At 41.0% G+C, this 576716-nt stretch overlaps 8 protein-coding genes across 8 annotated transcripts; 5 read left to right on the top strand and 3 right to left on the bottom strand.

Moving 5' to 3' along the window:
• Positions 1 to 9476: 9476 nt before the first annotated feature.
• LOC308663016 (vomeronasal type-2 receptor 26-like) lies at positions 9477 to 12109 on the top strand (the record flags this gene model as incomplete). The annotated part of the gene is made up of 2 exons (XM_081319160.1): positions 9477 to 9717; positions 11214 to 12109. Exons 1-2 carry the CDS (start codon positions 9636 to 9638, stop codon positions 12107 to 12109), a joined length of 978 nt encoding a protein of 325 aa, XP_081175286.1. The 5' UTR covers positions 9477 to 9635.
• Positions 12110 to 24694: 12585 nt separating this feature from the next.
• LOC308663017 (vomeronasal type-2 receptor 26-like) lies at positions 24695 to 86312 on the top strand (the record flags this gene model as incomplete). Its single annotated transcript, XM_081319161.1, has 4 exons — positions 24695 to 24856; positions 27455 to 27682; positions 30539 to 30665; positions 85405 to 86312. The coding sequence occupies 4 exons, from the start codon at positions 24695 to 24697 to the stop codon at positions 86310 to 86312; spliced, it is 1425 nt and encodes a 474-aa protein (XP_081175287.1).
• A 5145-nt stretch (positions 86313 to 91457) lies between these two features.
• LOC308663018 (vomeronasal type-2 receptor 26-like) lies at positions 91458 to 100757 on the top strand (the record flags this gene model as incomplete). Its single annotated transcript, XM_081319162.1, has 4 exons — positions 91458 to 91619; positions 97672 to 97899; positions 98683 to 98809; positions 99850 to 100757. 4 exons carry the CDS (start codon positions 91458 to 91460, stop codon positions 100755 to 100757), a joined length of 1425 nt encoding a protein of 474 aa, XP_081175288.1.
• Positions 100758 to 132410: 31653 nt separating this feature from the next.
• On the bottom strand, positions 132411 to 144487 carry LOC308663019 (vomeronasal type-2 receptor 26-like; the record flags this gene model as incomplete). Its single annotated transcript, XM_081319163.1, has 3 exons — positions 132411 to 133321; positions 143991 to 144129; positions 144209 to 144487. 3 exons carry the CDS (start codon positions 144485 to 144487, stop codon positions 132411 to 132413), a joined length of 1329 nt encoding a protein of 442 aa, XP_081175289.1.
• Positions 144488 to 189171: 44684 nt separating this feature from the next.
• Positions 189172 to 451484, top strand: LOC308663021 (vomeronasal type-2 receptor 26-like; the record flags this gene model as incomplete). Its single annotated transcript, XM_081319165.1, has 11 exons — positions 189172 to 189369; positions 189662 to 189724; positions 190955 to 191194; positions 192524 to 192748; positions 194047 to 194271; positions 207013 to 207185; positions 208756 to 209047; positions 209788 to 210012; positions 211171 to 211380; positions 211912 to 212038; positions 450478 to 451484. 11 exons carry the CDS (start codon positions 189172 to 189174, stop codon positions 451380 to 451382), a joined length of 2883 nt encoding a protein of 960 aa, XP_081175291.1. The 3' UTR covers positions 451383 to 451484.
• Positions 338865 to 354970, top strand: LOC308661342 (vomeronasal type-2 receptor 26-like; the record flags this gene model as incomplete). The annotated part of the gene is made up of 8 exons (XM_081316264.1): positions 338865 to 338932; positions 340874 to 340930; positions 342144 to 342432; positions 344274 to 344361; positions 344603 to 344865; positions 351079 to 351291; positions 353267 to 353393; positions 354066 to 354970. The coding sequence occupies 8 exons, from the start codon at positions 338865 to 338867 to the stop codon at positions 354968 to 354970; spliced, it is 2010 nt and encodes a 669-aa protein (XP_081172390.1).
• LOC308661343 (vomeronasal type-2 receptor 26-like) lies at positions 362199 to 371257 on the bottom strand (the record flags this gene model as incomplete). Its single annotated transcript, XM_081316265.1, has 5 exons — positions 362199 to 363094; positions 365025 to 365151; positions 366294 to 366521; positions 370513 to 370638; positions 371012 to 371257. 5 exons carry the CDS (start codon positions 371255 to 371257, stop codon positions 362199 to 362201), a joined length of 1623 nt encoding a protein of 540 aa, XP_081172391.1.
• On the bottom strand, positions 383741 to 415326 carry LOC308661344 (vomeronasal type-2 receptor 26-like; the record flags this gene model as incomplete). The annotated part of the gene is made up of 12 exons (XM_081316266.1): positions 383741 to 384636; positions 387551 to 387677; positions 389634 to 389864; positions 392682 to 392885; positions 395441 to 395560; positions 395935 to 396226; positions 397952 to 398185; positions 405020 to 405129; positions 405505 to 405796; positions 407521 to 407754; positions 414597 to 414706; positions 415081 to 415326. 12 exons carry the CDS (start codon positions 415324 to 415326, stop codon positions 383741 to 383743), a joined length of 3096 nt encoding a protein of 1031 aa, XP_081172392.1.
• Positions 451485 to 576716: the final 125232 nt, after the last annotated feature.

The raw sequence follows: 576716 nt of genomic DNA on the forward strand, positions 1-576716 counted from the left end.
AGAAGTACGAAGAGCAAGAATACTAAGTGACATACCTTTCCTATGCCAATGTCGAGACCAAAATATAAGACCAAATTGTTTCAAATTGAAATTCCACATCAATACCACTTCAACCAAACGCATTCTAAGAAGAACAGAAATGGCATTACTAAGAAATGAACTCCACAATAAAAGATTTCAATTAGACCAAACAAACAAGGACCTACTAACATTACATCTCAAACTCAGCAACATTATTCACCCGATACTATGGGACAAAGTGAAACAACTGGCGGTTTGGAGAGCAGAAACAGAGACCATCTATAAAAACAACAGACATTCAAAGAAACTCAAACAATTAGAGAACTACAACAACCAAACAACCACATCACAACATCTACAACAAGTAGTGCATAACATCTCCCACAGAAGACTAACAACAGCAGAAACGAACGTCCTAGCAAAAGGTTTCAACTTCGCTGTTGCACCAAATAAAATTCCCACAGAAACCATCATATGTGGAGTTGAAACCAGCTTAACTAAACTCAATGCAGATGAAGCAGACCAAGTCAGACATGAAGTCACCCACATCCTATGCACAAGCAAACCACCCAAAAGCAACCTAACAAAAGAAGAACAAGTAGCATTGCAAAACCTAAGAAAAGACAACAGCATAATCATACTACCAGCAGATAAAGGCAATGCTACAGTGGTAATGGACACATCAGACTATGAAGAGAAACTGTCCAACTTACTCAAAGAAACTACATACAAACCTATATATAGAGATCCCACAACCTATCTAGAAAAGACCACCAAGAAAAAGATAAAATCAACTTCTATAAGCCAAGAAATCCAACAAACAATCATTCCTAGGGAGAAGTCATCCAGATGCCCAAAACTATATGGCCTCCCCAAAATACACAAAGATGGAATCCCACTAAGACCCATAGTAAGTTCTATAGGCTCACCACTACAAAACTTAGCTAAATACCTAGCAAAACAATTACAACCTCAAGCAGAAATGGCAGCTTCATATGTCCAAAACTCATACCACTTTATAGAATTAGTGAAAAATCTACATATAGACCAAAAAGACTTGCTAGTCAGCTTCGATGTGGTATCACTATTCACCCAGGTGCCAGTCCAAGAAGCTCTATCAACAATAAGAAGCAAATACCAACCACCAAACCATATTATAGAACTAGCAGAACACTGCTTATCAAACACATACTTCATACACAGAGGCCAGAGATACAAACAAATAGAAGGCGCACCAATGGGATCCCCTCTTTCACCAGTTATCGCCAACCTTTTCATGGAAGAATTTGAAACTAACGCTCTGGAAAAGACTACAAACAAACCGAAACTGTGGCTCAGATATGTGGATGACACCTTCGTGATCTGGCCCCACGGAAGAAAGGAGCTAGAAAACTTCCTAACACACCTGAACAGCCTACATCCCAAAATAAAATTCACCATGGAGATTGAAACAAACAACCAGTTACCTTTCCTGGATGTACTTATATACAAAAAACAAAACGGCACCCTAGGACACACAGTCTACCGAAAGAAAACACACACCAACCGTTACCTCAATGCGCAATCACATCATCACCCAGCACAAATAAATTCAGTAGCCAAAACACTAATAACAAGAACCAGACGCCTTGCAGATGAAACACATATACAAACAGAACTACACACCCTGACAGACATATTGACAGCAAACAAGTTCCAAAAAAACAAAATCACCAATATGATTCAGCAGGGGACTCCGAAACAGAAAAACATCCAAGAAGAAGAACAGAACAACGGACGAGCCATCTTGCCCTACATAAAAGGAACAACCGACAAAATCAGTAAAGTACTACGCAAACATAACATCAAAACCGCTTTTAATACTGACAGAAAGATATCAACCATCCTGAGAAATCCCAAAGACAAAATAGAACTGGAAAACCAGGGCATATACCAAATCCCATGCGCCTCCTGTCCAGCAACATACATCGGACAGACTAACAGAAGAATAGAGGTACGTGTAGAAGAACATAAGAACTCAGTACAGAAGAAAGATCACACATCTTCACTAGTACAACACATAAACACTACGGGACACAACATCAATTTTGAAGGTACAAAAACAATCGCCAAAATAGAACATCTCAATAGCAGAATAATCAGAGAAGCCATTGAAATAGAAAAACACCCAGACAGTATGAACAAGCGAGACGACACCTCCCGCCTACATGCCATTTGGAAACCAGCATTGATAGAGAAACGAATTTCAGCAAACAAGGATTTAAAAAACCAACAAACAACCCCAAATGCCACCAGCCCCAGCAAGACTCATCCACACCCAGAACAAAAACTCTCCCACACAGAAGACAGAACAAGTCAAGCAAAAGTGCCATCACCCAAGCAGAAGAACGCACACACGAACCTGACTGACCCATACCAGAGATACATAGCAGGTCCTCGAACTCGGAGCCAAACCAAAGCTCTGGAGGCCACTACACAGCCCACTCCTCAGGATACCAAATCACAACACTCAGGATATTACAACACAACAAAAAACCCCACCCATTCAGAACATACCCCACCCAATCAGAAGACAGCCACGCCTCCAACCAATCAGAAGACAACCACGCATCCACCCAATCAGAAGACAGCCACGCCTCCACTCAATCAGAAGACAACCACGCCTCCACCCAATCGGAGGACACCCCCACCCAATCAGAAAGCAGCCACGCCTCCACCCAGTCAGAACACAGCCCCACCGGCAGTTGGAAGGAAAGGAACAGCCAGACCACGCATTGCTCCTGGAAGCAGCAGGAGGAACACTCCGGCCTGATGATGACGGATGGGATTTCGTCGAAACGTCGCCACAACTTTCTGAAGATGAAAGGAACGCGGGAAGAAACCCGAGACTCTAGATCTACATATATATATATATATATATATATACACACACACACACACACACATATATATACGTTTTCTGAGGTTTTCGTGGGTGTTTGTATGTAGATCTTTGGTCATTCGGGTTTTTCCCCACGTAGAATTGGAGGTATCAGGGCGATGTTTCGACGAAATCTCATCTGTCATCCTCAGGCTGGTGAGAGAGAGAGAGGAGAGATACACACACACGAGTAAGATTCATACATTAATGCAGAAAATTCTTAAAATGAATAAAAAAATTAAACCAGAAACTTTACTTCTGGGTCTAATGGAAAGAGACTTGGGAAAAAAATGTACAAAAATAGAAAGATGCTTTGATTCCCACTGTGGACGAATGGTTACAAAAGCTGCTGGAACTAGCAGAGATGGCTAAATTGACTGTTTTTAAATAAAAGAATATAAATACTTTTGTTTCTACTTAGAAACTGCTTCTGGACTTTCTGTTTGAGGTGGGAAAAAAATGAAACTTTGATTGTGGGTTTTACTGGTTAGATTGATTTGCTGTTATAGAAATGGCTGGTTTATAATAAAAGTAAAGGTAAAGGTTCCCCCGCACATGCATGCTAGTCGTTTCCGACTCTAGGGGCTGGTGCTCATCTCCGTTTCAAAGCCGAAGAGCCAGCGCTTGTCCGAGGACGTCTCTGTGGTCATGTGGCCAGCATGACTAGACGCCAAAGGCGCACGGAACGCTGTTACCTTCCCACCGGAGTGGTTCCTATTTTTCTCCTTGCATTTTTACGTGCTTTCGAACTGCTAGGTTGGCAGAAACTGGGACGAGTAACAGGCCCTCACTTGGGATTCGACCTGCCAAACTGCCGACCATCTGATCGGAAAGTTCAGCGTCCTCACTCACTGAGCCACTGCGTCCCTTGTTGGTTTATAATAGGAAAAGGTAAAAAGCTGATGTTTGATGCTAATGCCTTATTTTACTGCAACAGAGGGAGTCAGATGTCAACAATTTTTTTTCTTTCCTCTCTTCCACACTGCTCTCTTTCCCTTCCCTTCCCTTCCCATGACTTGCTTTTGTATTTTTGTATTTCATATTATAAGCTCATAAAAATAAATAAAATAATATGTTAAGTGTCTTTGTTCTTTCACTATCATTTGTTCTTGAATATACAAATAAGATTCTTTGTGTGAGTCTGGGTGTATTTTTCAATGACTCTGAATCTTAAACCATTGTGTCAGGGGTTTCCAAGTTGAGACATAACGTTTGGATAAAAATGCCATATTTCCAAAATAAATACAAATATAAAGATGCCTAGTTTAGCTTTATAAGAAAAGAAAAGCAGGAAAAGAGTTGAATTAGATTTGCAGAATCTGAAGCCAAAGTACTGATGCAGCTCATACTGAGCAAAAGGTCTCCATCTCAGGATTTTGCTGGATTTGGTGGGAATCATAATGAAGGCTAGTAAGATTAATAGGAAATATTTTTTCTGTTCTCCACATTTCATTATCTCCAGACAGGATGTAATTGCTCACCTCTAAATGGGATTCATGGCTAACTAAAGCCCTATAAGTAAATTTTCCTAGGAAAAAGCCACTTTCTCTGAAAGTGTATTACTGGAAAGATTTGGGGCAAAATCCTGCAGTCACTGGCTCGTCTTCAAAGTTTGAAGCCACATCTGTGAATTCTCCCTTTGAGCACCTCCCTATTGACATGTTCAATGTTCAGAGAGGTGATGCTTCTCTGCCTTGCAATTATTAAAATCACAGTGATTTATTTCTTGTCTTTATGTTAGGTCCTTGGAGACCTTTCTGCAAATTTTCAGAAAATTTAGCACAAACATGTCAGAAAATGTTTTGGTGATGGTCTCGGACTCAGAAGCAATGTTGAGTGGAGTCTATGTCACATATGTTGAGTACATCAGTGGCTCTGGACACAGAGAGAATCTGAGGCTATGTGTATTTCCCTTGGCTAGTCACAGTCTGGATCTAAAGATTCTGTCTTGGAAGAGGTTTTGGTTTCTTCCAACTCTTCTTCTCATCCTTTTCTGTTAAAAAAGTAAGTGCAATAGAGAAGTCTCAGTCAGGAACATGAGTCATGTTGCTGCTGCTATTATTTGCACTGCTTCTGTGGCCAAGGGGTGCTTGGGGGATGCACAAAGCCAAATGCCTCCTGACTTTGGAACAGGGTGAGGTGGACCCACAGAATCATTGCAAGCCAGGAGATTATTTGATTAGCATCATAGTCTCGGCAATGAAGGTTGCACTTCAATCCTTAAGCTTCAATAAAAGTCCTTCAACAACTTTCTCCAAGTAAGTTAATCTTCCTACACTGCATAACAGACACCAAATTTCCAATGAAAGTCTAGAGTTCCAACCCACCCAAAACACAAGGTGTTTTCTTTCGCCCCTCAATCTCTCCCAGTTACTAACTTACTTTCTGATGCTACCTTGTGATGCCTGTTGCATGCATGGTGTCATTTCAAGCTTTCAAGTATCAGAAACCAATTACTATATTTCCCCCATCCACTTTTCTTTCCATCCTATCAGCAGAATTAGACTGTGGACAGACAGGGACAGTCTGGCCTCTCCCTCCACCTCACTCCTGAGCTGAGCTGGACTCTGGAGGACACTGGTCCAACCTCAGAGGGATGTTTCTCTTTTCTCTCTGCATTGGAGATGGGACAATTCCAGCATCACTTTTCCACATCAAAATTTATTGCTGGGATTAAAGAGTCCCAGTTAAGAACATAGATGTTCATGGATTTTGTAAATGTCTCTCATTCTCATTCAGAAGTTCATGTCATACCTAATTTTTTAAAAAATGAAAATATTATCTTTATTAAATTGGTTGGGTGATTGATTTGCTTATTTACATGTGTAATTCATAGGCTATTGTGTGGCTTATAATTAAAAACATAGAAATCAAGAAAATAATAAAAAAACTGCCCCAGGAACAACAAAAATAAAAAAACCAACAAAGGTTCATTCATTAGGAGTTCAAACTTCACTCTGAGTCAGAGGTGCAGAGAATAACCTAGTCTTTATGAACTTCTCAATGTCATCCATGCAGGAGCCATTCTCAGTTCATCTAAACCATACATGTCAAACTCGCGATGTCACGCAACGTATTGGGACGGTTTTGCCATTGCTGGCAATGGGGTGGACGTGGCTTCTGCATGATGCGTCCAGCCCACGGGCCGGTAGTTTAACACCCCTGGTCTAAACATTTGATCTAACTTCAAAAATATTTATAATATCTGGAATATACTATAACTAATAGTAAATAGGTCTTTTTAGCCACGTGGGTATATCAACCACTTTCATTAAGAGAGAGATAACAATCCATCAATTGTAGAACAAATTTTTGAAAACCATAACATGAAATTGAAATGGGGTTAGTTTAACCAAATGGGAGACTCTCTTTGAAATATTTTATGATTCTTAATTTTCTATTCTTTTCATTCTTTTTCTATGGTAATATTATAGAATATTGCAGCATTTTTGGAATAATGCTTGTGATATAATGGATGAAAAGTATTATCATGGAAGACAAATTAAACAATATTTTCATCAATGTGTTTGTATCTGCAGAAAAACAACCAAATTTTATTGGAAATTTGTGCCCTTCCTATTTGCCATCGAGGACGTCAATCAGCATAGTCAGCTCTTTCCTAACATCACCCTGGGTTATAATATCTTTGAAAATTTCTTCAAGGCAGAAATGACTTCAGAGGCTTTGCTGGACCTGCTTTCGGATGGAGAAGCCAATGTCCCCAATTACAGGTGTGGAAGGCAGAGACACACAGTGGCTCTTCTGGAAGAGGCAGAGACTGGCATCTCCATCCAGATTTCAACCATGTTGGGCACCTACAAAATCCCCCAGGTGTGTCTTTCTTTGGGAGACTGTTTTCAGTCAAGCAAGTTTCAATCAGTGCTCATTTGCTGTAAATGAAAAGTGAAGTTTTATTATGGAAGTGAGAGGAATTACATTTTGCTTATTACATTTAAAGTACCACCATCTTCCATTCCTTTCAGATCAGTTACAATTTTGCTTCCCGAATTCTGTGGGATAAAACTCGCTTTCCTTTCTTCTACCCGATGCTTCCTGCTGAAGGAGTGCAGTACCCAGGAATTGTCCAACTGCTACTTCATTTCAAATGGACCTTGGTTGGTCTTGTTGCTCCAAAAACTGACCAGGGGGAGAGGTTCATGAGGACGATGTCTTCTTTGATGTTAAGGAATGGCATTTGTGCAGTTATACATCAAAGCTTTACACTAAATGTTGCTGAAATGAATATAAAATTACAAGAATATTATAAGTGGAGAATAGTCAATGTCTTTGTTTATGGTTCAGAGGCTAATTCATTCACAATAGGAATGATAATTGTACAAGGAGGACTTCAACACATTCAGAAAGATGTTGTAGATAAAGTCTGGATCACAACAGCTCTGTGGGATCTCAGCCTTGATTTTATGTTTAGTGTCCATTCCTTGAAACATGTTGGTGGGATTTTTTCCTTTCTGATACAGAAAGGGAAATGGACAAACTATGATGCTTTTACGATCATTGTCACATCCATATTTAACTTTTTGGAGAAACGTTTTACATGTTCATCCACTAAGGATGCCTTTTCGGTGAAAATCTGGAGACGGTGCAAAGAGAGAGAAGAACTGGAGCCTCTCATGAAGGAGGAGATTGATCAGATCCTGGCTGTAGACAGCTACCTCATTTCCAACACTATTTGGGCTTTGGGAAGGTCCTTAAATTTAGCTCATATGTCCACATTCAAGAGATCAGTGAGGAACAGGGGGGTGAAGGTGGAAGCTCCAAGACTGAAGCCATGGCAGGTATTTCTTTTCCATTAGACGTATTACCCCTGTGCATGGGAAGCAGTTATTGAAGTGAAGGTTACTTATTATGAAAAACTAAATTATCTTGAAAGTCAACTTCAACATAATTTGAACCTTCCATGTCCTTCACTTTCCTTTCCATTCCCTTTGATCCTTGTTTTGTAATATTTCCCTGCTGTTTTTTATGCTTTTCAAAACAACTACATTGATATCTTGATTGTTGAGCCATCATCCTTTTATCTCACACTGATAAGAGTCTAAGATCACACATTAGACTGTTGGAGACAATCAGGTAATTCTCTCCAGCCTTGGAAAGGAATGTCTTAGCATAAAGGAAGAAGATGTGGACTAATAACTTTGGATTATTGGTGATACATCCCATGGTAAATCAGTGGTCTTCCCCAGAGAACAACATGGGAAAGTAGGAAATGTGGAACTCCCCAACTCAGTTGGGGAAGTAAGTATATAAAACATGTCTCAGGTTAAAGGAAAAAACTATACTGGCTGAAATTTGCTTTTTATTTTAATATTTGTACATTAATTTTAGGTTAATAAGAATGAAGAAATGGAAAAAATAATTGTTTGCCTTTAGAGGAATTCTATATCAGCATTTCTGTGATAAAGCAATGGGAAGAGGAACATGACCAGATGCTGAGACACCTGTCCATTACAACCATTGTTCTAATTTACAGCTATTATTACTCCTATGATTATTGATACTCTCCTAAACAAGTTGGATACAGAAAATAGAATCTAGTATTTGAAGACAGAGAGAGAAATATTCAGATCCCTCCCAGCATCAACCAAAGGGGTATTTTCAAAGAATGTCTAATGTCCTTTTTAAAACTCTTCTTTTCCTTTCCAGCTTAATTCCTTTCTTCAAGGCTCTCATTTTCGCAATCATTCCATAGAAGGAGTATATCTGGATGAAAAGGGAGATCTGACAGCTGACCTGGACATTGTGAACTGGGTTGTTTTCCCAAACAAATCTGTCAAGAGAGTTAAATCTGGGAGTCTAGAAAAACTGACATCCCAGGATTTCAAATTTTCTGTTGACCAGAAGAGCATCACACAGTTAGAAATGCTGAATAAGGTGTGACAAATATTTATTTTTCTTCCACAACAACAGGATTAAACTTTTGGGATGGGAGGGAGCTTGTTTTGAGTTTTCATGTCAGCTGACTAAGCTGTCAAGAGTGCAAACTTCTTATCTGCTGACTATTCAGCGGGCCATGAAAAACATAATCTTCAATACTGATAAAACTGTTCATTGAACTTGTGGAAAAAGAAATAGATTGAGCCAGTTAAATATAAAAGTTCATTTACTTAGAAAACCAAAAGGTTCATCCAACTTCCCCCTGATAATGTTAACATTTAAATTGAATATGAAAGTCTAAATCTGTAGTGTATGTGAAACATTAGAAGGGAAGAGAAACAGTGATGGAATATGCAATCATGTGTTTGATGAACTTCAATTTTCCTATTGGCTTCTAACTAGTCAAAGCTAATTCCTGAACTGAAGATCACCAAGTCCTTCTTTGTTCGACATTTTTTTGAAACTATAATCATTTTCTGGGCATTTTCCCTTTCTCTCTTCAGACACGTGCTCCTTCCAGGTGTGTGGAAAGCTGTCGTCCTGGATTTAAGAAAGTGCCCAAGGAAAGGAGACCCATCTGCTGTTATAACTGTCAATTTTAATCCAAAAAGCTTTTATATTTCTGCAAGTCCACCACATATATGTGGAGTCAAAGCAAATTCTTGAACTGGAGATCACCAAATCCTTCTTTCTTTGATTGACATGGTTTTGAAAATAATTTCATATCCTGGATTTTTCACCTCTCTCTCCTCAGACCCTGCCTCCTTCCAGATGTGTGGAAAGCTGCCATCCTGGATTCATGAAGGTGGCTCAGGAAGGGAAGCCCGTTTGCTGCTACGACTGTCATCCTTGTGCAGAAGGTACCATCTCCACCATGGAAGGTGCGTGACACCAGACAAAAGAGGTAGACTTTTGGGAGGACCATAGATCCTGATATTGTTCATACCATCGTTTTTAAAAAATAAAAAAAAAATCATTATTAATAATTTATTACATAATGAGTGATAAGAAATAAACTTGGAATTCAAATTGGCAAATTATTAAAAAAAAGGGTGTCTGCTTACCTGGCATGGATGGGAAGATAAAGAAACAGGGGATTCCATCAGCCAGGAAAATGGCTGTCCAGACAGAAGATCTGACAACCTAACACCAGAAGCTAAATTAATCGTGAAATATCATCGAAAGAATCCTAGGTGGAAAGCACCACTGAGACTTTGGGTCCAACTCTCTACTCCTTCCTCTGCTTGAGATAGGAGTTTCCAACGATCAGTTCTCCATGTGGCTGGGCAGCAGACTGCTTTGAATTTCAGCTCTAAAAGGTAGTTCATAGAATATTTAATAATCTAATAATAATTTAATTTGTATACCGCCCTTCTCCCGAAGGACTCAGGGCGGTGAACAGGGCAATAAATAATAAAAACAGGATACAAAGATTAAAAAGTAATTAAACAACAATGCCCGTAATAAATTAGTACATAATTAAAAGTTAAAACCGATTTATAAAACCCAACCCCATCCCATCAGACCAGGCCAGCTTGTTCAAAAAGGAAGGTTTTGAGATCGCGCCGGAAGGAGCGAAGGTCGGGGGCCGTCCAGAGCTCAACCGGCAAGCGGTTCCATAGGTCTGGCGCGCCCACAGAGAACGCTCTCCCCCTGGGGGCCACCAATCGACATTCTTTGATCGGAGGCAGCCTGAGGAGGCCCTCTCTGTGGGAGCGCACTGGACGGAGGGAAGTTGACGCCGGCCGCAGGTGTTGCCGTAGGTAATCTGGACCCATGCCATGTAGGGCTTTGTAAGTCATCACTAACACCTTGAACCTCACCCGGAGAGCAACCGGCAGCCAATGCAGCTTGCGGAGCAAAGGTGTAACATGGGAGTATCGGGAAACCCCCAGGACAACTCGCGCGGCTGCATTCTGCACCAGTTGAAGTCTCCGAGTGGACTTCAAGGGCAGCCCCATGTAGAGAGCATTACAGTAGTCTAGACAAGAAGTCACGAGTGCATGAGTGACTGTACGCAAGGCATCCCGGTCTAGATAGGGTCGCAACTGGCACACCAGGTGAACCTGGGCAAAGGCCCCCCTAGTCACAGCTCCAATATGCTCTTCCAAAGAGAGCTGTGAATTTAGAAGGACCCCCAATATGAAATACAAACAACGGAACTTCTGAAAGCGGTCACACCTCATTCTGGGAATTTATGGGACAGAATCTCATTTGCCTTTGGCACTTTTTCTTCCTCATTTTCTTCCTCCCTCAACCACTGCTGAATGCTGCTCTTCTCCACCCATATTCATCCATCCCTTCACCAGTTTCACTCTAATGAAGAATGTGATGGAAAAACATGCTCTACAATAGATGTTAATCTTGCTCTTTTCAGATGCTGAAAAATGTACCAAATGTCCAGCAAACCAGTATCCCAACATCAACAGAGATGAATGTATACCTAAGATTGAAACTTTCCTATCCTATCAAGAAAATTTGGGGATCATTCTAGCTTCCCTTGCCTTATTTCTGTCTTTGATAACAGGATTAGTATTGGGAATCTTCATTAAATTCCAAGAAACTCCCATAGTCAAAGCCAATAACCGGGATCTCTCCTTCATCCTCCTCATCTCCCTCTTGCTTTGCTTCTTGAGCTCCTTACTATTTATTGGCCAGCCAATAAGAGTCACCTGCCTTCTCCGACAAACAGCCTTCAGCAACATCTTCTCAGTTGCCATTTCTACCGTCTTGGCCAAAACAGTCACTGTGGTGTTAGCTTTCTTGGCCACAAAACCAGGGAATAAAATGCAGAGATGGCTGGGGAAGAGCCTGGCCAACTCCATCATCCTTTCCTGTTCAGGTGTCCAAATTGTTGTGTGCAGCATCTGGCTGGGCATTTCTCCCCCATTTCCTGATTTGGACACATACTCGCAATCTGGGGAGATCATTCTTCAATGTAATGAAGGTTCTGTAGCCATGTTCTACCTTGCCCTAGGCTATATGGGCTTCCTGGCTGTCATCTGCTTCATGGTGGCTTTCTTTGCCAGGAATCTACCTGGGGCCTTCAATGAAGCCAAGCTCATCACCTTCAGCATGCTGGTTTTCGGTAGTGTCTGGGTATCCTTTGTACCCACCTATCTTAGTACCAAAGGGAAGTATATGGTGGCTGTGCAAATTTTCTCCATCCTGGTTTCAAGTGCCAGCCTGTTAGGCTTCATTTTTATCCCCAAATGTTACATTATTTTCCTAAAACCTGAACTGAATACAAAAGAATATTTGATGTCAAAATAAAATAAAAAATAAATTATTATATCCAAGGCACTGTCTGATGGGATGAGAAGACTTCACCTCCATCCCATCCCACTCTTAGTTCTCTTAGTATGGTTTTAGTATAGTTTTTAATAATATTCTAATTCTGTGTTGTTTTAATGTTTTAACTATTTTTATTTTTTCTAACCTGCAAGCTGCCCAGAGTTACTTTGTAGGGGAGATAGACTGCATAAAATGTAATGAATAAACAAAGTCAGTTAGAAGTGATGAAATTTCAGGAAATTCTGATGTGTATATGTGGTTTTTAAAAATAAAAAACTTGCAACTTCAGAAGCATCCATCTTTACTTCTGTGCAGAAATAAAATACTGAATTTGGCTCAAATTCCATTGGTATAAGGAACTCAGTGTTGGCCTGGCCCAACAGTCACATGATAGCACTCTGGGTGTTTAGCAACTAGTTCACCTTTATGGTCATTTGTAGTGGTCTGCTGTCCCATGATTTTGATTTTCAATGTTTTTGGTCAGATGATTTAACCATACATATTAATAATTAAATGAACTCTGGTTACTATAGGTAATGGAGCTCAAGTCTCTTCCTGTGTCTGCTTTCCTTCAGAAGTCCAAAAGGAAGAAAAATTAAAACAGGGAATAAATTATCTCCCATAAATTAAGAAGTAGGGGCTATTTGGAAACTCCACACACCAAAAGAAAATAATTTCCTACTGCAAATTTGAATTGTTCTAATAATAGACTGTAGCCTTATATTGCTACATATTGAATAAATGTAATCAATTTCAATCAAATAATGTTATTTTTGCATTAGTGGCAAATGCCATGAATACCAGCTGGCAGTCAAATGCCACAATCCCAAATCCTTAATCTCTACCGACATCGACACCAAGCAACATCAGTTTGATTGGAGCAACACTAAAATCATCGGCCACCCACTAACTTGTGAGTTCATCGAAGCCTGGCACTCCACAAGCAATTCCATCAATAGACACATCTACCTACAACCAGCCTATGAATCCCTCAGAATCCAAATGAACCACACAGCCAGCCAGAGACAGCACCGACTCTCAACCAACTCATGCAAGTCCCCCCTCCCACCAGCAGTTCACCTTCCAATGATCCTGACCTGATGTAACCTCCCCCTCGCCAGACCCATCACAAGCCTCTCACTGATGATTCATACCAGACTCATTACAAGACCCTCAGTTGACACACCCTCACCTGAAGCTCTTATAAACAGAAGAACACTGACATTGACATCCCTGAACCTCCACTGAAGATGTTACCTAGCCTGGCAATGAAAAGTTTGGAAACCAGCCCACAAGCTTGGAGAACAAACCTTCTCCCTCAATGTTACTTTTCTCACAGAAGGTGAACTGAGTGGTATGCCAATATTGAGCCTGGATGAGTAGATTGTTGAGGATATGAAGGCTCCATATAAGCAGAAATGAAGAAATTGATGAACCCAGGCTGAGTGGACATGGGTAGTTGTATACATTTAGTGTTAGGCCAAGGTAGGTGAAATTGGAAGTACTGGTAACCTATTATAGGGCAAGATGCCCCTATAATCTAGTGATTATGCTGACTTTCATACTGTGGTCCAGGTGGCTAAATTGCTGGAGTTATTGGTGCCAATGCTTAATGTCAGATCTTCCTCCAAAAAACAATCTTGATCTATATCTTGATGGTGAATGAAGCAATGGTCCTGGCATGTGTTACTGGAACCAGGTTGGTCAAAGACTTAAAGTTGTTGTTGTTAGTTGCGAAGTCGTGTCCGACCCATCGCGACCCTATGGACAACGTTCCTCCAGGCCTTCCTGTCCTCCACCATCCTCCGGAGTCCATTCAAGCTCACACCCACTGCTTCAGTGACTCCATCCAGCCACCTCATTCTCTGTCGTCCCCTTCTTCTATTGCCCTCAATCTTTCCCAGCATTAGGCTCTTCTCCAGTGAGTCCTTCCTTCTCATTAGATGGCCAAAGTATTTGAGTTTTAGCTTCAGGATCTGGCCTTCTAAAGAGCAGTCAGGGTTGATCTCCTCTAGGACTGACCGGTTTGATCGCCTTGCAGTCCAAGGGACTCGCAGGAGTCTTCTCCAGCACCAGAGTTCAAAGGCCTCAATTCTTTGGCGTTCAGCCTTTCTTATGGTCCAGCTTTCACTGCCATACATTGCAACTGGGAAGACCATAGCCTTGACTATACGCACTTTTGTTGACAGGGTGATGTCTCTGCTTTTTAGTGTGCTGTCTAGATTTGCCATGGCTTTCCTCCCCAGGAGCAAGCGTCTTTTAATTTCTTGGCTACAGTCCCCATCTGCAGTGATCTTGGAGCCCAGGAAAATAAAATCTGTCACTATCTCCATTTCTTCCCCATCTATTTGCCAGGAATTGAGAGGACCAGATGCCATGATCTTGGTTTTCTTAATGTTTAGTTTCAACCCAAGTTTTGCACTCTCCTTCTTCACTCGCAACAAGAGACTCTTCAGTTCCTCTTCACTTTCTGCCATTAGAGTGGTGTCATCTGCATATCTTAGGTTGTTGATGTTTCTTCCGGCAATCTTAATTCCAACTTTTGATTCATCTAGCCCTGCCTTTCTCATGATGTGCTCTGCATATAAATTAAATAGGCAAGACGACAGTATACAGCCTTGCCGGACTCCTTTCCCAATTTTGAACCAATCAGTGGTTCCGTGTCCAGTTCTCACTGTTGCTTCTTGGTCCGCATATAGGTTTTTCAAGAGACAAATAAGATGGTCTGGTATTCCCATCTCTTTAAGGACTTGCCACAGTTTGTTATGATCCACACAATCAAAGGCTTTAGCATAGTCAATGAAGCAGAAGTAGATGTTTTTCTGGAACTCTCTAGCTTTCTCCATGATCCAGCGTATGTTAGCAATTTGATCTCTAGTTCCTCTGCCTCTTCGAAATCCTGCCTGTACTTCTGGTAGTTCTCGATCCACATACTGCTGGAGTCTAGCTTGTAGAATTTTAAGCATAACTTTACTAGCATGAGAAATGAGTGCAATGGTGCGATAGTTTGAACATTCTTTGGCACTGCCTTTCTTTGGAATTGGAATGTAAACTGATCTTTTCCAATCCTGTGGCCACTGTTGAGTTTTCCAAATTTGCTGGCAAATTGAGTGTAGCACTTTTACTGCATCGTCTTTTAAGATTTTGAATAGCTCAGCTGGAATACTGTCACCTCCACTAGCTTTGTTGTTGCTCAGCTTTTCTAAGGCCCACTTCACTTCACATCCTAGGATGTCTGGCTCGAGGTCAGTGACCACCTCATTGTGATTGTCAGGGATGTTAAGCTCATTCCTGTATAGTTCTTCTGTGTAATTTTGCCACCTCTTCTTAATCTCTTCTGCCTCTGTTAGGTCCCTGCCATTTTGGTCCTTTATCATGCCCATTTTTGCATGAAATGTTCCTTTCATCTCTCCAATTTTCTTGAAAAGATCTCTGGTCCTCCCTATTCTATTGTTTTCTTCTATTTCTTTGCATTGTTCATTTAAGAAGGCATTCTTATCTCTTCTAGCTATTCTTTGGAATTCTGCATTTAATTGGGCGTATCTTTCTTTTTCTCCCTTGCCTTTCGCTTCCCTCCTTTCCTCAGCTATTTGCAAAGCTTCCTCAGACAGCCATTTTGCTTTCTTGCATTTCTTTTTCTTTGGGATGGTTTTGGTTGCTACCTGTTGTACAATGTTGCGAACCTCTGTCCATAGTTCTTCAGGCACTCTGTCTATCAGATCTAATTCCTTAAATCTATTTGTCACCTCTACTGTATATTGAACAGGGATATGATTTAATTCATACCTGACTGGCCTAGCACTTTTCCCTACTTTCTTTAATTTAAGCCTAAACTTTGCAACAAGAAGCTCATGGTCTGAGCCACAGTCAGCTCCTGGTCTTGTTTTTACTGACTGTATAGAGCTTCTCCATCTTTGGCTGCAGAGCATATAGTCAATCTGATTTCTGTGTTGACCGTCTGGTGATGTCCATGTGTAAAGCCGTCTCTTGGGTTGTTGGAAAAGAGTGTTTGCTATGACCATCGTATTCTCTTGACAAAATTCTATCAGCCTGTGCCCTGCTTCATTTTGTACTCCAAGGCCAAACTTGCCTGTTATTCCAGTTATCTTTTGGCTTCCTACTTTAGCATTCCAATCCCCCATGACGATAAGGACATCATTTTTGGGTGTTAGTTCTATAAGGTGCTGTAGGGCTTCATAGAACCGGTCAATTTCATCCTCTTCAGCACCGGTGGTTGGGGCATAGACTTGGACTACTGTGATATTGAATGGTTTGCCTTGGATTCGAACTGAGATCATTCTGTCATTTTGAGGATTGTATCCCAGTATTGCTTTTCCTATTTTTTTATTGATTATGAAGGCTACTCCATTTCTTCTGAGGGATTCTTGCCTGCAGTAGTATAACTGATGGTCATCTGAATTAAATTCACCCATTCCTGTCCATTTTAGTTCGCTGATACCTAAGATGTCGATGTTTAGTCTTGTCATCTCTTGTTTGACCACGTCCAGCTTTCCTTGATTCATGGATCTTACATTCCAGGTTCCTATGGAGAAAAAAATCTTTACAGCATCGGACTTTCCTTTCACCACCAGACACATCCACAGCTGAACGTCCTTTCGGCTTTGGCCCAGTCGCTTCATTCTTTCTGGCGCTACTAGTACTAGCCCTCTGCTCTTCCCCAGTAGCATATTGGACGCCTTCCGACCTGAGGGGCTCATGTTCCAGCGTCATATCGTTTTGCCTTTTGGTACTGTCCATAGGGTTTTCATGGCAAAGATACTGGAGTGGTTTGCCATTTCCTTCTCCAGTGGATCACGTTTTGTCAGAACTCTCTGCTATGACCTTTCCGTCTTGGGTGGCCCTGCACGGCATAGCTCATAGCTTCATTGAATTACGCAAGCCCCTTCGCCACAACAAGGCAGTAATCCATGAAGGGGGACTTAAAGTTACCTTGCCAGAAAGCCGGGTAGAGGTGGATTTTTCATGAGAGCCCCTTATCTATTTGTAGTGTTCCTATCAGCCTCATCAGGTATACCAGACAGAAAATATGATCAGATAAACCAATTCTACTTTATTGTAAAGCTACATTAACAGAATCTTTCAAGTCTGAAGGCACAAGAAAAATGAAGATGGCCTTCAAGATGAGCTGGGAGTGAGTTCAAGACTTCTACAAGCACTCCTAACATTTAGTATACTATCAACGCAGTGGCCAGGTGGGTTACGACGCTGAGCTTGTCGATCAGAAGGTCGGCAGTTTGGCGGGTCGAATCCTGAGTGCCGCGTAGCAGAGTGAGCACCTGTTACTCATCCCAGCTTCTGCCAACCTAGCAGTTTGAAAGCACATAAAAGTGCAAGTAGAAAAATAGGGACCACTACAGTGGGAAGGTAACAGCGTTCCGTGCGCCTTTGGCGTCTAGTCATGCCAGACAAGTGCTGGCTCTTCGGCTTTGAAATGGAGATGAGCACTGGCTCCTAGAGTTGGAAACAACAAGCACGCATGTGCGGGGGATATTGTTTCCTTCTTGCTGTCCAAACATGAGTGAGAAGGACAAAATCAAGCTACCAATAAAGAAAATCACAAAGCATACAGTAAAGTTGCATCTCTGGGACTAAATGTGGAATTGCATTTTTAAAAACTGACTCCAACAGCACCTTCTCTGGTTTGAACAGTGAAATAATTCTTTCAGAAGAATCAGACTTGGAACAGACAATTAAGATGATGAATCCACTCATTTTCTCATTTCAAGAACCTTAACCAACAGCTGGAAGACCATCCAGCATTTCAACAACCCAGTCATTATTATTATTATTATTTATTGGATTTATATACCGCCCTTCTCCTGAAGGACTCGGGGCGGTGTACAGGGCAATTAAAACACAATATACAATATACACTATACAAAGTTAAAATAAATTAAATTAAATTAGCCCTAATAAGTAAAACACATTCTAAAAGTTTAGAATTAAAAAACTTAAAATCCCAATCCCTCAGTCCAGGCTGGCAAGCTCAAATAACGAAGTTTTCAGGTCGTGGCGAAAGGAGCGAAGGTCAGGAGCCATCCGGAGCTCAACAGGGAGTTGGTTCCAGAGGGCAGGCGCGCCCACAGAGAATGCTCTCCCCCTGGGGGCTGCCAGTTGGCATTCCCTGGCCGACGGCACCCTGAGGAGGCCCTCTCTGTGGGAGCACACAGGACGATGGGAAGTTGACGTCGGCAGAAGGTGCTCCCGTAAATAATCCGGACCCATGCCATTTAGGGCTTTATAGGTCATCACCAGCACCTTGAATCTCACCTGGAAGACAACTGGAAGCCAATGCAGCTCGCGGAGCAGAGGTGTTACATGGGAGTATCGGGAGACCCCCATCACAACTCGCGTGGCCGCATTCTGCACCAGTTGGAGCCTCCGAGTGGTCTTCAAGGGCAGCCCCTTGTAGAGAGCATTGCAGTAGTCAATACTTGAACAGGGAATTTTAGCATTAAAAAACAAAACAATCTTTAAGGTGGATGTTACTCTTGCTCTTTTTCAGATGCAGAAAAATGCACCAAATGTCCAGCAGATCAACATCCAAACAACAACTGAGATCATGGTTTTCCAAAGATTAAGACTTTCCTTTCCTATCAGGAAAAATTGGGGGTTATCTTGATGTCCACTGCCTTGTTCCCATGCTTCATCTTGGGGATCTTCATTAAATTCTAGGAAACTAAGAAGTTTAAATTATATCGACAGCATTCCTCTGGTCCACTAGTTTTGTCACTTGGTCAAAGAATGCAATAAGGTTTGTCTGGCATGATCTGTTTTTGACAAACCCATGTTCGCTGATTTGTTGTTTGATTATCTTTTCCAGAATCTTCCCAGGTATTGAGGTCAGGCTGATAGGTCTGTAGTTTCCTGGATCTATTTTTTCCCTTTTTTGAAGATGGGAACTACATCAGCTCTCTTCCAGTCCTCTGGTAGTTCCCCAGTGCTCCAGGATCTTTGAAAAATATAGTTCAGTGGTTCTGAGATCACGTCTGCCAGTTCCTTGAGAACCTTGGGGTGTAATCCATCTGGTCCTGGTGATTTGAACTCGTCTAGGGTGGACAGGTGCTCACTTACTATTTTCTTGCCTATCTTAACTTGCGTTTCTATTCTGTTTTTTATGGCACTGGTTTGGGTAGGTTGGACTGTTTGTCCTGGATCAATTAAAATTCAGGTGTCAAATCCTTCCATGGGAAAGAGGGAACTCTCATGTCTTTATGACAATTACTCCCTTCCTTTTGAGATTTAAATCGGAGATACAAACCAGATCTCTTCCCCCCCTTCCTTTGTTGTTTTAGTACAAAGGTTCTCCCCCTGGTTCTCCCCCAGCCTCCTGGCAGTCTGAATAAACATCCTTGCGCCTATTAACATCTTCTCTTCTCCTCCTTGGAAAAATGTCAGAATCCAGTGGGGTTGTAAGATTTTTAGAACATACATATAGGATTTTATGAATGGGATATAAATGGATTCTGACATCTAGATTATGACACCAGCTTTTAAATAAAGGAGGGTTCTAATGTATGTCTGGCCTGAGAATACCCCATGGTTGCCAAGAACTCCATGAATTCCTGAACCTTATTTGATCTATTGTGGAGGTTGAAGGCCTCCAGAACAAACTAGCTCCAGCAGTCTGATAAAAGATATCACTGGGCAGCCAGGCAGCTGTTATACCAGTAGGATCATCACCTTGTCTCTAAAGCTAACATGTTTGTACATATACCTTAGATTTCATAAGATTCAATGATATGTGGGAAAGACTTTGGAAGATGGGCCAATGAGATGCTGCTTGGGAACAGTCAGATAAGAGGCAGCATGGACTGCAATCACAAAGTGAATGGAGGAAGGAATTCAGAAGAGACCCTTTCTAAGTTTTCAAGTTGTTAAGGTGATGGCAGGAGAATTGTACTATCTAACTTGCAAGATTCTGTTAATGTGGCTTTACAATAAAGCAGAAGTTTATCAGGCTACGTTTCCTGACTAGTCTACCTGGTAAGGCCGTCAGGAGTAGAGTCAACAGATTCTCATGATCAAGGCCATCCCTTTCTACTTTTCAAACAAGGCAATATTACTTGCTTTGCACAACTTGGTTTCAGTAACACATGCTGGGTCCATTGCATCATCTATCACCAAGATGTAGATCAAGGTAGACGTTTTGCAAGCAAATCCATCATTAGGTATCAGCACACTGAGGCCATGATCTTCAGAATTTCAGTCACTTGGACCACAGAATGGAAGTCAGGATCAACACTAGATTAGAGGTGCACATTGCCCTTTTAAGACCCATCTAATGGTCTCCACTTTGCCTCCCTTGATCCAATACTAAAGGGATGCCTACTCCTCCCTGGTTGATCAATCCCTTCTGGTTTTCAGCCAGCATGGAGCCTTCATATGCTCAACAGTCCCATCCAAGTACAGTACTGTGAAAAAGTGTTAGGCAGTTGTGCAGAAATGCTGCAAATTAAGAATGCTTTCTGAAATGGAAGTGTTAATAGTTTATGTTTCATCAGTTAGCAAAAGGAAAAGTAAAGGAACAGAGGAGAAATCCAAATCAAATCAATATTTTCTGTGAGCCCCCCCCCTTTGCATTTAAAACAAAATAGTCTTCCATGGGAGACTTATCTTGTGCTTGGGATATTCTCTTAATTGAGAAACCTATTTTGCTTTGACTTGATTTCCTTTGTTGTTGTTGTTAGCTGCGAAGTCGTGTCCGACCCATCGCGACCCTATGGACAACGTTCCTCCAGGCCTTCCTGTCCTCTACCATTTTCTGGAGTCCATTTAAGCTCACGCCTACTGCTTCAGTGACTCCATCCAGCCACTTCATTCTCTGTCATCCCCTTCTTCTCTTGCCCTCAACCTTTCCCAGCATTAGGCTCTTCTCCGGTGAGTCCTTCTTTCTCATTAGGTGGCCAAAGTATTTGAGTTTTAGCTTCAGGATCTTGCCTTCTAAAGAGCAGTCAGGGTTGATCTTCCCTAGGACTGACCGGTTTGATCGCCTTGCAGTCCAAGGGATTTCCTTACACAACAGCTACTCTTCTCACATTCATGACTCTGGCAGTTTAAAATTAAAACAGTAACAGTACTAAAAAAAATCAAACAATGCAAACATTAAAACCAATTAAGTCATTAAAAGCCATATGATATACTCATTGGGAGAGCATAGATACTGAAGATTAGTACAGCCATTTTATGGGTTCCACACCTTACTCTGAACCCCAGGCAAGATGGCAAAGCCTTAGTCTTCTGTTCCTTCTGGGAGGCTAGTGAGCGCAGGGCCAACCTGACTCTGGGGGAAATTATGTTCTGTATGGTGGGTGAAATAGCAGACACAGCCCTCCCTCTATCTTCAATCTCTAGTGGATTGGACCTGCAACAAGCTTCTTCTGTATGACCTGATGGGATGGATAGATGTCACTGGAGAGAGATTGTCTTTCAAATAAACTGACTCAGTGTCATGTAGTGCCTTATAGTTTAGTACCAATATCTTGAATTGAACCTGGAAACACACCAGCTACCAATGCAGCTCACAAAACAGAGGTCTAACATGCAGAGATCTATTTGCACACATAACTGCTTGCATTGCTGCATTTGTCTCCAACTGAAGCTTCTGAATATGCTTGAAGGCCAGCCCATGTATTACTGTCAGGACCCACCCCAAACCACGTCTTAGGAAGACAAAATTCTTGGAGTCAAGTCTATTCCAAAAAGAATCTTTAATATGACATGCTTGGTTGTAGGAATGAGACAGGACTTAATATTATTCCACGAACTAACCCTTATATAGAGTTCCCGGTTTAACCCCCCTTAGCCCCATTTGGTCAGTCCCCCATCCTTTCTCTCGTATCATCCCTCTCGTGGGAAAAAGGAACTTAGGACCTTTCATGTTTATTGCTCTCTTCCGTGACACAAGCCAGATGCTAGCCCTCCCTTTTGTTTCCCCAGTTCAAAAGGCTTCTCCTTTCCTTTGAAATGCCTAATACCGGTTCAATACACATCCATTCTCTTCTCTTCGGGAGATGGCAGAATCCATGGAATAATGTTTTAAACATACATTTATGAATATGATATAAATGGATTCTGACAATTACAATATATTACAGCCCGTATTAGAGCAATCCATATCAGAGGTGACCTGAGTATGAATGACTGATCCAGGAAGGGACACAACTGGAACACAACTAGAAGCTGGGCAAAAGCCCTCCTAATCACAACTGCCACCTGCTCTTCAAAGCAGCAATCAGGAGTCCAGAAGGCCCTCCAGATAGTGAATCAGGCCTTCCTGGGGAAGTGCAACTCCATCCAAAACAAAAAAAGGTAAGTTCCTAGATCCAAGTAGTCCCAAAACTCAAAGCTGCTCAGTCTTGAAAGGGTTGAGCCAAAGCCTGTTTTTCTCTATCCAAACTCTAACAACCTCCAGGCACCAAGACAGGATGTTGGCAATATTGCCTCTTTTGCCAGCAGCAGAAAGGCATCATTAGGTATAATTGGGAACCTCACCCCATGGCTATGGATGATCTCACCAGGCAGGTTTATGTAGATATGAAAAGGAGTGGACTTCCTTCCTTCCTTCCTTCCTTCCTTCCTTCCTTCCTTCCTTCCTTCCTTCCTTCCTTCCTTCCTTCCTTCCTTCCTTCCTTCCTTCCTTCCTTCCTTCCTTCTTTCTTTCTTTCTTTCTTTCTTTCTTTCTTTCTTTCTTTCTTTCTTTCTTTCTTTCTTTCTTTCTTTCTTTCTTTCTTTCTTTCTTTCTTTCTTTCTTCATATTCTTTGTCTTCTTTTGAAAAATATTACATAAACAAATATCTATGGTTATATCTGTGAGGGTCTGCATAGATTCTTTTGCATAATATGTTGGGTTAAGAATCCTCCAGGTTCACTCACACTCCAAAATTATAGCTCAGGTAAAAGTTTCAGGAAGAGAGACAGTTTGGGGTGGTAGTTAAGGCACCAGGCTAGAAACTGGGACATGGTGAATTTTAGTCCTGTATTAGCCACAATGCCATCTGGATGATCTTTGTGGTGTACCACAAAGTCAACCACAGATCAAGACCAAATAAATTCACTTCGATGGGTGACTATTCAAACCCATGAAACTTATTTCTCCTGCTACTGGGTTCTATGCAGACATGATCTCAGAGATCTTTGGGGCCAAGTTGTCTTTCATTCATTCAAAACTCTATGCACCTCCTTGTTGATTCATTCAAAGTTAAGAGATGTATCTCTCCTGCTTGCTGTTATGCAAATCACAGTGATTTATTTATTATCTAGCTGCAAAGTCTCCAGAGATTTTTCTGTATGCTTTCAAAAGATTTGACAGCAACATGTTTTCATCTCAATACCATGCTAAAGCTTTGTTGACATGCCATTGGAAAGACATGGGTAAATAAATGGGTCTGGAGAAAAAGAGAGCTGGGGGAGGGTCTTTTAGAGTAGTCAGGGGATGTACTTTGTTTCCTCTCCTCAAATTTTGAAGCTTGGTGGGACTATGTCTGTGTTTGAAAAGCTCTTGAAGCTCCTGTCTCAGAAGAGTGCTTTGTTTTCTTCCAGCTCTTTCTCTGGATTGTTGTTCAGAGCAGGCACAATACAGGAAGTGGATTTGTGAACACAAGTCATGTTCCTGCTTTTGCTTCTTCTGGTGCTGCTTTTTTGGCCTCAGGGAGTCTGTGGGACACTCAAATGTCTCCTGACTCTGAATAGGGATGGGGTGAACCCACAGAACTATTACAAGTCAGAAAAGTATTTCATTAGTGCTATAATCTCTGCAATCAAGGCTAAGTTTCAATCATTAAACTTCAGCACATCTCCTTCAGTTCAGCCATCGGAGTAAGTGAATGTTTCTGAACTGAAACCATTCTATTTTCAACCCTCCAATTTTGTGAGGCAATGTCCCCTGATATTCTACTTTTGCTAATTTAGTTCATATCTCAATTTCCTCAACATCCTCTGAGCAGAGCTAGGATGTGTGTAGGAAGAGAAGATGGTGTCTCCCTTCCCTTGTCCCATCAAGAGGTCAAGATGGACTGAATAATTCAGGACTGCTACATTTTTCCTGGCATTGAAAATAAGATAACTTCCACATTTTTTTCTGGATGCCAATTCACTGATAATATGAAGGAATCACACTCAGGAATTTTTTGGGTCTGTGACTTTCGATATGTCTGTGGCTTCCATTTCGAACTGAAGGCAGGTATAATCTTGAGAGCAAGTTTGGGTAGTGATTAAGTCATCAGGTTAGAAACCAGGAGCTTTAGTCCCACCCTAGATATGAAGCCAGACAAAAGACCTTGTACCTGTCTCCTTCCCTCAGCAATCATTCAGAGGAACACTTGAACTTTGGTGGATTAGAAGCATTTTTGTAAAGACAGATTAAATAAAATGTTATTTTCATTGATTTTGCTCTCATACACTTATATTTCTAGGAAAACAAACCCAGAATACTGGAAAGTGCTGTCCTACCTTTTTGCCATCCAGGAGATCAACCAGGATTCTGGTCTCTTGCCCAACATCACCCTAGGTTACAATGTATATGAAAATTATTTTAATCCACGAATGACTTCAGATGCTTTGCTGGACCTGCTTTCAGATGGGGAGGCCAATGTTCCCAACTACAGTTGTGGAAGGCAGAGAAAGACACTGACTGTTCTGGAAGGATCCAAGACTGACATCTCCATCCAAATTTCAATCATGTTGGGCACCTACAAAATCCCACAGGTTTGATTTTGACAGGGCAAAAAGGTTTAGTTATACAGTTTTCAGATGTTTTCTCTTTTGTAAATAAAGAATAAAGGAGACCCGAACTCATGGGTAACCTCACACTGCAATGAACAAAGACATACATTCAATTTTGCAGCTACTAAGATTGTTGGATGAGCAGTCACAAAAACAGCCAGGGAAGTGATTGAAGCTTGGGAAATGGGCCACTTGTCAGACTACAGGAGTACTGATTTACCACCAGCTTATCAACTACTTAGGAGGCGAGGGCTTGGCAGCACAAGGAAAGAACAGCCAATGAATTAATAGTCGACCACCAACAACTCAATCAACAACTAAAAAAACCACACACCATAGGCACTATATAAATACCACACATAGAACAGTCCAAACCATGTACTCTGCTAGAGAGAGGTTCCCTGAGGATGGGCTCCAGCACAAGTCTGAAAGTTTGGAAGACTAAACCTCTGGTCTCAATGACTGACCCAGATTGGATCCTGCAGCATGAAAAGTAAAGACTCTGGTTATCTAATTAGAGATACAAGGTTTAGAGTAGCCATATTCCTGCCCATCATGATGCCAGCCCAGACTAGGGGCTTTCTGATTTTTGGAATTTGAAAAATTCTCCACTGAAGAAACCAATAGGCAGAGAAACAACGTGTGAAACTATGAGCCACCAATGTAGGAAGTGGATGTAGAGCCAATATAGTTACCCTAAACTTTGAATTTTATGAATGTTAAATAAAATGCTACCTTCTTCTTCTTCTTTGTTTTCTTTTTAGATCAGTTACAGTTTTATTTCCCAGGTTCTGTATGATAAAAGCCAATATCCTTTCTTCTACCCAATGCTCCCTTCTGAAGGAATCCAGTACTCAGGGATGGTCAAAGTGCTCCTTCATTTCAGGTGGACATTGATTGGTCTGATTGCTCCAGATACTGACCAGGGGCAGAAATTCATAAGGATGATGACTACCATGCTGATAAGGAATGACATTTGTCCAGTTTTATCACAGATCTTTTCCATGACTATCAAGAAGCTCTTCAGGCTTTCTGATACATACCGCAATTGGAGACAAGTGAATGTCTTTCTTTATGGTGCAGAGATGGATTCAATAGGAATTGGGCTATTGCTTTTTCATAGAGCCATTGAAGGTTTTAAGGAACCTGTTAAAGGCAAGGTCCTAATGACAACCTTGCTGAGAGACTTACATTTATATTTAACAGAAATTGCTAATCTCATTGGACAAATCCATAGTATTTTTTCCTTTCCTATGAAAACAAAGCAAACAGCTAACTATGCTGTGTCTCGGCATTTCTACTCTATGGTGCAAGACTTTTCAGAGAGATCCTTTACATGTTTCTATGGCAAGGATGCCTTTTCGGTGAAAGTCTGGAGACGGTGCAGAGAAAGTGAAGAACTGGAGGTTCTGCCAAAGGAGCTAATTGATCGCATCTTGTCAATAGACAATTATTTCACTTACTATACAGTCTGGGCTGTGGTGCGGGCTTTACATGCAGCTTTTTTATCTAGATCTAAAAGGAGAAGGACTAAAGATGGCAAGAACATGGAAACTCCATGGCTGAAAGCTTGGCAGGTAATTGGGGTTTTTTTTTGTATGTTTTCTTTGTTTTTCTCTTGAAGATAAGAATCAATTTTATAAGTGTCAGAACAGAAGAATTATTATGAAAAATTAGCTGATTTTTATGATGAAAGTACATTGAATTAAAACATTCTGTTTCTGTCCCTTTTGCATTACAGTCACTTCTTTTTAGTTGGTAATTATCAGCTGTCCCAACTTGGTCAGTTAGAAAAGAATGACTCTTGAATCCATTGTTAATGAAAGTATACTTTACTAAAGTCAAATGGTTGCAGCGTAGAAAAGCCTGATCTGAACTTTCATGCCCAAAGCATCTGATTAACTCTTCCCTTCTCCCCATCTTCCCCCTGGTTATCTCCATTGTCCAATTACATTCAAACAAATTGTTTTGGTAACAGTCGCTAGCTTGGTAGGCTGGAGAGTGTTGCATCCCATGTTGTGACCTTGGAACAGCTTGTGGCTCTCACTGGACAGTACAATGAGTGGTTTTGATTCCATTTATCTCCCTCCCCCTTATTGCATATGGCAGACTGGCATCTGGTGAAGCATAGCTCGTGAAGCAGGTGACAGTCCTGATATTAACTGGTTTTAAATTGTTTTTCAAATAAAATATTTTAATACCTTTAGCATTCAAATATGCATGCTTGATTTTATTTTAATATAAATGGAGGGGGAAACAAAATTTGGAGAGGCTTCCAGCCAGCCCCTTGAAGGAAGAAAGACAAGAATCTGCAAGGATTTCAGAATGTTAATTTATTGTTAATGAGCTTGAAAACCTGTCCAAGTGAGTCTCTAACCCATCTTAATGTTGGTACAGTTGAAATATAATTACCACTGTAAGCTAGTAGATATTAGAATTTAAATGTTTATTGATGGTCTGCAAATGACTTGAGAAGTAAATCTGAAACTTTCACTTTGTGTGTCTGTTCACCCACAGCACAAACTTACTGTAGATTTTTCCATGTCCTTTCTAAACATACCCATTTTATCTTCCATCCAGCTTCATTATTTCCTTCAAAATTCTCAGTTTTACAATAATTCCATAGGAGTGTTATATCTGGATGCAAATGGAGAGTTGGTAGCCAATCTGGACGTTGTGAACTGGGTGATTTCCTCCAACAAGTCTGTTAGCAGAGTGAAATGTGGGAGTCTAGAAAGAGAAGGATCCTTTGATTTCAAGTTCACGATCAATCAGAAAGCTATTGAAAGGTTGGAAGTGCTGAACAAGGTGGGGAAAACATGTCATTTCACTCTTTCTAAAGGTCTTACCATGAGGATTGCAGTATTTAGCAAGATGGGGTTCAGATATCATCTCAGTTTTCCAAGAGAAGCAACATCTTCTTTGATTAGATGTGCAGGTGTCTATAAACAATAATCTCCATAAATATTCAAGTGGTTGAATAGACATGTACTCCCTCCTCCATCCCCAATATTGATTTTAATTTTTTTTACTGTTGCTGTTAGCTGCTCAGAATAATAAACAACAAGGTAAGAGGTTATACAAGTCAGAGGGGGGAAAGGGAGTGTTGTGGCCCCGACCCCTGCGCCTGTCTTAACTGAGGACGAGGACTCTGAGGATGATGGGGAGGAACTGGCAAAGCCTCCCTCTCTGGGGCCCTCCTCTCTGGCAAGGCCTCCATCTCCATCGGGAGGCCGAGAGGAGCAGCCGGTGCTCGAACAGCTGCAGCAGTCTAGCGAAGATGAGTCATGGCTAGACCCTCGAGAAAGATGCAGGGCCAAGCGTCTGCAGCAACGTAGGTTGGGTAGGAGGGCCAGGGAGTAGCTGAGTCATTGAGCCACACCCCATAAGGTATAAAGGGGGTGTGGCTGCTCTCAGAACTTTGTGACGAACAATAGTTTCAACAACTTCGGGTCACGTCTTTGGAACTCTGCTTCTTGTTTGAAACCTTGGTCTGAATTCTTGGCAACGCTTCTGTACCTCTGCTAATGGACTCTTTGCTTGGACGATATCTCATTTCAGCTGAAGTTTGAGGTAACGAGCTTATGTTGCTGCCAAGACCTTATCAGTAGGCAATTAATTAAAGCCTGTAGCATTAACTCTTGCGAGTCGTGCCTGCTTGTCTGTCTGTGCTCCGGGAGGGGGGAACAGAACAGGGAGAAAGAAAAGTGCAATGTCACCACATTACAAAAAAGACATTGAGAAAATGTGCAGAGGAGAGCAACTAAGGTGATAAAAGGCCTGGAGACTAAAACATATGAAGAACTGCAGTGGGAATTGGATATGGCTAGTCTAGATCTCAGTGGGTTAGGATGCTGAGCTTGCTGATCAGATCGTTGGCAGTTTGGCGGGTTGAATCTTGAGTGCCGCATAACAGAGTGAGCACCTGTTACTCGTCCTAGCTTCTGCCAACCTAGCAGTTTGATAGCACGTAAAAATGCAAGTAGAAAAATAGGGACCACTCCGGTGGGAAGGTAACAGCGTTCCGTGCACCTTTGGCATCTAGTCATGCTGGCCACATGACCACGGAGATGTCCTTGGACAAGCGCTGGCTCTTCGGCTTTGAAACGGAGATGAGCACTGGCCCCTAGAGTTGGAAACAACTAGCATGCATGTGTGGGGGAACCTTTACCTTTTTATTCTAGAGCAGGGCTTTTCAACCTTTTCACCCATTGTACCACTTTTAGGATATGGCAACATCTGAGTACCACCAGTCACCTAGCAAGGTGTCAAAACTTGATGACCAAAAAAAAAAAGGAAAAAAGTGATGAAGTACAGGTAGCTCTCGACTTAAAACAGTTCACTTGTTGCCTGTTCAAAGTTACAATGGCACTGAAAAAAGTGCTCCCCAAGCCACAGCTGAGCAAGACAACTGCCTGCCTGCCCAGCAGCACTCTTCCTCCTGTTTTCATTGTTGTGAGCATTTCTGCTGAGGATTGGCAGCGGGGGTGGAGTGGGGGGTGTTTGGTTTTTGTTCCCCTGTCTGCTGGGTAGTTGCAGCAGGTTTTGGTCACTTCACATGACCCTGGGACACTGTGACCATCATAAATATCAATCAGTTGCCAAGCATCTGAATCTAAATCACAAGACCCTGGAGATGCTGCAACATTCCAACTGATTGGCACTTCTTCTGGGCTCAAAAGTGCCAGGATCAGCGCCGAGCTCCAACTGGAGACTGGCGTTGATCCTGGCACTTCCGCTGAGCCCTGACAGCCCCAAAGAAGTGCTGATCCTGGAGCTTCCACTGAGCCCTGACAGCCCTGCAACTCCAGCTGTCTCTTGCTCAGGCTTGTGTGGTGTTGCCACCAGTTCAGCTCATTCCCCTCCCTTGCTACCACTTTTCTAGGATGGTCACGTACCACCTGCCAGTTGCCAATATACCACAGGTGGTACCTGTACCACTGGTTGAAAAGCCCTGGTCTAGAGAAAAGAAGGACCAGGGATGAAATGATAGCAGTATTCCAGTATTTGAGTGGCTGCCACAAATAAGACAGGATCAACTTATTGTATCAGAAATCACCAGAAGGCAAAACAAGAAAAAATGGATGGAAACTAATCAAGGAGAGAAGCAACCTGGAATTAAGGAGAAACTTCCTAATAGTGAGAACAATTAACCAGTGGAACAGCTTTGCATCAGAGGTTGTGGGTGCTTCATCAGTGGAGGTTTTTAAGAAGAGACTGGCCAGCCACTTGTCTGAGATGGTATAGGGTCTCCTGCTTGAGCAGGGGGTTGCAGTAAAAGACCTCTAAGGTCACTTCCAGCTCTATTCTGATTGATCAAAGAATGAAAACAGACTTGTACAAAGGGACAAGTCTTGGGGTAACATGGGGTAACATGGGGTAACATAATTTACTTCACAAACCAGAGAATCAATCTGACCTTCTTTTGAATAATTTAATATTTAAATTTAGATTCTAAATTAAAAATTATAGAGATAAGAATTAGAATCAGCAGCAATAAAAAAGGAAACAACATTCAGCCAAATAACATTGATGAGTCACAATTTTTTAAAGTAGCTAAATTAAAATTGGAACTGAAGATTTCTATCCTTGTCTCTCCCCCCCCCCCCCATTTTCTTGACATAAATTCATGTTTCTTTTTTTTTGGATGTTGTCTCTATGCAGCCTCTGCCACTTTCCAGGTGTGTGGAAAGCTGTCATCCTGGATTCATGAAGGTGGCTCAGGAAGGAAAGCCCATTTGCTGCTACGACTGTCATCGTTGTGCAGAAGGAACCATTTCCACCATGGAAGGTGGGTAACACCAGAAGAAAAACACTGTCATTTGAGAAAAGCATATACACTGACATTTTTCCATAAAAGGGCTTGTAAGTACATGCTTAATGGGAGATCCTACTCTTGTTTTTTGCAGATGCTCAAAAATGCACCAAATGTCTAGAAGATCAGTATCCAAATATCAAACGCATTTACTGTATTCCCAAGATTAAAAACTACCTTTCTTTCAAAGAAACTCTGGGGATCATCTTAGCTTCCATTGCCCTGTTCATGTTTTTAATCACAGGCTTTGTTTTGGGAATATTCATAAAATTCCTGGAAACTCCTATCATCAAAGCCAACAATCGGGACCTCTCCTATATCCTCCTGGTATCCCTCCTGCTTTCCATCTTGACTACCTTCCTATTCATTGGGCAGCCAACAAATCAGACCTGTCTTCTCCGTCAAACTGCTTTCAGTGTCATCTTCTCAATTGCCATTTCTTCAATCTTGGCCAAAACAATAACAGTGGTGTTAGTCTTCTTGGCCACTAAACCAGGTAATAATATTCAGAGGTGGCTGGGGAAAAGCTTAGCCAACTCCATCATTATTTCTTGCTCTGGTGTCCAAGTTGTCATCTGTAGCATTTGGTTGGGCATTTCTCCCCCATTCCCAAATTCTGACAAGTACTCCCAGTCTGAAGAGATCATTCTGCAATGCAGTGAAGGGTCTAGTGCCATGTTTTACTGTGCCCTTGGTTACATGGGCTTCCTGGCTGCCATCTGTTTCACGGTGGCTTTTCTGGCTAGGAATCTCCCTGGGACCTTCAATGAAGCCAAGCTGATCTCCTTCAGTATGCTGGTCTTCTGCAGTGTTTGGGTGTCCTTTGTGCCCACCTACCTAAGCACCAAGGGGAAGTACATGGTGGCTGTGCAGGTCTTCTCAATCTTGGCCTCCAATGCTGGCTTGGTGAGCTTTATATTTTTCCCTAAGTGCTATATTATTTACCTAAGACCCGATCTGAATACAAAAGCACATGTGATGTCAAAATAATGCAATAAAATTGATGTTGGGTAGGGGGTTCCCAAAAATGTCAACATTCCAACATTTGACACTTTAAAAAGCTAACTTCAACACCGTCATTGTTTGTCTTTTGTCCTTTCTTTTGTCCTTTTTTAATTTTAAGACATAAATAATAGATTATATAATTGTGATACATTGGCATTTATATAGAGGAGTTATACTAAGGATAATTTATACTCTGCTTAGATAATTTAAACATTTAAAGATAGAGAAAAAGAAGAGATTTATATCACTGTTAACTATGTTAGTCAATGTCAGTGTTAATAAACATAAGGTTCTTTAAATTGTATATCCCAAGCTAAACATAACATTAATAAACAGCTGCAAATTACATGAAAATATTTGATAAAGTGAGGGTTTCTGTCTTAAGCTGAATATTTAATGCATATTAAAAAAGAAAAAATAGACCAAACCAATAACAAGAGGAAAAATATACACAAATGAATAATAAAAAGAAGAAAAAAGAATCATTTGGTTTCTAACTTTCACCTTTTTACTAATTTCCAGTCTTTAGAAATAATTATTGTATTGTTCTGTGTGATGGGTTTTATATACAAGAGCAATTCTTTCTTAAATTTAAACTTCTGTTGTGGATATATGCCAGCAATTTTGCATTAGCTGGAAATTCTTCAAGTTTAAATTCCTTGTCAGACATTTTCAGAACTTTATTTTTATTCCAATGTTTGACAAAATTCATTCTTGAGCATTTATGTCAGTAAATTATAATATTTGTTTTTAATATTTCCCAGGATTATACTTAGTAAGAAAAATGGTGATTTCATTTCAAATTTAATTTCCAAAATTTTCTACATTATGCCATATACTGTATACTGTATATCCTTCTAGTATTTTTGAGTTTTGTTACATATCCATTGCATGAGGTAAAATGGTATTTCTGTTTAAATTGTAGCTAGAAGTAAATGTCATGGATTTGATCAATAATTCTTCCCATTGATATATGACTGTTTCTTTGAAATTTTGTATCTGTTTTAACATACAGTTTTTGTTTGTTCTAATTGTGTGCTCTGTCTGAATAAAGGTTTAAATATCTAATATAAGTGGATTTGTGTGTTTTAAATTCCATCTTTTCTTTCTTCTTAATGTCACTCCCTCATTCTTAAGATGTTTATTCTTCCAGAAATTGGCACATACATCAGCCATGGTATCTTATGATCTTTCTGAGTGGTTGTTGTTGTATCTTTAATCTGTTCATTAAATTCAAGAGGACCATGTTTGCATGTGTGATTATATTTTTCTTACTGCAATTATTTTCAACATGGAAGACATTTAAGGAGAAAATTATGAAATTGTTGGAATTATTTGAGGAAAATGCGTGATGTGCAGGCTATGTCACTTGAATCTCAGCAATATTTTGTTTGTGTGTGCCTATGTACATGTGTTTATGTTAGGCAAATATCAGTTGGGCTGAAGAGAGAAAACTTTGAGAAAAAAGCAAAATGAGTTTGTCACTGTAAGAACAGAATCTTTCCACAGTAAAGGGAATGTTTCAAATGTTTGGAACAATTTGTCACCACTGGGTGACATTTGCTTGATAGTTTTAACTCTCAGGAAGCCGGAAGACCTGGCTTTGCCGTCTGGGTTGGGGATCAGAAAGTGGTATGGAGCCCATAAAATAGCTGTACTCTTGAATGCTTCTGCTCTCCCGGTATCTTTTTGTATGGCTTCTAATTGTTTAACTGTTTCTAATGTTTATATTATTTGTATGGCAGATGATACCACTCTAATGGCAGAAAGTGAAGAGGAACTGAAGAGTCTCTTGTTGCGAGTGAAGAAGGAGAGTGCAAAAGTTGGGTTGAAACTAAACATTAAGAAAACCAAGATCATGGCATCCGGCCCTCTCAATTCCTGGCAAATAGATGGGGAAGAAATGGAGGTAGTGACAGATTTTATTTTCCTGGGCTCCAACATCACTGCAGATGGGGACTGTAGTCAAGAAATTAAAAGACGCTTGCTCCTCGGGAGGAAAGCCATGGCAAATCTAGACAGCACACTAAAAAGCAGAGACATCACCCTGTCAACAAAAGTGCGTATAGTCAAGGCTATGGTCTTCCCAGTTGCAATGTATGGCAGTGAAAGTTGGACCATAAGAAAGGCTGAGCGCCAAAGAATTGAGGCCTTTGAACTGTGGTGCTGGAGAAGACTCCTGCGAGTCCCTTGGACTGCAAGGCGATCCAACCGGTCAGTCCTAGAGGAGATCAACCCTGACTGCTCTTTAGAAGGCCAGATCCTGAAGCTAAAACTCAAATACTTTGGCCACCTAATGAGGAGGAAGTACTCACTGGAGAAGAGCCTAATGCTGGGAAAGATTGAGGGCAAGGAGAAGAAGGGGACGACAGAGAATGAGGTGGCTGGATGGAGTTACTGAAGCAGTAGGCGTGAACTTAAATGGACTCCAGAAGATGGTAGAGGACAGGAAAGCCTGGAGGAACATTGTCCATAGGGTTGCAATGGGTCGGACACGATTTCGCAACTAACAACAACAAAATGGCAGTTTTATTTTCTTGGTACTGTTTATGTTTTAACTATAAGCCACCCAGTGTTACAAATGCTATCTGGATGGCTATATACATTTCCTAAATAAAATAAAAATAAAACCTGACAACATCTTCATTAAGATGTCCAAACCTGAAGAAGTCTCCCAACAGTTTCACGCAGATCATGAATTTCTGGAAATTTGATGAATTGGAGTTAAAATAAAGATAGATAAGATAGATAAGATAAGATAAGCTTTATTGTCATTTTTTCCTGTGGGCACTACGATACACATCAAAAATGAAATTTAGTTGCCCAGCTCTCAAAGTGAACATATACATGACACACAACTAAACATACTATATACAACATATAAGCTGACTTTGTAATAATGCCGCTTGGGGTGTGTGTGAAAGCCCTAACAAGCAGGCATATACATAGAATGAAGGTTACTGCTAAGCTTGTAAGCCGCCCTGAGTCTTCGGAGAAGGGCGGGATATAAATGTAATAAAAATAAAAATAAAAATAAAAATATATACTATATACAACATATGTATAGACTTATACCCCTACGTATACATAACATATGAATATTAAACACTGTCCATCTTGAATATATAACAGAAGGAGGAAGCTTGAGAGTTCACAAGGTTTATACTGTATGGAATGAAATTGTGGCTGAATCTGGATGTTCTGCTGCGGATACCATGAAGCCTTTTCCCAGAAGGTAACAAGGAAAACAGGTTGTGAAGAGGATGGGTAGTGTCCCAGACAATCTTACAGACCCTGCTCAACCAACGCTTCTGTGCTATGTCCTGGATGGGAGGGAGGGAACTGCCAATGATCTTTTCAGCCATCCTCACCACTCTCTGCTTCCAAACCAGACTGTGATGCTGTATGACAGGATGCTCTCAATCGTTCCCCTGTAGAAAGTGGTAAGGATAGGGGAAAGAAGATGTGCTTTTCTCTTGCAATGCTGAAAATGCAGGCACTACTGTGCTTGCTTCACCAGTGTCTCCCTGTTGAGCGACTGAGCCAGCCTACTTGTTAACTGCACACCCAGGAATTTGATGCTGGTAACCATTTCCACAGGTGAATCATTAATGCACAGAGAAATTGACAATGATCTCTTTGGTTTTTCTAGTATTTAAAACTAGACTGTCCTCCTTACACCAATATTCCCAGACTAAATGTTTTGTCAGAAGCTGGCTCAACTTCATGATGTTATCTAGTATATATAGACATGCTCTTCTCGGGATGGGTAACTTCTGCCCAGAATACTGCTTTATTTTATTTTATTCTGATGGATTGATTGATTGATTGACCAAAGCTAGGCTTACAATCACTGGGATGCTTGGCATCTCCAGGATCTGAGACAAGATAGTCCAGTGTTATAGGAAAGGTTCAAATCAACTGGATCCCTGCTAGATGGCATATTTGAGATGGGTTGCTATTGTAGTATGTAACTAGATGATGCATGAAGTTCTATATTGGGGAATGTGGTTTTAGATAAAATGATGCATTCTTGCCTATAGGAGAAGTCAGTGGCAGAGAAAGAAGCAGCAGCCAAAAAGTTCAAACTGAGACTGCAGATTCAACAATACAAATGAGAATAATAGAGTTGGAGGGGACCTTGGAGGTCTTCTAGTTCAACCTCCTGCTCAAGCAGAAGATCCTATTTCATTCCATATAAATGGTTGTCCAATCTCTTTTTAAAAGCCTCCACTGGTGGAGCACCCATAATTTCTGAAGACAAGCCATTCCACTGGTTAATTGTTCTTACTGTTACAAAATTTCTCCTTACTTCTAGATTGCTTCTTTCCTTGGTTAGTTCTCATCCATTGTTTCTTGTCTTGCCTTCTGGTGTTTTGGAAAATAGGTTAACCCTCTTTTCTTTATGGCAGCCCCTCAAATATTGAAACATTGCTATGATGTCACCCTTAGTCTTTCTTTTCATTAGACTAGACAAACCCAATTCCTGCAATCGTTCTTCATATATTTTAGCTCCAGCCCCTTAATCATCTTTGTTGCTCTTTTCTGTACTCTTTCCAGAGATTCTACATCTTTTTATAATATGATGACCAAAACTGAATGCAGTATTTTTTGTGTGGGCTTACTAAGACTTTAGAAAGCAGTACTACTACTAATAATTTTAATAATAATAATAATAATTTTATTTGTATACCGCCCTTCTCCCGAAGGACTCAGGGCGGTGAACAGGGCAATAAATACTAATACAAGGATACAAAAATTAAGAAAAGATTAAACAAAGTGCCCAATATCTTAAAACAATAAGTTAAAATATGTTAAAAGCAATAATAAAACCCAAAACCCATCAGGCCAGGCCGGCTTGTTCAAACAAGTAGGTCTTAAGATCCCGTCGGAAGGAGCGAAGGTCGGGTGCTGTCCGGAGCTCAACTGGTAAACGGTTCCACAAATCCAGCACACCCACAGAGAAGGACCTCCCCCTGGGGGCCACCAGACAGCATTCTCTGACCGGTGGCACCCTGAGGAGGCCCTCTCTGTGGGAGCGCACTGGGCAGAGGGAAGTTGATGCCGGCCGCAGGTGCTCCCTAAGGTACTCCGGACCCATGCCATGTAGGGCTTTAAAGGTCATTACCAGCACCTTGAATCTCACCCGGAAGACAACTGGAAGCCAATGCAGCTCACGGAGCAAAGGTGTAACATGGGAGTATCGGGAGACTCCCAACATGACTCTCGCGGCTGCATTCTGCACCAGTTGGAGCCTCCGAGTGGTCCTCAAGGGCAGCCCCATGTAGAGAGCGTTGCAGTAGTCTAATCGAGAGGTCACAAGCGCATGAGTGACCGTACGCAAGGCATCCCGGTCTAGATAGGGCCACAACTGGCACACCAGGCGAACCTGGGCAAAGGCCCCCCTAGTCACAGTTAATATATGATCTTCTAGAGAAAGCTGTGAATCTAGGAGGACTCCTTGATGTGATCTTGATTCTATCCTTCTGTTAATGCAACCTAGGATTGCATTGGCATTTTTGGCTGCTGCCACACACTGCTAGCTCATATTTAAGTGATTGTCCACTAGGACTCCAAGTTCCCTTTCATGGTTACTGCTATTGAGCCATATTTCACCTAATCTGTACAGTACATTTGGTTTTTCTTAAGTGTAAAAACTTACTTTTCTCTACACTGAATTTCATTTTGTTATACAGATTAATCAAACTATAAACATTGATAATATCAATATTAATATTGATAAAAAATATCAATCAAGGTAAATCAAATGTATGACACACATTTTGGAGAGAAGAGAGAGAGAGGGAGAGAGGGGGGGAGAGAGAGAGAGAAGAGAGAGAGAGAGAGAGAGAGAGAGAGAGAGAGAGAGAGAGAGAGAGAGAGAGAGAGAGAGAGAGAGAGAGAGAGAGAGAGAGAGATTCCTAACACAGTTTAGTACATACTTAAATTAAAAGTAGAAGGGGGACATATATTTATTAAAAGTGGTGGATTATTTCTATTGTGAGGCAAAACAAAACAAAAACAGGTTTGTATTTGTGCTTTTTAAGGAACATTACATCTTCCAATAATATTTTGGAAGAAATTAACTGGCATTTTTGGAAAAGATGTGCCAAGTAAATTTATATCTTATTTTGAAAACAAATATTGTTTTGTATTCAGGTCTGGTCTTAAAAAAATAATATAGCACTTGGGGATGAAGATGCAGTGTAGAAGTCCCGCACTGGAGGCCAAGATGGAAAAAACCTGCACAGCTACCATGTACTTCCCTTTGGTGCTCAAGTAGGTGGGTACAAAGGATATCCAGATACTGCAGAAGACCAGCATGCTGAAGGTGATGAGCTTGGCTTCGTTGAAGGCTCCAGGTAGATTTCTGGCCAGGAAAGCCACCATAAAGCAGATGAGAGCCAGGAAGGCCATGTAGCCAAGGGCAAGGTAGAACATGACAACAGAACCTTCATTACATTGCAGGATAATCTCTGCAGATTGTGAGTACATGTCCGACTGAAGGAATGGGGGAGAAGTGCCCAACCAAATACTGCAGAAAACAACTTGGATACCAGTACATGAAAAGATGATAGAATTAGTCAGGCTCTTCCCTAGCCATCTCTGCACTTTATTCCCTGGTTTTGTGGCCAAGAAAGCTAACACCACAGTGACTGTTTTGGCCAAGACAGTAGAAATAGCAATTGAGAAGATGTTGCAGAAAGCTGATTGTTGAAGAAGGCAAGTAGCTCTCTTTGGTTGGCCAATGAATAGGAATGAGGTCAAGAAGGAGAGCAAGAGGGAGATGAGGAGGATGTAGGAGAGATCTCGATTGTTGGCTTTGACTATGGGTGTTTCTTGGTATTTAATGAATATTCCTAGGACAGAACCTGTTACCAAAGACAGGAACAAGGCAAGAGAAGCTAGGATGATCCCCAGATTTTCTTGATAGGATAGGAAAGTTTCAGTCTTAGGAATACAGTCATCTTGGTTGTTGTTTGGATACTCTTCTGCTGGACATTTGGTGCATTTTTCAGCATCTGAAAAGAGTGAGATTAATATCTAGTGTAAAACATGTTCTTCTATCAGATGCATAGAGGGAGTCCTCAACTTAGGATCACAGATGGGACTAGAATTTCCATTGATAAGCATGGCAATTGCTAAGTGTCATTTTATTACATTTTTGCCACAGTTGTTAACCAAATCATGGTTGTTAAGTGATTCATGCGATTTTAGGCTAATCTGGCTTTCCTTATTGGCTTTCTTGTGGAAGATAAGTGGGAAGGTCACAAATGGTGATTTCAGTATGCTGCAACTATCCTAAATATATGCCAGTTGCTTCTCTCATGACCATCAGGATGCTGCAATAGTTGCAACTTCAAGGAAATATAGCATTACAAGTGTAATTGTAACTTTGAAAGATTGCTAAATAAATGGTTGTAAGTTGAGGAATACCTGTATCTGGAATGGTATGGGTGATGATGGTATGAATGAATTTGCATGGAGAAACATAGTATGCAGCAGTGATTAGGAAATTGATGTGTAATGCAGAAGAATAAATGTCAAAGACGAATGAGAATCTCTGCATTCATTTGCAGGAAGAGCTGTGTTTGTTTTTAGAGGTTGCTGTCAACTCTAAAAAGGAGCATGGCTGTAGTCATTTTTCCTATTCATTTTCAGTTGACACATAGAATGGAGGGAAGGGTTTTGCCAGGTGCTTCGTTAGTCTAAATAAACTTTTATCCAGAGGGAACCAAGGTCATAGGCTGCTCCTGAGACTGCAGGCTGGGTGTTGCATAAAAAGCCCACCAAGAAGATGGATTGGGGAACATAGCTGTTTGCATAGCCTTAGGAATGGGATTTTTTAAACTTTGTATTGGGGAATTGTTATGTGTGTCTCCAGACTTGGTTTCACTTTTGACTTGCTGATACTTTGTAACCAATAAACATGTTCTTTGAGGAATTTGCAAGCTTCAGAGTTCTGCTTTATTCGTCTCTGTCTGTTGGAACCATGACAGTTGCATTGTTTGCATCCCAGATTCCATGAATCACCTTTTAGAGAGGAACTTCAAAGCATTCCATGACCCTCCCATTAATGATCCACAAAGAGATGATCATTGAGACCCCTATGCAGGACTAGGTCAAGCACAGACTGTAGGAGGAGGTTGGACTCAAGGCTTCAGTGGCCACCAATATCCTTTAAGAAGGAAGATATTTCTCCAATAAATTCAGCTGCTGGCCTTCGTGTGTGAATTGTCTATTAGTCAAGGTGTTTTACTTAATTCTCCCTTGCAAATTGAATGCCTCCCTCCAATGTGTGGTGGAATGTAATCTGGTTTCTGAGGAGGGAGTAGCTGCACTCCAGTGGACCAAGAGACAGTGAAATTTAGGTGGTTTGATTGGAAGAAAGAGAGTCAAGATAGCGTCTCTCTAGAAGTTCTCAGAATATGTCTTTAATGATACAAGTAGTGCTTTAGTTGGCAGGTTTCTGTCTATATGTGAGAAGCAATAGAGAAAATAAGGGCAGGACTTAGAAGTAACTCTTTGTGTCATTTTTAGTTTTTGAAGCCTGACAGCTTGGAGATAGCCAGGTCTTCTATCCCGGCAGCAGTTCTCTGGGCTGCTGGATTCCACTGTGTATTTTTCCTTACATCCATATCAGGTAAGCAAGCACCAATGGCTTCTGTGCATCTGACTTGTGGATGGATGAAAAACAAAAGCTCAGTTTTAACAGTCCTTCCTATGACTCCATATAGAAGGGGAAACTCTTCTCAGTTTCACCCACTTAAAAAAAAATCCCTCATTTCCCATGAAGGAAGGAAGGAAGGAAAGAAGGAAGGAAGGGGACCTGATAAACAAACAAGTCCATCCTTTTACACTTGTATTAATGGATAAAATTCTCAGGATTCTTTTTTCTCACCTTCTATATGAATACAGGCAAATAGATGGGGAAGAAATGGAGGTAGTGACAGATTTTACTTTCCTGGGCTCCAAAATCACTGCAGATGGAGACTGTAGCCAAGAAATTAAAAGACGCTTGCTCCTCGGGAGGAAAGCCATGGCAAATGTAGACAGCACACTAAAAAGCAGAGACATCATCCTGTCAACAAAAGTGTGTATAGTCAAGGCTATGGTCTTCCCAGTTGCAATGTATGGCAGTGAAAGCTGGACCATAAGAAAGGCTGAACGCCAAAGACTTGAGGCCTTTGAACTATGGTGCTGGAGAAGACTCCTGCGAGTCCCTTGGACTGCAAGGCGATCAAACTGCTCAGTCCTAGAGGAGATCAACCCTGACTGCTCTTTAGAAGGCCAGATCCTGAAGCTAAAACTCAAATACTTTGGCCACCTAATGAGAAGGAAGGACTCACTGGAGAAGAGCCTAATGCTGGGAAAGATCGAGGGCAAGAGAAGAAGGGGACAACAGCGAATGAGGTGGCTGGATGGAGTCAGTAAAGCAGTAGGCGTGAGCTCAAATGGACTCCAGAAGATGGTAGAGGACAGGAAGGCCTGGAAGAATGTTGTCCATAGGGTTGCGATGGGTTGGACACGACTTCGCAGCTAACAACAACAACAATATGAATACATCTGAACTAGACTGTGTTGTTCCTCTGTGTCATATATGTGTATGTATGTGAGTATATGTATAATCTTTTATCATGCTTATGTAGTGTATATTGGAGGTGGTTACCATTTGAGAGCTAAATGCAATGAAATTTCTTTTTAATGTATGCTGATTAGTGTACATTTAAAGTGACAATAAAATTATTCTATTCTAGTCTATTCTGTTCTGTTCTATAATAATAATAATAATAATAATAATAATAATAATAATAATAATAATAATAATAATAATAATAATAATAATAATAATAATAATAATAATAATAATAATAAGTTGGAAGGGACCTTGGAGGTCATCTAGTCCAATCCCCTGCTCAGGCAGGAAACCCTATACCATTTCAGACAAGTGGCTGGCCAGTCTCTTCTTAAAAACCTCCAGTGTTGGAGCATTCACCACTTCTGGAGGCAGGTTGTTCCACTGATTAATTGTTCTAACTGTCAGGAAGTTTCTCCTTAGTTCTAGGTTGCTTCTCTCCTTGTCTAGTTTCCATCCATTCCATTCTGTTCTGTTCTGTTCTCAGTAAAGATTCTCAATAAAGATTCTATTCTGTTCTGTTTTGTTCTGTTCTATTCTAGAAGGGAACGGAAAGGAAGAAAAAGAAGTTCTCAATTTCTTAAGAGAAAGTCCAAGAAAACATGGCAGTACCACCACTAAACAAGATGAATATCAAGAAATGCCATTTTCCTTTTAATGTCATGCCCCCACTGATCCCATTTTTCTTAGTATTCTGCTCCTGATTTAAATTCCCATGTTATTTCTTATCACTCTCTATAAAATAATTATACTTATTAAAAGAAATTATCTTTTTAAAGCCAAGGTTTAAAATGCATATTACATCATTTCATCAAAAATGTTAGGATCTATAGTTATCCCAAATGTTTGCATTTTTTTCTTTGGAGTCACCCACCTTCCATGGTGGAGATGGTCCCTTCTGCGCAAGGAAGACAATCATAGCAGCAGATGGTTTTCCCTTCCTGAGCCACCTTCATGAATCCAGGATGACAGCTTTCCACACATCTGGAAGGAGGCAGGGGCTGAGAAGAGAAAGGCAAAATGTCCAGAAAGTTAACTTAGTTTCAGGAAAATGGCATAGGAAGATGGTGTTGGTGATCACAAGTTCAAGATTTAGCTTTGACTAATTAGACTTACTCCTGTGAGTCCCTTGGACTGCAAGGTGATCAAACCAGTCAGTCCTAGAGGAGATCAACCCTGACTGCTCTTTAGAAGGCCGGATCCTGAAGCTGAAACTCAAATACTTTGGCCACCTAATGAGAAGGAAGGACTCACTGGAGAAAGGCCAGATCCTGAAGCTAAAACTCAAATCCTTTGGCCACCTAATGAGAAGGAAGGACTCACTGGAGAAGAGCCTCATGCTGGGAAAGGTTGAGGGCAAGAGAAGAAGGGGATGACAGAGAACGAGGTGGCTGGATGGAGTCACTGAAGCAGTAGGCGTGAGCTTAAATGGACTCCAGAAGATGGTAGAGGACAGGAAAGCCTGGAGGAACGTTGTCCATGGGGTCGCGATGGGTCGGATACGACTTTGCAACTAACAACAACATAACAATTAGAAACTTACAAGAAATGTGAAACTCATCAAACAGATCCAACTACATATTCCTTCTCTATGTCACTTCTGGTCTGAGGCAATACAAATTTAAGCTTTTATTTTAAATTTAGATATTGAATTCGTCAGGGAAATGTTGGATGGACTCTTTTCTTTGGCTAAACCATGTAACTTGCATGTCTGGCTCGATCTACTTTCCTTTCCATAGACTCAGTGAATCGTTTGCATGAAAATTGAACAGTATATTTTTCGTGGCCCTTAAATCCATTAAAGAAGAAGTTTTCACTTTAGAAAATCTTATCAGCTGACAGGAAAGTTTGTTAAAAACAAAGCCCCCACCTATCCCCCAAGCTTGATCCTCTTGTAGCCAGCTTCAGTAGAATAAAATAAATATTAGTCCCACCTTGTTCAGCATTTCCAGCTGTGGGATATTCTTCTGGTCGATGGTAAGTTCAAAATTCTGAGATGCCCCTTTTTCTAATCTCCAAAACTTCACTCTCTTGACAGATTTGTTGGGGAAAATGACCCAGTTCAAAATATCCAGGTCAGCTGTCAGATCGCCTTTCTCATCCAAATACACTCCTTCTATGGAATTATTGTGAAACCGAGAGCTTTGAAGGAAGGGGTGAAGCTGGAAAGGGGAAAAAAAGAGTTTAGAAGGGACATCAGAATGTTCTTTCAAAGGATCCTTTGTTGTATACTGGGAGGCAGGGCTTTTTTTCCTCATAGAACGCTCAGAACGGAGTTCCGGCACCTTTTTTGGATGGAACCTTGTAGAGTAGGCAAGGTGGGTTGTATGACATGTGTGAGTTCCGGCACCTTTTTCTTTTACAAAAAAAGCACTGTACCGCCCTATTCCCGAAGGACTCAGGGCGGTTCACAGGGCAAGTGAAAAACAATACAAAAAGAGAGAATAAAATAGAATTAAATTAATACATCATAGTCAGTGACTAAGTAAACATTAGTTCATCTTCTGGTCTTATATGCTTAGAATGAAAGCTTATCCTAAATAAGAATAAACAGGGCTTTTTTTCTCATAGAACGCTCAGAACGGAGTTCCGGCACCTTTTTTGGATGGAACCTTGTAGGGTAGGCAAGGCAGGTTGTATGACGTGTGAGTTCCGGCACCTTTTTTCTTTTACAAAAAAAGCACTGCTGGGAAGGATCTGGATATTCTCTCAGTTCAAAGACTGGGTTCTCGTTTCAGTTTTCAACTTCTTTAGAAGAATATCAATAAGCACAGGAATAATAAGCTGTAGTTTAGAACTATGATTATAAAGGACAGGGTTCTGGTCATCTCCTGGTTCCCACCACTTTCTCACAGCAATGCTTATGTACAGTGAGATGGGTAGCATATAAACGATATATTTTACACACACACACACACACACACACAAATCTCTAAAAAAAGAACTAATTCTTTCTTTCATTGATTGTTTTATTAAGCTAAAAAAAATATCAGCCATTCAGTTTTTCCTTTAACTTTAGGGACATCATGTGATTTTTCTCTTTTGTTGTATCATTAATTGCCCAACTGAGGTAGATGTTGTAGCTTATCCTTCCTTCCTTCATTGTAAAGGTAAAGGTAAAGGTTCCCCCGCACATGTGTGCTAGTCGTTTCCAACTCTAGGGGTCGGTGCTCATCTCCGTTTCAAAGCCGAAGAGCCAGCGCTTGTCCGAGGATGTCTCCGTGGTCATGTGGCTGGCATGACTAGACGCCAAAGGCGCACGGAACGCTGTTACCTTCCCACCTTAGTGGTCCCTATTTTTCTACTTGCGTTTTTACGTGCTTTCGAACTGCTAGGTTGGCAGAAGCTGGGACAAGTAACAGGCGCTTACTCTTCATTGTAGGGGAAGTATAATTGAGGATCTAACACTGTCTGTCCACAACATCTCTCTTCTTGCTATCATAAGTATTTGGGCTGGGAAGTTTAGTACCTTGAAGCCTGCTTATTAACAGTTAATTAAAACTGGATGCTAATGATAAACAAATCAACCAAATGTTGAATAGCTGGCAGTTTGGAGGGTTAGCACAAAGAATATTTGTTGTTCCTGAAAAGAAAGCTTTATCTGATTGTCTCCCATGATATAAAGAGCAAACATAGGTTGGTTCCTTGTTAGTGCAGCTTTAACAGGTTTAACACACTGCTCCAATTAACAGGTCAAATGTGCTGATAGCAGAAAAGGGATGCCCTGTACCATCATGCTAATAGCCTTTATGTACTAAAAGGAGCATGACAGGTATATGTTGTGTGGGTTGTTTTTCACACAAATGCTGCTTCTTGTAAGTTCTCAGTCTTTGTTATAATAAGAAATGTCAAAAAAAAATATGAGCGTCTTTCTTAGGGCCCAAGTCTTCCTTTTGTACAGCATGTTGAGAAAAAGATTAAATTTTCATAGACAATTAAGGGATTTTTTTTAAATTTGGATTGTTCAGCATAGGAACAACAAATATTCTTTGTGCTAACCCTCCAAACTGCCAGCTATTCAATATTTGATTGGTTTGTTTATCATTAGCATCCAATTTTAATTAACTGTTAATAAGCAGGCTTCAACCTACTAAACTTCCCAGCCCAGAGAAGCTTGGCCATGTGCTATCTTCTGCTCACTCACCATGATTTGGTCTCTCCAGACATACTGATACATGATTGCTTTGGCAAAAGTATAAAACTGATGATAACCAAGGAATGGGGAGGGGCTCTAGGTAAAGGAAATCACTGAATGGAAGGGAAGCCCTTTGGTAGGGATTGGTGGACAGAGGTGTTAGACTTGCCCACCGCATCAGAAGGGATTGAATGGAGTTCTCTGGGACAAAGGAGAGAGAAATGTCAAAGAAAAGAGAATCAGAATCAGAATCAAGCTGGAAAGGACTTTGAACATCCAACTCCCTGCTTGAGCAGAATATCCTATACCAATAATAATAATAATAATAATAATAATAATAATAATAATAATAATAATAATAATAATAATAATAATAATAATAATAATAATGATGATGATGATGATGATGATGACGATGATGATGATGATGTTGGAAGGGACCTTGGAGGTCATCTAGTCCAACCCCCTGCTCAGGCAGGAAACCCTACACCATTTCAGACAAATGGCTGTCCAGTCTCTTCTTAAAAACTTCCAGTGTTGGAGCATTCACCGCTTCTGGAGGCAGGATGTTCCACTGGTTAATTGTTCTAACTGTCAGGAAGTTTCTCCTTAGTTCTAGGTTGCTTTTCTCCTTGACTAGTTTCCATCCATTGCTTCTTGTCCTGCTTTCAGGTGCTTTGGAGAATATCTTGGCTCCCTCTTCTTTGTGGCAGCCCCTGAAATATTGGAACACTGCTATCATGTCACCCCTCGTCCTTCTCTTCGTTCATCTAGACATACCCAATTCCAGCAACCGTTCCCTATATGTTTTAGCCTCCAGTCCCCCAATCATCTTTGTTGCTCTTCTCTGTACCCTTTGTAGAGTCTCAACATCTTTTTTACATCGTGGTGACCAAAACTGGATGCAGTATTCCAGGTGTGGCCTTACCAAGGCATTGTAAAGTGGTATTAGTACTTCACGTGATCTTGATTCTATTCCTCTGTTAATGCAGCCTAGCACTGTGTTGGATTTTTTGACAGCTGCAGCACACTGCTGGCTCATATTGAAGTGATTGTCTACTAGGACTCCGAGATCCCTCTCACAGTTACTAGTATTGAGCAATACTTGAATATAATTGAATCACCAACCAGAAGGTGGCTTCTCTTTTTGGATTCCTTTCTGTTCTTGCATGACTGGTGTGTAATACCAGATTTGCACTTCTCCCTGTCGAAAACAAGTTTTTCATCTTGGACCACAATCCCCTGCTTATTTGAGTTATTATCACAGATACCTTTACCTGTCTCCTTAATGTCACTATTAAGGTCAGAACAGGTGGCTGTCCAGTCTTTTCTTAAAAACCTCCAGAGATGAAGCATCCACAACTTCTGAAGGCAAGCTCCATTGGTTGATTGTTCTCACTGTTAGGAAAGGTAAAGGTAAAGGTTCCCCTGCACATGTGTGCTAGTCGTTTCCGAATCTAGGGGCCGGTGCTCATCTCCATTTCAAAGCCGAAGAGCCAGCGCTTGTCCGAGGACGTCTCTGTGGTCATGTGGCCGGCATGACTAGACGCCAAAGGCACACGGAACGCTGTTACCTTCCCACCGTAGTGGTCCCTATTTCTCTACTTGCATTTTTACGTGCTTTCAAACTGCTAGGTTGGCAGAAGCAGGGACGAGTAACAGGTGCTCACTCTGTTACGCGGCACTTGGGATTCAAGTGCCAACCTTCTGATCGACTGATCGATTCAACTGCCGACCTTCTGATCGACAAGCTCAGCATCCTAACTTCACTGTTAGGAAGTTTCTCCTTAATTCCAGGTTGCTTCTCTCCTTGATCAGTTTCCATCCATTGTTTTTTGTCTTGCCTTCTGGTGCTTTGGGAAACAAACTGACCCCCCTCTTCTTTGTGGCAGACCTTCAAATACTTGAATACTGCTATCATGTCCTCCCAGTCCTTCATTTCTCTAGACTAGCCAAACCCAATTCCTGCAACTGTGCTTTGTATGTTTTAGTCTCCAGTTCTTTAATCATCTTAGTTGCTCTGCACTTTTTCCAAAATCTCAACATCTTTTTTGCAATGTGGTGACGAACACTGGATGCAGTATTCCAGGTGTGCCCTTAGTAAGGATTTATAAAGTGATACTTATACTTCAGTAGACATAGACACAGTACAATACCTTGGAAAAGAGTTATTAGAAGATATCTCACTGAACGTAATACAAAGTTGGCTGAACAACCAAGATGTCAAAGTATTCACTATGACAATGATTAAAAATGAAAATATTAGAAAAACAAGGATCAAAGAGAATGAAAATGAGAAGAAGGGAATGGAAAGTTGGAATTGAGTTAGATTTAAATTTTAGGATAATTAATTTTTTTTGGAATAAGTAGCCAAAGCATGGTCTTCCCAGTTGCAATGTATGGCAGTGAAAGCTGGACCATAAGAAAGGCTGAGCGCCAAAGAATTGAAGCCTTTGAACTATGGTGCTGGAGAAGACTCCTGCGAGTCCCTTGGACTGCAAGGCGATCAAACCGGTCATTCCTAGAGGAGATCAACCCTGACTGCTCTTTAGAAGGCCAGATCCTGAAGTTGAAACTGAAATACTTTGACCACCTAATGAGAAGGAAGGACTCCCTGGAGAAGAGCCTGATGCTGGGAAAGATGGAGGGCAAGAGAAGAAGGGGACGACAGAGAATGAGGTGGCTGGATGGAGGTAGAGGACAGGAAGGCCTGGAGGAACGTTGTCCATAGGGTCGCAATGGGTCAGACATGACTTCGCAACTAACAACAACAACAACCAAAACATTCCCTTACCAGACACCCACCTGCAGAGGAAACATTTCTGATGGAAAAGAAAGTACCTCCCAAGCCTTCAACTTTGGAGCTTTGATCTTCATGCCCCTGTTTCTCACTGATCTCTTGAATAAGGATATATAAGCTGAATTTAAGATCCTTCCCACAGCCCAGATGGTGCTGTGAATGATATAGCTGTCCAGAGCCAGGACCCGATCAATTTCCTCTTTCCTCAGAGCCACCAGGTCTTCTCTTTGTCTGCACCGTCTCCAGACTTTCACTGAAAGGTCATCCTTGGTGGATGAACATATAAAGATTTTCTCCAAAAAGCTACGTAGGGATAAGTGAAAGTGACGCAAAGCATCATAGTTTGGCCATTTCCCTTTCTGTATCAGAAAGGAAAAAATGGCACTAAAATCTTTTAAGGAAAAATGATTATACATCAACTCAGGACTCAGATCCCAGTGAGCTGCGGTGATGCAGACTTTTCCAACAAAAGGTTCCTGAGAACTTTGAAATACTTTTTGTACAATTATTATTCCTAAGTGGAACGAACTCGTCTCTGAACCATAAACAAAGACATTAACTTTTCTCCACTTATAATATTGTTCTGATTTTAAAATAAGCTCATTAACATTTTGTGTAAATCTTTGCTGTATAACTGCACAAATGCCATTCCTTAACATCAAAGAAGACATTGTCCTCATGAACCTCTCCCCCTGGTCAGTTTTTGGAGCAATAAGACCAACCAAGTTCCATCTGAAATAGAGGAGCAGTTTGACCATTCCTGGGTACTGGACTCCTTCAGCAGGAAGCATTGGGTAGAAGAAAGGAAAGCGAGTTTTATCCCTCTGAATCTGGGAAGCAAAACTGTAACTGATCTGAAAGGAATGGAAGATGGTGGTAGTTTAAATGTAACAAGCAAGATGGACTTCCTTTCATTTCCATAATAAATCTTTTCTTTTAATTTACAACAAAGGATCTCTGATTCAAAGTTGTATGACTAAAGACTGTCTCCCTCAAAAGACACACCTGTGGGATTTTGTAGGGGCCCAAAACATTTGAAATGTGGATAGAGATGCCAGTCTCAGAGTCTTCCAGGACAGCCACTGTGTTTATCTGCCTTCCACACCTGTAGTTGGGAACATTGGCTTCCCCGTCTGAAAGCAGATCCAACAAAGCATCTGGAGTCATTTCTATTTTGAAGAAAGTTTCATAGATATTATAACCCAAGGTAATATTGGGTAAGAGACGGCTGTTGTGGTTGATGTCCTCAATTGCAAAAAGGAAGGGCAGAAATTTCCAAAAACGTTGGAGTGCACGTCTGCAGGTATTAACATATCAATGAAAATAGCATTTAACTATTCTTCCACAATACTTTTAATCCATTCAGTTGTAATTATTCTTCAACAGTTTGCAACATTCCAAAATAATACCACAGAAAAAGAATAGGAACAATAAAAAATGGCATCATGCAATATTTAAAAGGCACTCTCTCAGTTGATTACCCTAATACAGGCATGTCAAACTGCCGGCTTGCGGGCCGGATGCGTCACACCGAAACCGCATTTATCTCATTGCCAGTAATGGGGAAAAAGTTCCGATACATCATGCAACATCACATGACGTTGCGAGTTTGACATGCCTGCCCTAATATCACTTCAAATTTATGCATTGGTTGTCAAGATTTTATCAGGTATTTGATGGTGGTTTATTTATTCTTAATAAGGGTGGATAATATATCCAAATAACTAAAAGAATTTATTACTAGCTCTTGTATATTCTAGATATTACAAATATACTTTGAATTGGTACAAGAATTTCATTGAAAAGGCTCCCACATGGATGACACTCAGAAGCTTTTTAAAGACCAGGTTATTTTTCCCAACTCTAAGAACCCCAATTACATGGATATTTGTTGGTACTTTTTTTTTCATGGGCATGAAAATGATTCATGATTCTTTTCCTGTTTTTTATTATTATTTTTACTTTAATTATAAGCCACCAAGAGTAAAACAAAAATCAAGGAATTCAACGAAGGAAGGCAGGAAGGGAGGTAGGTAGGCAGGCAGGCAGGAATATAATAGAGATTATAATTTCATTTAAAGATTTTAGGACCTTGGCATGAACTTGTGAATGAACTTAAAGACAGTTACAAACTCCCAGAATGTTTATGTTCTTAACTGGGACTTTTTGATCCCAGAAGGAAAGGGAAAAAAATGGAAAATAAAATAGTGATGCCATCTCATATTTGATGCAAAAAAGAAAATACAGCAACCTTGGACCAGGTCGACTGGTTCTAGATCTGGTCATAAGATGGAAAGGAAAATGGAGGGGGGGCGCGCGCAAATATTTGACTGGATCCTGATATTTGTCAGCTCGAAGTGAGCTTTTTCACCTGCAGTTTGCAATATGGACCCAAAAGGTAGCATTAGAGAGTAAGTTAGAAAAGTTACAAATCAAGTCAGGGGGAAAGACTTGGGTTTTTCAAGGGACTGCAGACGTAAGAAATGGAGTGACTTTCACACAATGCAGGAAGATTGACTTACGAGATGAATTTTGTCGAAGGGCTTCTACTGAAGTTTAATGACTGAAGCCAAACTTTTCTTGTGGAGACTATGGCACTAATGAAATAATCTCCTGGCTTGTAATAATTCTTTGGGTTCACTTCACCTTGCTCCAGAGTCAGAAGGCATTTGGTTTTAAGCATCCCACCAACTGTCTGTGACCACTGAAGCAGCACCAGTAAAAGCAGCATGGCTTGTGTTCCTGACTGAGCCTGCTTTTTAACAAAGAATGAGAAGAAGAGGTGAAAGAAACCAAATCCTGCAAAAGAGAAGCTTCAGATCCAGACAGGGTCCAGTCAAGGAATGGAAACACAGATCCTGCTTATCTTCCATAACCACTTTTTTTTTATTAAAGAGTTTTACAAAAACAAAATTTTACAATATATCCCCAAATCCCTCCCACCCCAAACCCGCCCACTTCCCCCCCCACTTCCCAGAGCTAAATACAGGATTATAGTTACAATAATCATATTCTAAATAAAAATTATGCATAATATACAATTAACCAAATTCATAATGTGCTTTAACTCCCTTTTAACATAACTACAAACAACGTACTAATAAGAATATCCCACTAAAATCTACTCATAAGCTAAATGGAACTTTTTAGTCCCATATTTGTTCTGAATATAATTTATCCATCTCCTCCAAACTGAAATATATCTTTCCTGTGAATGATCTTTCAAATAAGCAGAAATCTTAGACATTTCTGCAAGATTCGAAACTTTAAACACCCATTCTTCTATAGTGGGCAAACTATCCTTCTTCCAATATTGTCCCACCAGTAACCGTGCTGCTGTTATCATGTTCAACATCAAGTTAGTTTCTTTAACATCACAATCTACAACAATACCCAATAAAAACAATTGCGGAGAAAACTTTATCTTTCTCTTAAAAATCTTTTGAATGTTCCACCAAATTTTAATCCAAAAAGCTTTTATATTTCTACAAGTCCACCACATGTGAAAATAGGTAGCTTCTAAACTACCACACCTCCAACATTTAGACCGTAAATTAGGATACATGTTGGACAACTTCTTGGGATCCAGATCCTGCTTGTCTTGAAGCCACTCCCAGATAGTCTTTCTGTCTCCAAAGCCATGTATGCACCCAGCTTTTGACCAAAAATCCACCTAACATTGTTTTTGAATCTGATATTGTCATCAAAACATATCCTGACATGTTATTGTTCATTTTTTTTTGAAAGTTTGCAGAAACCTCTCTAGTGTACAAACATAAATACAAAAGGAAATCTCTATGATTTGGATAATTGCAAGTAAGACTCTCTGAACCCTGAGTGAGTGAATAAACAGGTGCCCAAAGGGAGAACTAACAGATGTGGCTTAAAACCTTGAAGATGGGCCAATGAGAGAGACTGGAGAATTTAACCCCCCCACCCAATCTATCCAATAACACACTTTTAGAAAATCCAAAATTAAGAAGCATATTTAGCAGGGCCACGATTAGTACCATATTAATATGGATTTAGTTAGGCTTTTTGTCCAGAGAAATTTGCTGATTCACAGTTATCTATAGCTGTGAATCCCATTCAGATGAGCAATAGCTTCCTATTGATCTTATTAAGTTTCACTTATTGTTGTTGTTAGCGGCGAAGTTGTGTCCGACCCATCGCGACCCTATGGACAACGTTCCTCCAGGCTTTCCTGTCCTCTACCATCTTCTGGAGTCCCTTTAAGCTCACGCCTACTGCTTCAGTGACTCCATCCAGCCACCTCGTTCTCTGTCGTCCCCTTCTTCTCTTGCCCTCAATCTTTCCCAGCATTAGGCTCTTCTCCAGTGAGTCCTTCCTTCTCATTAGGTGGCCAAAGTATTTGAGTTTTAGCTTCAGGATCTGGCTTTCTAAAGAGCAGTCATGGTTGATCTCCTCTAGGACTGACTGGTTTGATTGCCTTGCAGTCCAAGGGACTCACAGGAGTCTTCTCCAGCACCAGAGTTCAAAGGCCTCAAGTCTTTGGCGTTCAGCCTTTTTTATGGTCCAACTTTCACTACCATACATTGCAACTGGGAAGACCATAGCCTTGACCATATGCACTTTTGTTGACAGGGTGATGTCTCTGCTTTTTAGTGTGCTGTCTAGATTTGCCATGGCTTTCCTCCCAAGGAGTAAGCGTCTTTTAATTTCTTGGCTACAGTCCCCATCTGCAGTGATCTTGGAGCCCAGGAAAATAAAATCTGTCACTACCTCCATTTCTTCCCCATCTATTTGCCAGGAATTGAGAGGGCCAGATGCCATGATCTTGGTTTTCTTAATGTTTAGTTTCAACCCAAGTTTTGCACTCTCCTTCTTCACTCGCAACAAGAGACTCTTCAGTTCTTCTTCACTTTCTGCCATTAGAGTGGTATCATCAGCATATCTTAGGTTGTTGATGTTTCTTCCAGCAATCTTAATTCCAACTTTTGATTCATGTAGCCCTGCCTTTCTCATGATGTGCTCTGCATATAAGTTAAATAGGCAAGGCGACAGTATACAGCCTTGCCGGACTCCTTTCCCAATTTTGAACCAATCAGTGGTTCTGTGTCCAGTTCTCACTGTTGCTGCTTGGCCCGCATATAGGTTTCTCAAGAGACAAATAAGATGGTCTGGTACACCCATCTCTTTAAGAACTTGTCACAGTTTGTTATGATCCACACAATCAAAGGCTTTAGCATAGTCAATGAAGCAGAAGTAGATGTTTTTCTGGAACTCTCTAGCTTTCTCCATGATCCAGCGTATGTTGGCAATGACAGATCATTCTGTCATTTTGAGGATTGTATCCCAGTATTGCTTTTCCTACTCTTTTATTGAGTATGAAGGCTACTCTATTTCTTCTGAGGGATTCTTGCCCGCAGTAGTATACCTGATGGTCATCTGAATTAAATTCACCCATTCCTGTCCATTTTAGTTTGCTGATTCCTAAGATGTTGATGTTCAGTCTTGTCATCTCTTGTTTGACCACGTCCAGCTTTCCTTGATTCATGGATCTTACATTCCAGGTTCCTATGGAGAGAAAATCTTTACAGCATTGGACTTTCCTTTCACCACCAGACACATCCACAGCTGAGCGTCCTTTCGGCTTTGGCCCAGTCGCTTCATTCTTTCTGGCACTACTAGTACTAGCCCTCAGCTCTTCCCCAGTAGCATATTGGACGCCTTCCGACCTGAGGGGCTCATCTTCCAGCGTCATATCGTTTTGCCTTTTGGTACTGTCCATAAGGTTTTCATGGCCAAGATACTGGAGTGGGTTGCCATTTCCGTCTCCAGTGGATCATGTTTTGTCAGAACTCTCTGCTATGACCTGTCCATCTTGGGTGGCCCTGCATGGCATAGCTCATAGCTTCATTGAATTACGCAAGCCCCTTCGCCACGACAAGGCAGTAATCCATGAAGGGGCCATGGACAGTACCAAAAGGCAAAAAGATATGACGCTGGAAGATGTGCCCCTCAGGTCAGAAGGTGTCCAATATGCTACTGAGGAAGAGCAGAGGGCTAGTACTAGTAGTGCCAGAAAGAAAGAAGCGACTGGGCCAAAGCCAAAAGGATGCTCAGCTGTGGATGCGTCTGGTGGTGAAAGGAAAGTCCGATGATATAAAGATTTATTTTTCATAGGAACCTGGAATGTAAAATCCATGAATCAAGGAAAGCTGGATGTGTCAAACAAGAGATGACAAGAATGAACATCGACATCTTAGGAATCAGTGAACTAAAATGGACAGGAATGGGTGAATTTAATTCAGATGACCATCAGGTATACTACTGCGGGCAAGAATCCCTCAGAAGAAATGGAGTAGCCTTCATACTCAATAAAAGAGTAGGAAAAGCAATACTGGGTTACAATCCTCAAAATGACAGAATGATCTGTCATTCAATATCACAGTAGTCCAAGTCTATGCCCCAACCACCGGTGCTGAAGAGGATGAAATTGACCAGTTCTGTGAAGCCCTACAGCACCTTACAGAATTAACACCCAAAAATGATGTCCTTATCATCATGGGGGATTGGAATGCTAAAGTAGGAAGCCAAAAGATAACTGGAATAACAGGCAAGTTTGGCCTTGGAGTACAAAATGAAGCAGGGCACAGGCTGGTAGAATTTTGTCAAGAGAATACGATGGTCATAGCAAACACTCTTTTCCAACAACCCAAGAGACGGCTCTACACATGGACATCACCAGACAGTCAACACAGAAATCAGATCGACTATATGCTGTGCAGCCAAAGATGGAGAAGCTCTATACAGTCAGTAAAAATAAGACCAGGAGCTGACTGTGACTCAGATCATGAGCTTCTTGTTGCAAAATTTAGGCTTAAATTGAAGAAAGTAGGGAAAAGCACTAGGCCACTCAGATATGAACTAAATCATATCCCTGATGAATACACAGTAGAGGTGACAAATAGATTTAAGGAATTAGTTCTGATAGACAGAGTGCCTGAAGAATTATGGACAGAGGTTTGCAACATTGTACAAGAGGTATCAATTAAAACCATCCCAAAGAAAAAGAAATGCAAGAAAGTAAAATGGCTGTCTGAGGAAGCTTTGCAAATAGCTGGGGAAAGAAGGGAAGCAAAAGGCAAAGGAGAAAGAGAAAGATACACCCAAATGAATGCAGAATTCCAGAGAATAGCTAGAAGAGATAAGAATGCCTTCTTAAATGAACAGTGGAAAGAAATAGAAGAAAACAATAGAATAGGGAGGACCAGAGATCTTTTCAAGAAAATTGGAGAGATGAAGGGAACGTTTCATGCAAAAATGGGCATGATAAAGGACCAAAATGACAGGGACCTAACAGAGGCAGAAGAGATTAAGAAGAGGTGGCAAAATTACACAGAAGAACTATACAAGAATGAGCTTAACGTCCCTGATAATCACAATGAGGTGGTCACTGACCTAGAGCCAGACATCCTAGAATGTGAAGTGAAGTGGGCCTTAGAAAATGTGAGCAACAACAAAGCTAGTGGAGGTGACAGTATTCCAGCTGAGCTATTCAAAATCTTAAAAGATGATGCAGTAAAAGTGCTACACTCAATTTGCCAGCAGATTTGGAAAACTCAACAGTGGTCACAGGATTGGAAAAGATCAGTTTACATTCCAATTCCAAAGAAAGGCAGTGCCAAAGAATGTTCAAACTATTGCACCTTTGCACTCATTTCTCATGCTAGTAAAGTTATGCTTAAAATCCTACAAGCTAGACTTCAGCAGGATGTGGATCGAGAACTACCAGAAGTACAGGCAGGATTTCGAAGAGGCAGAGGAACTAGAGATCAAATTGCCAACATACGCTGGATCATGGAGAAAGCTAGAGAGTTCCAGAAAAACATCTACTTCTGCTTCATTGACTATGCTAAAGCCTTTGATTGTGTGGATCATAACAAACTGTGACAAGTTCTTAAAGAGATGGGTGTACCAGACCATCTTATTTGTCTCTTGAGAAACCTATATGCGGGCCAAGAAGCAACAGTGAGAACTGGACACAGAACCACTGATTGGTTCAAAATTGGGAAAGGAGTCCGGCAAGGCTGTATACTGTCGCCTTGCCTATTTAACTTATATGCAGAGCACATCATGAGAAAGGCAGGGCTAGATGAATCAAAAGTTGGAATTAAGATTGTTGGAAGAAACATCAACAACCTAAGATATGCTGATGATACCACTCTAATGGCAGAAAGTGAAGAAGAACTGAAGAGTCTCTTGTTGCGAGTGAAGAAGGAGAGTGCAAAACTTGGGTTGAAACTAAACATTAAGAAAACCAAGATCATGGCATCCGGCCCTCTCAATTCCTGGCAAATAGATGGGGAAGAAATGGAGGTAGTGACAGATTTTATTTTCCTGGGCTCCAAGATCACTGCAGATGGGGACTGTAGCCAAGAAATTAAAAGACGCTTACTCCTTGGGAGGAAAGCCATGGCAAATCTAGACAGCACACTAAAAAGCAGAGACATCACCCTGTCAACAAAAGTGCATATGGTCAAGGCTATGGTCTTCCCAGTTGCAATGTATGGTAGTGAAAGTTGGACCATAAAAAAGGCTGAACGCCAAAGACTTGAGGCCTTTGAACTATGGTGCTGGAGAAGACTCCTGCGAGTCCCTTGGACTGCAAGGCGATCAAATCGGTCAGTCCTAGAGGAGATCAACCCTGACTGCTCTTTAGAAGGCCAGATCCTGAAGCTAAAAACTCAAATACTTTGGCCACCTAATGAGAAGGAAGGACTCACTGGAGAAGAGCCTAATGCTGGGAAAGATTGAGGGCAAGAGAAGAAGGGGATGACAGAGAATGAGGTGGCTGGATGCAGCAGTAGGCATGAGCTTAAATGGATTCCAGAAGATGGTAGAGGACAGGAAGGCCTGGAGGAACATTGTCCATGGGGTCACAATGGGTCTGACACGACTTCGAAACCAACAACAACAGTGCCGCCTATCTCATCTATTTTTACCATCTTGAAAGGAACATCTTTAATAGTGTTATGCTGTTAAAAGGAACATCCTGATCATCACAGTCCTCTGGGATTTCCCCACTTATGGTTCAAACAAATTCTTAAATTCTTCAAATTCAAATTCAGAAGGGGAAAAAAACTTACCTGGTACCTGTGCAATAAATAGTTTGCCAAAATTTTAAGTACGGTATTTGTAACACTTAGAGTTAGAAAGGCATTATTATAATTAGCATAGCAGAAATGTTACAAAAGGAAGAGAGATGCATCTGTCTATTATGCCATGTGCAAAGGATTAACAATGTGCATGAGCAAGAATTAGGGAGTAAATGATGTAAATATTTAACTAGCATTAGCAATAGTATTTAAACTTATACACCGCTTCATCATGCTTTACATCCCTGTCTAACCAGTTTATAAATTTATTTTATTTATTTATTTTATTTTTGGGACTTATATGCCGCCCTATCTCCCGAAGGACTCAGGGCGGCTAACAACAATAAAAACAACAATACAAAAGTTAAAACAAATTAAATAAACAGCCCCAAAATAAATTAACTAAACAGTTAAAAATTAAAACATTTTAAAAACCCGTCGTCAATCCAGGTCAGCCTGATGAAAAAGGAAGGTTTTGAGGTCACGGAGAAAGGACCGGAGATCCGGGGCCATCCAGAGCTCAAGGGGGAGTTAGTTCCACAGGGCTGGCGCTCCCACAGAGAAGGCGCTCCCCCTGGGGGTCGCCAGCCGACATTGTCTAGCCGACGGCACCCTGAGGAGGCCCTCTCTGTGTGAGCGCACTGGGCAATGGGAAGTCGTCCCCGGCAGCAGACGGTCCTGCAAATATCCCGGGCCTAGGCTATCTAGGGCTTTAAAGGTAAGTACCAGCAACTTAAATCTCATCCGGCAGACAACTGGTAACCAATAATAATAATAATAATATTGCCCCCAACAATCTGGGTCCTCAGTTTACTGACCTTGGAAGGATGGAAAGCTGAGTCAACTTTGAGCCAGTCAGGACTGAACTGTAATGCTGCATTCTAACCACTGCACCACCACAGCTCAGTGGTAACTAACTAATAGTAGCTGATAGAGATGGAATGTTCAGTTGTCTGTTTGTTTTGTAACTACATGAAATTAGTGTAGAGCTAATGTTAAAGGCATGGCATTGACTGGGATTCTCAGATTCTGGGAATCCTACATTATGCCTGCTTTATTTCTTTATGGCTGAAGGCTGGACAATTTAAGGCTTTGCTTTTACTTCATATCTTGTTGCAAGAATGTATGTAAGCCTTGTTGATTTGAGAGCTGTTGTGCTTGAGGCGGAAAATATTTCTGTACATCTCTTTCTGGTCAGAAATAAATATTTTATTATTATCTCCATCCTTCGTGTGTTTTATTGGCCTTGCATACCAGCCATGAATCCAGAAATTTGGGATGTTTCCAAAAATTTCCTTTGTTGTGCAATAAATTCTCTTTTATAATTTTATTTTGAAGAAAGTGTGCAGGCATCTCCACTGCTGATCCCTCCTTTCCCCCTTTCAATCAAATGCCATTTCATATCTGCCAATCAGGGTTTCTTCGCCAATCTATTGCTTCGTTTACATGTCTCTCCTCCGACTTTTCTCTTTGCAAGCAGGAACACCCCACCACCATCTCCCACCCAGTCCTGACCCCTTCTTACCAATGATTTGCGGGGTCTATTAGACAGTCTCAGCCCTCCCCTGACACACAACCCACTATGGAGAAATGGATGGTGAATTTGTTAGAATAGCTGAAATGGATAAATTAACTTGGTTGATTACAGAAAGGAAACTATCTACATTTATTGATGACTGGAAACCTCTTATGCCTTTCTTGCATAAAAATTAAAAAAGATGCTAATAGAGGATAATATTTGTAGCTCAGGGTTGAAATAATAATAATAAATAATAATAAACCTTTATTGTCAAAGTACAACATGTGTACATTGAGATTAGCTGAGCCTCCCCCTGTGCTCCCTCCCCCCAACACACAGTGACAACAAACCCTCCATCCCACCACACTATGTGAACCAACTACACCACACACCGGCCTCCCAAGTCAATTCTGCATAAGATTATGTCCCATTTAAAAGCCTAACAGCCCACGGATAAAAGCTGTTTTTCAGCCTGTTGGTACGGCTGGCTATATTCCTATATCTCCTACCGGATGGTAGGAGAGTAAAGAGATACCGTCCAGGGTGTGAGTCATCCCTGAGAATCGTCCTCACTCTTCCAAGGCAGCGAGCCCTGGCGATGTCATCCAGTGGTGTCAGGGAACAGCCCACAATGTCTTGTGCTGTGCTCACTACCCTCTGTAATACTTTCCTATCCGCGGCTGTCAGACCAGCATACCAAACCATACCAAATGACGGGTCCTGAGCACTCTGTTTGGTTGGTTTTTTTTTGCAGATGTTTCATTACCCAAACTCAGTGACAGTCACTGATGATAGTTACTAGCACTCATGGTGTTACCTAGTTTGGTAACGAAATGTCTGCAAGAAAACAAGCCAGCTCAGAGAACAGCAAGGACCCCTCAAAAATAAAAAGTACTTATGATTTATAGTTTTGATTGTTAGACAGGATAGATTACAGAAAAAAGAGAACACACTTTCTTCTAACACAGACATGTCAAACACAAGGCCCGGGGGGCGGATTCGGCCCGCAAAGTGGTTTCATGCGGCCCGCGAAGCCATCCTGGAAACAGTGAGGGAACGGCGCCCATTGCCTTGGCCCTGGCCCAGAGACCCTCCTCCTGTCAGAGACCCTCAGATCTGTCCCACTCTTGCCCAGGCCCCCATAGGCACCCTTGATGCCAACGATGTAGAGCTGGCCATGCCCACCCAGTAGGCCATACGTGCACTAGCCACGCCCGCCCAGTAGGCCACACCCACCCAGGCCACACCCACCTCGCCCCCTGAGGGCAACTGCAATGCTGATGCGGCCCTCAATGAAATTGAGTTTGACACCCCTGTTCTAACAGTTTGGTAGATCTCAATAATTATAAAATATTTTATTAATGAACAAATGTCCCTTGGATTTAAAAAAAAAGGTGTGCACCATTTATGTTGCAGTTTTATTTTCTCCCAATTGTTGCCTGAAATTCAGACACCCTAAATTTGGCCTGGAGCTGATGAAAATTTCTCCGAATTTGAGAAATAAAAACATTTTTTCTTTTGCAAAATTAGCCTTTTCACCCCTACCCAACAATATAAACCACAGTGAAAAGCATTTTGGGGGATGGTGGGTGGTCCAAGTCTTTTGATAGGGCAGAGAAACAAATGATACAAAAATTTGGTATATGTCATAAATCAGAAAGCAACGAAAGAAAGAATGAAAGACATTTATTACATGAGACAACTGAACAATGGAAAACATTGATTAGAGATTACATTCAACAAATGGTATATTTATGGGTTACATCATGCCCTTTCCAGGCTTGATTTGTATTTTACTTAAAACTCGCAAGTCTATTTCAGAATTAACCGTCTAAGTTTCAGTTGCTGAAAAGGCTAGATTTTTTTCCTATTAAAAAAACAGAAGAAAAACATGCTTTCTAAAGGAGATCAACACTGCCAAACTAAAATGCTAATAACATCTCACTTAAAGGTTAATAATGAAGCCTAAAATGCTAAATAATACTACCAGACACAGAAACATAAAAACATGGAAATTAGGCTTAAGCAGGAGATCACTTCAAAAAGCAGCCTGACAATGTTTTCTCCTGAAAAGGACCCAATTGGTGGGAATTATATTGGGTGAGAATTATATCCCCAGAACATCCATCAGAATCATGTTTTTACTTCAGCTTTGAACATCAGTTGCTCCTTTGTATTCAAGTGTGGCCTTAGCAAAATGATGTAACACTTAGGGATGAAGATGCAGCCCAGAAGCCCAGCACTGGAGGCCAAGATGGAGAAGACTTGCACAGCAACCATGAATTTCCCTTTGGTGCTCAGATAGGTAGGCACAAAGGAGATCCAGACACTGCAAAAGACCAGCATGCTGAAGGTGATCAGCTTGGCTTCATTGAAGGACCCAGGCAGATTCCTGGCCAGGAAAGCCACCATGAAGCAAATGGCAGCCTGAAAGCCCATGTAACCAAGGGCAACATAAAACATAGTGACAGAGCCTTCATTGCACTGCAGAACAATCTCTCTAGGCTGTGAATACATGTCGGAATCAGGGAATGAAGGAAAGACTCCTAACCAGGTGAAACAAATGACAACCTGGACACTCGAACAAGAAAAGATGAGGGAGTTGGCCAGATTCTTGCCCAGCCACCTTCTCACACTGTTTCCTGGCTTTGTGGCCAGGAAGGCCAGCACCACCATAATTGTTTTGGCCAAGACAGAAGACACAGCAATTGAGAAGATGATGCTGAAAATTGTTTGTCGGAGAAGACAGGTGGTTTTCCTTGGCTGGCCAATGAAGAGAAAGGAAGTCAAGAAGGAAAGCAGAAGGGAGATCAGGAGGATATAGGAGAGGTCCCGGTTGTTGGCTTTGACAATTGGAGTTTCTTGGAATTTAATGAAGATTCCGAAGACAAAGATTGTGGTTAAGATTAGGAATAGAGCAAAGGTAGTAAGGATGATTCCCAAATTCTCTTGATGGGACAAATAGGTGACATTTTTGTTGATACATTGATCTCGATGCTTGTTCTGATACTGATCATCTGGACATCTGGTGCAGTGGTCTGCATCTGCAGAGGACAAATGTATATTTACCATGAATTTATAGGATGGGAGTTAGATTTTGAAATCAGGAAACCCACATCTGAATTTGTGTGTATTCATCAGCAGGGGCATGGAAGGCAGGAGTATGTGTATAGCTGTGCTTCTTTGCATTAGTATGTGTCCCAAGTGGATCAAGTGAGAAAATGTGGCTAGATTAGGGGCAGACAACTCTAGGAAGCAAAAGGGGAGAAGGGACAACCATCTACATCATGTAGGAAGGTCCCTAATGGACTGGAATTGGCCAATCTGACAGGGTTGGAATATTCTGTTTTTCAAAAATGGACTTTGATTTGTCCCATTACTCATTAATTGAAGAATAAAATTGAAATACAGTATCAATATTGTTCAACTATTTATAGATTCATTTTGTTCCACCAAATCCCAATGGTTAATGATTAAAAGGGGATAGATAAACATGTCTGGTTTGACCTTTCTCTCTAATAGACATAATAAGAAGAGGTTCCTCTCCAGTAGCAATGTATTCCCCCAATGTGTTCCCCCTGTATTCCACAGGAAACACAGACTATGATTGCCTACTCCTTGGATATCTTGGGAGAAGATGGGTAGGCAGAAATATGTCTATTCTGAGTTCATGCTAGAATGGAGGAGATGACAAGATTACCGGCGAGGTCCTATGTGAGTTGGCTTTCATTCATCTCAATGGAGAGCTTCATACTCTAGAAGCAACATCATTCTGTTTGTCATGGTGTAACAAGCTGCTTCATGTCACTTCAACTGATCTTCCACAAATTTGCAGATACTTCTCAATAGCTGTTTGGCTTCTTCTACATCTCAACATCTCATTCCAACGCATTCTTACAGGTCATATCATTGTGATCTCCTTGGTGAAATTAATTCTGATAATTAAATTAATACTTCCTCTCCACAATACCCAAATTAGAAATATCTTCTCAGAAAAGATCTGCAGAAAACTCTGCTTCTATTTGAAGAGCTGTTTTGATTCCCACTCACCCACCTTCTTTGGTGGAAAAGCTCCCTTCTGCACAGGGGATGCAGTTGTAGCAGCAGATTGGTTTTCCTTCCTGGACCACCTTGAAATATCCAGGCTGACAAGGCTCCACACACTGGGAGTAAGGCAAGGGCTGAAAGTGAATAGAATTGGCATTCAGGTGCATTGGCAAGACTGATCAGCAATGAAATGAATTATAGAACTGGAACGGGATCAGCAAAACAGGTATGTGCAAAATGGACTAGAAATGGAATGTTGTGTTTCTCCTCCAGGCCATGTTGTGGTGACCACTCCAGGGAAGGTCCAAGAATTTTCTAGAAAGTTACTTTTTTACACTGAAAGCAGTTCATGATAGCCAGACATGCTTCCATTTCGGAGGACGGACTCTGGAAGACTGTCAGGGCAACTTTTGGAAAAACGCATCAGTATGATGTAGAGGAGAAATGGGAATTCTGGAATTCTCCAGGATGATGGATTTTAAAATAAACCTTTATTGTCACAGTACAACATGTGTACAATGAGATTATCTGAGCCTCCCCCCATGCTCTCTCCCCCCAACACACAGTGACAACAAACCCTCCATCCTACCATACCATGTGAACCATTTAAAAGCCTAACAGCCCACGGATAAAAGCTATTTTTCAGCCTGTTGGTATGGCTGGCTATACTCCTATATCTCCTACCGGATGGTAGGAGAATAAAGAGATACCGTCCAGGGTGTGAGTTATCCCTGAGAATCTTCCTCACTTTTCCAAGGCAATGAGCCCTGGTGAGGTCATCCAGTGGTGTCAGGGGACAGCCCACAATGTCTTGTGCTGTGCTCACTACCCTCTGTAATACTTTCCTGTCCGCGGCTGTCAGACCAGCATACCAAACCACAATACCATACGAGAGGACGCTCTCTATAGTAGACCGGTAAAAGAAGGTCATTAGCCGTTGTTCTACCCTGTTCTTCTGCAAGACCCTAAGAAAGTGAAGCCTCTGTTGGGCCTTTCTAGCCACCTGGGTTGTGTTAACTTTCCAGGTCAGATCTTCACAGAGGTAGACTCCCAGAAATTTAAAGGAGGAAACTCTCTCCACGCAGTCCTCCCCGATGTAAAGTGGGGCAGGTTCCTCCTTTTTTCTCCGGAAGTCTAACACCATCTCTTTTGTCTTGCCGATGTTTAGGTGCAAGTTGTTGTTACTACACCATATGGATAGTTTTTGTACCTCTGCCCTATATGCTGTCTCATCCCCACCTGTACATTTGCACATTTCTTCTACCAAATGTCTAGATAAATTCAATTCTTGCATTTCTACATGTCGAAATGAAAAAATACAACTCAAGAGATTTTATTTCTCCCCCCCACTTCTTAACTCCTGCTTCTGTTTTCCTCCACCCAAACATAATTTCCCTCTGTGTCCCTTAGATTTCTATACGTCACACAACAAATTTTCTTTTGCTGGTTCTAAATGGAAACAGCATGAGTCTGAAGCCTGAATTTAACAGACTTGGAAGGGACCTTGGAGATTTTCTAGTCCAACCCCCTGCTTGGACAGGAAACCCTATACTATTTCAGACAAATGGTTGTCCAATCTCTTCCTAAAAACCTTCAGTGATGAAGCTCACACAACTTCTGGAGAAAAGTCATCCCATTGATTAATTCCTCTAAATGACAGAAAATTCCTCCTTAGTCAGTCTGATATATAGCTTAGGAAGGAAAGAGACACCGATTGAGAGGATGGACAAAAGTAAAGAGAGGGGACACCTTTTTCCCCACCTGATTGAGCCATTGAGGCTTCATGATGGCTTCCTTGTTGATGCTGAATTTGACTCCAATGGCTCCTTCTCTGACTAGACTCCCAAATTTCACTCTGGTGGTGGACTTATTAGGAAACCACACCCAGCTCAAAATGTCAAAGTCAGCCATCAAATCTCCATTTCTATCCAAGTACATTCCTTCCATGGTGGTGTTGTAGATCTGGGGGTTCTTCAGGAAATGGTGAAGCTACAGTGTATGAGGAAAGATGTTTTTACACAAATGAAATCATCTGAACAAGTTGATGTACAGAGATATAAGGAATTTGGCTTATTGAGCTGCAGCCTGATTTCTTCTCAGGACAATTTGGATAGATTTGTCTTTGCATAGATTTGCTTATTTATTAACTGTACTTAATATTACAATTATCACTGTAGACCCTTGTGGGAGATGCTTTCTTTTCAACGTCTGGCATTCCCAGTATGTTTGCTTACTTCACCTGTTGCTTATACATGAGTTTCCCCCTCTTCTCTGAGATGTCCTGTATAACTATAGATGTGTTCTTTTGTCCACAGGGTTTTATCTCAACATTCTTTGGAGAATTTCCCCTGTGCACATTGAACAACAAACACTGCAGTGAGCCTTGATTATTTATTTGGATCCTGTATTGTGATTCCACAAGAGAGAAGATGAAGCAATGTAGAAGACAGAGCATCAGTTTGTACAACTCAGTCCTGGAAATATTAACTGGCTTTAGGAAATTGGGAAGCAAATGTCAATATTTGAAATTGACTGTTCTATGTACTTGTTATCTGAAGAAAGTATGACCACTGATTCTGTGGGAAAGCTTAAATATTGATACAGGCACTCTTTGGTTGATTTTACAAGGATAAAGGTAAAGGTAAAGGTTCCCCCGCACATGCGTGCTAGTCGTTTCTGACTCTAGGGGCCGGTGCTCATCTGCATTTCAAAGCCGAAGAGCCAGCGTTTGTCCCAGGACGTCTCCTTGGTCATGTGGCCGGCATGACTAGACACCAAAGGCGCACGGAACGCTGTTTCCTTCCCACCGTAGTGTTCCCTATTTTTCTACTTGCATTTTTACATGCTTTCAAACTGCTAGGTTGGCAGAAGCTGGGACGAGTAACAGGCGCTCACTCTGTTACGCGGCACTCGGGATTCTACCCGCTAAACTGCCAACCTTTTGATTGACAAGCTCAGCGTCCTAACCCACTGAGCCACCGCGTCCCTTTTTCAAGGATATACACTGATAATTGTAATATTAAGTACAATTAATAAATAAGCAAGTACAAGGTATGCCAATGGGATCACCCATATCAGGCCTAATAGCAGAAGCAGGCATGCAACAACTTGAATCCATAGCTCTACCCACCATTCTACCAAAATTCTGGACAAGCTATGTTGATGAAATCTTCATCATCAAATGCTCCCAAATTGAGGAAACATGCCATCTACTCAATAACATATTCCCTGGGATCAAATTCACACATGAAGAGGAAACAGACTCCCATTCCTCAACACTGACATAAGGAGACTAGACAATGGAGAACTGGAAACCCATGTCCACTGCAAACCTCCACACATGGACCAGATCCTCAGCTTCACAAGCAACCACCCCACTGCACCCAAAAGAAGCTGTGCCCAGACCTTCTTCAGAAGGGCCAGGACACACTACAGCAACACAACACTAAGAAAAGTGGAAGAGAAATGGCTGCTTTCTGTCTTTCTCCATGACGGCTGTCCAAAAAAATTCGTATTCCAACACACAACACCCAAACCAAAACACAGCACACAGCCAACCATCACGCAAAAACTAACTCCACCATATACAAAAGGGATGTCAAAATGACAGCCAGAATTCTCTAACCCCTAGGAATAGCAATAGCCCACAAACCCATAACAACACTCTGCCAGGAATTATCCAGAACCAAAGACAAGATACAGAAGGATGAAAGAAACATTGAAATCTACAAAATAAACCACAACCATTGCAACCAATTCTACATGGGACAAACATCACATCAATTACAAAATAGAATCCATGAACACTGGGTGGCAGCCAAATGTCATGATCCCAAATCCTTAATATCTATCGATATCAACACCAAACAGCACCAGTTTGATTTGAGCAACACAAAAATCATTGGCCACACTATCACCCACCACACATGTGAGTTCATTGAAGCCTGCATTCCACCAGCAATTCCATCAACAGACAAGTTGACCTACAACAAGTCTACAAACTCCTCAGAATCCAAATCAATCACACAGCCAATCAGAGATGGCTCCAACAGCACCGACCCTCAACCAACCCATGCAAGGCCCCCCACTCCTCACTCATGACTCACACCTGACCCATCACAAGACCCTCACTTGACACACCTACACCTGAAGCCCATATAAACAGAAGAACACTGACGCTGACATCCCCTAAACTCTTCTGAAGATCATAATCATAATAGTACAAGTTGGAAGGAACCTTGCCCACAAGCTTGGAGAATGAATCTTCACCCTCATTAAGTACAATGTTGTCTTACATTGTAATATATTGGGAGAGAATCCAAAATCCCTTTCCACAAGCACCAAATTCTAGAACCTGAAGAAAGAAAAGCTTAAAGCACATGAGATAAAAGAATTGTAGTGGTGTGTGACAACACAGCCAAGGTGTAGTTTGCCATTCAGCAATTCTGGAGGCCAAAGGGAAAAATAAAGAGGAAGACAAGGGATCTTATGACAGAAAATGTTTCATTTTTTTCTCAACATATTTCACATTTCTCAGAGAGTGTTTTGTGACATTCACCATCTATCGGTCACCCTTAGCAATACACATGGAACCTATAAGGGAATACCTGCCATGGCTGGATCTTTTCAACTTCCAGCTTGCTTTTTCTCTCCATCCTTGTCCTCTGGGATTGAGATGAATAGGCCACATTTAAGGCATGTGCCACAATCTGGATAGCATTGTATGTTAAGGAGCTATCTAGAGAGAAGATCTTTACAATCTTTTCTTGAGGCAGAGTCTCCGAGTTCTCTTTCTCTGTACACCTTGTCCAGCCTTTCACAGACAAGGCAGACTTTCCATATGAACAGTGAAATTTTTTAACCATGAATGCTTCGATATAAAAATAGAAATCTATGAAATCATTAAATTTGGTCCTTTGGCTGGTCTGGATAAGAAAAGAAAAAATACTAGGGGTATATCTGAAAGAAAGAGTATTATACGATAATTCGATGGTGAGATCCCACAAAGCTGTTGTGATGCAAACTTTCCCCACAGTAGGCTTTCTCAAGGAATTTAATATTTTTTCTAGAAGAAAAGCTCCCTCTATGAATGTAAACTCTGAATAGTAAACAAATACATTCATTTGGATCCACATGTTGAAAACAGAAACCAGATACTCGAGGTTCTCAGCTGTTAGTAATATGATTTGTGAGAAAACAACACAGATACCATTCTGAGCCAGCACAGGAATAAAGGTCCTAATGAAATGTTCTCCATTATCAGTGTCTGCAGCAAAGACACCAATGAATATCCACCCAAAATACAGCAGCAGTTTAACAATCCCCAGGTTCTGAGCATCTTCTTTGGGGACAGTTCGGTAGAAAAAGGGTAACTGTGTTTTGTCACTCAGGATTGGTGAAATAAAAGTGTAGCTGATCTGGAAACAAAAAGAAGATTTATGTTTTATTTTGGGTTTTTAACAAAGCCAACGTATGAGATCCTGAAAATATAATGTCAGAGCTTAGGTAGTGGCTGGAAGATCCCAGCCTACCTTGGTGGATTTAATAGGGGATCAGAAATGCAGAGAATGTAACTGTCATTAATGGAAGGTTAAGAAGAAATCCAGAACTCATTTTCTGAAAGGTTGATGCTCCCAGAGAGCCTGCATAGTGCGAGATCTGAGCAAGCATACATTTTGAACTCATATTTTGTACTCAGTGATAACTGTTAATTATGGCTGTATTTATTCTTGTCTCTTTGGGAGACTGAAAGATGATGTAAAGACGAATTGTACACCTTAATCCATGCTTAACATTTCTATGGAGGAAATTTCCTTGAACTGCTCTGGAATAAACTTGCAACCATTCACTGGGTCTATACCTGTGGGATTTTGTAGATGCCCAGTATGGAAGCCATAAGGATGGATATGTCAGAGTTGGTCTCTTCCAGGAGAAACAGCATGTTCCTCTTCCTTCCACAGCTGTAGTTGGGAACATTGGCCTCTCCAGTTGAAAGCAAATCCAACAGACCATCCAATGTCATTCTTCTGTCTCGAAAGTTGTCATGGAGGTTGTAACCCAGGGTGAGGTTGGGTAAGAGGAGGGGATCTTTGTTGATTTCCTGGATGGCAAAAAGAAAGGACAGAATTTTCCAGTACAACACAGCTTCTTTCCTGAAAAGATACATGGATTTTTCCATAATGTTACATTCAGTGAAAATACCAACCTAGAACTAAGGAGAAATTTCCTGACAGTGAGAATGCCAATGCTCACACTGGGGAAGCTACAGCTGGCTGCTTATCTGGCAGTGAGGAATCCCTGGACCACTGAGGAAAATAATTTGGGAGAATGTCTGGAGAGATCAGAGCGCTGATGTCTTTGGACTTGCAGATTCTGTTTTCTGCAAGTGCCACCCGTCTCACCTAAAGGCAACTCTGATACACAACTAACTTCTAGGAAAGACTCAGAAAAAAAGTCAGCCTTTTTCTGAACTGGGATTGACCAGAACTAACCAATGAGAGACTCCTTTCCTTTTCTTTGATGGAGATGCTGAGATCATAACCATTACTTCCCAAGCTAATCACCTTGAGAGATGAAAGCAAGCTGTCCATGTAGAGATCAGTTGGACAAGGGTACTGAGCATTAAAGCATACTTTTGTTTTATCTGCTGAATGTGTTCCATATAAGGAACAGTTGCTGGAATTGGATATGTCTAGTTTAATGAAGAGAAGGATGAGAGGTGACAGTGTTCCAATATCTCAGCAGTTGCCAGAAAGAAGGGGGAATCAAGCTATTTCCCAAAGTACCTGAAGGCAAGACAAGAAGCAACGGATGGAAACTAACCAAAGAGAGAAGCAACCCTAGAACTAAGGAGACATTTCCTGACAGTTAGAACAATTAATTAGTGGAACAACTTGCCTGCAGAAGTTGTAGGTGTTCCAACACTGGAAGTTTTTAAGAAGAGTCTGGATAGCTATTTGTCTAAAATGGTATAGGGTTTCCTGCCTTCCAACTATTATTATTATTATAAAACTTTTATTCATAAAACATGAAACTCAGTCAACTGAACACTCAAATTGACTGACACTAATGGTTGACACAGGCTGCTGCCAACAACCTAGGTATCAACCAGGTATCTCCTTAAAATGTAAGATGTTCCGAGTAGCACAGTTTTTTGTAGCTTTGCTGGAATTATTGCAGGAAGTTGCAATTTCTTGATGTGTTTTGTAAAGTTTTTGGACATAGTTCCCAGTGCCCCAATGACAACGGGTATCACTGTTATGCTTTTCATACAACAACAACAACAACAACAACAACAACAACAACAACAACAACAACTATTATTATTATTATTATTATTATTATTATTATTATTATTATTATTATTATTATTATTATTATTATTATTATTATTATTATTATTGTTATTATTATTATTTAGAGATCAGTTGGACAAGGGTGCTGAGCATTAAAGCATACTTTTCTTTTATCTGCTGAATGTGTTCCACTTCATGCTGTTTGTATACAGATGTAACTGTAGATATAATTAATTAAAATCTCACTGCCTTTCTCCACCTACTTTCTTTCTCAAAGGCAACATAGTATAATATTGCTTAACATTATGTAACTTACTGATAGAACTTTTTAGAAGGATTCAAACTGAAATTGTGCAGCTCAGGTAGTTGAATATTTGTTGCAGAGAAGAGTCCACTGATGAGATAGTCTCCTGGCCTGTAATGATTAAGTGGGTCTCTTGCATCCCTCCCCAAAGTCAAGAAGCACCCGGTGCTGAGCATCCCACAGGCTGCCTGGGGTAACAAAAGCTCCATCAGAAGCAGAAGTAGTGGATCCATTTCTGGTTTAACTGAAAGAATCCCCTGCCTTGCATCTGATCTCAGAATCAGAAGAATTTGATCAACACAACAGCAGACATCCTGGTGGCCATGAAGCTCAGGCCAGCTTTCCAAGGTCACAAGACAATTTATGTACTAACTTTCATGAGGCCAAACATTACCATGTGTTGCTCCTGAGTCTGTTGATCTCCAGAGAATTTCTGGAGGAGAGAAGAATCTCTTGACATTTAGCATGAAAGCAAGAAGGAAATCACTATCATTCTAATAATAATTATCTGGAGATGCAGGAGCTTTGCAAAGACCTCCCTGCAGGGTGAGCTGGGAATCCAAATGAAGAAGTCCTGATATAACAAAATATAATGGATTCCCAGGAATCATCTAAGACCAAATTGTTCTCTGGGCATTTGGGACACCTGTCATTTTGCTTGGTCGATTTCCAGTTGGTTTTCTTTCATGTTATTATAAGTGATACTTATTTTATGAAGCTGCATTTTTGCTTAGATGAAGTTACTCTAAACTTTTTCTTACTGTGGACTTTTGAGGCTGATGTTGCCTTAGACTTACCGTGCATTCCTTATTATTCAGATCTTTATGTTTTAGGAGACTTTACTTTTATTGCCATGCATCTGTCTGGAATTGAATGCACGTGATTCAAATAGATGTCCATCCATGTGACATGCCCCTATTTATCTGGAAGAGTCAAGGAAAATAAAAAGTCTCTAAGAAACTTCTCCATTGTTATATAACTTCAGACAGAGATGCTCAACATGAGACATCTCTGGTTGTCTCATACTTACCCAACAGATAGAAAAGTCTATCTGAACCTCTCTGCCAACGTGATAGTCTGATGAGGAGCATTTCACCCTGAGTCCTAAATACTTTGCTTCCATAAATATCTACTGCAGAACACAGTGGTGAGGAAATGAAATGGGGATTATGGTGTCCCTGTACAAAGTTAACACAACCCAGGTGGCGAGAAAGCCCAACAGAGGCTTCACTTTCTTAGGGTCTTGCGGAAGAACAGGGTAGAACAATGGCTAATGACCCTCTTTTACCGGTCTACTATAGAGAGCGTCCTCTCGTATGGTATTGTGGTTTGGAATGCTGGTCTGACAGCAGTGGAAAGGAAAGTATTACAGAGGGTGGTGAGTACAGCACAAGACATTGTGGGCTGTTCCCTGACACCACTGGATGACATTGCCAGGGCTCGTTGCCTTGGAAGAGTGAGGAAAATTCTCAGGGATGACTCACACTCTGGACGGCATCTCTTTACTCTCCTACCATCAGGTAGGAGATATAGGAGTATAGCCAGCCATACCAACAGGCTGAAAAACAGCTTCTATCCATGGGTTGTTAGGCTTTTGAATGGGATATAATCTCTGTGAACGTATGCAGAATTGACTTGGGAGGCCGGTGTGTGGTGTAGTTTGTTCACATGGTGTGGCAGGATGGAGGGTTTGTTGTCACTGTGTGTTGGGGGGAGGGAGCATGGGGAGAGGCTCAGCTAATCTCAATGTACACATGTTGTACTTTGACAATAAAGGTTTATTATTATTAAACTCTGAACTTCTGTATGTGAATCTTGAGATGAGACCCAGGGTATTGTGTAGTGGGTCCGACGCAAGGAAGAGACGCCAGCCAGTGTGTGAGTTCAGCTCTTTATTGGAAGGGGGAAGTGAACTGGAGAATGAGGGTTACCTGGCCTCCTTAAATACCTAGCCAGGTAAGCGGACAGCCAATGGGGTTGGCCCTAGGTTTCCCGCCGAAACTAGGTTTCCCGCCGAAACTGTCGAGGTCAACGCCCCCTGGTGGCTGTTGCTATGCAGGTGCCTGCATACATAACACCCCTCCCCCCTTAGAGAAGAACCACATAACAACAACAACAACTTGCAACTACTATAACTATGACTATATATAAAAAAACAATGATGTCCTATGTGTGGGTCACTTGCACACATAGTCCGACAGGTAGGCAGGTGTCCTGTGTGGTCGGGTGGATCGTCTGGGTGTGGTTGGGCCCTGGGCTTGGACCGTGGGTTCTTGAGGCCTTTGTGCAGGGCTGCAAGGAGCCGGAATCAGGAAGTCCTCCTCCTCTGGTCCCTGCTCTGTGATGTCCTCGGCTGGGTTGACTTCTCCTGGAGTGTGGTTCTCCTGTTGGGCATGTGCGTTGAGTTCAGGGACGTGTGTGATGTGCTCAGGGACCCTTCCTCTGAGCTGATCGATGTGTCGCCTTATGCGTCTGTCCCCCTCCACCCCCCCAATGTACGAGAGGGGTCCTGTTTTCTCGACCACTGTCCCCGGAACCCATGGATGTCCAGCCCCATAGTTCCTTGCCCAGACTAGGTCCCCCAGGTTGAGAACCCTGTGTGTGGGTGATGATGGCAATGGAGATGATAGTGATGCTGGTGGTGATGGTGATGATGGTGATGATGGTGATGCTGGCCTTCCGGTCTCGGCTGCTACCCGGTCTGGGTGTAGGCGGTCCAGCTTGGTGATGAGGCGCCGTCCCCATCGCAGTTCTGCTGGACTCTTCCCAGTAGCCATGCATGGTGTTGTGTGTTGGGCTAGTAAGAATTTCGCCAGTCTGTGATGCCAGTCCCCGCTGATGATGCGCCGGAGTGCGTCTTTGGTCGTCCTTACCATCTGTTCGGCCTGCCCGTTGGTTGATGGATGGAAAGGCGCGGAGGTGGCGTGCCTAATCCAGTTCGCCTTCAAGAATGCCTGGAAATCAGCAGTGGTAAACTGAGGCCCATTATCAGACACAATTATGTCGGGGAGGCCGTGTGTGGCAAAGAGAGCTCTGAGCACCTGGATTGTCCTCCCCGAGGTCATGTTGGGGACAGGGACTACCTCTAACCACTTGGAGTGACTGTCCACCACTACTAAAAATAGTTGGCCCTGGAATGGCCCCACATAGTCAATGTGAATGCGGGACCATGGCGTGTGTGTGGCCTCCCACCGGTGTACTGGTGCATGTGGCATTTCTGGCCTGGATCTCTGGCACGTGTAAAAGGCCTTGACCCGATCCTCAACTTCCTTGTCCAACCCGGGCCACCAGAGGTAGCTCCTAGCCAGTGCCTTCATCCTGACCACCCCCGGGTGCCCTTCATGTAAGGAATCCAATACCCTGGCGCGTAGTGCGGGTGGAATGATGACCCTGCTACCCCAAAGGAGGCACCCCTTGTGTGTGGAGATTTCGTCGCGTCTAATGAAATAGGCCTGAAACTCTGGTCCCGGGGATTTGTCCTGCCACCCTGTGCAAGCCCATGAGTGCACTCTGCCCATGATGTTGTCTGTGGCTGTGTGGCTGGCAATGTCCTTGGCAAGAACTGGACACTCGGGTAGTTCCTGCAGGGCTAGGATCTGTGTGGCTGGTGCTGGGTCTGGATCGTGTGTGTCTAAAGGGAGCCTACTTAGACCGTCTGCGTGGCCCATCTCCTTCCCTGGCTTGTGCACCAGCTTGCAATTGTAGGCTGCAAGGAAGATGGACCACTGGAGCATCCTGGGGGACAGAATTTGGGGGGTCTGCCTGTCTGTTGTGAACAGGCCCAGGAGTGGTTTGTGGTCCGTGAAGACAGTGAACTCCCTGCCATATAAGTAATCGTGGAATTTCTTGATTCCTGCCACTATTGCCAGGGCTTCTTTGTCAATTTGGGCGTAGTTTCTTTCTGCTCCAGACAGTGTCCTAGAATAGTACGCTATGGGGATCTGTGCCCCATTGGGCTCAAGGTGACTGAGAACAGCGCCCACACCGTAAGGGGATGCATCGCAGGTGATGCAAATAGGCTTGGACTCGATGAAATGGGTTACTGTGGACTTGTCCGACAACAATGCTTTCAGGGCCTTGAAACTCTGGTCATGGGTGGCCGTCCAGGCCCATGTTGCCTGCTTGTCTAGCAGCCTGTGGAGCGGTTCAGTGATGGCTGCCTTGTGTGGGAGGAATGTATGATAGAAATTCAGCAGACCCAGGAATGCCTGAAGCTCTGCTTTGTTCTTGGGTGTGGGTGCTAGTTTGATGGCCCTCACCTTGGATTCTGTGGGGTGGATTCCCCTGGTGTCTACTCTGAACCCCAAGAATTCTGTGGAAGGGATGCCTATGCTGCATTTTTCCTTTTTGAGTTTGAGACCAGCTGTGCACAGCCTTGACAGCACTTCCCTGAGCCTACCTGCCAGTTCCTCTGCTGATGCTCCTGCGTGGTGACCAAAATTGTTTGGAGTATTCCAGGTGTGGTCTCATTAGGGTTTTATAAAGCAGTACTAGTACTCTGTGTGATCTTGATTCTATGCCTCTATTTATACAATCCATATTACTGCATATTACTGGCTCATAGTCAGTAGGATCGTCAACTAGGACTCCAAGGTCCCTCTCACAGTTACTGCTTTTGAGGCAGGTCTCACCTAATCTGCACTTATATTTTTGGCATTTCCTGCCAAAATGTAAAACTTTGTTTTTCTCCACCTTAAAACTTATTTTGTTTTATAGGGCCCATTGTTCAAGTTTGTCAAGATCTGTTTGAACCCTGAGCTTGTCTTCTGGGGTTTTGGCTATTCCTGCCAGTTTAGTTTCATCTGCAAATTTGACAAGTTCCCCTTCTATTCCCTCATCTAAGTCATTGATGAATACATTGAAGAGTACTGGGCCTAAGATGGAGCCTTGTGGTACCCCACTGCTTACTTCTCTCCAGGTGGATGTAGTACGATTGAGGACTACTCTTTGATAAAGATGATTAGGGGGCTGGAGGCTAAAACATATAGGGAACGGTTGCTGGAATTGGGTATGTGTAGTTTAATGAAGAGAAGGACGAGGGGTGACATGATAGCAGTGTTCCAATATCTCAGGGGCTACCACAAAGAAGAGGGAGTCAAGCTATTCTCCAAAGCACCTGAAAGCAGGACAAGAAGCAACGGATGGAAACTAGTCAAGGAGAGAAGCAACCTAGAACTAAGGAGAAACTTCCTGACAGTTAGAACAATTAACCAGTGGAACAACCTGCCTCCAGAGGTGGTGAATGCTCCAACACTGGAGGTTTTTAAGAAGAGACTGGACAGCCATTTGCCAGAAATGGTACAAGGTTTCCTGCCTGAGCAGGGGGTTGGACTAGATGACCTCCAAGGTCCCTTCCAACTTCTTCTTCTTCTTCTTCTCCTTCTTCTTCTCCTCCTCCTCCTTATTATTATTATTATTATTATTATTATTATTATTATTATTATTATTATTATTATTATTATTATCATTATTATCATTATTATCATTATTATCATTATTATCATTATTATTATTATTATTGTGACCAAATTATTAGACCAGCAAAATGCTGTGGATATAATATACTTAGATTTCAGTAAGGCATTCGACAAAGTAGACCACAATCCTGGCTCTGTTCATGGTCACTTTTCTGGCCAGAAATCTACCTAAAAACCTATCAGAAAACTCCTCTAAACAAAGACTAACAAAATCTGTCTTAAATATGCCACTATTCACAGCCTTTCCCAAAGTTACCCTTGATTCTGGGTTTTGTAAAAAAAAAAGTTATTGGAAAGATTTGTGGCTAAATATTTCAGTCTCCCTCACTGTCCCCTCTTCAAAGTTTTGAGTCACATCAGCGAGTTTTCTCTTTGGTCACCTGCTTCTTGATTAATTCAGGATTCAACAAGGTGAAGGCTCTCTACCTTGCCATTATTCAAATCATAGTCATTTGCTGACTTGATGTTAACTCCCTAGAGACGTTCTGAAGACTTTCAGAAAACATGTCAGAAAATGTTTTGATTTCAAAGTCAATGTTGGGTGGAATCTGATTCAGAAATGCTGGATTCATAAATGGCTCTAGAAGCAGAGACTGAATGGCTAGATTGTGTCTTAGAAGAGGTTTTGATTTCTCCTACCACTTCACATAACTCTTTGTGAAAAAGCAGTTACCAAAGAGAAGACTCAGACAGGAACACAAGCGGTGTTGCTGAATTTGGGGGGTGGTTTTAAGACAAGCAGCGGCTGAATATCTGCCCCAAAGATGGTCTGTATATAGACCTGAAACTACTCTCTTGGAAGAGGTTTTGGTTTCTGATACATCTTCACCTAATTCTTCAGTCAAAAGCAGATGACACAGAGGAGGTTCAGTCAGGAGCACAAGTCATGTTGCTGAGGCTTCTGTTTCTGCTGCTTTTGTGGCCACAGCGAGTCTGCGGGATGCTCAAAGCCAAATGCCTCCCAACTCTGGAACAAGGTGAAGTAGACCCACAGATTCATTACAAGCCAGGAGATTATTCCATTAGTGGCATAGCCTCTGCAATGAAGGCAACGTGGGAATCACTGAGCTTTGACAGAAGTCCTTCAACAAAATACACTTAGTAAGTCAATCTTCCTGTACTGCATTAGAGTCACTCTATTTCCAATGAATGTCTACAGTTCCAGCCTTTTGAGAAAACAAGGTGGTCTCCCTTTGATCTTCTTTTCCTAACTTACTTACTGATTCTACGTTGGGGGTCCCTATTGCACATCCAGAACAAACAAATTGGAGGCTAAAACATATAGGGAACGGTTGCTGGAATTGGGTATGTGTAGTTTAATGAAGAGAAGGGTGAGGGGTGACGTGATAGCAGTGTTACAATATCTCAGGGGCTGCCACAAAGAAGAGGGAGTCAAGCTATTCTCCAAAGCACCTGAAAGCAGGACAAGAAGCAACGGATGGAAACTAGTCAAGGAGAGAAGCAACCTAGAACTAAGGAGAAACTTTCTGACAGTTAGAACAATTAACCAGTGGAACAACCTGCCTCCAGAGGTGGTGAATGCTCCAACACTGGAGGTTTTTAAGAAGAGACTGGACAGCCATTTGCCTGAAATGGTATAAGGTTTCCTGCCTGAGCAGGGGGTTGGACTAGATGACCTCCAAGGTCCCTTCCAACTAATTATTATTATTATAAATGCTAATAATAAACATTTCCTATAGCTATTTGGTAAATCACCCACCCTTATTAAAATAGAGGAAATCGTCCAGCAGAAAAAGGATGAACTTGTTTTAATGCTGTAATTCTTTTTTATAGTTTTTATTTTATAATTTAAATTGTAATATATGTTAAATCATGTAATATATGTGGAATGCATGTTGAACCGAGATGTGTGGCTATAGAAATCGAATAAATAAATAAATAGATTAAAAATATTATTATGGAAGAAAACTAAATATTATATATATTGATATGTTTGCACTTGCAGTAAAGCATCCAAATTTTATTGGAAAATTGTGCCCTTCATTTTTATCACCAAGGACTTCAACCAGAACAGCCATCTCTTACCTAACATCACCCTGGGTTATAATATCTATGAAAATTTCTTCAAGGTAGAAATGACTTCAGAGGCTTTGTTGGATCTCCTTTCTGATGGAGAAGCCAATGTCCCCAATTACAGGTGTGGAAGGCAGAGAAACACACTGGCTGTTCTGGAAGAGGCTGAGACTGGCACCTCCATCCAGATATCGACTATGTTGGGCACCTACAAAATCCCTCAGGTGTGTCTTTTTCTTGGGGAGACAGTTTTCAGTCATGAAAGCTTGAAACAGGGGTCGTCTACTGCAAATAAAAGGCAGAGTTTGATTTTGAAAATGAGAGGAATTGCATTTTGCTTCTTAAATTTAAACTACCACCATCTTCCATTCCTTTCAGATCAGTTATAGTTTTGCTTCCCAGATTCTGAGGGATAAAACTCAATTTCCTTTCTTCTACCCGATGCTCCCTGCTGAAGGAGTCCAGTACCCAGGGATGGTCAAGCTGCTCCTCCATTTCAGGTGGACTTTGGTTGCTCTGGTTGCTCCAGAAACTGACCAGGGGGAGAGGTTCATGAGGACAATGTCTTCTCTGATGTTAAGGAATGGCATTTGTGCAATTGAATATCCACGCTTTCCACTAAACACATATCGCATAGTTTCAAATTTCAAAGTGTATTCCAAGTGGAGAAAAATAAATGTTTGTGTTTATGGTTCAGAGACTAGTTCATTCCAGGTAGGAATCAAGTTTGTACAAGTACTACTCCAACATATTCAGGGACCTATTGTAGGAAAAGTCTGGCTTACCACAGCTCAGTGGGATCTCAGTCTCGAGTTCTTGTATAGTTTAGTTTCCTCTAAATATATTGGTGCCATTTTTTCATTTCTGATACAGAAAAGGAAATGGGCAAACTATGATGCATTTGACCTCCTTTATATATCCCTACATAACTTTGTAGAGAAAACCTTTTCATGTTCATCCACCAAAGATGACCTTTCAGTGAAAGTCTGGAGACGGTGCAGACAGAGAGAAGAACTGGTGGCTCTGAGGGAAGAGGAGATTGATCGGTGCCTGGCTCTGGACAGCTACATCATTTACAGCACCATGTGGTTTGTGGCAAGGGCCTTAAATTCAGCTTTTATTTTCACATCCAAAAGATCAGTGAGCAACAGGCGTATGAAGATGGAAGCTCCAAGTTTGAACGCTTGGCAGGTATTTTTTTTTTCCATCCGACATATTCCCACTGCTGTTTAGAATCAGTTTTGTAAATGGATGCCTTGATTACTTCTTCTGAAAAATTAAATTATCTTTGAACTCAAATCCAACCCAATTCCATTTCTGTCATTTTCATTCCCATTCCCTTTGTTCCTTGCTTCTGCAATATTTTCTTTTATTTTTCCCCCCAAACTGAATAAAAAAGAACACAGAATAGCAGAGTTGGAAGTGATCTTGGAGATCATCTAGTCCAACCTCCTGCTTAAGCTGGAAAGTCTATAACAAGAGGATAAATGGCTGTCCAGTCTCTTCTTAAAAGACTCCAGTGAAAGGGCACCCACAACGTCTGAAGGAAAGCCTTATAATCCTGCATCCAGTCTTGGCCCTTCTCCATTTCCCATTCTACCAGCACTATTATTCTTTTGGGAAAATTCTCATATTTCAGTAGAATGGAAGAGACTGAGTCTCCATGATTAGGAGGACATGGCCAACCTTCTCTGGGCTGGGGAGACAAACAGGCTGAAATTTGTTTGTAAATTTAAATTGGATTCTAATGATAAACCTAGTGATCAAATACTGAGTAGCTGGCAGTTTGGAGGGAATACGGCTTAAAGAATATCTGTTGCTATACTGGATAATCCCAATTTTTTTAAAAAATGGTCTTAATTGTCTATAGGAATTCAAAGTTTCTGAATTGCATAGGAAAAAGACAATGAGTTTAGAGAAATGCAGCCAGTTTCAAGAATTGATTCACTTTCTACATTGTTTCCTTGTAGAAAAGGATAGGAAGAGAAAAACCAAGACTTAAGCCATCACAAAAATAGCCAAAACTTTGGAGCCTTCCTATGAAAGCAAAGGAGAGAAATTTTCAAGAAGCAGCATTCATATACAATACAACATACAAAACATATCTGTAATGATATTTCTAGTATTTCAGGGTGTTGGCATGACCGTAGAAGAGACCTCTTCTCTGCTATTAGCATTTATGACCTGTTGACTTGAGCAGAGTGTTAAAATGCTAACAAGAAGCCAACTTGGGATTACAGTTTAGGCTGTGAGAGACAATCAAGTAATATAGTCAGATCAAAGAAATGACTGTTAGAATAAAGATGTTTTTTTTTACCAATATCTTTGCATCATCAGTGATACTTCCTGTGTTAAGTCACTAGTCTTCACAACTGGAAACCCAGGAGAATAACACAGGAAATAAGAAACATGAAGCTTGTTACCTCAGTTGGACAACCAATATTACAACAAAGAGTAAAAGGAAAATGTGAAAGTTGCAGGAACCTTGGGGGAGAGTGACCATGTCATACTGGAATTCAGTATAACGCAAACAAATTTAGAAAGAGCTTCAGAAGGATTCCATGGATGAAAATCTTAAAGGGGAAAAAACCTTAAGGAGCTTGGGAAACAGAAAATTATAATTAATTATAAAAGCCCAGTCCAGCTCAATACCACTGAAAAAGGAAAACAAGAAATCCAAGAAGAAACCAGCATACAAAGAATTCTCTGATGAACTGAAAGACAAAAATGACTACATTAGTGGGTCAATGAAATGCACTGAACATAGTGGAAATGCAGTGAAATACTTGTATTTCAGTAAGGTATTTGATAATGTAGACCACAATCTACTTGGTAAGCTAAAAAATGTGGGATAGACAGCATCACCACTAGATGGATTTGTAACTGGCTGACAAATCACACTGAAAATGTAGTCCTCAAGGGATCTACATCTACATGGAAGAAAGTAAGTGTTATGTATTGGGCTTGTGGTATCATCACTACATGCGTTGCTGGAGAGCTAACGGCTCCTCAGCTACCTAGACAGGCTGTCTCTGGTCCTGCAATTGGTCAGCCCAAGCGGCAAGTGCGGGTTTAATCCTACTGGCTGCTTCCGTAGGGCTAGGCTATATATATTGTGGCTGGGTGCGGCTCAAGCTCAAGTACAGTTCCAGCAAGAATAAAGAATGAGTTTCTCTGTACTCAGCCTTGTGTCTTCATTCCTGCTAACCAGAGCCCATGACTTAACAGTGGCAATGAGGATGGGATCCTGCTTCACCATTTAAAAAGGGCTGAAGTCAACGAGGGATCGGCAATACATGCTGGAGGGAAGAGGCATTTCCCCCCCTCTCTAGGCTAGCTAGTAAAGCCACACTAGTGGCCGCGTGCTCAGTGGATGCATTCCCTGAGCCTAGAAGAAGGATGCAAGATCGCAGGAATTGAGGAAGATGCCGAAGATGATCTTGGTATCCTAGTGGGCAATCACTTGAATATGAGCCTGCAGTGCGCAGCAAAAGCCAAAATAGACAGCACAAACCTAGGTTGCATTAACAAAGGTATAAAGTCAAGATCACATGAAGTATTAGTACTACTTTATAAAGCCTTAGTAAGACCACACTTAGAATATTGCATCCAGGTTTGGTCACTATATTATAAAAAAGTTGTAGAGACTTAGGAAAGAGTGCAGAAAAGAGCAACAATTAGGGGACTGGGGGCTAAAACATATGAAGAATGGTTGCAGAGTTGGAAATGACTAGCATGCATGTGCGGGGGAACCTTTACCTTTACCTAATCCAGTAAAAAGAAGGATTAGGGGTGACATGATAGCAATGATCAATATTTGAGGGGCTGCCACCAAGAAGAGCGGTTCAACCTGCTTCCCAAAGCACCAGAAGGCAAGACGGATGGAAACTAATGGAGAGAAGCAACCTAGAACGAAGGAGAAATTTCCTAAGAGTGAGAACAAGTAACCAATGGAATGGCTTGCCTTCCGTAGAAATAGGTGCTCCATCACTGGAAACTTTTAAAAAGAGACTGGACAGCCACTTGTCTGGAATGGTATAGGGTCTCCTGCTTGAGCAGAGTTTTGAACTAGATGATAATAATAATAATAATAATAATAATAATAATAATAATAATAATAATAATAATAATAATAATAATAATAATAATAATAATAATAATAAGAAGAAGAAGAAGAAGAAGAAGAAGTTGGAAGGAACCTTGGAGGTCATCTAGTCCAACCCCCTGCTAAGGCAGGAAACCCTATACCATTTCAGACAAATGGCTGCCCAGTCTCCTCTTAAAAACTTCCAGTGTTGGAGCATTCACCGCTTCTGGAGGCAGGTTGTTCCACTGGTTAATTGTTCTAACTGTCAGGAAATTTCTCCTTAGTTCTAGGTTGCTTCTCTCCTTGACTAGTTTCCATCTGTTGCTTCTTGTCCTGCTTTCAGGTGCTTTGGAGGATAGCTTGACTCCCTCTTCTTTGTGGCAGCCCCTGAGATATTGGAACTCTGCTATCATGTCCCACCTTACCCTTCTCTTCATTAAGCTACACATACCCAATTCCAGCAGCCGTTCCTTATATGTTTTAGCCTCCAGTCCCCCAATCAACTTTGTTGCTCTTCTCTGTACTCTTTCTAGAGTCTCGACATCTTTTTTACATTGTGACGACCAAAACTGGATGCAGTATTCTAAGTGTGGCCTTAACAAGGCATTGTAAAGTGGTATTATTAGAACTAAAATATAGGATTGGATAACAGTATGTAAGTTGGATATCTTTGATTAAAGGACATAGGCCCTTTAATTACTATGGAAATATGGAAAAGAAAAGGATCCCACCTTACCCTTCTCTTCATTAAGCTACGCATACCCAATTCCAGCAACCGTTCCCTATATGTTTTAGCCTCCAGCCCCCCAATCATCTTTGTTGCTCTTCTCTGTACCCTTTCTAGAGTCTCGACATCTTTTTTACATCGTGGTGACCTCCAAGGTCCCTTCCAATTCTATTATTCCATTATTCTAAACAACTTGGAAACTCAAAATAGAGCCTGTTTTTGAACACAGAGAGAGAAATGTTCAGATCTCTCCCATGCATTGACCGAGGGGTCTTTTAAACAAATGTTTGATATTGCTTCTAAACTCTTCTTTTCCTTTCTTTTCCAGCTTCACTCCTTCCTTCAAACTTCTCAGTTTCACAATAACTCCATAGAAGGAGTATATCTGGATGAGAAAGGAGATCTGGCAGCTGACATGGACATTGTCAACTGGGTCCTTTTCCCCAACAAATCTTTCAAGAGAATGAAAACTGGGAGTCTAGAAAACCTGTCATCCCAAAATGTGAAAATTACCATTGACCAGAACAGTATCACAGAGGTGGAAATGCTGAATAAGGTAGAGTAATATTTATTTCTTTCCACTGAAAGTGCCAAAAAGAGGGTGGGTGGCGATTTGCTTTCAGTGCCTTCAAGGTTTCATATCAGCAGTTCAGAATCTCAAGAATGCAAACTTATTCTTCATTTCCTATTCTGGTGGCTTTAAAAAATATTGTCCTCAATTTTCATAGAAACTATTCACTGACTCAATGTAAAGGGAGGTAGACTGAGGCAGTCCCCCAAATTATGTGGTTTACTTTGTCAGTGCAAAGAATCCATCCAACTTTTCCCTGATGTATTTAAATATTCATAGAAACATTTAATATTTATATAAATTAATTAAATATTTATATAAATTAAAAAGCCTAAAATTGTAGTGTGCATTAAACATAAATTGAAAGAGAAAGAGAGAAGGGATAACCAGTTCAATCTGTTTAATGAACCTGAAATTGCTTAATCGGCTTCTTATTACTGGAAGCTTTTGCCATTTTTCTGAAAATATGTCCATTTTCTGAACATTTTCCCTCTCTCTGCTTTACACCACTCTCTGAACATTTTAAAATGTCAGTATATTGTCCCCAATAATCTGGCTCCTCATTTTACTGACCTTAGAAGGAAGGAAGGCTGAGTCAAACATGAGCTCTATTAGGTTCAACTCCAGACTGTAGAGTTAGCCTGCCATACTGCATTCTAACAACTATGCCACCATGGCTCCTAAAATCCTTCCTCCTTTTCCACTGTTTTTTGAAAACAAATTCATTTTTTTCCAAAATAAATTCATTTTCTGCTCATTTTTCCTCAGCCCCTGCCTCCTTCCAGGTGCGTGGAAAGCTGCCGTCCTGGATTCAGGAAGGTGGTTCAGGAAGGGGAGGCCATCTGCTGCTATGACTGTCATCCTTGTGCAGAAGGAACCATCTCGACTCTGGAAGGTGGGTGAAATCAGAGAAAAGTTGCAGACTTTTGGAAACAAATGGCTTGGCATTAGACACTTTTTGTTCTTCTTTACTGATTAATATCTGTCTTATTATCTTGATGTCTCTGGAGAAATGAAGAACTTATGATCTTTCCCTTCCCTTCCCTTCCCTTCCATTGACTAATACATGACTAAACATCTGGAATTCTTCATGTAAGAGGTAAAACAAAACCGCTGGAACATTCCTTCCTTCCTTCCTTCCTTCCTTCCTTCCTTCCTTCCTTCCTTCCTTCCTTCCTTCCTTCCTTCCTTCTTTCCTTCCTTCCTTTCCCTCCAACACCTTCCCTCTTGAGAACTGAGGGGCATTGTCTTTTTATTAAGTGGATGAAACTGGAAGAATTTCCCCCAACGGCTGGGATCAGAGAAAGTCCTGAGACTGATCTTTTTCATATGACCTCAAAAAAATCCCAAGGAGATGGACACACCTACTGCTTGTTTTTCTGGCATGGGTGGGAAGATAAATAACAACAACACGAGAATCTATCAACGAAGTGTCTGTTGCCAAACATGTCCTCAACATTTCCTTGGTCCACATTGAGAGGGGCATTGTTATTAGCAAAGGAGATTTTAATAAAAGAGCTTCCTTAAAAGCCAGTTGATACATGAACACCAGCAGTTTTATCTTCCTTCTATAAATAATCAGAGCTTGAAGGGCCATTGGGGCCCTCCATACAATCTTCTACTCTTTCCTGTGATTGAACTAATCCAGTATAAGAAATCATCTCTCTGTGGGTCACTAGCAGGAAAGTTGCAGAGACCTTTGGATTTCACCTCTCAAACATTATTCATGATACAATCTTTAAAACCAGTTGGAGCTATCCTGGGAATTGGTTGCAGAGATTCTCATTTTTCTTTAGCACTCTGTCTCTGTGTTACATTGCTTAAAATTCCTAGCCATTTATACACATTACCTTTCTCTAGACATAACTTTCTCTAGACCACCACTAGTTTCACTCCATCTATGCATCTTATAGAAGAACATGCATTACAGCAGATGTTAATCTTGCTTTTTCTAGATGCTGAAAAATGCACCAAATGTCCAATGGATCAACATCCTAACGTCAACCGTGATGACTGTATACCAAAGACTGAAACTTTCCTATCCTACCAAGAAAATTTGGGGATCATCCTAGCTTCCCTTGCCTTATTCCTGTCTTTAGTAACAGGATTTGTCTCGGGAATCTTCATTAAATTCCAAGAAACTCCCATAGTCAAAGCCAACAATCGGGATCTCTCCTACATCCTCCTCATCTCTCTCCTGCTCTCCTTCTTGACCTTCTTCCTGTTCATTGGCCAGCCAAAGAGAGTCACCTGCCTTCTCCGACAAACAGCCTTCAGCATCATTTTCTCAGTTGCCATTTCTACTGTCTTGGCCAAAACTTTCATGGTGGTGTTAGCGTTCTTGGCCACAAAACCAGGGAATAAAGTTCAGAGATGGCTAGGAAAAAGCCTGGCCAATTCTATCATCCTTTCTTGCTCTGGTGTCCAGATCGTACTCTGTAGCATTTGGTTAGGGACTTCTCCCCCATTCCCCGACTCCGATATGCATACACAGTCTGGAGAGATTATTCTGCAATGCAACGAAGGTAGCGTCATCATGTTTTACGTTGCCTTGGGCTACATGGGCTTCCTGGCTGTCATCTGCTTCACAGTGGCTTTCCTTGCTAGGAATCTCCCTGGAGCCTTCAATGAAGCCAAGCTGATCACCTTCAGCATGCTGGTTTTCTGCAGCGTTTGGGTGTCCTTTGTGCCCACTTACTTGAGCACCAAAGGGAAATACATGGTGGCTGTGCAAGTCTTCTCCATATTGGCTTCCAGTGCTAGCCTGTTGGGATTCCTTTTCTTCCCCAAATGTTACATTATTTTCCTTAGGTCAGACCTGAATACAAAAGAACATTTGTTATCAAAACAAAATATAAAGTAAATTTTGCTCAATGTTTCTCTCAAATTCCATTTAACTATTACAGAAGTAGACATCCTGTTTTTATCTCCCCTTTTTTGTTTGCTATTTGGGAATAGAGAAAAGTGTGCAACATGGGTGATTTCTTTCTGTGAGTGTAGGAGAATTTTGCCACCAATATATATGAATCAAGCCAAATGACATTGAAAAGCAAATTGGTTTATAGGGTGAGACAAACTTATACTCAGGGCTTTTTTTTCTCATAGAATGCTCAGAACGGAGTTCCGGCACCTTTTTTGGATGGAACATTGTAGAGTAGGCAAGGCGGGTTGTATGACATATATGAATTCCGGCACCTTTTTCTTTTACAAAAAAAGCACTGCTTATAACTAAACTTTTGAAAAAGGTGAAAGCAGGTATCTGAGCATGATAGCAAAGAGAAGCCTGCAGATGAAGTCCTGGTAATATCTTATCTAGGGCTATATATATACAGATTCCTTGATTCATCTATGCTGCCTGGTTGGGACTCAGCTAACTTGTCAGACACTATAAAGAGCTGTAGAGCCAGTTTGGTCTAGTGCAGGGCTTTTCAACATTTTCACCCATTGTACCACTTTTAGGACATGGCAACATCCAAGTACCACCAGTTGCCTAGCAAGGTGTCCAAAACTTGATGACCAAAAAAAAAGGAAAAAAGTGATGAACTACTTGTAGTCCTCGACTTACAACAGTTTGCTTAGTGACTGTTCAAAGTTACAATGGCACTGAAAAATGTGCCCCCCCAAGCACAGTTGAGCAAGACACCCCCACCCGGTGGCGCTCTTCCTCCTGTCCGAGGTTTTCATTGTTGTGAGCATTTCTGTTGAGGATTGGCAGCAGGGGTGGGGGAGGTGTTTTGGTTTATATTCACCCCCTCTGCTGGGTGGTTGCAGCAGGTTTTGGTCACTTCACATGACCCCGGGACACTGGAACCGTCATAAATATGAATCCGTTGCCAAGCACCTGAATGTAAATCACAAGACCCTGGAGATGCTACAACTTTCCAGCTGATTGGTGCTTTTTCTGGGCTCAGGAGCACCAGGATCAGCACCAAGCTCCAGCTGGAGCCTGGCGCTGATCCTGGCACTTCCACTGAGCCCTGACAGCCCTGCAGCTCCAGCCACCGTTCGCTCAGGCTTGTGTGGTGCTACCACCGGTTCAGCTCATTCCCCTCGCCCGCTACCACTTTTTTAGGATGGTGGCGTACCACCTGCTAGGTGCCAATGTACCACAGGTGGTACCCATACCACTGGTTGAAAAGCCCTGGTCTAGTGGTTAAGTCATCATGCCAGAGACATGGAGACCATGAATTCTAGTCCAGACTTGGGCAGAAAGCCAAGTTGCTGATTTTCAACGGGTTTCTTTCTCTCAGCTCTATAAAGCAGGAAATGAGGAACGACTTCCGAGAAACAGTTAGAACAATTAACCAGTGGAACAACCTGCCTCCAGAAGTGGTGAATGCTCCAACACTGGAAGTTTTTAAGAAGAGAATGGCCAGCCATTTGTCTGAAATGGTATAGGGTTTCCTGCCTGAGCAGGGGGTTGGACTAGATGACCTCCAAGGTCCCTTCCATCTTCTTCTTCTTCTTCTTCTTCTTCTTCTTCTTCTTCTTCTTCTTCTTCTTCTTCTTCTTCTTCTTCTTCTTCTTCTTCTTCTTCTTCTTCTTCTTCTTCTCCTTCTCCTTTTCCTTCTTCTTCTTCTTCTTCTTCTTCTTCTTCTTCTTCTTCTTCTTCTTCTTCTTCTTCTTCTTCTTCTTCTTCTTCTTCTTCTTCTTCTTCTTCTTCTTCTTCTTATTATTATTATTATTATTATTATTATTATTATTATTATTATTATTATTATTATTATTATTATTATTATTATTATTATTATTATAACCTTGCAAAGAAAACTACAGGGAGTTTTCCAGGCAGTCTCCAAGAATGGAACATGATTGAACGGAAGGGAAAAATGGATACTTCTTTTACTAAAATTTCTTCCAGGGAGAAAGGAAGGCCCAGAGACTTTGCAAATAGAATTAAACATTATAAAAGTTGTTGTTGTTGTTAGCTGCGAAGTCGTGTCTGACCCATCACGACCTTATGGACAACGTTCCTCCAGGCCTTCCTGTCCTCTACCAATTATAAAAGTATTGCATGTTAAATTGTATTTAACAGAGAGCCAGTCTGTGGTGTAGTAGTTAAGGCGCCAGGTGAGAGTCCAGAAGATTGTGGTTTCAAGTCTGGACTTAGTCATGAAAGCCAGTCAATCTCACTCAGCCTAATCCAACTCGCAGGGTTGTTATTTTGGGGAAAACAGGCGGAAGGATTTGATATGATCACTGCTTTGAATTTATAAAAAATAATAAAGACTGGATATAAAATAAATAAATAGAATTTTCTGACAATAAGTTCATTTTTCCCTCCATTTGCTCAGACCCTGCCTCCTTCCTAGTGTGTGGAAAGCTGTTGTCCAGGATTTGGGAAGGCGTCTCATGAGGGGAAGCCCACATGCTGCTATGGCTATCTTCCTTTTGCAGAAGGAAATATCTTCACTGTGGAGGGAGGGTGGGTAATATACCTTGAGATTTTCCATGAAAGGGTGTTTTGATAGGCTTAGCATGGCCTTTCCTCGAACCACTAACGCAGACCTGGGCATTTTATAGTCCACAGGCTACATTTGATCCTTTTGGCTGCCCTGCTCCAGCTCATGGTGGTAGTGGTGACGAGGATGGCAGTGGTGGTAGTGGCCAGTGGGGAGGACATCAGCCCTCAATAACAGTCCCACTTTCCCGTGTGGTCCCTTCAGAAAATTAATTGCCCACCCCTGCACTAATGCATGAATAAAAGGGTGATATTGTTTGGCTTATAACATATATCTTCCTAATAAGTCTTCTGCTTTCCTTCTTGACCTCATTCCTATTTATTGGACCACAATGGAAAGCCACTTGCCTTCTCCAAGGATAGCTAGGGAAGAGCATGGCCAATTCTGTCATTCTTTCTTGTACTGTTGTCCAAGTTCTCCTCTACAATGTCTAGTTAGGGACTTCTCCCCATTCCCTGAGTCAGACATGTACTCACAGTCTAGAGGTGTCATGCTAGAATATGATGAAGGCTCTAATCGCATGTTCTACATTGTCCTTGTCTACATGGGCTTCCTGGCTGTTCTTTGTTTCATTGTGACTTTCCTGGATAGAAATGTACCTAAAAGCCTATCAGGTTTTCCTCTAAAGAAGTCAACAAAATATAGCTTAAATACTGTATACCACTATTCATGGTCTTTCTAAAAGTTACTCTTGATTCTGGATTTCCTAAGAAAAAAATATTGCAAAGATTTGGGGCTAAATTCTGCAGTCTCCCTCACTGGCCCACCTTCAAAGTTTGGAGTGACATCCGTAAATTCCCCTTTGGACACCTGCCTCTTGAGACATTCAGTGTTCAGTGAGGTGAAGGTTCTCTTCATTGTCATTATTCAAATCATAGTCACTAATTTTATGTTAACTCCCTAGACACATTTCTGAAAACTTTCAGAAAACATGTCAGAAAATGTTTTGATTTCAATATCTGACTCAAAGTCAATATGGGGTGGAGTCTGATTCAGAAATTCTGGATTCATAAATGTCTCTAGAGACAGAAAGTGAACAGTGGCTGTGTTTCTGTCCCACAACTAGACATGTCTGGACCTGAAACTACTATTTTGGAAGAGGTTTTGGTTTCTTATACCTCTTCATCTAATTCTTCATTCAAAAGCAGATGACACAGAGGAGGTTCAATCAGAGCACAAGTCATGTTATTGAGGCTTCTGTTTGTGCTGCTTTTGTGGCCACAGCGAGTCGGCGGGATGCTCAAAGCCAAATGCCTCCTTACTCTTGAACAAGGTGAAGTAGACCCACAGATTCTTTACAAGCCAGGAGATTATTCCATTAGTGGCATAGCCTCTGCAATGATGGCAACGTGGGAATCATTGAGCTTTGATAGAAGTCCTTCAGCAAAATTCACCAAGTAAGTCAATCTTCCTGTACTGCATTAGAGTCACTCCACTTCCAATCAATGTCTACAGTTCCAGCCTTTTGAGAAAACAAGGAACTTTTCCCTTGATCTGCTTCTTTTCCTAACTTACTATAATAATAATAATAATAATAATAATAATAATAATAATAATAATAATAATAATAATAATAATAATAATAATAATAATAATAATAATAATAATAATAATAATAATAAAAGTTGGAAGGGACCTTGGAGGTCATCTAGTCCAACTCCCTGCTCAGGCAGGAAACCTTATACCATTTCAGACAAATGGCTGTCAAGTCTCTTCTTAAAAACTTCCAGTGTTGGAACATTCACCGCTTCTGGAGGCAGGTTGTTCCACTGGTTAATTGTTCTAACTGTCAGGAAGTTTCTCCTTAGTTCTAGGTTGCTTCTCTCCTTGGTTAGTTTCCATCCGTTGCTTCTTGTCCTGCTTTCAGGTGCTTTGGAGAATAGCTTGACTCCCTCTTCTTTGTGGTAGCCCCTGAGATATTGAAACACTGCTATCATGCCACCCCTCACCCTTCTCTTCATTAAACTACACATACCCAATTCCAGCAACCGTTCCCTATATGTTTTAGCCTCCAGTCCCCCAATCATCTTTGTTGCTCTTCTCTGTACTTTCTGATTCTACTTCGGGGTCCCTACTGTACATCTAGAATAAACAAGCTCTAATAATAAATAGTTTCTTTTAGCTGTCTGGATAAGTAACCCACCATAATTAAGACAGAGGAAACAGTCCAGCAGAGATGAGATAAAATCTTTCAAGTTTAAGGCATGAAAGAGAAGCTATCTTAGTGTAACCAGCTGGGAGAATGCCTTTTAAAATGTGAACAAGCTGAACTTTTCTGTCGTTTTATTTCTCTTTTTATGCTAATATTTGGGCACATTGCAATTTTTTTTGAAGAATAACCGTCATTGAGTTGGTTAAAAGAATTATTGTGAAAAATAAATAGACATTATAGTTGTTGATATGTTTGTACCTACAGAACATCATCTAAACTTTATTGGACATTTTTGCCCTTCGTTTTTACCATTGAAGACTTCAACCAAAAGGGCCACCTCTTACCTAACATCACCCTGGGTTATAATATCTATGAAAACTTCTTCATGGTAGAAATGACTTCAGAGGCTTTGTTGGATCTCCTTTCAGATGGAGAAGCCAATGTCCCCAATTACAGGTGTGGAAGGCAGAGAAACACACTGGCTGTTCTGGAAGAGGGTGAGACTGGCGTCTCCATCCAGATATCGACTATGTTGGGCACCTACAAAATCCCTCAGGTGTGTCTTGTTCTTGGGGAGACAGTTTTCAGTCATGAAAGCTTGAAACAGGGGTCGTCTACTGCAAATAAAAGGCAGAGTTTGACTTTGAAAATGAGAGGAATTGCATTTTGCTTCTTAAATTTAAACTACCACCATCTTCCATTCCTTTCAGATCAGTTACAGTTTTGCTTCCCAGATTCTGAGGGATAAAACTCAATTTCCTTTCTTCTACCCGATGCTCCCTGCTGAAGGAGTCCAGTACCCAGGGATGGTCAAGCTGCTCCTCCATTTCAGGTGGACTTTGGTTGCTCTGGTTGCTCCAGAAACTGACCAGGGGGAGAGGTTCATGAGGACAATGTCTTCTCTGATGTTAAGGAATGGCATTTGTGCAATTGAATATCCACGCTTTCCAATAAACACATATCACATAGTTTTAAAATTCAAAGTGTATTCCAAGTGGAGAAAAATAAATGTTTGTGTTTATGGTTCAGAGACTAGTTCATTCCAGGTAGGAATCAGGTTTGTACAAGGGATACTCCAACACATTCAAGGACCTATTGTAGGAAAAGTCTGGCTTACCACAGCTCAGTGGGATCTCAGTCTCGAGTTCTTGTATAGTTTAGTTTCCTCTAAATATATTGGTGCCATTTTTTCATTTCTGATACAGAAAAGGAAATGGGCAAACTATGATGCATTTGACCTCCTTTATATATCCCTACATAACTTTGTAGAGAAAACCTTTTCATGTTCATCCACCAAAGATGACCTTTCAGTGAAAGTCTGGAGACGGTGCAGACAGAGAGAAGAACTGGTGGCTCTGAGGGAAGAGGAGATTGATCGGTGCCTGGCTCTGGACAGCTACATCATTTACAGCACCATGTGGTTTGTGGCAAGGGCCTTAAATTCAGCTTTTATTTTCACATCCAAAAGATCAGTGAGCAACAGGCGTATGAAGATGGAAGCTCCAAGTTTGAACGCTTGGCAGGTATTTTTTTTTTCCATCCGACATATTCCCACTGCTGTTTAGAATCAGTTTTGTAAATGGATGCCTTGATTACTTCTTCTGAAAAATTAAATTATCTTTGAACTCAAATCCAACCCAATTTCATTTCTGTCATTTTCATTCCCATTCCCTTTGTTCCTTGCTTCTGCAATATTTTCTTTTATTTTTCCCCCCAAACTGAATAAAAAAGAACACAGAATAGCAGAGTTGGAAGTGATCTTGGAGATCATCTAGTCCAACCTCCTGCTTAAGCTGGAAAGTCTATAACAAGAGGATAAATGGCTGTCCAGTCTCTTCTTAAAAGACTCCAGTGAAAGGGCACCCACAACGTCTGAAGGAAAGCCTTATAATCCTGCATCCAGTCTTGGCCCTTCTCCATTTCCCATTCTACCAGCACTATTATTCTTTTGGGAAAATTCTCATATTTCAGTAGAATGGAAGAGACTGAGTCTCCATGATTAGGAGGACATGGCCAACCTTCTCTGGGCTGGGGAGACAAACAGGCTGAAATTTGTTTGTAAATTTAAATTGGATTCTAATGATAAACCTAGTGATCAAATACTGAGTAGCTGGCAGTTTGGAGGGAATACGGCTTAAAGAATATCTGTTGCTATACTGGATAATCCCAATTTTTTTAAAAAATGGTCTTAATTGTCTATAGGAATTCAAAGTTTCTGAATTGCATAGGAAAAAGACAATGAGTTTAGAGAAATGCAGCCAGTTTCAAGAATTGATTCACTTTCTACATTGTTTCCTTGTAGAAAAGGATAGGAAGAGAAAAACCAAGACTTAAGCCATCACAAAAATAGCCAAAACTTTGGAGCCTTCCTATGAAAGCAAAGGAGAGAAATTTTCAAGAAGCAGCATTCATATACAATACAACATACAAAACATATCTGTAATGATATTTCTAGTATTTCAGGGTGTTGGCATGACCGTAGAAGAGACCTCTTCTCTGCTATTAGCATTTATGACCTGTTGACTTGAGCAGAGTGTTAAAATGCTAACAAGAAGCCAACTTGGGATTACAGTTTAGGCTGTGAGAGACAATCAAGTAATATAGTCAGATCAAAGAAATGACTGTTAGAATAAAGATGTTTTTTTTTACCAATATCTTTGCATCATCAGTGATACTTCCTGTGTTAAGTCACTAGTCTTCACAACTGGAAACCCAGGAGAATAACACAGGAAATAAGAAACATGATGCTTGTTACCTCAGTTGGACAACCAATATTACAACAAAGAGTAAAAGGAAAATGTGAAAGTTGCAGGAACCTTGGGGGAGAGTGACCATGTCATACTGGAATTCAGTATAACGTAAACAAATTTAGAAAGAGCTTCAGAAGGATTCCATGGATGAAAATCTTAAAGGGGAAAAAAACTTAAGGAGCTTGGGAAACAGAAAATTATAATTAATTATAAAAGCCCAGTCCAGCTCAATACCACTGAAAAAGGAAAACAAGAAATCCAAGAAGAAACCAGCATACAAAGAATTCTCTGATGAACTGAAAGACAAAAATGACTACATTAGTGGGTCAATGAAATGCACTGAACATAGTGGAAATGCAGTGAAATACTTGTATTTCAGTAAGGTATTTGATAATGTAGACCACAGTCTACTTGGTAAGCTAAAAAATGTGGGATAGACAGCATCACCACTAGATGGATTTGTAACTGGCTGACAAATCACACTGAAAATGTAGTCCTCAAGGGATCTACATCTACATGGAAGAAAGTAAGTGTTATGTATTGGGCTTGTGGTATCATCACTACATGCGTTGCTGGAGAGCTAACGGCTCCTCAGCTACCTAGACAGGCTGTCTCTGGTCCTGCAATTGGTCAGCCCAAGCGGCAAGTGCGGGTTTAATCCTACTGGCTGCTTCCGTAGGGCTAGGCTATATATATTGTGGCTGGGTGCGGCTCAAGCTCAAGTACAGTTCCAGCAAGAATAAAGAATGAGTTTCTCTGTACTCAGCCTTGTGTCTTCATTCCTGCTAACCAGAGCCCATGACTTAACAGTGGCAATGAGGATGGGATCCTGCTTCACCGTTTAAAAAGGGCTGAAGTCAACGAGGGATCGGCAATACATGCTGGAGGGAAGAGGCATTCCCCCCCCCTCTAGGCTAGTGGCCGCGTGCTCAGTGGATGCATTCCCTGATCCTAGAAGCAGGATACAAGATCGCAGGAATTGAGGAAGATGCCGAAGATGATCTTGGTATCCTAGTGGGCAATCACTTAAATATGAGCCTGCAGTGTGTAGCAAAAGCCAAAATAGACAGCACAAACCTAGGTTGCATTAACAAAGGGATAAAGTCAAGATCACATGAAGTATTAGTACTACTTTATAAAGCCTTAGTAAGACCACACTTAGAATATTGCATCCAGGTTTGGTCACTATATTATAAAAAAGTTGTAGAGACTTAGGAAAGAGTGCAGAAAAGAGCAACAATTAGGGGACTGGGGGCTAAAACATATGAAGAATGGTTGCAGAGTTGGAAATGACTAGCATGCATGTGCGGGGGAACCTTTACCTTTACCTAATCCAGTAAAAAGAAGGATTAGGGGTGACATGATAGCAATGATCAATATTTGAGGGGCTGCCACCAAGAAGAGCGGTTCAACCTGCTTCCCAAAGCACCAGAAGGCAAGACGGATGGAAACTAATGGAGAGAAGCAACCTAGAACGAAGGAGAAATTTCCTAAGAGTGAGAACAAGTAACCAATGGAATGGCTTGCCTTCCGTAGAAATAGGTGCTCCATCACTGGAAACTTTTAAAAAGAGACTGGACAGCCACTTGTCTGGAATGGTATAGGGTCTCCTGCTTGAGCAGAGTTTTGAACTAGATGATAATAATAATAATAATAATAATAATAATAATAATAATAATAATAATAATAATAATAATAATAATAATAATAATAATAATAATAATAATAATAATAAGTTGGAAGGAACCTTGGAGGTCATCTAGTCCAACCCCCTGCTAAGGCAGGAAACCCTATACTATTTCAGACAAATGGCTGCCCAGTCTCCTCTTAAAAACTTCCAGTGTTGGAGCATTCACCGCTTCTGGAGGCAGGTTGTTCCACTGGTTAATTGTTCTAACTGTCAGGAAATTTCTCCTTAGTTCTAGGTTGCTTCTCTCCTTGACTAGTTTCCATCTGTTGCTTCTTGTCCTGCTTTCAGGTGCTTTGGAGGATAGCTTGACTCCCTCTTCTTTGTGGCAGCCCCTGAGATATTGGAACACTGCTATCATGTCACCCCTCACCCTTCTCTTCCTTAAACTACACATACCCAATTCCAGCAACCGTTCCCTATATGTTTTAGCCTCCAGCCCCCCAATCATCTCATATATTGTGGCTGGGTGCGGCTCAAGCTCAAGTACAGTTCCAGCAAGAATAAAGAATGAGTTTCTCTGTACTCAGCCTTGTGTCTTCATTCCTGCTAACCAGAGCCCATGACTTAACAGTGGCAATGAGGATGGGATCCTGCTTCACCGTTTAAAAAGGGCTGAAGTCAACGAGGGATCGGCAATACATGCTGGAGGGAAGAGGCATTTCCCCCCCTCTCTAGGCTAGCTAGTAAAGCCACACTAGTGGCCGCGTGCTCAGTGGATGCATTCCCTGAGCCTAGAAGCAGGATGCAAGATCGCAGGAATTGAGGAAGATGCCGAAGATGATCTTGGTATCCTAGTGGGCAATCACTTGAATATGAGCCTGCAGTGTGCAGCAAAAGCCAAAATAGACAGCACAAACCTAGGTTGCATTAACAAAGGGATAAAGTCAAGATCACATGAAGTATTAGTACTACTTTATAAAGCCTTAGTAAGACCACACTTAGAATATTGCATCCAGGTTTGGTCACTATATTATAAAAAAGTTGTAGAGACTTAGGAAAGAGTGCAGAAAAGAGCAACAATTAGGGGACTGGGGGCTAAAACATATGAAGAATGGTTGCAGAGTTGGAAATGACTAGCATGCATGTGCGGGGGAACCTTTACCTTTACCTAATCCAGTAAAAAGAAGGATTAGGGGTGACATGATAGCAATGATCAATATTTGAGGGGCTGCCACCAAGAAGAGCGGTTCAACCTGCTTCCCAAAGCACCAGAAGGCAAGACGGATGGAAACTAATGGAGAGAAGCAACCTAGAACGAAGGAGAAATTTCCTAAGAGTGAGAACAAGTAACCAATGGAATGGCTTGCCTTCCGTAGAAATAGGTGCTCCATCACTGGAAACTTTTAAAAAGAGACTGGACAGCCACTTGTCTGGAATGGTATAGGGTCTCCTGCTTGAGCAGAGTTTTGAACTAGATAATAATAATAATAATAATAATAATAATAATAATAATAATAATAATAATAATAATAATAATAATAATAATAATAATAATAATAATAATAATAATAATAATAATAATAAGTTGGAAGGAACCTTGGAGGTCATCTAGTCCAACCCCCTGCTAAGGCAGGAAACCCTATACCATTTCAGACAAATGGCTGCCCAGTCTGCTCTTAAAAACTTCCAGTGTTGGAGCATTCACCGCTTCTGGAGGCAGGTTGTTCCACTGGTTAATTGTTCTAACTGTCAGGAAATTTCTCCTTAGTTCTAGGTTGCTTCTCTCCTTGACTAGTTTCCATCTGTTGCTTCTTGTCCTGCTTTCAGGTGCTTTGGAGGATAGCTTGGCTCCCTCTTCTTTGTGGCAGCCCCTGAGATATTGGAACTCTGCTATCATGTCACCCCTCACCCTTCTCTTCCTTAAACTACACATACCCAATTCCAGCAACCGTTCCCTATATGTTTTAGCCTCCAGCCCCCCAATCATCTTTGTTGCTCTTCTCTGTACCCTTTCTAGAGTCTCGACATCTTTTTTACATCGTGGTGACCTCCAAGGTCCCTTCCAATTCTATTATTCCATTATTCTAAACAACTTGGAAACTCAAAATAGAGCCTGTTTTTGAACACAGAGAGAGAAATGTTCAGATCTCTCCCATGCATTGACCGAGGGGTCTTTTAAACAAATGTTTGATATTGCTTCTAAACTCTTCTTTTCCTTTCTTTTCCAGCTTCACTCCTTCCTTCAAACTTCTCAGTTTCACAATAACTCCATAGAAGGAGTATATCTGGATGAGAAAGGAGATCTGGCAGCTGACATGGACATTGTCAACTGGGTCCTTTTCCCCAACAAATCTTTCAAGAGAATGAAAACTGGGAGTCTAGAAAACCTGTCATCCCAAAATGTGAAAATTACCATTGACCAGAACAGTATCACAGAGGTGGAAATGCTGAATAAGGTAGAGTAATATTTATTTCTTTCCACTGAAAGTGCCAAAAAGAGGGTGGGTGGCGATTTGCTTTCAGTGCCTTCAAGGTTTCATATCAGCAGTTCAGAATCTCAAGAATGCAAACTTATTCTTCATTTCCTATTCTGGTGGCTTTAAAAAATATTGTCCTCAATTTTCATAGAAACTATTCACTGACTCAATGTAAAGGGAGGTAGACTGAGGCAGTCCCCCAAATTATGTGGTTTACTTTGTCAGTGCAAAGAATCCATCCAACTTTTCCCTGATGTATTTAAATATTCATAGAAACATTTAATATTTATATAAATTAATTAAATATTTATATAAATTAAAAAGCCTAAAATTGTAGTGTGCATTAAACATAAATTGAAAGAGAAAGAGAGAAGGGATAACCAGTTCAATCTGTTTAATGAACCTGAAATTGCTTAATCGGCTTCTTATTACTGGAAGCTTTTGCCATTTTTCTGAAAATATGTCCATTTTCTGAACATTTTCCCTCTCTCTGCTTTACACCACTCTCTGAACATTTTAAAATGTCAGTATATTGTCCCCAATAATCTGGCTCCTCATTTTACTGACCTTAGAAGGAAGGAAGGCTGAGTCAAACATGAGCTCTATTAGGTTCAACTCCAGACTGTAGAGTTAGCCTGCCATACTGCATTCTAACAACTATGCCACCATGGCTCCTAAAATCCTTCCTCCTTTTCCACTGTTTTTTGAAAACAAATTCATTTTTTTCCAAAATAAATTCATTTTCTGCTCATTTTTCCTCAGCCCCTGCCTCCTTCCAGGTGCGTGGAAAGCTGCCGTCCTGGATTCAGGAAGGTGGTTCAGGAAGGGGAGGCCATCTGCTGCTATGACTGTCATCCTTGTGCAGAAGGAACCATCTCGACTCTGGAAGGTGGGTGAAATCAGAGAAAAGTTGCAGACTTTTGGAAACAAATGGCTTGGCATTAGACACTTTTTGTTCTTCTTTACTGATTAATATCTGTCTTATTATCTTGATGTCTCTGGAGAAATGAAGAACTTATGATCTTTCCCTTCCCTTCCCTTCCCTTCCATTGACTAATACATGACTAAACATCTGGAATTCTTCATGTAAGAGGTAAAACAAAACCGCTGGAACATTCCTTCCTTCCTTCCTTCCTTCCTTCCTTCCTTCCTTCCTTCCTTCCTTCTTTCCTTCCTTCCTTTCCCTCCAACACCTTCCCTCTTGAGAACTGAGGGGCATTGTCTTTTTATTAAGTGGATGAAACTGGAAGAATTTCCCCCAACGGCTGGGATCAGAGAAAGTCCTGAGACTGATCTTTTTCATATGACCTCAAAAAAATCCCAAGGAGATGGACACACCTACTGCTTGTTTTTCTGGCATGGGTGGGAAGATAAATAACAACAACAGGAGAATCTATCAACGAAGTGTCTGTTGCCAAACATGTCCTCAACATTTCCTTGGTCCACATTGAGAGGGGCATTGTTATTAGCAAAGGAGATTTTAATAAAAGAGCTTCCTTAAAAGCCAGTTGATACATGAACACCAGCAGTTTTATCTTCCTTCTATAAATAATCAGAGCTTGAAGGGCCATTGGGGCCCTCCATACAATCTTCTACTCTTTCCTGTGATTGAACTAATCCAGTATAAGAAATCATCTCTCTGTGGGTCACTAGCAGGAAAGTTGCAGAGACCTTTGGATTTCACCTCTCAAACATTATTCATGATACAATCTTTAAAACCAGTTGGAGCTATCCTGGGAATTGGTTGCAGAGATTCTCATTTTTCTTTAGCACTCTGTCTCTGTGTTACATTGCTTAAAATTCCTAGCCATTTATACACATTACCTTTCTCTAGACATAACTTTCTCTAGACCACCACTAGTTTCACTCCATCTATGCATCTTATAGAAGAACATGCATTACAGCAGATGTTAATCTTGCTTTTTCTAGATGCTGAAAAATGCACCAAATGTCCAATGGATCAACATCCTAACGTCAACCGTGATGACTGTATACCAAAGACTGAAACTTTCCTATCCTACCAAGAAAATTTGGGGATCATCCTAGCTTCCCTTGCCTTATTCCTGTCTTTAGTAACAGGATTTGTCTCGGGAATCTTCATTAAATTCCAAGAAACTCCCATAGTCAAAGCCAACAATCGGGATCTCTCCTACATCCTCCTCATCTCTCTCCTGCTCTCCTTCTTGACCTTCTTCCTGTTCATTGGCCAGCCAAAGAGAGTCACCTGCCTTCTCCGACAAACAGCCTTCAGCATCATTTTCTCAGTTGCCATTTCTACTGTCTTGGCCAAAACTTTCATGGTGGTGTTAGCGTTCTTGGCCACAAAACCAGGGAATAAAGTTCAGAGATGGCTAGGAAAAAGCCTGGCCAATTCTATCATCCTTTCTTGCTCTGGTGTCCAGATCGTACTCTGTAGCATTTGGTTAGGGACTTCTCCCCCATTCCCCGACTCCGATATGCATACACAGTCTGGAGAGATTATTCTGCAATGCAACGAAGGTAGCGTCATCATGTTTTACGTTGCCTTGGGCTACATGGGCTTCCTGGCTGTCATCTGCTTCACAGTGGCTTTCCTTGCTAGGAATCTCCCTGGAGCCTTCAATGAAGCCAAGCTGATCACCTTCAGCATGCTGGTTTTCTGCAGCGTTTGGGTGTCCTTTGTGCCCACTTACTTGAGCACCAAAGGGAAATACATGGTGGCTGTGCAAGTCTTCTCCATATTGGCTTCCAGTGCTAGCCTGTTGGGATTCCTTTTCTTCCCCAAATGTTACATTATTTTCCTTAGGTCAGACCTGAATACAAAAGAACATTTGTTATCAAAACAAAATATAAAGTAAATTTTGCTCAATGTTTCTCTCAAATTCCATTTAACTATTACAGAAGTAGACATCCTGTTTTTATCTCCCCTTTTTTGTTTGCTATTTGGGAATAGAGAAAAGTGTGCAACATGGGTGATTTCTTTCTGTGAGTGTAGGAGAATTTTGCCACCAATATATATGAATCAAGCCAAATGACATTGAAAAGCAAATTGGTTTATAGGGTGAGACAAACTTATACTCAGGGCTTTTTTTTCTCATAGAATGCTCAGAACGGAGTTCCGGCACCTTTTTTGGATGGAACATTGTAGAGTAGGCAAGGCGGGTTGTATGACATATATGAATTCCGGCACCTTTTTCTTTTACAAAAAAAGCACTGCTTATAACTAAACTTTTGAAAAAGGTGAAAGCAGGTATCTGAGCATGATAGCAAAGAGAAGCCTGCAGATGAAGTCCTGGTAATATCTTATCTAGGGCTATATATATACAGATTCCTTGATTCATCTATGCTGCCTGGTTGGGACTCAGCTAACTTGTCAGACACTATAAAGAGCTGTAGAGCCAGTTTGGTCTAGTGCAGGGCTTTTCAACATTTTCACCCATTGTACCACTTTTAGGACATGGCAACATCCAAGTACCACCAGTTGCCTAGCAAGGTGTCCAAAACTTGATGACCAAAAAAAAAGGAAAAAAGTGATGAACTACTTGTAGTCCTCGACTTACAACAGTTTGCTTAGTGACTGTTCAAAGTTACAATGGCACTGAAAAATGTGCCCCCCCAAGCACAGTTGAGCAAGACACCCCCACCCGGTGGCGCTCTTCCTCCTGTCCGAGGTTTTCATTGTTGTGAGCATTTCTGTTGAGGATTGGCAGCAGGGGTGGGGGAGGTGTTTTGGTTTATATTCACCCCCTCTGCTGGGTGGTTGCAGCAGGTTTTGGTCACTTCACATGACCCCGGGACACTGGAACCGTCATAAATATGAATCCGTTGCCAAGCACCTGAATGTAAATCACAAGACCCTGGAGATGCTACAACTTTCCAGCTGATTGGTGCTTTTTCTGGGCTCAGGAGCACCAGGATCAGCACCAAGCTCCAGCTGGAGCCTGGCGCTGATCCTGGCACTTCCACTGAGCCCTGACAGCCCTGTAGCTCCAGCCACCTTTCGCTTAGGCTTGTGTGGTGCTACCACCGGTTCAGCCCCTCGCCCGCTACCACTTTTTTAGGATGGTGGCGTACCACCTGCTAGGTGCCAATGTACCACAGGTGGTACCCATACCACTGGTTGAAAAGCCCTGGTCTAGTGGTTAAGTCATCATGCCAGAGACATGGAGACCATGAATTCTAGTCCAGACTTGGGCAGAAAGCCAAGTTGCTGATTTTCAACGGGTTTCTTTCTCTCAGCTCTATAAAGCAGGAAATGAGGAACGACTTCCGAGAAACAGTTAGAACAATTAACCAGTGGAACAACCTGCCTCCAGAAGTGGTGAATGCTCCAACACTGGAAGTTTTTAAGAAGAGAATGGCCAGCCATTTGTCTGAAATGGTATAGGGTTTCCTGCCTGAGCAGGGGGTTGGACTAGATGACCTCCAAGGTCCCTTCCATCTTCTTCTTCTTCTTCTTCTTCTTCTTCTTCTTCTTCTTCTTCTTCTTCTTCTTCTTCTTCTTCTTCTTCTTCTTCTTCTTCTTCTTCTTCTTCTTCTTCTTCTTCTTCTTCTTCTCCTTCTCCTTCTCCTTCTCCTTTTCCTTCTCATTATTATTATTATTATTATTATTATTATTATTATTATTATTATTATTATTATTATTATTATTATTATTATTATTATTATTATTATTATTATTATTATTATTATTATTATTATTATTATTATTATTATTATTATTATTATTATAACCTTGGAAAGAAAACTACAGGGAGTTTTCCAGGCAGTCTCCAAGAATGGAACATGATTGAACGGAAGGGAAAAATGGATACTTCTTTTACTAAAATTTCTTCCAGGGAGAAAGGAAGGCCCAGAGACTTTGCAAATAGAATTAAACATTATAAAAGTTGTTGTTGTTGTTAGCTGCGAAGTCGTGTCTGACCCATCACGACCTTATGGACAACGTTCCTCCAGGCCTTCCTGTCCTCTACCAATTATAAAAGTATTGCATGTTAAATCGTATTTAACAGAGAGCCAGTCTGTGGTGTAGTAGTTAAGGCGCCAGGTGAGAGTCCAGAAGATTGTGGTTTCAAGTCTGGACTTAGTCATGACAGCCAGCTGCTTGATATTGGACCAGTCAATCTCACTCAGCCTAATCCAACTCGCAGGGTTGTTATTTTGGGGAAAACAGGCGGAAGGATTTTATATGATCACTGCTTTGAATTTATAAAAAATAATGAAGACTGGATATAAAATAAATAAATAGAACTTTCTGACAATAAGTTCATTTTTTCCTCCATCTGCTCAGACCCTGCCTCCTTCCTAGTGTGTGGAAAGCTGTTGTCCAGGATTTGGGAAGGCGGCTCATGAGGGGAAGCCCACATGCTGCTATGGCTATCTTCCTTTTGCAGAAGGAAATATCTTCACTGTGGAGGGAGGGTGGGTAATATACCTTGAGATTTTCCATGAAAGGGTGTTTTGATAGGCTTAGCATGGCTTTTCCTCGAACCACTAACGCAGACCTGGGCATTTTATAGTCCACAGGCTACATTTGATCCTTTTGGCTGCCCTGCTCCAGCTCATGGTGGTAGTGGTGACGAGGATGGCAGTGGTGGTAGTGGCCAGTGGGGAGGACATCAGCCCTCAATAACAGTCCCACTTTCCCGTGTGGTCCCTTCAGAAAATTAATTGCCCAAGATATATGTTATTGTTTGGCTTATAACATATATCTTCCTAATAAGTCTTCTGCTTTCCTTCTTGACCTCATTCCTATTTATTGGACCACAATGGAAAGCCACTTGCCTTCTCCAAGGATAGCTAGGAAAGAGCATGGCCAATTCTGTCATTCTTTCTTGTACTGTTGTCCAAGTTCTCCTCTACAATGTGTAGTTAGGGACTTCTCCCCATTCCCTGAGTCAAACATGTACTCACAGTCTAGAGGTATCATGCTAGAATATGATGAAGGCTCTAATCGCATGTTCTACATTGTCCTTGTCTACATGGGCTTCCTGGCTGTTCTTTGTTTCATTGTGACTTTCCTGGATAGAAATCTACCTAAAAGCCTATCAGGTTTTTCCTCTAAAGAAGTCAACAAAATGTAGCTTAAATACTGTATACCACTATTCATGGTCTTTCTAAAAGTTACTCTTGATTCTGGATTTCCTAAGAAAAAAATATTGCAAAGATTTGGGGCTAAATTCTGCAGTCTCCCTCACTGGCCCACCTTCAAAGTTTGGAGTGACATCCGTAAATTCCCCTTTGGACACCTGCCTCTTGATACATTCAGTGTTCAGTGAGGTGAAGGTTCTCTTCATTGTCATTATTCAAATCATAGTCACTAATTTTATGTTAACTCCCTAGACACATTTCTGAAAACTTTCAGAAAACATGTCAGAAAATGTTTTGATTTCAATATCAGACTCAAAGTCAACATGGGGTGGAGTCTGATTCAGAAATTCTGGATTCATAAATGTCTCTAGAGACAAGAAAGTGAACAGTGGCTGTGTTTCTGTCCCACAACTAGACATGTCTGGACCTGAAACTACTATCTTGGAAGAGGTTTTGGTTTCTTATACCTCTTCATCTAATTCTTCATTCAAAAGCAGATGACACAGAGGAGGTTCAATCAGAGCACAAGTCATGTTATTGAGGCTTCTGTTTGTGCTGCTTTTGTGGCCACAGCGAGTCTGCGGGATGCTCAAAACCAAATGCCTCCTTACTCTTGAACAAGGTGAAGTAGACCCACAGATTCATTACAAGCCAGGAGATTATTCCATTAGTGGCATAGCCTCTGCAATGAAGGCAAGGTGGGAATCACTGAGCTTTGATAGAAGTCCTTCAGCAAAATTCACCAAGTAAGTCAATCTTCCTGTACTGCATTAGAGTCACTCCACTTCCAATGAATGTCTACAGTTCCAGCCTTTTGAGAAAACAAGGAACTTTTCCCTTGATCTGCTTCTTTTCCTAACTTACAATAATAATAATAATAATAATAATAATAATAATAATAATAATAATAATAATAATAATAATAATAATAATAATAATAATAATAATAATAATAATAAAGTTGGAAGGGACCTTGGAGGTCATCTTGTAAGCTTGTAAGCCGCCCTGAGTCTTCGGAGAAGGGCGGGATATAAACGGAATTAAAATAAAAAAATAAATAAATAAATTGAGTTGGTTAAAAGAATTATTGTGGAAAATAAATAGACATTATAGTTGTTGATATGTTTGTACCTACAGAAAATCATCTAAACTTTATTGGAAATTTTTGTCCTTTGTTTTTACCATTGAAGACTTCAACCAAAAGGGCCACCGATTACCTAACATCACCCTGGGTTATAATATCTATGAAAACTTCTTCAAGGTAGAAATGACTTCAGAGGCTTTGTTGGATCTCCTTTCAGATGGAGAAGCCAATGTCCCCAATTACAGGTGTGGAAGGCAGAGAAACACAGTGGCTGTTCTGGAAGAGGCTGAGACTGGCATCTCCATCCAGATATCAACTATGTTGGGCACCTACAAAATCCCTCAGGTGTGTCTTGTTCTTGGGGAGGCACTTTTCCGTCATGAAGGGGTCGTCTACTGCAAATAAAAAGCAGAGTTTGACTTTGAAAATGAGAGGAATTGCATTTTGCTTCTTAAATTTAAACTACCACCATCTTCCATTCCTTTCAGATCAGTTACAGTTTTGCTTCCCAGATTCTGAGGGATAAAACTCGCTTTCCTTTCTTCTACCCGATGTTCCCTGCTGAAGGAGTCCAGTACCCAGGGATGGTCAAGCTGCTCCTCCATTTCAGGTGGACTTTGGTTGCTCTGGTTGCTCCAGAAACTGACCAGGGGGAGAGGTTCATGAGGACAATGTCTTCTCTGATGTTAAGGAATGGCATTTGTGCAATTGAATATCCACGCTTTCCACTAAACTCGGATCTCATTGTTTCAGAATTCAAAGTGAATTCCAAGTGGAGAAAAATAAATGTTTGTGTTTATGGTTCAGAGACTAGTTCTTTTCAGATTGGAATCAAGTTTGTACAAGGGATACTCCAACACATTCAGGGACCTATTGTAGGAAAAGTCTGGATCACCACAGCTCAGTGGGATCTCAGTCTCGAGTTCTTGTATAGCATTGTTTCGTTTAAATACATTGGTGCCATTTTTTCATTTCTGATACAGAAAGGGAAATGGGCAAACTATGATGCATTTAACCTCTTTTATATATCCCTACATACTTTTGTAAAGAACACCTTTACTTGTTCATCCACCAAAGATGACATTTCAGTGAAAGTCTGGAGACGGTGCAGACAGAGAGAAGAACTGGTGGCTCTGAGGGAAGAGGAGATCGATCGGAGCCTGGCTCTGGACAGCTATATCATTTACAGCACTATTTGGGCTGTTGCAAGGGCCTTAAATTCACCTCACATGTCCACATCCAAGAAATCAGTGAGGAACAGGGGTATAAAGGTGGAAGCTCCACGACTGAAGGCTTGGCAGGTATTTCTTTTCCATCAGACATAGCGTGATATTTTGCCACTGCCAATTAGAATCAGTTTGGAAGCTGATGCCTTGATGACTTCTTCTGAAAAATTAAATCATCCTGGAACTCAAATCTAACCTAATTCCATTCCTTTCCTTTTCATTCCCCTTCCTTTTGTTCCTTGTTTTTGCGACATTTTCTGTTTTGATATTTTTTAAAAAGAAAATAAGGTTCATTTATTTCAACGAATCCAAGTGTCACTAGTTAACTGGTGTAAGCTAGTTCACCCCTTGCTATTCACCAACTATAGACACACAAGTGCTGAACAGAATGAACTAGTAATGTAGGTTGTTGGGACTGCATAAATTTCCCTGACATGTTGTGCCAGAATAAAATAGAATGGAAGGAATGGAATGGAACGGAACAGAACAGAACAGAACAGAACAGAACAGAACAGAACAGAACAGAACAGAATAGAATAGAATAGAATAGAATAGAATAGAATAGAATAGAATAGAATAGAATAGAATAGAATAGAATAGAATAGAATAGAATAGAATAGAATAGAATAGAATAGAATAGAATTCTTTATTGGCCAAGTGTGACTGGAAAAACAAGGAATTTGTCTCCGGTGCTTAAGCTCTCAGTGTGCATGCAAACAACAAGTGATAAATCATTATCATGATCGTAAAATACAGTCATCATACATCATAAGATAAAACACTCAGTGACAGTTGCAGGATACTGTGACATAAATCATAATAGGATACTAAACAAAAGCAATCAACATAAATCATAAGATAGAAACAAAAAAGATATAGTCATAAGAAGCTAAGGAAATGGGTAATAGGAAAGATGAGAAGGATAATAGTAATACAGCCCTATTAGGTGGTTTGACAGCTAAATAAATAAATAAATTTATTAAGTGTATTTAAGTAAATTTATTAAATTTATGTGATCCACTGGAGAAGGAAATGGCAACCCACTCCAGTATCTTTGCCATGAAAACCCTATGGACAGTACCAAAAGGCAAAACGATATGACGCTGGAAGATGAGCCCCTCAGGTCGGAAGGCGTCCAATATGCTACTGGGGAAGAGCAGAGGGCTAGTACTAGTAGGGCCAGAAAGAATGAAGCGACTGGGCCAAAGCCGAAAGGACGCTCAGCTGTGGATATGTCTGGTGGTGAAAGGAAAGTCCGATGCTGTAAAGATTTTTTCTCCATAGGAACCTGGAATGTAAGATCCATGAATCAAGGAAAGCTGGACGTGGTCAAACAAGAGATGACAAGACTAAACATTGACATCTTAGGTATCAGCGAACTAAAATGGACAGGAATGGGTGAATTTAATTCAGATGACCATCAGGTATACTACTGCGGGCAAGAATCCCTCAGAAGAAATGGAGTAGCCTTCATAGTCAATAAAAAATAGGAAAAGCAATACTGGGATACAATCCTCAAAATGACAGAATGATCTCAGTTCGAATCCAAGGCAAACCATTCAATATCACAGTAGTCCAAGTCTATGCCCCAACCACCGGTGCTGAAGAGGATGAAATTGACTGGTTCTATGAAGCCCTACAGCACCTTATAGAACTATCACCCAGAAATGATGTCCTTATCATCATGGGGGATTGGAATGCAAAAGTAGGAAGCCAAAAGATAACTGGAATAACAGGCAAGTTTGGCCTTGGAGTACAAAATGAAGCAGGGCACAGGCTGATAGAATTTTGTCAAGAGAATACGATGGTCATAGCAAACACTCTTTTCCAACAACCCAAGAGACGGCTCTACACATGGACATCACCAGACGGTCAACACAGAAATCAGATTGACTATATGCTCTGCAGCCAAAGATGGAGAAGCTCTATACAGTCAGTAAAAACAAGACCAGGAGCTGACTGTGGCTCAGACCATGAGCTTCTTGTTGCAAAGTTTAGGCTTAAATTAAAGAAAGTAGGGAAAAGCGCTAGGCCAGTCAGGTATGAATTAAATCATATCCCTGTTGAATATACAGTAGAGGTGACAAATAGATTTAAGGAATTAAATCTGATAGACAGAGTGCCTGAAGAACTATGGACAGAGGTTCGCAACATTGTACAACAGGTAGCAACCAAAACCATCCCAAAGAAAAAGAAATGCAAGAAAGCAAAATGGCTGTCTGAGGAAGCTTTGCAAATAGCTGAGGAAAGGAGGGAAGCCAAAGGCAAGGGAGAAAAAGAAAGATATGCCCAATTAAATGCAGAATTCCAAAGAATAGCTAGAAGAGATAAGAATGCCTTCTTAAATGAACAATGCAAAGAAATAGAAGAAAACAATAGAATAGGGAGGACCAGAGATCTTTTCAAGAAAATTGGAGAGATGAAAGGAACGTTTCATGCAAAAATGGGCATGATAAAGGACCAAAATGGCAGGGACCTAACAGAGGCAGAAGAGATTAAGAAGAGGTGGCAAAATTACACAGAAGAACTATACAAGAATGAGCTTAACGTCCCTGATAATCACAATGAGGTGGTCACTGACCTCGAGCCAGACATCCTAGAATGTGAAGTGAAGTGGGCCTTAGAAAAGCTGAGCAACAACAAAGCTAGTGGAGGTGACAGTATCCCAGCTGAGCTATTCAAAATCTTAAAAGACGATGCAGTAAAAGTGCTACACTCAATTTGCCAGCAAATTTGGAAAACTCAACAGTGGCCACAGGATTGGAAAAGATCAGTTTACATTCCAATTCCAAAGAAAGGCAGTGCCAAAGAATGTTCAAACTATCGCACCATTGCACTCATTTCTCATGCTAGTAAAGTTATGCTTAAAATCCTACAAGCTAGACTCCAGCAGTATGTGGATCGAGAACTACCAGAAGTACAGGCAGGATTTCGAAGAGGCAGAGGAACCAGAGATCAAATTGCCAACATACGCTGGATCATGGAGAAAGCTAGAGAGTTCCAGAAAAACATCTACTTCTGCTTCATTGACTATGCTAAAGCCTTTGATTGTGTGGATCATAACAAACTCTGGCAAGTCCTTAAAGAGATGGGCATACCAGACCACCTTATTTGTCTCTTGAGAAATCTATATGCGGGCCAAGAAGCAACAGTGAGAACTGGACACGGAACCACTGATTGGTTCAAAATTGGGAAAGGAGTCCGGCAAGGCTGTATACTGTCGCCTTGCGTATTTAACTTATATGCAGAGCACATCATGAGAAAGGCAGGGCTAGATGAATCAAAAGTTGGAATTAAGATTGCCGGAAGAAACATCAACAACCTAAGATATGCAGATGATACCACTCTAATGGCAGAAAGTGAAGAAGAACTAAAGAGCCTCTTGTTGCGGGTGAAGAAGGAGAGTGCAAAACTTGGGTTGAAACTAAACATTAAGAAAACCAAGATGATGGCATCTGGCCCTCTCAATTCCTGGCAAATAGATGGGGAAGAAATGGAGGTAGTGACAGATTTTATTTTCCTGGGCTCCAAGATCACTGCAGATGGGGACTGTAGCCAAGAAATTAAAAGACGCTTGCTCCTTGGGAGGAAAGCCATGGCAAATCTAGACAGCAAACTAAAAAGCAGAGACATCACCCTGTCAACAAAAGTGCGTATAGTCAAGGCTATGGTCTTCCCAGTTGCAATGTATGGCAGTGAAAGCTGGACCATATGAAAGGCTGAGCGCCAAAGAATTGAAGCCTTTGAACTATGGTGCTGGAGAAGACTCCTGCGAGTCCCTTGGACTGCAAGGCGATCAAACCAGTCAGTCCTAGAGGAGATCAACCCTGACTGCTCTTTAGAAGGCCAGATCCTGAAGCTAAAACTCAAAGGAGCGGGGGTCGGTCGCCCCCGGGGCTCCAGGGCAAGTCGTGGGAATGCCTATTCCCACGACGTTAGGGAATGGCAGCAGGTGCAGGAACAGAGGGCCGTATCGACCTCAGGGAAGGCCTCTCCGCTACTTGCAAGCGGTGAGGCGTTCCGACCCTCTTGTTCTACCCCGAGGTCCCGGGAGTGAGGATGTGCAGCCTGCTGAGCTCCGGCTGGTGTACCTGAATGCCAGGTCTGTCGTTAATAAAGCTCCTCTCGTCCGTGACTTGGTCGAGGGTGAGCAGGCGGACCTGGCTTGCATCACGGAGACTTGGTTGGGCCCAGAGGGCGGTATTCCTCTGGCTGATCTCTGCCCACCAGGTTTCCGGGTGCTACACCGGCCTCGGGCTCAGGGTAGGGGTGGCTGTTGTTATGAGGGAGACCTTAGCTCCGCGGGAGGCCACCGTTCCGCAGATAGTCGGGTGTGATTCTCTCTTCTTGAGATGCGGCCCTGGTGCGCAGTTGGGCTTGCTGCTGGTGTACCTTTCGCCTAGTCACGCAGCAGCAGCCCTGCCTGAGCTTCTCGATGTCCTCTCTGGGTTGGTGGTTGAGTTCCCGAAACTTATAGTTTTGGGGGACTTCAATCTACCATCTCTGGGAGGATCATCTGAGTTGGCTCGGGAGTTCATGGCTTCCATGACGGCCATGGACCTGACGCAAGTAATTTCAGGACCGACTCATGAGGGAGGCCACACCCTTGACCTAGTTTTCTTATCTGGTCGGTGGTTAGATGATCTTGGTGGGGGCTCCCCAATTATTATGCCCCTGTCATGGACCGATCATCATCTCCTGCGGCTGGTCTTCCGTTTTGCCACCCCCCGCCGTGGGTGTGTGGAACCAGTTAGATGGTACCGCCCCAGACGTTTAATGGATTCCGCGAGATTCCAGGCAGCGCTGGGGTCCCCACCTGCCTCCCCCACTCACAGCTCGGCAGATGCCTTAGTGGAAGCTTGGGAAAGGGCAGCCACTGAGGCTCTTGACCGAGTTGTACCCTTGCGGCCCCTGACCCGATGCAGATCCCGTCGAGCTCCATGGTTCTCCGCGGAGCTCCGGGAGATGAAGCGCCGGAGACGGGGCCTAGAGAGAGGTTGGAGGTCCAGCCGATCCGAATCCGACCGATTGCGACTAAGAACCCATATTAGGTCTTATCTCCCTGCGATAAGGGTGGCGAGGTCCAATCACTTCGCTACCCTTATCGCGTCCGCAGATAATCGCCCGGCCGCTCTGTTTAGGGTGACTCGCTCCCTCCTTAATCAGGAGGTGAGGGAGGAACCCTTGCAGAGTCGTGCCGAGGAGTTTAACAATTATCTGTCGGACAAAATCACTTGGATTCGGACCGGTCTGGACTCCGACTGGGCAGAGTCTGGCGATCAGGACGCGGGTGGTCTTGTCGATATCACTTGGGAGGAGTTTGATTCTGTGACTCCGGAGGAAGTGGACAGGATTATGGGGAGACTGAGCTCCACCACATGTTTATTGGACCCGTGCCCTTCCTGGCTGGTTTATGCAGCCCGGGAGAGGACACGCAGCTGGTTCCAGGCAGTTATATCAGCTTCTTTGAGTGAGGGTAGCTTCCCTGCCATCTTGAAAGAGGCGGTGGTGAGGCCCCTCCTCAAGAAGCCTGCCTTGGACCCAGCTGTATTGAACAACTTTCGTCCGGTCTCCAACCTTCGCTTTCTTGCGAAGGTTGTTGAGAGTGTGGTGGCGCATCAGCTCCCTTTGGTCCTGGATGAAGCGGATTATCTAGACCCGTACCAATCGGGCTTCAGGCCCGGGCACAGCACGGAGATGGCATTGGTCGCGCTGGTGAATGATCTCTGGAGGGCTCGGGACAGGGGTCATTCCTCTGTTCTAGTCCTATTAGACCTCTCAGCGGCTTTCGATACCATCGACCATGGTATCCTGCTGCGGCGTCTCAGGGGATTGGGAGTGGGAGGCACAGTTTTACAGTGGTTCTCCTCCTATCTCCAGGGACGCTCGCAGTCGGTGTTGACAGGAGGGCAGAGGTCGACCGCGAGGTCTCTCGTTTGTGGAGTTCCTCAGGGGTCGGTCCTCTCGCCTCTCCTGTTCAACATCTATATGAAACCGCTGGGTGAGATCATTCGTGGCTTTGGAGTTGGGTATCATCAGTACGCTGATGATACCCAGCTTTTTCTTTCTACCCCAAACCACCCCAGTGATGCCCTCAACGTGATGTCCCGTTGCCTGGAGGCGGTTCGGGTCTGGATGGGGAGGAACAGACTTCAACTCAACCCCGACAAGACCGAGTGGCTTTGCATACCTTCATCCCGGGTCTATTCGGATATTCCATCTCTTTCTATGGGGGGTGAATTATTACCCCCCGTAGATAGGGCTCGCAACTTGGGAGTCCTCCTAGATTCGCGGCTTACCTTGGAAGATCACATGGTGGCCGTGACTAGGGGGGCTTTCGCCCAGGTTCGCCTGGTGCGCCAGTTGCGGCCCTATCTAAGCCGGGATGATTTATGCACGGTCACTCACGCGCTCATGACCTCTCGTCTAGACTACTGCAACGCTCTCTACATGGGGCTTCCCTTGAGGACCACCCGGAGGCTCCAACTGGTACAGAATGCAGCCACGAGAGTTGTGTTGGGAGTCTCCCGATACTCCCACGTGACACCTCTGCTCCGTGAGCTGCATTGGTTGCCAGTTGTCTTCCGGGTGAGATTCAAGGTGCTAGTAATGGTGTTCAAAGCCCTCCATGGCATGGGGCCGGAGTACCTCAGGGAACATCTGCTGCCGGCATCAAGCTCCCTGCGCCCTGTGCGTTCCCACAGAGAGGGCCTCCTCAGGGTGCCACCAATCAGAGAATGCCGTCTGGTGGCCCCCAGGGGGAGATCCTTCTCTGTGGGCGCCCCGGAGCTATGGAACCAGTTACCGGTTGAGCTCCGGACGGCGCCCGATCTGCGCTCCTTTCGCCGCGATCTGAAAACATACTTGTTCGAGCAAGCCGGCCTGGCCTGAGGGGGGATTGGTGGGGTTTTTTATCATTTTTATTGGGGTTTTTACTATGTATCAATTGTATTTTAATCGGGCATGCATTTAATTATCTTTTAATTTTTGTAAATTTCTGTGTTTTATTCTTGCCCTGTACACCGCCCTGAGTCCTTCGGGAGTAGGGCGGTATAGAAATGATAATAAATTAAAATTAAATTAAATTAAATACTTTGGCCACCTAATGAGAAGGAAGGACTCGCTGGAGAAGAGCCTAATGCTGGGAAAGGTGGAGGGCAATAGAAGAAGGGGACGACAGAGAATGAGGTGGTTGGATGGAGTCACTGAAGCAGTAGGCGTGAGCCTAAATGGACTCCAGAAGATGGTAGAGGACAGGAAGGCCTGGAGGAATGTTGTCTATGGGGTTGCGATGGGTCGGACAGGACTTCGCAACTAACAACAACAACAACAACATTAAATTTATTTAGCAAAATAAATAAGCTAAATAAATAAATAAGTGTTCACCCATTCTTTTACCTCATTCATTCAAATATCTTCCAATAACTGTTTTCTTGGTAAGATATTATACTGTGTCCATGTGTCCTCCTTTGACCTTTCTCTTTGCAAGCAAAAATACTACTGTGCCTAGAGAACTCCATTCTTCCCCTTCTGATACAATGTGGAAGTCTAAATCCACTAATCCCACCTTCACTCCCCTAATGATCTACCCATCTTCTCAAGGCCTCCCTTTGTCCAGGGCCTCTCTCCATTTCTTGGTTACCACAAGCTTTATTGTTTTGCCAAAATTCTCATATCTCAGTAGAATGGGAGAGACCGAGTCTCTACAACTACCAGTAGCAGCACATGGCCAACCTTCTCCTAACTGGGGATGTAAGTAGGTTGAAGCTTGTTTGTTAATTGAACTTGGATGCTAACAATAAACTTAGTGATCGAATACTGAGTAGCTGGCAGTTTGGAGGCAGTACAGCTGAAAGAATGTTTTAAAAAAGAAGAAATGTCTTCATTGTCTATGAGAATTTAATCTGTTTCTCAACTGCACAGGAGAAAGGCAATGAGATCAGAGAAATAAGGATGGTTTGATGAATTAATTCACCTGATGCATTATTCCCTTGTAGAAAAAAGAAAAGAAGGTAAAGAATCGTGACTTGGGCCCCCACAAAAATAGTCAAAACTTTGCAGCCTTCCTATGAAAGCAAACAGGGAGAGGAATTTCCCAAAAGCAACATTCCTGCACAATACAACATATGCATAACATACCTGTAATGACCCCCCCCTCCACAGTGCTTTAGGGTGTTGGCATGACGTTAGAAGAGACCTTTTCTCTGATATTAGCATTAATATCCTGACTTGAGCAGAGTGTTAAAATTGTGCTAACAAGGAGCCAATCTGAGGTTACACATTAGACTGAGGGACGCAATCAAGTAATCCACTCAATCAAAGAAAGGAATGACTGTTAAGAAAAAGAGAGATGTTGTAGATCAGTATCTTTGTATCATCAGTGATGCCTCCTGTTCTAAGTCACTAGTCATCCAGGAGAACAACACAGGAAAATAGGAAGCATGGAGCTTCTTATATGAATTGGGTAACTCTTGGGTACTCTTTGATACAACAAAGAGGGAAAGGAAAATGTAAAAGGATGGGGTTGGATAGGGTTTCCTGCCTGAGCAGGGGGTTGGACTAGATGACCTCCAAGGTCCCTTCCAACTTCTTCTTCTTCTTCTTCTTCTTCTTCTTCTTCTTCTTCTTCTTCTTCTTCTTCTTCTTATTTTAATTATTAATTATTAATTATTAATTATTAATTATTAATTATTAATTATTAATTATTAATTATTAATTATTAATTATTAATTATTAATTATTAATTATTAATTATTAATTATTAATTATTAATTATTAATTATTAATTATTAATTATTAATTATTAATTATTAATTATTAATTATTAATTATTAATTATTATGTTCATTTATATTGGTTAACAAAACATCCACGAGGGAAAAAAAGTTGTATGCCTTTAGAAGAATTGTATTGCATAGCTAGAATAGAATAGAATAGAATAGAATAGAATAGAATAGAATAGAATAGAATAGAATAGAATAGAATAGAATAATAGAATAGAATAGAATAGAATAGAATAGAATAGAATAGAATAGAATAGAATAGAATAGAATAGAGTAGAATAACAGAGATGGAAGGGACCCTGGAGGTCTTCTAGTCCAGCCCCATGCTCAAGCAGGAGAATCTATACCATCTCTGACAAGTGACTGTCCAGGCTCTTTTTAAAAACCTCCAGTGATGAAGCACCCATGATTTCTGAAGGCAAAGCGGTTCCACTGATCAATTGTCCTCACTGTGAGGAACTTTCTACTTAGGTTGCTTCTCTGTTTGATTAGTTTCCAACCATTGTTTCTTGTCCTGCTGTCTAGTGCTTTGGAGGATAATTTGACCCCCTCTTCTTTGTGGCACCCTCTCAAATACTGGAATACTGCTATCATTTCTTCTTTTCTTTAGACTAGCCAAACCCAAATCCTATACCCGTTCTTCATATGTTTAGTCTCCAGGCCTCGGATCATCTTAGTTGCTCTTCTCTGAACTTTTTCCAAGGTCTCAACATCTTTTTTGTAGTGTGGTGACCAAAATTGGTTGCAGTAGTTATCATCTACTAGGACTCCAAGGTTCCTCTCGCAGTTACTGTTTTTAAGCCAGGTTTCACCCAATCTGTATTGGTGCCTTTGATTTTTATTGCCTAAATGTAAAACTTTGCTTTTCTCCACATTAAAGTTCATTTTGTTGGATAGGGCCCATTGTTCAAGTTTGTCAAGATGGTTTTGAATCCTGAGCTTGTCTTTTGGGGTGCTGGCTATTCCTGCCAGTTTGGTGTAATCTACAAATTTGACGAGTTCCCCTTCTATTCCCTCATCTAAGTCATTGATGAAGATATTGAAGAGATACTGGACCTAAGACAGAGCCTTGTGGTACCATGCTGATTACTTCTCTCCATGTGGATTTAGTACCATTGAGGGCTACTCGTTGAGTATGGTTTGTCATCCAGCTACAAATCCATCTGGTGGTGATGTTGCCCATTCCACTTTTTTCTAGCTTACCAAGCAGTAGATTATAGTCTACTTTGTTGAATGCCTTCCTGAAATCTACGTATTTTATGTCCATAGCGTTTCTCTGGTCTACTAATTTGGTCACTTTACCAAAGAATGAAATAATATTAGTTTGGCATGATCTGTTTTTAACAAACCCATACAGTTATAACTTTTGTTTGCTTCCAGTTGTTTGCAGATCTGTGATATACAGAGAATGATATACAGGTACATGGCCAGCTGTTCAAAATTCTTTATAATTATTGTTCTGATCTACAGTTGTTACTATTGCTGTGTTTGCTGATACTTTCCTAAGCAAGTTGGAAATGCAAAATAAAATCTGTTTTTTTTAAACAGAGAGAGAAATGTTCAGATCCCTCTTTCTAAACTCCTCTTTTATTTTCCTTTCCAGCTTCACTCCTTCCTTCAAACTTCTCAGTTTCACAATAACTCCATAGAAGGAGTATATTTGGATGGGAAAGGAGATCTGACAGCTGACCTCAATATTGTCAACTGGGTTCTTTTCCTCAACAAATCTTTCAAGAGAGTGAAATCTGGCAGTCTAGAAAACCGGTCACCCCAAGATTTTAAAGTTATCATTGACCAGAAGAGTATCACAGAGGTGGAAATGCTGACTCAGGTAGAATAATATTTATTTTATTCCACTGAAAGTGCCAAAAGGAGGGGTGGTGGTGGTGGAGGTTTGCTTTCAATGCCTTCAAGGTTGTTACGCAATTGTTCTTACTGGGCATTACTACTGACACTACTGTTGTGGACACTAAGTTGATGTTGAATTTAATTACGGCAGCAAGACTTTTAGTAGGGCAATACTGGAAGAAGGAAGAACTGCCGACTATAGAAGAATGGACTTCATCGGCTGCTGCTGGAGAGCAGAGGTTGACGCGTGCCGCTTTAAAACGAGCAAGACAAGTGCAAGAGCAAGACCAGCAGAAGTTTATGGAACTTTCAAAGCGTACTTATAGTGAAGCTGTGGGAGGAGCGCGGCCCAAAGAAAATATAGGGGCTATTGAAGATGTGCTCCAAAAGCTTCGGGGCGCCACGCATGGTGACTAAATTTCTAACTTGGAATGTTAATGGACTAAACTCACCACAGAAGAGAAAGAAAGTTTTTCAATATCTAAAACAATTTAAGATTGATGTTATATGTTTGCAAGAAACGCATATTAGGGTTATGGACCAAAAGTATTTATCGAACTCAAGGTTGGGCACGCAATTTGTTGCTTCTGCGATGAATAAGAAAAATGGAGTGGTTGTCTACGTTAAAAGTACTCTAACAGCGGAATTAATTGAAGCAGATAAGCAAGGAAGATATGTTATGATAGATTTGTTGTTAGAAGGTAAAAAAACGCTTCTAGTTGGACTGTATGCTCCTAATCAACAACAAGCTGATTTTTTTAGTTCACTTCATACAAAGCTTACTCAATTGGATTACAAATCGTTTATTTTTATGGGGGATTGGAATGGTGTTTTGGATGCACAGATGGATAAGGCTGGTTCTTTTAAGCGTGTTCCGAGTCATGCCAGATTGCCTAAATCTTTTTTTGAAATGAAGGATGATTTGGAACTGCGAGATATCTGGCGTGACACACACTTATATGAAAAGGATTATACTTTTTTTTCTGACAGACATCAATCTTTTTCCAGGATTGATTTTATTTTGCTGACTAATGATTTTTTTTCCTAGGATTAAGAAGGTAAAGATCTGTGCAAGAACTATTTCGGACCATAGTCCAGTTTGGTTAGAGATTAATAAGGACAATAGGGACAGGCGCTCGTGGCGCGTAAATGAGAATTTGTTTAGAAATCAGAGAAATGTGGAAGAATGTAAACAGCGGATGAAGGATTTTTTTGAAATTAATATGAATAAGGATACCTCTATGGATATGGTTTGGGATGCTAGCAAGGCCTACATGAGAGGGGTGTTGATATATATGAATAATAAATACAGACGTACTTTGGAAGCCAGAAGGAAAGAATTGGAGAATGAAATTAGGGAAAAAGAAAAGGCCTTAATTTTGAACCCATTGGATGTGAAGACTAAGGAGGTTATTAAGCTATTAAGAGGACAATTTGATAAATTGATGGCTGATCAAGTGGCAACCAACTTGCGGTTTGCCAGGCATAATACTTTTTGCAATGCTAACAAGCCAGGCAGATGGCTAGCTTACAGACTAAGGAAAAAGCAAAGGGCTTCTAATATAGATAAAATTGAACATAAGGGAAAGGTTGTGTTTCAACAGGATCTTATTAAGGAAGCCTTTGTGGATTTTTATTCTAAATTATATGCTAAGGAGAAGATTAATGAAAAAGACATTGATGTATATTTGGAGAATGCTAGCATCCCGGTTCTTACGCAAGCACAAAAAGAGGAGATTAATCAATTGATAACAGAAGAAGAAATTTTAATAGCAATTAAGGAATTGAAGATGGATAAGGCGCCAGGTACGGATGGTTTGACTGCGGTTTACTACAAAAATTTACAAATGGAGTTGATAAAACCGTTAAAGGAACTGTTTCAGACAATTCAGAGAGGGGGAAAGGTGCCTCCATCTTGGAGAACTGCTTTTATCTCTTTGATTCCAAAGGAAGATCAAGATGCTACTCAAGTAAAAAACTATAGACCGATATCACTTTTAAATACAGATTATAAGATATTTGCTAAGGTGTTGGCTAACAGATTGATGAGGGTTCTGCAACAGGTGATTCATGGGGATCAAACTGGGTTTATTAGTGGTAGGCAAATGAAAAATAATGTGAGGCATATAGTTGACGTGTTAGAGTTTTTGGAAAGGAACAACCAGATTTCTGCGGCGCTAATTTTTTTAGATGCTGAAAAAGCTTTTGATCAATTGAATTGGCAATTTTTGATGAATGTTTTAGATAAAATGAATTTTGGGGATAAATTTTTGCAACCAATTAGGGCATTATATCAAAAACAAACTGCCCAAATAATAGTTAACAATAGTTTGACTGAAGTATGTAATATTGAGAAGGGCACAAGGCAAGGGTGTCCGTTATCACCTTTATTATTTGTGTTAACATTGGAGATATTATTGGTAAAAATACGGAATTCGGATAGAATTAAGGGTATACAAATTAGAGATCAGGACTATAGACTGAGAGCGTTCACAGATGATCTGGTTGTTACGGTGACCCAGCCGGAAAACTCTGTTGTGGACCTGATGGAGATAATAATGCAATATGGGAAGGTTTCTGGATTTAAAGTTAATGCACAAAAAACTAAAATTCTGGCCAAAAATATGACAGTATCGCAAAAGGCTCTTTTAGAAGGATTAACTGGATTTGAGATTGCTAAAAGGGTCAAATATTTGGGGGTGTTTTTGTCACCCTCTAATACTAAGTTATATAAAAATAACTATGAAAAATTATGGGGAAAAATTCAAAAAGAAATGGAGAGTTGGGAAAAATTGCAATTGTCTTTGTTGGGAAGAATCGCAGCAGTGAAAATGAATGTCCTGCCTAAATTTTTATTCTTATTTCAAATGATACCGGTTCTTAAGAAAGATTCTAATTTGGAAGAATGGCAACGGGGTATCAATAAATTTGTTTGGGCAGGGAAAAGGCCACGTGTTAAATTTAAGATTATGCAGGATACTCGTGAAAGAGGTGGTCTTAAAATGCCCAATCTTAAATTATATTATGAAGCTGCTGCGTTAGCAGGAATAAGTGATTGGATTAATTTGACACAAGAGAGATTATTAAATCTTGAGGGCCATGACTTGTTATTTGGCTGGCATGCATATTTGTTGTATGATAAGAAGGTAGATAATGTGTTTAAAGTGCATATTTTAAGACAGGCATTGTTGAGAGTTTGGAAGAAGTATAGACATAAGTTAGATCACAAGATGCCGTTGTGGGCAATCCCAAAGCACGCAATAGAAAACATAAATGTTGGCTTCAAACATGATGTGACTACGTATAAGGAGATTTTAAGTTTGGAAAGAAATGTCTGGTGTTTGAAGCCGTACAACCTCTTGCGAGATGAGAAGATTGTTCAAACTTGGTTTCAATATACTCAGTTACGGGCCAGGTGGAAAGAAGATCAGAAAATTGGTTTTGCAATGACTGATGAAAATTTGATAAAGCAAATTAGAAATCAGGGGCCAGCACATACCAAACGGATATATCTTGCATTGATAGAAATTGACTCAGAAACAGAACTTGTTAAAGACTGTATGATAAAATGGGCCCAGAATATTCAAGAAGTTATTACAATGGACACGTGGGAAAAGATCTGGGTGAGGAATGTAAAATTCACGCAAGCCCAGAACCTAAGAGAGAACTTTTATAAAATGTTTTATAGATGGCATTTAGATCCTAAAAAGCTTGAAAGTATGTATCCGAACTATCAGCCAAAATGCTGGAGGTGTGGTGGCGAAGATGCAACATATTTTCACATATGGTGGACCTGCAAAAAGGTCAAGGCTTTTTGGATAAAAATTTGGTGGAATATGCAGAAGATCTTCAAGCAAAGGATAAAGTTTTGTCCGCAATTGTTTTTGTTGGGCATAATTACAGATGCTACTGTTGTGGACACTAAGTTGATGTTGAATTTAATTACAGCAGCAAGACTTTTAATAGGTCAATATTGGAAGAAGGAGGAACTGCCGACTATAGAAGAATGGACTTTAAAGGTTTCTGACCTGGCAGAAATGGCAAAGATCTCGGCTTATTTGAAAGATCACTCGCAAGAACGTTATATTATGGAGTGGAAAAAATGGATTGAATATATCCAGAACAAATATGGGACTAAAGAGTTTCATTTAGCATTTGAATAGGTCTTCCTTTCTATTTTCTTTTTTTTCTATATGAAATATTAGTATTGCTTGTAGTTATCTTATATGAGCTAGAGAGTGATAGATTTAAGAATTTATTATTGGTAGCAAATGGATGCTTATGATTGTTTTTTTTTTGTTTTTATACCCTGTACATAGCTCTGGGAAGTCGGGGGGGGAAGGGGGGGGAGGGGTAGGGAGGGATAGGTAGGGGAGGGGGAGGGGGGGATTGTTAAACACAAAATGTATTTTAAAACTTTTCAATAAAAAAAAAAAAGAATGGACTCTAAAAGTTTCTAACCTGGCGGAAATGGCAAAGATCTCAGCGTATTTGAAAGACCATTCGCAACAGAGATATATTGTGGAGTGGAAAAAATGGATTGATTACATCCAGAATAAATATGGGACTAAAAAGTTTCATCTAGCATTTGAATAAGTATTGATGTGATATTTATATTGCTTGTAGTCATTTTATAAGAGTTAAAGTGCGATAGACTTAATAGCTTATTGTCGTTTGCATATGGTAGATTATGATTGTTTTTACTTTTATACCTTGTATTTAGCTCTGGGAAGTCGGGGAGGGGGGTGGGGGAGGGAGGGAGGGTTGGGGTGGGTTGGGAAGAGGGGAGGGGGTTGGGAGGGGTTTTGTTTTGTTAAAGATAAAATGTACTGAAAAACTTTTCAATAAAAAAATGCCTTCAAGGTTTCATATCAGCAGATTGGGCTCTTGAGACTATAAACTTCTCCTTCATTTCTTATTCTGGTGAATAAAAAAAAATATTGTCTTCAATTTCCATGGAAACTGAGTCAATGTAAAGGAAGGCAGGCTGAGTCAATCATGGAAATTATATGGCTTACTTAGTCAAAGCAAAGAATCCATCCAACATTTCCTTGATAAATTTGAATATTTAAATAAATTCTATATTAAATTGAATTAATAGCAAATTAAATTAGAAGAACTGATGGCAGGTGGACCAAGGCAGTCATAGAGTGGATCTCACTTGTTAAAAAGCATCCATGAAAGAGATCTAAAACAAGATGCATCTATGACATCATCAAGCATTGTGGGTCCAATTGTCAAAAGAAAGCTCTGAACTGTATAGTATAGTATAGTATAGTATAGTATAGTATAGTATAGTATAGTATAGTATAGTATAGTATAGTATAGTATAGTATAGTATAGTATAGTATAGTATAGTATAGTATAGTATAGTATAGTATAGTGCTGGAAGGGATCTTGGAGGTCTTCTAGTCTTCTATCACGTCTCCTCTATTAGTAAGAATTAAGTCCAGTATGGCTTTACATCTAGTTTCCTCCTCCATCTTTTGGATGACAAAGTTGTCAGCTAGGTTGGTTAGGAATTTGTTTGAACTCCCAGTCGCTGCAGAGTTTGTCTCTCAGTTGATATCTGGATAGTTGAAGTCACCTATTACTATTGTGGTATGCTTCCTATATATACATTTGTTAACTGGCTGCTAAAGAGTTCATCTATTTCTTCTGATTGGTTGGGTAATGTATACCTATGGTAATGTCACTTTTTTTCTCTTTTGTGTTGACCCATATGCATTCTGGAGAGATTTTATCTTTGATCATGTGCATTTCTGTAGATATGTAGTGTTCTCTTACATATGTGCAACTCCCCCTCCTCTTTTTGTACTTCTGTTTCTTTTGAACAATTTGTATCCATCCATCAATCCATTCCATTCATGGGTTTTGTCCCACCAGATTTCCATAATGCCAACTATGTCATACCCTCCCTCATGTACTATTGTTTCTAATTTTCCCTGGGTTAGAATTACACGGAAGAGGCCTTCATCCTGCAATGGTTAGACAATGGCTAAAATTATGATTAAATTACCAATACATTTAATATCTAAATTTAAAATGAAAGTCTAAATCTTTCATCCCGTGTATTAAACATAAGCCAAAACAGAAAGAGGGAAGTGATAAGCAGTTCAATCTGCTTGATGAACCTCAAATTTCTTAATGGTTTTTTTATCACTCAAAACTAAATCTTGAAATGGAATTCACAAAACCCTTCTTCTTTTGCCATTTTTTTAAAAACAAGTTCATTTTCTAGAGTCCTTCGGGAAAGGGCGGTATATAAATATAATAATAATAAAATAAATTTGTCCTCCCTCTCTTCAGCCCCTGCCTCCTTCCAGGTGTGTAGAAAGCTGCCATCCTGGATTCATGAAGGTGGTTCAGAAAGAGCAGATCATCTGTTGCTATGACTGTCTTCCCTGTGCAGAAGGGACCATCTCCACCATGGAAGGTGGGTGACACCAGAGAAAAGGGATAGTGCAGACCCTGACATTTTAAATAAAACTGTGTTTTGATAGGCATTTTTGAGCTTTGCTTCTTAAAAACTAATCTCTTTTAATATGTTTAATTTATTTCAAAAGAGTGCTAATAATTTTGGAGATTAAATGGGGAGCAGGATATCAAAACACAGAGAATCAATGGCATTAGAAAACAGATGGAATGTTTTGCTCTTCTTAACTGCTCTTGTTTTCTTGATGTCTTCCCTTTACTTCCTTTTCCTTCCTTTGATATATTACTGTATGAGTAAATTTATTTATTTAGATTTATATACCGCCCTTTCCCGAAGGACTCAGGGCGGTTTACAGGATATTTAAAAGTAAATCAATACAAAAGTTAAAACAAATTAAAAAAGATTAAATGAAACCCTGAGAGAAAATAAAAACCCAGTTAAAATTAAAAATTAAAAATTCTCAGCCTGGGCCAGAGAGCTCGAAGAGCCAGGTCTTCAGGTCCCGGTGGAATGAACGGAGGTCGGGGGCAGTCCTAAGCTCCGCAGGCAGCTGGTTCCAAAGGGCAGGCGCGCCCACTGAGAAGGCCCTACCCCTGGGTGTTACCCACTGGCAATCTTTAACCGGCAGCACCCTGAGAAGACCCTCCCTGTGGGAGCGCACAGGACAAAGGGAGCTTGATGCTGGCAGGAGGTGTTCCCTCAAATATCCCAGACACAAGCCATTTAGGGCTTTATAGGTCATCACCAGCACCTTGAATCTCACCCGAAGGGCAACCGGAAGCCAATGCAGCTCGCGGAGTAGAGGTGTTACATGTCTGGAGTTATTTGTTTAACAGGTAATGCAGCAGGACTGGAGTATTCCTTCCTTCCTTCCTTCCTTCCTTCCTTCCTTCCTTCCTTCCTTCCTTCCTTCCTTCCTTCCTTCCTTCCTTCCTTCCTTCCTTCCTTCCTTCTCAACATGTTCCCTGATAAAAAAGGAGGGACTTTCTTTTTTAATTAAGTGGGTGAAACTGAGAGGAGTTTCTCCTTCTAGCTGGAATCACAAAAAGAACTGTAAAACTGAGGCTGGCTTATTTCATACATCCTCAAAAGAGATGCCCAAATTCATTTGGAGTAAAACAGTCTGAGTGTCAAGGTTCTGATAAGCAAGATCAAAGAAATCAAAACTCTGAAGCTTGAAACTTCCTCAAAGAACATTTTTATTGGGTACATAGTATCGTCACAGTCAGAAGTGAAACCCAGTCTGAAGTTCCCTTCAGAAAGCAACAATATCACAAAGTTAAACTTCCCATCCCAAAGCTATGCAATTAGCTACGTTCCCCAAAAGAAGAGTTTGGAGGGCTTTCTAACTAAATGATCCAGCTTCTATCTAACTGACAGAAATGACCTTGGTTTGCACGGGGTAGTAAAATGTTTAGACTAGTAGAAATCTTCCATCCCCCTCCCAATCCTGTGACAACTTAGAATGAAGAAAATGGCTGCAGCCAGGTTCATTGTAGAATTGACAGTGAGATCTAGACATCCAACCATCTCAACTGCTAAAGCATTTGTTAAAGATTATTTAGACATTCACAACATGTGGAAACAACTCTGGACAGAAAATTGTCCTCCACATGTAGAAGCTATCCATGCATTTTGTAAAAAACTATCTGTATTTGACCAGCACTGTGTGATATGGACAACACTGAACTGAATTCACTCTGGTCATGGTAGATGTGCAGATTTCCTCTATAAGTTGGGCAAAATATCATCACTGAATTGTGATTGTGATTGTGAGGCCAAAAAACCCTATCCAGCACATAATGAGAGGGTGCAAAACAGTCTATAATGCTGATCTGTGAGAAATGAAGCAAATAATTAGATTTGCCGCTTTGATATACACTTGTTATCTTCCTGCTAAGATTACAGATTTTATATCTTATGTTTTGCTTTTTTACTCCTGTGATCCTTTTTACTGAAATATGGTGTGAATGTACCATACAATAAATAAAATAGAGATACCCAAGGAAACAAAAACACTTGGTGCTTGTTTTCATGACATGGATGGGAAGATTAAAAACAGGGAAATCCTGTTTGGAAATATCTGTACAGAAAGAGACCTCATCATTTCCTTGGTCCAGGTTGAAAGGAGGCATTGATATTGCAAATGAGTTTCCCTAAAAGCCAGTTTACATATGAAGACCAGCAGCTAGTGTGCATCTTCCTTCTGTCAAGACTCAGAACTATGTATTTTATATGAGCTAGAGTGCGATAGACTTAATAGCTTATTGTTGTTAGCATATGGTTGTTTATGATTGTTTTTACTTTTATACCTTGTATTTAGCTCTGGGAAGTCAGGGATGGGGAGGGGGGAAGGGGAAGGGGGAGGGTTAGGGAGGGCTAGGAAGGGTTGGGTGGGGGGTGGGGGGGAGGGATTGTTAAAGATAAAATGTATTGAAAAACTTTTCAATAAAAAAAAGACTCAGAACTATGTAGAGGGAGCCACTGAGTCCTTCAATCCTTCGACTCCTTCCTCTGCTTGAACTAATCCAAAACAGGAAGTTACAAAGACCATCTCTCCATTGGTCATTAATGGGAGAGCTGCAGAGTCATTTGGATTTCATCCCTAAAACATGGTTCCTGGATTCTGGGATGCATATAATGCAACCTATAAAGCTGTCCAGTGAATTTGTTGCATAATTTCACATTTTTCCTTTAGCGCTCTCCCTCTGATTAAAATTCCTAGTCATTGCTTCATGGTACCTTTCTCCAGAAAAATTCCAGACCATCACTAGTTTGACTGTAATCAGACATCTTATAGAATAACAAGGATTATGTTTATGTTAATCTTGCTCTTTTCAGATGCTGAAAAATGCACCAAATGTCCATCAGACCAGCATCCTAACATCAACCGTGATGACTGTATACCGAAGGCTGAAACTTTCTTATCCTACCAAGAAAATTTGGGGATCATCCTAGCTTCCCTTGCCTTATTCCTGTCTTTAATAACAGGATTTGTTTTGGGAATCTTCATTAAATTCCAAGAAACTCCCATAGTCAAAGCCAACAATCGGGATCTCTCCTACATCCTCCTCCTCATCCTACTGCTCTGCTTCTTGACTTCCTTTTTATTCATTGGCCAGCCAAGAAGAGTCACCTGCCTTCTCCGACAAACAGCCTTCAGCAACATCTTCTCAGTTGCCATTTCAACTGTGTTGGCCAAAACCGTTATGGTAGTATTAGCGTTCTTGGCCACAAAACCAGGAAATAAAGTTCAGAGATGGCTAGGGAAAAGCCTGGCCAATTCTATCATCCTTTCTTGCTCTGGTGTTCAAATTATCCTCTGTACCATCTGGTTGGGGACTTCTCCCCCATTCCCTGACTCCGATATGCATACACAGTCTGGAGAGATTATTCTTCAATGCAATGAAGGCAGTGTCACCATGTTTTACATTGCCCTGGGCTACATGGGGTTCCTGGCTGCCACCTGCTTCAAAGTGGCTTTCCTGGCTAGGAATCTCCCTGGAGCCTTCAATGAAGCCAAGCTGATCACCTTCAGCATGCTGGTTTTCTGCAGTGTTTGGGTGTCTTTCCTGCCCAGCTACCTGAGTACCAAGGGGAAGTACATGGTGGCAACACAGGTCTTCTCCATTTTGGCTTCCAGTGCTAGCCTCTTGGGATTCATTTTCTTCCCCAAATGTTACATTATTTTCCTAAGATCAGACCTGAATACAAAAGAATATGTGATGTGAAAATAAAATATAAAGTGATTTTTAGTAGGTGTTTCCCTTAAATTCCAGTTATTATTTCAAAAATACTGTATGAGTTTTTAATGGGCCTAAAAAAGTACACACATGTATTATGTTTTATTTCCCCTTTTTGTGTCCTATTTGATTATACACAAAAGTGTGCAACACGGGTGATTTCTTTGGGTAAGTGAAGAATTTCATCATAGGTACCTTTGAAGAAGAGACAAATACATTGAAGAGCAAATTAGTTTATAGGCTGTGGTGAGACACAGGCAGACCTAAAAACATATTTCTGTGTTTAGAGGAGGGGTTTTTTTAAATCCCATTTATATCCCGCCCTTTGTTGTGATTCAGGGTCAGCCTGTGGGTTCGGCAGTTGGGTCGGACGATTCAGAGGAGGAGGAGGGGGGTGTTGAAGAGCTTGCTGAGAATAATATTGAGGCTCCACAGAGCCCTCAGCCAGGCCCCTCCCACCTGGTCACGACGGAGACCCAGCTGTGTGAGCCTGACAGCGTGGATGAAGATGACCCACAGCTGGCCCTGTTCAACGACGCCCGACGCAGGAGGCAGTCAATCAGGAGTAAACAGAGGAAGGCAATGGGGCACCTCGGAAGGAGGCAGAGAGAAGCCACGCCCTGAACTGTATAAAAGGGGAATGCGTGGGAGGGCTGGTTTGCTGAAGGCAACCGCTTGAATAGTTCCTGTTTCATAGCTCCTGTTTCATGGTCCGTGTCTTGTTTTGCTCTTTTTTATGTTAATAAATTTGGCAGGCTTAATTCCAGCCGCTTGCCGTTTGTAAAGGGGTTGTCCCTGCCTTTTCTGCAGGGCCGGTAGCAGGCTGGTACAGAACACCCTTCTCCGAAGACTCAGGGCGGCTTACAATTTAAGCACAAACCAATGTGCTTAGCAATAGCCTTCATTCTATGTATATGCCTGCTTATTAGGGCTTACGCTCCCCCCCAAGCGGCATTATTACAAAGTCAGCTTATTGCCCCCAACAATCTGGGTCCTCATTTTACCTACCTCGGAAGGATGGAAGGCTGATTCAACCTTGAGCCTGGTGGGATGCGAACCTGCACTAATTGCAGGCAGCTGGTGTTACTTAAGGAGGCATTAGCCCACTGCTCCACCAAGTTGGTGGAGTTGGGAAGACAGTGGCAATTTACAGTGGCCCAAATTCAGTTCATTTAGTCCGTGTCCTGCCACTTTGAAATACAACCATCAGGGGAGGATTTCTTGTGTTTTGGTTGTTGTAAGAAAACTGCTTACTTAATTTAGAAACCAAAGCATTTTGGATAGTGGCAACAGAGGACAGTTTATTGAAATGCACTACCAACGATTATTAGGTTGTTCCCAACATGGGAGAGAATCTGAGTGCAATATTTCTACAGCCTATATGTTTGGACAATTATATTTAAAAGAACTAATAGAGTAACATTGCCACCCTACCTCTGAAACGTTTAAAATGCTGAAAGTCATTGTACTCAAATCAAATCAATCAACCAACCAACCATTCAATATGCCCCTTCACTAAGCTAACCCTTTTCTTTCTTTTTGCTGGTCAACAGATATTTTATTTACTTTCAATAAATTTCCCAAAGTTAGTTAGAAAAAAAATCAAAGGAATATATATTTGAAATTGATCAAAGTTCAAAATAAAGTCTAATACCAGTGAACATTTTTTTGTTTATTGGACACACCATAGCAAAGCAAATCTGTACAGACTTCATTGCAATACACACCTTCCCTAACAACATGCTATTGCTCTGAGTCAACTCCATTCCTCTACAGCTTTTAACAGCATTGTTTTAAACATAGGAAAAACTAAAGATATCATTGTCATTCCCTACCGCCTTGAAGGAGGCGGTGGTGAGGCCCCTCCTCAAGAAGCCTGCTCTGGACCCGGCTATTTTGAACAACTATCGTCCGGTCTCCAACCTTCACTTTTTAGCGAAGGTTGTTGAGAGCGTGGTGGTGCATCAGCTTCCTTTGTTCCTGGAGGAAACTGATTATCTAGACCCGTACCAATTGGGCTTTAGGCCCGGGTACAGCACGGAGACGGCATTGGTCGCGCTGGTGAATGATCTCTGGTGGGCTTGGGACAGGGGTTGTTCCTCTGTCTTAGTCCTGTTAGATCTCTCAGTGGCTTTTGATACCATCGACCATGGTATCCTACTGCAGCGTCTCAGGGGGTTGGGGGTGGGGGGCACTGTTTTACAGTGGTTCTCCTCCTACCTCCTGGGCCGCTCACAGTTGGTGTTGACAGGAGGGCAGAGATCCGCCCCGAGGCCTCTCGTTTGTGGAGTTCCTCAGGGGTCGGTCCTCTCTCCCCTCTTGTTTAACATCTACATGAAGCCGCTGGGTGAGCTCATTCGTGGTTTCGGGGTGGGGTATCATCAGTATGCTGATGATACCCAGGTTTTTCTTTCCACCCCAAACCAACCCAGTGATGTCCTCGACGTGATGTCCTGTTGCCTGGAGGCGGTCCGGGTTTGGATGGGGAGAAACAGGCTTCGACTTAATCCCGCCAAGACTGAGTGGCTGTACATACCGGCATCTCGGGAGAACCAGCTTTGTCCATCGCTAACTATGGGGGGGTGAGGTGTTACCCTGCGTTGATAGGGATCGCAACTTGGGTGTCCTCCTGGATTCATGGCTCAGTTTGGAAGATCATATAGGAGCTGTGACCAGGGGGGCTTTTGCCCAGGTTCACCTGGTGTGCCAGTTGCAGCCCTATCTGGACCTAGATGCCCTACGCACAGTCACTCATGCGCTCGTGACCTCCCAGTTAGACTACTGCAGTGCTCTCTACATGGGACTGCCCTTGAGGACCACTCGGAGGCTTCAGCTGGTGCAGAATGCAGCCGCGCGAGTTGTGATGGGAGTCTCCCGATACTCCCGTGTAATGCCTCTTCTCCGCGAGACACATTGGCTTCCAGTTGCCCTCTGGGTGAGATTCAAGGTGCTGGTGATGACCTATGAAGACCTAAATGGCATGGGCCCGGATTATCTTAGGGAGCACCTGCTGCCGGCATCAACGTCCCATCGTCCTGTGCACTCCCATAGGGAGGGCCTCCTTAGGGTGCCACTGGTCAGGGAGTGCCAGCAGGTGATCCCCAGAGGGAGGGCATTCTCTGTGGGCATGCCTGCCCTATGGAATGACTTACCTGTGGAACTCCAGACCGCCCCCAACCTTCGTTCGTTTTGTCGGGACCTGAAAACTTGGCTCTTTGATCTATCTGGCCTGGACTGAGGGGTTTTAAGTTTTAAACTATGTTTTAATTTGTTGGGCTAGTAATTAATTTAATTTATTTTAATTCTATTTCTATTTTAACTTTTATATTGTTTTTTAAACTTTGCCCTGTAAACCGCCCTGAGTCCTTCGGGAATAGGGCGGTATATAAAACTAATTAAATAAATAAATAAATTTCAGGAAAGGCAGGCAAGGACATATAACTCTGTGTATTAATGATTCATCTGTGGAGGTGGTTTCCAGGTTTGCAGCTAATGAATAGGCTAGCTTGGTCACTCAACAGTGAGACACTGGTGAAGCGGGCATAGCAGTGCCTGCATTTTCTGTGTCACATGACAAAAGTACATATTCCTTCCCCCATCCTTACCACTTTCTATAGAGGGATGATTGAGAGCATCCTGTCATGTTGCATTACTGTTTGGTTTGGAAGCATTACTGTTTCAGAGAGAAAGGTGGTGTAGAGAGTGGTGAGGATGGCAGAAAAGATTATTGGTAGTTTACTTCTTTCTATCCAGGATATAGCATATAGGGATTGCTTGAGCAAGGTCCACAGGATTGTCTGGGATGCTACACATTCTCTTCACAACCTGTTTTCCTTGTTATCTTCTGGGAGGAGGCTTTATGGTATACAAGGCAGTCACAGTTTTGTTCCATATAGCATCAACCTTGTGAACTCTCAGGTTTTCTCTTTCTGCTATGTATTCAAAATGGACAGTGATTATATGGGGTCCATAGTATTGTCAATGACTTTACAAATCCTCTCCATGATCAGTTTTCATTGTTGCCTTGTGAGAAAAAGTTTTGTGGTATCCGAAGCAGAAGGACTAGATTCTGTAACAGCTTCATTTCATGTAGCAATAACCTTGTTACCTCTCAAGAAATTTTTTCCACTATGTATTCAAAATGGATGTGGTTAATATAGGCTTTGGTGTCATTTTTTATAGCTTGGCATTTTTGGTACTTCTGCTATTTGGTACTTCTCCGGAAGCCATATTACTATATTATTATTGTTATCCTTCAGATGATAACGTTGCTCAGTGAGTGACATTCCCTCCTTCAAGAACAGAACATCATAATTTTATTTTAATGTGTGCCATTGTGCATACAGGTAAATGACAATAAAGGTTATCTTATCTTAACAAAAGGGACGCGGTGGCTCAGTGGGTTAGGACGCTGAGCTTGTCGATCGGAAGGTCGGCAGTTTGGCGGGTCGAATCCCGAGTGCCTCATAACAGAGTGAGCGACTGTTACTCGTCCCAGCTTCTGCCAACCTAGCAGTTCGAAAGCACATGAAAATGCAAGTAGAAGAATAGGGACCACTACGGTGGGAAGGTAACAGCGTTCCGTGCGCCTTTGGTGTTTAGTCATGCCGGCCACATGACCACGGAGACGTCCTCGGACAAGCGCTGGCTCTTCGGCTTTGAAACGGAGATGAGCACCGGCCCCTAGAGTCGGAAACGACTAGCACACATGTGCGGGGGAACCTTTACCTTTACCTTTTATCTTAACAAATGTCTCAATATCTATAAAGTAGCACATAACCTTTGCCTTTTTCCAAAAGTTATTGCAATACTTGGGATGAGGTGCTGTTTCAGTGTGGTTACTACTGTTTTAGTTTCTAATGAGTTCCTTGCAAAGTTCAAAGCAAGACTCCCACCAGGGTATGCTGCTCATTACAGAAAGCTAAATTTATTGTAACTGGGCAGGAGGAAAGTAGGGAAGTAACAGGGAGATAAATAGCTTCTGTAGTAATGACACAGGTATGGTCTCATTTTGCTTGATTAATCACATCATCAGAAAAGGTTAAGCTTTTAGAATTCATTACCATTGCAAAGTCCCTATTTCATTTCTGGGGTTTCAGTTAGGGAAAAGGCCCTGAGGCTCAACAGATTTTCAAAAGGGACAAGGATTGACATACACTGGAGTTTATCCTTCATTGGTGAGTACAATTCATAATTCAAAAAGAAGAAAAGAAAATTCCATGGAACACAAAATGAGAGTTTACTTTCATGCTATTTTGTCTTATATTTAAAATAAACTAGTTACAAAAGTAGAGAATAAAACTAGGAGCCCTCCTTAATTTTCATCATTAGTTGCTCCTTTGTGTTCATGTCAGGTCTCAACATAATAATGTAGCATTTGGGGACAAAGATGCAGCCCAGCAAGCCCAAGCTGGAAGCCAGGATGGAGAAAACCTGCACAGCCACCATATATTTCCCTTTGGTGCTCAGGTATGTGGGGACAAAGGAGACCCAAACACTGCAGAAGACCAGCATGCTGAAGGTGATCCACTTGGCTTCATTGAAGGTCCCTGGCAGCTTTCGGGCCAAGAAAGCCACCAAGAAGCAGATGGCAGCCAGAAAGCCCATGTAGCCAAGGGCGATGTAGAACATGGTGACTGAGCCTTCATTACATTGCAGAAGGATCTGTCCTGGTTGGGAATGCAGATCAGAGTCAGGAAATGGGGGAGAGCTGCCCAGCCACATGATGCAGATGCCTAGTTGAACACCAGAGCAGGAAAAGACAATTGAATTGGCCAGACTCTTCCCAAGCCATTTCCTCATCCTACTCCCTGGCTTTTTAGCCAGGAAAGCCACCACCACCATGACAGTCTTGGCCAGCAAGGAAGAGACAGCAACAGAAAAAACAATGCTGAAAGTGGCTTGTCGAAGAAAACATGTCACTTTGTTGGGCTGGCCAATGAATAGGAGGGAGGTCAAGAAGGAAAGGAGGAGAGAAACCAGGAGAATGTAGGTGAGGTCCCGGTTGTTGGCTTTGACTATGGGAGTCTCCTGGTATTTCATGAAGATTCCCAGAACAAAGGCAGTGGTTAGGGACAAAGCAAAGGCAAAGGAAGCCAGGAGGAGTCCCAACATTTCTTTGTAAGACAAGAAGCTTATAGTTTTGGGGACACACTGATCTCGCTTTTTATTTGAATGCTGGTCATCTGGACACCTGCTGCAATGTGCTGCATCTGAAAAACATTGGCTAACATGTACCTGTTTTTACAGCTGTGGGATCATGACAAATGCAACTCAGATCTATTAATACTATGATACATAAAATGTTTTTGAAAGTAATGGGGTGAGGCAGGATATTGGGAGAGGTGGAGAACCACTTTTTTAAAGGCTGAAGACCAATAACATCATGAACTCTCACAAGACTTGCCTTCTTTCCTGAAACCTGCCACGAATATCAAGATTCAAGAGACTTCAGCAACATTATTCATTTTAATGGCCACACAATCACCTACAATCATTTGGTGATTGTTCCCAATGCTTGAAAAGTTTGTGGACCCTTTCAAAAATGTCAGTTTTACTTGTTTTATGACACTATGCAGAAAAGTGCTAGAATTAGGTCTACTGGTGTGAAAGAAAACACCTGTAAGTAATGTTTCTCAGAAAAGCAAGAGTGAATTTTGACTGCATCTTGAATTTCTCTTTTTTACAGAGCCACCTACCTTCTTGCACAGAGAATGTTCCTTCCATACATAGAGAACAGTCGTAACAGCAAACTGGTGCTCCCTCTCTCATGAGCTTGACATGTCCTGGGGAACAACTTTCTGTACATCTAGATGAAGGCAGTGTCTAAGCATAAAAAAAAGAGATCAATTAGAGTGACATATGAATTAGAAAGGTTTATTTCAATGAACTAAATATTGTAAATACAACCAAGGAGTAGTGGCATAGCAGTTATTAATGAGGACCACCTATCTTCCTTCCTTTCTAACTGCTGAGAGGACCACCTAAAAGGACTCTGCACACAAGTGGCAAATGAAAGGTGATTCTCTTTAACAATCTCTAATCTCAGTCCCAAAACATTTTCTTGGTTTTATTCTGCATTCTAAAGAAAAGTGGCTCCATATCAAAAGGTGTTTCTCTTAGGGCAAGTGTGGGAATGTTATATCTTATTTTGTTGTCTCCTCCTTTGCTTTGGCAGGAAACTTCCAAAACTTGGCTTTCTTTGTTGCTGCTAAGATCCTTATGTTTCTCTCTTATGGCTGACTTTTTTTCAATTGCTCTCTTTCCTCTGTTCTTGCCCCAGCTCCTGCCAACCTAGCAGTTTGAAAACATGCAAATGTGAGTAGATAAATAGGTACCACTATTTATGGTAACAGTGTTCCATGACATCATGCTTGCCACATGACTGTGGAAATGTCTTCAGAGAGTACTGACTTAATGACTTTGAAATGGAGGTGAGCACCACCCCTGTAGCTGGCAATGACTAGCAGAGTAAAATCTACAGGGAATTCTTTATCATCCCGCCCCCCACTCCCATATTCTCAACTTGACACCTATTCCAGTAGCATATTCCAGTATTACAATGTAGACTGCACAAGATGCAACACAATTGGTGGTATAGCAAGTCTAAAGAAACATAACATCAAATGAATCAATGAACCTTTGGTTCCTCTTATTTGGTGGTGACCTCAATTGTCCTCAATGAGAATTATTTCCTTATATATATATATATAAGTGGCTCAGCAAGTTAAAACAACTGCCTAATATACAATCAGCCCAGGTTCGAATCTCAGATAAAGGGTATGACTGACTGATGAGAACATAAAGAGTTCGAAATGGCCATATCAGCCTCCCAAAATTCTTTATTAGCAATTTGAATAATTTGCACAAATAATGAGCTGTCATAGTTGACTATATCCTGTGGATAAGCCTTGAGACAGGCCAAAGCAGGAATGAAAGAGTTAATTAGCAAGGTGCTTTCAAAAAGCCTTGACAAATACTTAACATATATATATATATATATATATATATATATATATATATATATATATATATATATATATATATATATATATATATATATATATATATATATATATATATATATATATATATATATATATATATATATATATATATATATATATATATATATATATATATATATATATATATATATATATATATATATATATATATATATATATATATATATATATATATATATATATATATATATATATATATATATATATATATATATATATATATATATATATATATATATATATATATATATATATATATATATATATATATATATATATATATATATATATTCTCCCGAAGGACTCAGGGCGGTGTACAGGGCAAGAATAAAACACAGAAATTTACAAAAATTAAAAGATAATTAAATGCATGCCCGATTAAAATACAATTGATACATAGTAAAAAACCCCAATAAGAATGATAAAAAACCCCACCAATCCCCCCTCAGGCCAGGCCGGCTTGCTCGAACAAGTATGTTTTCAGATCGCGGCGAAAGGAGCGCAGATCGGGCGCCGTCCGGAGCTCAGCCGGTAACTGGTTCCATAGCTCCGGAGCGCCCACAGAGAAGGATCTCCCCCTGGGGGCCACCAGACGGCATTCTCTGACCGGTGGCACCCTGAGGAGGCCCTCTCTGTGGGAACGCACAGGGCGCAGGGAGCTTGATGCCGGCAGCAGATGTTCCCTGAGGTACTCCGGCCCCATGCCATGGAGGGCTTTGAACACCATTACTAGCACCTCGAATCTCACCCGGAAGACAACTGGCAACCAATGCAGCTCACGGAGCAGAGGTGTCACGTGGGAGTATCGGGAAACTCCCAACACAACTCTCGCAGCTGCATTCTGTACCAGTTGGAGCCTCCGGGTGGTCCTCAAGGGAAGCCCCATGTAGAGAGCGTTGCAGTAGTCTAGACGAGAGGTCACGAGCGCGTGAGTGACCGTGCATAAATCATCCCGGCTTAGATAGGGCCGCAACTGGCGCACCAGGCGAACCTGGGCGAAAGCCCCCCTAGTCACGGCCACCATGTGATCTTCCAAGGTAAGCCGCGAATCTAGGAGGACTCCCAAGTTGCGAGCCCTATCTACCCCCCATAGAAAGAGATGGAATATCGGAATAGACCCGGGATGAAGGTATGCAAAGCCACTCGGTCTTGTCGGGGTTGAGTTGAAGTCTGTTCCTCCCCATCCAGACCCGAACCGCCTCCAGGCAACGGGACATCACGTTGAGGGCATCACTGGGGTGGTTTGGGGTAGAAAGGAAAAGCTGGGTATCATCAGCGTACTGATGATACCCAACTCCAAAGCCACGAATGATCTCACCCAGCGGTTTCATATAGATGTTGAACAGGAGAGGCGAGAGGACCGACCCCTGAGGAACTCCACAAACGAGAGACCTCGCGGTCGACCTCTGCCCTCCTGTCAACACCGACTGCGAGCGTCCCTGGAGATAGGAGGAGAACCACTGTAAAACCGTGCCTCCCACTCCCAATCCCCTGAGACGCCGCAGCAGGATACCATGGTCGATGGTATCGAAAGCCGCTGAGAGGTCCAATAGGACTAGAACAGAGGAATGACCCCTGTCCCGAGCCCTCCAGAGATCATTCACCAGCGCGACCAATGCCGTCTCCGTGCTGTGCCCAGGCCTGAAACCCGATTGGTACGGGTCTAGATAATCCGCTTCATCCAGGACCAAAGGGAGCTGATGCGCCACCACACTCTCAACAACCTTCGCAAGAAAGCGAAGGTTGGAGACCGGACGAAAGTTGTTCAATACAGCTGGGTCCAAGGCAGGCTTCTTGAGGAGGGGCCTCACCACCGCCTCTTTCAAGACGGCAGGGAAGCTACCCTCAGTCAAAGAAGCTGATATAACTGCCTGGAACCAGCTGCGTGTCCTCTCCCGGGCTGCATAAATCAGCCAGGAAGGGCACGGGTCCAATAAACATGTGGTGGAGCTCAGTCTCCCCATAATCCTGTCCACTTCCTCCGGAGTCACAGAATCAAACTCCTCCCAAGTGATATCGACAAGACCACCCGCGTCCTGATCGCCAGACTCTGCCCAGTCGGAGTCCAGACCGGTCCGAATCCGAGTGATTTTGTCCGACAGATAATTGTTAAACTCCTTGGCACGACCCTGCAAGGGTTCCTCCCTCACCTCCTGATTAAGGAGGGAGCGAGTCACCCTAAACAGAGCGGCCGGGCGATTATCTGCGGACGCGATAAGGGTAGCGAAGTGATTAGACCTCGCCACCCTTATCGCAGCGAGATAAGACCTAATATGGGTTCTTAGTCGCAATCGGTCGGATTCGGATCGGCTGGACCTCCAACCGCTCTCTAGGCCCCGTCTCCGGCGCTTCATCTCCCGGAGCTCCGCGGAGAACCATGGAGCTCGACGGGATCTGCATCGGGTCAGGGGCCGCAAGGGTACAACTCGGTCAAGAGCCTCAGTGGCTGCCCTTTCCCAAGCTTCCACTAAGGCATCTGCCGAGCTGTGAGTTGGGGAGGCAGGTGGGGACCCCAGCGCTGCCTGGAATCTCGCGGAATCCATTAAGCGTCTGGGGCGGTACCATCTAACTGGTTCCACACACCCACGGCGGGGGGTGGCAAAACGGAAGACCAGCCGCAGGAGATGATGATCGGTCCATGACAGGGGCATAATAATTGGGGAGCCCCCACCAAGATCATCTAACCACCGCCCAGATAAGAAAACTAGGTCAAGGGTGTGGCCTCCCTCATGAGTCGGTCCTGAAATTACTTGCGTCAGGTCCATGGCCGTCATGGAAGCCATGAACTCCCGAGCCAACTCAGATGATCCTCCCAGAGATGGTAGATTGAAGTCCCCCAAAACTATAAGTTTCGGGAACTCAACCACCAACCCGGAGAGGACATCGAGAAGCTCAGGCAGGGCTGCTGCTGCGTGACTAGGCGAAAGGTACACCAGCAGCAAGCCCAACTGCGCATATATAATTTTATTAAGTTTATCAAGATATAAAATGCAAAATAAAATAAAAGAGGAAAAATGAGAGAGGAAACAGGGAGGAGAAAGAAGTGTGGGCTAAAGGAGAAAGAAAAGAACAATAATGATTTCTGACTCTTTTTAGCACAATAGAATAAAATAGTAACATTACAGCCTCAACTTTTTCCTTTTACATATTACAGCTAATCCTGTACTTATGACCACAATTGAGCTCCAAATTTCTGTTGCTAAGCAAGACATTTGTTAAATGATTTTTGCTCCATTTAATGACCCCTTCTTGCCCCAGTGGTTAAGTGAATCACTGCACTTGTTAAATCGGTAACATGATTGTTAAACAAATCTGGCTTCCCCAATGACTTTTTTTGACAGAATGTCATCAAAGGTGATTCCTTCACCCTGGGACTCTGCAACTACCATAAATATGAGTCAGTTGACAAGTGCCTGAATTTTGATCACATGACCATGGGTATGCTGCAATGTCATAAGTGCGAAAATGGTCAGTGCTGTTGTAACTTTGAACAATCACTAAATGAACTACCTTTAATATGCACTAGCCATTTCTATAATCTTATCTCATCAACGAAACTCAAAGTCAAAATGTGAGTAATTTCTGAGCTGAAAAGTTTGCATCAGTGGAGGTATATGGAGGAGCAAAACCAAAAAAAGCATCAGCTACCTTGTTAAATGATGTTGGCCAGATGATGGCACTCTGATTGATGGAGACCTTGATTTTGGAGAAGGCTTCTCTTTCTGCACTCCCAACTTTCAACCCAGCAGAAGACTTGTTGGAAAATGTTCTCCAGTGCATGATATCAAAGCCAGCAAAGGGAATCCCATTTTCGTCCAAATAAACTCCATCCCCGGAAAGATTTTGAAGCTGGAAGTTTCTCATGAACCAGTGAAGCTGCAAACATATAGGAAACTATACAGGCAGCTTACACATTACAGTTCGTGTCTTTATTTTATTTTTATGGCTATTATTTTGAATTGGAAACACTCTGAATAATTCATCCTCTTCAGCTCAGCACCTGTCTGACAGATGATGATTCAGTATTTTATGGGAACACTTTCTCCCTCCTTCTCTAGGAAACACCAGTTATTTTTCAGATACATCCTCCCCTTTTTTGAAGGTATCATTATATAGTCCTATCAATCCATAGCTTTATTTAAAAAATAAAATTATATAAAGCTGAAATTTCAAATTTAGTTACAGTTTATTTTCTGTACTACTGCATGAGACTTTGTTAATCTTTCTTTCTTTCTTTCTTTCTTTCTTTCTTTCTTTCTTTCTTTCTTTCTTTCTTTCTTTCTTTCTTTCTTTCTTTCTTTCTTTCTTTCTTTCTTATCTTTCTTTCTTTCTTTTAGAAAAATCCTGGGTGTTTGTGTGTGTTTTACTTACACAATAGAGAAAGAAGAGAATAACAAATGAAGCAATGTGTCATTCCATACATTGCAGGAATATCTGAAAGGCTTAGGAGGATTTTCAACCAACACATTATAAATGCACACTAAGAATACACTAAGGCAGAAGCTTGTCCACCCCAAGCTTAGAAAAACAAACCCATCATGACAAGATACAGCAGTCTAGACAAAGGTCACTCTTTTGAAGATAGCCAAGTCCACATTCTGGACAGAGAGATCAAGGAGATCAACTATGTTAAAATTAAACAGCCCTCTCTCAGATAGGGACAAATAGGTAGGCTGGTCATGGTGCTCAAGAAATGAGACACAAAGGGCTTCTAATGGTTGAGTTCAGACATGTTGCTCTATCGTAAGAAGCAGGCAGGACAGCAGGCTAACAGAATCAACTTTTATTCAGGAACCAGGCAAGGAACAAGTTAACAACGCTTCTATTTATACTACAGCTGTCTGACCATCAGCCAATCGGGGCTGTGCCGGTTTCCCGCTTGTTTAGTTCGAGCCAATCGGTGTCTTGCTGGTTTGACAGCTCGGAGCTGTCAAACTGGTTGCGCTTGCGCGGTAGCCGGCAGACTTTGACAGCCGAGAGCTGTCAGCCGGCTCGTGCTTGCGTAGACGTTCTCCGGCAGCTTTTGACAGCTGTCAAAAGCTGCCACGGCTTTTACCTCAGCCCCATTGAACCTGTATATACAACTTGTGTGTGTAACATAACAATTAACGTGTGAATACACAACACATGTCTCTGTCACTTTCAATTGGTTTGACCAGCCAGAGCCCAACTCTGAGTGAAGCTAAGTGACTTTATCTTACAGAAGCTGACAATATCTCTCACAGCAACCCTGCAAGGGTTCTGCTAGTTCCTCCTTTTCCAGGGAAGAGCTGGTTGCTAAAAACAGGCCCACTAGTCAGCTACCTGCAGATGCAATAAGGGCAGAGATGTTATTACAATTCACTGCTTTAATCACCACAAGGAAGAGCCTAATATAGGTTCTTGCTAGTATGTGGTGTCTTTGCTTTTTGTCTTCCTCCAGTGGCCCTCTAGTCATCTCTTATGTTGCTTCATCTCTCTCAGCTGCTTGGTGAGCCATGGGCTCCATAAGATTCACCCAGAAAATCCACAAGGATGCTATTTGGTCCATGGTCCCCATCATCTGCTCATTCCAAACAGCAACAAGAGCCTCTGCTGAAAATTTGCAAGAAAACAACTAAATTTTATGGGTCTTGACTTTTGGGAAAAACCCAAAAATGGAAAGAATTTCTTAACAAGGCCAGGTGAAGATCAAGTTAGAAGGGCTTTGCTTTGGGCTATGTGTTATGTATCCAGGTACAGCCTCTGCATAGCAGCAGCCACCAGGGGGCGTTGGTCTGGACGGTTTTGGCGGGAAACCTAGGGCCAACCCCATTGGCTAGCTGCCTACCTGGCGAGGTATATAAGGAGGCCAGGTAGCCCTTGTTCTTCAGTATGCTACCCCCCCAATAAAGAGCTGAACACGTACCCCCGGCTGGCGTCTCTTCCTTGTGTCGGACCCACTACATTACACTATCAGTGGGAAAAAAGGTTGTGTAGTGAAATTAAAAATTAACTACTGAGGTATCTCCACTAGCCCAGGAGATGTGTGGATGAGCTTTTGATTACCCCGGAAGATGCTTTGAACAGACATTAATTTACTACATACTTTCTTACTTTTAATCCAGAACATAAACTAATTAAATTTCGTTGTTTTCTTGCCGATGTTTCAATACCTAAACTAGGTAAAGTCATTGATACTGAGCACTGATTATATTGCCTAGTTTGGGTAATGAAACATCGGCAAGAAAACAACTAAGCTCATCAAAGCTCTCATTTCAACCCTGAGCTACAAATGTTTTCCTTTATTGGTCAAGACTAACTCCTTGGCTTGAAAACAAGGCAAAACCAGTATAGGACTCACAGGAGAGGACTGAGAGGACTGTTGCAAAATCGTGATGCTTATTTAATTTGGAAATTGTTACTATATAGCTGTTTCTGTCATCAGTAGCATCCCAAAGCAGTTCAGGTAGTGTAAGCATGGAAGATTTATAATAATAATAATAATAATAATAATAATAATAATAATAATAATAATAATAATAATAATAATAATAATAATAATAATAATAATAATAATAATAATAATAAGTTGGAAGGGACCTTGGAGGTCATCTAGTACAACCCCCTGCTCAGGCAGGAAACCTTATACCATTTCAGGCAAATGGCTGTCCAGTCTCTTCTTAAAAACCTCCAGTGTTGGAGCATTCACCACCTCTGGAGGCAGGTTGTTCCACTGGTTAATTGTTCTAACTGTCAGGAAGTTTCTCCTTAGTTCTAGATTGCTTCTCTCCTTGACTAGTTTCCATCCGTTGCTTCTTGTCCTGCTTTCAGGTGCTTTGGAGAATAGCTTGACTCCCTCTTCTTTGTGGCAGCCCCTTAGATATTGGAACACTGCTATCATGTCACCCCTCACTCTTCTCTTCGTTAAACTACACATACCCAATTCCAGCAACCGTTCCCTATATGTTTTAGCCTCCAGCCCCCTAATCATCTTTGTTGCTCTTCTCTGTACTCTTCTAGAGTTTCGACATCTTTTTTACATTGTGGTGACCAAAACTGGATGCAGTATTCCAGGTGTGGCCTTACCAAAGCATTGTAAAATGGTATTAGTACTTCACTTGATCTTGATTCTATCCCTCTGTTAATGCAGCCTAGCACTGTGTTGGCTTTTTTGGCAGCTGCAGCACACTGCTGGCTCATATTGAAGTGATTGTCTACTAGGACTCTGAGATCCCTCTCACAGTTACTACTATTGAGCAAGGTACCACCTATACTATACCTGTGCATTTGATTTTTCCTGCCTAAATGTAGAACCTTACTTTTTTCACCATTGAATTTCATTTTGTTAGATAGTGCCCAGTGTTCGAGTCTGTCCAGATCCTTCTGTATCTTAAGCCTATCTTCTGGAGTATTGGCTATTCCATAATCCTCATAATCTCTCTCATACTCATTCTTACATGCTACAAACTGGGCTGTTTGGAATATCTCACTTCTCCGTACATCTAACTTAATATTAAGGAATTGAAAAGGGAGAATCCGTGGAACTTTAAAGGAGGAATCTCACCTGCCATGGTTGTACAATATGAGGTGGCTCGTGGCCTCTAACCTGCATCCTCCTCTTACTCACTTGGGAGAAAGAGGCAGCACTGAGGATCCAGGCCACAGCTTGGATTGCATCGGAAATACTGGAGCCATCATTCAGCAGATATCTTTTAATCATAGCACGGGGTGGGTTCTCCTGGATCTCTTTTTCTGTGCATCTTTCCCAAACTTTCTTAGACAACGCAGGCCTTGAAAAGGAACACTGGAATGCTTTCTTTACAAACTGTCTGTCAGTAGAGGAATATAAATTAAAGTAATAATACTGTGACCTTCTCTTTGTCTTGGTGAGGAAGGAAAACAAAGCATGTTTACTTCTGAGATCAAGCACGCGGTAAAAGAGTCTCATACTGAAATCAGACAAAGTTGTGGCAATCCACACTTTTCCCCCAACGAAGGCGTTATTCTTTTCATGAATATATATTAGTGCAAATAGTATACTGTTGGCGTGAAAATCCAGTTGACAAACTATAATTTTCACTTGATTATTCATTAAAAAAAGAACTATTTTCCTTTCATCTTCTTTAGACATTTGTCCATCTATGTTCGATGCTGAGATGGTTTCTGAGAGGACAGTGCAAATCCCACTTTTTACAGCTAGAGTTCCCAAGCTTCTTTTAAAGTTTTCTCCTCTTTCATTCCGCTGAGAAAGGAGCCCAATCCAGGTCCATCGGAAATGCAGGAGCAGCTGGACAACTGCTGAGTAAGGAGGATCTTGTTTTGGGGTCATCCGATAGAAAAAAGGAAAATGATTTCTTTGCTCAGGATTGTGGCTGATAACACCATGGTTGATCTAAGAAGAAAGAGACAATAATGGTAGTTTGTGCCACTTTCAATTATAAAAATCAGATGTTTAAATGTAAGTGCCTTTCTACACTACTGAGACTTTTCCTGAGGCATCTGAGCAGAATGAAGAATACAGAATAACAGATTTGGAAGGAACTTTGGAGTTCTTCTAGTCCAACTCCCAGCTTAAGCAGGAAACCCTATACTATTTTGAGTAAATCACTATCCACTCTTGTTATGTATGGGGTGTGAGCAGCAGCTCTGCAGGTACCACCAGGTGGCGCTGTGCTGTGGCCGGATTGGCTGAAAGGGTTTTGGCGGGAGATACGGATGGATGGATTGGCCAGAGTGTCACCTGGCTAGGTATATAAGGGGTCCAGGTAACCCCCTTTGTCCAGTACGCGCCTACCACCAATAAAGAGCTGACATGCAGTACTCATCTGCCTCTTCAATTGCCATGTGGTCCACAACCCACTACCGTGGGTAGACCAGGGGGCTCAGCGGAGACCTATAGTGGCGCAGAGAGCTGCTGGTGGGGCCAATACTGATGCCTTTCCAGGAGCTGGAGTGACCAGCCCCAAGTGTCCCAGCTGTGGGGAAAACCACGCAAGAGTGACCTGCAGATTTCGCTCGGCTAAGTGCCAAATCTGCGGGAAAACAGGCCACATCGCTGTGGTCTGCCAGAGCCATCAGAGGAATGAGGACGTGTCGTCAAAAGCTTCATACCTGTGGAATTTTGTAGATGCCCAAGAAAGTAGAAATATGATCAAAGAGCTCAGATTCTGCCTCTTCAAGAACTGCCAGCAGTTTCTTTTGCCTTCCACATCTGTAGTTTGGGACATTCTCCTGCCCTGTAGACAGGAAGTCCATCATGGCCTCATAGGTTATTCTTGCATTGAAGAAGTTCTCATAGATGTTGTAGCCCAGTGAGATGTTGGGTAAGAGTCTTGGGCTCTGGTTGATCTCATGAACAGCGAAGAAGAAGGGCAGGATTTGGCAGAACATTGTCAAAGAACTGCAAAATAGCAGCATATCTATTCAACAATTTAATAACATAATTAAAATATATTCTTTTCCCCAGGTGCAAGACCAACCACCCTCACAGATCAACCCTCCATCCTAGCCCAATGCATGAGAGAAGAGTCATGTATTCATAGCTCATCATAATGCTAAAAATTGAGTGTTAACAAATGTACATATAGTATGTATTATAATTGTATCTTATTATTTCTTTCTGTTAGACCACCCAGGTAGTGACAAATGGCTGTACTCAAGTGCAGGATTCACATTTGAGCAGGTAGAGATGGTCCACTCCTCAAAAATTCATCAGTAGATCCAGAGATTATTTTGCTGCAGACTATTGATGACTTTGGAGTGATTACCCTATGTTCAAAAATCTGTAATGTGATCTTCTGCAGCTAAACAATTAATTTGTCACATAAAGTCACTATTCTTTTTGAATTTGGTTCTTAAAAGGTATTTTTTTATTTAAATGAAAAGTAACATGGAAGCCTAAAAACATACAAAAAAAGTAAAATGCATTGGTTGGAAAGAAAGGGGAGGGAGGGAGGGGGGAGGGAGTAAGGAAAGAAGGAAGGAAGGAAGGAAGGAAGGAAGGAAGGAAGGAAGGAAGGAAGGAAGGAAGGAAGGAGTGCAACATAGGGAATGAAAAGAGATTTTGAGAGCCAGATCAAAAGGTCACCTTCTGCTCCAAAATATTGAATCACTTGATTGTGAGATCGGCCTCTATATACACATAGTCCTAGATGTATCACCACAATTGAGCCCAAAATTTCTGTTGCTAAGTGAATTGTTAAGACAGTTGTTAAGTGAATTTTGCCTCATTTTATGATCTTTCTTGCCAAAGTCGTTAAGTGAATCACTGCAGATGGTAAATTAGTTACACAGTTGTTAAGTGAGTCTGACTTCCCCATTGACTTGGCTTGTCAGAAGGTGACAAAAGGTGATCTCCCGACCCCAAGACACTGCAACCGTCAAAAATATGAGTCAGTTGTCAAGCATCTGAATTTTGATCACAGGATCATGAAGATGCTGCAATGGTCATCAGTGTGAAAACCAGTCAAAAGTCACCTTTCCATTTCTTTTATTAATTAGAATAGTCAGTAAATGAATTGTAGTAAGTTGAGGAATACCTGTAAGTATAACTTACAAGTAAATGAATAAAAATAAATATTTGCTGACTTTCCACAGAACCGAAATAATAATTTTGAGAGCAACAGAATCCCACCAGGTAAGAATCACTTTGGAAGAGTGGTGTTAAATCTGCCCAGTGTTGAGGCTGACCCTTGATGAAAAATTTTTAAAAGGAACTTTGCAAGTTCAGCTTTCATAAAAGCAGATTGGAGAAACAATATTAAGCTGCTTTTTTCAAGGTGAGAAATTGGGAAAAAATTACCTTCTCAGCCTGTGAGCTGGTGGCTTGGAACACCTGGAACTATAACTTACAAGTAAATAAATGAATTAAATATTGGCTGACTCAGTAGCAAAGTAATCATTTCGAGAATGGCAGAATCCTATCAGGCAAGAGTCATCGTAGAAGAGTGCTGCCAAATTTGCCCAGTGTAGAGGCTGATCCTTGAAGAAGACCCTAAAAGGAAATTTGCATGTTTGGCTTTCCCTAAAGCAAATTGGGAGAAGCAATAATGGCCTCTTTCTTTCAAGGTGAGGAATTGGAAAAAAGAAATCAGTCCTAGAAAAAGACTGGAGTGGGTAAAAATTGGAATGGGTGAAGCCAATCACGAGAATCCTTTTTAGGACAACAATTACCTTCTTAGTCTGTGAGTTGGTGGCTTGGAAAGAACATAGGGATAACTTCGAGAAAATATTTTAGATGTTATACCAGTAATCACGTAATCTCCTGGCTTATAGTAATTAAACTCCTTCTCTTTTTCTATTGTCACCTTCAGTGGGCATTTTGTTTGCATGGTGGCATAGAGAAATTGGGACAGAAGCAGAAGCAGAAAGAGCTGCTTTTGCACCAGCATCCTTTGTCGTATATCGATGGAGATCCTTTTTATAGTTCTCCCTCTGGGAAAGAGCTCACAGCTCCCAAACCACAACTGCAGTGAAGATAGTCCAGTTTGGCTCCAGATCTGGAAGACAAACCTGCAATGGCAGACTAGCACAGCCCTTGCATGATTCTACCTCTTCTCTGAGTAGTGCTGAAGGTAGTTTACAGGTCAGATATACAGTTATTGTAGATCCCATTTTGTTGCCAGATTGCTTTAAAACTGATGGTGCTGGTGATGGACATACCATTAGAGTTTGTTCAAAACAAAATAAATCACCATGATTTTAATAATTAGAAGGGGAATTGGGAATGTGTGTTGCCACATAGGTGTGGAATGGAGGAAAGAGTTTAGCGTAGCTCAGAGGCATAGTTCCAATTTAAGGGAATAATTCAGTGAAGTTTGATTGCTTTTTACTTACTTTTTTTCTTGAGATCCTAAATCGTATTTATTTATTATTCAATTTCTATAGCCACCCATCTCAGTCAATGACTCTGGCAGCTTACAGAGTTTTTATTTGTATCTTGTTTCAAGAATGTATCAAAACACTGTTGACATGAGAGCTGTTGTGCTTGAGGTAGAAAATATTCCTGGGCACCTCTTTCTGGTCATAAATACATATTTTGTTATTATCTCCATCTATCTTGGTGTGTTTTATTGAGTTGCATACCAGAGATTTGGGACATTTCCAAAAATTTCCTTTCTTGTGCAACAGATTTCTTTTCCAATTTCATTTTGAAGAGAATGTGTGAGTGTTCACTGCTTGACCAACTTTTTCTTCATTCAATCAAATATCATTTCATATCCTGCCAATCAGGGTTTCATGGTCAATCTGTTGCTTTGCTTATATGTCTTTCCTCTGACTTATCTTCTTACAAACAGGAGCACTACACCACCATCTCCTATACATTCCTGTCCTCTTCATTCTAATGATCTGTGCAATCTATTTCACTCCTCCTCTGCTAGTCTCTCCCTCTGCTTCAGGATTGTCTTGGTCCAGATACAATCCCCATTTTTTGGTTAAAGAAGTTTTATTCCTTTGCTACTTTTACACTTTTACACTGTTTTACACTTTCAGACCTTGGTCTGTCTGTCTGATAATATATGAAAGGGATGGACCATCAGTAGCATGATTGCAACCACCAACTTTTTAAAACTCCATGTGAATGCTCCCTGATTACAAGATGGATTAGTGGGTTGTTCAGGATGGACAACTCTGGTACCAAAAATGTTTCCCCAGGATCCCTGATTGCTATTCTACATTTTTCTAAGTCAGAGATCAGTTAAAGGATTGGCTTTGCCTCAACATGGTATCTGAATGATCTCAACTTTGGAATAAACCCTAGGAGGAATGTGTCATTCTTTCAATGCAATTCTTGTCAGGGGACAAAATGTCAGATGTTGATGGGCCACCATAGCATTGCAAAGTGAAAGACATTTAAAGAGGTAGCTGATCACTTCTCAATCCTAAAAGTTGTGGTTGAGATTCAAAGATGTGCAAGCTATCTGCTATTAGTTTGGCCTCCTTAGTAGCCAATACTGTACATAATGCCAAGAGAGAGAAAAGAATTTGTCAGCATATAAGAAGATGCCCCTTATATACATACTTTGATATAGAGGGTATAGTTAACAGAACATCTAAAAGATCTATATTTGGTTGCATTCAAAACTTTTCCTTTTAGTATTAATGGATAAACCATTGGAAAAAAGCTATGGAAGACTAGTTCAGTACAAGATCTCAGTAGTGAGATTACTGTACACACAAAGATGGAAAGATTCTATACTATCCACTAAGAAGGAATAACTGGTGAATTGGACAGATATAGCTAAGGTGGATAAATGAACTTCTTTGATTAGAGAAAGGGCATTATCTACATGTACTGATGAATCCCAAGTGCCGCGTAACAGTGAGGGCCTGTTACTCATCCCAGCTTCTGCCAACCTAGCAGTTCGAAAGCACGTAAAAATGCAAGTAGAAAAATAGGGGCCACTACGGTGGGAAGGTAACAGCGTTCCGTGCACCTTTGGCGTCTAGTCATGCCGGCCACATGACCACGGAGATGTCCTCGGACAAGCACTGGCTCTTTGGCTTTGAAACACAGATGAGCACCGGCCCCTGGAGTCGGAAACGACTAGCATGCATGTGCGGGGGAACCTTTACCTTTACGCTTACTGATGACTGGAACCCTCTTATTCATTTCTTGCATAAAAATAAATTAACTTGTGATTTATGGTTTTGATAATTAGATAGGATGGATTACAGAAAGAAGAGTAACATGATGTAACTTTACAGAGAAAGACTAAAATATATTTGTACTTATAGCTGCTGTGAAGAATATCAGAATCCATTTCTTTGCATGTTTTTTCTTTCTTTTCTATTTCTTTCTTTTCTTATCAAACAGGGAGAACTTGAAGTCTTAGTACATGAGGCAGATACAACATTGTTGTTATTACCAAAACTTGATGGGATGAAACTCATAACTGGAATGTACTGCTAGAAGGATTTAGATTGTTCAATACAATACAATAACAGAGTTGGAAGGAACCGTGGAGGTCTTCTAGTCCTACGGCCTGCTCATGTAGGAAACCCTATATTCAGACAAATAGTTGTCCAAGCTCTTCTTAAAAACTTCCAGTGTTGGAGCATTCACAACTTCTGGAGGGAAGTAATTCCACTGATTAATTTTTCTAACTGCCAGAAAATTTCTCCTTAGGTTGCTTCTCTTCTTGATTAGTTTCCATCCATTGCTTCTTGTCCTGCCTTTAAGTGTTTTGGAAAAAACTCCCTCTTCTTTGTGGCAACCGCTGAGATATTGGAACACAGCTATCATGTCACCCCTGGTCTTTCTCTTCATTAAACTAGACATACCCAATTCCAACAACCATTCTTCACATGTTTTAGCCTCTAATCCCCTAATCATCTTTGTTACTGTTCTGTGCACTCTTTCTAAACAAACAGACCTAACAGAGGAGGAGGCCGAGTTTCATTATATGAAAGAAATAACTACACCTCTGCTTCTGGTTTGCCGACGCAGCCATTATGGATGCTTGGAGGACGGCTCTTGTCTTCTACGTCCAGTTTCACATCACTGGGGGGCCCTAAAAGGGCCAAAGAGTTGCCTTGGAGAGGCGACCAGCAAGAAGGGGCTTTAGCAGAAACGCAGGGGAGCCGCAACTCTCCCATTAGTACATGCATTCCCTTTGAACCGGCAGACGAAAGACCGACCATAGTAACATGGCCGGTCACTAGGCTGCTGACAGCCGAAGTCACACTTACCACCAGGCAACATTAAAGCAGTGTGGAAGAGACTGGGTAAGATCAGCATGACTTATACTCCAATCTTCTTCTTTCCACCTAAATAAGCTGCTAAGCACCTTCCCCCCTGCGGAGAGGTAGGGAGGATTTCAACCCTCCCTTCAGAAACAGCGACAATTGAACTTCCAGGGGTGATTTAAAAAGAAACGTTGAAAAAACGAATTGGGCCTCAACTAGAACTTTATTTTTTAAAAAAAAAAAACTTGTGGACTAAAAGCTTTTGACTATCTACTCCTTACTTCCTATCCTTATTTGAAAATTTGGCTCTGTTCTTCTAAAACAGAAGAAACAATTGAAAAGAATTTTCTAAGCACTTGGGGTAACACCTTGTGGCTAAACCTGAAATTGCAATCTGACACCCTAAAAAAAAGAAATAACTACACCTCTACAGAAATAATAATAACAAACTCCACAAGGATGAAAACCTTCTTGAATGCGCTTCAGTTAATATAAACTGAAAAAGAAAGGACATTGCCATAGGTGCATACTATAGTGCACCCAACCAAACAGAGGAAATAGATGAACATTTTGCTAATCATAGCTAGGGTGTGCAGGAAGCCCAGTACAAAAGTAATGGGGGACTTTAACCACCCTGTCATCAACTGGAAGATAAATTCGGTACCAAATGGGAGATCAAACAGGTTCCTGACTAACTTAGCTAACAACTTTGTCACCCAAAAGGTAGAGGAGGAAACTATAGGGTCAGCATCCAGAATATGGCATGGAATGAATGAAACCTATTTCCCTGAATAGAGAGAAAAACACCTTTTGCAAAAGTAGCTTTTTCACCCCCACCCAACAATACAAATCACAGGCAAAATGAAAAGCACACTGTATTTTGGTGGGTCAAATCTTTTGATAGGTTACATTAAAAAATATACAAGAGCTCAGTATCCTCTCGGGGTTGGTGGTTGAGTTTCCCAAACTTATTGTCTTTGTTGTTGTTGTTAGCTGCGAAGTCGTGTCCGACCCATCGCGACCCTATGGACAACATTCCTCCAGGCCTTCCTGTCCTCTACCATCTTCTGGAGTCCATTTAAGCTCACGCCTACTGCTTCAGTGACTCCATCCAGCCACCTCATTCTCTGTCGTCCCCTTCTTCTATTGCCCTCGATCTTTCCCAGCATTAGGCTCTTCTCCAGTGAGTCCTTCCTTCTCATTAGGTGGCCAAAGTACTTGAGTTTCAGCTTCAGGATCTGGCCTTCTAAAGAGCAGTCAGGGTTGATCTCCTCTAGGACTGACCGGTTTGATCGCCTTGCAGTCCAAGGGACTCGCAGGAGTCTTCTCCAGCACCACAGTTCAAAGGCCTCAATTCTTTGGCGCTCAGCCTTTCTTATGGTCCAACTTTCACTGCCATACATTGCAACTGGGAAGACCATAGCCTTGACTATACGCACTTTTGTTGACAGGGTGATGTCTCTGCTTTTTAGTGTGCTGTCTAGATTTGCCATGGCTTTCCTCCCCAGGAGCAAGCGTCTTTTAATTTCTTGGCTACAGTCCCCGTCTGCAGTGATCTTGGAGCCCAGGAAAATAAAATCTGTCACTACCTCCATTTCTTCCCCATCTATTTGCCAGGAATTGAGAGGGCCAGATGCCATGATCTTGGTTTTCTTAATGTTAAGTTTCAACCCAAGTTTTGCACTCTCCTTCTTCACCTGCAACAAGAGGCTCTTTAGTTCTTCTTCACTTTCTGCCATTAGAGTGGTATCATCTGCGTATCTTAGGTTGTTGATATTTCTTCCGGCAATCTTAATTCCAACTTTTGATTCATCTAGCCCTGCCTTTCTCATGATGTGCTCTGCATATAAGTTAAATAGGCAGGGCGACAGTATACAGCCTTGCCGGACTCCTTTCCCAATTTTGAACCAATCAGTGGTTCCGTGTCCAGTTCTCACTGTTGCTTCTTGACCCGCATATAGGTTTCTCAAGAGACAAATAAGATGGTCTGGTACTCCCATCGCTTTAAGAACTTGCCACAGTTTGTTGTGATCCACACAATCAAAGGCTTTAGCATAGTCAATGAAGCAGAAGTAGATGTTTTTCTGGAACTCCCTAGCTTTCTCCATGATCCAGCGTATGTTGGCAATTTGATCTCTAGTTCCTCTGCCTCTTCGAAATCCTGCCTGTACTTCTGGTAGTTCTCGATCCACATACTGCTGAAGTCTAGCTTGTAGGATTTTAAGCATGACTTTACTAGCATGAGAAATGAGTGCAATGGTGCGATAGTTTGAACATTCTTTGGCACTGCCTTTCTTTGGAATTGGAATGTAAACTGATCTTTTCCAATCCTGTGGCCACTGTTGAGTTTTCCAAATTTGCTGGCAAATTGAGTGTAGCACTTTTACTGCATCGTCTTTTAAGATTTTGAATAGCTCAGCTGGAATACTGTCACTTCCACTAGCTTTGTTGTTGCTCAGTTTTTCTAAGGCCCACTTCACTTCACATTCTAGGATGTCTGGCTCGAGGTCAGTGACCACCTCATTGTGATTATCAGGGACGTTAAGCTCATTCTTGTATAGTTCTTCTGTGTAATTTTGCCACCTCTTCTTAATCTCTTCTGCCTCTGTTAGGTCCCTGCCATTTTGGTCCTTTATCATGCCCATTTTTGCATTAAACGTTCCCTTCATTTCTCCAATTTTCTTGAAAAGATCTCTGGTCCTCCCTATTCTATTGTTTTCTTCTATTTCTTTGCACTGTTCATTTAAGAAGGCATTCTTATCTCTTCTAGCTATTCTCTGGAATTCTGCATTCAATTGGGCGTATCTTTCTTTTTCTCCCTTGCCTTTCGCTTCCCTCCTTTCCTCAGCTATTTGCAAAGCTTCCTCAGACAGCCATTTTGCTTTCTTGCATTTCTTTTTCTTTGGGATGGTTTTGGTTGCTACCTCTTGTACAATGTCGCGAACCTCTGTCCATAGTTCTTCAGGCACTCTGTCTATCAGATCTAATTCCTTAAATCTATTTGTCACCTGTACTGTATATTCAACAGGGATACGATTTAATTCATACCTGAGTGGCCTAGTGCTTTTCCCTACTTTCTTCAGTTTAAGCCTAAACTTTGCAAGGAGAAGCTCATGGTCTGAGCCACAGTCAGCTCCTGGTCTTGTTTTTACTGACTGTATAGAGCTTCTCCATCTTTGGCTGCAGAGCATATAGTCAATCTGATTTCTGTGTTGACCATCTGGTGATGTCCATGTGTAGAGCCGTCTCTTGGGTTGTTGGAAAAGAGTGTTTGCTATGACCATCGCATTCTCTTGACAGAATTCTATCAGCCTGTGCCCTGCTTCATTTTGCACTCCAAGGCCAAACTTGCCTGTTATTCCAGTTATCTTTTGGCTTCCTACTTTAGCATTCCAATCCCCCATGATGATAAGAACGTCATTTTTTGGTGTTAGTTCTATAAGGTGCTGTAGTGCTTCATAGAACTGGTCAATTTCATCCTCTTCAGCACTGGTGGTTGGGGCATAGACTTGGACTACTGTGATATTGAATGGTTTGCCTTGGATTCGAACTGAGATCATTCTGTCATTTTGAGGATTGTATCCCAGTATTGCTTTTCCTACTCTTTTATTGACTATGAAGGCTACTCCATTTCTTCTGAAGGATTCTTGCCCACAGTAGTATACCTGATGGTCATCTGAATTAAATTCACCCATTCCTGTCCATTTTAGTTCGCTGATACCTAAGATGTCGATGTTCAGTCTTGTCATCTCTTGTTTGACCACGTCCAGCTTTCCTTGATTCATGGATCTTACATTCCAGGTTCCTATGGAGAAAAAATCTTTACAGCATTGGACTTTCCTTTCACCACCAGACACATCCACAGCTGAGCGTCCTTTCGGCTTTGGCCCAGTCGCTTCATTCTTTCTGGCGCTACTAGTACTAGCCCTCTGCTCTTCCCCAGTAGCATATTGGACGCCTTCTGACCTGAGGGGCTCATCTTCCAGCGTCATATCGTTTTGCCTTTTGGTACTGTCCATAGGGTTTTCATGGCAAAGATACTGGAGTGGGTTGCCATTTCCTTCTCCAGTGGATCACGTTTTGTCAGAACTCTCTGCTATGACCTGTCCGTCTTGGGTGGCCCTGCATGGCATAGCTCATAGCTTCATTGAATTACGCAAGCCCCTTCGCCACGACAAGGCAGTAATCCATGAAGGGGCTTATTGTCTTGGGAGACTTCAATCTACCATCCCTGGGAGGTTCATCTGAGCTAGCTCGGGAGTTCATGGCTTCCATGACGGCCATGGACCTGACGCAAGTAATTTCTGAACCAACTCATGAGGGAGGCCACACCCTTGACCTGATTTTTTTATCTGGACGGTGGTTGGATGATCTTGGTGGGGGCTCTCCATTTATTATGCCCCTGTCATGGACCGATCATCACCTCCTGCGGCTGGTCTTCCGTTTTGCCACCCCCTGCCGTGGGGGTACGGAGCCAATTAGATGGTACCGCCCCAGACGCTTTATGGATCCTGATAGATTCCAAGCGGCGCTGGGGTCCCCACCTGCCTCCATTGCTCACAACTCGGCGGATGCCTTAGTGGAAGCCTGGGAAAGGGCAGCCACTGAGGCACTTGACCGGGTTGTACCCTTGCGGCCCCAGCGAGCTCCATGGTTCTCCGCGTAGCTCCGGGAGATGAAGCGTCGGAAACGGGGCCTAGAGAGCTGCTGGAGGTCTAGCCGATCCGAATCCGACCGGTTGCGGTTAAGAACCCATATTAGGTCTTATCTCGCAGCGATGAGGGTGGCGAGGTGTAATTACTTCTCCACCCTCATCGCGTCCTCAGATAATTGCCCGGCCGCCCTGTTTAGGGTGACTTGCTCACTTCTTAATCAGGAGGTGAGGGAGGATCCCTTGCAGGGTCGTGCCGAGGAATTTAGTCAACATCTGTCGGATAAAATCGCTCGGATTCGGACCGGTTTGGACTCCAGCTGGGCAGAGTCTGGCGATCAGGACACGGGCGGTCTTGTCAATGTTATCTGGGAGGAGTTTGATTCTGTGACCCCTGATGAAGTGGACAGGATTATGGGGAGGCTGAGCTCCACCACATGTTTATTGGACCCGTGCCCTTCCTGGCTGGTTTATGCAGCTAGGGAGAGGACACGAGGCTGGCTCCAGGCGGTCATATCTGCTTCTTTGAGTGAGGGTTATTTCCCCACCGCCTTGAAGGAGGCGGTGGTGAGACCTCTCCTCAAGAAGCCTGCCTTGGACCCAGCTGTATTGAACAACTTTCGTCCGGTCTCCAACCTTCGCTTTCTTGCGAAGGTTGTTGAGAGTGTGGTGGCGCATCAGCTCCCTCTGGTCCTGGATGAAGCGGATTATCTAGACCCGTACCAATCGGGCTTCAGGCCCGGGTACAGCACGGAGACGGCATTGGTCGCGCTGGTGAATGATCTCTGGAGGGCCCGGGACAGGGGATATTCCTCTGTTCTAGTCCTATTAGACCTCTCAGCGGCTTTCGATACCATCGACCATGGTATCTTGCTGCGGCGTCTCAGGGGATTGGGAGTGGGAGGCACAGTTCTTCAGTGGTTCTCCTCCTATCTCCTGGGACGCTCGCAGTCGGTGTTGGCAGGGGGGCAGAGATCGGCCCCTAGGTCTCTCGTTTGTGGAGTTCCTCAGGGGTCGGTTCTCTTGCCTCTCCTGTTCAACATCTACATGAAACCGCTGGGTGAGATCATTCGTGGTTTTGGAGTTGGGTATCATCAATATGCTGATGATACCCAACTTTTCATTTCGACCCCAAACCACCCCAGTGATGCCCTCGCTGTGATGTCCCGTTGCCTGGAGGCAGTTCGGGTCTGGATGGGGAGGAACAGACTTCAACTCAACCCTGACAAGACTGAGTGGCTGTACATTCCGGCATCCCGGGACATTCAAAATGTTCCATCGCTTTCTATGGGGGGTGAGCTCTTACCCCCCGTGGATAGGGCTCGCAACTTGGGAGTCCTCCTAGATTCACGACTTACCCTGGAAGACCATATAGTAGCCGTGACTAGGGGGGCTTTCGCCCAGGTTCGCCTGGTGCGCCAGTTGCGGCCCTATCTGGACCGGGATGCCCTGTGTACGGTCACTCATGCGCTCGTGACCTCTCGCCTAGACTACTGTAATGCTCTCTACATGGGGCTTCCCTTGAAGACCACTCGGAGGCTCCAACTGGTACAGAATGCGGCCGCGAGAGTTGTCTTGGGAGTTTCCCGGTACTCCCATGTTACACCTTTGCTCCGCGAGCTGCATTGGTTACCAGTTGTCTTCCGGGTGAGGTTCAAGGTCTTGGTTATGATCTTTAAGTCCTTACATGGCATGGGTCCGAGATACCTCGAGGACCACCTGCTGCCGGCGTCAACTCCCCTCCGCCCTGTGCGTGCCCACAGAGAGGGCCTCCTCAGGGTGCCTCCAGTCAGGGAATGTCGACTGGTGGCCCCCAGGGGGAGGGCCTTCTCTGTGGGTGCCCCGGCACTATGGAACCAACTGCCGGTTGAGCTCCGGATGGCATTGGACCTCCGATCCTTCCGTCGCGGGTTGAAGACCCACTTGTTCGAGTTAGCTGGTCTGGCCTGAAGGGGAATATGGGTTTTCTAATTGGTTTTATTATTTTACTATTGCTGTTTTTTAATTGGGCATGGTTTAATTCTCTTTTAATTTTTGTATACCTATTTATATATGCCCTGTGAACCGCCCTGAGTCCCTAGGGAGAAGGGCGGTATAGAAATCCAATAAATAATAATAATAAAATAATAATAATAGTATGTGTTATACATCAGAAAACAACTAATTAAATAATAAAAGACATTTATTACATTAAGAATTGAACTACAGAAAACATTGATTAGAGATAACATTCCTCAAGAGGCAAATTTATGGGTCACATCACTCCCTTTCTCAGGTATCTTAATAGATGCTGCTGCTGATAATAATAATAATAATAATAATAATAATAATAATAATAATAATAATAATAATAATAATAATAATAATAATAGTAATAGTAGTAGTAGTAGTAGTAGTAGTAGTAGAGTTGGACCTTGGAGGTCTTCTAGCCGAACCCCCTGCTCAAGCAGGAGACCCTATACCATTTCAGACAAGTGGCTGTCCAGTCTCTTCTTAAAAACTTCCAGTGTTGGAGCATTCACCGCTTCTGGAGGCAGGTTGTTCCACTGGTTAATTGTTCTAACTGTCAGGAGATTTCTCAGTAGTTCTAGTTGCTTTTCTCTTTGATTAGTTTACATCCACTGGAAACTTTATTAAACTAGACATACCCAATTCCAGCAACCGTTCCTTATATGTTTTAGCCTCCAATCCCCTAATCATCTTTGTTGCTCTTCTCTGTACTCTTTCTAGAGGCTCAACATCTTTTTTTACATTGTGGTGACCAAAACTGGATGCAGTATTCCAAGTATGGCCTTACCAAGGCATTATGAAGTGGTATTAACATTTAATGTGATCTTGATCCTATCCCTATGTTAATGCAGCCTAGCACTGTGTTGGCTTTTTTGGCACCTGCAGCACACTGCTGGCTCATATTTAAATGATTGTCCACTAGGACTCCAAGATCCCTATCACAGTTACTACTACTGAGCAAGACCTGTTGTGGCGAACCTATGGCACATGTGCCACTGGTGGCACGCAGAGCCCTCTCTGTGGGCATGGGCGCCATCGCTGGGTTTTATAAAACCTTTTCACTTTAGGCCTCCACCGCTGTGTGCAAAAAAATAAAGGTTCTATCAATCAATCAATTTCAACTTCTCGCGGGAAAAAAAGATCTCGCAAAGTTGGAATTGATTGATTGAACTTTTTAGTCCCACCCAGTCTGCCGTTACCACTGCAGCCACACCCACCCAGTGGGCCACACCCAGCCAATGGGCCATGCCCAGCCAATGGGCCATGCCCAGCCAATGGGCCATGCCCACCCTGCACCCGATGATACATAAGTGAGTTTTGGGTTGCAGTTTGGGCACTCGGTCTCTAAAATGTTTGCCATCACTGACCTATACTGTACCTGTACATTTGGTTTTTCTTGCCTAAATGTAGAACCTTACTTTTTTCACCATTAAATTTCATTTTGTTAGATAGCACCCAATGTTCAAGTCTGTCGAGATCCTTCTGTATCTTAAGCCTATCTTCTGGAGTATTGGCTATTCCTGCCAGCTTGGTGTCGTCTGAAAATTTGATGAGTTCCCCATCTATCCCCTCATCCAAATCGTTAATGAAGATATTGAAGAGCACTGGGCCCAGAACAGAGCCCTGGGGTACCCCACTACACACTTCCTTCCATGTAGATGCAGTTCCATTGAGGACCACACGCTGAGTACGGCCTGTCAGCCAGCTACAAATCCATCTGGTGGTGATGCTATCTAACCCACATTTTTCTATCTTATCAAGTAGTGGGTTGTAGTCTACTTTATCAAACGTCTTACTGAAATCTTACTTAAAACTTGCAAGTGTATTCAAGAAGTTTCAGAATACTCTTTCTATGGTTTAGTGGCTGAAAGTTAGTTCTCACATATGAAAAGAAATTTTCTTGATTCAGAAGAAAAAGTCAGAATGGCTTTTCTATTGTTAGAAAAGAGGCTTATATTGCCATGCTAAAATGCTAAAATATCCTTATTTAAAAGCCAAGAATGAAATCTAAAAAGCCAATACTACCAGACTTAGAAACATAAAAAGTTGGAAATTGGACTTAAGCAGCAGACCACTTAAAAAAACTACTGGATAAATAGTGTTTCACCCTTAAAAGTATCTAATGATGAATTAAAATATTGGGTGTGAACATCCCAGATTACCTGGAATAACCCCATAACATCTATCACAATCACTTTCCTACTTCCCTTTTCAGTTACTCCTTTGTATTCAGGTCTGGTCTCATACAATGATATAACACTTTTTTTATGTGTGCTTTTTAAGGAATATCAACATAGCAAATAATAATCCTGACCTTTGAGGATAGACATACCAACAGTTAATTTCTATTTTATTTTGACAACATATGTTCTTTGGTATTCAGATCAGGTCTTAAAAAAATAATGTAGCATTTGGGGATAAAGATGCAGCCTAACAGCCCAGTACTGGAGGCCAAGATGGAGAAGACCTGCACGGCCACCATGTACTTCCCCCTAGTGCTCAGGTAGGTGGGTATGAAGGACACCCAGACACTACAGAAGACCAGCATGCTGAAGGTTATCAGCTTGGCTTCGTTGAAGGCCCCAGGGAGATTCCTGGCCAGGAAAGCCACTGTGAAGCAGATGGTAGCCAGAAAGCCCATGTAACCAAGGGCACAGTAAAACATGGTGACAGATCCTTCATTGCATTGCAAAATAATCTCTCCATATTGGGAATGAATGTCAGACTCAGGAAATGGGGGAGAAGTACCCAACCAGATGCTACAGATGGCAACTTGGACAGCAGAGCAAGAAAAGATGATGGAATTGACCAAGCTTTTCCCCAGCCACTTCTGAATATTACTCCCTGGTTTAGTAGCCAAGAAGGCTAACACTACTGTGATTGTTTTAGCTAAGATTGAAGAAATGGCAACTGAGAAGATGACACTGAAGGCCGTTTGTCGGAGAAGGCAGGTTTGTTTGTTTGGCCCACCAATGAAGAGGAAGGAGGTTAAAAAGGAAAGCAGGAGGGAGATGAGGAGTATGTAAGAGAGGTCCCGATTGTTGGCTTTGACGATTGGAGTTTCCAGGAATTTAATGAAGATTCCCAAAACAATGCCTGTGATTAAAAACATAAATAAGGCAATAGAAACCAGGACGATCCCCAGAGTTTCTTTATAAGAAAGGTAGCTATTAGTCTTGGGAATACAGTGAACTCGTTTGATATTCGGATATTGATCTTCTAGACATTTAGTGCATTTTTGTGCATCTGAAAAGAACAAGAGTAGAATTTCCCATTAAGTATGTACTTTAATCAAATCCATTGATTGAGTCAAATTATTGGTGTTTCTGATTTTGTGTGAATGAAATTAATACATTTCATTTCCCTCCAGTTAGAAGAGAAAAAATAATTTCCTCTGCATTTTTCAATTTTATTTTTCTTTTCTTTCTTTTTATTTTTTAATATCATCCTTTCATTAATGTACTTGCAGAGAGGAAGGAAGGAAGGAAGGAAGGAAGGAAGGAAGGAAGGAAGGAAGGAAGGAAGGAAGGAAGGAGGGAAGGAATTATTTTATCATTCCACTGCTGAACCTTTTGAAAGTAAAGAAATAATCTTAATGTAAGCCACTCATAATTGTCTTGAATTGTGAGTTGTGTGGCAAATAAACCTGATGATTTAAAACAGATACAACCTTTTATGATTATTTCAGGGAACCTATGAAGTTGTGTCTACAAAGAAATAAAGTGCAATTAAAAGACCATTTTTGTAAGCAGAAATGGGAAAATACTACATTTGCCAAGGAGCAAGAAAAGTTGGATAGACATGATTTCCAGGATGAATTGGATGTGGGTATTTATTCATTACATTTATATGCCATCCTGAGATTGCATATTGAAATATGAAGTGAGCCTGGGCAGCTTACAATATAATAAATCCAGAAATATAAAATGATTAAAATTAATAAATGCTAAATAGAAGCTAAAATCCAAGAGATCTACAACAGGGTGGGGGTATTCTATCCTAATCTATTAACCACCTCCAGCATAGAGTGCCTGCATCAGGACCTCAAGCCATATGACAGAGCCAAATTTAAGGACCGTCCAAAAACTAAAACAGTGGGGGCAAATCTTACAACATGTTCCAAAAGGGCCACAGCAGAAAAGGCTCTTCTCCTAGACCCCACCAGATGAAATTTCTTAATAGATGGAGTCTACATCAATTCTGCTGGGTTGAGTGGGGCAGTGGGACAAGATGGCTCCTCTGATTCTCTGGTCCTATCCATAAAGGGCTTTACAGGTAATGACCAACACATTGGATTGGATCCAGAAATAAATTGGCAACCGGTGCAGCTCATGCAACAACAGTGCTACAAGTGTCATCCTAGAGATTTCCAGAACTATCTGCATCATGACATTCTGTACTAATTATTGCATCCAAATGCTCTTCAAAAGTAGCTACATGTAAAGCACATTGCAGCATTCCAAAAATGAGATAACCTGGGCATGACTGACTGTGCACTGGGTTGAAGATGTCTTGCATTTTTATCAATAGCAAAAGAGCCATCTTACCCTGAGTGCACAGAGAACATTTGGTTTAGCATTGATTCATGATTCTTCTCCCTTCCCTTCCCCTCCCCTCCCCTCCCCTCCCCTCTCCTCTCCTCCATTCAGGATTTAATCCAGGAGTTGAAATGTGAATTCATTCATCAAGTCTACATCTCTGTTCACTATGGGGACCAAAATTTTGGAGTACTTATATCTGAACATAGAAAGGAGGACTAGAGAATGGAAGAGGCACTGAGAGAAGTGGCTAGATTCTGGAAGCTTCAAAGGGATTTCCCTACATCTTGGCTTCTGAGGAGATTTGAAACCACAAAATATGGCTACCCAAAGAAATGGTTCCCTCCAGACATTGACAATTGCAAGAATGACATGCAATCCTCTTCTAAAGACCCAGTCAAGATCATTAAGTAGCAACTTGAAGATGTATTGAAAAAGATAAAAAGCCAGAGATGCCATCTCTCTCATAATATTTGCCCTACATCTTTATTTCAGTTTAGTCTCAAAAATATATAGTTGAAATAAGTGTACATAATATGAAGAAATATATTTTAAAAGCCTATCAAAATACCCTTTTATGGAAAAATGTTTCAATACATGCTGTTCTCAAATGCCAGCCTTTTCCCTCTGATGCCACTTACCTTCCATGGTGGATATGGTTCCTTTTGCACAAGGATGACAATCATAGCAGCAGACGGGCTTCCCTTCCTGAGCCACCTTCACAAATCCTGGATGGCAGCTTTTCACACATATGGAAGGAGGCAGGGGCTAAACAGAGACAACATCAAGAAAACGATAACATAAAGATTAATTAATGAATTAATTAACATCAAGAAAGTGGCAAACAGCAAGGGGTTTGAAATGTCTAGTTTTAATTTTACTACTGTTGGAAGAAAACTCTTCATCATGGTTCCATCCAAGCTGGGAATAAACATGGTGACTGTTTTAGGAAGAAGGTTGTAGTTTATTGAAAAGGAGAACCAGACAGGAAGTTGGCTGGCAGAAAAGAAGGACTGAAGACATGTAGGGAGTGGGTTTGTATACTCTCTGGGGCCTTTTGTTTGGAGCTGCTTCCTGTTCCTGTTTGAGGCTATTTCCTGTGTCATAAACTTTTGACCTGAGTCTGAGTGTGCCTTTCTGGTATTCTGATGGTGATGGGTTAATCCTATTATGTCCAAAGATCATGTCCTGCTTCCCTGGAGCTGGGCTGATGACTCTTTGGATGGGGTATGTAGATTTTAGGTCTTTGTCTTCTTAATCTCCTAGCTCCCTGCATTTACATCTGCATCTCTATAGAGTTGGTCCCTGCTCGGGGGAGGGAGACCTGGGGCTATTAAGAAAACTGAGCATGCTTTCCTGCCTCTTCAAGATCTTTTGAGGAAATATATTTCTTCTGCCCTTTTAATATTTCCTTCTCTGGGGAGCTGACTTCCCACACTACCTAAAAATGTTTGGGGCTCATCCAACTGATTTGGCTGAATGTAAGTTCCTTCTTTATCTCCCTCTTCAATTTTTATGCACTAAAATTTGAGTTTAAGGCCTAATTTTAAATACTAAATTATTCAAAAGAAGATCAAATGGATTCTCTATTTTGTGAAATGAATTGTGTTGCTCCTGTGGATCAAATCTCATCACTTTGTACAGGAATAAAGTTCTCTCTCTCTCTCTCTCTCTCTCTCTCTCTCTCTCTCTCTCTCTCTCTCTCTCTCTCTCTCTCTCTCTCTCTCTCTCTCTCTCTCTCTCTCTCTCTCTCTCTCTCTCTCTCTCTCTCTCTCTCTCCTCCCTCCCTCCCTCCCTCCCTCCCTCCCCTTCCTTCCTTCCTTCCTTCCTTCCTTCCTTCCTTCCTTCCTTCCTTCCTTCCTTCCTTCCTTCCTTCCTTCCTTCCTTCCTTCCTTCTGACTTATACAGCCTCTCAACTTATTACACATAACTCTGGGTGGCTCACAACAATAGTAAAAAGAAGCAACAATAAAAACAGCCAATATTAGGGATGGGGGAGAACAGCTGTATTTTCCTTCAATCATGAAGGATACAATTCTTTTTTCACATCTGAATATCTAACCAAATAAGCTGCTGCCATTCTTAAAGAACTGAGTGACATCTCAAACATATTCATGCCCCAACACTGCAATTCTCTTGGTAAAAGCTTCAGGAAGAATGAAATGTTGTCTTTTTCCCACCTTGTTCAGCTCCTCCATCTCTTCAATAGATTTCTGGTTGATTATAAAACTGAAATCCAGGGAACCTTGTTTTTCTAGATGCCCACATTTCACTTTGCTTACAGATATATTGGAGAAAATTGCCCAATTCACAATGTCCAGGTCTGCTATCAGTTCTCCATTTTCATTCAGATACACTCCTTCTATGGAATTATTGTAGAACTGAGAGTTTTGAAGGGAATAATGAAGCTGGATGAAAAAAAATAGTAAGTTTAGACAGAAAAATCTACAGTAAGACCCCTTAGTTTGTGCTTTGGGTGAACTGACATACAAAGTGACAGTTTCAGATTTATTTGTGAAGGAGCCATGGTGACACTGTGGTTAGAATGCAGTATTGCAGACAAACTCTGCTCACAGCCTAGAGTTTGTTCCTGATGGGGTTCAGTGTTGACTCAGCCTTCCTTTTAAGAAGAGAATGGACAACCATTTCTCTGAAATGTTAAAGGGTTTCCTGCTTGAGCAGGGGTTTAGACAAGATCCCTTTGAACTTTGTTATTCTGAATTCTGTTCTGTTATTCCATCTTTCCAAGATTGGTAAAACGAGGACCCAAATTGTTGGGAGTGATATGCTGACATTGTAAACTGCACTGTGGGGTGGTATGTAAGTCTAAATTCTATTTCTCAAGTAATTTGTAGACAATCTATAAACATTTAAATTCTAATATCTGGTAATGTCCAGTGTAATTGTATATGAACTGAACAAACACTGAGATAGGGAGACTCACTTGGTCAAGCTTTCAAGATTCTGTTCTTATGTCTTATAAAATAGCATTTCTGGAATCACTGCCAATTCTTGCCTGTCTTCCCTCAAGGGGCTGGCTGCAATCTTGAAACCCTCTTCAAGTTTTGTTCCCCCCTAACTTATACTAAAAGAAAATCAAGAGTAAAGATATTAAAATATTTTATTTATAATGCAATTTAAACAGAGAACAACTTGCCAGATAAAGGGAAGGAGTGATGGTTATGCAAAGGGAAGAAGAACAGGATGTTTAAATTCAATCTATCTTTTGTATCAAGAATCAACCAACTTCTCAGAATAGCTTTTCAGCTCTGACAATTATAAAATGGATTCTTGTCTGCGAGACAAACATGCACTAAAGAAATAACAACAACAACAAAAAAATACCTGCCAAGCCTTCAGCCTTGGATTTTCTGTGTTCTTACCATCTTTATTCTTTGTCCTCTTAGATCTGAATAAAATGATTGTATGTAAAGTCCGTGCAACAGCCCAGATTGTGTTGTAAGTAAAATAGTTATCTATTGACAAGATACGATCAATCAGCTCCTGGGGAAGATTCTCCAATTCTTTTCTTTCTCTGCACCGTCTCCAGAGTTTCACCATAAAGGCATCCTTGGTGTAGGAACACATGAAGGATCTTTCTGAAAAGTGTTGCATTGCAGAGTAAAAATGACGTGATACAGCATAGTTTGCTGTTCGCTTTGTTTTCATAAGAAATGAAAAAATGCTATGGATGTTGTCAGACCTGTCCTGGCTTAGTTCAGTGAGAGAAGCCATCTCCATCAAATATAGATGTAAGTCCCACAGGATAGTTGTCATCAGGACCTTGCCTGTAACAGGTTTCTTAAAATAGTCGACAGTTTTGTGTATAATTAATATCCCAATACCTATTGTATCCCTGTCTGCACCATAAAGAAAGACATTAACTTGTCTCCAATTGCTGTATGCATCAGAAAGACTGAAAAGTTTCTTGTCAGCTCTGGAAAATGTTTTTGATAAAACTGGACAGATGCCATTCCTTATCAGCATGGAGGTCATCGTCTTCATGAATTTCTGCCCCTGGTCAGTATCGGAAGCAATCAGACCTATCAAGGTCCACCTGAAATGGAGAAGCAGCTTGACCATCCCTGGGTACTGGACTCCTTCAGTAGGGAGCATCGAGTAGAAGAAAGGAAACTGGCTTTTATCCTTCAGAACCTGGGAAACAAAACTGTAACTGATCTAAAAAGGGGAAAAAAAAGAAGGCGGCGGCACTTTATTTGACTTCCCTAACATTAACTGAGCCTTGGTGGAGCAGTGGGCTAATGCCTCCTTAAGTAACACCAGCTGCCTGCAATTAGTGCAGGTTCGAGTCCCACCAGGCTCAAGGTTGACTCAGCCTTCCATCCTTCCGAGGTAGGTAAAATGAGGACCCAGATTGTTGGGGGCAGTAAGCTGACTTTGTAATAATGCCGCTTGGGGTGTGTGTGAAAGCCCTAATAAGCAGGCATATACATAGAATGAAGGCTACTGCTAAGCTTGTAAGCCGCCCTGAGTCTTTGGAGAAGGGTGGGATATAAATGGAATAAAAATAAAATAAAAATAAATAAATTCAAAATTTAGATAATAATAGTGACTTTGTCCACTGTCTAAAATGAAGACTCATTTCACACATTGTTTCTCTCCCCATTTGCTTCTTTAGTGGAGAATTTTCTAAACTCCAAAAATTAGAAGCTCTCCCAGTGTGGGCTAGGACTTTGGTGGGATGGACCCATGCTGGAATGTGTGCTCTAATCCTTCTCTCCCAATGGAGAGAACCTGAACCTTCATTTTAAATGCTATCACATCCATGAGAAAACTTTGTTCTTCGTTTACAAGAAAGGAACTTTGAAATATTGCATAACTACAATTTTTTTCCCCCTGGCAAAATCAGACCTGTGGAATTTTGTAAGTGCCCAACATGGTAGATATCTGGATGGATATTCCAGTCTCAGATCCTTCAAGAAAGGCCACTGTGTTTCTCTGCCTTCCACAGCTGTAGTTAGGAACGTTGGCCTCCCCCTCCAAAAGCAGGTCCAGCAAAACATCTGAAGTTATTCGTGGATTGAAATAATTTTCATAGACGTTGTAACCTAGGGTGATGTTGGGTAAGAGATGGGAATCCTGGTTGATCTCCTGGATGGCAAAAAGGTATGACAGCACTTTCCAGTATTCTGGCTTTGCTTTCCTAGAAATAATAATAATAATAATAATAATAATAATAATAATAATAATAATAATAATAATAATAATAATAATAATAATAATAATAATAATAATAATAATAATAATAAGTTGGAAGGGAACTTGGAGGTCATCTAGTCCAACCCCCTGCTCAGGCAGGAAACCCTATACCATTTCAGGCAAATGGCTGTCCAGTCTCTTCTTAAAAACCTCCAGTGTTGGAGCATTCACCACTTCTGGAGGCAGGTTGTTCCACTGGTTAATTGTTCTAACTGTCAGGAAGTTTCTCCTTAGTTCTAGGTTGCTTCTCTCCTTGACTAGTTTCCATCCATTGCTTCTTGTCCTGCTTTCAGGTGCTTTGGAGAATAGCTTGACTCCCTCTTCTCTGTGGCAGCCCCTGAGATATTGGAACACTGCTATCATGTCACCCCTCACTCTTCTCTTCGTTAAACTACACATACCCAATTCCAGCAACCGTTCCCTATATGTTTTAGCCTCCAGTCCCCCAATCATCTTTGTTGCTCTTCTCTGTACTCTTTCTAGAGTCTCAACATCTTTTTACATCGTGGTGACCAAAACTGGATGCAGTATTCCAGGTGTGGCCTTACCAAAGCATTGTAAAGTGGTATTGTATTAGAGCTGAATCAATTTAAGTAACATTTTAGTTAACCTCTATTTACAAAAATACTTCTAATCCAGGGAAACCCAAGTGATCCTCTGAATGGATGGTCACATTCATAAAAATATTAAAACAAAACAAAACAAAAACAATAATCTGTATCAGTAAATATTTTAGATCAATTTCAAAGGTACAGACAGCTCCAGTTTGTAGCAAAAATTACTTTCTGCAGTTCTTAATATTTAGAGATTTGACCTATTCTTCAATATTAAAGACAAAATAATTAAATCATAAAGTTGGAAAGGCTCACTCACATGCTGTATTTACAAATATAACATATAATAAACATCTGGGACTGTTAAGAAAGCCTTTATGTTATCCCTGTCTGTTGTGTTTAGATTTGAAGTCTCCTGAATACAGATTTAGCCTACATTAAAATCATTATAAGATTATGATTTTTTTCTTCCATTCAGTTGTGTCTCTTTCATTAGGCTAAGTGGAACTGACTTGCCTAAAGTCTCACAGTTAGCTTTGTGCCTAAGGTGGGACTAGAATAATTGTCTCCTGGTTTCTAGCTGATGCCTTAACCGTCACCCCAAACTGGCTGTCAGATTATGATTCAGGCCATCAATTCAAAATGGGATTCAGTGACATAGAAATTCAGTGAGTATACAAATTCCTGTGGGCAATTCCTTCATATTATCAGTGAATTGGGATCCTGGTAAAAGAATTATTTTCAGTATAGAGGAAAAATACAGCAGTCCTTAAGGAGTAGAAAGGAGTGACCTCCTTCTTTTTTTCCATCCATAATCTAGTTCTCTTTGGAGGATGTTAAGGAAATTGGTATGTGAACAAAATGTAGCAAAAGTAGGCAGCTGAAATGCAGATTTGAAGACTCACTCACTGGAATGGATGAGTTGAAGGAGTTGTGTTGAAGCTTAATGGTTGAAACTTAGCCCTGGTTGCAGAGATTATGCCACCAATAAAAAGCTCTCCTGGCCTGTAATGATTGGGTGGGTTCATCCCATCCCTACATTGAGTTAGGAGGCATTTGACTTCGTGTGTCCCACAGACTCCCTGGGGCCAAAAGAGCAGCACAAGGATAAAAAGCAGCAATATGATTTGTGTTCCTGATTGAGCTTCCTGCATTGTGCTTGCTTTAACAACAGTCTAGAGGAAGAAATGGAACAAACCCTTTTCTGAGACACAACCTTTAGGAGCGTTCCTTACACAAACATGCCATGTTTCACATCTCAAGGAGAGGGGACTATATGCAGCTCCATAGTGCTCAAAAAGACCTCCCCCAGCTTTTTCTCCAGACCCATTTATGCATTATATCTTTCCAATGCCATGAGCTCAGTCAACAAAGCTTTAGTGTGTGGTATGGAGATGAAAACATATTATTGACATCTCCCTATCAAACCTTCTGAAAGTGTGCAGAAAAATCTCTGGAGATTTTTGCAGCAAGATAACAAGTAAATCACTATGATTTGAATAAGGGCAAATTGATTTCAGTTGAAAGCAATATTTGAATTCAGCCCTGGCTTGTGACTAAATGGGAGACCTCAATTTGGTTGTTTGTGGCCTACTCAACAAACATGGTTTAACAAACCATTGTTTAATATGATATATAGCCTGGAGCTCAGGAATTTCAAGACTATCTTTTTCTGACAGATTTGCTACCACCCCCAATATAGAGGTGGGATGCAAAGTGCCCCCCGCCCGCCCAGGCCACATAGGACCTCTTCCATTGCACCATCTCAGTGGCTGGTCTTATATTTTGGGACATTTTTATTCCTGAGACAAGGAATACACCCATCTTCCCAGATTTCAAGACAAGCATTGAAAACTCAACTCTCCAGCGGGGCTTAAAGAGGTTGATGACGTATGACCTTATGTTAACTACATTATATCCAGTGGGGTCTTGATTGCATCTGTTTGGTTGCTATTTTTTTAGGAGAAACCACCATGTGTCCATGGAACTGTATGGTCTATAAGGGATCATATAAATTGATCAATCAATCAATCAATTAATGCCTCTCTTTTATGAGAAGTATGAACTAAGATTGGACTGTTTGTTTTCTTCACTCTTGTGTAGTGTTCACATGACACCCTAAATCAGGACAATATAGACACTTTGCAGTGAGTTCATTGCAAATGAACAAGTACTCTGGAATATAAATGCCACCACCTGTGAATGAGATCCATGTCCCTCCTGTTTGATAAAGGCCACTCAGAAGGTGGCAAGGGATGTGTCCAAGTGATGATAAATTCATCCTTGATGAAGGGAATGTTCCCAGCCTGTTTTAAACAAACACTCATCAAGAATCCATTACTGGACCCTAACATTTATTTATTTATTTATTTTTATTTTATTACATTTATATACCGCCCTTTCCTGAAGGACTCAGGGCGGTTTACAGGGTAATTAAAAACCAAGATATAAAAGTTAAAAACAAGTTTTAAAAAATTACATTTGTCCCTGTATAAATAAAACCCCAGTTAAAATAAGATTAATCCTCAGCCTGGGCCAGAGAGCTCAAAGAGCCAGGTCTTCAGGTCCCGGCGGAATGAACGGAGGTTGGGGGCAGTCCTCAGCTCCACTGGCAGCTGGTTCCAAAGGGCAGGCACCCCCACTGAGAAGGCCCTATCCCTGGGTGTCGTCCGCCGGCAATCTCTTACCGGTGGCACCCTGAGAAGACCCTCCCTGTGGGAGCGCACTGGACGAAGGGAACTTGATGCCGGCAGCAGGTGTTCCCAACATGTCTCAACATATGTGTGTATTCAAACTTTTAAACAAGAAAGTATTTATTGGTGAATAAATTACCCTTGATTTTTTTTAAAAATGCATATTTTGCATTGTAGCCATTCTTCTCCTATTGTTACCTGAAATTCAGGCATCCTGAATTTGGCATGGAGCTATTACAATGAATTTGACAGAGAAAAACACTATTAGTTTTTGCAAAAATCACTTTTTACCCCCAACCAACAATACAAATCACAGCAAAGTAAAAAAAAAGCATTTATTAAGATGAGGGAGGTGTCAAGTCTTTTGATAGTGTACAAAAAGAAATGATACATACATTTAGTTTATGTGATATATCAGAAAGCAACTAATCAACGATAAAAGATGATTACATGTAAGAACTGAACAATAGAAAACATGGATTACAGATAACACACCTACCAGGTGGTTAAGTATCTTACTTAAAACTTGCGGCTGTATTCAAGAACTTTCAGAATATTTTCTTTATAGTTTAGTGGCTGAAAAAGTTAGTTCTCACAAATTAAAAAAGTGTCCTTGATTCAGAAGAAAAATGTGCTTTTCTAAAGTATAAAAAAGGTCTACATTGCCATGATAAATGCTAATATCTCCTTATTATAAGCTGATAATGAAACCCAAAATGCCAAGTAATACTGCTAGACATAGAATGATAAGAAGATGGAAAGTGGACTTAAGCAGGAGATTATTTTAAAAAGCAGTCAGAAAAAGTGGGTTTTCCCATGAGAAGTATCTAATGATGAATTAAACTATTATATACCCAGATATAATATATCTCCAAAACATCCATCAGAGTCACTTTTCTACTTCACTTTTCAACATCAGTTGCTGCTTTGTATTCAAGTCTGGTCTCAGCACAATGATGTAACACTTAGGGATGAAGATGCAACCCAGCAGCCCACCACTGGAAGCCAAGATGGAGAAGACCTGCACAGCCACCATATATTTCCCTTTGGTGCTCAGATAGGTAGGGACAAAAGACAGCCAGACACTGCAGAAGACCAACATGCTGAAGGTGATCAGCTTGGCTTCGTTGAAGGCCCCAGGGAGATTTCTGGCCAGGAAAGCCACTGTTAAACAGATGACAGCCAGGAAGCCCATATAGCTGAGGGTGATATAAAACATAGCAGCAGAACCTAAATTGCACTGCAGAACAATCTCTCTAGGCTGTGAATACATGTCAGAATCAGGGAATGAAGGAAAGACTCCTAACCAAGTGAAACAAATGACAACCTGGACACTAGAACAAGAAAGGATGATGGAGTTGGCCAGACTCTTGCCTAGCCATTTTCTCACTCTCTTTCCTGGCTTTGTGGCCAAGAAGGCAAGCACCACCATGATTGTTTTGGCCAAGACAGAAGATACAGCAGTGGAGAAGATGATGTTGAAGACTGTTTGTCGGAGAAAGCAGGTGGCTCTCCTTGGCTGGCCAATGAAGAGAAATGAAGTCAAGAAGGAAAGCAGAAGGGAGATCAGGAGAATATAGGAGAGGTCCCGGTTGTTGGCTTTTACTATGGGAGTTTCTTGGAATTTAATGAAGATTCCCAAGACAAAGATTGTGGTTAAGATTAGGAATAGAGCAAAGGTAGTAAGGATGATTCCCAAATTATCTTGATGGGACAAATAGCTGACATTTTTGTTGATACATTGATCTCGGTTCTTATTCTGATATTGATCTTCTGGACATCTGATGCAGTAGTTTGCATCTGCAAAAGACAAATGTAACATCTACCATGAATTTATAGGATAGCAGTTAGATTAATTAATATATATGTGGATGTGCTTGCAATAGTAAGTGTCCAAAGTTGATAAAGTGAGAAAATGTAGCTAGATTAAAAGGAGAGAATTTGAGGGAGACATATTTAACTTGACAAATACCTCTATTTTTCTCCTGTTCTTTTCCATCTCTGGGATTATAGGGGGAAAAAGAGGTGAAGAACAACCATCTTTGTCATGTGGTAAGGTTTCTAATGGACTAGAACTGGCTAACCTAACAGGGTTGAAATATTCCTGTTCCCCAAAACTCAGTTTGATTTGTCGCATAACTCATTAATATTAGGATAACATTTAAATGTAAGTAATACTGTTCAACCATTTATTGATTCATTTGTCCACCAAATGAATAAATGTTAAAAATATCTGACTTTCCCTTGTCATAGCTATAATATGGAAAGGTTTCTCATCAGCAGCAATGTATTCACCCAAATAGCTATTCCACAGGAAACACAGACCCTACTTCTTGTAAATCTTGGAGGAAGATGGTTAAGTAGAAATGAAGCTATCCTGAAAATATGCCAAGATGACAGACTAGAGTTTGTGTGAGTTGGGTTTCATTCTCCTATATGGAGATCTTCATACTGTAGGAGCAACCTCATAGTCTTTGTCAAGATGAAGTAATAGGCTACTTCCTGTCATTTCAACTGATTACAGAAGTTTCTCATTAGCTGCTTGATTTCCTCTACATCTCAAAATCTCATTCCCAATTGATTCTGGCACATTATTGCTACTCCCCCTATGGTGAAATCAGTCATTGTAGTTAAATAAATACTGCATGCCTTTGCCCCAAATATCAACAACAACAACAACCACAACAACAACAACAATAATAATGTTGGAAGGCACATTGGAGGTCATCTAGTCCAACCACCTGCTCAGGCAAGAAACCCTATACCATTTCAGGCAAATGGCTGTCCAGTCTCTTCTTAAAAACTTCCAGTGTTGGAGCATTCACCGCTTCTGGAGGCAGGTTGTTCCACTGGTTAATTGTTCTAACTGTCAGCAAGTTTCTCCTTAGTTCTAGGTTGCTTCTGTCTTTGATTAGTTTCCATCCGTTGCTTCTTGTCCTGCCTTCAGGCGCTTTGGAGAATAGCTTGATTCCCTCTTCCATGTGGCAGTCCCTGAGATATTGGAATACTGCTATCATGCCACCCCTAGTCCTTCTCTTCATTAAACTAGAGATACCCAATTCCAGCAACCATTCCTTATATGTTTTAGCCTCCAGTTCTCTAATCATTTTTGTTGCTCTTCTCTGTACTCTTTCTAGAGTCTCAACATCTTTTTTATATCGTGGTGACCAAAACTGGATGCAGTATTCCAAGTGTGGTCTTATCAAAGTGGTAAAGTGGTATTAATACTTCATGTGATCTTGATTCTATCTCTCTGTTAATGCAGCCTAGCACTGTGTTGGCTTCTTTGGCAGCTGCAGCACACTGCTGGCTTAAAACATCTTCATCGAAAGGACTGTGTTGATTTCCACTCACCCACCTTCTTGGGTAGAAATCCTCCCTTCTGCACAAGGGACACAGTTGTAGCAGCAGTTTGTTTTTCCCTCCTGGACTACCTTGAAATATCCATGCTGGCAAGCTTCCACACACCGGGAGTAAGGCAATGTCTGAAAGTGAACAGAATTGGCATTGAGAAATATCTGCAAACATAAGCTATGAAATGAGACATAGAGTTGGAAGGGGTCAACAAACTAGGTATGCTAAATGGATTAGAAATGGAACATTCTGTTTCTCCTCCAGGCCAAACTGTGGTGGCCATTCCAGGGATGTCCAACAATTGTTTGGAAAGTTATTCTTGAAACTGGCAGTTGTTTGTGATAATTATACATGCTGCCATTTTAGAGACTGACATGGAAGACTGCCACAGCAATTCTGAAAAAACAACAACACATATCAGTATGATCTGGAGGAGGAATGGGAATTCTAGGATCCTCAAGCATGGTAGGTATTGCATATCTATAGCCAAACTCTGGCTACATTGTCTACCTCTTTAATTTATAAATGTCCAAATGAACACGTGCAAGTTAAATGAATTTACTCCCCCCCACTTAAATCCCTCCATTCATACATCATTTCACTCTGTGTTCTTGGAAAGGAAGTTGTCTATATGACACAAAACACAGTCTCCATTGCTATTGCCAAATTAACAGGCCACAACACTAAAGCCTGTATTTGAAGGCAGTTATTCTGATATATAATTTGAGAAGGGAGGGGATACTCATTGAGATAATGGACAAAACTGAAGAGATGGGATTTTTTTCTCACCTGGTTCATTCCGTGGTACCTCATGATGGCTTCCTTGCTGATGCTGAATTTCACTCCTGCATATCCTTCTCTTGCTAGACTCCCCAATTTCACTTTGGTACCTGACCTATTATGAAAACCCACCCAACTCACAAGGTCAAAGTCAGCCATCAAATCTCCATTCCTATCCAAATACATTCCTTGCATGGTGTTGTTGTAGACCTGGGGATTCTTCAGAAAATGATGGAGCTACAGAGTGTAAGGAAAGGAAGGTTTTAGATGAATGAAAACAGTTACATGAAAATATATGGGGAATTTGGCTTTTTGAATTGCAGCCTGTTCAGAACAATTCCCATAAATTTGTCCTCAAGTTGCCAATAGGCGACACAGCATCTGGCATTCCAACTGCTCCCTATTGTTTTATTGCTTTTTTTCTTCCCTTGATTCTTTTGAAGCTAAGTAGACAGCAGAACGTGCCACTGTGGCAAGTTCTTAAAGAAATGGGAGTACCAGACCATCTTATTTGTCTCTTGAGAAACCTATATGCAGGTCAAGAAGCAACAGTGAGAACTGGACATGGAACCACTGATTGGTTCAAAATTGGGAAAGGAGTCCGGCAAGGCTGTATACTGTCACCCTGCCTATTTAACTTATATGCAGAGCACATCATGAGAAAGGCAGGGCTAGATGAATCAACAGTTGTAATTAAGATTGCCGGGAGAAATATTAACAACCTAAGATATGCAGATGTTACCACTCTAATGGCAGAAAGCAAAGAGGAACTAAAGAGCCTCTTGTTACGAGTGAAGAAGGAGAGTGCAAAACTTGGGTTGAAACTTAACATTAAGAAAACCAAGATCATGGCATCCGGTCCTCTCAATTCCTGGCAAATAGATGGGGAAGAAATGGAGGTAGTGACAGATTTTATTTTCCTGGGCTCCAAGATCACTGCAGATGGGGACTGTAGCCAAGAAATTAAAAGACACTTGCTCCTCGGGAGGAAAGCCATGGCAAATCTAGACAGCACACTAAAAAGCAGAGACATCACCCTGTCAACAAAAGTGTGTATGGTCAAGGCTATGGTCTTTCCAGTTGCAATGTATGGCAGTGAAAGTTGGACCCTAAGAAAGGCTGAGTGCCAAAGAATTGAGGCCTTTGAACTATGGTGCTGGAGAAGACTCCTGTGAGTCCCTTGGACTGCAAGGCGATCAAACCGCTCATTCCTAGAGGAAATCAACCCTGACTGTTCTTTAGAAGGCCAGATCCTGAAGTTGAAACTTAAATACTTTGGCCACCTAATGAGAATGAAGGACTCACTGGAGAAGAGCCTAATGCTGGGAAAGATTGAGGGCAATAGAAGAGGACAACAGAGAATGAGGTGGCTGGATGGAGTCACTGAAGCAGTAGGCATGAGCCTAAATGGACTCCAGAAGAAGGTAGAGGACAGGAAGGCCTGGAGGAACATTGTCCATGGGGTTGCAATGGGTCGGACATGACTTTGCAGCTAACAACAACAGACAGCAGAAGAGCAAAAGGTCATCTGAAATCTGTTGTCTATAAATATGCATGCGTATATCCTCTGATGCTTATGCATTAGTTTCCCCCTCTGCCCTGAGAGGTATCAATAGGGGTGCATCCTTTTTCTTTAAGGGTGTGTCTCAATATTAGAGAACCCCTATTGTGTGCATCAAACAACTTCAGTGAGCCTTGATTATTTATTAGATCCTGTGTTTCAATTTTACAAGGGAGAGGATGTAGAAGACAAAAGTTTGGATATCTCAGTCCTGTAAATATTAATTGCCTTTAAAAATTAAGGAAGCAAACACCTGGCTATAATCAGTTGTTTCATGCACTAGTTATCTGAAGGAAATATTGAAACCATCAAGTAAGAAGTGATTAGTATATTGCATTTGGCACTCTTTGGATGCCTCTACGAGGATATACACTGACAATCACGCAATTGAATAAAATGGTGTGTTGGATTGCAATACTGTACATTGAGAGAGAATTCAAATCCTGTTTCCAAGTGTGAAATTCCAGAATCTAAAGAAAAAAAAGCTCAAAGCACAGGAGATAGAAACGTTGTAGTGGTATGAGACAATACCGCCAAGAAATTATTTTTTGTTCGGCATTGTGGGAGGACAAATGATTAAAAAAGGATGAAGACAAAGGATTTTATGGAACAAAATGTGATCCATAATTTTTTCTCAACATTTTTCACATTTTTCAGAGAGTGTTTTGTGATGTTTAGCATCTGTCACCCTTAGCAATACACATGGAGCCTACAAGGGAATACCTGCCATGGCTGGATCTCAACATTTTTCACATTTTTCAGAGAGTGTTTTGTGATGTTTAGCATCTGTCACCCTTAGCAATACACATGGAACCTATAAGGGAATACCTGCCATGGCTGGATCTTTTTAACTTCCAGCTTGCCTTTTCTCTCCATCCTTATCCTCTGGGATTGAGATGCATAGGCCACATTTAATACATGTGTCACAATCTGGATAGCATTGTATGTTAAGGAGCTATCTAGAGAGAAGATCTTTACAATCTTTTCTTGAGGCAGAGTCTCCGAGTTCTCTTTCTCTGTACACCTTGTCCAGCCTTTCACAGACAAGGCAGACTTTCCATACGAACAGTGAAATTTTTTAACCATAAAAGCTTTGATATAAAAATAGAATTGTCTAAATTCTTCAAATTTGCTCTGTCGGCTGTCCTGGATAAGGAAAGAAAAAATACTATGGGTGTATTTTAAAGAGAAAGTGTTATACGATAATTCAATGGAGAGATCCCACAAAGCAGTTGTGATCCAAACGTTTCCTATAACAGGTTTTCTCACAAAGTTCAATATGATTTCTACAAACACTTCTCCTTCTACAAACGTAAACTCTGCATAGTAAACAAATACATTGATTTGGTGCCACATTTTGAAAACAGAAATCAGATAATTGAAGTTCTCAGTATCTAGTAACGTGATTTGTGAAAAAGCAATACAAATGCCATTCTGAACCAGCACAGGAATGAAGGACCTAATGAAATATTCTCCATTATCAGTGTCGGCAGCAAGCAGGCCAATAAATGTCCACCGAAAATACAGCAGCAGTTTTACAATTCCCAGATCCTGAGCACCTTCTTTGGGGACAGTCCGGTAGAAAAAGGGTAACTGAGTTTTATCAGTCAGGAACGGTGAAATAAAAGTGTAACTGATCTGGAAAAAAATGGTTTACATTTGATTTTAGGATTTTACAAAGTCAAACTATTAGAACCTAATAGTGCTCCTTGGTGGAGCAGTGGGCTAATGCCTCCTTAAGTAACACCAGCTGCCTGCAATTAGTGCAGGTTCTCGTCCCACCAGGCTCAAAGTTGACTCAGCCTTCCATCCTTCCGAGGTAGGTAAAATGAGGACACAGATTGTTGGGGGCAATAAGCTGACTTTGTAATAATGCCGCTTGGGGGGGGGGCGCGAAAGTCCTAATAAGCAGGCATATACATAGAATGAAGGCTATTGCTAAGCACATTGTGCTTTAGATTGTAAGCCGCCCTGAGTCTTCGGAGAAGGGCGGGATATAAATGGGATTAAAATAAATAAATAAAATAAAAAAGGGTCAGAGAATTGATAGTGACTGTAAGATTCCAGGCTACTTGATGGACTTAATCAAAAAGATAAAAGATCAGTCATGTCTGACTCCAGGGCACAGTGCTCATCTCTGTTTCTTGGCTGAAGGAGCTAGCATTGTCCAAAAACAATTTCTGGTCAAATGGCCAGCATGGCTATATGCCAAAGGCACATGGAGTGCTGTTACCTTCCCACCAACGTGGTACCTATTAATCTACTTGCATTTACATGCTTTTGAACTGCTAGGTGGGCAGGTGAGGTGAGGTGTTACGAAGGTGGGTCCATGAGTCCTTATAGAAGGTACAGTATAATAGGATGTGGTATTTGAGGGACTGGCACAAAGAAGAGAGGGTCAACCTATTTTCCAAAGGCAGGACAAGAAGCAATGGATGGAAACTAATCAAGGAGAAAAGCAACCTAGAACTAAGGAGAAATTTCCTGAAAATTAGAACAAATAACATGTCTGGTATAGGGTTTCCTGTGTTGGACTAGAAGACCTCAAAGTTCCCTTCCAACTCTGTTATTCTGTTAAAATTAGAGCTGTTGTTTCAATGGCCCTTTGTCCACAGGGGCACAATCTCAGCTTGTGATAGATAAAATAAAGAAGGATTGCTCATCTTAACTCACACTTAGGATTTTTAAGAAGGAAACCTCCTTAAAAAGCTCTGGAGTAAACCTAGAGAGCCATTTGCCTGCTCTATACCTGTGGGATTTTGTAGATGCCCAATATGGCAGCCATAAGGATGGATATGTCAGAGTTGGTCTCCTCCAGGAGAACCAGCATGTTCCTCTGCCTTCCACAGCTGTAATTGGGAACATTGGCCTCTCCATTCGAAAGCAAATCCAACAGACCATCCAATGTCAATTTTCTGTCTCGAAAGTTGTCATGGAGGTTGTAACCCAGTGTGAGGTTGGGTAAGAGGAATGGATCTTTGTTGATTTCCTGGATGGCAAAAAGGAAGGACAGAATTTTCCAGTACATCACAACTGCTTTCCTGAAAAGATACATACATTATGCCATGATGTTATATTCAACAAAAATAATGCATTTCTTCTGTCCTAATGTGTCTCTACAAGACTTTGACCAAAATTCTTCATATTTGCATCTACTTTTTAAAAGTCAAAACAGAAGCACCCCAGACAATCTGTGCATCATCGTCATTTGCTCTCTTTCTCTCTCTCTCCCTCCCCCCTCTCTTTTTCCCTGTCTCTCTTTCAACCTCAAACTGAAAAGTCAAAAAATATCACAGAAAAGCTATTAGTGAAGCATTTCTGAAAATGCAGCCCAGAAACTTGCATGGACCTTTCCATGTAGGAACCAGGACTTGGTATTCACTCAAAGGGTTAAAAAACACATGTTGTATGTACATAGTGTGCATGTTTTTATGTGTATGAATGAATGTGCACGTGAATCAGATAGGGCAGAAAATAAAGGAAGTTAAGAATTGAACATCAGCTTCTCCATTTTCTCTTGAGTAAATGGTCTTGATCCCTGATTGCTTGAGAGAGAGGGCAGAGGAACTGCTCAAAACACTTTGATATGGATGGAACCAGAAGTGAGTCCAGAAGGAGTATCTGAAGATACCCATACTCACATCAGGAAAGCAACGTCTGGCTGCTGATCTGGCAGTGAGAAGTTTTAGGAAATCCGTGGACTTTGAGGACATCTGGGAGCATGTCTTGAAGCAACAGAGCTGACTGCTAATGTCTTTGAACTTGCAGATACTGTCCTTCTTGGAGATATAGAACTATCTTTTAATAAAAACTCAGAAAACAAGCCAGCCATTTCCCTCACATGGGACTGACCAGTTGGAGCCTCCTGTCATTTTCTTTGATGGACCAACTTAAACCATGACCATAACTTCCCAAGCCTTGAAAGATCAAAGCAAGCTGTCTACATAGAGATCAGTTTGACACAAGGATGCTGAGCATTAATGCTTGTGTTTGTTTTATCTGCAGAATGTATTTTACATCATACTGTTTGTATACAAATGTAGTGAAATCTAACTTGCCCCCCCAATGTTTTTTATCAAAGGCAATATAACATCATTCAACATTCTGTGACTTACTCATTAACCTCTGTTGAAGGACTCAAACTGAAATTATGCAGTTGTAATTGTCGAATATTTGTTGCAGAGAAGAGTCAACTGATGAGATGGTCTCCTGGCCTATAATGATTGAGTGGGTCTCTTGCATCCCTCCCCAAAATCGAGAAGCACTTGGTGCTGAGCATCCCACAGGCTGCCTGAGGCAACAAAAGCTCCATCAGAAGCAGAAGTAGATGGTCCATTTCTGGTTTAACTGAAGGAATCCCCTGCCTTACATCTGAACTCAGAATCAGAAGAGCAGAAGAGTTTGGAGAAGTTGAAAGCAGATTTCACCAAGATTGACTTTTCTAATACAGTATGAAGTCCAGGGAGGACTTCCCAAATGATGGAAACATGGGTTAACACAACAGCAGACATCCTGGTGACCATGAAGCTCAGGCCAGCTTCCCAAGGTCACAAGACAATTTATGCACTAACTTTCATGAGGCCAAACATTACCATGTGTTGCTCCTGAGCCTGTTGATCTCCTCCAGAGATCCAGGGGAATAAAGAATCTCTTGACATTTAGCCTGAAGGCAAGAAAGAAATCACTGTCATTCTAATAATTATCTGAGAAGTAGGAACTTCTCAGTCCTCCCTGCAGGGTGAGCTGGGATCAGCTGGAGAAATTCTGATGTAAGTCAGTGTAATGGCTTCACAGAAAGCATCCAAGACCAAATTGTTCTGGGGCATCTGAGACACCTGTCATCCTGTTAGGTTGATTTCCAGTTATTTTCCTTTCATGCTATTATATGTGACAGGTTTATTTTATGATGTTGTGTTTTTCATATAATGAAATTGTTACCCTTACCTTTTTTATTCTGGACTTTTGAACTAAGTGATGCTGATATTGCCTTAGACTTATTGTCCATTCTTCATTGTTCAGATCTTTATGTTATAGGGTGGATATTTATTTATTGTATGTTCATTCAACTCCAGAGAGATGTATTGTTGTAGAAAGAAGAGACTCACACCAGCTCTTAAGGAAAGGAAAGGTTTATTGCGCAGGTTCAGAAGGCTTAAACAAAGCAAAAGGTCTGAACCCCGAAGGGCTCATGAACAGACATATTTATACACCTCTAATTCCTAGTTATACATTGTTCCTTTTATGGTTACATCCTGCACATTCTTATCAGACAACAGTTTACAGAAGAAAATTACATGAAGTACGTGTAGTTTCACAGACAGGATATGGCATCCCAATCATCATTTGCCTTAAGGACAAGACTATGTTTGCTTAAACAAGGACTTTAATACATTCCTCTTTAAGACAGTTGCTGGGGAATACATGCAGTTATGCTATCAGGATTATGGCTACTTTGATCAGCGTCTGCTCTAAGGACACGAATACATTTGTTTACACAATTACTTTAGTACACTTCCTCTTTAGTATGATGGATTGCCATACATCTCTCAGGAGTTGAATGAACTTAAATCAAATAAGTATCCATCTATTCACCCACCCATCCATTACACCTCTCTTTCCCTGGAAGAGTCAAAGAAAAAAGGAGTTTCCAAGAATCTTCTCCCTTACAATGTAACTGTCAACCTCCAGCTCAAGTATCCAAACAAAAGTCCAGAATTTTCATTTCTGGAAAGCTTATTCTTTATTGAATGCAAGGCATAGTAATGGCAAGGTAAAACTAAGTCTAAAATTTCAAGGCATCAAACCATAGCATTTAACAATGACTTTCCCAGCCCAACCACCAGGCTTCCATGTAGCTCATGTATAACCGGGTGTGAATCCCTCCTCCTAAGATGTGGCCCTAGGTCACAGCTAGGCTTACTGCTGATATACATTCCGCCTAGTTGCACAGCAATGGCCCTGCCTGAGGTTCTCGATATCCTCTCAGGGCTGGTGGTTGAATTCCCCAAGTTTATAGTTTTGGGTGACTTCAACTTACCATCCCTAGGAGGATCATCTGAGTTAGCCCGAGAGTTCATGGCTTCCATGATGGCCATGGACCTGATACAAGTAATTCAGGGCCCGACTCATGTAGGAGGCCACACGCTTGATTTGGTTTTTCTATCTAGATGATGGTTAGATGATCTTGGTGGGGGTTCCCCCATTATTACACCCCTGTCATGGACCGATCATCATCTCCTGAGACTGGTCTTCTACTATGCCACCCCTCGTTGTGGAGCTGTGGAACCATCAAGATGGTTCTGTCCCAGGCGCTTAATGAACCCTGAGAAGTTCCAGGCAGCACTGGGGTCTCCACCTGCCTCCTTTGCTCACAGCTCGGTTGATGCCTTAGTGGAAGCCTGGGAAAAGGCTGCCACGGATGCACTTAACCTAATTGTTCCCTTGCGGCCCCTGACCCGATGCAGATCCCAGTTCGCTCCATGGTTTTCCATGGAGCTATGGGAGATGAAGCATCAGAGACGGGGCCTAGAGAGCCGTTGGAGATCTACCCGATCTGAATCCGACCGATCACATCTAAGATCCTTTACTAGATCTTATCTCGCAGCAATGAGGATGGCGAGGTCCAGTTACTTCGCTACACTCATTGCATCCGCAGATAATCGCCCGGCCACCTTGTTTAAGATAACTCGCTCCCTCCTTAATCAAGAGGTGAGGGAGGATCCCTTACAGGGTCGTGCCGAGGAGTTTTGCCAACATCTGTCAGACAAAATCACTCGGATTCGGACCGGCTTAGACTCTGACTGGGCAGAGTCTAACGATCAGAACATGGGTGATCTCGTCGATGTTAAATGGGACGAGTTCGATCCTGTGACCCCAAAGGAAGTGGACAGAATTATGAGGAAGCTGAGCTCCACCACTTATTAGATCCGTGCCCTTCTTGGCTGGTTTATTCTGCTCAAGAGGGAACACAAATCTGGCTCCAGGCGGTGATATCCACCTCCCTGAGTGAGGGTTGTTTCCCCTCCATCTTGAAAGAAGCGGTGGTGAGACCCCTCCTCAAGAAGCCTACCTTGGACCCAACTATATTGAACAACTTTTGTCTGGTCTCCAACCTTTGCTTTCTTGCTAAGGTTGTTGAGAGTGTGGTGGCACATCAGCTCCCTTCGGTTCTGGAGGAAACTGACTATCTGGACCCATACCAATCGGGTTTCAGGCCCAGACACAGCACAGAGACGGCATTGGTCGCACTAATAAATGATCTCTGGAGAGCTCGGGACAGAGGCTGTTCCTCTGTCCTAGTTCTCCTAGACCTCTCAGCGGCTTTTGATACCATCGACCATGGTATCTTACTGCAGCGTCTCAGGGGATTGGGAGTGGGAGGCACAGTTCTCCAGTGGTTCTCCTCCTATCTCATGGGACGCTCACAGTCGGTATTAACAGGAGGGCAGAGATCGAGCTCAAGGCCTCTCACTTGTGGAGTCCCTCAGGGGTCGGTCCTCTCGCCTCTCCTGTTCAACATCTACATGAAGCCGCTGGGTGAGATCATTCATGGTTTTGGAGTCGGGTATCACCAGTACGCTGATGATACCCAGCTCTTTATTTTGACCCCAAACCACCTCAGTGATGCCCTTGATGTGATGTCCCATTGCCTAGAAGCAGTTCGGGTCTGGATGGGGAAGAACAGGCTTCAACTCAACCCCGACAAGACTGAGTGGCTGTACGTACCGGCATCTTGAGATATTCAGAACATTCCATCTCTTTCTATAGGGGGTGTTATTACCCCCCACAGATAGGGCCCGCAACTTGGGAGTCCTCTTAGATTCACAGCTTTCCTTGGAAGACCACATAACAGCTGTGACTAGGGGAGCCTTTGCCCAGGTTCGCCTGGTTCGCCAATTACGGCCCTATCTATACCGAGATGCCCTACGTACGGTCACTCATGCACTCGTGACCTCTAGTTTAGACTACTGCAATGCTCTTTACATGGGGCTGCCCTTGAGGACCACTTGGAGGCTCCAATTGGTACAGAATGCAGCCGCGAGAGTTGTGTTGGGAGTCTCCTGATACTCCCATGTTACACCCCTACTCCGTGAACTGCATTGGCTCCCAGTTGTCCTCCAGATAAGATTCAAGGTGCTGGTAATGGTTTTCAAAGCTCTACATGGCATGGGTCCGGAGTACCTTAGGAATCACCTGCTGCCAGCGTCAACGTCCCTCCGTCCAGTGCGCTCCCACAGAGAGGGCCTCCTAAGGGTGCCGCCATTCGGAGAATGCCGTCTGGTGGCTCCCAGAGGGAGGGTGTTCTCTGTGAGTGTGCCTGACCTATGGAACCGTTTACCGGTTGAGCTCCAGATGGCTCCCGACCTTCGCTCCTTCCGACGCGACCTAAGAACACATCTGTTTAAGCAATCCGGTCTGGTCTGACGGGTTCTGTTTTAATTATTGTTTTAAGATAACTATTTGTGCATTCTGTTATTTATGTTCACTGTTCACCGCCCTGAGTCCTTAGGGAGAAGGACAAATCAAATAAATAAATAAATAAATAAATAAATAAATAAATAAATAAATACATACATACATACATACATACATACATACATACATACAAATTTTCTTTGTTATGCGAACCATCTTCTTAACACCTGCTATGATATCTTTGAAAGATTTTCAGACTCCCAACTCTCACCAAGCTTCAGTGGAATTGGAGAAATTTTGTTTCTCTAACTCGGGGGTGTAAAACTGCTGGCCTGTGGGCCGGATGCATCATAGCAAAACCACGCCCATCCCATTATTGGCATTATTGTAGTTAGGAATGAAGACCTTAGTCCTTATGGGATTCCAAAAGTCCTGGGTGCTCTAGAAACAGTAGACTGTGGAACAATCACCTGCTAAGTTGAGACAAGAAACTGTTATTTTGTCTTTTTATGTTTGGTGCTGGCTCTTCAGCCTCTTCAGAGGCTGCTGAATTACAACTTTCAGGATCTCTCTGTTGTGATTCAGGGTCAGCCTGTGGGTTCGGCAGTTGGGTCGGACGACTCAGAGGAGGAGGAGGGGGTGTTGAAGAGCTTGCTGATGATGGCCTTGAGGCTCCGCAGAGCCCTCAGCCAGGCCCCTCCCACTTGGTCACGACGGAGACCCAGCTGTGTGAGCCTGACAGCGTGGATGAAGATGACCCACAGCTGGCCCTGTTCAAGGACGCCCGACGCAGGAGGCAGTCAATCAGGAGTAAACAGAGGAAGGCAATGGGGCACCTCGGAAGGAGGCAGAGAGAGGCCATGCCCTGAACTGTATTTAAGGGGAATGTGTGGGAGGGCTGGTTTGCTGAAGGCAACCGCTTGGATAGTTCCTGTTTCTTAGCTCCTGTTTCATGGTTGGTGTCTTGTCTTGCTCTGTTTTATGTGAATAAATTTGGCAGGCTTTATTCCAGCCTCTTGCCATTTGTAAAGGGGTTGTCCCTGCTTTTGCTGCAGGGCCGGTAGCAGGCTGGTACAGAACACTCTCAATACTGGTCAGGCTTCCTGGGAACAATGAGAGCTGTGATTCAACAGCCCATGGAAGGTCAAAGACTTCTTGTCAGTGTATTTAATTTAGTAGCTTGAACAATAAAGTGTACAATGGGCTGGAACACACAGTTGTAGTTGATTAGTTAGTGCTCACTCATGCATGAGACAATATATGCTGTGATTGGCTGCTGTGGATGTAAAGGGGGAGTTTCCCTTTTTCCCTTCCTTTCCCCCCCCCTGTGTTCTGTCTACTGTTTAGATTTACCTCATGATGTTCCTGTATTCCTGACTACTTTGTGTGTTGTTTCTTTCTGAATAATAATAATAATTAATAATAATAATAATAATAATAATAATAATAATAATAATAATAATAATAATAATAATAATAATAATAATAATAATAATAATAATAGTTGGAAGGGACCTTGGAGGTCATCTAGTCCAACCCCCTGCTGTGGTAGGAAACCCTAAACCATTTCAGGCAAATGGCTGTCCAGTCTCTTCTTAAAAACTTCCAGTGTTGGAGCATTTACCACTTCTGGAGGCAGGTTGTTCCACTGGTTAGTTGTTCTAACTGTCAGGAAGTTTCTCCTTAGTTCTAGGTTGCTTCTCTCCTTGATTAGTTTCCATCCGTTGCTTCTTGTCCTGCTTTCAGGTGCTTTGGAGAATAGCTTGACTCCCTCTTCTTTGTGGAAGCCCCTGAGATATTGGAACACTGCTATCATGTCACCCCTCACCCTTCTCTTCCTTAAACTACACAGACCCAGTTCCAGCAACCGTTCCCTATATGTTTTAGCCTCCAGTCCCCCAATCATCTTTGTTGCTCTTTTCTGTACCCTTTCTAGAGTCTCAACATCTTTTTTACATCGTGGTGACCAAAACTGGATGCAGTATTCCAGGTGTGGCCTTACCAAGGCATTGTAAAGTGGTATTAGTACTTCACACGATCTTGATTCTATCCCTCTGTTAATGCAGCCTAGCACTGTGTTGGCTTTTTTGGCAGCTGCAGCACATTGCTGGCTCGTATTGAAGTGATTGTCTACTAGGACTCCGAGATCCCTCTCACAGTTACTACTTTTGAGCAAGGTACCACCTATACTATACCTGTGCATTTGATTTTTCCTGCCTAAATGTAGAACCTTACTTTTTTCACCATTGAATTTCATTTTGTTAGATAGCACCCAGTGTTCGAGTCTGTCCAGATCCTCCTGTATTCTAAGCCTATCTTCTGGAGTATTGGCTATTCCTGCCAGCTTGGTGTCATCTGCAAATTTGATGAGTTCCCCATCTATCCCCTCATCCAAATCATTGATGAAGATGTGGAAGAGCACTGGGCCCAGAGCAGAGCCCTGGGGCACCCCACTACACACTTCCTTCCATGTAGATGCAGTTCCATTGAGGACCACATGCTGAGTACGCCCTGTCAGCCAGCTACGAATCCTTCTGGTGGTGATGCTATGTAACCCACATTTTTCTATCTTTTCAAGTAGTAGGTTGTGATCTACTTTATCAAATGCCTTACTGAAGTCCAAGTAAATTATATCTACAGCATTCCTCTGGTCCACTAGTTTTGTCACTTGGTCAAAGAATGCAATAAGATTTGTCTGGCATGATCTGTTTTTGACAAACCCATGTTGACTTTTAGTGATGACTTTGTTTGCATCAAGGTGTTCCCTGATTTGTTGTTTGATTATCTTTTCCAAAATCTTCCCAGGTATTGAGGTCAGGCTGATAGGTCTGTAGTTTCCTGGATCTATTTTTTCCCTTTTTTGAAGATGGGAACTACATCAGCTCTCTTCCAGTCCTCTGGTAGTTCCCCAGTGCTCCAGGATCTTTAAAAAATATAGTTCAGTGGTTCTGAGATCACGTCTGCCAGTTCCTTGAGAACTTAGGGGTGTAATCCATCTGGTCCTAGTGATTTGAACTTGTCTAGGCTGGGCAGGTGCTCACTTACCATTTTCTTGCAAGCTGAACGGATGGTAAGGACGACCAAGGACGCACTCCGGCGCATCATCAGTGGGGACTGGCATCACAGACTGGTGAAATTTCTGCTTGCCCAACACACTACACCATGCGTTGCCACAGGAAAGAGCCCAGCAGAACTATGATGGGGACGGTGCCTCATCACCAAGCTTGACTGCTTGCACCCGGACCGAGTGGCAGCAGAGACAGATAGGCCATCATCATCATCATCATCACTACACAGGGTTCTCAACGTGGGGGACCTGGTCTGGGCAAGGAACTACGGGGCAGGGCATCCATGGATTCCGGGGACCGTGGTTGAAAAAACTGGACCTTTCTCTTACATCATGGGGGTGGAGGGGGATCAACACATAAGGCGACATATCGACCAGCTCAGAGGAAGGGTCCCTGAGTGCACCACCCACGGCCAACGGGATAGCCACACCCCAAGGGAGGTCAGACCAACCGTAGACGACTCAGAACCAGAACTAGAGGAGGATGGCCTCCTGCAACCAACTCTGCTCAACCCGGCACAGAGACATTACGAGCCTGCTGTCCAAGTCCAGGGCCAAGCCACACCCAGGCGGTCCACCAGGCCCCACAGGACACCAGCATACTTAGCGGACTATGTGTGCAAGTGACCACCCAACAACTGCATATGTATCAGCATGCATTGTATATAGTTATGTATGTACATAGTTGTAATGTTTGTTCTATAGTTGTGGTTCTTCTCTAAGGGGGGAGGGGTGTTATGTATCCAATGCAGGCATCTGCATAGCAACAGCCACCAGGGGGGGTTGGCCTGGACGGTTTTGGCAGGAACCTTAGTTTTGGCGGGAAACCTAGGGCCAACCCCATTGGCTGGACGCCTACCTGGCTAGGTATTTAAGGAGGCCAGGTAACCCTCATTCCTCAGTACGTTCCCCCCCCAATAAAGAGCTGAACACGTACTCCGGCTGGCGTCTCTCCCTTGCGTCGGACCCACTACATTACATTTTTTCTTGTTTTAAATATGTTGAAATAAGCTTTTTTGGGGTTATTTTTGACTTTGGTCGCAAGCCTTAGTTCATTTTGAGCCTTAGCTTCCCTCACTTCATCTTTGCAGGCACAGGCTGTTTGCTGATATTCTGCCTTAGTTATGTGCCCCTCTTTCCACTTCTTATACTTCATCTTTTTATCTTTCAATTTATCAAAGAATTGCTGTAAATTTAAATGTAAAATATATTTTTATATTTAAAACACTACAAATTTGTGTTAGTGTCTCCAACATCATCTGAACTGCTGCCATGCAATTCCATGAAACTTCCCTTTCTTGCTCTAAGGCAGACATGGCAGATGGCTTTTCTATATGCATGAATCCAAGCTGAGCTTATGTTGCTTAGCTGAGATAGGTGACTATATAAATTGAAAGAATGGATGAATGGTAGCAATTCACAACTGGCTCATTCATTAGAGCCAACTTTAGCTCAATGAAACACATGCATTCTATCTTTATCTTTTAAGGGAAAGAAAATCTTGCAGGCTCTTTACAGGTTATTTCCCAACAGTAAAATTGGCTTCCTCCCTTCTGGACTGGGTGGAAAATCAGTCCTCCAAACATATGTGAATGAGAGAGTGAGCCTAAGCCTCAGAAAGATGGTTCTCATCTGATATTTTGGAAAGTGTATACTAAATCCATTGGAATCTATTGGTGTTGGGAGCTGTATTAAATTCAGATACATAAAAATGCTCAAAGAAACCACACAGGTCTGAGTAAATGTGTCTTTTGACCTCACAGAATTAACCCAGATAATCTTCTATGTTCATGATGTTCTGGATAGAATTGTCTTACTTCTGTGAAGCACCAGTAACAAACCATTTTGGCTGAGGAATTGTGGGAGAATTCCAGATTTGGAGCCAAATTCGACTCTCCTAGTAGCTCATCTCTCTGAGGTGTGGTAGCACAGTGGTTAGAAGGCTGTACTGCAGGTTAATTCTACCAACTGCCAGGAGTTTGATTCTCATTGGTTCAAAGTTGACTCAGTTTTCTATCCTTCTGAGGTCAGCAAAATGAGAACCCAGATTGTTGGGGGCAATATGCTGACTCTTTAAACTGCTTAGAGAGGGCTGTAAAGCACTATGAAGTGGTATGTAAGTCTAAATGTTACTGCTCTCTACAAACTTTGAACTCCATCTGTGGCTTCTCTTTCATTACCATTATCCAGATTATAGTGATTTAGCCGCAGTCTTGGTGTTAATTCCCTAAAGTTTTTTTCTACAATCATTCAGAAGATTTGAGAAAAAACATACCAATAATATATTTTCACCAGGATGTCACACACAAAAGCTTTGTGGGCTGATCCATGGCATTGAAGATCCATGGGTGCATAAATGAATCTGAAGAGACGGAGGTTTGGCAGAGGTTTTTGTTCAGGCAGGGGGTTCTTTCTCCCCTCTGCTTCAGAAATGAAACCTAGGCTGATTTTTTTCTGAAAAAAAGAAAAGCTTTCTTTTAACTGTTCTTCTTAGTCTTTACTGGAATCACACACAGGGTTGGAGGCTCCATCAGAAACAAATCATGTTGCTGCTTCTGCTGCTTCTGTGCCCCCAGAAAGTATGGGGAGGGCTCAAATCGAAATGCTCCCTGAGGCTGCTGAGGGATGAGGTGGACCCAACGAATCATTACAGGCCAGGAGAGCTTTCCATTGGTGGTATCATTTCTGCAACTCAGGCCACATTTGAAACAATAGGTTTCAAAACGTCTCCTGTGACGCCGGTATTTATGTAAGTCAGTCTTCCATTATTGTATTAGAGCAACTCTATTTCTGAATTATTGGAACAATTCCAGCTAGGCGTTGTGCCATTTCATCTTTGGGGATCCATTTTGGATCCTGCAGCTGATAAACCTCCTTTGAAATTCTCAGCTAGTATCATTTAGCAGGGTTCTTCTGCTTTTTCCTGACTTTGAAGAAGAAACCACCACTTTCCTTGACATCCTGAAACCAGATCTAGAATGCGGATAGAGAAGAGATGCTTCCTCTCTTCTAACCCTCCTTTTCCCCACAAAGGCTGCTCATGGACACAAAATGAAGGATTGCTATATTTCCCCCTACACTTATAATACGTGGATAGTGAGAAGAGGGCAGTTCCTCCCTTCTATGCCTCCCTTTCCCCATAAAAAGGTCAACATTGATATAAAAAAGCAAGAATGCTATATTTTTTCCTACACTGAAAATGCAATAATCTCCTGCTTTTAGTTCTTGCGCTTGTTGATACTATGACAGAATCCTAGATCAGAATTTATAAATCCATTGAATTTCTACGTCTGTACGGCAGTTTGGCGGGTCGAATCCCGAGTGCCGCGTAGCAGAGTGAGCACCTGTTACTCGTCCCAGCTTCTGCCAACCTAGCAGTTCGAAAGCACGTAAAAATGCAAGTAGAAAAATAGGGACCACTCCGGTGGGAAGGTAACAGCGTTCCGTGCGCCTTTGGCGTCTAGTCATGCCGGCCACATGACCACGGAGACGTCCTCGGACAAGCGCTGGCTCTTCGGCTTTGAAACGGAGATGAGCACCGGCCCCTAGAGTCGGAAACGACTAGCACGCATGTGCGGGGGAACCTTTACCTTTACCTTTAATGATTTAAACTGAAATTAAGTCAAAAGACATTTGACAGTGGACATCAAAATAGAAACTTTGCAAGAATCTATAACTTATTGGCTTTTTTAAGGATCACAGCTCCTCATTCTCTCTGTGGGCTTGTGTCTGAGTGTAAAAGATTCTATATTTAATTTTGAAAAACAACTCCAATGTTAAATGCTATAGAACTTAAACAGAAAAACAGAGAATACTTAAAGTCAAGCTGAAATCGTAGACCAACTGCAAGGATGCTGACAACCTCAAGAATAAGCCAAAGCATAATAAATAGATTCCTTTAGACCTCAGTTGTTCTGAGTATATGAAAATAAAATGCAAATCTAATGAATCCCAGAATTTTATTAAAATATGTCAGATATCTGGGGAGATCTCTTAGCTTTCTTAGGCTAGATGAACTAATCCATCGAAATATGTCCTCAACTGCTCAGAACCTGTTCAGTTATCACACACAGTTGCTTAGTGCTTTTGAAATATCAGATATCTTTTATTGACATAGGTTACTTTTTATTATTTTTAATGTTATTTTTTTCAGCCTTGCTATATAGCCCATTGTGAGAAATTCTTTAAGACAGGTTAGAAGTATTTTTGTAAACAGAGATTAAATAAAATGTTACTTCATTGATCACAGTGTGCTTAATATATTATCCTTGCAGGGTAAAAGCAACACAATATTGGAAAATCCTATCCTTCCTTTTTGCCATCCAGGAGATTAACCAGGATTCCCGTTTCTTACCCAACATCACTCTAGGCTACAATATCTATGAAAATTATTACCATCCAAGAAAGACTTCAGATGCTTTGCTGGACCTGCTTTCAGATGGGGAAGCCAATGTCCCCAGCTACAGCTGTGGGAAACAGAGAAACACAGTGGCTGTTCTTGAAGGGGCTGAAACTGGTCTTTCCATCCAGATATCATCCATGTTAGGCACCTACAAAATCCCACAGGTGAGTCTTTGCTGGTAAAATATTTGTAATTATGCAGCTTTCAGTCAGAGGTCCTCCCTCTGTACATGAAAATGAGACTCTTATTATGGAAATGATTAGACTTTAGGATGATGGTTTGGTTATCCAAAAGGAGGGAGGGTGTAAAGCAAACATATCTCCTCTGGCATAATCCCAGTCAAGATTAGGGAAACTTTTCCTGGCATAAAAAATATTCTTGAGAATTTGGGGTGAGAAGCAATGCATGAAGCAATAAGTTAGTAGAGAAGTCTTCACTGCAAGGAGTGAAACTAATACTTCCTTAAAGGTAAAGGTTCCCCCGCACATGCGTGCTAGTCGTTTCCGACTCTAGGGGCCGGTGCTCATCTCTGTTTCAAAGCCGAAGAGCCAGCGCTTGTCCGAGGACGTCTCCGTGGTCATGTGGCCGGCATGACTAGATGCCAAAGGCGCACGGAACACTGTTACCTTCCCACCGTAGTGCTCCCTATTTTTCTACTTGCATTTTTACGTGCTTTCGAACTGCTAGGTTGGCAGAAGCTGGGACGAGTAACAGGCGCTCACTCTGTTACGCGGCACTCGGGATTCGATCCACCAAACTGCTGACCTTCTGATGGACAAGCTCAGCATCCTAACCCACTGAGCCACCGCATCCCAATACTTCATTAGGGAGAGAATTGTTATCTTATAGTTTGGTTCTCATGGGTGTCAAAAAAAATAATAATCCTTCTTTTCATTGCTTTTCAGATTAGTTACAATTTTGTTTCCCAGGTTCTGAGGGATAAAACTGACTTTCCTTTCTTCTACCCAATGCTCCCTGCTGAAGGATTCCAGTATTCAGGGGTGGTCAAGCTGCTTCTCCATTTCAAGTGGACTTTGGTTGGTCTGCTGGCTCCAGACACTGATCAGGGTCAGAAATTCATAACAATACTGACTTCCATGCTGATAAGAAGTGGCATTTGTCCAGTTATATCACAGGACTTTTCACTAGCTCGACAAAATGTCTTCATAGATTATCCTGCCTATCACAAATGGAAACAAGTGGAAGTTTTCCTTTACACTGCAGAGATTGATTCAGTTATTGCAGGATTAGCAGTTCTATATCTTGTACATAGAAGAATTAAGGAATCTGCTGCAGGAAAAGTCCTGGTGACACCAGTGCTCTGGGATTTTAAAATGCTATTCACAGAGCAAAGATTTCCCTTGGAATTCATTCAAAACATTGTTTCCTTTGTACTGAAGACAAATCAAATTTCAAAATGTGGTGGCCATAAGCAGTTTTATTCTGACATGAGACCCCTTACCAAAAGCTCCTTTATGTGCTCCTACATCAAGGATGCCTTTTCTGTAAAAGTCTGGAAACGCTGCAGAGAGAGAGAAGAACTGCCAACTGTGCCCCAAAAGGTGAAGGATCAGATCCTTTGTATAGACAACTATTTCATTTACCACACCATCTGGGCTGTGGCATGGGCCTTACACGAAGCCTATTTGTCCAGAGTCAAGAGGAGAAAGATGAAAGATGGTAAGAGATCGGAAACTCCAAATCTGAAGGCTTGGCAGGTATTCCTTTTCTGTTACATGCAACTTTCCATTCCTCTCCCTTTTGCATCCCCTTTGAAATTTCCTAACGGTGAGAACAATTAATCAGTTGAATGACTTGCCTTCAGAAGTTGTGGGTGCTCCAACACCGAAGGCTTTAAGAAGAGACTGAACAGTCACTTGTTTGGAACGGTATAAGGCAGTGGGTTGGCCCTGTGTGGTGGGGAAAGGGGGGTGTCAGAATCCATTTATATCACAGTCATAAATGTATGTTTAAAATATTGTGCCTTCATCTGGATTCTGCCACCTTCTGGAGGAGGAAAGAGAGAATGTTTATTCAACCTGCCTTAGGCTATCTTCAAAGACCAAGGAAAATCTTTGAACTGGAGACAACAAGGAGGGATGGTTAGGGTTGTATCTCCAAATGAAACTGAAATGCAATTAGATTACCCTTTCCCACGGAAGGGCTTGACACCTAAGTTTAATTAATGTTAGTCCGACCAAATGGGGCTTTAAGGGAGGGGGCTGAAATGGGAATCCTTTATATAGTGCCAAATGTACCATAATATCAGGTCCTGTCTTGTATTACCTACAACCCATTCCATTTTAGTAAAATCTCCTTTTTGGACAAGCCTGTTTCCAAGAGTTCGTTATTTCCTAAGATGTGGATTGGGGTGGGTCCTGACAGGGGGGGAAAGAGGGGATGGTTTTGTGCAAGGGGCAGGGATGTGTGTGAATGCACGTGCAAGATTTCATTTGTGTGAATGGTGTATGCCGGCACATGCTGCTTGCAGGAATGGAGCTATGAGCATCAGGGCCTGCCACCCACACAGCCTTGTTGTAAATAGGCCATGGCCTGGTAGTGGAACCCTGGTATAGGGTCTCCTGCTTGAGCAGTGCGTTGGATTAGAAGACCTCCAAGGTCCATTCCAAGGTTTGAATCTCAGAAGGGTACGGCTGACTGATGAGAACAAATAAGTTTAAAATGATCATATCAGTCTCCCTTTAATTCTTTGTTAGCAATCCAAAAAATTTACATATATATAAATATGTATACATACTTATACATATGTATATGTGTGTATATGTGTGTGTGTGTATGTGTTATGTATATGTATGTGTGTGTGTACACACACACACACACACACACACACACATACTACTAGGTTACTTTTATGATTCAAAGGTTGATAGAGTTTCTCCTGAAAAACCTGAAAAGTGAATGTGACATTGTCATTTATTTCTTATCACATAAAGGGAAAGTGAAACAGAAGTCTGGATATCCTGTATAAAAATTCCCATTTTCTCTTCCATTCCAGTTTCATCCCTTCCTTGAAAAATCTAAATTTTACAATAAAGCCATAAATGGAGTGTCACTGGATGAGAAGGGAGACCTCACAGCAGACCTGGACATAGTCAATTGGCTGCAGCACAATAGGTCAATTACCAAAGTGATGATTGGCACCCTAGAAAAACAGGGATCCTTAGAATTCAAATTTATTGTCAGTCCAAAGGGTATGATAGAGATGGATAAAATGAACAAGGTGGGAGAAATCTTCATTTCAGTCTTTGTAAATCTCTTACTTAATAGAATTGCTTCCTTGGGACAGAGAGTGGTTTTGATCATCATTTGTAGGAGAGATAGGTAGAAAATATTTGGTTAGACATCAAGCTATCTGTGAGAAATATATACTCAGCCATTTTTGAAAACTATTCACTAGTCTTTTGAGAAGGCAGGTATATATTTGAGCGAGGATAGGTTTGAGTTCATTTTCCCAAAGGACAAAAGCGATTAAATTTTACTTTGATTTTTAACATGTACATTTAGAATCTAAACTAAAAATGGAAGTCTTCAAACATTACTGTAGAAAGAAAGAAAAAAAGGGATGCAGCATGCAAGTAAGCTGATTGTTGAGGTTTTTCATAGCACTGTGGTGGAGGATTGCACACCCGGTACAGTACTGCAGGCTAACTCTGCCTATTGCCAGGGATTTGATCCTGACTGGCTCAAAGTTGACTCAGCCTTCCATCCTTCTGAGGTTGGTAAAATGAGGACCCAGATTATTGAGGACAATATGCTGACTGTATAAACCATTTAGAGAATACTGTAAAGCATTATGGAGCAGTATATAACTTTAAGTGCTATTGCTATAGCTTATATATGCTTCAAATTTAGCAAAACTAAGCCTTAAATCGGGATCACCAACCCATTTCTCTTTTGTCCCTTTCTAAAAACAAAATCACAACTCATTTCTGGATGGACCTCCTTTTTTCAGCCCCTGCTTCCTTCCAGGTGTGTGGAAAACTGCAGTCCCGGGTTCATGAAGGTAACTCAGGAGGGGAAGCCCATCTGTTGCTATGACTGTCTTCCTTGTGCAGAAGGAACCATCTCTACCATGGAAGGTGGGTGGCACCAAAGGAAAGGGGAAATCTTTCTTATCTTGGAAGAGCACATACCCCTACATATCCCAAGAAGGCATTTGGATCGGATTTTTAGCAATTCATATTAAATTGGGAACAGAACATAAAAAGATATTGAAGCAATAATGGCTTATCATTATATTGCAACTGCCCTCTCTTACCCTTCATTTTCCAGTTCTAAATTTATACCTACCCCATTTCCCTTGAAAGTGAGATATTCAAGGGCATAATGACATGGATTATTGCGTGAAAGTGGAGTGAAGAGTTGTGTGGTGATAAGGAAATTATGAGTTAAGGCTGAGCTTTTTTTTTGGCCCTAGTGGGGTAATGGTCTACTAAATGTTAGAAAGAGGCATGCTTGAGGAAGTCCGGAATTCAGCCTGATCCATCCTGAAGGCAACTTTCTTTGTACTTTTCATGAGCGATGCCAAATGAAAGGTTTTTTAGTTTCTGCTGAATAAATGGTGTTTAGAAGCCTTTCATCAGCACATCATTCCATTCTAAGCTCTTTCCCACTTGACTGACATTTTAGTGTAGCAAGGATCACCTTCTTTCCTCCAGTCTCTTGCACTTCATAGTCTGTCCTTTTTCAGAGTTCAGACTCATAGTTGATGGTGAAAATAGTAAGGAATGTAGTGGAGTGGAGTGGAATGGAGTGGAACGGAATGGAACAGGATGGAACAGAACAGAACAGAACAGAACAGAATCAGAAAAAGGAATAGGTACAGGAACAGGATCAGAATAGAATAGAAATTTACTGAAAGCTAAGCTGATAAGCAGCAGACAGGAAAAGAATAACAATAAAAATAAAGTCTCTTGGAAATAAATCTTCTCCTGTATGTTTTAGTTCCAACAGGAGCAGATTGGTTAAAATCCTGTTTGAAGTTCAAATAACCAAAACTCAAATTCCTAAAATCAGAGTTTCCCAAACAGGGTTCAGAGGAAGCACAGACTAGAGGTAGAGATCAGACTGTTTTTCCATGGGTCAAGGCTGCCTCTTAAATGAGCCTGCAGCTAGCAAAGTTCAGTAAAGACAGTTACTTCCTTGTTTTGCAAGGAGCCTCATTGAATGTCTTTGCTCTGTTCTCTGCTCTACTTACCCTGTTGAAGGGCTTGGCATCCATGCCTCATTATCTGATTGCTTCAGCTTTTTTTTTTAAGGTGCTTGTGTTCGACCATACTCAGGTGATTTGTGGTTTGCTGTCTGCTGAGGCTGATATGTCACTCATTCAGTGTCAGAATCAGAGTATGAGTCTGAAGCCATGGCATGCCCTTTCTTCCATAAGATTGATTACATGCCAGGTATAATAGTGGTGGTGTGGGGTTTATTTGTTCTTTCTAGTTCTACAATAAAACGAGTAATCTCTGGCTCTTCTATATTTTCTTGTGTCCCTTAGTCCATTGGTATGCAGGTGAAAGGCTGAAGTCTTTTTTTGAACAGGTGCACTAGTGGCATATTTCTAGCTTGCTTGTTCCCTTCTAAATGAAGTTAATAGAGGAAGCATGCATTTTTGGAAGGATTTTCTCATCATTTTCTCTCATTTACAATGCCTTGGTAAGGCCACACCTGGAATACTGCATCCAGTTTTGGTCACCACGATGTAAAAAAGATGTCGAGACTCTAGAAAGAGTACAGAGAAGAGCAACAAAGATGATTGGGGGACTGGAGGCTAAAACATATAGGGAACGGTTGCTGAAATTGGGTATGTGTAGTTTAATAAAGATAAGGGTGAGGGGTGACATGATAGCAGTGTTCCAATATCTCAGGAGCTGCCACAAAGAAGAGGGAGTCAAGCACCTGAAAGCAGGACAAGAAGCCTGCCTCCAGAAGTGGTGAATGCTCCAACACTGGAGGTTTTTAAGAAGAGACTGGCCAGCCACTTGTCTGAAATGGTATAGGGTTTCCTGCCTGAGCAGGGGGTTGGACTAGATGACCTCCAAGGTCCCTTCCAAATTATTATTATTATTATTATTATTATTATTATTATTATTATTATTATTATTATTATTATTATTATTATTATTATTATTATTATTATTATTAAAAATGAATGCCAAAAGGGAAGCAATTGTTCTTTACTATAGAGGCATGAGTGAGAAAGGCAAAGAAGTAGCGGAAGCTACCAAACAAGATAACCACAGACCAGACAGTAAAATTGCAGTTCCAGTGTTAAATCTGGAAATACATTTTTAAAAACAGCCTTCCTTCAAAAACAAGTTGAAGGCAAATGTCTGGTTTAGTCAGAGAAATAGATGCCCTCTCAGAACAATTAGACTTTGCTCATTTCAGGAAACCAAATTAAGCTTCTTCAATAACTGGCAGCCAAGACAATACTTGAAGAGAGGATTTTAGCATTATACTAAAGGACAAGCTTTAAAGTAGATATTACTCTTGCCCTTTTTCAGACACAGAGGAATGCAGAAAATGTCCAGCAGATCAACATCCAAATAACAACCAAACTCAATGTATCCCCAAGATTAAGACTTTCCTATCCTATCAAGAAAAATTGGGGTTCATCCTAACTTCAATTGCCTTGTTTCTGTCTTTAATCACATGCTTTGTCTTGGGAACCTTCATTAAATTCCAAGAAACTCCCATAGTCAAAGCCAATAATCGGGACCTCTCTTATATTCTTCTTGTCTGTCTCCTGCTTTCCTTCTTCATCCCCTTCTTGTTCATTGGCCAGCCAAGGACAGCCACCTGCCTTCTACGTCAAATCTCCTTCAGCATCATCTTCTCTGCTGCCATATCTACTGTCTTGGCCAAAACCATCACAGTGGTACTGGCCTTCTGGGCAACTAAACCAGGAAATAATGTTCAGAGATGGCTTGGAAAGAGTTTGGCAAACTCCATTATCCTTTCTTGCTCTGGTCCTCAAGTTGTCCTCTGCAGCATCTGGTTGAGCACTTTCCCTCCCTTCCCTGAGTCTGACATGCACTCGCAATCTGGAGAAATTATACTACAGTGCAATGAAGGCTCTGTCACAATGTTCTATATTGCTCTTGGCTATATGGGCTTCCTGGCTGCCATCTGCTTCACAGTGGCTTTTCTGGCCAGAAATCTGCCTGGCTCCTTCAACGAAGCTAAGCTAATCACCTTCAGCATGCTGGTCTTCTGCAGTGTCTGGGTATCCTTTGTGCCCACCTACCTGAGTACCAAAGGGATGTACATGGTAGCTGTGCAGGTCTTCTCCATCTTAGCCTCCAATGCAGGACTTCTAGGCTTCATCTTCATGCCCAAGTATTTCATTATTTTCTTCAGACCAGATCTCAATACAAAAGAACATTTGATGTCAAAATAAAATAGAAATATGACTTTGGGGTAGGTATGTTCCAAAATAACAGTTAATAATTATGAGAAACAACTTTTGACATTTTAATGAGGTACCACCTACCCCACCCCCAAAAAACCCACCAACCAGTCTGTGTTTTTCAAGTCAAGGTATAAAAAGAGCATCACTATTTAATATATAATGTTTCCCTTTTTCTTTTTTGCAATCAAGTCTCTAGAAAAATATGTGAATAAATAGTAATGCTTCTCAAACTCTCAACCAGGTTGCAAGACACAAATGAATTGAGTCCAAGCTAATGGACTTGTCGATGTTATCTGGGAGGAGTTTGATTCTGTGACCCCGGAGGAAGTGGACAGGATTATGGGGAGGTTGAGCTCCACCACATGTTTATTGGACCTGTGCCATTCCTGGCTGGTTTATGCAGCCCGGGAGGGGACACGAGGCTGGTTCCAGGCGGTTATATCTGCCTCTTTGAGTGAGGGTAGTTTCCCCGCCATCTTGAAGGAGGCGGTGGTGAGACCTCTCCTCAAGAAGCCCGCCTTGGATCCAGCTGTGTTAAATAACTTTCGTCCGGTCTCCAACCTTCGCTTTCTTGCGAAGGTTGTTGAGAGCGTGGTGGCGCATCAGCTCCCTCTGGTCCTGGATGAAGCAGATTATCTAGACCCGTACCAATCGGGATTCAGGCCCGGGTACAGCACGGAGACGGCTTTGGTTGATCTGGTGAATGATCTCTGGAGGGCCCAGGACAGGGGATATTCCTCTGTCCTAGTCCTATTAGACCTCTCAGCGGCTTTCGATACCATCGACCATGGTATCCTGCTGCGGCGTCTCAGGGGATTGGGAGTGGGAGGCACAGTTTTTCAGTGGTTCTCCTCCTATCTCCTGGGACGTTCGCAGTCAGTGTTGGCAGGGGGGCAGAGGTCGACCTCGAGGTCTCTCGTTTGTGGAGTTCCTCAGGGGTCGGTCCTCTCGCCTCTCCTGTTCAACATCTACATGAAACCGCTGGGCGAGATCATTCGTGGTTTGGAGTTGGGTATCATCAGTATGCTGATGATACCCAGCTTTTCATTTTGACCCCAAACCACCCCAGTGATGCCCTCGACGTGATGTCCCATTGCCTGGAAGCGGTTCGGGTCTGGATGGGGAGGAACAGACTTCAACTCAACCCCGACAAGACTGAGTGGCTGTGCATACCAGCATCCCGGGATATTCAGAATATTCCACCTCTTTCCATGGGGAGGTGAGTTATTACCCCCCCGTAGATAGGGCTCACAACTTGGGAGTCCTCCTAGATTCGCGGCTTACTTTGGAAGACCATATAGTGGCGGTGACTAGGGGGGCCTTCGCCCAGGTTCGCCTGGTGTGCCAGTTGCGGCCCTATCTAGACCAGGATGCCCTGTGTACAGTCACTCATGCGCTCGTGACCTCTCGTCTGGACTACTGCAACGATCTCTACATGGGGCTTCCCTTGAAGACCACTCGAAGGCTCCAACTGGTACAGAATGCAGCCGCGAGAGTTGTCTTGGGAGTCTCCCGATACTCCCATGTTACACCTTTGCTCCGCGAGCTGCATTGGCTACCAGTTGTCTTCCGAGTGAGATTCAAAGTTTTTGTAATGGTTTTCAAGGCCCTACACGGCATGGGTCCGGAGTACCTCGGGGATCACCTGCTGCCGGCGTCAACTTCCCTCCGCCCTGTGCGTTCCCACAGAGAGGGCCTCCTCAGGGTGCTACCGGTCAGAGAATGTTGTCTGGTGGCCCCCAGGGGGAGGGCCTTCTCTGTGGGCGCCCCGGACTTATGGAATCAGTTGCCAGTTGAGCTCCGGACAGCGCCTGACCTTCGCTCCTTCCGACGCAATCTGAAGACCCATTTATTTGAACAAGCCGGCCTGGCCTGATGGGGGATGTGTTGGGGTTTTTATTGCGGTTTTTCATATTATTATTTATTGTTTTAGCTTGGGCTTATATATTTAATTCTCTTTTAACTTTTGTACTTTGTATTTTATATGTGCCCTGTTCACCGCCCTGAGTCCTTCGGGAGAAGGGCGGTATACAAATATAATAAACTTTAAACTTTAATGCTTTGCCTGTCAATTCAGCAGACTGTGATTAAAACACTGATGCCCTGTCTAGTCATCTCCAGTTCCACTTTGGTCAACATTGGTGGGAAATTTCTGCTTGAGAGCTTGAGAGTCCTGGACTCCATCAAAGTGGTTCAAATGTAAGTGGAAAGAGTCTGGTCCAAGGTGCTCTGTACTTAATCAGAGTGCAACTTAATCAGGGTGTGATCTCACCATAGCAACATGGTGGTGGAAATTCCCTTCAATTCTGGATTATGACATCTGCTCTAAGATAAAGAAATCTAATATATGTTTGCTTGCATGTGTCGGTGTTAGAGATTTACAGCTTTCCAGTGCAAAAATAAGCCCCAAAATAAGCACACATTCAAAATGAGCAGGAGGCATAGTTTAGAAAAACTGTATCTATAATATATATATTTGCCCTGTAAACTGCCCTGAGTCCCTCGGGAAAAGGGCGATATATAAATCTAAATAAATAAATAAATAAATAAATAAATAAATAAATAAATAAATAAATAAATAAATATACTGTATAGACAATACAGTAGGCCAAGTGAACCTACCCGCCATGAATGTAACAACGCCTTAACATCACGGATAACACTGCCTTATATCCACGGTGTATCCGAGGCCACAGCGCGCATACTAACCCCTCACAAAGTCGGTGTTGCCCACAGACCTGATCGGACCTTACGAGCTTGCGTCATGCGCCCTAAAGATCCACTCCCCAATGAAGAAAAAGCCTCGGTCGTATACAAGATATCATGCCAGAATTGCAATTGCAATTACATTGGGGAGACAGCAAAACGACTGAGGACTAGGGTGCATGAACACAAGCTTGCTATTAGAAGACAAGAACAACGTTCACAGGTGTGGACACACATGGCTACACACAACCATGCCTTTAATCTAGCAGGGACTGAGGCAATTGCCAGTGACAACACTAAAGGCGGCCGCTTGTTTAAGGAAGCCTGGTTTTCAAACCATTCCTCCATCAACCGGCATATAGACCTCCCCCCTGCATACCAGGCACTAAAAAATTGGGAAGAGCAACGACATGCGCGACATGAAGACAAACAGTGCAAGAATTCACAAATTACCTCATTGCATCAAATCCAAGGTTGCACCTGCACACAACCACTCTGCAATGTCGAACACAAGGAAGAAGAGCAACAACCATTTAAGATCCCTGGCATGACAACACGGACAATGACCAGGGTTATGGCTACAACACATGGAGCTATAAACAATTCACTTTTAACAACAGATACCCAGAGACAAATACATCCCAAAAACGGATGCGCGACAACTCAAAGAAATACGGCAGACCTCAACAAACAGATCTGAGCATGCTCCATGAGCAGAGTGCAGACACCAACAGTATAAACGGAATCTCCCCACCCCAGCATCTCCATCCTGATGATGTTGGCAGTTGGCCAATGAAAGCTTGATTTTTCAGCAATAAAAACTGTTTTAGTTTTTAATTCTATCCCAGTGTTCATTTGTTTGTTAATATATATATATATATATATATAAAAGGTAAAGGTGCGTGCTAGTCGTTTCCGACTCTAGGGGCCGGTGCTCATCTCCGTTTCATAGCCGAAGAGCCAGCGTTTGTCCGAGGACGTCTCCGTGGTCATGTGGCCGGCATGACTAGACGCCAAAGGCGCACGGAACGCTGTTACCTTCCCACCGGAGTGGTCCCTATTTTTCTACTTGCATTTTTACGTGCTTTCGAACTGCTAGGTTGGCAGAAGCTGGGACGAGTAACAGGCGCTCACTCTGTTACGCGGCACTCGGGATTCGACCCGCCAAACTGCCGACCTTCTGATCGACAAGCTCAGCGTCCTAACCCACTGAGCCACCGCGTCCCTATATATATATATATATATAGCTCTGGGGAACATCAACAACTTGGAGATCAGAAAAAACACATAGACTAAGACATGCCCAGACCTAGGCTGGATCACATGCCTCACGCAGCCAATTCTGTGTCTTAATCCAAAACAGTTCTTATTGGCTGGTTTGTTGCTATGGATATTCCAGTTCATAAAATTTATTACACCCTGACAGTCTGGCCTGATATTCCCTGAGAGAAGCCCATGGTTGCCAAGGAAGCCATCAACTCCGAATACTTATCAAATCTTTTATGATGGTCCCGAGCAGGAACCAGTTCCAGCAATCTGAGAAAGGGTAGCACCGGACAGCCAGGCAGCTGTTATACCCGTATAATCCTTAGTTTGTATTTACTGCACAGATCCACACACTGGATCTCAGGAGATGTACTGATAGTGGTAGCAGTTAGTTAAGAGACAGTGGGCAGAACAAGAGTTTTAGAAGGGACTCTACCTGGATTTTGGGGTGGTAAAAACAATGGTAGGGAAATTATTTTATCAGACTTGAAAGAAACTATTAATGTAGTTTACACTGAAAGTGAATTAATTTATCTGGTAATGTTTTCCAACTGGTCCATTTTGTAAGATAACAGGGTCTAATGATTAAAGCTGCCCTTCAGTTTCCAAACAATGTAACATTATCATCTTTGCCCCCCTGATTTCAGTTATACATGCTGAGTCCATTACATCATCCACTAATAAGATTTACTGTAGAGCAGCATAACTGTTTTTTTTAAGTTCCATTTATATCCCGCCCTTCTCCGAAGACTCAGGGCGGCTTACAATCTAAGCACAAATCAATGTGCTTAGCAATAGCCTTCATTCTATGTATATGCCTGCTTATTAGGGCTTTCGCCCCCCCCAAGCAGCATTATTACAAAGTCAGCTTATTGCCCCCAACAATCTGGGTCCTCATTTTACCTACCTCGGAAGGATGGAAGGCTGAGTCAACCTTGAGCCTGGTGGGATGCGAACCTGCACTAATTGCAGGCAGCTGGTGTTACTTAAGGAGGCATTAGCCCACTGCTCCACCAAGGCTCCTGGCATTAAGCATTGACATTTGAGGCCAAGATCTCTAGTAATTCAGCCACCTGGACACAGGATACAATTCCGGATCACCACTAGATGATAGGGGCACCTTAGCCTATAACAACCCACCCAATACTCCCCATTTTACCTCCCTTACCCAACACTAAAGGGATATAATTATCCTTGCCCACACTTACCCGGGTAGATTAACCCACTCTGCATTTCAGCTAGCATGGAACCTTCAAATCCTCAAAAATCTAACCATCCAGGTCCACTATTCAAACACTATTCCATTGGGCCTTTGACACCCAACTTTATAGAATTCACATACTGTACACCAATCTATACATCTTTCCTATGTCACAGTGTTAGAGCCTTAATCTACCAGTCACCATCCTGCTAATGTCTGGTTAGATGGCTTTCACCTCTAGTTGGCCTCTTGCCACAAAGGGAATGTCCCGTCCCTTTTCTCATCTCTCATATTGGTGATCTCCACTACATCAGTGAGGCCACACTTGCAATACTGTGTAAAGTTCTGGTCACCAAGATTTTTTTTTAAAAAAGCTAAGACCCTAGAAAGTATGCAGAGAAGAGCAACAAAAATGATAAAGGCTAAATTATTAAAAGATTAGGAGGGACATGATAACTGTCTGCCATCACTTGAGGGGCTGTAACACAGAAGAGAGGATTATTTACAATGCCTTGGTAAGGCCACACCTGGAATACTGCATCCAGTTTTGGTCACCACGATGTAAAAAAGATGTTGAGACTCTAGAAAGAGTACAGAGAAGAGCAATAAAGATGATTGGGGGTCTGGAGGCTAAAACATACAGGGAACGGTTGCTGGAACTGGGTATGTGTAGTTTAATGAAGAGAAGGGTGAGGGGTGACATGATAGCAGTGTTCCAATATCTCAGGGGCTGCCACAAAGAAGAGGGAGCCAAGCTATTCTCCAAAGCACCTGAAAGCAGGACAAGAAGCAATGGATGGAAACTAGTCAAGGAGAGAAGCAACCTAGAACTAAGGAGAAACTTGCTGACAGTTAGAACAACTAACCAGTGGAACAACCTGCCTCCAGAAGTGGTGAATGCTCCAACACTGGAAGTTTTTAAGAAGAGACTGGACAGCCATTTGTCTGAAATGGTATAGGGTTTCCTGCCTTAGCAGGGGGTTGGACTAGATGACCTCCAACGTACCTTCCAACTTATTATTATTATTATTATTCTCCAAAGCACCAGAGGACAGGACAAGAAGTCATGGGTGGAAGCCTTTTATTTATTTATTTATTTATTTAATTATATTTTTATACCGCCCTTCTCCCGAAGGACTCAGGGCGGTGTACAGGGCAATAAATACAAAAACAGGATACAAAAGTTAAGAGCGATTAAATAAATGCCCAAGGTTAAAACAATAATTAAGATGTATTTAAAACCCCAACCCTAACCCATCAGACCAGGTCGGACTGCTCAAATAGATACGTTTTTAGATCGCGCCGGAAGGAGCGAAGGTCGGGGGCCGTCCGGAGCTCAACCGGCAAGCGGTTCCATATGTCTGGCGCGCCCACAGAGAACGCTCTGCCCCTGGGGGCCACCAATCGACATTCTTTGATCGGAGGCACCCTGAGGAGGCCCTCTCTGTGGGAGCGCACTGGACGGAGGGAAGTTGACGCCGGTCGCAGGTGTTGCCATAGGTAATCCGGACCCATGCCATGTAGGGCATTGTAAGTCATCACTAACAGAAGGACTGTGCCTCCCACTCCTAACCCCCTGAGACGTCGCAGCAGGATACCATGGTCGATGGTATCAAAAGCTGCTGAGAGGTCTAAAAGGACTAGGACAGAGGAGCAGCCCCTGTCCCAAGCCCGCCAGAAAGATCCAACTTAGAAGTAAGAAATCATTTTCTGATAGTGAGAACAATTAATCTATGGAATAGCTTGCCTCCTGGGGTTGTGGGTGCTCCATTACCAGAGGTTTTTTAAAATAGACTGGACAACCATTTAACAGGGATTGACCAAGCGATTTGACTAGAAGAACTTTGAGGTCTTTTCCAGCCCCATGATTCTATATACTGTGTTCTAATTGGCAACCATCTAATTTATAGTGGATTTCTTTCCAAGAATCAGCCTCGAGTCTTCTCGACTTGAGGTAGAACGTATATCAAAATATTAGTTACTATTCTAAGAAACAGTATTTAATACATTAATGCTAATAAACTAATAAAAAATCATTTTCTTCAACTACCATGTGTTCATTAAAATAAGATTCTTTCTGTGAGTCTGAGTATATTTCTGTATGAACCTGAATTTTAAATCATTGTGGCAGAGGTTTCCAGGTTGACACGTCATGTTTGAATAATAAGTGCTCTATTTACAAAATAAATATAAGTATAAAGTCGGTTCAGTTTCACAAGCCAAGTAAAGCAGGAAAAGAGTCACAGGTGAATTGCACTTGATTAGATTCATATTGACCAAAAAACATACTCAGGATTTTGTTGGATTTGACAGGAACCATAGTAAAGATGAATAAAAACCATAGGAAATTACTCTTTTGCTACCCCACATTTCTCCATACAGGGATTAATTGCTCATCTCTGAATGGGATTCACAATTATCTGCATGGGTCTATGACACCTTGCTATGGCCAACTCGCCATGGCCAATTCACCACGGGACAATTCACTGATATCAAAGAAAGTAGAATAAAATCACTAAAGAAAGGATGCCAAAGGAGGGATAAAATGAAATGTGAATGACAAAAATTAAAATATTTTTAAATCATTTTAAATAATTAAATTAAATTGTTGAATTGTCTCGGAGTGAGTAGTCTCGTGGCAAATTGGCAATGGTGAGTTGTCCCACAGTGAGATGACCCTGGTGAGTTGGCTGTGTTGAGTTGTCTCTTTCCAATCTGCATCCCTTTTAGAAACGTCCCCTAGGGGGGAAAAATCTAAATAAGTCCACATTATGATGATACTCTTCATGCCCATGCTAAAAGTGTCTATTGATCCTGGGTTTTCTAAAAGTATTTTTTTGCAAATATTTGGGGCCAAATACTCTAATCTCAAAGGCTCATCTTCAAAGTTTGAAGCCACATCTGTGAATTCTGCTTTTGGACCCTTTTGTGTTCATGGAAGGGTTCAGAGAATTGACAATTCTATGTCTTGAAATTATATAAATCATAGTGATTTATTTGTTGTCTTTATGTTAAGTCCCTGGAGACATTCTACAAACTTTCAGAAAATTTAACACAAACATGTCAGAAAATGTTTTGATACCAATTTCACTCTCAAAAACAATGTTGGGTGGAATCTATGTCAGAAATGCTGGCTGAATAAATGTCCATTGAGACAGAAAGAGAATCTGGCAGTCATTTTAGGTCAAGCAGGAACTTTGATTATCTCCTCTGGCTGGACTCTGACTGGATCTGAAGCCTCTGTCTTGGAAGAGGTTTTCATTTCATTTTCTCTTCATCTCATTCTTTGTTAAATAGCAGACACCACAGAGAAGGCTCAGTCAGTAACACAAGACATGTTGCTGCTCCTTCTATTTGTGCTGCTTCTGTGGCCAAAGACAGATGGTGGGATGTTCAAAGCCAAATGCCTCCTGACTCTGGAGCAGAGTAAAGTCGACCCAGAGAATCATTATAAGCTGGGAGATTTCTTCATTAGTGGCATAATTGCTACAACGATTGCTACATTTCGTTCATTAAGTTTCAATAGAAGTCCGTCAATAAAATTCGATGCGTAAGTCAATCTTCCTGCACAACATTCTATTTCCAAAGAATGTCTATAGTTCCAGCCCTTTAAAAACACAAAGTGGTCTCCCTTTGTTCTGCTGTTTTGTTAACTCTGTTTTTTGATTCTACTTTGGGGTCCCTATTGCATAAGAAAGGAGATGAAGTTCATTTTGAGCTGCCCCAATATCAGAACCTAGGAAATCAAAATAATTTCCCCCATCTACATCCTATGAACAGCGCTAGTGTGTGCATATAGATGAACAGAATGACATCCTTTCATTTATTATAACAAAACAGAACTGGAAGGGACTTTAGATGCCTTCTAGTCCAATCCCCTGCTCAAATAGGAGACCCTATACCATTTCAGACAAATAGCTGTCCAATCTCTTCTTAAAAACCTTCAGCGGTGAAGCACCCACAATTTCGGGAAGGCAAGCTATCCCACTGGTTAATTGTTCTCACTGTTAAGAAGTAAATCCTCCTTAGTTCTATGCTGCTACTGTCCTTCTTTAGTTTCCATCCATTGTTTCTTGTCCTGCCTTCAGGTGCTTTGGAGGATAGGCTGATCCCTTTCTTTGTGATGGTCCCTCAAATACTGGAACACTGCTTTTATGTCACTGCTAGTACTTCTTTTCTCTAGACTAAAAGGTAAAGGTTCCCCCGCACATGTGTGCTAGTCGTTTCCGACTCTAGGGGCCGGTGCTCATCTCCGTTTCAAAGCCGAAGAGCCAGCGCTTGTCCGAGGACATCTCCGTGGTCATGTGGCCGGCATGACTAGACGCCAAAGGCGCACGGAACACTGTTACCTTCCCACCGTAGTGGTCCCTATTTTTCTACTTGCATTTTTACGTGCTTTCGAACTGCTAGGTTGGCAGAAGCTGGGACAAGTAAAAGGCGCTCACTCTGTTACGCGGCACTCGGGATTCGACCCGCCAAACTGCCGACCTTCTGATCGACAAGCTCAGCATCCTAACCTACTGAGCCACCGCGTCCCTTTTCTCTAGACTAGCCATATCCAAAACTGCAGTGGTACTAATCTTGACTATATGCTTCAGTTTATGCAACCAAAAAAATTGAAAACAGGAAAAAATAATAATAAACAACGCAAGAAACAACATCAGCAGCAACAGCAACAAAACCCAACCCCCTCTCCCCCAAACAAACCCTGAATATCCATCCAAAAGAAACTGGTCTTTACCAGCTTCTGAATGTCATCCACTCAGGATCCAATTTCAAAAATATTCAGTCTATCTGGAACATACAAGCACTAATAATAAATATGTTCTTGTATCTGTCTGGGGATATTGCCCATTTTATGAAGACTGCAGAGTTTGTCAAATATTGAATAAAATGCTTGAAGATAAATGCATGCAATCAAAGTCATGTTAGTGTACCCAGTTGAGTGAGTGCTTTTTAAAACTATAGTCCAACATTTTATGTTGTTTTGGCTCTTTTTCTATGGTAATATTTTGGAATATCACAAATTGTTGGAAAGAATAATTGTGATTGACTGGATTGAAATATAATTATGGAAGAAAAGTTAAATGTTATTCTCACTGATATGTTGGTACCTGCAGAAAATCACCCAAACTTTATTGGAAATTTGTACCCTACATTTTAACCACTGAGGACATCAACCACAATAATCCTCTGTTGCTTAACCTCACCCTGGGTTATAATATCTATGAAAACTTCTATAAGGTAGAAATGACTTCAGATCCTTTGCTGGACCTGCTTTCAGATGGGGAAGCTAATGTTCCCAACTACAGATGTGGAAGGCAGAGAAACACAGTGGTTGTTCTGGAAGGCGCTGAGACTGGCATCTCTATCCAGATTTCAAACATGTTGGGCATCTATAAAATCCCTCAGGTATGTCTTTATTGGGGAAACAATCTTCATTCACACAATTTTTCAGTCAGAGGTGCTCTACCACAAATGAAAGCAGAATTATATTATGGAAATGGCAGGAAATCCATTTTGTTTGTTAAATTTCAACTACGACCATCTTCCATTTGTTTCAGATCAGCTGCAATTTTGCTTCCAAGATTCTGAGGGATAAAACTCGCTTTCCTTTCTTCTACCCAATGTTCCCAGCTGAAGGAATCCAGTACCCGGGGATTGTCAAGCTCCTCCTGTATTTTAGGTGGACCTTGGTTGGTATCATTGCTCCAGAAAATGACCAAGGGGAGAGATTCATGAGGACGTTGTCTTCTTTGATGTTAAGAAATGGTATTTGTACAGTTATATACCAATCCTTTCCACTTCATAGTCATACTATACCCGTAATGAATGACAAATATTACAACTGGAGAGAAGTCAATGTCTTTGTTTATGGTCCAGAGATTAGTTCATTTTTGTTTGGAATTATGATTGTTCAAACAATACTTCACGGATTCAAGGAACAAGTTGATAACAAAGTCTGGATTACTACAGCTCATTGGGATCTCAGTCCTGATTTGATGTTTGATCAATTCTCCTTTAAATACCTTAGTGCCATTTTTTCCTTTATGATACAGAAAATGAAATGGGCAAACTATGTTGCTTCTATTCCCTTTGTCAAATCCATAGTTACATTTTTGAAGAAAACCTTTGCATGTTCATCCACTAAGGATGACTTTTCAGTGAAAATCTGGAGACGGTGCAGACAGAGAGAAGAACTGGAGCCTTTCGGGAAAGAGGATGCGGATCGAATCCAGGCTCTGGACAGCTACATCATTTACAGCACCATCTGGGCTGTAGGAAAGGTCTTAAACTCAGCTTCACTCTCCAGATCAAAGAGATCAATGAGGAAGACAGGTATGAAGGTAGAAGGTCCAACACTGAAGGCTTGGCAGGTATTTCTCTTCCTTAGACATGTTGGCCCTGCAGATGAGAATCAGTTTTGTGGATGCCTTGGTTACTTATTCTGAAGAATAAGTATTCTGAAATCCAAGCTAAATCGATTTTCATTTACATTTCTCTAATCCTTGTATTTGCAATAGATTTCCTTTGGATTTTTAAAGTGAATTCTTTGATATCTTGGTTGTTTAGCCATCCTTTTTATTTCATTGATTAAACTATCTTTTAATGACAGTTTTCCTGGCCAAAATATTACACTATGTCCATGTTTTTCTTTGTTGAGACTTCTCTCTCTAAGGAAGGAGTACAGCCATATCACAGAAAATTTTATTCCATCCCTCCTCATGGGATGGGGCAGTCTCTGATTGCACTTCCCGTGGACACAGTCTGAAGAAGTCATTCACTTTATGCATTGCTCCATGGTAGGAAAGGACAGAAAGAAAACAAGACTTGGACCACAAGGGGGGAAAAAGCCATATAAGACAATAACAAAATAAATGAGTTGGAATGGACCTTGGAGATCTTCAAATCCGTCCCCCTGCTCAAGCAGAGACCCTATACCATTCCACACAAATGGCTGCCCAATCTCTTCTTAAAAACCTCTTATAGTGGAGCACCCCAACTTCTGGAGGCAACCCATTCCACTAATCAATGCAGTGGCCCCCAACTTTTTGGGCACCAGGGACAGGTTCCATGGAGAAAGGGTTTCCCACAGATCATGCTGCATGGATCCCATAGATGAGGCTTTGTTTGCTTGCATGGCCCAGTTTCTGGCGTTCTGCAGACTGGTGCTGGTCCACGGATCAGCAGTTGGGGACCCCTGGATTAATGTTTGTTACTTTCATGAATTTTCTCTTTAGTTCTAGGCTGTGTCTCTCTTTGATAAGTTTCCATCTGTTAGTTCTTGTCTTGCCCTTCGGTGCTTTGGAGAAAAGGTTGACCACCTCTTCTCCTTAACAGCCCTTCAAATATTGGAGGACTGCTATCATGTCACCCCTATCCTAACTGACATTCTCCTAACAAAGTTGGAAACTTAAATAGAACCTTGTTCTTGAACACACTGAGAAAAATATTCAGATTCCTTTTATCCTAAACCAAGGAATCTTTTCAAAGAGTGTCTGATTTCATTTCTAATCTCCTCTTTTCCATTCTAGTTTCACTCCTTCCTTCAAAGTTCTCAGTTTCACAATAATTCCATAGAAGGAGTATATTTGAATGAGAAAGGAGATCTGACAGCTGACCTGGACATTGTCAACTGGGTTCTTTTCCTGAACAAATCTGTCAAGAGAGTGAAATCTGGGAGTCTAGAAAAACTGGCATCCAAGGACTTGAAATTTACCATTGACCAGAAGAGTATCGCACAGGTGAAAATGCTAAATAACATGAAATTAATATTTATTTTATTACTTCAAAGGCAGCAAAACAGGATTGCACTTTTGGTGTTGTTGGGGATTTTCATTCAAACCCTTTGAGTTCTTATAAGAACTGATCAGGTTCTCAAGAGTGCAAACTTGCACTTTACAGGTTGCCTCAAATGATATAGTCTTCAATTTTCATAGAAAATATTCACTGAGTTTATGGAAAGTGAGGTAAAATCAGCCAGGCATGCAAATAATGTGGTTACTTAGCCAAAACACAGAATCCACCCAACATTTTCTGGATCAGATTAATATCTAAATTTAAAATTAAAGTCTACATTTATAGTGCATATGAAATTTTATAAGGGAAGAGAAAGAGAGAAGGAATATGCTGTTCAATCTAATGAATCTCACATTTCCTCTTGGCATCTAGTTAGTGAAATTAAAATCTTTACCTGGAGTTCCCTAACCCTTGTTGCTTTGCCATGTTTCTGAAACTAAGTTCATTTTGGGGGCATTTTTTCTCTCTCTCTTCAGGACCTGCCTCCTTCCAGGTGTGTGGAAACATGTCATCCTGGATTCATGAAAGTGCCTCAGGAAGGGAGACCCATCTGCTGCTACGACTGTCATCCTTGTGCAGAAGGAACCATCTCCACCATGGAAGGTGGGTGATGCCAGAGGAAAGGAATAGACTTTGGGAAAGAGTCTCTGACATCTTTTAAAATGTGGAGTCTTGATATACATTTTTAAGTCTGGCTTTTAAGAACTATAAATAGAGAGAACTGAATACTTTATTTGGCCAAACATAATCAGAAACAGAAGGAATTTGAAGAGAAATAAAGAAGATAATAAAGGGGAAAATAATAATACTACAACTGTACTCTGTGGGTTGATATGCATACACATTAGACAAATCTGTGAGAATTACATATTCAGCAGAATGATGGCATGAGGGGGAAAAAACCCTGTTCCTGTATCCAGTTGTCTTGGCATATAACACCCTATAGCCCCATCCTGAGGGAAGGAATTGAAACAGTTTGTGTCCAGGATGTGAGGGGTCTGTAGATATCTTCTCAGTGTCTCCTTCTGACCCATGCAATACGCACACACACAAACACACACATGTACATACACATAGACATACACACATACATGCAACATATAATTTATACAATATACTATATTTTGTATATACTATTTTTACAGGGCTTTTTTTCTAAAAAAAAAAAAAAAGGTGCCGGAACTCTCATCTTGGCGGGCGCAGGAGGCGGGTGGCGGAGCTGGTGGCGCTGCTGCGGTCACGGGTGTGAGGGGAGTTGGCGGCAGGCTGACCCCCGGGGCTGGAGCTGGCGTGGCCAGTGCTGTGGGAGTCTGCTATCCAGACTGAAGACTTGGCCATCTCCTTGATCAATACAAGAGTGTGGAATTGACATTGGCAAAGCTGAATTTATTAAAACATCTTAACTAACCACCAACTTAAACATGAAGACCAGCAACTGAGTTAATTGAGAAATATCTTCCTTCTGAAAAGTTTCAGAGCTGCAGCCTTGAGTACAATCTTTTATTCCTTCTTGTGCTAGAGCTAGTGCAGTATAGTGGGTCCCAATGTCCGTCCCTCCTGGGGACATTGGTAGAAGAGCTGCAGATGCTTTGGATTTCATCTTTAAAAGGTAGTTCTTGCAATATGGGATGCAACTAATACAGCCTCTAAAAACAGACACTGTTCCTCCTGCAAATGTGTGGCAGAAATTCTCTTTTACTTTTGCACTTGTTCTTCTTTGTCACACTGCTTAAATTCCTAACCATTTCTGCATATCTTTCTCCATGCACACTCACTCACATCATTACTCATTTCACTCCAACTATGCATCAGAGGGAAGACTGTGCTTTATGGAAGATGTTGCTCTTGTTCTTTCCAGATGCTGAAAAATGCACCAAATGCCCAGATGATCAGCATCCAAACCTCAAAAGAGATTACTGTATACCTAAGATCAAAACATTCCTATCCTATCAAGAAAATTTGGGGATTGTCCTAGCTTCTCTTGCCTTGTTCCTGTCTTTGGTAACAGGATTAGTTTTGGGAATCTTCATTAAATTCCAAGAAACTCCCATAGTCAAAGCCAACAATCGGGATCTCTCCTACATCCTCCTCATCTCCCTCCTGCTCTCCTTCTTGACCTCATTCCTATTCATTGGTCAACCAAGGAGAGCCACTTGCCTGTTGCAACAAGCAGCATTCAGCAACATTTTCTCAGTTGCTGCTTCTACTGTCTTGGCCAAAACAGTCACAGTGGTGATCGCATTTTTGGCCACAAAACCAGGGAATAAAGTAAAAAGATTGCTGGGGAAGAGCCTGGCCAACTCCATCATCCTTTCTTGTTCTAGTGTCCAATTTGTCCTCTGTAGCATCTGGTTGGGCACCTCTCCCCCATTCCTTGAGTCAGATATGTATTCACAATCTGCAGAGATCATCCTGCAATGTAATCAAGGCTCTGTTGCCATGTTCTACCTTGCCCTTGGCTATATGGCCTTCCTGGCTCTCATCTGCTTCATGGTGGCTTTCCTGGCCAGGAATCTTCCTGGGGCCTTCAATGAAGCCAAGCTCATCACCTTCAGTATGCTGATCTTCTGCACCGTCTGGATATCCTTTGTCCCCACCTATCTTAGTACTAAGGGGAAGTACATGGTGGCTGTGCAGGTCTTCTCAATCTTGGCTTCCAGTGTTGGCCTGCTGTGCTGCATCTTCATCCCCAAGTGTTACATTATTTTTTTAAGACCTGATCTGAATACGAAAGAATATTTGATGTCAAAATAAAATAAATATTAACTTTTGGTATGTCTTTCCCCAAAAGGTCAGGATTATTAATTGCTATGTTGATGCTCCTTAAAAAGCACAAATAAACGTGTTTTGTTTTGGTTTTGCACATAACCCTCCCCTTTTTGCATTTAGAATACTCTTAAAAGAGTATCTCTCTCTCTCTCTCTCTTTTTATCTGAAAAATAATGAGAAGATGACATTAACAGTATGCAATAATATGAGCTGCTTTTTTCACAGAAATAGAAAAGAAAAATGTGGGAACGGCCAGAATTTGGCTTCCCAAGAATTTGGTTTCTCACCCTTCAGCTTTCCCAACCCCCCTTAATTGGTCTCCACTCGGGGTTACAATGAGAGCAAACTCTCCTGGCTCACGGGCAGGCTGGCATGTGGGAGGTTTGGGAAACACTATGATAAAGCCTTCACATATATCTTTTAGTACCTTGTTTTTGTATGATCTCATAAGCACCTGAGAAGTTCTCACTATGTATGTATCCAATTATCTAGGTATCCTATGTTGTATGAGATGGATGGAGTTTTTTGTAATGTTGGAGGTGAATAAAAGTTCAGTGGGCAGTGCTCACGGGGGTTCTTTTCTGGAGACGAGGCTGCCTGGCTGGTTCAAAGCTCTCTATCGACTCAGGTCTGAATTCCTTTTCCTTCGTCTGAATTTCTTTCCCCTTCAAAAAATTCTTCTAAACATAATGGTTGATATGAAGAAGCAAGTGATTTCTCTTCTTGGAGATAGAAACTTTGGCACAGGGAGTCCTTATCTGCTTATTCTGCTCAGACATCACACTTCTTCCAGCTGACTGCTACAGCATGGGAAGTAAGCTACAGAACATTATACATATACCTCTTAGATTTTTAGGAGACCAACATGGTGGCAATCTGAGAGGAGATACTAGTCCTAGTAACTTTAAGAACAATGAAAGGTCCTTCTTCTTCTACAACTATGGTTAGAAACATTGGCCTTCCAAGCTAAAAGCAGGTCCAGCAAGTTATTCTTGGGTCCAAATAATTGGCGTGAAATTTGTAACTCTGATCAAGTATAGATTGGGAAGGACCTATAGATCATGGTGGATCTCTTAGGTAGAGAGGACTTTACAGTGGCTGGTGGATGCTCTCCTAGTAAAGTCTAATTTAAACTAAATTAGAACATAGAAAACAAACTCTTTGTCTCAATTTACATTGTGACTTTCTTTTTTCTATAATCTATCCTACCTAATCATTAAAACCATGAATTTCAGGTTTTGTGGACTTTTTACACAAAAAGCCCATAAGTTGTTGCAATTACCAGTAATTGTCGATTTTGCTTTTTCTCTAATGAAAAAGGTGAGTTTATTCATCTCAACAAGTTCTATTAATTTTATTCACCATTTATCCATGTTGTGTAGTGCTGAATCTTTCCAACTCTGTGCATATAATAATCTTTCCTTGGCCAACTGTTACTGATTGGAATCTTGACTGTGTTGCTAGGCAACCAACCTAATGGAACCTTCCTTCTGCTTTCCTTTCTCCTGGGCCATGACAAGCCAAAACCTCAAGAGCCAAAGGAGGGGAAAACATAGGGGACAAAGGGCCACCTTGTCAGGGCCCAGCACCCCAAAGAACAGTTTTTAGGAGGCTTGGTTTAATGTCATGGTTCTGACAGAGACAAATAAAGCAGTACTCCGAGGCTTGCAAGTTCCTCAAAGAACATGTTTATTGATACTAAGTATTGGCACATCACAAGTGAAACCAGGTCTTAATAGACACGTAACAATCCCCAATACAAAGTTAAGAAATCCCATACCTAAAGCTACGCAAGCTACTATGTTCCCCAATACAACTCCTTGGCGGGCTTTTCATGAAGCGCCCAGCCTGCAGTCCCAGGAGCAGCCAATGACCTTGATTCCCATGGGAAAAAATGTTTAGTCTAGCGAAGCACCTGGTAACCCCCCCTCCCTCCATGCTATGTGTCAACCAAAAATGAGTAAGGAAAATTACTTCAGCCATGCTCATTTTCAAAGTTGACAGGGGAGTTATCAGAATCCTACACCACAGAGCTGAAGGTCTACCTACCAGCCAAGAAGGAAAAGAAAAAGAAATAAAACTCATCAAGGAAGCCCTCAGAACATGTGGCAGAAGCTCGTCCACTCCAAGGATAAAAAACCCAGACACAAACTGAGCAACATGGTATATGCAGTACAATGCAGTGAGCCATGTGCAGATCTGTACATTGGGGAAATGAAACAACAACTTCATAAATGTATGGTACAACATAGGAGAACAAAGCCTTCAGGCAAGAGTCAGCAGCCATCTGCATTTAAAAGACAAAGGCCACTCTTTTGAAGACAGAAAAGTCCACATTTTGGACAGAGAGGACTACTGGTTTGAAAGAGGGATCAAAGAGGCCATCTATGTCAAAATTGAACAACCCTCTCTCAACAGAGTGGGAGAGACAGTGGTGGGGTTCTGCCAGTTTGCACCAGTTCGGCAGAACCACTAGCTATTTTTTTTGCTGCTAAGCCCAGAATGGACTTGTGGAAGCAGCATTCACACAGAGAATTGGTTGTTCACATATTTGAATCCCACCATTGGGAAGGGATCCAATCATCTATCTCCAGTCTACAACATAGTACTTTCAACAGGTCCAAGAAGGCTCCACACCCATTTGTACCACTCAGGTGACCCTGAATACACAGATAAGCCTCCAGGTAGCTTTAATGACTCACTAAAAGAATGCAAATGAACAGCTGTCTGTAGGATTATAAATCTTTCCATTGCCCACCATCCAGTCAGAGTTGAAGAAGCTTCTTGGATGAGAAGCAAAAGGTCTTCAAAGAAAAACAAGAAAGTCCAGTTGCCTCATGAAAAAGCATCTTTGGGCTGAACAAGATGGCTGCAAAAAGATGCCTCAGACTCTCTCCCAGAAGGGGATTAAAAGAATATTGCCCATAAAAACCACAACTAAAATAATAGAATGGATAGAGTCCCTTCCCCTATATATTTCTGGCATATCAACAAGATTCCTATTGTACAAGTGTTATGTGTTAAAAAGCTGGATGTGGCATCACAGGCCTCAATAGGCTAAGGACATTAGACAGATAAGCTGCCTTGAGAATTCAAAAAAGCCCAGTGGACATTTTGGAATTTTAAAGTAAAAGATTGGGGACATTATCGTCCAAACACCCTTTAATTATTTCAAGCAAAATTGTTGGTCCTCTTATGTACGGAGAGGAACTTGGATCATCTTCTAGGTGTGGAATGATAGAAACTATTGAGACTAAAAATTCCTCTTTCTCACATTTCCACATTTCTTCTGGTCATAAGATGCTCCTTTGTATTCAAGTCTGGCCTCAGGATTATAATGTAACACTTGGGGATGAAGATGCAGCCCAGAAGTCCTGCACTGGAGGCCAAGATGGAGAAGACTTGCACAGCCACCATGTATTTCCCTTTGGTGCTCAGGTAAGTGGGCACAAAGGACACCCAAACACTACAGAAGACCAGCATGCTGAAGGTGATCAGTTTGGCTTCATTGAAGGCCCCAGGGAGATTCCTAGCCAGGAAAGCCACTGTAAAGCAGATGCCGGCCAGGATTCCCATATAGCTGAGGGTGATGTAGAACATGACAACATAGCCCTCATTACATTGCAGGATGATTTCTCCAGACTGGGAGTGGAGATCAGAGTCAGGGAAAGGGGGATAAAACCCCAGCCAGATGGAGCAGATAGTAATTTGGACAGCAGAACAAGAAAGGATGATGGAATTGGCCAAGCTCTTCCCCAACCATCTCTTCACTTGGTTTCCTGGTTTTGTGGCTAGGAAAGCCAGCACCACTGTGATTGTCTTGGCCAAGAGAGAAGAAATAGCAACTGAGAAGACAATGCTGAACACTGCTTGTCGGAGAAGGCAGGTGACTTTCCTTCGTTGACCAATGAAGAGAAAAGAAGACAAGAAGCAAAGCAGGAGGGAGACCACAAGGATGTAAGAGAGGTCCCGGTTGTTGGCTTTGACAATGGGAGTTTCTCGATATTTAATGAATATAATTAAAACAAGGACTGTGGATAAAAACAAGAGTAGTACAAAGGAGACCAGGATGATTCCCAGATATTCTTCATAAGACAGAAAGACTATAATTTTGGGGATACATTGGACTCGGTCCTCATTTGGATATTGATCAGGTGGACACTTAGTACATTTTTCTGTATCTGAGAATATGAAAAAGATTTTTTTTAACAAACTCTCCATTCACATTTAAAGAAGTATCTGTTTGGGAAAACAGCTGGTAGCAGAAACATTTTTCCAAGTGCATGTTCTAACATCTGTTCAGAATAAAATTAATAAGAATACCATTTTCTAATATATAAATATATAGCTAAAATCTATGGAATTTGGGCAAATCTCAGGAACAGAAGGATTTCATGTTTAATGTGCAGAACCACCATAAGAATCTACAGTATTAGAGGTTAATAATGAATCAGTTAATTTTTCTAGATACATTTCCTGAATCCTGCAGGATGGCAATTCTTAATATACTGGAATCAGAGGGTATTTATCTTCTGAAATCTAGTAAGCTAACAGAGAAAGCTAGTCTTGCAAATAATCTAGAATGGCTAATGGGAGCATTCATGATATGGATAGAATGAGGGCTCTCCCCATAACCTAACTCAACACCAAATTGTGGATCAGCAATACCTTCCCAGTGAGCCCATAATGAATATATTGCATTAATCCTTCCAATAATTATCCTAACACAATTCCTCAAGTTTCAAAGATAGCTGATGTTCTTAGAAGTTAAAATATAGAAGGAAACTATAACTGGCTGACAAATTGCACTCAACATGTAATTTAATATTCCAATATTTGGGAGCTACCACAAAGAAGAGAGAGTCAAGCTATTTTCCAAAGCACGAGAAGACAAGACAAAAAATGATGGCAACTACTCAAGGAAAGAAATAACCTATAAGTAACATGAAATGTCCTAACAGTGAGAACAGTTAGTGGAATGGCTTGTCTTCAGAAGTTGTGGATACTCCATCCATGGAAGCTTTTAAGAAGAGACTAGACAAGCACTTGTCTGGAATCTTGTAGGGTTTCCTGCTTGAGCAGGGGGTTGGACTAGAAGACCTCTAGGGTCCCTTCCAACTCTGTTGTTCTGTTTTGTTCAACAGATAAACCCAAATTAAAAAAACTGGCAGTAGTAAAGCTTGCCCAATCTGTGAAACTTTACTGCCTCTAATTAAATCCTCTTTCAAGTCCTTTTTGCTATTCCTCCCCTTAGATCAGACATGTCAAACACAAGGCCCGGGGGCCGGATCCGGCCCGCGAAGTGGTTTCATGCAGCCCGCGAAGCCATCCTGGAAACAGTGAGGAAACGGCCCCCACTGCCTTGGCCCTGGCCCAGAGACCCTCCTTCTGCCAGAGACCCTCAGATCTGTCCCACTCCTGCCCAGGCCCCCACAGGCACCCTTGATGCGAACGAGGTAGAGCTGGCCACACCCACCCAGTAGGCCATACGCACTCTAGCCATGCCCACCCAGTAGGCCACGCCCACCCTGGCCACGCCCACCCGGCCCCCTGAGGGCAACCGCAGTGCTGATGCGGCCCTCAGTGAAATTGAGTTTGACACCCCTGCCTTAGATAATAAACTGAGCAGTCAGAAGATGAACAAGAACACAGTTGAGCTTCAATCTGTCTTTTAACTTGCACTTTCATGAAAATGCTTTACAAGACCTGTCATTTTCTTTGGTGTAACCTACCTTCTTGAGTGGAGATGGTCCCCTCTGGACAAGGAACGCAGTTGTAGCAGCAAACTGGCTCTCCTTCTCGAGCCCTCTTGACAAATCCAGGATGACAATTTTCCACACATTTGGACTGAGGCAGAGACTAAGTAGAAAAACCAGCAATGCCAAAAAATATGTTAGGACTGACCATCCGTGAAAAATAAAGGTCAAAATAAAGGTCAAAAGAGCCTTGGTGGAGCAGTGGGCTAATGCCTCCTTAAGTAACACCAGCTGCCTGCAATTAGTGCAGGTTCGAGTCCCACCAGGCTCAAGGTTGACTCAGCCTTCCATCCTTCCGAGGTAGGTAAAATGAGGACCCAGATTGTTGGGGGCAATTAAGCTGACTTTGTAATAATGCCGCTTGGGGTGTGTGTGTGAAAGCCCTAATAAGCAGGCATATACATAGAATGAAGGCTACTGCTAAGCCTGTAAGCTGCCCTGAGTCTTCGGAGAAGGGCGGGATATAAATGGAATTAAAATAAATAAAAATAAAAATAAGTAAAAATGAATATTATCCAAAGAGTCTCTGGACTTCACTTAGGCAAGTGTGAACTCTCTAACTAGTTCCAAATAGTTGCAGGAGATACAACTACTGGCAGATTCTTCATTTAGTTCATCCCTTTTGCTTTTGGAATATCTCATTGAAATAAAAGATTTTTCTACTTAATAATGTTAGGAGGGATGGAATTAAGAAAAAATAAATAAATATTAAGTGACAACCAGTGGCTTTCTTCTCATGGCTGTATTAAAATTTATTCCTCCAATCTTCATATATCCATGATTTTAAAGTATGGTGATGTATTCGTGTTAAATTACAGAATCAAAATTATTCTGAAAGATTTACTAAAGTTTTATTCTATTAGACGTATGAAAAAAGAATAAAACTGTGATGTTGAAGGAAGATTACCACTGGTAGCATGTGCAAAAGGCTCCTCAAGACTACATAAAACATTAAAAAGCTGCTCCCCTTTGAAAGTAATCTAAAATAGTCTCCTGGTTAAGATACATAGGAAAGGGCCCTTACAGTTAGAGGTGTCAACCTTAAAAGAGAGGGACTTTGCTTATTTGTATATCTTTCTTTAACTGATATGACTGCCATCTTAGTTATATGAGAGTAAAAGCAAGTGCCTAGTGTCTAAACTGTAATTAGATGACTTAGAGGTAAGGTCATGAGAACATGTCCCTCAACTGTCAAGCAACTCTTGCTGCAGGAGATGAACATGAGTATAAGGCTTTTGTTGGAAAAAGTTATTTTTAAGGCTCAGCTAGATATCTAAGACAAGGTCCTTTCTGTTGAAGAACTACAGTTAAAGGTAAAGTAAAGGTAAAGGTTCCCCCGCACATGCGTGCTAGTCGTTTCCGACTCTAGGGGCCGGTGCTCATCTCTGTTTCAAAGCCGAAGAGCCAGCGCTTGTCCGAGGACGTCTCCGTGGTCATGTGGCCGGCATGACTAGACGCCAAAGGCGCACGGAACACTGTTACCTTCCCACCGTAGTGGTTCCTATTTTTCTACTTGCATTTTTACGTGCTTTTGAACTGCTAGGTTGGCAGAAGCTGGGACGAGTAACAGGCGCTCAGTCTGTTATGCGGCACTTGGGATTCGATCCGCCAAACTGCCGACCTTCTGATCGACAAGCTCAGCGTCCTAACCCATTGAGCCACCGCGTCCCTTCTGAACTACAGTTAGGTGACACCAACTGGCATGGAAAGACAGACCCACATTTATTATTAGGTAAATTTGGAGCCTCATTTCTGCTCAGCAAGACTTAATGTAGGAAACAATCATGATAAACAATATCATTTGAGGATTATCAGATGAAATGCCTTCTTACAAGCCGAAATCCAAATCTAAGTAACATTTCTTTTCAAATTGTCCCTTATTACTTCCAATATTAGGAGGGGCTAATGCTTCTTTGGATCAAAGTCATGTTTTCAGGGTTTCAGTTTTCTGGGATCCAGGCATTATCTCACATCAAACCAATAATTGTGATTTCAGGTGAACAGAATGCCTTGGACTTCCTCCCAATGACCAGGAGGTCTATTGCTCTGTCCATGGGGTGAAAGGAAACCATGGATAATTCTGGCCACATATGGCCTGCTTAAAAACATTGCTGACTGTGGACCTTCCTTTTCAAGGGACACTGTGCCCAGCCAAGACAATCTGAAACTCAGGGGTTATCTTGTTTCAATTTCATTTGTGTCAGTCAAAACCTAAACTTGGGAACTATTTAACAGAATTGCCTTCTCCTTGGCCATTTTAGAACAAGGAACAAGCAAAATTGAATCTATCGGTCCCACAATCAACAGCACTTGAGGGCCTTTCTCATCAGTTTTATGCAAATACCACATTGTATAGGATGCACAAAAGGGCCCTGATCTGTGTCCTGAAATTTGTTACCCAGCATCTTATGTTGGACAGTGCAAAATCAGCTTGAAGCAATATTCCATATTTTAGCATGTAAAGGACACCTGCCTTCTAAGCGGTATGAAAGAAACCTGCGAGATTTCTACTCTCTACATTCAATTCTCAGTGAAGATCAACGACCTTGTTAATTAGGCTATACCAACTTGAAATGGGTGCTCAGGCTTTTGGAGATAGAGAATGGACATCAATGTTTCTCCCACCTTGTTGAGCAACTTTAGCAATGACAGAGTATCTTTATTGACTGTAAATCTCTGCCTTTCAAAACTCCCCAGCTGCTCATCAATGGGATCCAACCAGGGAATAAACACCCAGTTTATGACATTCAGATCTGCTGCTACAGCTCCAGTTTGGTCCAAGTACAATTTCCAATGGGAAATATTGGAAAATTTATTCTTCTCCAGAAATGGATGGAACTGGAACAGAAACATCCAGGAATTTTAAAGGTAGAAAACTTGGTCTCTTATCCCAGGTAGCTTTTCACATCTGAAACTTTCATCTACAGTTGTCAAATATAGCAAATATAGCAGCTAGAAGAACAAGTGTTATCACTTGTAACTCACATAAATTGATCAATCATATATTGAAAAAAATATGCATTGACAAAATATAATTGACCAAATTTGTCTATTAAAGGAAAGATTTGTTGTTGTTGTTAGCTGCGAAGTTGTGTCCGACCCATCGCGACCCTATGGACAACGTTCCTCCAGGCCTTCCTGTCTTCTACCATCTGCTGGAGTCCATTTAAGCTCACGCCTACTGCTTCAAAAGGAAAGATTTAGAACATATCAAAAATAAATTGAACAAAGAATCAAACAATGAGATTATTCATAAATGCCTTGGAAAACAACAAGAAAGCATGGAGTTCTCAAGAAGAAAATTGCTAGGCTAATCCTCTCCCAAGTAGACCAGATGGGAAACAGCCACCACATGAGCTAATTTTACATTATTGTAAGGGTACATTTCAGAAAATGAAAAAGAGACACTTAACAGAATTGAATAACAGAGTTGGAAGGGACCTTGGAGGTCTTCTAGTCCAACTCTCTGCTCAAGCAGGAGACCCTGTACCATTGTGGACAAATGGCTGTCCAATCTCTTCTTAAAAATCTCCACAGATGGAGCATCTACAACTTCTGCGGGGAGGTTGCTCCACTTATTAATTGCTCTAAGTGTCAGGAAGTTTCTCCTTAGTTCTAGGTTGCTTCTCTCTTTGTTTATTTTCCATCCGTTGCTTCTTGTCCTGCCTTCAGGTGCTTTGGAGAATATCTTGACTCCCTCTTCTTTGTGGCAGCACCTCAAATATTGGAACACTGCAATCATGTCTCTTCTAGTCCTTCCTTTTATTAAAGTTGTTGTTGTTAGTTGCGAAGTCGTGTCCGACACATCGCGACCCTATGGACAACATTCCTCCAGGCCTTCCTATCCTCTACCATCTTCTGGAGTCCATTTAAGCTCATTAAAGTAAGTATATCCAATTCCTGTAACCGTTCTTCATATGTTTTAGGCTTCAGTCCCCTTATCATCTTTGTTGCTCTTTTTCTTCAAAGTCTCTGCATCTTTTTTATAATCTGGTGACCAAAACTGAATGAAGTATTCTAAGTGTGGTCTTACTAAGGCTTTATAAAGTTGTACTAGTGCTTCACGTCAGGGGTCTTCAAACTTGGCCCTTTTATGACTTGTCGACTTCAACTCCCAGAATTCCTTAGCCAGGCATGCTGGCTGAGGAATTCTGGGTGTTGAAGTCCACAAGTCATAAAAGGGCCAGGTTTGAAGATCCCTGCTTCACATGATCTTGATTCTATCCCTCTGTTATTACAACCTAGGTTTATGTTGGCTTTTTTTGCTGATACCATACACTGCTGGTTCATATTTAAGTGATTGTCTACTAGGACTCCAAGATTCCTCAGTTATAAAACCTCTTTGTTAGTGAAAGAGTTAGTCTTCCAGTAACTAAACTATGTTACACAGAAGCTTAAAATCTGTTCACTGTTATTCCAGAGCATCATAAATGAAAAAAATAAACTAACTTACAAAAGAAGAGATTGCGGATGAACAAGATGAAAAATCTTAAATGGAGTAGAACTTTTAGAGCTGAGCCAGAGAGCCAGGAAAGGTCAGCCTCCCCTTCATTGATTGTCTTAATACAACAACTGAGAAGGCATCCAAAACACCAAAAAGCAAGACAAGAAGCAATGGTTGAAACTAACAAAGGAGAGAAGCAACCTAGAATTAAGGAGAATTTTTTTAAATAGTGAGAACAATCAACCAATGAAATAGGTTGCCTTCAGAAGTTGTGGGTGCTCCATCACTGAAGGCTTTCAAAAAGAGATTGGACAACCATTTGTCTGAAATGATATAGGGTCTGCTGCTCAAGCAGAGGGGTGGACTAGAAGACCTCCAAGGTCCCTTCCAACTCTCTGATTCTATGTTTCGTGTTCTATGTCCAAGACAAATTAATTTGGACTCCTGCAGAAGAGAATGTTGAGCTATATGACCTTATGGTGTCCTTCAAACTGATGAATGTAAAACTCTACAATGTTACTCATAATACCCTACATAAAGCAAATTATTTAAAAATAATTTCCTGCCTGAGCAGGGGGGTTGGACTAGATGACCTCCAAGGTACCTTCCATCATCATCATCATCATCATCATCATCATCATCATCATCATCATCATCATCATCATCATCATCATTTTAAAATTAGCAGTTTTAACATCAATATGTAAGTCATAGTGCCCATTCTTTGAAATTCTTTCTTTCTTTCTTTCTTTCTTTCTTTCTTTCTTTCTTTCTTTCTTTCTTTCTTTCTTTCTTTCTTTCTTTCTTTCTTTCTTTCTTTCTTTCTTTCTTTCTTTCTTTCTTTCTTTCTTTCGAAAGAAACTCTACAATGTTACTCATAATACCCTACATAAAGCAAATTATTTAAAAATACTTTCCTGCCTGAGCAGGGGGGTTGGACTAGATGACCTCCAAGGTCCCTTCCATCATCATCATCATCATCATCATCATCATCATCATCATCATCATCATCATCATCATCATCATCATTTTAAAATTAGCAGTTTTAACATCAATATGTAAGTCATAGTGCCCATTCTTTGAAATTCTTTCTTTCTTTCTTTCTTTCTTTCTTTCTTTCTTTCTTTCTTTCTTTCTTTCTTTCTTTCTTTCTTTCTTTCTTTCTTTCTTTCTTTCTTTCTTTCTTTCTTTCTTTCCCTCCTTCCTTCCTTCCTTCCTTCCTTCCTTCCTTCCTTCCTTCCTTCCTTCCTTCCTTCCTTCCTTCCTTCTTTCTTTCTTTCTTTCTTTCTTTCTTTCTTTCTTTCTTTCTTTCTTTCTTTCTTTCTTTCTTTCTTTCTTTCTTTCATCAGATTTGTTTGCCCCCCCCCATCTCACCTTGAGGTGACTCTAAGCATCATGCAACATTAAAGGCAATAAATCATAAATATTTAATGTTTCTAATCACAATAAAAATACAGTTAAAAGAATGAACAGGAATGGAGCAAGATGTGCAGTGGGAGAGATGGGATCTTCTCTAATCCATCAACTACCTCCAGTGTGACAACCCCCCCCCCCAAATGAGGGCCACAAGCCACCTGGCTGAACCAGACCTTCAAGCCCTTAGGGAAGATCTAAAGGGTGGATACAGATTTCAGCTCAGGGGGAAAATGTTCCAAAGAGCAGGAGCTATGGCAGAAAATGCCAAGACTGATGGGGCTCATGGGATGCCCCTTCTGATGGCATGCTGTGCAATCATCCCATTGGGGTGAGATGGTTCGTCAGACAGCCTGGACCATGTCATGCAGGGCTTTAAAGGTGATTGCCCCGAGAAGCAAAAGGTTTAAGGTTATATGCCGCCCTTCTCCCTGAGGACTCAGGATGGCTCACAACAATAAAAAGTTAAAAGATATAAATACAAAAATTAAAAGAGGATTAAACAATATAAGAAATAAGAACAATTTAAACCAATAAAAAACCAAATTTAAAAACTATGATCAGTTCAGGCCTGCTTGTTGGAATAACCAGGTCTTTAGGTCATGGTGGAAGGACCGAAGGTCAGGGGCCATCTGCAGCTCCGGGGGCAGTTCATTTCAGAGGGTCGGTGTGCCCACAGAGGAGGCTCTCCCCCTGGGGGTCGCCAGCCAGCATTGCCTGGCCGACGTCACCCTGAGGAGGCTGACTCTGTGGGAGCGAAAAAAAGTAGCCAATGCCTCTTGCAGAGCAGTGATGTAATTAAGGTCTCACTAGGGACACCAAGAACTGCCCATAGTACTGCATTCTGCCCCAGTTGTAGCTTCCAGATGCTCTTCAAGGAGAGCCCCATGTAGAATGCATTGCAATAGTCCAAACAGGAAATGCCTAGGACTTGGGTGATTGAACACGGGGATTCCTGATCCAGGAAGGGGCGCAACTGGCACACAACACAAAGTTGTATAAAGACTATCATAGATGTGAATGCCACATATTCTTTGAACAGGAGTTAAGAGTTCAGAAGAACCCCAAAATTGTGGACCAGGTCTTTCAGGGGTAGTGCAAACCCATCTAGAACTAAAAATGTTAAATTTTCAGATCCTGAAGCCATTTGGTCTTGCCAGAGTTCAGCCAAAGCCTCTGGTCCTCCATCCCCACAACTTTATTCCCCGAGAGATTAGATTGACCAACTTGTTGGCTTTCTGTAGCAGAAGGAGGTTGAGAAGATTCCTCTCCCTCTCCCTTAAGAGTTTCATGGATCCCGGTAGGGACTCCATACCTGCCATGGCTGGAGCCTTGGAGCCCCCAAACTCTCTTCGCCCTTCTTGCTTCTCCTGCTGGATCTGGAAGAATATGCAGCTTTCAAGACATGGGCCAGAGTCTTAATAACACTGTGCAGATGAAGATGAAAAGAGATCCATGTCCTCCTCCATTCCTCTTCAGGCTCCAGTTGGGCTTTCTGGGTACATCTTTTCCGACCTTTGACAGAAAAAATGTGCTTTGAAAAAGAACAGTGAAAATACTGATCTTTCATTTGCACATAGAGTTTGGTTTCAAAAGGATCTTCTTTCAGCCCATTTTTTCCCTGAAAAGCAAAGCTCCAAATACTATGGACATATTTGTAAAGGCTCTCCCATCCTAGTACCAAATGTTCGATGCTTTCTAGTATCCAAACTTTCCCTTCAATGGACCCTGGAACATTTTCAAATGTTAACTGCAAAGTATGGATTCTGTCCCAAATGTTAAGAGTTTCTATATAGTTCACAAAGACATTAACTTGTTTCCACTTGGAGATGGCATCCATGAGGAGTGCTGTATGTCCAATCGCTGAGAATCGTTGTGATATAACAACACAAATTCCATTCCTGACAAGCATAGGAGTAAAAGTCCTCATGAACTTCTCTCCCTCTTCTGTATCTGAAGTAAAGAGCCCAACCAAGGTCCATCTAAAATGGAGGAGCAGTTGCACAATTGCTGGATATGTGATCCCTTTTTGGGGGAGGATCCGGTGGAAAAAAGGGAATTGACTTTTATCATTCAGAGCTTCTGAAACAGTTTCGTCACTGATCTGAAAAAGCAATGAAGAATGCTATGATGCAAGACATAAAGTACAGAACATTAACAAGACTGTACATAATAACAACTTATATTAAAAAGAATAAGAATAAAGAATTTATTCTTTTAATTTCTTGGCTGCAGTCCCCATCTGCGGTGATCTTGGAGCCCAGGAAAATAAAATTTGTCAGTACCTCCATTTCTTCCCCATCTATTTGCCAGGAATTGAGAGGGCCTGATGCCATGATCTTGGTTTTCTTAATGTTAAGTTTCAACCCAGGTTTTGCACTCTCCTTCTTCACTCTCAAAGAGGCTCTTTAGCTCCTCTTCACTTTCTGCCATTAGAGTGGTATCATCTGCATATCTTAGGTTGTTGATATTTCTCCCGGCAATCTTAATTCCAACTTTTGATTCATCTAGCTCTGCCTTTCTCATGATGTGCTCTGCATATACGTTAAATAGGCAGGGCAATAGTATAGCCTTGCCGGACTCCTTTCCCAATTTTGAACCAATCAGTGGTTCCATGTCCAGTTCTCACTGTTGCTTCTTGACCCGCATATAGGTTTGTCAAGAGACAAATAAGATGGTCTGGTACTCCCATCTCTTTAAGGATTTGCCACAGTTTGTTGTGATCCACACAATCAACGGCTTTAGCATAGTCAATGAAGCAGAAGTAGATGTTTTTCTGGAACTCCCTAGCTTTCTCCATGATCCAGCATATGTTGGCAATTTGATCTCTAGTTCCTCTGCCTCTTCGAAATCCTGCCTGTACTTTCTGGTAGTTCTTGATCCACATACTGTTGGAGTCTAGATTGTAGGATTTTAAGCATAACTTTACTAGCATGTGAAATGAGTGCAATGGTGTGAACATTCTTTGGCACTGCCTTTCTTTGGAATTGGAATGTAAACTGATCTTTTCCAATCCTGTGGCCACTGTTGAGTTTTCCAAACTTGCTGGCAAATTGAGTGTAGCACTTTTACTGCATCATCTTTTAAGATTTTGAATACCTCACCTGGAATACTTTCACTTCCACTAGCTTTTTTGTTGCTCAGCTTTCCTAAGGCCCACTTCACTTCACATTCTAGGATGTCTGGCTCGAGGTCAGTGACCAGCTCATCATGGTTATCTGGGACATTAAGCTCATTCTTGCATAGTTCTGTGTAATTTTGCCACCTCTTCTTAATCTCTTCTGCCTTTGTTAGGTCCCTGCCATTTTGGTCCTTTATCATGCCCATTTTTGCATGAAACGTTCCCTTCATCTCTCCAATTTTCTTGAAGAGATCTCTGGTCTTCCCTATTGTATTGTTTTCTTCTATTTCTTTGCACTGTTCATTTAAGAAGGCATTATTAACTCTTCTAGCTATTCTCTGAAATTCTGCATTCAATTGGGTGTATCTTTATCTTTCTCCCTTGCCTTTTGCTTTCCTTCTTTCCTCAGCTATTTGCAAAGCTTCCTCAGACAGCCATTTTGCTTTCTTGCGTTTCTTTTACTTTGGTATGGTGTTAGTTGCTACCTCTTGTACAATGTTGTGAACCTCTGTCCATAGTTCTTCAGGCACTCTTTCTATGAGATCTAATTCCTTAAATCTATTTGTCACCTCTACTATATGTTCATCAGGGATATGATTTAGTTCATACCTGAGTGGCATAGTGCTTTTCCCTACTTTCTTCAGTTTAAGCCTAAACTTTGCAACGAGAAGCTCATGGTCTGAGCCACAGTCAGCTCCTGGTCTTGTTTTTACTGACTGTATAGAGCTTCTCCATTTTTGGCTGCATAGCACATAGTCAATCTGATTTCTGTGTTGACCGTCTGGTGATGTCCATGTGTAGAGCCATCTCTTGGGTTGTTGGAAAAGAGTGTTTGCTATGACCATCATATTTTCTTGACAAAATTCTGTCAGCCTATGCCCTGCTTCAATTTGTACTCCAAGGCCAAACTTGCCTGTTATTCCAGTTATCTTTTGGCTTCCTACTTTAGCATTCCAATCCCCCATGATGATAAGGACATCATTTTTTGGTGTTACTTCTATAAGTTGCTCTAGGGCTTCATAGAACCGGTCAATTTCATCCTCTTCAGCACTGGTGGTTGGGGCATAGACTTGGACTACTGTGATATTGAATGGTTTGCCTTGGATTCGAACTGAGATCATTCTGTCATTTTGAGGATTGTATCCCAATATTGCTTTTCCTATTCTTTTATTATGAAGGCTACTCCATTTCTTCTGAGGGATTCTTGCCCGCAGTAGTATAACTGATTGTCATCTGAATTAAATTCACCCATTCCTGTCCATTTTAGTTTGCTGATTCATAAGATGTCAATGTTCAGTCTTGTCATCTCTTGTTTGATCACGTCCAGCTTTCCTTGATTCATGGATCTTACATTCCAGGTTCCTATGGAGAAAAAGTCTTTACAGCATCGGACTTTCCTTTCACCACCAGCTTCATCCAAAGCTGAGCGTCCTTTCGGCTTTGTCCCAGTCACTTCATTCTTTCTGGTACTACTAGTATTAGCCTCTGCTCTTCCCCAGTAGCATATTGGATGCCTTCCGACCTGAGGGGCTCATCTTCCAGTGTCATCTTTTTTTCCTTTTGGTCCTGTCCATGGGGTTTGCATGGCAAAGATACTGGAGTGGGTTGCCATTTCCTTCTCCAGTGGATCCCATTTTGTCAGAACTCTCTGCTATGACCTGTGCATCTTGGGTGGCCCTGCGTGGCATAGCTCATAGCTTCATTTAATTACACAAGCCCCTTTGCCATGACAAGGCAGTAATCCATGAAGGTTGTGGCCATCCTAGACCAAGCCAAATCCAAAAACCCTAGCGAGTTCCAGGAATCCTGGCACTCTGAATTCCATAGAAAAAATATGGTGGATTTATCACTCATCCATCACAGTCCCACTCAGTTTGCCAGATACACAAACACAGAAACCAACCTGTGGGACTTTGTAAGTGCCTGTTAATGTTGACATCTGGATAGAGATGTCTGTCTTAGCTCCATCAACAACAGCCAAAAGGTTTTCCTTCCTTCCACAGCTGTAGTTGGGGACATTGGCTTGTCCAGTAGAGAGCATGTCCAGCAAAGCGTCTGAAGTGCCAAGGGTGCTGACATAGTTGTCATGGATGTTGTAGCCAAGTGTGAGATTCCCCAGAAGTTGAGGAGTCTTGTTGACCATTTGAATGGCAAACATCAGGATTAGCTGTTTAAAATAATTTGTCCTACTGTAAAAAAAATAAAAAATCATGTTATTACCATCATCATCAACAGAAGCAACATTTTTTTTTAAAAAAATAATCGTATTTGCCTCCACAAGTCTACTGTGTCTTAAGCCAATACAGATCCAAAGCCCAAGGCAAATTATAGCTACCCATCAGCATGTAATTTTTATGAGTATTGAGAAGATGGGATGGAGATAGTCCCCCACCATGGTTAAGAATCAGAAACACACCATTATTTGTAAAAGTCCTAAATTTTCATCTGCTCTGTAACTTATATTCAAAATTCAAACATTGAAGTATAACCATAATAACTCTAACTATATAAGGTAAAAGGTAAAGGTTTCCCCGCACATGCGTGCTAGTCATTTCCGACTCTAGGGGCCGGTGCTCATCTCCGTTTCAAAGCCGAAGAGCCAGCGCTTGTCCGAGGACATCTCCGTGGTCATGTGGCTGGCATGACTAGACACCAAAGGCGCACGGAACGCTGTTACCTTCCCACCGGAGCGGTCCCTATTTTTCTACTTGCATTTTTACGTGCTTTCGAACTGCTAGGTTGGCAGAAGCTGGGACGAGTAACAGGTGCTCACTCTGTTACGCGGCACTCGGGATTCGGCCCGCCAAACTGCCGACCTTCTGATCGACAAGCTCAGCGTCCTAACCCACTGAGCCACCGCGTCCCTAACTATATAAACGTCACCATAAAAAGAAGAGGATGTTCCATAAGTGACCCAGAAAAGCAACTGTAAAAGGAAGTCATCCTTTATTCCTCTAAGCATCAGACATTGAATATCAATTACTAGTTATTTAAATATGGAAATGGGCTGGGCAGAGGCATCTTCAACCCTTTCAATCACTACCTTAAACCAAACTCAGTAGCCAGGTGATGAACATAGTATTAGACGGGAATGCATAAATCATCTGGACTTATTTCAGGTTTTATTTGCCACATTTATTTATTTTATTTATTTTTTATTACATTTATATCCCGCCCTTCTCCGAAGACTCAGGGCGGCTTACAAGCTTAGCAGATCCACATGATTGGATCTGAGTCTATTCCACAAAAGAAGACAAAAGAGGAAAGCAAATGAACTGCAAATGGAGGGAATGTAACTCACTAAATAACTTACGAGTGAGATGGACTAGAAGGAGCCATGTTGAAAGGTAACATTATAGGTGATGATGTTGTTTCAGTGGTGACTATACCAATGAAATGATCTCCTGGCGTGTAATAGTTCCATGGTTGTTCCCCATCCTGGTTCTCAAAATTCAGTGGGCATTTCATTCTAAGCTTCACAGAGACTGCCTGAGATACCAGTAGCAGCAGCAGAAAGAGGAGGATAATTTATAGGGCTGAATCAATCTCCTTCCTATTTCTAAATAAGAATGAGAAGAATTAGCACAATTCAAAGCTCTCTTGCTTTCCTGAAAGCAAGGAAAGGAGAGAAAAGTAGCTTTAAGACCACAATCTCTGTCTGTTCCTAAACTTGTGTCACATAGAGTGTGATCTATGGCATTTATCCTTTACTGATGCAAGATCCCTTTCTTGTTGCTTCAGTCTGATGTTAACATCAAAGGCAGTCACTGTGGCAAATATCAGGATGGTGATCATTACAGTGAGAAACAACTTCTCCTCTGGGGAATCTTGAAGTTCTTCCCGGACTCCAAGTGCAGAAGGTGAACTGGAGAATAGCAAATAACTGAAAAGTCACAAATACACCCCAGGGATTGCTGTGTTTCTTTTTATCAGAACATGTACAGAAAGGGATGCTGGAGGAAAATAGTTCCACACACCTAGGTTATTGACTTTTGGTTGTCCTTCATTGTGGTGTCCTGTCTCCAGAGATTGCTGAGGAAGGTCACCCAGATCTATGGAGTTTGGTTATATTCTGTGTTGATGACACAACTCTAATGCTGCCTGTCTTCTAATGCTAAGGAGGCAAACAGTATCTCTGAACCCTCCGTAATGTTAAGAGTAGGATCTTTTTGGGATTTTCTTTTGTATAAGATTTTAAAATTCCTTGTGCCTGAAGTAAAATTTCATTACCCATCAGTTTTTATCCAATATTGAATAAGAACAACTAAGAAGCAGGAAAGTGACAGCCTGTGGACTGTATCATTGGATAGAACATAGGATAATAGGGTTCGAAGGAACCATGAGGGTCCTCTAGTTCAATCCCTTGCTTATAGCAAGATATCAGTCCAGACATTCTTGACGGGATGGATAAATGTGATCAGAGAAAGAATAAAATAATTTCAGATTTCGAACAGAATACTAGAATTGGAAGGGGTTGCCAGGGGTCCTCCAGACCAGGGCTTTTCAACTTTTTCACCCATTGTACCACTTTTAGGATATGGCAACACCCGAGTACCACCAGTCGCCTAGCAAGGTGTCAAAAACTTGAGGACCAAAAAAAAGAAAAAGGGAAAAAGTGATGAAGTACAGGTAGTCCTCGACTTACAACAGTTTGCTTAGTGACTGTTTGAAGTTACAATGGCACTGAAAAAAGTGCCCCCCCAAGCCACAGCTGAGCAAGACACCTGCCTGCCTGCCCCGGCAGCAGGTGTCTTCCTCCTGTCCAAGGTTTTCATTGTTGTGAGCATTTCTGTTGAGGATTGGCAGTGGGGGTGGGGAGGGGGAGTGTTTGGTTTTTATTCCCCCTGTCTGCTGGGTGGTTGCAGTGGGTTTTGGTCACTTCACATGACTCTGGGACACTGTGACCATCATAAATATGAATCAGTTGCCAAGCATCCGAATGTAAATCACAAGACCCTGGAGATGCTGCAACATTCCAGCTGATCGGCACTTCTTCTGGGCTCAGCAGAAGCGCCAGAATCAGCGCCGAACTCCAGCTGGAGCCTGGTGCTGATCCTGGCACTTCCACTGAGCCCTGACAGCCATGCAGCTCCAGCCATCTCTCGCTCAGGCTTGTGCGGTGCTGCCACCGGTTCAGCTCATTCCCCTCCCAGCTACAACTTTTCTAGGATGGTCGTGTACCACCTGCTAGGTGCCAATGTACCACAGGTACCACTGGTTGAAAAGCCTTGCTCCAGACCAGCCCCCCACCCAAGCAGGAGACCCTATACCATTTCAGACAAATGGTATAGAGCCTTGGTGGAGCAGTGGGCTAATGCCTCCTTAAGTAACACCAGCTGCCTGCAATTATTGCAGGTTCGCATCCCACCAGGCTCAAGGTTGACTCAGCCTTCCATCCTTCTGAGGTAGGTAAAATGAGGACCCAGATTGTTGGGGGCAATAAGCTGACTTTTTAATAACGCTGCTTGGGGGGGCGCGAAAGCCCTAATAAACAGGCATATACATAGAATGAAGGCTATTGCTAAGCACATTGGTTTGTGCTTAAATTGTAAGCCGCCCTGAGTCTTTGGAGAAGGGCGGGATATAAATGGGATTAAAATAAAATAAAAAATAAAAATGCTATCCCATTTTTTAAAAAAAATCTTCACTGATGAAGCACCCACAACTTCTGGAGGCAAGCCATTCCACTGGTTAATTGTTTTCATTCTCAGGAAGTTTCTCTTTAATGAAACATCTGCAAAAAAATCAGAGAGTTACAAGGACCCCTAGTTTTTCCTTATTTCTAGGTTGCTTCTCCCTTTGATTAATTTCTATTGATTGCTTCTTGTCCTGTCTTCAGGTGCTTTAGGGAATACATTGATTTTTTTTACCTAAATGTAAAACCTTACTTTTCTCACCATTTGTTAGATAGGCCCCAATTTTCAAGTCTGTCAAGATCCTTCTATATCTTTAGCCTATCTTCTGGAGTGTTGGCTATTCCTGTCAGCTTGGTGTCATCTACAAATTTGATGTGTTCTCCATCTATTCCTTCATCCAAATCATTAATGAAGATGTTGAAGAGTGCTGGGCCCAAAACAGAGCCATGGGGTACCCCACTGCATACTTCCCCCCATGTAGATTCAGTTCCATTGAGGACTACACTTTGAGTGTGGTTGGTCAGCCACCAACAAATCCATATGATTGCGATGCTGTCTAACCCACAGGGTAGAACAACAGCTAATGACCCTCTTTTACCGGTCTACTATAGAGAGCGTCCTCTCGTATGGTATTGTGGTTTGGTATGCTGGTCTGACAGCCGCGGATAGGAAAGTATTACAGAGGGTAGTGAGCACAGCACAAGACATTGTGGGCTGTTCCCTGACACCACTGGATGACATCGCCAGGGCTCGTTGCCGTGGAAGAGTGAGGAAGATTCTCAGGGATGACTCACACCCTGGACGGTATCTCTTTACTCTCCTACCAGGAGAGTATAGGAGATATAGGAATATAGCCAGCCGTACCAACAGGCTGAAAAATAGCTTTTATCCGTGGGCTGTTAGGCTTTTAAATGGGACATAATCTTATGCAGAATTGACTTGGGAGGCCAGTGTGTGGTGTAGTTGGTTCACATAGTGTGGTGGGATGGAGGGTTTGTTGTCACTGTGTGTTGGGGGGAGAGAGCACGGGGGGAGGCTCAGCTAATCTCAATGTACACATGTTGTACTTTGACAATAAAGGTTTATTTATTTATTTATTTATTTATTTATTTTTCTATCTTATCAAGTAGTAGATTGTGGCCTACTTTACCAAATGCCTTACTGAAGTTCAAGTAAATTATATCCACAGCATTCCTCTGGTCCACTAATTCTGTCACTTTGTCAAAGAAAGCAAGATCTATTTTTGCCATGATCTATTTTTGAAACCCCTTCATGGATTACTGCCTTGTCGTGGCGAAGGGGCTTGCGTAATTCAATGAAGCTATGAGCTATGCCGTGAAGGGCCACCCAAGACGGAAAGGTCATAGCAGAGAGTTCTGACAAAACGTGATCCACTGGAGAAGGAAATGGCAACCCACTCCAGTATCTTTGCCATGAAAACCCTATGGACAGTACCAAAAGGCAAAACGATATGACGCTGGAAGATGAGCCCCTCAGGTCGGAAGGCGTCCAATATGCTACTGGGGAAGAGCAGAGGGCTAGTACTAGTAGCGCCAGAAAGAATGAAGCGACTGGGCCAAAGCCGAAAGGACGCTCAGCTGTGGATATGTCTGGTGGTGAAAGGAAAGTCCGATGCTGTAAAGATTCTTTCTCCATAGGAACCTGGAATGTAAGATCCATGAATCAAGGAAAGCTGGATGTGGTCAAACAAGAGATGACAAGACTAAACATCGACATCTTAGGTATCAGCGAACTAAAATGGACAGGAATGGGTGAATTTAATTCAGACGACCATCAGGTATACTACTGCGGGCAAGAATCCCTCAGAAGAAATGGAGTAGCCTTCATAGTCAATAAAAAAGTAGGAAAAGCAATACTGGGATACAACCCTCAAAATGACAGAATGATCTCAGTTCGAATCCAAGGCAAACCATTCAATATCACAGTAGTCCAAGTCTATGCCCCAACCACCAGTGCTGAAGAGGATGAAATTGACCGGTTCTATGAAGCCCTACAGCACCTTATAGAACTAACACCCAAAAATGATGTCCTTATCATCATGGGAGATTGGAATGCTAAAGTAGGAAGCCAAAAGATAACTGGAATAACAGGCAAGTTTGGCCTTGGAGTACAAAATGAAGCAGGGCACAGGCTGATAGAATTTTGTCAAGAGAATACGATGGTCATAGCAAACACTCTTTTCCAACAACCCAAGAGACGGCTTTACACATGGACATCACCAGACGGTCAACACAGAAATCAGATTGACTATATGCTCTGCAGCCAAAGATGGAGAAGCTCTATACAGTCAGTAAAAACAAGACCAGGAGCTGACTGTGGCTCAGACCATGAGCTTCTTGTTGCAAAGTTTAGGCTTAAATTAAAGAAAGTAGGGAAAAGCGCTAGGCCAGTCAGGTATGAATTAAATCATATCCCTGTTGAATATACAGTAGAGGTGACAAATAGATTTAAGGAATTAGATCTGATAGACAGAGTGCCTGAAGAACTATGGACAGAGGTTCGCAACATTGTACAACAGGTAGCAACCAAAACCATCCCAAAGAAAAAGAAATGCAAGAAAGCAAAATGGCTGTCTGAGGAAGCTTTGCAAATAGCTGAGGAAAGGAGGGAAGCGAAAGGCAAGGGAGAAAAAGAAAGATACGCCCAATTAAATGCAGAATTCCAAAGAATAGCTAGAAGAGATAAGAATGCCTTCTTAAATGAACAATGCAAAGAAATAGAAAAAAACAATAGAATAGGGAGGACCAGAGATCTTTTCAAGAAAATTGGAGAGATGAAGGGAACGTTTCATGCAAAAATGGGCATGATAAAGGACCAAAATGGCAGGGACCTAACAGAGGCAGAAGAGATTAAGAAGAGGTGGCAAAATTACACAGAAGAACTATACAAGAATGAGCTTAATGTCCCTGATAATCACAATGAGGTGGTCACTGAGCTCGAGCCAGACATCCTAGAATGTGAAGTGAAGTGGGCCTTAGAAAAGCTGAGCAACAACAAAGCTAGTGGAGGTGACAGTATTCCAGCTGAGCTATTCAAAATCTTAAAAGACGATGCAGTAAAAGTGCTTCACTCAATTTGCCAGCAAATTTGGAAAACTCAACAGTGGCCACAGGATTGGAAAAGATCAGTTTACATTCCAATTCCAAAGAAAGGCAGTGCCAAAGAATGTTCAAACTATCGCACCATTGCACTCATTTCTCATGCTAGTAAAGTTATGCTTAAAATTCTACAAGCTAGACTCCAGCAGTATGTGGATCGAGAACTACCAGAAGTACAGGCAGGATTTCGAAGAGGCAGAGGAACTAGAGATCAAATTGCTAACATACGCTGGATCATGGAGAAAGCTAGAGAGTTCCAGAAAAACATCTACTTCTGCTTCATTGACTATGCTAAAGCCTTTGATTGTGTGGATCATAACAAACTCTGGCAAGTCCTTAAAGAGATGGGCATACCAGACCATCTTATTTGTCTCTTGAGAAACCTATATGCAGGCCAAGAAGCAACAGTGAGAACTGGACACGGAACCACTGATTGGTTCAAAATTGGGAAAGGAGTCCGGCAAGGCTGTATACTGTCGCCTTGCCTATTTAACTTATATGCAGAGCACATCATGAGAAAGGCAGGGCTAGATGAATCAAAAGTTGGAATTAAGATTGCCGGAAGAAACATCAACAACCTAAGATATGCAGATGATACCACTCTAATGGCAGAAAGTGAAGAGGAACTAAAGAGCCTCTTGTTGCGAGTGAAGAAGGAGAGTGCAAAACTTGGGTTGAAACTAAACATTAAGAAAACCAAGATCATGGCATCTGGCCCTCTCAATTCCTGGCAAATAGATGGGGAAGAAATGGAGGTAGTGACAGATTTTATTTTCCTGGGCTCCAAGATCACTGCAGATGGGGACTGTAGCCAAGAAATAAAAAGACGCTTGCTCCTGGGGAGGAAAGCCATGGCAAATCTAGACAGCACACTAAAAAGCAGAGACATCACCCTGTCAACAAAAGTGCGTATAGTCAAGGCTATGGTCTTCCCAGTTGCAATGTATGGCAGTGAAAGCTGGACCATAAGAAAGGCTGAGCGCCAAAGAATTGAAGCCTTTGAACTATGGTGCTGGAGAAGACTCCTGCGAGTCCCTTGGACTGCAAGGCGATCAAACCGGTCAGTCCTAGAGGAGATCAACCCTGACTGCTCTTTAGAAGGCCAGATCCTGAAGCTAAAACTCAAATACTTTGGCCATCTAATGAGAAGGAAGGACTCACTGGAGAAGAGCCTAATGCTGGGAAAGATTGAGGGCAATAGAAGAAGGGGACGACAGAGAATGAGGTGGCTGGATGGAGTCACTGAAGCAGTAGGCGTGAGCTTAAATGGACTCCAGAAGATGGTAGAGGACAGGAAGGCCTGGAGGAACATTGTCCATAGGGTCGCGATGGGTCGGACACGACTTCGCAACTAACAACAACAATTTTTGAAACATTCATGTTGGCTTCTAGTTACAGAATGACTTTGGTTCCCTCTAGGTTAGGGGTGTCAAACTGCCAGCCTATGGGCCGGTTTCATCATACTGAAGCTCCCAGAAAATCTTACAGACCCTGTTCAAGCAACACTTCTGTATTATGTCCTGGATGGAAGAGAGGGAACTGCCAATGATCTTTTTGGCCATCCTCACCACTTTCTCCACTGCCTTCCTGTCTGAAGCAATTATGCTTCCAAACCAGACTGTAATGCTGTATGACAGGATGCTCTCGATCATCCCCCTGTAGAAAGTGGTGATGACAGGTGTTACGTATTGTGGGTAGACCGGTCAGGACAGATGACAGGACGTCGAGGTTTCAGCTAAAGCTTTATTGTGGTTGAACTGAGGAGTCTCCACAGCTCAGCTCCTTTAAATACTGTTGCCGGCAAGCCGGTGTCCAATCCACATCCTTAAAAGGTCCCGCCGGAATGGCCTGACCAATAGGACAGGAGTTACGACGCCACCTGTTGTTGCCGGGTGTTACACAGCTGATGTTCAGCTGAGCTGTCAGTATAACAATGCTTAACACTTATATTCAGTATATAACAACAGGGAAAGGAAGATGTGCTTTTCTCAGGCAACACAGAAAGTGCAGGCTCTGCTGTGCCCACTTCACCAGTTTCTCACTGTTGAGTGACCAAGCCAGCCTACTCGTTAGCTGCATACCCAGGAATTTGATGCTGGTAACCCTCTCCACAGGTGAATCATTATTGCACAGAGAAGTGTGGCTGTGCCTGCCTTTTCTGAAATTGACAAGGAAAAAGGTAAAATAATATCCACTGAATGTCACATGAAAATTTCCCGATTAATCTCTAATTTTGATAAATAACAGACTGAGATAGCTGAACTGCATGGATTATAAATGGTGGAGGGACTATAGAAAGTTTTAATGTTTCTAAATGCTTGCTCTTTGAACTGTTTCTCCCTTGATATCAACGTGGGGTGAGAAAGGAATGTGCCTCCATCCATCTGGCTTATCTCTCGCTGAGGTGCGAAGACCCAACAACATCTTCACAGGCATGGGAATGGACTCCATTATCAGTTCTGTTCCCCCAGTGGACTTAACATCTGGGCATTGGCTCATTTGAACTGACCAGATGAACTATTGGGGGGGGGGGTTGCAAACAACTCTTTTAACCTATTGATCTGAGTGGGAAACCCTCACATCCTGCCTTCTATGCCTGCTATCAGCTTCGCCTAATAAAATTTCCTTTTGGAAAGAAACTGTTCCAAGAGTCCTGGTTTCTTGGGATGAGGTTTTGAAGTGGGCCCTGACACAAGGTTCATTCCTTTATGTGCTAAGATTTCCCCCTAGTTTTATTGACTGAACTTCACCTGTTAGAAATACTAAATGTCACAACTTTTAAAATTCTTGCTATATTTCTGCCATTTATACCCCCTCCACCCCATTTTTGTGAATTGAGATCCTTGGAAGTAGCCTTCAGTGTCACAAGGGAGTGCCTTCTAAAATAATGCCATCCCTAGTACTTGCTTAGGGACACATGGCTCAGTGGGTTAGGATGCTGAGCTTGTCGATCAGAAGGTCGGCAGTTTGGTGGGTCGAATCCCGAGTGTCGCGTAACAGAGTGAGCACCTGTTACTCGTCCCAGCTTCTGCCAACCTAGCAGTTCGAAAGCACGTAAAAATGCAAGTAGAAAAATAGGGACCACTACGGTGGGAAGGTAACAGCATTCCGTGCGCCTTTGGCATCTAGTCATGCCGGCCACATGACCACAGAGATGTCCTCGGACAAGCGCTGGCTCTTCAGCTTTGAAATGGAGATGAGCACCGGCCCCTAGAGTTGGAAATGACTAGCACACATGTGCGGGGGAACCTTTACCTTTACCTTTATCTAGTACTTTCTTAGGTCCCATCCTGACCTTCTTCAAGGGACCTTTAAATTTTGACTTTATTCCCAGGTATTACATTAGGAGCTGTGGTGGCTCAGTGGTTAGAATGCAGTATGGCAGGCTACTTCTGATGACTGCCGGCTGCCTGCAGTTCAGCAGTTCAATTCTTACCAGCTCAAGGTTGACTCAGCCTTCCATCCTTTTGAGGTCAGTAAAATGAGGACCCAGATTGTTGGGGGCAGTATGCTGACTCTGTAAACCACTTAGAGAGGGCTGTAAAGCACTGTAAAGTAGTATAACTGTAAGTGCTATTGCTATTTATTTGACCTCTTCAGTGCACTATGTCTTTTTTTTCAAACCTTGTGCAGTGCTTTTAATAAGATATCTGCTGTCCTTTTCTTTTTAAATTATTTTAAGAATGTATGCTGGGCATTGTAAAAATAGAGTAAGGTGGGCTTATATATTTGTGTGTCTGTGTCTCAATGACTTTTCAGTTGTCACAAATTCAAACATTAAAAACAAGTGCCAGTACAGTATGAGAAAATGAAGAACAAAAGATGGGAAGGATAAGAAAAAAATCTGGATTTGAATGAAAAAGAAACCTACATAATCCAGAGATAGTGACCACTCACCTATCCAATGGCCTGGGTGAAGAATGAGCCAGTTAAGTCCTTCAAAGCAGCAGATTAGGAGTTTGAAGACTAAACCATATGAAAAATGATTGGAGGAATTGGGTATGTCTACTTTAATAATATAGGGACGCGGTGGCTCAGTGGGTTAGGACGCTGAGCTTGTCGATCAGAAGGTCGGCAGTTTGGCGGGTCGAATCCCGAGTGCCGCATAACAGAGTGAGCGCCTGTTACTCGTCCCAGCTTCCGCCAACCTAGCAGTTCGAAAGCACGTAAAAATGCAAGTAGAAAAATAGGGACCACTACAGTGGGAAGGTAACAGCGTTCCGTGCGCCTTTGGCGTCTAGTCATGCCGGCCACATGACCATGGAGACGTCCTCGGACAAGCGCTGGCTCTTTGGCTTTGAAACAGAGATGAGCACCGGCCCCTAGAGTCGGAAACGACTAGCACACAGGTGCGGGGGAACCTTTACCTTTACCTTTTACTTTAATAATAAGAAGGACTAGGGGTGACATATTTGAGAGGCTGAGAGTGTTCCAATATTTGAGAGGCTGACACAAAGAAGAGGGAGTCTTCCTGTTCTTCAAAGCACTACTACTACTTCTAGTTTATTATAATCAGTTACCAGTGTATGTATAGTAGTCATTGTGAGAGGGGTCTTGGAGTCCTAATGGACAATCACTTAAATATGAGCCAGCAGTGTGCTGCAGCTGCCAAAAAAGCCAACACAGTTTTAGGCTGCATTAACGGAAGGAGAGAATCATGAACATGTGAAGTGTTGATACCAATTTATAAAGCCTTGGTAAGGCCACACTTGGAATACTGCATCCAGTTTTGGTCACCAAAAGAAAAAAGAAAAAAAAGTTCAATAACATACAAAAATCTTTAGTAAAAATCTCAGGTTACAACATTAAAAAAGATGCTGGGACTGTAGAAAGAGTACAGAGAAGAGCAACAAAGATGATTAGGGAACTGGAGGCTAAAACATATAAAGATTGGTTGTTGGAATTGGGTTTGCCTAGTTTAATGAAAAGAAAGAATAGGGGTGACATGATAGTGAAGTGTTCCAATATCTGAGGGACTGCTACAAAGAAGAAGAAGTCAAGCTATTCTTCAAAATACCTGAGGGCAGGACAAAAAGCAATGGATGGAAACTAATCAAGAAGAAAATCAACCTATAATTAAGAAGTTTCCTGAAAGCGAGAACAATTAATCAGTGCAACAGGTTGCTTTGAGAAGTTGTAGGTGCTCCATTACTGGAGGTTTTTAAGAAGAGGTTCGCCTGGTGCACCAGTTGTGGCCCTATCTGAACCGAGATGCTCTATGTACGGTCACTCATGCACTCGTTACCTCCTGTATAGATTACTGCAATGCTCTGTACATAGGGCTGCCCTTGAAGACCACCCGGAGGCTCCAGCTGGTGCAGAATGCGGCCACGCGGGTTGTGATGGGAGCATCCCGATACTCCCATATTACACCTCTCCTGCGTGAGCTACATTGGTTACCGGTTGTCCTCCGGGTGAGATTTAAGGTGCTGGTTCTTACCTATAAAGTCCTACATGGCTTAGGCCCGGGATATTTGCAGGACCGTCTGCTGCCAGGAACGACTTCCCATCGTTTCTAGAACAGATGAAAATAAAATTTCACTTCAGGGACAACTGAAGTGAAACAATTGATGAAGCTTCTTGAATGAGAAGTGAAATATTTTCTAGAAAAAAAGAACAATAAGAAAATCCAGTTTCCTTTTGAAAAGCACCTTTTGGACAATGATCTGGATAACTGAGAATCTCCATAGACTTCAGGGAGAAGCAATTTTAAAATCAGTTGCAATTTAGGATTTATATGTGGAGATCTAATAGAAAAGAAAATCACAAACAGACTCAGCACTTAAGATTAGGAGGATTTAAGGTTATTGACTGCTTTCTTGACATTAAAATATAGGCAGCACTAGAGTTAACTGTCATCAACTCAGAGTGACAGCAAACTCCATAACTCTGGGTGACCAGCTATCTCTGAAGAAAAGATACTACATTGAAAGACAGCAACAATCAATTAACTGGGTGTTGAACTACCTAATTCTCATATCACTTTCTGCACATGTCTAGATAGGAAGAATCACAACTAGTACACAATAGTACTCCCAGGGGTATTTCTGTGATTTCTCACTGATGTGCTTTCCTCCAATTACCCCTCTTGATACCCAAAGATGTTTGTGATTCCAAAGAAGTTATTTCTCACTGTAATTATGACCATCCAGGTCTTTGAGACCATCTCTTGCTACTTCTCCAGTAACTGCCTTTGATGTAAATAAAGACTAAAGCAACATGGATGGGATCATGCATCAGATAAGGTTTAAAGCCTCTGGTTATGCTCTGTGTGGCACATTTTTGGGATAGGCAGGGTCTGTGCTCTTGAATATGTCTTTCCTTTCCATGGAAAACTCAATTTGTCTATCTCTGAATCAGAAGGGCCACTGGCATTTCCACCTTGTGAGAATTCTTTCAATTCTTTCTACTCAACTTGAGTACAGTTGTTGATTTAGTCCTATTAATTATGAACTTCCTACTTCTCCTTCTGATGCTGATGCTGTGCCAGCCAGTCTCTGGGAAGCTTAGAATGAAGTGCCCACTGAGTTTGGATCCCCAGGATAGGAAAAGACCATGGAGCTATTACAAGCCAGGAGACCATCTCATCAGTATAGTTGTAACTGCAACAACAACATCACATATAACATTGCCTTTCAACATGAGTCCTTCAAGTCAGTTTCGCTTGTAAGTGATTAAAAGTGTGACAGAGTTTCATTCCCTCCATTTGCAGTTCTAATGTTATCCTTTCCTTCCTATTTCACTCTCTCCTACATTTCAGGACATATTTAATTTCTTAAATTGTTATGACTTCCTTGACTTCTCTCTTTTGTCTTATTTTGTGGAAGAGACTAAAATACAAAGATGCAAGGGGGAAAATACTGAAAGAAATCCAGAATATCTCTCTCGATTCAATCCTGATTTATCGCTTGAATACTTACTTTAGTTTAAAATAGCGACTGAAAGAGTCATATGTTGTTATTAGAAATACTTTTCTGGATGAAACAGCATCTTCCTATTATGATGGCTCTACTTTAATGATTGAATGATTTTGAATCCTGGTTAGTACTGTTCCCAAGCTGGGATGCTGAATGTGCCAAGGGTCCCATTGCTAACTAGCCAAATATCCTGTTCTTGTGTATGTTGAATTGAGATATTTGTGATGTTTTTACTGTTTTTATCATTTTATTTTATTTTTTAATTTATACTCGTAACATATTTCCTGAATTGTAAGCTTCCCAGAGTCATTGGCTGAGATGAGCAGACATAGAAATTGAATGAATCAATATATGAATGATGGTTTATTTGAGATTCTTAACCCTGATTGAGGTTTATCCCCATTCCACCTTTCCAAAATTCAATAAAATGAAATGGTAATGGGCGACTATCATTTTTGCTTTTGGTTGTGGATCAGTATTGGCTTAAGTATCAAAAGACTTGTGGAGACAAGGAGAATTAAATTGAAAAATTATTTTGTTATTGCTATTGATGATGATGATGATGATAACATGAACATTTTTTACATTAGTATACCTTATGATATACTAAGAATACCACGCTACATTTTTAATATTCAAGTGGTCAACAAGAATGCCTGGCTCTTGAGAAATCTCACTCTTGGCTACAATATTCATGACAACTATGTGAGCACACTTGGGACATCAGATGCCTTGCTGGATATGCTTTCTACTGGAGAAGCCAATGTTCCCAACTACAGTTGTGGAAGGAAGGATACACTTTTAACTCTTCTTGATGGATCTAGAAAGGACATCTCCATCCAAATGTCAACATTAGGAAGCACCTATAAAGTCCCTCAGGTTTGTATGTGTGTTTTTCTATAGGTAAAGTGAGTGGGGTTGTGGTGGGTGAGTGATAGATCCAAACCTATCTTCTCTTTGGAACTGAAGAGCTGCTTTTCACAATGGCCATTGTAGATGTCATGGCTGGAGATTGGGATCCTAAGTGAGGATAAAACAATTATCAAAGTTATCCTCTCAAGACACCATCCCCATTGCTTTGCAGGTTCCTGCTGCACAGAAGTGAAGGTGAGGAGAGGCTCTGTATCCAATCAAAGAATCTTCTGTACAAAAGGAAGATGCAGAAGTGATGGGAAGCTCATTTGTACTAATATTAGCTAAAATGATGATTATTTCAATGGTAAACAAAACCCAAATTTATGAAAAGAAACCAAATGAATTATCTTACCATATTTCTTATGGACTTATAGGGACCACTAGCATTAATTAATCAATTTATTTTATTTTTTAAAAAGAAGCATATGAGGCAAGATATCAATTATTTTTTACCCTACAATTTTCATGATCATAAAAAAATCACAATATTCATTATAAAAATCACCATGAAGAGCAATAAAATCATGGAGAGGACTCTCTGCCAGCTGAACTATTAAAAAGAGTATCCACTTGGTGGGGGCATCTATAGGCACATTCATTTACAGATATAAATAATTGCTACCAGATCCAGTTGGGAGCAGTTAACGATGACAATAGTGATTTCTCTATATAAAAAGTGTATAAAAAGGACACTAACAATTACAGGACCATTCATCCAATAGATATTGTGGCTACAATATATGATAAGTTCTTTTTGAGTAGAGTTGAGAGTTGTGTAGATGACAAGTGTATCCCTGCAGAAGATCAAGCAAGCGTTTGGCAGAGTTTTTCTACTATTGCCAATTGCTTTGTCTTGAACCATCTAATTACAAAATATGTCATGGTAGACAATGTTTTTTGGCCTGTCAACATGTTAGTTCATCACTTAACACAGTAAACAGAGAAATATCATAAAGGAAATTGATTGAGCTAAAAATGGAACCCAGACTTTTGAATCTCATCAAAGCTGTTTCTACTTGCACTTGTTTGAGAGGGAGGTTTGGCTCAAGGATCCTTATATACAAATATGTAAGGAGATAAAATATAATTGATAGTGCAGTTGATAAAGTGTAGTATTGTAGGGAAACTTTGCTCACAGCCTGGAGTTCGATCCTGATGTAGCTTGAGGTTGACTCAGCCTTCCATCCAGTGGTGGGATTCAGCCAGTTTGCCACAGTTATGCAGAACTGGTAGCTAATTTTTTGTTGCCCAGGCCCAGATTGGACTTCCAGAAGTGGCATTCAAACAGAGAACTGGTTGTTCATATGTTTGAATCCCACTACTGCTTCCATCCTTCTGAGGTCAGTAAAATGAGGACCCAGATTGTTAGGGGCAATATGCTGACATGTCCAGAGAGTGCTGTAAAGCACTATGGGGTGGTATATACTGTAAGTTTAAGTGCTATTGCTATTGCTATATAGTAACATGCCGTCATACACTGCCAATCTATTATTACCATACTCCCAAAATGGGTTGGATAGATTGTATGGAGTTGAAGTTTATGACTTAAAAGCTATCACTACTAGAACAAACCCAATCACATCATCTCAAAAATATCTTGGAGTGGATAAAAGTTCTTCAGCTGCTAACCTCACAGCTGAATTGAGAATTTATACCATAATAACTGAGTTGGAAGGGAGCTTGGGGTCTTCTAGTCCAACCCCCTTCTCAAGCAGGAGACCTCATGCCATTTCAGACAACTGGTCATACAATTCTTCTTAAGAAAACTGCAGTGACAGAGTACTACCATTTGTTCTATGTCTAAAATTTGGGTATATAGTTATTGGGGTAAAATTACAGCTATATAAACTGATAGACATCCAAACCTCTGACTTTTAGAACAGAAAAAAAGTGAATTCTCTTGGATTGTACAAGTGACAAATTATATTAGGAGCTTTGGTCTTCCTGTGTCTTGTACAACTGGATAAAAAGCTTAAAAAGATTGTTGCACAAAGAATCTGTGATATGAAAGCAGAGAGAAATACAGTCATCCTTAGTGGCTCATTGAAATGTATCAGCCACTACAAACGTACTTCCAAAAACATAAGGATTTCAACACATCTTAGGGTGTTATTTATTCAAGCAAGATTTGAGCATTGGACACAATGATTAAGTATGGAAGACTTAACCAAGATCCTTATAATGAACAGACTTCTACTTGCAGAGTTCCAGAGACAGAAGACTTAATAGAATATAATAGAGCTGGAAGGGACCTTGGAGGTCTTCTAGTCCAGCCCCCTGCTCAAGCAGGAGAACCTACGCTGTCTCAGACAGGTGAATGTCCAGTCTCTTCTTAAAAATCTCCAGTGATGGAGCACCCACGATTTCTGGGGGTAAGCTGTTCCACTGGTTAATTGTCCTCACTGTCAGGAAGTTTCTCCTTAATTCCAGGTTGCTTCTCTCTTTGATCAGTTTCCAACCATTGTTTCTCATCCTTCCCTCTGGTGTTTTGGTGAACAACCTGGCCTTGTGGCAGCCCTTCAGATACTGGAACACTACTATCATGTCTCCCCTATTTCTTCTTTTCTTTAGCCTAGCCAAACCCAAGTCCCGCAGCCATTCTTTGTATGTTTTAATCTCCAGGCTTTTGATCATCTTAGTTCTCTATTCTGATTTTTTCCCCAAACTCTCAGCATATGTTTTATAAGATGATCAAAACTGGCTGCAGTATTCCAGGTGTGGTCTTACTAGGCTTTTATAAATTGGTAATAATACTTTGTGTGATCTTGATTCTATGCCTCTGTTTATACAACCCAGACATGTATTAGCTTTTTTGGTTGCTGCTGCACACTGCTGGCTCATAGTCAAGTGATCATGCACTAGGACTCCAAGGTCCCTCTCACAGCTACTGTTTTTAAGCCATGTCTATCCCAGTCTGTATTTGTACTTTTGGTTTTTCCTGCCTAAATATATGACTTTGTTTTTCTCCACATTGAAACTCATTTTGTTGGATAAGGCCCATTGTTCAAGTTTGTCAAGATCTTTTTGGATCCTGAGTTTGTCTTCTGGGATGTTGGCTACTCCTGTCAGTTTGGTGTCTTCTGCAAAATTGATGAGTTCCCCTTCAATTCCCTCATCTAAGTCATTGATGGATATTGAAGAGTACTGGGCCTAATCTGGTGCTCTAGGATTTATGAAAGATGTGGTACAATGGTTCTGAGATAACATCTGCCAGCTCCTTCAGAACTCTGGAATGTAGCCTGTCGGGTCCTGGTGTTTTAGATTTGTCAAGATTGGATAGGTGTTCCCTTACCATTGTCTTGCTTATTTTATTTTTTGTTTCTATTATCTCCTTTGCAGTGGTTTTTTTGGTGTCTTGGGCTATAGTTTCTTTTTGTGTGAAGACTGACACAAAGTATGAGTTAAGCAGCTCTGCTTTCTCCCTGTTGCCTGTAATTTCCTTGTCATCTTCTCTCTTTAGTGGGCCTATAGTTTCCTTGATTTTTTTTTCTTGTTGTTAATATGTTGGAAGAAACTTTTGTTATTGTCCTTGATTTCTGTTGCAAGTTTTTATTTGTTCTGAGCCTTTGCTTTCCTGACTTCATCTTTGCATGTTCTGGCTGTCTGCTGATAATCGGCTTTAGTTATGTGCCCCTCTTTCCATTTTTTGTATTTGTCCTTTTTGTCTTTTAGTTTGTTAGAGAGATCTTTGTGCAGCCATGCTGGTTTCTTCTTGGATTTCTTGTCTTTCTTTCTCAGTGGTATTGTGCTGGTATGGGCTTTTGTGATCACATTTTTCAGGTTTCCCATGCTTCCTGGGTTATTTCCCCTTTAAGATTTTCATCCATGGGATTTTTCCTAGGTTCTTTCTAAGTTTTTTAAAGTCATCACTTTTGAAGTTTAGGATATTGGTTGGATTTTTTTTTCTATTGCTAGTGTTTGCATTATATTAAATTTCAGTATGACATGGTCACTTTTGTCCAAGGTTCCAGTAATTTCAATTCTCTCTATCACGTCTTCTCTATTTATAAGGATTAAGTCCAGTATAGCTTTACATCTAGTTCCCTCCTCCACCTTTTGGGTGACAAAGTTGTTAGCTAGGAGGTTATGTGTTTTTATTCTCTATCTTGATTTGCTTAATGACTAATCAACAATAACCTATTTATGTTTATGGGAACAAATTGTATCTCATTAAGGCTAATATTTTTGAACTGATCTGGCTCCAAATATAACACAACATTCTTCATTGCTTTTTCAGATCAGTTTTCAATTATTTTCAGAGTCACAGAATGATAAAAGTCAATTGTCTTTTTACCACCAGCTTTTCCCCAAAAAAGGGATCCTCTATCCAGCCTTTGTCCAACTGCTTCTGCATTTCAGATGGACCTTGATTGGTCTCTTTGCTTCAGACACTGAAAATGGAGATAATTTCATGAGGACTTTCACTCCTATGCTTGTCAGGAATGGGATTTGTGCTGTTATATTACAACGGTTCTCAACAACTACTCATGTAGCTCCCCTCAGGGATGCCCTCTCTAAGTGGAGAAAAGTTAATGTCTTTGTTCACTTCATAGAATATGTTCCCCTTACAGACAGAATTCTTCCTTTCCATTTAACACTTGAAGGTTTGCCAGGACCCATTGAAGAGAAAGTCTGGATCACAACATATGTCCTAATAAGTCCAATAAAAAATTACAGACTTCTAAAACATGTGCATAGTATCTGGACCTTTTATTTCAAAGGAAAAGAACAGCAAATAGAGGATGCATTTGAACCCACTTTCTTTGTGGAATCACCATTTGCAGATCAGATATTTCACTGTTCTTTTTCAAAGAATGTATTTTCTGCCAAGGGCAGGAGAAGATGCACTGAAAAACCAGCACTGGAGACCCAAGAGAAAACAAATAAGATCAAAATCCAAAATATCCACCATTTTTTCAGTGTCATTAAGACTCTGGCCCATGCCTTGAATGCTGCATATTCCTCCAGATCCAGGAGAAGAACAGAAGCCATAAAGATGCTATGGGCTCCGAGGCTGCAGCCGTGGCAGGTAGGTGTTCCCTACAAGGATCTATCAAGCTTATTTTAAAGGAGAAGAAGGGGAATCATCTCAACCTACGTGCACTACAAGAGGCTAACAGGTTTGTGGAATGCAATCGCTCAGGTGATAATGTTCACAAGAGTGGGAAATATCACAGATTTAGTAAAAACTGCTAATTTGTTTTTTTGAAAAAGGATATATGAACTTTTAAATACATTCCTGTACCTATGGGGTTGTGATTAGCATTACAGAATTTGCCTTTATCAATATGAACGTGGCTCTGACACCAAGCAGTCCAACCTTCTGCAGCAACCCCAGTTAAGGCTTTTTTGACTGGCAGCTGCTTTGTCTTCACATAAAAATAATCAGGGAAGTGGAGACTGAAATACTCTGGCTGACTTGCTCAACTTGAAAACTGCTCCTGCTTGTAGAAGGTTTTGCTTTCATTCAGCCAGAATCTCCACTCTTGTGACCGAGTTGATTTTTCCATGTCCATTCATTGGCATCCTTCAGTCTCGAGAGACTATGCTATCGTGCTCCGGAAAGAGGTCCTAAAGCAGCATCTGGTGTGGCTAAAAAGGCCAATTTGAGAGTGGCAGTCCCTTCCACACTGAGGGCAGATACAATCTGTCCCCTGTCCAGCCCCCAGATTTCGCTGGTTCTGGGACTGCCTCTTTGCCTCAGCCTCACAAGCAGGGTGAACTAGAAATTCAGGTAAATGAGGGCGGATATGATATTGTTGCCATTACAGAAACATGGTGGGATGAAACCCACAAATGGAACACACAGCTAGAGGGATTTAAATTATTTAAAAGAAATAGACTAAACAAAAGAGGAGGTGGAGTTGCTCTATATATAAGAAATAACTTTATCTCTACAGAAATAGAGCACAACAATGATGAAAAGTGTAAACTTGAATGTATTTGGGTCAATATAAAAGGGGGAAAAATGACATTGCCATAGGTGTATACTATAGGCCACCCAACCAAACAGAGGAAATAGATGAACTTTTTGCTAGTCAGTTAACTAAGGTATGTAGGAAGCACATCACAATAGTAATGGGGGACTTTAATTACCCTGATATCAACTGGGAGACAAACTCTGCACCAAGTGGAAGATCTAACAGATTCCTGACAAACCTAGCAGACAACTTTCTCTCCCAAAAAGTAGAGAAGGGAACTAGGGGATTAGCCATATTGGATTTAATTCTCACTAACAGAGATGAAATGATAGAAAGTGTAAAAGCCACAGGAACCTTGGGGGGAAGTGATCATGCAATATTGGAATTCAACATTATGGAAGCACAAGCAATAGAATACAGCCAAACTAGAGTCTTGGACTTTAAAAGAGCTAATTTCAATAAACTTAGAGAGACCTTGGGAAGAATTCCATGGATGAGAATCCTAAAGGGGAAAACAACTCAAGAAGCTTGGGAAATTTTGAAAAGTGAGATAATAAAGGCCCAGTCTAGCACAATACCAACAAAGAAGAAAAATAACAGCTTTCAAAGGAAACCAGTATGGCTGCATAAAGAACTCTCTGACAAACTGAAAGATAAAAGGGACAAGTATAGGAAGTGGAAAGAGGGGCACATAACTAAGGCAGAATATCAGCAAACAGCCCGTGCCTGCAAAGATGAAGTGAGGGAAGCTAAGGCTCAAAATGAACTAAGGCTTGCGACCAAAGTCAAAAATAACAAAAAAAGCTTCTTTCAACATATAAGAAACAAGAAAAAAGTTAAGGAAATGATTGGTCCATTAGTGGGGGAAAGTGGCAAGAAGGTGACAAGCAACAGGGAGAAAGCAGAACTATTTAACTCGTTTTTTGCATGTGTCTTTACACAAAGGGAAAAAACAGTCCAACCTACCCAAACCAGTGCCATAAAAAACAGAATAGAAACGCAAGTTAAGATAGGCAAGAAAATGGTAAATGAGCACCTGTCCAGCCTAGACGAGTTCAAATCACCAGGAACAGATGGATTATACCCCAAGGTTCTGAAGGAACTGGCAGACGTGATCTCAGAACCACTGAACTATATTTTTCAAAGATCCTGGAGCACTGGGGAACTACCAGAGGACTGGAAAAGAGCTGATGTAGTTCCCATCTTCAAAAAACGGAAAAAAACAGATCCAGGAAACTACAGACCTATCAGCCTGACCTCAATACCTGGGAAGATTCTGGAAAAGATAATCAAACAACAAATCAGCGAACACCTTGATGCGAACAAAGTTATCACTAAAAGCCAACATGGGTTTGTCAAAAACAGATCGTGCCAGACAAATCTTATTGCATTCTTTGACCAAGTGACAAAACTAGTGGACCAGAGGAATGCTGTAGATTTAATTTACTTGGATTTCAGTAAGGCATTTGATAAAGTAGATCACAACCTACTACTTGATAAGATAGAAAAATGTGGGTTAGATAGCATCACCACCAGATGGATTCGTAGATGGCTGACAGGCCGTACTCAGCGTGTGGTCCTCAATGGAACCGCATCTACATGGAAGGAAGTGTGTAGTGGGGTGCCCCAGGGCTCTGTTCTGGGCCGAGTGCTCTTCAACATCTTCATCAACTATTTGGATGAGGGGATAGATGGGGAACTCATCAAATTTGCAGATGACACCAAGCTGGCAGGAATAGCCAATACTCCAGAAGATAGGCTTAAGATACAGGAGGATCTGGACAGACTTGAACACTGGGCACTATCTAACAAAATGAAATTTAATTGTGAAAAAAGTAAGGTTCTGCATTTAGGCAGGAAAAAATCAAATGCACAGGTATAGTATAGGTGGTACCTTGCTCGATAGTAGTAACTGTGAGAGGGATCTCGGAGTCCTAGTGGACAATCACTTAAATATGAGCCAGCAGTGTGCTGCAGCTGCCAAAAAAGCCAACACAGTGCTAGGCTGCATTAACAGAGGAATAGAATCAAGATCACGTGAAGTACTAATACCACTTTACAATGCCTTGGTAAGGCCACACCTGGAATACTGCATCCAGTTTTGGTCACCACGATGTAAAAAAGATGTCGAAACTCTAGAAGAGTACAGAGAAGAGCAACAAAGATGATTGGGGGACTGGAGGCTAAAACATATAGGGAACGGTTGCTGGAATTGGGTATGTGTAGTTTAATGAAGAGAAGGGTGAGGGGTGACATGATAGTAGTGTTCCAATATCTCAGAGGCCACCACAAAGAAGAGGGAGCCAAGCTATTCTCCAAAGCACCTGAAAGCAGGACAAGAAGCAATTGATGGAAACTAGTCAAGGAGAGAAGCAACCTAGAACTAAGGAGAAACTTCCTGACAGAACAATTAACCAGTGGAACAACCTGCCTCCAGAAGTGGTGAATGCTCCAACACTGGAAGTTTTTAAGAAGAGACTGGACAGCCATTTGTCTGAAATGGTATAGGGTTTCCTGCCTTAGCAGGGGGTTGGACTAGATGACCTCCAAGGTCCCTTCCAACTTCTTCTTCTTCTTCTTCTTCTTCTTCTTCTTCTTCTTCTTCTTCTTCTTCTTCTTCTTCTTCTTCTTCTTCTTCTTCTTCTTCTTCTTCTTCTTCTTCTTCTTCTTCTTCTCATTATTATTATTATTATTATTATTATTATTATTATTATTATTATTATTATTATTATTATTATTATTATTATTATTATTATTATTATTATTATTATTATTATTATTATTATTATTATTATTATTATTATTATTATATTTTAGTCTCCAGCTTCCTAGTCATCATTATTCCTGTTCTTTTTTTAAACTCTCAACATTTTTAATAGCATGTTGACAAAAACTGGAGCAATATTTCAAGTGAGGTCTTATCAAAGTGTTATAAATCAGTACTAACAGTAACAGCCTCTTAGATATTGGAACACCATCACCCTTAGTAGTCCTTCTCTTCATTTGAAAATCTAGATTTCTGGAAGAAGGTTAGATAGCAGCAAGTTAGCGTGGCACCAGGGTTCTATTTTTGTTTTAATGTTTTATGTTTTAACTGATGGTGCCTTATGTTTTTTTTTAACTATTTTTATATGACTTTTAAACTTTGATTAGGATTCCACCACAGACACACACACCAATTTTGCCGAAAGATGGGTGGTTATGCAATGTTTCAAATAAGTTGTTGGCAACTTTATTCTTGACAAATCCATGCTTTTTGGTAATCTTCCTGTTGTTTTCAAAGAGTTTATGTACAACCTCTTGATTTGTTTGTTTCTCAACTTATTTGTGACTTGCTATAGAATGTTCCATTTAGTTGACAAATTTCACCCATTTTATTTTGTTAATGCACATATTGTCAATATATGATTGGCACATTTTGATGAAATGTCTTTTGTCTTTGAACATAGTGATAAAACCTGTTCTCCCAACAAAGAATATTTGCAAGCTAGATAACTGTAGAAGAAAGATTCAAATGGGAAGAGAGAACATGGGATAAATAAACAACTTTATTGCTTTTAAAATTCCTCTATGTTCCATTGTAGTTCCACCCCTTTCTGGAGAAGAATGAATTTTGGAATATTTCCAGGATGAAACTCTACTTTGACCAAAATGGAGATTTAGCAGCTGATCTGGTCATCATAAGCTCGTTGGTTTTCCCCAAGGAGGAACTAATCCCAGAGCAGCTGGGGACATTTGAAAGACAAAGACTTATCATAAACCCAGATACTTTGTCCCGGCTAAAGTTTCTCAACAAGGTGGGCGAAATACTGGCCTCTTTTCTCTATTTTACAAAGCCTTATGACCCTAGAGACTACCTGGCTAATGTTTATGTCCACCACCATTTTCCATGCATGTTGAGTCCTAATACATTTTCCTTGGCATTCTTTAATGTTCTGCTTAGTCTCTGCCTCAGTCCAAATGTGTGGAAAATTGTCGTCCTGGATTTGTCAAGAGGGCTCGAGAAGCAGAGCCAGTTTGCTGTCATGACTGCATTCCTTGTCCAGAAGGGACCATCTCTACTCAGGAAGGTGGGTGACACCAAAGGAAAGGACAGACCCTGTGGAAGTGGATTCATCCAGAGCATTTTCATGAAAATGAGGTTAAAAGACAGATTGAATCTCAACTGTTTTCTTGCTTATTTCCAAAATTCACAATTTCTTATTTAAAAGGAAGAATAGCAAAAAGACCTTGAAGGAAGGGCTGGGAGGGGTTGGATGGTTGTGGCCAATTGAACAAGCTTCACCATTGCCAGAGAAAATATATCCTTTTTATTTTGGATCTCTCCTTCCACATTTATCCTTCTAGGAATATCTGAGTTTTCTGAAACTTAAGGAATTGTCTCAGGTCCACCTCTTGGAAGGATTATTGAAATGCACTCTACATGGACCTCCCTTGAGGATCACCGAGAAGGTACCACTGTCCACAATGAGGTGGTGTGGACATTTATGGGTGGACCTCAATACAACTGTATTATCACTTCTCCCAGTGGCCGTTCCAGGTTATTTGCAGGACTTGTTCCTTCTGTCAGCAATTAGATTTCATAAAATAGGCATACCGTGAGTCTACTATATAAAGAAATGTCATCTTGCAGAAACTACAAAATTGCATAGAAAGATTAACTGATTCATTGTTCACCTATAATAATGTAGGCTTCTATGGAGTTTCTGCATGTTTCACAGGAAATAATTCAAGTCCTAGAACTTTCCCCAGTTTCATAGACCTTTGCCATATATTTTTATAGAAAATGTTATACTTCTTACTTTCCTTCTGTGGAAACGTAAAGAAGTGCTCCTTGGAAAATGCTCCTGGTATGAGTTCTTGTCCTGAATAACTTAAAATGTAAAAGGACAGAACCTTAAAGAAATATTGATTTTTGATTTTCTCAGATACAGAAAAATGCACCAAGTGTCCAGATGATAGATATGCAAATGAGGACCAAGTCCAATGTATCCCCAAAGTTATAACATTCCTGTCTTATGAAGATCATCTGGGCACCATCCTGATCTCTTTTGCCCTACTCTTCTTCCTAACCACAGTCTTTGTGTTGACCATATTCATTAAATACATGCAAACACCCATTGTCAAAGCCAACAACCGGGACCTCTCTTACATCCTCCTGGTCTCACTCCTGCTGTGCTTCTTGTCTTCTTTTCTCTTCATTGGTCAACCAGGGAATGTCACCTGTCTTCTCCAACAAATGGTGTTCAGTATTCTCTTCTCAGTTGCCATTTCTTCTCTCTTGGCCAAGACAATCACAGTGGTGCTAGCATTCCTGGCGACAAAACCAGGAAACCAAGTGAAGAGATGGTTGGGGAAGAGTTTAACCAATTCCCTCATCCTTTTCTGTTCTGCTGTCCAAATTATCATATGTTCCATCTGGATAGGAGTTTCTTCTCCATTCCCTGACTCTGACCAGCACTCCCAGCCTGGGGCAATCATCCTGCAATGCAATGAAGGTTCTGTTGTCATGTTCTACATCACCCTCAGCTACATGGGCATCTTGGCTGCCATCTGCTTCATGGTGGCTTTCCTAGCCAGGAATCTCCCTGGGGCCTTCAATGAAGCTAAGCTGATTACCTTCAGCATGCTGGTCTTTTGCAGTGTCTGGATGACTTTTGTGCCTGCTTACCTGAGCACCAAAGGAAAGTACATGGTGGCTGTGCAGGTCTTCTCCATCTTGGCCTCCAGCGCTGGTCTGCTGGTCTGCATCTTCATCCCCAAGTGCTACATTATCATTCTGAGGCCAGACCTGAATACCAAGGAACAGCTTAAGACAAGATATATTGAAATATAAAACAGAAGAATTTTGATTTGACTCTTAATATTTTCCACCAGGCCAAACCTAGAAAATGGTCCAAGCTGTTCTTCATACATGAGTTGGCTAATGATTTTTCTTGACAAAATTAAAGCGTGGTTGGACAATAGTACTGTATCCTTCATACTAACCCAGTAGAATTGCAAGATTTATTTATTTATTTATTTATTTGGATTTATATTCCGCCCCTCTCCCAAGGGACTTGGGGCGGTGTACAGGGCAATTAAAACACTATGAACAACACATAATATACAAAAATTAAAATGAAATTAAACCAAATAGCCCTAAACAATAAAACACATTCTAAAATTTAAAATTTTTAAAATTTAAGATCTAAAATCCCAGTCCCTCAGTCCAGGCCGGCAAGTTCAAATAGCCAAGTCTTCAGGTTGCGGTGAAAAGAGCGAAGGTCGGGAGCCATCCGGAGCTCAACAGGAAGCTGATTCCAGAGGGCAGGCGCGCCTACAGAGAATGCTCTCCCCCTGGGGGCCGCCAGTCGACATTCCCTGACCGACGGCACCCTGAGAAGGCCCTCTCTGTGGGAGTGCACAGGACGATGGGAAGTTAACGCCGGCAAAAGGTACTCCCGTAAATAACCTGGACCCATGCCATTTAGGGCTTTATAGGTCATCATCAGCACCTTGAATCTCACCCGCAGGGCAACTGGAAGCCAATGCAGCTCACAGAGCAAAGGTGTTACATGGGAGTATCGGGAGACCCCCATTACAACTCACGCAGCCGTATTCTGCACCAGCTGGAGCCTCTGAGTGGTATTCAAGGGCAGCCCCATGTAGAGAGCGTTGCAGTAGTCTATCCGAGAGGTCACGAGCGCATGAGTGACTGTGCGTAGGGCACAGATAGCCTCTAGGCTCTTTTGAACAGTTGAGGTATCATATCTGAGGCCTGAAATGCCCCATCAAAATATTTTAAAACATTTTAAAAACCTTTAAATATGTCGCTATTTTAGTTATATCACAGCTTATCTACAATTCTATCAAGCTGAGCAGTAGAATTGTTTGTTTTTATTTATTTATTTATTTATTCATGCATTTAAAATTTTGGCCACCCATCTTACCATAGGATAACCTGGGTGGCTTACAGTTATATATACAGTTAGGGTCAATTATGGTTCGCCTTTGTTACACTAGCACGGAGTTATTCGCTCTCAGGGGTGCCCCCCCTTCCTGGGTGCGACCCGCCTTTTTCTCTACTTCTCCTCTTGATGACGGGCCCAATTGTTGGGACCCTGACAGATGGTTGGGCAGGGATAGGAGCCTCTGGTATAAATCCAACAAGAGGCCCGTGGTTTGCTTTTTAGCTAATTTTTTTGTGGGGTTAGGGAGGGGGGAGGGATTACAGGTTTGGTTGAAAAGTGGGGGGCATTCACCAACTCTATTCAGACCAGGCCTGGGATTGATCATGGAGGGATGGAGCTTGGGCTGGTTGCCTCTGGGGCCCCGGAGCGGGGTGTGGGATTACCTATTCCCACGACGTTAGGGAATGGCAGCAGGTGTTCGAACAGAGGAGTGCGTCACTCCTCTGTTCAACACCTGGGAGTGCGTCCCCACTGTCTTCAAGTGGTGATGTGCTCCGACCCTCTGGTTTCGGCCCGTGGTTCCGGGAGCGAGGATGAACAGCCACCTGAGCTCAGGCTTGTGTATCTTAATGCCAGGTCCGTAGTCAATAAGGCTCCTCTCATCCTTGATCTGGTTGAGGAGGAGCATGCGGACCTGGCTTGCATTACGGAGACCTGGTTGGGCCCAGAGGGTGGTGTCCCTCTGGTTGATCTCTGCCCACCAGGTTTCCGCGTGCTGCACCGGCCTCGGGCCCAGGGTAGGAGCGGGGGAGTGGTGGTAGTTGTGAGGGAGACCTTATGTCCGCAGGAGGCCACCGTTGTCCAAATAGCCAGGTGTGAGTCTCTCCTCCTGAGATGTGACCCTAGGGCTCAGTTGGGCTTGCTGCTGGTGTACTTTTCACCTAGTCGCATAGCAGCAGCCCTGCCTGAGCTTCTCGACATCCTCTCGGGGTTGGTGATTGAGTTCCCCAAATTTATGATCTTGGGTGATTTCAATCTACCATCCCTGGGGGGATCATCTGAGTTAGCTTGGGAGTTCATGGCTTCCATGACGGCCATGGACCTGATGCAAGTAATTCAGGGCCCGACTCATGGTTGGGGTCACACGCTCGATTTGGTTTTTCTATCTGGACGGTGGTTAGATGACCTGGGTGGGGGTTCCCCAATTGTTATGCCCCTGTCATGGACCGATCATCATCTCCTGCAGTTGGTCTTCCATTTTGCCACTCCCCATCGTGGGGTCATTGAACCAATGAGATGGTTCTGCCCTAGGCACTTAATGGACTCTGAGCAGTTCCAGGCTGTGCTTGGGTCCCCACCTGCCTCCTTTGCTCACAGCCCAGCCGATGCCCTATTGGAAGCCTGGGAAAAGGCAGCCACGGAGGCACTCAACCGAGTTGTACCCATGCGGCCCCTAACCCAGTGGGCTCCATGGTTTTCTGTGGAGCTCCGGGAGATGAAGCATCGGAGACGGGGCCTAGAGAGCTGTTGGAGATCCAGCCAGTCTGAATCCGACCGATTGCGACTAAGGTCCTTCACAAGGTCTTATCTCGCGGTGATGAGGATGGCAAGGTCTGATTACTTTGCTACCCTCATTGCGTCCGCAGATAATTGCCCGGCCGCCCTGTTTAGGGTGACCCGCTCCCTCCTTAATCAGGAGGTGAGGGAGGAGCCCTTGCAGGGTCGTGCCGAGGAGTTTAGCCAACATCTGTCGGACAAAATCGCTTGGATCTGGACCTGTTTGGACTCCGACTGGGCAGAGTCTGACGATGAGAACATGGGCAGTCTTGTTGATGTTATCTGGGAGGAGTTCGATCCTGTGACTCTGGAAGACGTGGACAGGATCATGGGGAAGCTGAGCTCCACCGCGTGTTTATTGTACCCGTGCCACTCCTGGCTGGTTTATGTGGCTCGGGATGGGACACAAGGCTGGCTCCAGGCAGTGATAACTGCTTCCTTGATTGAGGGTAGTTTTCCTGCCACCTGGAAGGAGGCGGTGGTGAGACCCCTCCTTAAGAAGCCTGCCCTGGACCCAGCTGTATTAAACAACTTTCATCGGGTCTCCAACCTTCGCTTTCTTGCGAAGGTTGTTGAGAGCGTGGTGGCGTATCAGCTCCCTTTGTTCCTGGAGGAAGCTGATTATCTGGACCCGTACCAATCGGGTTTAAGGCCCGGGCACAGCACGGAGACGGCATTGGTCACTCTGGTGAATGATCTCTGGCGGGCTCGGGACAGGGGTTGTTCCTCTGTCCTAGTCCTATTAGACCTCTCAGCGGCTTTTGATACCATCGACCATGGTATCTTGCTGCGGCGTCTCAGAGGGTTGGGAGTGAGTCCTTCGGGAGAAGGGCGGTATATAAATCAAATTAAATAAATAAATAATAAAAAGTTTAAATCAGACATTAAAACCAAAAACACATGAGAGGGTGGGTGGTGAGTGGGGAGAGTTGGGATCTGCTATTACTCAATCAACCACCTCCATTGCACTGTTCCCGCACTGGGGCCCCAAGCTAATTGGCAGAGCTACATCTTTTGGTCCTTACAAAAAGATAGGAGGGTTGGAACCCACCTCACATCAGGGGACAAGCTGTTCCAGAGGGTAGCAGCAGCAGCAGAGAAGGCCCTTTTCCTGGACCCCTCAGCCGTAATAATTGGGCTGATGGTACCCATGCATGCCTCCTCTGCCAGCACAAGTGGAACAGGCCAATCCCAGTGAGGTGAGATGCACCCATGCCATGAAGGGTTTTAAAGTTGATTGCAAACACCTTGAATTGAGCCTGGAAGCAAACCATTAACAAATGCAGCTCATGGAGCAATGGTGTTACAGGGGCCATTCTTTGTCTCCCCAAAACTCCCCAGGCTGCCACACTTTGCATGAGCTGTAGCTTCTGAATGCTCTTCAAGGATAGCTCCATGTAAAGCACATTAGTCCAATCATGAGATGACCAGGGGCTGAATAACTGAGCAGAAGGAATCCTGATTCAGGAAAGCCTGAAACTGGTGCATAACATGAAGTTGTGCAAAGGCTCTCCTAGCCATGACTGTCACCCACTCCTCGAGCTGGAGTCATGAGTCCAGAAGAACCCACCAGACCTGATTTTTCTGTGGCAGTGCCACCCCGTCCAGAGTCAAATATGTCAAATTCCTAGATCCCAGATACTTATGTACCCCAAAACATTTGATCTTGCCAGAGTTCAGTCAAAGCATGTTGTCCCCCATCCAGGCCCCTACAGCTTCCAGACACCACAAGAGGGTGGCCACAACATCTCTTAGGTCACCAAGACTGGAAATAGAGAGTTGGGTGTCATCAGCATACTGTAGATACCTCAAAATGTGGTGATGGATGATCTTGCCCAGAGATTTCATATAGATGTTGAAAAGGAGTGGAGAATGTACAAAGCCATGTGGCACACCATAAAATAGCAGCTGAGGGCTGGACCTCTCACACCCTATCAATATCATTTAGGACCAGCCTCAGAGAAAGGAACCAAACCAGCACAGAACTGTGCTGCCCAGTCCGAGCCCCCCCCCAGACAACCCAAAAGGATACCATTGTCAATTGTTATTGAAAGCCACTGAGAGGTAAAGGAGAGTGAGGATGGTTGCACAATCTCCATCTCACTCTTGCCAGAGTTCATCAACAAGTGCAACCAATGCCATCCCATAACCAAATCCAAATCCTGACTGAAAGGAGTTCATATAATCTGTTTCAGTCATGACTCTCTGCAGCTGCCAGGTCATCACCTTTTCCCCAACCTTTCCTAACAGCAGAAGGTTGGAAACTCAACAAAAAATATCCCAAAATGTTTCCTCCTACAGTGATGTATTAATCACTGCCTGGACTCACCTGCTTGTCACCATCCTGGAGGCTTTCACCACCCAGGAGGGACAATCTAACTGACAAGTGGTGGTGCTGACAGTATCAAAAGCCTGTCCATTTCATCAGGGTCAACAGGATCAAACCATTCTCAGATAACAGAACCTCTCTGGGGGCATCTCACATGGACTACTGTATCTCCATGCATGGGATCCAAGCAACTTTGTCCATCAGGTGCTGAACAAACTCCTCTGCCCAGCCTTATAAAATATTGCCTGACCCAGGAGGGAACAGGCCTTAATAGCGACTCTAAGTCATGTCTGGTTGGAGTCATCCCTTGTCTTCCTTTAATGGTACTCTAGGTGTCTATTGGCCCTTCTCATAACCTGTAGCTCCTCCTTGAGCCACAGGAAAGATAGAGAATGATTTGTCAAGAGAGGCCACATGGGTTCACAGCTGCTTTTAAATTCCAGGCCATCACCATAACTTCATCAGGACTTTGCAACAACACATCCAGGATATCTCTTAGTTGCCTCTGGAACCCATTAGGCTCCATCAATTGCCAATGGTGGAACATCCAAATGGATCAGGCCTCCTATGGAGAGGGGCAGCATATGAGAGCTTCAAGGATACCAAGGTGTCATCTGACCATGACAAGTTGGATAATCTTAAATCCTCCACTAAGTCACATTTTCATTGTTCTGACAATAAGATCAAATCTAGTGTGTGACCATTGTCCCAAGTCAGTCCTGTAATAATCTGGGATAGGCTGAATGACTCTCTAAAACAATGCAAATGACCAACTATCTTCAAGGAACAGAAATCCTTCCATCCCCCACTATCCAGTCAGAGCTGAAGAAGCTTCTTGGATGAGAAGAAAACAAGAAAATCCAGTTGCCTCATGAAAAAGCACCTTTAAGAATAAAAGAACTATTAGAAAATTCTATTTTGAGTGGCTTGAACTCAATTTTATGACACAATTTTATTTTATTCAAGAAAAATATTGAACAGAGTCAAAACAAAACTAGACAAAACATTAAAAATATGAATTAAAAAAACAAAGGACAAAAATATTATCCCCTAGAAATAGAAAAACAAGTCTATTGCAACAATAATAGCTTCCCCTCTTGCAAGATCCAAAATGTATAAAGTTGAACATCTATTTGCAATCCAACTGACCTATCATACATTACATATATGAAAGAAAAAAAATAGTCAACAGGTTTAACAACAGCAAAGTTAAAGTTCAAAGAACTCTGTTAACAGTCTGTTATTGTAGTTTATTCACAGAAATCTTACATGGTTTCTTATTTACCACAAATCACCCCTATCATTCTGAGTCCAGGATCAAATACCCTGGTTTGGTTCTTAATGATAAAACCTTTCCATAAGTTTTCAATTGTGAACTTTCCCAACAATTGCCTCTCATTTTCAAAGCTCATAAGTCTCTATTCTAAATATCTCTGCTATGTTTCTGCCATACGAATAACACTCTCATTGCACAAATGTCATGTTTCAAAAACCTGAATGTGGTATCTCAGGCCATAGAGCTCTATGGACATCTTAGAATTCCACTGGACAAATATTGGGGACACTTCCAGCTGCCCTTTCATTATTTCAAGCGAAATTGATGGCCCACTCATGTATGGAGAACAACTTGGGCCATTTTCTAGGTGTGGCCTGTTGAGTCTTGAAATTCCTCTCTCAAATTTTTACATTTCTTCTGGTTGTAAGCTGCTCCTTTGTATTCAGGTCAGCCCTCAAAATGATAACGTAGCACTTGGAGATGAAGATGCAGCTCAGCAGTCCAGCATTGGAGGACAAGATGGAGAAGACCTGAACAGCCACCATGTATTTCCCCTTGGTGCTTAGGTAGGTGGGCACAAAGATCACCCAGACACTGCAGAAGACCAGCATGCTGAAGGTGATTAGTTTGGCTTCATTGAAGGCTCCGGGCAGATTCCTGGCTAGGAAAGCCACCGTGAAGCAGATGATAGCTAAGAAGCCCATGTAGCTGATGGTGATGTAGAACATGACAACAGATCCTTCATTGCATTGCAGGATGATCTCTTCAGGCTGAGAGTGGAAGTCAGAGTTAGGGAATGGGGCAGAATCTCCCAGCCATATGGAGCAAATGATAATTTGGATTGCAGAACAAGAAAAAATTATGGAGTTGGCCAACCTCTTCCCCAACCATCTCTTCACTTGATTTCCTGGTTTTGTGGCCATGAAAGCCAGCACCACTGTGATGCTTTTGGCCAAGAGAGAAGAAATGGCAACTGAGAAGGTAATGCTGAAAACTGTTTGTCGGAGAAGGCAGGTGGTTTTCCTGGGTTGACCAATAAAGAGAAAAGGGGACAAGAGGCAAAGTAGGTGGGAGACCAGGAGGATATAAGAGAGGTCTCGATTGTTGGCTTTGACAATGGGAGTTTCTCGGTACTTAATGAATATGATTAAAACAAGACCTGTGGCTAAGAACAAGAATAGGGCAAAAGAGACCAGGATGATTCCCAGATATTCTTCATAAGACAGGAAGTTTATTCTTTTGGGGATACATTGGACTCGGTTCTCATTTGGATATTTATCATCTGGACATTTGGTGCATTTTTCTGTATCTGACAAAATCCAAAAGCAACATTTCCATAAGATTCTTCACTTTTACCTTTCAATAAATACCTTCTTGGGAAAACTGCTGTTACAGGGACAATGTTCTGAGATGCATTTCTTAACAATTGCATACAAAAGTTAAGATAAATATCATTTTCTAAAAAAAATAAAAATAAACCACATAGCTAAGATCTATGAAATATGGGTAAGTCCTAAGAGATGAAAGATTTCCTGTTTAATGTGCAGAACCTTCATAGCAACCTAGATTATTAAAAGTAAGTAATGAATCAATTCATCTTTCTAGGCAAACATCCTGAGTGCTGCCACATAACACTTTTAATATATTGAACTTAGAGGATGTAGTTGGCTGGTAGAGAAAGGTAGTCCTGCTAATAATCTGGAATGTCTACTTGGACCAGTGATAATATGGGTGAAATGAGGTGCACCCATATGTGTCCACACCACTTCACCATGGACCAGTGATGTCTTCCTAAAGGTAAAAGTAAAGGTTCCCCCGCACATGCGTGCTAGTCGTTTCCGACTCTAGGGGCCGGTGCTCATCTCCGTTTCAAAGCCGAAGAGCCAGCGCTTGTCTGAGGACGTCTCCGTGGTCATGTGGCCGGCATGACTAGACGCCAAAGGTGCACGGAACGCTTTTACCTTCCCACCGGAGTGGTCCGTATTTTTCTACTTGCATTTTTTACGTGCTTTCGAACTGCTAGGTTGGCAGAAGCTGGGAAGAGTAACAGGCGTTCCCTCTGCTACACGGCACTCGGGATTCGACCCGCCAAACTGCCAACCTTCTGATCGACAAGCTCAGCGTCCTAACCCACTGAGCCACCGCGTCCCTTGATATCTTCCTAGTGATTCTCAAAAAAAAACTCATGTAGAATGCATTGCAATAATCTTTTCAGGAAGGGTCACTTGAGACAGTTCCTCAAATTTCAAAGACCTCTTATGTTCCTAGGAAAGTAAATATAGAAGGATCTGTAAAAACTAAAAAGCAGAAGAAATGTTTTCTCTGGCAGAGATAAAGCTTGCCCATTCTGCCACAATTTCCTATCTCTTCCCAGCCCTCCTCCCAAGATCTTTTTGATATTTTCCCATAGTTAAAAAATGGGCATTTTGATAATAAATAGAACAGTTGAGCTTCAATGCATCTTTTAATATGCGCTGTCATCAAAGTACTTTGGATTAATCCATTTCTACAAGGTTTCTAGTGTCACCCACCTTCCTGAGTGGAGATGGTCCCTTTTGGACAAAGAATGCAGTCAAAGCAGCAAACTGGTTCTCCTTCTCGAGCCTGCTTGACAAATCCAGGAAAACAATTTTCCACGCATTTGGACTGAGGCAGAGACTAAGCAGAAAAACAAAGAATCTCCCACAAAAATATGTTGGGACTCAACATCCACAGAAAATTGAGGTAGACGAGTAGTCTTTGGGCTTCACTTAAGTCAATGTGAAATATCACCGAATTATTGGCCCATCTCACTAACTCCAGTGCAAGGGGCCTATTTCAGATCCCATCTGAAATTTTATAGTTAAATTTGTTCTAAAAGAATTATTAAATATTATTATATTACATTTATTTAAATAGGACAAAAGTTTCAGGGCCCGTCCGACGAGTCACCAAACAAATGAAACCGGAACGGGAGCTGGTTCTTCTAAGCCACGTTTATTAGCTTCATAAACAAATGCTCGAAGACTGATGAAGTCAGCGTTGATTCTACAGAATCATCAACGCTGTTAAATAGCCAGCCAAGCCAACACCCTCCACCACACCCCTAATTATTCCACCACGCCCACACCCTACTTAACTACTGCCTCCCACGGTTCCCACCCTTTTGCACCCGCCCACCACCATTGCAACCGGTAAGCCACCCCCCAGCCTAAACCACCCTCCTTTTCCCCAGAGCTCTGCATATTTACATCTCTCCCCTCAGCTCTCCACTCCGCTGTAGGTTGTGCCCTGAGCCCCTCCCTGTCCCGCCGGCAGCCTCCACCACCCCCTGAGTCACCCCGGCGTCCGTTTGTGTCCTGCCGCATGAGCGCTGGGTCTCGACCGGCCGCTCCACCGGATGGCCGCTCCCTGGCCCTCTGGTTGGCCCCGGAGGCTGTCAGGCCGCGTTGGCACTCATGGTCTCCCGTGCAGTTTCCGAAAGCCAGCTGGCCGCTCCATGCCTGTAAACGGCAGCCGCACTCCTTCCAGACTTGTCGGTTACTTCCGGGAGCCGGCAAGCTGGTCCGCGGCCTCCCCAGCTGGTAGGCGGCCTGCCGCTGCGCTGTCAACCCGGCCGCTCCTTTCCCCCGCCCACTAGGACGTCGTGGAGGCCGGCAACCACCTCCAGAGCGCAGCAGCTCGTCCGGGAGACGAAGAGGCTGACGGAGGTCCCTGGAGGCTGGTAGGACACTCCGTGGCTTCCCCTGGAGTTGGGCAGGCGGCTGCTGGGGTGTGGCGACGGCCGGGCATGCTCCCGGCCCTCCAGGAAGCCGCGGGTACTGGCGGTTGGTTTCGGGGCCTGGCGGGGCGCTCCGCGGACGCTGGCGGTAGTTTTCGGGGCCTGGCGAGTCGCTCCGCGGCCCCTCTGAATGTCGGGCGTGCCAGGCCCGACAAAAAGTATGATGAAGGAAAAAAAACCTTCTTAACAGTAGGTTCTAGAATGGTTTCCTTCTAGACTATGTTAAACATTGCCAAGCAGCTGCACTTTGAAAGTAGCCAAAAACCACCTCCCAGTTATCCCAGTTAAGATACAGTTATGCCAGTAAAGATACAAAGGAAAAATCCAATGCAAATTAATGCTGTCAACATTAAAGGTGATTTTCTTTGTTTCTTTGTACATTTATTTGCTAAATTTATATGGCTGCCATGCTGGTGAAAATTATTGCCTAGTTTCTTGGACTGTAGTGAGGTGAGATGGAGGTCAAGTCATGGGAATGTGTCCATCAAAAAGGGTAAGTCAGGAAGTAGGACATGAATATGAGCCCCATGTCAGAAAGGGATATTTCTAAGGCTCAGCTAGGTATCCAAGAAAAGATCCTTTCTGTTCAAAAACTGCAACAACATGACAAAAACTGGTATTAATTATATTTGGAGCTTCCTTTTTGCCCAGAGAGACTTAAGATAGCTAACAATCAAGTTAAACAGTGGCATTCAAGGATTTTCAGATGAACTGCCTCTTACAAGCCAAAGGCTAAAGCTAAGTAGCATTTCCTTTCAAATCATCCCTCATTACTTCTGATGTCAAGAAGGTTTTTCTTTGGGTAAAAGACTTGTTTCAGAGCTTTGGTTTTCTGGGTCAGGACATTATCTCACATCAGAGAAATTGTTACGTGAACTGAAAGACTTGGACTTCCTTCCTAAGAGTAAAAGGCCTATTACATATTTTTGTGGGGTGAAAGAGAGGCATGGATAACTAGCCAGGTCTGGTTTGCTTAAAAACATCATAGAGCATGGACCTGCTCTTTCATGGGACAGTGTCCAAAGCCAGGACAAAGTGAATCCTCATTTAAAGCTTATTTCCCACTGGGACCCATAGGACCCCCATCCTGTCTTGATTCAATTTCATCAGATTGACTCTGAATATTGGCCATTGGTAAATAGCATTGCCTTCTTCTTTGAACACACAGTTTTACCAAGGAACAGTCCAGGTTGATCCTATCAACACCACAATCCCCAGAATGTGAGAACCTCTCTCACCAGTTTTATGAAGATTCTAAATCCAGAGGGCATAACCTGTGTCCTAAAGAATCCTCACTCAGCATTCTATGTTAGACGTGGCTATAGTAGAATAGAATAGAGCTGGAAGGGACCTTGGAGGTCTTCTAGTCCAGCCCTTGCTTGAGCAGGAGAACCTATGCCAGGGGTCGGCAACCTTAAACACCCAAAGAGCCACTTGGACCCGTTTCTCACAGAAAATAAAACACTGGGAGCCACAGAACCCTTTTGACATCTAAAATGAAGATAACACTGCATATATCCTTTTTTTTTACCTTTATGCTATGTATAAAGAAAACTATAGTGTGTTTATGAAATCAATGAACTGCTACAAAGGAAAAAAAAATATGCCGGAGAAAGAGGGGGAAAAAATCCATTCTCCTTCATACCAACAATTTTAGTAGCTTATCTACCATCTTTAAATACAGCATAATTATCCCCATACTTCATCTCTTAATTTTAAAAAAAATCAAAATATTTCATTACGTGTTCTTTACTAAAAGTCCAGTAAGGACAACATATATTCATATTCTCTCTCTCTTTCTTCTCCCTCCCTCTCTCTTTCTCTCTCTCTCTCTCTCTTTTTCTCTCTTTCCTCTCCCTCTCCCCCTCTTTCTCTTTCTCTCTCTCTCTCTCTCTCTTCCCCCCCCTCTCTCCCTCTCTCCGATCTTCTGCTCACCTGGCCAGCTAGCCTCACGCTGCTCTCCGACAAGCTGACACACATTCTCTTATTGGGCTGGCTCTTTCCTGCCCTTGGTCTGTCAGTTCTCTTCACCCACTAAGTAAATAAAAATGTTTCTCTCTCTCTCTCTCTCTCTCTCTCTCTCTCTCTCTCTCTCTCTCTCTCTCTCTCTCTGTGTGTGTGTGTGTGTGTGAGAGAGAGAGAGAGAGAGCTGCTGCTTTCTGCTGCTTCCTCTTCCTGCGGAGACGCAGCAAGGGCAGGAAGGCTACCCAATAAGCTTGTCAGCTTGTTGGAGAACAGTGTGAGGCCAGGTGGCCAGGTGAGCAGAAGATCAGGGAGAGAGAGAGAGAGAGAGAGAGAGGGAGAGGGAGAGGGAGAGAGAGAAGGGAAGCACAAGTGCCTCTCTATGTCTCTGTCTCTCTCTCTCTGCAAATGGCGGAGGAGGACTGGGAGCTGCAGTAGAAGGCTGAAAGAGCCACATGCGGCTCCAGAGCCGCGGGTTGCTGACCTGTGACCTATACCATTTCAGCCAGGTGGTTGTTCAGTCTCTTCTTAAAAACCTCCAGTGATGGAGCCTCCACGATTTCTGGAGGCAAAGCTGTTCCACTGGTTAATTGTCCTCACTGTTAGGAAGTTTCTCCTTAATTCCAGGTTGCTATTCTCTTTGGTCGGTTTCCAGCCATTGTTTCTTGTCCTGCCATCTGGTGCTTTGGAGAATAGTTTGATGCCCTCTTCTTTGTGGCAGTCCCTCAAATACTGGAATATTGCTCTTTGCTGAACTTTTTCCAAGGTCTCGACATCTTTTTTGTAGTATGGTGACCAAAATTGGTTGCAGTATTCCAGGTGTGGTCTTACTATGTTTTTATAAAGCAGTACTAATACTTCACATGATCTTGATTCTATGCCTCTGTTTATACAACCCAGGATTGTATTAGCTTTTTTGGCTGCTGCTGCACACTGTTGGCTCATAGTCATAAAGGTAAAAGGTAAAGGTTCCCCCGCACGTGCGTGCTAGTCGTTTCCGACTCTAGGGGCCGGTGCTCATCTCCGTTTCAAAGCCGAAGAGCCAGCACTTGTCCGAGGACATCTCCATGGTCATGTGGCCAGCATGACTAGACGCCAAAGGCGCACGGAACGCTGTTACCTTCCCACCGGAGTGGTCCCTATTTTTCTACTTGCATTTTTACGTGCTTTCGAACTGCTAGGTTGGCAGAAGCTGGGACGAGTAACAGGCGCTCACTCTGTTACGCGGCACTCGGGATTCGACCCGCCAAACTGCCGACCTTCCGATCGACAGGCTCAGCGTCCTAACCAACTGAGCCACCGCGTCCCTCTCTCATAGTCATAGTCACAGTATATAAGCTTAAAATGATGTTCCATATTATAGCAACTGAACGACACTTTGGCCAATGATACTGAAGCCTCCCAAGCCATTTAAAAAAAAATCTATAAGGATTGTACTCCCCACATTCAACTCCTAGTGAAGGTCATCCTCTTTGGTAACTAAGCTTATCCCACTTGAAATGGGTCCTAAGGCTTTGGAAAACAAAGAATGGTCTCCAATATTTTCCTCACCTTGTTGAGCAACTTTAACCGTAAAAGGGCATCTTCGTTGGTAATAAGTCTCTGTCTTTCAAAACTCCCTAGTTGCTCTTGGATGGGTTCCTCATTGGGGAGAAAAACCCAGCTCATGATGTTCAGATCTGCTTTTACATCTCCACTTTGATCCAAGTACATTTTGAAGTTGGAAAGATTGCAAAACTCATTCTTCTCCAGAAAGGGATGGAACTAAAATAGGAACATACAGGAATTTTAAATAAGAAAACTTTGTTTCTTATCCCATGTAGTGCTTTTGCATTTGAATTTTTCTTCTACAGTTGTCTAACTTGCAATTATACTTAGACGGGAGAACTAAGATTGATCAATATCTTCAAAAGATGCAGCATATTGACAAAAGAAATAATTGATAAAATTGTTCAATTATAAAGAAAAGTCTAGAGCAGTTTACAAATAAACAGAGAGATTAATCATAAACTACTTGAAAAGAACAGGGTGATTATTAGAAAGCATGGACTTGTCATGAACTAAGTTGCCAAGCTAATATCCAGGCACACCAGAGAGCTAATTCTACTTTATCATAAGGCTACATTAACAGAATCTCACAAGTCTGAAAGTGTTAATCTCCCAACATATACATAGAATGAAGGCTATTGCTAAGCACATTTGTTTGTGCTTAAATTGTAAGCCGCCCTGAGTCTTCGGAGAAGGGCGGGATATAAATGGGATTTAAAAAAAAACATCTCTTTTTTTAAGTCTGAAAAGTTGGGGAGGATCCTTTCCAAGTTTCTTTGTCTGCCCTTTATGCAGTTGGAAGCTCCCCGCCACTTATCTGATCATTACTGGGCAGCATTACTTCCTTTGTCTCCAAGGTCATTCCCACATATACTTAAACTTTCTTAATAGATAGTGGGAATGCTGGTGATATAATCTGATTGTAGCAAATTATTCCAAACTACCTTCTGATCTATTTATTAGGAATCTAATAAATAGATCAGCAGTTTTAGCAGTTTATATGTATATCTATCTATATCTATGTCTATGTCTATGTCTCTGTCTCTGTCTCTATCTCTATCTCTATCTCTATCTCTATCTCTATCTCTATCTCTATCTCTATCTCTATCTCTATCTCTATCTCTATCTCTATCTCTATCTCTATCTCTATCTCTATCTCTATCTCTATCTCTATCTCTATCTCTATCTCTATCTCTATCTCTATCTCTATCTCTATCTCTATCTCTATCTCTATCTCTATCTCTATATCTATATCTATATCTATATCTATATCTATATCTATATCTATATCTATCTATATCTATACTGTAGATACATATGCACACACAGTATATATCATATTGTCCTCTCTATGGAACATTATGCTCCCAGCAGTTAGATTTGCCTAAACTTTTGGTCTTTTGTAGCACTAGGAAGCTGAGAAGATTCTCCTCCTTGTCTGGACCCCATACCTGCCATGGCTGCAGCCTTGAAGCCACCAACCTCTCCTTGCCTGTCTTCCTTATCCACCTGGATCTGGATGAATATGCAGCACTCAAGGCATGGGCCAGGGTCTTAATGATACTGTAAACATGGTGATCATTTGGTATCTGGATGCTGTTCCTTTCCTCTTGAGTCTCCAGTGGTGCTTTCTGGGTGCATTTTTTTCGGCCCTTGATAGAAAAGAACCGCTTTGAAAAAGAACAGCGAAAAGACTCCTCTTGAAACTGTGTTTGTACAAAGAGAATGGGTTCAAAGACATCATCCTTAGATCTTTCTCTATTCTTAACATCAAAGTTCCAAATACTATGGACATATTTGGAAAGTCTCTTCCTTATCGTTATCAATTTCACAATGGGTGAGATGATCCAGACTTTCCCTTCAATGGGTCCTGGCAAATCTTCAAGTGTTAAATGGAAAAGAAGAAGTCTGTCCCCAAAGGATTCATATTCTGTGAAGTGAACAAAGACATTGACTTGTCTCCACTTAGAGAGGGCATCCCTGAGGGGCGCTGTATGTCCAGTTCTTGAGAATCGTTGTGATATAACAACACAAATTCCATTACTGACAAGCAAAGGAGTGAAAATCCTCATGAAATTATCTCCATTTTCTGTGTCTGAAGCAAAGAGACCAATCAAGGTCCATCTGAAATGGAGGAGAATTTGGATAATTCCTGGGTACTGGATCCCTTCTTTGGGCACCATCCGGTGGAAAAAGGGGAACTGACTTTTATCACTAAGAGCCACTGAACCAGTTGCATAACTCATCTGGAAAAGCAATAAAGAACACTGTATTATATTTTGGGTGTCAGATCAAGTCCAAAATATTATCTTTAATAAATCCAACTTGGTTGCCAAAGACATTTTAGCAGAGCTTATTGCTGATTAGTCATTTGGCCATATCAAGATACAGATTATAAAGAGTAGAACAAGAACCTATATAAAAATAGAATAAAAGAAACAAAATTAAAAGAATGAAAATCATATTTCTGTATCACACCTCTGATTTATTGTGATCAGATCCACATATCCTCATTTCAACTGAACTATTTTGTTCAAATAAATGATATTATTAAATATAATTTTTGTATTCTGACCACACAGAAAATATGTTGTTTTAATATAAGGTTTGAATAGGATATTTATTTAATGGACATCCAAGATACTGATCTCTCTGTTTGTTTTACAATTGATATTCAGATAATAGTTTTGTTATGTCTTACATCTCTGGAATTCTGCAAATGCAGGTCTGTTCAATATAAGAAACTTTATTAAATCTTCTGTATTTAATCAATGTGTCCAGCTGCTCAAATATTGTTAAAGTAAATATGATATTTAATTATTGTTGCATTGAAATATTTGGTAATTTCAAAGGTACAATTTTGTACTGTCTTTTTCAGTGTGCCAACCTTACTGAGGATAGCTATATCTCTCTGTCTGCTTCAGCATTGCAGATTCTTTGTGCAGATTCTTTTCAGATCCAGTTGTACAAAACACAGAGAAATCGAAGATCTAATATAATTTGTCTATTGTACACTCCAAGAGGTTTTAATTGAATTTTGTCTATTCTAACAAAAACAAATTTTGGGGTCTGTCAGTTTCCATAGCTTTAATTTTATACTGATCATTATATGCCCTGATTTTAGATAATGAACAAATTGCATAAATTCCCAATTAAGGTTTGATGACAGCAGCTGAAGTCCTCATAAGATACTTGTCCGATGCTGTGATTGGGTTTGTTCTAGAAGTGATATCTGTTTGAAGCCCCGAACTGCAGCTCTAGATAAGAGTATCAAGATAATTTTGACCTTATATACATTTATAAGTTGCTAATTGAAGTTAAGAACCATGGATAGTTGTGATGATGATGATGATGATGATTATTATTATTATTATTATTATTATTATTATTATTATTATTATTATTATTATTATTATTATTATTATTATTATTGTGCCCTTGCTGTAAGTGAGCTACTTTGATGGTGAGGAAGCCAAAACCCTTTCTCAGAAAAAAGCTAACCTACATAGTAAAATGTGTTTAATAGCCATCTATAGCTATGTACTTTAGACATATGTACTTCAGAATGGTTTGTTAGTCATGGTAAATTGTTAATCTCTAGACTATAGTGATCAGGTATGCCCCTTTGTCTCACTCCTTGGTCAAAATTGATCCTAATTCTCATGGCTCCATTGAGCCCAAACCACACTCGCTAACCCAGGCCATGGGCCAGATGCGTCATGCTAAAACTGCGCCCACCTCAGCTTTGGCAATGGGGAAAAAGTCATCATACGTCGTGACACGTCGTGTGACATTGTGAGTTTGACACCCCTGCTCTAACCAGTGCTTGTATAAAGAGATCAGGACCAACAGTCTTGAATTTTAAAGGGTTTCCTCCATATTTCTTTATTCACCATGTCAGATTCTACTCTGTGTCCTAAGAGGTCAGAAAACTATTTTTTTCTCTGAGTGATATATTTTGTAGTTAGATGTAAAGTTTGCTTGTTTAAATGGAAAGGATGCACTTTTCATCTACCTGCTCGCAACCTAAATGTACTTTTCTAAAGGCAGCTGGAATTTCTTGTGGTTTTTCCTTGAAAACATTTTACTTCTCACCCAAAAGTCTTCTTCAGTTCTGACTGATGAGAATTGAAATATGTTCAAGAAACCCACCCCCTAAAAAAAAGTCCAGTTGCTTTTTGAAAAGCACCTTTGGGACAAACATGATCTGGATGATTAAGAATCTCTATAGATATTTAAAGTAAAGGTAAAGGTTCCCCCGCACATGCGTGCTAGTTGTTCCCGACTCTAGAGGCCGGTGCTCATCTCTGTTTCAAATCCAAAGAGCCGGCGCTTGTCCGAGGACGTCTCCGTGGTCATGTGGCCGGCATGACTAGACGCCAAAGGCACACGGAACGCTGTTACCTTCCCACCGTAGTGGTCCCTATTTTTCTACTTGCAATTTTTACGTGCTTTCGAACTGCTAGGTTGGCAGAAGCTGGGACGAGTAACAGGCGCTCACTCTGCTACGCGGCACTCGGGATTCGACCCGCCAAACTGCCAATCTTCTGATCGACAAGCTCAGCGTCCTAACCCACTGAGCCACCGCGTCCCAATTCAACTCAAGAGGAAAGTAAACATATATTTTAGCTATAGAATCTATTAGACAAATGAGTCTGTAATTACTGGGGTCTTTTTTTTCCTTTTTTAATATATAGAAATTATTATTGCCATCTTCCACCCAACTAGTGTATGGCAGGTATCTTATTTCTTTAAATGAACTTGCCAGTAGAAAAACCTACCAGTCAGGTTATTATTTTTTTAGTATTTCAGCCAGTAGCTAGTTCAGTCCTCTCCAGTGGCTTTATTGTCTTTTTTGATTAATTTGATCATGAAAATATTAGGATAAAAATAACATCTTGGCTAAAGTGTTTATATTCTTTTTAATAAAGTGGATAATTAATGCTAGGGTTCCTACATGTACATAAGACACATATTTTTATCAGTTGTAGATAAATTAATCTATTGGAATTTAATAAAATAAAATAAATAAAATAAATTAAATAAAAATTTAATTAAATAAAAATAAATAAATAAATTATTTCCACGAATATAGGATTTGTTCGCCATTAAAAATAGCATTATTTTGGTAAAATTGATTTTTATTTAAGTGTGTATTTATTTATTTCTCTTCATGATAAAAAGTAGCTCTTGAATTACATAAACATGATTGGATCTATAGCTCACCCACCACCTCCCTACTCACTTTACCAGATTAAAAACACACACAAACCTGTGGGACTTTGTAAGTGCCTACTAAAGTTGACATCTGGATGGAGATATCCCTGTTAGCTGCATCAAGAAGGGCCAAAATGTTGTCCTTCATTCCACAGCTGAAGTTGGGAATATTGGCTTTGCCAGTTGACAGCATGTCCAGCAAGGCATCTGAAGTGCCAAGTGTATTCAAATAGTTGTCATGGATACTGTAGCCAAGTGTGAGATTGTGCAGAAGCTGATAATTCCTAGTTACAACTTGAATGGCAAAAATGTAGTGGAAGATTCTAGCCTGATAAGTAGATAAACTAATGTAAAAATATTCAAGTTATTGTCATCATCATCGTTAACAGAAACAGTATAACACTTTATTTATTCCTCTTTGTCTCTCCACCAGCCTATTCAGTTTCTTTTCTTTTTTTTAAGTTTTATTAATTTATAACAGAAAATGTGAAAATACAAAAGCAAATAGTAAGGAACAACAGTAGAGAAAGAGAAATGAAAAAAGTGTGAAGGAAGGGAAGGGAAGAAACAAAAGGCATTGACTTCTGACTCTCTGTTACAGTAAAATCAGACATTATTGTCATCATCATTAACAGAAACAATAAGACATTTTATGTATTCCTCTTTGTCTCCACAAGCCTATTCAATTTCAATACTGATCAACAACCAGAGGTATCTCCTATCACATTTGAAATTTCTGAGTGTTGGGAATATGGACTGTACATAGTTCTCTACCAGGGTTAATAATCACAAATGCAAAAAAAAATCATTATTTGTAGCATTCCTAATTTTCATTTCTCCAATAACCAACATTCAATATTATTTAATCCTTAAAAGTAGAGCCATCATAAAATAAAGAGAATGTTTCCTAAGTGACCCAGAAAAGAAACTCTAACATCAAGTCAACCTTGGCTTGATGCAGTTACAATCCTTTTAATAAATACTTTAAACAAAGGTCAATATTCCAGTGATGAATAAAGGATTGGATGAGGAGAGGAAAATAATCTGGACATGTTTCAGATATATTTCTGCCACATCTTTGGAGTTGAGACTCTTACAAAAAAGAACATAAAAAATGGGAAGCCACGGAAATCAAAACAATTCCGGAAATTAAACAGATCGTGCAATACTCCTCTAGGAGTAAGTAAAATATGAAGGAAAGAAAGAGTTAGAACTACAAATGGAGGGGATTCAACTCCATCACACTGAATGACTTACAAACGTGACTGTGTATAAGGAGCCATGTTGAAATTAAATGCTAAATGAGATATTATTGTTGCAGTGGTGACCACACTAATGATATAGTCTCCTAGCCTATAATAGCTCCAGGGCTTTTTTCTATATTCCTCCTCCAAACTTAGCTGGCAGTTCATTCTAAGATTCCCACAGACTGGCTGGGAGACCAGCAGCATCAGGAATAGAAGCAAGAGATCCATAATCCATAGGGCTGGGCCATCAGCAGCATCAGAAGCAGAACGAGGAAGTTCATAATTCATAAGCCTGAATCAATCCCCTTCCTGTTTCTAAACAAGAACAACAAAAAGAGTTAGAAAAATTCAAAGCACTCTCATAAGGTGGAATGCCAGTGGCTTTCCTGATTCAGAAAGAGACATACCCAGCTTCATCTGGAAAGCAGAGAAGTGCATTCACAAACGCAGACCCTGCCTCTCCCAAAATTGTGCCACACAGAGTGTGACCTGAGGCATTTATCCTCTTCTGATGCAACATCCCTTCCATGTTGCTACAGTGTGATGTTACATCAAAGGCACTCGCTGGAGAAATAGCAGAAAAAGTCTCAAAGACTGGAATGATGATTCACTATAATTTTCAGTAACTTCTCTAGGGATCTAAACTTCTGCGGGACTCTATGTGCAGAAGGGTAGTTGGGAAAAAAGCAACTTAGTGAAAAATCACAGATAAATCCATTGGGACACCATTCTGTTGAAGTTGTGCTCCTTTCAGTCAGGTCTTGTCCAGAAAGTAATGTTTGATGAAAATAATTCAATGCCCAGGTAACTGAATTTGTACTGTCCTTCAGCGTGGTATCTTGACTCTAGAGACTGCTGGGGAAGATCACCCAGAACTGATGCCACTCTAGATTGGTGACACGTAACTCTAGTGCTGACTTTCTTCTAACAACAAGGAAGCAATCAGTACTCTTGAACATTCCCTAACATTAAGTGAAGGGCCTTTAAGAGCGGTGGTGATGCAGTGGTTAGAACGTAGCATTTCAGGTTGACTCTGCCCAATGCCAAGAGTTTAATCCTAACAGGCTCAAGGTTGACTCAGCCTTCCATCCTTCAGAGGTCAGTAAAATGAGGACCCAGATTGTTGGCGGAAATATGCTAGCATTGTAAACCACTTAGAGAAGGCTGTAAAAGCACTATGAAGTGGTATATAAGTCTAATTGCTATTGCTATTTTGTGATTTTCTTTACCATTACATCTTCACATATTAATCTTGAATTGCAGTTGATTTTAAAATTGCTCCTGTTTGAAGTGAAAATTCATTTCCCACCTGTTCTAGAAAAGCAAGTTTTGGATGAGAAGTGACAAAGGGACAGGAAATTGTGTGCTTGTGGACTGGATAGATAAGATAGATAGACTTTAGTGTCATTTTTTACTGTGGGCACAATGGCACACATTAAAATTGAAATTTAGTTGCTTGGTCTCAAAGTGTACATATACATAACACACATTTAAACATGATATACAACATATGTATAGACCTACACACTTACACATAAGTAATATATAAATATTAATCACTGTCCATCTTGAATACATAATGGAAGGAGGAAGCTTTAGAGTTCACAAGGTAAATACTGTATGGGAAAAAACTGTGACTGGATCTGGATGTTCTGCTTTGGACACCACTAAGCCTCCTCCCAGAAGGATCATTGGATAATGAGGGAGAAAATTAAAAAAGTGGATAAAAGGGTTTCTTTCTTTGATTCTGTTGTTTTTCCATCTTCATGTAAGAGATCGAGATTCTTTATATTTTGAAGTGTCTTAGTTTATTAAATAAACATTGAGTTATGAGGTCTGCAGCTGAGATGGTTGTGGTGCCCACAGCATGGAGAATGGTGTGTTCTGATTTCATTCCACATACATACAGCAACTGGTTTAGAGGGATCTTATAGCCTTCTTATTGTGTGGATGGTGTGGTTCTGTGTCATGTTTTTATTCTTAGAGTATCTGGGTCAGTTTTGGGGGAGATTACATTTACTTTCTGGAGGGACTGGGACATCTCTCTCTCTCTCTCTCTCTCTCTCTCCACACACACATACACCTTGGACTAGAATGTAGAACTGAGGATTTTAGTCAGAGGGAAGACCTGAAAGAAACAGAAAGATATACCTGGAGTGTTGACAGTAATATTGGGACTTGAGCTGACCCAAATAGATCAGCTCCTCAGACAGTTGTGATCAGAGTTGTTGTTGTTGTTAGCTGCGAAGTCATGTCTGACCCATCGCGACCCCATGGACAATGTTCCTCCAGGCCTTCCTGTCCTCTACCATCTTCTGGAGTCCATTTAAGCTCACGCCTCCTGCTTCAGTGACTCCATCCAGCCACCTCATTCTCTGTCGTCCCCTTCTTCTATTGCCCTCCATCTTTCCCAGCATTAGGCTCTTCTCCAGTGAGTCCTTCCTTCTCATTAGGTGGCCAAAGTATTTGAGTTTTAGCTTCAGGATCTGGCCTTCTAAAGAGCAGTCAGGGTTGATCTCCTCTAGGACTGAGCGGTTTGATCGCCTTGAAGTCCAAGGGACTTGCAGGAGTCTTCTCCAGCACCATAGTTCAAAGGCTTCAATTCTTTGGTGCTCAGCCTTTCTTATGGTCCAGCTTTCACTGCCATACATTGCAACTGGGAAGACCATAGCCTTGACTATATGCACTTTTGTTGACAGGGTGATGTCTCTGCTTTTTAGTGTGCTGTCTAGATTTGCCATGGCTTTCCTCCCCAGGAGCAAGCGTCTTTTAATTTCTTGGCTACAGTCCCCATCTGCAGTGATCTTGGAGCCCAGGAAAATAAAATCTGTCACTACCTCCATTTCTTCCCCATCTATTTGCCAGGAATTGAGAGGGCCAGATGCCATGATCTTGGTTTTCTTAATGTTAAGTTTCAACCCAAGTTTTGCACTCTCCTTCTTCACTCGCCATAGGAGGCTCTTTAGTTCCTTTTCACTTTCTGCCATTAGAGTGGTATCATCTACATATCTTAGGTTGTTGATGTTTCTTCCGGCAATCTTAATTCCCACTTTTGATTCATCTAGCCCTGCCTTTCTCATGATGTGCTCTGCATATAAGTTAAATAGGCAAGGCGACAGTATACAGCCTTGCCGGACTCCTTTCCCAATTTTGATCAGAGTACTCCTCTTTAAACTGAGAGTTGGGGCTTCTGGTTTGCCGATACGGCTGCTGCAGATGCTTGGAAGGTGAGCTCCATCTTCCACGTCCAATTTAGCATCACTGGGGGACTCTGGAAAGGGTTGAAAGTCACCCTGTAGAGGCAACCAGCAAGGAGGGGATCCTGCTTGATCACAGGAGGGTGGTTCCCCTTCCGTTTGATCTGGCGCAGCTCTCCAAACCAGCGGATGAAAGACTGGCCATAGAAATATGGCTCGTCACCAGGCTGCAGACAGCCGAAGTCAAACTTACTACCAGGCACCTGCAAAGTAGTGCGGATGAGACTGGGTGAGATCTGAACCTCTCTTCAATCCTAACTATTTTTTTCACCTGTATAAGCTGCCCAAAGTATGTTCTCTCCTGTGGAGAGAGGGAAGGGAATCTCTATCTCAACCTCTAACAACAGTGGTGACTGACTATCCAGGAGAGTTTAAAACATTGAAACAATAACCTGATTTTAACTGGATTTCTATCTTTCCAAAACTTGAGGACTAAGATACCTCCTATTCTTATTGAAGATTTGAGTTTTTACTTAAAAAAAGAAGTAAAATTGAAAAAAAGACCATAAAAATCTTGTTTTTTTTTAAAGGGTAACTTCTTGTGGCTAAACCTGATATTACAAACTGTTATTTTCTAAAAGAGACTTGGCTTGCAGCCTAGACTATAGATAAGACTTTTGTAATCTTGGCAATCAGCTGTGTTCTATACTCAGTGATAAAATTATTTTCTTTCTCTGACTGTAAAGCTTTTAATTCACACTACTAAGAGAACATGGATAAAGATCAGGAACAGATTTTATTTATGTTGAAAGCAATGCATGAAACTATTCTTAAAGCCACTGATGAAATAACAGGCTAGAGAAAAGAACAAGATGTCAGCCCAGATATATGAACCCAAACTTTGATTACAACCAAAGAATTAACTACACAGGATGTAATAGAAGAAGTGGAGCAACTAAATACTATGATAGAAGATTCAACTGATCAACAAACAAGGTTAACGGAAAACTCAGAAAAGGGATGGACAACTTTGAAAATGGAAAAGACTTTTTATATAAAACAGAAGAAACTTGAGAATCAAGAAAAAGAACAGACCGAAGGGAAGATAAACATTTCAGGACAAACTACGTTAAGAGAGAAAAATAGAGAGACAATTTTTAGCCCCTTTAAAAAAATGGTGACTGGGTGGCCTTTCTGATTTCAAACAATATATATAATAATAGAAGGAGATCTATATGATGATTTAAAAACATGGATATGGAAGGTGAGTTGGCAAAGAAAGAAAGCTAGAATAAGGCTGAAGAAAATTGGGGCTCTGATTTATTACTAAGGATTAAAATAGAATATACATGATTTGACAAGGTATGTACTTTGAATACTAGATTTTGTTATGAAGTGAGATAAAGAAAACTTTGGTTATTTGAAAATTTGTAAATATAAATATTAAAAGTTAAATTTGAATATTATTTGTTTATAAATGTTGAATGTAAAGCTAATTAAGATATATATAAGCTAAAAATATATTGATAAATGTAATAAACATGCTTTTACTTAGCTGACAGAATAAAAACTGTACTAGTTTAAATATGGGATAATAGACATTAAGAGAAAAAGATCAAAAGTATTTGATGTTGAAAGAAGAGAAAACGTGGTTACTAAATTTAAGATGTTTGGATATAAATAGAAAATAAGAATGTTATATCGCATTATTAATTAGTTGATGTAAAATGGTGAGAAATAGAATATATTCAAATACATAAGATGTGTATTCTGAAGATTAGACTTTGTGATATATTGTGATAATGGGAACTTTGTTTACTTAACACTTGGAGATTATAAATAATAAATGCTGTTAAATACTAATGGGAAATTAAAAATCGGGGAAAACTAATTAGGACATTGATTGTTTATAAAGACTGAATGTTAAAAAAATAAGGACATGTATAAGCCAAAAAATATTGATAAATGTAAGAATGCTATTTTTATTTAATTGATTTAATAAGACTTGTATTAGTTTAAACAGGAGATAGTAAATACTAAGGGGAAAAGAGAGGGAAAATTTAATGTAGCAGTTTGAGACTTGTACTAAAGATAATTGTATGTTATTGTATTATCAATTAACCCAGCCACCATGCTGCTTTCCAAATACTTAAATCTAAAATTAGAAAATCAATAAAACAGTCTTTTTTTTAAAAAAAGATAGAAATATAGAATTAATGCATGGGGCAAGCTTTTCTCAATGCATTTTACCAAAACTGCTATGGCAACATAATTGATATGTTTCTTTTTATTTCCATAATAATTCTTTCTTGAAGATAATGATAGCAAATTGGAGGGGAAGTAACTTGAGGCTTGTTAATTATGAATATTCAATTATGAATAATTATGAATATTCATACCATTGATTAAAGATGCATACGGTAACAAAAATAAACAGACTTGGAGCAACTCAAACATAACCATCATCTTTTACAGGCTGATTACCAGCTGCAAAAGACCCAAAGAGATCGGATAATCATTTGCCTGAAATAGTATATGTTTTTTTTTGCTTGAGCAGGGCGGTGAACTAGAAGACCGCCAAGGTCGTTTCCAACTTTATTATTCTGCTAAATCCTGGAAATAAGAGAGACCTTGGCTGAACTGAAGTGTGAAGTGCACAAAGAGAAGAGGAATGCAACAAAAGCATGCTGTGCAAAAACTAAAAAAATGAAACCTTGAAGAACCTTGTGCAGACCTAGGAATAAGCACCCCGCTTGTGGAGAATGTAGCAAGTTGCTCAGACAAATAAAGCAACAATCTTGTCAAACAGCCTGCTTATTTTTTAAAAATTTTTAATCCCATTTATATCCCGCCCTTCTCTGAAGACTCGGGGCGGCTTACAATCTAAGAAGCACAAATCAAATGTGCTTAGCAATGGCCTTCTTTTCTATGTATATGCCTGCTTTATTAGGGCTTTCAGCCCGCCCCCCCACAAGCGGCATTATTACAAAGTCAGCTTATTGCCCCCAACAATCTGGGTCCTCATTTTACCTACCTTGGAAGGATGGAAGGCTGAGTCAACCTTGAGCCTGGTGGGACTCAAACCTGCACTAATTGCAGGCAGCTGGTGTTACTTAAGGAGGCGTTAGCCCACTGCTCCACCAAGGCTCTTAGCTTAACAGGCTAAGATCTTGATGAAACCCCAAACTTCTTCTTTGATGGGAAGGATGCTTTTGAGGAATTAAGCAACAGGTTTCCTGGGGCTTTGGTAGCAGTAGTGGAAACCTGAGCACAAATGTGGTGCAGAAATGCCCAATACTGGCAAAGGGAAGAGTGGGAACAAGTAGTTACTCATATTCCTTTATTCGGAGGAGAGCTGAGATAGATTATTAGAGATCTGGTGGCCTTGAGCCCTGATCCCCTCAATGTATCTGGAGGCTACATCAACTCAGCCTCCAGTACAATTTGTCTAACCCAAATATTGAGTGAGCCATTATTAACCTATCCTGAAGTCAAATGGCACACCTCCTCAGCATTTACAGGGGCTCCAGATCATGGTGCAGGACTTAATGACCGACACTTAGTTATGACTTAAACCCATTGGGGATTGTCAAGGGAAAAAAGGATCCTTTAGAATTCTGCCATCACTATGTATGGTACCAGTTCATAGCTGGAACAGAACCGCTTAATAAGAGGGATGAGGGTAAATGATGGTTAACATTATGCAATGCCCCTGGAACAATCAGTCTTTAAAGGGAGTGCTGGGGGGGGGGGCTGCGGTATCCTGACTGATCCTGGATTGGGTGAATAGATGCAGCTTCCCTATTAGTTTTAGCCACTTTGGGAACAGATATGCAAGAAGCAAGGAAAGCTGTTGGAAATGTTGGGGAGGAAAGTAAAGTATAGGATGTGGGGGAGTTGCAAGTAATAAAAGAAAGATGGGAAAGAAGGTGAGAAGACAATAGGAAGAGGGATTTGTAGAGCAACCAGGGCGGAGAGTGAAGAATGGAGAAGAGCATGTGCAAAGGGCATGTGTCAAGCTAACAGATTGTCTCAGACAATCCCCCCCAGTTAATTTCTAGGGCTGCCCTACTGCTGTGGTAGGTAAACACATGTGTTTTGATTGGCAGTATCAGGGGTGTCAAAGAATTGAGGCCTTTGAACTGTGGTGTTGGAGAAGACTCCTGCGAATCCCTTGGACTGCAAGGTGATCAAACCGGTCAGTCCTAGAGGAGATCCACCCTGACTGCTCTTTAGAAGGCCAGATCCTGAAGCTAAAACTCAAATTCTTTGGCCACCGAATGAGAAGGAAGGACTCACTGGAGAAGAGCCTAATGCTGGGAAAGATTGAGGGCAAGGGAAGAAGGGGACGACAGAGAATGAGGTGGCTGGATGGAGTCACTGAAGCAGTAGGCGTGAGCTTAAATGGACTCCAGAAGATGGTAGAGGACAGGAAGGCCTGGAGGAACGTTGTCTATGGGGTCGCGATGGGTCGGACACGACTTCGCAGCTAACAACAACAACAATCAGGGGAAAATTTAGAAAAGTCCTCAAGGCATGAGAAATTACATCTCATTTTTAACCCACAATGATTCTAAGCAGGCTCTGTTAGATAGTGGAGCTGAAACGTTTCTTATACATGCTTTTTTGGGGCGTAAGTAAATCTCCATTATAGCCCTACCTGCCTGGAAAACCTCAGACTGGGAGGCTTTGGGTCAGGTATAAACCAAGCCCATTGCAGCCAGTTGGGAAACAGGTTAGTGCCCAGGTGAAGACCAGGCCTCTGTAACACTGCAGAAACTATACCAATTTCTAAAGACTGCTGAAACAGGGACCACAGAGATTATTTGCAATTTGGAGAAGGAAGATATTCTAAACAAACCAGTAAATCCTTTTAATATCTCCCTCTGGCTCATTCTGGTCAGACGGGAGAATTTATAGGCTAAACAGTTTATCCAAGCCTGATTTGATTTTGGCCTCCATCTTTGAACAAAGCATGCAGCATGAATTCTTGCTCTAGCTTTGCACTGCACAAAACCTCATACCCCCTTTGACTTCTGTAACCCCAGACAAAGAAATTTGATTTACTGATGGACCTAGCTACGTCCTTGCTAAGTAGCTAAGTCCTTGCTGATTGGACCCTCTTTGCTTTGCTTTTAAACCTGGGTAAGTGTGGATGAATAAATGTATGAGGGGTCCTTCATGCTCTCTCAGTTTGGACCCCTCATTTCAACCCTGAAATACAAATCCTCTCCTTTATTGAATACATGCATGCATGTGAGGAACAGCAAACATATATTGTAACTACTAGTAAAATTTTGTTCCTACTTTAAATTATTTATTTATTTATTTATTTATTTATTTATTTATTTATTTATTTATTTATTTATTTATTTATTTATTTATTTATTTATTTATTTATTTATTTATTTATTTATTTATTTATTTATGGGATTTATATCCCGCCCTATCTCCCGAGGGACTCAGGGTCTTTACCGGGTCTCCATGTATTCCAAAGAATCAATTGCACCTCAGTTGTTGGTTGAAAATTATTTGAATATGGCTGTTGATCAGGGCTGTGATTGCATAAGTGATCATAAGCTAAGCTGGGGAGCATGTTTGTAATATTACCAACAATCTTACATTAATTGGAGCAGCTCCATCTATGAGTAAAATGGCAGAGCGAGGGATTTTGCCCCATTCTCCCTTCTCTTTAAAGTTGTTTCTTTAAGGAAGGGAGGAAAGATCAGAATATGAACTGTCCTTGCACCCCCCTTGTGAGGTAATTCCTATTGGTAATGACTCAACACTGAGATTATGGAACTCACAAGTTCCATGATGGAGAAATAAGTGGGGTGTCAGAATCCATTTATATCATATTCATAAATGGAATGTTTCAAACATTATTCCATGGATTCTGCCATCTCCCAAAGAGAAGAGAATAGATGTGTATTGAACCGGTATTAGGCATTTCAAAGGAAAGGAGAAGCCTTTTGAACTGGGGAAACAAAAGGGGGGGCTAGCATCTGGCTTGTGTCACGGAAGAGAGCAATAAACATGAATAGGTCCTCCAGATCAGGCCAGGACCCAACTTCATCTGCCAGTGACCACACAGATACCTAAGAGAATAACAAAATTGGAAGAGACCATGGAGATCTTCTCGTCCAACCCCTGCTCAAACTGGAGTCCCTATACCATTTCAGACAAATGGTTGTCCAATCTCTTCTTAAAAACCTCCAGTGTTGGAGCACCCACAACCTCTTGAGGTAAGCTGCTTCACTGGCTCATTGTTCTAACTGTTAGGAAATTTCTCCCATTTCTAGTTTGCTTCTCTCTTTGATTAGTTTCCATCCATTATGTCAACATCCAGCTCAAGAATCCAAATAAAACTCCAGTTTCATTCTGTTTCCCAAAAGGTTACTGTTTATTAAATACCCTGCATAGTTATGAAGTAAAACTAACTCTGAGAGTCCAACACCAGTTCTTAGACTTAAACAATTATTTTCCCAGCCAAGCCCCCAAAGTCTTATGGAATCTATATCAGCATGTTCACTTTGTTATGGGAGCCATCTGCTTCAAATCCACACGTGTTCTGGTGTCCTTGACAAAGCTTCAGGCTCCCATGGTCTTTAACTGAATTGAAGAAGTTTCATTTCTCCTTAGCCACTTGAAAGTAACACCTCCCTCCTTAATCTAAAGGAAAGTAGAACACACAGGCATGTAGCTGCCAAAGTTTCACCCTTGACATGTTACTTCTTGTCCTGCCTTCAGTTGCTTTGAAAAATAGGTTGACCCCCCCCTTCTTTGTTGCAGCTCCTTAGATATTAGAACACTGCTATCATGTCACCCCTAATTCTTCTTTTCACTAAACTAGATATACCCAATCTGCAATCGTTCTTTATATGTTTTAGCCTCCAGTCCCCAAGAAGAAGAGGGAGATGTCTGAATTATTCTAACTTCTGTCTGGATGTTGATATCCAAGCTCACTTCTCTCCCTCATTTCTGATCTATGGGACACTCAATCATCCCATTCTATAGGAATTCTTTCCTAGAAATCTTGTGAGGCTATATATTATTTCCTCTCTTATTTAACTTCTATATAATAATTTTGTTGAGCAGTTCAGTAATCCATATTACCTTCCTCCTAGTTTGCCTGGGAGATCTCTTTCTACTCTCCTTATATTTATGATGCTGAGATTTTGTCCAATACTATGAAAATTCTCAACTGGAGATAAACTGTAATGCAACAAAATAATGATATTTTAGAGCCTCCCCCCAGACATATATTTCAGGCATATCAAGAAAATTCACATTGCATAGGATGGAGGAACTAACTGCTCTTTAATGATTTCAAGCAAAATTATTGGCCCAGCTCATGCATAGGAGCAGCCTCAACAGCTTCTTGAAACAGGTTGAGAGTACAAATTCCTCTGCTTTACATTTCTACATTTCTTCTGGTCATAAGTTGCTCCTTTGTATTGAGGTCTGGCCTCAGAATGATAATGTAGCATTTGGGAATGAAGATGCAGCCCAGCAGCCCAACACTGGAGGCTAAGATAGAGAAGACCTGAACAGCCACCATGAATTTTCCTTTGGTGCTCAGGTAGGTGGGCACAAAACTCACCCAGACACTGCAGAAGACCAGCATGCTGAACGTGATCAGCTTGGCTTCATTGAAGGCCCCAGGGAGATTCCTGGCTAGGAAAGCCAGAGTGAAGCAGATGGCAGCCAGAAAACCCATGTAGCTGAGGGTGATATAGAACATGACAACAGAGCCTTCATTGCATTGCAGGATGATCACTCCTGACCGGGAGTGGAGGTCAAAATCAGGGAATGGGTGAGAAACTCCTAGCCAGATGGAGCAGATGATAATTTGGACTGCAGAACAAGAAAGGATGATGGAGTTGGCCAAGCTTTTCCTCAACCATCTCTTCCATTGATTAGCTGGTTTTGTGGCCAGGAAAGCCAGCACTACCATGATTGTTTTGGCCAAGAGAGAAGAAATGGCAACTGAGAAGACAGTGCTGAACACTGTTTGTCGGAGAAGGCAAGAGGTTTTCCTTGGTTGACCAATAAAAAGTAAGGAAGACAAGAAACAAAGCAGGAGGGAGACCAGGAGGATGTAAGAGAGGTCCCGGTTGTTGGCTTTGACAACGGGAGTTTCTAGGTATTTAATGAATATGCCTAAAACAAGGCCTGTGGTTAGGAAGAAGAGTAGGGCAAAAGAGGCCAGGATGATGCCCAGATTTTCCTCATAAGACAGGAAGGTTATAACTTTAGGAATACACTGGACTCGGTTCTCATTTGGATATTCATCATCTGGACATTTGGTGCATTTTTCTGAATCTGAGAAAAGCAAAAGCAGTCTTGCTTTTATGTTTAGAAAATAACATTTTCTAAAATAGCCATATTTCTAATGCTTTATAAAATTGGGAGAAGTCCTTGGACCTGGATGATTTTATGTATAATATGAAGAATTTTTATAGGGACCTACAGTATAAGAGTAGGGACGCGGTGGCTCAGTGGGTTAGGACGCTGAGCCTGTCGATCAGAAGGTTGGCAGTTTGGCGGGTCGAATCCCGAGTGCCGCGTAACAGAGTGAGCGCCTGTTACTCGTCCCAGCTTCTGCCAACCTAGCAGTTCGAAAGCACGTAAAAATGCAAGTAGAAAAATAGGGACCACTATGGTGGGAAGGTAACAGCGTTCCGTGCGCCTTTGGCATCTAGTCATGCCGGCCACATGACCACGGAGACGTCCTCGGACAAGCGCTGGCTCTTCGGCTTTGAAACGGAGATGAGCACCGGCCCCTAGAGTCAGAAATGACTAGCACGCATGTGCGGGGGAACCTTTACCTTTACCTTTTTACAGTATAAGAGGTAAATAATGAATCAGTTACTCTGTCTAGGTTAAGTTCCTTTCACACGGCACTGCACTTCTTAATATATTAGACTCACAGGATGCCTATATTGCAAAATCTTGTTGGCTGGCAGAGAAAGTTAATCCTTTGGTCCTTTTGGAAGGCCAAAAGTATGGGAGCAATTCTTTGATGGGGATGGGCTGCAATAGAAAAGTCTCTTCTCCTTGACCTTGCCTGCTGGAATTCTTTAGCAGATGGGGTCCATAGCAGGTCTCTTGTACTGGTGTCAGTGGGGTGGGCTAGTCTCGTGGGGTAAGATGACACCTCAGATACCCTGTCTTCATGCCAAATAAAGCTTTAAAAGTAATAACTAACACCTTGAATTGGACCCAGAAGCAAACTGGTAACAAATGCAGCTTGTGGAACAGCTGTGTTATATGTGCCATCCTAGAGGTCCCCAGAACTAGGCATGCCACTACATTCTGCACCAGGTATAGAGCTCAACTGTTGATTTTCAATATTTCTTTTAACTTGCACTTTCATGAAAATGCTGCAGAATAATCCAGTTCCACAAGGCCTGCCCTTTTCTTTGGTGTCACCCACCTTCCTGAATAGAGATGGTCCCCTCTGGACAAGGAACACAGTCATAGCAGCAAACTGGCTCTCCTTCTCGAGCCCGCTTGACAAATCCAGGATGACAACTTTTCACACATCTTGAGTGAGGCAGAGGCTAAGCAGAAAAAAAAAGAATGCCAAAGAAAATATGTCAGGACTAACCATCCATGGCAAATGTATGTAGGCATGAACATTATACAAGAAGCGTCTTATCTATTACTCCTATGGGATTAGACAAGCAAAACCAATTGCACAGGTATAGAATAGGCACCTGGTGCAACAGCAGTAACTGTGACAAGGATCTAGTGGACTAGTGGACTTTGACTGAAGTATGAGCCAACAATATGCTGCAGCCATTAAAAAAAGGCAGTGCAGTCCTAGGCTTCATTAACAGAGGGGTAGAATTAATATCATGTGAGGTGTTCATTGTACTTTATAATATCTTGATAAAGACCACACTTGTAATACTGCATCCAGGTTTGGTCATCCTGATACATAAAAGATGTTGAAAGAGTGCAGAAAAGAACAAGAAAGATGATTAGGAGACTGGAGGATAAAAGATATGAAGAACGATTGCAGGAATTGAGTATACAGTATGTAGCCAAATGAAGAACAGTGTTCCAATTTCTAGTGAACTGCTCCAGAAAACAGGAATTCATCCTATTCTCCAAAGCACCTGAATGTAGGACAAGGAACAAAATTATGAAACAGAGATTCAACCTAGAACTAAAGGAGACATTTCCTAATGTTGAGAACAATTAGTCAATGGAATGGCCTGCATTGAGAAGTTGTGCTCCATCACTGGAGGTTTTTAAGACTTTGCTAATTTTGGAAAACGGTCAAGCCAGGGTGAGTCTGTTAGCACCAAAATCCCCAGCAATTTTTCACCTCTCTCACCAGGTCATGGCCATTGTCTATGTCATAATGTATAGTCATCCAGCATTCTACGTTGGACATAGCTGCTAAAAACAGGGTTCCATTTGATAGCATCTGAAGGATTCCATGTTCAAACTAATGAAGGCTCCCAAGCCATCTAAGAAATCTATAAGAGTTCCACTCCCCACATTCAATTATTAGTGAAGAAATATGATCACTTGAAATGAGCTAAGATAAATCAGAGAAAACTCTACAATATTTTCCCCACCTTGTTGAGCAACTTTAGTTGTGAGCAAGCATCTTGGTTGATAATAAGTCTCTGTCTTTCAAAACTCCCCACTAGCACTTGGATGGGATCCTCCTCGGGGAGAACCAACAAGCTCCCAAGGTCCAGATTTGCTGCTACATCTCCATTTTGGTCCAAGTAGAGTTTCAAGTGGGAAAGATTCCAAAACTCATTTTTGTCAAAAAAGGGATGGAACTAATAATAATAATAATAATAATAATAATAATAATAATAATAATAATAATAATAATAATAATAATAATAATAATAATAATAATAATAATAATAATAATAATAATAATAATAATAATAATAATAATAATAATAATTTAATTTCTATAACTAGAATGAAAACATCCCAAACTTTAAAAGAAGAAACCTTGGTTTCTTATCCCATGTGACCTTTAAACAATTTAATCTTTCTTCAACAGTTATCTTAAGTTGCAAGCATGCTTGGTTGGGGGAATAAATATTACTGCTCTCTTCAAAAGTGAAAAACAAATGTTCAGCAATATTCATCAATCATACATTGAGGAAAATATGTATTGACAAAATAATTCATTTAGAAAATTTGGCAGTTATAAGGATCATTCTGGAGCAGGTCACAAATAAATTGAGCAAACAAATGAATAGATTATTCATAAAATCTTTTTTTAAAAAATGTGATTACAAGAAAGCATGGATTTGAGAAGAAGAAAGTTGCCAGACTAATCTTCTGTCAAGTAGACCAGAGTGAAAACATGACCGGATGAGCTAATTCTGCTTTAACCTGAAAGTACAAATCTGTCAGCACTTTTTACAGTCTGAAAGGTTAGGGAGGATCTTTTCCAAGTTTCTTTCTCTGCTCCACAACTGTGTGATTGTTCCTAGGAAGGATATCTTCCATATAATCTGCAAAGATCATTCCCCTATATTACACTTTCCTTAATAGATAGTGGAAATGCTGGTAATAAATCTTGATTTCAACAAAATATTAACAAATTGCTTCTTGATATTATGATTAGGAAGCTAGTTACATAAGGGCTGGATTGTGAATTAAATGAATAAAAACTGTGTAGTAAATTTTCAACATTTCTCATAAAACTGATTCAGTTATAAAAACAACTGTTCCTTGTCATGTATTCTGTATTTTCATAAATAAAGATATGTAGATTTTAAAAATCATGTGGTAGTGATGCCAGATTTATACCATAGACAAAGCTATGTTTAATGTATTTTAATTTATTGTTCTTGGGCTTCTGGGCACCTGTTTAATCTTTTTTAATGTTTGTATTCTTGTATTTTTATATGTTTGCCCTGTTCACCGCCGTGAGTCCTTCGGGAGAAGGGCGGTATACAAATAAAATTATTATTATTATTATTATTATTATTATTATTATTATTATTATTATTATTATTATTATTATTATTATTATTATTATTATTATTATTATTATTATTTTAATCAATTTTATAATAATACCAAGCTTCCAGGCAAATATTTATGATTCCCTAAAGTCATAGGTAAAATCAAGTTGAAAGTTCTGATTTTCAGAAACCAGAAAGTAAAATATGGCATCTTTTATAAGAACAAATTGATGTCAGGTACAAAGTAGACCTTTCAATAAGTTTTTATTTCTTTTTTATATAATTATTTATCTGAATTGGTCGATAATTACAACAAATTAATAGTGGTTTTAGTATTTTCATGATTTGTTCATAATGTCATTGATGATACATAGGAAGAAAAATGATGGATATCAAACTTAGTAATCATATTTGTGAAAATGATCTCAAAATAATGATTCATTACAAACCAAATGTGAGCCCTGGTGGAGCAGTGGGCTAATGCCTCCTTAAGTAACACCAGCTGCCTGCAATTAGTGCAGGTTCGAGTCCCACCAGGCTCAAGGTTGACTCAGCCTTCCATCCTTCCGAGGTAGGTAAAATGAGGAGCCAGATTGTTGGGGGCAATAAGCTGACTTTGTAATAATGCCACTTGGGGAGGGGGGCCAAAGCCCTAATGAGCAGGCATATACATAGAATGAAGGCTATTGCTAAGCACATTGATTTGTGCTTTAAATTGTAAGCCGCCCTGAGTCTTCGGAGAAGGGCGGGATATAAATGGGATTAAAATAAAAATAAAAAATAAATAAATGTAAAGAAGGCCAATGCATCCATAAGAATCTAAGGAGGTGAACATTCTAGTTTGGAGAGACCTCAACTCAAATACCAGCTTCCCTTTCAGGCATCATGCTTGGAGAAGACATTACAGAAAAATTGGATCAGCTCTAGGAAAGGGCAGTGATGCCAAAGAAGAGCTCTTTGTCTTGAGGAAAGATGACAGGAAGAAAAGCCATGTTGGTCTTTAGGAAATGAAAATCAGAAGGAGTCTGGGAGCCCCTGTTTCAACTAACACAATCTCTTGGTTGGAGAAGGAAGATGCACCACTCTTCCAATTAACTGAAAAATTTTACACAGACACTTAAGATCTGTTCACTGTTATTCCAAATGTCATAAAAGGAAAAATGAACTCAGTTAAAAGAGAAGAAATCCTGGCTGAATGAAAGGCAAAACATCCTAAAAAGAGGAAAAGTACTGGAGTTCTGCCAGTGAACCAGAGAAGTTCAGTCTGAATGGTATCAGAGCAAATTGTTTTAAAGCAAAGGTGAAACAGCCATCTGTCAGAGAAGGTTTAATTTCTATCTAACTTGTTTCAGCTTGATGATCTCCTAGGTTCTCTTTCAAATTTATGAATGAAAACATTCTATGATGATGCTAATAACAATCTGTGTTTAATATCATTTTTAATGTAATGGTGCCCACTCTAGAACATTAGGCACCAAACAATTAGATTAGCCAAACCTGTTGACTTTTTGTAACCCAAGGAATTTGAGACAGTTCCCCTCTTTCTTCTTTGGATTCCTTCTCAGATGGAGTAAGTTTGATGAATCCTTGTTGGGACCCCATACCTGCCAGGGCTGCAGTCTTGGAGCCCCCATCCTCTTTTTGCCCTGTTTCATTCTCCTCTTAGATCTGGAAGAATATGCAGCATTCAGGGTATGGGCCAGAGTCTTAACAATACTGTAAACATGATTGTTATTTGAGATCCGTAAACTGTTCCTTCCCTGTTTGGACTCCAGTGATGCTTTCTGGGTGCATCTTCTCCGACCATTAAGAGAAAATACATGATTTGAAAAAGAGCAGTGGAAATATTGATTGTGAAACTGGAGATCGACAAACAAATAGAGTTCAATGGTGTCATCTTTTGGGCTTTCTTTTACATGAAAAGCAAAAAACCAAATACTATGGATATATTTGAGAAAACTGTGCTTTTTCGGTGAATATGATCCCAAAGTTGTGGTGATCCAGACTTTCCCTTCAATGGGCCCTGGCAAACCTTCAAGTGTTAAATGGAAGGGAGACATTCTGCCCCAAAGGGAAGTATATTCCATGAAGTGAACAAAGACATTGACTTGTCTCCATTTAGTGATGGCATCCCTGAGGGGTGCTGCATATCCAGTAATTGACGATCGTTGAGATAAAACAACACAGATTCCATTCTTGACAAGCAAAGGAGTAAAAGTCCTCATGAAATTCTCTCCTTTCTCTGTGTCTGAAGCAAAAAGACCAATCAAGGTCCAACTGAAATGAAGGAGCAGTTGGACAATTCCTGGGTACTGGATCCCTTCTTTGGGGAGCATTAGGTGGAAAAAAGGGAATTGATGTTTATCACTCAGAGCAACTGAAGGAGTTATATAACTGATCTGAAAGAGCAATGAAGAATGCTGTCTTATATTTGGGGTCAGATAAAGTCCAAAATATTAATTTTTAACACACCCTTATTGGTTCTCAAGAACTATACAACAATACAAGGATACAAAATATAAAACACACAACATTAACAAGACTATATAATAAAAGAATAAATATAATAAAAGAATAAAAGAAACCAATTAAGAAAAAGAATAAGAATAAAGAATGAAAATCATATTTCTTTTTCACCACTACAATTTAATGTAATCAGACCCACATATGCAAATTTCAAGTTAGCTCTTTTGTTCAAATAAAAGTCTGCATTATATATAATTTGTGATAATTGTTTTAAACTCCTCATCTCCATATAAATGAATGGGGTAACCTTGGCACTATATATTTAATAAATGGGACTAAGAAAATTGGATAGCTATGATTGTTTTTAGATTAAGCAGTAGATTCACTCATGTCCTTGCTCTTTGATGATGAGTGTTCAAAGATACAGTCTCAGAGAAAACTATTCCTAGGTAAGGAAAGATTAACCTGCTCTATTGGCTCACCATCAAATAGTCATCTCTGGCTATGTCATTTTCAAAAATCATACTTCAATAAATTAATTAATAATTACAGTATTATTATAGGAGTTGAAGGCAAGACTTTATAAAAGCATATGCAACCAAACTTGTGAATATAATAATAATAATACTTGAGAGTCCTTCATTAGTCCTGGTAAGTCATTCATGTCTAGATTGAATAATAATGGTGCAAGTACACACACTTGTCTTACCCGTTAGTGAGTATCAATCCTACTTCCTACAGATGTGTATCAGAAACTGCCAGAGCAATGAAGATAGTATTATGAGAGGATATGGCTGCTTTGACTGTTGTCCCCTCCTCACTATGGATCTCATTACCCAGCCATGACACCTATGATGGCCATGGTGAAAAGCAGCTCCTGAATTCCATAAAGAAGATATAATTAGATCTATTACTTACTCAACCCACCTCCCCTGGAGTCATTTTCCCAACAGAGAAACATCCGCACACAAACCTGTGGAACTTTGTAGGTGCCAACTAAAGTTGACATCTGGATGGAGATGTCCCTTCTGGCTGCATCAAGAAGAACCAAAAGGTTGTCCTTCCTTCCACAGCTGTAGTTGGGAACATTGGTTTCTCCAGTAGAGAGCATGTCCAGCAAGACATCTGAAGTGGCAAGTGTACTCAGTGAATTGTCATGGATGTTGTAGCCAAGTGTGAGATTGTGCAGGAGACATAGATTCTTGTTCACTTGTTGAATGGCAAAAATGAAACGGACAATTCTAGCCTGATCAGTAGATAATCTATCAGAAGATTCCCACCTGTAGAAAAATATTCATATTATCAACATCTCCATCAACAGCAATAACAGAATATTTTGTTAAATTTATTTTTATCACCCAAAGCGTATTGAGTCTTAAGCCAATATTGATCTAGAACTTGACACAAAAATTAAACCATTTAATTTTCATGAATGCTGGGAAAATAGGTTGGCTTTATATCAATGAGAACATAGAATATCAGAATTGAAAGGGACCTTGGAGATCTTTTAGTCCAACTCCCTGCTCAGGCCAGAGACCCTATACTCTTTCAGACAGTTGACTAAACGGTCTCTTCTTAAAAGCCTTTAAGCTTTTTTAAAAAGCTTTTTTGAACATTTATAGAAATATGATAATGGACTGGGCATAGGAAACTACAATGTTTTCAGTAAGTATTTTAAACAAGAATCAGTATTCAAGTGATAAACTAAGGATTGGGGTGGGGGAGAGGAATAATCTAAAGTTCTTTTAGCTGTCTGGATTTGAGTCTCTTCCAGGAAATTAGTCAGGTTCTGCAAAATAGGATTAAGTGGGGGGGGGGGAAACAAAACAAGGAAAGTGTTATAACTGCAAATGGAGGGAATGCAACTGCATCATACTGAATAACTTACAAGTGAGATTCTCTATAAGGAGCCATGTTGAAAGGCAATGCTCTATTGGGTTTTAATGTTGCAGTGATAACTATACCAATGATATGGTCTCCGGGGCTGTAATAGCTCGGTGGATTCTTTCCACCCAGATGCTCCAAATTCAGTGGGCACTTAGTTCTAAGTATTCCAGAGACTATATGTGACACTGGTAGCATCAGAAGCATCAGAATCAGGAGCAGGACACCCATAATGTATTGGGCTAAATTAATCCCTTTCTAAACAACAACAACAACAACAAGAAGAATTAGAAGAATTCAAAGCATTCGCAAGATGGAATTGCCAGTGGCTTTCCTTATTCAGACAGAGACAAACAGAGCTTCACCTGGAAACAAGAGAAAGTACATTCAAAAGCACAGTCCCTGCCTGTTTCAAAACTTGTGCCACACATAGCATGACCTGTTGCATTTATCCTTTTCTGATGCAAGATCTTTTCCATATTGCTTCAGAGTACTGTTTACATCCAAAGCAGTCACTGGAGACATAACAGAAGAGGTCTCAAGAGGGGAAGGTGATAATTACAGTGAGAAACAACTTCTTTGGGGATCTTGAAGTTCTTCAAGACTTCATGCTGAGGGTAGCTAGAGAAAATTATGTTAGTGTAAAATTACAGATATAATCTTGGAGACCCTGTTGTGTAATGGTTGTGGTCCTCCTTGTGAAGACATGTCCAGAACGTGAGGCTGGATTAAGGAAATTGACTTCTCCTGTCTTTCAACTTGGCATCTTGTCTCTAGAGATTGCTGGGAAAGGTCACCCAGAACTATGGAGTGTGGTACCACTCTGCGTTGATGACACTTAATTCTAGTGCTGTCTTCTAACATCAAGAAAGCAGATGATGATCAAGAAAGGAGAGATTGTCCACAGCAACCTTTAATTTGCCAGGGACTCAAATGTCAAGCTGGAAAAATAAAAAGCGGGGGGGGGGGGATCCAGGAAACTACAGACTTATCAGCCTGACCTCAACACCTGGGAAGATTAAGCACCGAATCTGTGAACACCTAGAAGCAAACAAAGTCATAACCAAAAGTCATACAAATCTTACTACATTCCTTGACAAAGTGACTAAATTAGTAGACCAGAGAAATGCTGTGGATGTAATTTACTTGGACATCTGTAAGGCATTTGATAAAGTAGACAACAACCTACTGCTTGATGAGATAGAAAAATGTGGGATAGACAGCATCACCACCAGCTGGATTCGTAGCTGGCTGACCAACCACACATAATGTGTAGCCCTCAATGTAACTGCTTCTACATGGAGGGAAGTATGAAGGGAGGAAGGGTACCCAACACTCTCTTTTAAGCCCCAGTACTCTTCAACATCCTCATCAATGAATTGGATGAGGGGATAGATAGGGAATAATCAACTCTGCAAATGACACCAAGCTGGCAGGAATAGCCAACACTCCTGAAGATAGGCTTAAGTTACAGATGGATCTTGAACATTGGGCGCTGTGTAACAAAATGAAATTCAATGAAAAAAGTAACATTCTAGATTTAAGCAAGAAAAAACAAATGCACGGGTACAGTATAGGTGGTACCTGGCTCAATAGTGGAGACTGTGATGGAGATCCTGGATCCTAATGGACAATCACTTAAATATGGGCCAGCAGCGTGCTGCAGCTGCCAAAAAAGCCAACACAATTCTAGGCTACATTAATAGAGGGATAGAATCAAGATCATCATTTTGCTGGTCTACTAATTTGGTCACTTTCTCAAAGAATTAAATAAGATTAGTGTGGCATGATCTGTTTTTAACAAACCCATGCTGGCTTCTAATTATAACTTTATTTGTTTCTAGTTGTTCACAGATCTGTTTTTTTAAATTATCTTTCCCAGTATTTTCCCAGGTATTGAAGTTAGGCTGATTGGTCTGTAGTTTCCTGGATTTGATTTTTTTTGTTGTTGAAGATGGGAATTACATCTTTTCCAATTCTCTGGTTGTTTCTCAGTGCTCCAGGATGTTTGAAATACATGGTAAACAGTTCTGAGATTACATCTGCTAGCTCCTTCAGAATTCTACGATTTAATCCATTAGATCAGGGGTGTCAAACTGCTGGCCCACGGGCTGGATGTGTCATGCAGAAGCTGCACCCATCCCATTGCCAGCAATGGCAAAACTGTTTAATGAAGAGAAGGGTGAGGGGTGACATGATAGCAGTGTTCCAATATCTCAGGGGCTGCCACAAAGAAGAGGGAGCCAAGCTATTCTCCAAAGCACCTGAAAGCAGGACAAGAAGCAACGGATGGAAACTAGTCAAGGAGAGAAGCAACCTAGAACTAAGGAGAAACTTCCTGAAAGTTAGAACAACTAACGAGTGGAACAACCTGCCTCCAGAAGTGGTGAATGCTCCAACACTGGAGGTTTTTAAGAAGAGACTGGCCAGCCATTTGTCAGAAATGGTATAGGGTTTCCTGCCTTAGCAGGGGGTTGGACTAGATGACCTCCAAGGTCCCTTCGAACTTCTTCTTCTTCTTCTTCTTCTTCTTCTTCTTCTTCTTCTTCTTCTTCTTCTTCTTCTTCTTCTTCTTCTTCTTCTTCTTCTTCTTCTTCTTATTATTATTATTATTATTATTATTATTATTATTATTATTATTATTATTATTATTATTTTAAATTTATATACCGCCCTTCTCCCGAAGGACTCAGGGCGGTGAACAGGGCAAGCATAAAAAATACAGAGTTACAAAAGTTAAAAAGGATTAAATATATGCCCACTAAAAACAGTACATACAAATATTAAAATAACAATAAAAAACCCCGCCCATCCCCCATCAGGCCTGGCCGGCTTGTTCAAATAAGAATGTCTTTAGATCGCGACGGAAGGAGCGAAGATCGGGCGCCATCCGGAGCTCAACCGGTAACTGATTCCATAGCTCCGGGGCACCCACAGAGAAGGACCTCCCCCTGGGGGCCACCAATCGACACTCTCTGATCGGTGGCACCCTGAGGAGGCCCTCTCTGTGGGAACGCACAGGGCGAAGGGAAGTTGATGCCGGCAGCAGGTGTTCCCTAAGGTACTCCGGACCCATGCCATATAGGGCCTTAAATACCATTACTAGTACCTTGAATCTCACCCGGAAGACAACTGGCAACCAATGCAGCTCACGGAGCTGAGGTGTGACATGGGAGTATCGGGAGACTCCCAACACAACTCTCGCGGCTGCATTCTGTACCAGTTGGAGCCTTCGAGTGGTCCTCAAGGGCAGCCCCATGTAGAGAGCGTTGCAGTAGTCTAGATGAGAGGTCACGAGCGCGTGAGTGACCATGCATAAGTCATCCCGGTCTAGATAGGGCCGCAACTGACGCACCAGGTGAACCTGGGCGAAGGCCCCCCTAGTCACAGCCACTATGTGGTCTTCCAGAGTGAGCCGTGAATCTAGGAGGACTCCCAAGTTGCGAGCCCTATCTACGGGGGGTAATAGTTCACAACACCACGTAATGTTGCGAGTTTCACATGTTTGCATTAGATGCTGGTGATTTATATTCATCAAGATCAGACAGGTGTTCTCTTACCATTATTTTTTATTTCTAGTCTGTTTATTATAGCTTTGTTTTTGGTAGGTTGGGCTATAGTTTCTTTTTGCATGAAGACTGATGCAAAGAATGAGTTAAGCAGCTCTGCTTTCTCTCTAGTGCCTGTTACTTCCTTGCCATCTTCTCTCTTTAGTGGACCTTTGACTTTTTTTCTTGTTATTTATATTGTCAAGGTTCCGACTGATGATCCCAACGAAGAAAGCACAACTTAGACATTCCAATCTCTAATGCAAAACTTTATTGAGTACAGCATATTGGCACTGATGAATAGAAAACCAGCTCTGGTTAAATTGGTGCCAAAACAGTAAATTAAAAGTATAGAAACTAAGTATAGAATTTCCCATTTAGGAGTGTCTATCCCCATACGTTCACCCCTAGCTTTGTTAGATTTTTGTAAACCTTTCTCCTTTCTAGGACATCTCACTTCTCCTATTAAATCATGATAGCTAGGAAATTGCCAAAAGATTTTTTTAGTATGACATGGGTGTTAAACAAACAAACAAACAAGAAAGTATCCCAGGTTCCTCCCTGCTTCTGCTCCATCCTTATCTGTGCCTTAGACTGGCCCATTTTAGCTATTCCCACAGTCTTAGCCTCCTTCCTGAATCCTTTGCTCCAACCCTCAGTAGGTGGAAAATCTGTTCAATTACCAGGCTACATGGTAAATTAGGAAGAATTCCTACCAACAATTCTGTTCCTTTCCCTGTGCCTGTATTCTGGCTTTAAACAATGGGACCATATCAGTCTACCCAAAAACACTTCTCAGAGGCTCTTTTCCCGTAATGCTGTATCCTTACTAAAATAGAGCCTAGGCAGGTTGCATCATATGGAGGCTGACCCACCCTAACTCCAGCAATTCAAAAAAAATTGTGATGACTTTGACACCTGTGGTATAGATTCTCCTGCTTGAGCAAGGGGCTGTATTAGAAGACCTCCAGCTCTATTCTATTCTATTCTATTCTATTCTATTCTATTCTATTCTATTCTATTCTATTCTATTCTATTCTATTCTATTCTATTCTATTCTATTCTATTCTATTCTATTCTATTCTATTCTATTCTATTCTATTCTATTCTATTCTATTCTATTTGTTTTATTGATTTTTGCGATAACAATCTTTAATGCTTGAACAGTGTGTTGTCTGGGTTCATATATTTAACAACAATCAATAATAATTAATTTAGTACATTCTCTCCTCTCCTCTCCTCTCCTCTCCTCTCCTCTCCTCTCCTCTCCTCTCCTCTCCTCTCCTCTCCTCTCCTCTCCTCTCCTCTTCCATTCCATTCCATTCCATTCTTTTTAAAAAATATGTTTTATTTATTTTTTGCGATAATCTTTAGTGCTTGGTGAACAATGTATTGTCTGGATTCATATATTTAACAAAAATGTAATAATTAATTTCTTTAAATCCATAATCAAATGTATTAGCTAGAGATACATTCCTTAATCTTCTCTTCTAATAGTATTCTGCTTTTTTTTAGTACATTCTACTCTACTCTACTCTACTCTACTCTACTCTACTCTACTCTACTCTACTCTACTCTACTCTACTCTACTCTATTCTATTCTATTCTATTCTATTCTATTCTATTCTATTCTATTCTATTCTATTCTATTCTATTCCTTATATACGTAATGCATGATAGCATTTGTCTGGTTACCATTAGCTTTGAAGCCTTCAAATTATAGTTTTGCAATAGTAGCAAATTTATTCTCAAAAATCAAACTTTAAAGTTTATAGCTTTAAAAATTATCTTCATTTTCATTTTTTACACGAAGAGCTGTGCATGCTTCTAAGTTTTTTCAATGCTTGGTGTAAAATGCATTTCATTAGTTTCATTAGAGCTCTGAACTTCCCTCTATGCTTATACACTCCTTCTCTAATACCTGATCTGTTCCATCAGAAATGAACGTAGCTCCTTTTCCAATCTGTCTTCACCTACCATTTTACACATGGAAGTGCCCACACATCCCCTCCACTCTCCTCTGACTCCATCCTGGAAGCCAAAAACTGCAACCAGATTATATTTGTCTCTTAGCTGTGGGACAAGTATGTAGATTAAGGGAGAGGGTGAAGGGCAGACTTTTTTCTGAGGAAAAAACCTCTCAATTTGTACTCAGACAGCCCCCAGCAGTTTTGAGTCAAAAGGATTCCCACTGTATCCACCATGCCTCCCATGAAAACCGCCCAGTGTACTGGTCAATTTCTCTGTGCTTAGCATGACCACTGAGTTTCCATTGCTCCATATATTTAAGTACATATATTTAATTTCACACTGCTCTTTCATAAACCAGCAGGCCTTCTGCAACACTCTCAGAGCCTGCATATGTCCCACTTGCCTTCCTCCCAGAGATTCTTACATTTCCCCCTTCAGATTACTTATCTCTATGATCTTATCTCTATTACTTATCTCTATGAACATCTTATTTGTCTCTTGAGAAACCTATATGCGGGCCAAGAAGCAACAGTGAGAACTGGACACGGAACCAGTGATTGGTTCAAAATTGGGAAAGGAGTCCGGCAAGGCTGTATACTGTCGCCTTGCCTATTTAACTTATATGCAGAGCACATCATGAGAAAGGCAGGGCTAGATGAATCAAAAGTTGGAATTAAGATTGCCGGAAGAAACATCAACAACCTAAGATATGCAGATGATACCACTCTAATGGCAAAAAGTGAAGAAGAACTAAAGAGCCTCGTGTTGTGGGTGAAGAAGGAGAGTGCAAAAGTTGGGTTGAAACTAAACATTAAGAAAACCAAGATCATGGCATCCGGCCCTCTCAATTCCTGGCAAATAGATGGGGAAGAAATGGAGGTAGTGACAGATTTTATTTTCCTGGGCTCCAAGATCACTGCAGATGGGGACTGTAGTCAAGAAATTAAAAGACGCTTGCTCCTCGGGAGGAAAGCCATGGCAAATCTAGACAGCACACTAAAAAGCAGAGACATCACCCTGTCAACAAAAGTGCGTATAGTCAAGGCTATGGTCTTCCCAGTTGCAATGTATGGCAGTGAAAGTTGGACCATAAGAAAGGCTGAGCGCAAAAGAATTGAGGCCTTTGAACTCTGGTGCTGTAGAAGACTCCTGCGAGTCCCTTGGACTGCAAGGCGATCAAACCGGTCAGTCCTAGAGGAGATCAACCCTGACTGCTCTTTAGAAGGCCAGATCCTGAAGCTAAAACTCAAATACTTTGGCCACCTAATGAGGAGGAAGGACTCACTGGAGAAGAGTCTAATGCTGGGAAAGATTGAGGGCAATAGAAGAAGGGGACGACAGAGAATGAGGTGGCTGGATGGAGTTACTGAAACAGTAGGCATGAGCTTAAATGGACTCCAGAAGATGGTAGAGGACAGGAAAGCCTGGAGGAACATTGTCCATAGGGTCGCGATGGGTCGGACACGACTTCGCAACTAACAACAACAATGATCTTTGTCCTCATTTGGAATTAGAGGGCCTTCCCTTTTCCTTCCTTGTGTTGATAATTGTGGTCCCTGATTCATGTCTTAGGCAACTTCATCCATCAAGGAAAAAGGGAGTTTGAATAGAAGCTCGTGGTCTGTCTCTATTCAGTACAGAAAGTTACACAAACTCCTCCAAAGCCAAATTCTCCTTTGCTTTCCAGACACATCCAGTCATTGCTCAGTTGAATTCAGAGCAGGGCTAGGGTTGGCTGAAAATTGGAATGAAAGAGATCACATATGTACATTCAACAGCCACCCCCCCTCAAGCCAAAATATTATTTTAGAAATAGGCTGTTGCCTTAGACACACTCCTAAATGTTGCCCATCAGTGGCAAGAAGAAATGATATGCCATTAATCTCACAACACTCACCCTATAAGGGCACCCCAGCTATTGTCCCTGGTCACAGCTTGAAGATTGTAAATCCCACCTGACACCGGTTGCTGTGGAATCAAAGACAGAACCCAACAAATCAATAACCAAGGCTCACTGCAATTATTATTTATTCAGAGTACATTGGAGGAAGTTCCCCCCAAAAACAATAGGGGGAAATTTTACAGATAAAATGATACACTCATATTTATACATTACATCAAAGGAAGACAAAATGGAATTCATACTTATGTATATTCAAGCATGAATATTCATAATTAGCGAATTTCAGGTCACGTCCCCACCCATCTACTGTTACTATGCTCAAATAAGGGTAAACATAATAGTTGAATTGCCATAGCAGTTTTCATAAAATGTATTGAGAAATGAGAGGACCTAGTTTCCCTCACAATCCTATCTTCCAACTGCCCTTTAAATATTTCAAGACATCATTGGTCTACACATATATGGAGAAGAGCTTGGAGCATTTTCTAGGTTTGGACTATTGGGAAATGTTGAGGTCAGAAATTCCTCTGTCTCACATTTCTACCTTGCTTCTGGTTGTAAGATTCTCCTTTGTATTCAGGTCTGGCCTCAGAATGATAATGTAGCATTTGGGGATGAAGATGCAGACCAGCAGACCACCACTGGAGGCCAAGATGGAGAAGACTTGAACAGCCACCATGAATTTTCCTTTGGTGCTCAGGTAGGTGGGCACAAAAGTCACCCAGACACTGCAGAAGACCAGCATGCTGAAGGTGATCAGCTTGGCTTCGTTGAAGGCCCCAGGAAGATTCCTGGCCAGGAAAGCTACTGTAAAACAGATGGCAGCTAAAAAGCCCAGGTAGCTGAGAGTGGTGTAGAACATGACAACAGACCCTTCGTTGCATTGCAGGATGATCAGTCCAGGCTGGGAGTGGTAGTCGGAGGCAGGAAATGGGGGAGAAATTACCAGCCAGATGCAGCAGATAATGATTTGCACAGCAGAAGAAACAAGGATGATGGAGTTGGCCAAGCTCTTCCCCAACCATCTCTTCACTGGGTTTCCTGGTTTTGTAGCCAGAAAAGCCAGCACCACTGTGATTGTTTTGGCCAAGAGAGAAGAAATTGCAACTGAGAAGACGATGCTGAATACTGTTTGTCGAAGAAGGCAGGTGGCTTTCCTTGGTTGACCAATGAAGAGAAAAGGAGACAAGAAGCAGAGCAGGAGGGAGACCAGGAAAATGTAAGAGAGGCCCCGGTTATTGGCTTTGGCAATAGGAGTTTCTCGGTATTTAATGAATACGGTTAAGACAACGCCTGCGGTTAGGAACAGGGATAGGGCAAAAGAGACCAGGATGATGCCCAGATGTTCTTCATAAAACAGGAAGGATATAACTTTGGGGACACATTGGACTTTGTCCTTATTTGGATATTTGTCATCCAGACACTTGGTACATTTTTCGGTATCTGCGAAAACCCAAGAGCAGTACTCCTTTAATGTTCTGCTATTTTACCTAATAAGAAATATGTCTTCGACACAATAAATGATACCAGGAGTGTTTTCCAAGATGCATTTCTTCACATCTCCACAGAAGGAAGAAAATATAATATTCTATAAAATATATAACTAAGGTTTATAAAACTGGGGGAAGTTATAGAATGTAAAGGATAACCTGATTACTGTGCAGAATCTTCATAGGAACCTAGATTACTAGAAGGAAATAATGAATAAGGTAATCTTTTAGGCAAAAAATCCTGAGTTCTGCCAATATACTGTACTCAAACTGACAGAAATGACCTTGGTTCCAATGGGACAGTGAAATTTTTAGACTAGCAGAAATCATCTGCACCCCCTCCCATTCTTGTGGCAACCTAGAATGAGCAAGATGGGTGCAACCAGGTTCGTTGCATGATTGACAGGATGCCTATCTTGTGAAATTTAGTTGGCTGTCGGAGAAAGCTAGTCCTTCGGAAAATCTGAAATAGTGACTGGGAGAAGTGGAAATACGGGTAAAATGAGATGCCCCCAAACTCTCCACACTACCTTATTATCAAACCACAGCACTTTCTCAGTGAACCTCAGTAGGAGGACCATGAAGAACACATTACAATAATCCTTCCAGGAGGTGGACCTAAAGTTCCAAAGAACTCTAAGAGCCTTGGTGGAGCAGTGGGCTAATGCCTCCCTAAGTAACACCAGCTGCCTGCAATTAGTGCAGGTTCGCATCCCACCAGGCTCAAGGTTGACTCAGCCTTCCATCCTTCCGAGGTAGGTAAAATGAGGACCCAGATTGTTGGGGGCAATAAGCTGACTTTGTAATAATGCCACTTGGGGGTGTGTGTGAAAGCCCTAATAAGCAGGCATATACATAGAATGAAGGCTATTGCTAAGCACATTGATTTGTGCTTCTTAGATTGTAAGCCGCCCTGAGTCTTCGGAGAAGGGCGGGATATAAATGGGATTAAAATAAAAATAAATAAATAAATAAAACTCATATGTTCCTAGAGAGGTAAACTACACACCAAACTAAAAAGCAGAAAAGATATTCTCTCTGGCAATAGCAAAGTTTGCTCCAATCTTTATCCAGCCCCTTTTTTGTTATTCTTTTCTTCAGATAAGAATTTCCGCAGTTTCAAAATAAAAAAAAAGAAAATGGTTGAGCTTCAATCTTTCTTTTAACCTCCACTTTCATGAAGTTATTCTGAATGAATCCACATTCATGAGGCCTATTCTTCTCTTTGGTGCCACCCACCTTCCTGAGTGGAGATGGTCCCCTCCGGACAAGGAACACAGTTGTAGCAGCAAACTGGCTCTCCTTCTCGAGCCTGTTTGACAAATCCAGGAAGACAATTTTTGACACATTTAGACTGAGGAAGAGACTAAGCAGTGAAACAAGAAATGCCAAAGAAAATATGTTAGTAATAAGCATTCATGGAAAATGTAGGTAGACATGAACATTAGCCAAGTAGTGTCTGTCCTTCACTTAGACAACAATGAAATATCACTCCAATGAGATTGGCCACTTGCTCCAGCAGAAGAGGCCTCTTTCAGATATCATCTATCATTGATGAAGATGTTGAAGAGCCCTGGGCCCAGAACAGAGCCCTGGGGCACCCCACTACACACTTCCTTCCATGTAGATGCGGTTCCATTGAGGACCACACGCTGAGTACGGCCTGTCAGCCAGCTACGAATCCATCTGTTGGTCATGCTATCTAACCCACATTTTTCTATCTTATCAAGTAGTAGGTTGTGATCTACTTTATCAAATGCCTTACTGAAGTCCAAGTAAATTATATGTACAGCATTCCTCTGGTCCACTAGTTTTGTCACTTGGTCAAAGAATGTAATAAGATTTGTCTGGCATGATCTGTTTTTGACAAACAGCACCTTAACACCTTCCTATGCTGCTGGTGGCTGACAGCTACAGAGAAGAACCTCACCTCCATATAGCCTGTACTTTTGGTTTTTAGTTTTTTAATTTAATTATCTTAAATTTAATCATTTTTATTATTATTTTTACCTTTTATCATTTTGTAAGCCACCCAGTTGCTGCAACACAGAGATGGGGGGGGGGGCAAATGAATTTAATAACTCACTAAATATCTCACTAGTTCCAAATGGTTGTAGTAGGAGACAACTACTGGCAGATTCTTTATGTAGTTCCTTCCTTTTGCTTCTGGCATATCACATTGCAACTAAAGACTTTTCTACTTAATAAAGTCTGGAGGGATGTAATTGAGAAAATATTTGAACATTAAGTGAAAACCAGTAGGTTCCCACTCATGGTTGTGTTAACACACATCCCTCCATTCATCATATTAAATTTTGGAACAAAATTTCTTTTAAAATATGCATTAATTTTTGCTATCTTATATTTATTAAAGTACAATAAAACTATGATAAAGAAATTCTGACAGAGGGTAAATCAGGAATCTTTTGGTGAAGCATGTGGGATTTTAGTATGAGTCCTGTGCGGGAAAGGGATTTTTCTAAGTCCCAGATAGGTGCCCAAGAAAATGTCCTTTCTGTTAAATTTGGATCCTCTTTTTTTCTTAGAGAGACTTCGGATGGCTAACAATCAATATAAACAATTGAATTCAAGGAGTTTTCAAATGAAGTCTTCTATAACAAGCCAAGGGTCAAATCTAATTAGCTTTTCCCTACAAAGTTTTCTCTCATTACTTGCATTATTGGGAAAGGCTTTTCTTTGGATCAAAATCAAAATCTTATTTCAGTGCTTCAGCTTCAAGGATTATCTCGCATCAGACTGTCATCACAATGTTATGTGATCAGAAAGCCTTGGACTCCTTCCTAGGAGTGGAAGTTCTGTTGCTCTAATCTACTGGGGTGAAAGAGAGGCATGGATTACTCTGGACAAGTCTTGGCTGCTTAAAAATATCAGAGAACATGGACCTGCCCTTTCCGGGGACACTTTCCTCAACTAGGACAAGGTGAAGCTTTCCCAATGGGACCAAACAAACCTCCATCAAACTTCTTCTTTGCAATTTGAGGATAAGGAACAAGCCAGGTCATGGCTATCAACACCACAGTCCCCAGCACTTTTTTATTTCTCTCACAAGTTTATGGAGATTACAGAAGGGAGACAAAAGGCCCATCATCTATGTCATAAAGTATAGTTATCCACCATCCCATGTTGGACATGGCCTAATCAGGCTTAAAGGATGCTCCATAATATAGCATCTAAAGAACACCTTGGTCGATAGTACTGATGCTTTCCAAGCTGTTCTACTCCTGATATTCAATTCTCACTGAAGCTCGTCCATCTTGGTGTCTAGCTTAGCCCACTAGAAATGTGTCCTAAGGCTTTGGAAAGCAGAGAAAAGTCTCCAATATTTTCCCCACCTTGTTGTACAACTTTAGCCATGACAGAGCATCTTGGTTGATAATAAGTCTCTGTCTTTCAAAGCTCCCAAGTTTATTTCTGATGGGATCTTCCTTGGAGAGAATCAACAAGATCCCAAAGTCCAGATCTGCTGCTACATCTCCATTTTGGTCCAAGTAGAGTTTCAAATGGGAAAGATTCCAAAACTCATTCTTCTCAAGAAAAGGGTGGAACTAGAATGAATTCATTCCCAGATTTTTTTAAAAAAAAATCTTGGTTTTTTTTAATCCCATATAGTCTCTTAACATCCATATCTTTCTTCAACAGTTGTCTAAATTTGAAATATGCTTAGTGTGAGGAACAAGTGTTACCCATATCTTCCATAGTAAAAAAAGGAAAGTTCAGCAACATTTGTCAATCATATATTGGCAAAACATATATTGATGAAATAAATGGCAAAATTTGGCAGTTATAAGGAACATTCTGGAGCAGGTGAAAAATAAATCAGACCAACAAAGAAACAAATAACATTATTCATGAACTCCATTTAAAAAAAAAGAGTGATTAAAAGGAAGCATGGGTTTGTCAAGAAGAAAGTCATAGATCACATGGGAAACAAAACCAGATGAGCTAATTCTTCTTTATTGTAAGGCTATATTAAAAGAATCTTCCAAGTCTGACAGCACAAATCTCCTATTAACACTTTTTATAGCCTGAAAAGTTAAGGAGGAGAATTTCAGAGTTTTTGTCTCTGCCTGTTATATAGCTGAGGGCTCCCCCTTCTTATCTGATTGTTCCTAGGAAGAATATCTTCCCTATCATCTCCAAAACTCATTTCCATGTATCCCTCATAGATTATGGGGAAGCTTGTAGTAAAACTTGATATCCACAAAGTATTAAAAAAACTACTTTCTGATGTTACGATTAGGAAGCTTAGTTACGTAAGGGGTGGATTGTGAAAATTAAGAGGATAAAAAGTTAAAAATTGTGCTCAAGTCATTTTCAATGTTCCTCAAAAATTGCTTAGTCATGAAAAACCATTAGTCCTTCATTACTGCTAAGCTTGTAAGCCGCCCTGAGTCTTCGGAGAAGGGCGGGATATAAATGGAATTAAAGTAAAGTAAAGTTAAAGTAAATTATCCATTTTTCTATTTTTTTCATTAGTAAAAACAGGTAGAAGTTAAAAAATCATGTTTTTGTGTTGCAAGACTTATACCAATTCATAAACATATTTTGTTCTCTTTTACAATGATGCCAAGCTTCCAGAAAAATATTTATGATTTCCTGAAAGAGAGAGCTGCAAATCCATTTGAAAAATATCTGATTTTTACAAACCAGGAGGTGACAAAATATTCTATCTTGCATAAGAGCAAATGGATGCCAGCTACAAAGTAGACCTCTTACTAAGTTTTCATTTCTAGGTTTTTTCCATATTATTATATATCTATTATGATGACTAATTATAATAAAATAGTAGTGGTAGCAGCATTTTAATAATTTGATCATAATTGTACAATTAATTGTTAATAACATCATTAATGATGTATAGCAAGAAAGATCCTGGATAAGAGATTTAACAAGAAAAGTTGAGAAAATGATCTCAGAACAGTAATTCACCACAAACCGAATGTGAGTCAGTAGTGTGATGCTCATGGAAAAAAAAGGCAAACACATCTATAAAAATCTGTGGAAGTGAAAATTCTGGTTTGGGGAGACCCCCAAATCAAGTAACAGATTCTCTTATAGGAACTATGGTTGGAGGCAACATTGCACAAGATCTAGATCAATTGTAGGGAAGAATAGTGTGGCCAAAGAAAAGATCAAGGGAGCTATTCTTAGCCTTGAGGAAAGACAACAAGGAGAACAGCCGGTGGTGGGATTCAAATATGTGAGCAACCGGTTCTCTATGTGGATGCCACTTCCGGAAGTCCATTCTGGGCCTGGGTAACAAAAAATTAGTTACTGGTTCTGCCAAAGTGGTGCAAACTGGTTGAATCCCACCACTGAGAACAGCCCTCTCTCAACAGAGGGGGAGGTATAGGACACTATCTATCTCCTATTTACAATGCAGACCTTTCAGCAATTCCAAGAAGTTTCCACACCGGTTTGCACTCTGATTCAGGTAACTCTGAGGCCCCAAGTGGCCTCAGTGACTCTCAGAGTGCTAAAGACTACATGTCTCCAAAGAATATAAATCCTTCCATTCCCCACCAGTAAGTTAGAACTTAAGGAGCTTCTTGGATGAGAAGCAAAATGTTTTTTTTTAAAAAAAACAACAAGAAAATCCAGCTTCCTTTTGGAAAAAGCATCTTAGGGACAACCATGACCTGGATGATTGAGAATCTCCATAGACAAGTAATTTTGATGGATCCTTATTGGGATTCCATACCTGCCATGGCTTCAGCCTTGGAGCCCCCAAATTGTCTTCTCCCTCTTTCTTTTTCCTCTTAGATCTGGAAGAATATGCAGCATTCAGAGCATGGGCCAGAGTTTTAACGATACCGTAAACATGTTTGTTATTTGAAATCTGTAACCTGTTCCTTCCCTGTTGGGTATCCAGTGGTGCTTTCTGGGTGCATCTTCTCCGACCCTTGACAGCAAAGATATGATTTGAAAAAGAACAGTGAAAATACTGATCTTCATACTGGAAATCTACAAATAAATAGGGTTCAAAGGCATCTTCTTTTGGTTGTTTTCCCCCCTGAAAAGCAATGGACCAAATACTATGGACATATTGAAAAACCTTGTTCTTTTTCAATGAATATGTTCCGAAAGTTGTGGTGATCCAGACTTTTCTTTCAATGGGTCCTTCCAAACCTTGAAGTGTTAAATGGAAAGGAAAAATTGTGTCCCAAAGGGGAATATATTCTATGAAATGAACAAAAACATTGACTTGTCTCCACTTGGAGAGGGCATCCATGAGGGATGCTGTATGTTCAGTCACTGAGAATCGTTTTGATATAACAACACAAATTCCATTCCTGAGAAGCATAGGAGTAAAGGTCCTCATGAAATTCTCTCCATTCTCTGTGTCTGAAGCAAAAAGACCAATCAAGGTCCATCTGAAATGGAGAAGAACTTGGACAATTGCTGGGTACTGAATCCCATCTTTGGGAAGCATCTGGTGGAAAAACGGGGATTGACTTTTATCACTCAGAGCCTCTGAAGCAGTTATATAACTGATCTAAAAAAAGCAATGGAGAATGCTTTGTGATATTTTGGGTAGACCAGGTTACAATAAAGGGATGTATTGATAGATAGATAGATAGATAGATAGATAGATAGATAGATAGATAGATAGATAGATAGATAAATAGACACACAGATAGACACACAGATAGACACACAGACAGACACACAGACAGACACACACACAGACAGAGTTAAAGATAGGAATGGGGATGGGAATGGGAATGGGGATGAGAGAGAGAAAGAGAGGGAGGGAGAAAGAGACTTGGTTAAGTCTTCTATATGTATTGTGTCCAGCTGCACAAATTTCAGTCCAATAATACCATCCTAACACATGTAAACATTTTTGGATTTAAGTACTTGGTTTTTAATTGAAATTTTGTCTGTTCTAAAAGACAACACTTTGGAAGGTCTATCAGTTTCCATAGCTTAATTTTACATCAATAATGATATGACCCAATTTTAGATAAAGAACAAATTGTATAAATTCTCAATTCAGCCCTGAGGGCAGAACAGCTTTTATCCACTTCATACTTGTCAGATGATGTGATTATTCCAGTAGTGATATCTGTTTTAAGCTCTAAATATCACCTCCATCTAAGAGCATGGAGTAAGTGTGGCATGATGTACTTTAATAAATGGGGATAAGGAAGCTGGACACCTATAATGTTTTTAATGTTAACAATAAATTCCTTCATACCCTTGCATTAAGTGAATACTATGATGACAAGTGAGCAAAGATATAGTCATAATTAATGCTAGTGTCATTATGGATCCATAAGTCATATATATTTTGTTAAATGTAGATAAAATAATCCATTGGGATTGGTTTTTCCCCCCACACATCTGGGATTTATTCACCATTGAAAATATTATTTTGGCTAATTTATTTACAAAATATGAGCTTTCTATCACTGCTGAACCTTCCTTTTCTACAGAAGACCTTTTGATTGGACACAGGGCCTCTTCTCACCTTCACAAGTGTATAGCAGAAACCCCCAAAGTAATGGGGAATAGTCTCATTTTATTTATTTATTTTTTTATTATTTTAATTCCATTTATATCCCGCCCTTCTCCGAAGACTCAGGGCGGCTTACAAGCTTAGCAGTAGCCTTCATTCTATGTATATGCCTGCTTATTAGGGCTTTCACACACACACCCAAGCGGCATTATTACAAAGTCAGCTTAATTGCCCCCAACAATCTGGGTCCTCATTTTACCTACCTCGGAAGGATGGAAGGCTGAGTCAACCTTGAGCCTGGTGGGATGCGAACCTGCACTAATTGCAGGCAGCTGGTGTTACTTAAGGAGGCTGCTTTGATCCTTGCCCCCATTCCAATCCCAATCCCAATCCCCATCCATGACAATTACAATGGCCAGGGTGAAAAGCAGTTCTTGAATTCCATAGAGAAGTTACAGTATGGCTGGATCTATTGCTCACCGAGAACCTCCACACTCACTTTACCAGATATAGAAAGACACACAGAGACACAGAAACCTGTGGGACTTTGTAGGTGCCTACTAAAGTTGACATCTGGATGGAGATGTCCCTTCTAGCTGCATCAACAAGAGTCAAAATGTTGTCCTTCCTTCCACAGCTGTAGTTGGGAACATTGGCTTCTCCAGTAGAAAGCATGTCCAGTAAGACATCAGAAGTACATAGGGTGTTCAAAGAGTTGTCACGGATGTTGTAGCCAAGTGTGAGATTGTGCAGGAGCTGTTGATTCTTTTTGACCATATGAATGGCAAAAGTGAATCGGAGGAGTCTAGCCATATCAGTAGATAACCTACCAGAAGATCCGCACCTGTATAAAATATTTATGTTATAAATATCCCCGTCAACAGAAATAAAACCCACACACACAGAAACGTATATTCCTCTTTGAGTCTATAGCCTGATCCAAGCCTGATTTGGATATTGATCCAAAACCAGAGGCAAATGATGTCCACTCACCACCAGTTAATTTGTTAATTTGAATGTTGAATGGGATGGATTTTCATTTGTGCAAGAAATAAGATGAAACTTCATTCCATCATTAAAATAGAACCACTGTTAAAAGGATGTTTCACAAGTGACCCAGCAAAACAACTCTAAAAACAAGCCCTTTTCTATTCCTACAAGGACCAGGCATTGAATAAAAATTAGCCCTTAGAGCCATAGGAAATTACAACCCTTTCAATGGCTATTTTAAACAAAAGTCAATATTGAAGGATGGGGAGGAGGAAAATAATTTGGAGTTCTTTTAGCTGTTTGGATTTGTGTCTCTTGCAGGAAAATCGGTCTGTGAAAAAGAAGAAAAGAAGTAAAGTATTACAACTGCGAATGGAGAGAATACATGACACTGAATGTCGTACAAGTGAGATGGAGTATAAGGAATCATGTTGAAAGGCAACAATATATTTGATATTGACGTTGCAGTGGTGACCACACTGATCAGATGATCTCCTGGCTTGTAATAGCTTGGTGGAGTTTTTTCATTCCGGTGCTCCATACTCGGTGGGCACTTCACTCTAAACTTCTCAGAGACTGGCAGGGATACTGGCAGCATCAGAAGCAGAAGCAGGAGGTCCATAATTCATGGGTCTGAATCAATCCTTTTCCCTTTTCTAAACGCAAACACAAAGAAAATATCGAAGAATTTGAAAGACTCTCGTAAGATGGGAATGCCAGGGGCTTTTCCTGATTCAGACAGAGACAAACCAAGCTTCACTTGGAAAGGAGAAAATAAGTACATTCAAGAGCACAGCCTCTACCTGTTCCAAAACCTGTGCCACACAGACTTTGACCTGGTGTGTTTATCTTTTTCTGATGCAAGATCCCTTCCATGTTGCTTTGATCTGATATTTACGTCAAAGGCAATCACTGGAGAAGTAGCAGAAGATTAAATCTCAAATCCCAGGATGGTTGTTATGATAGTGAAAAGTAACTTCTCTTGGGATCCTAAACTTCTTTGCCTCCCCACCTGCAGTAGATGGAGAAAAGCATGTTAGCAAAAAAATCACAAATATTACACCCCCTGGGGGCACTGTTCTGTAAAGGTTGTGGTCCTTCCTATCGTGTCCAGAAAGGCATTCTGGAGGAAGATAGTTTAACATCCAGGGAACTGACATCTGTTGTTCTTCAATGTGATCTCTTGTCTCCAGAGACTGTTGTGGGAAAGCACTCAGAACTATGGAGTTTGGTGCCAATTTGGGTCAGTGGCACTTAACTGTAGTGCTTTTATAATGATGATAACTTTATTGTCACTTTGAATGTACACCAATCGGCATACATCAAAATGAAATTTCGTTGCATACAGCTCTCAAAGGGTCACCACCTCCGATATATACTCCTTGTTCGTGGCCCGCTCAAGTTTCACATTGTCCATTTTAGTCTCTAGGGAGTGAACGATGGCACACAGGACAGATGGAAATGGGGCTCCATGTGGATTAGCCCTCAAGTTAGCTTGTATTCTGACAACCTTGCCTTCTTTCCTTTTTCTGATCCTGACTCTTCCACCTTTTCCTTAAAGAGGCCTTGCTTCTTTTCTCCCCTGGAGCACGATGCTGCTGCCGCCACCAACTCCTCCAAAAGCCTCTCTCTCTTCCTCTGGGCCTGCCGACAGCCTCATCCAGTTCCTTCGCTCCATAAGCTCCAGGTCCTCTCCTCCTCTGCCTCCTCTGGAAACAGCCCTGATTTGCAATAGAATCCATCACTGGGCCAGCAGTCAGATCTTGCTGCTGGTAGAACAAATTCAAACAGCGCCAACGACTTTTAACGGTCTCACCAACAGTTCCAAAACAACTAGAAACTCGCCAGGCCAGCAAAGATTGTCAGTCGTATGTCGTATGTTACCTTAGTTCCACCATGTTGCTCAAACACATTAAAATCTTCCTGATCATGTGGCCTATAGCCCTTACTATCCCTCCCAAAACTATTCGCCTTCAAGAGCCAATGCAGCCGCAGCCATTCCAGGTGCCGCCATGTTGTTATCTTCTAACAACAAAGAAATAACCTTTAACCCTGACTAATGTTTAGAGTAGGCCCTGTTCGTGATGATATCTTATATTAAATTTTCCTATATTAATCCTAAATTGGAGCTGATTTTAAAATAGTTTATACTTGAAGAGATTAGAGCAGGGCTTTTTTTCATCATAGAACACTCAGAATGGAGTTCCGGCACCTTTTTTGGATGGAACCTTGTAGGGTAGGCAAGGCGGGTTGTATGACATGTGTGAGTTCCGGCTCCTTTTCCTTTTACAAAAAAAGCACTGGATTAGAGACAATGGACTAGAAAGTGTTATAAAAGTCTGGAAGCAGTTTGTGGACTTTCTATGTGTTAAAATACAATAACAGATGGCTAACAGAGGGATTCGAAGATTAGTGTAACACTTGGGCTAACCTGTTGACCTTTTGATTATTAGATAAAAGGTAAAGGTAAAGGTTCCCCCGGACATGCGTGCTAGTCGTTTCCGACTCTAGGGGCCGGTGCTCATTTCCGTTTCAAAGCCGAAGAGCCAGCGCTTGTCCGAGGATGTCTCCGTGGTCATGTGGCCGGCATGACTAGCACGGAACGCTGTTACCTTCCCACCGTAGCGGTCCCTATTTTTTCTACTTGCATTTTTACGTGCTTTCGAACTGCTAGGTTGGCAGAAGCTGGGACGAGTAACAGGCGCTCGCTCTGTTACGCGGCACTCGGGATTCGATCCGCCAAACTGCTGACCTTCTGATCAACAAGCTCAGCGTCCTAACCCACTGAGCCACCGCATCCCTTTTGATTATTAGATAGATATTCTTTAATCTGGAATATTTATTTAATATAGTATTTTTGTTAAACAAGGATGGGAAAGTTATAATTATTTGTAGATCTGTTATGTAAAGGGAGGGGAACCTATCATTTTTTTTTAAAAAAAAATCTATATTTCAGCATCCAGCCAGAGTGGATTCTTTATGTTCAGTGTTAGATATATCTAACATTTGGGTATTTTTCTTTTTTCCTTTCCTTTCCTTTCCTTTCCTTTCCTTTCCTTTCCTTTCCTTTCCTTTCCTTTCCTTTCCTTTCCTTTCCTTTCCTTTCCTTTCCTTTCCTTTCCTTCCCTTTCCTTCCCTTCCCTTTCCTTTCCTTTCCTTTCCTTTCCTTTCCTTTCCTTTCCTTTCCTTTCCTTTCCTTTCCTTTCCTTTCCTTTCCTTTCCTTTCCTTTCTTTTTTGTTTTTTGAAATCTATCAGAAACACACTGACATTAAGTCTTAGAAGATCATCTGCAATGGGTGTTTCCTTGTCAAAAAGTGCATCAGGAAATGATTGGGAAAGTCCATATATTGCAGGAAGAATAATCCCACGCACATTGTACTTACAGCTTCAATGTGTGAAACTTGGAAAAATGTTCTCAGTGTGCAGAGTCACCTGGCAAACCTATAATTAATATGGGACACCAAAATCAAGCACTCCTAGACCTTGAGATGACTGAGTGTCCCATACTGAATGACATGATGGAGGAAAGGAAAATTTTTGTGAAAATAGCCCTTTCATGTTGAGCAAAGCAATATGTCTCCAACTCCTGCTTGTGGACACACCAGAAACATCGGTGTGGTCATTATGAACTTAACAGAGCCTTGGTGGAGCAGTGGGCTAATGCCTCCTTAAGTAACACCAGCTGCCTGCAATTAGTGCAGGTTCGAGTCCCACCAGGCTCAAGGTTGACTCAGCCTTCCATCCTTCCGAGGTAGGTCAAATGAGGACCCAGATTGTTGGGGGCAATTAAGCTGACTTTGTAATAATGCCGCTTGGGGTGTGTGTGTGTGAAAGCCCTAATAAGCAGGCATATACATAGAATGAAGGCTACTGCTAAGCTTGTAAGCCACCCTGAGTCTTCGGAGAAGGGCGGGATATAAATGGAATTAAAAACAAAAAAACCAAAAAAAACTTGAATCTGAGGTGAGACCCTGGTCTGACCCTGAAAAGCTTGTCTTATTTTCTGAAAATGGAATTTGGAAAAAGATCTAATTCACAATTAGAAACCATTCTGAAACCTCAGATTGATTGCTAAATTGATCAGAAATGAGTGTGGTTAGAAAGTAGAATTATGGAATCAAACATAGGACCAACAGCAAATTATCAAAGTTAACTGCAGTATTTATTCGAGACAGCATTTGCTGTGGGGACTAACTCCAAAAAATTTTTTTGAGAGGGTCCTCACATGACAAAGGGATGCAGTCTTATTTATACTTCTCTGAAAGTCAGGAGAGACTAATCCAAAAGCAGCAATTGGTGTAAGCATAATTATTCATAAGCAATGACTAAGGAAATAAACCAGTAAAACATAAAGGGAAACATCTTTCATAAAACAAGGAGGGCAGTTTAGGAATGCCAGATACCAAAAAGAAAAACATTTCCGATTGCAAAGCTATGCCATTGTTCTTATGAGATAACAAACTTTGGTCTTATATCTCTTTATATCCACTTGACTTGATCGATTTCACTCAGCTAAGAATGAATTTTCCTCACAGTTTTTCTCCCAGTACCACTTTACAAACCCTTAATAAGACCACACTAGGAATATTGCATCCAGTTTTGGTTGACACAATATAAAAAAAGATGTTGAGACTCTGGAAAGAGTGCAGAGAAGAACAACCTAAGATAATTAAAGGCCTGGAGACTAAAACATATTAAGAACAGTTGCAGGAATTGTGTATGTCTAGTTTAATGAAAAGAAGAGCTAAGGGTGACATGATAGCAGTCCAATATTTCAGGGGTTGGCCACAAAGAAGAGGGAGTCAAGCTATTCTCCAAAGCGCCCGAAGGCAGGACAAGAAGCAAGGGATGGAAACTAATCCAGGAGAGAAGCAACCTAGAACTAAGGAGAAATTTTCTGACAGTTAGAACAATTAACCAGTGAAATGGCTTGCCTTTAGAAGTTTTGAGTGCTCCATCACTGGAGGTTTTTTAAGGCAAGATTGCACAACTATTTGTCCAGAATGGTATAGGGTCGCCTGCTTAAGCAGAGATTGGACTGGAAGACATCCAAAGTACCTTCCAACTCTGCTATTGTCAATCTCCAGCTTGAATATCTGAATAAAGCCTCGGATTACTTTCATTTCTGAAAAAAAAAGACTACTGTGAAATTAACATGTAAAACATCTAGGTTTCACATCTAATTCACATGTAAAACATGTAAGGTTGTAAAATTACATTAACAGAATCTAAGAAGATGTCCAGCATCAACTGAAGTTTCCAGATGGTTTTAAAGATAATACCACAGAGAGCACATTAGGTAAAGGTAAAGGTTCCCCCGCACATGCATGCTAGTCGTTTCCGACTCTAGGGGCCGGTGCTCATCTCCGTTTCAAAGCCGAAGAGCCAGCGCTTGTCCGAGGATGTCTCCATGGTCATGTGGCTGGCATGACTAGACGCCAAAGGCACACGGAACGCTGTTACCTTCCCTCCGTAGTGGTCCCTATTTTTCTACTTGCATTTTTACGTGCTTTCGAACTGCTAGGTTGGCAGAAGCTGGGACGAGTAACAGGCGCTCACTCTGTTACGCGGCACTCGGGATTCGACCCGCCAAACTGCCGACCTTCCGATCGACAAGCTCAGCATCCTAGCCCACTGAGCCACCGCGTCCCTTGAGAGCACATTACATAACTGGTATTAATGAAGTCAAATGTCTCTGATGGACCAGAGCTGACTTACCAGCCACCCTTTTGTCTCCAGGCCTTTAATTATCTTAGCTTTCGGCAGCTTCCTCAAAGAGCGGCGCCGCTGCCCCTTCGCACGGAGGTACGCACGCACCTCCCCAAAGGTTTGGGGAGGTGCGCGCGTACCTCCGGTCGTTCGGAGAGGTGCGCGCGCACCTCTCGGAATGGGCAGCGGTGCCGCTCTTTCAGGAAGCTGCCGTGGCCCGTCTGTGAAGCTGCCGAAAGCGGCAGCTTAGCAGACGGGCCGCGGCAGCTTCCTCAAAGAGCGGCGCCCCTGCCCATTCCGAGAGGTGCGCGCGCACCTCTCCGAACGACCGGAGGTGCGCGCGTACCTCCGTGCGAAGGGGCAGCGGTGCCGCTCTTTGAGGAAGCTGCCGCTTTCGGCAGCTTCCTCAAAGAGCGGCGCCGCTGCCCCTTCGCACGGAGGTACGCGCGCACCTCCCCAAAGTTTTGGGGAGGTGCGTGCGCAACTCCGGTCGTTCGGAGAGGTGCGCGCGCACCTCTCGGAATGGGCAGGGGCGCCGCTCTTTGAGAAAGCTGCCGCGGCCCGTCTGCTAAGCTGCCGAAAGCGGCAGCTTTGCAGACGGGCCGTCGCCGTCGGGCAACCGGGAACCGGTTCCATCTCATTTTTAAAAAAATGGCAGCCGCGTGCGTCCGCGCATGCGCAAAAAACCTTTTTGCACATGCGCGTGCATGGACACACGCACGCGGCTCCCTCTTTTTTTAATTTGTGATGGAACCGGTTCCCAGTGGCTCTTTTTCTTTTTTAGGTTGCCGACCCCTGACCTAGCACCAAAGAAGTTTTGCCTAAAATGCTATAGGGTTTCCTGCCTGAGCAGGGGGTTGAACTTGATGACCTCCAAGGTCCCTTCCAACTTCTTCTTCTTCTTCTTCTTCTTCTTCTTCTTCTTCTTCTTCTTCTTCTTCTTCTTCTTCTTCTTCTTCTTCTTCTTCTTCTTCTTCTCCTCCTCCTCCTCCTCCTCCTCCTCCTCATTATTATTATTATTATTATTATTATTATTATTATTATTATTATTATTATTATTATTATTATTATTATTATTATTATTATTATTATTATTATTATTATTATTATTTTTACATATCTGCCTTGCACTATGCTCTGGGTTCCTTCCTACTTGAAGGGGCTCTGGCTTTATTCAGCTGAATAAATGCATTGGCTTATCATCAGAAACACCTGGAATCTGTCTTTTATTTTTATCGAGTCACACTTGTCAATCTGCATGACAGTGTGATTCAAGGCTGCATCCATCTGCCCATTCCAAGACTGAGGCTTTTCCTGGATCAGCAAATCCAATGAAAGCAATTGTGTTAAGCATCAATCTAGAATTCAAATGCAACAGCTATAACCCACAGCCACCAAACATCTGGTAGCCAGGCACCGAGAATAGAAGCGAAAGTCTATACAGTGGGATGTCACCAAATATGACCCACATTCAACCTGTCACAATATGATAACTAGAGTTAAGTGTCATCAATGCAGAATCCCATCAAACTCCATAGCTGTAGCTGACATTGTCTCCAGTGGAGACAAGATCCCACATTGAAGGACAGCAGGAGACATTATCTGGGTGTTGAACTATCTTCCTAGGGCATAACTCTATGGACATGTCCTGACAGGAAGGATCACAACCACTGTAGAACAGTGCTCCCAGGGGAGGATTTGTTATTTTTCACTAAGATACTAAGATTCTGCAGCTGACCCTTTACAACATGGAGCCCTGAAAAGAGTTCAGGATCCCAAGAGGAGAAGTTTCTTCACACTATAATTTTCACAATTCTGGTGATTAAGACCTCTTCTGCTACTGCTTGCCTTTGATGTAAACATCAGATTGAAGAATGATGAAAGGGATCTTGCATGAGAAAAGGATAAATGCCACAATTCATGCTCGGTGTAGCACAGGTTTGGGGACAGGCAGAGATTGTGCTCTTAAATATATTTTTCTCTCCTTTCCAGGTGAAGATTGGTTTGTCTCTGTCTGAATTGTCTGAATTGTGCTTTGACTTCTTCTAACTCTTCTTGTTGTTCATGTTTAAAAACAGGAAGGGGATTGATCCAGACCTTTAAGTTATGGATCTTCTGCTTCTGATGCTGCTGGTATCTCAGGGAGTGAACCTTAGAATGAAATGCCCATTGAGCTTTGAGAATCGGGATGGGGAAAAACCATGGAACTTTTACAGGCCAGGAGACCATTTCATTGGTATAGTCACCACTGAAACAACATCATCACCTAGAACGTTGCCTTTCAACATGGCTCCTTCTAGTCAGTCTCGCTCGTAAGTTATTCGATGTGATGGAGTTACATTCCCTCCATTTGCCGTTCTAACACTCTTCTTTTCTTTTGATTTCACTTACTCCTTACTGATATTGCAAGTCTAATTTCTTGAATCATTCTGATTTCCATGGCTTTCCTCTTTTGTCTTCTATTGGGGAAGAGACTCAAATCCAAACATGAGGCAAATAAAACCTGAAACAAATCCAGATTATTTATCCATTCTCATTCAATACTGACTTCATCGCTTGAATACTAAGTTTGGTTTAAAGTAGTGACTGAAAGAGGTGCAGATTCTTCCGCAGACCTCAATTTAATATTTATATCACCATTCATTGATATAGTATTCAATATCTGATCCTTAAAGGAATACAGGATGACTTTTTTACAGTTCTTTTCTGGGTCACTTATGAAACATCCTCTTCATTATATAATTGTTCTACTTCAACGATTGAATGATTTTGAATACAGGTTACTGGGTAGATGAATATTAGGACTGGTAGAAATAATGGTGTATTTGTTATTGTTAAGTATGATGGAGGACTATCTTCATCCCATTTTCTCAATGCTCATAAAAATTATATACTGATGGGTGGCTATCATTTGCCTTGGGCTTTCAATATATTGGCTTTAGTCACAGTACACTTGTGGAGGCAAAGATGATTAAATTGTAAAATAATTTTGGTGTTTCTCTTGATGATGATGGTAATAACATGTACATATTTTACAGTACAGGACATTATTTTAAATTGCTAATCATGGTTTATGCCATTCAAATGGTCAACGAGAATCTCCAGCTCCTTCCTAATCTCACACTTGGTTACAACATGCATGACAACTATGTCAGCACTCTTGCTACTTCTGAAGCCCTACTGGACATGCTCTCTACTGGAGAAGCCAATGTTCCCAACTACAGCTGTGGAAGGAAGGAAAACCTTCTGGCTCTTGTTGATGCAGCTAAGATGGAAACCTCCATTCAGATGTCAACATTAGTGGGCACCTACAAAGTCCCACAGGTTTGTGTGTGTGTTTCTCTATCTGGTAAAGTGAGTGGGGAGCTGGTGGGTGAGTGATAAATCCAAACATATTTTGTCTATGTAATTCAAGAGCTGCTTTTCACCAAGACCTTTATTGGTGTCGTGGCTATGGATTGGGGCACACTGTGGGGAGGGGGGAAACAGACATATCCTCTTATGACATCATTCCCATTGCTTTGGAGGCTTCTGCTGCACACTTGTGAAAGTGAGGAGAAGCTCTGTGTCCAATCTTCTGACTGCTGGTTGGCATTCATAGATGCATTCTGCTAGCCTTCTGCCTCTCTCTCCTACTTAGAGGCTGTTGCAGTTCTCTATTCAGTCTTGTATGTTGTAGACAAGTCATGTTTTTTTTAATGGGGCTACTTAGTCTTTGGGCTTATGTAGGATGTTTTGGAGGCCTTTTGTCAGTTTCTCTGCTACAGTGATACCATGTGGTTGTAACCGTTTGAGGATTCTGAGATGTTTTGTAGAACAAACAACATTTTAATTAAACATATCTTGGATTGTACAACTGATCAATTGTATCAGGAGCTTTCGTCTCCCTGTCTTTTGCATAACTGGAGAATGAGCTAAAGAGATTGCTGCACAAAGTATCCAGAATATCAAAGTAGAGATAGATATAGCAATCCTTATTAAGGTTGGAACATTGAAATGGATGAGCCACTACAAATGGACCTTCCAAATTGTCAAGTATTTCAGTGCAAAAATAGATTGGATAGTATTTATTCAAACAAGACATGAGCAAATGGATACTAGCAATGGCTAGTAAGATTTAACCAAGTCCCTGTTACAGAACATGCTTATATTTGCAGAGCTAAAAGAAATAACATTATTCTTCATTCTTCAATTGTTTAAGGAAGAGAGAAATAAGTATCTTGGACTCTACAATAGACCAATATTCTATTGTGAGCTTTACATTAAAATAAAACTCATAATAAATAAAATAAATATTTCCTGTGTAGTCAGAATTCAAAAACATATAATAGAAGCATTTATTTGAACAAAACAGTTCAGTTGAGATCTGCATATGTAGGTTGATGATATGATGATGAGTCAGCTGTGTCCAGCTCTTGGTGATTCTATGGAACAGGTCTCTCCACATCTTCTGATCTTGCACTGCTTCCTTGAGCTGTTCTATGCTTTGGCTGGTGTCAGCTTTGAGGGTGTTTAGCCTTCACATTCCTTGGCAGCCTGGTTTCCTTTTACCACTGACATGATACAGAAATATGATTTGCATTCTTTATATTTATTCTTTTTAACTTAAGTTGTTTTTTTTCTTTTACTTTCATGTATAGTCTTGTTAATGTTCAATGATTTACATCCTGTATCTTGATATGGTTTAGTGCGTAATTAATAACATACCATTCTAAAATGTTCATGAGTAGCAATTGGGATTTATTAAAATATAGTATTTTGAACTATCTTTGATGCCGAATATAGCATAGCTTTCTTCATTGCTTTTTCAGATCAGTGATGCAATTGTTTCAGAGGCTTTGAATGCTAAAAATCAATTCCCTTTTTTCCACCGGATCCTCCCCCAAAAAGGAATCACTTATCCAGCAATTGTCCAACTTCTCCTTCATTTCAGGTGGAACTTGATCGGTCTCTTTACTTCAGACACAGAGGAGGGAGAGAATTTCATGAGGACTTTTATCTCTATGCTTCTTAGGAATGGAATTTGTGTTGTTATATCACAACGATTCTCAGTGACTGGACATACAGCACCACTCAGGGATGGTGTCTCCAAGTGGAGACAAGTCAATGTCTTTGTGAACTACATAGAAACTGTTAACGTTTGGGACAGAATTCATGCTTTGCACTTAACATTTGAAGGTGTGCCAGGACCTATTGAAGGGAAAGTCTGGATCGTGGAAAGCATTGAGTATTTGGTATTGAGACAGGAGAACCTTTACAAATATCTCCATAGTATTTGGAGCTTTGCTTTTCAGGAAAAAACAAGGCCACGAGATTACGCTTCTGAATCCAATCTATTTGTGGAACATAAATCTGCAGATCAGTCTTTTCACTGTTCTTATTCAAAGCACATTTTTTCTGTCAAAGGTCAAAAAAGATGCACCCAGAAGGCACCACTGGAGTCTGGAGAAGAAAGGAGGAGTATATGGATCCCATTTCACCTTCATTTACACAGTGTTATTAGGACTCTGGCTTATGCCTTGAAAGATGCATATTCTTCCAGATCCAGGCAGAGAAGCAAGAAGGGCAAAGAGAGGTTGGGGGCTCCAAAGCTGCAGCCATGGCAGGTATGGGGTCCCTACCAGCATCAATGAAACTCCAAAGGAGAAGAACCTTCTCAACCCCTTTGGGCTACAAAAGGCCAACAGCTTGGCCAATCTAATTACTCAGGGAATAAAGTTGTGGGGATGTGTTGTGATTCAGGGTCAGCCTGTGGGTTCGGCAGTTGGGTTGGATGACTCAGAGGAGGAGAGGGGTGTTGAAGAGCTTGCTGAGGGGGTTGGAGAGCTTGCTGATGAGAGCCCTCAGCCAGGCCCCTCCCACCTGGTCACGACGGAGATCCAGCTGAGTGAGCCTGACAGCGTGGATGAAGATGACCCACAGCTGGCCCTGTTCAAGGACGCCCGACGCAGGAGGCAGTCAATCAGGAGTAAACAGAGGAAGGCAATGGGGCACCTCGGAAGGAGGCAGAGAGAAGCCATGCCCTAAACTGTATAAAAGGGGAATGCGTGGGAGGGCTGGTTTGCTGAAGGCAACCGCTTGAATAGTTCCTGTTTCATAGCTCCTGTTTCATGGTTCGTGTCTTGTTTTGCTCTGTTTTATGTTAATAAATTTGGCAGGCTTAGTTCCAGCCTCTTGCCGTTTGTAAAGAGGTTGTCCCTGCCTTTTCTGCAGGGCCGGTAGCAGGCTGATACAGAACAGGATGGAGGACAAGAGGCTTTGGCTGAATCCTGGCAAAACTAGGGGGCTTTAGCTGCATGGATATTCAGGATCTGGTAATTTAATGTCTTTAGTTCTGGATGGGGTTGCGCTACCCCTGAAAGACCTGGTCCATAACTGAACTCTCCTGAATTCTTGACTCCTGTTCAAAGAGCAGGTGGCATTCACAGCTACGATAGATTGCACAACTATATGTTGTGTGCCAGTTGCACCCTTTTTGGATCAAGAGTCCCCGTGCTCAGTCACTCAAGCTCTAGTCATCTTTTGCCTGGGCTATTGCAATGCACTCTACATGGGGCTATCCTTGAAGAGCTTTTGGAAGCTAAAACTGAGGCAGAATGCAGTAGTACAGGCAGTTCTTGGTGTCTCTAGAGTGACCCTAGTTACACCACTGTTCTGCGAGCTGCACTAGCTACTGGTTTACTTCTGGGAGCAATTCAAGATGTTGGTTATCACCTCGAAAGCCCTGCATGGCTTTTGGACTGTCTGAGGAACCATCTCATCCCACTCACATCCATGCCAGGCATCAGGTGGGCCCCATCAGTCTTGGAATTTTCAAAGGTGGGATCCAGGAAAAGAGAATTTTCTGCCATGGCTCCTACTCTTTTGAAAATCTTTCCCCCTGAGGTGAGATCTGTATCCACCCTTCATACCTTCTCTAAGGGCCTGAGGACATAGTTTTGCCAAGTGGCTAGCCCTTATGGGGGGGTGCCACACTGGAGGCAGTGATGGGATTTAGCAGGTTTGCACTGGTTCAGTAGAAGAGGTAGCTAATTTCTTTTGAGTTCGGAGAACCGGGTGATGCATGGCAGAAACGCCACCCTCTCCCACCCCCAATCGGACCCATGCAACACCTTCTTTCCAGCTTTGATGCAGTCCTCCATCACTTTTCCAATTCAAAGTTTCAAATGTGAAAAGACCACCTGGGATAAGAAACCAAGTTTTCTGCTTTTAAAATTCCTGGATGTTTCTGTTCTAGTTCCATCCATTTCTGGAGAAGAATGAGTTTTGCAATATTTCCCATCGGAAATTGTACTTGGACCAAAATGGAGATGTAGCAGCAGATCTGAATGTCATAAACTGGGTGTTTATTCCCTTGTTGGATCCCGTTGATGAACAACTGGGGAGTTTTGAAAGGCAGAGATTTACAGTCAATAAAGATACTCTGTCATTGCTAGAGTTTCTCAACAAGGTGGGAGATATATTGGTGTCCATTCTCCAAAATCTGAGCACCCATTTCAAGTTTATTTATTTATTTATTTATTTATTTATTTATTTATTTATTTATTTATTTATTTATTTATTTATTTATTTATTTATTTATTTATTTATTTTCTATACCGCCCTTCTCCCGAAGGACTCAGGGCAGTGTACAGGGCAATAAAAATACAATAAAAATACAATATACAAAAGTTAAAAATAAGATTAAATAGAACTAGCCCATTACAATAAATAATTAAAAATTACTAAATAAAATACCCCAAAACCATTAGACCAGGCCGGCTTGTTCAAATAGGTAAGTTTTCAGATCATGGCGGAAAGAGCGAAGGTCAGGAGCCATCCGGAGCTCAACCGGTAATTGATTCCAAAGGGCTGGCATGCCCACAGAGAATGCTCTCCCCCTGGGGGCCGCCAGCCGGCACTCTCTGACCGGCGGCACCCTGAGGAGGCCCTCTCTGTGGGAGCGCACAGGACAAAGGGAAGTTGACGCCAGCAGCAGGTGCTCCCGTAAGTTGGCTTAGCTTAATCAATGAGGTGGTTGATCTTCACTGAAAATTGAATGTAGAGAGTAGAAATCTCACAGGTTTTTTTTTATACTGCTTGGAAGGCAGGTGTCCTTTACATGCTAAAATATGGGATATTTTTTTAAACTGATTCTGCACTGTCCAACATAAGATAATGGGTGATAAATTTTCAGGACACAAATCATGCCGCTTTTGTGCATCCTATACAATCTGGTATTTCCATAAAACTGATGAGAAAGGCTCTCAAGTGCTGATGATTGTGGTAGCAATATATTCAATTTTGCTTGTTCCTTGTTTAAAAATGGCCAAGGAGAAGGCAATTCTGTTAAATAGTTCCCAAGTTTAGTTTTTGACTGACTCAAATGAAATTGAAACAAGATACCCCCTGAGTTTCAGTTTGTCTTGGCTGGGCACAGTGTCCCTTGAAAGGGAAGGTCCACAGTCAGCAATGTTTTTAAGCAGGCCATATGTGGCCAGAATTATCCATGGTTTCCTTTCACCCCATGGACAGAGCAATAGACCTCCTGGTCATTGGGAGGAATTCCAAGGCATTCTGTTCACCTGAAATCACAATTATTGGTTTGCTGTGAGATAATGCCTGGATCCCAGAAAATTGGAGCACTGAAAACATGACTTTGATCCAAAGAAGCATTAGCCCCTCTTAATATTGGAAGTAATAAGGGATAATTTGAAAGGAAATGTTACTTAGATTCGGTTTTTGGCTTGTGGGAGGGCATTTCATCTGAATACCCTTGAATGATATTGTTTATCATGATTGTTTCCTACATTAACTCTTGCTGAGCATAAATGAGACTTCAAGTTTACCTATGTCATCTAATTACAGTTTAGACACTAGGCACTTGTTTTTACTCTCATATAACTAAGACTGCAGCCATACCAGTTAAAGAAAGATATACAAATAAGCAACCTTTTTAAAGGTTGAAACCTTTAATTGTAAGGACCTTTCCCATTGTATCTTAACCAGGAGACTACTTTACACTATTTTCAAAGGGGAGCAGCTTTGCAATGTTTCTTGTAGTCTTGAACAAACGTTTGCACATCCTACCAGTGATCAGCCTCTTTCTTCTTCACAGTTTTATTCTATTTTCATAAATCTAATAGAATAAAACTTTAGTAAACCCTTTAGAATAAATTTGATTTTATAATTTAACATGAATATATCATCATACTTTAAAATCCATGGCTGTATGAAGAATGGAAGGATAAATTTTAATACAGCCATGAGAAGAAAACCACTGGTTGTCACTTAATGCTTAAATCTTTTCTTAATTCCATCCCTCCTAATGTTATTAAAGAGAAAATTCCTTTTTTCAATGAGAAGCAAAAGGGATGAACTAAATGAAGAATCTGTCAGTAGTTGTAAACACTTGCAACTAGTTAGATTTGGAACTAGTTAGAGAGTTCAGCCTTATCTAAGTGAAGGCCAGAGACTCTTTGTCTAATATTCATTTTGGCCTTTATTTTCCCTGGATGGTGAGTCCTAACATATTTTTTGGCATTGCTTGTTTTTCTACTTAGTCTCTGCCTCAGTCCAAATGTGTGGAAAATTGTCATCCTGGATTTCTCAAGCAGGCTCGAGAAGGAGAACCAGTTTGCTGCTACAACTGTGTTCCTTGTCCAGAAGGCACCATCTCCACTCAGGAAGGTGGGTGACACTGGAAACCTTGTAGAAATGGATTAATCCAAAGTACTTTGATGACAGAGCATATTAAAAGATACATTGAAGCTCAATTGTTGTCATATTTATTATCAGAATGCCCAATTTTGTGGAAGTGAATCCATCCAGAGCATTTTCATGAAAGTGCAATTTAAAAGACAGATTGAAGCTCAACCATTTTCTTGTTCATCTTCTAACTGCTCAATTTATTAACTAAGGGGAGGAATAGCAAAAAAGAACTTGAAAAAGGAGCTAGTTAGAGTTAGTAGGGTTTGGCGGATTGGGCAAGGTTTACTACTACAAATTTTTTAATTTGGATTTATCTGCTGAACAGAACAGAAAAACAAAGTTGGAAGGGACCATAATAATAATAATAATAATAATAATAATAATAATAATAATAATAATAATAATAATAATAATAATAATAATAATAATAATAATAATAATAATAATAATAATATAAAGTTGGAAGGGACCTTGGAGGTCATCTAGTCCAACCCCCTGCTCAGGCAGGAAACCCTATACCATTTCAGGCAAATGGCTGTCCAGTCTCTTCTTAAAAACCTCCAGTGTTGGAGCATTCACCACCTCTGGAGGCAGGTTGTTCCACCTTGAAGAACTTCTAGTCCATACACACACAGACACACAGACACACAGACACACACACACACGTGTACCAGTATATGTATATGTATAAACTTTATTCTGAGATGTTAAAACATGCATTTGTAAAAATGTTTCTGATATCAACTATTGTCCCCAAAAGCTACTTCTTTAAATGTGAATGGAGAGATTTAAAAAAAGTAATACTTTTGCTATTCTCAGATACAGAAAAATGCACCAAGTGTCCACTTGATCAATATCCAAATGAGGACCGAGTCCAATGTATCCCCAAAATTATAAGCTTCCTGTCTTATGAAGAAAATCTGGGCATCGTCCTTGTGTGTTTTGCCTTATTCTTGTTCTTAACCACAGCCTTTGTTTTAATCATATTCTTTAAATACCGAGACACTCCCATTGTCAAATCCAACAACCGGGGCCTCTCTTACATCCTCCTGGTCTCCCTGCTGCTTTGCTTCTTGTGTCCTTTGTTCTTCATTGGTCAACGAAGGAAAATCACCTGCCTTCTCCGACAAACAGTGTTCAGCATCGTCTTCTCGGTTGCCATTTCTTCTCTCTTGGCCAAAACAATCACAGTGGTGTTGGCTTTCCTAGCCACAAAACCTGGAAACCAAGTGAAGAGATGGTTGGGGAAGAGCTTGGCCAACTCCATCATCCTTTCTTGTTCTGCTGTCCAAATTACTATCTGCTCCATCTGGCTGGGGTTTTATCCCCCTTTCCCTGACTCTGATCTCCACTCCCAGTCTGGAGAGATCATCCTGCAATGCAATGAAGGTTCTGTTATCATGTTCTACATCACCCTCAGCTATATGGGAATCCTGGCTGGCATCTGCTTTACAGTGGCTTTCCTGGCCAGGAATCTCCCTGGGGCCTTCAATGAAGCCAAGCTGATCACCTTCAGCATGCTGGTCTTCTGCAGTGTCTGGGTGAGTTTTGTGCCCACCTACCTGAGCACCAAAGGGAAATACATGGTAGCTGTTCAGGTCTTCTCCATCTTGTCCTCCTGTTTTGGTCTTCTGAGCTGCATCTTCATCCCCAAGTGTTACATTATCATTCTGAGGCCAGACTTGAATACAAAGGAGCATCTTACGACCAGAAGAGTAGAAATGTGAGACAGAGGAATTTTTAGTCTCGATAGTCTCCATCATTCCACACCTAGAAGATGATCCAAGCTCCTCTCCATACATAAGTGGATTGATGCTTTTGCTTGAAATAATTAAAAGGCATTTGGAAGATAATATCCCCAATCTTTTATTTTAAAATTCCAAAATGTCCACTGAGCATTTCTCAATTCTCAAGGCAGCATATCTGTCTAATGCTATTAGCCTATTGAGGCCCAAGATGTCATATCCAGTTTTTTGAAACATGACACTTGTGCAATGGGACTCTTGTTGAAATGCCATAGTGTGTGGGGGGTGGGGGTGGGGGTGGCTCTATACATTCCATTATTTTAGTTGTGGTTTTTATGGACAATATTTTTTCATTCTCTTCCTGGGGTGGAGTTAAAATGATCTTTTCAGCCATCTTGTTTAACCTTCCTCTGAAAATTGTCATTTGAAATAAAAATAAAATGCTTTACCTGCAAATTGTATAATAGAAGGAGAAAGTGCCTGAACATAATTGAGATTGTCATTGAGATTGCAACCCAGGTAGATATTGGGAAAAGATTGAGATCCTGATTGATCGCAGAATGCCTAAAGAAATTAGAGATCTTTCCAGTAGTAGCTGGATTCTCTATAGGAGCATCATGCATTCATCCTTCATTTACTCCATATAACACATTTCTGTTCTACTAGTACTTTTACTCAGTATGGGCTAAAGAAGAACAGTTGTCCCAGGATAATGTTGTAGGATCCAATCTGAGTTCGTCACCAAGACTAGACATTTATTCTTCCAAGCTTTCAAACTAATTCTTGAGCCTATCCTCAGAGAACCTCTCTCTCTCTCTCTGTCTAGAATGTGTCTCGTCAGAAGAAGGCATTGTGTCTCCAAAAGGAGCCATTATGGAACGAGAAAAATTCCCTGAAAATGGGCTGCAGCCAGAGTCCAAAAGCTTGGAGGAATAAACCTCTGGTCCCAGTGACCGACTCAGGTTTGGTTCCTCCCAGAACTATTGTGTAGTTCATCTGTGGATACCGAGTTGGCTCTGCAGTCCCAGCATGGAGGTTCAGAGTCTACCAAAAGGGAGACACTGAAACCCCATTGTTATATTGTTATTCTGTGTTGCCATGCACTGTTTTCTATCAGTTTTGGGTGGTGTTTATCTGTAAAGCCAGTGGACACTGCATAGCACAGGACTTGCCAGAGGTTCTGTTAACAGCTGCTGCTTCTAACTCCCTTGGATGGATGTCACAGTGACGTAGGCTGAGTACAGCCAGTCAGCCAGCTACGAATCCATCTGGTGGTGATGCTGTCTAAAACACATTTTTCTATCTTATCAAGTAGAAGGTTGTGATCTACTTTATCAAATGCCTTACTGAAGTCCAAGTAAATTGTATCCACAGCATTCCCGCTGATCCACTAATTTTGTCACTTGGTCAAAGAATGCAATAAGATTTGTCTGGCATGACCTGTTTTTGACAAACCCATGTTGGCTTTTAGTAATGACTTTGTTTGCCTCTAGGTGTTCATTGATTCGTTGTTTATCTTTCCCAAAATCTTCTCAGGTATTGAGGTCAGGCTGATAGGTCTGTAGTTTCCTGGATCTATTTTTTTCCCTTTTTTGAAGATGGGAACTACTATCAGCTCTCTTCCAGTCCTCTGGTATTTCCCCAGTGTTCCAGGATATTTGAAAAATATAGTTCAGTGGTTCTGAGATCACATCTGCCAGTTCCTTGAGAACCTTGGGGTGTAATCCATCTGGTGATTTAAACTCATCTAGGCTGCCCAGGTGTTCACTTACCATTTTCTTGCCTATCTTAACTTGTGTTTCTAATCTATTATTATGGTACAGTTTTTGATAGGTTGGACTGTTTTTTTCCCCTTTGTGTAAAGACAGATGCAAAAAATGAGTTAAATAGTTCTGCTTTCTCCCTGTTGCTTGTCACCTTCTTGCCACCTTCCCCCACTAATGGACCAAACATTTCCTTATTTCTTTCCTTGTTTTTTACATTGTGAAACAAACTTTTTTTGTTATTTTTTACTTATGAGCCTTAGCTTTCCTCATTCATGAAGGACACACTTGCCAATCTCTCAAAGGGAAAGATTTCTTCCAAACTAGATCTGTGAGAACATACTACCAGGTTAGAATCAAGGAGGAGGATGAATGGAAGACTGCACTTAACTATCCCCTGGAATGTTTCCAGTTCAAAGTGCTCCCGTTTGGTCTACAAGAGTTGCCAACCATCTTTATGCAGATTATTAATGGGGTCCTCCATGAGTATCTGTACAAGGGTTTTTTGGTGTACTTGGACAATATCTTAATCTACACTGAAACGAGGGCTGAGCTTGTTAAATTAGTGAGAGAAGTTTTTTTTAATTAGTTTTCCAATATTACAATAGTATCTTTAAAAAGCAATGTGGTGTCTGGGTTACAATAGTTCCATTTCAGACAAATACATATTATTACAAATCTCCAAACTGTTGTAACCAATACTTCCTCTCTCTCTTTTCCTTTAATACATACTATCTCTTATCTAAATTAACATACTTCTCATTGCTATCCATCAGTCATTTAATAGTTTTCTTATATTTATCAATACTTTAGTACATTTTATATTTTAACATTCCATCTTTAAAACATCAAACACCTTATATATTTTTCTAGCTTTAATTTTACATTGATATTAAAATTAAACGTTTAAAATTTCTCATTTTCATATTGCTAAATAACCTCCTTTCCCTTTACACAATTTTCTCCAATACCTAGTAATGTAATATACTTCTTATTTATCTCATTTCCATATCAATATTAGTAGTACAATATTAGAATAGTAGTCATTAGAATACCAATTGCAAGGAGGAGAAAGAGGAGGAGGACAATATAATATTCTTGTTTCTCATTTATAGTTTCCACATATTAAAAATTAACCAAAATTTCTTCTGTTTCAACATTTAATACATCCTCTCATGTCATTACATCCAAGTATATAAGTTACATTCTATCATTTTTAACATATATTCACCTTAATCCATATCATTTAAGGAACTCAATATTTCAATGTTAGTATTCATACATCTGTGTTTTATTTTTATTTTTTTAATTAGTATTTTTATCTAATCATCAAAACAATCTCTCGTAATCCAAGTACAATCCTGTCTATTTTGGTATTATCTATTTCAGGCCTTTTAAGAATGTCCATATTTCTTCAATCATATTCTTGTTTTCTTCCTTTGCCATGTCATTTTTTGCTTCTTTGCCCAGGATCATCAAAGCATTCTTGTGTTGTTATATCATAGTGAAGTGGCCCTCCAGTCTCCACTTTTGAAGGATTGAGGAGTCCGTTAACAGCACCAAATCTTCTCATTATTTTCGCCTCTTGATATAATTGTCCTGGTCTGAATAGATTTTTTTTCCACCTTTTTTCCATTATAATCTTCAACAGTCTGTATTTGTTGAATATTTAATTCTTCTGCCAATGTATTTGATTGTTCAATTTCTTCTGTTAAGTTCTGTCCCAATAAAATATTAGTTGTAGTCACAGTTTGAGTTTGTTTCTTCGAGATGCTTTCTAGTTCTTTTCCAAAAGCTATTATATCATCACCAGCTGAAGAAAGGAACTGATAAGTTTGGTAAGATATTTCCCACATAGCATAGATTTGTTTTTGAAACTCTTCCATAGTGAAGTTTCACATCTGGTGTTCAAGGTTAATCTTATCTTGTTGTTCTTAAATATTTTCTTGATTTTTTTAAACAGAAAGTCAGATTGCAATTTCAGGTTTAGCCACTGGGTGTCCCCCAAGTACTTTGAAAATTCTTTTCTTTTAGTCTGTTTCTTTTTTCAATGTTTTTTTAAACACCCCTGGACTTGCTCGCCACTTATTTGAAGGGAGGGTTGAATTCCCCCCCTCCCTCTCCACAAGGGGGAAGGTACTTAGCAGCTTATTTAGGTGAAAAGAAGATTAAGGTATAAGAGAGGAATCTTACCCCCATCTTTTCCACGCTGCTTTAATGTTGCCTGATGGTAAGTTTGACTTCAGCTGTCTGCAGCCTAGTAAGTGGACATATTTCTATGGCCAGTCTTTTGTCCGCCGGTACAAAGGGAATGCAGGCACTATTTACCTGGGGGAAAAAATTTCCTGGCAGACACCTTGTCACAAATGCTGCAAAACAACAATACAAAAGCTGAAGTGGTCAAACCACTTCTGCCCACAAAACAACTGGGAACATCTGCTGCCGGCATCAAGCTCCCTGCGCCCTGTGCGTTCCCACAGAGAGGGCCTCCTCAGGGTGCCACCGATCAGAGAATGTCGATTGGTGGCCCCCAGGGGGAGATCCTTCTCTGTGGGCGCTCCGGAGCTGTGGAATCAGTTACCGGTAGAGCTCCGGATGGCGCCCGATCTTCGCTCCTTTCGTCACGATCTCAAGACGTTTTTGTTTGTACAAGCCGGCCTAGCCTGATGGGGATTGGTGGGGTTTTTTATTTTTTGTATTCTTAATTTTATCTTTGGGGTTTTATAATTGTATATTAATTGTTTTAACTTGGGCAATCATTTAATCTCTTTTTAATGTTTGTATTTTGTATTTCACTTTTGCCCTGTGAACCGCCCTGAGTCCTCAGGGAGAAGGGCGGTATAGAAATATTATTAAATTAAATTAAATTAAATTAAACTACCCCCCCCCCATCACCATGAGGCCACAAACAAAAATCCTTCCCCCTCTGGACAGCACAGCAGGTACTGAATTCAGACGAGCTCTGGAAAAAGATGAGTGGTTCCTTAGCCACAAAAATCTCTGTTCAATGCAAAATGGACTGCTATGGGTGGGGGAAAAATTATATATCCTCACAAGCCAGAGATTAAAGTTCATGCAACTCTGCCACAATTCAAAACTGGCGGGACACTTTGTGTTCATGAAAACCCTCCACCTGGTAAAGAGACAGTTCTGGTGGCCATCCCTAAAAAACAGACATGTGTTTTGGCAGATGTGTCATGCCAAAATCATGCCGATCCCATTCCCAGCAATGGGAAAAAAGTCACGATACGTCACACGATGTCATGTGATGTTGTGAGTTTGACATGCCTGCTAAAAAGCACATTGAAAGCTATGTAGCCAATTGCCCCATTTGCACAGCAGCAAAACAGAGGCAAGGAAAAATGCCTTGCCTTTTACAGGTGGTAGTGAGCCCTTCAGACTCTGGAGAGAGATTTCTATGGATTTTATTGTAGAGCTACCGGAAACATTGTCATTTGGGTAGCAACAGATTTATTCTCCAAGCAAGTCCATTTCATACTTTGCCCAAAAAATCCCAACTGCTAAAGTCTTGGCTAACCTGTTTCTGCAACACATCTATTGGCTACATGAGCCCCCACAATACATAATATCAGATAGAGGGGTCCAGTTCATCTCCAAGTTCTGGAGAGCTTTTTTGGACCTATTGGGCATTGATCAGGGCCTATTATCTAGTCATCATCCATAAACAAATGGGGGGACAGAACGAATGAACTCAGTACTAGAACAATACCTGAGATGTTTCATAAACTATCAACAAGACATTTGGACTGACCTACTATCTTTCGCTGAAGTAGCCTATAAGAATGCAGTGCATTTCACTACTGGTTACACACTTTTCCAGGTGGCTACAGAACAGAGCTTCAACTCAATGCCTGAATTACCTGTCAATGAATCCACCATGAAGGAGTGGATTACACAATTGCAAAATACATGGCCAGTGGTCAGAAAAGCCTTAGATGAGGCTAGAGAAGCTTATAAAGTGCAGGCATACAAGAAATTGGTGGAGCCCAAGCCTTTTAGGATGGGGGACAGGGTATATCTCTCTACCAGGTTCTGCAGTCTCTGCAGCTCTCAAAGAAATCCATGGGACCATTCTCTATCACACGCATCATTAACCCAGTCACAGTGGAGCTCAAACTCCCCAAACAATTAAGACAGGTTCATCCAGTGTTTCACTGTAGTTTGGTAAAACCAGAAATGAGCTTGCCCTTAAGGCCAGCCATCTCTCCCTCACCACATGTTCTGTACCAGCCTGCTACCAGCCCTGCAGAAAAGGCAGGGACAACCCCTTTTACAAGAAGGCAAGAGGCTGGAATTACGCCTGCCAAATTTATTGATACAAAAACAAATAGAACAAGACATGAACCAAGAAACAGGAGCTTTTCAAGTGGTTGCCTTCAGCAAACCAGCCCTCTCACGCATTCCCCCTTTTATACAGTTCAGGGCGTGGCTACTCTCTGCCTCCTTCTGAGGAGCCCCATTGCCTTCCTCTGTTTACTCCTGATTGACTGCCTCCTGCGTCGGGCATCCTTGAACAGGGCCAGCTGTGGGTCATCTTCATCCACGCTGTCAGGCTCACACAGCTGGGTCTCCATCGTGACCAGGTGGGAGGGGCCTGGCTGAGGGCTCTCATCAGCAAGCTGTCCAACCCCCTCAGCAAGCTCTTCAACACCCCCCTCCTACTCCTCCTCTGAGTCGTCCGACCCAACTGCTGAACCCACAGGCTGACCCTGAATCACAACACCACAACCTATTATGGTGGAAGGGGAACAACATTTTTAAATTAAAGAAATCTTGGATTCCAAAAAGCACCCTGGGTCTATCCAGTACTTAGTAGCATGGAAGGACTCCTGGCCTCCCAGAATGAGTGAATACATAAAAAAAACGTGAGAACACCTAGATTGCTTAAACAGTTTAATGTTTGTTACCCCAGTAAACCCGACTAACCACTGTGTTTCATTTTCTCTTCCAGTTATTATTTTTTCTTTCTCTAGGTGGATCTCTCAATTTTTAATGGGGGTTGGCAGGTCAGAACCCCTATGTATTTTGCATTTCTTTTTTATGCCTTCATTTTTGGATTCTGCCATTCTAATGGGGGGAGGGGGGACCTATGAGTTTTCTGCAGTATACTTCCTTTGGTTTGTTCTATCCTCTTTGAAGTATCTTTCTTGGGGTGAGAGTGGAATGTGCCTCCAGCCATCTGTCTTATCACCAGGCAGAGGGAAGAAGCTGCAGAGGAAACTGAAAGCCTTGAGAACGGCACCTTATTGGTTCTTTTCCACAACAATTTGACACGTATGGATTGGCTTTATTTATTTATTTATTTATTTATTTATTTATTTATTTAGACTTATATACTGCCCTTCTCCCGTAGGACTCAAGGCGGTTCACAAGGTTTTTAAAAAACAACACAACAAGTTACAAAAATTAAAAACAAAAAATTAAAAAAAATTAAAAATTAAAACAAAAATTAAATTTGAACCAGCCGAATGGACAGTTGGTGTGGGGTTTGAAAGGTTTCTTTTAATGTAATATTTTGTGCAGGAAATCCTCAGATCCTGCCTTACTATCCTGCTATCAATACCTTCCAATAAAAGTTCATATTGAGACAATGCAAGTTTCAAGAGTTCTGCTTTCTTGGGAGGTTTAACTGAGGTAGGTCCTTACAGTTCCCTTATGGAGTGGGGTGTCCTCTGAGATATTGGGTAGCCCCAAGGGCCCCACAGACTCCGCTACTCAGAGCTTCTTTTGATGGAGACCCAGAGGAGCTGGTGTTTTCCCTGAACCAGGTGGACTGGCACAGGGCAGTTTGACTATGAGGATGCAATCATGGCCAAACTTGAGGGAGAAGGAGCCAAATGGGTGATGGTTCTCCATGACAAGGGATCCCCCAAGCTGTGAGACCCTGATGCTTTTTGGGGAGAGCTCAGGGCCCGATTTGGTGATAACATGCAGTCTCGATGCAGAGAAATTGCATAATAAGTATCCCTGGAAACCAGGACCCTAGCAAGACAAGCAATGTGTACTTATTATTTTTCAGGTTCCTTCTGGTTTCTAGGGGGTCAGTCTGTCAAGCTCCAAATAAACTTATTCTGTTTCAGCCATTGTTGTTTCATAGCATGCCAACAGATGCAGGGGGAGGGAGGATGTTTGGAGTGCTCAATCTTTTCAGTTTTTCTTTTTCTTTTCTTTTCTTTTTTATAAGAAAAAACCCAGATTTCCAACAGAAGTAAATAATGAAAAATAATGAAAAATAAAAAGTCTTTCAGTCCACATGCTTTGAGACGTAAGGTTCCAATTGGGATTCAGTTACTTTTTGAACGTTTAAAATGCCTCTGGGTATTTAGTCACCACTCTTTCTGGACGGAGTGCTAAAGTCCCCCATCACTCACCCCAGGGGGGAGAATGCTTAGCAGCTTAAGGAGGTACAGAAAGTAATTAGGGTGTAAAAGAGGTAAATCTCACCCAGTCTCTTCTGCACTGCTTTAAGAGTTGCCTGGTAGAAAATGTGACTTTGGCTGTTCACATTCTAGGGATGAGCCACAATGGCCGGTCCTTTCATCTGCCGGTTTGGAGGGATCGCCAGGTCTAACGGGAGAGTTGCGGCTCTCCCACAATCCAGTGAGTGCCCCTCCTTGCTGATCACCTTTTTGGGGTGACTTTTGGGCCTTTTCAGGGTCCCCCAGCAATGCAAAACTGGATGGGGGAGAGAGAGCAAGTCTCCCAGCCGTCCATAGTGGCTGTGTGGCAAACCGGAAGCCCGACATTTCATTTCCATCTGTTCTCCAGATGAGAAATGTAATCTCAACAATACATCACCCATGATAAAGCAGGAACACAGGACTTCCAACTGCACCTCAAAGCACTTATGTATGGTGTGTGTGTTTGTGTGTGTGTATGTCACACACAGCCTGAGAGATAGGAATGTCAAATGGGGCCCATCCCACCAAGTCCATCCATGGCACCAGAGAAAGGACCTCTATGTATCTCTAAACAAGTTTCTGGATGGGTCTGGCAAGAAATCATATCACACCATCCTCCATGCTGTGAGCATCACCACCATCTCAGCTGCAGACTTCACACCACTCTCTATTTAATAAACTATGAAGCTTCAAAATATAAAGGATTTCAGTGACTTTCCTGAATATTGAAGGAAGACAGAGAGTCAAGGAAAATAAAATAAGAAAAAAAATCTGTCCCTTCTCTAAATTTCTCCCTATTTACCCAAGAATACAGTCTACAGATTGTCGCCATCCTGCCTTTTAGTCAGCTCTCTCATCCAAAAAAAAGCATACTTCTAGAACAGATGGAAATGAAATGCCACTTCAGGCAGAAGGAATTTTAAAATCAGCTCCAAATTAGGATTAACCTCTGGAGATCTCATAGACAAGAAAATCACAAAGAAGACCTGCTCTTAACATTAGGCAGGGTTCAAGGGTGCAGATGGGGTTAGAGAGTTAGGTGTCAACAGGGCTTTTTTTCTCATAGAACGCTCAGAACGGAGTTCCGGCACCTTTTTTGGATGGAACCTTGTAGGGTAGGCAAGGCGGATTGTATGACATGTGTGAGTTCCGGCACCTTTTTCTTTTACAAAAAAAGCACTGGGTGTCAAGAACTGAGACTGCCACCAAACTGCATAGCTCTGGGTGACGTTCTCTAGCATTCTATGGAGACCATCTGCCACAATGGAGGACAGCAGAAGTCAATTCACTGGTTATTGAAGCATCTTCCTCCAGTATCCCTTTCTGGACATGTCCTGACAGGAAGGATGACAACCATTATTGAAGGGTGTCTCTAGGGGTGTATCTGCGACATTTCACAAAAATCCTTTTCTCCAGCTGCCCCTCTGTACATGGAGCCCTGGAAGAGGTCCAGAGGACAAATTATCACTCACCGTAATTATCACAGTCCCACACTTTGAGACATCTACTGCTACTTTTCCAGTGACTGCCTTTGATACTCTGAAGCAACATGGAAGGGATCTTGCATCAGAAAAAAAGATTAAAAGCCTCTACTGATGCTGAATGGTTTGCACAAGATTTAGGACACAGGCAGGGACTGTGCTGCTGAATGAACCTTTCTCTCTTTTCCAGATAATCTCGGTTTGTTTCTGTTTGCATAAGGAAAGCCACTGGCTATTCCATTATCTGAGAGCGCTTTGAAATCATCTAACTCTTCTTTGGAAACAAGCAATTGATTCGTCTCTATGAATTATGGGCCTCCTGCTTCTACTTGCGATGCTACTGGTGTCCCTACCAGTCTTTGGGAAGCTTAGAATGAAGTGCCCACTAAATTCGGTGTGCCTGGATAGAGAAAGACCATGGAGCTACTACAGGCCAGGAGACCATCTCATTGGTATAGTCACCAGTGCGGTAACATTATCACAGAAAATATTGTTTTTCAACCTGCTTCCTTATAGTCAGTCCCACTTGTAAGTGATTCAGTCTGATGAAATTGTATTCCTTCCATCTCATTCTTTCCTCCTTTTTCTGCTTACTCCTATATTTCAGGAACTCATTATTTTTTGTTGATTGATCAGATTTCCATGGGTTTCCTCTTTTTTCTTATTTAATGGAAGAGACACAAATACAGGGCAGAAAAAAAATACCTGAAAGAAGTCCACATTATTTTCCTCTCCACGTCCAATCTAAAATTTATGACTTGAATAATAACATTCGTTTAAAGAACCCATTGCTGACCAGCTCATTTCCATATTTTTATAATGGCTCATTGATATTCAATGCCTGATCCTTATAGGAATAGATGATGACTTGTTTTCAGAACAGCTCTTCTGGGTCACATATGAAATATCCTCCTCTTTTTATGATGGTTGTACTTTAAAAAATGAATAATTTTGCACAGTGGGTACTCTGCTGATGAAAATTACTGCTGCTATAAATAATAAACTATTTGTGCTTCTCACCTGCTTCCCACTTTCTCAACATTTAAAAATATTGAATGTTGATGGATGACTATCATTTGCCTCTTGTTTTCGATTAATATTGGTTTCAGAATCAATAGTCATAAGGAGGATGAAATTGGAAAAAAGGTATTTTATTACTGCTGTCGATGATGCTTGTATTAACCAAAACATTGTTTTTACACTAGTATACCTTATACTTCCAAAGCAATAGAACGTTTTATTTTCACCATTCAAGAGATCAACAAGAATATCCAGCACATGTGCAATCTCACACTTGGCTACAATATCCATGACAACTATTTGAACACCCTTGGCACTTCAGAGGTCTTGCTGAACATGCTCTCTACTGGAAAAGCCAACGTTCCCAACTACAGCTGTGGAAGAAAAGACAAGCTTTTGACTCTCCTTGATGCAGCTGACAGGGAGATTTCCATTCAGATGTCAACATTAGTAGGCACCTACAAAGTCCCACAGGTTTGTGTATGTGTTTCTCTCTATAGTAAATTGAGTTGGGTGGTGGTGGGTGCATGTTAGATCCAACCATATCTTCTCTATGGAATTCAAGAGCTGCTTTCACTATGTCTATTTATAGGTGTCGTGGTTGGGAACTGGCATACACATTAGGATGGCAGCATGTATCAAAATAGTCATATTCTCTCATGATATCAACTCTATTGCTTTGGGGGCTTCTGCTGCAAAATTATGTAGGTGAGGAGAAAGTCTGTGTCTAATCAAAGGGTCATCTGTACAATAAAAAAATGTGGCACTGATGGAAAGCTCATATTTTGTACATGATCTTAGAAAATGATGATAATGCTGAACAAATACCATATTCATGAAAAAAATTGTGAAAGAGATGGTTTGCATCCAGCAAAGAAAGGGTCTGAGTTACTTGACATTAAATTCATGGATTTGCTGGGGAAACATTTAAAGTAAACAATGGGGACAGAGTTAATTGATACAGAACACCTTTGTCCCCAGAAATCTAAAAGTAATAGGGTAATCAGTGCTTGTAACATAGATGTTTCTGTGGGTAAAAATATCAACCTTTCTGTCAAGGAAAACCAAGCTTTTGATAGTGTGTGTTATACAATGTGCACTAGTAAAACAGGTGGTAAGGTAGTAGGGGAACTCAGGCACAAAACAGGTTATGTAGAAGGTAAAAACAGGGTCAGTTAAAAAGGACTAAAATGTCTAAAAGGAACCCACAGAGTATGAGAAATAGACAGAGTGAATTAGAAATTCAAGTACATGAGGGGAAATATGATATTCTTGCCATTACGGAAACTTTGCAGAATGAAACCCACAAATAGAATACACAGCTATCCAATGAAATGCAATTCAGTGGTGAGAAAAGTAAGGTCCTGTTGCTAGATAAGAAATACTAAATGCACAGTTGTACAATTGTTGATACCTTGCTGAGCAGTAGCAAGTGTGAGAGAAATCTAAGTGTCCTACTGGACCATGACTTAAATATGAGATGCCAGTATGCTGCAGCTGCCAAAAAAGCCAATGCAGACCTAGGCTGCATCAATAGAGGGATGGAGTCAAATTGGTAAAAGGAGAATATTTGTAGCTCAATGTTGAAATGAGGGTTTCTTGTTGCTTTCTGAACTTGATTATTTTCTAGCAGACATTTCATTACATAAAGCAGGTAAGATCATCAATGCTAGTAAGGAGAGGGGTATGATCTCAATTTTATATTAGTGATTTGCCCTGTAAGTGCTGGTGGGAATGGTCTTGGAAGTTTTTTGGTTGGGCTATTTATGTTAGTTTGTTTGGCAGTTCTTTGATTGGAGTATTGTTTACTTCTTGATTGTTGATATGATTTAATCAACATCTGCACATGTGAGTCTAACTGCATTAAATTGTAGGGGTGATAGAGAAATATGATTTGCATTTTCATTGTTATTCTTTTTTACTTAATTTGTTTCTCATGTTCCATTTTTATACAAAGTCTTCTTAATATTCTGTGTTTAACATTTTAAACAATGGCCAATCAACAAACTATTCTAAGATGTTTATCAAAACAAAGTTAGATTTATTAAAAACTCATATTTTGGACTTGACCCGACCCCAATTATAACACAGCGTTCTTCATTGCTTTTCCAGATCAGTCATAGAATTGCTTCTGAGACTCTGAGTGATAAAAGTAAATTCCCTTTTTTCCACCAGATGCTCCCCAAAGAAGGGTTTCAGTATTCAGCAATTGTCCAAGTGCTCCTCCATTTCAGATGGACCTTGATTGGTCTCCTTGCTCCAGACACAGAGGAGGGAGAGAATTTCCTGAGGATTTTTCCTCCTTTGCTTCTCAGGAAGGGAATTTGTGTCGTTATATCACAACAATTCTCAATGACTGGACATCCAGCACCCTTCCAGGATTCCAGCTCTCAGTGGAAACAAGTGAATGTCTTTGTTCACTTCACAGAACATATTATCATTTCAAGCACATTTCATATTTTTCATCTAACACTTGACACTTTGTCAGGACCCATTGGAGAGAAAATCTGGATCACCACAACTTTGGGAAACTATATAATATCCCATCTTGGATATCACAAATACATCCATAGTATTTGGAGCTTTGAATTTATGCAAAAACCAAATCCAAAATATGGTGCTTTCGAACCCTTTTCCATTATAGACCCCCAGTATGAAGAGAAGAATTTTCTGTGTTCTTTTTCAAAGCAGTTTTTTTCTGTCAAAGGCCGGAAAAGATGCACCCAAAAAACTCCAGTGGAGACAGAAGAGGACTTGAATGGGTTGTTTGTTGTAAACAGTGACTCTGTTTACATTATCTTTATGACTCTGGCCCACGTCTTGAAGGCTGGATATTCACCCAGATCCTGGAGGAGAAAGAAGGAGGCCCAAGAGACACTGGAGGCTCCAAGGCTGCAGCCATGGCAGGTATGGGGTCCCAATAAGGATCCAGCAAACTAACTTCCTCTGCAGAAGGAATCCATTATAGAAAGAGGGGAATCATATCAACCTCCTTGTGCTGCAAAAGACCAACAGATTTGGCCAATCTAGTTGCTTGAGGGATAATTTATCAGGGAACTGGTACCAGATATAAAAGGTAAAGGTAAAGGTTCCCCCGCACATGCGTGCTAGTCGTTTTCGACTCTAGGGGCCGGTGCTCATCTCCGTTTCAAAGCCGAAGAGCCAGCGCTTGTCCGAGGACGTCTCCGTGGTCATGTGGCCAGCATGACTAGACGCCAAAGGCGCACGGAACGCTGTTACCTTCCCACCGGAGTGGTCCCTATTTTTCTACTTGCATTTTTACGTGCTTTCGAACTGCTAGGTTGGCAGAAGCTGGGACAAGTAACAGGCGCTCACTCTGTTACGCGGCACTCGGGATTCGACCCGCCAAACTGCCGACCTTCTGATCGACAAGCTCAGCGTCCTAAGTGTTTAACATCAAACCATACCAGATATGGTTTGATGTTAAACACTTCTAATTTTGAAAGGGAGATTGCGCTTTTAATAATATTCCTGTATGTATGTTTGGTGATTAACTGTAGAATTTTACTTTTATAAATTTGGAGGAGACCCTGAGAACAACTGATGGCCTAAGCCTCAGCTGGGTTCTATTTTCTCCAGTGTGAGTGGCTAATGAATCATGCTGGAATGAGGACGGCACCTTTCAACTGTTTATTCCTGCAGAAATAGAGCCTCATGCTTGAGAGAGTGGTTCATTTCAAGTACTCTGAGAAAACGTTAGCTCAGAACTTTATACAAAATGTCAACCTATCTGACGTCTGTCACAATATCACACTTTCACACTTGGTTGATTACATTTCTCCTTTTTGGTGCAGAATTACATTTGTTGTATTTAAATAAATAAATAAACCTTTATTGTCAAAGTACAACATGTGTACATTGAGATTAGCTGAGCCTCCCCCCGTGCTCTCTCCCCCCAACAATCAGTGACAACAAACTCTCCATCCCAGCACACTATGTGAACCAACTACACCACACACCGGCCTCCCAAGTCAATTCTGCATAAGATTATGTCCCATTTAAAAGCCTAACAGCCCACGGGTAAAAGCTATTTTTCAGCCTGTTGGTACGGCTGGCTATATTCCTATATCTCCTACCAGATGGTAGGAGAGTAAAAAGATACCGTCAAGGGTGTGAGTCATCCCTAAGAATCTTCCTCACTCTTCCAAGGCAACGAGTACAAGATAGAAAAAAAACTTTTTAATCTTATTATTTCCACTTCATGGATTACTGCCTTGTCGTGGCGAAGGGGCTTGCATAACTCAATGAAGCTATGAGCTATGCCATGCAGGGCCACCCAAGACGGACAGGTCATAGCAAAGAGTTCTGAGAAAATGTGATCCACTGGAGAAGGAAATGGCAACCCACTCCAGTATCTTTGCCATGAAAACCCTATGGACAGTACGAAAAGGCAAAACGATATGATGCTGGAAGATGAGCCCCTCAGGTTGGAAGGCATCCAATATTCTACTGGGAAAGAGCAGAGGGCTAGTACTAGTAGTGCCAGAAAGAATGAAGCGGCTGGGCCAAAGCCGAAAGGATGCTCAGCTGTGGATGTATCTGGTGGTGAAAGGAAAGTCCGATGCTGTAAAGATTTATTCTCCATAAAAACCTGGAATGTAAGATCCATGAATCAAGGAAAGCTGGACGTGGTCAAACAAGAGATGACAAGACTGAACATTGACATCTTAGGAATCAGAGAACTAAAATGGGCAGGAATGGGTGAATTTAATTCAGATGCCCATCAGGTATACTACTGCAGGGAAGAATCCCTCAGAAGAAATGGAGTAGCCTACATAGTCAATAAAAGAGTGGGAAAAGCAATGCTGGGATACATGAATGAAGGCTATTGCTAAGCACATTGATTTGTGCTTTAGATTGTAAGCCTCCCTGAGTCTTCGGAGAAGGGCGGGATATAAATGGGATTAAAAAAATAATCCCCCAAATGACGGGTCAAGAAGCAACAGTGAGAACTGGACACGGAACCACTGATTGGTTCAAAATTGGGAAAGGAGTCCGGCAAGGCTGTATACTGTCACCTTGCCTATTTAACTTATATGCAGAGCACATCATGAGAAAGGCAGGGCTAGATGAATCAAAAATTGGAATTAACATTGCAGGAAGAAATATCAACAACCTAAGATATGCAGATGATACCATTCTAATGGCAGAAAATGAAAAGGAAATAAAACGCCTCTTGATGCGGGTGAAGAAGGAGAGTTCAAAAGTTGGCTTGAAACTCAACATTAAGAAAACAAAGATCATGGCATCCGGGTCTCTCAATTCCTGGCAAATACATGGGGAAGAAATGGAGGTAGTGACAGATTTTATTTTCCTGGGCTCCAAGATCACTGCAGATGGGGACTGTAGCCAAGAAATTAAAAGACGCTTGCTCCTAGGAAGGAAAGCCATGGCAAATCTAGACAGCACACTAAAAAGCAGACACATCACCCTGTCAACAAAAGTGCGTATAATCAAGGCTATGGTCTTCCCAGTTGCAATGTATGGCAGTGAAAGCTGGACCATAAGAAAGGCTGAGCGCCAAAGAATTGAGGCCTTTGAACTAAGGTGCTGGAGAAGATTCCTGCAAGTCCCCTGGTCTGCAAGGTGACCAAACTGGTCAGTCCTAGAGGAGATCACCCCTGACTGCTGTTTAGAAGGCCAAATCCTGAAGTTGAAACTCAAATACTTTGGCCACCTAATGAGAAGGAAGGCCTCACTGGAGAAGAGCCTAATGCTGGGAAAGATTGAGGGCAATAGAAGAAGGGGACGACAGAGAATGAGGTGGCTGGATGGAGTCACTGAAGCAGTAGGCATGAGCTTAAATGGACTCCAGAAGATGGTAGAGGAAGGAAGGCCTGGAGGAACATTGTCCATAGGGTCGCAATGGGTCGGACACAACTTCGCAATTAACAACAACAATATTATTATTCTCAGGAATTTCTTACTGCATGTAGTTTGTTAGTTTTGCAAGGAAGCTGCCAAAGAGGGGCACATAGAGAAGCTGGTGGGCAATTTAATCAACTCAAACTTTTGTTGCCTTGTTTCTATATAACTTGGTCACTTCCTGGCTGACTTGGTGTTGAAACATTATCTGAAACATTTTCTTGCTTTTCCATCTTCTCCTCTAAGATTTAAAAGGGACTTTCCCTATTTGAAGGATTCCTTTATTTTATATCCTTCCTCATTTTCTATTCTTAAGCTGTAATCAAACTATCACCTCCTCTCTACAGAAATCCTAGTTAAATATTCTCTGACTGGTAGCTGCTCAGTCTCTGCATTAAGCCAACCAGTAAAGGGTAGCCTGAACTTCTCTGATACACTTTCTAAGCTGTAGAACTGCTCCTCTTCTTAGGATATTTTTTCTTTTATTTCAGCCAGAATATCATCACTGAGTTCATTTTACAATTTATTTATTTATTTTTTATTTATTAATGGGACTTATATCCCGCCCTATCTCCCGAAGGACTCAGGGCGGCTAAGAGCAATAACATATACGGTAAAGTACAGAAATTAAGATAAAATTAAAATTAAAGTCCTCTGTGCAATAAATTAAAATTAAAAATTAAAAATAAATTAAAAATTGTAAACATAATTAAAATGCCTGTCAGTCCAGGTCAGCCAGGTGGAAAAGGAGTATTTTGAGGCCACAGCGAAAGGACTGGAGATCTTGGGCCATCCAAAGCTCAGGGGGGAGCTGGTTCCATAGGGCTGGTGCTCCCACAGAGAAGGCCCTTCCCCTGGGGTTCGCCAGCCGACATTGTCTAGCCGATGGTACCCTGAGGAGGCCTTCTCTGTGTGAACGTACTGGGCAATGGGAGTTCGTTCCCGGTAGCAGATGGTCCTGCAAGTATCCCGGGCCTAAGCCATGTAGGGCTTTAAAGGTAAGTACCAGCACCTTAAATCTCACCCGGAGGGCAACTGGTAACCAATGCAGCTCATGGAGCAGAGGTGTTATATGGGAGTATCGGGGAGCTCCCATCACTACCCGTGCAGCCGCATTCTGCACCAGCTGAAGCCTCTGGGTGGTTTTCAAGGGCAGCCCCATGTAGAGAGCATTGCAGTAGTCTATACGGGAGGTAACGAGTGCATGGGTGACTGTACATAGGGCATCTCGGTCCAGAAAGGGGCGCAATTGGTATACCAGGCGAATCTGGGCAAATGCCCCCCTAGCTACGACTCCAATATGATCTTCAAAACTGAGTCGTGAATCTAGGAGGACGCCCAGATTGCGTGCTCTATCAACGGGAGGTAACATCTCTCCTCCTATAATCAAAGATGGAACCTCTTGGACTAAACGAGATGTCAGTACGTAAAGCCACTCAGTCTTGGCCGGGTTGAGCCGAAGCCTGTTCTTTCCCATCCAAATCTGTACCGCTTCCACACTCTGCTATAACTGTGAACAAATCTTAAGTTCTGTGTAACATCTTTCAGTTTGGGGTGCCATATTCTTCCCTTCTCCAGTTATGACACTCTGATAGAAAAGGTGCTTCCAGACTCCTGATTTTGAGTTCCTGTAGATCCACATGGATCTTCTCCTTCTGGTCTTTCCTCAGGGCTAAAACCAGCGCTGTTGACCTCTTCCTTGACTTAATTGCCTTTTCATAAAGCTAATCCAGGTTTTCTAAAATGTGTTCTCCAAGCATGGCGCCTGCAAGGAGAGCTGATACTTGAGTTGGGGTCTCCCCAAACTAAATGTTCACTTTCTGAGATTCTCATGGATGCATTTGCTTTCTTTCCATGAGCATCTCACTGCTGCCTCACATTTACTTTGACGTCATCTATTATTTTGATATCATTTTCACAAATATTTTTCTCAAGTTTGATCATCCTTTTTCAGTGCATCATTGACGTTCTTGTAAAAAATGTTATAGTGCTTGTTGCTGAAAATCAGACATTTTCCTACTGGAGTTTACTCATGCACTTCTATCAGGAAATCACTTTTTGTGGGTAGAAACTTGATATTTTTAGCAAAGGATCAAATTAGCTTTTTTAAAGAATTGGTACAAATCTTAGACAAAATAATACAATGCTGTTAATGAAAATATAGAAAAATAGATGACCAATTGTTATTTATAACTACCTAGTTTTATGAGAAATTTTAAAAAGATTAAATATTATTTGAGTTTTTATCAATGATCATACTATCCAGCTATTAGTTAACCTGGTTTCTAATCATCACACAGCAAAATCATTTGCTAGTACAGGTGGTCATTGATTTTTGACCACAATTGAGCCCAACATTTCTGTTACTAAGTGAGACAATCATTAAATGAATTTTGTCCCATTTTATGATGTCTCTTGCCACAGTTGCCAAGTAAATCACTGCAGTTGTTAGGTTAGTAACAGTGTTGTTAACTGAGTCTACAGTAGCGTCCCCATTGACTTTGCTTGTCAGAAGATCACAAAAGTGGATCATGGGACCCCGGTACACTACAACTGTCATTAATATGAACCAGTTCCCCAGTATCCAAATTTCGATCATGTGACCGTGGGGATGCTACAATGGTCATACTTTTTTTCAGGGATGTTGTAACTTTGAACACTCGCTAAATGAACTGTTGTAAGTGGAGGACTACCTGTGTTTTGCTGAAATCAGGTTACATCACCATCATTCCCATCAGCTATTAAGGAACTGTAATGATAGGCAAGAATAACTTTGAGGAGAAGGAGAAGATTACCTGCCCAGCGAGTGATCAGATAAAGAGTGGGATCCTGCAGCTGCCTAACAGCTAGCAAAAGAAACTCAGAAAGGTTTCTCCCCTTAATTTTCAGGCTGAAAAAGTGAATTGGTGGGAGATTTGTACTTTTAGACTTGCAAGATTCTCTTAATAGTGCTCCAATAAAGTAGAATTAGCTCCTGTGGTTATATTTCCTGTTCACTTAAAAAAAATCCATGCTTTGGGGTAATTGATTTTTATTTTCAAGGAGTTTATGAAGAATCTCTTTTTTGCTGTTCTTCAATTTATTTGATACCTGCTGTAGAATGTTCCCTATAATAGATCATGTTTACACATTAAGAAAAAAAAACTGTAGAAGAAAGAGTCATGCATGAAATTACCAGGTGGGATAACAAACCAAGATTTCTGCTTTTGAAATTCCTGGATGTTTCCATTCTAGTTCCATCCCTTTCTGGAGAAGAATGAGTTCTACAATCTTTCCCATTGGAATCTTTACATGGACCATACTGGAGAAGTAACTGCAGATGTGGACATTGAAGTCTTGGTGATTTCACCTGAGGGGGATTTGATCAAAAGGAAAGTGGGGAGTATTGAAAGACAGAGAGTTATTATTAACCAGATTGCTCTTTCATGGCTAAATCTGCTCAACAAGGTGCGTAAAATATTGCTGTGTTTTCTCTTTTTTCTAAAGATTATGACCCATTTCAAGTGGGCTAACTCTGATCACCATGGTGGATGACCCTCACTGAGAGTTGAATGTACAGAAGAGAAAACTTAATATTTTGTTAGACTGCTTGTGGGGACTTCAGTATTATTTACAAAGGTGTCCTTCAGATGCCATGATAAGGAATATTCTTTGAAATTGATTCAGTCATGTCCTATATTGAATGCTGGGTGATTATTCTTTAGGACGGAGACCATGGATGAAGCTGGTGAGAAATATTCAAGTGCTGGCATTTATTCTGCTAATAGCCTCAGGTTCTTTTAAGCAGTGTCTGCATTAAGGTTTGGACTGAACCAGATGAAATATAGTCGTGACTGGTTAGAGGTTCTGTTGGTCATGTGAGAAATAAGCCTCACCTTGTTCAAACTGAAGAATGTCTCCCTTGAAAGGTCACTGAAGTTCTATAATGTTTTTAAGCAGCCCAAACCTGCCCAGAGTTATCCATGTCTCTCTTTCACCCTATTGGGATGAGCCATAGGCCTTTGGCTCCCCTGAATAAGGTCCAATGATTTAGGTTCACATGAAATCATAAAGACTGTTTTGATGTGAGATAATTCCCTGACCTAGAAAACTGAAGCAGCAAAACAAGACCTTGATCAAAAGAAAATCCCTTCCTCATTTTGGAAATAACAAGGGAAAATTTGAAAGGAAATGCTACTTAGACTTGGGCTTTGGCTTGTAAGAGGGCACTTCATCTGAAAAACCTAGAATGCATTTTTTTTATCTTTATTGTTAGCTACCTTAAGTCCCTCTGAGCAAAAATGAGGATCCAAATTCAACTAATAAGAATTATATATGTCTTTCCATGCAAGTTGATGTCCCATAATTGTAGTTCTTCAGTAGAAAAAAAACAGATACTCAGCTGGACACAAGTCTTCAACTCTTGTCCCAATTGCTGAAGATGAAAATATGTCTGACCTACCCTTTTTGAGGGACAAGTTCTCCTGGCCTCTCCTGCATCGCAATTCACCCCAGTTCTAGAAACTAGGCAGTCAGTTTTAGCCTTAGTTGAGAGCCATGTGAATTGAAGAAAAAATAGAATAGAGCTGGAAGGGACCTTGGAGATCTTCTAGTCCAGCCCCCTGCTCATGCAGGAGAAACTGTACCATCACAGACAAGTGACCATCCAGCCTCTTCTTAAAGATCTCCAGTGATGGAGTGCCTATGATTTCTGCAGGCAAGTTGTTCCACTGGTTAACTGTCCTCACTGTCAGAAAGTTCCTCCTTAATTCCAGGTTGCTTCTCTCTTTGATCAGTTTTCAACCATTGTTTCTTGTCCTGCCCTCTGTTGCTTTGGAGATTAATAATAAACACATGAATAAAGAAAGCCCTGATTTTTAAGGATATTTTTCCCCTTTCTATCTTAATTGGGGAACGGTTTTGGACTACTTTGAAAGGGAAGCAGTTTTGCAATGTTTTATATGCTCCAGAAGCCACCTATCTAGATCCTACTGGTCCAAAGTTTCTTTCTTCATTACAGTTTTATTTTAATAAATCTAATGTAATAAAAACAAATGCATCTTTTACAATAATTTCTTTTCAAAAATTTAATGCAAGATCATTGTACTATACTTTAAAATCATAGTTATCATAGGCTAGAAGGAGGAACCAAACTGGCTATCACTTAAGGCTTACTTTTTTTTCAATTCCATCCCTCCAGACTTTCTTAAGTAGAAAAATCCTTTATTTCAATGTTAGATGCCAAAAGCAAAGGGGAGTGACTGAGTAAATGAACAATCTGCCAGTATTTATCTCTCCTAAATCTGTTAGGAATGAATCAATGATTTCATATTTATCTAGGTGAAGCCCAGAAACTCTTTGGCTAATGTTAATGTCTGCATCCATTTTTATGCATGCTTAGTCCCAATCTATTTTCTTTCAAATTCCTTGTTTTTCTGCTTAGTCTCTGCCTCAGTCCAAATGTGTGGAAAATTGTCATCCTGGATTTGTCAAGCGGAAGCGTGAAGGAGAGCCAATTTGCTGCTACGACTGCATTCTTTGTCCAGAAGGGACCATCTCCACTCAGGAAGGTGGGTGACACCAAACAAAAGGGCAGGCCTGGTGGAAATGGATTCAGATGAAACACCGTGATAAAAGTCCAAGTTAAAAGATAGATTGAAGCTGCATTATTTTTTGTTTTTGCCAGCAGTCTAGCAATTCAATTTTTAAAGGCTCAAGATTGACTGCGAGCCTTCTATCCTTGCAAGCTCAATAAAATGAGGACCCAGATTGTTAGGGGAAATAGGCTGACTCTGTAAACTGCTTAGATAGGGCAATAAAACACAGTGGAGTGGTTTATAAATCTAAGCTGTATTGCTATTTCTATTATCTTCAAATTTCGCAATATCTTACATAGAAGGAGGAATAGCAGAAAAACCTTGATGGAGGGCCTTGGAAGAGATAGGAAGGTATAGCAGATTGGCCAAGATTCTTTATTGCCAGCCCCCCCCCGTGCCCCCCCAAAAATCTCTTCCACTTTTTAGTTTGATACCAGATTATTTGCAGAATTAAGTTTTTTTTCTAGATAATTAGATTTCAAAAGATAGGCATTCAGATTCCAGATATTCTTCTTACCTTCTTTCTGTAGAGATTTTAAGCAATGCTTCTTGGGAAATGCTGCTGTTAACAATTGTTGCAAGAAGGTATTTCTTGAATGGAGAAAGTACAGAATAATACAAGAAATGCTTTTTCATTTTACTCAGATACAGAAAAATGCACCAAGTGTCCAGATGAAAAATATCCCAAAGAGGACAGAATCCAATGTATCCCCAAAGGTATATCCTTCCTTTCTTATGAAGAACATCTCGGAATCATTCTGATCTCTTTTGTCCTATTCTTGTTCTTAGTCACAGGATTTGTTTTAATTCTTTTCATTAAATATCGAGACACTCCCATTGTCAAAGCCAACAATCGGGACCTCTCTTACATCTTCCTGGTCTCCCTCCTGCTTTGCTTCTTGTCTCCTCTTCTATTCATTGGTCAACCAACGAAAGCCACCTGCCTTCTCCGACAAACAGTTTTCAGCATCATCTTCTCAGTTGCCATTTCTTCTCTCTTGGCAAAAACCATTACAGTGGTGCTGGCTTTCTTGGCCACAAAACCAAGAAACACAGTGAAGAGATGGTTGGGGAAGAGCTTGGCCAACTCCATCATCCTTTCATGTTCTACTGTCCAAATTCTTATCTGCTCCATTTGGCTTGGAGTGTCACCCCCATTCCCTGACTCTGACTTTCACTCCCAGCCTGGAGAGATTATCCTGCAATGCAATGAAGGCTCTATTTTTATGTTCTACATCACCCTCAGCTACATGGGCTTCCTGGCTGCCATTTGCTTCACGGTGGCTTTCCTGGCTAGGAATCTCCCTGGGGCCTTCAATGAAGCCAAGTTGATCACCTTCAGCATGCTGGTCTTCTGCAATGTCTGGGTCTCCTTCCTGCCCACCTACCTGAGCACCAAGGGGAAGTACATGGTGGCTGTTCAGGTCTTCTCCATCTTGTCCTCCACTGCTGGTCTGCTAAGTTGTGTATTCATCCCCAAGTGCTATATTATCATTCTGAGGACAGACTTGAATACAAAGGAGCATGTTACAATGAGACGTAATGTATAAAAGTGAGTTAGAGGAATTTCCACTCTCAACACATTCCAACCGGCCAAGCATAGAAATTGTTTTAAGTTGTCCCCCCATACATGAGCTGGGGCAACAATTTTGAGTTAAAATAATCAAAAGGCAGTTGTAAGATAATGTCCCCTGTTGTGTACTGGGTTCTTTGCAGCAAGCAGGAGACGAGGCGAGAGAGTTCAGGCAGGAACATGCTTTATTGAATGCAGGAGCTGAACTGTTAACCAAGGCTTCTATGCAGCTATTTATACTGCTGGCCACTAGGCAGCAGCCAATAGTTTCGAAGGAGCCTATTGCCACCCTAGAGCCAACCAATGGTGGTCCTGGAGACTGCTTGTCTGAGGAGCCAGTGACCATTACCCAACTCCCTGATTAAGCAATCTCAAAAGCAATCTCAATGGTGGGACAATACTGGAAGAAGGATAGTTTGCCTACCATAGAAGAATGGGTGTTTAAAGTTTCGAATCTTGCAGAAATGTCTAAGATTTCTGCTTACTTGAAAGATCATTCACAGGAAAGATATATTTCAGTTTGGAGGAGATGGATAGATTATATTCAGAACAAATATGGGACCAAAAAGTTCCATTTAGCTTATGAGTAGATTTTAGAGGGATACTGTTATTGGTACTTTGTATGTAGTTATGTTAAAGGGGAATTAAAGCACATTATGAATTTGGTTAATTGTATATTATGCATAATTTTTATTTAGAATATGATTATTATAACTATAATCCTGTATTTAGCTCTGGGAAGTGGCTGGGGAAGTGGACGGGTTTGGGGTGGGGGGGATTCGGGGATATATTATAAAATTTTGTTTTTGCAAAACTCTTTAATAAAAAAAAGCATTCAAAGACATGTGGTACAGTTCAAGTTAAACAGGCCCAATACATTACATCCCCCATCCTTTGTTGTTGTTGTTGTTAGTTGCGAAGTCGTGTCCGACCCATCGCGACCCTATGGACAACGTTCCTCCAGGCCTTCCTGTCCTCCACCATCCTCAGGAGTCCATTCAAGCTCACACCCACTGCTTCAGTGACTCCATCCAGCCACCTCATTCTCTGTCGTCCCCTTCTTCTATTGCCCTCAATCTTTCCCAGCATTAGGCTCTTCTCCAGTGAGTCCTTCCTTCTCATTAGATGGCCAAAGTATTTGAGTTTTAGCTTCAGGATCTGGCCTTCTAAAGAGCAGTCAGGGTTGATCTCCTCTAGGACTGACCGGTTTGATCGCCTTGCAGTCCAAGGGACTCGCAGGAGTCTTCTCCAGCACCAGAGTTCAAAGGCTTCAATTCTTTGGCGTTCAGCCTTTCTTATGGTCCAGCTTTCACTGCCATACATTGCAACTGGGAAGACCATAGCCTTGACTATACGCACTTTTGTTGACAGGGTGATGTCTCTGCTTTTTAGTGTGCTGTCTAGATTTGCCATGGCTTTCCTCCCCAGGAGCAAGCGTCTTTTAATTTCTTGGCTACAGTCCCCATCTGCAGTGATCTTGGAGCCCAGGAAAATGAAATCTGTCACTACCTCCATTTCTTCCCCATCTATTTGCCAGGAATTGAGAGGGCCAGATGCCATGATCTTGGTTTTCTTAATGTTTAGTTTCAACCCAAGTTTTGCACTCTCCTTCTTCACTCGCAACAAGAGGCTCTTTAGTTCCTCTTCACTTTCTGCCATTAGAGTGGTGTCATCTGCATATCTTAGGTTGTTGATGTTTCTTCCGGCAATCTTAATTCCAACTTTTGATTTATCTAGCCCTGCCTTTCTCATGATGTGCTCTGCATATAAATTAAATAGGCAAGGCGACAGTATACAGCCTTGCCGGACTCCTTTCCCAATTTTGAACCAATCAGTGGTTCCGTGTCCAGTTCTCACTGTTGCTTCTTGGCCCGCATATAGGTTTCTCAAGAGACAAATAAGATGGTCTGGTATGCCCATCTCTTTAAGGACTTGCCACAGTTTGTTATGATCCACACAATCAAAGGCTTTAGCATAGTCAATGAAGCAGAAGTAGATGTTTTTCTGGAACTCTCTAGCTTTCTCCATGATCCAGCGTATGTTAGCAATTTGATCTCTAGTTCCTCTGCCTCTTCGAAATCCTGCCTGTACTTCTGGTAGTTCTCGATCCACATACTGCTGGAGTCTAGCTTGTAGAATTTTAAGCATAACTTTACTAGCATGAGAAATGAGTGCAATGGTGCGATAGTTTGAACATTCTTTGGCACTGCCTTTCTTTGGAATTGGAATGTAAACTGATCTTTTCCAATCCTGTGGCCACTGTTGAGTTTTCCAAATTTGCTGGCAAATTGAGTGTAGCACTTTTACTGCATCGTCTTTTAAGATTTTGAATAGCTCAGCTGGAATACTGTCACCTCCACTAGCTTTGTTGTTGCTCAGCTTTTCTAAGGCCCACTTCACTTCACATTCTAGGATGTCTGGCTCGAGGTCAGTGACCACCTCATTGTGATTGTCAGGGATGTTAAGCTCATTCCTGTATAGTTCTTCTGTGTAATTTTGCCACCTCTTCTTAATCTCTTCTGCCTCTGTTAGGTCCCTGCCATTTTGGTCCTTTATCATGCCCATTTTTGCATGAAACGTTCCTTTCATCTCTCCAATTTTCTTGAAAAGATCTCTGGTCCTCCCTATTCTATTGTTTTCTTCTATTTCTTTGCATTGTTCATTTAAGAAGGCATTCTTATCTCTTCTAGCTATTCTTTGGAATTCTGCATTTAATTGGGCATATCTTTCTTTTTCTCCCTTGCCTTTCGCTTCCCTCCTTCCCTCAGCTATTTGCAAAGCTTCCTCAGACAGCCATTTTGCTTTCTTGCATTTCTTTTTCTTTGGGATGGTTTTGGTTGCTACCTGTTGTACAATGTTGCGAACCTCTGTCCATAGTTCTTCAGGCACTCTGTCTATCAGATCTAATTCCTTAAATCTATTTGTCACCTCTACTGTATATTGAACAGGGATATGATTTAATTCATACCTGACTGGCCTAGCACTTTTCCCTACTTTCTTTAATTTAAGCCTAAACTTTGCAAGAAGAAGCTCATGGTCTGAGCCACAGTCAGCTCCTGGTCTTGTTTTTACTGACTGTATAGAGCTTCTCCATCTTTGGCTGCAGAGCATATAGTCAATCTGATTTCTGTGTTGACCGTCTGGTGATGTCCATGTGTAAAGCCGTCTCTTGGGTTGTTGGAAAAGAGTGTTTGCTATGACCATCGTATTCTCTTGACAAAATTCTATCAGCCTGTGCCCTGCTTCATTTTGTACTCCAAGGCCAAACTTGCCTGTTATTCCAGTTATCTTTTGGCTTCCTACTTTAGCATTCCAATCCCCCATGACGATAAGGACATCATTTTTGGGTGTTAGTTCTATAAGGTGCTGTAGGGCTTCATAGAACCGGTCAATTTCATCCTCTTCAGCACCGGTGGTTGGGGCATAGACTTGGACTACTGTGATATTGAATGGTTTGCCTTGGATTCGAACTGAGATCATTCTGTCATTTTGAGGATTGTATCCCAGTATTGCTTTTCCTATTTTTTTATTGACTAGGAAGGCTACTCCATTTTTTCTGAGGGATTCTTGCCCACAGTAGTATACCTGATGGTCATCTGAATTAAATTCACCCATTCCTGTCCATTTTAGTTCGCTGATACCTAAGATGTCGATGTTCAGTCTTGTCATCTCTTGTTTGACCACGTCCAGCTTTCCTTGATTCATGGATCTTACATTCCAGGTTCCTATGGAGAAAAAATCTTTACAGCATCGGACTTTCCTTTCACCACCAGACATATCCACAGCTGAGCGTCCTTTCGGCTTTGGCCCAGTCGCTTCATTCTTTCTGGCGCTACTAGTACTAGCCCTCTGCTCTTCCCCAGTAGCATATTGGACGCCTTCCGACCTGAGGGGCTCATCTTCCAGCGTCATATCGTTTTGCCTTTTGGTACTGTCCATAGGGTTTTCATGGCAAAGATACTGGAGTGGGTTGCCATTTCCTTCTCCAGTGGATCATGTTTTGTCAGAACTCTCTGCTATGACCTTTCCGTCTTGGGTGGCCCTGCATGGCATAGCTCATAGCTTCATTGAATTACGCAAGCCCCTTCGCCACGACAAGGCAGTAATCCATGAAGGGGCCCCCATCCTTATCCAGTATAATTACAAGATGTCCTCTTTTGAGCAGTTGAGTAAGCATATTTGCCCTGTGCACTTAGTATACCTGAAGCCTGAAGTGCCACAAATAAAATGTCAGAAATATTTTTGGATAATTTTGGTTGTCTCAATATTTTTGGTTGTCTCAAAATTCCATTACTTTAATTTTATCATAGGTTATCAGCAACTGGGGTTTTTCTCACTATTGTACACCAGATCTCAGCATCATCAGCAAAAGGAGAATGGAGAGATACCTCCAAACCCAGCTAGGAGGATATTAATTTGGATTAACCAACTGGTCAAATTATGTAGAAAGAAAATAAGAGGGGAGCTGAAATACAGGCATACAAGAGTTTTACAAAAAGAAAATTCCTAAAGAATTGAGAGTATCCATATTTGAGTGACCCATAAATGTGGTATAAGGGAGGTACTTTTTTCCCCAATTTATTTTTTAATTTGTTTTTCTTCTGTTCTTCTTTGAAAGACACATTTGTTGACAGCTGGCCTAAGACTAAATATAGCTGACCTCTCCCTAACCTATAAGGACCAGGTCACCCTAAAAATGGCCGCTGCGTGACTATCAGCAGACACAGTGAGGGTGGAAAATATTGCTGTTTAATCACCCTTATCACTATGAGATAATCCCTATGGACTATTACAAATATTCACTCAGATTCCCTTTAGTTTTAGTAAAGTGTGGCAGATAACATCAGGAGTGAGACCCTTTACACCTCCAGCTGGCATTCAAATGCAACAACCACCAAGGATCTTGTAGCCAAGCACTGAGAGTAAGAATCTAGAGCCATAGACTGAGACAACCTTTGAGTAGCACAGGACTTTTCAACCATATTACATGTTCTTTAGCACCTGGCAGGTAGAATGTGACCCTCTAGCCAAGTGTAGTGGGGGAGGGAACAGGCTAAAGCGGCACCGCACAGACCTGGAGGAGGTCAGCTGGAGCTGCCGGGCTCGGCAGGATCTGCATGCACCCCAGGATCTGCACACGTGGTTGCATGCTGATTGGAACTTCTGGCACACCTGGAAGAGAAAAGGAGGAGGAGGAGGAGGCAGTAGGCTAATGCCTCCTTAAGTAACACCAGCTGCCTGCAATTAGTGCAGGTTCGCATCCCACCAGGCTCAAGGTTGACTCAGCCTTGCATCCTTCCGAGGTAGGTAAAATGAGGACCCAGATTGTTGGGGGCAATAAGCTGACTTTGTAATAATGCTGCTGGGGGGGGGAAAGCCCTAATAAGCAGGCATATACATGCTGAGCACATTTGTTTGTGCTTAAAATTGTAAGCTGCCTGTGTCAGCCTAACCTGAAGGCCATCGACAGGCAGTAGTCACACCAGTGACAGCTCATATTTGTGTAAATTTTAAATCGCTAACAAAGAATTAAGGGAGACTGATATGCATTTCAAACTTATTAGTTTTCATCAGTCAGCCATACCCTTCTGAGATTCGAACCTGGGCTGATTGCACATTAGGCAGTTGTTTTCACCTCTAAGCCACAGGATCTGTCTCGCTTTGTTAGCTGAGAAGCAAGGGGAGATATATGTCAAATGCTTGTTAACTATTTTTTAGATTACCTTGCTAGGCCCCAAACATGGGACAAATCTTTATTTCCTGTGTCAGCCTAACCTGAAGGCCATCGACAGGTAGTAGTCACACCGGTGACAGCCCATATTTGTGTAAATTTTAAATTGCTAACAAAGAATTAAGGGAGACTGATATGCATTTCAAACTTATTAGTTTTCATCAGTCAGCCATACCCTTCTGAGATTTGAACCTGGGCTGATTGCACATATATATAAAGGAGAAGCTATAAAAGGAGCAGGTTTTGGTGGGAGAGAAAAAAAACATACAGAGAAAGAGACAGAAGAGAAGAAGCTTTTATTAGTGAAGCGGTGAGGAGAGAGCAAGTGGCCTTTGTGAGAGAAGGGTGAGTAAAATCCGAATGAGGGGCTTTTGCGAGCAACGTGTGTGTGAATGGAGCAAGAGAGAAGCTTTTGTGAGCAACGTGTGTGTGAATGGAGCAAGAGAGAAGCTTTTCCGAGCAACGTGTGTGTGAATGGAACAAGAGAGAAGCTTGTGCAAGCAATGTGTGTGTGAATGGAGCAAGCTAGAGGCTTTTGCTAGCAAAGGGCGAGGAGGGATTGTGAGCAAAGGGTGAGAGAAAAAGGGAAAAGTGAGGAGGAGAAAGGAAAAAGAAAAGAAAAGGCATTGACTTCTGAGTTCCACTGTTGCAGTAGGAAGGAAGCATTAACAGTGAACCTTAACTTTTTATTTTTCCATATTATAAACTAGCCATTTTTATAACAATAAAGGAATCTAACCAGTAAAGCCCAAATCCCACCCCCCATTTTTAGTCATCAAGTTTTTGACTCCTTGCTAAGCACTGGTGGTACTCGAATATTGGTTTGTCCTAAAAGTGGTACAATCTGTGAAAAGGTTGAAAAGCCCTGACATAGACTAAAAAATGGTAGGTAAAAAGGGTAATAAATCTCAGGTTACTTCTTGCCCTTCTGTTATTTGTAAAGAAAGATGGTCTCAGATATAAGAAATATTTGCATTTTCAGATTCAGGGGTTGCTATGGGGATGTAATGAAACTTACCACAGGTCACAGTGAGCTGCAAAACCACATTCTTTATGTCTTAATTTGCCTACCAAACAGTCCGATTCATTTGGAAACTGATTTTACCCACAGTATTGTGACTAAAAATGAGTATTGCTATTGGTTTATTTAGGAAAATACAGGAAAATAAATACAGATAGCTTTAGAAATAAGAGGGATACCTCCTCCCTATGAGCATCTTGCTCCCTTCCTTCCAATATTTGTTAATTTTAAACTAATGTTAGTGCTACTATTTCATAATTTGTTGTTTCCTTTTGTCTTGATTGTAAGTTGCATAGAGTCATCCCTATTTCTAGCCAAGATGGGAAGCATTTAGTTTTAATAAATCAATAAACAAACAAATAAACATCAAATGATCAAAATCTGTTAATCAAGCCTACTAAATGACATTTTTGAAAAATAATAGATTTGTAAAAGTCTTTTTTATTTTCAATTTTATTTTGAGATCAAATTTTCTTTGGTATTCAGATCTGGCCTAAAAATAATAATGTAACACTTGGGGCTGAAGATGCAGCCCAGCAATCCAGCACTGGAAGTCAAGATGGAGAAGACCTGAACAGCCACCATGTACTTCCCCTTGGTGCTCAGGTAGGCAGGCACAAAGGACACCCAGACACTGCAGAAGACCAGCATGCTGAAGGAGATCAGCTTGGCTTCATTGAAGGCCCCAGGGAGATTCCTGGCCAGGAAAGCCACCATGAAGCAGACAACTGACAGGAAGCCCATGTACCCGAGGGCAACATAAAACATGGTGACAGAACCCTCATTGCATTGTAGGATGATCTCTCTGGGTTGGGAGTGCATGTCAGAGTCAGGGAATGGGGGGAAAGTGCCCATCCATATGCTACACATGACAACTTGGAAGCCAGAACAAGAAAGGACAATTGAATTGGCCAAGCTCTTCCCCAACCATCTCTGCACTTTATTCCCTGGTTTTGTGGCCAAGAAGGCTAACACCACTGTGATCGTTTTGGCCAAGATTGAAGAAATGGCAACTGAGAAGACAATGCTGAAGGCTGTTTGTCGGAAAAGGCAGGTCACTCTCCTTGGCTGGCCAATGAACAGGAAGGAGGTCAAGATGGAAAGAAGGAGGGAGATCAGGAGAATGTAGGAGAGGTCTCGGTTATTAGCTTTGACAATTGGTGTTTCCATGAATTTAATGAAGACCCCCAAGCCAAAGCCTGTGCTTAAAGAGAGGAACAAGGTAATGGAAGTCAGGATAATCCCCAGATTTTCCTTATAAGAAAGGTAGCTTTTAATCTTGGGAATACAGTGAACTCGATTGGTGTTTGGATGTTGATCTTCTGGACATTTGGTACATTTCTCTGCATCTGAAAAAGAGCAAGAACAGGATCTTCCTTTAACATGTCCCTTAATCATATGCCTTGTTTGGGTAAACTTGTTGGTGTGAATGACTGCGTCAACACTGCAAATGAATTTGGCTAAAGCCATTTCCACTTCATTTTCATTTGCCACAGAGTTAGGAGGGGGCATGGGTATTTGCTAGCTTAGTCAAAACAATAAATTGTTCTGTCTGAACCAAGGTCATTGCTGCCTGCATTTTTGTAGGCTGAAACTTTTGTTCGGAAGCCCACCAAATTAGTTTATTGGGGAATGTGATTATGACATTTTACTGGGGTGGGAAGTTCAACTTTGTTACTTTGTAACATTTGGAAGGGAACTTCAATCTTGGTTTCACTTTTGATCATGCCAATACTATGTAGCCAAATAAATATGTTCTTTAAAGAAACCCTTTGCCTTGGAGTTCTGTTTTTACCGCTCTCATCTATCAGAACCACGACAGACTGGTTATAGGTGAACTCAATATATTTCTTCATTTCCCTCCAGCTACTGTAGAATAGCTTAATATTTCTTTTCTTTTCTTTTTTACTGTTACTATTTTATCTATGAACGTGCTTAAAGAGAAGAAGTGAAGAAGAAAGGATTCAAAGATTCACTGCTGAAACTCTTGAAAATTGGAGTCCAGTGATTTGTCAATGATTTAAGGCACCCATGAGATCCATCCTATAGTGGAATGAATTACATGTGGACTTCTTAATGTAGCTTATGCCAGCTGAAATGAATAAACACTTCTTTTGCCATAGAGAAAGAAATTTTAAGTGGAGTGGCCCGGATCTCCGCTCCTTCCGGCGCGGGTTAAAGACCCACTTATTCGAACAAGCTGGCCTGGCCTGATGGGGAGTTAACTTAGGGTTTTAAATATTTGTATATTTTATTGTTTTATTTTGGGCATTAATTTAATTCTATTTTAACTTTTGTATTTTTGTATTTTTATTATATGCCCTGTTCACCGCCCTGAGTCCTTCGGGAGAAGGGTGGTATAAAAATTTAATAAAACTAAACTAAACTAAACTTAAAGATAAGTTGGATATGGAGTGAGGACATTGAAATGCATTCCTCATGTTTTATTATCAGAAAGAGAAACATCTTCCAATAATAACAAGAAGGAAGTTTGACTCAATCTCAATTCATGATTCCTCTCTTCTCCCTTCCGTTCCTCTCCCTTCTCTCCCTTCCCCTCCCCCCTCTCCTCATCATGGGCCATGACTTTGAAAATTACTAAGAGGAGCCTCCAGCAGAATTTCTGCAATGTCAACCCCAGGAAGTAGAAACCCAATAGTCACCTGAGGATGACCCAAAAAAGGCACCACCTGAATAGATGAATCAGTCAAAGGATTATTATGTAAGGCTGCAGAATCCATCCACCACATCAGTTTGATGAATAGAACAGCCAGGATATTCTATGAAACTTTTTTAGTAAATAAATAAATCCTTTGATTAAAGTCAGGTGGCTTCAACCTGAAACTGTGGCTGCCCAAAACACCTATCAGATATGGACACTTGCAAGAATCTGATCAATCCTCCTAAAATATCAATCAAAGTTCCATAATTATATTCTGGAATCTGGAAACTCTCACTATTCAGAGCAATGAAGTAAATAGTAGTTTGAAACATGAAAGATGTGTTGTAAAAGATAAAGATCAAGAGCCATCATCTCTCTCACAATACTCAACCCTCACTTATTCTGTACCATTATCCATGATCTCTATCCCTGTTTGCTTGACTTATATAACAGAATAACCTCCAAGATGTTTTCTTACAATTCACTACGACATACATATATATCTTGATCAAGAGTCAAAGAGGTGAGACCCACTCTGACCAAGCGTTCCAAAATGCATGTTTATGGAGATCTAATGTCCTACCCAAAGCCTGTCCCTTTCTCCTGCTTTCACCCACCTTCCATGGTGGAGATGGCTCCTTCTGCACATGGAAGACAATTGTAGCAGCAGATGGGCTTCCCTTCCTGAGCCACCTTCATGAACCCAGGAGGACAGCTTTCCACACACCTGGAAGAGGGCAAGGGCTGGACAGGTGAGGGAAAGAAATAACATCCACAAAATGAATTATTGTATTTCCTAAAACAGTTGAAGAAAAGTTTGGGGATCTCCAGTTCAAGACTTATCTTTGCTAAATTTGAAACTCTTAAAAACCTCCAGTTATGAAGCACCCATAACTTTTGGAGGCAAGCTGTTCCATGGATTAAGGGTTCTTATTGACAGGAAATTTCTCCTTAATTCTAGGTTGGATGTCTCTCTGAGAGGTTTCTACCTGTTCCTTATTCTCCTGCCCTTAGGGGCTTTGGAGAATAGGTTGACACCTTCTTGTCTGTGACAGTCCCTCAAATAATGAAAGACTGCTTTAATGTCTCCCCTAATTCTTTTTGTTAGACAAGCCATTGCCAGTTCCCACAACTGTAGATCATATGATTTAGCCTCCAGTCCCTTAATTATCTTTAATTAATCAGAATAGAGTTAGAAGTTATCTTGAAGGTCTTCTAGTCCAGCCCCCTGCTCAAACAGGAGATACTATACCATTTCAGACAAGTAACTGTCCAGTCTACTCTTAAAAACCTCCAGTGATGAAGCACCCACAACTTTTGAAGGCAAGTTGTTCCACTGGTTGATTGTCCTCATTCTTAGGAAGTTTCTTTTTAATTTTAGGTTGCTTCTGTCCTTGATTACTTTCCATCCCTTGTTTCTTGTCCTGCCCTCACCTGCTTTGGAAAATAAGTTGATCTCCCTCCTCTTCATGGCAACCTCTCAAACACTGGAATACTGCTATTAGGTCCCCCTAATCCTTCTTTTCTGTAGACTAGCCAAACCCAAATCCTGCAATTGTTCTTTACATGTTTTAGTCTCCAGGCTTTGTTGCTCTTGTTTGGACTCGTTCTAGAGTCTCAGGATCTTTTTAGTTTAAATTTTCAACATATATACTCAAGGGAATGTTGGGTGGATCCTTTGCTTTGTAGAAGTGAATCGTGTTGCCCCATGATTTAAAATGTACTCCCTAAAAAAAACTGTTGTTAAGGATATTTTTCTCAGACACATGAACATGAAACCAAAGAAGACACTTCCTCTCTTCGAGAACTGAGATGACATCCCCGTCCCAACTCTGCAATCCTCTTGGCGAGACCTTCAGAAAGGATAGAATAAAGTCTTTCCCCACCTCAATCAGCATTTCCATATTTGCAGTAGCATTCTGGTTGATCATCAACTTGAAATCCAAGTACCCTTCTCTTTCTAGACTCCCAAGTTTCACTTTGGTAATAGACATATCAGGTAAAACCATCCAGTGCACAATGTCCAGGTCTTCTACCAGTTCTCCATTTTCATCGATATAGACCCCATTGATACAATTATTATGAAACTGAGAGCTTTGAAAGAAGGAATGAAGCTGTAATGGAAGAGAAAATAGACAATGTTACGCAGGACAAATAAAGCTCTATGGCAAAAATCATCAGTTTGTGCTGGAAAGATCTGTACTGAGCAATATGTAATAAAAATCTATTAAAAGGACCAAGAATGACCATTCAAAACAAAAATTGAAAAAAGTTGTCCTTTATCAAAGACAAAGCAGCCCTTAGCACCCTAAAAAAGGGACCAAACCATCCTCCTCCTATCAGCACACAAAAAGAAAATCACACTTATTGTCAGAGAAGCTCTATACAGTCAGTAAAAACAAGACCAGGAGCTGTCTGTGGCTCAGACCATGAGCTTCTCGTTGCAAGGTTTAGGCTTAAACTGAAGAAAGTAGGGAAAAGCACTAGGCCACTCAGGTATGAATTAAATCATATCCCTGTTGAATATACAGTAGAGGTGACAAATAGATTTAAGGAATTAGATCTGATAGACAGAGTGCCTGAAGAACTATGGACAGAGGTTCGCGACATTGTAGAACAGGTAGCAACCAAAACCATCCCAAAGAAAAAGAAATGCAAGAAAGCAAAATGGCTGTCTGAGGAAACTTTGCAAATAGCTGAGGAAAGAAGGGAAGTGAAAGGCAAGGGAGAAAAAGAAAGATACACACAATTGAATGCAGAATTCCAGAGAATAGCTAGAAGAGATAAGAATGCCTTCTTAAATGAACAGTGCAAAGAAATAGAAGAAAACAATAGAATAGGGAGGACCAGAGATCTTTTCAAGAAAATTGGAGAGATGAAGGGAACGTTTCATGCAAAAATGGGCATGATAAAGGACCAAAATGGCAGGGACCTAACAGAGGCAGAAGAGACTAAGAAGAGGTGGCAAAATTACACAGAAGAACTATACAAGAATGAGCTTAACATCCCTGATAATCACAATGAGGTGGTCACTGACCTCGAGCCAGACATCCTAGAATGTGAAGTGAAGTGGGCCTTAGAAAAGCTGAGCAACAACAAAGCTAGTGGAGGTGACAGTATTCCAGCTGAGCTATTCAAAATCTTAAAAGATGATGCAGTAGAAGTGCTACACTCAATTTGCCAGCAAATTTAGAAAACTCAACAGTGGCCACAGGATTGGAAAAGATCAGTTTACATTCCAATTCCAAAGAAAGGCAGTGCCAAAGAATGTTCAAACTATCGCACCATTGCACTCATTTCTCATGCAAGTAAAGTTATGCTTAAAATCCTACAAGCTAGACTCCAGCAGTATGTGGACCGAGAACTACCAGAAGTACAGGCAGGATTTCGAAGAGGCAGAGGAACTAGAGATCAAATTGCCAACATACGCTGGATCATGGAGAAAGCTAGAGAATTCCAGAAAAACATCTACTTCTGCTTCATTGACTATGCTAAAGCCTTTGATTGTACAGTATGGATCATAACAAACTGTGGCAAGTTCTTAAAGAGATGGGAGTACTAGACCATCTTATTTGTCTCTTGAGAAACCTATATGTGCACCAAGAAGCAACAGTGAGAACTGGACACGGAACCACTGATTGGTTCAAAAATGGGAAAGGAGTCCGGCAAGGCTGTATACTGTTGCCCTGCCTATTTAACTTATATGCAGAGCATGTCATGAGAAAGGTAGTGCTAGATGAATGCAAAGCTAGAATTAAGATTGCCGGAAGAAATATCATCAACCTAAGATACGCAGATGATACCACTCTAATGGCACTAAATGAAGAAGAACTAAAGAGCCTCTTGTTGCGGGTGAAGAAGGAGAGTGCAAAACTTGGGTTGAAAGTTAACATTAAGAAAACCAAGATCATGGCATCTGGCCCTCTCAATTCCTGGCAAATACATGGGGAAGAAATGGAGGTAGTGACAGATTTTATTTTCCTGGGTTCCAAGATCACCGCAGATGGGGACTGCAGCCAAGAAATTAAAAGCCACTTGCTCCTAGGGAGGAAAGCCATGGCAAATCTAGACAGCACACTAAAAAGCAGAGACATCACCCTGTCAACAAAAGTGCGTATAGTCAAGGCTATGGTCTTCCCAGTTGGAATGTATGGCAGTGAAAGTTGGACCATAAGAAAGGCTGAGCACCAAAGAATTGAGGCCTTTGAACTATGGTGCTGGAGAAGACTCCTGCGAGTCCCTTGCCCTGCAAGGCAATCAAACCAGTCAGTCCTAGAGGAGATCAACCCTGACTGCTCTTTAGAAGGCCATATCCTGAAGCTAAAACTCAAATACTTTGGCCACCTAATGAGAAGGAAGGACTCACTGGAGAAGAGCCTAATGCTGCGAAAGATTGAGGGCAAGAGAAGAAGGGGACGACAGAGAATGAGGTGGCTGGATGGAGTCACTGAAGCAGTAGGCGTGAGCCTAAATGGACTCCAGAAGATGGTAGAGGACAGGAAGGCCTGGAGGAACGTTGTCCTTGGGGTTATGATGGGTCGGACACAACTTCGCCGCTAACAACAACAATAAGTGAAACTCCTCTAGGACTGACCAGTTTGATCGCCTTGCAGTCCAAGGGACTCGCAGGAGTCTTCTCCAACACCATAGTTCAAAGGCCTCAATTCTTTGGCACTCAGCCTTTCTTATAGTCCAACTTTCACTGCCATACATTGCAACTGGGAAGACCATAGCCTTGACTATACGCACTTTTGTTGACAGGGTGATGTCTCTGCTTTTTAGTGTGCTGTCTAGATTTGCCATGGCTTTCCTCCCAAGGAGCAAGCGTCTTTTAATTTCTTGGCTACAGTCCCCATCTGCAGTGATTTTGGAGCCCAAGAAAATAAAATAAAACACATAGCTAGAAGGATTTAAATTATTTAAAAGAAACAGACCAAATAAAAGAGGAGGTGGTGTTGCTCTCTATATAAGAAATAACTACATCTCTATAGAAATAGAGCACAACAATGATGAAAACTGTCTTGAATGCATTAGGGTCAATATAAAAGGGGAAAAATGACATTGCCATAGGTGTATACTTTAGGCCACCCAACCAAACAGAGAAAATAGATGAACTTTTTGCTAAGCAGTTTACTAAGGTATGTAGGAAGCACATCACAATAGTAATGGGAGAGTTTAACTACCCTGAAATCAATTGGGAGACAAACTCTGCACCAAGTGGAAGATCAAACAGATTCCTGATAAGCCTAGCAGACAGCTTTGTCTCCCAAAAAGTAGAGAAGGGAACCAGGGGATTAGCCCTGGAGAGTAATGGAAAATTGGAATTTAATATAACTTTAATATTCAGAATTCAGTATAACTATTGTCAGGTTCTTACAGTTGTAACGTAGATTCTCAGCTGCTAAGGAGAGCTGTGCAATAGAAAATAAATACCTGCCATGCCATCAGCTTTGGATGTTTCACATTTTTACCAGATTTAAATGTATTCCTGGATCTTGACAAATAAGCTGCTCTTAAGGCCCTTGCCACAGCCCAGATTGTGTTGTAAATGAAATAGTTGTCCTTAGTCAGGATTGGATCCATTTCTTCTTCCTTGAAAGCCTCCAGATCTTCTCTCTGCCTACACCGTCTCCAGACTTTCACTGAAAAGACATTGTTGGTGTAGGAACACAGGAAGGAGGTCTCTGCTAAGTATCTCATAAAAGAATGTAAATTCAAATACCGAACATACGGTGCAATTTGATTTTTCTTCAAAGGAAAGGAAAAAATGCTATGGATGTATTGAACAGGAAAGATTCGTTTTGACAAATAAAAGTCCCAGCGGACTGTGGTGATCAGGACTTTTCCTCTAGGAGGTTCACTAAGCCCTTTGAATACCATATCCATAAGCAAAATCCCTATGTTGAATGAAGTCACATCTGCACCATAAATAAAGACCTTCACCTTTCTCCAACTGAGGTATAATGGCCGGACTATGTTCGCTTTCCGAGAGGCTGGAGAAAAGGTTTGTGATAATACTAGGCAAATGCCATTCCTGGTCAGCATGGAGGTCAATGTCCTCATGAACCTTTGTCCATTCTCAGTGTCTGGAGCAAGGAGACCCACCAAGGTCCACCTGAAATGGAGGACCAGCTTCACTATCCCTGGGTAATGGACTCCTTCAGCAGGGAGCATTGGATAGAAGAAAGGGTTTTCATCACTCAGAACCTGGGAATCAAAACCGTAATTGATCTGAAAAGGGGGAAAAAACACCTTTTTTATTGGAGACCATAAAAACAATATCTAGCCCTAATGGAGGAATTGTTCCACTCCTTGCAATAAAGAACTTTTTTTAGGGATGGTCTGCTCATTTTGCTCTTACATTGCCTCCCTTCTCACTTCAGTGTAGCATTTGGCTATTGGAAATAGCCAGCAGGGATGCACAGTCTGCATTACTAGTGTGCCAGGGAGAGGATTATCTTTTCAGATCCTTCCCTTCCATTTGATAGAACCTTCGGCCTTACTTCATGCAATTCCCGCAATAGAACTTTGCTCTTCATTTACAACAGAGTTTCTCTGGCTGTAAGTTGCATGTCCAAAAATGGCCTTCCCAAGAAATACACACCTGTGGGATTTTGTAGATTCCCAACATGGCTGAAATCTGGATGGAGATGTCAGTGTCAGCCCCTTCAAGAACAGCCACTGTGTTTCTCTGCCTTCCACAGCTGTAGTTGGGAACATTGGCCTCCCCCTTTGAAAGCAGGTCCAGCAAAGCCTCTGAGGTCATTTGTGCATTGAAATAATTGTCATAGATGTTGTATCCCAGGGTGACATTGAACGAAAGGTTGGGATTCTTGCTGATTGCTTGCATTGCAAAAAGGAAGGATAGCATTTTCCAATACTCTGTTGCTGGATTACTGAAAGTATGAATATATCAGGACATAATCAGTGGAAGTGCCATGTTATTTAACTGTTCTTTCAATAATTATATTTTAATCCACCTAAGGCTGAGAGTTTTGGAGGCATTTTCAAATGTCAAACAAAAAAAACAACAACAAATAATAAAAAAAATCTCATCTATCTGAATGGAACTCTGAGATTCTTTCCATTTTCCTTTTATTTTTGAATATAATAATAATAATAATAATAATAATAATAATAATAATAATAATAATAATAATAATAATAATAATAATAATGATGATGATGATGATGATGATGATGATGATGATGATGATGATGATGATGATGATGATGATGATGTTGGAAAGGACCTTGGAGGTCATCTAGTCCAACCCCCTGCTAAGGCAGGAAACCCTATACCATTTCAGACAAATGGCTGTCCAGTCTCTTCTTAAAAACCTCCAGTGTTGGAGCATTCACCACCTCTGGAGGCAGGTTGTTCCACTGGTTAGATGTTCTAACTGTCAGGAAGTTTCTCCTTAGTTCTAGGTTGCTTCTCTCCTTGACTAGTTTCCATCCGTTGCTTCTTGTCCTGCTTTCAGGTGCTTTGGAGAATAGCTTGACTCCCTCTTCTTTGTGGCAGCCCCTGAGATATTGGAACACTGCTATCGTGTCACCCCTCACCCTTCTCTTCTTTAAACTACACATACCCAATTCCAGCAACAGTTCCCTATATGTTTTAGCCTCCAGTCCCCCAATCATCTTTGTTGCTCTTCTCTGTACTCTTTCTAGAGTCTCAACATCTTTTTTACATCGTGGTGACCAAAACTGGATGCAGTATTCCAGGTGTGGCCTTACCAAGGCATTGTAAAGTGGTATTAGTACTTCACGTGATCTTGATTCTATCCCTCTGTTAATGCAGCCTAGCACTGTGTTGGCTTTTTTGGCAGCTGCAGCACACTGCTGGCTCATATTTAAGTGATTGTCCACTAGGACTCCGAGATCCCTCTCACAGTTACTACTATCGAGCAAGGTACCACCTATACTATACCTGTGCATTTGATTTTTCCTGCATAAATGTAGAACCTTACTTTTTTCACAATTGAATTTCATATTGTTTTATAGTTCCCAGTGTTCAAGTCTGTCCAGATCCTTCTGTATCTTAAGCCTATCTTCTGGAGTATTGGCTATTCCTGCCAGCTTGGTGTCGTCTGCAAATTTGATGAGTTCCCCATCTATCCCCTCGTCCAAATCGTTGATAAAGATGTTGAAGAGCACTTAAATGCTCTTATATTAAATGCTTATTACAGTATTTCTGAGTTAGTCTAGTTATTGTTAACTATCTTTAATTATTTTTAAAATTTATATTTATTAAGAATTGTTTAAGAAAATGAAATATTATTCAAAAAAAGGAAAGAAATAAATAGAGAAAGGAACAAACTGTCCAAGAAATTAAAAAAGAAAAAGAAAAAAACCTTTTCCACCTTCTTTTCAACAGATAATTTTTCATATCTGCAAATTCTACAGTTTTCACAATCTAATCCTCCTCTATGAGAATTCCACGATCCTTCCATCATTGAGCAAACAATAATCTTGTCACAGTTGCCATATATAAAGACTTCGAATGTTATCTAATTCTTTGCTCAGAAGTCCCAGTAAACAAGAATTCTGGTTTCTTCACAATTTTTAGCTTTTCAAGTTCTTTGCATTGTTGTGTCAATTTGTATCTAAAATTTCTGAGCTTTCTCACGTCCGCCCTGCATGATAAAATATTTCCCCATGCTTCTCCTAATTCCTGCATTGGTCTGAAATATGTTTACATGTCTTTTATAATTTCTCTGATGTCCTGTATCAAGAAGAGATCATTTTAATTCAAAAAACATTCTCTTAACCTATGACAGAATGTAAACCGAAGACCAGTTATTAAAATTCTCTGCATCTCTATGTAATATCCAAATTTAATAGTGCATTCAGTCATGCAAACTTAACCTATTCATCTTCTGTTTCAAATTCTTAACAGTTTATACATTTTTTATTACATGTTCACCATTTGTACATAATTCAGTTTCAAATTCAGTTATGGCTTATTCTTCATCTTGCTCTTATTCTTGCTGTTGATTAAGATTTTAGACTGACTTTCAATCTCTTTTCCAATGATTAATAATTGGAAGTGTGACCTATTATGAAATATAGAATCATTAAAGGACACATACAGACAAAGACACTCATAATGACACATAAAGTGAGCAACTATGACTGTTAGCAAATGGAATCAATGCTCAATTTCTGGAGGTGTTTATGTGGCTCGTATGTCCACAATAAAGAGTTAACTGACATTTAACTCATTGTATGATTACAATTCTGGCATCCACTCAAATGAGATTCAGACATTTAAGAAAAGTCAGTTTTGAACTAGGATCCATTCATTTAATTGGTGGTACAGAAAAAAATTGTGGAACGTATCTCATTTTTACTTCCGAAAAAAAGTCAACATTTTTGCATTGTTCTACTCGTGCTGGTGGCCTTATTGGGTATGAGAGTGGTAGAAGAGAAGAACCATCCTATCTCATCCATGCACAGTCCAACTCTGCTGAGAGAATGTCAAGAAAAGCAGATGCCTCTTCTTCAAAGTCAAGAATAACCGAAGATCTCTACTGATTAATTATTTGAGAATTTCAGATCAGGTTCATCATCTGAAAAGGATGAACCAAGGGTGAAATGAGACAGAAAGAGAGAAAAACTAGCAGATCAAAGAGGACACTAATTGTAAGAGAGGCGGCTGAGATTTGAGAACTTAGAGTGAAATGGAGAGGCTCTAATTCTGTGCAGGAAATTTGACTTACAGAGAAATTTGAGTCAAAGGAGATTTGTTGAAGCTTAATGGTAGAAGCAGCATCCTCGTTGCAGAGACAATGCCACCAATGAGAAATTCTCCTGGCTTGTAATGGTTCGGTGGGTGCACCTCGTCCCTCTTCAGAGTCAGGATGCATTTGGCTCTGAGACTTGCCAGAACTTCTTGGGGCAGCAGAAGCAGCAGAAGCAGCAACATGACTTGTGTTCCTGATGGAGTCCCCAGCCTTGTTGTGAAGACACAGTGATTTGAAGAGGTTGGAGAAACCAGCACCCTCTTCCAAGACAGAAGTTCCAGAGGTTTCCTAATCCAGACAGAGTCCATCCAAGACTTCACATCTGCACCCCTGCCTGTCTTAAATGCCTTGCTTTGAAGACCCAGCGATATAAAGAGGTGAAAGACATTGAATCCCTCTTCCGAGACAGAAGCTCCAGAAGTTTCCTAATCCAGACAGAGTCTATACAAGCCTTCACATCTGCAGCCCCTGCCTGTCTTAAAAGCCTTCAAGGCCACTTATGCAAACAAGATTTTCCATTGCAAAGAGATTAGCCAACAAAGGCTTTGATATGATATCATAGTGGAAGTGTGTTTGTGTGATATCTGTCTTTGGAGATTTAGCACCAAGAGAATAAATAAATCACTATGATTTGGTTAAGGACCACAAGGAGAGACATCATCTCTCTAAACTCTGAGTGAGTCAACAAGCAGGTGCTGAACGGGAGGAGTCACAAATGGGGTCAAACTCTGAAAATGAGACAAAGATTGAGATTGGAGAACTTTCTCCCAAACATCCCTTAAAAAATATCTTGATATATTCCAGTCTCAAGAGAGAACTTTAGCATGAGTCTGAAATGCCCATCTTCAATATGGATAGAGTTGGTTCTAGTTTACCTTTGTTAAGAAATGGGTGGGCTGTTTTTGTTTATGTGATATTCTTCTCTCTTACAATGTACAAAACCAAAACAAAGTCCCTGAAAATCATGTTTGTTCATTATAGTCATCAAAAGTTTGACTTTGTGTTCTACTGTTGGGACATTTCAATTTTGGGGGAAAAAAGTAGATATTTTTCTTCATTGGGAGAAAAGCCATTATTTGTTTGTAAAGGTGCAACTAAATAATAGAAGAAACCAAAAGATGATTGTGGTCAGGGACCAGTGTATAAAGAGAAAGAGAAAATACAGCAAACTATGTACATGTTTGGAGATAAATTAATGAATAGGTAAAATTAGGATAGTATACCAATTTTAGATATAAACCTATGAAACCTGTTGAACTTATCTAGGTAAGTAAATCCAATAAAATCCACTATCGATAAAACTTGTCTAATTTGTTTGATACTCTTCAGTCCCTGCTTAAATGTGTGTGAAGAATCAGTCAGGAAATGGAGTGGGTTAAGTTATTAATTTTTGGGCATCCAATATGGCCCATGGAAGGGCTAGCACAGGGAGATAATTGGCACTCCCTCTATGAAACCATATCATCTGGTTGGACCCAGAACCCAGCCATTCTCTCTGCCATCCCTTGCATTGTGGAAGAACCTCCCTGGAGAGCCAGACAGATCCAAATACGTTGATGTCAGTAAAGGAAATATTTGTAGCTCAGGGTTGAAATGAGGACTCTTTGGTGCTCTCTGAGATTGTTTGTTTTATTGCAGATGTTTCAGTACCCGAAAAGGTATCATCAGCACTAGTAACATCACTTAGCACTGATGATGTTGCCTAGTTTGGGTAATGAAATGTCTGCAAGAAAACAACCAAGATCAGAGAGCACCAAAATCCCCTGTTGTTGTGTCCTTAGTGATTTATTAATCAAATTTATACAGCCAGACATGTCACAAAATGTGATTCTGAGCAGTGTACTACAATCCAAATAAAAAGCAAAATCAGAAAGCAGCTTTGGAAGGTAGCTCAGACTTAGCTTGACCTACATGCTGTCAAAATGGTTCTGATCAATGGAGGGTGTGAAAAGACAACCATGAGTCAGTTTCCTGGGCCTGGAGTTTCCCGCTCAGCAATGGAAGACTCAGAAGCTTATTTTACCATGTTGAAAAGAATTTCTACCTCTTGTAAATGGCCTGAGAGAGAATGTGTTGCCCCATGTATAATGGGAAAGGCCTTGGGAAGTTATAGTAGTTCTTCCAGGAAAATAAACAGTAGATTGCTCTTCGTGTGTAGGAGATTAATACTATATAAATATGATGTCACTCCCTATAGGCAGAGGTTCAGGAGCCACACTTATGACAAACACAAAGGGATTTGTGAATATGGGCAAGGTTAGAAGATCTAAGCAGGAAATGGTTGAGGCCAGAGGAAAGAAGCAAAGAAAAAGTAGTAGAGAAGATATTTTTAGAACAGATTCTACAGATACTCTCTATCAAACGGAGGGTTTGGGTGCAAGAACACAACCCAGAATCAAGTCAGCTGAATTGGCTGAGCACTTCATGGCAGCAAAAAAGTCAGAGAATGTTGGAAGGGAAGATGCAGAAGGAAAGTGGAGAATAAGAACTATTCCAGTAAGTAAGAACATTAAGGAGCTAGAAGAGAGAAATTGCAAAGGAATAAAGAAGACTTTGGAAGACAGTGGTAGGTCGGAGGGACCCAGAGTGGCTGCAAATGTGGGAAAAGTGCATGACTCTTTCTTCTAATGTTTTTTTTTAAATCTGCAAACGTGCTTAATTAGGACAGGTTTTACCACTGTGTTCATAAGTGAATGAGAAAGGTTCAGCAAAATTCATCAATCATATGGATTTTTCCCAAGATGAAAGTTCCTGGGATAATCTTCTCCCAGGTAAGCTGAACAGGAAACATGACCACGGGAGCTAATTGTGCTTTACTTGAGTGCTATTAAGAAAATCTTGCAAGTCTAAAAGTACAAATCTCCTACCTATTAATTTTACAGCCTGATAATTTAGGGAGGATCCTTTCTGAGTTTCTTTTGTTGGCTGTTAGGCAGCTGCAGGATCCCCCACTTTGTCTGATCATTTCCTGGGCAGGTAATATTCTCCTTCTCCTCAAAGTTATTCTCGCCTATCATTAAAGTTCCTAAATAGCTGATGGGAATGCTGGGCTTCTGGTTCTGGATTGCAGTGTGGCCAGATGCATGAGGAGAATGCTCCTCATGTCATTTGGATTTCTTTTGCCGGGGACCCCTGTAAAGGGATTGAAAGTTGCCCTGGAGGGGCAGCGAGCAGGGGGCAGTGGCCTTCCAATCAGCTTGGAGCAGCCCTTGACCAATGAAGAAAGGATCGGCCACTGCCATGGCCCATTGTTCTAGCCGTTTCCTGCCAAAGCCAAACTCACAAGCAAGCACTTGAAAGCACAGTGGAAAAACTGGGTGAGACCTGCCTTCTCTTTGTCCTAACTGTCTACCTCTTCTTGTTAACAGCTTCTTGAATCTGTTTCCCCCGGTGAGGAGAGAGGGAAGGGATTTTTTTTCCCACCCTCCTTAATGACGGCGTCTGATTACATCAGGAGAAAAAAAACCTTGAACAAAATAATATCAACTCATTGGACTTACTTCCCTTCTCTCTTTGGTGACCCAAAATTCCTATCCTTACAGAAACTGGCTACTCTATTTGACTAAAAAAAGGGAGCAAAAAGAAAAAATAAATATGTAAAAGGGCTCAAAATTGGGGAAAAAATCTAATCTGTCTGAAAAGGATTTTAAGTACTCTGCGGACATCTTGTCTTTACACAAAGGAAAAAAACCAGTCCAACCTACCAAAACCAGTGCCATGAAAAACAGAATAGAAACGCAAGTTAAGATAGGCAAGAAAATGGTGAGCACCTGTCCAGCCTAGACGAGTTCATCTTGTGGACAGTCCTGATACAGCAAGTGAATACCTTTTGGCAAATAAACTTGTTTATACTTTGGAACTGTCCTTGGCATCAGCTAAAGATAAAAACCTGAAACAGCTGGAGGTGAATTTAGCTTTTAAGACTTGTGGAGGTGAACATTTACTGACTCTTGTTTTAAAATTAGCCTCCACTAAGGACTTATTAATAATAATAAGTTGGAAGGGACCTTGGAGGTCATCTAGTCCAACCCCCTGCTCAGGCAGGAAACCCTATACCATTTCAGGCATATGGCTGTCCAGTCTCTTCTTAAAAACTTCAAGTTTTGGAGCATTCACCACTTCTGGAGGCAGGTTGTTCCACTTGTTAATTGTTCTAACTGTCAGGAAATTTCTCCTTAGTTCTAGGTTGCTTCTCTCCTTGACGAGTTTCCATCCGTTGCTTCTTGTCCTGTCTTCAGGCGCTTTGGAGAATAGCCTGACTCCCTCTTCTTTGGGGCAGCCCCTGAGATATCGGAACACTGCTATCATGTCCCCCCTCGTCCTTCTCTTCGTTAAACTAGACGTACCCAATTCCAGCAACCGTTCCCTATATGTTTTAGCCTCCAGCCCCCCAATCATCTTTGTTAGTCTTTTCTGTACCCTTTCTAGAGTCTCAACATCTTTTTTACATCGTGGTGACCAAAATTGGATGCAGTATTCCAGGTGTGGCCTTACCAAGGCATTGTAAAATGGTATTAGTACTTCACTTGATCTTGATTCTATCCCTCTGTTAATATTGAAGTGATTGTCTGCTAGGACTCTGAGATCCATCTCACAGGTTACTAGTATTGAGCAAGGTACCACCTATACTATACCTGTGCATTTGATTTTTCCTGCATAAATGTAGAACCTTACTTTTTTCACCATTGAATTTCATTTTGTTAGATAGCGCCCAGTGTTGGAGTCTGTCCAGATCCTCCTGTATTTTAAGCCTATCTTCTGGAGTATTGGCTATTCCTGCCAGCTTGGTGTCATCTGCAAATTTGATGAGATCCCCATCTATCACCTCATCCAAATCATTAATGAAGATGTTGAAGAGCAGTGGGCCCAGAACAGAGCCCCGGGGCACCTCACTATACACTGCCTTTCATGTAGATGCAGCTCCATTGAGGACCACACGATGAGTACGGCCTGTCATCCAGCTACGAATCCATCTGGTGGTGATGCTATCTAACCCACATTTTTTTACCTATTTTTTATTTATTTAAGTAGTAGGTTGTGATCTACTTTATCAAATGCCTTCCTGAAGTCCAAGTAAATTATATCTACAGCATTCCTATGGTTCACTAATTTTGTCACTTGGTCAAAGAATGCAATAAGATTTGTCTGGCATGATCTGTGTTTGACAAACCCATGTTGGCTTTTAGTGATAACTTTGTTCGCATCAAGGTGTTTGCTGATTTGTTGTTTGATTATCTTTTCCAAAATCTTCCCAGGTATTGAGGTCAGGCTGATAGGTCTGTAGTTTCCTGGATCTATTTTTTCCCCTTTTTTGAAGATGGGAACTACATCAGCTCTCTTCCAGTCCTCTGGTAGTTCCCCAGTGCTCCAGGATCTTTGAAAAATATAGTTCAGTGGTTCTGAGATCACGTCTGCCAGTTCCTTGAGAACTTTGGAGTGTAATCCATCTGGTCCTGGTGATTTGAACTCGTCTAGACTGGACAGGTGCTCACCATTTTCTTGCCTATCTTAACTTGCGTTTCTATTCTGTTTTTCATGGCACTGGTTTTGGTAGGTTGGACTGTTTTTTTCCCTTTGTGTAAAGACAGATGCAAAAAATGAGTTAAATAGTTTTGCTTTCTCCCTGTTGCTTGTCACCTTTTTGCCACTTTCCCCCACTAATGAACCAATCATTTTCTTAACTTTTTTCTTGTTTTTTATATGTTGAAAGAAGCTTTTTTTGTTATTTTTGACTTTGGTCGCAAGCCTTAGTTCATTTTGAGCCTTAGCTTTCCTCACTTCATCTTTGCAGGCACGGGCTATTTCCTGATATTCTGCCTTAGTTATGTGCCCCTCTTTCCACTTCTTATACTTGTCCTTTTTATCTTTCAGTTTATCAGAGAGTTCTTTATGCAGCCATGCAGGTTTCTTTTGAGAGCTGTTATTTTTCTTCTTTGTTGGTATTGTACTAGACTGGGCCTTTATTATCTCACTTTTCAAAATTTCCCAAGCTTCTTGAGTTGTTTTCCCCTTTAGGATTCTCATCCATGGAATTCTTCCCATGGTCTCTCTAAGTTTATTGAAATTAGCTCTTTTAAAGTCCAAGACTCTAGTTTGGCTGTGTTCTATTGCTTGTGCCTCCAGAATGTTGAATTCCAATATTGCATGATCACTTCCCCCCAAGGTTCCTGTGGCTTCGACACTTTCTATCATTTCATCTCTCTTAGTGAAAATTAAATCCAATATGGCTAATCCTGTAGTTCCCTTCTCTACTTTTTGGGAGAGAAAGTTGTCTGCTAGGTTTGTCAGGAATCTGTTTGATCTTTCACTTGGTGCAGAGTTTGTCTCACAGTTGATATCAGGGTAAATAAAGTCCCCCATTACTATTGTGATGTTCTTCTTATATACCTTAGTTAGCTGACTAGCAAAAAGTTCATCTATTTCCACTGCTTGGTTGGGTGGTCTATAGTATACACATATTGCAATGTCATTTTCCCCCCTTTTATATTGACCCTAATGCATTCAGGTTTACAGTTTTCATCATTGTTGTGCTCTATTTCTGTAGAGATAGTTATTTCTTATATCATATGAGCCTTCATTTTCCTGAATTCCTAGTTCACCCTGCTTACTGTTCATACTCTGTGCATTAGTTTATAGATATTCGAGTCCTTTATGACTGACTCTATGTTTACTTGCTACATAACTTGTGTGGTGCCTGACTTCCCCTATTTTCTTAGATTGCCGGGGACAGTGATGGTCTGTATCAATTAACTCACTGTCCCCATTGTTGTTGTTGTTAGTTGCGAACTCATGTCTGACCTATCGCGACCCTATGGATAAAGTTCCTCCAGGCCTTCCTGTCCTCTACCATCTTCTGGAGTCCATTTAGGCTCACGCCTACTGCTTCAGTAACTCCATCCAGCCACCTCATTCTCTGTTGTCCCCTTCTTCTCTTGCCCTCAATCTTTCCCAGCATTAGGCTCTTCTCCAGTGAGTCCTTCCTTCTCATTAGGTGGCCAAAATATTTGAGTTTCAATTTTAGGATCTGGCCTTCTAAAGAGCAGTCAGGGTTGATCTCCTCTAGTACTGACCGGTTTGATCGCCTTTTAGTCCAAGGGACTCACAGGAGTCTTCTCCAGCACCATAGTTTAAAGGCTTAAATACTTTGGTGCTCAGCCTTTCTTATGGTCTAACTTTCACAGCCATACATTGCAACTGGGAAGACCATAGCCTTGACTATATGCACTTTTGTTGGCAGGGTGGTGTCTCTGCTTTTTAGTGTGCTGTCTAGATTTGCCATGGCTTTCCTCCCCAGGAGCAAGCGTCTTTTAATTTCTTGGCTACAGTCCCCATCTGCAGTGATCTTGGAGCCCAGGAAAATAAAACCTATCACTACCTCCATTTCTTCCCCATGTATTTGCCAGGAATTGAGAGGGCCGGATGACATAATGTTTAATTTCAACCCAACTTTTGCACTCTCCTTCTTCACCCGCCATAAGAGGCTCTTTAGTTCCTCTTCACTTTCTGCCATTAGAGTGCTATCATAAGCTCATTCTTGTATAGTTCTTCTTTGTAATTTTGCCATCTCTTCTTAACCTCTTCTGCCTCTGTTAGTTCCTTGCCATTTTGGTCTCTTATCATGCCCATTTTTGCATGAAACGTTCCCGTCATCTCTCCAATTTTCTTGAAGAGATCTCTAGTCCTCCCTATTCTATTGTTTTCTTCTATTTCTTTGCACTGTTCATTTAAGAAGGCATTCTTATCTCTTCTAGCTATTCTCTTGAATTCAATTGTTTGTATCTTTCTTTATCTTCCTTGCCTTTCGCTCCCCTCCTATTTGCAAAGCTTCCTCGGACAACCATTTTGCTTTCTTGCATTTCCTTTTCTTTTGAATGGTTTTAGTTGCTACTTCTTGTACAATGTTGTGAACCTCCATCCATAGTTCTTCAGGCACTCTTTCTATCAGATCTAATTCCTTAAATCTATTTGTCACCTCTGGTGTATATTCATCAGGGATATGATTTAGTTCATACCTGAGTGGCCTAGTGCTTTTTCCTACTTTCTTCAGTTTAAGCCTAAATTTTGCAACAAGAAACTCATGGTCTGAGCCACAGTCAGCTCCTGGTCTTGTTTTTAGTGACTGTATAGAGCTTCTCCATCTTTGGCTGCAGAGGACATAGTCAATCTGATTTCTGTGTTGACTGTATGGTGATGTCCATGTGTAGAGCCGTCTCTTGGGTTGTTGGAAAAGAGTGTTTGCTATGACCATTGTATTCTCTTGAGAAAATTCTATCAGCCTGTCCCCTGCTTCATTTTGTACTCCAAAGCCAAATTTGCCTGTTATTCCGCTTAGCTTTTGGCTTCCTACTTTAGCATTCCAATCCCCCATGATGATAAGGACATCATTTTTGGGTGTTAGTTCTATAAGGTGCTGTAGGGCTTCATAGAACTGGTCAATTTCATCCTCTTCAGCACCGGTGGTTGGGGCATAGACTTGGACTACTGTGATATTGAATGGTTTGCCTTGGATTGGAACTGAGATCATTCTGTCATTTTGAGGATTGTATCCCAGTATTGCTTTTCCTACTCTTTTATTGACTATGAAGGCTACTCCATTTCTTCTGAGAATTCCTGTCCGCGGTAGTATACCTGATAGTCATCTGAATTAATTTAATCCATTCCTGTACATTTTAGTTCGCTGATTCCTAAGATGTCGATGTTCAGTCTTGTGATCACTTGTTTGATCACGTCCAGCTTTCCTTGATTCATGGAACTTACGTTCTACTTTCCTATGGAGAGAAAATCTTTACAGCATCGGACTTTCCTTTCACCACCAGATACATCCAAAACTGAACATCCTTTTGGCTTTGGCCCAGTCGCTTCATTCTTTCTGGCGCTACTAGTACTAGACCTCTACTCTTCCCCAGTACCATATTGGACAACTTCCAACCTGAGGGGCTCATCTTCCAGCGTCATATCTTTTTTTCCTTTTGGTACTGTGAATGGGGTTTTCATGGCAATGATGCTGGGTTGCCATTTCCTTCTCCAGTTCATCACATTTTATCAGAACTCTCTGCTATGACCTGTCCATCTTGGGTGGCCCTGCACTCTTCCTCCTTTCCAAGGTTTTCATTGTTGTGAGCATTTCTGTTGAGGATTGGCAGCAGGGGTGGGGGGGTGTTTGGTTTCTATTCTCCCCATGTGCTGGGTGGTTGCAGCAGGTTTTGGTCACTTCACATAATCCTGTTCATTTAAGAAGGGCTCAGCAGAAGCACCAGGATCAGTGCCAAGCTCCAGCTGGAGCCTGGCACTGATCCTGGTGCTTGCGCTGAGCCCTGACAGCCCCAAAGAAGCACTGATCCTTGCGCTTCCGCTGAGCCCTGACAGCCCTGCAGCTCCAGCCATCTCTCGCTCAGGCTTGTGCAGTGCTGCCACCGATTCAGCTCCTTCCCCTCCCCTGCTACCACTTTTCTAGGCTGGTTGCGTACCACCGACCAGGTGCCAATGTGCCACAGGTGGTACCCATACCACTGGTTGAAAAGCCCTGTACTAAATGACATTTTTGAAAAATAATGGGTTTGTAAAAGTCTTTTTTATTTTCAATTTTATTTTGAGATCAAATGTTCTTTGGTATTGAGATCTGTCCTAAAAATAATAATGTAACACTTGGGGCTGAAGATGCAGCCCAGCAATCCAGCACTGGAAGTCAAGATGGAGAAGACCTGAACAGCCACCATGTACTTCCCCTTGGTGCTCAGGTAGGCAGGCACAAAGGACACCCAGACACTGCAAAAGACCAGCATGCTGAAGGAGATCAGCTTGGCTTCATTGAAGGCCCCAGGGAGATTCCTGGCCATGAAAGCCACCATGAAGCAGACAACTGACAGGAAGCCCATGTACCCGAGGGCAACGTAAAACATGGTGACAGAACCCTCATTGCATTGCAGGATGATCTCTCTAGGTTGGGAGTGCATGTCAGAGTCAGGGAATGGGGGGAAAGTGCCCATCCATATGCTACACATGACAACTTGGAAGCCAGAACAAGAAAGGACAATGTAGTTTGCCAAGCTCTTCCCCAACCATCTCTGCACTTTATTTCCTGGCTTTGTGGCCAAGAAGGCTAACACCACTGTGATCGTTTTGGCCAAGATTGAAGAAATGGCAACTGAGAAGACAATGCTGAAGGCTGTTTGTCGGAGGAGGCAGGTTACTCTCCTTGGCTGGCCAATGAACAGGAAGGAGGTCAAGATGGAAAGCAGGAGGGAGATCAGGAGAATGTAGGAGAGGTCTCGGTTATTAGCTTTGACAATTGGTGTTTCCATGAATTTAATGAAGACCCCCAAGCCAAAGCCTGTGCTTAAAGAGAGGAACAAGGTAATGGAAGTCAGGATAATCCCCAGATTTTCCTTATAAGAAAGATAGCTTTTAATCTTGGGAATACAGCGAACTTGATTGGTGTTTGGATGTTGATCTTCTGGACATTTGGTACATTTCTCTGCATCTGAAAAAGAGCAAGAACAGGATCTTCCTTTAACATGTCCCTTAATCACATGCCTTGTTTGGGTAAACTTGTTGGTGTGAATGACTGTGTCAACACTGCAAATGAATTTGGCTAAAGCCATTTCCACTTCATTTTCATTTGCCACAGAGTTAGGAGGGGGGATGGGTATTTGCTAGCTTAGTCAATACAATAAATTGTTCTGTCTGAACCAAGGTCATTGCTGCCTGCATTTTCGCAGGCTGAAACTTTTGTTAGGAAGCCCACCAAAGTAGTTTATTGGGGAATGTGATTATGACATTTTACTGGGGTGGGAAGTTCAACTTTGTTACTTTGTAACATTTGGAAGGGAACTTCAATCTTGGTTTCACTTTTGATCATGCCAATACTATGTAGCTAAATAAATATGTTCTTTTTATTTTTTATTAGTTTTCCAATATTACAATAGTATCTTTAAAAAGTAACAGTAGTGTCTGCATTACAATAGTTCCATTTCAGACAAATATGCATTATTACCAATCTCCAAATTGTTGTAACCAATACTTCCTCTCTCTTTTTTCCTTTAATACATACTATCTCTTATCTAAATTAACATACTTCTCATTGCTATCCATCAGTCATTTAATAGTTTTCTTATATTTATCAATACTTTAGTATATTTTATATTTTAACAGTCCACCTTTAAAACATCAAACACCTTATATATTTTTCTAGATTTAATTTTACATTGATATTAAAATTAAATGTTTAAAATTTCTCATTTTCATATTGCTAAATAACTTTCTTTCCCTTTACACAATTTTCTCCAATACCTAGTAATGTAATACACCTTTTATTTATCTCATTTCCATATCAATATTAGTAGTACAATATTAGAATAGTAGTCATTAGAATACCAATTGCATTGAGGAGAAAGAGGGGGAGGACAATATAATATTCTTTTTTCTCATTTATAGTTTCCACATATTAAAAATTAACCACAATTTCTTCCGTTTCAACATTTAATACATCATCTCATGTCACTACATCCAAGTATATTAGTTACATTCTATCATTTTTAAGATATATACCTCTTAATTCATATCATTTAAGGAACTCAATATTTCAATGTTAATATTCATACACCTGTGTTTTATTTTTATTTTTTAATTAGTCAGTATTTTTATCTGCTCATCAAAACAATCTCTCATAATCGAAGTACAATCCTGTCTATTTTGGTATTAACTATTTCAGGCCTCTTAAGAATGTTCATATTTCTTCAATCTTATTCTTGCTTTCTTCCTTTGCCATGTCATTTTTCGCTTCTTTGCCTCAGGATCATCAAAGCATTCTTGTGTTGTTATATCATATTGAAGTGGCCCTCCAGTCTCCACTTTTGAAGGATTGAGGAGTCTGTTAACAGCACCAAATCTTCTCATTATTTTTGCCTCTTGATATAATTGTCCTGGTCTGAATAGATTTTTTCCGCCTTTTTTCCATTATAATCTTCCAAAGTCTGTATTTGTTGAATATTTAATTCTTCTGCCAATGTATTTGATTGTTCCATTTCTTCTGTTAAGTTCTGTCCCAATACGATGTAGCCAAATAAATAGGTTCTTTAAGGAAACCTTTTGCCTTGGAGTTTTTTTTTTACGGCTCTCATCTATCAGAACCACGACAGACTGGTTATAGGTGAACTCAATATATTTCTTCATTTCCCTCCAGCTACTGTAGAATAGCTTAATATTTCTTTTCTTTTCTTTTTTACTGTTACCATTTTATCAATGAACTTGCTTAAAGAGAAGAAGTGAAGAAGGAAGGATTCAAGGAAGGAAGGCAGTTCCAACCATTTAACTTTTAACTGCTGAACCTCTTGAAAACTGGAGTCCAGTGTTTTGTCAATGATTTAAGGCACCAATATGATCCAGCCTATACTGGAATGAATTACATGTGGACTGCTTAATGTAGCTTATACCAGCTGAAATGTATAAGCACTTCTTTTGCCATAGAGAAAGAAATTTTAAGTGGAGTGGCCCTTGAAGATGAGTTGGATATGGAGTGAGGACATCGAAATGCATTCCTCATTTTTTATTACCAGAAAGAGGAACATCTTCCAATATGAACGAGAAGGAAGTTTGACTCAATCTCAATTATGATTCCTCTACTCTCCCTTCCCTTCCCTTCCCCTCCCTTCCCTCATGTCCCCTCCCCCCTCCCTTCCCCTCTCCTCACCATGGGTTATGACTTTGAAAATTACTAAGAGGAGCTTCCAGTAGAATCTCTGCAATGTCAACCTCAGGAAGTAGAAACCCAATAGTCACCTGAGGATGACCAAAAAATGGCACCACCTGAATAGATGGAGCAGTCAAAAGATTATTATGTCAGGCTGCAGAATCCATCCACCACATCAATTTGATGAATAGAACAGCCAGGATATTCTATGAAACTTTTTTAGTAAATAAATAAATCCTTTGATTAAAGTCAGGTGGCTTCAACCTGAAACTGTAGCTGCCCAAAACACCAATTCAGATATGGTCACTTGCAAGAATCTAATCAATCCTCCTACAAAAATCCAAATAAAGTTCCATCAATATATTCTGGAATCTGGAAACTCACTGTTCAGAGCAATGAAGTAAATAGTAGTTGGAAACATGGAAGATGTGTTGTAAAAGATAAAGATCAAGAGTCGTCATCTCTCTCACAACACTCAACCCTCACTTATTCTGTACCTTTATCCATGATCTTTATCCGTGTTTGCTTGACTTATATACCAGAATAATCTCCAAGATATTTTCTTACAATTCACTATAACATACCTGTATGTCTTGATCAAGACTCAAAGGGGTGGGACCCACTCTGGCCAAGCCTTCCAAAATGCATGTTAATAGAGATCTAAGGTCCTCCCCAAAGCCTGCCCCTTTCTCCTGCTTTCACCCACCTTCCATGGTGGAGATGGCTCCTTCTGCACATGGACGACAATTGTAGCAGCAGATGGGCTTCCCTTCCTGAGCCACCTTCACGAACCCAGGAGTACAGCTTTCCACACACCTGGAAGAGGGCAGGGGCTGGGCAGGTGAGGGAAAGAAATAACATCCACAAAATGAATTATTGTATTTCCTAAAACAGTTGAAGAAAAGTTTGGGGATCTCCAGTTCAAGACTTATCTTTGCTAAATTTGAAACTTAGAAAAATCGTGGAGCGTATAAAACTGTTTTGGATGTTTGTTGTTGCCTATATATCTTCTAATATTTCTCACACACTTTTTTTAGAATACAGAATAACAGACTTGGAAATGACCTTGGAGGTCTTCTAGATCAACCCCATGCTCAAGTAGAAGACCTTATACCAGTCTGGACAAATGATGTCCAATCTCTTCTTAAAAACCTCCAGTTATGAAGCACCCATAACTTCTGGAGGCAAGCTGCTCCATAAATTAAGGGTACTTATTGACAGGAAATTTCTCCTTAATTCTAGGTTGGATCTCTCTCTGAGAGGTTTCTATCTGTTCCTTATTGTCCTGCCATCAGGGGCTTTGGAGAATAGGTTGACACCTTCTTGTCTGCAACAGTCCCTCAAATATTGAAAGACTGCTATAATGTCTCTCTTAATTCTTCTTTTTGTTAGACTAGCCATTGCCAGTTCCCACAACTGCAGATCATATGATTTAGCCCCCAGTCCCCTAATTATCTTTAATTAATCAGAATAGAGTTAGAAGTTATCTTGCAGGTCTTCTAGTCCAACTGTTCTGTACCAGCCTACTACCGGCCCTGCAGAAAAGGCAGGGACAACCCCTTTTACAAGAAGGCAAGAGGCTAGAACTAAGCCTGCCAAATTTATTAACATAAAAACATAAACAGAGCAAACAGAGCAAAGAGAGCAAACACGAACCATGAAACAGGAGCTATTCAAACGGTTGCCTTCAGCAAACCAGCCCTCCCACACATTTCCCTTTTAAACAGTTCAGGGCGTGGCTTCTCTCTGCCTCCTTCCGAGGTGCCCCATTGCCTTCCTCTGTTTATTCCTGATTGACTGCCTCCTGCGTCGGGCATCCTTGAACAGGCCCAGCTGTGGGTCATCTTCATCCATGCTGTCAGGCTCACACAGCTGGGTCTGCGTCGTGACCAGATGGGAGGGGCCTGGCTGAGGGCTCTGTGGAGCCTCAATATTATTCTCAGCAAGCTCTCCAACACCCCCCTCCTCCTCCTCTGAATCGTCCGACCCAACTGCCAAACCCACAGGCTGACCCTGAATCACAACACCAACCCGCTGCTCAACCAGGAGACAGTGTACCATTTCAGACAAGTAACTCTCCAGTCTATTCTTAAAAACCTCCAGTGATGAAGCACCCACAGGCAAGCTGTTCCACTGGTTGATTGTTCTCATTCTTAGGAGGTTTATTCTTAATTTTAGGTTGCTTCTCTCATTGATTACTTTCCATCCATTGTTTCTTGTTCTGCCCTCAGGTGCTTTGGAAATAAATTGATCTCCCTCCTCTTCATGGCAACCTCTCAAACACTGGAATACTGCTATTAGGACCCCCTAATCCTTCTTTTCTCTAGACTAGCCAAACCCAAATCCTGCAATTGTTCTTTACATGTTTTAGTCTCCAGGCTTTGTTGCTCTTCTTTGCACTCCTTCTAGAGTCTCAGGATCTTTTTTAGTTTAAATTTTCAACATATATACTCAAGGGAATGTTGGGTGGATCCTTTGCTTTGTAGAAGTGAATCGTGTTGCCCCATGATTTGAAACATACTCCCTATGAGAAAACTGTTAACTGTTAAGGATATTTTTCTCAGACACATGAACATGAAACCAAAGAAGACACTTCCTCTCTTCGAGAACTGAGATGAAACGTACTCCCTAAAAGAAAACTGTTAAGTGTTAAGGATATTTTTGTCAGACACATGAACATGAAACCAAAGAAGACACTTCCTCTCTTAGAGAACTGAGATGACATCCCTGTCCCAACTCTGCAATCCTCTTGGTGAGACCTTCAGAAAGGATAGAATAAAGTCTTTCACCACCTCAATCAGCATTTCCATATTTGCAGTAGCATTCTGGTTGATCATCAACTTGAAATCCAAGTATCCTTCTCTTTCTAGACTCCCAAGTTTTACTTTGGTAATAGACATATCAGGTAAAACCATCCAGTGCACAATGTCCAGGTCTTCTACCAGTTCTCCATTTTCATCGATATAGACCCCATTGATACAGTTATTATGAAACTGAGAGCTTTGAAAGAAGGAATGAAGCTGTAATGGAAGAGAAAATAGACAATGTTACGCAGGACAAATAAAGCTCTATGGCAAAAATCATCAGTTTGTGCTGGAAAGATCTGTACTGAGCAATATGTAATAAAAATCTATTAAAAGGACCAAGAATGACCATTCAAAACAAAAATTGAAAAAAGTTGTTCTTTATCAAAGACAAAGCAGCCCTTAGCACCCTAAAAAGGGACCAAACCATCCTCCTCCTATCAGCACACAAAAAGAAAATCACACTGATTGTCGGAGAAGCTCTATACAGTCAGTAAAAACAAGACCAGGAGCTGCCTGTGGCTCAGACCATGAGCTTCTTGTTGCAAAGTTTAGGCTTAAACTGAAGTTAGTAGGGAAAAGCACTAGGCCACTCAGGTATGAAATAAGTCATATCCCTGTTGAATATACAGTAGAGGTGACAAATAGATTTAAGGAATTAGATCTGATAGACAGAGTGCCTGAAGAACTATGGACAGAGGTTCGCAATATTGTAGAACAGGTAGCAACCAAAACCATCCCAAAGAAAAAGAAATACAAGAAAGCAAAATTGCTGTCTGAGGAAGCTTTGCAAATAGCTGAGGAAAGGAGGGAAGCGAAAGGCAAGGGAGAAAAAGAAAGATACGCCCAATTGAATGCAGAATTCCAGAGAATAGCTAGAAGAGATAAGGATGCCTTCTCAAATGAACAGTGCAAAGAAATAGAAGAAAACAATAGAATAGGGAGGACCAGAGATCTTTTCAAGAAAATTGGAGAGATGAAGGGAACGTTTCATGCAAAAATGGGCATGATAAAGGACCAAAATGGCAGGGACCTAACAGAGGCAGAAGAGATTAAGAAGAGGTGGCAAAATTACACAGAAGAATGAGCTTAACGTCCCTGATAATCACAATGAGTTGGTCACTGACCTCGAGCCAGACATCCTAGAATGTGAAGTGAAGTGGGCCTTAGAAAAGCTGAGCAACAACAAAGTTGTGGAGGTGACAGTATTCCAGCTGAGCTATTCAAAATCTTAAAAGACGATGCAGTAGAAGTGCCAGCAAATTTAGAAAACTCAACAGTGGCTACAGAATTGGAAAAGATCAGTTTACATTCCAATTCCAAAGAAAGACAGTGCCAAAGAATGTTCTAACTATCGCACCATTGCACTCATTTCTCATGCTAGTAAAGTTATGCTTAAAATCCTACAAGCTAGACTCCAGCAGTATGTGGACCGAGAACTACCAGACGTACAGGCAGGATTTCGAAGAGGCAGAGGAACTAGAGATCAAATTGCCAACATACGCTGGATCATGGAGAAAGCTAGAGAATTCCAGAAAAACATCTACTTCTGCTTCATTGACTATGCTAAAGCCTTTGATTGTGTGGATCATAACAAACTGTGGCAAGTTCTTAAAGAGATGGGAGTACTAGACCATCTTATTTGTCTCTTGAGAAACCTATATGTGTGCCAAGAAGCAACAGTGAGAACTGGACACGGAACCACTGATTGGTTCAAAATTGGGAAAGGAGTCCGGCAAGGTTGTATGCTGTCACCCTGCCTATTTAACTTATATGCAGAGCACGTCATGAGAAAGGTAGTGCTAGATGAATGCAAAGCTAGAATTAAGATTGCCGGAAGAAATATCAACAACCTAAGATATGCAGATGATACCACTCTAATGGCATTAAATGAAGAACTAAAGAGCCTCTTGTTGCGGGTGAAGAAGGAGAGTGCAAAACTTGGGTTGAAAGTTAACATTAAGAAAACCAAGATCATGGCATCCGGCCCTCTCAATTCCTGGCAAATAGATGGGGAAGAAATGGAGGTAGTGACAGATTTTATTTTCCTGGGCTCCAAGATCACTGCAGATGGGGACTGCAGCCAAGAAATTAAAAGACGCTTGCTCCTGGGGAGGAAAGCCATGGCAAATCTAGACAGCACACTAAAAAGCAGAGACATCACCCTGTCAACAAAAGTGTGTATAGTCAAGGCTATGGTCTTCCCAGTTGGAATGTATGGCAGTGAAAGTTGGACCATAAGAAAGGCTGAGCGCCAAAGAATTGAGGCCTTTGAACTATGGTGCTGGAGAAGACTCCTGCAAGTCCCTTGGACTGCAAGGCGATCAAACCGGTCAGTCCTAGAGGAGATCAACCCTGACTGCTGTTTAGAAGGCCAGATCGTGAAGCTAAAACTCAAATCCTTTGGCCACCTAATGAGAAGGAAGGACTCCCTGGAGAAGAGCCTCATGCTGGGAAAGATTGAGGGCAAGAGGAGAAGGGGACGACAGAGAAGGAGGTGGCTGGATGGAGTCACTGAAGCAGTAGGTGTGAGTTTAAATGGACTCCAGAAGATGGTAGACGACAGGGAGGCCTGGAGGAATGTTGTCCATAGGGTCGCGATGGGTCGGACACGACTTCGCAGCTAACAACAACAACAATGTATTCCAACAAAACAAGGCAAGAAATGTAGACCTGATCAAACTGATTTCATTGCTTGCTGGTTGCCTATTTATCTTCTCTTCTAATTTTTCTCACACTACATTTTTATTTTAAATTCTCAATGTATCTACTGTAAAGTAAGTTGAATGGATTTTTGCTTTGACAAAATCAATCACTTTGTCCCATGATATAAATCCAGCTTCCTTGTAGAAGTTTGATAAACAGTTAACTGGAAGTGTTGAGGACATTTTTCTCCTAGACACCTGAACATCAAACGGGAGTCTGTTTCCTTTCTTGGAGAATTGAGATGACATCCCAAGTTTGTCTCTGCTCTAATTTTGCCATCCTCTTGGAAAGACCTTCAGAAAGAGCAGAATAAAGTCTTTCCCCCACCTTGTTCAGCATTTCCATTTTTGCAATAGCATTCTGGTTCATTATGAACTTGAAATCAAGGGATCTCACTCTTACTAGCCTCCCAACTGTCACTTTACTAACAGAGAGATTGGAGAAAACCAGCCTGTTCACCATGTCCAGGTCTGCTACCAGCTCTCCGTTCTCATCCAAATATACCCCATTGATGTAATTATTAAAAAAAACCTGAGAGGTTTGAAGGAAAGAATGAAGCTGGAAAGGAGGAGAAAATGACCAATGTTACGTAGACACAGAAAGCTCCCTGGCAAGACTGCTCCATTTGAGCTGGAATCTGTATGTAGCGATATAGAATAAAAATCTTCTTAGAAGGACCAAAAATGACTTGGAACATAAGAATGGTAAAGAATGTCCTTTATCCATTCCATTCATAATTATCACATTGGAAAACCAATGGCAAGTTTAGCAAAGGATACATCCATTGTGAACTAATGAGCTGCAAAGTTAAAGTCCGAAAGGAAATGGATATTGTACATAACAACACGGAAAAATTGGTGGGATGAAACCCACAAATGGAACACACAGCTAGAGGGATTTAAATTATTTAAAAGAAACAGACCAAATAAAAGAGGAGGTGGAGTTGCTCTCTATATAAGAAATAACTACATCTCTATAGAAATAGAGCACAACAATGATGAAAACTCTCTTGAATGCATTTGGGTCAATATAAAAGGGGGAAAAATGACATTGCCATAGATTTTTACTATAGGCTACCCAACCAAACAGAGGAAATAGATGAACTTTTTGCTAAGCAGTTTACTAAGGTATGTAGGAAGCACATCACAATAGCAATGGGACACTTTAACTAACCTGACATCAATTGGGAGACAAACCAAGTGAGAGATCCAACAGGTTCCTGACCAGCCTAGCTGACAATTTTGTTATGAAAAAAGTAGAGGAGAGAAATAAGGATACTGGATCTAATTCTTGTTAATAGAGAAGAAATGATAGAGGGGGTTGAAGTTGTCAGAATTTTGATGGAGAATGATTATGTCATACCGGAATTCAATATAAGGCAGACACAATCAATTGAACATAGTCAAACTAGTGTCCTAGACTTTAAAGAAACTTGGAGTGAACTTCGGAAGGATTCCATGGATGAAAATCTTAAAGAGGAAATCAACCCAAGATGCTTGGGAAATTCTAAAAAATATGATTATAAAAGCCCAGTTCAACACGGAAAAACTGGTGGGATGAAACCGACAAATGGGACACACAGCTAGAGGGATTTAAATTATTTAAAAGAAACAGACCAAACGAAAGAGGACGTGGAGTTGCTGCCTATATAAGAAATAACTACATCTCTATAGAAATAGAGCACAACAATGATGAAAACTGTCTTGAATGTATTTGGGTCAATATAAAAGGGAAAAAATGACATTGATATAGCTTTATATCATAGGCCACCCAATCAAACAGAGGAAGTTAATTGCTAAGCAGTTTACTAAGGTATGTAGGAAGCACATCACAATAGTAATGGGAGACTTTAACTAACCTGACAACAATTGGGAGACAAACTCTGCACCAAATGGAAGATCAAACAGATTCCTGATAAGCCTAGCAGACTTTTTTCTCCCAAAAAGTAGAGAAGGGAACCAGGGAATTAGCCACATTGGACCTAGTTCTCACTAACAGAGATGAAATGATAGCCACAGGAACCTTTTGGGGGGGGAGTGATCATGCAATATTGGAATTCAACATTATGCAAGCACAAGCAATAGAACACAGTCAAAGTAGAGTCTTGGACTTTAAGAGAGCTAATTTCAATAAACTTAGAGACAGCTTTGGAAGGATTGAATGGATGAGAATCCTCAATATACTTAATATAGACAGCACACATTTTTAGACTGTGTGGTACATGCTAATGGTTCTGCTTCTAAAAAGAAATTAGAAAAGAAATGAACAGGGTGCAATGAATTTCAGAAAGGAGAGTAATGGGAAATTGGAATTTAATATAATTTTTATATTCAGAATACAGTATAACTATTGTCAGGTTCTTACAGTGGTAAGATAGATTCTCAGCTGCTAAGGAGAGCTGTGCAATAGAAAATAAATACCTGCCATGCCATCAGCTTTGGACGTTTCACATTTTTACCAGATTTAAATGTATTCCTGGATCTTGACAAATAAGCTGCCTCTAAGGCCCGTGCCACAGCCCAGATTGTGTTGTAAATGAAATAGTTGTCCTTAGTCAGGATTGGATCCATTTCTTCTTCCTTGAAAGGCTCCAGATCTTCTCTCTGCCTACACCGTCTCCAGACTTTCACTGAAAAGGCATCACTGCTGTAGGAACACAGGAAGGAGGTCTCTGCAAAGTATCTCATAAAAGATTGTAGATTCTGAACATACGCTGCAATTTGATTTTTCTTCAAAGGAAAGGAAAAAATGCTATGGATGTATTGAACAGGAAAGATTCGTTTTGACAAATAAAAGTCCCAGCGGACTGTAGTGATCAGGACGTTTCCTCTAGGAGGTTCAGGAAGCCCTTTGAATACCATATTCATAAGCAAAATCCCTACATTGAATGAAGTCACGTCTGCACCATAAATAAAGACCTTCACCTTTCTCCACCTGAGGTATAATGGCCAGACTATGTTCGCTTTCCGAGAAGCTGGAGAAAAGGTTTGTGATAAAACTGGGCAAATGCCATTCCTGGTCAGCATGGAGGTCAATGTCCTCATGAACCTTTGTCCATTCTCAGTGTCTGGAGCAAGGAGACCCACCAAGGTCCACCTGAAATGGAGGACCAGCTTCACCATCCCTGGGTAATGGAGTCCTTCAGCAGGGAGCATTGGATAGAAGAAAGGATTTTTATCACTCAGAGAATCAAAACCGTAATTGATCTGAAAAGGGGAAAAAAAACACCTTTTTTATTGGAGACCATAAAAACAATATCTAGCCCTAATGGAGGAATTGTTTCACTCCTCGCAATAAAGAACCTTTTTTAGGTAGTCTCTGCTCATTCTGCTCTTACATTGCCTCCCTTCTCACTTCAGTGTAGCATTTGGCTATTGGAAATAGCCAGCAGGGATGCACAGTCTGCATTACTAGTGTGCCAGGGAGAGGATTATCTGCTCAGACCCTTCCCTTCCATTTGATAGAACCTTCGGCCTTACTTCATGCAATTCCCACAATAGAACTTTGCTCTTCATTTACAACAGAGTTTCTCTGGCTGTAAGTTGCATGTCCAAAAATGGCCTTCCCAAGAAATACACACCTGTGGGATTTTGTAGATTCCCAACATGGCTGAAATCTGGGTGGAGGTGTCAGTATCAGCCCCTTCAAGAACTGCCACTGTGTTTCTCTGCCTTCCACAGCTGTAGTTGGGAACATTGGCCTCCCCCTCTGAAAGCAGGTCCAGCAAAGCCTCTGAGGTCATTTGTGCATTGAAATAATTGTCATAGATGTTGTATCCCAGGGTGACATTGAACGAAAGGTTGGGATTCTTGCTGATTGCTTGCATTGCAAAAAGGAAGGATAGAATTTTCCAATACTCTGTTACTGGATTACTGAAAGTATGAATATATCAGGACATAATCAGTGGAAGTGCCATGTTATTTAACTGTTCTTTCAATAATTATATTTTAATCCACCTAAGGCTAAGTGTTTTGGAGGCATTTTCAAATTTCAAATAAATAAATAAACAAACAAACAAATTAAAAAAAATAATCGCATCTATCTGAATGGAACTCTGAGATTCTTTCCATTTTCCTTTTATTTTTGAATATTAAATGCTTATTATTTCTGAGTTAGTCTAGTTATTGTTAACTATCTCTAATTCTTTTTTAAATTCATATTTATTAAGAATTGTTTAAGAAAATGAAATATTAATCAAAAGAAAAAAGGAAAGAAATAAATAGAGAAAGGAACAAAAGGTCCAAGAAATTAAAAAAAGAAAAAGAAAAAACCTGATTTTCCACCTTCTTTTCAACAGATAATTTTTCATTTCTGCAAACTGGACAGTTTTCACAACTGAGTCCTCCATTGTGAGAATTCCACGATCCTTCCATCATTGAGCAAACAATAATCTTGTCACAGTTGCCATATATAAAAATTATGAATGTTATCTAATTTTTTTGCTCAGATGTCCCAGTGAAAAAGAATTCTGATTTCTTCACAACTTTTAGCTTTTCAAGTTCTTTGCATGGTTGTGTCAATTTATATCTAAAATTTCTGAGCTTTCTCACAAGTCCGCCCTGCATGATAAAATATTTCCCCATGTGTTTCCCAATTCCTGCATTGGTCTGAAATATGCTTACACATATTTTATAATTTATCTGATGTCCTGTACCAAGAAGAGATCATTTTATTTTTTTTAAAAAATCTCTTAACCTATGACAGAGTGTAAACCGAATACCAGTTACCCAAATTCTCTGCATCTCTGTGTAATATCCAAATTTAATAGTGCATTCAGTCATGCAAATTTAACCTATTCATCTTCTGTTTCAAATTCTTAACATTTTATACATTTTTTATTAAGTGTTCACCATTTGTACATAATTCAGTTTCAAATTCAGTTATGGCTTATTCTTCATCTTGCCCTTATTCTTGCTGTTGATTAAGAGTTTAGATTGACTTCTCCAATGATTAAAAATTGGAAGTTTGACCTATTATGAAATATAGAATCATTAAAGGACACATACAGACAAAGACACTCATAATGACACATAAAGTGAGCAACTATGACTGTTAACAAATGGAGTCAGTGCTCAATTTCTGGAGGTGTTTATGTTGCTCGTATGTCCACAATAAAGAGTTAACTGACATTTAACTCATTGTATGATTAGATTTCTGGCATCCACTCAAATGAGATTCAGACATTTAGTTGGTGGTATAGAAAAAAATGTCGAACTTATTTCACTTTTACTTGAGAAAAAAGTCAATATTTCTCCATTTTTCTATCTGTGCTGGTGACCTTATTGGGCATGAGGGTGGTAGAAGAGAAGAACCATCCTATCTCATCCATGCACAGTCCAACTCTGCTGAGAGAATGTCAAGAAAAGCAGATGCCTCTTCTTCAAAGTCAAGAATAATAAATATCTCTACTGATTATTTATTTGAGAATGTCAGATCAGGTTCATCATCTGAAAAGGATGAACCAAGGGTGAAATGAGACAGAAAGAGAGAAAAACTAGCAGATCAAAGAGATCACTAATTGCAAGAGAGGCGGCTGAGATTTGAGAACTTAGAGTGGAATGGAGAGGCTCTAATTCTGTGCAGGAAATTTGACTTACAGAGAAATTTGAGTCAAAGGAGATTTGTTGAAGCTTAATGGTAGAAGCAGCATCCTCGTTGCAGAGACAATGCCACCAATGAGAAATTCTCCTGGCTTGTAATGGTTCTGTGGGTGCACCTCGTCCCTCTTCAGAGTCAGGATGCATTTGACTCTGAGACTTGCCAGAACTTCTTGGGGCAGCAGAAGCAGCAGAAGCAGCAACATGACTTGTGTTCCTGATGGAGTCTCCAGCCTTGTTGGGAAGACACGGTGATTTGAAGAGGTGGGAGAAACCAGCACCCTCTTCCAAGACAGAAGCTCCAGAGGTTTCCTAATCCAGACAGAGTCCATCCAAGACTTCACATCTGCAGCCCCTGCCTGTCTTAAATGCCTTGCTTTGAAGACCCGGCGATATAAAGAGGTGAAAGACATTGAATCCCTCTTCCGAGACAGAAGCTCCAGAAGTTTCCTAATCCAGACAGAGTCTATACAAGCCTTCACATCTGCAGCCCCTGCCTGTCTTAAAAGCCTTCAAGGCCACTTATGCAACCAAGATTTTCCATTGCAAAGAGATTAGCCAACAAAGGCTTTGATATGATATCATAGTGGAAGTGTGTTTGTGTGATATCTGTCTTTGGAGATTTAGCACCAAGAGAATAAATAAATCACTATGATTTGGATAAGGGCCACAAGGAGAGACATCATCTCTCAAAACTCTGAGTGAGTCAACAAGCAGGTGCTGAATGGGAGGAGTCACAAATGGGATCAAACTCTGAAAATGAGACAAAGAATGAGATGGGAGAACTTTTTCCCAAACATCCCTTAGAAAAATCTCTTGATATATTCCAGTCTCAAGAGAGAACTTTAGCATGAGTCTGAAATACCCATCTTCAATATGGATAGAGTTGGTTCTAGTTTACCTTTGTTAAGAAATGGGTGGCTGTTTTTGTTTATGTGATATTCTTCTCTCTTAAAATGTACAAAACCAAAACAAAGTCCCTGAAAATCTTGTTTGTTCATTATAGTCATGAAAAGTTTGACTTTGTGTTCTACTGTTGGGACATTTCAATTTTGGGGGAAAAAAGTAGTTATTTTTCTTCATTGGGAGAGAAGCCATTATTTGTTTGTAAAGGTGCAACTAAATAATAGAAGAAACCAAAAGATGACTGTGGTCAGGGACCAGTGTATAAAGTGATAGAAAAAGTACAGCAAACTATTTACATGTTTGGAGTTAAATTCATGAATAGGTAAAATGTGGATAGCATAACAATTTTAGGTATAAACCTATGAAACCTGTTGAACTGGTCTAGGTATCTATAAAGTTTGTCTAATTTGTTTGATATCTCTTCGGTCCCTGCTTAAATGTGTGTGAAGAATCAGTCGGGAAATGGAGTGGGTTAAGTCATTAATTTTTGGGCATCCAATATGGCCCATGGAAGGGCTAGCACAGGGAGATTCTTGGTACTCCCTCTATGAAACCATATCATCTGGTTGGACCCAGAACCCAGCCGTTCTCTCTGGCATCCCCTGCCTTGTGGAAGAACCTCCCTGGAGAGCCGGACAGATCCAAATAGGTTGATGTCAGTCAAAGAAATATTTGTAGCTCAGGGTTGAAATGAGGACTCTTTGGTGCTCTCTGAGGTTGTTTGTTTTCTTGCAGATGTTTCAGTACCTGAAGAGGTAACATCATCAGCGCTAGTAACATCACTTAGCACTGATGATGCTGCCTAGTTTGGGTAATGAAATGTCTGCAAGAAAACAACGAAGATCAGAGAGCACCAAAGTCCCCTGCTGTTGTGTCCTTAGCGATTTATTAATCAAATTTATATAGCCAGATATGTCACAAAAAGTGATTCTGAGCAGTGTACAACAATCCAATTAAAAAACAAATTCTGAAGGCAGCTGTGGAAGGTAGCTCAGACTTAGCTTGACCTACATGCTGTCAAAATGGTTCTGATCAATGAAGGGTGTGAAAGGACAACAATGAGTCAGTTTCCTGGGGCTCGGAATTTCCCACTCAGCAATGGAAGACTCAGAAGCTTTTTTTGTTAAATCCCATTTATATCCCGCCCTTCTCCAAAGACTCAGGGCGGCTTACAATCTAAAGCACAAATCAATGTGCTTAGCAATAGCCTTCATTCTATGTATATGCCTGCTTTATTAGGGCTTTCGCCCCCTCCCCAAGCGGCATTATTACAAACTCAGCTTATTGCCCCCAACAATCTGGGTCCTCATTTTACCTACCTCGGAAGGATGGAAGGCTGAGTCAACCTTGAGCCTGGTGGGATGCGAACCTGCACTAATTGCAGGCAGCTGGTGTTACTTAAGGAGGCATTAGCCCACTGCTCCACCAAGGCTCTTTTACCATGTTCAAAAGAATTTCTACCTCTTGTAAATGGCCTGAGAGGGAATGTGTTGCCCCATGTATAATGGGAAATGTCTTGGGAAGTTATATTAGTTCTTCCAGGAAAATAAATAGTAGATTGCTCTTCATGTGTAGGAGATTAATACTATATAAATATGATGTCACTCCCTATAGGCAGAGGTTCAGGAGCCACACTTAAGACAAACAGAAAGGGATTTGTGAATATGGGCAAGGTTAGAAGATCTAAGTAGGAAATGGTTGAGGCCAGAGGAAAGAAGCAAAGAAAAAGTGGTAAATTTTAGATCAGATTCTACAGATACATGTTCTACATGTTCAAAAGAATTTCTATCTCCTGTAAATAGCCTGAGAGACAATGTGTTGCCCCATGTGGTAGAGAAGATAATTTTAGAACAGATTCTACAGATACTCTCTATCAAACTGAGGGTTTGGGTTCAAGAACACAACCCAGAATCAGGTCAGTTGAATTGGCTGAGAACTTCATGGCAGCAAAAAAGTCAGAGAATGTTGGAAGGGAAGTTGCAGGAGGAAAGTGGAGAATAAGAAGAACTATTCCAGTAAGTAGGAACATTAAAGAGCTAGAAGAGAGAAATTTCAAAGGAATAAAGAAGCCTTTGGAAGACAGTGGTAGGTCAAAGGGACCCAGAGCGGCTGCAAATGTGGGAAAAGTGGCCATTTATACAAAGAATGTAAAAGTTAAAAAAAAAAAGGAATAGCAAACTTTAGGCTAAGTGGCAAGGTCCCTGCATATTACAGAGAACTGGGCAAGTAAATGGCAAAATTGAGTTGGGAGTCCAGAGAAAAGAAAATCTACCATTTCAGGAAACGGCACAATGGACCTGAACCTATGATGGCTTTGCTGGTATTAAAGGTAAGCAATCCAGAATCGTTGGAGGAAGCTTGAGAATTGATACTGCAACTGTCCCATGGGAAAATATATATTGGTTTCGACCTAAGGGATACTCAAAAGAAACAGGAAGGAAATATGCAACTGTGGGGGAAATTGGTCCTTGATCCAAAGACTGTAGAAGCAAGAGGGGGAAAAAAAGAATGGCTTCAGTAGTGGAAGGGTCTCTGAGGAAAAAAAAAAAAAGATCCTAGCAAAAGTTATTGGGGTGACTTTGTGAGGCTTAGTAGATACTGGGAGTAGAGGAACATTGATAACACTGCCTTGGTGCAGTGCCTTGATGGAGCAGTGGGCTAATGCCTCCTTAAGCAACACCAGCTGCCTGCAATTAGTGCAGGTTCGCATCCCACCAGGCTCAAGGTTGACTCAGCCTTCCATCCTTCCGAGGTAGGTAAAATGAGGACCCAGATTGTTGGGGGCAATTAAGCTGACTTTGTAATAAAGCCCTAATAAGCAGGCATATACATAGAATGAAGGCTATTGCTAAGCTTGTAAGCCGCCCTGAGTCTTCGGAAAAGGGCGGGATATAAATGGGATTAAAATAAAAAATAAATAAATAAACTCATTTAGTAAAAAAAAGGTAGTGTCACACCTTTTACAAATATATTTGGATGGACTGAGATGGTTGCATTGGTCAAACCCAAATTACAGGCACAGGGAAAGGAACAGGTAATGGCGGCAGAAGTTTTATCTAATTTGCCATGTAACCTAGTAACTGGAATATATTTTTCCACTTACTGAAAGTCAGAGTCGGAGAAAAGGACTCAAGAGGGGGACTAAGTTAGTGGGAGTAACTCTAAGGGCCCCACCTAAGGCAAAAACAAGGATGGAGCAAAAACAGGAAGAGAAGGAACCAGGGATTCTTCCTAGCCTTCCTGACAATAGGGGAAAAGAGATATCCTAGAAAGGAGAAAGGGTTATGTAAAAGAACCTGTGACAAGGTGAAATGGAGAAGAAGAACATTCAAATATTAGGTATAGAATATTTGGAACAGTTTGTTTGAAAATACACAAAGGACAAAGAGCTCAGTTCTCTTCCATGTAGCTTCAGGATAGAAATAGATTCAAATACAATCATTTACATCTGTAATGTGGAAAGTCAAATATTTAAAATAAAAAGACATTAACATTATTATTACTATTATTTTACACTCCAGATTCCTACTTATGTAAGCACTCCTAGCAGTTAATGGTTTAAGAATGCATCATCTTTATGGACTCTGCCTAAGAAGGATTTTTCTGGTAGTAACTTAAGAAACGGGGAGAAGAGGATACTTTTTCTGTGAACTTCATACTTTGCGAGTAGAAAACACTAAGACACTCTCAACCAAGACAAAATCAGTTACATATATATATATATATATATATATATATATATATATATATATATATATATGCTTAAAGTTAAAAATGTAGAAATTAAAATAAGAAAAAGAAAACAGTAAGTTTCTGATGATGATGAGATCTTGAGTAAAAAGGTAAAGGGAAAGGTAAAGGTTCCCCCGCACATGCGTGCTAGTTGTTTCCGACTCTAGAGGCTGGTGCTCATCTCCGTTTCAAAGCCGAAGAGCCAGCGCTTGTCCGAGGACGTCTCCGTGGTCATGTGGCCGGCATGACTAGACGCCAAAGGCGCACGGAACCTTCCCACCAGAGTGTTCCCTATTTTTCTACTTGCATTTTTACGTGCTTTCAAACTGCTAGGTTGGCAGAAGCTGGGACGAGTAACAGGCACTCACTCTGTTACGCGGCACTCGGGATTCGACCCGCCAAACTGCCGACCTTCTGATCGACAAGCTCAGCATCCTAACCCATGAGAATCTATGATAAAACTAAAATAATGGAACTTTGAGACAATCAAAAATATTGAGACAACCAAAACTATCCAAAAATATTTCTGTCATATCAACAACATTCCTACTGCACAAGTTTCAAATATTTGGGGCATGGCATTTCAGGCTTCAGGTATGCTAAAGACACAGGGCAAATATGTTAATTTGACTGCTTGAAAGAGGACATCTTGCAATTATACTTGGTAAGTATGGGGGACACTATCTTCCAATTGCCCTTTGATTATTTCAGCTCAAAATCATTGTCCCAGCTAATGTACGGGGGACAGCTTGATACAATTTCTATGCTTGGCCTGTTGGAATGTTTGAGACTGGAAATACCCCTAACTCACATTTATACATTACGTCTGGTCATAAGATTCTCTTTTGTATTCAAGTCTGGCCTCAGAATGATAATATAGCACTTGGGGATGAAGACACAACCCAACAGACCAGCAGTGGAGGCCAAGATGGAGAAGACCTGAACAGCCACCATGTATTTCCCTTTGGTGCTCAGGTAGGTGGGCAGGAAGGAGACCCAGACATTGCAGAAGACCAGCATGCTGAAGGTGATCGGCTTGGCTTCATTGAAGGTTCCAGGGAGATTCCTGGCCAGGAAAGCCACTGTGAAGCAGATGGCAGCCAGGAAGCCCATGTAGCTGAGGGTGATGTACAACATGAAAATAGAGCCTTCATTGCATTGCAGGATAATCTCTCCAGGCTGGGAGTGAAAGTCAGAGTCAGGGAATGGGGGAGACACTCCAAGCCAAATGGAGCAGATGAGAATTTGGACAGCAGAACATGAAAGGATGATGGAGTTAGCCAAGCTCTTTCCCAACCATCTCTTCACTTGGTTTCCTGGTTTTGTGGCCAGGAAAGCCAGCACCACTGTAATGGTTTTGGCCAAGAGAGAAGAAATGGCTACTGAGAAGATGATGCTGAAAACTGTTTGTCGGAGAAGGCAGGTGGCTTTCGTTGGTTGACCAATGAAGAGAAGTGGAGACAAGAAGCAAAGCAGGAGGGAGACCAGGAAGATGTAAGAGAGGTCCCGATTGTTGGCTTTGACAATGGGAGTGTCTCGATATTTAATGAAAAGAATTAAAATAAATCCTGTGGCTAAGAACAAGAATAGGACAAAAGAGACCAGAATGATTCCCAGATGTTCTTCAAAAGAAAGGAAAGATATAACTTTGGGGATACATTGGATTCTGTCTTCATTTGGATATTTTTCATGTGGACACTTGGTGCATTTTTCTGTATCTGAGTAAAATGAAAAAAACAATTTTTTAATAAATATTCTGTACTTTCACCTTTCAAGAAATACCTTTTTAGGGCAACAATTGTTACCAGCAGCATTTTCCCAGAAGCATTGCTTAAAAAGGTAAGAAGAATATTGTTTTCTAAAAAAAAGCTATATTTTTATAGTTTATGAAATTGGAAGGTCCTGGAACCTGAATGATTTCTTGTGTAATTTGCAGAACCTACATTATTAAAGGTAAAGGTTCCCCCGCACATGCGTGCTAGTCGTTTCCGACTCTAGGGGCCAGTGCTCATCTCCGTTTCAAAGCCGAAGAGCCAGCGCTTGTCCGAGGACGTCTCCGTGGTCATGTGGCCGGCATGACTAGACGCCAAAGGCGCACGGAACGCTGTTACCTTCCCACCGCAGTGGTCCCTATTTTTCTACTTGCATTTTTACGTGCTTTCGAACTGCTAGGTGGGCAGAAGCTGGGACGAGTAACAGGCGCTCACTCTGTTACGCGGCACTCGGGATTCGACCCGCCAAACTGCCGACCTTCTGATCGACAAGCTCAGCGTCCTAACCCACTGAGCCACCGCGTCCCTTCATTATTAGAGGTATATAATGAATCAATTAACAGCATTCCATGTGCCTTTGGCGTCTAGTCATGCCGGCCACATGATGTCTCGTCCTCGGACAAGCGCTGGCTCTTCAAGGAGACCCACCAAGGTCCACCTGAAATGGAGGACCAGCTTCACCATCCCTGGGTAATGGAGTCCTTCAGCAGGGAGCATTGGATAGAAGAAAGGATTTTTATCACTCAGAGAATCAAAACCGTAATTGATCTGAAAAGGGGAAAAAAAAACACCTTTTTTATTGGAGACCATAAAAACAATATCTAGCCCTAATGGAGGAATTGTTTCACTCCTCGCAATAAAGAACCTTTTTTAGGTAGTCTCTGCTCATTCTGCTCTTACATTGCCTCCCTTCTCACTTCAGTGTAGCATTTGGCTATTGGAAATAGCCAGCAGGGATGCACAGTCTGCATTACTAGTGTGCCAGGGAGAGGATTATCTGCTCAGACCCTTCCCTTCCATTTGATAGAACCTTCGGCCTTACTTCATGCAATTCCCACAATAGAACTTTGCTCTTCATTTACAACAGAGTTTCTCTGGCTGTAAGTTGCATGTCCAAAAATGGCCTTCCCAAGAAATACACACCTGTGGGATTTTGTAGATTCCCAACATGGCTGAAATCTGGGTGGAGGTGTCAGTATCAGCCCCTTCAAGAACTGCCACTGTGTTTCTCTGCCTTCCACAGCTGTAGTTGGGAACATTGGCCTCCCCCTCTGAAAGCAGGTCCAGCAAAGCCTCTGAGGTCATTTGTGCATTGAAATAATTGTCATAGATGTTGTATCCCAGGGTGACATTGAACGAAAGGTTGGGATTCTTGCTGATTGCTTGCATTGCAAAAAGGAAGGATAGAATTTTCCAATACTCTGTTACTGGATTACTGAAAGTATGAATATATCAGGACATAATCAGTGGAAGTGCCATGTTATTTAACTGTTCTTTCAATAATTATATTTTAATCCACCTAAGGCTAAGTGTTTTGGAGGCATTTTCAAATTTCAAATAAATAAATAAACAAACAAACAAATTAAAAAAAATAATCGCATCTATCTGAATGGAACTCTGAGATTCTTTCCATTTTCCTTTTATTTTTGAATATTAAATGCTTATTATTTCTGAGTTAGTCTAGTTATTGTTAACTATCTCTAATTCTTTTTTAAATTCATATTTATTAAGAATTGTTTAAGAAAATGAAATATTAATCAAAAGAAAAAAGGAAAGAAATAAATAGAGAAAGGAACAAAAGGTCCAAGAAATTAAAAAAAGAAAAAGAAAAAACCTGATTTTCCACCTTCTTTTCAACAGATAATTTTTCATTTCTGCAAACTGGACAGTTTTCACAACTGAGTCCTCCATTGTGAGAATTCCACGATCCTTCCATCATTGAGCAAACAATAATCTTGTCACAGTTGCCATATATAAAAATTATGAATGTTATCTAATTTTTTTGCTCAGATGTCCCAGTGAAAAAGAATTCTGATTTCTTCACAACTTTTAGCTTTTCAAGTTCTTTGCATGGTTGTGTCAATTTATATCTAAAATTTCTGAGCTTTCTCACAAGTCCGCCCTGCATGATAAAATATTTCCCCATGTGTTTCCCAATTCCTGCATTGGTCTGAAATATGCTTACACATATTTTATAATTTATCTGATGTCCTGTACCAAGAAGAGATCATTTTATTTTTTTAAAAAAATCTCTTAACCTATGACAGAGTGTAAACCGAATACCAGTTACCCAAATTCTCTGCATCTCTGTGTAATATCCAAATTTAATAGTGCATTCAGTCATGCAAATTTAACCTATTCATCTTCTGTTTCAAATTCTTAACATTTTATACATTTTTATTAAGTGTTCACCATTTGTACATAATTCAGTTTCAAATTCAGTTATGGCTTATTCTTCATCTTGCCCTTATTCTTGCTGTTGATTAAGAGTTTAGATTGACTTCTCCAATGATTAATAATTGGAAGTTTGACCTATTATGAAATATAGAATCATTAAAGGACACATACAGACAAAGACACTCATAATGACACATAAAGTGAGCAACTATGACTGTTAACAAATGGAGTCAGTGCTCAATTTCTGGAGGTGTTTATGTTGCTCGTATGTCCACAATAAAGAGTTAACTGACATTTAACTCATTGTATGATTAGATTTCTGGCATCCACTCAAATGAGATTCAGACATTTAGTTGGTGGTATAGAAAAAAATGTCGAACTTATTTCACTTTTACTTGAGAAAAAAGTCAATATTTCTCCATTTTTCTATCTGTGCTGGTGACCTTATTGGGCATGAGGGTGGTAGAAGAGAAGAACCATCCTATCTCATCCATGCACAGTCCAACTCTGCTGAGAGAATGTCAAGAAAAGCAGATGCCTCTTCTTCAAAGTCAAGAATAATAAATATCTCTACTGATTATTTATTTGAGAATGTCAGATCAGGTTCATCATCTGAAAAGGATGAACCAAGGGTGAAATGAGACAGAAAGAGAGAAAAACTAGCAGATCAAAGAGATCACTAATTGCAAGAGAGGCGGCTGAGATTTCAGAACTTAGAGTGGAATGGAGAGGCTCTAATTCTGTGCAGGAAATTTGACTTACAGAGAAATTTGAGTCAAAGGAGATTTGTTGAAGCTTAATGGTAGAAGCAGCATCCTCGTTGCAGAGACAATGCCACCAATGAGAAATTCTCCTGGCTTGTAATGGTTCTGTGGGTGCACCTCGTCCCTCTTCAGAGTCAGGATGCATTTGACTCTGAGACTTGCCAGAACTTCTTGGGGCAGCAGAAGCAGCAGAAGCAGCAACATGACTTGTGTTCCTGATGGAGTCTCCAGCCTTGTTGGGAAGACACGGTGATTTGAAGAGGTGGGAGAAACCAGCACCCTCTTCCAAGACAGAAGCTCCAGAGGTTTCCTAATCCAGACAGAGTCCATCCAAGACTTCACATCTGCAGCCCCTGCCTGTCTTAAATGCCTTGCTTTGAAGACCCAGCGATATAAAGAGGTTAAAGACATTGAATCCCTCTTCCGAGACAGAAGCTCCAGAAGTTTCCTAATCCAGACAGAGTCTATACAAGCCTTCACATCTGCAGCCCCTGCCTGTCTTAAAAGCCTTCAAGGCCACTTATGCAACCAAGATTTTCCATTGCAAAGAGATTAGCCAACAAAGGCTTTGATATGATATCATAGTGGAAGTGTGTTTGTGTGATATCTGTCTTTGGAGATTTAGCACCAAGAGAATAAATAAATCACTATGATTTGGATAAGGGCCACAAGGAGAGACATCATCTCTCAAAACTCTGAGTGAGTCAACAAGCAGGTGCTGAATGGGAGGAGTCACAAATGGGATCAAACTCTGAAAATGAGACAAAGAATGAGATGGGAGAACTTTTTCCCAAACATCCCTTAGAAAAATCTCTTGATATATTCCAGTCTCAAGAGAGAACTTTAGCATGAGTCTGAAATACCCATCTTCAATATGGATAGAGTTGGTTCTAGTTTACCTTTGTTAAGAAATGGGTGGCTGTTTTTGTTTATGTGATATTCTTCTCTCTTAAAATGTACAAAACCAAAACAAAGTCCCTGAAAATCTTGTTTGTTCATTATAGTCATGAAAAGTTTGACTTTGTGTTCTACTGTTGGGACATTTCAATTTTGGGGGAAAAAAGTAGTTATTTTTCTTCATTGGGAGAGAAGCCATTATTTGTTTGTAAAGGTGCAACTAAATAATAGAAGAAACCAAAAGATGACTGTGGTCAGGGACCAGTGTATAAAGTGATAGAAAAAATACAGCAAACTATTTACATGTTTGGAGTTAAATTCATGAATAGGTAAAATGTGGATAGCATAACAATTTTAGGTATAAACCTATGAAACCTGTTGAACTGGTCTAGGTATCTATAAAGTTTGTCTAATTTGTTTGATATCTCTTCGGTCCCTGCTTAAATGTGTGTGAAGAATCAGTCGGGAAATGGAGTGGGTTAAGTCATTAATTTTTGGGCATCCAATATGGCCCATGGAAGGGCTAGCACAGGGAGATTCTTGGTACTCCCTCTATGAAACCATATCATCTGGTTGGACCCAGAACCCAGCCGTTCTCTCTGGCATCCCCTGCCTTGTGGAAGAACCTCCCTGGAGAGCCGGACAGATCCAAATAGGTTGATGTCAGTCAAAGAAATATTTGTAGCTCAGGGTTGAAATGAGGACTCTTGGGTGCTCTCTGAGGTTGTTTGTTTTCTTGCAGATGTTTCAGTACCCGAAGAGGTAACATCATCAGCGCTAGTAACATCACTTAGCACTGATGATGCTGCCTAGTTTGGGTAATGAAATGTCTGCAAGAAAACAACCAAGATCAGAGAGCACCAAAGTCCCCTGCTGTTATGTCCTTAGCGATTTATTAATCAAATTTATATAACCAGATATGTCACAAAAAGTGATTCTGAGCAGTGTACAACAATCCAATTAAAAAACAAATTCTGAAGGCAGCTGTGGAAGGTAGCTCAGACTTAGCTTGACCTACATGCTGTCAAAATGGTTCTGATCAATGAAGGGTGTGAAAGGACAACAATGAGTCAGTTTCCTGGGGCTCGGAATTTCCCACTCAGCAATGGAAGACTCAGAAGCTTTTTTTGTTAAATCCCATTTATATCCCGCCCTTCTCCAAAGACTCAGGGCGGCTTACAATCTAAAGCACAAATCAATGTGCTTAGCAATAGCCTTCATTCTATGTATATGCCTGCTTTATTAGGGCTTTCGCCCCCCCCCCAAGCGGCATTATTACAAACTCAGCTTATTGCCCCCAACAATCTGGGTCCTCATTTTACCTACCTCAGAAGGATGGAAGGCTGAGTCAACCTTGAGCCTGGTGGGATGCGAACCTGCACTAATTGCAGGCAGCTGGTGTTACTTAAGGAGGCATTAGCCCACTGCTCCACCAAGGCTCTTTTACCATGTTCAAAAGAATTTCTACCTCTTGTAAATGGCCTGAGAGGGAATGTGTTGCCCCATGTATAATGGGAAATGTCTTGGGAAGTTATATTAGTTCTTCCAGGAAAATAAATAGTAGATTGCTCTTCATGTGTAGGAGATTAATACTATATAAATATGATGTCACTCCCTATAGGCAGAGGTTCAGGAGCCACACTTAAGACAAACAGAAAGGGATTTGTGAATATGGGCAAGGTTAGAAGATCTAAGTAGGAAATGGTTGAGGCCAGAGGAAAGAAGCAAAGAAAAAGTGGTAAATTTTAGATCAGATTCTACAGATACATGTTCTACATGTTCAAAAGAATTTCTATCTCTTGTAAATAGCCTGAGAGACAATGTGTTGCCCCATGTGGTAGAGAAGATAATTTTAGAACAGATTCTACAGATACTCTCTATCAAACTGAGGGTTTGGGTTCAAGAACACAACCCAGAATCAGGTCAGTTGAATTGGCTGAGAACTTCATGGCAGCAAAAAAGTCAGAGAATGTTGGAAGGGAAGTTGCAGGAGGAAAGTGGAGAATAAGAAGAACTATTCCAGTAAGTAGGAACATTAAAGAGCTAGAAGAGAGAAATTTCAAAGGAATAAAGAAGCCTTTGGAAGACAGTGGTAGGTCAAAGGGACCCAGAGCGGCTGCAAATGTGGGAAAAGTGGCCATTTATACAAAGAATGTAAAAGTTTAAAAAAAAAAGGAATAGCAAACTTTAGGCTAAGTGGCAAGGTCCCTGCATATTACAGAGAACTGGGCAAGTAAATGGCAAAATTGAGTTGGGAGTCCAGAGAAAAGAAAATCTACCATTTCAGGAAACGGCACAATGGACCTGAACCTATGATGGCTTTGCTGGTATTAAAGGTAAGCAATCCAGAATCGTTGGAGGAAGCTTGAGAATTGATACTGCAACTGTCCCATGGGAAAATATATATTGGTTTCGACCTAAGGGATACTCAAAAGAAACAGGAAGGAAATATGCAACTGTGGGGGAAATTGGTCCTTGATCCAAAGACTGTAGAAGCAAGAGGGGGAAAAAAAGAATGGCTTCAGTAGTGGAAGGGTCTCTGAGGAAAAAAAAAAAAAGATCCTAGCAAAAGTTATTGGGGTGACTTTGTGAGGCTTAGTAGATACTGGGAGTAGAGGAACATTGATAACACTGCCTTGGTGCAGTGCCTTGATGGAGCAGTGGGCTAATGCCTCCTTAAGCAACACCAGCTGCCTGCAATTAGTGCAGGTTCGCATCCCACCAGGCTCAAGGTTGACTCAGCCTTCCATCCTTCCGAGGTAGGTAAAATGAGGACCCAGATTGTTGGGGGCAATTAAGCTGACTTTGTAATAAAGCCCTAATAAGCAGGCATATACATAGAATGAAGGCTATTGCTAAGCTTGTAAGCCGCCCTGAGTCTTCGGAAAAGGGCGGGATATAAATGGGATTAAAATAAAAAATAAATAAATAAACTCATTTAGTAAAAAAAAGGTAGTGTCACACCTTTTACAAATATATTTGGATGGACTGAGATGGTTGCATTGGTCAAACCCAAATTACAGGCACAGGGAAAGGAACAGGTAATGGCGGCAGAAGTTTTATCTAATTTGCCATGTAACCTAGTAACTGGAATATATTTTTCCACTTACTGAAAGTCAGAGTCGGAGAAAAGGACTCAAGAGGGGGACTAAGTTAGTGGGAGTAACTCTAAGGGCCCCACCTAAGGCAAAAACAAGGATGGAGCAAAAACAGGAAGAGAAGGAACCAGGGATTCTTCCTAGCCTTCCTGACAATAGGGGAAAAGAGATATCCTAGAAAGGAGAAAGGGTTATGTAAAAGAACCTGTGACAAGGTGAAATGGAGAAGAAGAACATTCAAATATTAGGTATAGAATATTTGGAACAGTTTGTTTGAAAATACACAAAGGACAAAGAGCTCAGTTCTCTTCCATGTAGCTTCAGGATAGAAATAGATTCAAATACAATCATTTACATCTGTAATGTGGAAAGTCAAATATTTAAAATAAAAAGACATTAACATTATTATTACTATTATTTTACACTCCAGATTCCTACTTATGTAAGCACTCCTAGCAGTTAATGGTTTAAGAATGCATCATCTTTATGGACTCTGCCTAAGAAGGATTTTTCTGGTAGTAACTTAAGAAACGGGGAGAAGAGGATACTTTTTCTGTGAACTTCATACTTTGCGAGTAGAAAACACTAAGACACTCTCAACCAAGACAAAATCAGTTACATATATATATATATATATATATATATATATATATATATATATATATATATATATATATGCTTAAAGTTAAAAATGTAGAAATTAAAATAAGAAAAAGAAAACAGTAAGTTTCTGATGATGATGAGATCTTGAGTAAAAAGGTAAAGGGAAAGGTAAAGGTTCCCCCGCACATGCGTGCTAGTTGTTTCCGACTCTAGAGGCTGGTGCTCATCTCCGTTTCAAAGCCGAAGAGCCAGCGCTTGTCCGAGGACGTCTCCGTGGTCATGTGGCCGGCATGACTAGACGCCAAAGGCGCACGGAACCTTCCCACCAGAGTGTTCCCTATTTTTCTACTTGCATTTTTACGTGCTTTCAAACTGCTAGGTTGGCAGAAGCTGGGACGAGTAACAGGCACTCACTCTGTTACGCGGCACTCGGGATTCGACCCGCCAAACTGCCGACCTTCTGATCGACAAGCTCAGCATCCTAACCCATGAGAATCTATGATAAAACTAAAATAATGGAACTTTGAGACAATCAAAAATATTGAGACAACCAAAACTATCCAAAAATATTTCTGTCATATCAACAACATTCCTACTGCACAAGTTTCAAATATTTGGGGCATGGCATTTCAGGCTTCAGGTATGCTAAAGACACAGGGCAAATATGTTAATTTGACTGCTTGAAAGAGGACATCTTGCAATTATACTTGGTAAGTATGGGGGACACTATCTTCCAATTGCCCTTTGATTATTTCAGCTCAAAATCATTGTCCCAGCTAATGTACGGGGGACAGCTTGATACAATTTCTATGCTTGGCCTGTTGGAATGTTTGAGACTGGAAATACCCCTAACTCACATTTATACATTACGTCTGGTCATAAGATTCTCTTTTGTATTCAAGTCTGGCCTCAGAATGATAATATAGCACTTGGGGATGAAGACACAACCCAACAGACCAGCAGTGGAGGCCAAGATGGAGAAGACCTGAACAGCCACCATGTATTTCCCTTTGGTGCTCAGGTAGGTGGGCAGGAAGGAGACCCAGACATTGCAGAAGACCAGCATGCTGAAGGTGATCGGCTTGGCTTCATTGAAGGTTCCAGGGAGATTCCTGGCCAGGAAAGCCACTGTGAAGCAGATGGCAGCCAGGAAGCCCATGTAGCTGAGGGTGATGTACAACATGAAAATAGAGCCTTCATTGCATTGCAGGATAATCTCTCCAGGCTGGGAGTGAAAGTCAGAGTCAGGGAATGGGGGAGACACTCCAAGCCAAATGGAGCAGATGAGAATTTGGACAGCAGAACATGAAAGGATGATGGAGTTAGCCAAGCTCTTTCCCAACCATCTCTTCACTTGGTTTCCTGGTTTTGTGGCCAGGAAAGCCAGCACCACTGTAATGGTTTTGGCCAAGAGAGAAGAAATGGCTACTGAGAAGATGATGCTGAAAACTGTTTGTCGGAGAAGGCAGGTGGCTTTCGTTGGTTGACCAATGAAGAGAAGTGGAGACAAGAAGCAAAGCAGGAGGGAGACCAGGAAGATGTAAGAGAGGTCCCGATTGTTGGCTTTGACAATGGGAGTGTCTCGATATTTAATGAAAAGAATTAAAATAAATCCTGTGGCTAAGAACAAGAATAGGACAAAAGAGACCAGAATGATTCCCAGATGTTCTTCAAAAGAAAGGAAAGATATAACTTTGGGGATACATTGGATTCTGTCTTCATTTGGATATTTTTCATGTGGACACTTGGTGCATTTTTCTGTATCTGAGTAAAATGAAAAAAACAATTTTTTAATAAATATTCTGTACTTTCACCTTTCAAGAAATACCTTTTTAGGGCAACAATTGTTACCAGCAGCATTTTCCCAGAAGCATTGCTTAAAAAGGTAAGAAGAATATTGTTTTCTAAAAAAAAGCTATATTTTTATAGTTTATGAAATTGGAAGGTCCTGGAACCTGAATGATTTCTTGTGTAATTTGCAGAACCTACATTATTAAAGGTAAAGGTTCCCCCGCACATGCGTGCTAGTCGTTTCCGACTCTAGGGGCCAGTGCTCATCTCCGTTTCAAAGCCGAAGAGCCAGCGCTTGTCCGAGGACGTCTCCGTGGTCATGTGGCCGGCATGACTAGACGCCAAAGGCGCACGGAACGCTGTTACCTTCCCACCGCAGTGGTCCCTATTTTTCTACTTGCATTTTTACGTGCTTTCGAACTGCTAGGTGGGCAGAAGCTGGGACGAGTAACAGGCGCTCACTCTGTTACGCGGCACTCGGGATTCGACCCGCCAAACTGCCGACCTTCTGATCGACAAGCTCAGCGTCCTAACCCACTGAGCCACCGCGTCCCTTCATTATTAGAGGTATATAATGAATCAATTAACAGCATTCCATGTGCCTTTGGCGTCTAGTCATGCCGGCCACATGATGTCTCGTCCTCGGACAAGCGCTGGCTCTTCAAGGAGACCCACCAAGGTCCACCTGAAATGGAGGACCAGCTTCACCATCCCTGGGTAATGGAGTCCTTCAGCAGGGAGCATTGGATAGAAGAAAGGATTTTTATCACTCAGAGAATCAAAACCGTAATTGATCTGAAAAGGGGAAAAAAAACACCTTTTTTATTGGAGACCATAAAAACAATATCTAGCCCTAATGGAGGAATTGTTTCACTCCTCGCAATAAAGAACCTTTTTTAGGTAGTCTCTGCTCATTCTGCTCTTACATTGCCTCCCTTCTCACTTCAGTGTAGCATTTGGCTATTGGAAATAGCCAGCAGGGATGCACAGTCTGCATTACTAGTGTGCCAGGGAGAGGATTATCTGCTCAGACCCTTCCCTTCCATTTGATAGAACCTTCGGCCTTACTTCATGCAATTCCCACAATAGAACTTTGCTCTTCATTTACAACAGAGTTTCTCTGGCTGTAAGTTGCATGTCCAAAAATGGCCTTCCCAAGAAATACACACCTGTGGGATTTTGTAGATTCCCAACATGGCTGAAATCTGGGTGGAGGTGTCAGTATCAGCCCCTTCAAGAACTGCCACTGTGTTTCTCTGCCTTCCACAGCTGTAGTTGGGAACATTGGCCTCCCCCTCTGAAAGCAGGTCCAGCAAAGCCTCTGAGGTCATTTGTGCATTGAAATAATTGTCATAGATGTTGTATCCCAGGGTGACATTGAACGAAAGGTTGGGATTCTTGCTGATTGCTTGCATTGCAAAAAGGAAGGATAGAATTTTCCAATACTCTGTTACTGGATTACTGAAAGTATGAATATATCAGGACATAATCAGTGGAAGTGCCATGTTATTTAACTGTTCTTTCAATAATTATATTTTAATCCACCTAAGGCTAAGTGTTTTGGAGGCATTTTCAAATTTCAAATAAATAAATAAACAAACAAACAAATTAAAAAAAATAATCGCATCTATCTGAATGGAACTCTGAGATTCTTTCCATTTTCCTTTTATTTTTGAATATTAAATGCTTATTATTTCTGAGTTAGTCTAGTTATTGTTAACTATCTCTAATTCTTTTTTAAATTCATATTTATTAAGAATTGTTTAAGAAAATGAAATATTAATCAAAAGAAAAAAGGAAAGAAATAAATAGAGAAAGGAACAAAAGGTCCAAGAAATTAAAAAAAGAAAAAGAAAAAACCTGATTTTCCACCTTCTTTTCAACAGATAATTTTTCATTTCTGCAAACTGGACAGTTTTCACAACTGAGTCCTCCATTGTGAGAATTCCACGATCCTTCCATCATTGAGCAAACAATAATCTTGTCACAGTTGCCATATATAAAAATTATGAATGTTATCTAATTTTTTTGCTCAGATGTCCCAGTGAAAAAGAATTCTGATTTCTTCACAACTTTTAGCTTTTCAAGTTCTTTGCATGGTTGTGTCAATTTATATCTAAAATTTCTGAGCTTTCTCACAAGTCCGCCCTGCATGATAAAATATTTCCCCATGTGTTTCCCAATTCCTGCATTGGTCTGAAATATGCTTACACATATTTTATAATTTATCTGATGTCCTGTACCAAGAAGAGATCATTTTATTTTTTTAAAAAAATCTCTTAACCTATGACAGAGTGTAAACCGAATACCAGTTACCCAAATTCTCTGCATCTCTGTGTAATATCCAAATTTAATAGTGCATTCAGTCATGCAAATTTAACCTATTCATCTTCTGTTTCAAATTCTTAACATTTTATACATTTTTTATTAAGTGTTCACCATTTGTACATAATTCAGTTTCAAATTCAGTTATGGCTTATTCTTCATCTTGCCCTTATTCTTGCTGTTGATTAAGAGTTTAGATTGACTTCTCCAATGATTAAAAATTGGAAGTTTGACCTATTATGAAATATAGACTCATTAAAGGACACATACAGACAAAGACACTCATAATGACACATAAAGTGAGCAACTATGACTGTTAACAAATGGAGTCAGTGCTCAATTTCTGGAGGTGTTTATGTTGCTCGTATGTCCACAATAAAGAGTTAACTGACATTTAACTCATTGTATGATTAGATTTCTGGCATCCACTCAAATGAGATTCAGACATTTAGTTGGTGGTATAGAAAAAAATGTCGAACTTATTTCACTTTTACTTGAGAAAAAAGTCAATATTTCTCCATTTTTCTATCTGTGCTGGTGACCTTATTGGGCATGAGGGTGGTAGAAGAGAAGAACCATCCTATCTCATCCATGCACAGTCCAACTCTGCTGAGAGAATGTCAAGAAAAGCAGATGCCTCTTCTTCAAAGTCAAGAATAATAAATATCTCTACTGATTATTTATTTGAGAATGTCAGATCAGGTTCATCATCTGAAAAGGATGAACCAAGGGTGAAATGAGACAGAAAGAGAGAAAAACTAGCAGATCAAAGAGATCACTAATTGCAAGAGAGGCGGCTGAGATTTGAGAACTTAGAGTGGAATGGAGAGGCTCTAATTCTGTGCAGGAAATTTGACTTACAGAGAAATTTGAGTCAAAGGAGATTTGTTGAAGCTTAATGGTAGAAGCAGCATCCTCGTTGCAGAGACAATGCCACCAATGAGAAATTCTCCTGGCTTGTAATGGTTCTGTGGGTGCACCTCGTCCCTCTTCAGAGTCAGGATGCATTTGACTCTGAGACTTGCCAGAACTTCTTGGGGCAGCAGAAGCAGCAGAAGCAGCAACATGACTTGTGTTCCTGATGGAGTCTCCAGCCTTGTTGGGAAGACACGGTGATTTGAAGAGGTGGGAGAAACCAGCACCCTCTTCCAAGACAGAAGCTCCAGAGGTTTCCTAATCCAGACAGAGTCCATCCAAGACTTCACATCTGCAGCCCCTGCCTGTCTTAAATGCCTTGCTTTGAAGACCCGGCGATATAAAGAGGTGAAAGACATTGAATCCCTCTTCCGAGACAGAAGCTCCAGAAGTTTCCTAATCCAGACAGAGTCTATACAAGCCTTCACATCTGCAGCCCCTGCCTGTCTTAAAAGCCTTCAAGGCCACTTATGCAACCAAGATTTTCCATTGCAAAGAGATTAGCCAACAAAGGCTTTGATATGATATCATAGTGGAAGTGTGTTTGTGTGATATCTGTCTTTGGAGATTTAGCACCAAGAGAATAAATAAATCACTATGATTTGGATAAGGGCCACAAGGAGAGACATCATCTCTCAAAACTCTGAGTGAGTCAACAAGCAGGTGCTGAATGGGAGGAGTCACAAATGGGATCAAACTCTGAAAATGAGACAAAGAATGAGATGGGAGAACTTTTTCCCAAACATCCCTTAGAAAAATCTCTTGATATATTCCAGTCTCAAGAGAGAACTTTAGCATGAGTCTGAAATACCCATCTTCAATATGGATAGAGTTGGTTCTAGTTTACCTTTGTTAAGAAATGGGTGGCTGTTTTTGTTTATGTGATATTCTTCTCTCTTAAAATGTACAAAACCAAAACAAAGTCCCTGAAAATCTTGTTTGTTCATTATAGTCATGAAAAGTTTGACTTTGTGTTCTACTGTTGGGACATTTCAATTTTGGGGGAAAAAAGTAGTTATTTTTCTTCATTGGGAGAGAAGCCATTATTTGTTTGTAAAGGTGCAACTAAATAATAGAAGAAACCAAAAGATGACTGTGGTCAGGGGCCAGTGTATAAAGTGATAGAAAAAATACAGCAAACTATTTACATGTTTGGAGTTAAATTCATGAATAGGTAAAATGTGGATAGCATAACAATTTTAGGTATAAACCTATGAAACCTGTTGAACTGGTCTAGGTATCTATAAAGTTTGTCTAATTTGTTTGATATCTCTTCGGTCCCTGCTTAAATGTGTGTGAAGAATCAGTCGGGAAATGGAGTGGGTTAAGTCATTAATTTTTGGGCATCCAATATGGCCCATGGAAGGGCTAGCACAGGGAGATTCTTGGTACTCCCTCTATGAAACCATATCATCTGGTTGGACCCAGAACCCAGCCGTTCTCTCTGGCATCCCCTGCCTTGTGGAAGAACCTCCCTGGAGAGCCGGACAGATCCAAATAGGTTGATGTCAGTCAAAGAAATATTTGTAGCTCAGGGTTGAAATGAGGACTCTTTGGTGCTCTCTGAGGTTGTTTGTTTTCTTGCAGATGTTTCAGTACCTGAAGAGGTAACATCATCAGCGCTAGTAACATCACTTAGCACTGATGATGCTGCCTAGTTTGGGTAATGAAATGTCTGCAAGAAAACAACGAAGATCAGAGAGCACCAAAGTCCCCTGCTGTTGTGTCCTTAGCGATTTATTAATCAAATTTATATAGCCAGATATGTCACAAAAAGTGATTCTGAGCAGTGTACAACAATCCAATTAAAAAACAAATTCTGAAGGCAGCTGTGGAAGGTAGCTCAGACTTAGCTTGACCTACATGCTGTCAAAATGGTTCTGATCAATGAAGGGTGTGAAAGGACAACAATGAGTCAGTTTCCTGGGGCTCGGAATTTCCCACTCAGCAATGGAAGACTCAGAAGCTTTTTTTGTTAAATCCCATTTATATCCCGCCCTTCTCCAAAGACTCAGGGCGGCTTACAATCTAAAGCACAAATCAATGTGCTTAGCAATAGCCTTCATTCTATGTATATGCCTGCTTTATTAGGGCTTTCGCCCCCCCCCAAGCGGCATTATTACAAACTCAGCTTATTGCCCCCAACAATCTGGGTCCTCATTTTACCTACCTCGGAAGGATGGAAGGCTGAGTCAACCTTGAGCCTGGTGGGATGCGAACCTGCACTAATTGCAGGCAGCTGGTGTTACTTAAGGAGGCATTAGCCCACTGCTCCACCAAGGCTCTTTTACCATGTTCAAAAGAATTTCTACCTCTTGTAAATGGCCTGAGAGGGAATGTGTTGCCCCATGTATAATGGGAAATGTCTTGGGAAGTTATATTAGTTCTTCCAGGAAAATAAATAGTAGATTGCTCTTCATGTGTAGGAGATTAATACTATATAAATATGATGTCACTCCCTATAGGCAGAGGTTCAGGAGCCACACTTAAGACAAACAGAAAGGGATTTGTGAATATGGGCAAGGTTAGAAGATCTAAGTAGGAAATGGTTGAGGCCAGAGGAAAGAAGCAAAGAAAAAGTGGTAAATTTTAGATCAGATTCTACAGATACATGTTCTACATGTTCAAAAGAATTTCTATCTCCTGTAAATAGCCTGAGAGACAATGTGTTGCCCCATGTGGTAGAGAAGATAATTTTAGAACAGATTCTACAGATACTCTCTATCAAACTGAGGGTTTGGGTTCAAGAACACAACCCAGAATCAGGTCAGTTGAATTGGCTGAGAACTTCATGGCAGCAAAAAAGTCAGAGAATGTTGGAAGGGAAGTTGCAGGAGGAAAGTGGAGAATAAGAAGAACTATTCCAGTAAGTAGGAACATTAAAGAGCTAGAAGAGAGAAATTTCAAAGGAATAAAGAAGCCTTTGGAAGACAGTGGTAGGTCAAAGGGACCCAGAGCGGCTGCAAATGTGGGAAAAGTGGCCATTTATACAAAGAATGTAAAAGTTAAAAAAAAAAGGAATAGCAAACTTTAGGCTAAGTGGCAAGGTCCCTGCATATTACAGAGAACTGGGCAAGTAAATGGCAAAATTGAGTTGGGAGTCCAGAGAAAAGAAAATCTACCATTTCAGGAAACGGCACAATGGACCTGAACCTATGATGGCTTTGCTGGTATTAAAGGTAAGCAATCCAGAATCGTTGGAGGAAGCTTGAGAATTGATACTGCAACTGTCCCATGGGAAAATATATATTGTTTTCGACCTAAGGGATAGTAAAAAGAAACAGGAAGGAAATATGCAACTGTGGGGGAAATTGGTCCTTGATCCAAAGACTGTAGAAGCAAGAGGGAAAAAAAAAAAGAATGGCTTCAGTAGTGGAAGGGTCTCTGAGGGGAAAAAAAGATCCTAGCAAAAGTTATTGGGGTGACTTTGTGGGGCTTAGTAGATACTGGGAGTAGAGGAACATTGATAACACTGCCTTGGTGCAGTGCCTTGGTGGAGCAGTGGGCTAATGCCTCCTTAAGCAACACCAGCTGCCTGCAATTAGTGCAGGTTCGCATCCCACCAGGCTCAAGGTTGACTCAGCCTTCCATCCTTCCGAGGTAGGTAAAATGAGGACCCAGATTGTTGGGGGCAATTAAGCTGACTTTGTAATAATGCCGCTTGGGGGGAGCGAAAGCCCTAATAAGCAGGCATATACATAGAATGAAGGCTATTGCTAAGCTTGTAAGCCGCCCTGAGTCTTCGGAAAAGGGCGGGATATAAATGGGATTAAAATAAAAAATAAATAAATAAACTCATTTAGTAAAAAAAAAGGTAGTGCCACACCTTTTACAAATATATTTGGATGGACTGAGATGGTTGCATTGGTCAAAGCCAAATTACAGGCACAGGGAAAGGAACAGGTAATGGCGGCAGAATTTATATCTAACTTGCCATGTAACCTAGTAACTGGAATATATTTTTCCACTTACTGAGAGTCAGAGTCGGAGAAAAGGACTCAAGAAGGGGACTAAGTTAGTGGGAGTAACTCTAAGGGCCCCACCTAAGGCAAAAACAAGGATGGAGCAAAAACAGGAAGAGAAGGAACCAGGGATTCTTCCTAGCCTTCCTGACAATAGGGGAAAAGAGATATCCTAGAAAGGAGAAAGGGTTATGTAAAAGAACCTGTGACAAGGTGAAATGGAGAAGAAGAACATTCAAATATTAGGTATAGAATATTTGGAACAGTTTGTTTGAAAATACACAAAGGACAAAGAGCTCAGTTCTCTTCCATGTAGCTTCAGGATAGAAATAGATTCAAATACAATCATTTACATCTGTAATGTGGAAAGTCAAATATTTAAAATAAAAAGACATTAACATTATTATTACTATTATTTTACACTCCAGATTCCTACTTATGTAAGCACTCCTAGCAGTTAATGGTTTAAGAATGCATCATCTTTATGGACTCTGCCTAAGAAGGATTTTTCTGGTAGTAACTTAAGAAACGGGGAGAAGAGGATACTTTTTCTGTGAACTTCATACTTTGCGAGTAGAAAACACTAAGACACTCTCAACCAAGACAAAATCAGTTACATATATATATATATATATATATATATATATATATATATATATATATATATATATATATATATATATATATATATATATATATATATGCTTAAAGTTAAAAATGTAGAAATTAAAATAAGAAAAAGAAAACAGTAAGTTTCTGATGATGATGAGATCTTGAGTAAAAAGGTAAAGGGAAAGGTAAAGGTTCCCCCGCACATGCGTGCTAGTTGTTTCCGACTCTAGAGGCTGGTGCTCATCTCCGTTTCAAAGCCGAAGAGCCAGCGCTTGTCCGAGGACGTCTCCGTGGTCATGTGGCCGGCATGACTAGACGCCAAAGGCGCACGGAACCTTCCCACCAGAGTGTTCCCTATTTTTCTACTTGCATTTTTACGTGCTTTCAAACTGCTAGGTTGGCAGAAGCTGGGACGAGTAACAGGCACTCACTCTGTTACGCGGCACTCGGGATTCGACCCGCCAAACTGCCGACCTTCTGATCGACAAGCTCAGCATCCTAACCCATGAGAATCTATGATAAAACTAAAATAATGGAACTTTGAGACAATCAAAAATATTGAGACAACCAAAACTATCCAAAAATATTTCTGTCATATCAACAACATTCCTACTGCACAAGTTTCAAATATTTGGGGCATGGCATTTCAGGCTTCAGGTATGCTAAAGACACAGGGCAAATATGTTAATTTGACTGCTTGAAAGAGGACATCTTGCAATTATACTTGGTAAGTATGGGGGACACTATCTTCCAATTGCCCTTTGATTATTTCAGCTCAAAATCATTGTCCCAGCTAATGTACGGGGGACAGCTTGATACAATTTCTATGCTTGGCCTGTTGGAATGTTTGAGACTGGAAATACCCCTAACTCACATTTATACATTACGTCTGGTCATAAGATTCTCTTTTGTATTCAAGTCTGGCCTCAGAATGATAATATAGCACTTGGGGATGAAGACACAACCCAACAGACCAGCAGTGGAGGCCAAGATGGAGAAGACCTGAACAGCCACCATGTATTTCCCTTTGGTGCTCAGGTAGGTGGGCAGGAAGGAGACCCAGACATTGCAGAAGACCAGCATGCTGAAGGTGATCGGCTTGGCTTCATTGAAGGTTCCAGGGAGATTCCTGGCCAGGAAAGCCACTGTGAAGCAGATGGCAGCCAGGAAGCCCATGTAGCTGAGGGTGATGTACAACATGAAAATAGAGCCTTCATTGCATTGCAGGATAATCTCTCCAGGCTGGGAGTGAAAGTCAGAGTCAGGGAATGGGGGAGACACTCCAAGCCAAATGGAGCAGATGAGAATTTGGACAGCAGAACATGAAAGGATGATGGAGTTAGCCAAGCTCTTTCCCAACCATCTCTTCACTTGGTTTCCTGGTTTTGTGGCCAGGAAAGCCAGCACCACTGTAATGGTTTTGGCCAAGAGAGAAGAAATGGCTACTGAGAAGATGATGCTGAAAACTGTTTGTCGGAGAAGGCAGGTGGCTTTCGTTGGTTGACCAATGAAGAGAAGTGGAGACAAGAAGCAAAGCAGGAGGGAGACCAGGAAGATGTAAGAGAGGTCCCGATTGTTGGCTTTGACAATGGGAGTGTCTCGATATTTAATGAAAAGAATTAAAATAAATCCTGTGGCTAAGAACAAGAATAGGACAAAAGAGACCAGAATGATTCCCAGATGTTCTTCAAAAGAAAGGAAAGATATAACTTTGGGGATACATTGGATTCTGTCTTCATTTGGATATTTTTCATGTGGACACTTGGTGCATTTTTCTGTATCTGAGTAAAATGAAAAAAACAATTTTTTAATAAATATTCTGTACTTTCACCTTTCAAGAAATACCTTTTTAGGGCAACAATTGTTACCAGCAGCATTTTCCCAGAAGCATTGCTTAAAAAGGTAAGAAGAATATTGTTTTCTAAAAAAAAGCTATATTTTTATAGTTTATGAAATTGGAAGGTCCTGGAACCTGAATGATTTCTTGTGTAATTTGCAGAACCTACATTATTAAAGGTAAAGGTTCCCCCGCACATGCGTGCTAGTCGTTTCCGACTCTAGGGGCCGGTGCTCATCTCCGTTTCAAAGCCGAAGAGCCAGCGCTTGTCCGAGGACGTCTCCGTGGTCATGTGGCCGGCATGACTAGACGCCAAAGGCGCACGGAACGCTGTTACCTTCCCACCGCAGTGGTCCCTATTTTTCTACTTGCATTTTTACGTGCTTTCGAACTGCTAGGTGGGCAGAAGCTGGGACGAGTAACAGGCGCTCACTCTGTTACGCGGCACTCGGGATTCGACCCGCCAAACTGCCGACCTTCTGATCGACAAGCTCAGCGTCCTAACCCACTGAGCCACCGCGTCCCTTCATTATTAGAGGTATATAATGAATCAATTAACAGCATTCCATGTGCCTTTGGCGTCTAGTCATGCCGGCCACATGATGTCTCGTCCTCGGACAAGCGCTGGCTCTTCAGCTTTGAAATGCAGATGATCACCGGCCCCTAGAGTTGGAAACGACTAGCACACATGTGCGGGGGGACCTTTACCTTAATGAATCAATTAATCTTTGTAGGCACATTTGCTGGGTCGTGCCAGATATACTTGACTCTGGATGCCTATCTTTTGAAATCTAATTGGCTAGAAAAAAAGTTGGTTCTGCAAATAATGTGGAATCCAAACTAACAAGTAGAGAAGCTTGTCCAATCTTCTATACCTTCCATCTCTTCCAAGGTTTTTCTGCTATTCCTCCTTCTGTGTAAGAAATTGGGCAATTTGAAGATAGTACCAAAGGCAATAGTGCTTAGACTAACAAAGCATTTCACAGAGTCAGCCTATTGCCCCCAACAAGCTTGGTCTTCATTTTACCGACCTTGGAAGGATGGAAGGCTGAGTCAACCTTGAGCCAATGAGAATCGAACTGCCAAACTCCTGGCAAAAACAAAAACAAAAAAAAAACAATTGAGCTTCAATCTGTCTTTTAACCTGTACTTTTGTGACAGTGTTTCAGATGAATCCCCTTCCACAAGGCCTGCCCTTTTCTTTGGGGTTCCCCACCTTCCTGAGTGGAGATGGTCCCCTCCGGACAAGGAATGCAATCATAGCAGCAAATTGGCTCTCCTTCACGCTTCCGCTTGACAAATCCAGGATGACAATTTTCCACACATTGGGACTGAGGCAGAGACTAAGCAAAAAACAAGGAATTCAAAATAAAATAGATAAATAAAAATGGATGCAGACATTAACATTAGCCAAAGAGTTTCTGGGCTTCATTTGGATAAATATGAAATCACTGATTCATTCCAAACAAATTTAGGAGAGATAAATTCTGGCAGATTGTTCATTTACTCATTCCCCTTTGCTTTCGGCATCTAACATTGAAATAAATGTTTTTTCTACTTAAGAAAGTCTGGAGGGATGGAACTGAAAAAAATAAGCCTTAAGTGACAGCCAGTTTGTTTCCTCCTCCTAGTCTACTGTATTTTCCGGCGTATAAGACGACTGGGCGTATAAGACAACCCCCTACATTTCCTGTTAAATTATAGGGTTTGGGCTATACTCACCGTATAAGACTACCCCTCTTCCAACGCACACCAAATAAAAATTAAAAAAAAACCATCAGATTTGATTTTAATATGGTAATTTTAATTCAAATGCTTATGACATGCAGGTACTTAGTAGGAAAACTGTCACTTACAAACATAAGGCTGTTTGTCATCAAACATGTAAACATAAAACAGTGCAAATGGATTAAACTTTTCCTAATTCACTCTAAAGCTTTCCCTGCGCAGACCAAATGGGAGATCTGCTCCAGGTTTTCCAGCCAGCCCTGTCCCTAAAGTTTAAGTTCCCGGCGTATAAGACGACCCCTGACTTTTGAGAAGATTTTCATGGGTTAAACAGTCGTCTTATACGTCAGAAAATACAGTAGTTAACATGCATTTTTCCATTCTTCACATAACTATGATTTTAAAATACAGTACAATGATCTTGCATTAAATTTTGGAAAAGAAATTATTGTAAAAGATGTATTATTTTTTATTAGATTAGATTTATTAAAATAAAACTGTAATGAAGAAAGAAACTTTGGACCAGTAGGATCTAGATATGTGGCTTCTGGAGCATATAAAACATTGCAAAACTGCTTCCCTTTGAAAGTAGTCTAAAACCGTCCCCCAATTAAGATAGAAAGGAAATAAAATCCTTAAAAATCAGGGCTTTCTCTATTTGTGTTTTTCTTTATTCAGTTCATATGGCTCTCAACTAAAGCTAAAACTGACTACCTAGTTTCTAGAACTGCGGTGAGTTGAGATGCAGGAGAGGTCATGAGAACATGTCCCTCAAAAAGGGTAGGTCAGACATTTTTTTCATCTTCAGCAAGTGGGACAAGTGTAGAAGACTTGTATCCAGCTCTGTGTATGGGTGTTGTTGTTTTGTACTGAAGGACTACATTTAGGGGACACCAACGTTCATGGAAAGACAAATCTACATTTATTATTAATTTAATTTTTGATCCTCCTTTTTGCTCAGAGGGACTTAAGGTAGCTAACAATAAAGATTAAAAAATTTTTGCATTCAAGGGATTTTTAGAGGAAGTGCCCTCTTACAAGCCAAAGCCCAAATGTAAGTAGCATTTCCTTTCAAATTTTCCCTTGTTATTTCCAAAATGAGGAAGGGATTTTCTTTTGATCAAGGTCTTGTTTTGCTGCTTCAGTTTTCTAGGTCAGGGAATTATCTCACATTAAAACAGTCTTTATGATTTCATGTGAACCTAAATCATTGGACCTTATTCAGGGGAGCCAAAGGCCTACGGCTCATCCCAATAGGGTGAAAGAGAGACATGGATAACTCTGGGCAGGTTTGGGCTGCTTAAAAACATTATAGAACATCAGTGACCTTTCTTTCTTTCTTTCTTTTTTAAATCCCATTTATATCCCGCCCTTCTCCAAAGACTCAGGGTGGCTTACAATCTAAGCACAAATCAATGTGCTTAGCAAGGGAGACATTCTTCAGTTTGAACAAGGTGAGGCTTATTTCTCACATGACCAACAGAACCTCTAACCAGTCACAACTATATTTCATCTGGTTCAGTCCAAACCTTAATGCAGACACTGCTTAAAAGAACCTGAGGCTATTAGCAGAATAAATGCCAGCAGTTGAATATTTCTCACCAGCTTCATCCATTGTCTCCATCCTAAAGAATAATCACCCAGCATTCAATATAGGACATGACTGAATCAATTTCAAAGAATATTCCTTATCATGGCATCTGAAGGACACCTTTTCTAAATAATACTGAAGTGCCCACAAGCAGTCTAACAAAATGTTAAGTTTTTTCTTCTATACATTCCACTCTCAGTGAAGGTCATCCACCATGGTGAGTAGAGTTAGCCCACTTGAAATGGGTCATAATCTTTAGAAAAAAGAGAAAACACAGCAATATTTTACCCACCTTGTTGAGCAGATTTAACCATGAAAGAGCAATTTGGTTAATAATAACTCTCTGTGTTTCAATACTCCCCACTTTCCTTTTGATCAAATCCCCCTCGGGGGAAATCACCAAGACTTCAATGTCCATATCTGCAGTTACTTCTCCATTATGGTCCAGGTAAAGATTCCAATGGGAAAGATTGTAGAACTCATTCTTCTCCAGAAAGGGATGGAACTAGAATGGAAACATCCAGGAATTTTAAAAGAAGAAAAAAATTCTTTTATTCCACCTGGTGTTTTCATGCATGACTCTTTTTTCTACTTTTTTTTTAATGTGCAAACATGCTTAATTAGGACAAGTGTTACCACTAGGTTCATAAGTGAATGAGAAAGTTTCAGTAAAATTCATCAATCCCTATATTGAAGAAATATGAACTGAGAAAAGATAATAGACACATTTGGTCAATTATAGCGAACATTCTACAGCAGGTATCAAATAAATTGAACAACAGCAAAGAAGAGATTCTTCATAAACTCCTTGAAAAGAAAGAGTGATTACCCAAAAGCATGGATTTTTTTCCAAGATGACAGTTCCCGAGATAATCTTCTCCCAGGTAAACTGAACAGGAAACATGACCTCAGGAGCTAATTCTGTTTTACTCGAGTGCTATTAAGAAAATCTTGCAAGTCTAAAAGTACAAATCTCACACCAATTAATTTTACAGCCTGATAATTTAGGGAGGATCCTTTCTGAGTTTCTTTTGCTGGCTGTTAGACAGCTGCAGGATCCCCCACTTTATCTGACCACTTCCTGGGCAGTTAATCTTCTCCTCAAAGTTATTCTAGCCTATCATTACAGTTCCTAAATAGCTGATGGGAATACTGGGCTTCTGGTTGTGGATCGTGGCACAGCCAGATGCATGAGGAGAACGCTCCTCATGTCATTTGGGTTTCTTTCACCAGGTGACCCTTGTAAAGAGGTCAAAGGTCACCCTGGAGGGGCAGTGAGCAGGGGAGAGGACTCTCCAGTTGATGGTGGAAGGGCCGTGGACCTTCTGTCAACTTGGAGCAGCTCTCTGGACAAATGAAGAAAGGATCGGCCACTCCCATGGCCCATTGCTCCAGCTGTTTCCTGCTGAAGCCAAACTCACAAGCAAGCACTCGAAAGCACAGCGGAAAAACTGGGTGAGACCTGCCTTCTCTTTGTCCTAACTGTCTACCTCTTCCTGTTAACAGCTTCTTGAATCTGTTTTCCCCAGTGATGAGAGAGCGAAGGAATTTTTTCCCCACCCTCCTTAATGGCGCCATCTGGTTACATCAGGAGAAGAAAAGAAATAAACCTCAAACAAAATAATATCAACTAATTGGACTTACTTCCCTTCTATCTTTGGTGACCCAAAATTCCTATCCTTACAGAAACTGGCTACTCTATCTGACTAAAAAAAAGAGAGAAAAAAGAAAAAAGAAATATGTACAAGGGCTCAAAATTGGAAAAAATCTACTCTGTCTGAAAAGTATTTTAAGTACTCTGGGGATATCTTGTGGCCAAGCCTGATACAGCAAGTGAATATTATTTGGCAAATAAACTTGTTTATACTTTGGAACTGTCCTTGGCATCAGCTAAAGATAAAAACCTGAAACAGCTGGAGGTGAATTTAGCTTTTAAGACTTGTGGAGGTAAACATTTACTGACTCTTGTTTTAAAATTAGCCTCCACTAAGGACTATTTACAATTATTTCAAAATGGAGATTGATCAGCCACAAACCTCGCTTGACTATAACCTTATACTTGAAACAATCCATAATGTCACTGAGATCTCCAGATTGAAAAATTTAGGTGTCAACTCCAATACACAAACTCAGACCCAGACTCCAACTAAAGAATTTACAATTCAGAATACAACAAAATTGGAACAAATTACTATTGAGACAGAGGAATATAAGGAACAACAACAAGATATTTTAAAAACTAATATCCAAAACGTGACTCCATTCAAAGCACCCACAATTTTAAAAGCACAAGGAACTATCACTATGACAGACAACCCTAAGGGCCAACAACAAATTATGGAAAAAATGAATACTCAAATTTTGACTTCATCTAAAGAGCCTATAACTCCAGAAGTATACCACACACAATATAGTGATGCTAAGATAGAGGATGCGGAAGATCAACAAAGACAGCTTTTTGAAAACTTGGATAGCCAAGCATTAACTACAAAACTGGATAAGACTTTCTACTTAAAGCAAATGAACCAAGATGGAAGAAGAATCCAGACCGAACTGAAGATAAAGACATTAGAGCAAGGGACTTCCGGTGCGGCGCGGCGCTGGAGACAGCCGTTTCGGGCTGCCCGCTGCTCAGCTGAGTTGTTTTCACCCGAAACAGCGCCAATCAGCTGTTCGGGTGGATTTGAAGCCCCCTCCTTGGGAGAAGAGGAGGGGGTGAGGCCCCAGGTAGGGGTTGAGTTCTCCGGGGCCGCCTGAGCTTAAAGCTTGGGCGGCTGAAGGATTGAACTCCCCCGTAGCCTGGGTTGCTCCCAGCTGTTCAGCGTCTCTGCTCCGGGATTTTTGGAGCAGAGCCAGGCGTTTGCGACCACCCCTGCCAGAAGGAAAGACCTTGGAATAAAAAGGAGCAGGCAGAGCGGTACAGGAGGTCAAGGTGAAGAGGACTTTTATTCTTATTCTCTAGCTTAATGGACTTTATAAACCTAAAGTGAAAGTGCGCAACAAGTGAAAGTGAAAAGATGGCGGCTAAACCTCCCTCAAAAACTCTTCGGAGTGCAGGAACTTCCCCGGTGCAACAGACATCGTTGCAAGCTTTCCTTCCTCCTGCTGCATTGACATCGAAAGAGCTAGTAGATGCTTTGGAAAAACAATCCCAGGTAATATCAGAAATGCTGGGTGACAAGCTGGCAAAGGTGGAGGAGAAATTGGAGAAATTGGAGGAGAGGATAGAAGAGAAGTTTAAAGTAATGGAGGAGAGGATGGAAGAGAAGTTTAGTGCGATGAGGGTAGACATATTGTCTACAGTGCAAAGCGTGGCTGAATGTGTGCAAAGTTTGGATGAAAAAGTGGAGGATCTGAGTCAAAAGAATGCTATATTAGAAGTAAAGGTACTGGAGAATGAAGATTTAAGGGATAGAATGTACGGAGAATTGAGTCTTGTCCAGTATCATCAGATGCAGCATGCTATTAGAATCAGAGGCTTAAAAGAGAATCCTAAAGAAGACCTAAAGCAGTTGATTTCTGAGGCGTTGGAAGCAGTATTGGATCAGCCAGCATCTGAAATAAAGGGATGCATGGATAAAGTTTTTCGTGTAAACTCATGGATTGCTAGACAGAGAAAGCTACCTAGAGATGTGGTGGTCTATTTTATAAAGAGAGAAACCAGAGATGAAGTTATTCAAGCAGCTTATGATACTAAAGTTGTGATTGCTGACCAAGAAGTTTTGGTTTTAAAAGAAATTCCTCCAAAGATTTTAAGGAGAAGGAAGGATTTTGCATTTCTTGTGCAAGAACTTAAGCAACGTGAAATAAAGTTTAGATGGGAGATTCCTGTCGGATTGGTGGTGATGTATGAAGGTAAAAGATACCGTCTGGTTACTGTGACACAGGCGCGTGATTTCTATAATGATGTTTTAAAAGCGACCCCACTATCACTTTTGGAAGCTGTAAAGGGATTTGGAGAAGGGAAATCTCAAGAGGCTGAAGGTGGACAGAAAGAGGAGAATGGTGCTGGAGGGGATCAAAGTACAACATCGTTGGCTGGTGCTGGAGAGCAGAGGGTGACACGTGCCGCTTTAAAACGAGCAAAACAAATAAAAGAGCAAGACCAACAGAAGTTTATGGAATTCTCAAAGCGTACTTACAGCGAAGCAGTGGGAGGAGCACGGCCCAAAGAAGACAGAGGGGCTATTAAAGATGTGCTCCAACAGCTTCGGGATGCCACGCATGGCGACTAAATTTCTAACCTGGAATGTTAATGGACTAAATTCACCACAGAAGAGAAAGAAAGTTTTTCAATATTTAAAACAATTCAAGATTGATGTTATATGTTTGCAAGAAACGCATATTAGGGTTATGGACCAAAAGTATTTATCCAATTCAAGATTGGACACGCAATTTGTTGCCTCTGCGATGAATAAGAAAAATGGAGTGGTTGTTTATGTTAAAACTACTTTATCAGCGGAACTAATTGAAGCGGATAAACATGGTAGATATCTTATGATAGATTTGCTGCTAGAAGGCAAAAAAACGCTTTTAGTTGGACTGTATGCTCCTAATCAACAGCAAGCTGATTTTTTTAGCTTACTTCATACAAAGCTTACCCAATTGGATTACAAATCATTTATTTTTATGGGGGACTGGAATGGTGTTTTGGATGTACAGATGGACAAGGCTGGTCTTTTTAAGCGCTCTCCGAGTCATGCCAGATTGCCTAAATCTTTTTTTGAAATGAAGGATGATTTGGAACTGCGAGATATTTGGCGCGACAATCACCTGCATGAAAAGGATTATACTTTTTTTTCTGATAGACATCAATCTTTTTCTAGGATTGATTTTATTTTGTTGACCAATGACTTTTTTTCTAGGATTAAGAAGGTAAAGATCTGTGCAAGAGCTATTTCTGACCATAGTCCAGTTTGGTTAGAGATCAATAAGGACAATAGAGATAGGCGCTCATGGCGCGTAAATGAGAACTTGTTTAGAAATCAGAGAAACGTGGAAGAATGTAAACAGCGGATGAAGGATTTTTTTGAAATTAATATGAATAAGGATACTTCTATGGACATGGTTTGGGATGCTAGCAAGGCCTATATGAGAGGGGTGTTGATATATATGAATAATAAACACAGACGTACTTTGGAAGCCAGAAGGAAAGAATTGGAGAATGAAATTAGGGAAAAAGAAAAGGCCTTGATTTTGAACCCATTGGATGTGAAGACTAAGGAGGTTATTAAGCTATTAAGAGGACAATTTGATAAATTAATGGCTGACCAAGTGGCAACCAATTTGCGGTTTGCTAGGCATAACACTTTTTGCAATGCTAACAAGCCAGGTAGATGGTTAGCTTATAGACTAAGGAAAAAGCAAAGGGCTTCTAATATAGATAAAATTGAACATAAGGGAAAGGTTGTGTTTCAACAGGATCTTATCAAGGAGGCCTTTCTGGACTTTTATTCTAAATTATATGCCAAGGAGAAGATTAATGAAAAAGATATTGATGTATATTTGGAGAATGCTAGCATCCCGGTTCTTACGCAGGTACAAAAAGAGCAGATTAACCAATTGATAACAGAAGAAGAAATTCTTATAGCAATTAAGGAATTGAAGTTGGATAAAGCACCAGGTACAGATGGACTGACTGCGGTCTATTACAAAAAATTACAATTGGAGTTGATAAAGCCGTTAAAGGAGCTGTTTCAGATAATTCAGAGAGGGGGAAAGGTGCCTCCGTCTTGGAGAACTGCTTTTATCTCTTTGATACCGAAGGAAGATCAAGATGCTACTCAAGTTAAAAACTATAGACCGATATCACTTTTAAATACAGATTATAAGATATTTGCTAAGGTATTGGCTAATAGACTGATGAGGGTTCTGCAACAGGTGATTCATGGGGATCAAACTGGGTTTATTAGTGGTAGGCAAATGAAAAATAATGTGAGGCATATAGTTGATGTGTTAGAGTTTTTGGAAAGGAACAACCAGATCCCTGCGGCGCTAATTTTTTTAGATGCTGAAAAAGCCTTTGATCAATTGAATTGGCAATTTTTGATGAAAGTTCTAGATAAAATGAATTTTGGGGATAAATTTTTGCAACCAATTAGGGCATTATATCAAAAACAAACTGCCCGAATAATAGTTAATAATAGCTTGACTGAAGCTTGTAATATTGAGAAGGGCACAAGGCAAGGGTGTCCGTTATCGCCTTTGTTATTTGTGTTAACACTGGAGATATTATTGGTAAAAATACGGAATTCGGAAAGAATTAAGGGTATACAAATTAGAGATCAGGATTATAGATTGAGAGCGTTCGCAGATGATCTGGTTGTTACGGTGACCCAGCCGGAGAACTCTGTTGTGGACCTGATGGAGATAATAATACAATATGGGAAGGTTTCTGGATTTAAAGTTAATGTACAAAAAACTAAAATTCTGGCCAAAAATATGACAGTATCTCAAAAGGCCCTTTTAGAAGGATTAACTGGATTTGAGATTGTTAAAAGGGTCAAATATTTGGGGGTGTTTTTGTCACCCTCTAATACAAAGTTATATAAAAATAACTATGAAAAGTTATGGGGAAAAATTCAAAAAGAATTGGAGAGCTGGGAAAAACTGCAATTGTCTTTGCTGGGAAGAATTGCAGCAGTGAAAATGAATGTCCTGCCTAAATTTTTATTTTTATTTCAAATGATACCGGTTCTTAAGAAAGATGCTAATCTGGAGGAATGGCAGCGAGGTATCAATAAATTTGTTTGGGCAGGGAAAAGGCCACGAGTTAAACTTAAGATTATGCAGGATACTCGTGAGAGAGGTGGCCTTAAAATGCCCAATCTTAAATTATATTATGAAGCTGCTGCGTTAGCAGGAATAAGTGATTGGATTAATTTGACGCAAGAGAGATTATTAAATCTTGAGGGCCACGACTTGTTATTTGGCTGGCATGCATATTTGTTGTATGATAAGAAGGTAGATAATGTGTTCAAAGTGCATATTTTAAGACAGGCATTGTTGAGAGTCTGGAAGAAGTATAGACATAAGTTAGATTGTAAGATACCATTGTGGGCAATTCCAAAACACGCAATAGAAAATATAAATGTTGGTTTTAAACATGATGTGACTACGTATAAGGAGATTTTAAGTCTGGAAAGAAATGTCTGGTGTCTGAAACCGTACGATCTCTTGCGAGATGAGAAGATTATTCAAACTTGGTTTCAATATATTCAGCTACGGGCCAGGTGGAAAGAAGATCTGAAAATTGGTTTTACAATGACTGATGAAAATCTGATAAAGCAAATTAGAAATCAGGGTCCTGCACATATTAAACGGATATATCTTGCATTGATAGAAATTGATTCAGAAACAGAACTTGTTAAAGACTGCATGGTAAAATGGGCCCAAAATATCCAAGAAGTTATTACAATGGACACGTGGGAAAAGATCTGGGTGAGGAATGTAAAATTTACACAAGCTCAAAATTTAAGAGAGAACTTTTATAAAATGTTTTATAGATGGCATTTAGATCCTAAAAAGCTTGCAAGTATGTATCCGAACTATCAGCCCAAATGCTGGAGGTGTGGTGACGAAGATGCAACATATTTTCACATATGGTGGACTTGCAAAAAGGTTAAGGCCTTTTGGATTAAAATTTGGTGGAATATGCAGAAGATTTTCAAGCAAAAGATAAAGTTTTGTCCGCAATTCTTTCTGTTGGGTATAATTACAGAAGCTACTGTTGTGGACACTAAGTTGATGTTGAATTTAATTACGGCAGCAAGACTCTTAATAGGTCAGTATTGGAAGAAGGAGGAACTGCCGACTATAGAAGAATGGACTTTAAAGGTTTCAGACCTGGCAGAGATGGCAAAGATCTCGGCTTATTTGAAAGATCACTCGCAAGAACGTTACATTATGGAGTGGAGAAAATGGATTGAGTATATCCAGAACAAATACGGGACTAAAAAGTTTCATGTAGCATTTGAATAAGTCTTCCTTTTTTTTCTTTTTTCTTTTTTTTATATTTAATAGTAATAGTGTTTGTAGTTATCCTATATGAGCTAGAGAGTGATAGATTTTAGAGTTTGTGGTTGTTAGCATTTGGATGTTTATGACTGTTTTTTTTCTTGTTTTTATACCCTGTACTTAGCTCTGGGAAGTCGGGGGGGGGGAAGGGGGGAGGGGTAGGGAGGGATGGGTATGGGAGGGGGAGGGGGGATTGTTAAAGATAAAATGTATGTTAAAACTTTTCAATAAAAAAAAAGACATTAGAGCAAATACAGAGATTGGAATTAACAGGGCAACAATATAGTGATTATAATTGATTTAGTTTTTGTGGATCATTGATGGTTAGATGCCCTCCTTTGGTTCAAATAATATGTATTGGAGTGAAGGGAGACCTATCTGGCAATTTAAAGGTTTTGGTCTGGAAACCTGATTGGCAAAAAAAGAAAGCTAGAGTTAGATTTTAAAAATGAGTTCTTAGAAAATCATTAAAGGCTACTCCTTTACTAATCAGTGATCTATTAGTATCCAAAATGGAAAATGTTTATGAGATAGAATTAGAATGTGTTTATCTATCTATTAGGCTTACTTTAGACATTACAATTTGTACACTGACATAATAGAAATTTGGCTTATGGATCCTATGTTTGATGTTAAAAGATGTTTGAATAGTTTAACTAAGATTTAAGAATTAGCAAAAATTTAAAACAGAATTTGGTTGTGTATAAGTAGACGTTGATTGATAAATATAGGCTGTCCTATCAGCGACGTGTGATCTATCAGGATGTGAAATAGACAATGTTTATCAGGTAGAGCTTAGCCATTGAGCTATTATGTGTATGTTAAATGTTACAGTTTTTGGTGTAATGAAATAAGGGAAATTTGGGTTGTGAATACTATTTGGGATGTTAAAGGCTAAATTTGAATACTATCATTAAAATCAAAATTAGGCAAAATTTAATAATAGGACATGGATATAATTCATTGAAATTGGATTGATAAATCTTTTAACTGACCATGCTATTCTTAGAAATTTATATATTTTAAACATGTTGTATTAAATGTTAAGGGAAATAGAGAAGGATGTTTTGATAATGTAACCTGAATTATGTACTGAAAACTGTGTTATTGAATCTTTGATTACCCAGTTACCATGATGCTTTCTAAATATGCAGATCTTAAAGTGGAAAACCAATAAAACTTGTTTTTTTAAAAAAATAGCTGATGGGAATGTTGGTGATGTAACCTGATTTCAGCAAAAGAGATAGTTCTCCACTTACAACAATTTATTTAGTGACCATTCAAAGTTACAACATCACTGAAAAAAGTGACTTATGACAGACTTTCACACTTACAACCATTACAGCATCCCCATGGTCACATGAACAAAATTTGGATGCTGGGCAACTTGTTCATATGTATGACGGTTGTAATGTCCCGGGCTCCTGAGATCCCCTTTTGTGATCTTCTGACAAGCAAAGTCAATGGGGAAGCTACTGTAGACTCACTTAACAACCCTGTTACTACCTTAAAAACTGCAGTGATTCACTTGGCAGCTGTGGTGAGAGAGGTCATAAAACGGGGCAAAATTCACTTAACAATTGTCTCACTTAGCAACAGAATTGCCCACCAGCCTGTCTATGTGCCTCTCTTTGCCAGCTTCCTTGAAAAACTGACAAACTACATGCAGCAAGAAATACCTAAGAATAATAAGATTAGAAAGTTTTTTCCCCCTACCTAGTACTAAATACAACAAATGTAATGATGTACCAAAAAGGAGAAATTTAATCAAGCAAGTGTGAAAGTGTGATCTTGTGACAGAAGTCAGATAGGTTGACATGTAGTAAACCACAAAGCAGGATTTTGTATAAAGTTCTGAGCTAACGTTTACTCAGAGTACTTGAAATGGTCCTCTGTCTGAAGGATGAAGCTCTATTTCTGCAGGAGTAAAAAGCTGAAAGTTGCCTTCCTCAATCCAGCATGATTCATTCATTCATTCATTCATTCATTCATTCATTCATTCATTCATTCATTCATTCATTCAGTGACAATAAAGTTATCATCATTAGCCACTCACACAGGGGAAAATAGAACCCAGTTGATGCTCAAGCCATCAGATGTTCTCAGGGTCTCCTCCAAATTTATAAAAGCAAGATTCTACAGCTAATCACCAACCCTTCATACAGGAATATGGTTAAAAATCAATTATCCTTTTAAAATTAGAAGTGTTTAATATCAAGATATATTTGGTAGCAGCTCCTCAGTAAATTATCCCCACCCCACCCCCCAGCAACTAGATTGTCCAAATCTGTTGGCCTTTTGCAGCACAAGGAGGTTGATATGATTCCCCTCTTTCTATAATGGATTCCTTCTCCAGAGGAAGTTAGTTTGCTGGATCCTTGTTGGGACCCCATACCTGCCATGGCTGCAGCCTTGGAGCCTCCAGTGTCTCTTGGGCCTCCTTCTTTCTCCTCCAGGATCTGGGTGAATATGCAGCCTTCAAGACGTGGGCCAGAGTCATAAAGATAATGTAAACAGAGTCACTGTTTACAACAAACAACCCATTCAAGTCATCTTCTGTCTCCACTGGAGTTTTTTGGGTGCATCTATTCTGGCCTTTGACAGAAAAAAACTGCTTTGAAAAAGAACAGTGAAAATTCTTCTCTTCATACTGGGGGTCTATAATGGAAAAGGGTTCAAAGGCACCATATTTTGGACTTGTTTTTTGCATAAATTCAAAGCTCCAAATACTATGGATGTATTTGTGATATCCAAGATGGTGCATTATATAGTTTCCCAAAGTTGTGGTGATCCAGATTTTCTCTCCAATGGGTCCTGACAAAGTGTCAAGTGTTAAATGAAAAATATGAAATGTGCTTGAAATGATAATATGTTCTGTGAAGTGAACAAAGACATTGACTTGTTTCCACTGAGAGCTGGAATCCCTAAAGGGTTCTGGATATCTAGGCATTGAAAACTGTTGTGATATAATGACACAAATTCCATTCCTGACAAGCAAAGGAGGAAAAATCCTCAGGAAATTATCTCCTTCCTCTGTGTCTGGAGCAAGGAGACCAATCAAGGTCCATCTGAAATGCAAGAGCACTTGGACAATTCCTGAATACTGAAACCCTTCTTTGGGGAGCATCCGGTGGAAAAAAGGGAATTTACTTTTATCACTCAGAATCTCTGAAACAATTCTGTGACTGATCTGTAAAAGCAGTGGAGAACACTTTATTATATTTGAGATCAGGCCAAGTCCAAAATATGAGTTTTTAATAAATTCAACTTTGTTTTAATAAACATCTTAGAATAGTTTGTTGATTGGCCACTGTTTAAAATTTTAAACACAGAATATTAAGAAGACTTTATATAAAAACGGAACATGAGAAAAATTAAAAAGGAATAACAATCAAAATGCAAATCATATTTCTCTATCACCCCTAAAATTTAATGCAGTTAGACTCACATGTGCAGATGTTAACTGAAGTATATTGTTCAATAAAGGGCCATATTATATTTAATATTTGAAGATTGCTACAACTTTCTCTGCCTCTATATTTCAGATTCTTTGTACAGCGATCTTTTTACTTTCTTCTCCAGTTGTAGAAGAGACAGAGACTATAGTTTCTCATACAATTTGTCAGCTGTATAAGCCAAGGGGTCTTTAACTGAAATTTTGTCTTTTCTTAACAGACACAATTTTGGGAATCTTTAGTTTCCATAGCTTTCATTTTGCACCAATAAGTAATGATGTTAATTGATGTTGATTAACATCAGACTAACAATCAAGAAGTAAACAATGCCCCAATCAAATAACTGTCAAACAAGCTAACAGTAAACAGACTGACCGAAAAACCTCCAAGACCATTCTCATCAGTGCTTATAGGGCAAGTCATTGGAATATAAAATACCCCACTCCTTGCTAGCACTGATGATCTTACCTAGTTTGGGTAATGAAATGCCTGCACGAAAATAACCAAGTTCAGAAAGTAACAAGAAGCCCTCATTTCAACACTGAGCTACAAATATTCTCCTTTATCAATTTGACCCCATCCCTCTATTGATGCAGCCTAGGTCTGCATTGGCTTTTTTGGCTGCTGCAGCATACTGGCATCTCATATTTCAGTCATGGTCCAGTAGGACACCTAGATTTCTCTCACACTTGCTACTGCTCAGCCAGATATCCACTATTCTATAACTGTGAATTTAGTATTTCTTATCTAGCAACAGGACCTTACTTTTCTCACCACAGGATTGCATTTCATTGGATAGCTGTGTATTCCATTTGTGGGTTTCATTCTGCCAAGTTTCTGTAATGGCAACAGTATCATATCTGTCCTCACGTAATTGAATTTCTAATTCACCCTGTCTATTTCTCATACTTTATGTGTTGCTGTATAGACATTTGAGTCCTTTTTAACTGACCTTGTGTTTACTTTCTACATAACCTGTTTTGTGCCTGAGTTCCCCTACTTACTCACCACCAGTTTTATTAGTGCACATCGTAAAGCATACACTTTCAAAAGCTTGATTTTCCTTGACAGCAAGGTTGATATTCTTACCCACAGAAACATCTGTGTTACAAGCATTGATTACCCTATCCATTTTAGATTGCTGGGGACAAAAGTGCTCTGTATCAATTAACTCTCTGTCCCCATTGTTCAGTTTAAATGTTTCTCCAGAAAATCCGTGAATTTAATGTCAAGTAACTCAGTGTCTTTCTTTGATCAATGCCAACCATATCTTTCACAATTATTTTCATGAATATGGCATTTGTTCAGCATTACAATCATTTTTCTAAGATCATGTACAAAATGTGAGCTTACTGCACTTTTCTGTTGTATGGATGACCCTTTGATTAGACACAAAGCTTCTCATCTTCACAACTTTGCAACAGAAGCCCCCAAAGCAATAGAGTTGATATCATGAGAGAATATGACTATTTTGATACATGCTGTCATCCTAATGTGTATCCCAGTTCCCAGCCATGACACCTATAAATGGACATACCGAAAGCAGCTCTTGAATTCCAAAGAGAAGATATGGTTGGCTCTAACATGCACCCACCACCACCCCACTCAATTTACTATATAGACAAACACACACAAACCTGTGGGACTTTGTAGGCGCCTACTAATGTTGACATCTGGATGGAAATCTCCCTGTCAGCTGCATCAAGGAGAGTCAAAAGCTTGTCTTTTCTTCCACAGCTGTAGTTGGGAATGTTGGCTTTTCCAGTAGAGAGCATGTCCAGCAGGACTTCTGAAGTGCCAAGTGTGTTCAAATAGTTGTCATGGATATTGTAGCCAAGTGTGAGATTGCACATGTGCTGGATATTCTTGTTGATCTCTTGAATGGTGAAAATAAAGCGTTCTATTCCTTTGGAAGTATAAGGTATACTAGTGTAAAAACAATGGTTTGGTTAATACAAGTATCATCAACAGCAGTAATAAAATACCTTTTTTCATCCTCTTTATGACTATTGAGTCTGAAACCAATATTGATCGAAAACAAGAGGCAAATGATAGTCATCCATCAACATTTAATATTTGTAAATGTTGAGAAAATGGGAAGCAGTTGAGAAGCACAAACAGTGTATTATTTATAGCGGCAGCAATTTCCATCAGCACAGTACCCAGTCTGTAAGATAATTCATTTTTTAAATTACAACCATCATAAAAGGAAGAGGATATTTCATAAGTGACCTAGAAAATCTGTTCCGAAAACAAGTCATCCTCTATTCCTATAAGAATATTGAATTTTTACAAACAGTTATAAAAAAATATGGAAATGAGCTGGTGAGAGTTAATTACAACAATCACTACTTTAAACAAAAGTCATTATAAAAGTCATTGATTCTAGATTGAATATGGAGAGGAAAATAATGTGGACTTCTATCGGTATTTTTTCTGCTGCATCTTTGCATTTTGTCTCTTCCACTAAATAAGACAAAAGGGGAAACCCACACAAATCTGATCAATCACAGCCTGAACTATAGGAGCATGCAGAATAAGGAGAAAAGAATGAGAGTGTTAGAACTGCAGATAGAAGGAATACAATTTCATCAGACTGAATAACTTACAAGTGAGACTGACTATAAGGAAGCAGGTTGAAAAATAATATTTTCTGTTTTAGTGTTACCGCACTGGTGACTATTCCAATGAGATGGTCCCCTGGCCTGTAGTAGCTCCATGGTCTTTCTCTATCCAGGTGCACCGAATTGAGCAAGCACTTCATTCTAAGCTTCCCAGAGACTGGAAGGGACACCCGTAGCATCGCAAGTAGAAGCAGGAGGCTCATAATTTATGGAGCTGAACCAATCGCCTGTTTCCAAAGAAGAGTTAGATGATTTCAAAGCGCTCTCAGATAATGGAATATCCAGTGGCTTTCCTTATGCAAACAGAAACAAACCGTGCTTATCTGGAAAAGAGAGGAAGGTTCATTTAGCAGGACAGTCCCTGACTGTGTCCTAAATCTTGTGCAAACCATTCAGCATCAATAGAGGCTTTTAATCTTTTTTTGATGCAAGATCCCTTCCATCTTGCTTCAGACTATCAAAGCCAGTCACTGGAAAAGTAGCAGTAGATGTCTCAAAGTGTGGGACTGTGATAATTACGGTGAGTGATAATTTGTTCTCTGGACCTCTTCCAGGGCTCCATGTACAGAGGGGCAGCTGGAGAAAAGGAATTTTGTGAAATGTTGCAGATACATCCCTGGAGACACTCTTCAATAATGGTTGTCATCCTTCCTGTCAGGACATGTCCAGAAAGGGATGCTGGAGGAAGATGCTTCAATAGCCAGTGAATTGACTTCTGCTGTCCTTCATTGTGGCAGATGGTCTCCAGAGAGTGCTAGAGAAGGTCACCCAGAGCTATGCAGTTTGGTGGCAGTCTCGGTTCTTGACACCTAACTCTCTAACCCCATCTGCACCCTTGAACCCTGCCTAATGTTAAGAGCAGATCTTCTTTATGATTTTCTTTTCTATGAGATCTCCAGATATGAATCTTAAATTGGAGCTTATCTTAAAATTCGTTGTACCTGAAGTGGCATTTCATTTCCATCTGTTCTAGAAGTATAATTTTGTTGGATGAAAGTGGACTAAGAGGCAGGAAAGTGACAGTGTGTAGACTGTGTTCTTGGGTAAATAGGGAGAAATTTACAGAACGGATATCCTTTATATTGTGAAGTTTCATAGTTTATTAAATAAAGAGTGGGGGTGAAGTCTGCAGCTTAGATGGTGCTGCTGCTCTCAGTGTGGTGGATGGTGTGACCTGATTTCTTGCTAGACCCACCCAGAAACTCGCCATGGATGCACTTGGTGGGATGGGCCCCACCTGACATTCTCATCTCATACCCTGCGACAAGTGCTTTGAGGTGCAGTTAGAACAGAATAGAATAGAATAGAGCTGTAAAGAACCTTTGAGGTCTTTTAGTCCAGGCAGGAAACCCTCTACCATTTCAAACAAATGGTTGTCCTGTCTCTTCTTAAAAACTTCCAGTTTTGGAGCATTCACAACTTCTGGAGGGAGGTTGTTCATATTTTCCATCTAACACTTGACACTTTGTCAGGACCTATTGGAGAGAAAATCTGGATCACCACAACTTTGGGAAACTGTTTAATGCATCATCTTGGATATTACATTTCCATTTCCTTTGTAGACTACCAGTACGAAGAGAAGAATTTTCTGTGTTCTTTTTCAAAGCATGTTTTTTCTGTCAAAGCCCGGAAAAGATGCACCCAAAACACTCCAGTGGAGACAGAAGATGAATTGAATGGTATATGGGTTGAAAATAGTGACACTGTTTATATTATCTTTATGACTCTGGCCCACGTCTTGAAGGCTGCATATTCGTCCAGATCCTGGAAGAGAAGGAAGGAGGCCCAAGAGACACTGGAGGCTCCAAGGCTGCAGCCATGGCAGGTATGGGGTCCCAATAAGGATCCAGCAAACTAACTTCCTCTGCAGAAGGAATCCATTATAGAAAGAGGGGAATCATATCAACCTCCTTGTGCTGCAAAAGGCCAACAGACCTGGCCAATCTATTTGCTCGGGGTATAATTTATCAAGGAGCTGGTCCCAGATATATTTTTATATTAAATAATAATAATAATAATAATAATAATAATAATAATAATAATAATAATAATAATAATAATAATAATAATAATAATAATGATGATGTTGGAAGGGACCTTGGAGGTCATCTAGTCCAACCCCCTGCTCAGGCAGGAAACCTTATACCATTTCAGGCAAATGGCTGTCCAGTCTCTTTTGCCCAGGTTCGCCTGGTGCGCCAGTTGCTACCCTATCTGGACCGAGATGCCCTACGCACAGTCACTCATGCACTTGTGACCTCCCGTTTAGACTACTGCAACGCTCTCTACATGGGGCTGCCCTTGAGGACCACTCGGAGGCTTCAACTGGTGCAAAATGCAGCCGCGCGAGTTGTGATGGGAGTTTCCCGTTACTCCCATGTAACACCTCTGTTCCGCGAGCTGCATTGGCTTCCAGTTGCCCTCCGGGTGAGATTCAAGGTGCTGGTGATGACCTATAAAGCCCTATATGGATATTTGAGGGAACACCTGCTGCCGGCATCAAGCTCCCTTCGTCCTGTGCGCTCCCACAGGGAGGGTCTTCTCAGGGTGCCGCCGGTCAAAGAATGTCGGCGGATGACACCCAGGGGGAGGGCCTTCTCTGTGGGGGCGCCTGCCCTCTGGAACCAGCTGCCCGTGGAGCTTAGGACTGCCCCCGACCTTCGATCATTCCGCCGAGACCTGAAGACCTGGCTCTTCGAGCTTTCCGGCTCAGGCTGAGTTTTAATTGGGGTTTTAACTGGGGTTTTACATGTTGCAGGGACTTAGTTTATTTTTTTAAAATTGGTCTTAATTTTTGTATCGATGTTTTATATACCCTGTAAACCGCCCTGAGTCCTTCGGGAAAGGGCGGTATATAAATTCAATAAAATTCAAATTAAATTCTTCTTAAAAACCTGCAGTGTTGGAGCATTCACCACCTCTGGAGGCAGGTTGTTCCACTGGTTAATTGTTCTAACTGTCAGGAAGTTTCTCCTTAGTTCTAGGTTGCTTCTCTCCTTGACTAGTTTCCATCCATTGCTTCTTGTCCTGCTTTCAGGTGTAATTTTAAAAGGGTGATTGAACTTTTAACAATATTCCTGTATATATGTTTTGTGATTAGCACTGTAGAATTTTGCTTTTAGAAATTTGAAGGAGGCCCTGAGAACCACTGATGGCCTAAGCCTCAGCTAGATTCTATTTTCCCCTGTGTGAGTGACTAATGAATCGGGCTGGAATGAGGAAGGCAACTTTCAACTGTTTATTCCTGCAGAAATAGAGCCTCATGCTTGAGAGAGCGGTCCATTTCAAGTACTCTGAGTAAAAGTTAGCTCAGAACTTTATACAAAATTTTCTTTGGTTGTTCTTCTTTTACAAGGTCAGAGTTCACACATGGTTGATTACATTTGTCCTTTTTGGTGCATGATTGCATTTGTTGTATTTAGTACAAGATGGAAAAAAATATTTCTAATCTTATTATTCTCAGGAATTTCTTGCTGCATGTAGCTTGTCAGTTTTGCAAGGAAGCTGGCAAAGAGGGCCAATTAGACAGGCTGGTGGGTATCAACTCTAACCTTTGGTGGCTTTTTTCTACATAACTCGATCACTTCCTGAATGACTTGGTGTTGAAACATTATTTTAAACCTTTTCTTATGAATATTATTATCAAAAGGAAAATCATTAGGCCCAGTCCAAGCTGGGAGGTTAAGATGCTGGAAATACAAATGGAGGCTGCTTAGGAAAGAAGGTTCTTGTTTATTTACTTATCAAAAACTTCATTGACACAGCATGTTTCTGGGGTGGCTGACAAAATGGAGTTGGGAGTGGGTGGATTTTTATACCTTCTTGGGGATTTCTGTTTGGAATGCTAAAAATTGGACATTTTCCTACAGGAGTTTACTCATGTGCCTTTATCAGAAAACAGAAAAAAAACCTCATAAAGGATTCTCCCTAAATTTTCAGGCTGAAAAATGAATTGATGGGAGATTTGTACTTTTAGACTTGCAAGCTTCTCTTAATAGCAGTCCAATAAAGTATAATTAGCTCCTGTGGTCATATTTCCTGTCTGGTTTACCTGGGAGCAGAATATCTTGGGAACTTTCATCTTGAAAAAATCCATGCTTTGGGGTAATTTTCAAGGAGTTTATCAATAATCTCTTTTTGCTGTTGTTCAATTTATTTGATACCTGTTGTAGAATGTACCATATAAATGATCAAGTGTGTATTATATTTTCTTAATACATATTTTTTCAATATATAATTGACAAATTTTGTTGAACTTTTCTCATTCACTTATGAACTTAGCGGTAACACTTGTGCTAATTACCGTGTTTTCCCAAAAGTAAGAGCCACCCAGAAAATAAGACTTAGCTTGATACTTTGGGGTGGGCTTAATATAAGCCCTACCCCAAAAATAAGCCTGGGGAATGGGTGTGGCCAGTAGAAGAGGTGATGAATGCATGGGGGCTGATGGTGTCCAGCAGCAGCCATAGCCTACCAGCCCCCTGGTGCAGTGCCGGTAAGTCCGAGCATGGAGGAAGAGGTGGGGGGAGATGCAGGCCATCTGGACATGGTGCATTGCCACCTGGCCTACGGGAGGCTCACAGAAGGCTTGCACAGTGGCACCGGCAGCAGGTAGAGGCAGAGGTATGGGGTAGACAGGTGATTCTGATGCCAGCTGAGATATAGTAGGATGGAGTGGGTGGCACGTTGGGATCACCCACCTACTCCCATGCCTCTGCCTGCTGCCAGTGCAGCCACGCAAGCCTCCCATGAGCCAAGCAGCCATGCAGCATGTCAGGATCGCCTACCTCCCCCCCACCTCTGCCTCTGCCTGGTTCAGCTGTGTGCTTTGCACCCAGAGGGAGACTGAAAACTTAGTCTGCTTGCAAATAGAGTGCTTGGAAACAGAGTGATTTGGTCCATTTGCAAGCACCCCATCTGCAAGCAGACAAAGTTTCCAGTCTCTATCATTTCTCCGTCCAGACGAAAAGCGTTTGTGTGCCTATGGGGCACTAGGAAGCAGAGAGATTCACTCTTTTTTCAAGCACCCCTTTTGCAAGCAGATGAAGCTTCCAGTCTCCTTCTGGGCAAAAAGTGTTTGGGTGCCTATGGGAAGCTAGGAAATGGAGCGGTTCGCTCCATTTCAAAGCACCCCATAGGCTCCAAACACTTTTTGGTTGGGTGGAGACATGACGGAGACTAGAAGCTTCGCCTGCTTGCAAATGGGGCACTTGGAAACGGAGTGAATCACTCTGTTTCCAAGCACCCCATAGGTGGCAAACACTTTTCACCTGGGCAGAGAACTGAGGAAGACTGGAAGCTTTGTTTGTTTGCAAATGAAAAGAGTATGGCAGGCAGAGGGAGGGAGGCTTGTGCTGCCTGGTCCTTCAGCTTCCCCCACCAGTCCATACTTCTGTCCTCCTCACCCTGTAAGCTGTTGTGGCCGCGGGCAAGTGTACGGTGTGAGGGAGCAGGCGGGCAGCCACAAAGTCAGATATCACCTGAAAATAAGCCCTAATACATATATAAATGACTCGGTCTTATTTTTCCAGGAAACACGGTAAATGATGATGATGATGATGATGATGATGATGATGATGATGATGATGATGATGATGATAACTTTATTGTCACTTTGAATGTACACCAATCAGCATACATCAAAATGAAATTTCGTTGCATACAGCTCTCAAAGGGTCACCACCTCCGATATATACTCCTTGTTCGGGGCCCGCTCAAATTTCACATTGTCCATTTTAGTCTCTAGGGAGCGAACAATAGCAAACAGGACAGATGGAAATGGGGCTCCATGTACATTTGTACATTTAAAAAAACTGTAGAAGAAAAAGTCATACATGAAAATACCAGGTGGGATAACAAACCAAGATTTCTGCTTTTGAAATTCCTGAATGTCTCTATTGTAGTTCCATCCCTTTCTGGAGAAGAATGAGTTCTACAATCTTTCCCAATGGAATCTTTACATGGACCATACTGGAGAAGTAACCGCAGATGTGGACATTGAGTGTTTGGTGATTTCACCTGAGGAGGATTTGATCAAAAGGAAAGTGGGGAGTATTGAAAGACAGAGACTTATTATTAACCAAATTGCTCTTTCATGGCTAAATCTGCTCAACAAGGTGGGTAAAATATTACTGTGTTTTCTCTTTTTTCTAAAGATTATGATCCATTTCAAGTTGGTTAATTCTAGTCACCATGCCGGATGACCCTCACTGAGAGATGAATGTTCAGAAGAGAAAACTTAACATTTTGTTAGATTGCTTGTGGTGACTTCAGTACTATTTATAAAAGTGTCCTTCAGATGCCATGATAAGGAATATTATTTTAAACTGATTCAGACATGTCCAGTACTGATTATTCTTTAGATTGGAGACCATAGATCAAGCTGTTGAGAAATATTTAAGTGCTGGCATTTGTGTTACCAAAAGACTCAGATTCTTTTTTTAACCAGTGTCTGCATTAAGGTTTGGACTGAATCGGATGAAATATAGTTATGACTGGATAGAGGTTCTGTTGGTCCTTGTGAAAAATAAGCTTCACCTTCTGAAGATTGAGGAATGTATCTCTTGAAAGGTCACTGGTGTTCTATAATGTTTTTAAGCTGCAAAAACCTGGCCAGAATTATCCATATCTCTCTTTCACCCCACTGGGATGAGCCATAGGCCTTCTGATCCTTTGAAGAAGGTCCAAAGATTTCAGTTCACATGAAATCATGAACGCTGTTTTGATGTGAGATAATGCCCATAACCTGGAAAACTGAAGCACCGAAACAAGACTTTGATCCAAAGAAAAGTCTTTCCTCATTTTGGAAATAAGAATGGAGAATTTGAAAGGAAATACTACTTAGACTTGGGCTTTGGCTTGTAAGAGGGCACTTTATCTGAAAAAGCTGGAATGCATTTTTTTTAATCTTTATCATTACCTAAGAGCTAAGTCTCTCTGGGCAAAAAGGAGAATACAAATTTAATTAATAAAAAAATGTAGGTCTTTGCATGCCACTTGATGTGTCCTAATTGTAGTTCTTCAGTAGAAAAAAACCCCAGATACAGACCTGGACCTTAGAAATGGAGCAGTGGGGTAATGCCTCCTTAAGTAACACCAGCTGCCTGCAATTAGTGCAGGTTCGAGTCCCACCAGGCTCAAGGTTGACTCAGCCTTCCATCCTTCCGAGGTAGGTAAAATGAGGACCCAGATTGTTGGGGGCAATTAAGCTGACTTTGTAATAATGCCGCTTGGGGGTGTGTGAAAGCCCTAATAAGCAGGCATATACATAGAATGAAGGCTACTGCTAAGTTTGTAAGCCGCCCTGAGTCTTCGGAGAAGGGCGGGATATAAATGCAATTAAAAATAAAAAATAAAAAAAATAAATATTATCTTCTGACCTAAGTCAGAAGTCTAAGTCTCATACTCTTGCCCCACTTGCTGAAGATGAAAAGATGCCAGACTTACCCTTTTTTGAGGGACAAGTTCTCATGACCTCTCCTGCATCTTATCTCACCCCAGTTCTAGAAACTAGGGGGTCAGTTTTAGCCTTAGTTGAGAGCCATATGAACTGAAGAAAGAAACACACAAATAAAGAAAGCCTTGATTTTTAAGGATTTTTTCTTTCTATCTTTCTTAAATGAGGGATAGTTTGGGGCTATTTCAAAGGAAAACAGTTTTACAATGTTTTATATGCTCCAGATGGGACACGGTGGCTCAGTGGGTTAGGACACTGAGCTTGTCGATCAGAAGGTAAGCAGTTTGGCGGGTCAAATCCCAAGTGCTGCGTAGCAGAGTGAGTGCCTGTTACTCGTCCCAGCTTCTGCCAACCTAGCAGTTCGAAAGCATGCAAAAATGCAAGTAGAAAAATAGGGACCACTATGGTGGGAAGGTAACAGCGTTCCGTGCGCCTTTGGCATCTAGTCATGCCGTCCACATGACCACGGAGACATCCTCGGAGAAGCGCTGGCTCTTCAGCTTTGAAACGGAGATGAGCACCAGCCCCTAGAGTTGGAAACGACTACCACGCGTGTGTGGGGGAACCTTTACCTTTTTATATTCTCCAGAAGCCACCTATCTAGATTCTACTGGTCCAAAGTTTCTTTCTTCATTACAGTTTTATTTTAATAAATCTAATCTAATAAAAAAATAATACATCTTTTACAATAATTTCTTTTCCAAAATTTAATGCAAGATCATCATACTGCATTTTAAAATCATAGTTATGTGAAGAACAGAAAAATGCATGTTAACTAGGCTAGGAGGAGGAAACAAACTGGCTGTCACTTAAGGCTTACTTTTTTTCAATTCCATCCCTCCAGACTTTCTTAAGTAGAAAAATCCTTTATTTCAATATTAGATGTCAAAAGCAAAGGGGAGTGACTGAGTAAATGAACAATCTGAGAGTATTTATCTCTCCTAAATTTGTTTGGAATGAATCAGTGATTTCATATTTATCCAAATGAAGCCCAGAAACTCTTTGGCTAATGTTAATGTCTGCATCCATTTTTATGCATGCTTAGTCCCAATCTATTTTCTTTTGAATTCTTTGTTTTTCTGCTTAGTCTCTGCCTCAGTCCCAATGTGTGGATAATTGTCATCCTGGATTTGTCAAGCAGAAACGAGAAGGAGAGCCAATTTGCTGCTATGACTGTGTCCCTTGTCCGGAGGGGACCATCTCCACTCAGGAAGGTGGGGGACACCAAGGAAAAGGGCAGTCCTTGTGGAAGTGGATTCATCTGAAACACTGTAATGAAAGTCCAAGTAAAAAACACAGATTGACGCTCAATTTTTTTTCCCCAGAAGTTTGGCCATTCAGTTCTCACTGGCTCAAGGTTGACTCAGCCTTCCATCCTTCCAAGGTCGGTAAAATGAGGACCCAGATTGTTGGGGGCAATATGCTGATTTTGTAAACTGCTTAGAGATGAATGTAAAGCACATGAAGTGGTTTATAAGTCTAAGCAGTATTGCTATTGCTATTACATTCAAATTGCAAAATTTCTTATCTAGAGGGAGGAATAGAAGAAAAATCTTGAGGGAGGGCCTAGGAAGAAATAGGAGATTATAGCAGATTATACAAGCTTCTCTACTGTTAGGAAAACAAACCCATCTCTTCTGCTTTTTAGTTTGGATTCCACATTATTTGCAGAACTTTTTTTTCTAGATAATTAGATTTCGAAAGATAGGCATCCAGAGTGAAGTATATTAAGAAATGCCATCTGGCAGGATCCAGGAAATTAACTGATTAACTGATTCATTATATACCTGTAATAATGTAGGTTCTGCAAATTACACAAGAAATCATTCAGGTTTCAGGACTTCTTCCAATTTCATAAACTATAAAATATAGCTTTGTTGGTTTTTTTTGAAAATGTTATTCTTCTTACCTTCTTTCTGCAGAGTTTTTAAGAAATGCTTCTGGGAAAATGCTGCTGGTAACAATTGTTGTTCTAAAATGGTATTTCTTAAAAGGTGAAAGTACAGAATATTTTTTAAAAATTTGTTTTTTTTCATTTTACTCAGATACAGAAAAATGCACCAAGTGTCCAGATGATAAATATCCAAATGAGGACCGAATCCAATGTATCCCCAAAATTATAAGCTACCTGTTTTATGATGAACATCTGGGCATCATCCTAGTCTCCTTGGTCATACTTTTCTTCCTAACCACACTTCTTGTTTTAATCATATTCATTAAATACCGAGACACTCCTATTGTCAAAGCCAACAACCGGGATCTGTCCTACATCCTCTTGGTCTCCCTCCTGCTTTGCTTCTTGTCTCCTCTTCTCTTCATTGGTCAACCAACGAAAGCCACCTGCCTTCTCCGACAAACAATTTTCAGCATAAACTTCTCAGTTGCCATTTCTTCTCTCTTGGCCAAGACAATCACAGTGGTGCTGGCTTTCCTGGCCACAAAACCAGGAAACACAGTGAAGAGATGGTTGGGGAAGAGCTTGGCCAACTCCATCATCTTTTCTGGTTCTGTTGTCCAAATTCTCATCTGCTCAATCTGGCTTGGAGTGTCTCCCCCATTTCCTGACTCTGATTTTCACTCCGAGCCTGGAGTGATTATTCTGCAATGCAATGAAGGCTCTATTTTCATGTTCTACATCACCCTCAGCTACATGGGCTTCCTGGCTGTCATTTGCTTCACAGTGGCTTTCCTGGCCAGGAATCTCCCTGGAACTTTCAATGAAGCCAAGTTGATCACCTTCAGCATGCTGGACTTCTGCAATGTCTGGGTCTCCTTCCTGCCCACCTACCTTAGCACCAAAGGGAAATACATGGTGGCTGTTCAGGTCTTCTCCATCTTGGCCTCCACTGCTGGTCTGTTGGGTTGTGTCTTCATCCCCAAGTGCTATATTATCATTCTGAGGCCAGACCTGAATACAAAAGAGCATCTTACAACCAGACGTCATGTATAAATGTGAGTTAGAGGAATTTCCATTCTCAACTCTCTCTCAATACCACTCTCTCAATACCACTTTGCAATGCCTTGGTAAGGCCACACCTGGAATACTGCATCCAGTTTTGGTCACCACGATGTAAAAAAGATGTTGAGACTCTAGAAAGAGTACAGAGAAGAGCAACAAAGATGATTGGGGGACTGGAGGCTAAAACATATAGGTAACGGTTGCTGGAATTGGGTATGTGTAGTTTAATGAAGAGAAGGGTGAGGGGTGACATGATAGCAGTGTTCCAATATCTCAGGGGCTGGCCACAAAGAAGAGGGAGCCAAGCTATTCTCCAAAGCACCTGAAAGCAGGACAAGAAGCAACGGATGGAAACTAGTCAAGGAGAGAAGCAACCTAGAACTAAGGAGAAGCTTCCTGAAAGTTAGAACAACTAACCAGTGGAACAACCTGCCTCCAGAAGTGGTGAATGCTCCAACACTGGAGGTTTTTAAGAAGAGACTGGACAGCCATTTGTCTGAAATGGTATAGGGTTTCCTGCCTTAGCAGGGGGTTGGACTAGATGACCTTCAAGGTCCCTTCCAAGTTGTTATTATTATTATTATTATTATTATTATTATTATTATTATTATTATTATTATTATTATTATTATTATTATTCATTCCAACAGGCCAAGCATAGAAATTGTCACAAGCTGTCCCCCATACATGAGCTAGGTAACAATTTTGAGCTGAAATAATCAAAGTCCAATTGGAAGAGAGTGTCCCCCCTACTTATCAAGTGTAATTGCAAAATGTCCTCTTTTGAGCAGTTGAATTAGCGTATTTTCCCTGTGCACTTAGTTCACTTGAAGCCTGAAATGCTACACCCCAAATATTTGAAACTTGTGCAAGAGGAATGTTGTTGATATGCCAGAAATATTTTTGGATAGTTTTGGTTGTCTCAATATTTTTAGTTTCTCAACGTTCCATTATTTAAATTTTATCATAGATTATCAGCAATTGGAGCTTTTTGCATTATTGTACTCAAGATCTCAGCATCATCAGCAAAAGGAGAATTGAGAGATACGGTACCTCCCAGACAAATTAGGATATTAATCTGGATTATCCAGATGCTCACTTTATGTAGAAATAAAATAAGAGAGGAGCTAAAATATAGCCATATAAGAGTTTTACAAAAGAAGTCCTAAATAATTGAGAGTATCCATATCTAAGTGTCCCATAAATGTAGTGAGTTGGGATTGGGCATAAATACCCTTTACTAAATTGCAATGGTGGACACTCCAGAGTTATTCGGGTCATGAATAACAGAATAACACAGTTGGAAGGTACCTTGGAGGTCTAGTCCATCCCCCTATACCATTTCAGACAAATGGTTGTCCAAGATGTTTTTAAAATCTACAATGTGGGAGCACCCACAACTTCTGAAGGCAAATTGTTCCAGGAACTGTTCTTTATATGTTTTAGCCTTCAGTGCACTAACCATCTTTGTTGCTCTTCTCTGCCCTCTTTCTAGAGTCTCAACATCTTTTTTACATTGTGGCAACCAAAAATGGATGTAGAATTCCAACTGGTAGTCTTGCCAAGGCATTGAGAAATGAAGATGGACCCTGGCCTGATTCAGAAGACCTGTTCTTAATTTTTTGGAAATGGAAGTTTGCAAGGACATTCCCATTAAAAGAAGGAATTCCTCCTGAAATTATCACATAGCTTCTCAAATTTAGCAGAAATTTGTTTGGTTGGGTGTATCTCCCTTCTTGGCTTTATCATGGCTTTATCTTTCTAGCATCCAAGAAGCTCTCAGCTCCTTCTTGGACCTGGATAAATATATAGCATGTAAGGACTGTGTTACAATGTGTACCCTTAACCAAGGTAGAAAAAGTCTGTTTTTGCTAATGCACCTGCAGAAACATGTAATAATATGACCAGGTTTTGTATGGTGTCTTCTGTTATTCTGTTGTTTTGGAGAGAAACTGTTAATTATATACATGTGCTGATTTTCTTCAAACTGTGTATGAGATTAACTAGCTTTCAAAGATAGATGTTATTTTTTTTTACTCTAGTTGCTCATTTTTTGTTTTTCTTCTCTGTGTTCTCCTTTGAATGACATATTTTGTTGACATCTGGTCCAAGACTAAATATAGCTGAGCTAATCTTTAATTTACAACCTTGCACAGAACAGTGGATTAAATTCAATTCCTGCAGGTTTCTTTCATATCTATGGTTCTAAGCAGCATACCAGTTTTGTGCATATGTTGACAAATGTTTACAAAAAAAAGGTAGGGGGAAAAAGCAATAATCTTAAGGAAATGCTAAACAGTCTAAATTGTCAAATAAAGATACCAACAAATACCTTCCAATATTCTTCACAGCAGTTATGAGTACAATTATATTTTAACCTCTCTCTTCCTACAGTTACATTGTGACTCTTTTTATCTATAATCTTTCCTGTCTATGAAAATCATAAATCACAAATTCATTTTCTTTTCACCAAAAAAAAATCTATAATGGGTTTCCAGTCACCAATACAGATGTTGCCCTTTCTCAAATTGGTCAGTTTGTCCATCTCCAGACGTTCTGTCAATTTCACAATCTGTTCCTCCCTGGTGGGTAGTTCTGAATGTTTCCTTGTGTAATCTCACCACAATAATCACATATTAAAATAATGTTCCTTGGCATTTTCCTATCTGATCATCCATCAGTCCGCAAAGAAAATATTGAATATTTATCTTTAAAATCTTCTGTATTTGAAAACTATTTTTTAACCTTTTTTTACATGTCCGACCATAATAAAAATGTCAATTTTCACATTTTTATAGCTCTACATTTTCAGCTCTACAAAGCTTTTCAATAAAAAGCCCATGATATAATATTTGGATATATGTTTTAGTCAAATTGCTTTGAGAAACTTGATTAAATGTAATTTCTCTCATCTTTGTCCTAAGTGCTCCTCATCTCACTATTTAGCTCTTTCCCCATTTGAAGCAGGTAGAATGAGCAAAATGTTCAAAACCCTTAAAAAAAAGCAGCATGGGGGAGGGACTTCTAGATCTCTCAGGGAACCTTGTCCATTTCCTTTGGAGTCACCAGCTCAAACCCCTCCCAAATCACAACACCAGACCATCGCACCAGACATCTTGACCTTCCTTGCTTAGGTCAGTGAAAATATCAGCATTTTTATCCTCCAGATAGCCTGGATAATATTCCTCTCAGAGACCCAGCAGTTGTTCTGAGGGCCTCTCCTTAGCTTATAAGAACACCCTAAATGTGGCTGCTACATGGCTTTCAGCAGACATAATAAAGGTAGGAAAATATTGCTTCTCTCCCATACACCATCACCCTGAGGTAATCCCCAGCATGGGCTCTTACAAATATTCACTCAGATTCCCTTTCATTTTAGTAAGATATGGCAGATAACATGAAGGATGAGACCTATTAGACCTCCAGCTGGCTTTCAAAAGCAACAACTGAAACCCAGAACCACCAAGGATCTTGTAGCCGAGCACTAAGAGTAAGAGGCCATACAGGTTCTGGGCCATACAGTGGGAAAACCTTTGAGTAGCAGATCAGAAGTCACCAAATATGGCCAATCTTCTACATGTCCCTATTAGGATGGTCCTACTTATTCCTCAGTGGGTTAGGACGCTGAGCCTGTCGATCAGAAGGTCGGCAGTTTGGCGGGTTGAATCCCGAGTGCCGCGTAACAGAGTGAGCGCCTGTTACTTGTCCCAGCTTCTGCCAACCTAGCAGTTCGAAAGCACGTAAAATGCAAGTAGAAAAATAGGGACCACTCCGGTGGGAAGGTAACAGCGTTCCGTGCGCCTTTGGCGTCTAGTCATGCTGGACACATGACCATGGAGACGTCCTTGGACAAGCGCTGGCTCTTCGGCTTTGAAACAGAGATGAGGACCAGCTCCTAGAGTCGGAAACGACTAACACGCATGTGCGGGGGAACCTTTACCTTTACCTTTACCTTTACTTATTCCTCCAGCTCCCCTCTTTTACTCAAACCTCAAGTTAATGCTTACAAGCCAAGATATACATATCAATTATCCCTCTCCAGATAAGAAATGTTATCTCCCCTCCCCCAGCTAGGCACATCAGGAATATAGGGACTCCTAATTGCACCTACCAACCACTTGGGGATATTTTAGGGTGGGTTTACCCACAGCCTCAGAGATGTGAAGCCCAAAGGGGCCTCACTCCACCAACTGTGTCCACAGAAAAATAAGGGGAACCACCAGGTCCCCTCAAACCATTTTCTGAGTGGGTGTGACAAGAAATCAAGTTGCATCATTCACCGTGCAGTAGACACTGCCGGTGTCACAGCTGCAGACCTCACAAGCCCAGTATTTATTTGATAAATAAGAAACTTCAGAATATAAATATATTAGTGGCTTACATGAATGTGGAAGGGCAACACAGAGATGTCAAGGGGAAAAGAAAAAGAAAAACTTGTATCCTTTCTATACACTCAGGCTGTCACTTCCCTGCCTCTTAGTTGGCTCCTATCCAACAATTGACATTTCCAGAACTGTTGGGAAATGAAATTTCACTTTAGGAATTTAAAATCAGCTCCAATTTAGGATTGAAAAACAGAGATCTAATGAGAAAGAAAATCACAAAAAGACCCTACTCTTCAGATTAGGTTGCGTTCAAGGATACTGATTGACTCTTTTGCATTAAAAGTTAGGCAGGATAAGGGTTGTGTCATCAACATTGAGTGTATCATCCAGCAGCCTCTGGAGACAAGAGACCATGATGAAGGATGGCAGAAGTCAAGTCCCTGGGTTTGAACTATCTTCCTCCAGCATCACTTTCTAGACATGTCCTGACACGAAGAGCCACAACACCCTCAGGGGTCTTTTTGTGAATTTTCATGTATTGGCTATTCTCTAGCTGACCCTCTGCACATGGAGTCTTGGAAGAACTTCAAGATCCCAAGAGGAGTCACTTATCATTGTAATTATCACCATCCTGGTCTTTGAGACATCTTGACTGCTTTGATGTGAACATCAGATTGAAGAAAGATTAAAGGGATCTTGCATCAGAAAGGGATAAATGCCAGACATTACACTCTATGTAACACAAGTTTTGGGACAGCCAGAGATTGTGCTCTTGATTGTACCTTTCTCTCCTTTCCAGGTGAAGATTGGTTCGTCTGTGTCTCAATCAGGAAACTGAGTGTGCTTTGAATTCTTCTAATTTTCCTTGTTCTTCTTTAGAAACAGGAAGGGGGTTCATTCTGGCCTTATGGATCTTCTGTTTCTGATGGTGCTAGTGTCTCAGGCAGTTTCTGTGAAGCTTAGGATGAAATGCCCACTGAATTTTGAGAACCAGGATGGGAAAAAACCATGGAACTATTACAGGCCAGGAGATAATTTCATTGGTATAGTCACCTCTATGACAAGAATATTGCATGAAATGTTGCCTTTCAACAGGGATCCTTCTAGTCAATCTCATTCGTAAGTTACTTGGTGTGATGGGGTTGTATTCCCTCCATCACATTGCAGTTCTAACACTCTTATTTTCTTTTTGTTACACTTATTCCTATGTTGCAGGACCTGTCTAATTTCTTGAACCATTTTGATTTCCATCCCTTTCCTCTTCTGTGGTATAGACTCAAACCCAAACATGAGGAAAATGAAAGCTAAAACATGTCCAGATTATTTATCCATTCTCATCAAATACTGAGCATATCACTGGAATACTGAGTTCAGTTTCAAGCAGTGATTAAAAGAGTCATTGATTCCTCTGATCAACCCATTTACAAGTTTATATAATCATTCATTGATATTCAATACTTGATCTTAGAGGAATAGAGGATGATTTCTTTTTACAATTGCCTTTCTGGGTCACTTATGAAACATCCTCTTCATTTTATGTTATTCTACTTTAATAATTGAATGATTTTGAATGCAGATAACTGGCCAGATGAAAATTGGGACTGCTACAAATAATGGTTTATTTGTGATTCTTAAGCCTGGTGGAGGACTACCTTCATCCTATCTTTTTAATGCTCATAAAAAATACCTGCTGATGGGTGGCTATCATTTGTCTTTGGCTTTGGATCTGTATTGGCTTAAGACACAGTAAGCTTGTGGAGACAAAGGGGACTAAAATGGAAAAAAATACTTTTTCTATTGATGATGATAACAACATGAACATTTTTTACAGTATGGTAAATGATTTTAAACTGCGAATCCTGATTTTTGCCATTCAAATGGTCAACAAGAACCCCCAGTTTCTGTACAATCTCACACTTGGCTACAGCATCCATGACAACTATGTCAATGCTCTTGGCACTTCAGATGCCTTGATGGACTTGCTGTCTACTGGAAAAGCCAATGTTCCCAACTACAGCTGTGGAAGGAAGGACAACCTTTTGGCTCTTGTTAATGCAGCTAAGAGGGAAGCCTCCATCCAGATGTCAACATTAGTAGGCACCTACAAAGTCCCACAGGTTTGTGTGTGTGTGTGTGTGTGTTTCTCTATCTGGCAAAATGCAGTTACAAATTCATCTGACGGTGATGTTGTCTATCACACATTTTTCTAGCTATCCAAGAAGTAGGTTGTAGTCTTCTTTGTTGAACGCATTGCTGAAGTCTAAATATACTATATCTACAGCTTTCCACTGGTCTACTAATTTAGTGACTTGGTCAAAGAATGAAATAAGATTGGTTTGGCATTATCTGTTTTTAAAAAATCCATGCTGGCTTCTAGTTATAACTTTATTTGTTTCTAGATGTTTGCAGATCTGTTTTTGATTATCTTTTTCGGTATCTTCCCAGGTATTGATTTTAAGCTGATTGGTCTGTAGTTTCCTGGGTCTGTATTCCCCCCCCCTTTTTTTGAAGATTGGAACCACATCAGCTCTTTTCCAATCCTCTGGTAGTTGCCTGGTGCTCCAGGATTTTTGAAAGATATGGTACAGTAGTTCTGAGATGACATCTGCCAGCTCCTTCAGAATTCTGGGATGTAATCCATCAGGTCCCCATGATTTATGTTCATCAAGCTCAGACAGGTGTTCTGTTACTATTTTAAATTTATTTCTAATCTGTCTTTTTCAGTTATGTTTTTGGTATGTTAGGCTATAATTTCTTTTTTGTGTGAAGACTGATGCAAAGAATGAGTTAAGCAGCTCTGCTTTCTCTCTGCTGCCTGTTACATCTTTGCTGTCTTCTCTCTTTAGTGGGCTGACTATTTCCTTGATTTTTTTTCTTCTTGTTATTTATATGTTGAAAGAAACTTTTTATTTTATTATCTTTGACTTTTGTTGCAAGTCTTTAATCATTCTGAGCTATCCGTTCAGTTGTGTCCAACTCTTGGCAATTCTATGGATTTCTCCACATCCTCCTATCTTCCACTGTTTCTTTTAGTTGTTCTATGCTCTAACTTGCGACAACTTTGATGGCGTCCAGCCACCATGTTTTTGGCAGCCTGGTTTCCTTTTATTGCTATGTGATACATATATATATGATTTGCATTCTTTATTCTTTTTAACTTATTTAATTTTATTTTTATGTACAGTCTTGTTAATCTTACTTTATATTCCTTCACATCCTGTATCTTGATAATGGTTTAATGAATAATTAATTGCAATAGTACTTTGACTTATTGTATATACCACCTCATAGTGCTTTGCAGCCTTCTCTAAGTGCTTTACAGAGTCAGCATATTGTCCCCAACGATCTGGCTCCTCATTTTACTGACCTTGGAAGGATGGAAGGCTAAGTCAAACTCCTGGTTGTGGACAGAGTTAGCCCACAATGCTGCATTCTAACCATTGCGCCGCCACAATAAAATATTCTAAGATGTAGATGAGTAGCAAGTTGGATTTATTAAAAGCTAGTATTTTGGATTTGATCTGACCCCAAATATAATATAGCAGTCTTCATTACTTTTTCAGATCAGTGAGGCAATTGTTTCAGAGGCTCTGAATGATAAAAATCAGTTCCCTTTTTTCCACTCAATACTCCCCAAAGAAGGGATCCAATACCCAGGTATTGTCCAAATTCTCCTCCATTTCAGATGGACCTTGATTGGCCTCTTTACTTCAGACACAGAGGAGGGAGAGAGGTTCCTGAGGACTTTTACTCCTCTGCTTATCAGGAATGGAATTTGTGTTGTTATATTACAACGATTCTCAGAAACTGGACATTCAACACCTCTTAGGGATGCCATCTCTAAGTGGAGACAAGTCAATGTCTTTGTGAACTACATAGAACAGGTTAGCGTTTGGGACAGAATTTGTACTTTGCAGTTAGCTTTTGAAGCTATTCCAGGACCCATTGAAGGGAAAGTCTGGATTGTGGAAACCATTGAATATGTGGTACTGCCTTCGAATAGCCTTTACAAATATGTCCATAGTATTTGGAGCTTTGCTTTTCAGGAGAAAAAAAGGACAAAATATGATGCCTTTGGAAACAAACATTTAGTGAAACTTGAAGATCGGTGTTTTCACTGTTCTTTTTCAAAGCACCTTTTATCTGTCAAAGGCCGGAGAAGATGCATCCAGAAAGCACCACTGAAGCCTTTAGAGGAAAGGAGAAGGATATTTATCCCTTTTCAGCAACATTTGCACAGTGTTATTAGAACTATGGCCCACACCTTGAAAGCTGCATATTCTTCCAGATCCAGAAGGAGAAGCAAGAAGGGCAAAGCCAAGTTGGAGGCTCCAAAGCTGCAGCCATGGCAGGTATGTAGTACCTACCAGTTTCCATGAAACTCCAAATGAGATGGGGAGGAACCTTCTCAACCTCATTCTGCTACAAAAAGACAGCAGGTTGGCAAATCCAATCGCTCATGGAATAATGTTGTGGGTGATGGGAGCCAAGAGGTTTTGGCCGAATCCTGGCAACACTTCTTTAGCTACACATTGAACTCCTCTATATGCTGACCTTTTCCTTTTCACTCCTTATATTGTATATGGGTAAAATCTCTAAAAAAAGTAACACTACAGCCTATCCTGCTAAGTTCCTGCCCCAAATTTGAAAATTCTCCTGCACACAGAACACACCTTTTTTGAATAGATCATTAGTGCCAAGAGGCACAACAACATCAACATCACAATCCTTACTAGCATTCTTGATAGTCCTAGCAATGCACCTCTTTTATCTACCGGTAGTAACACCAGGCAGACACCACACCTCCTTCAATACTCCACATCCTTTCCTAAATAGACACCTCTTCCAGTTGAGTCACCAAGCAAAAGGTGGCTTCTTTTTTTAGATACCCTACTCCAGACATGTCAAACTCGCAACATCACGTGACGTCGCACAACGTATCGGGACAGTTTTGCCATTGCTGGCAATGGGATGGGCACGGCTTCCTGATGACGTGTCCAGCCCATGGGCCGGCAGTTTGACACCCCTGCCCTATTCACACACATGGCTCATTTGCAACACCTGGTGCAGATTATCCCTTATCCAAGGCAATTTTTACCTCATGGACCACAATCCCCTGTCCAGTTAAGTTGTCATCATCATCGTTATCATTGTCGTCATCATCATCATCATCATCATCAACAGCTGAACCTGTCACCTTAGAATTCTATTAAGTTCATCTGGGACGCTACAACTATTATGAAGGGACACGCCAAAAGGATCATGTTTTTGGCCCATAGCTTTCACTCTGCCAGATCCAACAATTGTCCATACTGCCCTTTTATTGAGGGGTTTTTGTGGAAGAGGAGCCTGATAGCTGGGCAGTTCAATAGAATACACCGGCTGAGTTGGCCACCTAATTTCAACCCAAAGAGCACAAACCCAAATACTCTTCACAAACAATCTGTCTGTGCAAACTAAAAACTAGCAATCTGCATACAAATAGGACAGAATCCAAACTTCTAAAAAAATACCATGAAAAACAGTAGCAAAACAAGTGTTGCACTTAACTAAACCAGACGTACAGTTAGATAGTTATGTTTCCTGTCTGGTTTACCTGGAAAAAGATTAGCCTGGCAACCTTCTTGAGAGCTCCAAGAATTCTGATAATGACCCTGTTTTTCCCCCAAGGCATTTGTAAATAATCTCTGTTTCTTGTTCATTTTATTTCTTATGTGTACTAAAATGTTGCTTGGGATAGACAAATTTGGTCAATTATATTTTATCACTATGCGTTTTTCAATATATGATATATCAATTTATTTGAGCCTTTTTCACTTTTGAAGATAATGGTAACACTTGTTCTCCCAACTGATCATATCTGCAAGTTAGGCAACTGTGAAAGGAAGATTCAAATGTGAAAAGACTACCTGGGCTAACTTTTCTGCTTTTAAAATCCCTTATTCTTGTAGTTCCATCCATTTCTGGAAAATAATGAGTTTTGCAATATGTCCAATCGGAAATTGTACTTAGACCAAAATGGAGATGTAGCAGCAGATCTGAACATCATAAGTTGGGTGCTCCTTCCCAAATTGGATCCCACTGACAAGCAAATGGGGAATTTTGAAAGGCAGAGATTTACTATCAATAAAGATACTCTGTCATGGCTAAAGTTGCTCAACAAGGTGGGAGAAATATTGGTGTCCTTTCTCTATTTATGAAAGCCCATTTCAGGTTGGCCAAGCCTAATCAACAAGGTGGTTGACCTTTGCTGAGAATTGAACATGGAGAGTAGAAATCTCAGTTTTCTTAGACTGCTTGGAAGGCTTCAGTACTATTGATCAAGGTGTACTTTATATGCTAAAATATGGAGCACTGTTCTAAGCTGATTCTGCACTGTTAAATATGGAATGCAGGGTGACTAATTTTTAGGACCCAGGCCATGGGCATTTTATGGGTCCTTTCTAATCTGGTGTCTCTAGTGAAAGAGGCCCTCAAGTGCTGATAATTGGGGTACCAGACTCAATTTTGCTTTTTCCTTGTTCAAAAATAACCAAGTAAAGGCAATTCTGTTATACTGGTCCCAAGTTCAGGTTTGGACCCAACCCAATGAAATTGAATCCAGACTGGATAGATACCTTCTTGGTCCTTGTGGCAAATATGCCTTTGGATTTAGATTGTCCTGGCTGGGGACAGTGTCCCCTGAAAGGGAAGATACACAGTCAAAAAAATGTTTTTAAGGAGGCCAGATGTAGCCATAGTTTTCTTTCATCCTGCTGAGATAGAGCAATAGGCCTTCTGCTCATTGGAAGGGAGGTCCAAGGCATTCAGTTCACCTGTAGTCACAATGACTGGTCTGAGGTGAGATAATGCCCTGACCCAGAAAACTAGAGCACTGAATCATGACTTTGATCTAAACGAAAGCCCTTCCTCATAATGGAAGTAATAAGGAAATGGAAGGAAATGTTACTTAGATTTAGCTTTTGGCTTGTAAGAGGGCATTTCATCTGATAACCCCTTGAATGACATTGTTCATCATGATTGTTGGCTACTTTAAAACTCTCTAGGCAGAAATGGAGCTCCAATTTAACTAATAATAAACATGGCTCTGTCTTTCCATTCCAGTTGTTGTCTTCTGGTTGTAGTTCTCCAACTGAAAAGACTTGTCTTTGATATCTAGCTGGGCCCTAGAAATAACCTTTTCCAACAAAAGGTTCATAGTCCTGTTCATTTCCTGCAGCATAAGATGCTTGACCTTTTGAGGGACATACTTTTATAACCTTACCTCTGTATCATTTAACTAAAGTTCTAGAAACTAGGCACTAATTTTGAGTCTCATTTTACCAGGGTTGCAGCGATATAAATTAAAAAAAAATAGATAAAGAAAGACCATCTCCTTTAAGGTTGAAAGTTCTAATTTGTAAGCACCTTTTCCTATTTATCATAACTGAGAGACTATTTTAGACAACTTTCAAATGAGGAGGGGTGCTTTGCAATGTTTTATGAAATCTTTAAGAATGAGATCTACCAGTCATACATTTCTTTCCTCATCACATTTATTCTATTTTCATACATCTAATAGAACAAAATTAATAAATAATTAATAAATCTTTAGGAATAAAATTTATTCTAAAGACTCATGGATATATGAAGAATTAAGGAATTAATGTTAATATGGGCATGACAAAGGATAAAGGACCCACTGGTTGTTAATTCTTAAATCTCTTTTAAAGTTCCATTGTTTCTAACTTTATTAAGTAGAAAAATCCTTTACTGCAATCAGATATTCCAAAAGCAAAAGGGATAAACTAAAAGAAGAATCTGTCAGTAGTTGTACAGTATTTTCCGCAACTATTTGGAACTAGTTAGAGAGTTCATATGAATCTAAATGAGGAACATAATCTTTGGCTAATGTTCATTTTGACCTTTATTTTCACTGGATGGTTAGTCCTAAAATATTTTATTTCGCATTCTATGTTCTTCTGTTTAGTCTCTGCCTTATTCCAAATGTGTGGAAAATTGTCATCCTGGATTCGTCAAACGGGCTCGAGAAGGGGAGCCAGTTTGCTGCTATGATTGCATTCCTTGTCCAGAGGGGACCATCTCTACTCAGGAAGGTGGGTAACACAAAAAAGAAAAAGAAAAAAAGGAAGGCCTGGTAGAAGTAGATTCATCCTGGATATTTTCATGAAGGTGCAAATTAAAAGTCAGACTGAAACTCAACTGTTGTTTCTTTAGTTTGAAATGCACAATTTCTCAGATAAGAGGGTGTGGCGGATTGGGCAACCTTTACTACTGCCAGATAAAATACTTCTCTTTTTTAGTTTGGATGTACTTTCTACATCCTAGTGAGAAACACTAAGAAGGCATTACTGATCCACAATGAGGTGCTGTTGTTAGTTATTACCATCCACCCCATATTACTACTGCTCCCATTAGCCATTCCAGATTATTTCCATGACTAGAGCTTTCTCTGCCAGCTTACTAGAGTACCCTAGATAGAAATCTGAGTGCTGAGTCTAAAATCTGAAATCTGAGTTCAGTATATTAAGAAGTGCCATCCTTCAGGACTCAGAAAGTCTGTCTAGAAAGATTCACTGATTCATTATTAACCTCTAATATTGTAGATTTCTATGGAGGTTCTGAACATTTCATAGGAGATAGGTGACATAGATGATAGATAGATAGATAGATAGATAGATAGATAGATAGATAGATAGATAGATAGATAGATAGATAGATAGATAGATAAAATTATATTCTTCATTTTTTTACTTCAAAAATTCTTTGAAAATGCTTGGGGTATCAGCTATTGCTTCAAGAATATATTTCTTGAAATTCAAAAGGTCAGAATGTTGAACAAATGTTGTTTTTTGTTTTCTCAGATACGGAAAAATGCACCAAGTGTCAAGATGCTAAATATCCAAATGAGGACCAAACCCAATGTATTCCCAAAGTTATAATCTTCCTGTTGTATAAGGAACACATAGGCATCATCTTGGTCTCTTTTGCCCTACTCTTGTTCTTAACTACAGGGTTTGTGTTAATCATATTCATTAAATACCAAGAAACTCCCATTGTCAAAGCCAACAACCGAGACCTCTCTTACATACTCCTGGTCTCCCTCCTGCTTTGCTTCTTGTCTCCTTTTATTTTCATTGGCCAACCAAGAAAAGCCACCTGTCTCCTCCGACAAACAGTTTTCAGCATCAGCTTCTCAATTGCCATTTCTTCTCTTTTGGCTAAAACAATCACGGTGGTGTTGGCCTTCCTAGCTACAAAACCAGGGAACCAAGTAAAGAGATGGTTAGGGAAAACCTTGGCAAACTCCATCATCTTTTCTTGTTCTGCTGTCCAAATTATCATCTGCTCCATCTGGCTGGAAGTTTTTCCCCCATTCCCTGACTCTGACTTCCACTCCCAGTCTGGAGCAATCATTCTGCACTGCAACGAATGTTCTGTTGTTATGTTTTACATCACACTCAGCTACCTGGGCTTCCTGGCTGCCATCTGCTTCACAGTGGCTTTCCTGGCCAGGAATCTTCCTGGGGCCTTCAATGAAGCAAAGTTGATCACTTTCAGCATGCTGGTCTTCTGTAGTGTCTGGGTGACATTTGTGCCCACCTACCTGAGCATCAAAGGGAAATACATGGTGGTTGTGCAGATCTTCTCCATTTTGTCCTCCAGTGCTGGTCTGCTGGGCTGTATCTTTTTCCCCAAGTGCTACATTATTATTCTGAGGCCAGACCTGAATACAAAGGAGCAACTTACATCAAGAAGAAATGCAGAAATATGAGATTGAAGAATTTAAGTCTGAACATTTCCCAACAGTCCAAACCTAGAAAATGGTCCCAGCTGCTCTCCATAGATAAGTAAATGGGTTTTACTTCAAATAGTTAAAGGGTGTTAGAAAATATTGTTCCCAATCTTGTACAGTAGAATTCCAAGATGTCCACTAAGGTTTTTTTTAATCGCTAAGGCACCCTATCTGTTTAGTGCCCTTGTCCTACCTGAGTCCTGAAATGCCACATCCAGGATTTGTAAATATGCTCTTGTGAAAACTTGTTCATATGCCAGAAATGTATAGTGGAGGGGGGGTGGTTTAAAAGGAAATTCTCTATCTACAAACTGTATAATAGAAGCAGAAAGGGCCTGAATGTCACTAATGTCACCTCCAGTCATTGCTCAGCTGACCTTACTTCATGGCCAAGGGTGGCTGAGAATTGGAATGAAAAAGGGGCCACACACATTTAACAAACCTCCTTAGCCAAAATAAACTTTTAGACACAGTCTGTTGCCTTAAACACACTCCTAGTTGGTTCTGGGGTTTTGATAGTAGGACAGGAGATGGGATCAAGCTCACTACTAAAGGACTCAGGTTGGAATTAGGAAAGTTTGTTAAAGGAATTGCTGAGGCAGAAAGTTGCACCCATGGTGAGTGTAAGGAATGGTGGGACACTGCTGCCTAGCAACAAGAAAGTTACAAGTTAGAAGGACATGCTAGAACACAGGTGTCAAACTCAATCTCGTTATGTGATGTATTGTGACTATCACAACATTTTTTCCTTTGCGGAGCTGGGGTGGGTGTGGCCTGCATATGATGCATTCAGCCCATGGGCTGTCAGTTTGAAGGATGCTAGAAGGATGCTAGCTAAGGCACATAGATATATAAGCTTTGATAACCTCTAACATTATAATAGTAAAAGACACACCTCTTTTAATAAGAAATCTTATTAACATAAACCTGTGATGTAAAAAGAAGGAGGGTAAAGTAGAAGAATTCAACCAAAAGAAATGTGTCAAGGAACCAACGAGTGATTCTTAGGGTGTCACACTTCCTTAATCATAACTGTATGAAATTTGTGCTTTTGTATTGTTCAAGGTCTTGGCTCTTTTAGTTGCTGAGATCCTTTTGCTGGAGTACTCCAATAAAAGAAGCCAAAAATGGCATTCCATGTGTCCTGTGGTCTTTACTGGCTTTGGTGTCAGGTTAGGACCTATTTTGGGTACAACACTACAACACATAGATGACCTGTTGTCATCCCTTGTCCAAGATCAAAAATTATGAATCCCACTTTTGACACCAGTTTCTCTAGAATCAAAACACAGAATCCAAAGCAAAGAATCAGATCTCATAGTCTTAGCTATAAGAAACATTTGCAGCTGTAGTTGGGAACATTGGCCTCCCCCTCCGAAAGCAGGTCCAGCAAAGCTTCTGAGGTCATTTCTGCTCTGAAATAATTGTCATAGGTGTTGTATCCCAGGGTGACATTGAACAAAATGATGGGATTCTTGTTGATCACTTCAATTGCAAAAAGGAAAGATAGCATTTTCCAGTACTCTGTTGCTGCTTTGCTGAGAGTATGAATATATCAGGACATAATCAATGGAAGCAACATGTTATTTAACTGTTCTTTTAACAATTGTATTTTTAATCCACCTAAGGTGAGAGATTTGGAGGTATTTTCAAATCTCCAAAAAAAATCTCATCTATCTGAATGGAACTCTGGGATTCTTTCAATTTTTCTTTTATTTTTGCATAGTGAATGCATATTATGTCTGAGTTAATCTATTTATTGATAGCTTTCTCTATTTTGTTTTTTAAAAAAATATTATTTTCCCCCCAGAAAATGAAATATTAATCAAAATAAAAAGGAAAGAAACAAAAAAAATATGCAAGAAATTAAAAAGAGAAAAAAAAACACCTGATTTCCAACCTTCTTTTCAAAATATTTATTTATTTTATTTATTTATTTTTATTACATTTATATCCCCCCCTTCTCCGAAGACTCAGGGCGGCTTACAAACTTAGCAGTATAATATACTGCTAAAATATAATTTTACATTTCTGTAAATTCTACTTTTTCACAATCTAGTCCTCCACTATGGGAATTTCATGATACTTCCATCATTGTGCCTATAATAATCTTGCTGCAGTTACCATATATAAGCTATGAATGCTTTCTAACTCACTGTTCAGAAATCCCAATAAAAAAAAAGAATTCTGGTTTCTTCACAATTTTAGCCTTTCAAATTCTTTGCATTATTGTGTCATTTGTATCTAGAATAGAATAAAAGAGTTGAAAGGGACACTGTAGGTCATCTAGTCCAACCTCCCACCCAAGCCATTGTGCCTATAATAATCTTGCTGCAGTTACCATATATAAGCTATGAATGCTTTCTAACTCACTGTTCAGAAGTCCCAATAAAAAAAAGAATTCTGGTTTCTTCACAATTTTAGCCTTTCAAATTCTTTGCATTATTGTGTCATTTGTATCTAGAATAGAATAAAAGAGTTGGAAGGGACACTGTAGGTCATCTAGTCCAACCCCCCACCCAAGCAGGAGACCCTACACCATTTCTGACAGATGGCAGTCCAGTCTCTTTTTGAAAGCTTCCAGTGATGAAGCTCCCACAACATCTGAAGGCAAACTGTTCCATTAGTTGATTTTTCTCACTGTCAGAAAATTTTTCCTTATTTCTAGGCTGAATCTCTCCTTGATCAGTTTATATCCATTATTCCTTGTCTGACCTTCAGGTGCTTTGGAAAAAAGGTTGATCCCCATCCTCTCAAATTTTGGAACACTGCTATCATGTCACCCCTGGTCCTTCTCTTCATTAACCTAGTCATGCCCAGTTCATATTTTTAGTCTCAAGTCCCGTAATCACCTTTCTTGTGCTTCTCTGAACTTTTTCTAAAATCTCAACATCTTTTTTACCTAAAATGTTTTAGTTTTTGAACGAGTCCACCCTGCATGATAAAATGTCCCCCCATGCTTTTCAAAGTTTCTACATTTGTTTGAAATATGGTCACACATTTTTGGTAAATTCTCTGGTGTCATATACCAAGAATAGATCATTTTATTAAAAAAGAAAATATTTTCAATAATAATAATAATAATAATAATAATAATAATAATAATAATAATAATAATAATAATAATAATAATAATAATAATAATAATAATAATAATAATAATAATAATAATAATAATAAGAAGAAGAAGAAGAAGAAGAAGAAGAAGAAGAAGAAGAAGAAGAAGAAGAAGAAGAAGAAGAAGAAGAAGAAGAAGAAGAAGAAGAAGAAGAAGAAGAAGAAGTTGGAAGGGACCTTGGAGGTCATCTAGTCCAACCCCCCCTGCTCAGGCAGGAAACCCTATACCATTTCAGGCAAATGGCTGTCCAGTCTCTTCTTAAAAACCTCCAGTGTTGGAGCATTCACCACCTCTGGAGGCAGGTTGTTCCACTGGTTAATTGTTCTAGCTGTCAGGAAGTTTCTCCTTAGTTTTAGGTTGCTTCTCTCCTTGACTAGATTCCATCCATTGCTTCTTGTCCTGCTTTCAGGTGCTTTGGAGAATAGCTTGATTCCCTCTTCTTTGTGGTAGCCCCTGAGATATTGGAACACTGCTATCATGTCACCTCTCACTCTTCTCTTCGTTAAACTACACATACCCAATTCCAGCAACCGTTCCCTATATGTTTTGGCCTTCAGCCCCCTAATCAACTTTGTTGCTCTTCTCTGTACCCTTTCTAGAGTCTTGACATCTTTTTTACATCGTGGTGACCAAAACTGGATGCAGTATTCCAGGTGTGGCCTTACCAAAGCATTGTAAAGTGGTATTAGTACTTCACTTGATCTTGATTCTATCCCTCTGTTAATGCAGCCTAGCACTGTGTTGGCTTTTTTGGCAGTTGCAGCATACTGCTGGCTCATATTGAAATGATTGTCTACTAGGACTCCGAGATCCCTCTCACAGTTACTACTATTGAGCAAGGTACCACCTATACCAGGGGTGTCAAACTCAGTTTCATTGAGGGCCACATCAGCATTGCAGTTGCCCTCAGGGGGCCGGGTGGGTGTGGCCTGGGTGGGCGTGGCCTACTAGGTGGGCGGGCATGGCTAGAGTGTGTATGGCCTACTGGGTGGGCGTGGCCAGCTCTACATCTTCTCATCAAGGGTGCCTATGGGGGCCTGGGCAGGAGTGGGACAGATCTGAGGGTCTCTGGCAGAAGGAGGGTCTCTGGGCCAGGGCCAAGGCAGAGGGGGCCGTTCCCTCACTGTTTCCAGGATGGCTTCGCGGGCCACATGAAAAAACTTCACGGGCCGAATCCGGCCCCCGGGCCTTGTGTTTGACATGTCTGACCTATACTATACCTGTACATTTGATTTTTCCTGCCTAAATGTAGAACCTTACTTTTTTCACCATTGAATTTCATTTTGTTAGATAGTGCCCAGTGTTCGAGTCTGTCCAGATCCTTCTGTATCTTAAGCCTATCTTCTGGAGTATTGGCTATTCCTGCCAGCTTGGTGTCATCTGCAAATTTGATGAGTTCCCCATCTATCCCCTCATCCAAGTCGTTGATGAAGATTTTGAAGAGCACTGGGCCCAGAACAGAGCACTGGGGCACCCCACTACACACTTCCTTCCATGTAGATGCAGTTCCATTGAGGACCACACGCAGAGTATGGCCTGTCAGCCAGCTACGAATCCATCTGGTGGTGATGCTGTCTAACCCACATTTTTCTATCTTATCAAGTAGTAGGTTGTGATCTACTTTATCAAATGCCTTACTGAAATCCAAGTAAATTATATCTACAGCATTCCTCTGGTCCACTAATTTTGTCACTTGGTCAAAGAATGTAATAAGATTTGTCTGGCATGATCTGTTTTTGACAAACCCATGTTGACTTTTAGTGATGACTTTGTTTGCATTAAGGTGACAGAGTGTAAACTGAATACCAGTTACCCAAATTCTCTCCATCTCTATTTAATATCCAAATTTAATAGTGCATTCAGTCATGCAAGTTTAACAATAACAGTAACGGAAGGGACCTTGGAGGTCTTCTAGTCCAACCCCCTGCTCAAACAGGAAACCCAGTACCAATCCGGATAAATGGTTGTCCAATCTCTCCTTAAGAACCTCCAAGCATGGAGCACTCATAGCTTCTGGAGGGAAGCCTTTAGTCTCTGCTTAATTGTTCCCATTGTCAAGAAATTTATCCTAGGTTGCTTCTCTTGATACACAATATAATTGTGCAAATTATCTCATTTTTAGTGCAGAGAAAAAGGTCAACGTTTCTGCATTTTTCTACCTGTGCTGATGACCTCATTGGGCATGAGAGTGGTAGAAGAGAAGAACCACCCTCTTCTCCATCCACAGTCCAACTCTGCTAAGAAGATGTCAAGAAAAGCAGATGTTTCTTCTTCAAAGTCAAGAAAATTAGAAGATCTCTACTGATGATTTATTTCAGCATTTCAAATCAGACTCATCAGCTGAAAAAAGGAAAATGGATCACCAAGGATGAAATGAGACAGAAAGAGAGAAAAAACTTTGTCGTACTGATAGATTGCAGTCAAAGGAGATTTGTTGAAGCTTAATGGTAGAAATAACACCCTCGTTGCAGAGACAATGCCACCAATGAGCAACTCTCCTGGCTTGTAATAGTTCTGTTGGTGTACCTCGTCCCTCTTCAGAGTCAGGATGCATTTGGTTCTGAGACCTGCCAGAACTTTCTGAGGCAGCAGAAGCAGCAGAAGCACCAACATGTCCCTGATGGAGTCACCAGCCTTGCTATGAAGACACAGTGACATGAACAAGTGGAAGAAACCAAACCCCTCTTCTAACACAGAAGCTCCAGAGATTTCCTAATCTGCACCTAAGATTCAAGGTGCTGGTAATGACCTATAAAGCCCTACATGGCATGGGTCCGGATTACCTACGGCAGCACCTGCTGCCGGCATCAACTTCCCTCCGTCCAGTGCGCTCCCACAGAGTGGGCCTCCTCAGGGTGCCTCCGATCAGAGAATGTCGATTGGTGGCCCCCAGGGGGAGGGCGTTCTCTGTGGGCGCGCCAGACCTTTGGAACCGTTTGCCGGTTGAGCTCCGGATGGTCCCCGACCTTCACTCCTTCCGGCGCGATTTAAAAACTTATTTATTTGAACAATCTGGCCTGGTTTGATGGGTTTAGGGTTGGATCTAATTTTAACATAGTTTTAATCATTGTATTATATTGGGCATGATTATTTAATTCTTTTAACTTCTTTTAACTTTTGTATTTATATTTTGATATTTATTGCCCTGTGCACCGCTCTGAGTCCTTCGGGAGAAGGGCGGTATAAAAATTTAATAAATAAAAAAAATAAATAAATAATTCAAATAGAATCCAGCCAAGGCTTCAAATCTGAAGGGGAGGGGAGTATATACAGCCCCTTCCTGTCCTAAAAACCTTCAAGATTCTCTATTTCTCCAGGGCCATTTATGCCCCCAAGAGTTTGCAGAGCAAACACATTAGCCTAAAAGGCTCTGATATGATATTAAAGTGGAAGCATATTATGGCTGTGTTTGTGTGATATCTGAAAGCAATCCAAAATGTCTTTTGAGATTTAGCACCAAGAGAAGAAATAAATCACTGTGACTTGGATAATAACAACAAGAAGAGACATCATTTCTCTAAATTCTGAGTGAGTCAACAAGTAGGTGCCCAATGGGAGGAATCCTAGATGGGAAGAAACTCTGAAGATAAGCCAAGTAATGAGAGAGGAGAACTTTCTCCCAAACATCCTTTAGAAAATCTCTTGGTACATTCTAGTCTCAAGAGAGAATTTTAGCATCAATCTGAAATGTTAATCTTCAATATGGATATAAGTGATTTTGGTTTGTAATGTATTTGGCTTGGTGGGGAAACAAAGGAGTCAAGGAGGGGCTAGCACTCCCTGAAGAAAGAACTCACATTTGGGGAAAGGAGATGGAAAAGGGGACTCTTTTGGGGGGTAGGGGTGACCCTGGCAGGTAGAAAAACAGTTGCATTTGCATTAGCCTCTTATTTCTCCAGGGTGGCACATTTGATGTAAAGGAAAAAAGACAGCCCTGATCTTTAGTGGGAGGGCAAGTCCAAACTGTGAAATCATATAGTAACACTTTTTGCCTAAAGCCAAATTCTCAAGCAGTAAAGGTTTCCATTTAGGGCCTTCTGGGTCACTATGCCCCTTCATGGATTACTGCCTTGTCGTGGCGAAGGGGCTTGCGTAATTCAATGAAGCTATGAGCTATACTGTGCAGGGCCACCCAAGACGGACAGGTCATAGCAGAGAGTTCTGACAAAACGTGATCCACTGGAGAAGGAAATGGCAACCCACTCCAGTATCTTTGCCATGAAAACCCCATGGACAGTACCAAAAGGAAAAAAAAGATATGATTCTGGCAGATGAGCCCCTCAGGTCGGAAGGCATCCAATATGCTACTGGGGAAGAGCAGAGGGCTAGTACTAGTAGCACCAGAAAGAATGAAGCGACTGGGCCAAAGCCGAAAGGACGCTCAGCTGTGGATATGTCTGGTGGTGAAAGGAAAGTCCGATGCTGTAAAGATTTTCTCTCCATAGGAACCTGGAATGTAAGATCCATGAATCAAGGCAAGCTGGACGTGGTCAAACAAGAGATGACAAGACTGAACATCAACATCTTAGGCATCAGCGAACTAAAATGGACAGGAATGGGTGAATTTAATTCAGATGACCATCAGGTATACTACTGTGGGCAAGAATCCCTCAGAAGAAATGGAGTAGCCTTCATAATCAATAAAAGAGTAGGAAAAGCAATACTGGGATACAATCCCCAAAATGACAGAATGATCTCAATTCGAATCCAAGGCAAACCATTCAATATCACAGTAGTCCAAGTCTATGCCCAAACTACCAGTGCTGAAGAGGATGAAATTAACTGGTTCTATGAAGCCCTACAGCACTTTATAGAACTAACAACCAAAAATGATGTCCTTATCATCATGGGGGATTGGAATGCTAAAGTAGGAAGCCAAAAGATAACCAGAATAACAGGCAAGTTTGGCCTTGGAGTACAAAATGAAGCAGGGCACAGGCTGATAGAATTTTGTCAAGAGAATATGATGGTCATTGCAAACACTCTTTTTCAACAACCCAAGAGACGGCTCTATACATGTACATCACCAGATGGTCAACACAGAGATCAGATTGACTATGTGCTCTGCAGCCAAAGATGGAGAAGCTCTATACAGTGAGTAAAAACAAGACCAGGAGCTGACTGTGGCTCAGACCATGAGCTTCTCATTGCAAAATTTAGGCTTAAACTGAAGAAAGTAGGGAAAAGCACTAGGCCACCCACGTATGAACTAAATCATATCCCTGATGAATATACAGTAGAGGTGACAAATAGATTTAAGGAATTAGAGTGCCTGAAGAGCTATGGATGGAGGTTCGCAACATTATACAAGAAGTAGCAACTAAAAGCATCCCAAAGAAAAAAGAAACACAAGAAAGCAAAAAGGCTGTCTGAGGAAGCTTTGCAAATAGCTGAGGAAAGAAGGGAAGCGAAAGGCAAGGGAGAAAAAGAAAGATACACCCAATTGAACGCAGAATTCCAGAGAATAGCTAGAAGAGATAAGAATGCCTTCTTAAATGAACAATGCAAAGAAATAGAAGAAAACAATAGAATAGGGAGGACTAGAGATCTCTTCAAGGAAATTGGAGAGATGAAGGGAACGTTTCATGAAATAGGGGCATGATAAAGGACCAAAATGGCAGGGACCTAACAGAGGCAGAAGAGATTAAGAAGAGGTGGCAAAATTGCACAGAAGAACTATATAAGAACAAGCTTAATGTCCCTGATAACCACGATGAGGTGGTCACCGACCTCAAGCCAGACATCCTAGAATGTGAAGTGACATGGGCCTTAGGAAAGCTGAGCAACAAGAAAGTTAGTGGAGGTGACAGTATTCCAGCTGAGCTATTCAAAATCTTAAAAGACTATGCAGTAAAAGTGCTACACTCAATTTGCCAGCAAATTTGGAAAACTCAACAGTGGCTACAGGATTGGAAAAGATCAGTTTACATTCCAATTCCAAAGAAAGGCAGTGCCAAAGAATGTTTAAACTATTGCACCATTGCACTCATTTCACATGCTAGTAAAGTTATGCTTAAAATTCTACAAGCTAGACTCCAGCAGTATGTGGATCAAGAACTACCAGAAGTAAAGGCAGGATTTCGATGAGGCAGAGGAACTAGAGATCAAATTGCCAACATATGCTGGATCATGGAGAAAGCTAGAGAGTTCCAGAAAAACATCTACTTCTGCTTCATTGACTATGCTAAAGCATTTGATTGTGTGGATCATAAACTGTGGCAAGTTCTTAAAGAGATGGGAGTACCAGACCATCTTATTTGTCTCTTGAGAAATCTATATGCGGGTCATGAAGCAACAGTGAGAACTTGACACGGAACCACTGATTGGTTCAAAATTGGAAAAGGAGTCTGGCAAGGCTATTCTATTGCCCTGCCTTTTTAACTTATATGCAGAGCACATCATGAGAAAGGCAGGGCTAGATGAATCAAAAGTTGGAATTAAAATTGCTGGGAGAAATATCAACAACCTAAAATATGCACATGATACCACTCTAATGGCAGAAAGTGAAGAGGAACTAAAGAGCCTCTTGTTATGAGTGAAGAAGGAGAGTGAAAAAGTTGGGTTGAAACTAAACATTAAGAAAACCAAGATCATGGCATTCGGCCCTCTCAATTCCTGGTAAATAGATGGGGAAGAAATGGAGGTAGTGACAGATTTTATTTTCCTGGGCTCCAAGATCACTGCAGATGGGGACTGTAGCCAAGAAATTAAAAGATGCTTGCTCCTGGGGAGGAAAGCCATGGCAAATCTAGACAGCACATTAAAAAGCAGAGACATCATCCTGTCAACAAAAGTGCGTATAGTCAAGGCTATGGTTTTTCCAGTTGCAATGTATGGTTGTGAAAGTTGGACCATAAGAAAGGCCAAGCACCAAAGAATTGAGGCCTTTGAACTATGGTGCTGGAGAAGACTCCTGTGAGTCCCTTGGACTGTAAGGCGATCAAACCAGTCAGTCCTAGAGGAGATCAATCCTGACTGCTCTTTAGAAGGCCAGATCCTGAAGTTGGAACTCAAATACTTTGGCCACCTAATGTGAAGGAAGGGCTCAATGGAGAAGAGCCTAATGCTGGGAAAGGTTGAGGGCAAGAGAAGAAAGGGATGACAGAGAATGAGGTGGCTGGATGGAGTCACTGAAGCAGTAGGTGTGAACCTAAATGAATCCAGAAGATGGTAGAGGACAGGAAGGCCTGGAGGAATGTTGTCCATGGGGTTGTGATGTGTTGGACATGACTTTGCAACTAACAAGAATAACAAGGGTCAGTATGAGAAGTGAACTGCACCCCGATTCCCTCTGTTTTGCCCAAACTCTCCCTGGAGGATAATAATTCTCCCTCTCATGAGGGATCCCAGGCTAATTTAACTAGCTCTTGGATTCAAAGTTTGTTGGGCATTTTTCTGGAGAGAAATGGAAGGGGAATAATCCCCATATGGTTCAAAATGATAGGGCAGAGATAAAATTAAATCGGTCACCAGGAATTGAGAGGTTTGAAAGCTCCATCCTACAAAATTGGTTCTAGAGGGAATACATGGCACCTGAGGCTGAAGAAAAAGAAATCTGATATTTGTTGACATAGCTGTTAAAGAGAAAACCCCAGGGACTACTTAACGCCTGAACATGTCACTGAACTGAAATGCCTGCCACTGAGTTAAAGCCAAAATTTACTTTATTTGAAAGTTAATGCTGAAGGGTACCAACACAAAATACTGATGCAATAGTGTGACCAGGATCCAAGAAAAAAAAATCTGTTAGTCAAAAATTAGTCATCAGGACTTTGCATAGTTAAAAAAAGAAATATCACCCCCATGTACAGAGAATGAGAGAGAGATAGAGAGAAATTAGAGAAATAAAGGATGCCTTTCACCCAAATGTAAGGAAGAAAGGAAGGGAAGTGGATCCATGTTCCAACTGCCCATAGAAAAGACCCAGGAAGGAGGAGGGGATCTGGGGGAACCCTTCCCCCCTTCCCCCCATTCTGGGAAGAGACTAACATGGTTTATGAGCTTTGGTGTTGCATTTTAGGAGAGGCAGACAATGGGGGTTTGTGAAGCTTCAGTTTGGTTTCCAGAAAAGGCTCCTATTGGGGAGAAGCCATGCAGGGCCTTTGTCTAAAAAGGGGGATCCAGGACTGCTGGAGAGAAAAAGGTGAGGGTGGTCTCTCTGGAAGGACCCTCTGGGGCTCTGAGGAAGGGGCATCCTGGGGGTCCCTCATGGTCCCCAAAGGCTTCTTTGCTTCCACTGATGAGCCAAGGGTCTCGGACCCACAGCCCCATTGGCGAGAGAGTTTTATGGTCAGGGAGGGACCAAGACCCCCCATAAATACCTCTGCACGAGGGGCTGCTCTTTGTTCTAGTTTCTAGCTTCTAGTTTCTAACTTCTACCTCTACTCCTAGCTCCTAGTCTTTCTGTTTTAGTCATGTAATGCTAGCTTGTTTTGTTTTATTTTATTTCTCTCCCACATGCAGGCATGAATGCTTTCATGCCAAGTATTTCTTTCTCTTTGATCTATCATGAATAAAGCTAATATGATTGCATCTCTGCGTGATGCCTTTGCTTGGAAGCTCCTTTAACGATTCACTCATGAGAACACCTCACAAGTTGGTAGCAGAGGATGGTTTAAAGAAAAGCTTCCAAGCTTGCAGATAGCAGTAAGACGCCTAGATTTGAAACTGAAATGGATGGCCGGAGATCCCAGATTGTGACCAGAAGTCTTCAATCAAGATCAACAGTTCCTGCAGCAACCTCAGCTGCAGATGAAAGCGCGAATAGCCTTCATCCCGTCAGAGGATCCAGCAGAGCGTCTAGGACCCCTTCACATGCCTCTTTACAACTGAACGCCACAGAGGAGAGCATAGAAGGTTTGCAGACTGCCCAAGATTGCTCAGATGCTGCAGAGATGGACCTGACTGAAGCCAAATGCCGCGTGAGTAAGCTGACTGCACAGGAACGTGAAGAGCTGCTTAAAGTGATCTTTGCAATGCAGGGGAGGGGGAAGGCAGCCCAAGAAACCGCGCAGGAAGCCTCAGAAACCCTGGTGAGTCTTTCCCTAGAGGCCACGAGGCCTCCAAATATGGCGCCCGCCACCCTTAGTGACCCCGGGACCCCAGGGCTTTTGGCGCGAACCCCCCCGCCCAGCTGTGAGCTACAGCTTCCTGGGGCAAGCGGAAACAAGATGGCTCCGCCCATGTGGTCTGGCACAGGAAACAAGATGGCAACTGTAACCCCACACGGTCTAACAAAGACTTTTTAAGCCTGGAAAGCCAGCAGTCCCTGGCATCCAGCCAAAATAGCCAGCAGTCCCTGGCATACAGCAGAAATGAGATGCAATTCCTGGCTTCCGGCCAAAACAGCATGCAAATTCCTGAGTTCTCCCCACCACAAAGCCTAAAGGCCTATGATGGCGATGAGATCTGCCCAGCCGATACTAATACAAATACAAATGCAATTAAAACGGCCATCCAAGTCCTGACTACGGCCCTGGGGGCCAAGCAGACATCGGGGGTGCCCACACCCCCCCAAAGGCCTCCCATCCTCTCCCCAGGGCCCAACTGCTGGGGGGAATCCAGCCTGCAGCCTCCCAACAATCAACCCCCACGGCCTCCCACCTTCTCTCCAGGTCTTCAGGACCAGCAATGGGCTCCTCAGGGCAAAACAGGCAATGATGAAAATCCATGTGGCTGCAATTCTCGGGAGGATTCATTGAAGCAACTCCGAGCCGGCAAATCTGTGCTCCGCCCCCCCCAATGCCTCATGGGAAGAAGGGAGAAATCCTGAACAACGCCCTCCCCCAGATCACATGGTTTCCGGGCACGCCCATCTGGAGTTACTAAATAGTCAAGAAAGGATTCCCTCCTCGACCACTAGAGGGACCCCTTTCACTGTAGGAACCACTTTCTCTCTCCCTTTTATGTCAATGGACATCTCAGATTTCTTTGAATATGGGTCTGAGTTTCTAGCCACAAATTTTCCAAGCGATTTTAAAAAGCTGCAACTGGGAGGGGAAAATTATAACAGTTGGAGTAAAGATATACAGCTATATCTCTTAAAGAATGGGATTCTACAAATGGTTCAGAAACCACCCCCTCCCCCATGGGGACGTCAAGAAGAGTGGCGACATTTGCAGGCGTACTCTGCTCTGCTCAGTTCGCTGGACAATAACTTGTTGCCCAGCATCCCAGCTGGTCTCAGAGCTGCTCAGGTCTGGGAACTATTATACAATTTATTCAACAGCGATACCATTGGTTCCATCACCAGATACACAACTGAGCTTTATACAACCAAACTGAAATTTGGTGCCAGCATGCCTGAACATCTTGCAAAATTAAAGGCACTCAGGGCAGAATTGATTTCCAGAGATTTTCCTGTGACTGATGTGAACATGCTCTCGATAATTTTTACTTCCCTAGACAGGAGTTGGAGCAATTTCATTGTTTCACTCGAAGCGGTCAAGAGGGAAGACTTAAATCTGTCCTACCTCACAGGGAGACTGATCGAAGAAGATAGAAGGAGGCGGGATGCTGGAGAATATGCCAGAGTCACCACTCAGCAAGCCAGAAGGGGGCGCCACAACTCAGAGCAAATTAATGCTCTACTTAAATGTTTCATCTGTGGCTCTGAGGAGCACCTCAAGAAAAACTGCCCCCATCAACATCAAGCCCCTAAACGTGGTCCCAATCAAGTAAGAGGCAAGGGGCAAGGAAGGGGGCGTGGCAGGGGCAAGGGAAATTCACTGCATACTTGTTCCCTCACCCCCACAACAAAGGCTGATAGCTCCACTGACTTATGGTTACTGGACTCTGGAGCTTCTTCTCACATTACTAATATGAGTCAAGGTTTTAAAAGGTTAAAGAAAATTAACTCATCTGTCAAGGTTGCAAACGGTGATACTGCGTCAGTTGTTGGGGAGGGGTTTGTTTCTGTACCTGGACTTGGGAAAGTTGAAGGTGTCTTACACGCCCCTTCCATAGCCAACAACCTTTTAAGCATTACCAAATTGTGTGACGATGACAAAGTGGAAGTCTTATTTCGCAAGGGGGGAGGTCATGTCACCCGGGACCAGAAGGTCATAGGAAATATTACAATCATAAACGGCTTACCATATTTTTCTCCAAAGCCACCACAGCCTGCCCCAAGGCTTTCCAAGGGCAGTGTGGGCAAGGAGCCTGAATCTCAGCAGGCACCTACAGCACCACCCAAAGCAACTAGAGCCAAGAGGGTGTCAATGGGGAAGCCAATTCACAATAAGTGCGTCCACCTCATACACAGAAGGCTAGGACATGCAAGCTTCCCTGTAGTTAAAAAGATGGGAGAATTTGCTGAGGGAGTCCAGCTCAAGGACTGTGACGTGTTTCTGGACTGTGCCATTTGCAAGAAAACAAAGAGGAAGGCTGCCCCTATACCAAAGGTGTCATCCCGTAAGACTCAATACCCATACCAACTAGTACATGTTGATTTGGTTGGGCCTTTTACACCATCCCTAGGAAAGAAAAGGTATTTTCTCACTGCCGTTGATGATTTTTCAAGATACGGCCACGTGTATACTCTCACAGAAAAATCTGAAGCCTTTGACGCCATAAAGTCACTGTACAACTTCGTAGAGACCCAGTACAAGACCAAGATCGCACAATTGCAGAGCGATCGCGGGGCTGAGTTCATGTCTCAGAAGTTCCAGGACTGGATAAGGCGTAAGGGCATCCGCCATTTTCTAACTGCACCGTTCACCCCTTCGCAGAATGGTGTAGCTGAGAAAAGGAATGGAATCCTGCAAACCATGATGCGTAGTCTGATTGCAGACGCAAATGTCGCAGAATCATACTGGGGAGAGGTGGTCCATTATGCCAATTACACCTTAAACCGCACCTGGAGCAGTGTTGTGAACCAGACCCCATATTTCCTGGTTCACGGTAGGAAACCAAATCTGGCACATTTGCGTGTGTTTGGTTCCTATGCATGGGTGCACATCCCCAAGCAGCTGCGGAAGAAGGGGAGATCTGTTTCCCAGAGACTAAGGTTCTTGGGCTACGCTCCTGGCTCCAAGGCCTATCGTTTCCTGGGAGAAGGGGGCAGGCCTGTGACTTCCCAATCTGCCTCTTTCGAAGAGGATTCCAGTTGGACCCAGATCCACTCAAATGATCTGAGCCCATATGCCAACTGACCCAGCAGAGGCACACCGACCATGACATCACCTGAGACGACCACATAACCTGCCACCGACGAAAGTGAGGAACAAGACGAAGATGCGTCCAGTCCCATGGAAGAAGACACGCCGTCTTCACCCCCAGCGACACCTCAGAGACCCGCGGAAGAAAAGAGCGGTGAGTGGCAGAAGGTAAGGAGGTCAAAGCGGTCCAACAAAGGGGTCCCGCCAAAGAGAATTGACATTGGCCACATCGCGTCTGTCAACAGCGTTGTGGTCACCCCAAAATCCTTCTCTGACATCCAGGAGCTGCCCATCGAAGAGCAAGAGAAATGGCAGCTTGCGATGGAGAAGGAAATGCAAAGCTTAAAACAACTTAAGGTCTTCACCCCCCAGCAACCTCCAAAGGAGAGGAAAGTCATTGGCACAAGGTGGGTTTACAAGGCCAAACCACTTGCCAATGGTCTCTACCTGTATAAGGCCCGTTTGGTAGCCCAGGGCTTCGCTCAGCGTTATATGGAAGACTACTCGGAGACTTACTCTCCAACCGTCCGGGCAGAGAGCGTCAAGGCCGCCCTCGTGACTGCAGCCACTCTGGGAGAAGAAGTCTTCCAATTCGACATCCAGACGGCTTACCTCCACGCCAACTTGGACCGGCAGATCTACGTGAGGGCCCCACCTGGCTACCAGCAAGAAGGGGGAAATACATGGTTGCTTCCACAAAGGGTTATATGGTCTTAAGCAGTCAGGGAAATTATGGTATGACTGTCTTAGAAGGAGTTTAGAACGAGTTGGTTTCTCAGCATCTCATGCAGATCAATGTGTTTTCACACGCAATTCCAAGGGAACCACAGAACGGGTGTTAGTTTATGTGGACGACCTATTATATGTAGGGCCTAACTAGGAAAGGTGTAATGAATTTGCCAAGGCCCTGGAAGTAAAGTTTACTCTGAAGTCTTTGGGGCGGGTTGACAAGTACTTGGGTGTGCATATTTTGGCCACTAAGGGGGGGTTCGCTCTATCTCAAAAAGAAAAGACAGAGGAATTACTGGCCAAATGCAAAATGACAGAATCTAATCCTACGCATAGCCCAATGCAAACCGACTTTTACAACCACACCCATAAGGACGGTCCTGAGTTCACAGATAACACGCTTTACAGATCTGTGATTGGCTCCTTGCTATACATCAGCAATTGGAGCAGACCTGACATAGCTTTAGCTGTGAATCTATTGTCCAGGCATGTGGAACACCCAAAGGAATTCCACTGGACTGCTGTTAAAAGGGTGCTTAGATACCTAAAGGGCACAGCTGATGCTCTCCTTATGCTAGAACCAGAGAAGGGGAAGACGGCCCAGCTCTCCGCTTACTCAGACGCAGACTGGGCTGGCGACTCCAAAAGTAGACGGAGCACTTCTGGTTTCCTCATATTGCTAAATGGCTGCCCAATACATTGGCATGTTAGGCAGCAAAAATTTATTTCTTGCTCCACGGCCGAGGCTGAATTTGCCAGTCTGTCAGACACGGCCAATGATTTGACTTGGTTCAATGAGCTGATAACAAACATCTGGGCATCTCCTCCTCTGCCCATCCAAATTCTAGAGGACAACACCGCCGCAATTGCAATCTCGGGTGCTTATGCAGTAGGATCTAGATCTCACCACATAGACATACGCTACAAAAATGTCAGGCACCTTGCGAAAGAGGGTTTTATACATGTTGAGCACTGTAATACAGCTGACCAGATAGCTGATCTGTTTACCAAACCTGTTCCCATTGACCGGCACAACCTTCTGTGTAAGCGTTTGTGTTTGGCCTTCTGAATGTTTTCATGCATGTCCATGACACCTGCTCGCCCCTTACATACATTCACTGGTCCCTGTCATTGGCTGGCAAGAAGGGGAATTGTTAGATGTTTAGTGCCAGCCATTGGCAGTTCCCCAAAAAGGTCATCAGATGGAGGCAAAGAGGCTTCTTTGCTTCCACTGATGAGCCAAGGGTCTCGGACCCACAGCCCCATTGGCGAGAGAGTTTTATGGTCAGGGAGGGACCAAGACCCTCCATAAATACCTCTGCACGAGGGGCTGCTCTTTGTTCTAGTTTCTAGCTTCTAGTTTCTAACTTCTACCTCTACTCCTAGCTCCTAGTCTTTCTGTTTTAGTCATGTAATGCTAGCTTGTTTTGTTTTATTTTATTTCTCTCCCACATGCAGGCATGAATGCTTTCATGCCAAGTATTTCTTTCTCTTTGATCTATCATGAATAAAGCTAATATGATTGCATCTCTGCGTGATGCCTTTGCTTGGAAGCTCCTTTAACGATTTACTCGTGAGAACACCTCACAAAAAATGTATATGAAAGCTTTCCTTTTGTGAAATGAAAATGTCTCCCCAGCCACTGTGGACAGAAAACATAAATCACCTGTTCGTTTCCAGTCCTTTTGGAGTATTGAGTATGAATCAATCTAGTTCTTGATAGTTCAAAAAAAACCAAAAAACCAGAATTTGCAACAATTGGAAAGAAGCTATGTTACACATCCACTTGGCATTCAAAAACCACAGTGGGAATATGGAGCCACCAAAGATGGGGTAGCCAGACACTGAGATTGGAAGCTGAAGATTGAATAGTGGAACAACTTTCAAATAATGGAGCTGGGATATTGGTCATCCTGTGCTCCTCATTGTAAGGATGGACCTGCCTATCCCATCAGCTCCCTCTCTCACTCAACCCCCCAGGTCTCCCTTCTAGGCCAAGCTATACATATTAACACCCCCCCTTCAGATAAGAAAAAATAATCCATCCACAATTAACCAAGATAAACCAGAACACTGTTGTGATTCAGGGTCAGCCTGTGGATTTGGCAGTTGGGTCGGACGACTCAGAGGAGGAGGGGGGTGTTGAAGAGCTTGCTGAGGGGGTTGGAGAGCTTGCTGATGAGAGCCATCAGCCAGGCCCCTCCCACCTGGTCACGATGCAGACCCAGCTGTGTGAGCCTGACAGCATGGATGAAGATGACCCACAGCTGGCCCTGTTCAAGGACGCCCGACACAGGAGGCAGTCAATCAGGAGTAAACAGAGGAAGGCAATGGGGCACCTCGGAAGGAGGCAGAGAGAAACCACGCCCTGAACTGTATAAAAGGGGAATGCGTGGGAGGGCTGGTTTGCTGAAGGCAACCGCTTGAATAGCTCCTGTTTCATGGTTTGTGTCTTGTTTGTTTTTGTATCCATAAATTTGGTAGGCTTAGTTCCAGCCTCTTGCCTTCTTGTAAAAGGGGTTGTCCCTGCCTTTTCTGCAGGGCCGGTAGCAGGCTGGTACAGAACAAACACAGGGACTCCAAACTGTACCATTGAAGCACTTGGAAGTCTTCTGGGGAGGACAAATAAAGCCTCAGAGATGGGAATGTCACAGTGGATCTACACAACCAGAGGAACTGCCACCAGGTCTCTCTAAACCATCTTCTGAGTGGTTGTGGCAAGAAATCAGGTCACACCATCCACCACACTGTGGGCACTGCCACCGTCTCAACTGCAGAACTCATAGCACAATTTTATTATTTAAACCAAGAAACTTCAAATTTTAATGGCTCTCATTGAATCAATATGGGAAGACAAGACAGAAAGTGCTAAGGAAACTAAAACAAAAACGTCTACCCACTCTACAATTTTTCCCTCTTAGTGAACGATGCTATTCACAGGCTATCATTTTCCTGCCTCTTAGCCAGCTCTCATGCAAAAAAATAATAATGATATTTGTAGAATAGATGAAAATGAAATTTTACTTCAGTTACAACAAATTATAAAATCAGCTCCAATTTCAGATCAATATATGGAGATCTCACTGAAGAGAAAATTCCAAACTCTTAACATTAGGTTGGGTTCAAAGGCACCATTTGCTTTCATGGCATTAGAGCACAGGCAGCACTAGAGTTAAGTGTCACCAACCTAGAGGCAAGGTCAGCAGAAGTCACTTTTCTGGGTGTTGAGCTATCTTCAGCCAAGATGACCTCCTGAGCATGTCCTAACAGGAAGGATTACAACCACTACAGAACGCTGCCCAATGGGGTGTATATGTCATTTTTCCACTAACATGCTTTTCTCCAGCTATCCCTCCTTACATGGAAGAAGTTCAGGGTCCCAAGAGGAGAAGATCCTTCTCCCTGAAATTATCACCATCCCTTCTCTGAGACCTCTTCTCCTACTTATCCAGTGACTGCCATTATATAAACATAAGACCAAAGCAATGTGGAAGGTATCTTGCATCAGAAAAGGGTAAATATCACAGGTTACACTTTTTGTGGTTCAAGTTACAGGACAGGTAGGAGCTGTGCTCTTAAATGTATTTACTTTCCCAAGTGAATGTGTCTCTGTTTGAATCAGGAAAACCACTGGATATTCAATTCTGTGAGAGTGCTTCTAATTCTTCTTCTTCTTCTTTTAGAAATGGGAAGGAGATTGATTCAGCTCCATGAATTATGGACCACCTGCTTCTGCATCTGCTTCTGCTTCTGCTTCTGATGCTGCTGGTGTCCCTACCAGTCTCTGGGAAGCTTAGAATGAAGTGCCCATTGAATTTGGACCACCAGGATGGAGAAAAGCCATGGAGCTATTATAGGCCAGGAGATCTTTTCATTAATATAATCATATCTGCATCAGCAATGGCACCTGTGACATTACCTTTCAACATGGCTCCTTCTAATGAAATTCAGTTGTAAGTCATTAACTGTGATGGAGTTTCACTCCCTCCATTTGCAGTTCTAACACTCCTTTTTTTCTTATTTTACTTGCTATTATATTGGAGAACCTGACTAATTTCTTGAACTGTTTTGATTTCCATGCCTTCTTCTGTCTTTTTTTTCTTTCTAGGAGAGGCTCAGATCCAACCATGACGAAATTTTAACCTGAAAGATGCCCACAATATTATTCTCTCCCTGTTCAATTCTAAATTTATGACTTAATACTGAGTTCTGTTGAAAGTAGTGTAGTTTTCTCTGCCCAGCTCATTTTTATATTTTTATAACCACTCGTTGATATTCTATGCCTGATCTTCATAGGAATAGAGGATGACTTGTTTTTGGAACAGCTTTTCTGAGACACTTATCAAAAATCCTTTTCCTTTTATGATTGTTCTACTTTAATGACTGAATTATTCTGAAACATGTTTACCAGGCTGATGAAAATTAGTACTCCTACAAATAATGGTATATTTCTGATTATTATCACTATCCTACCTTCTCCACACTCACAGATATTAAAGGGTGATGGGTGGCTATCATTTGTCTCTGGTGTTGGATCATTATTGACTGAAGTCAGAGTTAGCTTGTGGAGAAAAAGAGGATTAAATAGAGAAAAAGTATTTGGTTGTTGCTGTTGCTGATGCTAATATTAACATGAGCATGGTTTTACAATAGTTCATTTTACGGAAAGGAAAGAATACTACACATGATTTTCAATACTGAAGTCATTAACAAAAATTATCAATTCCTGCACAATCTCACCCTTGGCTACAACATCCATGACAACTATGAAAACACACTTGGCACTTCAGAAGCCTTGATGGACATGCTCTCTACTGGAAAAGCCAATGTTCCCAATTACAGCTGTGGAAGGAAGGACAATCTTTTGGCTCTTATTGATGGAGCACTTGAAGACATCTCCATCCAGATGTCAACATTATTAAACCCCTACAAAATCTCACAGGTTTGCATTTGCATTTCTCTATCTGGTAAAGTTATTGGAGTGTTGGTGTGTAAGTGATCCAACCACATCTTTGCTATGGAATTCAATAACTGCGGAACTTCCGTGGCGGCGGAGCGCCGGAGACAGCCTTTTCGGGCTGCCCGCGGCTCAGCTGTGTAGATTTCACCCGAAACAGCGCCGATCAGCTGTTCGGGTGAATTTGAAGCCCCCTCCTCGGGAGAAGAGGAGGGGGTGAGGCCCCAGGTAGGGGTCGAGTTCTCCGGGGCTTCCTGAGTTTAAAGCTTGGGCGGCTGAAGGATCGAACTCCCCCATAGCCTGGGTTGCTCCCAGCTGGTCAGCGTCTCTGCTCCGGATTTCTTGGAGCAGAGCCAGGCGTTTGCGACCACCCCTGCCAGAAGGAACGACCCTGGAATAAAAGGAGCAGGCAGAGCGGTACAAGAGGAAAAGGTGAAGAGGATCTTTATTTTTACTCTCGAGCTTAATGGACTTTTTAAACTTAAAGTGAAAGTGCGTCACAAGTGAAAGTAAAAGATGGCGGCTAAACCTCCCTCAAAAACCCTTCGGAGTGCTGGAACTTCTCCGGTGCAACAGACATCGTTGCAAGCCTTGCTTCCTCCTGCTGCATTGACATCGAAGGATTTACAAGATGCCCTTGAAAAACATGCCCAGGTAATTTTAGAAACATTGGGTGATAAATTGGCAAAAATGGAGGAGAGAATAGAAGAGAGGATGGAAGAGAAATTTAGTGCGATGAGGGTAGACATTTTGTCTACAGTGGAAAGTGTGGCTGAATGTGTGCAAGGTTTGGAAGAAAAAGTGGAAGATTTGACTCAAAAAAATGCTGTACTAGAAGTAAAGGTATTGGAGAATGAAGACTTAAGAGACAAAATGGACAGAGAGTTAAGCCTTGTTCAGTTTCACCAGATGCAGTATGCTGTTAGAATCAGAGGCTTAAAAGAAAATATTAAAGAAGATTTAAAGCAGCTGATTTCTGAAGCCCTGGAAGCAGTATTGGGTCAGCCAGCATCTGAAATAAAGGGATGTATGGATAAAGCTTTTCGTGGTAACTCATGGATTGCCAGACAGAGGAAGTTACCTAGAGATGTGGTGGTTTATTTTACAAAGAGAGAAATCAGAGATGAAGTTATTCAAACTGCCTACGATACTAAAGTAGTGGTTGCTGACCAAGAAGTTTTGGTCTTAAAGGAAATTCCTCCAAAGATTTTAAGGAGAAGAAAGGACTTTGCATTTCTTGTGCAGAAACTTAAGCAACGTGATATAAGGTTCAGATGGGAGATTCCAGTTGGGCTGGTGGCGATGTATGAAGGTAAAAGATACCGCCTGGTTACTGTGGCACAGGCACGTGATTTCTACAATAATGTCTTAAAAGCAACCCCACTATCACTTTTGGAAGCGGCAAAGGCATCTGGTGAAGAAAAACCTCATGAGGCTGAAGATGGTCAGACAGAGGAGGATGGTGCTGGAAGGGATCAAATTACAACTTTGCTGGCTGATGCTGGAGAGTTAAGGGTGACGCGTGCTGCTTTAAAAAGAGCACAACAAATAAAAGAACAAGACCAGCAGAAGTTTATGGAACTTTCAAAGCGCACTTACAGCGAGGCAGTGGGAGGAGCGCGGCCCAAAGGCGACAGGGCCATTGGAGAGGTGCTCCAGAAGCTTCGGGGCGACAAGGATGGCGACTAAATTTTTAACTTGGAATGTTAATGGATTAAATTCGCCTCAGAAGAGGAAGAAAGTTTTTCAATATTTAAAACAATTTAAGACTGATGTTATATGTTTGCAAGAAACGCATATTAGGGCTATGGACCAAAAGTTTTTACTGAACTCAAGATTGGGTACGCAATTCATTGCCTCTGCAATGAATAAGAAAAACGGAGTGGTTGTTTATGTTAAAAGTGCTATAACAGCGGATTTAATTGAAGCAGATAAGCATGGAAGATACGTAATGATAGATTTGTTGTTAGAAGGTAAAAAAATACTTTTAGTTGGACTGTATGCTCCTAATCAACAACAACAACAGGCTGACTTTAGCTCACTTCATACAAAGCTTACTCAGTTGGATTACAAATCGTTTATTTTTATGGGGGATTGGAATGGCGTTTTGGACGTACAGATGGATAAAGCTGGTTTTTTTAAGCGTATTCAGTGTCATGCCAGACTGCCTAAGTCTTTTTTTGAAATGAAGGATGATTTGGAATTGCGAGACATTTGGCGTGACACACACCCGCATGAAAAGGATTATACTTTTTTTTCTGATAGACATCAATCTTTTTCTAGGATTGACTTTATTTTGCTGACTAACGACTTTTTTTCTAGGATTAAGAAGGTAAAGATCTGTGCAAGAGCTATTTCTGACCATAGTCCAGTATGGTTAGAGATCAATAAGGACAATAGAGATAGGCGCTCGTGGCGCGTAAATGAGAACTTGTTTAGAAATCAGAAAAATGTGGAAGAATGTAAGTAACGAATGAAGGATTTTTTTGAAATTAATATGAATAAGGATACTTCTATGGACATGGTTTGGGATGCTAGCAAGGCATATATGAGAGGGGTGCTGATATATATGAATAATAAATACAGACGTACTTTGGAAGCTAGAAGGAAAGAATTGGAGAATGAAATTAAGGAAAAAGAGAAGGCCTTGATTTTGAATCCATTGGATGTGAAGACTAAGGAGGCTATCAAGCTATTAAGAGGACAATTTGATAAATTAATGGCTGATCAAGTGGCAACCAATTTGAGGTTTGCCAGGCATAATACTTTCTGCAATGCTAATAAGCCAGGTAGATGGCTAGCTTATAGATTAAGGAAAAAGCAGAGGGCTTCTAATATAGACAAAATTGAACATAAGGGGAAGGTAGTGTTTCAACAGGATTTTATTAAGGAAGCCTTTGTGGATTTTTATTCTAAATTATATGCTAAGGAGAAGATTAATGAAAAAGATATTGATGAGTATTTGGAGAATGCTAGCATCCCGGTTCTTACGCAAGTACAAAAAGAGGAGATTAATCAATTGATTACAGAAGAAGAAATATTTACAGCAATTAAGGAGTTGAAGGTTGACAAAGCGCCAGGTACAGATGGTTTGACTGCGGCCTACTACAAAAATTTACAATTAGAGATGGTTAAACCGTTAAAGGAATTGTTCCAGACAATCCAGAGAGGGGGAAAGGTGCCTCCATCTTGGAGAACTGCTTTTATCTCTCTGATTCCGAAGGAAGACCAAGATGCTACTCAAGTAAAAAACTATAGACCGATATCACTATTAAATACAGACTACAAGATATTTGCTAAGGTGCTGGCTAATAGATTGATGAGGGTTCTGCAACGGGTGATTCATGGGGATCAAACTGGGTTTATTAGTGGTAGGCAAATGAAAAATAACGTGAGGCATATAGTTGATGTGTTGGAATTTTTGGAAAGGAACAACCAGATCCCTGCGGCGCTAATTTTTTTAGATGCTGAAAAAGCTTTTGATCAATTGAATTGGCAATTTTTGATGAAAGTTTTAGATAAAATGAATTTTGGGGACAAATTTTTGCAACCAATTAGGGCATTATATCAAAAACAAACAGCTCGAATAATAGTTAACAATAGTTTGTCAGAAGTATGTAGTATTGAGAAGGGTACAAGACAAGGGTGCCCGTTATCGCCTTTGTTATTTGTGTTAACATTGGAGATATTATTGGTAAAAATACGAAATTCGGAAAGAATTAAGGGTATACGGATTAGAGATCAGGATTATAGATTGAGAGCGTTTGCAGATGATCTGGTTGTTACAGTGACCCAGCCGGAGAGCTCTGTTGTGGACCTGATGGAGATAATAATGCAATATGGGAAGGTTTCTGGATTTAAAGTTAATGTACAAAAAACTAAAATTTTGGCCAAAAACATGACAGCATCGCAAAAGGCCCTTTTAGAAGGGTTAACTGGATTTGAGATTGTCAAAAGGGTCAAATATTTGGGGGTGCTTTTGTCGCCCTCTAATACAAAATTATATAAAAATAATTATGAAAAATTATGGGGAAAAATCCAAAAAGAAATGGAGAGTTGGGAAAAATTGCAATTGTCTTTGTTGGGGCGAATCGCAGCAGTAAAAATGAACGTCCTGCCTAAATTCTTGTTTTTATTCCAAATGATACCGATTCTTAAGAAAGATTCTAACTTGGAAGAATGGCAGAGAGGTATCAATAAATTTGTTTGGGCAGGGAAAAGGCCACGAGTCAAACTTAAGATCATGCAGGATACTCGTGAAAGAGGTGGTCTTAAAATGCCTAATCTTAAATTATATTATGAAGCTGCTGCGTTAGTAGGTATAAGTGATTGGATTAATTTGACACAAGAGAGATTATTAAATCTTGAGGGCCACGACCTGTTGTTTGGCTGGCATGCATATTTGTTGTATGATAAGAAGGTAGATAATGTGTTTAGAGTGCATATTTTAAGACAGGCATTGCTGAGAGTTTGGAAGAAGTACAGACATAAGCTAGACTGCAAGATACCATTGTGGGCAATTCCAAAACACGCAATAGAAAATATACATGCTGGTTTCAAACATGATGTGACTACGTACAAGGAGATTCTAAACTTGGAAAGAAATGTCTGGTGTCTGAAACCATATAGTTTCTTGCGAGATGAGAAGATTGTTCAGAATTGGTTTCAATATACTCAGCTACGGGCCAGGTGGAAAGAAGATCAGAAAAATGGTTTTACAATGACTGATGAAAATCTGATAAAGCAAATCAGAAATCAGGGTCCAGCACATATTAAACGGATATATCTTGCATTGATAGAGATTGACTCAGAAACAGAACTTGTTAAAGATTGTATGATAAAATGGGCCCAAAATATTCAAGAAGCTATTACAATGGACACGTGGGAAAAGATTTGGGTGAGGAATGTAAAATTTACACAAGCTCAAAATCTAAGAGAGAACTTTTATAAAATGTTTTATAGATGGCATTTAGATCCTAAAAAGCTTGCAAGCATGTATCCGAATTATCAACCAAAATGTTGGAGGTGTGGTGATGAAGATGCAACATATTTTCATGTATGGTGGACTTGTAAAAAGGTTAAGGCCTTCTGGATAAAAATTTGGTGGAATATGCAGAAGATTTTCAAGCAAAGGATAAAGTTTTGTCCGCAATTCTTCTTGTTGGGAATAATTACAGATGCTACGGTTGTGGACACTAAGCTGATGTTGAATTTAATCACGGCAGCAAGACTTTTAATAGGTCAGTATTGGAAGAAAGAGGAATTGCCGACTATAGAAGAATGGACTTTAAAGGTTTCCGACCTGGCAGAGATGGCAAAGATTTCGGCTTACTTGAAAGATCACTCGCAAGAACGTTATATTATGGAATGGAGAAAATGGGTTGAGTACATCCAGAACAAATATAGGGTTAAGAAGTTTCATGTAGCATTTGAATAAGTCTTCCTTCGCTTTTTCTTTCTTTATTTCCTTTTTTTTTCTTTTTTTCTTTTCTATATATATTTAATATCATTAAGGTTTGTATTATCCTGTATAAGCTAGAGAGTGATGGATTTTAGAGTTTATGGTTGTTAGTATATGGTTGTTTATGATTGTTGTTTTTTTTCTTCTATACCTTGTATTTAGCTCTGGGAAGTCGGGGGGGGGGGAGGGGGGGAGGGGGAGGGAGGGAGGGAGAGGGGAGGGGGAGGGGGGACTGTTAAAGATAAAACTTTTCAATAAAAAAAAAGGAATTCAATAACTGCTTTTCACTTTGACATTCGTAGGTGTCATGACTAGGGATAAGGTTATACATTGGGTGGGGGGAAGCAAGGATCAGAAGAGAGATATCCTCTCATGACACCATCCCCGTCGCTTTGAGGGCTTCTGCTGCACACTTGTGAAGGTGAGGAGAGGCTCTGTATTCAGTCAAAGGATCTTCTGTACAATAGGAAGGTGCAGCACAGATCCAAAGCTTACCTTTTTACATGATCTTAGCCAAAATAATATTCTCAGTCATGAACCATGAAGGGACCAATAACAATTAACCATTTTTAATATGTAAAAACCTACAAATATATTAGCCAAAATATTTTTCCCTAAACTTCTCATGATCAAGATCAAAATAAAATGTCTGAAGAGCAATATTGGCCCTGGAGAAGATTTTCTACCAGCTGAACAGTTCAAGACCTATACCAACTGGTGGGACCTTCTACTGGCAGGTTCATTTACACATAAAAGTAATATTTGCTATTTCCCTTTTGGTTGAAGATAGCAATTGTAGTTTCTATACATAAAGAGAAGGGAATAAACAGGACCCTAGCAATTCCAGGCCCATTTGTTAAACAGGTATTATGACTAAAATATAAACAGAATAACAGAATCCAACCCTCTACTCAGGTAGAAAACCCTATACCATTTCAGTCAAATGGCTCTCCAATCTCTTCTTAAAAACCTCCAGGGCTGGACCATTCACAACTTCTGGAGTGCAGTTTGGATCAGGGGACATGGATCTTGTGGAATATGATGCTCTTATTTGTAGCTCTTGAGCTACCTGATACTTTCCTCTCTTTGGGAATCATATAATTGGCAGGACATCGAGTTGTACTGGGCATGCAGTCCCAATGTTGTGGCGTAACTATAGCCTGATGAGTAGGATTCTGAAGAAATAGATATAAAACAAAAGAGGTGTTTTCCAAATGTTTTGTGATACGGCTCTTGCAGTCCCTCATCATGCTGTCTTAGTTTGATGGGGATGGTCGAAAGCTAATGGACCAAGATTGTTGGTCTTGATATTGGGGCTACAGGCACTAAGGAGCTGATGAGTTGTTTTTGTAGTGAAAACAATCAGTGGAACAACTTGACTCCAGAAGTTGTGGGTGCTCCAACAGTGGAGATTTTAAAGAAGAGATAGGACAACCATCTCTTAGGGTTCCCTGCTTGAGTAGAGGGTTGGACTAGAAGATCTCCAAGGTCCCTTCCAACTTTGTTATTCTATTATACAACAGGTTGTTCCACTGATTAATTTTTCTAACTGTCAGCAAATTTCTCCTTAGTTCTAGGTTGCTTCTGTCCTTGATTAGTTTCCATGCATTGTTCTTGTCCTGCCTTCAGGTGCTTTGGAAAATTTGATCATTTAGACCAAAGGCACAAGCAAATGCACTGTTAAAAGACTGTTAAAATAAATCATAGCTGTGCAGCTTCGTTCACTTGAATTATTAAAGGCCAAGGTTACTACCATGCACTTATATTGAACTGAACTTTGGGATTTAATTTATATCACTACTAGAAGAAATACAGCCACATCATCTGAGAAGTATCTTGAGGGTGGATAAAAGGATTTCAGCTACTGTCCTCAGAATCTTTGTATTTTACAAAATTAGGGCATATAATTTTTTTTAAAATAAAATTAATGGTATGGAAACTGACAGAGCTCAAATCTCTATTAGAACAAATACATTTCATTTCAAACATTCTTGGATTGAACAACTCAAAATTATGTTACAAACTATGGTCTTCCTGTCATTTTTGCAACTGGAGAAAAAGCTAAAAAAATTCCTGCACAAAGAATCCAAGATTTTCAAAACAGGGAAAGATAACAGCCATCCTGAGTAAGGTTGTCACATTGAAATGCATTGGCTGCTATACATGTACTTTCCAAATTAACCAGTATTGAGTTAAATCTTCCCAAATATACTTGTATTTGTGGAGCTCCAGAGATAAAAGATTTATATATATGTATATATTAAAACTCCCCCCCCCCCGGTTGTTGTTTTTTCTTGTTGTTTCTGGTGGTGATAAAGAAATAGTATTTTCATTCTCTATGCTTATTCTGTTTTACAATGTTTTAAAAAACGTCTTTTACATGTAGCCTTGTTAATGTTCTGTGCTTCATATTCTGCATCTTGATATGGCTTAATGACTAATTGAAAAGAAACTGTTCTAATATGTGCATGAGAAAAAAGTTGGATTTATTAAAAGGTAAAAATTGGGACTTGATAGGACCCCAAATACAACACAGTACTCTTCATTGCTTTTTTCAGGTCAGTGAGAAAATTGCTTCACAGGCTCTGAGTGATAACAGTCAATTCCCTTTTTTCCATCCGTTGCTCCCCAAAGAAGGGATCCAGTACCCAGGATTTGTTCAACTGTTTCTCCATTTTGGATGGACCTTGACTGGCCTCTTTGCACCAGACTCAGAGAAAGGGGAGAATTTCATAAGAGGTTTTACTCCTATGCTTGTTAGGAATAGGATTTGTGTTGTTATATCACAACAATTCTCAATGACTGGACTCATAGCACCCTTCAGGGATGCCATCTCTAAGTGGAAACAGGTCAATGTCTTTGTTCACTTCATAGAATTCGATTCCATTTGGGTCAGAATTATTCCTTTCCATTTAACCTTTGAAAGTTTGCCAGGACCCATTGAAGGGAAAATCTGGATCATGACAACTGTTGGAGCATATACAGTTAGAAAGGAGAGGCTTCTCAAGTACATCCATAGTATTTGGAGCTTTCCTCTTCAGTGGAAAAAGAGTTGGAGAAAAGATGATAACTACAAAACACATTTCTTTGTGGAACATGAATTTCAAGCTGAGTATTTTCATTGTTCTCTTTCAAAAGATACTTTTTCTGTCAAAGGCCGGAGAAGATGCACCCAGAAAGGGCCGCTGGATACCCAAGAGAAAAAGAACAGGGTGCAAATTCCAAATGGAAGCATTACTTATAGTGTTATTAAGATTCTGGCCCATACCTTAAATGCTGCTTCCAAATCCCAGAGGAGAAGGAAGAAGGGAGAAGAGAGGTGGGGGGCTCCAATGCTGCAGCCATGGAAGGTATGGGGTCCCAACAAGGATCCATCAACCTAATTTCCTTTTCAGGGTCTTTGGTGCTCTCTGAGCATGGCTATTTAAGATTTTAAGCTTCTGAACTACATCTTGTACTTATTGGAACAGCACTGCATCCGCCCTTCTATAATCAAGATGTTTTATGTATTCGAAAAAAATTAAGCCCCTGTAAACCAACATTGCTCTTCTCCTTGTTGTCTTTCCTCAAGGCTAAAGGCAGCTCCTTTGATCTCTTCTCTCCTTCTTTGTCCTTGACTAAAGCTGATGAATATTTTGTGCAATGTCTTCTCCAAGTATGTTTCCTGCAAGGGGACCTGGTATGATTCCACTGCATCATTAATGACATTATCATCAAATTATTACTATGTTATTATATCATTAAAATATTACTACTACTTTATTATAATTAGCAACCATTCTACTATAGAATAATGTGAGAAAAACTACAAATGAAATCTTAATATAGATTGTAGCTGCCATTCATTACATTCATACAATCATGTATCAAGTCCTAGATGTTAAAAAAATAGTTTACTATTGAGTTTTACTTATGTACATCTCTCTAACACAAAGAAGCATACTTTTTATTTTATGAAAGCTGGGAAGTTTTTAAAGGAGATTAAAATAAATGTCCAACCATTATTATAATTTTTGCATCACAAAATCATAATTTATCTACTTTTATTAATGAAAATATAAAAGAATCAATGACCAAGGCCTAATTGTTTTTCATAACTCCCTCATTTTATCAGTAAGATTAAAATTTATTTGAGTATAATTTTTAAGACAGTTGTAGCCACTTAATTATCTCATACTATTCAGCTCTTAATTAATTAGATCCTCATTTATCACATCATGAAGTACTTTGTTAATTCTTTGCTAAAAGTTATATGATCTGCATTCACACAATCTATTAAGGAAGTGGAAAGATATGTGGAATGAGTTCAGAGGACCAGAGAAAGAGATGCAGGGAAGGATCAGAAAATATGTGTGTTTTTTTTTTAGGGATGGCAACTCACAGCTGCATAACAGGCAGAGAAAGAAATTAGGGAAAGGTCCTCCCTAATTTTTTTGACTGTCAAAAGAGAGCTGAAAGATTTGTACTTTCACACTTGCAAGATTTTGTTAATGTAACCTTACAATAAGGTAAAATTAATTCATCTGGTCATTTTTCCTATCTCTTCTGCCTGTATGAAGATTAGCCTTGCAACTTTCTTCTTAACAAATCCTTCCTTTCTGGTAATCACCCTGTTGTTTTCAAGGAGATTGTCAACGCTGCTAACATCAAATGTTCTTGCTTGACAAGAGATGAAGAAGCAGCTATTTCATATGTTAAACTTGTGTATTGCTTTAAGAGATAGGGTTAAGGCTGGGAGGAGGGAGGAGGAAGATTGTACCTCAAGGCCATATGAAATTAAAGAAGATAAGAACTTGGTGGATTGTCTAAGGGAAGGGAAACTGATTCTTTAAATTAATTGGAGAATATGATTAATGACAAAATTAGAAAGGTGGAGAATTGTGTTTTAATATATTGTGCAAGGGGGCGGAGATTTCAGATTCCAGCTTCGTTCGAGCAAGCATTTGCCAGTGTATTAGGCTAAATAAAGGACTTTTAAGGTAAACAATGCCTCAGAGTCACTTGAAAAGCCCATACGTCGGAAACTTGACAGAGATTATGAATAGTTATTTTGGCATTTCATTTACTTGATTTGTGACTTTTGCTAGATTGCTGTACAAAATTGACAATTTTTGTCAATTACATTTTGTCGATATGCATTTTGTCAGTATATTGCATGACTGAGAAATATTGCTGATCCTGTGTACTTGAGTTTTGAAGATAGTTGTTCTCTCAACTCACAGTATTTGCATGTTAAACAACCATAGAAGAAAGATTCAAATATAAAAAGACCATCTGAGATAAAAAGCAAATTGTCTGATTGATGAACTCAACAAAGTGAATACAGCTAAGACGATCAAATCTCTAATGCAAAACTTTATCGAGTAAATCATATCAGCAGAGGTAAAAGAAAAACCTTCTCTGGTTAGTTGGCACCAAAATCAGTATATTAAAAGGCAGAGATCTATGCCCCACCCTTAGTCCAACAGGTCACCTGATCCAATAAGCTATTGTAAATTTGTTTTGAGAAAGAATTCCTCTGTTCTCAGGAACAGCTCACTATCTGAAGTCTGCATGCCATTCACCTCTCCCCTCCCCCTCCCCCTCCCCACTCCCTGAACCCGTAAGCAAGCTAGGAAGCAAAGAAAGAGGAAACAGCAAAGGGTCTTTCAAAGCTTGACAATAAGAGATAAAAAAAAAACACCAAGATTTCTGCTTTTATAATTCCTGGATGTTTCCATTCTATTTAATTTTAATTTAATTTAATTTAATAACATTTATATACCGCCCTTCTCCCTGAGGACTCAGGGCGGTTCACAGGGCAGAATAAAATAGCGAATACAAACATTAAAATAAGATTAAACAAATTGCCCTAGTTAAAAACAATATAAATACAACACTAAAAACCCCCAGAAAAGTTAAAAAACGAAAAATAAAATAACCCCAACACTCCCCCTCAGGCTAGGCCGGCTTGTACAAACAGAAATGTCTTGAGATCGCGACGAAAGGAGCGAAGATCGGGCGCCATCCGGAGCTCAACCGGTAGCTGATTCCACAGCTCCGGAGCGCCCACAGAGAAGGATCTCCCCCTGGGGGCCACCAATCGGCATTCTCTGATCGGTGGCACCCTGAGGAGGCCCTCTCTGTGGGAACGCACAGGGCGCAGGGAGCTTGATGCCGGCAGCAGATGTTCCCTGAGGTACTCCGGCCCCATGCCATGGAGTGCTTTAAATACCGTTACCAGTACCTTGAATCTCACCCGGAAGACAACTGGCAACCAATGCAGCTCACGGAGCAGAGGCGTAACGTGGGAGTATCGGGAGGCTCCCAACACCACTCTCGCGGCTGCATTCTGTACCAGTTGGAGCTTCCGAGTAGTCCTCAAGGGCAGCCCCATGTAGAGAGCGTTGCAGTAGTCCAGACGAGAGGACACGAGCGCATGAGTGACCGTGCATAAATCGTCCCGGCTAAGATAGGGCCGCAACTGACGCACCAGGCGAACCTGTGCGAAGGCCCCCCTAGTCACGGCTCCTATATGGTCTTCCAAAGTGAGCCGTGAATCTAGGAGGACCCCCAAGTTGCGAGCCCTATCTACGGGGGGTAATAGTTCACCCCCCATAACTAGAGGTGGAATGTCCGAATAAACCCGGGACGAAGGTATGCAAAGCCACTCAGTCTTGTCGGGGTTGAGTTGGAGTCTGTTCCTCCCCATCCAGACCCGAACCGCCTCCAGGCAACGGGACATCACGTTGAGGGCATCACTGGGGTGGTTTGGGGTCGAAAAGAAAAGTTGGGTATCATCAGCGTACTGATGATACCCAACTCCAAAGCCACGAATGATCTCACCCAGCGGCTTCATGTAGATGTTGAACAGGAGAGGCGAGAGGACCGACCCCTGAGGAACTCCACAAATGAGAGACCTCGCGGTCGACCTCTGCCCCCCTGCCAACACCGACTGCGAACGTCCCAAGAGATAGGAGGAGAACCACTGTAAAACTGTGCCTCCCACTCCCAATCCCCTGAGACGCCGCAGCAAGATACCATGGTCGATGGTATCGAAAGCCGCCGAGAGGTCTAATAGGACTAGGACAGAGGAATGCCCCCTGTCCCGAGCCCTCCAGAGATCATTCACCAGCGCGACCAATGCCGTCTCCGTGCTGTACCCGGGCCTGAAACCCGATTGGTACGGGTCTAGATAATCCGCTTCATCCAGGACCAAAGGGAGCTGATGCGCCACCACACTCTCAACAACCTTCGCAAGAAAGCGAAGGTTGGAGACAGGACGAAAGTTGTTCAATACAGCCGGGTCCAGGACAGGCTTCTTGAGGAGAGGCCTCACCACCGCCTCCTTCAAGACGGCGGGGAAGATACCCTCACTCAAAGAGGCCGATATAACTGCCTGGAACCAGCTGCGTGTCCTCTCCCGGGCTGCATAAACCAGCCAGGAAGGGCACGGGTCCAGTAAACATGTGGTGGCGCTCAGCCTCCCCATGATCCTGTCCACTTCCTCCGGAGTTACAGAATCAAACTCCTCCCAGATGGTATCGACAAGACCACCCGTGTCCTGATCGTCAGACTCTGCCCAGTCAGAGTCCAAACCGGTCCGAATCCGAGCGATTTTGTCCGACAGATGTTGGTTAAACTCCTCGGCACGTCCCTGCAAGGGATCCTCCCTCACCTCCTGATTTAGGAGGGAGCGAGTCACCCTAAACAGGGCGGCCGGGCGATTATCTGCGGACGCAATAAGGGTGGCGAAGTGGTTAGACCTCGCCTCCCTAATTGCAGCGAGATAAGACCTAATATAGGCTCTTAGTCGCAATCGGTCGGGTTCAGATCGGGTGGACCTCCAACCGCTCTCTAGGCCCCGTCTCCGACGCTTCATCTCCCGGAGCTCCGCAGAAAACCATGGAGCCCGACGGGATCTGCACCGGGTCAGGGGCCGCAAGGGTACAACTCGGTCAAGGGCCTCAGTGGCCGTCCTTTCCCAGGCCTCCACTAGGGTCTCGGCCGAGCTGTGAGTGAGGGAGGCAGGTGGGGACCCCAGCGCCGCCTGGAACCTTTGGGGATCCATTAAGCGTCTGGGGCGGTACCATTTGAGTGGTTCCAAACACCCACGGCGGGGGGTGGCAAAACGGAAGACCAGCCGCAGGAGATGATGATCGGTCCATGACAGGGGCATAATAATTGGAGAGCCCCCACCAAGATCATCTAACCACCGTCCAGACAAGAAAACAAGGTCAAGGGTGTGGCCTCCTTCATGAGTCGGTCCCGTAATTACTTGCGTCAGGTCCATGGCCGCCATGGAAGCCATGAACTCCCGAGCTAACTCAGATGATCCTCCCAGCGATGGTAGGTTGAAGTCCCCCAAAACTATAAGTTTCGGGAACTCAACCACCAGCCCCGAGAGGACATCAAGCAGCTCAGGCAGGGCTGCTGCTGCGTGACTAGGCGAAAGGTACACCAGCAGCAAGCCCAACTGCGCACCAGGGCCGCATCTCAAAAAGAGAGACTCACACCCGACTGTCTGGGGAACGGTGGCCTCCCGCGGACACAAGGTCTCCCTCACAACAACAGCCACTCCCCCACCCCTACCCTGAGCCCGAGGCCGGTGCAGCACCCGGAAACCTGGTGGGCAAAGATCAACCAGAGGAACACCGCCCTCTGGGCCCAACCAGGTCTCCGAGATGCAAGCCAGGTCAGCCTGCTCACCCTCGACCAAGTCTCGAACGAGAGGAGCCTTATTAACGACCGACCTGGCATTCAAATACACCAGCCGGAGCTCAGGAGGCTGCACATCCTCACTCCCGGGACCTCGGGGCGGAACCAGAGGGTCGGAGTGCCTCACCGCTTGTAAGCAGCGGAGAGGCCTTCCCTGAGACCGATACGGCCCTCTGTTCCTACACCTGCTGCCATTCCCTATCGTCGTGGGAATAGGCAATCCCACGACTGGCCCTGGAGCCCCAGAAGCAGCCAACCCCCGCTCCTCCCCATCGCGATCAGCCTCAGCACTAGCCTGAACAACGGTAGATGGACTGCCCCCCTCGTCCAAACAACCAAGAAAAGAACCCTCCCTCCTCCCTAACCCCCAAAAAAATTTTGACAATTCTAGTTCCATCTATTTCTAAAGAAGGAGGTATGCAATCTTTCCCTGATGAAAGTGTATTTGGATCAAAATGGAGCCATAGCAGCAGATCTGCGGATCTTAAGTAGAGTGGTTATGCCCAAGGAGGATCCCACCGACAAGTATTTGGGGAGTTTTGAAAGACAGAGACTTACAATCAACCAAACTGCTTTGTCACAGCTAAAGTTGCTGAACAAGGTGGGAAAAATATTGATGTCTTTTTTTTCATTTTTCCAAAGCCTTTGGATCCATTTTAAATGGACTAAACCCAGTTAAAAAAAATTGAGAAACTTGAATGTATAAAGTAAAACTTTATAATTTTGTTACACAGATAGGGAGGCTTCAATTCTATTCTTCAGATGCCATAATGCTGAATACTGTTGTAGGCTGATACAGCTATATTCAAAATGAGATTTTGGGGTGATTATTATTTAGGATGCAAATCATTGCCATTTAGTGTCTCTTCTGTATTTAGTATCTCCATAAAACTGGTAGGAGAAGGCCTCATGTGCTGGAGATTGTGTTGTTAATAGCTTCAAGTACACCTGTTACTCGTTTTCAGTTATCAATGATGAAGGCAATTCTGTTGACCAGTCCCTGAGTTCAAGTTTGGACTGAATCTGATGAAATGGAATCAAGATTGGATGGAGGTCTTGTTGGTCTAATTGGGAAATAATCTTCATTTTGCCCTGGTTGAAGTTAGGGGTCTCCCAAAATTGCAATTTCATAGTCTGGCATGTTTTTAATCGGCCGATACCAGGTCAGAAGTATACCTGCCTCTCTTTAACCCCACTGAGATAGTGGAATTTAGGAAGGAGATTCAAGGCTTTCAGTTCACATGAAATCATGACTGGTCTGATGTGAGCTTATTTTTTCATTGACTGATTAGATTTATTTGCTGCCCATCTCACCATGATAATGCCTTGAAAACTGAAGTACTGAAGCATGACTTTGGTGTAGAAACAGTTCCTGATATCAGAAATAATAAGAGACAATTTTGAGGGAAACATTACTTAGATTTCAGCATTGGTTTGTAAGACTGCACTTCATTTGAAAACCCCTCGAATGCAACTGTTTACTTTGATTGTTAGTTACCTTAGGACACGGAGAGGGTGTAAATCATTACTGAAGTATGTATTTCCCTGTCAGATTGTGTCACCTGAATGTATTATTTCCACAGAAAGGACCTTGTGTTGGATATCCCTTTCCCATACAGGGCTCCCACTCATGACCCATGTATTGCATCCAAAGATGCCTGATTCACTCTTTTTGAGGGACACATTCTCATGTCCCTCACCTTCATCTCACCTTGCTATAGTTTTAGAAACTACACAGTCAGTTTTAGTTTTATTTCACAGCATGGCAGCCATATAAATTGAACAGTCAAATGAAGAGAAGGGGTAGTCTAATGAAGAGAAGGGTGAGGGGTGACATGATAGTAGTGTTCCAATATCTCAGGGGCTGCCACAAAGAAGAGGGAGTCAAGCTATTCTCCAAAGCACCTGAAAGCAGGACAAGAAGCAACGGATGGAAACTAGTCAAGGAGAGAAGCAACCTAGAACTAAGGAGAAACTTCCTGACCATTAGAACAATTAACCAGTGGAACAACCTGCCTCCAGAGGTGGTGAATGCTCCAACACACTGGAGGTTTTTAAGAAGAGACTGGACAGCCATTTGCCTGAAATGGTATAAGGTTTCCTGTCTGAGCAGGGGGTTGGACTAGATGACCTCCAAGGTCCCTTCCAACTTTATTATATATATATATATATATATATATATATATATATATATATATATATATATATATATATATATATATATATGTTTCAAATGTTAACTATTTAGATTACCTTGCTAGGCCCCAAACATGGGGCAAATCTTTATTTCCTGTTTTCAGCCTATCTTGAAGGCTATCAAACAGGCAGTAGTCACACCGGACAATTCATATATTTATGTAAATTACTAACAAAGAATTAAAGGGAAACTGAGATGCATTTCTGACTCCTTAGTCGTCATCAGTCAGCTATACCCTTCTGAGATTCGAACCTGGGCTGATTGCATACAAGGCAGTGTTATTTGCCTCTAAGCCACAAGGTCCCTCTCGCTCTGTTAGCTTTTTTCTGCAAGGGAAGATATGTTTCAAATGTTAACTATTTAGATTACCTTGCTAGGCCCCAAACATGGGGCAAATCTTTATTTCCTGTTTTCAGCCTATCTTGAAGGCTATCAAACAGGCAGTAATCACACCGGACAATTCATATATTTGTGTAAATTACTAACAAAGAATTAAAGGGAAACTGAGATGCATTTCTGACTCCTTAGTCGTCATCAGTCAGCTATACCCTTCTGAGATTCGAACCTGGGCTGATTGCATACAAGGCAGTGTTATTTGCCTCTAAGCCACAAGGTCCCTCTCGCTCTGTTAGCTTTTTTCTGCAAGGGAAGATATGTTTCAAATGTTAACTATTTAGATTACCTTGCTAGGCCCCAAACATGGGGCAAATCTTTATTTCCTGTTTTCAGCCTATCTTGAAGGCTATCAAACAGGCAGTAGTCACACCGGACAATTCATATATTTGTGTAAATTACTAACAAAGAATTAAAGGGAAACTGAGATGCATTTCTGACTCCTTAGTCGTCATCAGTCAGCTATACCCTTCTGAGATTCGAACCTGGGCTGATTGCATACAAGGCAGTGTTATTTGCCTCTAAGCCACAAGGTCCCTCTCGCTCTGTTAGCTTTTTTCTGCAAGGGAAGATATGTTTCAAATGTTAACTATTTAGATTACCTTGCTAGGCCCCAAACATGGGGCAAATCTTTATTTCCTGTTTTCAGCCTATCTTGAAGGCTATCAAACAGGCAGTAGTCACACCGGACAATTCATATATTTGTGTAAATTACTAACAAAGAATTAAAGGGAAACTGAGATGCATTTCTGACTCCTTAGTCGTCATCAGTCAGCTATACCCTTCTGAGATTCGAACCTGGGCTGATTGCATACAAGGCAGTGTTATTTGCCTCTAAGCCACAAGGTCCCTCTCGCTCTGTTAGCGTTTTTCTGCAAGGGAAGATATGTTTCAAATGTTAACTATTTAGATTACCTTGCTAGGCCCCAAACATGGGGCAAATCTTTATTTCCTGTTTTCAGCCTATCTTGAAGGCTATCAAACAGGCAGTAATCACACCGGACAATTCATATATTTGTGTAAATTACTAACAAAGAATTAAAGGGAAACTGAAATGCATTTCTGACTCCTTAGTCGTCATCAGTCAGCTATACCCTTCTGAGATTCGAACCTGGGCTGATTGCATACAAGGCAGTGTTATTTGCCTCTAAGCCACAAGGTCCCTCTCGCTCTGTTAGCTTTTTTCTGCAAGGGAAGATATGTTTCAAATGTTAACTATTTAGATTACCTTGCTAGGCCCCAAACATGGGGCAAATCTTTATTTCCTGTTTTCAGCCTATCTTGAAGGCTATCAAACAGGCAGTAGTCACACCGGACAATTCATATATTTGTGTAAATTACTAACAAAGAATTAAAGGGAAACTGAGATGCATTTCTGACTCCTTAGTCGTCATCAGTCAGCTATACCCTTCTGAGATTCGAACCTGGGCTGATTGCATACAAGGCAGTGTTATTTGCCTCTAAGCCACAAGGTCCCTCTCGCTCTGTTAGCTTTTTTCTGCAAGGGAAGATATGTTTCAAATGTTAACTATTTAGATTACCTTGCTAGGCCCCAAACATGGGGCAAATCTTTATTTCCTGTTTTCAGCCTATCTTGAAGGCTATCAAACAGGCAGTAGTCACACCGGACAATTCATATATTTGTGTAAATTACTAACAAAGAATTAAAGGGAAACTGAGATGCATTTCTGACTCCTTAGTCGTCATCAGTCAGCTATACCCTTCTGAGATTCGAACCTGGGCTGATTGCATACAAGGCAGTGTTATTTGCCTCTAAGCCACAAGGTCCCTCTCGCTCTGTTAGCTTTTTTCTGCAAGGGAAGATATGTTTCAAATGTTAACTATTTAGATTACCTTGCTAGGCCCCAAACATGGGGCAAATCTTTATTTCCTGTTTTCAGCCTATCTTGAAGGCTATCAAACAGGCAGTAGTCACACCGGACAATTCATATATTTGTGTAAATTACTAACAAAGAATTAAAGGGAAACTGAGATGCATTTCTGACTCCTTAGTCGTCATCAGTCAGCTATACCCTTCTGAGATTCGAACCTGGGCTGATTGCATACAAGGCAGTGTTATTTGCCTCTAAGCCACAAGGTCCCTCTCGCTCTGTTAGCTTTTTTCTGCAAGGGAAGATATGTTTCAAATGTTAACTATTTAGATTACCTTGCTAGGCCCCAAACATGGGGCAAATCTTTATTTCCTGTTTTCAGCCTATCTTGAAGGCTATCAAACAGGCAGTAATCACACCGGACAATTCATATATTTGTGTAAATTACTAACAAAGAATTAAAGGGAAACTGAGATGCATTTCTGACTCCTTAGTCGTCATCAGTCAGCTATACCCTTCTGAGATTCGAACCTGGGCTGATTGCATACAAGGCAGTGTTATTTGCCTCTAAGCCACAAGGTCCCTCTCGCTCTGTTAGCTTTTTTCTGCAAGGGAAGATATGTTTCAAATGTTAACTATTTAGATTACCTTGCTAGGCCCCAAACATGGGGCAAATCTTTATTTCCTGTTTTCAGCCTATCTTGAAGGCTATCAAACAGGCAGTAATCACACCGGACAATTCATATATTTGTGTAAATTACTAACAAAGAATTAAAGGGAAACTGAAATGCATTTCTGACTCCTTAGTCGTCATCAGTCAGCTATACCCTTCTGAGATTCGAACCTGGGCTGATTGCATACAAGGCAGTGTTATTTGCCTCTAAGCCACAAGGTCCCTCTCGCTCTGTTAGCTTTTTTCTGCAAGGGAAGATATGTTTCAAATGTTAACTATTTAGATTACCTTGCTAGGCCCCAAACATGGGGCAAATCTTTATTTCCTGTTTTCAGCCTATCTTGAAGGCTATCAAACAGGCAGTAGTCACACCGGACAATTCATATATTTGTGTAAATTACTAACAAAGAATTAAAGGGAAACTGAGATGCATTTCTGACTCCTTAGTCGTCATCAGTCAGCTATACCCTTCTGAGATTCGAACCTGGGCTGATTGCATACAAGGCAGTGTTATTTGCCTCTAAGCCACAAGGTCCCTCTCGCTCTGTTAGCTTTTTTCTGCAAGGGAAGATATGTTTCAAATGTTAACTATTTAGATTACCTTGCTAGGCCCCAAACATGGGGCAAATCTTTATTTCCTGTTTTCAGCCTATCTTGAAGGCTATCAAACAGGCAGTAGTCACACCGGACAATTCATATATTTGTGTAAATTACTAACAAAGAATTAAAGGGAAACTGAGATGCATTTCTGACTCCTTAGTCGTCATCAGTCAGCTATACCCTTCTGAGATTCGAACCTGGGCTGATTGCATACAAGGCAGTGTTATTTGCCTCTAAGCCACAAGGTCCCTCTCGCTCTGTTAGCTTTTTTCTGCAAGGGAAGATATGTTTCAAATGTTAACTATTTAGATTACCTTGCTAGGCCCCAAACATGGGGCAAATCTTTATTTCCTGTTTTCAGCCTATCTTGAAGGCTATCAAACAGGCAGTAGTCACACCGGACAATTCATATATTTGTGTAAATTACTAACAAAGAATTAAAGGGAAACTGAGATGCATTTCTGACTCCTTAGTCGTCATCAGTCAGCTATACCCTTCTGAGATTCGAACCTGGGCTGATTGCATACAAGGCAGTGTTATTTGCCTCTAAGCCACAAGGTCCCTCTCGCTCTGTTAGCTTTTTTCTGCAAGGGAAGATATGTTTCAAATGTTAACTATTTAGATTACCTTGCTAGGCCCCAAACATGGGGCAAATCTTTATTTCCTGTTTTCAGCCTATCTTGAAGGCTATCAAACAGGCAGTAATCACACCGGACAATTCATATATTTGTGTAAATTACTAACAAAGAATTAAAGGGAAACTGAGATGCATTTCTGACTCCTTAGTCGTCATCAGTCAGCTATACCCTTCTGAGATTCGAACCTGGGCTGATTGCATACAAGGCAGTGTTATTTGCCTCTAAGCCACAAGGTCCCTCTCGCTCTGTTAGCTTTTTTCTGCAAGGGAAGATATGTTTCAAATGTTAACTATTTAGATTACCTTGCTAGGCCCCAAACATGGGGCAAATCTTTATTTCCTGTTTTCAGCCTATCTTGAAGGCTATCAAACAGGCAGTAATCACACCGGACAATTCATATATTTGTGTAAATTACTAACAAAGAATTAAAGGGAAACTGAGATGCATTTCTGACTCCTTAGTCGTCATCAGTCAGCTATACCCTTCTGAGATTCGAACCTGGGCTGATTGCATACAAGGCAGTGTTATTTGCCTCTAAGCCACAAGGTCCCTCTCGCTCTGTTAGCTTTTTTCTGCAAGGGAAGATATGTTTCAAATGTTAACTATTTAGATTACCTTGCTAGGCCCCAAACATGGGGCAAATCTTTATTTCCTGTTTTCAGCCTATCTTGAAGGCTATCAAACAGGCAGTAGTCACACCGGACAATTCATATATTTGTGTAAATTACTAACAAAGAATTAAAGGGAAACTGAGATGCATTTCTGACTCCTTAGTCGTCATCAGTCAGCTATACCCTTCTGAGATTCGAACCTGGGCTGATTGCATACAAGGCAGTGTTATTTGCCTCTAAGCCACAAGGTCCCTCTCGCTCTGTTAGCTTTTTTCTGCAAGGGAAGATATGTTTCAAATGTTAACTATTTAGATTACCTTGCTAGGCCCCAAACATGGGGAAAATCTTTATTTCCTGTTTTCAGCCTATCTTGAAGGCTATCAAACAGGCAGTAGTCACACCGGACAATTCATATATTTGTGTAAATTACTAACAAAGAATTAAAGGGAAACTGAGATGCATTTCTGACTCCTTAGTCGTCATCAGTCAGCTATACCCTTCTGAGATTCGAACCTGGGCTGATTGCATACAAGGCAGTGTTATTTGCCTCTAAGCCACAAGGTCCCTCTCGCTCTGTTAGCTTTTTTCTGCAAGGGAAGATATGTTTCAAATGTTAACTATTTAGATTACCTTGCTAGGCCCCAAACATGGGGCAAATCTTTATTTCCTGTTTTCAGCCTATCTTGAAGGCTATCAAACAGGCAGTAATCACACCGGACAATTCATATATTTGTGTAAATTACTAACAAAGAATTAAAGGGAAACTGAGATGCATTTCTGACTCCTTAGTCGTCATCAGTCAGCTATACCCTTCTGAGATTCGAACCTGGGCTGATTGCATACAAGGCAGTGTTATTTGCCTCTAAGCCACAAGGTCCCTCTCGCTCTGTTAGCTTTTTTCTGCAAGGGAAGATATGTTTCAAATGTTAACTATTTAGATTACCTTGCTAGGCCCCAAACATGGGGCAAATCTTTATTTCCTGTTTTCAGCCTATCTTGAAGGCTATCAAACAGGCAGTAGTCACACCGGACAATTCATATATTTGTGTAAATTACTAACAAAGAATTAAAGGGAAACTGAGATGCATTTCTGACTCCTTAGTCGTCATCAGTCAGCTATACCCTTCTGAGATTCGAACCTGGGCTGATTGCATACAAGGCAGTGTTATTTGCCTCTAAGCCACAAGGTCCCTCTCGCTCTGTTAGCTTTTTTCTGCAAGGGAAGATATGTTTCAAATGTTAACTATTTAGATTACCTTGCTAGGCCCCAAACATGGGGCAAATCTTTATTTCCTGTTTTCAGCCTATCTTGAAGGCTATCAAACAGGCAGTAGTCACACCGGACAATTCATATATTTGTGTAAATTACTAACAAAGAATTAAAGGGAAACTGAGATGCATTTCTGACTCCTTAGTCGTCATCAGTCAGCTATACCCTTCTGAGATTCGAACCTGGGCTGATTGCATACAAGGCAGTGTTATTTGCCTCTAAGCCACAAGGTCCCTCTCGCTCTGTTAGCGTTTTTCTGCAAGGGAAGATATGTTTCAAATGTTAACTATTTAGATTACCTTGCTAGGCCCCAAACATGGGGCAAATCTTTATTTCCTGTTTTCAGCCTATCTTGAAGGCTATCAAACAGGCAGTAATCACACCGGACAATTCATATATTTGTGTAAATTACTAACAAAGAATTAAAGGGAAACTGAAATGCATTTCTGACTCCTTAGTCGTCATCAGTCAGCTATACCCTTCTGAGATTCGAACCTGGGCTGATTGCATACAAGGCAGTGTTATTTGCCTCTAAGCCACAAGGTCCCTCTCGCTCTGTTAGCTTTTTTCCGCAAGGGAAGATATGTTTCAAATGTTAACTATTTAGATTACCTTGCTAGGCCCCAAACATGGGGCAAATCTTTATTTCCTGTTTTCAGCCTATCTTGAAGGCTATCAAACAGGCAGTAATCACACCGGACAATTCATATATTTGTGTAAATTACTAACAAAGAATTAAAGGGAAACTGAGATGCATTTCTGACTCCTTAGTCGTCATCAGTCAGCTATACCCTTCTGAGATTCGAACCTGGGCTGATTGCATACAAGGCAGTGTTATTTGCCTCTAAGCCACAAGGTCCCTCTCGCTCTGTTAGCTTTTTTCTGCAAGGGAAGATATGTTTCAAATGTTAACTATTTAGATTACCTTGCTAGGCCCCAAACATGGGGCAAATCTTTATTTCCTGTTTTCAGCCTATCTTGAAGGCTATCAAACAGGCAGTAGTCACACCGGACAATTCATATATTTGTGTAAATTACTAACAAAGAATTAAAGGGAAACTGAGATGCATTTCTGACTCCTTAGTCGTCATCAGTCAGCTATACCCTTCTGAGATTCGAACCTGGGCTGATTGCATACAAGGCAGTGTTATTTGCCTCTAAGCCACAAGGTCCCTCTCGCTCTGTTAGCTTTTTTCTGCAAGGGAAGATATGTTTCAAATGTTAACTATTTAGATTACCTTGCTAGGCCCCAAACATGGGGCAAATCTTTATTTCCTGTTTTCAGCCTATCTTGAAGGCTATCAAACAGGCAGTAGTCACACCGGACAATTCATATATTTGTGTAAATTACTAACAAAGAATTAAAGGGAAACTGAGATGCATTTCTGACTCCTTAGTCGTCATCAGTCAGCTATACCCTTCTGAGATTCGAACCTGGGCTGATTGCATACAAGGCAGTGTTATTTGCCTCTAAGCCACAAGGTCCCTCTCGCTCTGTTAGCGTTTTTCTGCAAGGGAAGATATGTTTCAAATGTTAACTATTTAGATTACCTTGCTAGGCCCCAAACATGGGGCAAATCTTTATTTCCTGTTTTCAGCCTATCTTGAAGGCTATCAAACAGGCAGTAATCACACCGGACAATTCATATATTTGTGTAAATTACTAACAAAGAATTAAAGGGAAACTGAAATGCATTTCTGACTCCTTAGTCGTCATCAGTCAGCTATACCCTTCTGAGATTCGAACCTGGGCTGATTGCATACAAGGCAGTGTTATTTGCCTCTAAGCCACAAGGTCCCTCTCGCTCTGTTAGCTTTTTTCTGCAAGGGAAGATATGTTTCAAATGTTAACTATTTAGATTACCTTGCTAGGCCCCAAACATGGGGCAAATCTTTATTTCCTGTTTTCAGCCTATCTTGAAGGCTATCAAACAGGCAGTAGTCACACCGGACAATTCATATATTTGTGTAAATTACTAACAAAGAATTAAAGGGAAACTGAGATGCATTTCTGACTCCTTAGTCGTCATCAGTCAGCTATACCCTTCTGAGATTCGAACCTGGGCTGATTGCATACAAGGCAGTGTTATTTGCCTCTAAGCCACAAGGTCCCTCTCGCTCTGTTAGCTTTTTTCTGCAAGGGAAGATATGTTTCAAATGTTAACTATTTAGATTACCTTGCTAGGCCCCAAACATGGGGCAAATCTTTATTTCCTGTTTTCAGCCTATCTTGAAGGCTATCAAACAGGCAGTAGTCACACCGGACAATTCATATATTTGTGTAAATTACTAACAAAGAATTAAAGGGAAACTGAGATGCATTTCTGACTCCTTAGTCGTCATCAGTCAGCTATACCCTTCTGAGATTCGAACCTGGGCTGATTGCATACAAGGCAGTGTTATTTGCCTCTAAGCCACAAGGTCCCTCTCGCTCTGTTAGCTTTTTTCTGCAAGGGAAGATATGTTTCAAATGTTAACTATTTAGATTACCTTGCTAGGCCCCAAACATGGGGCAAATCTTTATTTCCTGTTTTCAGCCTATCTTGAAGGCTATCAAACAGGCAGTAGTCACACCGGACAATTCATATATTTGTGTAAATTACTAACAAAGAATTAAAGGGAAACTGAGATGCATTTCTGACTCCTTAGTCGTCATCAGTCAGCTATACCCTTCTGAGATTCGAACCTGGGCTGATTGCATACAAGGCAGTGTTATTTGCCTCTAAGCCACAAGGTCCCTCTCGCTCTGTTAGCTTTTTTCTGCAAGGGAAGATATGTTTCAAATGTTAACTATTTAGATTACCTTGCTAGGCCCCAAACATGGGGCAAATCTTTATTTCCTGTTTTCAGCCTATCTTGAAGGCTATCAAACAGGCAGTAATCACACCGGACAATTCATATATTTGTGTAAATTACTAACAAAGAATTAAAGGGAAACTGAGATGCATTTCTGACTCCTTAGTCGTCATCAGTCAGCTATACCCTTCTGAGATTCGAACCTGGGCTGATTGCATACAAGGCAGTGTTATTTGCCTCTAAGCCACAAGGTCCCTCTCGCTCTGTTAGCTTTTTTCTGCAAGGGAAGATATGTTTCAAATGTTAACTATTTAGATTACCTTGCTAGGCCCCAAACATGGGGCAAATCTTTATTTCCTGTTTTCAGCCTATCTTGAAGGCTATCAAACAGGCAGTAATCACACCGGACAATTCATATATTTGTGTAAATTACTAACAAAGAATTAAAGGGAAACTGAGATGCATTTCTGACTCCTTAGTCATCATCAGTCAGCTATACCCTTCTGAGATTCGAACCTGGGCTGATTGCATACAAGGCAGTGTTATTTGCCTCTAAGCCACAAGGTCCCTCTCGCTCTGTTAGCTTTTTTCTGCAAGGGAAGATATGTTTCAAATGTTAACTATTTAGATTACCTTGCTAGGCCCCAAACATGGGGCAAATCTTTATTTCCTGTTTTCAGCCTATCTTGAAGGCTATCAAACAGGCAGTAGTCACACCGGACAATTCATATATTTGTGTAAATTACTAACAAAGAATTAAAGGGAAACTGAGATGCATTTCTGACTCCTTAGTCGTCATCAGTCAGCTATACCCTTCTGAGATTCGAACCTGGGCTGATTGCATACAAGGCAGTGTTATTTGCCTCTAAGCCACAAGGTCCCTCTCGCTCTGTTAGCTTTTTTCTGCAAGGGAAGATATGTTTCAAATGTTAACTATTTAGATTACCTTGCTAGGCCCCAAACATGGGGCAAATCTTTATTTCCTGTTTTCAGCCTATCTTGAAGGCTATCAAACAGGCAGTAGTCACACCGGACAATTCATATATTTGTGTAAATTACTAACAAAGAATTAAAGGGAAACTGAGATGCATTTCTGACTCCTTAGTCGTCATCAGTCAGCTATACCCTTCTGAGATTCGAACCTGGGCTGATTGCATACAAGGCACTGTTATTTGCCTCTAAGCCACAAGGTCCCTCTCGCTCTGTTAGCTTTTTTCTGCAAGGGAAGATATGTTTCAAATGTTAACTATTTAGATTACCTTGCTAGGCCCCAAACATGGGGCAAATCTTTATTTCCTGTTTTCAGCCTATCTTGAAGGCTATCAAACAGGCAGTAGTCACACCGGACAATTCATATATTTGTGTAAATTACTAACAAAGAATTAAAGGGAAACTGAGATGCATTTCTGACTCCTTAGTCGTCATCAGTCAGCTATACCCTTCTGAGATTCGAGCCTGGGCTGATTGCATACAAGGCAGTGTTATTTGCCTCTAAGCCACAAGGTCCCTCTCGCTCTGTTAGCTTTTTTCTGCAAGGGAAGATATGTTTCAAATGTTAACTATTTAGATTACCTTGCTAGGCCCCAAACATGGGGCAAATCTTTATTTCCTGTTTTCAGCCTATCTTGAAGGCTATCAAACAGGCAGTAATCACACCGGACAATTCATATATTTGTGTAAATTACTAACAAAGAATTAAAGGGAAACTGAAATGCATTTCTGACTCCTTAGTCGTCATCAGTCAGCTATACCCTTCTGAGATTCGAACCTGGGCTGATTGCATACAAGGCAGTGTTATTTGCCTCTAAGCCACAAGGTCCCTCTCGCTCTGTTAGCTTTTTTCCGCAAGGGAAGATATGTTTCAAATGTTAACTATTTAGATTACCTTGCTAGGCCCCAAACATGGGGCAAATCTTTATTTCCTGTTTTCAGCCTATCTTGAAGGCTATCAAACAGGCAGTAATCACACCGGACAATTCATATATTTGTGTAAATTACTAACAAAGAATTAAAGGGAAACTGAGATGCATTTCTGACTCCTTAGTCGTCATCAGTCAGCTATACCCTTCTGAGATTCGAACCTGGGCTGATTGCATACAAGGCAGTGTTATTTGCCTCTAAGCCACAAGGTCCCTCTCGCTCTGTTAGCTTTTTTCTGCAAGGGAAGATATGTTTCAAATGTTAACTATTTAGATTACCTTGCTAGGCCCCAAACATGGGGCAAATCTTTATTTCCTGTTTTCAGCCTATCTTGAAGGCTATCAAACAGGCAGTAATCACACCGGACAATTCATATATTTGTGTAAATTACTAACAAAGAATTAAAGGGAAACTGAAATGCATTTCTGACTCCTTAGTCGTCATCAGTCAGCTATACCCTTCTGAGATTCGAACCTGGGCTGATTGCATACAAGGCAGTGTTATTTGCCTCTAAGCCACAAGGTCCCTCTCGCTCTGTTAGCTTTTTTCTGCAAGGGAAGATATGTTTCAAATGTTAACTATTTAGATTACCTTGCTAGGCCCCAAACATGGGGCAAATCTTTATTTCCTGTTTTCAGCCTATCTTGAAGGCTATCAAACAGGCAGTAGTCACACCGGACAATTCATATATTTGTGTAAATTACTAACAAAGAATTAAAGGGAAACTGAGATGCATTTCTGACTCCTTAGTCGTCATCAGTCAGCTATACCCTTCTGAGATTCGAACCTGGGCTGATTGCATACAAGGCAGTGTTATTTGCCTCTAAGCCACAAGGTCCCTCTCGCTCTGTTAGCTTTTTTCTGCAAGGGAAGATATGTTTCAAATGTTAACTATTTAGATTACCTTGCTAGGCCCCAAACATGGGGCAAATCTTTATTTCCTGTTTTCAGCCTATCTTGAAGGCTATCAAACAGGCAGTAGTCACACCGGACAATTCATATATTTGTGTAAATTACTAACAAAGAATTAAAGGGAAACTGAGATGCATTTCTGACTCCTTAGTCGTCATCAGTCAGCTATACCCTTCTGAGATTCGAACCTGGGCTGATTGCATACAAGGCAGTGTTATTTGCCTCTAAGCCACAAGGTCCCTCTCGCTCTGTTAGCTTTTTTCTGCAAGGGAAGATATGTTTCAAATGTTAACTATTTAGATTACCTTGCTAGGCCCCAAACATGGGGCAAATCTTTATTTCCTGTTTTCAGCCTATCTTGAAGGCTATCAAACAGGCAGTAGTCACACCGGACAATTCATATATTTGTGTAAATTACTAACAAAGAATTAAAGGGAAACTGAGATGCATTTCTGACTCCTTAGTCGTCATCAGTCAGCTATACCCTTCTGAGATTCGAACCTGGGCTGATTGCATACAAGGCAGTGTTATTTGCCTCTAAGCCACAAGGTCCCTCTCGCTCTGTTAGCTTTTTTCTGCAAGGGAAGATATGTTTCAAATGTTAACTATTTAGATTACCTTGCTAGGCCCCAAACATGGGGCAAATCTTTATTTCCTGTTTTCAGCCTATCTTGAAGGCTATCAAACAGGCAGTAGTCACACCGGACAATTCATATATTTGTGTAAATTACTAACAAAGAATTAAAGGGAAACTGAGATGCATTTCTGACTCCTTAGTCGTCATCAGTCAGCTATACCCTTCTGAGATTCGAACCTGGGCTGATTGCATACAAGGCAGTGTTATTTGCCTCTAAGCCACAAGGTCCCTCTCGCTCTGTTAGCTTTTTTCTGCAAGGGAAGATATGTTTCAAATGTTAACTATTTAGATTACCTTGCTAGGCCCCAAACATGGGGCAAATCTTTATTTCCTGTTTTCAGCCTATCTTGAAGGCTATCAAACAGGCAGTAATCACACCGGACAATTCATATATTTGTGTAAATTACTAACAAAGAATTAAAGGGAAACTGAAATGCATTTCTGACTCCTTAGTCGTCATCAGTCAGCTATACCCTTCTGAGATTCGAACCTGGGCTGATTGCATACAAGGCAGTGTTATTTGCCTCTAAGCCACAAGGTCCCTCTCGCTCTGTTAGCTTTTTTCTGCAAGGGAAGATATGTTTCAAATGTTAACTATTTAGATTACCTTGCTAGGCCCCAAACATGGGGCAAATCTTTATTTCCTGTTTTCAGCCTATCTTGAAGGCTATCAAACAGGCAGTAATCACACCGGACAATTCATATATTTGTGTAAATTACTAACAAAGAATTAAAGGGAAACTGAGATGCATTTCTGACTCCTTAGTCGTCATCAGTCAGCTATACCCTTCTGAGATTCGAACCTGGGCTGATTGCATACAAGGCAGTGTTATTTGCCTCTAAGCCACAAGGTCCCTCTCGCTCTGTTAGCTTTTTTCTGCAAGGGAAGATATGTTTCAAATGTTAACTATTTAGATTACCTTGCTAGGCCCCAAACATGGGGCAAATCTTTATTTCCTGTTTTCAGCCTATCTTGAAGGCTATCAAACAGGCAGTAATCACACCGGACAATTCATATATTTGTGTAAATTACTAACAAAGAATTAAAGGGAAACTGAGATGCATTTCTGACTCCTTAGTCATCATCAGTCAGCTATACCCTTCTGAGATTCGAACCTGGGCTGATTGCATACAAGGCAGTGTTATTTGCCTCTAAGCCACAAGGTCCCTCTCGCTCTGTTAGCTTTTTTCTGCAAGGGAAGATATGTTTCAAATGTTAACTATTTAGATTACCTTGCTAGGCCCCAAACATGGGGCAAATCTTTATTTCCTGTTTTCAGCCTATCTTGAAGGCTATCAAACAGGCAGTAGTCACACCGGACAATTCATATATTTGTGTAAATTACTAACAAAGAATTAAAGGGAAACTGAGATGCATTTCTGACTCCTTAGTCGTCATCAGTCAGCTATACCCTTCTGAGATTCGAACCTGGGCTGATTGCATACAAGGCAGTGTTATTTGCCTCTAAGCCACAAGGTCCCTCTCGCTCTGTTAGCTTTTTTCTGCAAGGGAAGATATGTTTCAAATGTTAACTATTTAGATTACCTTGCTAGGCCCCAAACATGGGGCAAATCTTTATTTCCTGTTTTCAGCCTATCTTGAAGGCTATCAAACAGGCAGTAGTCACACCGGACAATTCATATATTTGTGTAAATTACTAACAAAGAATTAAAGGGAAACTGAGATGCATTTCTGACTCCTTAGTCGTCATCAGTCAGCTATACCCTTCTGAGATTCGAACCTGGGCTGATTGCATACAAGGCACTGTTATTTGCCTCTAAGCCACAAGGTCCCTCTCGCTCTGTTAGCTTTTTTCTGCAAGGGAAGATATGTTTCAAATGTTAACTATTTAGATTACCTTGCTAGGCCCCAAACATGGGGCAAATCTTTATTTCCTGTTTTCAGCCTATCTTGAAGGCTATCAAACAGGCAGTAGTCACACCGGACAATTCATATATTTGTGTAAATTACTAACAAAGAATTAAAGGGAAACTGAGATGCATTTCTGACTCCTTAGTCGTCATCAGTCAGCTATACCCTTCTGAGATTCGAGCCTGGGCTGATTGCATACAAGGCAGTGTTATTTGCCTCTAAGCCACAAGGTCCCTCTCGCTCTGTTAGCTTTTTTCTGCAAGGGAAGATATGTTTCAAATGTTAACTATTTAGATTACCTTGCTAGGCCCCAAACATGGGGCAAATCTTTATTTCCTGTTTTCAGCCTATCTTGAAGGCTATCAAACAGGCAGTAATCACACCGGACAATTCATATATTTGTGTAAATTACTAACAAAGAATTAAAGGGAAACTGAGATGCATTTCTGACTCCTTAGTCGTCATCAGTCAGCTATACCCTTCTGAGATTCGAACCTGGGCTGATTGCATACAAGGCAGTGTTATTTGCCTCTAAGCCACAAGGTCCCTCTCGCTCTGTTAGCTTTTTTCTGCAAGGGAAGATATGTTTCAAATGTTAACTATTTAGATTACCTTGCTAGGCCCCAAACATGGGGCAAATCTTTATTTCCTGTTTTCAGCCTATCTTGAAGGCTATCAAACAGGCAGTAGTCACACCGGACAATTCATATATTTGTGTAAATTACTAACAAAGAATTAAAGGGAAACTGAGATGCATTTCTGACTCCTTAGTCGTCATCAGTCAGCTATACCCTTCTGAGATTCGAACCTGGGCTGATTGCATACAAGGCAGTGTTATTTGCCTCTAAGCCACAAGGTCCCTCTCGCTCTGTTAGCTTTTTTCTGCAAGGGAAGATATGTTTCAAATGTTAACTATTTAGATTACCTTGCTAGGCCCCAAACATGGGGCAAATCTTTATTTCCTGTTTTCAGCCTATCTTGAAGGCTATCAAACAGGCAGTAGTCACACCGGACAATTCATATATTTGTGTAAATTACTAACAAAGAATTAAAGGGAAACTGAGATGCATTTCTGACTCCTTAGTCGTCATCAGTCAGCTATACCCTTCTGAGATTCGAACCTGGGCTGATTGCATACAAGGCAGTGTTATTTGCCTCTAAGCCACAAGGTCCCTCTCGCTCTGTTAGCTTTTTTCTGCAAGGGAAGATATGTTTCAAATGTTAACTATTTAGATTACCTTGCTAGGCCCCAAACATGGGGCAAATCTTTATTTCCTGTTTTCAGCCTATCTTGAAGGCTATCAAACAGGCAGTAGTCACACCGGACAATTCATATATTTGTGTAAATTACTAACAAAGAATTAAAGGGAAACTGAGATGCATTTCTGACTCCTTAGTCGTCATCAGTCAGCTATACCCTTCTGAGATTCGAACCTGGGCTGATTGCATACAAGGCAGTGTTATTTGCCTCTAAGCCACTGCCTGTTTTGTACAGTAGTGTAAACAGCCAAAGGATCACAGGGCTCTGCACCATTTGGCCGATTCTTTTCTGTTAGGGGACTCTAAATGGACCTAAAGTCGCCCAAAAGAGGCGACAAAGAAGGAGAGAAGCCCCACTGGCTGCGGAGAAATGGCAGTCGATCTGGTCATTCAGGGAAAGCACCCCAGAACCCAGCAGAAGAAAGGCTAGCTTCCCTTCAGAATCTAGCCCAAGGGTGTCAAACTGTGGCCTGCGGGCCAGGTGCGTCATGGCAAAACCATGCCCACTCCATTGCCAGCAATGGGAAAAAAGTCATGATACGTCATGACATGTCATGTGACGTTTCAAATTTGACACCCCTGGTCTAGCCAAAGCTACAAGCAACCGAAGCCAAAAAGCACATAAACTAGAGGAAAGAGATTTAAAGATGGAATCCAATGTTGGAAGGAATTATGACTTAACTCAGGTGGAGAAAAAATACAGGAAATATCGGATATGGAAAAAGATAACTTACATTTCAAGATTGCAAAATAAGTCTGAAGACAAGAAAAAAGATTTGACAAAATGGATTACAGAGCTGTCAGGAGAACTATGAGTACTTGAGAGACAAAAAATGATAAGACAAATTAAGAAAGAGAGAAAGAAAAAGATTTTCAGTGAATACGAAGGGGCAAAACTCTCCTATAAAAATATCTTACTGGATTTGTCTCTTGTACCTACAACAACATTTACAAGACTATGGGAAGACTTTTTGGTACAGCAGAGCATACTGATTAAGAAAGATGTTTGAGGAAAAAAGGGCTAAAGTTAGAATTAAGAAAGAGAAAATCAAAGAATGCTACTATGTGGATTATGGAATTTTATAAATTAATTGTTATTGATTGTTTTTAAATATAAACCCAGACACTCTGTTTACCAAATATTAAGGTGACTTTCTTAATAAAATCAGTAAAATACATAATACATTCACTTTTCAAACCATACATGAGACACAACTGGGGTATCTGCAGGGCTTCCTCTCCTTGAGAATTTCTGCTGGTCCCACCAGAGAAGATATAATTGACAAGCAAAAGGTCTTTTCCCTAAAAGATTCCCACCTTATGGGTCCTCAAAAATCTGCTTTTTCTTCTGCATATCCCTCCCTATTGGACCCTCTCCTCCTTGAAATCCAATAGGTCCCCATCCTCTTAAACCTCTGGAGACTTGCTACTTTGCCCAGGTATTTGGGATTGAGTGAGCGCCTGTTACTCGTCCCAGCTTCTGCCAACCTAGCAGTTCGAAAGCATGTAAAAATGCAAGTAGAAAAATAGGGACCACTTTGGTGGGAAGGTAACAGTGTTCCGTGCGCCTTTGGCATCTAGTCATGCCGGCCACATGACCACGGAGACGTCCTCGAACAAGCAGTGGCTCTTCGGCTTTGAAATGGAGATGAGCACTGTCCCCTAGAGTTGGAAACAACTAGTATGCATGTGCGGGGGAAACTTTACCTTTACCTTTAATGTCAGTGCAAGATAAGAATCAGGTGGATTACCTCAGAGAAAGGAGGTTTGCGGCACCAGATTGTTCTTTTAATTTGATTTTGATTTTGTTCTTAATTTTATAGTTTTATGTATTAAGGCATTTTTTTTTGTGGAATGTAAGTATATTCCATTAACTGAGACTGTCCTGTCTCTCATGATCACACCTTATCCAAAGTTTTTTTCTTGAAATTAGAAATACTATAAAAGAAATATTACTTTGTTTTCTCAGATACTGACAAATGCACCAAGTGCCCAGATGATCAATATCCAACCATGAACCGAGTCCAGTGTATCCCCAGAAGAACAATCTTCCTGTCCTATGAAGAACATCTCAGCATCATCCTCATCTCCTTTGCTCTCCTCTTGTTCCTAACCACAGGCATTGTTTTAATTATATTCCTTAAATACCTAGAAACTCCCATTGTCAAAGCCAACAACCGGGACCTCTCCTTCATCCTCCTGGTCTCCCTCCTGCTTTGTTTTTTGTCCTCCTTTTTCTTCATTGGACATCCAAGGAAAGCCACCTGTCTTCTCCGATAAACATTGTTCAGCATTGTCTTCTCAGTAGCCGTGTCTTCTGTGTTGGCCAAAACGATCACAGTGGTGTTGGCATTCTTAGCCTCAAAACCAGGGAATAAAGTAAGAAGATGGTTGGGGAAGAGCTTGGCTAATTCCATCATCCTTTCTTGTTCTGCTGTTCAAATTCTCATCTGTGTCATGTGGTTGGGAGTTTCTCCCCCATTTCTTGACTCTGACCTCCACTCCCAGCCAGGAAAGATCATCCTTCAATGCAATGAAGGCTCTGTCACTATGTTTTATGTTGCCCTTGGCTGCATGGGTTTTCTTGCTGCCATTTGCTTCACAGTGGCTTTCCTGTCCAGGAAATTGCCTGGGGCCTTCAATGAAGCCAAGCTGATCACCTTCAGCATGCTGGTCTTCTGCAGTGTCTGGGTCTCATTCCTGCCCACCTACCTTAGCACCAAGGGGAAATACATGGTGGCTGTTCAGGTCTTTTCCATCTTAGCCTCCGGTGCTGGACTGTTGGGCTGCATCTTCTTCCCCAAGTGCTATATTATCATCCTGAGGCCAGATCTGAACACTAAGGAACATCTAATGACAAAAGCAGAGTAATGACTGTGAAATTGTTTCTCAGTGTCATGACTTTTAATTATCCATTATCATTATTGGGTTTGTATGTTTCCTTTGCATTTCTTTGACAACTTATGTTTGTTAAAACTGAAGGAAATAAACACATAAAGTTTGTTAGTCAAATGAAATTTTAACATAATCATCAAATATATTAAAAATAAACAAACAAACAATGCTTTTAAAACTGTTGCTAACCCTCCTTTTCCTCAGCACACGTCAACCAATATTTGGCTTAAGCGACTCTTCAAAAGAGGAGACATATGAGTCATTTCTTGGGCTTTATAGTGGTGTACGCTTGGCAGATTTCTTCAGAGTTAATTAGAGATGTCTCAATCTCATATCTTTTGTAGTTCTTCATAAATTGGTTTTTCTATTCCCCCAAGTTATGGGTTCTACTGGGGAGAAGAAAGTTAGTGAAGATGACATGGTATTGCAAATTTCCTGTAGTAGACGTATTAATAGCCTATAATTTCCTGACAGGTTTGACATATCAATATTCAAGTCAATTCAGTCAATCTGACTGAAGAGGATTGAAAATAAAATTCATCCTGGTCTGGTTTGGGGAATCAGTAGCTCAATCAATGTGAGGCAGGTACAAGAAGGCCATGGGTCAACTCCCAGATTTAAATGAAAATCAACTTTACTAAAGATCCAGAATCTTCCCAGGTATTGAGGTCAGGTTTATAGGTCTGTAGTTTCCTAAAAAAAAGTGGATCCAGGAAACTATAGACCTATCAGTCTGACCTCAATACCTGGGAAGATTCTGGAAAAGATAATCAAGCAACAAATCAGTGAACATCTAGAGGCAAACAAAGTAATTACTAAAAGCCAACATGGCTTTGTCAAAAACAGATCATGCCAGACAAATCTTATTGCATTCTTTGACCAGGTGACAAAATTAGTGGACCAGAGAAATGCTGTGAGATGGTCTCCTGGGCTGTAATAGGTCCATGGCTTCTTTCCTTCTTGATGTGCCAAATCCAGCAGATACTTCATTCTAAGCTACCCACATACTGGTTGGGACACCAGCAGAATCAGAAGTAGGAGGTTCATAATTCATAAGACTGAATGAGTCCCCTTCCTGATTCTAAAGAAGAACAAGAAGCACTAGAACTCAAAGAACACTTGTGAAATGGAAATAGCGGATAGAGTTTCTTGTTTCAGAGAGAGACAAAATAAAGCTTCACCTGGATTGGAGAGAAAGGTACATTCAAAAGCACAGCCTTTCCTGTCCCAAAACGTGTACCACACAGAGTATGACCTGAACCATTTATTCTTTTCTGATGTAAGATCCCTTCCATGTTGCTTCACTCTGATGTTTACATCAAAGACAGTCACTGGAGAAGTATAAGAAATGTTCTCAAAGACTGTGAGGGTGATAATTACAGTAACAAGAAACTTTTTCTCTGGGGACCCAAAAATTCTCCCAGGGCTTCATGTGCAAAGGGTTGCTGGAGAAAAGCATGCTAGTGAAAAGTCACAGATGCACCCCTGGGGGCACTGCTAAACAGTGGTTTTTGTCAAGATATGTCTAGAAAGTGACGCTGGAGAAAAGCAGTTTGCTGTGTTTCAATATATTATCTTGTCCCCAGCGACTGCTTGGGAAGGTCACCCATAACTATGGAGTGTAGTATCACTCTAGTTTCATGAAATGTAACTCTACTGTTGCCTATCTTCTTATGCCAAGGAAACAGTCAGAAGCCTTGAACCCTGCCAAATATTTTCAGAGAAGGGCCTGTTTGACATTTTATTTTCTATTAACATACCAGACATCAATGAAAGCTATAGCTATAAGCTACCTTTGGTGGCCTGGCCTTGATAAGGCCATTGAGGGTCAAGTCCATGGTTGTCATACATGCCAGCAATCTAGGCCTGAAATGCCACAGGCCCCAGTTCACAGGTGGGAGGAAATGCACACTTCCTGGTCTAGGATTCACATAGACTACGCTGGGCCTTTTCAGGGGCAGCTCTTCCTGATAGTAGTGGATAGCCACTCAAAATGGCTGGAAGTAATTCCAGTTCCTAACATGACTACTGCTAGGACCATCCAGGTGCTGAGAAAACTCTTTGCAACACATGGGTTGCCTGATGTCTTAGTTTCTGATAATGGGGCTCAATTCACTGCTGCTGAATTTCAGGCTTTCCTTAGAGCTAATGTCATCAGACATGTAACGTCTGAACCTTTTCATCCATCTTCTAATGGTCAAGCTGAACGCATGGTGAGGACAATGAAGGAGGCATTCAAGCGCATTGTCACAGGTGACTGGCATCACAGATTGGCAGATTTTTTACTCTGTCAGCATTCTACACCCTGTACTGCCACAGGTAAAAGTCCTGCAGAACTACTTTGGGGGAGGCATTTGATTACTAAACTGGACAGGTTGCATCCAGACAGAGTGGCAGCAGAAACCTCTCGACCAAAACCCCTGAGGGGGCTGCACATGGGCGATTGGGTTTGGGCCAGGAACTATGGTCAGGGGAATTTGTGGGTTCCTGGTCAAATTACCAAGACATCTGGACCCCTATCTTATGAAGTGGGGTTGGAGGGAGGGCAAGTTGTCTGAAGACACATTGATCAGCTCAGGAAATGGTTTCCAGAACGGCCACTAAGTGAGGACTGTGTCATAAGTCCCTCCCAAGGGCCTCAAACCTGCGGCCAAGAGAGCCCTCACATGGATAACCAGGACTTTTCCTTCTCAGTGGAGTTGGAACCAGAGTTCCTCAGGGGTCGGTCCTCTCGCCTCTCCTGTTCAACATCTACATGAAACCGCTGGGTGAGATCATTCGTGGTTTTGGAGTTGGGTATCATCGGTATGCTGATGATACCCAGCTTTTCATTTCGACCCCAAACCACCCCAGTGATGCCCTCGACGTGATGTCCCGTTGCCTGGAGGCGGTTTGGATCTGGATGGGGAGGAACAGACTTCAACTCAACCCCGACAAGACTGAGTGGCTGTGCATACTGGCATCCCGGGATATTCAGAATATTCCACCTCTTTCCATGGGGGGGTGAGCTTTTACCCCCCGTAGATAGGGCTCGCAACTTGGGAGTCCTCCTAGATTTGTGGCTTACTTTGGAAGATCATATAGTGGCTGTGACTAGGGGGGCTTTCGCCCAGGTTCGCCTGGTGCACCAGTTGCAGCCCTATCTAGACCAGGATGCCCTGTGTACGGTCACTCATGCGCTCGTGACCTCTCGTCTGGACTACTGCAACACTCTCTACATGGGGCTTCCCTTGAAGACCACTCGGAGGCTCCAGCTGGTACCCTCAGAAATAATTTCACTTTACTTTCCCTACTTTAATAATGAGATGTTCTTTTGTGTTCAAATCTGGTCTCAGGATAATAATGTGGCACTTGGGGAAGAAGATGCAGCCCAGCAGACCAGCACTGGAGGCCAAGATGGAAAAGACCTGAACAGCCACCATGTATTTCCCCTTGGTGCTTAGGTAGGTGGGCAGGAAGGAGACCCAGACACTGCAGAAGACCAGCATACTGAAGGAGATCAGCTTGGCTTCATTGAATGCCCCAGGGAGATTCCTGGCCAGGAAAGCCACTGTGAAACAAATGGTAGCCATAAAGCCCATGTAGCCAAGGACAACATAAAACATGGTGACAGAACTCTCATTGCATTGAAGAATGATCTCTCCAGGCTGGGAGTGCAGATCAGAGTCAGGGAATGGGGGAGAAATTACCAACCACATGGCACAGATGAAAAATTGACCAGAACAACCACAAAGGATGATGGAGTTGGCCAAGTTCTTCCCCAACCATCTTCTGAATTTATTCCCTGGTTTTGATGCCAGGAATGCCAGCACCACTGTAATTGTTTTGGCCAACACAGAAGATACAGCTATAGAGAAGACAACGCTGAACACTGTTTGTCGGAGAAGGCAGGTGGCTTTCCTTGGTTGACCAATGAAGAGAAAAGGAGACAAGAAACAAAGCAGGAGGGAGACTAGGAGGATGTAAGAGAGGTCCCGGTTGTTGGCTTTGACAATGGGAGTTTCTTGATATTTAATAAATACGATTAAAACAAAGCCTGTGGTTAGGAACAAGAATAGGGCAAATGAGACCAGGATGATGCCCAGAGATTCTTCATAGGACAGGAAGGTTATTCTTTTGGGAGTACATTGGACTCTGTTCTTGGTTGGATATTGATCATCTGGGCAATTTATGCATTTTTCAGTATCTGGAAAACAGAAAGTAATATTTTTTATAGTCTCTCACATTTCATGAAATACCTTTGGATGACAGCTTATAGGGAGAGATAGGAAAGTTATAGTAAATGGTAAATAGCCGCATCCATATATGTGTAAAACATTTATCTGGCTGATCATCTTAAAGCAAAGTTTGGCTACCTTACATACAGTAAAAAGGTAAAGGTAAAGGTCCCCCTGCACATGCGTGCTAGTTGTTTCCAACTCTAGGGGCCAGTGCTCATCTCCGTTTCAAAGCCGAAGAGCCAGCGCTTGTCCGAGGACATCTCCGTGGTCATGTGGCCGGCATGACTAGATGCCAAAGGCACACGGAGCGCTGTTACCTTCCCACCGTAGTGGTCCCTATTTTTCTACTTGCTTTCGAAATGCTAGGTTGGCAGAAGTTGGGACGGTGGGATTCAAATATGTGAACAAACAGTTCTTTGTGTGGTTGCTGCTTCCAAAAGTCTGTTCTAGGCCTGGGCAACAAAAAAATTAGCTACAGGTTCTGCCAAACATGATGTGAACTAGCTGAATCCCACCACTGCTTACATCTCAGGAAAAACACTCAATATATACAATATGACTATAAAAATAAGCCCCCCCCAAAAGGAAGGTCAAAAGTGAAATAACTGGTGCCACAACTAACCTTCACCAATACAAACCATCACATTTTCATCCTGCACTGACCTAGCCTTATCTCAAAGCCTGGAAGAAGATGAATTAGATCTCTGGAATTTTAGAATGGCCTGTTGCAATTCAAGGGGGAAGATGTTGAAGTTTCAACAAAAAAGGCAGGCTCCAAGGAAAACATCTAAACATCTGGAACATGTCTATTATATCTGTTCTGTTGGGAAAGGCAGATAACTTGAGGGAGCGGAGGTCCCATTGATACCCTGGTCCTGTGCAAAGTAGGGCTTTAAAGGTGAACTAAATTACAATTGCAAAGAAACTGGGAGTCTGCGCAGCCCACACCACAGGAGTGTAATACGATAAAATGCAGGGAAACCCAACATGTGCATGCTATTGTATTCTGGACCATTCCAGGTGATCTTCAAGAACAACCCCATGTTGCTATTCTAAATAATAATAATAATAATACTAATAATAATAATAATAATAATAATTATTATTATTATTATTATTATTATTATTATTATTATTATTATTATTATTATTATTATTATTATTATTATTATTATTATTTTCATGTTTTATGAATAAAAGTTTCAAATAAAGCTGGAAGAGACTTGGTGGTCTTCTAGTGTAGCCCCCTGATCATGCAGCAGAACTTATACCATCACAGCCTCTTCTTAAAAATCTCCAGTGATGGAGCACCCATGATTTCTGCTGGCAAGTTGTTCCACTGGTTATCTATCCTCACTGTCAGGACGTTTCTCCTTGATTCCAGGTTGCTTCTCTCTTTGATCAGTTTCCAACCATTGTTTCTTGTCCTGCCCTCTGGTGCTTTGGAGAATAATTTGACCCCCACTTCTTTGTGGCAGCCCTTCAAATACAGGAATACTGCTATCATCTCTCCCCTATTCCTTCTTTTCTTTAGACTAGCCAGACACAAGTCCTGCGGTCATTCTTTGTATGTTTTAGTCTCCAGGCCTTTGATCATCTTGATTGCTCTTCTCTGATTTTTTTCCAACCTTTCAACATCTTTTTTGTGATATGGTGACCAAAATTGGCTGCAGTATTCCAGGTGTGTTCTTACTAGGGTTTTAGAAAGCAGTACTGATACTTCACATGATCTTGATTCTATGCCTCTGTTTATACAACCCATGATTGTATTAGATTTTTGGCTGCTGCTGCACACTGCTGGCTCATTGTCAAGTGATCGTCCACTAGGACTCCAAGGTCCCTCTCACAATTACTGTTTTTGAGCCAGGTCTCACCTAACCTGTACTTATATCTTTGATTTTTCCTGCCTAAATGGAAAACTCCGCTTTTCTCCACATTCAAATTTATTTTGTTGGATAGGGCCCATTTGTCAAGATCTTTTTGGATCATTTTTTTACATCTACTGTATTCTATTCTATTCTATTCTATTCTATTCTATTCTATTCTATTCTATTCTATTCTATTCTATTCTATTCTATTCTATTCTATTCTATTCTAATTCTATTCTATTCTATTCTACTCTACTCTACTCTACTCTACTCTACTCTACTCTACTCTACTCTACTCTACTCTACTCTACTCTACTCTATTCTATTCTATTCTATTCTATTCTATTCTATTCTATTCTATTCTATTCTATTCTATTCTATTCTATTCTATTCTATTCTATTCTATTCTCCTGTAATCAAAAAGAGAAGCAACCTAGAACTAATGAGAAATTTCCTGATAATTAAAGCAATTAATTAGTGGAACAACCTGCCTCAATAAGTTGTGAATGCTCCAACACTGGATGTTTTTAAGAGACTGGAAAACCATTTGTCTGAAATGGTATTGGTTTCCTGCCTGAGCAAGGGGTTGGACTAGAAGACCTGTAAGGTCCATTCCAACTCTACTACTACTACTACTACTACTACTACTACTACTACTACTACTATTATTATTATTATTATTATTATTATTATTATTATTATTATTATTAGTAGTAGTAGTAGTATTAGTATTATTAGTATTATTATTAGTATTATTAGTATTATTAGTATTATTGGTTTTGGTAACCCAAGATCCATTGACCTGATACCATTCCTCAACTATCAAAAAAATCAGATGATTCTAAGAAAGCAAACAAGAGGGACACTTCCAAACTGACAAGTGCAAGTGATTTCCTCTGGCAAGAGTAACCTTGCCAAATTCACCATGCCCTACTACCACTTGCTACCTCATCATTCAAGATCTTTTTCTTGGACCTAAAATTATGGAAGAAATTGGACATATTGAAAGTAAAGAAAACAGCAAAATAGTCAAGCATAGATGTGTTATTAATATTATGCACAATGATCAAAATGATTCGCATGAGTCCAATATCCTGCCCTCCAGAGTCACCTACCTTCCTGAGTGGAGATGGTCCCCTCTGGACAAGGAACACAGTCATAGCAGCAAACTGGTTCTTCTTCCCGAGCCTGCTTGACAAATCCAGGATGACAATTTTCCACACATTTGGACTGAGGCAAAGCAGAAAAATAAGGAATGACCAAGAAAATATGTTAGGGCTCACTGTCCATGGAAAATGGAAGTCAACATAAACATTAGCCAAATAATTTCAGGTCTTCACTTAAATAAATATGAACTCTCTAACTAGTCCCAGATTGTAAGAGATACAACCAGTTGCAGATTCTTCATTTACTTCCTACCTTTTGCAATAATGGATTTCTACTTGATAATGTCTAGGCCGGGGGGATGAAGCTGAGAAAAGATTTAAGCAATAAGTGAAAATCAGTGGGTTCCTCCTCATAACTGTATTAACATGCATTCCTCCATTCTTCATATATATCTATATTTGAAAATACTATGATCTATTCATATTAGTTTTAGGTGTCTTTTAGAAATTAATTAAACTTTTATTCTATTATATTTATTAAACCTCTGACCAGTAGGATCTGGTCAGGAATCTGGACTACCTCAAACATTGCAAAGGCATTCTCCTTTGAAAGTACAGTAGTCTGAAACAGTCTCCTAGTTAAGTCATGTTGAAAGAAAAATCAGGTCCAGTTCCAATTGGGGAATAAAATGAAGGCTGCCTAGGAAAGAAGGTCTGTTTGTTGATGAGCAGAACCAGCAACAGCATGTAGTTCAGGGATAGTTAACAAAATGGCTGACTGAGTAGATGGATCTTTATAGGGTTCTGATTGAAATGCTCCATGGGGTTGAGCAATGTAATAAGCCTTGTGTCAATGGTAGTGGGTTAATCCTATTATGTCCTAGAGATCATGTTCTATCCTTAGAATTTGGGTGGGGGAATGTAAATTATTAATCCCTTCAGCTATGGGGGCTGAAGATATTTTGTTTATGAATAGATTGGCCTGGTCTTTTTTAATAGATTAGAAAATCTGCATTCTTAAAGGCCAGCCTCTCCAGGTTTCTTAGTTTGAAGCTGTTTTCCTATGGCAGAAAGACTGGGGCTGTTTTCTACCTTTGTTAAGATTTTTCCCCTCCATTTCTCCTTTGGGGAAATATAATATTCTACCTCTTTTTAATATTAAGAATAAAGAATATTTTAATCTGGGGAGGGGGGCCTTCCTACAGACGCAAAAGAAAGTTCCTTACAAATTAAGAGTGTAAACCTTAAATGAGGTGTTGTTTGTTTATTTGTATATTTATTGAGAATGTGTCCCTCAAAAAGGATGAATCAGGCATCTTTTGCTTCAGCACATGAGATATAAGAATGAACCCTTTGTCATAAAGGGGTATTTCTAAGGCCCAGCTAGGTATCCAAGACAAGGTCCTTTCTGCTGAAGAACTACAATTATCTGACATCAACTGGCATGGAAAGATAGACTCATATTTATTATTAGTTAAATTTGGAGCCTTCTTTTTGCCAAGGGAGACTTAGGGTAGCAAGCAATCAAGATAAACAATTGCATTCAAAGCATTTATAATGAAGTACCTTCTTTCAAGCCAAAGGCCAAATCTAAGTAGCATTTTTTTCAAGCTGTCCCTCATTAATTCTAATATAAGGAAGGACTTTTCTTTATATCAAAGTCTTAAATGTACAGGTATAGTATAGGGGGTGCCTTGCTCAATAGTAGTAACAGTGAAAGGGATCTTGGAGTCCTAGTGGACAATCACTTAAATACGAGCCAGCAGTGTGCTACAGCTGTCAAAAAAGCCAACACAGTGCTAGGCTGCATTAACAGAGGAATAGAATCAAGATCATGTGAAGTATTAATAGCACTTTACAATGCATTGGTAAGGCCACACTTGGAATATTGCATCCAGTTTTGGTCACTACAATGTAAAAAAAAGATGTTGAGACTCTAGAAAGAGTACAGAGAAGAGCAACAAAGATGATTAGGGGACTGGAGGCTAAAACATATAAGGAATGGTTGCTGGAATTGGGTATGTTTAGTTTAATGAAGAGAAGGACAAGGGTGGACATGATAGCAGTGTTCCAATATCTGAGGGGTTGCCACAAAGAAGAGGGAGTCAAGCTATTCTCCAAAGCATCTGAAGGCAGGACAAGAAGCAATGGATGGAAACTAATCAAGGAGAGAAGCAACATAGAACTAAGGAGAAACTTCCTGACAGTTAGAACAATTAACCAGTGGAACAACCTGCCTCCAGAAGTGGTGAATGCTCCAACACTGGAAGTTTTTAAGAGACTGGACAGCCATTTGTCCAAAATGGTATAGAGTTTCCTGCCTGAGCAGGGGAGTTGGACTAGATGACCTCCAAGGTCCCTTCCAACAACATCATCATCATCATCATCATCATCATCATCATCATCATCATCATCGTCGTCATCTTCGTTATTATTATTATTATTATTATTATTATTATTATTATTATTATTATTATTATTATTATTATTATTATTATTATTATTCATAGCACCATCAGCCAGATGTTCAGATGGGATTTGGCATTTTTGTTTACCTATCGAGTCCTTACCAAGGACCTGGGATAGGCAGATATGGATGTTTGATGGCAGATATCGTCGTAGGATGGAAACAGTTCCTAGTAAGGCTGCCTTTTGCAATTGACTAATGGTGAATTTGTCAATGCCAATGGTGTTAAAGTGGTGCTCCAGTTGTTTTGGGATTGCACCCAAGGCACCTATTACTATTGGTACTATCCTTGCTTGCCCTTGCCCTTGTATTTTGTTATCTTCTCCAGTTATCTTCTCCAGTTTTTTCTTGTCTATTCTGCTGTCTCCAGGCACTGCCATGTCCACTGTCCAGAATTTTTTGTCTTTCATATCGACAATTCTTAAGACCGGGGTGTTATGTTGCAGGTGCTTGTCTATTTGAATTCTGAAGTCCCAGAGCAGTTTAACTTTATCATTTTCTATAACTTTCTCTATTTTATGACCCCACCAGTTCTTGCTTACTGGCAAATGATATTTCTTGCTGATCTTCCAATGCACCATTTTTGCTACTTTGTCATGCCGCTGTTTGTAGTTACTCTGTGCAATCTTCTTGCAACAGCTTACCAGTTGGTCCACTATTTCTTCAGCTTCTTTGCATAGGCGGCACTTATTGTCTGTTGCTGTCTTCTCAATTTTGACTTTGTGTGCATTTGTCCTTAAGGCTTGGTCTTGTGCAGCCAGAATTAGTCCCTTGGTGTCTTTCTTCAACTTTCCTGCTCTTAGCCATTGCCAGGTCTTGTTATTATCTGCTTTCCCAGCTATTTTTTTAATGTACTGGCCATGTAGTGCTTTGTCTTCCCATGCCTCTATTCTATTCTTCATTTGGTCTTTCTTGTAGGCCAGTTTGGTCTCTCCAGTAGTCAGTAAGCCTTCCTGATATACTAATTTCAGTGCATCTTCATCATTGTCCTTCAGATATTCTTCCAAAACCATTTTTTCTTCTTCAACCTTCTGATGTACTTGCACATTCCATATCCACCTATTTGCCTTGGTAGATAGAGTCTGTCAATGTCACTGCATGGATGAAGGACATGATTCATTGTCATTATTTTTCTGGTCTTCCTATCCATTGCTTTTAGTTCTGCTTGAGTCCAATCCACTATTCCAGCTGTGTATCTAATGACTGGAATTGCCCGGTGTTGATTGCCTTCACGATATTTCCTCCATTGAGTTTGGATTTTAAGATGTTCTTCATTCTCTTGATGTATTGACCTCTAATCTTTTTCTTGACTTCAGTGTGCTTGATGTTGTCAACTTGAAGGATACCCAAGTATTTGTAGTAATCTTCCTCATCCAGACTCTTAATGTTATTTTCATGGGGCATCCTTATTCCTTCAGTTTTCACTATTTTTCCTTGTTTGAGAGGAAGTGTGGGACATTTGTCCAAGCCAAACTCCTTTGCAATATTTTGGCTATATACAGTATACAGAGGGTTCAACAGCAATTCTATTTCAGATGATGTTTTTCCATACAGCTTCAGATCATCCATGTAAGGGAGGTGGGATAGTCTGGCAGATGTTTTTGATGTTTGATAGCCATGTCCTGAATTATTCAGTATTGTTGACAGAGGAAACAGTGCAATAACAAATAGTAGTGGTGATAATGAATCTCCTTGAAATATTCCTCTCTTGACATTAACCTCTCCCAGTCTTTCACCATTGATCTGCAACTGTGTCTTCCATTGTGCCATCGATCTTTGCACAAATTTTCTGATGTTTCTACTGACTCCTGTTATTTCTAGGCACTTGATTATCCAGTCATGTGGCAGAGAGTCAAATGCCTTTTTGTAGTCAATTCATGCCACATTCAGGTTGGTCTTCCTTTTCTTGCAGTTTTCCAAGATCATTTTGTCTATTAGGAATTGATCTTTTGTTCCTCTGCTATTGGGGCAGTTTCCTTTCTGCTCAGGTGGAAAGAGATTGTTTTCAACTAGATGTTGTTGGACTGGATCAGCTACCACACCAGTTAGCAATTTGAAAGTTGCTGGTAAATAAGTAATTGGCCTGTAGTTGCCTGGTGTTGCCTCTTTTGCTGGATTTTTCATTATTAGGTAGGTTTTCCCAATTGTTAGCCATTTTTCAATTTCTCCTCCTTGTAGTATATCGTTGAACTGCTTGGCAATGAGTGGGTACAGAACAGTTAGATGTTTCAACCAAAACCCATGCAGTTCATCTTCACCTGGTGCTGACCAATTTTTGATCTTCCTTGCTCTTTTTTCTACCATTTTGTTGTTATTACTAGTTCTTTCAACTTCTGTTTTATTTGCATCCACCTCTTTTAACCAAACTGCATCCTTGTTGTGTTTCTTTGGGTTATCCCATATCTGCTTCCAGAACTGTACTGTTTCTTACTTTTCAGGCACTGACTGATTCATTGCAGTTTCTCCATTGATGGATTGGTAGAAATGTTTCTGATTGGATTGAAATTGGAGGTTCTGCCTATAATTTGCAATTCGAGCTTTATATCTACTGATTTTCCTGGCTATAACTGTTATTTGCTGCTTTATTATTTCCACTGCTTCCTTGATCTTCCTAGTTTCAAAGTAGTATTTCTTGATTAGGTATTCTTTGGTCTCCTTGTTCTTCAGCTTCTTTTCTTTCATGTGTTTTAGCTTGCTTGCATGTCATCTTAACTTGCTGATCTTATTTTCTAGTCTAACCTTCTATTTTTGTGGTGCACTGTTTGTTTTTCTTCTTTGTTGATTTCGCATCCCAGGTATTCAGTTATAACTGCAGCTGTGCTGTACATTAGTTGGTTTGTTTCTTGTAGTGAACTGGTGTTTATACTTGATATTGCAGTATTTGCATCTTTTAATGCTTGTGCTGGTTTTTCTTTGGAACAAGCTTCAATGCAGGCAGCCTTATTCTGTTGTTTTTGTGCTGTTCTAGATGCTCAGTTATTCTTTGTTTCAATTCTTTTATTTCTTTAGTTGGAGGGCTTTTTTCTTCCTGAGCAAGAGGTGCCTGGTTTCCAAATGAGAACAGTTGTATATCTCTGCTGGATTCCTTCACTGCCAACTCCCCCTGGCTTGCCTCTACATTCTGAATTGCTTCTGGAAAGGCTTTGATTTCTTTGCCTTGCAGTTCGTCCAATTCTGTTTCTGTGAATACTTCATTTCATATTATAAATCAGCGTTGGTCTGCTAGTCTCTGTTCTTTTATTTCTGATTCTGGATGTTGTTCTTTCCAGAACTGTTGCATTCATTTTAGATATCCTCTCCTTAATAACAGATCATTATTTCTTTGTTTTCCATCACTGTGTATCTGCGATGGGTAAACACCTTTTCTTCCAGTAGTTCTGCAGCTGCTGGCCCTGGTTGCTCAGCCAACAGTCCTGAGTCCTGTAACCCACTTTTCACCAGATATCCAGGAACTCCAACATCTAGCATGGACCCGGGCGACATCAAAGCTGGTATGGCATTCTGAAATTTACATTTCACCATATTTTTTATGGCAGAGACACTCTTTGTCTGACTCCTCTGATGAGACCTGTCCAGTATGTTTGAACCTCTGGCATAGCTCTCATCTTCCTCAGAGTACACAAGCCCCACAACCACATCAAGGTAGTGCCTCACTGGGGGATTGTTGTTGTTGTTGTTGTTATCAGTGCTTTTTTTGTAAAAGAAAAAGGTGCCGGAACACACACATGTCATACAATCTGCCTTGCCTACCCTACAAGGTTCCATCCCAAAAAGGTGGCGGAACTCCGTTCTGAGCGTTCTATGACAAAAAAGCCCTGATTATTATTATTATTATTATTATTTCAGTGGTTCAGTTTTCTGGGTCAGGGTCTTATCTCATATTAGATCAATCATTATGATTTCATGTAGTCTGAAAGCCTGAGATTTCCTTCCTAGGAGCATAAGGCCTATTCAGCGCCCTGAGTCCTTCGGGAGAAGGGCGGTATATAAATCAAATTAAATAAATAAATAAAATTATATTATCCCAGTGTGGTGAAAGAGATGCCTAAATAACTCTGGCTAGGTCTGGAATGCTTTAAAACATCACAGAATGTAGACCTTCTCATTCAGGAGTCTCTGTCCCTAACCAGGACAATCTCAAATCCAACTCCAAAGCTTATTTGGACCCAGAGGCCATCCATTATTGATTCAATTTCATCAAATTCAGTTCAAATCTGAATTCAAGCACTGGTCAACGGAATTGCCTTCTTATTTACTATTTGAGGACAAGGAACAAGAAAAATTGAGACTTTCAGGACCACAATTCCCAGCAATTGAGGGCCTCACCAGTTTTATGGAGAAACTAAATTGCAGAGGGGGCATGAAATAACATGATCAGTATCCTAAAGTATAGTCAGCCAGCATCCCATGATAGGCAAGGCTGAATCATTTAAAAAACATGTTCCATATTAGAGCATCTGAAGGATATTGTGTTCAATAGTACTGAAGTTTGTCAAGCCTTCTAAGAAAGCCATAAGGGTTTTATTTGCCACATTCAATTCTCACTGATCCAACTTTGTGACTAGGTTTAGACTCTTTGAAATGGGTCCTAAGTCTTTTGAAAACAGTGAAGACACACCAATATTTTCCCCACCTTGTTGAGAAACTCTAGCCATGAAAGAGCATCTTGATTGATAATAAGACTCTCTCTTTCAAAACTCCCCAGTTGCTCTGTGATGAGATCCTCACTGGGAAGAACTATCCAACTCATGATGTTTGGGTCTGCTGTGATATCTCCATTTTTGTCCAAGTAGAGATCCTTCCAGGAAAAATTGTAAAATTCATTCTTCTCCAGGAATGGATGAAACTGGAATAGAAACAGACAAACCAACAAACCAACCAACCAAAAACCTTAATTTCTTATCTCTTTTCAAATTTGAATCTTTCTTCTACAGTTGTCCAACTTGAAAATATTCTGAGAAAAGAGTAAAAGTTTTTCCACTACCTTTGAAAGTGAAAAATAAAGGTTCGGTACTTTTTTAAAAATCATATAGACAAAATATTTGTTTTTGTTATTCAGTCACTAAGCTGCAATCCCATGGACAAGAACATGACAGTCCCCCCATCCCCCATTGTCCCCTAGAGTTTGTCAAAACTCATGTTCATGGCATTGATTATAATATCTAACCATGTGACCCTCTGCCATCCCCTTCTCCTTTTGCCGTCAATCTTTCCTAACATGAGGGGTTTTTCTCCCAATGAGTTCTTTCTTCTCATTTTAATAATAATAATAATAATAATAATAATAATAATAATAATAATAATAATAATAATAATAATAATAATAAAGTTGGAAGGGACCTTGGAGGTCATCTAGTCCAACCCCCTGCTCAGGCAGGAAACCTTATACCATTTCAGGCAAATGGCTGTCCAGTCTCTTCTTAAAAACCTCCAGTGTTGGAGCATTCACCACCTCTGGAGGCAGGTTGTTCCACTGGTTAGTTGTTCTAACTGTCAGGAAGTTTCTCCTTAGTTCTAGGTTGCTTCTCTCCTTGACTATTTTAAAATATACTATTGTTTAATTTCAAAATATCATTGTCATAGTGCAACTTCTTTTGAACAATATGCCCCAAGTGATTAGATTGGCCAAACCTGTTGCATTTTTGTAGTACACTGTGGATAAAGATGGTTCTCCTCCTTCTCCTTTAGCTTTCTTCTGTACTAGAACTAATTTTGATGGATCCTTGTTGGAAGCCCATACCTGCCATGGCTGCAGCATTGGAGCCCCAAATTTCTTTCCCATCTCTTTTCTTCTCCACCTGGATCTGGAGGAATATGCAGCATTCAAGGCATGGACCAGAGTCTTAATGAGAGCGTAAACATGGTGCTCATTTCGGATCGAGGTCCTCTTCTTTTTCTGTTGGGTCTCCAGTGGCCCTTTCTGGGTGCATCTTCTCCGGCCTTTGACAGAAAAGATGTGCTTTGAAAAAGAACAGTTAAATGTCTCATATTCCAAGTGGCTTTCCACAAAAAGATTGGGTTCAAAGTCATAATCTTCTGGCCGTTTTTTCCCCTGAAAATTAAAGGTCCAAATGCTATGGACATATTTGAAAAGTTCGTACGTTTCCATCTGATATTCCCCCAAGACTGTGATGATCCAGACTTTCCCTTTAATGGCTCCTGAGAAATAATCCATTATTAAATGGAGAGGGATAATTCTGTCGAAAAGGGGAATGTACTCCATGAAGTGAACAAACACATTGACTTGTCTCCACTTAGCGATGGCAATCCTGAGCGGTTCTGTATGTTTATTCATTGAGAATCGCTGTGATATAATAACACAAATTCCATTCCTGAAAAGCATAAGAGTAAAAGTCCTCAAGAAATGCTCTCCCTCCTCGGTGTCTGAAGCAAAGAGGCCAATCAAGATCCATCTGAAATGGAGGAGCAGTTGGACAATTCTTGGATAATGGAACCCTAATTGTGTGAACATACGATAGAAAAAGGGAAATTGATTTTTATCACCCAGATCTGCTGAAGACATCCTACTGCTTATCTGAAAACACAATACTGTAAAGAATGTTTGGTTATATTGGGGGTTAGATCAGGAACAAAATAAATATTTTAATAAATAAATCTTGATTCCTGAGCACATACTAGAATAGTTTATTGTTAAATATTCATTAGCCATGCAAAATATAAAACAGAAAATATTAACAAGGCCACGTATAAAAAAGAATAAAAGGATGAAATTAAGGAAAAAAGAAGAAGAATGCAAAGCATATTTCTGTATCACCTCTACAATTTACTGCTATCAGATACACATATGCACAGATAGAAAAACACAGACACAACCTGAGGGACTTTGTAGGTGGCTACTACTGTTGACATCTGGATGGAGACATCACTATCAGCTCCATCAAGAAGAGCCAAAATGTTGTCCTTCCTTCCACAGCTATAGTTGGGAATATTAGCTTCTCCAGTTGAGAGCATGTCCAGCAAGGCATCTGAAGTGCGAAGGGTGTTCAAAGAATTGTCATGGATGTTGTAGCCAAGTGTGAGATTGTGCAAGAGCTGGGATCTCTTGTTGACCTCTTGAATGGCGAAAATGAAGCGTATGTTTCTTGACTCATCAAAAGGTAAACTACTGTAAAATTATATTAATTTTATCATCATCAACAACAAAATGCTTTTTGTGTTTTATTTCTATTTGCCTCCAAAGCCTATTAAGTCTTAATCCAATACTGATCTAAGATCAGAAGCAAATGATAGTCACCCATCACCACTGAATATTCATGAGTATTGGGAAGATGAGATAAATATAGTCCTTCACCATTTTAAAAGAATCAGAAATATACCATTATTTGTAGCACTACTAATTTACACCACTTTGAACTATGGTGCTGGAGAAGACTCCTGCGAGTCCCTTGGACTGCAAGGCGATCAAACCGGTCAGTCCTAGAGATCAACCCTGACTGCTCTTTAAAAGGCCAGATCCTGAAGCTAAAACTCAAATACTTTGGCCACCTAATGAGAAGGAAGGACTCACTGGAGAAGAGCCTAATGCTGGGAAAGATTGAGGGCAATAGAAGAAGGGGACGACAGAGAATGAGGTGGCTGGATGGAGTCACTGAAGCAATAGGCATGAGCTTAAATGGACTCCAGAAGATGGTAGAGGACAGGAAGGCCTGGAGGAACGTTGTCCATAGGGTCACGATGGGTCGGACATGACTTCGCAGCTAACAACAACAACAACAACAACAATTTACACCAACCTAGTAACTACCTTGCAAAATAATTCAATTATTGAAGGATAACTACCATAAGAAGAATTTTGATACATGACTCAGTAAAGCAATTCTAAAAAATGTCATCAGTTGCTATGAGGATTAGGCATTGAATATAAATGAGTAGTTCTAAATATGTGGGAATGGGTTAGACGGAGGCAGCTACAACCCTTTCAATCACTATTTTAAACAAAAGTCAGGAGTCATGTGATGGACTCAGCCTTGGACAAGAAGGAAAAAAAATGATTTTTTAAAGATTTTCTTTCAGTCTCATGTTTGGATTTGAGCGTCTTCCACAAAAAGGGGGAAGAGACAAATATTAGAAATGCCCCTGCAACATAGGGATAAATTAAAAATAAAACAAAAAAGGAGAGTGTTAGAATTGCAAATAAGCTGAATGCAACCGTAACACACTGAATGACTTACGACTGACTAGAAGGAGCCGTATCGAAAGACAAAGTTGTATGCAATATTCTTGTTGCACTGATGATGATACCAATGAGATGGTCTCCTGGCCTGTAATAGCTCCATGGTTTTTTCACATCCAAGCTCTCCAATCTGAGTGAGCACTTCATTCTATGTTTCCCATAGACTAGATGCAACCCTAGCAGCAGCAGAAGTAGATGAAGGAGGTCCATAATTCATGCGTCTGAATCAACCCCTTCTTTATAAGGAAGAATAAGAAAAAGAGTTTGAAGAATTAAAAGAACTCTCAGAAGATGGAAGTACCAGTGCTTCCCTGATTCTGACATAGACAAACCAAGTTTCATTTGGAAAGAAGATGAAGATACATTCAAGAGGACAGACACTGACTGTCCCAAAACATGTGGTAGAAAGAGCATCATTCAATACATTTATTCTTTTCTCATGCAAAATCCCTTCCATGCTGCTTCAGTCAGATGTTTCCATTCCATTAGTCACTGGAGGAATAGCAAAAGAGGTCTTAAAGACCGTGATCATGATAATTACAATGAGAAGCAAATTCTTCCCTTGGGATTCAGAAGTTCTTCCAGGACTTTATGTGCAGAGGGGCAGCTGGAGAAAAAAAATATATTACTGTAAAAATCACAGATATACCCCTGGGGACTATGCTAAAGCCTTTGATCAAAGTTAGTCACTGGAGGAATAGCAAAAGAGGTCCGTGATCATGATAATTACAATGAGAAGCAAATTCTCCCCTTGGGATTCAGAAGTTCTTCCAGGACTTTATGTGCAGAGGGGCAGCTGGAGAAAAAAATATATTACTGTAAAAATCACAGTTATACCCCTTTGGACACTGTTCTGTAGCAGTTGGCTATCCTTTTTGTCAGGACATGTGCAGGAAGTGATGTTGAAGGAAGATAGTTCGATACCTGGATAATGACTCCTGCTCTCCTTCAACATGGTCTTTCGTTCCCAGAGTCTGCTGAAGAAGGTCACCTAGAGCTATGGAATTTAGTAACGATTTATGTCAATGAATTTGGGTGCTACCTTTCTTCCAACACCAAGGAAACTATCAAAACATTTGAACCCTGTCTAATGCTAAGAATACCACCTGCTTGCAGTTTTCTTTTATATAAAAACTCTGTATATTAATCCTAAATTGAAGCTGATTTTAAAATTGCTTGCACCTGAAGTGAAATTTCATTTCCCATCCATTCTAGAATGATCAATTTTTTGGGATGAGATCTAACCAAGAGACAGGTTTCTGGTCTGGATGGGGGCACATTCATACGTACACCTTGATGTAAAAGGAAGAACTGAGAGCATGAGTGAAAAGGGGATTCGGAGGAGTTAGGCAAATTTGCATCAGTGAAGGGTTGTTGTGGCATCAAGTAATTCTCTTTTGGGATTTATGTTTTGTGCTTGTTGTTGTCAGTTCTTGGTACATATTGGGTATTTGTTTGTTTGTTTTGCTGGGCTTTAAGCTTCCCTAAGCTTGATTTAAGATAATCAGCCAGACAAATGTTTTATATATATGTGTGTGCAGGCTCTTATTTACTATTGCTTTCCTGTCTCTAGGTATCATCTGTCATCCAAAGAAGATCTTTCTTGAAATGCAAAAGGAGAGACTATATAAGAAAGATTACTTTCTATTTTCTCAGATTCTGAAAAGTGCGCCAAGGGCCCAGATGATCGATATCCAACTGAGAACCGAGTCCAATGTATCCCCGAAAGAATAATCTTACTGTCCCATGAAAAGCATTTATTTATTTATTTATTTATTTATTTATTTATTTATTTATTTATTTATTTATTTATTTATTTATTTATTTATTTATTATTTATTTATTTGTTAATGGGACTTATTAATGGGACTTAATGGGCTAACAACAACAAAACTTAATGGTCTCTGTACAGTAAAATAAAAATTTGAAATAAATTAAAATAAATTAAAGAATAGAGTTAGAATTGTAAACATAATTAAAATCCCTGTCAGTCTAGGTCAGCCAGGTGGAAAAGGAGTGTTTTGAGGCTGCGGCGAAAGGACTGGGGATCTTGGGCCATCCGAAGCTCAGGGGGGAGCTCGTTCCACAGGGCTGGCGCTCCCACAGAGAAGGCTCTTCCCCTGGGGGTCGCAAGCCGACATTGTCTAGCCGACGGTACCCTGAGGAGGCCTTCTCTGTGTAAGCGTACTGGGCGATGGGGATTCGTTCCCGGCAGCAGATGGTCCTGCATGTATCCCGGGCCTAAGCCATGTAGGGCTTTAAAGGTAAGTACCAGCACCTTAAATCTCACCCGGAGGGCAACCGGTAGCCAATGCAGCTCACGCAGGAGGGGTGTAATATGGGAGTATCGGGGTGCTCCTATCACTACCCGTGCAGCTGCACTCTGCACCAGTTTAAGCCTCCGGGTGGTCTTCAAGGGCAGCCCCATGTAGAGAGCATTACAGTAGTCTATACGGGAGGTAACGAGTGCGTGGGTGACTGTATGTAGGGCATCCTGGTCCAGAAAGGGGCGCAACTGGTGTACCAGGTAAATCTGGGCAAATGCCCCCCTAGCCACGACTCCAATATGATCTTCAAAACTGAGTCGTGAATCCAGGAGGACGCCCAGGTTGCGTGCTCTATCGACAGGAGGTAATATCTCTCTTCCTATAATCAAAGATGGAACCTCTTGGACTAAACGAAATGTCGGTACATAAAGCCACTCAGTTTTGGCCAGGTTGAGCTGGAGCCTGTTCTTTCCCATCCAAATCTGTACCGCTTCCAGGCAACGGGATATCACATCGAGGGCATCACTGTGTTGGTTCAGGGTGGAGAAGAACAACTGGGTATCATCCGCATATTGGTGATACCTCACCCCAAAACCACGAATGATTTCACCCAGCGGCTTCATATAGATGTTGAACAGGAGGGGCAAGAGCACCGATCCCTGAGGCACCCCACAACTAAGGGGCCTTGGGGTTGACCTCTGCCCCCCTGCCAACACCGTCTGCAAATGGCCCGAGAGGTAGGAGGAGAACCATCGTAGAACGGTGCCTCCCACTCCCAACCCCTCAAGACGACGCAGCAAGATACCATGGTCGATGGTATCAAAATCTGCTGAGAGATCTAATAAGACCAGGATAGAGGAGTAACCCCTATCTCGGGCCCGCCAGAGATCATTCACCAGCGTGACCAATGCCGTCTCCATGCTATATCCGGGCCTGAAACCCAATTGGTACGGATCCAGATACTCAGTTTCCTCCAGGACCAAAGGGAGTTGCCGTGCCACCACGCTCTCAACGACTTTCGCAAGAAAGCGAAGGTTGGAGACAGGACGAAAGTTGTTTAAAATAGCTGGATCCAATGCAGGTTTCTTAAGGAGGGGCCTTACTACCGCCTCTTTCAAGGCGGCAGGGAAGTACCCTTCACTCAGTGAGGCATTGATAACTGCTAGGATCCAGCCTCGTGTAACCTCTCGAGACGCATACACTAGCCACGAGGGACACGGGTCCAATAAGCACGTGGCAGCACTTAATTTCCCCATGATCCTGTCCACTTCATCTGGAGTCACAGGATCAAACTCTTCCCAAATGTTCTCGGCCAAACTCATCATTTTCCTCTCGTCAGATACTGCCCAGTCAGAGTCCAGACCAGCCCGAATCTGAGCAATTTTGTCCAGCAATTATCCTGGTCTCCTTTGCTGTACTCTTGTTCCTAACCACAGGCTTCATTTTAATCATGTTCCTTAAATACTTAGAAACTCCCATTGTCAAACCCAATAACAGGAAATTCTCCTACATCCTCCTGGTCTCTCTTCTGCTTTGCTTCTTGTCCTCCTTTTTCTTCATTGGCTGACCAAGGGAAGCCACCTGCCTTCTCTGACAAGCAGTGTTCAGCATTGTCTTCTCAATAGCTGTGTCTTCTGTATTATCCAAAACAATTACAGTGGTGTTGGCTTTCCTTGCCACAAAACCAGGGAACAGGGTGAGAAGGTGATTGGGGAAAATCTTGGCCAATTCCATCATTCTTTCTTGTTCTTCTGTCCAAATTATCATGTGCTCCATCTGGCATGGAGTTTCTCCCCCATTCCCTGACTCTGATCTCCATTCCCAGCCCGGAGAGATAATCCTGCAATGCAATGAAGGATCTGTTGTCATGTTTTATGTTGTCCTTGGCTATATGTGTTTCCTAACTGCCATTTGCTTCACTGAAGCTTTCCTGGCCAGCAACCTCCCTGGGGCCTTCATCGAAGCCAAGCTAATCATCTTCAGCATGCTGGTCTTCTGCAGTGTCTGGGTCTCATTCCTGCCCACCTATCTTAGCACCTAGGGAAAACACATGGTGGCTGTTCAGGTCTTCTCCATCTTGACCTCCAGTTCTGGACTGTTGGGCTGCATCTTCTTCCCCAAGTGCTATATTATGATCCTGAGGCCAGATCTGAACATTAAGGGACATTTAATGTTAAAAGTAGGGAGGTAATGTTAAAATTGTTTCTTTGGATCATGAAATTTGTTTTTTTCATTGCAGTTATTATTTGACTTGTATGCTTCCTTTTCAACAGTTTGACAATTAAAATTATTTAAAACCAAAGGAAATAAACTTATGAAGTGTATAAAGCTAATGAAATTAAATTTCAACATAGTCATCAAATAGCAAAATAAATGAATTAATAATTACAATGTGATAGTTATATTAACATAAGACAGCTGCAGAAGATATGAGACTCCCCCCAAAGAGGGGGAAGGAGTCTTTTTTCCTTAGATAGGATGAATATGGAAATCTAAGTGTGTGAACATGCTCTCTTTATCTCTATGACCTACTCTTGAAAGTAGATGAAGGTGGATGTCAAGAGCACACAGATGACCCCCAGTGGCAACACTCTGGATGACCCTCTCCAGTTATTTCTGCAGTTGTTGGGGGACATCATAATCCTTGAGGGAGCTCAGAATTACATGACTTCAATGTTGACTCATCATTCTCCCAACACCCTATCTGGGCGTCCCAAAAGGAATCACTTGATCCAGGAATGAAGGAAGAAAGCAGCCTGAGAGTCTCTTATAAAAATAGGCCACATGATCTGCTGGCCTCCAAATGGGAAAGTTTCAAAAGTCTGCCATGGGAATGGGGAAAGAATCTATGATGGAAAATGACAGGAGTTCATTCCATTGGCTTTACTATCCAGACCAGGGAGCTACAGGCAGAGCCCACCTTGTCTGGAAGCTGCCTAGAGGCTAGGATTCTTGGCATCATCCTAATGTAGGGAAAAGGTGGGAGCTGAATCCCAGACAGGAGAGAAAGGAAAGCCGGTGGTCCATTCCATGATCTTCCCATCTTTCCTTCAAGAAACAACTCAAAGTAGAAGGTAGAAATAGAAAGATTGAATATAGAATAATAGGATTGGAAGGGATCTTGAAGGTCTTCTAGTCCAAACCCCTGTTCCAGCAGGAGACCCTATATTATTTCAAATAAATGGTTGTCTAGTCTTCTTCTTCTTCTTTTGAAAGCCTACAGTGAACATCCACAATGTCTGAAGGCAAACCGTTCCATTGGCTGATTGCTCCATCTGCCACTCTAGTCACAGCTGGAGCTCTAGTTGGAATAAAGCTTGTCTGAGGATTCAGATGGTTTATGCAAGATGTCTCTTTGTATCCATTCCCTGTCCTTCCCCTCCCCATTCCTTCAAGAAACAACAACTCTAAACGGAAGGGAAAAATGGAAAGATCCCTTCATCTGGAGTGATTCACAGCTTTATTTGGAATAAAGCTGAGTACTGGAGAAGTTTATTCAAGACATCTCTCTGTGTTGATCTTCTATCAACAGTTTCCCTCAGTACCAAGATTTATTCAGAATGCCTTAGGATTTGGGATAAGGTGACCAAATAATTCAGACAGGCTTTGCTAGTTTCAAGATTCTCATGCCAACTCAACTAAAACACATTTCCAGAGAGTCCATCATGGGCTTTTATTGGAAAGCTATCTAGAGTTGGAAAGATGAACAATATGAAGAGACATAATATAATTTATGAACATGTAAAAACTTTAAAAATTGGTTTCAAGCTCATACATGGATACAGACGATTTTAAAGAAAATATTCAGTTGAATATTTTGTTCAGCTCTCAAAGCTGAACACTCTATTGCACACTACTAATATCATCCTTTCATCCCTTTTCAGGTCAGGTGTGCTTTGAAAGAACAAAATCTGGTGTCATTTAGGTCCTTTACTCTTCTATTCTACTATTCTATAATCTGCAGTTAAAATATTTCCATTTTCTTATATGAAACATCAGTTCTCCTTGGATGGCTAGAAAAGATGGCCACAGAGGAGGAGGAGGAGATTGAAAAGATCATGTTCCAGAAACATTTCATTAACCTCATGGTGTGGATTGTGACATGGGCTTTAAATGGTACATATTCAACTAGGACCAAGAAGAGGACGAGGAAGATTGAATACTTCTAGGATGCTAAGAAGATATACCCATGATACAGCCAAGAAGGACAATATAGCCAACCATACATAATTCTGCTATATTCAAGAATAAATGTTATGATTTCAGGATGGCTTTTTTGTGAATAGGAATAAGCTTCTATTTTAATAAAATAAGAAAAGGCCAGTGCCCATATTCATGACAAAATGGCCACCCAGATACTTATGTAGTGTGCACAGGCAGAAGACATATGAACTATCCAAATTTCTGACTGGGTGTTTATGTCTAACCTTGCCCCTCTTCCTTACAACATCAACAGGATAATCAATTAGATAAGTGATTCTCCAGCTCTTTTGGAATTCTTTTCTCATAATATTATCAAACTGTACTTGAGCTCCTTTCTTGTTTAACTTCTACATAATAACTTAGTTAAGCAGTTGGATATGCTATTCCTAATATAGCTGAAAGGTGTCTTTCTATTTTCTTTATGCTGATGATGCTGAAATCCTGGGTCTGATGCTGCAAAGAACCCCAATTGAAGATAACTATGATCCAATTAAAATGATACTAGTATAAAGCCTCAGCCTGCATTTTTTTCTAGAATATCAACAACATTCCCATTGTGCAAGTGTGATGTTTAAAATATCTTACTGGGGCATATCAGGGCTAAGGTAACCTAAGGGTACATGATAGATACACTATCTCAACTACTCAAAGAGCTAAGCAACCATTTTGCAATTTTTCTGAACAACAATGGAGGACGCTATTGTATGAATGCCCTTTAATTTTTTCAGGTAAAATAATTGGCTCATTGCTGAATGGAAAACTGTTTGGACCATTTCCTAGGTTTATCCTACTGGAAATTTTTGAGAATTAAATTATCTCTCTTCACATTTCTACATTTCTTCTGGTTGTAAGATGCTCCTTTGTATTCAGGTCTGGCCGCACAATTATTGTGTAGCATTTGGGGATGAAGATGCAGCTGAGCAGACCAGCACTGGAGGACAAAATGGAGAAGATCTGCACAGCCACCATGTATTTCCCTTTTGTGCTCAGGTAGGTGGGCACAAAACTCACCCAGACACTGCAGAAAACCAGCATGCTGAAGGTGATCAGCTTTGCTTCATTGAAGGCACTAGGCAGATTTCTGGCCAGGAAAGCCACTGTGAAGCAGATGGCAGCCAGGAAGCCCAGGTTGCTGAGGGTGATATAGAACATGACAACAGAGCCTTCGTTGCATTGCAGAATGATCTCTCCAGGCTGGGAGTAGAGGTCAGAGTCAAGGAATGGGGGAAAAACTCCCAGCCAGATGGAACATATCATAATTTGGACAGCAGAAGAAGAAAGGATGATGGAGTTGGCCAAGCTCTTCCCCAACCATCTCTTTACTTGGTTGCCAGGTTTTGTAGCAAGGAAAGCAAGCACCACTGTGAATGTTTTGGCTAAAAGAGAAGAAATGGTAACTGAAAAGATGATGCTGAAAACAGTTTGTCGGAGAAAACAGGTGGCTTTAGTTGGCTGACCAATGAAGAGAAGAGGAGATAAAAAGCAAAGCAAAAGGGAGACCAGGAGAATGTAAGAGAGGTCCCGGTTATTGGCTTTGACAATGGGAGTTTCTAGGTATTGAATGAATATGATTAAGACCAGGACTGTGGTTAGCAAGAAAAGTAGGGCAAAAGAGACAAGGATGATGCCCAGAGGTTCTTCATAAGACAGGAAAGTTACAACTTTGGGGATACATTGGGCTTGTTCTTCATTTGGATGTTGATTATTTGGACACTTGATGCATTTTTCTGTATCTGAGAAAACCAAAAGCAATATTTATTTAACATTCTGTCCTTTATATTTCAAGTAATGTGTTTTTGGGATAATAGCTGTTACTAGCAGCATTTTGCAAAATTTATTTCTTAATATCTCCTGAAATAGAAGATAGGAAGAATCCCATTTTCTAAACCATACAGAGCTAAGGTCTATCAAATTGGGGGAAATCCTATGACTAGTATGATTTACTGTGTATTCTGTAGAATTTTCATGGTAACCCAGGTATTAGAGGTAAATAATCAATCAGTTCATCTTACGAGGCACACTTTTGGAGTCCTTCCAGTTGGTACTTACTCAATACCATACTGGACTCAGAGGATGCCTGTCATCTGATATATAGTTGGCTGGAAGAGGAAGGTAGTCCTACAAATAATCTGTAATGACTACTGGGACCAGTGGTAATATTGGTGTGATGAGGTTTACCCATAACTGTCCATATCACTTCACTGTGGACCAATGATACCTTCCAATGATCTACAATGGGAGGCCCATGTAGAGAGTATTGCAATAATTCTTTCAGGAAATGGACCAAAGACAATTGTCTAAGTTTCAAAGAACTCAGTCATTCCTAGAAAAAATAAATGTGGAAGGACAGAGGAAAACTAAAAAGCAGTATTTTCTGTGACACTGGCAAAACATATCCAATATGCTATACTCTCCAATCCTTATCAAGTCTTTACTATTTTTTATTTTGAGAAGAAATCGTGTAGTTTGAAAATAAATAAAAAATCAGTTGAGATTTTCCTTTAACTTTCACTTTAATGAAAATTGCTCTGGATGAATCCACTTCCTCAAGGCCTGTCTTTTACTTGGTGTTACCCACCTTCCTGAGTGGAGATAGTCCCTTCCGGACAAGGAACACAGTCATAGCAGCAAAATGGCTCTCCTTCTCGCTTTTGCTTGACAAATCCAGGATGACATTTTTCCACACATTTGGATTGAGGCAGAGACTAAATAGAAAAATAATGAATTCCAAAGAAAATATGTTAGTGCTAGCCATCCTGACATGTTGATATACTCTTGAAATGAAAGTGACTGCTCAGTTTCTAAAACTATAGGGATATGAGGTACAGGTGAGGTATGAGAACATGTCCCTCAGAAAGTGTAAGTCAGGCATCTTTTGCTGCATATGAGCTGTGTGGGGGAATTTTTAAGGCCCAGCTAGATATCAAATACAAGGTCCTTTCTGTTGAAGAACTACAATTAGGTAACAGCAACTGGCTTGGAAGAACAAACCCATATTTGTTATTAGTTAAGTTTGGAGCCTCATTTTCTTCCCAGAATGACTTAATGTAGCTAACAATCAAGATGAACAATTGAGTTCAAGGGGTTTTTAGATGGCGTGCCCTCTTATAAACCAAAGCTAAATCTAAGCAATATTTCCTTTTAAATCGTCCCTCATTTTTTCAGATATCAGGAAAGGCTTTTCTCTGAGTCGAAATCATATTTCAATGCTTCAATTTTCTGGGTCAGGGCACTATCTCTGAGCAATCCAGTCATTTTGGCTCCATGTCAACCTCCTTCGTAGGAGCAGAAGGCCTACTGCACTATCCCAGTGGGGTGAAAATTGGAATAGATAACTCTTCCCAGGTCTGGGTTTCTTAAAAACTTCTTGCCCTGCCTTTCCATGGGACAGTAGCCCAACCAGGACAAGGTGAATCTGATTCCAAAGGTTATTTCCTACTGGAACCAAAAGAATCTCCATCTAGTCTTTATTCAATGTCATCAAAATTCAGTGCAAGCCTGAACTCAGGCACTGGTCAACAAATTTCCCTTCTTGTTTGAGGACAAGGAATAAGCGAATCATAATCCCTCACACTTGAAGGCCTCTCTTACCATTTTCATGTAGCTTCCCCATTTCAACTCTGAGCCATGGTGGATAGAAAAAAATCCTCAATATTTCTCCTACCCTGTTGTGCAACTTTAGCCATGACAGATGACCTTGGTTGATAATAAGTCTCTGTCTTTCAAAAGTCAACAGTTTGTCTTTCTTGAGATTATTTTGGGAGAGAAATACCCAGCTAATGATACGCAGATCAGCTTTTAAATCTCCATTTTGGTCCAAGTACAGTTCATAATTGGAAAGATTGCAGAATTCATTCTTCTCCAGAAAGGGATGGAACTAGAATGGGAACATCAAGGTATTTCAAAAGCAATAAACATGGTAACTTATTCTCATTTGAATCTTTCTTCCACAGTGGTCTAAATTGTAAATATTTTTAGAAGAACAAGTTTTACTGCTGTCTTTAAAAATAAAAAAAAAGATTCAGCAAAATTTGTCAATCATATATTGACAATACAGTTTTTGAAAAAAATATAACTGACAACATTTTTAATCATATGAAACATTCAAAAGCAGGTCAGAAATAACTTGCACAAAGAAAGCATATTCATCATCTCCTTCAAAATAACATGTAGTTTACCAGGAAGCATGAATTTGTCAAGAAGAAAGATGCCAGACTAATCTCCTCCTATGTAGACCAGACTGGAAACACATCCAGATGAGCTAATTCTGCTTTATTTTTAGGCTACACGAAGAAAATATCTACCTTCATCTATCTATCTATCTACTCTATCTATATAGCTGTCTGTCTGTCTGTCTGTCTGTCTGTCTGTCTGTCTGTCTGTCTGTCTGTCTATCTATCTATCTATCTATCTATCTATCTATCTATCTATCTATCTATCTATCTATCTATCATCAAATTTATATGTTGTTCATTTCATAATGCAAGGCAATTGTGCATGTCTGAAGGTACTAATCTCCCACCAACTCTTTACAACTTGTGTTTCTCTCTTTATGTAGTTGTGCCCCCCCGCCTCTTTTTTTTTTACTTGATTTCATCAAAACATAAACTAATTCTTGATGTAATGATTAGAATCTAGCTAACTGACATCTAGATAGTCTAATAATTAAGTGGATGAAATTGAATTTAAAATTGTAATCTTTTAAAAAAGAGGAAGTTTACAGAAAATATTATGATTTCCTAATAAAGAAAAGTGCATACATAAATCCAGTAGGAAATACCTTATTTTAGCAACTAGGAATTGACTAACTATGGTTTTTCATATAAGAACAAAGCTGTAAATAGAAGCTAATACGTAGACATTAAAAATTTCATTTGTACTTTGCTCACATTATTATATATTATAGAATCAAGATCATGTGAAGAGTTAATACTACTTTATAATGCTTTGGTGAGACCACACTTGGAATACTGCATCCAGTTTTGATTTCTACAATGTTAAAAAGATGTTGAAACTCTAGTAAGAGTGCAGAGAAGAGCAATAAAGATGATTTGGGAATTGGAAGCTAAAACATATGAAGAATAGTTTCTGGAACTGGGTTTGTCTAATTTAATGAAAAGAAGGACTAGGGGTGACATGATAGCAGTGTTCCAATATCTAAGGTGGTGCCACAAAGAAGAGGGAGTCAAGCTATTCTCCAAAGCACTTGAATGCAGGACAAGAAGCAACAGATGGAAACTAATCAAGGAGAGAAGCAACCTAGAACTAAGGAGAAACTTCCTGACAGTTAGAACAATTAACCAGTGGAGCAACTTGCCTCCAGAAGTTGTGAATGCTCCTACACTGGAAGGTTTTGAAAAGAGATTGGACAATTGGACAATGATTTGTCTCAAATGGTATAGGGCTTCCTGCCTGAGCAGGGGGTTGGACTAGACGTCCCTTGGATGAAATAGAATTTAAAGGCTACTAGTTGACAGCTGATATCAAATTGGGTACTAAATGTATAAGATAGAACCAGATATAGAATTCAAAATTCAAAATCTTGATGATTCATCAAAATGGGCTGAAAAATAACCTGAAAGGAATCTAAGAGAAGGAGAAGTACAGATGGAAGAAAAGAAGAAAAATGAAATGTAGAGCAAGAATTATGAAGGATATTAAACTTGATGGTAATATTTGTGAAAATGATCTCAAAATATTAGTTGATTGAAAACCAAATATCAATCGGCAGTTTGATGTTAATGGAAAGAAAACACATGTATCCATAAGAATCTCAGGTAATGAATGGCGGTTTCTTGGGGGAGGGGAGGGAAGACCCCCCCCAACTGCCCCCTTGCAGGCACCACATTTGGAAAAAAAATTGCAGAAAAACTGGATCAGCTTTAGGGGACAGTCATGAAGGCAAGGAAGAGATGAAAGAAAGAGATGAAAGAAGCTGCTCTTAGCCTCAAGGTAGGACAACAGGGAGAAGATCCATGTTGGTCTACTGGAATGCGAAAATCAGGAGTCTGGGAACATCTTTTCCAACTAATAGAAGCTCTTGGATGGAGAATACAGTAAATGAAAGATGTTACAGAAATGCTTAAGATCTGTTCAATGTTATTCCAGACAGTAAGACATTGAAAAATCAATTCAGTTACAGAAGATTCTGACTGAATAAAAGGAAAAATCATTTTAGAAGAGGAGGCATTTTTGTGCTGAGCCAGAGACCCAGAGAAGTTCAGTTTCTCCTTCACTACTGATCTCAATGCAAAGACCAAGCAGCCATCAGTCAGAGAAGTTTTAACTAGGATTCCTGCAGAGAATGAGAAGTTGAGTTAGGTGGTCTAAGGGGCTCCTTCAGATTTATGAAGGTAAAATTCTATGATGCTAATCACAAACACAAATCACACAGATAAATTTATTTTAAAAATGCATGTGTCATTTAAAAATGGCAATAATTAATATCAAACTATATCTGTCATAGTTCCCATTCTTTGCACATTATTGCTTTAGTGATTTGATGGGCTAAACTTGTTGCAGTCCTCCCAACACAAGTAGGTTGATACGGTTTCTCTCTTTCTTCTTTGGATTCCTTTTCCAAAGGAACTAAGTTTGATGGATCCTTGTCAGGACTCCATACCTGCCACGGTTGCAGCCTTGGAGCCCCCAAACTCGCTTTGCCATCCTTCCGTCTCCTCCTGGATCTGGAGGAATACGCAGCATTCAAGGCATGGGCCAGAGTCTTAATTGCACTGTAAAAACGGTGGAAATTAACATCCCGAATCATGTTCTTTTTCTTTTGGGTCTCCAGTGGTGATATCTCAGTGCATCTTTTACGGCCTTTGGCAGAAAAGATGTGCTTTGGAAAAGAACAGCGAAATGACTTATCTCCAAATGGTGGATCCAGAAAGTAATAAGGTTCAAAGGTATCCTTTATTGGCCACTTTTTTGTCTCAAAATCAATAGTCCAGATGCTATTCACATATTTGAGATGTGTGTTGTATTTCAGTGGAAATAGTCCGATGAGTGTTGTGATCCAGACTTTCCTCTCAATGGGTCCTGGCAAATGTGTAAGTGTTAAATGGAAAGGAATAATCCTGTCCAAAACGGCACCATATTCTATGTAGTGAAGAAAGACATTGACTTGTCTCCACTTAGAGAGGAGATCGCTGTGGGGTGCTGTAAGTCGAGTTGTTGAGAATTGTTGTGATATAACAACACAGATTCCATTCTTGACAAGCAAAGGAGCAAAAGTCCTCATGAAATTCTCTCCATTTTCTGTGTCTGAAGCAAAGAGACCAACCAGGGTCCATCTGAAATGGAGTAGCACTTGGACAATTCCTGGGTAGAGGATCTTTTTGTTAGGAAAAAGCTGGTGATAAAAAGGCAATTGACTTTTATCATGCTGCACCTCTGAAAATAATTCAAAATCAATCTGAAAAACAAGTGACAAATACAGTGTTATATTTTGGGTCAAATCAATTCCAAAATATTAGCTTTAAAGAGATATAATTTGTTTCTCATAGACATATGGTTAGGATACTGAATTTAATAGCTGGAACAGTAAATTGAATAAGCCAGAACATACAGCTGTAGTTGATTAGTTAGAGAGTGCTGACATGCATGAGGCAATCTACACTATGACTGTTTGCCAAAAATATAAAGGGGGAGTTTCCCTTCCCCCCCCCTCCGTTTTTCTTCTTCTCTGTGTTCTGTATACTGTTTTAACTTGCCTCATTATATTCCTGTGATCCTGATTATCTTGCATTTTTCTTTCTGGATGATGTAAATTGGAATGTTAAATATATTTATATAAAACTACAAGTTTATGTTAGTGTCTCTGACTTCATCTGGACAGCTTCTACGCAATTCCTTGATATACATTCTTATAGATCATTGCTGATTAGTCATTAATCCATATGAAAATAAAGAATAAAAAGCATAACATTAACAAAAGTGTATACAAGAGTAATATAAAACAAAATAACTTAGAAAGAAGAAGAATAAAGAATGCAAATCAAATTTCTGTATTATCCCTACAACTTATGGTAATCAGAGCCACATGTCCATATGCCAAAGGAAATGTTTGTTCAACTAAAGAGCCATATTGAATATACTTCTTTAATATTGGCTACAGTAAATGAGAAATATGTCATTTTAATATAAGAATCCAAATAGATAGTTTGTCTAATCGGCCATCCAGGATAATCAATCTGTTTCTTATACAATTGACATTTAAATAATAGATGTATTTTGTATGTCTCTGTGGCTTGGCAAATACATGTCTCTTTGCTACAAGGGTCTTGGGTAAATCTTCCATAATTAACCATTATGTCCAGTGCTCAAATCTTATTTGAGTAAACACCACTTTAAGTTTAGATATTTCTGCATTGAAATAATTGCCAATTTGAAAGTATGTTTATAGTGGCTCCAAACAGATAGTTTGTCTAATCGGCCATCCAGGATAATCGATCTCTTTCTTATACAATTGACATTTAAATAATATATGTATTTTGTCTATGTCTGGGGCTTGGCAAATACATGTCTCTTCATTACAAGGGTCTTGGGTAAATCTTCCATAATTAACCATTATGTCCAGTGCTCAAATCTTACTTGAGTAAATATCTCTTTAAGTTTAGGTATTTCTGCATTGAAATAATTGCCAATTTGGAAGTATGTTTATAGTGGCTCATCCATTTCAATGTGCCATCCCCACTGAGCATGGCTATATCTTTTTCTGCTTCAATATCTGAATTCATTGTAGAGCAGTGGTTTAGCTTGTTCTCCTGTTGCACAAGAGAAAGGAAGACCACACCTTCTAATGAAATTTGTCAGTTGTACAATTCAAGAAGTCTTTAATTGAAATTTCGTCTCTTCTAAAAGACAGAATTTTGGAAGTCTGTCAGTTTTCATAGATATAATAAAATAATTGGGCACTGGGCCTAAGACAGAAACTTGAGGTACCACACTGCATGCCTTTCTCCATGTAGATGCAGTTTCATTGAGGACTACACACTGGGTGCTCTTGGACAGCCAAACCTGTATTGAAAACCTGCTTGTTCTTCAGCAAATAATTCTTTGTTCATCCACCCACTCTCCACTCTACTCAAGAGGATCACAGCATATATTTTAGTCACAATACCTATTAGACTAATGGGCATTCAATTGTATTTTATTCTGTTTTAAAAACATATAAAAATAATATTAACATCTTTGAGCAAAGTGAATATGGTAAGAATTGTTGATATTTTATTGTAAATAAAACTACCCAATAGGGATCTATTTTTTTAATAGTTCAGCCAGTAGAAAGTCCTTCAAAGGAGATTTATTGCTCTTTTAAGTGATTTATGATGAATTTCATGATGAATGTTTTAGGGTAAAAAACAGTTGACATGTTGGATAATATGCTTATAATTTTGAAAATAAATAGGTTGATTAACAATAGTGATAGTAATGAGCTCCTACAAGTTCATAAGTCACATGTGTTTTATCAGCCACAGGTAGCATAATCCAGTTGGATTATTTTCATGAATCCGGAATTTATTTATCATTGAATGTATTATTTTTGTTAAGATTATCTACGAAAGACAATTTCCCATCTCTGTTATGCTTGCCTTTTGTACATAAGACCTTTCAGTTGAACACAGAGCTTATCCTCTCCTTCCCTAGTGTCAAGAAGAAAACCCAAAGCAATGATGATGTCATGAGAGGATATCACTGCTTTGATCCCTGCCTGCTAAACACTGTAAATCCCAATCCCCAACCTTGGCACCTGGAATAACCATGGTGAAAAGCAGTTCTTCAATTCCAAATACGGTTGGATCTATTACATAACACCCCACTCAATTTACCTATAGAAAAATATACATATAAACCTGAGGGACTTTATAGGTGCCTCCTAATGTTGACATCTGGATGGAGATGTCATTGGTTGCTGCATCAACAAGAGCCAAAATGTTGTCCTTCCTTCCACAGCTGTAGTTGGGAACATTGGCTTCCCCAGTAGAGAGCATGTCCAGCAAGGCATCTGAAGTCACAAGTGTGTTCAAACAGTTGTCATGGATGCTGTAGCCAAGTGTGAGATTTTCCAGAAGCTGGGGAGTCTTGTTGATGATTTGAATGTTAAAAATATAGCGTAGTATTCTTAACTTATCAAAAGGTGAACTAAGGTAAAAAATGTTCATGTTATCATCATCAACAACAACATCAACAGCAATAACAAAATGCCTTTTTAACTTAATTCTTTGTTTCCACAAGCCTTCTGAGTCTTAAGCCAATACTGATGCACAACCAGAGGCAAGTGATAGTTACCCATCCACACTTCATTTTAATGAGTGTTGGGGAGATGAGGTGGAGAATATTTTTTTACTAAGATTAAGAATCACAAATGGACCATTATGTGTAGCAGTACTAATTTTCATTGCCATGTAACCAGGATTCAAAATCACTCAATCATTAAAGGAGAAACATCATTATAGGAAGAGGCTGTTTCATAAATGACTCAGAAAAGCAATTCTGAAATCAAGTCTTTCTCTGTTCCTATAAGAATTAGGCATTGAATATGAATAAGTGGTTATAAAAATATGGAAAATGGCTAGGCAGGGGCAACTACAAACCACTCAATAACTACTTTAAACCAAAGTTAGTATATATGTCACTTTAGATCAGGAAAGTTACAGAATTGATATTCAAGTGAAACTCAGGATTGGACTGGGGAAAAAATATAGAATCTGGTCTTTTTTCAGCTTTTTTTTCCTGCCCCATCTTTGGATTTGAGTCTCTTCCAAAAAATAAGACAAAAGGAAGGAGTAATGGAAATTAAAACAATTCAAGAAATTAGTCAGATCCTGCAATATACTGTAGGCATAAATGAAACAGGAAAAGAATGAGAGTGTTAGAACTGCAAATAAAAGGAATGCAATTCCATCCTAGTGAGTGACTTACATCTCAAATTGAAAATAAGGAGCCACGTTGAAAGGTAATGTTGTTGTCTGCAGTATTTTTGTTCCAGTGGTGATCATACTAATGAGATGGTCTCCTGGCCTGTAATAGCTCCATGGTTTTTTTTCATCCTGGTGCTTGAAATTCAGCGGACACTTCATTCTAAGTTTCCCAGAGATTGGCTGGGACATTGGCAGCATCAGAAGAAGAACGAGGAGGTTCATGATTCACAGGGCTGAACCCCTTCCTGTTTCTCAACAAGGACAACAAAAAGAGATAGAAAGCTCTTGCAAATTGTAAATGCCGGTATCTTTCCTGATTCAGACAGACAAACTAAGTGTCACCAGGAAAAACAGAAAGGTACATTCAAGAGCACAGCTTCTTTGTGCCACAAAACCTGTGCTACACAGAGTGTGACCTGGGCATTTATCCTCTTTTGATGCAAGATCCCTTCCATGTTGCTTCAGCTTGTTTAAACGAAAGGCAGAGAAGTAGCAGAAAAGGTCTCATAGAGCAGAGTTGTGGGAATTACACAGAGAAAAAAAACTTCTCCTCTTGGGATCCTGAACTTCTTTGGTGCTGCATTTGCAGAGGGGTAGCAGGAGAAAAACATCTTTGTAATGTATTGGGATTTTACTTGAACTGTGTTTACGTGTCTTTTGAATGCTGCATAAGGTTGCTCAATTGAGGTGTCTGTGTAACGGTCACTGAGTAGCCAGACATGCAGTCTCCAAGAAGATCATTGGATGATTTGGGGTGGGAATGGGTTCCTTTAAACCTATGGGCTGCTGCCTAGTGGCCAGCCATATAAGTAGCTGTGCAGAAGCCTCTGATTCAGTTCTGTTCCTGTTTGCCTCAATAAAGAAATGTTTCTGTTTGAAAACTTTCGTCTTGCTTCCTGCCTCCAAAGAACTCACCACACAACACTTGTGATAAAGGTGGGATCCTGCTTCTTCGGAAGAGCTGAAAGTCACTAGGGGTGAGGCCAGTCAGCCTAGCAAGCCATGCTAGCGACCACCCCACCCTGTGGACCAGTCCCTTCTGTAGGCCACAGAAGGAGCAGGACAAAGCAAAGAGAGACCCGAGCCATGAAGACTTCCCAAAGATGGCGAAAGTCAGAAAGCTTGAGGAATTTGATGTTACTCACCCAAAGAGATGGTCATCCTACATCTCAAGCATAAAAAAACTACCATGCCAAACAAGTCGCTGAAGATGGCCTGAAGGCCGCAACACTCTTCTGTGTCTGTGGGCCTGCAACATTCAACATCGTGGAGAACTTAGTTGCACCGGTGCAGCTGGAGTCTGTTACTTTCACGGACCTGAAGAAATGGCTTGGTGACCATTTCCAGCCCATGCTGTCGGTGATCGCTTGGAGGCATGCCTTTCAACAAGTTCAACAACCTGGAGAGACAGCCATGGAATTCATCATGGCATTGAGGCAAGCTTCGTGCCTGTGCCAATTTTCAGACTTAGAATAAAGGCTTTGAGACCGACTCGTCTGTGGACTACGGAGCAGAGAGCTGCAACATAAACTTTTAGCAAAAGATACTCTCTCACTCCAGGAAGCCTTAAAAGAAGTCATGGTGGACGAAGCCACCGCCGAAGCCATGAAGGCCATGCGGCCTGCCAAAAGCACTCAGCACAAGGAGGCCATTCACCATGAGGACACAGAACTTCCAGAAGACATCGACTCTGACCACGAAGTTAACAAGACCCAACAGCACCACGGCAAGGAACTGAAGGCTGCTTACAAGGCAGTTCCCTTCCCTCAGTGTTTGGGCTGTGGTGGCTGCCACCAATGAGCGGACTGCAGGTTCCGGACAGCCATGTGTCGGGCCTGTGGGAAAACCGGCCACATCGCGTCAGTCTGCAGAGGTCACCAGAAGGACTGCCAATCAGATGTTCTGATCAGGAGAGGTACCAGGGCCCTGGGGCAGCATAGTGTAGAGTTTTGCTCCAGTCATAGGAGTGTTTGCTGCATGGGAGATCGCTGTCCCCTTAAGCCCAAATTTCGGCTTCAAGTCAAGCTGCAAGGCGTTCCTTGCAGGATGGAACTGGACATGGGTTCCGCAGTGTCCATCATTTCCCTGGAGACTTTCCGGTTCGTCTGCAACTGTAGCAAGAGGTGGGCCAAGCTTAGGCCATCTGATATCATTCTGACTGACTTCCAAAATTCCCGAGTTGCTGTCAAAGGCGAGGCCACCTTGGCCATCAAGTTCAATGGGGCCCTGGATGTGATTGTGGTGGAAGGCCAGAGAACAAGCTTAATAGGGCTTGATTGGTTTGACGCTCTGCCCATCCAAGTAATTGGAATCCACCGGACACAAGCAGCAAACATGACATCAGTATGCGAGGAGTTCACTGATGTTTTTGACACAAGACTGGGATAGCCTTTAAACTTGATCCTGCTGTAATACCTATTAGGATCAAACCCCATAGAGTGCCATTTGAGCTTAAACATAAAAATGATGCAGAGCTGGACAAGCTAGACAGCCAGGGGGTACTACAGCTCGTAGATGGGGGTGAATGGGAAACCCCAATTGTAACGCCACTTAAGGCCAATGGGGAGGTTAGAATTTGCACTGATTACAAGTGCACCATAAATAGGGCACTTAAGCAGCATGCGTACCCGGTGCCAGTCATCAGCCACATTGGCATTGCTGCAAGGGGGCACTGTGTTTGCTAAATTAGATTTGGCACAGGCCTATCAACAGTTACCTGTGGATGAGGCCACAGCAGCTGCACAAAGTATTGTAACACACAGGGGGGCTTTTAAAGTCAAACGCCTGCAGTTCAGGGTTAGTATGACCCCAGGAATTTTCCAAGGTGTCATGGAGCGTACGCTCAAGGGCATTCCAGGGATTTGCCCCTACTTTGACGATGTGCTCATCACCAGTGAGTCCACTGAGGTGTTTGCAAGGAGGCTCAAGGCCGTCCTTCAATGGTTCCGTGAAGCTGGCCTTAAACTCAAAAGAAATAAATGTAACATTGGGGTTCCTTCTACTGAGTTCCTGGGATTCTGTATTGATGCTGAAGGCATCCACCCTTCCGAGTCCAAGCTGAAAGCCATTCAGTTGGCACCTAGTCCCAGGTCAAAAGGAGAGCTTCAGGCATTCCTGGGTCTCTTTAATTTTTACCATGCGTTCCTTCCTAACAAGGCCGCAGTGGCAGAGCTGTTACACCGGCTCTTAGACAAAAGCACCCCATGGAAGTGGACCAAGGTTCACAAAAACAGCTTTAAGGCAGTAAAATCACTGCTGTCTTCCAATTCAGTGCTTACGCACTTTACACACTTTACGCACTTTAAATATGTATGCAATGTATGCAATGCATGTGATGTATCCCTTTATGGGGTGGGGGCTATTTTAAGCCATTTGGCAAGTGATGGGACTCAAGTTCCAATTGCATATTATTCAAGGACATTGTCCTCAGCAATTACACTCAATTACACTCAAATTGACAAAGAGGCCTTGGCCATTGTGGCTGGGGTGAAGAAATTCCATGATTATTTGTATGGCAGGGAATTCATGGTCTACACTGACCATAAGTCACTTTTGGGGTTATTTACTACAGATAGGCAGATGCCTCAAATACTGTTCCCTAGGATGTTAAGATGGTCCATCTTTATGTCAGCCTACAGCTACAGGCTGATTCACAAACCCGGCAAAGACATGGGCCACGCAGACGGACTCAGCAGGTTGCCATTGCCACAGGTAGAGCCAGATCTGGCTCCAGCAGCTCGCATTTTGTCAATTCAGGATTTGCTGGGGATGTCGCTGCAGAAACTGCTGCAGACAATGTTTTAAGCAGAGTCTTGTCATGGAGTCACACTGGGTGGCTCCAGAGTTCCAGAGCTACTTCACATGTAGACATGAACTTTCAGCTCACAAGGGTTGCATCTTATGGGGGAGCAGGGTTATTGTCCCCAATTCATTAAGGAACCATGTACTTCAGTCTCTGCATGAGGGACATCCGGGCATAGTCTGGATGAAGGCATTGGCATGAAGCTACCTATGGTGGCCAGGGTTAGATAAGGCTATCGAGGCCCAAGTACACATGTTACACCAAGTACACGTGTTACACATATCAACAGTCCAGACCAAAAATGCCACATGCTCCTATCCACAGATGGGAGGAAACTCATACACTGTGGTCAAGAATTCACACTGACTTTGCCCTTCCAGGGACAGCTATTTCTGATAGTGGTCAACAGCCACTCCTGTTGCAACTATGACTACTGCTAGGACCATACAGGTGCTTAGAAAGCTTTTTGCCACACACGGGCTACCAGACATCATAGTCTTGGACAACGGGGCCCAGTTCACAGCAGCAGAGTTTCAAGCCTTCTTGAAGACTAACCTCATAAGGCATGCAACATCGCCTCCTTTTCATCTCTCGACTAATGGGTAGGCCGAACGCATGGTGCACACAACAAAAGAGTCACTCAAGTGCATAGTGACTGGAGATTGGCACCATAGGCTGGCTGATTTCTTGCTTTGCCAACACACTACGTCTTGCACAGCAACAGGCAAGAGCCCAGCAGAGCTTTGTTGGGGAAGAAGGCTCATCACAAAGCTGGACAGGTTGCATCCTGACCGGGTGGCAGTAGACACCTCTCGCCCAAAGGTTCCAAGGGGGTTGCAAGTGGATGATGGGGTGTGGGCCTGGAACTATGGGCATGGGAACTTGTTGGTGCCAGGAACAATTGTCAAAATTGCAGGCCCTCTTTCATATGAGGTAGCTCTGGATGGGGGGGGGGTGAGTCATTCGCTGCCATATTGATCAGCTGTGGAAGCGTTTTGCAGAATGGCCACTAAGTGAGGACCTCATGGCAGGTCCGCAAATAGAGCCAGAAACTGGCAGCCAAGCAGGGCAGTTCACACATTCTGAGGACTCAAGTGGTCAGTACAATGGGGAGGTGGTCGTAGATGGACAAAGTCCGGGAGTGCAACATGGGTCTCCAGATGGGGAAAGTCAACCCGAACAAGGCAGCAACTGCACTGACTCTGCTTCTTCTTCTTTGGACTTTGGTTTGGGCTGACCTGGAGACTCGAGGCAATCCGACTCTCGTGAACTTGTGAGCCCTGGTCTACCCAGCCCAGCGGCAAGCTGGTAGACCGGGGGTTGCCTGGGTCCCACAGAGGGTCTGCAAGGGTACACAGACCACCACCATATTTGCAAGACTTTATTCTCAAATAATATTAATAATTCTAGGGGGGAGGGGTGTAATGTATTGGTATTTTGCTTGAACTGTGTTCACGTGTCTTTTGAATGCTCTTTAAGGTTGCTCAATTGAGGTGTCTGTATCGCTGACTGGCCAGACATGCAGTCTCCAAGAAGATCATTGGATGATATGAGGCGGAAATGGGTTCCTTTAAACCTATTGGCTGCCACCTAGTGGCCAACCATATAAGTAGCTGCGCAGAAGCCTCTGATTCAGTTCTCTTCCTGTTTGCCTCAATAAAGAAATGTTCCTGTTTGAAACCTCTCGTCTTGCTTCCTGCCTCCAAAGAACTCACCACACAACAATCTTAGTGGGGGGAAAAATCACAAATTCACCCTGGGGACACTGTTCAACAGATGCTACTTCAACACCTTCAGAACTTCTGCTGTCCTTCAGATGTGGTAATGTGTCTCTGGAGACCACTGAGACAATGTCAGTCAAAGCTATCAAGTTTGGTGACATTTTAGATTGATGACTCTTATCTCTAGTGCTGCCTGTCTTCTAATGCCAAGAAAGCAACCATCACCCTTAAACACTCACTAATGTTTGGAGTAGAAATGAGCAGAGTAGAAAGGAGAAAGGGAGAAAGTTAGAGTAGATTTAACCTTTTATTTTTTTCTTTCTTGATAGTCAATCTGTTGTCCTTCCATATTCATGTAAGATACTGAGAAACATTATCTTTGACATTTTTTTTTTAATTTTGCTAAACCCTACAGAGGACATACTCTTTCTCTTGGGATTATATTTCTTATCAGGAGGGAGAGGACATTGACATGTTCATTTTGGCCTTTAGGAGTTAACTGGGGGTTTGAGTGAGAGAGGTAAGTTGACAGGATAGAGAGAACCATTCTGATGGTGACAGGTAGAAGGTGGGTCATGTTGGTGACATCTGAACTGCTACTCCAAGGTGGTTCTACTGTATGGTTTTAGGCTACTACACTCAGTGCCTGGCTACCAGTTCCCTGGTGGCACCAGGTTCTGACTGTTGATTTTGAATGTCAGGATGATGCCTAACAAGGTTGCTTTCACTGGATCTTCTGATCCAGATAAGGCCTCAGTGGCTGCCTAGATTGGGCAGGTGGATTGGTCCTTGGATCATCCTGTGCTAATCCTGGGGTGTACTTTGATTTACAAAGAAGCTCCAGGAGCTGCAACAGTTGAAGGCTGTGTGGAGAATATTGAAAGAAAATTCTAAGGTAGGGGTGTCAAACTGCCAGTCCGCGGGTCAGATGTGTCATGCCAAAAGTGTGCTCACCCCATTGCCGGCAATGGGGAAAAAAGTCACGATATGTCACGACATGTCATATGACGTTGCAGTTTTGACACCCCTGGTCTAAGGGAATCTGATCAAACATATAAGAGCCCATATCAGAGATATTTCCTCATATTGATAAGGGCAAATGGTGATAAAAACAGCAATATTTCCCCACTCTCATTTTGTATTTGCTGATAGCCATGCAGCTGTGAGTTTGCCCTGGAGCTGATAAGAAGTTGATGCCTGAATTTGAATTAGAGACTTTTACCTTTGCAAAGAGGGTTCTTTGCCCACATCAAAATGTGAATCTCTAAAAATTAAAGCAAAGCAAAAAGCACTTATAATGGGAGGTGGGAGGGTTGAAGTGTTTTTATAGGGTGCAGAAACAAATGATACGTACAGTTGATATATGTGATAAATCAGAAAGCAAGTGATCAAACAACAAAAGACACTGATTACATATGAATCTTGAACAAAATAAAACATGATTCTACATAATTTTCCACAAGTCACAAATTTATTGGTTACCTGAAATTTCCCAGCTGAGTTTCCATCTTTTTTGAAACCTACAAGTGTATTCTAGGACTTTTAGAATACTTACACAATGGTGTCATTGCTGAAATAGTGAATTCTCACATGTTTCAAAGAAATGACCTAAAAAGGAAAAAAAAGATGCTTCCTTAACATTAAAAAAAAGCATGAACTGTCATGTTAAAAGTGGTACTATCTTGTTTTAAAATGCCAATAAAGAAGCCTGAAATTCAAGGCAACACTGTAACTGTTAGATAGATACCTTACTGAATCATGATTACAAAATGTTTATATTATTTTTTACTGTTTGATTATAAAAAAAAAAAATACAAAAGTTTATTGGCAAAGATCAGCGTATATTCTTACAGTGAGAGCTCTATTGGACGTAATAGAATTTTTACAACTTTATGAAAAACAAGCTGGGTTAATACTCCTAGATGCAAAAGAAACGATTTGGCAATCAGAGGAAGATGGGTGGTTAAAATATGAAATATGAATAAATAAATAAATAAATAAATAAATAAATAAATAAATAAATAAATAAATAAATAAATTTGAATTGAAAATCCTGAAAAATATTGAGTGTAGCAAAAAAAGAAAGGAAGGAAGGAAGGAAGGAAGGAAGGAAGGAAGGAAGAAAGAGAGTGAAAGAAAGAAAGAAAGAAGAAAGAAAGAAAGAAAGAAAGAAAGAAAGAAAGAAAGAAAGAAAGAAAGAAAGAAAGAAAGAAAGAAAGAAAAAAGAAAGAAAGAAAGAAAGAAATTAAGTTGTTATATATGTTTCAGATGACTCAAATTATGATTAATGACTAATCAAGCCATGTGATATCTAGAAGGGGATAAGACAGGTTTATCTACTGCCCTCTTTGTTGTTTATTTGAGTTCTTGAAGTATTGACTTGTCCAGGCCCAGGAGAAAGGAGAGCAGAAGGGAGGTTCCGTTAGGTTGGTTTCCTAGCAACAGATGAAGGATTCCGATCAGTGACAGTTGGCCACAGCCACATTCTGAGGAAGGTCAGCCCATCAAAGAGACTTTGTTCCCTCTCTTCTCTTTGCAGTAAATGACATGTAATGCTCTAGTGCAGGGGTGTCAAACTCAATTTTATTGAGGGCCACATCAGCATTGCGGTTGTCCTCAGGGGGCCGGGTGGGCGTGGCCTACCGGGTAGGCGTGGCTAGAGTGTGTATGGCCTACTGGGTGGGCATGGCCAGCTCTACATTGTTCGCATCAAGGATGCCTATGGGGGCCCGGGCAGGAGTGGGACAGATCTGAGGGTCTCTGGCAGAAGGAGGGTCTCTGGGCCAGGGCCAAGGCAGTGGGGGCCGTTCCGTCACTGTTTCCAGGATGGCTTCGCGGGCCACATGAAACCACTTTGTGGGCTGCATCTGGCCCCGAGGGCCTTGTGTTTGACATGTCTGCTCTAGTGTGATCCCTGTGTATGAATTTCACTCTTGAAACTTAGATGCTTGGACGGGCTGATATTTTGATCTTGGACCAACTTCAGGCAACTCTTTTGCAAACTCCTGTTTGAAAAACAGACTTGCCAGGTAAACTCCGGTTTTCTTCAACATTTTTCAGCCCATATTATTAGAAGAAAGTTCTGGCTCAAATCCAGGCTGGATCTTCCAAAGAGCACATAGTGCAAATAGGTAGAGGCAGAGGCAGACATGGTTACTTTTATATATATCAGCTTTTCTGTTGTCCCCAGAAAGTACATAAACTTAGCCTGCCTTTTGGGGGTTACCGAAGGGCACAAAGGATCCGGTAGAGAGAAAGACGTGGCTTTGCTCCCATGTTTCTAACATTTACCTTTTGTCAGTCAATGGTGGTGACCTTGTGGATGGGGAGTTTATGTCAGGAAATGTGTCATTGGAATGACGAATTTGTAATATAGAGAGGGGATAAATATTCAATAAATATCCATTTCCTTCCAGTACTACGGAGACCTCAGGGAAATGGGAATACTGATTCCCATAGTGCTATTAAAGAGATGAGGTTGAGATCAGCATAAATACTTTTGAAGAAATCTGCCAAGCTTTCACAGAGCCCAGGGTATTAACCATATCTATTCCTTTTGAAGGGTTGCTTAAGTCAAATATTGGCTAATCTGTGTATTGAACAACATATATTTGAAGTAATTGATCTCTCAGCAGAAGAAACCAGAAGGAGATGTTTCTCAATGAGGAAGGTGAACAAAAAGAATGAAATGGGCAAAGAACTTAGTTCAAGTTCAAATACTGGCCTAGAATTTAAAACAAATGCAAATTTCATGCAACAGATCCCTTTTCAATTGAATCCATCGCCTTGGGAACTAGCCAACCTGTCTGATTTATTTGGTCACCTTATCCCAAATCTCAAGTCATTTTGAATAGAGGCAGTGATGGAAATGCTAGAGAGAGAATCAATACAGAGAGATGTCTCTAATGAACCATCTGAAACACAAACTTTATTTCCAATACAACTCCAGCTATGACTAAAGAAGCAAAGGGAGGGATCTTTCCCCTTTCTCTCTTCTCAGAGTTGTTTCTACAAGGAAGGGAGGGAATATCAGGAAATGGATCACTAGCTCTCCTTGCTCCTCTGTTTGTGACAAAGACAGTTCTCTTTTAGGCAACTTCTGGAAAAGGTGGGCTCTCTTTGCAGCTCTCTAATTAAGTCTGGATAGTGACATTTCAGGAATAGTTTCCTGACATTTCCCATCATAGTTTTTTCCCCCCAATTCACATGGCATAATCTTTAAAGCTTTCCATTTTGGGGACTAGAGTATTGTGTGGTTTCTTTAGATAAGAGACCAGTCTGATTTGAGGATAATTTCTTTTTTCTTCCCTGGATCAAGTCTTCAAAGAGGTTGTTGAACCTTCCAGGTGCATTTTTGAAATTGGGTCATTCCTTTTGTCTTATATCCTTATGTCCAGAAAGGGTTTTAAGACATCAAAGTCCTGAAATTCTGAGGTCCCATAAAGTCTATGCGATCACATAATACCTGGAAAAATAACTAGTAAAGGTCATCCAGAGTGTTGCAACTGGGATTCATCTGCATGTTTTTGACATCAAGCTCTACCTCCCTCATCTACATTTAATAACAAGTCATAGAGAGAGAAAGTGAGCTAGTTCAAAGAGATTTAAATGTTTATATATGTACCACTTTAGGCAATGTATTCTTTATTGCATTATTTTGGAATCTTTCTCCTCTGTGTCTGACTCATGTTTATATAACTGTCTTTATTTCTCATCCTGTTCCCTGGCTGTGTGACAATTTTAATTATTAAATCGTATATTTTACTGTTTGATGAATATGTTGATTTGTAATTGGATTAATCTTAAACTTTTCATATGTCTATTCCATTTTTAATAACTTTAATTGATGCAAAGGAAGCAAACAAGTACAATAATAACTGTAATGAAAAATGAAATCTTATGAGCCTAAAAACAGTTTTATTATCTGTTCCCTACTTTTATCACAAGATGTTCTTTAGTATTTAAATCTGGCCTCAGGATGATAATGTAGCACTTTGGGAAGAAGATGCAGCCCAGAAGCCCAGCACTGGAGGCCAAGATGGAGAAGACCTGCACAATCACCATGGACTTTCCTTTGGTGCTCAGGTAGGTGGGCAGGAAGGAGACCCAGACACTGCAGAAGACCAGCATGCTGAAGGTGATCAGCTTGGCTTCATTAAATGCCCCAGGCAGGTTTCTAGCCAAGAAAGCTACAGTGAAGCAAATGACAGCAAGTAAACACATATAGCCAAGAACAACATAAAACATGTGATAGAGCCTTCATTGCATTGAAGTATGATATCTTCGGGCTGGGAAAATGTAAAATGTTTCATTGTTAGCGTAATTGTATTCTGCTTAAGGTCACTTTATGTGACATGGGTGGCGATGTAAATGTGATAAATAAATAAAATAATTTGATGTAAACCAAAACATTAAAATCTGAAGTAATTCGAGAAGATAAATCTGTCTCTGCAATGAATTTTTCTTCTAAAAATGAAAAGATAAATCAATCTGTTTCCATACTCTCTAGATTTGGTGACAATTTTAGTAACTTAATGAGCTCCACATTGGTATAAATGCTTATTATGTAGATTGTTCTTGTTTATTAATAAAAGAGTTGGAAGGTACCTTGAAGATCCTTTAGTTCTCTTTCTCGCATCTTTTGTAATAACAACAATAACAATGACGACGACAATGATGATGATGATGATGTTGGAAGGGTTCTTGGAAATCTTCTAGTCCACCCCCCTGCTCAAGCAGTAAGACCTATACCATCTCAGACAGGTGATTGTCCACTCTCTTTTTAAAAACTTCCAGCGATGGAGCACCCATGATTTCTTTGGGTAAGCTGTTCCACTGGTTGATTGTCCTCACTGTCAGTAAGTTACCTACTTTCTGGCAGCTTGCTTCATTTTGTGTCAATTCTTCCATCTGAGCTGAAGTTCTGCTTCCCAGCTGGAAACCTGAACTAGGGAAAATTCTTCTCACACTTTAGTCTTCTATTCTAAAATTCATAGACAAGACATTTCCTTTTTCCAAAAATCAATATTTAGTGAAAGCTGGGTAAGATAGCCAGAGAAAGATGGTCTGATGTCTCTCTCCTAGTAGGAGATTAAAGGGATCTTGTCCCAAACAGCCATCTCATTAACTACATACTGTGGACTGTGGCATGGTGCTGTTGGAAGAAGAGTCTTCATCGTGGTTCAGTCCAAGCTGGGAACATTTTCTTCTCTGGGGAGATGACGTCTCACAGTGCTTAAATGCCAGGGAAGTGGTTGAGGAAGGCTGAGAACTGATTGGATGCTAGGAAGATACAGTCATGATGCAGCCAAGAAGGATGATACAGCCAAACTATACATTTTTACTAAATTTGAGAATAAATGTGATAATTTCAGGTTGATGTCTTTTTGTGAATTTGAAAACTTTCATATTAAGAAGGCAAGTATAGGCTTTCGGGATCAGGTCAGGGTCATTCTTAATCTCCCAATGACCACTAACACACCTGTGGAGTGTCCACAAATACAAGACAGTGGTGGATGAATTATCCCAAATTCTAACGGGATGTTTCTGCCTAATCTCACCTCCCTCCCCCACTACAGATCTATGGGACACTTAATCATCCCATTCTGTAGGAATTCTTTTCTAGAAAACTTAAAAAGCTGTATTATATCTTCTCTCTCTTTTATGTTATCTATTATATTATCCTCCACCAAATTTGGATCCGAGGTATCTATCTACTCTCATTATGATGATGATGCCGAGATCTTGAGTCCAATAATGCAAAGAAACCCAACTGTAGATAAAATATAATATAACTAAAATAATGTCATTTTGAAGCCCCTCAATTATATCTGGCATATCAGTAATATTGCAATTGCACAAATGTTTGAAATACTTGACTGTGGCATTTCAGGCCTCAGATAAGCTAAGGGCACAGGACAGATAAGATGATTTGAGTGCTTGAAAGGGGTCAGTAGCCATGTTTCAATAGACAGGTGACAGCTGTCCTTTAATTATTTCAAGAAAAATCATTTGCCCATCTCATGGATGGAGAACAGCTTGGACCATTTTTTCTCTTGGCCCTGTTAGAACATGTTCACAGTGGAGTTTTCCTCTGTCTTATATTTCTACATTTCTTCTGGTTGTAAGTTGTTCCTTTGTATTGAGGTCTGGCCTCAGAACGATAACGTAGCACTTGGGGATGAAGATGCAAACCAGTACTCCAACATTAGAGGACAAGATGGAGAAGACCTGAACAGCCACCATGTATTTCCCTTTGGTGCTCAGATAAGTGGGCACAAAAGTCACCCAGACACTGCAGAAGACCAGCATGCTGAAGGTGATGAGCTTGGCTTCATTGAAGGCCCCAGGGAGATTCCTGGCCAGGAAAGCCACCATGAAGCAGATGGCTGCGAGGAAGCCCATGTAGCTGAGGGTGATATAGAACATGACAACAGCCCCTTCATTGCATTGCAGGATGATTGCTCCAGGCTGGGAGTTGAAGTCAGAATCAGGGAATGGAGGAGAAACTCCCAGCCAGATGGAGCAGATGATAATTTGTACAGCAGAACAAGAAACAATGATTGAGTTGGCCAAGCTCTTCCCCAACCATCTCTTCACTGTGTTTCCTGGTTTTGTGGCTAGGAAAGCCAAAACTACTGTGATTGTTTTGGCCAAGACTGAAGAAATGGCAACTGAGAAGCTGATACTGAAAACCATTTGTCGGAGAAGGCAGGTGACTTTCCTTGGCTGACCAATGAAGAGAAAAGGAGATAAGAAGCAAAGCAGTAGGGAGATCAGGAGGATGTAAGAGAGGTCTCGGTTGTTAGCTTTGACAATGGGAGTTTCTTGGTATTTAAGGAATAGCTTTAAAATAAGCCCTGTGGTTAGGAACAGTAGTAGGGCAAAAGAGACCAGGATGATGCCCAGATGTTCTTTATAAGAAAGGAAGGTTATAACTTTGAAGATACATTGGACTCGGTCCTCATTTGGATATTTTTCATCTGGACACCTGGTGCATTTTTCAGTATCTGAGAAAACAAAAAAAAAAATATTTCTTTAATATCCTGTCATTTTAAATTTCAAGAATTACTTTCTTGGGACAACATCTAATACCATGAGGATTTTTAAAGAAGGTTTATCAGATTGGGAGAAGCCCTAGGGCCAAAAAAAGGTCCTATGTAATGTCCGGGGGCTTCATAGGAACCTACATTATTCATGGCAAATAATGAATCAGTTAATCTTTCTAGGCTAAGTTCCTGGGTGCTGCCAAATGGCACTTATTAATATACTGGACTCACATGATGTCTATTTTGTGAAATCTATTTGGCTGGGAGAGAAAGCTAATCCTGCAAACAATATGGAATAGCGATTGGCAGCAGTGATAATATAGGTGTAAACAGATACAACCATAATTGTCTATACCACCTTATTGTGGATAACTGATACTATGTCAGTGATCCCCAAGAAGAGACCCATGTAGATTGCATATGGAACATAGAATGATAGAATTGGAAGGGACCTTGGAGGTCTTCTAGTCCAACCCTCTGCTAAAGCAGGAGACCCTATATTTTCCTTTTTATTTTTTTATTTTAATTCCATTTATATCCCGCCCTTCTCCAAAGACTCAGGGCGGCTTACAAGCTTAGCAGTAGCCTTCATTCTATGTATATGCCTGCTTATTAGGGCTTTCACACACACCCCAAGCGGCATTATTACAAAGTCAGCTTAATTGCCCCCAACAATCTGGGTCCTATACCATTTCAGATAAATGGTTGTCCAGTCTCTTTTGAAAGCCTCCAGTGATAGAGAACCCAGCACTTCTGATGGAAAGCCGCATATCTCTAATCCTTCCAGGAGTTGGACCTAAGATAATTTCTCACGTTTCAAAAGACTCAGATGTTCCTAGAAAGCTAAACTTGGCGGTACACATCCAAACTAAAAAGCAGAAGAGATAGTTCCTCTGTCAGTAGTAAAGCTTGCACAATCAACCAAAATCTTCCTATCGCTTCCCAGCACTTCCTTCAAGGTCATTGGTTGTTCCTTCCTTTCTATAAGAAAGTTTATATTTTAAAAAGGAAATGAAAGCAATTTAGCCCTATTTTTTCCCTTTCACTTTCACTTTCTTGAAAATGCTTGGATGAATCCACTACTACAAGGCCTGCCCCCCCTTTTTTTTGGTGTCACCCACCTTCCTGAGTAGAGATGGTCCCCTCCGGACAAGGAACACAGTCGTAGCAACAAACTGGTTCTTCTTCACGAGTCCTCTTGACAAATCCAGGCTGACAATTTTCCACACATTTGGACTCAGGCAAAGACTGCAGAAAAGCAAGGAAAATAAAAAAAAACAGCAAAACAAAAATGTTAGAGCTAAATATCCATAGAAAATGGAAGTTGGCATAAATATTAGCCAAGTAGTCTCTGGGCTTCATTTAGATAAATGTAAATGTTTGCAGGAGATACAATTACTGACCTTGATTCCTCCCTTTTGCTTCTGGAATATCTCATTAAATAATAATAATAATAATAATAATAATAATAATAATAATAATAATAATAATAATAATAATAATAATAATAATAATAATAATAATAATAATAATAATAATAATAATAATAAAGAAGAAGAAGAAGAAGAAGAAGGAGAAGAAGAAGAAGAAGAAGAAGAAGAAGAAGAAGAAGAAGAAGAAGAAGAAGAAGAAGAAGAAGAAGAAGAAGAAGAAGAAGAAGAAGAAGAAGAAGAAGAAGAAGAAGTTGGAAGGGACCTTGGAGGTCATCTAGTCTAACCCCCCCTGCTCAGGCAGGAAACTCTATACCATTTTGGACAAATGGCTGTCCAGTCTCTTCTTAAAAACTTCCAGTGTTGGAGCATTCACCACCTCTGGAGGCAGGTTGTTCCACTGATTTAATTGTTCTAACTGTCAGGAAGTTTCTCCTTAGTTCTAGGTTGCTTCTCTCCTTGACTAGTTTCCATCCGTTGCTTCTTGTCCTGCTTTCAGGTGCCCTGGAGAATAGCTTGACTCCCTCTTCTTTGTGGTAGCCCCTGAGATATTGGAACACTGCTATCATGTCACCCCTCACTCTTCTCTTCGTTAAACTACACATACCCAATTCCAGCAACCGTTCCCTATATGTTTTGGCCTCCAGCCCCCTAATCATCTTTGTTGCTCTTCTCTGTACCCTTTCTAGAGTCTCGACATCTTTTTATAATACAATATATCTGGAGTGATGGGATTGAGAAAAGATTTAAGCATTCCGTGACAACCAATGGGTTCCTCTCCATGGTGATATGAATGAATTCCTCCAATTCTCTTTTTTTTGGGTGGGTGGGTGTGTATAAATTTTATTAGTTTTTATAGAGTTAGGAATGAGGTGGGATTGAGATTGGGGTTAGGATTTGGGTTAGAGTTAGGATTGGGGTTGGAGTTAGGGTTTTTCCAAATAACTTTCTCAATATTTAGCAAACAGGTAAAATGGTAGCTTGGTAGTATAATGTCAAGGCCAGCAGTCCAAATCTTCCACTTTCTTTCGCTTCTTATAGCATTTGCAGTCTAATTCTAGCTTTTTTTCCTTGCCAGATAAACTTCTGTATTGTTGTACAGTATTTAGTTCATCAAAAAAGGCTTTTCCCAGCCTTACAGGAATCAATTGAAATAAAAAGAGTATTTTTGCTAAGATATTCATTTTCACTATTGCTATTCTCCACAGCATTGAAAGTTGTAAGTTTTTCCACTTTTCCAGATCATATTTTATTTGCTTTAGCAGTCTTACATAGTTGTCTTCTTTTATTGTTGCTCATTTTGCTGTTAGATAAATTCCCAAATATTTGATTTTTTTAACTATTTGAAGATTTGTTTTTTGTTAGATTTTTTTCTTTTTTCTATTAGATTCTTTGTAAGCATTTTAGTCTTTTCTCTGTTTATTTTCAACCCTGTCACTTCTCCATTTTTTTCTATTTTCTGCATGCATTTAGTGCTTATTTCCAACAGATCTTCCTATATCAAAATTAAGTCATCTACAAATGCTTCTAGTTTATATTTTTCATCTTGCAGCTTGTAAATTCATCCATTCTTCATATATGCATTTTTAAAGTTTGAAGATCTATTCGTGTTAAATTTTAGAATAAAATTTATTCTAAAACATTTTTACATTGTTATTAAATTTACTAAAATTAAAATAAGCAATGCAAATAAACAAAAATCTCTGACTTCTCCTTCATGGATTACTGCCTTGTCATGGTGAAGGGGCTTGCATAATTCAATGAAGCTATGAGCTATGCTATGCAGGGCCACCCAAGACAGACAGGTCATAGCAGAGTTCTGACAAAACGTGATCCACTGGAGAAGGAAATGGCAACCCACTCCAGTATCTTTGCCATGAAAACCCTATGGACAGTACCAAAAGGAAAAAAAAATATGACGCTGGAAGATGAGCCCCTCAGGTCGGAAGGCATCCAATAGGCTACTGGGGAAGAGAAGAGAGCTAGTACTAGTAGTACCAGAAAGAATGAAGCGAATGGGCCAAAGCTGAAAGGATGCTCAGCTGTGGATATATCTGGTGGTGAAAGGAAAGTCCGATGTTGTAAAGATTTTTTCTCCATAGGAACCTGGAATATAAGATCCATGAATCAAGGAAAGCTCGACGTAGTCAAACAAGAGATGACAAGACTGAACATTGACATCTTAGGAATCAGCAAACTAAAATGGACAGAAATGGGTGAATTTAATTCAGATGACCATCAGGTATACTACTGTGGACAAGAATCCCTCAGAAGAAATGGAGAAGCCTTCATAGTCAATAAAAAAATAGGAAAAGCAATACTGGGATACAATCCTCAAAATGACAGAATGATCTAATTGGTTGCAAAAATTTATCCCCAAAATTCATTTTATCTAAAACTTTCATCAAAAATTGCCAATTCAATTGATCAAAAGCTTTTTCAGCATCTAAAAAGATTAGCGCCGCAGGGATCTGGTTGTTCCTTTCCAAAAACTCTAACACATCAACTATATGCCTCACATTATTTTTCATTTGCCTACCACTAATAAACCCAGTTTGATCCCCATGAATCACCTGTTGCAGAACCCTCATCAATCTGTTAGCCAACACCTTAGCAAATATCTTATAATCTGTATTTAAAAGTGATATCGGTTTGTAATTTTTTACTTGAATAGCATCTTGATCTTCCTTCGGAATCAAAGAGATAAAAGAAGTTCTCCAAGATGGAGGCACCTTTCCCCCTCTCTGAATTATCTGGAACAGTTCCTTTAACGGCTTTATCAACTCCATTTGTAAATTTTTGTAGTAAACCGCAGTCAAACCATCCGTACCTGGCGCTTTGTCCAACTTCAATTCCTTAATTGCTATAAAAATTTCTTCTTCTGTTATCAGTTGGTTAATCTCCTCTTTTTGTATTTGCGTAAGAACCGGGATGCTAGCATTCTCCAAATATACATCAATGTCCTTTTCATTAATCTTCTCCTTAGCATATAATTTAGAGTAAAAATCCAGAAAGGCTTCCTTAATAAGATCCTGTTGAAACACAACCTTTCCCTTATGTTCAATTTTATCTATATTGGAAGCCCTTTGCTTTTTCCTTAGTCTATAAGCTAGCCATCTACCTGGCTTGTTAGCATTGCATCTGCCTGGTTTATTAGCATTGCAAAAAGTATTATGACTAGCAAACCGCAAGTTGGTTGCCACTTGATCAGCCATTAATTTATCAAATTGTCCTCTTAATAGCTTAATAACCTCCTTAGTCTTCACATCCGATGGGTTCAAAATCAAGGCCTTTTCTTTTTCCCTAATTTCATTCTCCAGTTCTTTCCTTCTGGCTTCCAAAGTACGTCTATGTTTATTATTCATATATATCAACACCCCTCTCATATAGGCCTTGCTAGCATCCCAAACCATGTCCATAGAAGTATCCTTATTCATATTAATTTCAAAAAAATCCTTCATCCGCTGTTTACATTCTTCCACATTCCTCTGATTTCTAAACAAATTCTCATTTACGCGCCACGAGCGCCTATCCCTATTGTCTTTATTGATCTCTAACCAAACTGGACTATGATCCGAAATAGTTCTTGCACAGATCTTTACCTTCTTAATCCTAGAAAAAAAATCATTATATCAAAAACAAACTGCTCGAATAATAGTTAACAATAGTTTGACTGAAGCATGTAATATTGAGAAGGGCACAAGGCAAGGGTGTCCGTTATCGCCTTTGTTATTTGTGTTAACATTGGAGATATTATTGGTAAAAATACGGAATTCGGAAACAATTAAGGGTATACAAATTAGAGATTAGGATTATAGGTTGAGAGCGTTCGCAGATGATCTGGTTGTTACGGTGACCCAGCCGGAGAACTCTGTTGTGGACCTGATGGAGATAATAATGCAATATGGGAAGGTTTCTGGATTTAAAGTTAATGCACAAAAAACTAAAATTCTGGCCAAAAATATGACAGTATCGCAAAAGGCTCTTTTAGAAGGATTAACTGGATTTGAGATTGCTAAAAGGGTCAAGTATTTGGGGGTGTTTTTGTCACCCTCTAATACAAAGTTATATAAAAATAACTATGAAAAATTATGGGGAAAAATTCAAAAAGAAATGGAGAGTTGGGAAAAATTGCAATTGTCTTTGTTGGGAAGAATCGCAGCAGTGAAAATGAATGTCCTGCCTAAATTTTTATTTTTATTTCAAATGATACCGGTTCTTAAGAAAGATTCTAATCTGGAAGAATGGCAGCGGGGTATCAATAAATTTGTCTGGGCAGGGAAAAGGCCACGAGTTAAACTTAAGATTATGCAGGATACTCGTGAAAGAGGTGGTCTTAAAATGCCCAATCTTAAATTATATTATGAAGCTGCTGCGTTAGCAGGAATAAGTGATTGGATTAATTTGACACAAGAGAGATTATTAAATCTTGAGGGCCACGACTTGTTATTTGGCTGGCATGCATATTTGTTGTATGATAAGAAGGTAGATAATGTGTTTAAAGTGCATATTTTAAGACAGGCATTGTTGAGAGTTTGGAAGAAGTATAGACATAAGTTAGACTGTAAGATGCCATTGTGGGCAATTCCAAAACACGCAATAGAAAACATAAATGTTGGTTTCAAACATGATGTGACTACGTATAAGGAGATTTTAAGTCTGGAAAGAAATGTCTGGTGTTTGAAGCCGTATAACCTCTTGCGAGATGAGAAGATTGTTCAAACTTGGTTTCAATATACTCAGTTACGGGCCAGGTGGAAAGAAGATCAGAAAACTGGTTTTACAATGACTGATGAAAATTTGATAAAGCAAATTAGAAATCAGGGTCCAGCACATATCAAACGGATATATCTTGCATTGATTGAAATTGACTCAGAAACAGAACTTGTTAAAGATTGTATGATAAAATGGGCCCAGAATATCCAAGAAGTTATTACAATGGACACATGGGAAAAGATCTGGGTGAGGAACGTAAAATTTACACAAGCTCAAAATTTAAGAGAGAACTTTTATAAAATGTTTTATAGATGGCATTTAGATCCTAAAAAGCTTGCAAGTATGTATCCGAATTATCAGCCAAAATGCTGGAGGTTTGGTGGTGAAGATGCAACATATTTTCATATTTGGTGGACTTGTAAAAAGGTCAAGGCTTTTTGGATAAAAATTTGGTGGAATATGCAGAAGATCTTCAAGCGAAGGATAAAGTTTTCTCCGCAACTTTTTTTGTTGGGTATAATTACAGATGCTATGGTTGTGGACACTAAATTGATGTTGAATCTAATTACAGCAGCAAGACTTTTAATAGGTCAATATTGGAAGAAGGAGG

This window comes from Vipera berus (genome assembly GCF_964194415.1).
Source record: "Vipera berus genome assembly, chromosome: 2".
Lineage (NCBI taxonomy): Eukaryota > Metazoa > Chordata > Lepidosauria > Squamata > Viperidae > Vipera > Vipera berus.